This window comes from Equus asinus, chromosome 11 (assembly GCF_041296235.1).
Source record: "Equus asinus isolate D_3611 breed Donkey chromosome 11, EquAss-T2T_v2, whole genome shotgun sequence".
NCBI classification, from domain to species: domain Eukaryota; kingdom Metazoa; phylum Chordata; class Mammalia; order Perissodactyla; family Equidae; genus Equus; species Equus asinus.
The window spans coordinates 2,495,921-2,917,784 of NC_091800.1; the positions used below are offsets into that span (position 1 = coordinate 2,495,921).

At 39.4% G+C, this 421,864-nt stretch overlaps 4 protein-coding genes across 16 annotated transcripts; 3 read left to right on the forward strand and 1 right to left on the reverse strand.

The window, feature by feature from the left end:
* Positions 1–13,228: 13,228 nt before the first annotated feature.
* ATP12A (ATPase H+/K+ transporting non-gastric alpha2 subunit) lies at positions 13,229–40,131 on the forward strand. Its single transcript, XM_070520311.1, has 23 exons — positions 13,229–13,471; positions 14,084–14,242; positions 17,158–17,217; positions 19,135–19,338; positions 20,106–20,219; positions 21,187–21,321; positions 21,453–21,570; positions 21,849–22,117; positions 23,323–23,521; positions 23,688–23,797; positions 25,330–25,464; positions 29,061–29,253; positions 31,203–31,378; positions 32,071–32,207; positions 34,979–35,129; positions 35,648–35,816; positions 35,906–36,060; positions 37,814–37,937; positions 38,117–38,262; positions 38,740–38,873; positions 39,014–39,115; positions 39,626–39,717; positions 39,803–40,131. Exons 1-23 carry the CDS (start codon positions 13,463–13,465, stop codon positions 39,829–39,831), a joined length of 3,120 nt encoding a protein of 1,039 aa, XP_070376412.1. The 5' UTR covers positions 13,229–13,462; the 3' UTR covers positions 39,832–40,131.
* Positions 40,132–56,482: 16,351 nt separating this feature from the next.
* Positions 56,483–210,852, forward strand: RNF17 (ring finger protein 17). 2 transcript variants are annotated; one of them, XM_070520312.1, is made up of 35 exons: positions 56,483–56,612; positions 58,704–58,798; positions 63,671–63,762; positions 67,030–67,141; positions 68,111–68,191; positions 69,538–69,638; positions 103,664–103,835; positions 105,159–105,235; positions 105,512–105,586; positions 108,462–108,763; positions 110,994–111,152; positions 113,384–113,573; positions 114,375–114,543; positions 115,861–116,051; positions 116,961–117,102; positions 126,338–126,491; positions 128,854–128,969; positions 130,165–130,285; positions 133,003–133,123; positions 147,464–147,691; positions 148,380–148,530; positions 148,683–148,801; positions 163,613–163,715; positions 165,042–165,157; positions 166,800–167,089; positions 168,764–168,927; positions 191,760–191,879; positions 192,850–192,930; positions 195,427–195,552; positions 196,728–196,784; positions 200,019–200,135; positions 201,480–201,648; positions 204,380–204,515; positions 206,258–206,447; positions 208,339–210,852. In XM_070520312.1, the coding sequence occupies exons 1-35, from the start codon at positions 56,483–56,485 to the stop codon at positions 208,435–208,437; spliced, it is 4,866 nt and encodes a 1,621-aa protein (XP_070376413.1). In that variant the 3' UTR covers positions 208,438–210,852. The 2 variants fall into 2 exon arrangements, with proteins under 2 accessions (XP_070376413.1, XP_070376414.1); XM_070520313.1 differs by having other exon boundaries at positions 163,613–163,703.
* Positions 210,780–263,847, reverse strand: CPAP (centrosome assembly and centriole elongation protein). 3 transcript variants are annotated; one of them, XM_014839330.3, is made up of 17 exons: positions 263,457–263,846; positions 257,541–258,050; positions 256,857–256,980; positions 252,106–252,402; positions 250,276–250,387; positions 249,322–249,424; positions 247,327–248,962; positions 244,173–244,305; positions 240,688–240,853; positions 230,770–231,012; positions 227,042–227,126; positions 216,007–216,071; positions 215,634–215,753; positions 213,594–213,734; positions 213,431–213,515; positions 213,227–213,347; positions 210,780–211,149 (listed from the first exon to the last, which is right to left on the reverse strand). In XM_014839330.3, exons 2-17 carry the CDS (start codon positions 257,982–257,984, stop codon positions 210,957–210,959), a joined length of 4,068 nt encoding a protein of 1,355 aa, XP_014694816.3. In that variant the 5' UTR covers positions 257,985–258,050; positions 263,457–263,846; the 3' UTR covers positions 210,780–210,956. The 3 variants fall into 3 exon arrangements, with proteins under 3 accessions (XP_014694816.3, XP_014694817.3, XP_014694819.3); XM_014839331.3 differs by having other exon boundaries at positions 263,711–263,836; XM_014839333.3 differs by lacking the exons at positions 210,780–211,149; positions 213,227–213,347; positions 213,431–213,515 and having other exon boundaries at positions 213,598–215,537; positions 263,457–263,847.
* A 13,497-nt stretch (positions 263,848–277,344) lies between these two features.
* On the forward strand, positions 277,345–407,050 carry PARP4 (poly(ADP-ribose) polymerase family member 4). Of its 10 annotated transcripts, none has more exons than XM_014839326.3 (34): positions 277,345–277,458; positions 285,423–285,555; positions 287,296–287,497; positions 288,772–288,838; positions 289,701–289,776; positions 292,318–292,431; positions 294,819–294,968; positions 295,538–295,675; positions 296,672–296,845; positions 298,031–298,191; positions 301,785–301,922; positions 304,167–304,262; positions 313,321–313,504; positions 313,691–313,847; positions 315,379–315,503; positions 333,502–333,633; positions 334,696–334,782; positions 342,022–342,186; positions 342,904–342,950; positions 343,125–343,203; positions 347,840–347,977; positions 359,130–359,325; positions 360,694–360,761; positions 361,617–361,804; positions 364,272–364,371; positions 365,789–365,959; positions 366,241–366,321; positions 367,935–368,015; positions 369,108–369,203; positions 370,059–370,181; positions 385,720–386,775; positions 389,155–389,254; positions 402,820–402,952; positions 406,670–407,050. In XM_014839326.3, exons 2-34 carry the CDS (start codon positions 285,424–285,426, stop codon positions 406,863–406,865), a joined length of 5,151 nt encoding a protein of 1,716 aa, XP_014694812.1. In that variant the 5' UTR covers positions 277,345–277,458; position 285,423; the 3' UTR covers positions 406,866–407,050. The 10 variants fall into 10 exon arrangements, with proteins under 10 accessions (XP_014694812.1, XP_014694814.1, XP_070376418.1 ...); XM_014839328.3 differs by having other exon boundaries at positions 385,723–386,775; XM_070520317.1 differs by having other exon boundaries at positions 301,788–301,922.
* The last annotated feature ends 14,814 nt before the right edge of the window (positions 407,051–421,864 follow it).

The following is a 421,864-nucleotide window of genomic DNA, read 5'->3' on the forward strand; positions in this document are numbered from 1 at the left end:
TATCCTTCCATCCGTCCTGGTTCCTTGCCTGCTAGATAAGGAGATTACTTGAGGAAATTGAATCTTTTGTGGAAATCACACATCTGGCCTTGAAAATGTGATTTTCCAGCCTATATCAGAATCCATATTTACACAGACCTTATGAGAACACAGATGAAAATTCTATTTAAGGATCTGATGAGCTCATAAGGAAACTACAAAGTTTAAGTCTAAGTAAATATATTTGGGGAGCATTCTCTCCCTTCTTAACCCAGGAGTTTCTTCTAGATTGGGAGGAGCTCTCTCTCGGAACTAGAAAGATGAGTTCTGTACCTCATTACATACCAACTCACTTTTCCTGGAAGGAATTTTCCAAGACTTCTAATTTATGTCCCTGTTAATGAGTTTTCCAGGTTTCTGCGGAAAGAATGCTACATTTTGCCTGTGGGAAAGTGTTCTACACTCCGCCCTCCCCTTGCCTGCATTTGCCACCTTTAATCCAGTCAAGGACTTGGGCTGTGGCGCTGACATTCCTTTGTGACTGTGAGATGGGAAGCGAGTTTACTCAGCTCTAATTGCCAGTTCTCCTTGGAATCCCTTTTTGCCACCTCTTCTTGGGACACTGCCTGTCAGGTTTCCCACGACGCCTCAGTGCGGCTGCCTGCGGCTGCCTGCGCCTACCATCAACCTGCCGATCCCAGTGCTCTGAAGGTGAGCCCCAGTAGAATGGATTCATCACCTAGGAAGTTCTTAATAGCCTGTGCTATTCTTAGAGTGTGGAGAAAGGAGAGGGCTGGGCAAATAGTTTCCAGTATTTCAGAGGAAGGCTTCTTGCTTCTATCAGCTCCCATAAAATACTCTGTGGAACTTTACAGAGATGGTTCAGCAAATCCTCCCTTCCCTTTTGCCCGGAGTCAGAAAAATGAAGAAAAGGCTACATAGCAGAAATAACTCCAGGTTGCAGGCCTGGATCTGTCCTTGCGTTGTCACTCACTTGCTCTGTGATATTGTGAAAGCCACGTATCCCACTGAATTTCCATTTGCCCATCTATGAAGTGCTTGTAGCAATATATTAGTCTAAGTTCTACCAGAGAAACAAAACCGGTAGGAGATAGATAGTAAGAGACTGATTGCAAAGAACTGGCTCATACAATTGTGGGGACTGCTAAGGCGAGTCTAAAGGCCATCGGGAAGGCAGGCTGGACCTCAGGGACATGAGCCGAGGCTGCCGTCAAGAGGTGAAATTTCATCTTCAGGGAAGCCTCACTTCTGCCCTGCAGGCCTTTCATCTGCGTGGACTGGGCCCACCCAGATTATCCAGGACAAGCTCCCTCGCCTAAAGTCAACTGATGATGGGCTTCAGTCACATCTTCAAAATACCTCACAAAGACACCTAGATGACTGATTGATTGAATAACTGGAGGCTGCAGCCACACCAAGCAGACACATCAAGCTGACCCTCACATGAATGTCCATCCTTGGCAAGCCCCAGGCATGGGAAACAATGACCCTCACTCCACGTACTTGGAAGGTTTTAAACTTGCTCCCTGTTAGAAACATGAGCAGTTACGTGAAAAAGAACCCAATGGATATTAAATTCTAAACTACTAACCTCATTCAAATTCTCCCATATTTGTTAACATACATGCATGTAATTCCACATAATCGTAATCAGTGTACACATAACTTAATTTCTGCTATTTTCACCTAACTTTATTTCATTTAGGCATGTCCTTGTATTGATATTTTCTACATAGTTGTCATTTTTTTCAATTAATTCATTGCATTCATTCATGTTAGTATGCTATGATTTTAAGCCATAGCCCCTTTTTTTGCCATTTGAATAGTTCCAAATGTCTGTTATTTAAAAGACACTACAGTGAACATATTTATGCAAATAATTATTTTTAATTTTGAATGAAAAACATTTTTACCACTTCTTCATATCCTCCAAGGCACCAAGCCCGCTGCAGACACGGCACCTACACTGCCCTGCTGGGCACCTGCAGAGGTGAAATGCAGGCTCTCCCGTCAGCTCCCACGCGTACACACAGCACCAGCTCTCCCAAAGAACTCCCGGAGCAGGCTGGATCCATGAAGGAGTTTGCAGGCTTGGGAAGAAAGGAAGCATTTTCGCAATGCAGGGTCAGATTCAGCACACGGTAACAGCGTACTTACTGTTGTTAACTATATAGTTGGACTAATTAACCTCTTCTTTCTGATTTACCATGACCTTATAAAAATCAGTGATTTTTCTGGGGCAGCTTTTCTGTTCTAGTAAAGTCTCCTCTAAGGGAGGTTAGTGGGGTCCTAGCACCTTTCGAATGCTAATGCATGGCAACTCTCCAAGAGTAAAGAGAAGGCCACAGTATAAAACATGGTTGACTATGTTTGTCCTTACGAACATGTTGCAGGACTAATATTCCATGGCACACATTTGGGGAATCACTAATCACATAAATAGAATCCTCAAGAAATCACCTGTGTTTTTCCATTCTCACACATTAATACTCAGAGCTGAATAATCTAATTCTGTGAGTCTGAGACTGAAGAGACCAAGAAAACAAGAGTGTTTAGGCAATTGTTTGGATCTCTCTGGTTCCCAAATCTCCAAATCTAGGTGATCCTGTCAGCCGCAGACTTGATACCTACGCGGATCAAATCCACCAGAAAGTTGCTGAATGCCGTAATTCCTTTTATTGTATGGAAACAGTTCACATGCTGTATTTGAAAACAGAGCTTATAACCCATATGAAATTTAGCAGAAGTACCTTGGCCTCTCTGAGTTCCCATGGAAACTGAGAATTCAACTCACTTCATTGCAACCTCTCAGATAATTCAGAACAAGAGCCTCTGTTCCGTGTTCCTCTCACCTGGAGCTGATTATTCATTGTCTGTTTCCCCACTGCTGCCCAGACACCCCAAGGCTAGTAAAATAGCTTCAGAACAAACCATAAAGATCTGGTTCTAAAACAGTGTTTATGAAAATGGAGCAGTTGATGACAACATCTGGTTGTGATAACATCAATAGCTTTCTCCTAGAAACCCCCTCCTAAAAGGCAATCTGATCATTCAGGTCTCCTTTAGACTGCAGAGGAATGACAGAAAACTGCCTTTGACATTTGATTTCTTTTCTATATTCTAGAAGTCTTCTGTGTGGCTTACTAGGCCATTGAGCTTAAGCTTGTATTAGCTCAGGATTCTCCAGAGACATAGAACCAATAGGATGTTTACCAGAGAGAGATTTACTTTAAGGAATTGGTTCAAGCATTGATGAGGGCTGGCAAATCCAAAATCTGCAGAGCAGGCCAACAGGCCGGAGACCCAGGAAGACTTGATGTTGCAACTTGAGTCCAAAGGCAGTCTGGAAGCAGAATTCTCTTCCTCTGGGGACCTCAGTCTGTTTTCTCTTAAGTCCTTCAGCTGATTGGATGGGGTCCACTCACATTATGGAAGGTAATCTATTTTACTCTAAGTCCACTGATTTATCTGTTAATCATATCTAAAAAAATACCTTCATAGCAACTTCTAGACTGGTGCTTGATGAAAAACCAGGCAGCATGACTTACCCAAGCTGACACATAAAATTAACCATCACAGAGCTGTAGCCAGAATTTTCCAGGAGCTGAAAGTTTGCATCAGAAGTAAGATGGAGTGACAGGACTGAGACCAGATTTTTCGGTTCCATGTGGCGTGACTTCCACTACTTGCTAAAGTGGAGCTAGCAGAGGATCTGCTTCGCAAGCAATGTCAGGCCCAGCCCCTTGGAAAAGTGGAGGCTCCAGGGCACAGCCCAGAGGCTCGCTTCTCCAGTCTAAACCCAACCCCAGCTAGTCTTCCCCGGCCACGTAGGGAGTGAAAGAAGGAGAAAAAAAGATGCCTCTAAGCCACTACATAAGTGCCACTAAGCTTCTACAGGCATTCCGTGAGAAGAGGCAGTTAGTGTTAGAGATCCAAACAGCCTATAATTGCTGAGACTAGCAGGATTGCCAGTCACTCGCTTACCACAGGAGCAATACCATTCTCACTGCAGATGAACCAGCTCTTACACACTCTTTATGAGAGCATAAAGACCAAATACCTCAGCACAGAGAAGCGGAGAACAATCGACAACACCTGGCATTTGCTGAACTGAACTGGAAAATCTCCTGAAGAGATCCTAGGCGAGAATTGGAAACTGACAATGTGGAGGTAAGGGGTGTTCCATCTGCCCTCGTTCCTTTCTGCTAATTCAGAACCCTGGCACCTACAGAGGTCCTCCTGCAGCCCTGGAATGCCAAGAGAGGTCAAGTCTCCCGCCTCCCCTTCCTCTGCTCCAGCCCTGGTCACACTCCATCCACGAGACACTAAGGTTTTTCACCACTTCCAGCAAGTCCCTGCTGAACCTCAGTCTTCCCCGAGGCATTGCCACTGTCGGTGCACAGAGCCTGCAGGTGCCTGAACCTCAGCGTTGAGGGAGATCTGTGAAACAGACTTTGAGCTTTTACTGTCAGTCCTCTCTCTTCCACAGGCCAGAGATGCATCCATGGGCTGGGCCATGAGACAAATCAGAATGAAAACACACTGCATCGTCCTTCCAATGACTAAGGTTTTTATATTGGCCCAATCTTTGCATACCTCACTCCTACCTCCCCACAAGGAGGCACCTCACCTGACCTCCTCCCTTTTGGTCTGCCCTGCCGGGTAACCAGACATGCCCAGGTGGTCCTAATGTTGGACACAATTTAGGCTCCAGCTGGAAGCCCTATCACACTTGCAATGTGTTCCTCTGCCCTTATGTAAAAAAATCACACACACATAAGTTACTTTTAAAAATATAGAACTAATTTGAAATCTGGTTACTTTGGGGTCATCACAATTCAATATGTTGTTTGCAGAGTGATTCTACATCCCCGTTTATGAAAAGCTCTACCCGAATGTCAATAATACCTACACGTAACCAGAAGCCAGCACATGGCTGTGGTGCTCAACTTGCTGCTGGTGCCTGTGTACCTGAAGTCTCCCTTGTTGTGTAAGTGGCTTGTGCTGACTCACCCACACCTCACATCCCCTCTCTCTGTGAACAGAGCTGCCCTTTGTTAGGATGTGGCTCTGAAGCATTTGCCCTTGTGGGGGCGGAAGATAATTCTTTTACCTTCTAGGTCCTTCTGGCTGGTCTAAGAATTAAATTGACACGAGACAGAATAATAAGAGAAAATAAAGTTTATTAACATGTATACTTGGGAGAAACCAAGGAAAACCAAGTAACTCACCAGAGTGGCCAAAGCTGCCATCTTAAACACCATTTTCAACTAAAGACAAAGGAGGATGTTGGGGGTGGTGGTTTGAGGCTTCAAAGGGGAGGAAGGCAATTCATATGGAGCCGGAAAAGCAAATGTTCGGTAGACAGAACCTTGACCAGGATGGGCTTAGCAAGGACCCTCACAGTCTACTGATAGCAGGGTTCTCTATGGTGATGACCTATCCTGGGGACAGGCCTTCTACCTTAAATTCTTTTAGGCAGTTGGGGGAAGGTCAAAGTTTCTTTCAGAGCCTTTTGTCCTTAACCAAAGAGACACATTTTGGGGTGGCCAATTCTGATACCCCACACCCTTTAGTCCACAGATTTGAGCCACAAGAGCACAGCACCATTGCAACTAAATGCAATAAAACTACCACATGAGTATGAAGGCAGGGAAAATGTTCTCAGATCATAAAGTATTAGAGGTAGAAGGATCTTAAAGAGCATGTAGTCCAGGGCCCTTGACCTTGCTGTACATTAGAACCATCTGGGGGAGTGGTTCAACCTCAGCTCACACCAGCCCAATGAAGAGACTCTCTGATGGGCCAGGCATCAGTATGCACAGGTGGAGGACCAATGATCCACTCCAGCAGGTCTCAAGCCCACTGGTTCAGAAGAATCACCTGAGGAGTCTATAAACATAAACTTCCAGGACTTATCCCAGTCTTATTTGGGTGTGGGGTCCAGGGAATTTTCAAAACTCCCAGGAGATTCTGTGATCAGTCAGATATGGAAACCATTGATTACTCAGCTCTGACACTGTCTGAGGCCACAGAAATGTTAAATGTCTTACCCCAGCATATACGGTTGATGAGGATTTTAGGCTGGTTACTTTTAAAACTGCAGATGAGAAGCAGGCTCCAAGGAGCAGAGTTTGCTTGCCCTTTGTTGGGAGGCATTTACATTTGTGGGGGAAACCCCCATCTGTGGGGATGCCTCCCTCTCTGTGCCAGCAAGAAGGGAGATGACCTCGTCTCTAGAAACTCTTAATCAATGCCAAAGGCACGAACTTAAGTTGGTTACTGTCCGGCAACCTCATGTAACTGATTTAGGGTGGTGACTTCTGGCCTTTACTTAATCCGATTTGATTCTTACCTAAAAGTTGTGGGACCACCCAATGGCCAGACCCCACCTGCACTGATACCATTTTAACTTTTTTACGTGTTCTTTCCTTTGTCTTGTAAAGAGATGGCTCACATACCTATGCCTTAAATTTAGCCTTACTCTCCACTCATGTTTGCAGCAGAAGCGGCGGCAGCAGCTCTGACTGCCCATGGGTCCTGTCCCCATGCTATTCCATACTATTCTCTAAATAAAAGAGCACTACTGCCAGATCTTGAGAGTCCAAGAAATCTTTCTTTTGACTCCTCGGCTCACCGACCCTGCATCACGGTCAGCAAACAACAAAGCCAGGACTAGAATTCAGGTCTACAGATTCTTGACTCAGAATTATTTGTAAAGAAATTAAGTCTCTCTCTCAAGCTGGAAAGAAATAGCTACTTCTATGTTTTGGGTTTCACAAAAAATTTGAACCACGTTAGTTTTCTCTTATCAGGACCTGCTCACATCCAGAAATAAACTCTAGCTGCAAAATAACTTTTTCAGTAGCTTATAAGGAACTTTCCCAATTGCAAGAGTCAAGCGCTAAAATAGGGGTGATGAAGGGAGATTGTGGAACCTCCTTTTCAAATGATATTTAAAAAATATTCTTTCCTTTCTCCAAGAGAATTGAGACGTGGAGGCACATACTGCGTGCCAGTCACTGTGGCCATGTCTTTGAGAGACCTAAAGAAAGATAAGACATGGCACCAAAGAGCATATGTCCTTGTTCCTGAAACCCTGGGATCAGGAGCCTGTCAGCCGAGACTACGAATGCCTCAGCCCTTTGGGGAAGGTAGAGTGTGAGGCGGGCTGTCACTCAAAGGAAGCCTCACAGAGAAGCAGCATGCTTCCAAATCCTGTGCAGCCCTGGGAGAAGGGAAACATTCACAATTTGTTTTTTCTTATAATCTTGTAGTTCGTGGCTTCTTTGTGCTGATTATCATTGGAGTTTGTTTGTTGTTTCTTTTCTTTTACTGGTGGGGTTTTTTCCTGGTTGGTTTGTTTGGGGTTTGTCTTTTACCCAAGCTGTCCATTGCTCAGTCGGAAATGAAGCATTGGCACGCGGTCACAGTCTGTGGTGCTCTCTAAATTCTTGGTGCCTGAGTGATCACAGGTGGCCTTGGGGGACGATCTTATCTAGGTATCCCGAGCTCACTTGCCCTTGTAGAATGTACTCCCTCTGCTGGTCACCTCTAAAATTGAAAATTGGTTCTGAGAAGGCATTGAATTCCCACAGCTCTTCTCAGCTCCAGCCATGCGACCCACCCCCCACCGCAGTAAAGGCCTGACCCCCAACGCCTCTAGAGAGCAGGGCTGCCGGAGTTAGCAAATAAAAACATCCATTTAAATTTGCATTTCAGCTAAACAGTGAACAACTGTTTTACTATAAGTAAGTCCCATGCCATATTTGAGACATACTAAAACTTATTTGTTGTTTATCTGAAATGCAATTCCCACGGGAGCCCTGTGTTTTATCTGGCAACCCAAAGAGGGAGGAAAGAGAGATTCAGATGAGGAGAATGGTCAGCACAGAGTCTCAGAGGCCCCCGGGGATGAATACTGCTCAAATGTGGTGGTGGCTGGACGCTGGTGACGGTGGAGCCAGTAGCTGAGACGATAACCAGCCCCACCGAGACCCGTTTAATTTCCTGTCCCTACAGCTCCAGACAGTTAGGCCCTGTTCTCCTGCATCTGTTGATTAACTGAATGCAGTTTGTCCTGTGTTTCTGACTCTGGCTGTTTCCCAGGCTGAAATCATGCTGGACGCATGTTAATTAACACGCATTGTGCTTCAGCAGCCAGTGGCTTTATGTCCTAAGGGGACACTTTGACAGCCACGAGAACACATGTAAATGTCCCAAGGATTTCCTCCCAGCTTTCCCACTTCTCCCCCAGTGCCCAGATGCACTTTGGGAGCAGGTCTGACCCTTTGCCACCTCCCCTCTGTGATGGTGGGTAAGACTTCAGAACCTCAACTACCCACTCTCCTCTTAGGGGACCCTCCCAGGAGAATCTGCAGCCAAGTAGCTGCCATTTTCTCCCAATTGTCCCTTGGGAGCAGTTTCTCATTCCTTTGACTTGTTTTTATTTCCTCGGGTTTACATACAAAATGCCCAAAGTCTCTAACCACGCTTTGAACTCTTCGCTGGGTTGTGGCATGGTCCACTCTGTGCACCTTTCTGGATCAGCAAGAACCCAGTTGTGCTCTGGTGTGAACGAGACCAGGAATTTGGGATGTGTTCCTTCTTTTTTTCCCCGTTTGCTTCTAGGGTGAATTTTTATGATTTTGAAGTGCTGATCCCAGGATAGATATGTTCATAGGGTTAGACTAACTTACTTCATGCTAACTTAAGATGTTGGGTTATCACAGACAATTATCTAAAGTACAGCAGAGAGAAAGAGGGAGACGACCAAGAGGATGAAGTGATAGCTATCTGCGCCTGGCTAATATGGAACACTGACCCCATAAGACAAGGTCATTCTTCTGGTGCACCCAAACACCGAAGCTGGCATCTCACAAGGGACAGATCAGGCAAGAAAATTGGGGGAGATGAACACAGTTCTATTAATCACTGGAAAAAGGTCAAACTCTACTTTTTTAATTAACTTAGATCATGGTAAAGAATGACGGCACCCCATCACTATTATTAGATTGACGCTGATCTTTGCAGATGAGACCGGTCATGTCTCAGATGACGTTCTTTAATTCCATAGTTCTCCTCCCCCACACAGCTCAGTTCGCCCTGGAAACACAAGATAAAAATACATCCATTCGGGGCAGGGAGAGGGGAGAGTCCTATAAACTTCTCTAACTTCGACTGGGTGACCATCACTTGCCCTTTCCCTGGTTTCATTTCAAACACTTTTGATAGAACAGATAAATTATGTCTGAAATAACAGTTGCTTAGACACTAGACATGCTCAGGGGTTTGGGGTACTAAAGCACACAGGAAGAAAGTGGCAAACTCCTTCGTTTCCAGTCTGCTCACCGACAGGAACCTCCCTAGAAGAAAGGGAACTGGGTTCGAGTCTCACGTGGGACAGCTACCAGACCAGCAGCTTCACAGAGTCGCAAGGGCTCTTGGGTTTGCTGCAGAACCTCTTGTGTTTCCCGAAACGTCCTTTTGATTATGGTGCTCTCACCCTCAGGGCTCCCCGGGGCAGAAGGACAGAGCCCAGGCCAGGCACAGGCCCACCTCCGCAGCCGGACCGCCGGCTCCCAGGCCCCTGCTCTCCCCTAGCCGCCTCAATGTTCCTTCCCAGCCTTCTCCTCCCGCTCGGCTCCCACCGCCCTCCTCCTCCTTGCTTGTCTCAGGTTATCCAGCCTTCAAAACCCGCATGCAAGCGTCATCCCATCCCATCGCATAGAGCTCGCTCCTTCCTCAGCTCCTCTGGAACCCTGGCGTCTGCCCACTGACTCAGTGCTGGACCACGTGTGGCCTTTGACATGTCCTGTGTTGACATTCTAACCTGGGGTGATGTATCTTATCTCCTCAACCAGGTTGAAAGCTCCTTCAGAGGAAAGAGCTAGTATAGTGCTACACACAGATCACAAACCCCCAATAAATATTTCACGAATGAATAAATATCACAGTGTCTGCTTTTGGCTCCCTCACTCTGAAGAATATGAGAGCTGGTGACCAAGAGAGTGTCACCTCACTCAAAAGAGGAGAATTCCTGCAGAATCAGCCAAGCATATTTGCATGAATAATGTCCTTCATGTTGTATGTTATACGTCATATATGTCACATATGTGTATATATAACTTCCATGACAAAGGTGAAGATGATTCAAGGGGGAAAAACGTGTTTTCACCTTAAAAACAAAAATCGAAAGGCTGCAGAATGCAATTTTTTTCAACCACCTATTAAAACGAAATGGTAATTTTTTGAAAAAGGATTTTATTACCCAAAATAAGTCACAGAGCATAAACGCTGTAGTAACCGAACATTCGGGAAGCTAGGCCCACCGGGGAGGACGCAGGCGCTGTGGCGCTGCGCGGGCCGCCCGTTTGCGAAGGTGAGTTTCCTTTCTGCAGGATGCTGCGACGCCCATCCCCGGGGTCCAGATACAGTAAAGCAAGAAACGAGGACACCGAGGACACCGTGGAGAAGGGTGCCTGGCTGAAGCTTTGTTTTGTTTTTGTTTTTTCATTCTGACTTCAACTCCAGGCGGCTCTCATGGGTGGAGAAACGCTGCCTAGTCACAGCCTGGCACGAAGCGTGGACACAGGTGTGGGGACAGCCCGCGCGCGTGGGAGAGGAATCTGGGAGAGGAAGAGGACCGTGGGCAGCGGCGGGGACCCGCCCGCCCGAGAGGCAGGAAGTGAGCTTCCCCCTGTCGCCTGACCCTCTTCTCTGCGGGTCCACACCCGCACCGCGGGAGGCGGCGGTGCACAGCCATTTACCCAGGACTCTGCCAAGAGGAACTGACACACTGACCAACCCTAAGGTGGCCGCTATTTCCGCCTCTCTCCTACCTTTCATGGAGAGTGCAAAGGGACAGAAAAAAATCTGAATAACTAATTCTAATAAAGATCTTGCTATCTTTCCTTTCAACTCTTAAAGCATTTAGAGCCTGCACCATTTAGTGCTAAATTCTTTCCTGTCTTAGGTCATTTACGATTGTTTATTCATTAATCTTGCCTCTCCAACTCAAGAGTAACTTCCTCAAGGGCAGAGATGACAAAATTTTAGTACCATTTCCACCCCCCCCCACCCTCTTTGTCTAGTACAGTTTCAAATACATTAAGTATATTAATTGATTAAAATGAGCTAGGGGGCCAGCCCCATGGCCAAGTGATTAAGTTCTTGTGCTCTGCTTGGGTGGCCCAGGGTTCGCCAGTTTGGATCCTGGACGCAGACCTACACACCACTCATGAAGTCATGCTCCAGTGGCATCCCACATAGAAGAACTAGAATGACCTACAACTAGGATATACAACTATGTACTGGGGCTTCGGGGAGAAAACCAAAAAAAAAAGAGGAAGATTGGCAACAGATGTTAGCTCAGGGCCAATCTTCCTCAGCAAAAAAAAAAAAAAAAAAAGAGCTAGGAATAGTTACATATATTATGACAGCCTATCCCAAATATGTAATATTTGTCAATCAGAACAGTCCTACAAAAGACTTTTGGGATAGATAGCCCTCTTTTGAAAGACAGGAAAACTCAGCCTCAAGCGGAAGCTGCTCCTAGAATATTCAAGCTGAGGAGGTGTCCAGGTTGTACATACCCTGACCTTTATGGCCAGCCCAAGAAAGGTCATTAGATTTGGGTGGAGTTCAGGGTCATCGCCCAGAACAGCATGGGAGACCGAACAGCACGGTGGCTGAAACGAGATGAGTCTGTGTTTCGGAGGGGGATCCAGGTCACAGTTCTATTAGGTGAGGACTATCCTGGTGCCTGCCTCTCAGATACCTGGAGGCCACTCTCCTCAAGGAATAATGGGAGGTCTGGACTGTGGAGCCGGACAACCAGTGACAGCAAAGCGATAACCTGGAGTGAGGGTGAGTGTGGGGGGGACAAGATTTGTCCTCTTTGGTCGAAGTCACAGTCCAGGACACCTGATGGCATCAGAGGCTGCCACAAGGGCCACAGCAACAGTAGCTGAGACTGGCACCTAGTCTGCAGGACTAGAGGGGTGCTGGAGAACCTGACAATGTTCTCTTTGGTCCAGTTTGATAGTAGCTAACATTTTTTTCAAACTTGACACCAACAAGAATAAACAGCAACCTTCTCTAAGGGGAGTTGCTACAATTTAGTAATTTTTAAACCTATGCCATCACCTCTTCATTAGCCTACTCCTCTCTCCACCTCCTGCTCTCCTATCCCCCCCCCCACCCAGTCAAGTCACTGTGAATCGGGGTTTGCCCTTGAAGTTTGAACTAGACTTGAGTTGAGGGGCATCTCTCTAAGCATCCTGCTTCTCTAGTCCATACCTGTCCAAAACGGTGGAGAAGAGGCTAGAACAGGTCAAGGTCAGCAGCAGACACTTGTGCCTGCAAAACCCTTTCTTTTGGATTCCCAGCAAAGAGTGGGAACATCAGTTTCATACAAATTTTATCTCCTTACTCCTATCCTCAAATCTCTTCTCGAAAGAGCATTCTCCAGGAGAGAGGAAGGACACCACTCAGACCTCCCCAGAAGTCCACTCTTGCTTGAGTTTGAACTAGAATTTAATGTGCTCTCCAACACCAGACAACCTGTGATGTGTATCTGTATACCAGATGTCCACAGACTTCCTGTTTCTTACGATTTAGTTAAGGAGTGGCTCATGGGTGTTGCCCCTGCTCCACAAGAGGGGCAGGGGACTGAATTCAAATTCTTTTCTTTCGGAAAGAAAAGAGGCGGGGGAGGGGGAAAGGGAGGGAGGCGGGAAGAAGAAAGGAGGGAGTGGGGGAGGGAGGACCGGCAGATTTGCGCGGAACATTTTCCGGGCGAGGGCGATCTCCATCCCGGCTGGCGGATGGGTGGGCTGTTAGCAAGTGAGCCCACAGCTTCCCTTCTCCCACGAGGCAAGCTCGTCCCCGAGTTCCGGCCTCCCCGCCCTGCGGCTCTGCTCTGTATCCTCCATCTCTCCTGTCCACCCTCTCCCGCCAAAACTGTGTCAGAACTCCAAGTTCTTCTTTGGATCCTGCAAACTAATCACAGCTACTCCTCAGAGGCTCTCTCGGTCCTTCCGAAATTCACTGAGACCCACGTTTGCTTCTCGAAATCCATTCTCCGGCCACACGGTGGCCTTTCATTGCCAGGAACTGCACTTCCCTCCTCTGCTCACATATTTTTACAAATTCCTTTATTGGCAAGCGAATTAAACTTAAAAGAGCAAAGCGGGTGTGAGTGTTCACAAAGCTCGGACCACGGCGAGCCCGGCGCGGCAGGTACGGGGTGCGGGCCTCAGGGCCGCCCCTCCTGGCCGCCCACCCCGCCCCGCCGCGCCGCGCGGGTCTCCGCCCCCGGGCCGTCCGGCGCGGCCGGCTCGGCGCAGGCACGTGGGCGGCGGTGGCATTTAAGGCCGGGCTGCGGCCCCGGGGCAGCGGCTGCGCTCGGCCGCGGGAGGCGCGCAGGGACCGCTCCGCGGGCGGCGGCGCCCGTCGCGTCATGGCCCAGGTGCGTGCAGCCCCGCGCCCCGGCCGGTGCGAGGGACGGGAGGGCCGCCGAGCGCGCGCCGGCAGCGAGGGGCTGGCTGGACGGAGGGCCGAGTCCCTGCGCGCGGGGCAGTGGCCCCGGGGTCCTGGCGGCTCCGGTGCGGAGCGCGGAGCGCGGCGGCGGGCTGGGGCTGGCGCGGACGCGTGGTGGTCTGGAAAGCCTCCTGCCCGGTGCTGGGTGCACGAGTTGAGTGGGCATCCCCCACCCAAGAAACGGGACGCAGGCCAGAGTGTCCTGCGGGAACGAGGTGCTAGGGAGGCTCTTCGGCCCCTGGGAGGGATCTTGTCTCGAGTTGGGGGAAACCACTTCCCTACCTCCAGGGACGGGTCCACCTAGGGAGATGCCACAGGCCTGTCCCCACCCAGCCTTTCCTTGAGCCAGGAGGAGAGGACAGGAGAGAAAAGTGAAGGTGGGGAGAGCCCATCCCGCAACGCTGCGCCTTGCTCCCTCCCCAGGAGGGTGAAAGGAGGGCCGGGCTCCATTGCCTGAGCTCCTGACCCGCCAGGAGACATGCTCTGCACCGCTTCGGAAAACCTGCCTTGGGCCAATATTGCACGTCTGCTTCTCTTTCAGAAAACGCCGGAAATTTACTCTGTGGAGCTCAGTGGAACTGAAGACGTGGGGAAAACGGACACGGGGGATGGCAAGGAGAAGTACAGGGGCCTGAAGGACAAGCGCTTGGAACTCAAAAAGAATCACCAGAAAGAGGAGCTTAAGAAAGAAGTTGATCTGGTCAGTTGAGTTGGTCCTTCAGCCAAATGGGTCCCACTGAGGACTGCCCCTCCCCCTGAGAGCTTGCCCCTGTAACCTACCTCTTACTAAAGAAAGATCAATCCCAAAGACTTGAAAATCTCAGATTTGTTTCCTTGTTTAAGATTTTAAAAAACGGTGTGATAGTATCTGCCCCGGGGCCAGGCCTCCGCGGGATTCCTGCGTTCTGGTGCAGGCACTCCCAAGTGGAACTCGGGCAAGAGACTGACCCAGGCCCCACAGGCATGGCCGCCGCTCCCCTTCCTGGCTGCTTCATTGACAAAGAAGTAACCATGCGCTCAGTTTTTTGCTGATAAGGTAAAACTATTTGAGCTGGAACCGCCCAGGAGGAAACCAAAACCACTCAACCTTGCTAGATTTCTGGTATAGAGGCCAGCTGAGAAAGAATAGTTCCAGGGGTAAGAACGTTGGGCTTGGATTCAGACGACCTCAGGTTCAGCCGAGGTTCGGCTTCTCTGCTGATTGACCTGTAACTGGGAGCAAACTATTTAGCATCACTGAAGCTCCTTTTCCTTTATGTAAATTGGAAATAATTTACGTGGGCCTGTCAGGGGGAAAGTAGGATAACAGGCAGAGTATTTTGTGAGTAAAGTGCTTAATGGAAGCCCGATGTTATTACCATTGAAGAAGCACTTTGGTGTTATTAAACCTGGCCACACGGAGAACAGCACTGCCGCCCTGAGCAGTGCCGGTAGTCGCAGGAGTGCCGGAGGGGAGACCCACAGCCAGCTGAGCTGGTGCTCCATTGTCCCTGCTGGTCCCTGCAGGCTTTAGAGCTCCATGGCTGCTTGAGGTTTGTATGCCGATGCTGGCACTGGCACAAGCTCCCGTGGGCTCGAGAAGCAGTTGTCAGATACGTGGGAATTTGGCAAGCTGACTGACGTGTAGTAGCTCGAAATTTGGCTTTTCATTTATTTTTCCTGGAGAGCTCATTAAGCATTCTTGGCGTGCCACTAGGCATTTGTTCGTATGTGTTCTGAGAGACGTTTAAGAACGCAGCCCTGAAATTGGACTGACCTGTGTTCAAATCTCAGTTCGACTGAAGTTTAGTTTCCTAGTTTGAAAAACAGGAATTAAAAGCGGTGCTTACCCCTTAGAGTTGTTGAGAGCATCAAGTGAGAGAATGCAGGCAAGACTTGGCATAGCATCAGACAGTAGCTCCTCGTTCTTATTTCCTGTGCATCTCTGGCGTTTAGGATTGACGACATATCTAGTCTTCCTTGAAATTGCTATTTGCAACATGAACATGTATCCATTCTGTTATATGCCTGTTTATTATAGTGAGATCTCCCTTCTTTGAGCATTTTGTCAAGATGTGTAATACAGAAGAATAATTTCCGTAGTATTAGCCAAAGTGTTCCCCTGCTTCCGGGCTGAGAGGAGCATCTTTCTTCCCTGCTTCATGCCCAGCCTTCTCACGAGAATCCTCTAATTTGTGACAGCATACTGGGATGCTCTTGCATCTGGACCTCTCCAGCAAATTAGAACCTGATAAGGAAGCAAGTCTCTCTGGCTTCTGAATAAACAATAGGTTGCTAATGACCCTAGCCTGAGCTGCTGGATGCTGTCCTGTGCTACTCCAGGGCTGGCCAGCAAAGTGTACCCCAGACATCCCCCACCTCCTTCCTCTTCTCCATACTCTCATCCCTGAAGCCAGGGCTAAAGGGGGGAGGAAAGATTTTCTGCCTCACAGTACAAGCCGCTTAAAGTCTGAGGCGTCCATGCAAACAATGGCTCTAGTCATCCATTATTGTATCTGCCCAGAACTGAGCATAGTGTGCCCAGAACTGTGTCTTAATCTGTTGAATCCATATCCAGTTGGTAATCGGTATAATGAATGAAGGGGCAAAGCAGAAGCTGGCTGAGGAGAGGGCAAAAAATTTTTTATTGGTAAGTCTAATCTCTTAATGCAACATGAAACTTTGTTTGCATAAACTTAAGAAAAGAGGTGGTCTGGTACCAATCAGCATAAGTCTTTGTTTCGGACAGTCAGAGTTTACAGAATCCTGAGTGTGGGGTTTTCTGCTACAGGAAGAGGCTTCTAGCCCTTGAGTGCAGTAGTTCTCAAAGGGAGAGGAGAGGAGGATTTATCCCCCAGGGGACACTTAGCAATGTCCGGAGACATTTTTGGTTATCACCTCTCGAGAGAGGAAGCAAGTAGGTGGCATCTAGTGGGTGGAAGCCCCCACAATGGAGAGTTATTGACCCAAAATGTCAGTAATGCCAAGGTTGAGAAACTGCTTTAGTCTAATGAATCTGTGGCAAATTAGCAAGTATGGGTCATACTGGTATTTATTTGGCAGGTTTTAAATCTGCAGGTCTTCTCTAACCGGTGAACTGAGTCTCAAGTCCTTGAATAAGGAAAGGCGTGCTTCTCTCTGCCAGAGACTACCTACCAGGGAGGGCTGCACAGGGAGGAGTTGTCAGAACAGATGATGTGCTTTGGTTTTGTTCATCACCCTCAACTAATCCCAGAATTCAGGTCTGAGTTAAGGATCCCAACAGCCAGTGTCTGGACAACAGGTGTGCCAGGACTCGAATGTGTTGGAGATCAGATTGAGGTGAAATGCACTGTTTTGTTCATAAAAACTAAAGACAGCTACTATGTGGTAACTGACAAATTACGCCTGAACTCTTCGGGGCTGGCCAGAAAGTCCCCTGGCCAGTGTGTCAGAAGGACCAGTCTCTCCTGCAGCTCGCCTCTCCCGTCCCTGCAGCAACCACCTGGCACAAGGCTTCTTTGTTTTTCTCCCACACTTCCTGACCCCCTCCCATCCTCCAGTGCTGCTCCCAGCATTCATGGGCTAGTCAAAGCTTAGGGTTTGAGTCTTTCGGAATTATCTAATTCACTCTCTTGTTCCTTTCATGGACTTCAGGAGGACCACAAACTCAGCATTAAGGAATTGGAAAGGAAATATGGTACCAACATCGTCACGGTGAGTCATCAGGGAACTGGTGACAGGGAAGAGAAGCCCATTGAGTGTACAAAGGAGAAGGCTGTGTGCTGAGGGTGTGTGGAAAAGAGCACGGCACCTTTAGGATGAGTGACTTTGAGGACGCCAGTGACCCGCACGCCTGGCATGAGAGAGGGCTGGTTAACCTCAGGAGCTGGTGTTTCTCAACCACGGTCCTGGTCAAGCCTTCCGCTGAGCTGTATGGTTGGTCATAATTCTCTTGACTGTGTGGAGGAAAGCTGTGGTGTCCCCAGAACGGTTCAGATGCTTCCTCATTGTCTTGGTCAGAAGTTGCTTTTACTCCCTGCAACCAGGAAGCATAATGTTCTTATTGAAGAATGGGGAAAACCGGTGTTAAAAAGCAAGGATCCAGAGTAAGTCTCAGAACCTGGCTTGTCCACCTCCTCTAGGAAGGGACAACACCTCCAGGGCACACTAGTGTGCTCCTGAGCTCTCACAAATTCTCCTGCTACAGAGGTACTGCTTCCTTCTATGCATTCAAACTCAAATTTCAAGAGTTTTGGTGTCTTGACATCAGGAGATTTGGTAACATCTGTTCAAGTCAACAAAAATGCCTACTATGTGCAACACGTTGGAGTAGCAGTAAGAGGGGCAAAGAGGAGCAGGTGATCCCTGGTCTTCAGGAGGAAGGCAGTGAGCAGGAGAGGCGGGCATGGAGGAAAGGGTCAGCATTCACCCTCTTCTGCTTAGGTGGCAGATGAGAGGGTTACCATTTATATGCTGAGAGAATGATAAGTTCTGACCAGAGGAGGCTCCCCGGATGGGGCGGTGGTTGAATTGGGGCATAGGAGGATGATTCAGATTCAGTTGGCGGAGTACCCAGAGGGCCAGAAAGAACAGAGTGCATCTGGAGAGCCATCCAGGGTCCCGGGAGCCAGCGTGCATGGGAAGGGGAGAGTGAGGCAGAAAATGAGGCTGGCGGGAGGTGACGCGTGTAACTGTCAAGCGCTTTCGTATTAAACTCAGGGGTAAGGACTATGTTAGTTGTATAAGGGGTACAATTTCTAAACAGGAAAGTGGTTTTATTGATAGGATTAGTTTTCAAAAGGCAATTCAGGTAGAAGGTAGATATAGATATCTAGAAATATATCTATACATATGTATTTTTTAAGTGGGAGATGGAAGGGTCTAGAAGAATGGGACAATAGTCCAGGATTGTGAAATGAGCATCTGAGACAGGGCAGCAGCAGTAAGATGGGAAGGAAGGAGGCAGATTCAGGAGACGTTTCAGAGAAATAACTCATTGGACTTTGCGTTGCAGGGGTTTTGAACGAATCCCTAATCCCGTTTTCCAAGGTGGAGAACCAGGAGGAAGAGGAGGTTTGGTCCCATGGTGGACGGGGCCATGGCGGGGCAGGGGGTGAGAGACTAGAGAAGGCAGTAAGGAGGAGAAGATAGGAATTTTATTTTGAATTATACTGTTTGAAATGTCCTTGGAACCGCATGGCGGAAATGTTCAATAGTCATTGAGAAAGAGGAGCCTGGGGTTCTGGAAAAGGAATTGCAAATAGGGGGTGATGATATCAAGTTGGTGACTCAAAATCCAGTTATTCAACAAATATTTGAGCCTCTACTACAGAAAAAGCAGTAGACCTTGTAAAGGACACAAAAATGAACAAGGATAATGTCCTTACTTTTTAAGTTGTTTACTGTATAATTAGAGAGAAAAGGTATGTCAAAGACTTTCTCCATAAAAGACAGTTTGTGGGGAAAAATCCTTGTGAATGATAGTACAGGATTTCCAGGCAGGTGGAGGGGGCTCCATGCACATGGTAATACCTGCCTCCTTGGGCACGGTAGCAACGTGGAAGTGTGACTTCCAACCCCTGAGGGCGGAGAAATGTCTAATTCCTGTTTGTTTTTGCTTGGCTTTCTCAGGGTCTCTCCAGCACCCAAGCTGCTGAGCTCCTGGCTCGGAATGGGCCCAACGCCCTCACCCCTCCCAAGGAAACCCCGGAGATTGTCAAGTTCCTCAAGCAGATGGTGGGGGGGTTTTCCATCCTTCTGTGGATAGGAGCCATCCTGTGCTGGATCGCGTATGGGATTCAGTACTTCAACGATAAGTCCTCGTCCCTAGACAGCGTAAGGCACAGGGGGTCTCCTTCCTGGTTTTGCTAAATTAGTAGCAGAGGATAACAGAACCATAAAGTAAGGTCTTTATGAGTGAAGCCCTGGGCTGGAATCAAGAGTCCACCACTGATCAATCACTGCAAGGGTTTAGGAAGATCAATTTTCCCAGCTGTAAAATAGAAATTATATCTGACTCTCTGATGTCTCAGAGACAGTATGAGCATGAATTTTAATAAAAGAGAGAGAAATACTGTAAGTTCTAAGTGGAAAAAAAAAAGGGTCTGTATCCATGTGGAGTATTTTTGGACTCTCTCCCTCTCACACGGAGAGCATCTGTGCCTGCTGAGAACTGAGAACCAAAACCACAGAGCTGAGTCAGTCGACGTGAGGCTAAAAGAAGCCAGATGCAGAGGGCCACACACTGTGTGATCCCATCGATAGGAAATGTCCAGAGTAGGCACGTCCTGGAGACAGCTGATCAGTGGTCGCAGGGCTGGGGGCCAGAGCCGGAAATGACTGATGGTGGGGGGTGGGGCACAAAGGGTCTTGTTAGGATGATGGAAATGTTCTAAAACTGGATTGTGGTGACTGCTGCACCTTGTGTAAATTTATTGAAAATCATTTCATTATATACTTATAGTGGGTAAATTTTATGGCCTGTAAGTTACACCAGGACACAACTGCCCTCTCCCTCACCTTCCCATGGCAAGCTCTAGCTCCAGGAGCTGGCTCATTCCTGATGCTTGTTTTTCTGATTGATGTCTCTCCTCCTCACCCAGGTGTACTTGGGCTGTGTGCTTGCCCTGGTCGTTATTTTAACAGGGATCTTTGCTTACTACCAAGAGGCAAAAAGCACCAATATCATGGCCAGCTTCAGTAAGATGATCCCACAGGTGAGTGGCAGCCATCCCTCTCTGGGCTCTGCATGACTTCAAGTGAGGGAGCATCAAATGAGGAGGAGAGTGGGGCCTTAGGGACAGAGGGTTTGTGCTCAAGCCCTGGCCCCATTGTCTTACACAAGTGACCTGATCTCTGAACCCCTATTTCCTCAAGGGTTTTGAGATGGTCACTGAGGTAAGACACAGGAAAATGCTTAGTCAGGAATAAAGTAGGACAGAAGCAGTCATTGCACCACATTTTCTGGTACTGTCTGTAAGCATTGGTGGACTGTTTGGACAAAAGTAATCCAAGTGCTTCTGAGAATAACTGCAGAAGTTCAGGAGTGTTCACTGGTCACCAGGGAGATCAGCCTGGGATTTTGTATCTGTGACCATTTTTGCTCCTGTTCCGGAGCCTCTGTGCGTGTTGCCCTGACATACTCAGCGTGGGAGGCCCACTGCTCCCCGCTTCTCTCAGGAACCTGTCAGGTGTCCTCTGGGAGACTGTGCACCAGTCAGCACAGAAGGAGAACCATGCTGTCCCTGGGCCGCAGAGCTGCCAGCCGGAGGGGATTCTGCATGGAGTCTGGTGCCAAGATCCACCTCCCACTCCATTCATTTTCCTGACCTGAGCAAGGTCATTAAACCCTTTGGCTTAACCTTCAGGACTCTTGCTAGGCATCCCAGCCAGGATCACTCGTCCTTCATTGGCTCCCTCTCTGCCAGGCCCAGGGCTGTTGCTTTGTTGGATGTGCCCACAGCAGATTTCCTGCTTCCAAGAATTTCTCTATGAGCTCCTCCTCAAGAAGAAATAGTTCTTACGGTCTTCAGGTCCCAAGTAAAAGTCTTTTGTTTCCTTTTTTGGTGTTCTGACAGCTGCGGCTTCCATTGCCTCCCATTCCTGAGGTTTGGTGAGCTGTAGATGGAGGAGGGTCTGCATCATTTCAGGAACTGAGGCATCTGTCATATTTTGCTTTTACAGCAAGCTCTTGTCATTCGAGATTCAGAGAAGAAGACGGTCCCTGCAGAGCAGCTGGTAGTGGGGGACATAGTGGAGATTAAAGGAGGAGACAAGATCCCTGCAGACATCAGGTTGCTGTCTACTCAGGGCTGTAAGGTAAGTGTCACGGGGCACCCCAAGGTTTATGCTCAGAACTAGCTGGCCTCCTCTTGTCTTTCCAGGTCTCAGTGTAACTAGGGCAGGGAAAAGGATGCCTAATCTTGAACGTTTTTCAAAATTTCTTCTAGGTAGATAACTCGTCTCTCACTGGGGAATCTGAACCCCAGTCCCGCTCTTGCGAGTTTACCCATGACAATCCCCTGGAGACAAAGAACATCGGCTTCTATTCCACAACCTGTCTGGAAGGTAGGTCGGGCTGGCTCTCAGGACCACATGTCCCACCCATATCACTTCTCCGTCCTCAGGCTTTATATTTTTATCTCTTTATCGTCTCTTGCTACAAAGCCTTTCCAAGAGAAAAGATGCAACTGAAGAGCCTAGAGAACTGATGTTTGGCCTTTGTAATGTCATGTGCTTTGTAATGCCCTTTGATCGTGTAGGATACCAAAGAGAGGACCTGTAAGCAGGCTGTGGTCCTCTCCTAGCTGAGAACCCCTGGAATAAAATGTCTACTTCACCTGTAGGCACAGCAACTGGCATGGTCATCAACACGGGTGACCGCACCATCATTGGTCAGATCGCCTCACTGGCTTCCGGAGTCGGACACGAGAAGACACCCATTGCCATTGAGATCGAGCACTTTGTTCACATTGTGGCAGGAGTGGCCGTCTCCATTGGCATCCTTTTCTTCATCATCGCGGTGTCCATGAAGTATTATGTCCTGGACTCCATCATCTTCCTCATTGGCATCATTGTGGCCAATGTGCCTGAGGGTCTCCTGGCCACTGTCACTGTGAGTCCATCCTAGGTGGCCTGTCCCCTGAGCCTGTTAAGACATGCCATTCTCCTGTGTAAACTGCAAGTCTCCTTCATCTTCAGAGCAACACTCCCTCCCTGTCAGGGACAACCATGGGACATTCTAAATAGACTGTTTCTTAGAGGGATAAATGGAATTATGATATTGTTAATATTTGAATGCACTGTCCTTGAAAACTTCATGTTTTCATTTTCAGGAGATGTGTCTGCAAATCGCTTATATTACTGTGCCCCTTAAGATGTAGATAAAACAGATTTGAACCACTACTTACAGATTTTCTGGAAGTCTGCTGCCTTCCTCACATTTCCTGAAAAAAAACTTCCTTGACTGTTTCTACAACTGAGGAACTTAGGCACATTGTTTACCTTACTTTTCTTCCTGCTATCAGGCACACACAAATTCCTCCCATTTTTTTCTGCAAAGCAGTTCAGCCTTTTCCTGCCACTGACCCTAAATTCAGCTTTGGGTCTCCCTTTGTAAGGGCTCATTTAATTCATCCTTAAATAACCCCTGCTTCACTCCCCCAGCTCTGCCGTGGAGGCCCCATGAAGTGGGGAGAAGGGCATTCACATTTCCAGTTATGTGTTGCTGTGGCCTGCGTGATCACTGGCCTGGTGTTGTCCTGAGCAAAGCTGGAGAGAAGGAGTTTTTGAGCTTCAGGTCTCTTCTGACCCTAGCAGATAATAAGTTGAAGAAATCAGAGCCGAAGAACCCTGTGAGATCTGAGGGTTTAAAAGAGAGAGCTAAGAATCTTTAAAATGATACACAAGTGCTTCTTGATTTCCCAAAGCAACGAGTGAGCACTTTGGGACAAGCTCTGGCACATACCTGTCAACATCCTTCTGACACGTTCGTGCCTGGGAATGGCAGGAGCTGCACAGCCAAAGCTCCCTTTATCGTTACACATGAGTGTCAGCCGTAGCACCCTTGCCCGCCTTTGCCACCTGTGGGTCCTTCAGGATCATTTTCTTCAAGGGGAGAAGGGACAAAAGTGTCCCATATTTAATGAGAGGATTGTGGCATATAGGGCTTTATAGTGGCTTATTAGCTGCTGAGTCAGCTGTGCTGCGTCTGTCACTATGCCTGTCCTGAAACTAGTCCAGCTCCAGCTGTTTCTGTTATTGAACCTCAGTTCACAGTGATGATTTTTCTCAAAGCGTCTGTCTCTCTCTCCTGTCTAGGTGACACTCTCACTGACAGCAAAACGGATGGCCAAGAAGAACTGCCTGGTGAAGAACCTGGAGGCCGTGGAGACCCTTGGCTCCACCTCCATCATTTGCTCAGACAAGACGGGGACTCTGACCCAGAACAGGATGACCGTGGCCCATCTCTGGTTCGATAATCAGATATTCGTGGCTGACACTAGTGAAGACCATTCAAGTGAGTCTTCTGGAGCCTTCAGTCTGGCCCAAAGCCGTGGACTTGAGCAGAGGACTGAGCTGCACGTGCCCCGGTGGTCTGCAGGCCCAGAGAGTTGTTTGTATGGCATGGTTCATGGATAGCAGGCCCAGCCCCTACAACTTTCCCTGTTCTTTCTGTTTTCCAGACCAAGTCTTTGATCAAAGCTCTGGGACCTGGGCCTCCCTATCAAAGATAATAACGTTGTGTAACCGAGCTGAGTTCAGACCTGGACAGGAGAGTGTCCCCATCATGAAGGTAACACTGCATCACAGCTGCTGTGATGTTACTTTCTCTATTCTGATTCAGTGCTTGATCTGATCTCTCACCTGCGTGAAGTCTGCACTAGTAAGAGCAGGTCTGACTCACAAGACCTGCGAGAAATTTTGTTTGCTCTAACTAGCTCTGAGACGTCACAGAGATGTCTGAAAGTTCTCAGAATGTTGATTTAGGTCTTCTGAAGATTCTGTCTCATTCCAGAAAATGGATGTGCCTTTAAGTAACTTTCCTAACTTCCTTACTAGCTGAGTAGATATAGCCTAAGTTTCTTTATTACATCAATGCTGTTCACCAAAGTTAAAAATATAATTGGATGGAAATAGACGGACTGGTCTTAGAACATAGCCTTCTTGACAGTAGATGGAGCTCTAAGGGCTCTACACCCCTCCCCCTCCCCTCTTCCCCCCCTTCCCCTCCCCTCCCCCTCCCCTGCTCCCCTCATCTTTTTTCACTCAGCAAGTCACTGAATCTGTGTTCTCCTGACTTTTCTATTTGCCATCTGTTTCCTTCATTGACTCTTTGTCTTTCTTGTGTGTTTGCATTTCTTTCTCATCAAACAGCTCAGCAGATTCTCAGATAGCTCATCAGATTCTCTTTTTGGCCAATCACTTCTCTGTTGCTATCTTTCAAATCCTTATTTCCAGTTCTAATTTCTCACCCAAACTCCATGCATCTCCAGCAAGCTGTGTGTTCCCATTTCGAAGTTTTCCCATGTTAGACTCTCAACAAATTATACTTGTCACCTTCCACCTGTACCCAGCCGGGCTCCAAATCAACATTTTGTCCCGTGTTTTCTATTTTTCTATGACATAACCACGTTAGTTGTTGTCTAGGCCAAAACTTTTGGAAGTCATCTTAAATTTTCCTGATTCCTAATATCTAGTGAATCATCAAGTCATATCATTTTCTTTGAAATGTCTATGAGTTTACATTTGTATTATCACTAATACCTTCCATCTAAATAATTGACCAACCTGTTATTTGGCCTCTGTGATTCCAGCTGGCCCCTCCCCTCGTCTCGCTCGCACGCCACTGGTTTTCCTTAATACTTCATTAGATGAACTACTTCACCTAACTTTGCACAAAAGCTTTCTGTGCTTCTCGAGGCTCAGCCTGCCTTTCTGGGCCCTCCATACCTCACCGTCTCTCCACATCCACCTGCACTTCTGGCACCTACTTCATGCCTTCATTCCTGGCATTCTGGTTTCTGCTCCTCTATCTGAGGGTAACCCACCCATCTTTTGGGATCTAGTTCGTGGCTTCTTTTCCCAGGAAACCACCCCGGTCTCACAGAGCCCTCCCATTTCCCAGCTTCCCTCATGCCAGTAGGTGGCACCATTCAGTTTAACACTTTTGCCATGGTCTTGAGTCATCACTAATTGTGGTGTAATTGTTTCATTTCCCTAATTATGTGGTAAGCTTAGTCAGGTTCCGTGCTGGTTCATTGAAAATAATCACAAAAGGACCAGATTATGTGCTGCAAATATTTGTTTCTCTCTTTTGATTCTCAGAAAGTTGTGGTTGGAGATGCCTCAGAAACTGCTCTTTTGAAATTCTCAGAGGTCATTTTGGGTGATGTGATGGAAATTAGGAAAAGAAACCGCAAAGTAGCTGAAATCCCTTTTAACTCGACCAACAAATTTCAGGTGAGTCTTTCCTCACACCCGAATCTTTGTTACCACTAGGATGGTGTTTCTGCCTGTAAGTATCCTTTGGTTAGTACATCTTTGGAACGACACTTGACTTCAGAAATAGTCCTCAGGGATGCAAGGCCTGGGCCTCTGGTAAACCCAGAGCAGGTCTCCCTTGCTGGCCGCCTTCGTTTGTCTGAAGTAGGTAGAGAAAAAAAGCTGATGATCTTGTCAGGGCCTGGCTGCTCCTATGAATGACCTGTCTATCCTACATCCAAACACACATCCCACTCCCACCCCCACTGGGTAACTTTTACACAACTGAGGGGGGACAGCCAGATCCCAAAGGAGAGGTGAAAGGTGGAGAGAGTTAACTTACCACACCATTAGTCTGCGTCAGGCACTTTACATACGTTATCTCGTTTAATCCTTATAATAAACCTGTGACTAATTAATCCAGTTTACAGGTGAGGAGACAGGCTCTGAGAAGTGTTATCTTGACTAGAGTCACACAGGCATCTAAGTGGCACCTGCCTGTCAACATCCTTCCGACAGGTTCATGCCTGTGAATGGCAGGAGCTGTGCGGCCAAAGCTCCCTTGATCATTACACATGAGTGTCGGCCGTAGCACCCTTGCCTGGCTTTGCCACCTGTGGGTCCTTTGACTCCTGAGTCTCTGCTTTTTCTACCACAACACAGGCAGAACAGTTGAGTTCAGGCCATGTGAGTAAGTCTTGCCCTTTGTGAGGACCAGCACACAGCCTCTCAGATGATCAGCCACGCTGTTTCCAGCTCTGCCCACATGCGGTCGATAGGGATCTCCTTTCACCCATTGCTCAGGAGGAGGACGGCCGTCCTTGCCTCGTTGTCTCCCCTCATTCCAGGGGTGGCCAGCAATCAACTGTCTCCATTGTCCTCATGTTAGGACAAGTGACAGTTTATTGCCCAAGGTACTGCTGCCGGTGGGATTTCCCACAGACTCCAGAGCTCACAGGGGACATTGTGACCTGAAGTTTGCATAACAGTGAAGTCTATAAATAGGTTAACCATGTTTGTGTAGAAGTTTCTGGGGATTACTCACACATTTTGTTTGGATGGAATTTAGGATTAGAAAAGAACTGTTTGTGTTGCAAACATCTTTGTGAATAATGAGCCCATAAAGAATCAAAGTTAGCCAAATAGGCAGCTAACAAAAATGTGTGATATAAAATATGAAAGCCAGGAAATCAGATCTCTTGTTAAAAATATAAGTGAAAAATAGAATGAGTAATAATCCTAAAATAACAATAGTAATAATAGCTATTATGTAGTTATTTCCACATGTATTGAATTACTCAATTCCCCCAACGTGTGTGCTCTTAAGGACTAGGTTGATGATCTTTCCAATCAGCAGCAGGACTCGGAATCCTCCTGGGGCTCCATCGACTCCAGTAAAGACTTTCCGCGTCGTGCGAGAAATGAGAAAAAGCAGGTTCTGTGAGGCCTCATGTACAAAACGTTGGCGGAGAAAGTGGACTGTCCCGAGCTGGGGCTAGAAAGGAGAGAGGGTCCTGTCTGGGTTCCTGCAGAAGGGCTCACAGGGCCCCTTTGGCCACTGTTAGCGCCATTTTATGTCAACACATGAGCAACACTCAGTCCTCAAAAAGGAGCTCTAGACAGCAGGACCTTGGAAGGTCTTGGATATCAGTCAACCAAAGGAAACAAAATGGAAAGTCTATGTCTTATTGATCTTAGAATAGCAATTCCCCAAACTGAGACTGGTCCATGAAAATATTTTCACTAGTTTATGGCAAATTGGAAAATTAGGACAATATTTTATAAAGTTTTCTATAAAGATGAGTGTGTTTAATTTAAAAGATTATCCTTTATATCCTGTATGATTAAGGCAGGGACTCTGGAGGCTGCTGGCCTGAATTTAAATCCCATCTCAGCCACCTGTTAGTGTGTGACCTTGCACACAAGTAGTTTACCCTTTCTGCACCTTGGAGTCCTCCTTTGTAAAAGGCCATAGTTATAGTACCCATAGCCTGAGGGTAGTTTTGAGAATTAAATGAGTCAATATGTGAAGCACTTAGAACAGTACACACTATAGAAGTGTTTATTATTTCTACTTTTTAAATGTTAAAATGCCCTATCTTTGAGAAAATGGTAGTGATAATAGATGGGAGGTTTTCCATTTGGTTTGGTTTGTTAGTTGAGGATTTTTTTTTTGGTTTTGGGTCTTTTTTTTTTTTTTTTTTTTGGTGAGGAAGAGTGGCCCTGAGGCAACATCTGTTGCCAATCTTCCTCTTTTTGCTTGAGGAAGATCGGCCCTGAGCTGACACCTGCATCAGTCCTCCTCTATTTTGTATGTGGGATGGCGCCATAGTGTGGCTTGATGAGTGGTGTGTAGGTCCACACCCACAAACACTGGGCCACCAAAGTGGAGCATGTGAACTTAACCACTATGCCACCAGACTGGCCCCATGTTGGTTGTTTTTTTAATGTATTTTCTTGGCCATAAAAAAAAAAAAAGAACTGAGGGCCAGCCCCATGGCCTAGCAGTTACGTTTGGCATGCTCAGCTTTGGCAGCCCGGGTTCGTGGATTCTGATCATGGGTGTGGACCTACACCACCCATCGGCCATGCTGTGGCAGCATCCCACATGTAAAATAGAGGAAGACTGGCACATGTGTTAGCCAGTCTTCCTCAGCAAAAACAAACAAACAAACCTGGCAGCCCTATGTCTGCCTTCTCCTTTTTTTTTTGTACTCATTTCTGATAACCAAAAGTCTAAGAACTACTGATTTACAATCAACTGATAGACCCAAAATGGTAGAATTTTTCTTTGTCACATACTCATTCTCTCCCAAACACTCTGCTTCCTGAAATCCCTTTCATGGACTTAGAAGAGTACCTGGTATATAATAAGGGCTACATAAGACTTAGCCATTGTCTAAATCATTTCATTTTTTTCTCGATTATCTTATTAGGATGAATCTTGAAGTAGAATTACTAGGTCAAAGGGTATTGATGTTAAAATTGTGATACCTATCCATGAGCATGCCCATGTCCTCACACTCTGCCATTTTCGTTCACTTCCAGACAGTCAAACTGAATCAATATGTACATGAAGTGGCACAGGAACTCCTGCTGCCCTCGTGCCTGCCTGAGCTCAGAATAGCTTGGGTCTGAGAGGTTCCTGCTCACAGCAGGGAGTTTAGAGACGGGTGGCTCTCAGCCCTCCAAGCCCCGTAGCCGCCCCAGGAGGTCTTGTTCAAGGCAGAAGATCTCACGGGCTGACTGCCACATCTGGCCTCCCTGAAGCAGCCAGTTTCTCTGAAAGACGAGCTCTACTTAGTTTGGATTCAAACTCAGAGTGCCCCTCTGGGCTGGGACTGTCTAGGTCTCTGTGTGTTACTTGGCCACAAAATAAGAAAGATGGGACATGCCTGTAGAGAACACTGCTTTCCATTTCAAGGATGAGTAGCCCAATGGGAGAAAGGGATATTTTTAATCTTCTTGTCATATTGCTAATTGAAAGATCTGTATGGTTCAGGCCCTTAGGAGTAAAGACGGTTTCGTTATTCAATAGCATGAGGTGCTTAACGCACTCAATTCCTTTTCTCCAGCTCTCCATCCACGAGACAGATGACCCCAGTGACAAGCGCTTCCTCATGGTGATGAAAGGGGCCCCTGAGAGGGTCTTAGAGAAGTGCAGCACCATCATGGTCAATGGCCAAGAGCAGCCTCTGGACGACAGCACAGCTGAGGCCTTCCACACAGCGTACATGGAGCTGGGAGGCCTTGGGGAGCGCGTGCTGGGTGAGCGCTGGGTGGCAGAACCTTATTGGTCACCTGTTGGTGTGAGGCTCTCTGCCACGTCAGCACACAAGCTGGGACAGGCTGATGATCTATCAGAGTAGCTGTGGCATCCACATGAATCATAGAAAGAATATGGTTAACAGCGTGGTAGATAGCATCAACGGGGGTGGTTAGTTCCAGATAAGGAAGATCTGGGACAATTTTATGGAAGGAGTTACGTTTTCAGCTGGGCCTTGAATGGCAGTATTTGAAGGGAGGTGGGGGAAAACATTCACAGGAGAAGGAGGAACACAGGCAGAGCACAGAGGTGGAGGTGGATAGATTTGTGCACGCACTGTTGGAAGCCCAGTCTGTGTTGAGTGTTGCAGGGTGGATGAGATGATGTGGTCATGGGAAATGGGGCTGGGAAGAGAAATGGGGGACGGTGACATGGAGTGCCTTCTGTGGGTGAGTAGCTGGGGGTCCACTCTGCTGTCAGTGGAGAGTCACTGAAGGCTTTGCAGCGAGCGAAGTGGTCAGTTATGGTGTTTTTTAAAGGATCCTTCTTGGCAGCAGCAGGGAGAGGAGAAGGATGGGTCTCAGTAGCAGATGCTGCCCCACTAAGGTGAAAGGAGGCGGGAATTTGATCCAAGGCGATGGGAATGTGAGGAGGGGTCAGATAGGCAAGACTTCAAGGAGGCAGAATTGGCAAGACTTAGCAACTAATTAGAGGAGAAAAGTAAGTTTAAAAAATTTTTGAAGTTTCCCACTTAACGGTTAGGGAAAAAATACTGCCAGTAACAGAGACAGGGGCTGTTGGAGGTGAAAGGGACTACATAGGTCGAACCACTGTGGCAGGAGCTTAATTGTGGTGACTTCGGTGGCGTCTCAGGATGTGTTCTGTTGTGAGCATCATGGGTTGACAAAATGGCACCTCTGAACCACAGAATGATGAATTCAAGGTAGCAAGATGTTCATGGCTGATGATAAGGCTCATTAAACATCTTGAAAGTTCTTGCCAGGAGAGATGGAATCTGTGGAAAGTGTTTCTAAAGGATATTTAAGTTTGTAAAGCAAATAAAATATACAAAGGAGCTGATGATGCTTTACGCCTGCCTCAAAATGCCTGCAGCACCAGGCAATCTTTTCAGTGCAGGATTGCTGCCCATCTGACTAGAGTCGCTCTAGGAACCTCATGTTTGACTCTCTAAGTCTGTGCTTTACTGAAACATGTAAAGCAGTGGGCCATGCTGAGGATCAGTTTGATGTAAAAGCTGACGGGAAAGTCACACGATCTGGGACGTCCCCCCAGGGGCAGGAATCCCGTCTACCTCAACCTGTGAGAGGCCGATGCCTGCTCAGTAACCAGTGGTTCTACTCTGTCCCTCCGTCTACTCCTCTCTCTCGCACTTATCTTGATGAGAGACTAAGCTTTCTACCATTCCCCTGACACCCCAGATTCTTGGCTCAGTTCGTGCTTTAGTGTGTGCTGTTTCCTCTGCCTAAAATGGCCTTTCCACCCTTAATCCTCCCTTCTTGCTCTGGAGAGTGTCTAACTCCTCTCAAGAGTCAGCTCCCGCGTGGCCTCTTCTGTGACTCTCTTGTGGTTCCCCAGGTGGCAGAAGCGTCACTCTGTACTGCAACACTCCCCGTGCTTCATCAGGCTCTCTCTCTTTGTCTCTGTCCCCACACGAAACTGGGACATCTTCAGAAGTCAAGGCTGCCCACTCTTGGTCTTTATATCCCTGGAGCGTAACAGAGAACCTAATCCGCACACAGTAAATTACTTTTGGATGAAATATGTCTTTCCTAATAATGAAATGCATTGTAGAGTTGGAAGAGACAATTGTGGTATACCCTGAAGTATTAGTAAAATCATGAAGGACCGAGGGTCTATGACAATGTTCCTCCTTTCCTTTTGTCATTTCATATCCTAGTTTCATTGACTCCCAAATTCATGCCCATTCCAGGTTTCTGTCATCTCTACCTGCCAGCAGACAAGTTTCCAGAAACGTATTCATTTGATGTAGACACCGTGAACTTTCCCACTTCCAACCTCTGTTTTGTGGGGCTCTTGTCCATGATCGACCCGCCTCGGTCCACCGTGCCTGATGCGGTCACCAAGTGCCGCAGTGCAGGGATCAAGGTGGGGTCATTTTCCTGACTTAAGAAGTTCTCCATGTATGTTGTATCCCTTTCTGAGAACATTTATCATAGGAGTTAGTATTTAGGTCTCTCTAAGTGAATATCATAATTCCCTTTTCTTAAATCTCTACTTTTACTATACTAAGATTTCAGTACCTGTCCAATGAAAGCAAAATGACTTTGTCTATGTGGAATAAACCACAATGACAGCTGCAGTGAGAAGAAAGCTATCCCCTTGTGCCATGAAGTGTCTATGATAGACAAGAAAAGGTTTTGTTACTTAATCTTGAGGTCTAGCCTCCATAATCCATTTGCCTTCGTGATATTGAAACCAAAATAGTAATTCCATTACCATGTTAATATCAAGGCTGTTGAAGCACCATGAGGCTGTACCAAGTAGACATCTACTAGCCCTTTCACCAATAAAATAACATCAAAGAGAAAATTCCTCTAATGTCAGAGGAGGAAACGTAAGAAGCTTAGGAGCAAGAATGGAGCCAATGGGATCAGTGTGTCCTTCAAAGACAGTTGTGTCTTTGAAGTAAAGATTAAGAAATACCCATAAGGGCAAACCACAGTAGTCACTAGCCATGTTCTGCAGGTCATGGTGGAATGGGCAATACTGAACTGTGCCTTCTCCAGCCAGCTGAGTTCCTCGTTATCCACATATCTTTCTTGTTGTTTCTGTTCTAGGTTATTATGGTTACAGGCGATCATCCAATCACAGCCAAAGCTATTGCCAAGAGTGTAGGTATCATTTCAGCCAACAGTGAGACAGTGGAAGACATTGCAAAGCGCCTCAACATTCCTGTGGAGCAAGTGAGCAAACGGTGAGCCCAGAACTGGTGTAGCAGAGACTCAAGCTCTTCTCCACGGGGCCTTGTTGGCTCTAAAGAGCTGTACTGTTTGAAGTAAATCCCCTTTTTGCCTAACACTCTCTCAGGGTAATGGTAGGCTGGTTTCCTCTATAATTCAGATATCTGTTCATCCACTCAGAATTTTATCGAGCACCTAATATGGGCCAGGCATTGTATTGATACCACTGTATTGAAATTGGTATTGTATTCCTTGTATGAAATTGCAAAACCCAATGAGGTAGATCTGAAAACTTAAGTGCCCAATTTAGAGAGGAAAACTGAAATAAGGAGTTTATATGAAATTACTTGCCAGTGATCCAGTTGTATAATCAGGAATACTAAGAACCCTTTGGGTCTGTGCTCTCCCCTAGTGCACATTTTGAGTATCTGCTCAGTTGCTTCATAATGTGTAGCTATGTGAACTTACGCTTCTATTTTTTATTTGGTAGTAAATAGAATGGAAGCTTCCTAAGAAAAGACTTGGTTTTTCCTGTGTCTCTTAATTCTTTTAATTTTGTCCATTCTCTAATCCATTCATCTACCCATTCATTCATGTATTAATTTTTTCAACAATTAATTGCTGAGTGCCAACTACACACCAGGCACTGTGCTAGACACTGGAATCAGACAGATCTTCCTTGACTTACAATGCAATTACATCCTGATGACCCATAGTAAGTTGAAAATGTCATAAGTTGAAAATGCATTTAATACATCTCACCTACTAAACATCATCGCTTAGCCTCGTCTACCTAAACGTGCTCCTGACACTTCCGCTAGCCCACAGTTGGGCAAAATCATCTAACACAAAGCTTATTTTATCATAAATATAGAACATCTCATATCACTTATTGCATACTGTACAGAAAGTGAAAAACAGAATGGTTGTCTGGGTAGAAACAGGTGTAAGTGTATGGATTGTTTACCCTCGTGCTCACGTGCCTGACTGGGAACTGCATCTTGCTGCTGCTGCCCAGCATCACGAGAGAGGATCCTACTGCATAGCACTAGCCAGGAAAAGATCCAGATTCAAAATTCGAAGTACGTTTTCTACTGAATGCAGTTTGCTTTCATAGCATCGTAAAGTTGAGAAATCATTCAAACCATTTCTAGTAGCAAACAGACCATACAGTCTCCCCACCCTAGGGGAGCTTTCCATCTAGCCAGAGGGACAGAAAAATAAAAACGATTTGTGATAAGTACAATGAAGGAGACCCACAGGGGATGAAGGAGCTGGCAGCAGGAGGAGAGTTACTGGACTGTTGATAATTTAAATGATCAAAGACTGCAAAGCCTCAGTTTGAAAATAAATGTAATTGGCTTTATTACAAATGTGGAGAAAAAAGGGAACGACCAGTGAACCTCTTCTAGTTTACCTAGGTATTCATGCCTTTTAGGAGTCCAGAGCTGTCAGGTGATAAGTTATTACCAGGGCAACAAATCACCGCTTAAGACAACAAAATAGAGTTACAGCCTCCGGGCACAACAACAATATCTGTAGTCTGAGAGTGTTCCAACACGTCTACATAATAGTAACATTCATCTACAAAAGCAGGTTTGGAGCTTTTATTAGTTTTGTTTTTAAAGATAATGGGATTCTACATTTTCATACCAGTCACCACACTGAGCAGGAGAGTGGGGTGGATCCTTTTGTGAATGTTTTCAGTTATCCATTTTATCAGCTCTAAGTTCATGACCATGTAATAACTGTATTTTTGCAGCTGTAGGGGGAAAGGAAACACCATTTCCTCCTTATCTTACTTTTATATTTTTTTTTTATCAGAACTTTGGAAAACCTGTAGTTTGAGCCAAATGCTGGAATTCCAATATTGAGTACCAATAGGAAAAAACAGACCTGAAAAAGCTCAAAACTTAAAAAACGTATAGAAAAAGACATGCAGTGTTTTGTACTTAGAGTGTTTAAACTGAGATTTGAAGGCTGAAATGTGGAGTGTTAGCCAAGGGCAGGTGAGGTGAAGGGTGCCCATTCTGGCAAAGGCAGCAGGACCCACACAGGCCTCAGGGCAGTGGGGGATAGAGGGCAGAGACCCGGGAGTCCAATGGGCAGGAGGGAAGAGCAAAGGAGAGGTGAGGCTCAGCGACACGGGCTGCACCGGCCTCCCAGACCAGGGAGGGACTCAAGGAGGGTCTGCCCTCAGATCTGGAAAGCCTTTGAAGAGTTTTATCAGGGGACACCACCATCAGATCTGCATAATCAGGAGTTTCTAGAACCTTACTGTTATGGTCAGCAGACAATAGTTTTCCCCAAAGAAGACCTCAATAAATTTTTCTCCCTACATAGCTCATTGCATAGGAGACACCCTATACATCAGAAATAAACAACAAAGACCTGTTACCCATGTGTTTGGCATAAGCTAAATCCTAGGACCCAAAACATGTAAACAGGCAGGTTTTTTTTACCGTCCTTTTACTTGTTTAGTGAAACATTGCGCCAGGAAGTAGCACTTCACACCCATTCCTGTGAGGAAAAGGCTGCCTGGCTTATTCCTATTGTTGTTTGATACCAGGAAATGGCCTTACTTTTAGCCTCAGCTTACTGTCTTGAAATGGAGACCAAAGGGTCCCCAGTACCCATAACTCTGTCATCCCACTAGAGTATTAAGTGTTGGAGACAGTGGGTTCCAGATAAAGCCAAAGAGGCTTCAGCCCACTTCCTGCCCAGAACAGTGTTTTAACCTAAGATCCAACCTTTGGCCTCACCCGGTTCCTTCTGGCCTTTCTAGGGACGCTAAAGCCGCAGTGGTGACCGGCATGGAGCTGAAGGACATGAGCCCAGAACAGCTGGACGAGCTCTTAACTGACTACTCGGAGATTGTCTTTGCCCGGACGTCTCCCCAGCAGAAGCTGATCATTGTGGAGGGCTGTCAACGGCAGGTGGGTGGACAGCAGCACCCGGAGGAACTTCCCGGTCTGTCACCGTCCCGTGGGGAAAAGCGGGGCTGAGATCTGGATCCACATCAGGACTGTGGTGCCTTGTAAACCTCTCGAGGCAGTTCTTTGTCTGTCCTCATCACCCCACATTTCTACCCTCTCGAGGGGCTGACCCTCTGCCCTCCTTTGAGACTTTCCCGCACGCAGCACCACCCTCCCCAGAAGGCTTTCTGACAGTATAAAAGATTTTAAAACGTAAGTGACAGAACAAAAAGTGTAAAGACATAAGATATAAAATAGCCACTTTCACCTCCCACGCACACTGGTTTAACTATTCGAACACATCTTGTTTGCAGCTCATGGTTCTTCTGGGATTTCTCATCTTTGTCTTTTGACCAAAACCTAAAATCTACCCCTCATTCAGCTGCAGTTGTCCTTGCAGGCTCAGGACGAGACGGGGCCTGTGTTGTTCTTGCCAACTTGGAACCTGCTCCCTCCCATTTCCTCACTGTGTCCCATAGGATGCAGTTGTTGCTGTGACAGGGGATGGAGTTAATGACTCTCCGGCTCTAAAGAAGGCGGACATTGGGATTGCCATGGGGATAGCAGGTTCTGATGCAGCCAAAAATGCAGCCGACATGGTCTTGCTGGATGATAACTTCGCATCCATAGTCACCGGGGTGGAAGAGGGTAAGTGAGGTCTCAAGTAGTCTTACCAAGGGCTGGGGTCCCCTGGGAGACCAAAAGCAAGTTCTATAAGGAGAACCATCTTTGCCTAGGTCGCCTGATCTTTGACAACCTAAAGAAGACTATTGCTTACACCCTGACCAAGAATATTGCTGAACTGTGTCCCTTTCTGATCTACATCATTGCTGGGCTTCCCCTGCCCATTGGCACCATTACTATCTTGTTCATCGACTTGGGCACAGACATAGTAAGTAGCACGAAAGGGAATAGGATCTGTTAACCACCCCAGATGATGTGAACTTCAGAGTCCTCACCTTCTAAAGCAAGCAGATGGACTAAATCATGGCTCCTCAGACTCGGATGGGAAGGAGCCTGAAGTCCTGCATTTCTAACAAGCTCTCAAGGGATGCTGATTCTGCTGGCCCACCGGCCACACTTCAAAGCAAATGACAGAGAGATCTGTCAAATGTTTGGAATTGAAAACCGCTTCACTCCATTTAAGAGCTTTTCAAAACATGAGTTCTTCACCCTCCAAAAAAAAATATGCCATTGGTCAGTTTCAGCTAACATCCTTCCATTCTTTTTTTTTGGAGGAAGATTAGCCCTGAGCTAACATCTGCCACCAATCATCCTCCCTTTTTTGGCTGAGGAAGACTGGCCCTGAGCTAACATCCGTGCCCATCTTCCTCTGCTTTATATGTGGGACGCCTACCCCAGCATGGCTTGCCAAGCAGTGCGTAGGTCTGCACCTAGGATATCCAAACTGGCGAACCCTAGGCCGCCAAAGTGGACCATGCAAACCTAACTGCTGTGCTACCGGGCTGGCCACCTTCCCTTTTCTTTTGAGAAGATGGAGCTATCACCAAAATAGTCCCTCTGCTGTTGGGGGCCCAGTGACCAAAGTGATGGCCCACAGCTGCCCCTAGTTAAGTAAAAGCATCTGTGATCAGGAAGCCCCTTGCCTCCACACAGTAAGAAGTAGCAGTGATGAACACTTTACAAAGCTTCACAGTGACCTGCAATGGCATCACGTAAACCATTTAAGAAAGTTTCAGGACAGTTATTCATGTGGCTCTGGCTTACACAGCAAAGGGGAAAACAGCAACAGGGAGCGACCTGAGCTCACAGTGCCTGCCAATTGCCACCTTCCCTGCTCCTGTTTTCCACAGTACCCAGGCAACCTCCACATCCCAGGGGAGCCAGAGACATGTTGACCTTAGAGGGGAATGGAGATCCCCAGAGTTTACAGTCAGATCACTTTCCAGGCCCTTTTTTTTTCTCTCTCTGCTTTTTCTCCCCAAATCCCCCCAGTACGTCATTGCATATTTTAGTTGTGGGTCCTTCTAGTTGTGGCATCTGAGACGCCGCCTCATTGTGGCCTGATGAGCAGTGCCATGTCCACACCCGGGATCCGAACCAGCGAAACCCTGGGCCGCTGAAGCGGAGCATACGAACTTAACCGCTCGGCCACGGGGTCCAGGCCCTTTTTTATATGCTCTGTTTTCTCCGCTGCAGTGTTTCTTCCAGTGTGACCCAGGCATCACCTGGGAACTTGTTGGAAATGCAGTCTCTCTGGCCCAGCCCAGACCTTGTGAATCAGAAAGGTTGGAGGCGGCGCCCAGCGACCTGTGTTTTAACAAGCCCTGCAGGCGGGAGGACCTGTGAGGGAAGCACTGTGATCCAGTGGCATGCCCAAGCGGGAACGGGTGGCAGGAGAAATCTGCCCCAGAGGAGAAAGGTGTTTTATCGCCAGCATTGGTTAAAACTGCCAGCACATCGAAAAGCAGACTGATTTTTAAAGCCAGCTGCTCTTAAGTTCTTTACAGAAAATGCACCCCATTGCCTGTACCCTGGATAGACAGTTCCATAACCCCACTCACCACCCCCCATGAGGCCCACCCCTGCTCCGTGGCCCTTGGCTGTGCATCCCCCCCGCTGTCCTCATTCTATGGAGAGTGTGGTGTCTTGGTGTGTGGCTTCACGGGCTCTCTCCCCTCTAGATCCCCTCCATTGCCTTGGCTTACGAGAAGGCTGAAAGTGACATTATGAATAGGAAGCCTCGCCACAAGAAGAAGGACAGACTGGTGAACGCGCCACTTGCCATATACTCTTATCTGCACATTGGTACGAGGAGGGTACTTCTTGCAAGTCACACAAGGGACCACCCAGACAGTTCACAGTCACAGTCAGAAACTGTTTTCCCTTGTGGGATGGGTTGGGATGGGAGGAGGAACCAGAGGAGAATGAGGACAGGGCAGTTCTCAAGTCATTTTAGCATCTCTCCTTTATCTCTCTTATTTTAGGCCTCATGCAAGCCCTGGGTGCTTTTGTTGTGTATTTCACGGTGTATGCACAGGAGGGCTTTAGACCCAGCGCTCTCATTAACCTCCGGGTGGAGTGGGAGAAGGACAGTGTGAATGACTTGGAAGACAGCTATGGACAAGAATGGGTAAGGGAGGGGCTCTGCCATCAGCATCCTCCTGGTCTCCCGTTCTCCCCTCCTGTCCCTTCCTTGCCAAGACTGATTCAGAGCTCTCATTTCCCTGACAACCTTAATGCAGCAGAGAGGGTGAGAGTTTTCTCAGTTCATAGGGCCTGGGGGCCACTGGGTTACATTGGTTTGGCCTTTGGTGCGATTCAGCCTCATCCCTCACATTAGATGCCGGACCTCACTTCTATACGTTAGCTTTGCAGTTGGTATGAAAGAGTAACCAGTTCAGCAGTGCCCACAGTTGGGCCAGATCCATTAAGTCAGCATCTTTCCCTACTCACCTGGTTAAAGAAAAAAAGTTTCTTTCCAAACACAAGGAGGTGATCCTCTCTCAGTCTTGGTGAGGTAGGGGAAGAGAGTAAAGCTTTACAGAACTGCGTGGAAATCTCCCTGAAGTATAGTCTCACGGCCTCCTCTTTCTCTGCCCGTGGACAGACACAGTACCAGAGGAAGTACCTAGAGTGGACAGGCTACACCGCTTTCTTCGTTGGCATCATGATCCAGCAAATAGCAGATCTGATAATCAGGAAAACCCGGAGGAATTCTATCTTCCAGCAGGGCCTCTTCAGGTACTGCCCACGTCCGACTGCAGGGTCCAACCCTGGGCCTTTGCTGCTGGGATGATGAGGGCTGTGATGAGGACCCTGCTGGGTGTGTGGTCCTGGGGCCGTGGGAGTTCAGAATCTGTTTGCTTTTATGTGTCTTGTAGAAATAAAGTCATCTGGGTGGGGATTGCCTCACAGATTATCATCGCATTAATCCTCTCCTATGGCCTTGGAAGTGTCTCAGCCCTGAATTTCACTATGCTCCGGTGAGTTCCACTTCAACAGTGGGGAGGAAGGAGCCAGCCCCATTTTGAGTTCTCAAAGCCTAAAGAAACATTAGGATTTCAGGGAGTTCTTTGCCCTAAGTCTTTCAAAAGCGGTAAAGTGGAATCAGTTATATATTAATCAGAGGCTTTGACCTCTTCGTTTTCCCTGAAGAGCAAATGGGTTTTCCATACCTCACCATCTCATCTCATCCAGCAGGTTCCTTCAAAGGCAGATGTTGCTTCCAGGCATCACAGTGCAGGTTAAATAAGCATCTTTCCAGTTTTATGTTGTATATGAGTATATGTTGCCATATACCCTCACCGGCACATTGGTATGAGGAGGGCATTTCTTGCAAGTCACACAAGGGACCACCCAGAGAATTCATTCCAGACCCAATATTTGTTGTTCTTTCCAGGAAGGCAGGGAAAATGAGCAAGGAGCCCTCTGCCTATTGGCAGGGGTGAGGCCTCTTATGCGTTAGGACTCACCTTCCTCCTTTCTGCTTCCAGGCCTCAGTATTGGTTTGTGGCTGTGCCACACGCCATTCTGATTTGGGTGTATGATGAAGTGCGGAAACTTTTCATCAGACTCTACCCTGGAAGTAAGTAGTACTGCGGTTTCTGAGACTCTGTTTATCTACTTCAACAGACTCTCCATTTCTAATTTACTTTCTTCTACCTCTACAGGCTGGTGGGATAAGAACATGTATTATTAAGACGACTTTACTTCCCAGGCCTCCCGGCTGCACGCTGGGGATGTCTTCATCTTCTGGCCAGTAGCTGGGAGATCGCTGCAGGAGGGATGTCATCAAAACGCGTATAAGAAAAAGCAGAGAGCTATCTGGAAGATGGTCACTGATGTTTTGTACTTTTAAAGCAGAGATTCAACTTTTTATATGTGATTTTCATCTCTATATCCATCTCCTTATTTAAAAATGTGTGAATTTCAAGGTCATGGTGTAGGGAAGAAGGACATGTTTATATGTATATAAAGCTCACTCATGTTAAATAGGTAATCCAGACGTCTGCTGGGGTCTCCCTCCTCCTTAAGCTCCAGACAGGACTGCTCAGACCTCCATTTGACACCCTTTAAAAGTCCGATGACCTCTCTAAGATTTCTGTGAATTCCCAGAGAACGTGTATTTTCAGAGTCACCTTGCTCAAAAAAGGCTAATTCAGCTGAAGGTTTGCAAGAGATGGAAGTGATGCCAGGTTTACATCACAGCAACATGGACAGCCTCAGCTTTGACTATGAGACCTCCTTCTTAAAGATCTTCAGCCACCTGGCTGTGCACTCCCTCATCCCACCTCTCACCACCTCACCAGTCCTCCGTGCCCTCCCAACTCCCATCTTGACTCCTTGCTCCCTCCTGCATTGCCCTCGCCCCACCACCAGATCCTCCAGAACTGAGCTCCGAGTCCATTTTGCACCTCCTAGCTCCAAATGCTCTCCCGACCCAAAGGGGTTTTCATTTGCCAGGATTCAGCCTCAGTAGAGAACCTTTGTGGTTTCAAACAGTAATATTTGTTTCTTGTGAAACTGTTGCAAAGCACTCTGCAGTACTCATTTTATGTCAGTCATGTTTCATGCTGTGTCTTAGGTTTATTTATGTGTGACACATACCCATGTTGACAGCCCCGGAGAAGCCTCATTTTTAAGTAAAAGGTATTTTATAAAGCCAGGTCTAATTGTGGTGCTCTAATTGTTTGAGTTTTTCTAGAATCCAGAGCATAGGACACAGAAAAATGAGATGTGATTTTAAATTTTTTTTTTTTTTTTTTGCTTCTGGTCATTTTACTTTTCTATGGAAGGTCTGAGAAGATACCCTGCCCTCTCCACGCTCTCCACACTGTACCGATCTCTGACGTGGCCACATTTTTAAGGCAGGATTTCTGTGGGAGGGTACGTCTTTCATCAGCAGCACACCAGGGAAAGTAGTTTTCACAGCCTTCCCATCAACCTTACACCCAGCACAAACTGATTTTCCAGAACCTGAAAATTGCGTTTGGTTAAACTTTTCTCATTCAGTGGCCTTACCCCATCACCTCTCCTCCATTATCCCTTTTGACAAGGACACTGTGCTGCTGGTGGCTCTAGATTGGTATCTCTGCAACAGAAAAAGGGTGGGCGACTCAGAGCCACAGTTCTCTACCTTTTTCTCAGAGGTGACATGTAGAAGTATGAAAGAGGTCAGGGGGCCGTGATTGTAACTTTACACAAATAGATTATAATGCACAATGTGTATTATATGTGTTTAAGTTAAATTAGTGCTGTTGTCCTCAAGGTTTTTACTCTCTGTTTTCAGCCGCAGTTGTCACTGCACTAACCTCTGTTCCATCAGTAGTTCCACTGACTGGAAGCCCTTTCCAGGCAGCACCCTCATGGCCGTCTCATTCCAGTCTTCACAAGACAGCTAATGCTTTCTGAACTTCAGCCAAGAATAATTTTTCCCCCTCTTTTTCCTGCCAGACTGTCTCAGGGTCACTGGCTGTGACCATCCTGTCAGAGCCAGCCAGAGAAGGTTGTAAATAGAGCACCAAGATGTAGGGGGGTTAACTTGGGGTGGGTTAAGTTTGAAAGGAGTTAAATTTGAAATAGAAGTCTCTTCACAGCAGGAACCCTGTCTGGAATAACTTTCATATTGTACATACCTACTCTTGCAAGAAGTTGACACTCAAATATTTGTAAAATGAACAAATAACTAATTTAAGGAATCCCAGAAATGAGGCTGGTATATCAAATAGCTTTATTAAGTTGTAGACAGAAAAAGGCAATAAAATCCCACATCAGAGGATTTTTTCAGAGGGATTACTTGATTGACCCACTAAGGCCTAGGTATTTTTTGCAAAAACTAACAGTTAATTTAAATCTAATTGGTATGTCAGAGTAACTAAGAGATATAAAGGTGAGGCTGAATTTATAGAGTCTTCATTTTTTTAAACAATCTATGTTTTATTCTGATTATACAATTACAGCTCATTTTAGAAAATTTGGAATATCCAAGAGTAAAAGAATTAAAAGTCACCCTGAATCTCACTGCCGAGTGGTCTACCTAAACGATAGAGTCAGTATTTCTTTGAGGGTTTTCTATACATATATTTATTTTTAGGAAACACCAAAATATAAAGTTGTCACTTCTGCCTTTTTCCTTAACATTGAAGATGTGATCTTAGCGACTGCAGGACTCCATGTTGAGAGTATTTTCACCATATCCCCACTGTTGGATGGTTCATTTATTTCCTACTATTTATCTTTTTTTTTTAAAGGCTGCAACTTGTCATTAAATCTTGTATCACATCTCTTATTATTTTATAATAAATTCCTCAAAATGGGTTTAAGAGCATTTTCAAGGCTCTTGATACACATTGCCAAATTTATTTTCAGATAAGCTATATTAATTTACATTCCTGCCCAGCAGTAATGAAGTGAAGATTTATCTTGCCCGTCATTAGTGTATGAGAGATCTGTCAACTGTAAGAGATTTTTATTCCTTCAACCAAGATGTCCAGAGTGCCTGCTGTTCAGTCTGAGAAAACAGCAGGGCACAAGACAGACTCCTGGAGCTGGTAAAGGCATGATGGGGCTTGGGGAGTCAGTTAAGGATAGGGCGGTGTGGTGAGCCTACATTAAACGAAGTGGTCAGGAAAGTCGCTTTTGAGGAGGTGAGTGAAAAGGAACAGCCACTGTCAAGGACAGAGAGAAGAGAATTCCAGGAAGAGGAGACAGCCTGCACAAAGGCTCTGAGGACAGAGAGGTGCGGCAGGAGCACAGACAGCAACAGGAAGACTGGTCGTCAGGCAGTAGGAAAAATAGGCAAGAGTCGGGGCTGGCCCCGTGGCAGAGTGGTTAAGTTCGCACGCTCCGCTGCAGGCGGCCCAGTGTTTCGTTGGTTCGAATCCTGGGTGCGGACATGGCACTGCTCATCAAACCATGCTGAGGCAGTGTCCCACATGCCACAACTAGAAGAACCCACAACGAAGAATATACAACTATGTACTGGGGGGCTTTGGGGAGAAAAAGGAAAAAAATAAAATCTTAAAAAAAAAAAGTTTATAAAAAAAAAATAGGCAAGAGTCTAATCACATAGGGTCTCAAAGTCCCTCTGAAGGAGGTTGGATTCCGTTACAAATACAATGTCAAGCTATTGAAGAAGATTAATAAAAGCAGTGACTTGCTCCAGTTTACGTGGTAAGATCACTGTAGCTTCTGTGTGGAGGATGGAAGGAGGGCCAGGCAAGAATAGACACAAGGAGGTGAGTCAGGAAGCAAGGAAAGCCGCAACTTAGACTCGGTAAGCGGTGACAGTAGGAGACCAACGTGTGAAGCACTGGTTCTTGTGAGTGTGTGTGTGTGTACCTTTAACTGGGTGAACAGACTTCCATGGAGCATTGTGTAAGGGAGGTCACCTGGAGTGGTCCCACTCAGACCCCCAGAAAGGCCACCACTTTCCCTGACTGATAACATTATTATCAAGATGGGGGGAAGGGAAGATATTGAGGCAAGGATCTTCTCAGGAAACTTTCAAAATGGAACAAGATACATGTCTAAATGCACATGTGCTCGTTGCTTCTGAGTCTCTGTTGACAAAGATTTTAAGGTCTCCATGTGCATTCGTTCTGCTGTCATCATTCCATAGTGGGGCTTCATGTCTCTTAGCAGGACAGTGATAGCTGACATTTATTACACACCTGTAGGTCCCGGGCCCCGTGATAACCCCCTAAAGCAGTATCTCATTAATGCTCACAACGACCCCAGCAGTTAGTAGCATCAACTTTGCATTACAAATAAGGAAACCAAGACTTAGAGGTGAGTGACCTGCCCAGCACTGTCCATTTCTTTGGCTCCGCTAAGCAGCTCAACTTCAGAATCTGAAGTGTGGGGAGAATTTGTGCTTCTCTGGGAAACCATGTGCCCTCTGAGCAGACCCTTCAGGCGTGCTTGACCGAGTTAGGTTATGGAGAATTGATTGCAATTCAAGATAGTCCTTGTCTCTAGATCCACAAATGAATCCGGTCCTGTGACAGGGCAATCCTTCCTCTGGAAAAGCCAGTTTTGCTCCCTTTGCACAATCATCTGACATTCCTTGACTCCAGATAAATGTGTGCTTTGCTCCTTTGAACCGGTTCTAACAACTGCCTAATTCCCTCATCTAAATAAGAAGTTAAATCTTTAATACTTGTTCATTTTATATCTGTATGAGAGTCATGATTTTGCCTTCTTCTTTGAAAAATTATCCTGTCACAATGAAAAGAGGAAGAACCCCACCATTCACTCCTTCCAGGGCACTCTTAGCCTAGGCACGGTCAGACATCTGCCCCTTCCAGCTACGCATGCGTGAAACTGAAGCTCCCAACTCCAGCTCAGCTGAGCTGCCCAGCCAGCCGCCCACGCAGGCCCCAGGGCCTGGCTTCTGGTGTTCACTTCTTCATCGATGCTGTTTTTGCCGCTTCAGACCAGATCTCTAGGCAGGCTCCTTCCTCCCCTGACCCCATTCCTAGGTCCTCACCCTCCCCGCTGACATACCAGAACCCAGCTCAGAGGGTTTTATCTTCTTGGTCTAGAGGTTCTAAGATAAAGTTTAATGGAAATTTAAGACAAAAGCCTGATTCATTTTAAAGGGCTAGAAGTTCCCTTCTCCAGAGTCGTCGTGAAGATAAATTGAGATATTGTGAAGAAAAGCATTTTGTAAGCCTGAAAGTACTACAATTTATTAGGGGCTTTTTGTTTGTTTTTTTAACATTTTATATTTACAACATGGGATGTCTTCCTTTTGCTTTCATTTTTCAACAAGTTAAGCCCCTGCTAGGTTCATGGCACCAGGCTAAATGATGTGAGAAACAGTAAGATGACTAAGATTGTGGTGCCAGCCTCAGAGGAGCAAATGATGCAACAAGGTGAGACAAAACATGTTTGTAAATAAGCTGTGGATCAAGGACTGGATTCGATGCACAGAGTCCTGCGGGCATTGAGGAGACCACCCTGGGCAGGCCCAGCTCAGCCCTCAGGAGGTGGGATTTCAGTGGCAGACACGAGAAAGAGCCTCAAAGTATAGGGCAAGGAAGAGGCAGGGGCCAAAGATGTGTCCCAATGGGTCACGTGTGTGGTGGAAGCCAGCTCCCTTCCAGACAGGTTTCAAGCTACCTGGGCAAAGTAACTGCAGGGCAGAGACATGCATTTCGGCTCTCAGAACCCACTGTGTGCCTGGGCCCAATATTCCACCTGGTCAACCCTGGGGGGCTGTAGTATCTGTGATCAAACCCCTAAGAGACAGAAATAAAGAGTGCCTGAGGGAGTAAAACTCTAACCAACACATCCGGGGCCAGAGCAGAGATGGCAGAGAGTCACCTTCAATAAGGAAACTGCGGCACTAAAGATATGTCAGTCAGGAAGCAGCCCTCCACAACAGAAACAAAGAACAGGGACACAGGCCCAGTTGACGTGTCCACCCAAGCCCTGTCAAGGTGCGAGGGCCTGGTTCTACTGAACCGATGGCATCCCCACAGGTCTAGTCCTAATGCGGGGACAGGCAAGTCTGGGCCACATCAAGTCACAAAGCCACATCTGCTTCCTCTAATTCCCTACTTGCCTGTCAACTTTCTGAATTCTGACACAACCAAGGAAAGAAGGCCTGGCAGGAAAATATGAAGACCTTATGCCCTTGACAATTATTTCATAATGTAAGTTAATAAATTGGCATCTGGTTTACACACTTGAGCCTCTATTACTTCAGTCATGGTGGAATCTGCCTCTGGAGCTGTCAAATCCCCAGAGAAGACTGAAGGGCCATTGCCCCTGGCAGATCCGTGATTGTTCCCTTTAATGTCTGGAGGGGGAAAGCACGGGCTGGTCCTAGGGGTGACTGGAAGGTAAATCAGGTTGTGGGCAAACAGCAGACCTTGAGTGTCTCTCTTTCTAGGTTCAGACATGAACAGAGTAGTCATATTTCCATCCCGTTCCATCCGGGTCATAGAGTGGATGTGTCTGAGTCTTGTTTAGAGTCTGAAAATTGTTCACACTCAGTTGGGAACATTATGGCCTGGCTGTCAGCTGCCAGGGTGGGTTCCTTACTTACTCAGTTTGAATTGATTGCTCTCCACTTATTAGCCGTGAGGGCGTGTGCAAATACCGTTCTCTCTCTGTGCTTCAGTTTCCTCATCTGTAAGACGGTGATAATAATATCTCACCCAACAGGACTGTTGTGAAGACTAGAAGAGTTAATGCACGTGAAGGGCTAAGGACAGTGCATCGCACGTAGCAAGCACTCACTAATTGGTAGCTGTTATTAGCAACATCGTTCTCATTGTGACTACTTCCCATTAGCTTAGAGATGACTTTTCCAAAGGAAAATGCTTCCAAGCAGGTGTGTTCACTTGTGTGAGCGTGTACACACACATGACTTTGAGGTAGTATTTTTCCAATTCTGCTCTCTGAAGAAGCTGCTAAAAAGGCAGTATTGGTTTAGATCTGTTAAATAAGAAAGTTCTTCAGCAGCCTGAACAAGAGAGTTAATTACAGAAAAAGTGCACTCCTGAAGCATGGGAGAGAATGCCAGGAGGCCTTTCTGGACCCTGAAATCCCCCGAGAATCTTTGCAGAGTGCCAGTTTCCCAAATTAAATATGATCTGAGTCTGATAAGAACAATAAGCACTAATGCAAATCACTACAGGCCATTAGTCAACTAAAAATGTTCTAGAATCTTCTGTATTAGGAAGGTAACCGTATAATTTGTCACTCAAAACTGGGATACTGTTGAAAATTAAGTGAGATACTATTAATAATTGTGCTGAGATAAGATGCATAAACCAAGATGTCTTGATGTTCTCGGGCTAACCAGGATGCATGGTCACCCTGTGCATTAGATGGCATGATCTGGCAGAAAAAGCACAGGTCTGGGGCCCAGAACTCCCTACCCAAATGTATTCATGGACAGCTCATTTAACCACTCTGTACTGCAGTTTCCTCAAATGTAAGATGGCAGTGAAAATAACCTCCATTCATCTCAGAAGGATGACTAGAGGAGAAAAGAGATGTTAGTACTTGTTTAAGCCATATCGCATCAAGTGTAAGATGACAAGTTTCTAATGTTATTGAACATTTTCTATAGGGGTTCTGAGAATCTGGCTTCTTAATAAATTCCTAAAAAAAGGATTTATGCTCAGAATCAGCAACCTTTTCCTCCTCAGCTGCTGGAGTCTAATAAGGACAGAGTTGTAGGGTTTTCTCAGGGTAATGGTGTCTCCTCTAACCACCACCTGTTTAAACAGCTTCCATGAGCGCCAGTGCAGAAAGCTGCTCAAATCTTCAGATACTAAAACCAAACGCTCAGACAATCTCCAGAATGGTTAGATCCTCAATATGTATCTTGTTTGTTTCCAAAAAGCAGTAACATATTACCACCTAAAAGTGAAAGATTTGGGCAACAGGGCAAACTTGTATTGTCTTGCCCTTATGATTTATCTAGATTCTCCAGAAGGTAGAGCCATTCTATTTACGTATTAATTCAGCTAGCTCTTTCATAAGCAGTAACTGGCTATTTCACAGATTGCATTATTGGAGAGAGGGTATTGTCGCCGTTCTGTAAAAACACAAATGTATCCCACCCAAACTTTGGTTCAGATATCAAGACTATCGATGCCATACACATACCAAGAGGATATGGAAAGGTTTATTACTCACACAATGAGCCTTTCTGCGGAGAGCAGGGTAACACCCAAACAAGTCCAAAAATGGCTTGAAGAGCAGAAAAAGGAAATTGGCTTGGGCTTTTATCGTGGTAGGGGTGGGGATGGATTGAGGGTTCCAAAAGGGAGAACATCCAGGCTTCCTTATTACCTTCCCCAGATGTGGAGCAGAAGGAAAAGGGACAAGCAATGCTTAAAAGCTGTCAGCACTCAGACATCAAAAGGATAGAGTCTGACTCTTTATTACAGGGGGCATGTCTGAGTCAAGTCAGCTCAGTGGGGCAAGGAGGACAACCAACAGGGACACAGCAGATGAAGGACTGCTACCCAAACTATACAAAGAGCTCAAAACTCAACAATAAGAAAAGAACCCAAGTAAAAAATGGGCCAAAGACCTTAACAGACACCTCACCAGGGAAGACATACAGATGGCAAATAAGCATATGAAAAGATGTTCCATGTCATATGTCATCAGGGAAATGTAAATTAAAACAACAATGAAATACCACTACACACCTATCTGAATGGCCAAAATCCGGAACACTGCAACCCTAAATGCTGGTCCTCATCTCATCCACTGCTGGTGCAAATGCAAAATGGTACAGCCACTTTGGAAGACAGTTTGGCAGTTTCTCAAAAACTAAACATATTCTTATCCAGCAATCGTACTCCTTGGTATTCATCCAAAGCAGTTGAAAACTTATGTCTGCACAAAAACCTGCACATGGATGTTTATAGCAGCTTTATTTATAATTGCCAAAACTTGGAAGTGACCAAGATGTCTTCAGTAGGTGAATGGATGAATAAGCTGTGGTACATCCAGACAAGGGAATATTATTCGGCACTGAAGAGAAATGAGCTATCAAGCCATGAAAAGACATGGAGGAAACTTAAAGGCATGTTGCCAAGTGAAAGGAGCCAGTCTGAAAAGGCTACATACTGTATGATATTCCAAGTATATGACATTCTGTATAAGGATACAATAAAAAGATGAGTGGTGGTTAGGAGTTGGGGGGAGAGATGAGTAGGCGGAGCACAGAAGATTTTTAAGGGCAGTGAAAATACTCTGTATGATATTATAGTAATGGATATATGTCATTCTACATTTTCCAAACCCATAGAATGTACAACACCAAGAGCGAACCGTAAGGGAAACTACGGACTTTGAGTGATTATGACATGTCAATGTAGGTTCAATCTTGGTTTAAAAAAAATGTACCTTTCTGGTGAGTGATGTTGATAACGGATGAGGCTATGCATGTGTGGGAGCAGGTGGTATATGGGAAATCTCTCTACCTTTCAGTTTTATTGTAAACCTAAACTGTTCTCAAAAAAAGAAAGAAAGGAAAAAAAAAAACACTTTACAGGCAACACAGTTCTGGAAGCCCTACGTTGTGCTGAGAACTGTGTGAGGCACTGACTCTAGGGCCTTATTTAGTGCTTGTTATTTGCCAGATACTATTCTAAGCACTTGTATATATGTTAACTCATTTAATCCTCGCAATACCCTTGAGAGGTAGGTGTTCTTATTATCGTCCCATTTTACAGATGGAAAAACTGAGGCAGAGAGAAGCTGCATACATTGCCCAAGGACACATAATTAGCTTTAAGTAGCAGAGCCAAGAATCAGACCCAATCAGTGTGACCCCAAAGTCTGTGCTCTTAGCCACTGTGTGATACTGTCTCTCATAAATCAGGGATCAGTCAGCACCTGTGAAGTCCAAAGATATTTATTTCAGTCTCTTGGAGAGAGCACAGTCTCCAAGAATACTTTCCATAGTGATTTTTATGTTTCAGCATAGCAAATAAAACCTCAAAAGTATTCAAATGGTCTTACACAACTTTTAAAATTCCACTTAGTTTCATAGCATCAGTGGGAATTAAATCGGGGAAGTAGGTTTCCTCCTATACTTCCACTTTGTAAGAAGGAGAACCAAGGCTCTGAGAAGGCAGGTCTGGATGACAAAGCCCTGCAGCCAGACCACTCCAGGGCCCCTCCTGCTTTACCTAGACTAATCTCTGAAAGGTAACTTCAGGTTCAACCACAGAGCAGAGCTGCTGAAACTGACTTGATGGAGAGTTCATTTTCCATGGCTCACTCGTGCAATGTGACTGATAGTACCATCTGGCCCTGGGATTTTAGGAAACCAAGTCTAAGGAGAAGGCTGCTGAGGTTTCCGTCACACCATTCATCTTTATGGCCCATGCTGCCCTGGCCACAGCCCCAGAGTCTTTCCACTCATTAACATCTGCAGGAGCAAGGGAGGTCAAATGTCACTTAAGAACAGCATTAATACCTCACACCTGGTCACAGTGGACTGTTTACAAAGCCCTTTCACACTTAATCCTCACAATAAACCTGAGAAATGATCTGGGCATTTTACAGATGAGGAGAGTGAATCTCAAAGAGATTGATTTGCCTGAAGTCACACAGTCAATGCAGAATTGAGTTTCTCTGCCTCCTGGTATGGAGCATTTTTCATGACCCCAGCGAACTCCTAATTCAAAATTCTTTAAAGATGGAGAGACTAAAACTGGAATTCAGAGCAGGTGGGAGTCAATGAGCTTTTTGCTGAGGAAGACTGGCCCTAAGCTAACATCCATGCCCATCTTCCTCCACTGTATATGTGGGATGCCTGCCACAGCATGTTGTGCCAAGCGGTGCCATGTCTGCACCTGGGATCCGAACCAGCGAACCCTGGGCCACGGAAGTGGAATGTGCAAACTTAACCACTGCACCACTGGGCCAGCCCCTTTCTTCTTTTATGATGTTGGAGAGGAGGGTAGAAGAGCCTTCTGCCCATGAGAAATGGGCAGGTCAGAGTTTGGAAAGGTCAAGAGCAGAGGGCTGCAGGTGTGCACCTACCCACTTCTCTGGCCAGATGCCTCGTGAAGGGCTCCTGAGGAAAGGCCTGTGGGGCAGGAATGCCTCACAGCTAACAACACAGGATGCACAATCAGTGACTATTAGAGTCTGAAACAACAGGTTGTATTTTTCTACTAAATCAAGCCCAAAGGCACTTCCCTTTGTCTGCCTCACCACAGAGTGATGGCAGCCTGAGCTTGGACTGACTCTGCTCCTCAGAGATTTCCTAATCATAACTCACCTCAATGCAAACAAACAAAATCACTGAAAACATGGGTGTTGTTTCTCCCTCAGTATCTACAGTTTTGTTTCCAAAAGAAGAAAACCTGATGTAGATGGCAATGAATGTACATCTTGGAATGGAAGGAACTAGAGAAATGTGTGTGAACCACTGAGGAGCCAGAAGAAATCTCAAGTATGTAAGGCAATCTGTCTCAGTGTGGGACTCAGACCAATTATATCTAGCACCAGGATGGCTGTGAACGGGCACATGCCTGGGCTTCACTCCATCCTCCTGAATCAGAACCTCTACGGCTTGGGCCTCTGTATTCCCATAACCTCTCCAAGGGATTCTGAAGCACACCAAAGTCTGGGAACCATGAGTTAACCTCTGTTGGCTGAGTTCGGGCTAGAGGAATATTGAGCTCTGCGACCTAGTGCCCATACCCAACTTAGTCTGGAAGGCAGTCACTTGCCCTGACTGTGACCAACGCACAGGGAGAATTCCTTGGATTAACATATGGAGTACTGAAGAGAGTACTCCACTGTGCCATGGGAGGCACAGTGGCGGATGCTAACAGCTCGCGGCCCTATAGAGAGGCCCACAGGGGTACATCTCCTCAGGCCCTGTAGGTTACTTGGCCAACTTTTAGGACCCCAGAACTCTCCTGAGGGCTATTTCTCAAAAGACACTGCAGCTCCAATCCTGTCCCCCATCTCTTCATCGCAGAAAGATTGAAGTTTGCTTATCCCTCAAAGGCCCCTAAATCTGGCCTGGAGTAGCCTTGGTCATCTCTCCATTAATCCAAAACTTCATGTCTGTGCAGTCCATCTCTTTTATAATTTCCACAGTAGAGTTTTCTGGAAGTAGACATAGAAATTGGTGTAGTAAAGTGCTGGAGCATGGTCCAGAAATCAGACCACCAGGACCCTAGCTCTACCTAAGAAAGTCAGAGCCTTGGCTTACCCACCCTAATCAGGAGGTGTGATTCAGTGATTTCTAAAGGTCTTTCCTGCTCTACTGCCCCGTACTGTCTAAGAAAAAGCCAGGGTCAATTCCTGAAAGAGTTGGGTAATCTGCCTTCCCCAGAATATATATGGAAGACAGCTTATACCTTTTCACTGTACATCTCTGCTGGTAGTGACTCAGGACAGAAAGGTCAGAAGCATAGTAGGAGAGGACCTGAAAACTACCTCCAAAAAGTAAGGAAGGAACCAAACTGAAAAGCTGTTCATCATGGGCCTGGCGCCATCTGGCGCATTTTGAGACTATGTCATGCTGGTTGATGCTATGTTGGTGTGTTCTCCCTACTGCCATCTTGTGTACTGACACCATGTGAGCAATTTACCACTACAATGCTACTGAGCACACACTGTGACTCTGTGAATGTTGGATAATACATTATTTTAATGACAACCTGATACTTTTAGTGAGTCTAGAAGAAAAATGTAAACCCAAGGGTTTATTGAAACAAAAGCAGAATCAAAGTTAAAATATACTCGATCCTTTTTATAAAAAATCATAATAAAATGCTATTGTGGAATATCTGTCTTTCCCTCTATCTATCTATCTATCTTCTGAGATGGCACTACAACATTGGTGTATATGTGGAGATACATATGAAAAGGGTACATCAAGGTTCATGACCCTGTCCATACAAATTGCTAGGTTCTCATGTCTCCATTGAACCCACTTCCTCCTACTCCTATGCAAAAACCAACAACAACAAAGCCAAATTATAAAGTAGAAAGCAAGGTAATAAAGCTTATGGAAGATAATGGATAAAACGAATGTTTAGCTTGGGGAAAGATTTCTTAAACAATACACAAAAATTGCAAATCTTAATGAAAATAGCATAGTAAAATAAAACACCTTTGGGCAATAAGAGATATCATAAGCAAAGTGAAAAAATAAGTCACAGCTTGGAAAAGGATATTTGCAAATGATTCTAGAATAAATAAAGAATTATTGCAAATCAATAAGAGACAACTCAAAAGAAAAAAAAAGAATATGAAAGTCTAAATGATCAATAAACATGAAAAGATGGCAGCCTCATTAGTCTTCAGAGAAATGTAAATTAAAGCCATAAGGAGATATCATGGAACCGCCATTGAATTAGCAAAAAGTAAAACAGCTGCTAATTCAAGTACTTGCATAGAAGGTTCATACACGGCTGGTGGGAGTGAACAGATAAGCTACAAGGCAAAGAAATTTGTCTATCTTGTCTACCTTTGGGGGGTGGGGAAATATCTTCCTAGGTAATCTAGAATACACACCTGCCTTCAGGTGGGCTTGGGATTTGAAATATGCTATTGGAGTAGTCTAGGAAAACACAAGCCAAGAAATTACATTAAAGTGGTCCTAGAGTCACAATCCCTTGGGCACCTAGAAGAAGCAAAAACAAAACCTGGAGAAATGTATCCTTAATATATGCCTCACAGGATTCCTGTAAATAAATACTTCCAAACATGAATTTATAACCCAAAATTACAAAACACATGAGGAAACAACTCACTATGGATGAAAATCAGTAAAAATAATACATTCCAGAATTAGACCCCTCAAGAATGTCAGAGAAAGGAATTTCAGGATATATAACAAAATAAGTGTATTTCAAATATTAAGGTAATAAAAGATGAATCAAAAACATGAGAAAGGAACCCAACACTATCCAAAAAGATCAAATTTAGAAATTGGAAAAAAAGAGAATATTTAAAATTGGACAAAACAGTCATTGAAATTTTAAAACTCAATGGTCATGTTTAATAGCAGATTAGATCTAGCTGAAGAGAGAATTAACTGGGATATATATATCTGAAAAAACTATCAAGAATGCAGTACAAAGAGATAAAGAAATGGAAAATATGGAAGAGAGGTTAAGAGAAATAAGCATAAAATGAGAAGGTACTATTTACTGTCTAATAGGAGTTCCAGAAGAAAAAAACAAAGAAGAGGTAATATTCAAAGAGATAAATGGCTGAGAATTCTCCAGACCAGTAAGACAAGAATGAATTCCTCAGATCAAGGAATTGCAATCAATCTCAAGCAGGGGAAATAAATAAATACACCTTGAAATTATAGTGAATATATAGTATGCCAAAGAAAAACAAACTAACCTATAAAAAATGACAGATTTACAGCAAACTTCTCAATATCAACTATAGAAGTCAGAAGTCTATATAATGTTATCTCCGAAGTCTGAGAAAAAACAACTGTCAATTCAGAATTTTATGGTACTAAGCAATCATACCAAGAATGAAGATGAGATTGAAAAAATACATTTTCATCCAAATGAAAACGGAGTGTTCACCGCAAAGATACTCTCGCTAAAGACGTTTCTTCAGGGTGTCCTTGAAGAAGAAAAATTCTAGAAGGAAATATCCTAGAAGGAAAGTATGAGACACAAGGAGGAACAGTTAAAAAATTGGCCAACATGTGAATAAATGGCCAGACATAATAAAACTAGATTATCTGAATAAAATTAGATTATTTCATAAGCTAGGTGGAGTGTACACGGATGTTTGTAATTTTTTCTTTATTCTCTTTATTCCTTTTATTATTTTATAATAATTTTTTTTAATAGTTCAGGAAAGAGATTTCTAGGCAAAGGTCCTGAGCTTGGAAAGAGTTTGACCGACTTACAGAACTGAAAAAGCCCAGTGTTTCTGGAACATAGTGAGAAGTGGTACAAAATGAAGCTGAAGGGGTAAACAGAGGCCAAATCACAGAGGCCTCAAAGGCCATTTTAAGGATTTGTCAGTCAGTGCGAAGCCATTAAAGGATTCCAAACAAGAGATTTAAACAATTTAGATTAAATGTTAAGAAGATAATTCTGGCTGCTCTGTTTGAGAGGTCCTGTAAGTACTAAGACCTAACATATGAGGTCTAAAGATGTACCATGGTATTTCTCACTGACCCTAATTTATCCAAGATTTATTCAACTTCTGGGATTACCAAAGGCATAATTCTCTCCATCACACTTAGCGATATTCAGAGATGACTCCCCAGAAGAACTCCTATGCAATGAGATTGTCCTGATTCAAATTACAGTACAGATATCCTAGTGGAAAAGGAGATTGCTGCTCCATGCTATAGTATTGAGCAGGGAGAAATGTGAAGGTTCTGAAGAGGAGTAGGTGGTTCTAAGGCTGACTCGCCAAGGATAAGGAAAATATGAATTGATCGATGAAGAGGAAGGAGTGGTCATTCCAGATGAGGGCAACAGGGCATACCACTCAAAAAACTGGGGAAGAATTGGCACATTAGATGAGAATCTTGGCTCTGAGTTCCATCATGGATTAGTAGTAGAAAGTACTGCATGGGTAGCATGATAGGTTAAGGAATCAGTACTTTTCCCTGCGGGCAGCAAAGTATAAAGATTTTTGAGCAGGGGTGAGCTTGTGAAGAGAATACTTCTGTTTCTATTTCAAAAAAAATGTAGAGAGAATGAGGAATATATGCAGGCTTTTATTCTTAGCAGCTGAAGGCTCCCTGCCATCTCCAGGTGCTTCCTCCACAAGACACCTGCCACATTGCTACTGGATTACCTCATCCCTCGTTCACACGATTTCTCCAGCACTCTACTTCTTAAAGTGTAAAGTCCAAACTCGTTGGCCCAACGTTCAAGACTCTCCAAAATCTGACCCCATCATACCTCCCAAAGCTCACTGAAAGGAAATTAATACTCTGGACAAAGGATCTATCTAAATTCCAAAGAGGCCACAGCATCTCCCACCTTCTTTCCCTTGCTTACGCTGTTCTTGCTCCCTGGAATGCCTCATTTCCTCTGTTTACTCCTATAAGTCCTAGCCAGGTTTTAAGGTCTAGTGCAAACCCTATATCCTCTAGGAAGGCTTTTCATGCCCCTGTAGGCCGCACTGACATCATCTCTTCAGAACACAGTAATTTTTACTGTCTCTCTCTTCCGGCACTTAACACAAGCTACCTTAGCAGATGCTACCGTTTTAGGCAGAGGGCTACATACCTCTCAAGCAGGAACTTGTTTATAAATTTTTAGCATCTCAACCTTTCCCAACACAGTGACTTCTACAACATTAGGCTCAACAACTGTAATGATGACTACCCCTTAGTCTGAAATTGTTAATTGAATCTCCCCACTGCTAGCTACTGATTGGCTTCTCCACTGAAGCTTCTATTAGCCAAGCCCTCAAATCCCTGGCACACAGGTGTAGGGCTCCGGCCCTGAAACATACTAGGGAAGGGGGATTACTTCGGTATAAAGGATTGTTTGCTATCTGTGAAGTCAACAACAATGTAAGTAATAATACGCGAAATCTGAATTTGAATGCACTAAGAGTGCTCAAGGTGGTGACCGTTTTGGTAAAGGTTTGAAAAGTAAACGGTTCTTCACAACCACGTGGCCTCATTTCTTACAACTGAGCCGCCCCAGGGTAAAACCGAAAACAGCCACCAGCAGCCGAAAGGCGCCCCCGCGGCGGCAAACTGAGGGGGCGGGCTTTAATTTCTTTGCCCAGTGATTGGCTATCTGGAGCCGCCTGCGTCCGATGATTGGTCGCTGCCGCGAGGGATGCCGGGACTGGCACGCGGTACCTGTGCTGGGACCCCAAGGGAGGCAACGATGGCGGCAGACACTTCGACGGCTCGGTTCGCCTTGTCTTCCTATCGGCAGATGGGGCCGCGGAGTCGGCCCTGGGGTGCCAGCGAGGTTCAGTGCACTCGGTGTGGAAGAAGGGTGTCCAGAGCTTCGGGTGAGGAGCCTGGGGGTGAGGCCGCGGGCCCTGGCGCCCCTCGCCGCCTGCCCGCCGCGTTCTCCGAGGCCCCGGGCGGGCGGCCGGGCGTGGAAACCGAGAGCGAGGCAGCGGGGCCGGTGAGCTGGCGTCGGGGGCTGGCCGGCTGCACACGGCGCGTGCGGACACCGTGTCGCAAGCCGCCAGCGCCGCGGCCTCCGTCCCGGCGCGACCCCCCCCCGCCCCGCGCCCCGCGCCCCGCGCCCCGAGCCGCGGCTCGCACACGTCCCCAGGCACAGGCTCGGGACAGAGGAGGTGGAAAACTTGAGCCCTCGTCTCGTGGTCAAGAAGTAACGAAACTTTTCTTGTGTGGTTCTTGTAGGAGTAACAAATAGATCAGAGTGAAATGCTCCTGAATTAAAAACAGATGATAGGGTTAGGGGCGGACGGTCCCGTTAGTGCTTAATTTGGCTTGAAGCATTGCTTGGAAAACGATACGTTGCTTTTGTTTATCTTGTGTTTTTCTGTCTTTGTACATCAAGGGAAAAAGTACACAGCGCTCCAGTTGATCTGCTGATTTAGAATCTACTCCAGTGAAAACAGGTTCCAGTTGTTTTCATGTGATGTAAAATGCCTTGGAGTGCTGTGTGTCCGACGAGTTTGAGCAGTTGAATTTCAACTCCTGAAACTGCTGAAAAGTCTTATTACCTCGTGCAAATGTTTAATGTTTGTGCTTTCAAATGAAAGTCACTCCGTTAGTTTTCTCAGTCCCTCCAAGTTGGACTCCTTTTAGGAAACCTGAACCGTGTAGAGAAAGTCGGTTAGTTGTGTTTTCTGGTGGAGAGCTAACTTTCTCCTGCCCTGGGTTTTGATCTCTGCTGTTACATAGAAAATCTCCGTTGTTTGAATTAAATAAGAATTACAAAATAAAGTTTTAGAACACGACATTTAAAAAGCACTGCTTCTTCCATACATTTGTATCACAATGCTTAAAAATTCTCAGTTGGAAAGACGGTGGTTATGCATAATAGAATTGCGAAAGTGCTTTGTAAGCTGTAATGCAACACAAGTTATTTTGACTTATACAATATCAGAAATTTTATAAAGACAGAACAGTTTAAACAGTTTTGATCTCTTTGGTAACATTATCTCTGGAATTTAAATAGAGCTTTAAAGTTCAGCTTGGTTGTAAGCAAGTGTCAGATATTTTAGTTGGCTTAAAAACTGTAAAGCTTTTTTTTAATCAAAAGAATGCAATTATGATATAGATCAGCAAGAACACTAATTTTTTTGCTAGTAAAACATGACTGATTTTATCAAGTTTCTTATTCTCTTTTTTTATTTGCAGTCTTTTAAAATGACAATCTTTTGAAGTTACGTAGCTAAAACAATTATGATAAGCTTCAAATTCCACTTGAGTATTAAAATCTTGATATTAGGTTTTCAGTCAAGATTATGATATTTACCTTCATAAATGCTAGGTTTGAGAAAATGATCTTTATGTTGGTCAAATGTGTGTGTGACAGTAGCAGCCTGTGGCTTCTGTCCTTGCCAGTGTCTTAGATCATTTTAAAAGAGAGGTTGCACAGGTGTCTCATATCGGCCCTCCCTGTCCCATTCACAGGATGGGAAATAAAAATTAGTCGAGGGCAGTATGATTAAATAGAAAGAACACTGGACTTGGAAACAGAACTAGATTGCGGTCTGGATTGTATTCTTTTCCTGGATGGCCAAAATGGTTTTCCTCTCTAGGTTGAATGTCATATTCCCAGCCTACTTAGTCATGATATTTACAAAGATCAAATGAAGTATGACAGAGCACTCTGCATGATTATAAGATATGGCACAGAGTATTATAGGTACTAAATAACTGTCTAAATGAATGCAAACAACAGTATGTAGCTCTGCCTGCCTTTCTTTCTGATTTTTCTTCCTCCTTCTGAGTAGTATAGTTTCCCCTGAATTTTGTTTAATAAGTCATCCATTTCTGACTAAACTAGATATCTTTTCCTATATGAGAGAATCCCTTTTAATTTTCCCTTCTGATTAATATTACACATTCACTGTTAACGAACTGTGGAAAGTTGATTCACAATAGAATTTTGTCGGTAGGTCAACACCATGAACTTCAGTGTGGACATGATTTTTGTGAGCTGTGCTTGTTAATAACTGAAGAATACAACACAATTGTATGCCCTGATTGTGAGGTAAGTTTTGTCTTTCATACTGAATGCATTACAACTTAATGTTAAAAATTCTAGAGAAATACAATGTGCTTTCAGTTAGAAACTAAAAACTTGCATTTTTGCTCTGCACCTTTAAGCAAAGAAGCCTAACAAAAGATAAAAGCTTTTTCCATCCATTTTATAATTGTTTAAAGTGATCAAGAAGAAGACAAGGTTAAGGTCATATACTAATTATCCTGTGTATTTTGACTCTTTGGAGACTTCCATGGAAAATTGCCTCTTTATTTTTATTTTAACAAAGTATATTTTTTTCAAATCCCTACCCCCTTTTTCCACACCAATGCCATGCAAGCAAATTTTTAACTCCTCCTGACCCTCAGCCTTTGTGTGTCATCAAATTTACATTTGTAGAGATGTAGTATAAAAAGACAGAGGGGCACAACTGTGGCCTAAAGTTAATCGTAACTTCAGAAGCATTCAAAATAGTACAATTGCACTGAAATCTATGGACCCCTAATGAGAACAAATTGAAGATTTAGAATAAAATTTACTGAACATCCTTTGCATTTACTACGAATACAAATGTAGTTGAATTTATATTGTGTGTTCCTGGAAAGTTGTTTTAATCTCTAAATTCTTAATGTTCCGCTTGGTAGATCAGATGATGAGGATTTGTGTCTATTGTTTTCTGTGGCAGTGTGGCAGAGAGTTAATACGGAGGCAGAAGACCTGGAATGCAGTCCTGGTTCTGTCACCCTAAGCCTGAGTTTCCTCATTTGTGAGATGGAAATACCTGCTTTTCTTATCTCACAGGATTGTAAAAGTCAAATCTGAATTATGTAAAAGTTCTCTGCAAGCTTTAAGATCATTAAGATAAGTGTTATAGTTGACCCTTGGTTATTTAGGTGTGGATTAACTGGTTTGCAGGTTAAAAATGAAAGTCTTAATTATAGCAGAAACATTTACATATTAGATGTCTGTTTTAGAATTAGAAACTTTACAATTTATGGCCTTTATTGTAGGAAATTCCGATCTCCTTTCCTGTTTTTGACACTAGGGTTCTCAGATGTGGCTGGCTACTTAGTTAAGATAAAGAGGAGCCCAGCTCCTGTGGTTTTAATGGAAAATCCCTAACAAATGAGTCTTGTGGGGGGTAAAGAATAAATGAAGGGAAAGGGAGGGAGCAGGCAGCTGGAACTGTGTCTGCCCATATCCACCCTGTTCTGATACTCAAAAAACAGTAAGTTTGCTGGAACAGTAAACCTCTTGCCTTTTTTGGCACGTGATTTCGTGTTTAATGGTCTTAAATCATTATACTTGTATTATTTTTAATATTTTGGATAACATCTATACAAGTGTTTATAGTGTGTTTACAAATACTGGTTTTGATTTTAGGATTGTGGCAAATCTGGTTTGTATCATTTTGAGTAGTTCTGACTCTTACTTTGGGAGATATGTGATGCGTCCCATTCTTCCCTCCCTTCCCCCTCTTCCTCTGTGCTGTCAGCCCAGGTAATTGACAAAGGACTATTTGCAGATTCTTCAGATGCACTAAAGTCACTATTTAAAGGAGTCCTTCAAGAAACCTTCTTGAAATTGTTACCACTCTTTTATTTTTTACAGTTTAAATTTTTGCTGATATCTAATATTTATTTTGAATAAGAGAGAATGGAAGAATCTAGTCTAAATTAATGAAAAGTCTGAATTTATAGACTATTTTGGGATTGTAGTTTATTACTTTTAAATGGTGTGTGTTCTCTAAAAATTACAGTTATCCTTTGGTATCCCCAGGGAATTGGTTCCAGGACCCTCGTGAATACCAAAATCCACAGATGCTCAAGTCCCTTTTATAAAATGGCGTAGTATTTGCATATAACCTACACACATCTTCCAATGTACTTTAAATCATCCCTAGATTACTTATAATACCTAATACAATCGAAATGCTATGTAAATAGTTGTTACACTATGTTGTTTAGGGAATAATGATGAGGGAAAAAAAGTCTGTACATGTTCACTACATGCAGAACCCGTGGATGTGGAAGGCTGACTGTATGTACTCTAAAAAGTAAGATTTAAGTGTGTGTATCCACATGAGACTTATATTATAATTTATCTTTAACATTGGAGGCCTAGGTAATGCAGTTTATTTCAAACTTAAGCCTAAAATGATTCCGTTGAGGATAATGAGTTTACTTTTGTTCTTATTTCTGAGTTTGGGTGAATATGGATTTATCTGCTGGTCTTTATCTTTCATAGTAGTATGATTTCTGATAACATTGCTGCCTTGCTTTTGAATGATAGTTTGCACAGCAAGATGGCAGATTTTGTTCAAGGATAGGATCATACTTAGGTATCATTCCAGAAATAATGGCATTTTATTGATCTTTTGGACCTGAGTCCAAAAATATATTGGGATATGAGGAAAGGATAAGTTATCCAATCAATAAGTAATTAATTTATATTAAAATCCCATGTGGATTGGAAATGTTAATAACATACAAACTGAAAATGTAAACTAGGAGAAAATATAGATAATTGTATAATCTTGGGTAGGGAAGCCTTGTTAAACATATCATATCACTGAAGTCAGAAACCATAGAAGAAATGCTGGTTAAATTTGACCACATTTTTTCGTTTGTGAGTAACAAAAACAAACAAGCAAAAACACCACCAAAAATAAAACTTAAATGACAAGCTGTGGGGGGATCTTTATGATATATATCACAAGTTAAGAATCTTTACACAATTTTAACTGAAATGTTTTAAATCAGTTGTATTTAATATTTTCTTAAATTTTCTGGAAGAAGCATCACATATCAATTGTGTTAAAAATAACAATAACCTTTTACTATAAATGCTAAGCCAAAGGGGGATAAATGAAGAGGCATATAGAAATTAAGGTTTTAGCCCCCAGTGTTTTGGGGGGGAAGTTCTTAGAAACAACATTTGGTTCAATGTGGTTTGTTAAAAGTCACACTTTCCCCCAATTATCTAATAATTGGAACATGGCTATCTTTGCTACATCATAACTTAAAACCTTGGCAGAACATCATCTTCCCCGCCAAAGATATATATTTGAATGGGCAATTATAACATCTAGTAGTCTACTTTATTTCTCTTGGGAGCATTAACCTATTCTCATGAGAGTCTCCTGCATTACTTTTAATGGCTGCATAAGAAACCATCGTACATAAGTGCTGTCATTCGTATCCATTTGTGATCAACATTTAGGTGGTTTTCAAAATTTTTTGCTGGATCTTTGCACAATTCCTCAAACCCACTCCCACCAAAAAAATCCATTGTCAAGTTCTGTTAATTTCTAGCTCCAAAATAAATCCATGTTTGCATTTGTCTTTTTTTTTTTTTTTTTTTGGTGAGGCAGACTGGCTCTGAGCTAACATCTGTTGCCAACTTCCGCTTTTTTCCCCCCTCCCCAAAGCCCCAGTATATAGTTGCATATCCTAGTTGTAAAGTCATTTGAGCTTTTCTATGTGGGACGCCACCACAGCATGGCTTGATGAGTGGTCCTAGGTCCGAGCCCAGGATCCAAACCAGCGAACCCTAGACCACTGAAGTGGAGTGCACAAATTTAACCACTTGGCAACGGGGCCAGCCCCTCATTTTTGTTTTAATGTTTGGCAATTTGATGGGCAAAAAATGGGTATCTCCTTGTTTTAAACTGCAATTCCCTGATTAGTAGTGAAATTGAGCAACTTTTCACATGCTGACTTCTCAGCTCCTCTTCTGGGAGGCTCTTTAGATCCTTTCCATTTTTTTCTTTTTGAATTGTCTTTTTCCTAACTTGTAAGAATACTTCATGTGAAGTATAGTAATACTATAATAGGAATATTAACAGCTTGTGCTGTGTATTTTAACTATTTTCTCCCAATCTTTCACGTTTAATTTTGTTTATTACACTTAGCCATTCAGAAATGTTTCATTCTTCAGTCACTTTTCCCCCCTCCTTCATGGCTTGTAGGTTTTCTTTGATTAGGCATATCTTCTCATCTCAGAGTGATAATGTACATATATTTTTTCAATACTTACATCGCATTTTTAAAAAAGGTATATATTTAATCCTTTGCCAATGTATTTCATATGATGTAGGATGGGTGTATAACTTTATTCTTCAGAATGATTAGCTGACTTTCCCACCCCATTTACTGAGTAATCCTTCCTGTAGTTAATTGAAATGCTACATGGATTCTGTATTCCTGTATGTATGTGGATCTGTTTCAGGGCTTTCTTCTTTTCATTTATTCTGTCAGTACCCTAGTGTTTTAATTACAGTAGCTTTATTATCTGGTGGAATAAATCTCTACTGAATGGTATGTTAAAATTTTTGTAATTCTTGCGCAGTATGTTTTCCATATGAACTTTAAAATTGTATTAATTTTATATTAGATGTATTTTAGGATATTAGATCTTTGCCTCCAGAAACCTAACATGATTCTCCATTTATTCATTTCTTGTTTTATGATCCCCAATAAATTTTTTTGGTTTTCTTTTCTTAAAGCTTATATTTTTCTTATTAAATTTATTCCTAAATATTTTGAGAGTTTTGAACACACCTTAAGATATCATTATAAGAATTTTACAGTAAATTTTTAAAGTATTGTTGCAAGTATTTCCTTAGAATTATGGTAGAATGCAGTATTTTAGTTAATCTTCTGTTTAATTAATAGTTTCTAAATTACTTATTTCTTAAAAAATTAAAATAGGGTAAAAATATTATAAGTACAATTTTTTATTTGATTTAAAGAGGATTTAAGGATCTTTAAGGTTATTACCGACTTTAGCTATGATTGGCACAGTAGTTGTTTGAATTCTGGATAAACAGAATTTATTGAATAACTTTCTGGTTTTTTGTTTTTAATCTTTTGTCCTAAGGTTGCTACAGCCATAAATACAAGACAAGGCTACTATCCAATAGATGGATGTATTAAAGAAGATTCTTTGATTGAAAAACTACAGCCTGAAAAGTATGTTCTGTGTACACTTATTTTAATATTTAAAGTTCAGTGTATTTCTGAAAGAGTAATTTTAGAATTATTGATAAAATGGCATTCTTAGATCAGTGTCTCTAATTTATTATTTATAGAGTGCTTTTTAAGTTTATAATTTGTCTTACTGTTAATGAAATGGAGAATTCAACTCCTATAGAAGCAGCATTAGTTTCTCATTTTTTCAAGTAAAACAAACAAAAAAACAAAAAGAATGCAACACTACTATGTCAAAACAGGAAAAGCTGAGTATGATACTAGCAAAAGCTATTGATACTGGGTGAGAGGAAGGTATAGAGAAACAAAATAACATATATCTCTGTTGATTGTTAAGAGGAGCATGAGTACAATACACTGGAGGATTTGGGGACGAGGTGGTTTGAGAGGTGATTTAGAAAAGGAAAAGTCATATCCTTGGGCTTCTTCTATTCATTTTTCTTTAAGACTTTGCACATGTATGTATTAATAAATGCTCTTTTTGAATTAGTAACGCGCAATTTTTTTTAACGTATCCTAGTTAGAGACAAGCACTTATGTGATTTTTTTATTGCACTAATTTATTTATATATGTCTCCTTCTGTCTATAAGCTGCTTTAAGGATGTGGAACACATTTTATTGCTTTCTGCATTTCTGGTGCAGGACACAGTAAACATGCAATAATTGTTTGTTAGATGAAGAACCATGATATTTTGACACTTGCTATAGTTTTCTGAAATCTTTTCTCAATCCTAAGCAAGTTTATATTTAGGGTTGACTGTAGGATGAATCATGGTGAAAAATGGGAAAGTTTGACTTTCCAACCTTTTTTTTTTTTTTTTAAAGATTGGCACCTGAGCTAATGACTGTTACCAATCTTTTTTTTTTTAATTGCTTTTTCTCCCCAAATACCTCCAGTACATAGTTGTATGTTTTAGTTATGGGTCCTTCTAGTTGTGGCACGTGGGATGCCAGCTCAACATGGCCTAATGGGCGGTGCCATGGCTGCACCCAGGATCCAAACTGGCAAAACCCTGGGCTGCCAAAGCAGAGCTTGCGAACTTAACCACTTGGCCACAGGGTCAGCCCCTGACTTTTCAACTTTTTGAGAGTTAAAGAACCTTCTTATTAATTCACTAGGATCCTAATCAGATGAGAATTATATTTTTGTATAACTTTTAACTTCGTAAAGCATATTAAATATGATAGTAAATTATGTGGGAAATTAAGAGGATACCCTCAAAGATCAATCTCATTTGGAACTTTTCAATTTTGTTAATGGCACCAAGCATCTATAAATCACCCCAATTCCTCATATCTCGTTTGTTTTACCTCCTGCAGGTTCTAACTTCCACAATATCTCCCATATTCGTAGAGTATCTTCTATTTCTATTACCCTCTTTAATTCTCTTACTCTCTTTTGCCTACCTCCTTAGCACTTCCAGACTCTTTCCTGCTTTATGGTTTTTCATTACCTATCTAAATAAAATTTGAAATTCTTTAGACTAGCATTTGTTGCTTTTCACAGAACTACTGTATTTTTTCTGTCCAGACTTAAATGGATGCTTATAAACCAAAAGAATAGTTACATAGTCATGTACCACATAACGTTTCAGTCAACAATGGACTGTATAAGATTGGGATCATAGAGCCTAGGTGTGTAGTAGGCTAAACCATCCAGGTTTGTGTAAGTACACTCTGTGATGTTCACAGGATGACGAAATCGCCTAAAGACACACTTCTCAGAATGTATCTCCACTGTTAAGCAATGCATGACTGTAGTTATTTCTTTGGGTAGAAAAGTCATGTAGCTAAAGTCTAGCAACTGGGTATTAACAGAAACAGAAGCAGAACTCAGACTTATTGAATGCTAATACTTCTTCCAGCTCCTATATTTGTATTCACCAGTCACTTCTTCCCTGATCCCTGTATGGAGTGATTAGAATAAATCTTTAGGAATCTTTCTGGCTCCATGTGAGTCAATGGCCATAACAAATTTAAACACCTACAGGAGTCTAACAGGTGACTTACTGGATGAGGTAGACTGAGTTTAAACAATGAGTCGTAAGGATTGTGGCAGACGAGAGAAGGAAGGTTCGCTCTCTCCAAAGGAGGAAGCCCCTACTCAGCTCCAGCCAGTTATTGCTATGAGTTAAGTCTAGACCAGTGTTGCCAGATTGTCCTTTTTTTTTTCCCCCAAGAGAAGATAGAAATCTGGACTTCTATGTGAAATTTTGTCTTTTTAAACATAATGGAAGTCAAATCGGATTGTACTCTTGTCTAGATATGTATAATATCTAGTATGGTTGCAAAGTGAAGTTTCAGAAGGAGGTGAATCCATTTTAAGTACTCAAATTTTTTTCCAAATTAACATTTTTTAAATTAAATTATCTCTGTCGAGTATACTTATGTTAGAAGCGCCTGTTCCCTAATTTCAGTAGAGTTTGGTTTAAAATAGTTGTATATTTTTAAAAGAAGTATCCCTTGTTACATGATGTACTTCCTTCCTGATTTATTTTTAATATTTTGAAACAGGAATTGAATAATGAACTCTTCCATTATGGGCTAAAGCACTCATATATGTTTTCAAGAACATGAATATTCACTTTTCAAAGTAATTGAGTGTTTAAAAATTATTTGGACTATTACTTCTCTCTGTAAGAGTAACGTATTTAAACATCATAGTTTCCTCCATAAACTATTACAGGCTTATGATTAACTTATTCAGCAAACACTGTTCACTGTGTGCTAGCAAATATGGGGACATAAAGATAAAAATAGGCAAAAACTCTAGCATCTGTGCAAGAGAAGTGCAGCCAACTTTTTCTTTGCAAATTAACTTACCTAGTGAATTCATACCTTGTTGTAAATTATCCAGGCCTGTAAGTACCTTTATTTAATAGCTGGCTTTCATGTATATAAGTACTTATTTTAATTGAGCTTAAGACAGTTCAGTGTTTATCAACATCTCTACCAAAAAATGTCAGGTAAGGAGAAAGGATTAGGAAATTAAAGCCCAGTTTATATTGTAAGCTATTATTTTTAGGAATTTGTTAAGAAGTTGAATTCTTTACTAAAATTAAGTTTTATATGAAAGCATATTTAGTCGTGGTTTCCCTCTCTTCACTTACCATAATTGAGGACCCACTGTGCATGTTCTTATAAATGGTCATATGAATTATTTTTCATAGAGGGTAAAAATCAGAATAGAAGGTTAAAACCATTATACAAATGTTGGTATTTAAAATAATGTACTTGGCATTTTTCAGGATAAAGAATTGTTCTCAGGACTTCAAAAAGACTGCTGATCAGCTAACTATTGGTTCAGCACATTCAACCTCCACACGCAGGAGTGTTTTGAACCCATCAACTGTAATGGCGGTATGAAACATATTATTCATGAAGATGAAGCCAGACGGTTTTACTTTGTCTCTAGTAGCTTAGCTTTCCTCTCCTTTCAAGGTTCCTATAATTATAGATTCTTTGGGAAGCTTAACGGTTAACAGAGGTAAACCTTCACTCCTTACTAGAATCTTTTGTTTTATTCTAAACTATGCTTGAACAATTCTCTTTTCTTCCTAAGGCAGCCCATTCTACCTTTGACCAACTCGGTAGTGTTCTTGATGTTTACCTGTATGCAGCTTCTTCCCTTTTAACCTGGTTGTTGAATTCAGATTCTGTGAAACTTGTATAAAGTACAAGTTTCTAAGTTCTAAGTGCGATTTTCCAAGTATTTTTTAATCGCATCCGCAAGGCCTAAAGCACTTGTTGATGATGCTATTGTTGGAAGATTGAATTTCACCTGTTACCACACCTGATAACTTTAAATAATATTTTTTTTAAATTTAAAATTAGAAATAGAACAAACCCCAAAATGCTATTGAATGAAGTATTAAGTCTCTTTGTTAAGGAGATCGTTAGTGGGCTCGGGGAGGGGCTATCTTAATCTTGCTTTTACTTCAAGTTTAAATCTTAACATGGGAAAATTATAATCTTTTTTCTTAAAAACTGTTAGTTTTTCTGTGTGTACATTTATTGCCATGATAAATTTTTCAACATAGTTTTATATTGCAAAATAGTTACAGGACGTAATTGCATTTTTTCAAAAAGATATCTAAAAAAAGAAATCTAGAATGCTATCACCAAAATGGTAAAATGTTAATGGTTTTTAATCTCTGGGTAAGTAGGATTAGAAGTGTAATTTTTGTGCTTGTTTTCAGATTTCTGTAGTGGGTCTATGTTGCTTTTGTAACCAGAATGGTAGCTTGATGTTTTTGCAACTAATATAATGTATCTAAGCATCTGTTTTTGTATTTTATATTTGTATGTGGTCCCCTTTCCCCTTCTTAGGAGACTAAAACTGCAGAAGAAATTGATGAAGCATTAAAGATAGCAGGCTATAATTTTGAACAATTAAGTATTGCTGTGAAAGTAAGCATTTTGAATAATTCTATCATGAATTAAGGCATGTTCTTGTTAAATGTTTATATTTGGATGTAATATTCCTGAAGTTAGAGCTTAGCACTAAGTTATTAAGTATGGTAATCTAATGATAGAGAAACACAGAAAAATGGAAAACTCCCATGGCCTGCTAGGATTAGTTTCATAGCTCATAGCATTGCTATGCTAGCAGCCTACTGAAATTGGAGCTCTGTTAAGGAACCATGGTTTCTGCTTGCTGTGAGCTGAACTTTGTCTTAGAAGCACTGAAATCATCTATCTAACGTTACTTGTTATTTGACTATATACCGTTACACAAAGAGTTTTATGCTCTTTTTCTTCCTTACCCCATCACCCAAGAGAGTCACTCACTCATTTGGTGACAAAGAACAAGGTCCTTAGCACCCAGAAACAGCAAATTTTCAATGAAGGCATCCAAAAGGTTAGAGCTGATGTGGAAGTTAAGACTTCAACATGTGAATTTGGGATGGAGGGGACAAAATTCAACCCATAACAGTCTGCCCTCTGGCACCCCAAGGTTCGTGTCTGTCTTACATGCAAAATACATTCACCCCATCCCCAAATACTGCAAATTCTTAACCTATTCCAGCATCAACTCTGAGTTCAAAATGTCATCTAAATGTCTTTTAAATCAGGTATGGATGAGGTTCAGGGTATGATTCATCCTGAGTCAAAATTCTTCTCCACCAGTGAACTTGTGAAACTAGATAATAAATTTTTTGCTTCTAAAATACATTGATTGGACATAGGAATTGACATGCCCATTCCAAAAGGGAGAAATCGGAAGGAAAAAGGGGTCACAGATCTCAAGCAACAAAGTTGATAATAACCTTAAAGATCCTTAAATCCTTTTTAAATCAAAGAAAAAATTGTACTTATCTGATATTTTTGTTTAAAAATGCAAGTATATGGAATAAAGTTTGAACTCAAGTATGTTTTTTAATACTATATTTTAAGTTTTATTCAAGGAATTGGCTGTTCCAAAGACTGTCAGTTATGCCACATGACCCAGCTGGAGAGAAATTCAGCTTTCCAAAATGACTCATCTCCTGTAATCATAAAAAATTATAAGAAAGAAGTTTAGAAAGTATAGTGGATTTTCTAGGCCTTTTTGCCAATTTATCAGTACAAAGTGTCAACAAAGATGTGATCTTGCAAAGTTGAACTTTGTGACTTATTCCATTTTTATCTAATCTACTCTTGTGTTATTTTGAAAAGTCTAAAAAGTACCTTTTACTTTCAAAATTACGTTGAACAGTACAATTTCTACAAAATAAAAATACCAAATTAAGCCTGTGTGTTATGTTCTTTCCCAGATGCTTGAAGATATACACAATCAAGCAAAAGAAGAGAGAGTCAGTCTTATAGAGGTTCTGGAGAAACAGTTTGATCAGCTTTTTACTTCTCTTAGTTCCAGGTAATAACATAAAAATATAGACTTGGTGAAACTAAAGCTTTTAACCTTAACTTGTCATTTTATTCCTTTGTATAGATTGAAATAATGAGTAACTTTTAAAGAAGTTTGGAAGGTGATGGGTGGTCCCTACAGGCTGATGTTTACAACTTTAAAATGAAGAACAATTCTTTTATTTTTTTATTTTGGCTATTTGCCTTTGGTCCCAAAGCTGCCTGTTAAATAAACAAGCTTCTTTCTTAAAGCAGTTAGCACAGAAAAATATTTTCAAATTCTGAATCACTGTTATATAATTCAGCATACTTGGGAAAATGCAAACTTACTTTTTCTTATACATAGTCCCATCATTTTTTCATGTGTTTATTTGCATCAGAGCAAATAATACTCTGATACTTTCTAATACTCATTTCTAAACAAATATCATACAGTTATATATCCATTTTTTTAAAAAAAAGTCTGGTATATATGATTTCTTTTTTTTTTCTGGGGAAGATTAGCCCTGAGCTCACATCTGCTGCCAATCCTCCCCTTTTTGCTGAGGAAGACTGGCCCTGAGCTAACATCCGTGCCAGCATGGCTTGACAAGCGGTACATAGGTCCGCATCTGGGATCCAAACCAGCAAACCCTGGGCTGCCGAAGTGGAAAGTGCGAACTTACCCACTGCGCCATCTGGCTGGCCCTCTTTTTAACCATTTTTAAGTGTACAGTTTAGTAGCATATGGTAATTTTATGTTTAACTTTTTGAGGAACCACCAAACTGTTTTCTACTGTGGCTGCATGTTACATTCCCACCAGCAGTGCACAAGGGTTCCAATTTCTCCATATCCTACCAATGATTACTTTCCCTTTTTTTGTTTTTTTTCCCTTAAAGATTGGCACCTAGCTAGCAGCTGTTGCCAATCATCTCCCCCCCTCCCTTTCTTCTTCTCCCCAAAGCCTCCCAGTACACAGTTGTATATTCCAGTTGTAGGTCCTTCTGGTTGTGCTGTGTGGGACAGCGCTTCAGCATGGCCTGACGAGCAGTGCCATGTCTGTGCCCAGGATCTGAACCGGGAAACCCTGGGCTGCCAAAGCCGAGCGCGTGAACTTAACCTCTCGGACACAGGGCCAACCGCTCTTTTTTTTTGGGATAATCACCATCCTAATAGTTATGAAATAGTATCATGATTTTGATTTGTATTTTCTTAATGACTGGTCATGTGATTATCTATTTATGTGCTTATTTATTGGCCATTTGTATATCTTCTTTGAGTAAATGTCCATTCAAGTCCTTTGCCCATTTTTGAATTGGATTGTTTATCTTGTTGTTACTGGATTGTAGGAGTTCTTCATATTAATCCTTTGTTAGACATATTACTTTCAGATATTTTGTCCTATTCTGTGGGTTGCCTTTTCACTCTCTTGATTGCATTCTTTGATCCGCCAAAGTTGTTAATTTTATAAAGTCGTTTGTTTTTTTCTTTTGTTGCCTGTGCTTTTGGTGTCATATCCAAGAAATCATTGTCAAATCTAACATCATGAAGTTTTTCCCCTATGTTTTCTTTTAAGAGTTTTATAGTTTAGCTCTTACATTTAGGTCTTTGATTCATTTTGAGTTAATTTTTGTATGTGGTATAAAGGAAGGGTCAAACTTCATTCTTTCCCATTCGGATATGCAGTTTTCCTAGCACTATTTGTTGAAGAGACAGTCTTTTCTTCATTGAATGGTCTTGGCATGTTTGTCAAAATTTAGTTGAACATATATGTGAAAATTTATTTCTGGGCTCTCTGTTTTATTCCGTTGGTCTATCTGTCCTTATGTCAGTAGCACACTGTTTTGATTACTGTAGTTTTGAAATCAGAATGTGTGAGCCCTCCAACTTTGTTCTTCTTTTCAAGATTGTTTTGGCAATTTGGGATCCCTTGAGATTCTGTGTGGTTTTTAGGATGGGTTTTCTATTCTGAATGAAACGTCATTGGGATTTTGATAGAGATTGCTTTGAATTGTATATTGCTTTGGATAATACTGACATCTTAATAATATTACATCTTCTAATCCATGAATGTGGGATGTCTTTCCTTTTATTTTTGTCTTTTTGGATTTCTTTCAGCAGTGTCGTGTAGTATAAAACAAGTGTACAAGTCTTGCCTCCTTACCTAAGTTTGCTCCTAAGTATGGTCTTCTTTTTGATTCTGTTGTAAAAAGAATTGTTTTCTTAATTTCTTTTTGAGACTGTTCATTGTTAGTATATAGAAATGCATCTGATTTTTGGTGTTGATTTTGTATCCTACATCTTTGCTGAATTCATTTATTAGCCCTACTAGTATTTTTATGGCATCTTTATGATTTTCTACCTATAGGATCATATTCTGCAAAAAGAGATCATTTTACTACTTCTTTTCCAATTTGCCTTTGATCTTTTTCTTGACTAATTACTTTGGCTAGAACTTACAGTAATATGTTAAATAGCAGTGGCATAAGCCCACATCCTTATCTTATTCATGATCTTAGAAGAAAAGCTGCCAGTCCTTCACCATCTGGTGTGGTGTTAGCCATATATATGGGTTTTTTATATATAGCCTTTATCATGTTGATAATAGTTTCCCTCAATTCTAGTTTGAGTGTTTTTATCATAAAAGGGTGTTGAAATAGATCCTTTTTCTGTATCAGTTGAGAGGATCATGTAGGGGTTTTTGCTTTTTGCTGTTAATGTGGTGTATAACATTAATTGATTTTCATATGTTGAACCATCCTTGCATTCCAAGAATAAATTCTACTTGGTCATGATATATTATCCTTTTAATATGATGCCAAATTTGATTTAATAGTATTTTGTTGAGGATTTTGCATCAGTACACATAAGAGATACTGGTTTGTAGTTTTCTTGTAGTGTTTTCATATGGTTTTGGTATCAGGGTAATGCTGGCCTCAGAATGAGTCAAGAACTATTTCTGCCTCTTCAGTTTTTTGGAAGAGTTTGAGAAGGATTGGTGTTAATTCTTCATTAAAGTTTTGGTAGAATTCTCCAGTGAAACCACCTGGTTGAGGACTTTTCTTTTGGGGGAGGTTTTTGATTACTGAGTTAATCTCCCTACTTGTTATTGGTCTGTTCAATTTCCTCTTTCTTCATTATTCAGTCTTCGTTGGTGGAGTGTTTCTAGGAATTTGTACATTTCATCTAGGTTATCCAGTTTTTTGGTGTGCCGCTTTTTATAGTACTCTCTTCTTTTTCATTTCTGTAAAATTGGTTGTCATGTGCACACTTTCTTTCCGATTTTAGTAAGTTGACTCTTCTCCCTTTTCTTTGTCAGTGTAGCTAAAGAGTTGTCAATTTTGATCTTTTCAAAGAACCAACTTTTGGTTTCATTGATTTTTCTCTATTTTTTCCTGTTCTCTGTTTTCTTATCTCCACTCTAATCCTATTATGCCTTCCTTCTGCCAGCTTTGGGTTTAGTTTGTTCTTTTTCTAGTTACTGAGGTGTAAAGATGTTGGTTTGCCATCTCTCTTTTGATGTGTTTACAGCTATATATTTCTCTTTTAGCTCTGCTTTCACTGTATCCCATAAATTTTGATATTTTATGTTTTATTTTCATTTGTCTCAAAATATTTTCCTTGTGATTTTTTTTCTTTGACCCATTTGTGCTTTGGAGTATGTTATTTAATTTCCACATATTTGTTATTGATTCCTGGTTTCATCTCATCGTCATCAGAAAAGATAGTTTGCATACTTTCAATCTTTTAAAGTTTAGTAAGACTTGTTTTTTGACCTAACATTTAATCTAACCTGGAGAATGCTCCATGTATGTATGAGGAAAATGTGTCTTCTCTGTTGTTGGGTGGAGTATTCTGTCTGTGTCTCTTAGGTCCAGTTGGTCCATAACGTTGTTTAATCCGTTTCCTTATTGATATTCTCTATGGTTTTCCTATCGATTACTGGAAGTAGGATATTAAAGTCTCTACCTATTATAGTCATGTGTTGCTTAGCAGTGGGATACATCCTGAGAAATGTGTCATTGGGCGATTTTGTCATTCTGCGAACATGAGAGAGTGTACTTACACAAACCTAGATGGTATAGCGTACTACACACTTGGGTGATAAGGTGCTAATCTTACGGGACCATTGTTGTATATGTGATGCATCGTTGACTGAAATGTTGTTATGCGGCATATGACTGTATTGTAGAGATCTCTCTTTCTCCTTTTAATTCTGCCAGTGTTGCTTCATATATTTTAGAGGTCATATATTTGTTGCATATATGTGTTACATTTGTTGTATCTTCTTGGTGAATTGACCATTTTATCAATATATAATGAATGTCCTTCTTTGTCTCTGGTAACAGTTTTTGACTTAAAGTCTGTCTTGCCTGATGATGTAGGCACCGTAGATCTCTTTGGTTACTGTTTGCATGGACATTTCCATCCTTTCACTTTCAACTTATGTATGTCTTTAGATGTGAAATGAGTGTGTTATAGACCCAACTACTATGTATGCTGTCATATTTTAAAATCTATTTTTCTACTCTGTGACTTTTGATTTGGACGTTTAATCCATTTACATTTAAAGTAATTACTAGTAAAGAAGGACTTTTGCCGTGTTATTATTTGTTTTCAATATGTCTAATAGATTTTTGTTGTTCATTTCCTCTATTACTACCTTCCCATCTGTTTACTTGTTTTTTTGTAGTGACACATTTTGATTCCCTTCTCATTTTTTTTGCATATTCTATAGTTAGTTTCTATGTGGTTACCATGAGGATTACATATAACATCCTAAAGTTATAACAGTCTACTTTAAATTGATACCAGCTTAACTGAATTGTGTACAAAATGTCTACTCCTTCACATCTCTATCTCTTCTTCTCTTTTTGTTTTGTTGTCACAATTGCATCTTTATACATTGTGTACCCATTAACATAGATTTATAGTCATTTTAAGTATTTGTCAGTAACACTAGGTTTTATATTCGTCCGTGTATTTACCTTTACCAGAAATGTGTATCTTTGTATAGCTTTGAGTTATTTTCTAGCCTTCTTTCATTTTAACCTGAAGGGTTCCCTTTAGCGTTTCTTGTAGGATAGATATATTGGTAATGAACTCCATCAGCTTTTGTTTATCTGGGAATGTTTTAATTTCTCCCTCATTTTTAAAAGGCCAGTTTTGCTTGGTATAGAATTCCAATGGCAGTTTTTTTCATTTCAACACTTTAAATATGTCATCCCACTGCCTTCTGGCCTCCAAAGTTTCTGCTGGGAAATCAGCTGATAATCTTCCTGAGGATCCCTTATATGTGACAAATTGCATTTCTCTTGCTGCTTTCAAGATTCTCTGTTTGTCTCTCAACAGTTTGATTATATTGCGTTGCAGTATGGGAGTCTCTGAGTTTATTCTACTTAGATTACTTTGAGTTCTTGGATTTTTAACTTTGTGTATTTTATCTAATTTTTGAAGTTTTTAGCAACTGTGGGTTTTTAAAAAATTTTTTTTATTGGGGAAGATTGGCCCTGAGCTAACATCTGCCACCAATCCTCCTCTTTTTTTTTTTTTTTTTTTTTTTGCTGAGGAAGACTGCCCCTGAGCTAACATCCATGCCCATCTTCCTCTACTTTATATGTGGGATGCCTGCCACAGCATGGCTTGACAAGCAGAGCATAGGTCTGCAGCTGGGATCTGAACCGGCAAACCCCAGGCCACTGAAGTGGAACATGCCAACTTCACTGCTGCGCCACCAGACTGGCCCCTTAAGTTTTTTTATTGTGGTCTAAATAGTTAATAACATTGTAAAATTTCAATTGTATGTTAATATTTGTCAAACACGGTACACATGTGCCCCTGCCCCCATGTGACCACCCTCCCCCCACCTTCACCCTGGTAACCACCAAATTATTCTCTTTGTCTGTAAGTTGTTTATATTCCACGTGAGTGAAGTCATATGGTGTTTGTCTTTCTCTTGCTGGCTTATTTCACTTAACATGATTCCCTCAAGGTCCATCCATGTGGCTGCGAATGGGACAATTATGTCTTATTTTATGGCTGAGTAGTATTCCATTGTATATATATACCACATCTTCTTTATCCAGTCATCCAGTTGTTGGGCACTTGGATTGCTTCCACGTCTTGGCTATTGTGAATAATGCTGCCATGAACATAGGGGTGCCTAAGTCTTTTTGAATTGTTGATTTCAAGTTGTTTGAATAAATACCCAGTAGTGGGATAGCTGGGTCATATGGTAATTCTATTTTTAATTTTTTGAGAAAGCTCCATACTGTTCCATAGTGGCTGCACCAGTTTGCATTCCCACCAGCAGTGTATGAGCGTTCCCTTTTCTCCACAACCTCTCCAACATTTATTATTTTTTTGTCTTGGTGACTGTAACCATTCTAATGGGCATAAGATGATATCTAACAGTAGTTTTGATTTGCATCTCCCTGACGATTAGTGATGTTGAACATCTTGTGCCTATTGGCTATCTGTATATCTTCTTTGGAAAAATGTCTGTTCATATCCTCTGCCCACTTGTTGATTGGGTTGTTTATCTTTTTGTAGTGCAGTTGTGTGAGTTCTTTATATATTATGGAGATTAACCCCTTATCGGATATATGATTTACAAATATTTTCTCCCAGTTGGTGGGTTGTTTTTTCATTTTGATCTTGGTTTCTTTTGCCTTCTGGAAGCTCTTTAGTCTCAAGTCCCACTTGTTTATTTTTTCTTTTGTTTCCCTTGTCTAAGAAGACATGGTGTCCAAAAAGATCCTTTTAATACTGATTTCAAAGAGTGTACTACCTATATTTTCTTCTAGAAGCCTTATGGTTTCAGGTCTTACCTTTAAGTCTTTGATCCATTTTGAGTTTATTTTTGTGAATCCTGAAAAAGTATGGTCAATTTTTGTTCTTTTACATGTGGCTTTCCAGTTTTCCCAGCACCATTTGTTGAAGAGACTTTCTTTTCTCCATTGTATGCCCTCAGCTCCTTTGTCAAAGATTAGCTGTCCATGCATGTGTGGTTTTATTTCTGGGCTTTCAATTCTGTTCCATTGATCTGTGCAGCTGTTTTTGTACCAGTACCATGCTGTTTTTATTGCTGTAGCTTTGTAGTATGTTTTGAAGTCAGCGATTGTGATACCTCCAGCTTTGTTCTTCTTTCTCAGGATTGCTTTAGCAATTCGGGGTCTTTTGTTGCCCCATATGAATTTTAGGATTCTTTCTTCTGTTTCTGTAAAGAATGTCATTGGGAGTCTGATTGGGATTGTGTTGAATCTGTAGATTGCTTTAGGTAGAATGGACATTTTAACTATGTTTATTCTTCCAATCCATATGCATGGAATGTCTTTCCGTATCTTTATGTTGTCATCAGTTTCTTTCAGGAAAGTCTTGTAGTTTTCTTTGTATGGTCTTTCACTTCCTTAGTTAAATTCCAAGGTATTTTATTCTTTTTGTTGCGATTGTGAATAGTAATGTGTTCTTGAGTTCTTTTTCTGTTAGTTCGTTATTATAATGTAGAAATGCTACTGATTTATGTAAGTTGATTTTATACCCTGCAACTTTACTGTAGTTGTTGATTATTTCTAATATTTTCCAATGAATTCTCTGGGGTCTTCTCTATATAAGATCATGTCGTCTGCAAACAGTGAGAGTTTCACTTCTTAACTTCCTATTTGGATTCCTTTTATTCCTTTCTCTTGCCTAATTGCTCTGGCCAAAACCTCCAGTACTGTGTTGAATAAGAGTGGTGATAGTGGGCATCCTTTTCTCGTTCCTGTTCTCAGGGGGATGGCACTCAGTTTTTGCCCATTTAGTATGATGTTGGCTGTGGGTTTGTCCTAAATGGCCTTGATTATGTTGAGGTAATTTCCTTCTATCCTCATTTTGTTCAGAGTTTTTATCATAAATGGCTGTTGGATCTTGTCAAATGCTTTCTCTGCATCTATTGAGATGATCATGTGGTTTTTATTCCTCAATTTGTTGATGTGGTTTATCACGTTGATTGATTTGCAGATGTTGAACCATCCCTGTGTGCCTGGTATGAATCCCACTTGATCGTGATGTATGATCCTTTTGATGTATTGCTTAATTCAGGTTGCCAAAATTTTGTTGAGAATTTTTGCATCTTTGTTCATCAGTGATATTGGCCTGTAGATCTCCTTTTTCGTGCTGTCCTTGTCAGCCTTTGGTATCAGAGTGTTGTTGGCCGCATAGAATATGTTAGGAAGTTTCCATCCTCCCTAATTTTTTGGAATAGCTTGAAAAGTATAGGTATTAAATCCTCTCTGAAAGTTTGGTAGCATTCCCCAGGAAAGCCATCTGGTCTTGGGGTTTTATTCTTTGGGATGCTTTTGATTGCTGTTTCAGTCTCTTTCCTTGTGATTGGTCTGTTCAGATTGCTGCTTCTTGACTTAGTTTTGGGAGGTTGAAGCATCTAAGAATTTATCCATTTCCTCTAGGTTATCCATTTTGTTGGCATATAGTTTTTCATAGTATTCTCTTATAATCTGTTGTATTTCTGTGGAGTCTGTTGTTATTTCTCCTCTTTCATTTCTGATTTTGTTTATTTGAGCTTTCTCTCTGTTTTTCTTTGTAAGTCTGGCTAGGGGTTTGTCAATTTTATTTATCTTCTCAAAGAACCAGGTCTTTGTTTCATTGATCCTTTCTACTGACTTTTTTGTTTCAGTAGCATTTATTTCTGGTCTGATTTTTATTATTTCTCTCCTTCTGCTGACTTTGGGCTGTTTGTTCTTCTTTTTCTAATTCAGTTAGGTGTAATTGGAGATTGCTTATTTGGAAGTTTTCTTGTTTGTTAAGGTGAGCCTGTATTGTGATCAATTTCCCTCTTAGTACAGCTTTTGCTGTATCCCATATGAGTTGGTGTGGCATGTTATAATTTTCATTTGTCTCCAGATATTTTTTTATTTCTTCTCTAATTCATTCAATGATCCATTGCTTGTTCAATAGCATATTGTTTAGTCTCCACATCTTTGTCCCTTTCTCAGCTTTTTTCTTGTAATTAATTTCTAGCTTTATAGTATTATGATCGGAGAAGATGCTTGTGATTATTTCAATTTTTTTAAATTTATAGAGGCTTGCCTTGTTTCCCAACATATGGTCTATCCTTGAGAATGTTCTGTGCACACTTGAGAAGAATGTGTATTCTGTTTTTGCAATGGAGTGTTCTATGTATGTCTATTAAGTCCAACTGGTTTAGCTTTCCGTTTAATTCCACTGTTTCCTTGTTGATTTTCTGTCTGGATGATCTGTCCAATGATGTGAGTGGGGTGTTGAGGTCCCCTACTATTATTGTGTCGCATTTGATATCTTCTTTTAGGTTTGTTAATAGTTGCTTTATGAACTTTGGTGCTCCTGTGTTGGGTGCATAGATATTTATAAGCGTTATTTCTTCTTGATGGAGTGTCCCTTTGATCATTATGTATTGCCCATCTTTGTCTCTCTTTACCTGCCTTATCTTGAAATCTATTTTGTCTATTATAAGTATTGTGACACCTGCTTTCTTTTGTTTGCCGTTAGCTTGGAGTATTGTCTTCCACCCCTTCACTCTGAGCCTGTATTTGTCATTGGGGCTGAGGTATGTTTCCTGGATGCAACAAATTGTTGGATCTTGTTCTTTAATCCATCATGCCATTTTGTGTCTTTTTATTGGTGAGTTCAATCTGTTTACATTGAGGGTAATTATTGATGTATGAGGGCTTAATGCTGTCATTCTGTCACTTGCTTTCTAGTTTTTCTGCATTTCCTTACTTTCTCGTCCTGTGTGTTTTATTCTACCCCTTGATTTCTTCAGCTTCTTATGCCGTGTTTCTTAGTTTTTTCCTTATTTATTTTTTTTGTCTCTGTTCTGCTTTTTAGTTTAGTGGCTACCCTGAAGTTTGTGTTCAGCATCTCGTGCATAACATAGCCCATTTTCTAATGGCCTCTTATTTTCCTAGTCTAAACTTATTCAGTCCCTTTCCACCTCCCGTACTAAGTTATTTTCATATCTTATTCCAACTTGTGTTGTGAGTTTGTGGTTAAATTGACAAGATTGTCTTTGTTTTTGGTGTTTTCCTTCCCTTTATCCTAATGCTGTGGTTAAATATTTGCTATCCTATTCTGATTCTATTTGTCTCCTTACTCTGTGTTTTGTCACCCCTTTCTCCCTTTTATTCTTTTTTCAGGTATGAGAGACTTCTTGAGGATTTCTTTTGGGGTAGGGGGAGTCTCCTGGCTATGAAGTCCCTTAGCTTTTGTTTATCTGGGAAAGATTTAATTTCTCCCTCGTTTCTGAAGGATATGTTTGCTGGATAGAGTATTCTTGGCTGAAGATTTTTATCTTTTAAAGTTTTGAATATGTCATTCCATTCTCTCCTAGCTTGTCAGGTTTCTGCAGAGAAATCTACTGAAAGTCTGTTAGGGATTTCTTTGTAGGTTGTTTTCTTCTGCCTTGCTGCCCTGAGTGTTCTTTCTTTGTCATTCACTTTTTTTTTTTTTTTTTGAGGAAGATTAGCCCTGAGCTAACATCTGCTGCCAATCCAGGTCTTTTTGCTGAGGAAGACTGGCTCTGAGCTAACATCTGTGCCCATCTTCCTCTACTTTATACATGGGACACCTACCACAGCATGGCTTGCCAAGCAGTGCCGTGTTGGCACCCGGGATCCGAACCGGCAAACCCCAGGCCCCTGAAGTGGAACATGTACACTTAACTGCTGCGCCACTGGGCCAGCCTGCTTTGTCATTCATTTTTGCCTGTTTTACTACCATATGCCTTTCTGTAGTTCTTTTTACACTGACAAGTCTAGGAGATCTGAAAGCTTCCTCAACACACATTGCTCTCTCATTCCCTAGATTTGGGAAGTTCTCTGCTATTATTTCTTTGAGCACGCTTTCTGCTCCATTCTCCTTCTGTTCACCTTCTCAGATACCTATAATTTTTATGTTGCATTTCCTCATTGAGTCGGATATTTTTTGGAGACTTTCTTCATTTCTTTTGAGTCTCAGTTCTCTCTCCTCCTCTGTCTGGAGCCGTTCAACATGTCTATCTTCGATTATGCTGATTCCCTCCTGTGTGGTGTCCACACAAGCACTCAGGGAATCCTTATTTTGTTTTCTCTTCCATTGTGTCTTTCATCTCTACTATTTCTGATTGATTCTTCTTTATAGTTTCAATTTCTTTTGTGAAGTAACTGCTGAACTCGTTGAATTGCTTCTCTATATTCACTTTTACCTCCTTGAGTTTTTTTGACAATAGCTATTCTGAATTCATTGTTGTTTAGTTTACTTATTTCTGAGTCCTTGGGACATAATTCTTGATATTTATTATTTTCCCTCTGGTCTGGAGTTTGATGAACTGATTGATGCTGGAACTAGGGGTTTTCCCCATTGTGATATTATTCAGTTACAGTTACAGCCTATCACCACTACATGGTGGTCGAGAGCAATGTATTCTGAGCCCACTGCCTTCAGCTGAGATGGTGCAGCACACCGCGGGGCGGGGGGTAGGGGGTTGGGGAGCATTTTCTTTTGCCACAGACCCAGATTTCCCAATCACTTCTGGCTGTCTGGTCTCCTGGGGTCTTGGCTTGATGAGGTCACCCCACACGAAAGCTTTTGACTTATTAAAGGGTTTCCCTCTAGGCTGCATGGGCACTACGGAGTCCTGGGTGATCCCGTGAATGCACTACCCCTCCCCCACTCCTTCCCTCACGGAGCCTCCCAGAACAGTGATCCCAGTCCTTAGGGGAGGACCTTACCCTGTTCCAGCTCCTCCAAGGGGGGCTCCAACCACTCCACCCTCTGTTGTTTGGCTGCCGTGATTCCCCAAGGATTCCTGTGTTGTTAGGATATTTTCTGTTGGAATATGGTTTCTCCTTTTTGTTGTGTGTTGGAAGAGAGAGAGTCCAGGGCAATCTCACTCCGCCATGACGCTGACATCACTTGTTGAGGATTTTTGCATCTGTCTTCATCAGTGATATTGGCCTGTAATTTTCCTTCTTTCTGTTGCCCTTCTCTGGCTTTGGGATTAGGGTGATGTTGACTGCATAGACTGTGTTAGGAATATTTCCGTCTTCCTCAATTTTTTGGAATAGTTTGAGAAGAATATGTTATAAATTGTTCTTGAATGTTTGGTAGAATTCTCCCAAGAGGCCATCTGGTCCTGGACTTTTATTTTTGGGGACGTTTTTGATTACTATTTCAATCTCTTTACTTGTGATTGGTCTATTCAGATTTTCTATTTCTTTTTGATTCATTTTTGGGAGGTTGTAAGAGTCTAAGAATTTATCCATTTCTTCTAGATTGTCCAGTTTGTTAGCATATAGTTTTTCATAATATTCTGTTATAATATTTTGTATTTCTATGGTATCCATTGTAATTTCTCCTCTTTTATTTCTAATTTTATTTATTTGAACCCTCTCTCTTTTTTTCTTACTGCGACTGGCTAAGCGTTTGTCAGTTTTGTTTATCCTCTCAAAGAACCAGCTCCTTGTTTCCTTCATCCTTTTTACAGTCTTTTTTTGTTTCCATTTCATGTATTTCTGCTCTACTATTTGTTATTTCCCTCCTTCTGCTGAGTTTGGGCTTGCTTCATTCTTCTTTTTCTAGTTCTGTTATGCGTAGTTTAAGATCATTTATTGAGCTCTTTCTTATTTGTTAACGTAGGCCTGTGTTGCTATAAATTTCCCTCTTAGGACCACTTTTGCTGCGTCCCATAAGAGTTGGTATGGTGTGTTTTCATTCTCATTTGTCTCCAGATGTTTTTTGATTTCTCCCTTTATTTCTTTGGCAACCCATTGGTTGTTTAGTACCATGTTGTTTAGGCTCCACATTAGTGTTCCTTTTCTAGCTTTTTTCTTCTAGTTGATTTCCAGTTTCATGTCATTATGGGTGGAAAAGATAGTAGACAGGATTTCAATCTTCCTAAATTTGTTCAGGTTTGCCTTGTTTCCCAGTATGTGCTATATCCTTGAGAATGTTCCATGTGTGCTTGAGAAGAATGTATATTCTGCTGTTTTTGAGTGGAGTGCTCTCTCTATATATATCTTTTAAGTTCATCTGGCCTAGGTTTTCATTTAAGTCCACTGTCTCCTTGTTGACATTTTGTCTGGATGATCTGTCCAGTGATGTAAGTGGGGTGTTGAGGTCCCCTACTATTACTGTGTTGTCGTTGATATCTCCTTTTGGGCTTGTTAATAGTTGCCTTATGTACTTTGGTGCTCCTGTGTTGGGTGCAACATGTTTGTAAGTGTTATGTCGTCTTGGTGAGTTCCTTTTGTCATTATATATTGCCCCTCTTTGTCTCTCTTTACCTGTTTTGTCTTTAAGTCTACTTTATCTGATGTAAATATGGCAACACCTGATTTTTTTGTTTGCTATGAGCTTGGAGTATTGTCTTCCATCCCTTTGCTCTGAGCCTATGTTTGTCTCTAGAACTGAGGTGTGTTTCCTGGAGGCAGCATATTGTTGGGTCTTGTTCTTTAATCCATCCTGCCACTGTCTTTTGATTAGAGAATTCAGTCCCTTTACATTTAGAGTAATTGTTGATATATGAGGGCTTAATATTGCCATCTTATCGCACATTTCCCGGTTCTTCTGCATTTCCTTTGTTTCTCGTCCTGTGTATTTTGGACTACCGATTTGATTAGGTAATTTTCTCTGTTGATTTTCTTCATTTTCTGCCTGTTTATTGTAAATGTCTCTGTTCTAATTATTTGTTTAATGGTTACTCTTAGGTTCATATGGAAAACCTCACAGTTGAGATAGTCTGTTTTCTGACAGCCTCTTATTTCCTTAGATTATACTGATTCCATCCCTTTCCTCTTTCCCTTCTGAGTTGTTTTTCTCATGTCTTTTTCCATCTTGTGTTGTGAGTTTGTGGTTAGAGTGATGAGATCATTTTTGTTTTGGTGTTTTCCTTCTCTTTATCCTTGATGTTAAATTTAAGTGTTTACTAACCTGATCTGATAGAGAGCTACTGTTTTCTGTTCATTGCCTACCTATTCATCTCCTTGCTCAGGGCTTTGTAGCCCTTTCCTCTTTTTTTTTTTTCAGTTATGAGGGCCTTCTTGACGATGTCTCGTAGGGGGGATCTTGTGGCAGTGAACTCCCTTAGCTTTTCTTTATCTGGGAAAGTTTTTATTTCTCCCTCATATCTGAAGGAGATTTTCACTGGATAGAGTATTCTTGGCTGAAAGTTTTTGTCTTTGAGGATTTTGAATGTCATTCCCCTCTCTCTCAGCCTGTGAGGTTTCTGCTGAGAAGTCCACTGAAAGCCTGTTAGGGGTTCCTTTGTAAGTTATTTTCTTCTGCCTTGCTGCTCTTAGTATATTTTCTTTGTCCTTGACTTTTGCCAGCTTCACTACCAAATGCCTTGCAGTGGGTCTTTTTACATTGACAATGTTTGGAGGTATGGAGGCCTCTTTCACATGGATTTCCAGCTCCCTCCCCAAGTTTGGGAAGTTCTCAGCTATTATTTCTTTGAACAAGCTTTCTGCTCCATTCTCCTCCTCTTCTCCCTCTTGAATACCTATAGTCCTTATGTTGCATTTCCTGATTGAGTCAGATATTTCTCTGAGAGCTTCCTCATTTCTTTTTAGTCTTAGTTCTCTCTTCTCCTCCCTCTGAAGCATTTCTATAGTACTATCCTCTAACTGGTTGATTCTCTCCTCCATATTGACAGCTCTGTGTTTAGGGAATTCAGATTTTTCTTTATTTAATCCATTGTGGTTTTCATCTCCAACAATTCTGACTGGTTCTTCTTTATGGTTTCAGTCTCCTCTGTGAAGAAGCTCCTGAGTTCGTTAATTTGTCTTTCTGTGTTTTCTTATAACTCATTGAGTTGTTTTCTGATAGCTGTTTTGAATTCTTTTTCATTTAGGTTATGGATTTCTGTGTCTTCAGGGTTGGTTTCTGGGTACTTGTCAGTTTCCTTCTCGTCTGGAGCTTTAATATACCTAGTCATCCTGCTTAATGGAGTAAATTTTTGCTTCCCTGTGGTGCTCTTATCCGATTGCAGCTGCCACGTACCGCCACTTGGTGGGGATCAGGTGCTGTGTATTTTGGGCCCAGCATGAACAGGGGCTCCCCAACTCCAGCTACTGACTCGTTTTCTCTCTGAGTGACTGATCGATGGCAAATCTGGACCACTGGGCAGTGGGAGGGTTGGTTCTCCCCTTCAGCGCTTCCCCTAGCCCCTACTTGTCTTTCTGTAGTGAGCTCCGTGCGATTGCAGGACTGTGCAGTTTTTTTCCCCAGTGCTGCTGCCAAGCCCACCACACTGAGCTCCAGACGATTCTTGGGCTGGAGTACCAGGTGGGGGCCAGGGCACCTCTCTTGGCTGCGCATTTTCCCCTCTGCTGCTGCCACACTTTCTGTGCCATGCTCTGGATGATTCTGAGGCTGGATTACTGGGCAGGGTTGGGGAAAGCTCTCACCTGCGCACTTCCCCTTTCATGACTGCCCCACTCTCCACACTGTGCTCCAGACAATTCTGGGGCTGCAGACTTTCCCCACCACCACCAAGGTCTCTGTGCCTTGCTCTGGGTGATCCTGGGGCTGGAGTGCTGGGCAGGGACTGGATACCTCCCTCACCTGTGCGCTTTCCTCACAGCCACTGCTGTGCTCTCTGCACCATGCCCTGGACAATTCTGTGGCTGTATTGCCACACGGGGGTGGGGAACCCTTTTCACTTGTGCCCTTCCTGCCACTCTGTGACCTGTCTCTCTCTACAGAGCTCCTGCAGACCAGCTTCCACTTCCTCTGGAGGATCCAGCCCCACCACCACCTTCAGGCATATGGCTGCGTGGGTCTCTCAGATGTGTTTTGTGATATGTGTATGTCCTCTATTGGTGTGTGAATGTCGTTTTGGTTGCATCTTAGAGGGGAAGGTCCAAGGGAAGTGCTCATTCTGTCATGATCCTGATGTCTCTTCAGCAGTTCTTTGTAATTTCTCTGCACCTTTCTCTCTTCTACTTTTGTGGCTCCCATAATGCGTATGTTGGTCCTCTAGAGCGTGTCCCTCAAGTCCCTTAAGCTCTGTTCACTTCTCTGCATTCTTTCTTCTTATCCTCAGACTCAATTATTATTTCAGTTGCCCCATCATCAAGTTTGCTGATTCCTTCTAATCCTGCTCAAATCTGTGGTGGCACCCTTCCAGTAAATTTTTCATTTTGTTCATCATACTTTTGAGCTCCAGAATTTGTTTGGTTCCTTTTTATATTTTCTGTCTCTTTGTTGGTATTCTCATTTTGGTCTTTTATCATATTCCTGATTCCCTTTAGTTATTTGTCCAGGTTTTCTTTACTTTTTGAGGATATTTAAGACAATTGTTTTAAAGTCTTTGTCTAGTAAACTTGATTCATGTTTCTTCAGGGATGGTTTCTAGCACTGTATTTTCTTCCTTTGAATGTGCCATGTTTTCTATGTCTTTGTATGCCTTGTGGTTTATTATTGAAAATTGGGCATTTGAAGTTCTTTGAAAAGATAAAGTTGACAAAGCTTTATTTAGCTAGACTAGTCATGAAAAAAGGAGAAGCCTCAAATATATTAATCAGAAATGAAAGAAGAGACATTACAACAGATACCACAGAAATACAAAGAATCATAAGAGACTACTATGAACAAATACGCCAACAAGTTGGACAACCTTGAAGAAATACATAGATCCCTAGAGATATACAACCTTCCAAGACTTAATCACAAAGAAATAGAAAATCTGAAAAGACTTGATGCTAGTCAAGAGATTGAGTCAGTAATGAAAAACTTCTAAACAAAGTCTGGGAGCAGATGGCTTCCCTGGTGAATTCTACCAAACATTGAAAGAAAAATTAATACCAGTTCTTCACAAAGTTTTGCAAAACATAGAGGTGAAGGGAACACTTTCAAACTCATGTTATGAGGCCAGCATTACCCTGACATCAAAACCTAACAAGGACATCACAAGAAATGAAAATTGCAAGTCAGTATTGCTGATAAACATACATACAAAAATATTCAGCAAAATATTAGCAAACTGAATTCAACAACACATTAAAAGGATTAAACACCATGATTAAGTGAGATTTATTATAGGGATGCAAAGATGGGACAGCATCGACAGATCAGTGTGGTATGCCACATTACCAAATAAAAGATAAAAATCATCTCAACACCAAAAAAGCATTTGACAAGATTCAGCATGCATTTATGATAACTCTCAATAAATTGGATATTGAGGGAATGTACCTCATCATAATAAAAGCCATTTATGGCAGACCTACAGCTAATATCATACTCAGCGGCAAAAAGCTGAAAGCTTTTCATCTAAGATCCGGATGATGAGGATGTCCACTCTCGCCACTTGTGTTCAACATAGTATTGGAAGTCTTAGCCAGTGCAGTTAGGCAAGGAAAAGAAATAAAAGGCATCCAAACCAGAAAGGAAAAAATCAAATGGCCACTGTCTGTGGATGACGTGATATTAAATATAGAAAACTAACTTCACCAAAGAACTGTTAGAGCTAATAAAGAAATTGAGTCAAGTTGAAGGGTTTTATTGAATTTCTATACCCTAATAACAAACTATCAGAAAGAAAAGAATCTCATTTACAATTTCATCTAAAGAAATAAATACCTAGGAATGAAATTAAACAAGGAGACAGAAGACCTGTACACTAAAAACTATAAAATATTGATGGAAGAAATTGAAGACACAAATAAATGGAAAGCTGTTCCATCCTCATGAATTGAAATAATTTATATTGTTAAAATGTCTGTACTACCCAAAGCAATCTACAGGTTCAATGCAATCCCTGCCAAAATTCCAATGGCATTTTTCATGGAACTAGAACAAACAATTCTAAAATTTGTATGAGGCCGCAAAAGACCCTGAATAGCCAAGGAAATCTTGAGAAAAAACAAAGCTTAATGCGTTATGCTTCTTGATTTCAAACTATTTTACAAAGTTATGGTAATCAGAACAGTATGGTATTGGCCTAAAAACAGATAGAAATCAATAGACGAGAAAAGAGAGCACAGAAATAAACCCATACCTATACGGTCAATTAATTTATGACAAAGGAGCAAAGAACATACAATGGGGAAAGGACAGTCTCTTCAATAAATGGCATTGGGAAAATTGGACCACTGTCATCCACCATACACAAAAATTAAATAAAAACAAATTAGGGGGGGATCCAAGATGGCGCCGTGAGTAGTCCTCTTTGTCTCTTCCCCTTCGAGTCTACAATTATTTGGACACTTATTGCTTAACAAAGGATATCCAGACAGCATCTCAGGACGTCTGGGAGACCCACGTGACTATACATCGGAAGGCGGACGGACTTTCCTCCGGGAGGATGTGGAAATAGGTGAAAACTCTCCGACCCCGACCAAACAGCCTAGTACCCGCAAGCAGCTTTCTTCCAACGGACACCCCCAGAAGATCAACACACATCTAGGGCAGGAGCGAGCACATAACAGAGGAGCGACGGTGGAAACAGGTGACCAGAACCCTACCTAAACCCCCCGCAATTACTCCTAAACGCAGAGGGAAACTTTGGAGTTGCACACCTGGGCCCGCGGGGAGAGTCTCTCCCCACCATTGGCGGGGAGATCCCGCCTGGTGTTCGTGGCGCCCGGAGGGTGCCAGAGAGAGTCGCTGAGGGTACAGAGGTCTCCCGGATGCCACTGCCGGCATGGTGGGGCTAGGGATTGCCGGAGATCTCCAAGTGGACTGGGGCTGGGTGAAGCTCCAAAGACTCCACGCCCCGGAGGGGAAGCTCCGGAGTTCCGCCCGGGCAGCAGACAGAACTCTCTGTCTGCCTTTAGCGGAGGGGCTACGCCCAGCATTCAACTCCGGGAAAGTCCCGGAGAGAATCCCAGAGGGAAGGGCGACCCCCAGCTGCCATTGCCCGCCCCGTGGGGCTAGGGATTGCCGGAGATCTCGGAGAGGACTGGGGCTGGGGAAGCTCCAGAGTTATGCCCAGGCAGCAGACAAAACTCTCTGTCTGCCATTAGCGGAGGGGCCACGCCCAGCATTCAACTCCGGGAAAGTCCCGGAGAGAATCCCAGAGGGCGGGGTGACCCCCAGCTGCCGTTGCCCGCCCCGTGGGACTAGGGATTGCCAGAGATCGCGGAGAGGACTGGGGCTGGGGGAAGTTCCAAAGGCCGGCTCTGCACCCCGGAGGGGAAGCTCTAGAGTTCTGCCTGGGCAGCAGACAGAACTCTCTGTCTGCCTTTAACGGAGGGGCCACGCCCAGCATTCAACTCCGGGAAAGTCCTGGAGAGAATCCCAGAGGGCGGGGCGACCTTCAGCTGCCATTGCCCGCCTCGTGGGGCTAGGGATTGCCGGAGATCTCGGAGAGGACTGGGGCTGGGGGAAGCTCCAGAGGCCCGCTCCGCGCCCCAGAGGGGAAGATCCAGAGTTCTGCCCAGGCAGCAGACTAAACTCTCTGTCTGCTATTAGCAGAGGGGCCACGCCCAGCATCCACAATACTGGGAGGGTCCCGGAGAGGAGAATATTAGGCAGGGTAGCAGCTGACCAGCTACCACTGAAATCAGGATCTCCGGCTATCCCCCCAAGTCAGGGCAAAGGGCTCCCCGAGTTCCTGGGGAACAGGACTGGGGCTGGGGGGAGTTCCAGCGACCCAGCTCCGTAGCCTAGGGGGAAACCCTATAGGCTCACAGCGGTCTCAGGGAAAGCCTCTGTACAGCACCAGTAGAAAGCACCCAGCCGGCAGCCACAAGGCTAGAAGACCCCAGGACAAAAGCAGCATAGTTAGGTGAACTAACCACAGACTGTAGAAGATGCCAATAGCTCTCCTGCGACCCATAGTGGACAAGTGAGATTTTGTGGGTGCCGACAGCAACGGAGCGACAAATATAAGTGATCTCACCCCGGCCGCTGGAAAAGCCCATAACACCGTTGCAGACCCCAAGGAGGGAGCACGTCTAGGTGGGCTGCAACAGTAGGCACCAGCAGCATGAAGCCCCCCTGTGACGGCCCCCACGGCAGAGGAGGGAATCCAAAGGACCACTGGGACTACAAGGAGGGGCCCAGGCCCAGTTAGCAACTGCGGACAGGGTTCCTGGTTGGTGCAGTATAAACAGCTGCTCCCCCACCGCAGCAGCTGAAACAAGTGAAAGGAGCAACTAAACTCTATCTCCATGCAGAGGCACAAATCAACAACATCAAGCAATATGAAAAAATACATTAAATCTCCAGAACAGAAAGAAAATAACAAATACACAGAAAAGAATCCCAAAGAAAATGAGATATATAACCTAAATGATGATGACTTCAAAACAGCCATCATTAAAATACTCAATGAGTTAAGAGAAAATTCTGACCGACAACTCAACGAGTTCAGGAGCTATGTCACAAAAGAGTTTGATACGATAAAGAAGAACCAAACAGAAATATTGGAAATGAAGAACACAATAGAGGAGATTAAGAAAAATCTAGATGCTCTGAACAGTAGGGCTGATAATATGGAGGAAAGAATTAGCAATTTGGAAGATGGCAATAGAGAATTGCTGCAGGCAGAGGAGGAGAGAGAAGCAAGACTAAAAAGAAATGAAGAAACTCTCCGAGAATTATCAGACACAATTAGGAGATGCAACGTAAGGATTATAGGTATACCAGAGGGAGAAGAGAAGGAGAAAGGGGCAGAAAGCCTATTCAAAGAAATAATGGCTGAGAACTTCCCAAATCTGGTGAGAGAGATGGATCTTCAGGTGACAGAAGCCAATAGATCTCCAAACTTTATCAATGCAAGAAGACCAACTCCACGGCATATAGTAGTGAAGCTAGCAAAAGTCAACGACAAGGAGAAAATACTAAGGACAGCCAGGCAAAAGAAACTAACCTACAAAGGAACCCCCATCAGGCTATCAGCAGATTTCTCACAGAAACTTACAGGCTAGAAGAGAGTGGAATGATATATTCAAAAATCTGAAGGACAAAAATCTACAGCCGAGAATTCTCTACCCAGCAAAAATATCCTTCAAATACGATAGAGAAATAAAAACTTTCCCAGATAAACAAAAATTAAGGGAGTTCATTGCCACAAAACCTCCTCTTCAGGAAAACCCTCATTCCTGAAAAATCCAAAAAAGGAAAGGGACTACAAAACCAAGAGCAGAGGAGATAAGTAGAAGGACAACAACAGAGAGTAGCAGCTCTTCATCAGAACAGATTAAACCATGGGATGAGAAACAAAGGAAATTGAAGAAAACCGGAAAACAAGACACAAAATGGTAGTGGTAGGCCCCCACATATCAATAATCACTCTAAATGTAAATGGATTGAACTCCCCAATCAAAAGACACAGAGTGGCAGGATGGATCAAAGAACAAGATCCAACAATATGCTGCCTCCAGGAAACACACCTCAGCCCCAAAGACAAACACAGACTCAGAGTGAAGGGATGGAGAACAATACTCTAAGCTAATAATGAACAAAAGAAAGCAGGTGTCGCTATACTAATATCAGACAAGGTAGGTTTCAAAGCAAAACAGATAAAGAAAGACAAAGAGGGACAGTATATAATGATAAAAGGGACTCTCCACCAAGAAGACATAACACTTATAAATATATACGCACCCAACACAGGAGCACCACAATTTGTAAAGCAACTCTTAATAGAACTAAAAGAAGACATCAACAACAATACAATAATAGTAGAGGACCTCAACACACCATTAACACCAATGGACAGAACATCCAGACAGAAAATCAACAAGGAAATAATAGAATTAAATGAAAAATTAGACCAGATGGACTTAATAGATATATATAGAACACTTCATCCAAAAACAGCAGGTTACACATTCTTCTCAAGTGCACATGGAACATTCTTAAGGATTGACCATATTTTGGGAACCAAAGCAAACATCAATAAATACAAGAGAGTTGAAATAATATCAAGCATCTTTTCTGATCATAATGCTATTAAACTAGAAATCAGCTACAAGAAAAAAGCAGAGAAAGGTGCAAAAATGTGGAGACTAAACAACACGCTTCTGAACAAACAATGGATCATTGAAGAAATTAAAGAAGAAATCAAATATTATCTGGAGACAAATGAAAATGAGAACACGACATACCAAATCATTTGGGATGCAGCAAAAGCAGTCCTAAGAGGGAAATTCATCGCAATACAGGCTCACCTCACTAAACAAGAAAAAGCTCACATAAGCAACCTCAAACAACACCTAACAGAACTAGAAAAAGAAGAACAAGCAAAGCCCAGAGTCAGTAGAAGGAGGGAAATAATAAAAATAAGAGCAGAAATAAATGATATTGAAACAAAAAAGACAATAGAAAGGATCAATGAAACAAAGAGTTGGTTCTTCGAAAGAATTAACAAAATTGACAAACCCCTAGCCAGACTCACCAAGAAAAGAAGAGAGAAATCGCAAATTAATAAAATTAGGAATGACAGAGGAGAAATCACAACAGATACCAATGAAATACAAGAGATCATAAGAGAATACTATGAAAAACTATATGCCAACAAATTGAACAACCTGGAAGAAATGGACAAATTCCTAGACTCCTACAATCTCCCCAAACTGAATCAGGAAGAAACGGAGAATCTGAATAGGCCAATCACAAGTAAGGAAATAGAAACGGTAATCAAAAACCTCCCCAAAAATAAGAGTCCAGGACCAGACGGCTTCTCTGGAGAATTCTACCAAACATTCGAAGAAGACTTAATACCTATCCTCCTCAAACTGTTCCAGAAAATTGAGAAAGATGGAGTACTCCCTAACACATTCTATGAAGCCAACATCACTCTGATCCGCAAACGTGACAAGGACAACACAAAGAAGGAGAACTACAGGCCGATATCACTGATGAACATAGATGCAAAAATCCTCAACAAAATTCTGGCAAACCGAATACAGCAATACATCAAAAAGATTATACACCATGATCAAGTGGGATTTATACCAGGGACACAGGGATGGTTCAACATCCGCAAGTCAATCAACGTGATACACTACATCAACAAAATGAAAAACAAAAACCACATGATCATCTCAATAGATGCAGAGAAAGCATTCGACAAGATCCAACACCCATTTATGATAAAAACCCTCAATAAAATGGGTATAGAAGGAAAGTACCTCAACATAATAAAGGCCATATATGACAGACCCACAGCCAACATCATACTCAATGGACAAAAACTGAAAGCCATCCCTTTGAGGACAGGAACAAGACAAGGGTGCCCACTTTCACCACTCCTATTCAACATAGTACTGGAGGTGCTGGCCAGAGCAATTCAGCAGGAAAAAGAAATAAAAGGAATCCAAATAGGTAACGAAGAAGTAAAACTCTCGCTGTTTGCAGATGACATGATCTTATATATAGAAAACCCCAAAGAATCCATAGAAAAACTATTAGAAATAATCAACAACTACAGCAAAGTAGCAGGGTATAAAATTAACGTGCATAAATCAGTAGCATTTCTATACACTAACAATGAACTAACAGAAAAAGAACTCAAGAACTCAATCCCATTCACAATCACAATGAAAAGAATAAAATACCTTGGGATAAACTTAATCAAGGAAGTGAAGGATCTATACAATGAAAACTACAAGACTTTCTTGAAAGAAATTGACAATGACATAAAGAGATGGAAAGACATTCCATGCACATGGATTGGAAGAATAAACATAGTTAAAATGTCCATACTACCTAAAGCAATCTACAGATTCAATGCTATCCCAATCAGAATCCCAAGAACATTCTTCACAGAAATTGAACAAACAATCCTAAAATTCATATGGGGCAACAAAAGACCGCGAATTGCTAAAGCAATCCTGAGCAAGAAAAGCAAAGCCAGCGGAATCACAATCCCCGATTTCAAAACATACTACAAAGCTACAGTGATCAAAACAGCATGGTACTGGTACAAAAACAGGTCCACAGATCAATGGAACAGAATTGAAAGCCCAGAGATAAAACCACACATCTATGGGCAGCTAATCTTCGACAAAGGAGCAGAGGGCCTACAATGGAGAAAAGAAAGTCTCTTCAACAAATGGTGCTGGGAAAACTGGACAGCCACATGCAAAAGATTGAAAATTGACCATTCTTTTTCACCACACACCAAAATAAACTCAAAATGGATCAAAGACCTAAAGATTAGGCCTGAGACAATAAGTCTTTTGGAAGAGAATATAGGCAGTACACTCTTTGACATCAGTTTCAAAAGAATCTTTTCGGACACTATAACTCCTCAGTTGAGGGAAACAATAGAAAGAATAAACAAATGGGACTTCATCAGACTAAAGAGCTTCTTCAAGGCAAGGGAAAACAGGATTGAAACAAAAAAACAGCTCACTAATTGGGAAAAAATATTTACAAGCCACTTATCCGACAAAGGGTTAATCTCCATAATATACAAAGAACTCACACTGCTTAACAACAAAAAAACAAACAACCCAATCACAAAATGGGCAGAGGACATGAACAGACATTTCTCAAAAGAAGATATGAATATGGCCAATAGACACATGAAAAGATGTTCATCATCGCTAATCATCAGGGAAATGCAAATCAAAACTACACTAAGATATCACCTTACACCCGTTAGATTGGCAAAAACATCCAAAACCAAGAGCGACAAATGTTGGAGAGGTTGTGGAGAAAAAGGAACCCTCATACACTGTTGGTGGGAATGCAAACTGGTACAGCCACTATGGAAAACAGTATGGAGATTTCTCAAAAAGTTAAAAATAGAAATACCCTATGACCCAGCCATCCCATTACTGGGTATCTATCCTAAGAACCTGGTATCAGAAATCTCAAGAGTCCGTTGCACCCCTATGTTCATCGCAGCATTATTTACAATAGCCAAGACGTGGAACCACCCTATGTGCCCAGAAACTGATGATTGGATAAAGAAGATATGGTATATATACACAATGGAATACTACTCAGCCATAAAAAAAGACAAAATTGGCCCATTCACAACAACGTGGATGGACCTCGAGGGTATTATGTTAAGCAAAATAAGCCAGTCAGAGAAAGACGAACTCTATATGACTCCACTCATAGGTTGAAGTTAGTATATTGATAAGGAGATCAGATCGGTGGTTACCAGGGAAAAGGGGGTTGGGGGGAGGGCACAAAGGGGGAAGTGGTGTACCCACAACATGACTAACAAAAATGTACAACTGAAATCTCACAAGGTTGTAATCTATCATAACATTAATTAAAAAAAAAATTATGGGAGGAAAAACTTGAAAAAAAAAAAAAACAAATTAAAGACTTGAACCAAAGACCTGAAACCATAAAACTCCTAGAAGAAAACATAAGCGGTAAGCTCCTTGACATCAGTCTTGCCGATGAATTTTTTGGATCTCACGTCAAGAGCAAAGGCAACTAAAGCAAAATTAAGTGGGACTACATCAAACTAAAAAACTTCTGCACAGCCAAGGAGACAGTCTACAAAATCAAAAGGTCAGTGTAATGAAAGGGAGAAATCTGCAAATTATATATTTGATAGAGGGTTAAACAAAATATATAAAGAACTCATACAACTCAGTAACAAAAGAACAAATTATTCAACTGAAAAATGGGCAAAGGACCTGAATAGACATTTTTCCAGAGAAGATCTTCAGGTAGCCAACAGATAGATAAAAAGATGTTCAACATCACTAATCATCAGGGAAATGCAAATCAAAACCACAGTTTGTGACCTCACACCTCACACCCATTAGAATGGCTATTATCAAAAAGATAAGAGATAATAAGTGTTGGCGAGGATGTGGAGACACTGTTGGTGAGAATGTAAATTGGAAAACAGTATAGAGGTTCCTCAAAAACTTGAAAATAGAACTACCATATGATCCAGTGATTTCACTTCTGGGTATTTATCCAAAGAAAACGAAAACATTATCTTGAAAGGATATATGCATCCCTATGTTCATTGCAGCAATATTTGCAATAGCCAAGATATGGAAACAATGTAAGTGTACTTCAGTGGATGAATGGATTAAAATAATGTGTGTGTGTGGGGGGGGTGTTATGTGATGGAGTATTATTCAGCCATAAAAAAGAATGAAACCTTATGATTTGCAAAAACATAGATGGATCTTTAGGGTGTTATTCCAAGTGAAAGAAGTCAGAAAGGGAAAGACAAATACCATATGATCTCACTTATATGTGGAATCCTTAAAAAAAAATAATAAACCCTCATAGATACCAAGAACACATTGGTGGTTGCCAGAGGCAGGGAGTGGGAGGTGAGCGAATTTGGTGGAGGGGGTCAAAAGGTACAAACTTCCAATTATATTTATTATAAAATGAATAAGTCATGGGGATGTAACGTACAGTATGATGACTACAGTTGATGATACTCTATTGTATATTTCAAAGTTGCTAAGAGAGTAGATCTTAAAAGTCACAAAAAAAAATGTGTATGTATGTTAATGGGTGTTAACTAGACTTATTGTAATGGTCATTTTACACTATATATAAATATCAAATCGTTATGTAGTACACTTGAAACTAATGTTATGTGTCAATTATGCCTCAATTAAAAAAATAAAAATTAAAAAATAGAAAATTGGGCATTTAAAAAAACAACCACCTCTTCCAGGCTTTACGGACTGGCTCTTGGCTGTGGGCAGTCCTTCACTGAGTAGCTGAACATTCTCTGAGCCTTGGGATCAGCCTGAAGTGAAAGCTTAAGTATTCTCAGGTCTTTTCTGAGCATATATCTTGGGTGAGTCTAAGTGTAGCTTTTTTTTTCATGGAGGTCACATTGGTTTATAACATTGTGTAAATTTCAGGTGTACATCATTATATTTTGACTTCTGTATAGACTACATTATGTTCACCACCAAAAGGCTAGTTTCCATTTGTCACTGTAGAAATGACCTCTTTTAATGCTGTTTCCCTCCCTCTGCCCTCCTTCGCCTCTGGTAACCATCAATCTGTTGTTTTTATCTATGTGCTTACTTGCTTTTTGTATTTTTTTAGTTACCTTTTTTTTAAAGGTATACTTTTTGGTGAGGAAGATTGGCCCTGAGCTAACATGTGATGCCAGTCTTCCTCTTTTTTTTTTTCTCTCCAGAGCCCCAGTACATAGTTATAAGTCATTCTAGTTCTTCTATGTGAGTTGCCACTGCAGCATGGCTTGATGAGCAGTGTGTAGGTCTGCATCCAGGATCCGAACCAGCAAACCCTGGGCCACTGAAGTGGAGCATGTGAACCCAACCACTTGGCCATGGGGCTGGCCCCCTGTGTTTTATATTCCACATGTGAGTGAAATCATACAGTATTTGTCTTTCTCCTCCTTACTTATCTCACTTAGCTTAATACCCTCAAGGCCCATCCGTATTGTCACAAATGGCAAGATTTTATCTTTTTTTATGGTGGAGTAGTATTCCATTGTGTATATATATCACATCTTCTTTATCCATTCATCCATCAGTGGGCACTTAGGTTGTTTCTGAGTCTTGGCTATTTATTATAAATAATGCTGCAGTGAACATAAGGATGCATGTATCTTTTCAAATTAGTGTTTTCATTTTATTTGGATAAATGGAATAGATGGATCATGTGGTATTTCTATTTTTAATATTTTGAGGAATATCCATGCTGTTTTCCATAGTGGCTGGACCAATTTACATTCCCACCAGCAGTATTTGAGCGTTCCCTTTTCTCCACAACCTCTCCAACACTTATTTTTTGTTATTTTAATAATAGTCATTCTGACAGGTGTGAGGTGGTATTTCATTGTAGTTTTGGTTTGCATTTCCCTAATAATTAGTGATGTTGGACATCTTTTCATGTGCCTGTTGGCTGTCTATAATCTTCTTTGGAAAAATGTTCAGGTCCTCTGCCCATTTTTTAATCGGGTTGTTTGGTTTTTGTTGTTGAGTTGTGTGAATTCTTTATATACTTTGGAGGTTAACTCCTTATCAGATGATTTGCAGATATCTTCTCCTAGTCAGTAAGTTGTCTCTTCGTTTTGTTGATGGTTTCCTTTGCTGTGCTGAAGCTTTTTAGTTTGCTGTAGTCCCATTTGTTTATTTTTTCTTTTGTTTCCCTTGCCTGAGGAGACATGTCCAAAAAGATATTGTTAAGATTCCTGCCAAGGGGCTGGCCTGGTAATACGGCAGTTAAGTTTGCACGTTTTGCTGTGGTGGCCTTGGTTTCGCCGGTTTGGATCCCAGGCATGGACCTACGCACTGCTTGTCTAGCCATGCTGAGGCAGGCACCCCACATATAAAATAGAGGAAGATGGGCATGGCTGTTAGCTCAGGGCCAGTCTTTCTCAGCAAAAAGAGGAGGATTGGCAGTAGATGTTAGCTCAGGGCTAATCTTCCTCAAAAAAGAAAAAAAGATCCCTGCCAAAGAGCATATGTTTTCTTCTAGGAGTTTTATGGTTTCAGGTCTTAAGTTCAAGTCTTGAATCTATTTTGACTCAGTTTTTGTGTCTACTCTAAGATAGTAGTCAACTTTCATTCTTTTCTATGTAGCTATTGAGATTTCCCAACATCATTTATTGAAGAGACTTTCCTTTCTGCATTATATTTTTTTGGCTCCTTTGTTGAAAATTAGGTGTCCATCAATATTTGGGTTGATTTCTGGGCTCTAAGTTCTGCCCCATTGACCTGTGTGTCTGTTTTTCTCCCAGTACTCAATGCTCCATTGATTACTATATCTTTGTAGTATACTTTGAAGTCAAGGAGTGTGATACTTCCAGTTTTGTTCCTTTTTTTTTTTTTTTTTTTGGTGTGAAGACTGGCCCTGAGCTAACACCTGTTGCCAATCTTCCTCTTTTTGCTTGAGGAAGAGTGGCCCTGAACTAACATCTGTGCCCGTCTTCCTCCATGTTGTATGTAGATTGCCACCACAGTGTGACTTGATGAGTGGAGTAGGTCTGTGCCTGGGATCCCAACCCACAAACCCTGGCTGCCGAAGCAGAGCTCACCAAACTTAACCACTGCACCACCTGCCCGGCCTCCCAACTTTCTTCTTTTTTCTCAGGATTGCTTTGGTTGTTCAGTGTCTTTGGTCTAGTCAATATAAATTTTAGGATTCTTTGTTCTATTTCTGTGAACAATCTCGTTGGCTTTTTGATAGGAATTGCACTGAATCTGTAGATCACTTTAGGTAGTATGGACATTTTAACTATGTTAATTCTTCTGTTCCATGAACATGAATTTTCTTTCCATTTCTTTGGGTCGTCTTTGATTTCTTTTGACAATGTCTTATAGTTTTCAATGTACAGGTCTTGTACTTATTTGGTTAAATTTATTCCTAGATATTTTAATCTTTTGATTGTGTTTGTAAATGACATTGTATTTTTTACTTCTCTTTCCACTAGTTTATTGTTAGTGTATAGAAACAAAACTGATTTTTGTATATTGGTTTTTTACCCTGCAACTTTACTGTATTCACTTATTCTTTGTAATAGTTTTCTGATGGATTCTTTAGGGTTTTCTTTGTATAAAATCGTGTCATCCTCAACTAGTGACAGTTTTACTTCTTCCTTTCCAATTTGGATACCTTGTATTTCTTTTTCTTGCCTAGGACTTCCAATGCTATGTTGAATGAAAGTGGTAAGAGGGGGCTTTCTTTCCTTTTTTCTGTTCTTAGAGGGATGGCTTTTGGTTTTTTCACCAAAAATAAGTGTGATGTTGGCTGTGGGTTTGTCATTTATGGCCTTTATTGAGATATTTCCTTCTACACCCATTTTATTGAGAGTTTTTGTTATAAATGGATGATGAATCTTGTTGAATGCTTTATCTACATCTATTGAGATGATCATATGATTTTTATTACTCACTTTGTTAGTGTGGTGTATTGCAATGATTGATTAGAGACTGGTTTTATTTCCCGGCGTATGGTCTATCTTTGAGATTGTTCATGTGCACTTGAGAAGAATGTGTATTCTGCTGCCTTTGGATGGAATGTTCTATATATATCTATATAGTCCATCTGGTCTAATGTTTCATTTAAGGCTGATTTTTTTCCTTGTTCAATTTCTGTCTGGATGCTCTATCCTTTGATGTAAGTGAGGTGTTAAAAGTCCTCTACTGTTATTGTCTTGCTGTCAGTTTCTTCATTTAGGCCCCTTAGTAGTTGATTTATATACTTTGGTGCTCCAATTTTAGGTGCATATGTGTTAATGTTAATAAATGTTCTGTCTTCTGATGAATTTTCCCCTTTATCATTATAATTTCTATCTTTGTTTCCTGTTATCTTTTTTAGCTTGAAGTCTGTTTTGTCTGAGGTAAGTATGCCTACACCCCCTTTCTTTTGGTTGCCATTTGCTTGGAGTATCATTGAGCTTATCTTTGTCTTTAGAGCTGAGATGGGTCTCCTGGAGGCAGCATATTGTTGGGTCTCATTTTTTAATCCATTTAGCCACTCTGTCTTTGGATTGCTGAATTTAGTGTGTTTACATTTAAGGTAATTATTTATTTATGAGGACTTAATACTACCATTTTATCTCTTGTTTTCTGCTTATTCTGTATTTCCATTGTTTTTTCTTCTTTGTGTTTCTGTCTGCCCTTTCAGTTCAGTGATTTTCTGCAGTGTGTTTCTTGTTTTCCTCTTTTTTTATGTTTTGTGACTCTGCTCTGAATTTTTGTTTTGTGGTTATCATAAGGTTTATATAAAGGTTCTCATAGATGAGATAGTCCTTTTTCTGCTGATAGAAACTTATCTCTATTAGCCTATCCAGGTTCTATCCATTTCATCTTCCCCTTCTATTTTTTTGTTGACCCAAATTATCCCTCTTTGTATTGTGAGTTCATTACCAAAGTGAAGTGTATAGTTATTTTTAATGCTTCCTATTCCTTTAACCTTTATGTTATTATTAAGTGTTTACTAACCTGTTCTGATACAGAATTGCAATTTCCTGATTCTGTGTATTACCTTAAGGGATCAAAGTTTTGTATACCTTTGCATTCCATTTCAGGTAGGAGAGCTCTTTTCAAGATTTCTTGTAAGGCAGGTCTAGTGGTAATGAACTCTCTCAGCTTTTTTTATTGTCTGGGAAAATATTTTTCCTGAATATCTGAAAGATAACTTTGCTGGATAGAGTATTCTTGGCTGAGAATTCTTATCATTCATTATTTGGAATGTATCATTCCATTCTCTCCTAGCCTGTAGAGTTTCTGCTGAGAAATCTGCTCATAGCCTAATGGAGGTTACCTTCTAGGTTATTGGGTTTTTGCCCCCTGGCTGCCTTTAATTTCCTTTGTCATTGACTGTTGACAGTTTTATCATCATATATTTTGGAGAAGGTCTTTTTGCAGTGAGATAATTGGGTTTTCTATTAGCTTTATGGATTTGTATATTTAGTTTCTTCTCTAGGTTTGAGACGTTTCCTACTTATTATTTATTTAAACAAGCTCACTGTTCCCTTCTCTCTCTATTCTCTTTCTGGGCTTCTAAGTTATCCTTATGTTGCCCTTTCTAAGGGATCAGATAATACTTGTAGAATTTCTGCTTTTTTTTCTCCCCAAAGCCCCAGTTGTATATCCTAGTTGTGTGTCATTGTAGTTCTATGTGGGATGCTGCCACCGCATGGCTTGATGAGTGGTGTGTAGGTCCGTACGCAGGATCTGAACCAGTGAACCCTGGGCCACTGAAGCAGAGTGAAGGAACCCAACCACTCGGCCACAGGGCCAACTCCTCCGCATTTTCTAAAAATCTCTCTTCTCTTCTACCTCCATCATTTCTAGATTTCTATCTTCGAACTCGCTAATTCTCTCTTCCATATGCTCTGCTCTCATAGCTCATTTGTTGGGTTCTTGAGCTCCAGAATTTCTGTTTGGTTCTTTTTTAGATTTCTAATCTCTTTGGTAAAGTCGTCCTTCTAGTCATGCATTTTATTCCTAAGTTCATTGAACTGCCTTTCTGAGGTTTTGTTGTTGTTGTTGTTGTTGTAGCTCTTTGAGTTTCTTCATGACAGCTATTTTGAATCTTTATCAATTAGATCACAATCTTTCATGACGTTATGTTTGATTTCTGGAGAATTGTTCTTTTTTGTGTGTGTGATGCTGTGTTACCATGGCTTTTTGTGGTGCTTGCTGGGTTATTCCTTTGCCATAGCAAGGACTTTTCTTAATTAGGGGTAGCTTTGTTTGTTTTGATTCAAAGTTTTTAACTGGTTAGAGATTAGAGAACTTTCTTTTGTTGTTTTATTAGGTGGTACTATAGTGCTAGTTTTTGGATTCTGTTACCTGAGCTGTCTCTGGCTGTATTGGAGGGATATGTACATTCTACTTTCCACTGCATCTGTCAGGGTATCAACAGTACTCTTGCATTGCTGCCAGAACTTATAGGGGTCACTGATTCCTTGCTCTTGCCAGTATTTCCCTGGTTTCTGGCCTCACCAGTCGGGGTACAGAGATGGCTGATACCTCCACCACATCTGGTATCACCTGGTTAGGAAGCTCTGCTGCTGTGGGTGGAGCAGGGAAGGAAGGTGCTGTTACCCATTGCCTTGTGCAGGCGCCACTGCACTTGGCGCTCCTGTGTGCACCTGTGATGCTGCTGTCAGGCTCTAACTTGTGGCTGGGGGCCCACTTATTGGGCTCCGCCTCTGCTGCTGCTCCACTCCCCGTGGCCACAGGTGCCACCACAACTGGCTGGCTGGAGTTGCTTGCGTGCCTCCACTGTTTTGAGTGTGATTTTTTTGATTCCCTTGTATACATGGCTGCTTTTAAATGTATTAATTTCCCAAAAAATCTAACCCCAGCTTCTCCTCCAAGCCTCAGATGGTCTGTTGTGTGTCTACCTCTGATCTCTTGTCCAAGCATCTATAGCTGTTAATCTTCCTGCAGCCTTCCCAAGCAGTGCTTGCTGCTTCTCACTCATCTGAGCTCCAAGTTAGGTGAAGTAGACTAGTTCCTCAGGCAGCCCCCCAGCAAAGTAGAAGATTGCAAATAAGGTTTGTTATGCTCCCTTTGGTTAGAGAGAAGTAATTGGGAACTGTTCTGCCTTCTTTAGACCAAGACTGCACCGTGCCAAGGGGTCTGTGCAAGGACAAGTGAAAACATCATGAAATTTCCTGTTGTTGTGAATGTGGCTTTCTCTTAATTGGGCATTTGCTTGGTTGCTGTACACTTTTGTCTATTTTCCAGAGTTCCTATAAGGTTGTTTTAACCAATTTTGGTTATTATTTGACATCTCCACTGGGAAACAAGGGCTTAGATCCTAGTCTGCCATTTTGCTGATATCACTCCAAGAGCATGAGTTTTTAGGAACCGTACTATAACTTATCAAAATGAGCATTTTCTACCCTAAAGAAATGACTTTCAGACGTTATATATACAGTTAGTAAAGTTTTTGGAATACCTCTTCACTTTCAGAGCCTGTGTTCACATTCTTATTATTCTTTGGTGTGGAAAACTCTCCTTTTTTGAGGCCAGATTTAACTTTGAGGAAATAATGAAAAGTTATTTGTTTGGTGAATAAAATAATACGTTAGACACTGCAGTTTTGGGTACAAGATATTTTAATTGCCATAATAAGGTAATTCCACCACAGGCACAGAAAACGTTTTGGATAATGAGGTGAAAATAATGAAGGAATAGCTATATGGGCTTTCTAAGTGATTAGTTTGAAGATTCTGGTTAATTGATACACAAGTTCTGGTTTGGTGAAGTCTATTTTAAAATTCTGTTTTATATTCATGTAATATGTGTCTATTGATGGAAATTTTAAAATGTGCAGGTAGATCCTGCAGGGGAGGAAGGAGTACAAATATGTCTTTGTAATGGCTCAAGTGACTGCAGGAATGCTAGGGTCTCTTACTTTATGTGGAATCACCTAGGGTCTGTCTAACCTCTGTAAGTCAGTGGCAGCTGTGTCTGTGACATGATAGCTGTATTCTTCTACAAAATTTACTTTTTCTCTATACATGCATAGCTTTCAGCTGTAATCCATTTCAGTTCAGTTGAATGCCTCATTTAACCACATTGTGTTCACTAGTTCATAAACTAGTGAAATTACCCTTTCAATATGGTTCGTTACTATAAATTATTTGTTGTATAAATATTTATGAAATACTGCAAAATAACTTTGGTATCTTAATGAAGGAAAAAGAACCTCTGTGAAGAAGTAGTAAGAAGTACAGATGATTATTTATCAAATGTAATAATGGCTAAAAGCTACATTGAAGGAAAAAAAAATGATTTGGATGCAGCTATGAAAATAGCAAGAGAGTTAAAATCAGCACCTTCCCTAAGGATGTATTGTGACCTGAATCAGGTAATTTAAATAGTTTATAATGTGAATTATTTCTGTGGTAGCTTATTTTGCATACTCTGGAATATGATATGTTAGGCATAAGAAGAATTTGTTTTTCAGATTATCCTAACTTGTATTGGGATCAGTTTAAAATTCTTAGGTATTTGGATTCTAAGACAAACATTAATAAATTTGTTTAGCTTTTATTATTTACTACTTAGGGAAATGGTGCAGTAAGGTCTTTATGACATGTGATCTGAGAGCAAATAGGATGACACTGAGTCAAAAATTATTGTTTCTCGGACACTTGAATAAAAAGTGAGCATCAAGAAGAGCAGCAAATTAAATGGGACTCTTTTCTTTTCATAAACAATTTAGGTATTAATATCAACTCTTGGTTTAAAAACTTTTCAAACTCACACACAAAGAGAACAGTTTACTGGTTACCAGAGGGGAAGAGGGTGGGGATGGGCACAGGTGGTGAAGGGATGCATTTATGTGGTGACTGACACATAATGATGTACAACTGAAACTTCAAAACCCAGCAAACTTCTCAAGATCCATTCAGGTTTTTCTCCCCCCACTCCCCACCCCAAATGTGAGGTCAGGACACAAGGTGTTTCAACTCTGTCCTGTCATCTAATCATGTGCCTAGAAGGCAGGGTTGGGCAAAAATAGAAACATGTTTCTTGTGAGATCTTCGGCAGGACAGGGTTAACTATCAATCCTCTTTGCTAGTTTCTACCTTGCTCCGTTAGATCCTTTGAATCCTCAGGGCCTCCTTTCCCATAGATAATCAGATGTTTGGACTGAACTGAGGTATAAAAATAGAAGCCATTGGTTCACCTGCCTCCAAAGTCTCTAAATTAGAAGAGTTTGCTACCATCTTACTCCCTCCAACTGTAATTCTAAGGAAATAATCATCGTTTCCTGTGTATTACGCATGAGGCGTTAGAAGATTTAAAAAAGTAGTAAGATTTGGTCTTTACCCTAGTTAGCTTCATTAGGAAGGTGGGGCAGAAACATTTGAGGATAGCAATGCAGGTGCAAAATGAATCTGACCAGAATTTTCTCTGATTATATAGCTATATCCTATTTATTAACTAGTGTCTTTTGTTGCTGTTACCTGTTGATACACATCTCCAAAAGATTTTAAATTCTCTTAGGGGAAAAAGTCATAAACACTTGTTTGCATCCCTTCCTTTGTGTGCCTAAAAATCAAATCTTGAACACATTAATTAAATACCTAAAGAGTATAGTTTTCCTTCTAAAATCTTACTCTGTTTCAACAGTAGTTATAAGAAAAGAAAATTCACGTGGGCGCTGCTTCTCTCTTGATTCTAGATTATCCGGACTTTGAAGTTAACATTTGAGAGTGAATTGTCACAAGTTAGCACTCTAAAACTAAGGAACTCTCCCAGGTAAATGTTGTAATTCAGGAGAATATAACAATTAAGTATAAAAACATATTAGAGCCTAGACTTATTAAAATAGCAAGCAATTATAAAGTTGAAAATTTGGGTCACAAATGTTTCCCAAGTTAGCAACCAAATGAAAATTAGTGTAATTTATGATAAATTACAAAGTTATTTAAATGTTCATTCTTTTACAGTTTTTAATGTCTGCAGCTGATTTTTATCTAGAAGTAATAAACTTGTATCAGAACATTTACTTATGTGCTGGGTGTTTTATTTTAGGTTGAATATGAATTGCAGTGAGATCGTCTGCATGTTCAACAATATGGGAAAGATTGAATTTGAGAACTCAACTAAGTAAGTATTTATAAGAATGGGAACATGCCGTTAGTGTCTGACATGGCCTCAGAGACAGAAAAATTGATATTTAGTATGATTCATAAGCTGAAAAATAATGTAAAGGGCAAAATAGTTTCTGTCAGTTAAATTCTGTGTAAAATAAGAACTAAAAGATCTAGAAGGTATCGATATTCAGTGATACGTGTGTCAAAGGTATCTTTGAGATTCATTCACTCAGCCAGCATTGACCACTGATTTTTTGTGCTAGACACTAACACCCTAGATATTGAGATACAGAGAAGTTGTGATAAGTAGAGGATGACACATGTGAACAATAAAGTGCATAAATGCTATGATAGTAACAGATGCAGAATTTAGCAGAGATGTCAAGGAAGGAAATAGTCAGTTCTTCTGGGACTTGGAAAGAGAAGATATTTTCCCTCATCTGTGAAAAATGAGTAGCAATTGGAAAGGAGGACAAAAGGGAGGCATCTTAGCAGGGAGAAATATATGGTCAGTGAGGTAACATACTACATTCAGGGAACTGCAGATAAGAAACCAAACGTAGGTAGTAACACTGGAGAGGAATAGATAATGATAAATGCTGAACAGAGAAAATTGATAAAACTTAGTAGTTGTTTGAGTGTGAGGAATGAGGAAAAGGCAAGTGTCATCAGTGATTTACGGTCAGGCTTTGGTGATGAAGTTGATGGATTGTGGTATTATTCACCAAGATTGGGAATACAGAAAGGACAGAAGTTGGGAGGGGGAAGATAGTGGACATGTTGAGTTACTGTTTACCAGATATCTGGGGAGAAATGTCCAGAGGGCAGTTGGCTGTATGTGCAGAAACTTAAGAACAGGTCTTAGACTTGATGCTGGTTTTAAGAGAAGTGAGAGTAGATGGTTTAGAAACGCCCCAAAAGAAATAAGTTCATTTACTTGTAGATGGTATGTCTCCGGGGGAAATTGTCTCCCAAGAAGCATCACAGTCATTACCTTAGGGAAAGTATCAGAGTCTGGCCTACAGTTTTATAAGCTCAGCAGCAGACATGAGCAGATCCACTCTAAGCCAGGTGAACTCATAAGCCAAATTCACAAAACTGATGCAGAATACCAGTTTATGAACTTAACGGCAAATATAATTGCCTCAGGGACTAAGAATACTTATGTTGGCATTCTTTTCCAATATCCAGACAGACACAAGAAGCCAAATTATTGGAAGTTGCTTTGTTTGTGGTCTTGTTTGGAATAAAGGGAATAAGATTAATCAAATAGCTCAACAGTGGTAGGCCTAGATAGCCTGCTGCGTTCCTTGTCACCACATTCCTTGTCTCCCTGTCAGAGGACTGGAATACCAGTCCTTTGACTCAAGTCATCTTTCCCCAGATACAGAGCCCTGCCCCATATTTGCTTCTGTGACTTTACTTTTTGTGCTTCTGTGGATAATCATCCTCCTTTCTAATCAGTACATTCTTCTAGATAGTTTTGTAAATTGAATATTGTTAATATCAAATATTTTTAATACGAAAGACTATTGTGTCTCTTTAAGAGTCTGTATTGATCTTGTCTTTATTTTACATTTACCTAAGAGTAGTCTGAAATTTTTTCCTAGTTTTTAGGGTACGTTTCCCTGTAACCTGCCTCTGCTGATTACAGTTGGTAATTAAACAATGTGTTTGCCCAGTGAGAGCAGGTTTTGCTGTAGGTCAAGGACAGTACCCTGGAAAAATAGTAAATATTAAGACAGGGAAAGGGTAATCTACGAAAAAACAAAACTGAGAAGGAGCAGGCAGAGATTGAAAAACAGACAGAAGAGAGTGGTGTTCTAGAGGCCAAAGGAAAGGTTTATGAGACTAGGGTCGGTTGATGGTGTTAAATGTCTCAGTAAGGTCAGATAAGAGTTAGTATAAAAAGAAATATTTAGATTGCAACATTGTGGGCGTATATGTATCCTGAGAGGTGTTTGGACCTTTGTTAATGTGTATTAGTTTTAGTTGAGTTAAATGCATACTCTCTCTTGGAAGAGACACATATGAGGTGTCATTACTGAATTCAGTTGGCTTTGTTGGTTCTTATTTCTAAAATGGCTTCTTAACTGATGATCTGTGAAGAAGCTAAATCCATCACGAGTTAACTAAAATACAAGTTTTTTGAGGCTTAATGTCATTTCTTTGATAGAATTTCTATACTTGTAGATTTGATAGCCTAAATCCGTGTGGATATGTGAAGAAGACATAAAAATGTGGAGTAAAGTGAATACATAATCAACTGTGGGTTAGTGACTATTGAGTGCTCATACCCAGAGGATTCGAACTAAGGGTGATTTTTAGCCTAGCCAGAGGTTTCTGGTGATTTGTTCAGGATTGCAGCCTTTGCTGCTTCCTGCACTTCTTTTTTAAGCAAGTGAATTAAAGGAAGCAATGATCTTAACATAATTTAAAATTAAACACCTAAGCCAAATCAAAATGACTTCTTTTGAAAACCTATATCATCTGTCCTTTTAAGGTCAGATCATTGTGACATGGCTGTATCAAGTTCTTTCTTCAGTTTCTCATTGATTATACCTCTTCTTGACTTTTTAAAACCCTTGGGCTTGCTTTGGGCTGGGAATAAGCAAAAGTTTCTTTTTGGGTAATGGAAACGTTCTAAAATTAGATTATGGTGATGGTTGCATAACTCTGTAAATTTAGTAAAAATTTTTGAATTTTATGTTGTGTAAATTATACATCAATAAAGCTGTTTAAAAAGTAGCCCTGGGGCACCTATACAACTTTAACCCTTTGTATGTATCACAGTATTAACTGTCATCTGGAAGGAAATGGCTTGAAAGTGGATACAAAACATTTATGAAATGATATAAGTAGCCATGTGCCTCTGTATTTTTAAGCAGGTGTGATCCCCAAGAAAATGAAATTGGACAGAATGGTCAAAAGAAATATAAAAAGGAACTTTTTTGTCGTGATTCATACCCATCACTAGAAAGGAAAAAGGTTGACATGGCTGTCCTAACTAATGAAGCCTCACCAGCTCCTTTGCAACGGAAAACCAACAGTGTGCGTTTAGAAGCCAAAGACATCCAGCCACAGAAAGAGGTGGTTGCAACAATGTCCTCTAAAACCATTGCTGCTCTCCCTCAGATGGGATCTAGCCCTGATGTGATAATTGAAGAAATTATTGAAGAAAACCTGGAAAGTGAGTGAAAAACAAAAGCATGGGAACAATATATCATATCTATAGTTAGAAACAAAATCAGTGCTTTTTTGTCTCTATACGTTACAGAAGCACGTTGCTATTATCTTACACCTCATTATGAGTTAACACCTGTTGATTCCATGCTCCCACTTTTACATTTTCCAAAGTTAGGATAATTTTTATTTTTAATGCAATGATACAGCTAAACTCTGACATGTAAATTTAACATTTGGTTTAATGGGAATATTTGACTTTTTAGTGTTCTATGTATAAACCTTGTATAAAAGATGAAAATATAAATAAATGAGAGAGATTTGTAGGAGCAGTCTGATGACTTTGTCCTTAAATTTAAGAACAGCTTCTCTTAAAACTTTGTTCTGAGATATAATTTGTCATAAAATGAACTATTGTGAGTATAATAGCATCTGTTTTGTAACATTTAAACGTATTGTAACTGTTGGATTAGGCTTCCAGTGTTGATGTTCTCTCCATTAACGTGAGAGACACTACTGTGTGTGGTTATACGGGACCCTTTGCAAGATCCACTTTGGTCCCCCCCATCCCATCTGTTTCGTTGGTTGACTCTCCAGAATGACATTTCGAATACAAAAAAAGAACATGCCTTTTTCTCTCATTTCCACTGTATTATTATCACTGATATCTTACTGAGTTAAGAAACCTATCGTGACTTTACCTACTAATACAAGAGGTCTTGCCATTCCAATATTTTGCCTGTTCAAGTAGGGGTTTTTAAACAACAGTGTGCCATTGTCAACTTAATAAAATTAGTACAATTGCCTTTATTTCCTATTTTGATGAAGCTTGCGTCACAGATTATCTTGTGGAGACACCTAAATATCCAAAAAAGCCTCTTCAGAAAAAATCATCTGTTCCTTTTGGATCAAAAGCAGGTACTTTAACAACTCAAAACTTGATATAGTAGAGTTTGCTATATGTATGGCAGCTTGTGTAGTGTGAAGCAGTAAGTAAAATGAATTTTACTGATAAGTAGAACTTATTCCTTTTTAATGTTAAAAATTTTGGCTTATTGGTGAAAATATTTCTGAAATTTATAACAGTTCTCTCAACTGTCTCCCCAGTTACACATACTTATCTTTTTACCCCATCCTCAATATGAGCATTATTCTTTGTGATCTATTTTGAATAGTTAAAATGATTCATTTGTTCAATTTTTATTTATCTATACTTGGAGATCTCCAATTCCACTCCTCTTAGTCTTTGTTTTCTTTTTTGTGGGGTTTTTTTTGCTGAGGAAGATTGGCCCTGAACTAACATCTGTGCCAGTCTTCCTCTATTTTGTATGTGGGTCACTGCCACAGTATGGCCACCGACAAGTGGTGTAGGTCCACACTCAGGAACCAAACCTGGGCCGCCGAAGTGGAGCATGCTGAACTTAACCACTAGGCCATGGGGCTGGCCCGCCTCCTAGTCTTTGTGTTTTAAACATTTTTATTAGATAAAACACCTACATTGTTCAAAATTAAATATATATATTAAAATACCCTGTGAAACTTTTCCCCTAAGCTGTTCCATCCATTCTCTCCCACCCTTCCAGAGTTTCCTTATGCATATGCAAACAAATACACCTGTATTATTTTTCTAACTCTTATTTTGTTGTTTTTTTGCACAAAACATAGCAAACCATACATGCTGTTCTGTTCTTTTAATTCCTTTCTTAACATTATATTCTGGGGATCTTTTCATATCAATAGAAACCCTTGGCTTATTTACTATTATATACAAAATATTTCTCACTGTCTTATACTCTACCCCACCCCTCCCTCCACCAAAACACACACATCTTCCCCTAAATGCTGCTTGATATGTTGGCTTTGCCCAGACATATTTTCACACCTCTCTAACCTGATAAGGGGATTTGGGTGTTGTTGTAATACAGTAGAGTTGTAGCATATACTCTGACTTTAGGACCTAACTACCGCATGAATTGCAGTATTACTTATTTAACATATTTTGCAAGTAAAATAAGATATTTGCAGTTCAGGTTGCTAAAGAAATCATTGTTGAAAGTGGGATCTATTTGTTTTATCCAGTCTAGTTATTGTTTGGGGTTTGGACTCTTGTGGGGCCTAAGTATTCTAGAGTTTGCATGCCATGAGACACTTACTTACTCTTTTAGAGGATATTGCATTCAGTTTCTGTGAATTCTTTTCTAACTTATGGTTTATGTGGTTGAAATATTCTTATCCAGGCTCTCCAGAGCTGGTTTTTGTAAGCCATGTAATACATCCTTGCCACTTCTACATTCGGAAGTATTCACAAATAAAAGATGCAACAGTACTGGAAAAGGAGGTGAATCAGTTTTGCAGTAAGAGTTTACAGCTTGATCCTTCCGACATTTTGGAGCTAGGTAATGAAAGATTACTCCAAGTTAAAATATGAAGTCTATTTAAATATTGTAATATTTGGCCAAACCATACAGACTTTTTATATTACATATTTGTAAACCAAGCATAAAAGTTTTGGAATTATTCAACATAAGTTAAATTTTATTTAGTTAACTTGGCTAAACATTAAAATTGGTCACTGAGTGAGATATACACAAAAGCTGCATTGTGGAGTAAGACGAGTTATTATTTAAATTACAAGACCTGTGACAGGTTATGTAGTTTGCCCCCTAGTCTCCAGGGGAAAGTGTTCCTCTAAGTTGATTCCTCATAGTGTGATACAGTCCTTGCTGTCCACATGTGAATGTTGAGGATGTCATTGCACACTTAACTGAGATGCAGGAGGACGGTGGCATCCGTTTACTAGGGCCACATGGAGGGTAATCAGTAAACTTAATCAGTCCATCTTAATTCTAAGAGTATGTGTAATTTGCCATAATTTAGGCTTTCATTACAAATATTTTCTTTATAACACTGTTGACTAAATTTGATTATACTGTGTAATAAGATGAAGCTATGATTTGTTTGATTTATAGAGCATTTTTCTCATTCTGTTAATAGCAATCAATGCCGACATATAACTAATACCAAAAAGTATCATCTGTTTAGCCTTATGTAGTAGTTCTTTAAAAGTGTGATTAACTCTCAGCTCATCTGTATAGCTTTTCAGAATATCAGAAGACTAGGACATCGTGTACTTCTGAAAATGAATAATAATTTTAAAAGTTAAAAAATAATGTTTAAATTATGAGTATCTAGGAGGAGAGAAAGATAATATTAAGCTTAATTTTTGTGGCTGCAAATAATTCTTCAAAATTTAATACCTAGAAGAGCTCAGTTTAGATTCAGAAAATGTTCTGAGAAAACCAAAACGTCATCCTTTGTTTTAAGTTGTCAAAGATAATTATTATTTCAAGGTAAATATACCTGATTTAAATACTCATTTTTATTTTGAGAAATTAGTGATAAGGGAAGAAAAGTGATATGATACTTGAGCAGAGTATCCTCTTGTTCCCTTTTCCTACCTGTGTTCTTCATTATAAAGAACAACAAATGGCTTCAACAAGCTTTTCTCTTATCAGTGCAAAACAGAATGGTTTAAAAGCATCTAGTTTAAGAATATTGGTTATGTGGTATATCAGCGTAAGAGAAGGGTTGATGACAGTCTGAAGGCCAAACAAATGTTTGATAGAACTTAAAATTAAAAGGCTGCCCTGATGTACCTCTCAGCTATCCTGTTTTTATTAGCGTATACAGAGGTGATTATACTGTATCCCTCTGTGTATAATCAGTGATCAAGTCTTGCCAAATCTATCTCGGATGCGTGGCTGGGTTGTTAAGAGGGTTGGCTCTTAAGACTACCTGGATTCTTCTGCTACCTCTTCTAAGTAGCCATATGGCCCAGGCTAGATTTTCATCCTCTTTGCCTAGCACCTATGTGATGGAAGCACCATCACTGTAGGGTTGTTATGGGGAGTAGGTGAATTCAAACATAAAAGTCTGAGAACATTGCCAAGTTTATAGTAGGCATTCAAATTCAGGCCTCTTTCTTCCTTAATCTTTTTTCCTGGTTATTAATTTGTAATTCATCTGATCCTTCCATATCATCTTCCTCTGCAGCTGGGTCCTTGGTTCATCTTCCCCTTCTCTGAACTCCACTGTGTATTAATTTCTTAATTTTGGCATTTCACATTCTGCCTTTCATTGTTCGTTTACTCTCACTCCCATTACCAAGAGAAGGTAATTGTTTCTTTTATGCCAAAGTATTTTACAAATTTCACTGTATGTATATCTGTACGTGTGTATGTGTACGTGCACCAGGATAGAAGGTCTTTATTGTTCTAAGTACAGTGTGTTATAGTCATTTATTTGCCTGTCTCTTTTCCTTTTTTGAGATTTTTGACGGCAGGACGGTCTCATTCATCTTTATTATAGTTCATAAAACATAGATTCGCGATGAGTAACTTAAGTATTCTTTGTTTTCACCTCCCCATGTAGCTCGTAAGTTTCTGTATGACAGAAACTATCATAATATATTATCTTTATCCTTCTCGTAGCACTTGACACAGTACTATACCATCAGTAAATAAATGAATTAAGACTTCTTAGCATGGAACTAATGTATGTGTTCATAAATTAGAGCTTATTAGGAATTTTTCTCCATAAATATTAATGATTTGTCTCCCTCATTTAGGTGCAAGGATATTTGTCAACAGTGTTGAAAATGGAATGTGGTGTCGAGGAACTATCACTGAATTAATTCCAATAGAAAGTGAAAATATTAGAAAACTTTGTAGTCCAACCAAATTCTCAGTCCGTGAAGTTGCACTAATACAAATATTCATGGTAGATTTTGGAAATTCTGAAGTTCTAATTGTTGCAGGGTATGATATTTTATAGTTATTTTCTGTTCCTGGTCTGCTTAGAAACATTTGTGATTTGAGGGGAATAGTAAAGAATAAAGGAAATTGGGAAGGAGTAGAGAGGAGTAATTTGTCATTCTTCACTTCCAAGGCATACACTTTTTATTTTGCTTTATAATTTGTCTAATTGTTAAATTAGTAAAGTATTATCATTTATCAGTGTTACTAGATGGGGAGCCTGAACAAGGAGCTTTTTGATGTATCCAAACTTAAGTGCCTTCTGTGTTACTTCAAAGCAGGGAATGATAGCTCAAAGTGCAAAAATCGTTCTTTTAAGTAAAGTGTTACAGTTAGCTGCAGGGTGTTGAGTAAAAGATTTTTATAGTTTATTAAAGTGGCGTAGCATCTAACTCACTCAGGGTATTCACAATATTTCCCTCAGTCTTCTGGGAAAATAAAACTGCAAATATTTCTGTAGTAAGGACCAGTATTAACTATAGTATGGTCACTGTATTTAATGGTCATAGCTTATATAAGTAAATAAATTTTTATTTGGGGTGTCATTATGCCCTTTAATTTTAAACTGAATTGGTATATGAAAGACAATTCAGATAAAGGCAGTTGACATTTAATTTTATAGGTAGAAACAATGTACTTATAAAAGCTAGATTAAATCTATTTCATAAGATAGTATGAATTAGAATATAACTTTCTAGAAGATTTAACTTGAGAGTACTTTCAGAAATTCATACCTTTTATGGGGAAAAGCAAGTTTGGGTTTAAAGCAGCATTTTCAATAAACATTACTTGAATTCCTCCTAGAGTTGGTGATACCCATGTGAGAGCAGAACACATTGCTGAGCAGCATATAGTACTAAATGACTTATGTCTGGTTCTGAGGAAATCTGAACCGTATGTTGAAGAGCTGCTGAAAGACATCCAGCCATTAGCACAGCCATGCTCATTGAAAGACATTGTTCCACAGACTTCAGTAAGTGAGACTCTTCTTTGGGGGCTAAATATTCCAATTTTAGCTATGTGTTGCAGATCAGATTGCTGAGTATAGGTTCAAGGAACCAGTTCTCTTGGTAAGTGTATTTTGCATAATAAACTATTGGTGCCAATAAAAAAGGAAATGAACTTTACTTTCAACAATTGGAAACATTCATAATGGGAAATTAAGTTGAATAAGCATATATGCACATAACGATGGGTGAAATATCCAAGTAAACCACTAAATTTTGGAGTCAAATAGGGAGAGAAAAATAAACTTAAAATATGGTGTGGCCTGTGTTTCTATACATTTCTTCAGTATTTCCATGGTACTTTGTTCATTGTTTATTGCCCATATTGCATTCTACTTTGTATTATTTATGAATATCATTCCCCAGCAAGTTCAAGAGCTCCTAGGAGACAAGAATTGTATGTAAGAATATATGTTAAGCAGTTATATTATCATAAAGTCTGTGAAAGCAGGAGTCAGTGTCTTTGCTTATCATTGTATTCCCAGCACTTAGCACATCACCTAGCACATAGTAGGCATTCAACAAATATTTGAAAGAATGAATAAGTGAATGAAAAAGTGAAAGGAAACACATTAAAATATTGGCACTGGTATTTTCCTCAAAATGGTGAAGCTGGTTTTTTAAATTTTGTCTTTTATACTTTTTTTGCATTTTCTATTCTGAGTAGGCTTTGCTTTTATATTCATAAAATCTTTATAAAGATGTTTTATTATTTTTTGTTTTTAAGGAATGTATAATTTTGACCCTTGAAATTTACTTTGGGTATGGGTACTTAAAGGTTCAAAGATGAACTTAAAAAATTTTTTTCAATGGGTAAATATTTTTCTTTGTTGTTTAAGCATATACCTCGTATATTACTAGTAATAGAAACTAAGTTAACTGATGATAATAAATATCTTGATTGTATTACATGACTTCCATTATGCTTTCAAAATGACCTTTGAATTTTCAAGTGGAAAATTCATATATAATACTTATTTTGTTTTAAAATCTTTATTTATAATCTCATATTAATATTCAGAAGCAAAACTAAATCCTAAAGTACAGCAGCTTATGGCCCCCTTGAGACTGTGTTTATACAATCAAAGTATGATCCATACATTGTGCATATGTAAAGACTGTCCTTGGGTATGTGGTCCCCCCTGCTTCTAATATCTATGTTTGGTGCAGTGCCTTTGCTCAAATTTGCAGCCTTTGGTTGATTTTAAAGCTAAATCTAGAGCATTGTACCATTAGAGCTAAATATAGTTACTAAGTACATTGGAATTTTACTTCTTCCACAGAATGAAGGCTGGGGAGAAGAAGCTAAAGTAGAGTTTTTGAAAATGGTAAATAACAAGGCTGTTTTAATGAAAGTGTTCAGAGAAGAAGATGGCGTGCTTATTGTAGATCTGCAGAAACCACCAACAAATAAAATAAGCAGTGACATGCCTGTGTCTCTTAGAGATGCTTTAGTTTTTATGGAACTGGCAAGGTTGGTAACTACTAGAACTTAAATACTTTTTGAAATTATAGCTATAAATTGGGATAGCAGATTTTACCTTTAAAAACTACGGGCCCTAAAGTGAATGTCAGTGTATTGTAAGAGGTTAAAAATGCTGCTATCAGAGAGTTTTCTAGGTACGGTTGTCTGTGAAAACTGCATTCAGGTCATTTGATTTAAGGAAATAGAGAAATTAGCTCAAAATAGAAACTATTTGTAGATACTGAACATTTTTAGATTCTAGATAACTTCATAAGCAGTTCCACTAGGATTTCAAGAATTATAGTTTAACAGTTCCTGACTTAAATTTTCTAACCTTTGGAATAAATTCATGATCACCACTGTGTATTTCATGTATGAATCTAGAATAGCTGCTTAAAGTTTCTTTCCTCGCTCGTCTCTGGTGAGCGAAGTAAGATGACTAAGGAACCATAGAGATAGTGAAGGATACTAACATTCTGTTTTGAGGATTACATGACTCTAGAAGTGACCCAACTAGGTTCCATTCTGGATAAATAAAAGTAGGGTCTTGGAGCTGCAACGAGCCACAGAGACCCCTCAGCTGGCCTTACTGAGTGCTCTTCTAGACTGTGATTATTAATTCAACCAAAAGAGTAAGAACTCTGAATCTGAGCAGGACATACAGGTCCAGCTTGAAAATGTCCTAACACCGATTTGAAGGTTAATTATTGAGTTTTGAGACTTGATGTCTTATTTAACCTGGTTTGATAATTAGAGGCAATACCAAGAAATGTTACAAGTTTGAAGAGAGAAATTGGAAGGGAGTACTCTTGGTAGATAAATGTATGTACAAATCCTTTCTTCAGATCAAGTCACTGAGAGAAGAGAGACTTTAGGAAAATGGCTTTTGCTTATGCTTTTAATTATACTTTTAATTAGGTTTAGGTCACAATCACCAAGAAGTCACTCTGAAAAAAATATGACTTTAAACTATCATCCACCAATTTTGCCTAAAGAAAGGACAGATGTTTCAGTTATGGTTTGTCATATAAATAGTCCTACTGATTTCTATCTTCAGTTGGTAAGTACATAGTGTTCCTCTGAGACAAAATATTTTTTCAAATTTTAAGTGGAAATGTATAATAGAAATGAGTGGCCAGTATGAATCTTAGAGCAAACAAACCACTCTCAATCTTCTATAAATTTGTTTCTTAATAACTGCAACTTTTTTTCAGTTGTTTTATTGAGGTCATAATGGTTTATAACATTGTGAAATTTTGAGTGTACATTATTATTTATCAGTTTCTGTATAGACTGCATTGAACTCACAACCAATAGTCTAATTTTTATCCATCACCATATATATATGCCCCTTTACCCCTTTCGCCCATCCCCCAACCCCCTTCCCCTCTGGTAACCATTAATCTGTTCTCTTTATCGATGTGTTTATCTTCCACATATGAGTGAAATCATGTGGTGCTTATCTCTCTCTGTGTGGCTTATTTCATTTAACATAATACCCTCAAAGTTCATCCATGTTGTTGCAAATGGGACGATTTTGTGTTTTGTTATGGCTGAGTAGTGTTCTATTGTGTATATACACCACATCTTCTTTATCCATTCATCAGTTGATGGGCACTTGGCTATTGTGCATAATGCTGCAAGGAACATAGGGGTGCATAATTCTCTTTGAATTGTTGATTTCCAGTTCTTTGGATAAATACCCAGTAGTGGGATAGGTGGGTCATATGATATTTCTGTTTTTAATTTTTTGAGAAATGTCCGTACTGTTTTCCATAGTGGCTTGAATTTTAAACAAGAACTTCATGTGATTCATAGTAAATTGAAGGAACTCTTCGTCATGCAAGTTAGTAAAATATAGAGGGAAAAGACAATGAAGGATACCCAACATATAAGTGTTTCTTGGAACCTTCTGAAATCTACAGACTAGGAAAGCACATAGAGCTGACAAATCAAAATAAAATGATAAAAACCTGTTTCTGATCGTGTATATCTGAGAATGTACTGATTATTACTTGGTAATTTTCTGTATTGAACACCAAAATGGATTTAAAGACATTTTTTCATATTAAATTTTGAATGTATGACTGATGGGTTTGTTCAGGTAGCTACTAACAGTAAGAGTTCATCCTTATTGATCTCTTTGCATCAGTGCTTTTTATGAATTAACTCATTTTAAAGGCCATAATGCTTTGTGAGAATTAACTCATTAATCTTCACGACAATCTGTGAGAAAGATACTGTTATCTTCATTGAGATGTGGAGACTTGTACCAAGGGGATGAAGCAACTTGCTTGAGGCTGCGTGTACCAAAGGGATGAAGCAACTTGCTTGAGGCTACGCAGCTATAAAAGGATTGAGCCAGGATTGAACTGGGTAGTGCAGCATCATTCAGAGCCTGTCATCTGAAGCACTGCACCACACTATGCAGGCTCCCCAGATGAGTTGAAGTCTGCTGTTTGACACTAAGTTAGGCCTTGAATGTATTCTTCTGTTGAATTTTTTTTTTACTGTGTCTTTTATTTAAATTGAGGTAAAACATATATGACATAGAATTTACCATTTTAACCATTAAGTGTACAGTTCACTGCCTTTAAGTACATTCATATAGTTGTACAACCATCACCACTATCCATCTCCAGAACTTTTTCATCATCCTAAACAAAGCTCTGTACCCATTAAACAATAACACCCTCTTTTCCCTCCCACCAGCTTCTGATAACCTCTGTTCTTCTGTCTTTGTTGATGAATTTGACTGCTCTAGGTACCTCCTAAGTAGAAACATGCAACATTTTTCCTTTTGCATCTGCCTTATTTCACTCAGCGTAATATTTACATGTTGTAGCATGTGTCAAAATTTAGTTCGTTTTCATGGTTTTCATGGTATGTATCTACTGCAATTTGTTTATCCATTCATCTCTTAATGGACATTTGGATTGTTTCAGCCTTTCTGCTGTTGTGAATAATGCTGCTGTGAACATGGGTGTGCAAGATTCTGTTTGGGTCTTTGCTTTCAGTTCCTTTGGGTATATACCTAAGATCGGAATTGCTGGATTTTATTTTAATTCTGTTTAGCTTTTCAAAGAACTGTCAAACTGTTTTCCACGGGAGCTACACCATTTTACATTCACATTAACGATGCGTAAGAGTTCTAATTTCTCCAAATCCTCACCAACACTTGTTATTTTCGTTTTTTTAAATAATAGCCATTGTAAGGGTGTGAAGTAGTATCTCATTTGGGTTTGATTTGCATTTCCCCAATGGCTAGTATTGTTGAGCACATCTTTTCATGTGCTTATTGGCCATTTGTATATTTTCTCTGGAGAAATATCTATTTTAGTCCTTTGTCCATTTTTAAACTGGATTGACTATTTGTTGTTGGGTTGTAGGAGTTTTTTATACATTATGGATATTAATTCTTTATCAGATGTATCATTTTCAGATATTTTATCCCATTCTGTGGGTTGCATTTTCACTTTTTTTGATAGCATCTTTTGATCCACAGAAGTTGTTAATTTTATGAAGTCCAATTTATCTTTTTCTCTTTTGTTGCCTGTGCTTTTGGTGTCATAGCCAAGAAATCATTGTCAAATCTAACATCATGAAGGTTTTCCCCTATGTTTTCTTCTAAGAGTTTTATAATTTAGCTCGTACATTTAAATCTTTGATTCAATTTGAGTTAATTTTTGTATATGGTGTAAGAGAAGAGTCCAACTTCATTCTTCCCCATTCGGGTATCCAGTTTTCCCAGTGCCATTTGTTGAAAAGATGGTCTGTTCTCCATTGAATGGTCTTGGCATGTTTGTCAAAATTTAGTTGAACATATATGTGAAGGTTTATTTCTGGGCTCTCTGTTTTATTCCATTGGTCTATCTGTCTTTCCGTATGCCAGTAGCACACTGTTTTGATTGCTGTAATTTTGTAGCAAGTTTTGAAATCAGGGTGTGTGATCCCTCCAACTTTGCTCTTCTTTTTCAAGATTGTTTTGGTAATTTGGGGTCCCTTGAGATTCTATATCACTTTTAGGATGGGTTTTTCTATTCTGTGTGAAACATCATTGGGATTTTGATAGTGATAGCTTTGAATTATAAATTTCTTTGGGTAGTATTGACATCTTAACACTATTAAAGTCTTCCAGTCTGTGAACGTGAAACATCTTTTCATTTTTTTTTTGGTCTTTAATTTCTTTCAGTAGTGCTGTGTAGTGTACAAGTCTGTTGCCTCCTTGGTTAACTTTATTCCTAAGTTTGTTCTTCTTTTTGATTCTATTGAAGAAGGAATTGTTTTTTTGATTTCTTCTCCAGATTGCTCATTACTGCTGTGTAGAAATAAATTATTTTTATGTCTTGATTTTGTGTCCTGCAACTTTGCTGAATTTACTTATTAGTTTTAACAAGTTTGTGTATGTGTGTGTAGAATCTTTAGGATTTTCTGCATATAAAATCATGTCATCTGCAGATAGAGATCATTTTACTACTTTTTTTCCAAGTGGAATGCCTTTTGTCTCTTTTTCTTGCCTGTCAGCTCTGGCTATGAGTTCCAATATTGTGTTGAATACAACTGGAAGAAGCAGGCATCCTCATCTTGTTCTGTCTGGGGGGAAGAGCATTTGTCTTTTACCATTGAATATAGTGTTATCTGAGTTTTTCACATATGGCTTTTATCATGTTGAGGAAATTTCCCTCATTTCCTAGTTTATTGAGTGTTTTTTATCATGAAAAGGTGTTCAGTTTTGTCAAATACTTTTTCCACATCAATTGAGATGATCATAGTTTTTATTTTTCCTTCACTCTGTTAATGTGGTATATTGAATTAATTTTTTTTTGTATTTTGAACCATTATTGCATTCCAGGAATAATTGCCCCCTAGATTATGATATATAATCCTTTTAATATGCTGCTGAATTTGGTTTGTTAGTATTATGTTGAAGATTTTTGCATCAGTGTTCATAAGGGATATTGGTCTGTAGGTTTCTTTTCTTACAGTGTCTTCACATATGGCTTTCATATCAGATAATGTTGGCCTCTTAGAATGAGCTAGGATGAGTTTCTCCCTCTTCAGTTTTTTGGAAGAGATCAAGAAGGATTGGTGTTAATTCTTTAAATGTGTCATAGAATTCATCAGTGAAGCCATCTGGTCCAAGGTTTTTCTTTATTGGGAGGTTTTGATTACTGATTCAATCTCCTTACTAGGTATAAATCTGCTCAGATTTTCTATTTCTTCATGATTTAGTCTTGGTAGGTTTGTGTTTCTAGTCATGGTAGACTCTTATAATTGTTTTTATTTCTTAAAATTGAAAGTAATGTGTCTACTTTCTTTCTGATTTTAGTAGTATGAGTCTTCTCTCTCTTTTCTTGGTAAATCTGGTCAAAGTTTTATCAGTTTTGTTGATCTTTTCAAAAACCAACTTTTGGTTTTGTTGATTTTTCCTGTTGTTTCTCTATTCTCTATTTTGTTTATATCAATGCTCTAATCTTTATTTTCTTCCTTCTGTTTATTTTTTTCCTTCTTTGCTGTTTTATAGTTAGGTTGGTTGTGATCTTTTTTTTTACTGTATGCATTTACAATATAAAGTTCCCTCTTGCTGCTTTTGCTGCATCTCAAGGTTTGGTATGCCATGTTTTCTTTTTTTTTTTTTTGTCTCAAGGTATTTTCTGATTTCTCCTGTGATTTCTTTTTTGACTCTTTGGTTATTTAAGAGTATGTTGTTTAACTTCCACATATTTGTGAATTTTCCAGGGTTTTTTTCCTGTTAATTTCTGGTTTCATTCCATTGTGATCGGGAAAGATACTTTGTATGATTTCACTGTTTAAAATTGGTTAAGACTTGTTTTGTGGCCTAACATATGGTCTATCCTGAGAATGTTCCATGTGCACTTGAGAAAAAATGAGTATCCTGCTGTTGTCTGGAGTGTCTGTGTGTGTTTGTTATGTCTAACTGGTTTATAGTGTTGTTCAAGTAATCTATTTCCTTCTTGATATTCTTTGTAGTTTTATCTATTATTGAAAATGGAGCATTGGATTCTCCTACTGTTATTGTAGAACTGTCTTTCTTCAGTTCTGGCATTGTTTGTGTCATATATTTTGGGGCTCTGATGTTTAGTGCATATGTATTTATGATTGTTATATTCTTATTGGTGAATTGACCTTTTATCAATATATAATATCATTCCTTGTCTCTTGTAATATTATATGACTTAAAGTCTATTTTGTTTGACAATAGCACAGCCACCTCAGCTCTCTTATGGTTACTTCTTGCATGGAATACCTTTTCCATCCTTTCTCTTTCAACCTGTGTATGTCTTTAGATCTAAAGTGAGTATCTTGTAGACAGAAAATAGTTGGGTCCTTTTTTAGAAATCTGTTTGCTAATCTTTGCCTTTTAATTGGAGAGTTTAATCCACTTAAAGTAATTACTGATAGGAAGGGCTTCTGCCATTTTGCTATTTGTTTTCTGTATGTCTTATAGCTATTTTGTCTCTCATTTCCTCCATTTCTGCTCTATTTGGTGTTTATTTGATTTTCTGTAATGTCATTTTTTTTCAACTTTTTAAACAGTTGTCATAAAAAACGTAAAATTTGCCATCTTAACCATTTGTAAATGTACAGTTCAGTAGTGCTAACTGTATTCACATTGTGGTGCAATAGATCTCTAGAATTTTTTCGTCTTGCAAAACTGAAACTCTATACCCCTTGAACAACAGCTCTCCGTTTTCCCCTACCCCCAACCACTGACAACCATAATTATATTTTCTTTTTCTTTGAATTTGACTATTTATATAAGTTGATTTATATAGAATTTGGTTTTTTGTGGCCAGTTTATTTCACTTAGCATAATGCCCTCGAGGTTCATCCATGCTGTAGCCTGTAACAGGATTTCCTTCTTTAAGGCTGACTAATACTCCATGGTGTGTACAGACCGCATTTTATTAATCCATTCATCCACTGATGAATATCTGTTTTGCGTCCACCTCTTGGCTATTGTGAATAATGCTACAGTGAACATGGGTATGCAGATAGTACAGTTTCTTGTTTTGATTCCCTTCTTATTTCCTGTTTTTCATGTCTGTAGTTTTTTTTTATCATTACCATAGGGATTACGTATAATATCCTAAAGTTGTAACAGTCTAACATGAATTGATAACTTTAATTGCACAAAACCCTACTCCTGTGCAGCTCCATTCCCCTTTTATATTAACAATCTCACAAATTAATCTTTATATATTGTGTGCTCAATAACATAGATTTATAATATTATAATGCATTTGTCTTTTAAATCTTGTAGAAAATAAAAGTGGAGCTACAAATCAAAATTAAAATTATACTTGCTTTCGTATTTGTCCATGCATTTACCTTAACCACAAATCTTTATATCTTCATGTGTCATACTCTAGCATCTCTTCATTTCCACCCGAAGGACTCCCTTTAGCATTTCTTATAGAGCAGGTCTAGTGCTAGTGAACTCCCTCACCTTTTGTTTATGTGTGAATGCCTTGATTTTGAAGGACAGTTTTGCTGGATCTGTAATTTTTAATTTTTTAGTAAAAACACCAGTCATATTGAATTAGGTCCCACCTAAGACCTTATTTTAGCTTGATAAACTGTAAAATTCTATCTCCAAATAAGATTACATTCTGAGATACTGGGATGTTAGAATTCTAACATTTTTGGGGGGAGGACACAATTCAACCCTTAATAGTCCACCCCCTGCTCTATTAAAAATTCATTTCCTTCCACATGCAAAATACGTTCACCCCATTCCAACATTCCAAAAAGTCTTAATCATTCCAGCATCAACTCTTAAGTCCAAAATCGCGTATAAATATCACCAACTCAGAGTCCCAGATTTCATCATCTAAATTAGGTGTAGGTAAGAATCGAGTATCACTCAAGCTAGGATAAAATTCCTCTCCATCTCTGAATCTGTGAGACCGGACAAGTCCAAAACTTAGCAGGGCAAATTCTATTCGATTCTTATGACTTGAGGATAGTTCTTGTTAGCTGGATGCCCTGTCCTCCAGTCCTACTTGGGTGGTGGTCTTGCCCCCTCAGCCCTAGCAGCAGCCTCACCCTCTGGAACCCAGGAGGAAGCCCTGTCCCTGGAACAGAGGAGGAGACAGCCCTACCTGCACGCCTGTGCCCTTTGAGCCAGTGGTAGCAGTGGTGGACAAGCCAGCCTCTCAGCCACCTTCAGGGTCATTCTTTCTTTTTCTTGGAAGATAACACATGGTCATGAGCACATACCTTTATCAGCTGACTTCCTGCCTGTAGAATCCCAAAAGTCCCACGTCTTCCTTCATTTCTTCTCATCACTGTCCCCTTTACTTCAAGTTTGCGGTGTTTCTGCTGAATTGATTGATTGGAGTCACCAGTCACACACCCATAATGTCTTGAGCAAACAGTATCCAGCCACACCCTTGGTGTTCTCTCCAGAGCACGCTTTCTCATTTTTTGCAATATGGATAGGCTAGGATTTTCTAAATCTTCAAGTTCTGACCTTAATGGTTAACAGTTCCTCCTTCAATTTATGTCTGTCCTCTCACCTTTTATTATCAGCAGCAAGGAGAAACCAGGCTTAGAGATTTCTTCAGCAAAATATTCAAGTTCTACTTACCATCCAACAGAATACAATTCAGCTAAGTTCTCTACCACTTTATACCAAGGATTGCCTTTTCCTCCAGTTTCCAATAACATGTTCCTCATTTCTGAGATATCACCCAAAGTACCTTTAACATTCATATTTCTACCAACAGTCTTTTCAAGGCAATCTGTACTTTTTTATTCAAGCACCTCATAACTCTTTCTCCTCTACCCATTACCCAATTCCAAAGCTACTGCCACCTTTTAGGTATTTTTTTAAAGCAACACTGTACTTTCCAGTACCAAAATCTGTATTCATTTCCTATGGCTGTCATAACATAGTTCCACAAATGGCTTAGACAACGTAAATTTATCGTGTCACAGTTCTGGAGTCTAAAAGTATGAGATCAAGTTGTCAGTAGGGTGGGTTCCTCCTGAGGGATGTGAGCAAGAATCTATTTCATGCCTTTCTCCTAGCTTCTGGTGGTTAGCAGGAAATTTTTGGTGTTCCATGGCTTCCACCTCACCCCAGTCTCTGCCTTCATCTTCCCATGCATTCTCTCGTGTTTGTTTCTGTGCCCAAATCTACCCCTTTTAATAAGAACACCAATCATATTGGATTAAGGCCTGCCATAGCGACCCCATTTTAACTTGATTGTCTCTGTAAAGATATCTCCAAATAAGGTCACTTTAGGAACTATGCTTTAAAGTAAATTTAATAAGAGAAAGCTCTATTTTATTCAATAACACAGTCGTTAAACAACCCCTACTGAAATTATTGACTTAAAGAAGACTTATCAATTCACTTTAAAACCATTAGATAGATGGTTGATAGGAAAACTGGATATTCATATAATGCCAGAATTGCCCTACATGAGTTACCTGGTAGCCACAAGGGGAAAACATGGCTATACAATGGAGAGATCAGAATCATCACTCCAATCCATAGGTGAGTCTTAGCAGATTAATAGTGAGTCAGTAATATTATGTCTTTTGATGTGTTGCAACCTGTGTGTACTATGATGTATTCTAGCCAAAAAGGTTTGGCTTGAAACCATCAAACCTGTAGATATAACTTTCAACTTTTGGGAAATTCAGGGGATACACCCTACTCATTGAAGGAAAAAGGCAAATAACAGCATGAGGGCATAACCATATAAATCCAGAAGATGGAGCATTCTGCAGAAAAATAGCAAACTCTTTTCAACGAGATATCATCATTAAAAACAAAGGAACACTACGCTAGTTAATAAAGCCTTATTAAGATAACCAGATATAATGTGTAGTCTTGGATTGGAAACTGATTTTCGTCAGTTAAGGAAATCTAAATACAATCTAGAAGTACTTAGTGGGAACACTTAACTGAAATAGAAAAGGTGAGAATTTGATAGAAAAATGCAGGTTATCAATTTATACTTATGATATGGTCTCACTTTTTATACAAACAGAAGTTTGGAAAGTATGTGAATAGAAAAAGATCTAGGAGGATATACACTTAAGATATCTGGAAGAGTGTGATTTTAAAAAATTTTATGTCTATATATGCTAACTTTATATACTACTGTAATGAAATATTTTCAGATATACATTACATAATTTGTTTCTGTCTACTTCAAATTCTAACACTTCATAATTTTATGAGCAGTGCCTGTAATACAACATTTAAATTTTAAGTTTCTGTGAAACTACAGTGCTTTAATCCCTTTATTTCTTAGATAGAGAGCCTGGATTTTTTGATTCTATTAAAGACAATCGAGGAATTCTATAAAAGTGAAGATGGGGAAAATCTGGAAATCCTCTGTCCAGTTCAAGATCAAGCCTGTGTAGCTAAATTTGAAGATGGAGTTTGGTACCGAGCGAAAGTCATTGGTAGGAAATTGCATGCTATTTCTATAGGGAAATATAATGCCTAAAACCTGATACCATTTGAGTTCATACACATTAAATCATGGAAGTGACATTATTTGATCTTACTATTTTGCTCTGTCATCTGTCTTGAGAAAACTAGTGGTAATGTTGGGAGATGAATCTCTAGCTCCTTAGATTTTGTTTGATTTGACTAGGACTTAACCATTTTTTTTTTGCTTTGTCTACCTTATTTAAAAAGCTAAATAATGCTTAACAACTTACACACACTCCATTCTTCTCCTAAAAGGCAAATGCTTTTAATTTTTTCATCTATTTCTTTTGTTATTTACCCATGTTATTTCTTCTAAATAATATGTAATACTTTGTTAATTCTTAGATATTATCTATTTTTATTATGTTAGATAACAATTTTAGGTCTTTTATAACTCTTTTCACCCCTCCTTATCCCCCTCATAGTTGTATCTCAATTTTTAGTTAAATCCATATTCTATGTAAATATTTTCACTGCTAAGCCTAAAGTATACTTTGTTTAGTTCTGAGTTAATAATTGCATCAATTTTTCACTTTATTTTCTTTTAATTTATGGCTACATTTTTTGATAGTTTAAAACAATTTTCCACATGATTAGACTTTTCAGATAATGTTAATTGGATTTTTTTTCCTTAACGGTGAAAACATCCTTCTCTCTTCTGCTCCAATTAGACTGCTCTTCCTCTAGGCTTACTACACTTTTGTTATCCTGGGAATTTATTTCACCTGACAATACACTTCATTGTTCTCCTATATTGGATTTCTTGTTTTCGGGATCCCATATGTAGCTCTTTGGTTTACTCCCTTATTTTGGTGGAGTGTCTTTTGATTAAGATGGATCAAAAAGAATAAATGGGAGGTAAATTTTGAGATCTTCCATGTCTCCTGACTCTGCTCTCATACATGATTGATAATTTGGGTAAAAATGTTCTTTAAATTCCATCCTATATCCATTTGTTTATTTTATTTAAAACTGCATCTCCATTCAGAGACTTGAGGAATGCTAAGAATCTAATGGCACTGGTGCGGTTGAGAATGTCCTCCTAGCATGAGGCTTCCAGTAGAAGCAGGGAGAGGCCCCCTCACCTTCTTTCCTTACGCTCACAGTGGCGCATGTCTTCTCAGTTACCACAGATACCCACTACCATAGGGCCTCAGTTGTTTGAAATGTCGTCTTGAGTACCAGTGTTATTCCACCTGCTTCTGCTTTTACCAAGGAGCAGAGAATGCCTGTGCTCTTTCCCATATTGAAATTATGTATACTGTATTAGTCTTTAAATTTGAAAGTGATGGCACCAAGTTTAGTAGCACTGTACCTACGTGTGCTGAGAGAGGCTAAAGTCAACCTTATGTTTTGAGTATTTATAAAAAGGTCAGTTTGTGATAGGTCTTTATTCAAACTTTCATGGGTGTGAACCTTCCACAGGTTTCTTTGGTATCCTCTAAAATATAGAAACTAGATTAACAGGGTCTGCTCTGCTTGTTTTTCCCAATATCCCCCAAAATAAAATTTTTAAAAATATTACAGTTAGATATCATTATATGAATGAATCTTTAGTTTCATTATTAAATCTTTCCTTGTTCGATCACCTGTGTTCACTAACAGTAAACATTTATTAAGTGCTTACTTTGTGCCAGTGCTTTGCAAAGTGTTCTCAAAAAATGTCTTATGAGATTTGATTCTTTTGGTATACCAATTTTACAGATGAAATAATGAGGCTTAGAGAGAAAAAGTAACTTGCTCAGGTTAATATCTTAGAGATATTAATTAGCTTCCTTAGGATCACATGGCGTTTAAGTGACTGAGCTGGGGTCCTAACCCAGTCGGTCTAACTCAAAGTCAAATTCTTAACTTTTAGGCCATAACATTTAGCATTTGCTAGCCATTTATTTTGTTGTCCTGATTTTGATTGTCCTTTGGATACCTTAAAATTGTTAGTTTCTTGGGGCCAGCCTGGTGGTGTCATGTGCTCAGCAACCCAAGGTTCGTGGGTTCGACTCCTGGGTGTGGACCTGCACATTGCTTCTCAAGCCATGCCGTGGTGGCATCCCACATGCAAAATAAAGGAAGATTGGCAACAGGTGTTAGCTCAGGGCCAGTCTTCCTCAGCAAAAAAAATTGTTAGTTTCTTGTTCACCAAGTCTGAACAATTATGCATGATGACTGATTTTTTTGAAGTTCACATAGTAGAAATATTTTTTATAGTCTAAAAAATATTGTTTGTATGTTGAACATAAAAGTATTCCAATCTAGTTGACTATAGATCAATCTGAATTTTGCTAGATAATTCTCTCTTTTCTTTCTAAGTTTCTAATTTTATAATTTTTGAAGGATTGCCTGGACATCGTGAAGTTGAAGTTAAATATGTGGACTTTGGCAATACTGCAAAAGTAACACTTAAAGAAATGCGTAAAATAAAGGATGAATTTCTGAATCCCCCAGAGAAGGTAACCAACTTGTTGTGAATCATAGAGATAGAATATTAGCACCAATATGAAAGTATTTTTAGAATCATTTTACCCTAGAAGTGTTGTCTTAACTACTATTAATGTTTGATACATGGACTATAGAAAAGAGTTGCTATGGTTACTATTTAAGAAATAATGTGTACATATTAGCCAATAAGCATTAATTATAAATACATATGTATATATAGATTTGTGTCTTTTTAAGTACTTACTGGTCTACAGCTTTTAATATGTTACTTTGAAATACCTATATAATGTGGTAAGAGTATGATGTATTATGTGGAAAAAGCTCACTACAGAAGTACTTTTACTGTGATCCTATTTATGTTTAAGTACATATAACATGTGCAAGAGGAGGAAGTCTGGAAGAATAAGTGAAAAAACTTATCCTTCTCTTGGAATCATGCTCCCTGGAGATAAGAATTCACTTATTCTTGTGGTATTTGAATTATTATTAACCAATATTTTTCATTTTAAAAATGGGTAAAATGTTATAGGAAAAACTTTAAAATATTGATGAGCAAAATGAGGGGAAACACTCAATTTATTCAATATTTTTTATATATATAGTTCTAAAATGCAGTGTTTTTCTTCTTTTTTTTTTTTTTTTTGGTGAGGAAGATTCGCTCTGAGCTATCATCTGTTGCCAATCTTCCTCTTTTTTTTGCTTGAGGAAGATTAACCCTGAGCTAACGCCTGTGCCAATCTTCCTCTATTTGTATGTGGGTCTCTGCCTCAGCATGGCTTGATGAGTGGTGTAGGTCCATGCCCAGCATCTCAATCTCTGAACCCGGGCTGCCAAAGCAGAGCACGCTGAACTTAACTGCTACACCACAGGGCTGGCCCCTAATGCATTGTTTTTAACAATTATGGGATTAGACTATATATGGTCTACTTTTCTCATTTAACAATGTATCATAAGTATCTGTAATTCTTTCACTGGATGTTTATTATTCTGGTATCTGAATGTGCAGTAATTCATTCAACCAAATACTCTGTTGATTCCTATTATTTGCATTTATAAAGTACTGTTATAGATCGCTTTGCACATTTGTTTATTTTCTAAATATGTAAATTCAAACAACGTTTAGTTTTGTACGCACATAAAACTTTAATTCTAAAATAACTAGAAATTAAGTTTAGTTTCTTAATGGTGCAATTTTGTTTGACACAGGCTATTAAATGTAAGCTGGCCTATATTGAACCATGTAAAAGGACAATGCAGTGGTCAAAAAAAGCTAAAGAAAAGTTTGAAGAAAAGACTCAAGATAAATTTATGACATGTTCAGTTATTAGTAAGCTGTTTCCATTTTTAATTGTTGCTGTCATCATATGTAATTTTAAATAAGAATAACATGATATAACATTTGCCAGATCTTCTAATAAATGTAATGTGTTATCAGTGAGAATAGTGAGAGAGAACAGTTACTGAGAATTAGGTGCAATGGAATAATGTATTCTGGAGGCTCTAGAGTCTAAAATCAGCACATGAGGCAAAAATCACCATTAAAGATCAAGTCACCCTCAGCATGGCCTCTTGAAAGCCCTAAAATTAGGAATTCGTTTCTCTTATATCTGTTTGCATGTTTGCTAGAGCTCTGTCCCCAATCTTGGAGTGATGGTTGCTAAGGTTTATTTTGCAGGAAAGTGAGGGGAGGTGGGAAATAAGTGGTAAATAGTTTTTGATTTTTTTTTTTCATTTCACTTAAGTGAATTCAACTGTAGGCTCTCAGCATCGTTTGAAAAAAATTACTTTTGGAACAGCTTGGGTCTAAGACACAGGCTGATCACTAGCCCACAATTTTGTAACCAAAAGGTTCTGAAAATGGAAAGTTTAATGCAAAACCTGATCTGAATTAACAGGATATATATATATGTATATAGTCTTTATGTCCTTTACAGTGAATATTCATATATTCCACTTCGGGATAGTAGTGTGGGTTTGTGGGCTGCTGCCTCAGAATCCACTGAGTGTATTATAGAATATGCAGTGTATGTTCTATACAACTTTTCTGAATTTGAAGAATTCTGAAACACGTTTGGTCCCAAGAGATTTGGATAGCGGGATTGGGAATCTGTTACTTATCTGCGATTTTGATGTGTTCCAAAGCTATGACCACATTGTCCATGTTGGTCTTAATGAGTACTAGTGCAGGGTATGCAAGACCATGTTCTCTTAGGGTTGATTTCTGGGACTTTCAAGGAAAATTTTTCCTATATCCATTTTCTCACTTTTATCCTACCATTAAATGAACCCAACCATTATAAGATTATTAGCTTCCTTTACAATGGGGAAATTGAAGCTTGGAGATCAAGTGCTCAAGGTCATGCAATTTAGAAATGATGGAGTACCTGTGATAGTTTATTCACTTTGATGCAAGAAATTGCTTTAAAGAAATAGTTCCATTGAAGAGGAATATGATCATAGAAATTGAATCCTTAGTCTACAGAGTTTCTAAATCTGACTTCTCTGGTATAAACAGTAAATTAAAGGCCTCTTAGACCTTGAGTAACCTCTGCTGATTTTGACCTGGCTTTAACCTAGATAATTCTGCTTCACAATTTCCCATTTGGTATTTTATTCTGTTGGTTTTTAGCTCCTCTTTGAATGTTCCCTCCTGTGGACAACCTATCAAGACCTGATTCTCTGGGTTTCTTTATTAACTCTCCCTTTTCCTTTCTCACTTAATTGTTGTTCCAATAACATCCAAACGCTAGTTGTACCATAGTTATTACCGTAGGTAATTCGATTTTAGGAGTACCAGAAGGCCCTGCCTGACCTGAAATATCTTTCCCCATTAACCTGCCCAACGATGAGATTGAGAGTTTGGGACATTTATAATGAAGTGAACTACCACAAATGAGAGTGGGAGCCTTATTAAAGCAAGGGACATTTACATTTTAATTAGGAGCAGAGCAGGGAAGATGGTAAAGGTACAGAACGCAAGGAAAGTTGGCCCTGTTGGAATAAAGAACTGGATACATGGGAAGTGTGAGATCAAAGAACTAAAGAGGTGGAAATGAGACAGAAAGTAAGGAGATCAAGTTGAGGCTCAGTGTTGCTTAGCCTTTTGTTTCTAGATAATATATCTGGTCGATTGAAAAGTAGTCAGGAATGATTTTTAAGCTCTTGAAAAAAGCTTCCTAATATGTATTCTTATGCCTGGATAATACAAGATGTTACTGCTGGTAATAATTTATCTTTCTGTTTGGAATCATCATTCTGACTAGCAGCCACCAGCTACCATTGTATAGAAGGTATAGGCATAAACTGATCATAGTGTGTAGAAGTGTGTGTTTCCTAAAGAGAGTTCTCTGTCATTTATTCAGATACTTATGGAACAGGTTCTCTGTTCTGTGTACCGTATGTACCATTATGTACAATAGTAAGTAAATAAGCACGAGATGTAAGCTTTACCCTCAGCTAACTCCCAGTTTACTTTAAGAAATAGATACAATAAACAAGTAACCAGTTTCTTTTCTAAAAGAAATTAAAAGTTAGATGATTTGTCCTAAAAACAGAGGGATGGGGAAAAATTCCAGTTAATTAAGGGTTCTAAATTGAATTTTTGTTATTTTAAACTAAAGCTATAGACCTTTGCAAATAATCACTGGCCTGAATTAACTTTCATTCATTTCTTTTGTCCTCTGGAACTTGACTGAATCTGATAAAACAGTTTAAAAACACAACAGAGTGCTTCTTCAGTGAATATATAGCAATTTGTATTTTTCTCAGTCTAACAGCTTTAAATGTTTTCAGTTTATTATAGAACACACAGTAATCTCAAATGAAAATTTTATTAATTTGTGTATGCTGCAGATAATATTGGCAGTTCTTTTATGTCTGCAAAATGCTAATTTTACCCCTTGAGAGAGCCTTTGACATTGTTCAACAAGAAACCTCCTTTGTGTAAAATGAAAGAAATTAAGTTTCCAGGTTTTTAAAATGCTTCATTTAATGTATTTTGCGACATTTATTTCTTTCCCCAAACTAGTGTTAATGGTTTTACAGAAATTCTGGAAGATAATGTGCTGTTGGTTGAGCTTTTCGATTCTCTTGGTGCTCCTGGAATGACTCCTACTAGTATTAGTGACCAGCTAGTCAAAGAGGGCCTAGCATCTTATGAAGTAGGGTAAGTAGACCTGTAAACTTATTTTAGTTCATATGTAGTGCTTTGTTCACAAAAGGGAAACTGACATATCATTTCCTGTTGGGTATCTGCTTAGGTCATAGACTTGGAGGTTTTTCCCTGTTCATGAGTCAGGAAAAATAGAGGGAAAAATAATTGGAGTTGTTAGTCTAATGAAGAGTAGAGCGGCTTTTCCCTCCATCCTGAAGGGACCCTGAAACCTTGAAAATTGCTCCTAGAGACTGACAGCACTTCTTTTCTTTCTTTTGAGGGAGATTAGCCCTGAGCTAACATCCGCTGCCAGTCCTCCTCTTTTTGCTGAGGAAGATTGGCCCTGAGCTAACAGCCGTGCCCATCTTCCTCTGTTTTATGTGTGAAACACCAGCCACAGCATGGCTTGATAAACCGTGTGTAGGTCTGCACCTGGGAACCGGTGAACCCTGGGCCGCCAAAGCAGAACATGCGAACTTACCTGCTACACCACTGGGCTGGCCCCTGATGGTACTTCTAAGAAAAGGAGATTGGCATCTTATTTCTAGGTGGAACATCTGCTCGGGCAGCCTCTTGTACCTATTTGAGAAGAGAATTAGGAAGAGAAATGGCAGGATAGAGTAGACTGCTTTCCCACTTGGAGAAATGTGAAGTTTTTCTGGGTTCAGGTGGATACTTTGAAAGAGAACCAGGCTTGAACCATTGTGCTAATACCCAGAACAGGCCAGTGGTTGAGGCGACCCCAGAAACAGAAGGGCAGAGTGGTGGTGAGAAGGACTGGGAGGGTTTGGAGTCAAGACAAAGCAATTCTTCCAGAATAGGAACTTGTGCAGTGGGGTGGCCCCTAGGAGGTCTTCTGAAGGACTCTTATACATAGCCCTCAAGAAAGCCCATATTTGATAACACTCACATGCAATGCCTGTCAGGGTAAGCCAGAGAAGCAGTGACACCCAGCAGAGGCCAGCAATCACAGGGTCAACCTGTGATCTTGCTTCTGTTTCCCACCCTCACACTGGAGGAGCTAGTAGCAGAAGAGAGAGGGCCTGTCCTTTTTCCACTAGAGGTCTTAAGTGAGGGAGAGGAAGAGATTGAGAAAAAATGCTTAAATATGTTACACTGAATTTTATTTTTTATGAAAGTTAGGGTTATTGAGATATAACATATACAATAAAAATTCACCCTTTTTAGGTGCACAGTTATGAGTTTTGATAAACACGTGGTCATATACAACCATCATCATAGTCAAGATAGAGAATATTTCCATTACCCCAAAAGGTTCCCTTATGCACCTTTGTAGTCAGTCCCCTTCGTCCACACCCAACCCTGGGCAACACTCATCTAATTTCTGTCTCTATAATTTTGACTTTTCTACGACTTCATAGAAATGGAATCGTAGTATACTGTCTTTTGTGTCTGGCTTTTTCATTTAGCATAATGTTTTTGAGATTCATCCATGTTGTTGCATGTATCAGTAGTTTTTATTGCTCTGTTCACTAGTATTCTACTGAGACGATCATGTGATTTTTAGTCCTCATTTTAATATGGTGTATAACCTTGATTGATTTGCAAATTTTGAACCATCCCTGTGTTCCTGATATAAATCCCACTTGATCATGGTGTATGATCCTTTTGATGTACTGCTGTATTCGGGTTGCCAATATTTTGTTGAGAATTTTTGCATCTGTGTTCATCAGCGATATTGGCCTGTAGTTTTCCTTTTTTGTGTTGTCCTTGTCAGGCTTTGGTATCAGGGTGATGTTGGCCTCGTAAAATGTGTTAGGGAGTGTTCTGTCTTCCCTAATTTTTTGGAATAGTTTGAGATGGTTAGGTATGAAGTCCTCTTTGAATGTTTGGTAGAATTCCCCAGGGAAGCCATCTGGTCCTGGGCATTTGTTTTTTAGGATCTTTTTGATTACTGTTTTGATGTCTTTACTTGTGATTGATCTATTCAGACTATCTGTTTCTTCTTGATTCAGCTTTGGGAGATTGTAAGAGTCTAAGAATTTATGCATTTCTTCTAGATTGTCCAATTTGTTGGCATATAGCTTTTCATAGTATTCTCTTATAATCATTTGTGTTTCTGTGGTGTCCGCTGTAATTTCTCCTCTTTCATTTCTAATTTTATTTATCTGAGCTTTCTCTCCTTTTTCTTTGTAAGTCTGGCTAGGGGCTTGTCAGTTTTGTTTATCTTCTCAAAGAACCAGCTCTTTGTTTCATTGATTCTTTCTACTGTCTTTTTTGTTTCTATTGCATTTATTTCTGCTCTGATTTTTATTATTTCCCTCCATCTGCTGACTTTGGACTTTGTTGTTTTTTTCTAATTCAATTAGGTGTAGTTTGAGATTACTTATTTGGGATTTTTCTTATTTGTTAATGTGGGCCTTTATTGCAATGAATTTCCCTCTTAGGACCACTTTATATGAGTGGTATGGGATGTTTTCATTTTTATTTGTCTCCAGATATTTTTTGATCGCTCCTTTAATTTCTTCAATAATCCATTGGTTGTACGGTAGCATATTGTTTAGTCTCCACATTTTTGCCCCTTTCTCAGCTTTTTTCTTGTAGTTAATTTCTAGTTTCATAGCACTGTGGTCAGATGTTTGTTCTTATTTCAATCTTAAATTTGTTGAGGCTTGCCTTGTTTCCCAACATGTGGTCTATCCTTGAGACTATTCTGTGTGCACCTGAGAAGAATGTGTGTTCTGTTTTTGGATGGAGTGTTCTGCATAGATCTGTTAAGTCCATCTGGTCTAGCTTTTCATTTAGTTCCACTGTTTCCTTTTTGACTCTTTGTTTGGATAATCTATCCATTGATCTGAGTGGAGTGCTGAGGTCCCCTACAATTATTTTTTCTTTGTTAATATCTCCTTTTAGGTTTATTAATAATTGCCTTATGTACTTTGGTGCTCCTGTGTTGGGTGCATAGATATTTATAGTGTTATCTTCTTGGTGGAATGTTCCTTCAATCATTATATACTGCCCCTCTTTGTCTCTCTTTACCTGTCTTACCTTGAAGTCTGCTTTGTCTGATATAAGTATTGCAACACCTGCTTTCTTTTGTTTGCCGTTAGCTTGGAGTATCGTCTTCCATCCCTTCACTCTAAGCCTGTGTTTGTCATTGGAACTGAGATATGTTTCCTAGAGGCAGCATACTGTTGGGTCTTGTTCTTTAATCCATCTCACCACTCTGTATCTTTTTTTTGGAGAGTTCAGTCCATTTACATTTAGAGTGATTATTGATATATGAGGGCTTAATGCTGCCATTTTATCATTTGTTTTCTGGTTCTCCTGCGTTTCCTTTGTTTCTTGTCCTGTGTATTTCAGACTACCAATTTGGTTAGGTAGTTTTTTATGCTGGATTTCTTGGTTTTCTCTTTCTTTATTATTTGTGGCTCTGATCTGCTCTCTTGTTTGGTGGTTACCCTGAGGTTTGTATGCAAAATCCTATAGATGAGAGAGTCCGTTTTTTGATGACCTCTTATTTCCTTAAACTAAGCCATTTCAATCTCTTCCTTTCCTCCTCTCAGTTTTTTTCTCACATCTTATTGCATCTTGTGTGGTGAATTTGTGGTTTAAATGACAAGATTATCTTTTTTTTGATGTTTTCCTTTCCTTTATCTCTAATGTTTTCCATGAGTATTTGCTAACCTGTTCTGCTGGGTAGGTCCAATTTTCTGATTTCGTCTACCTATTTATCTCTGTATTCAGGGGTTTGTAACCCCTTTCTTCTTTTTCTTTCAGGTATGAGGGTCTTCTTGAGGATTTCTCGTAGGGAGGAGTCTTGTGGTGATGAACTCCCTTAGCTTTTGTTTATCTGGGAACGTTTTTATTTCTTCGTCATATCTAAAGGATATTTTTGCTGAGTAGAGTATTCTTGGCTGAAAGTTTTTGTCTTTCGGAGATTTGAATATATTATTCCCCTCTCTCCGAGCCCATAAAGTTTCTGCTGAGAAATCCACTGAAAGCCTGATAGAGGTTCCTTTGTAAGTTATTTTCTTCTGCCTTGCTGCCGTTAGTATTTTTTCTTTGTCATTGACTTTTTCCAGCTTCACTACTGTATGCCTTGCAGTAGATCTTTTTACATTGACAAAGTTAGGAGATCTGGTGGCCTCCTTCACATGAATTTCCATCTCCTTCTCCAGGTTTGGGAAGTTCTCAGCTATTATTTCTTTGAACAAGCTTTCTGCTCCATTCTTCTTTTGTTCTCTCTCTGCAATACCTATAATCCTTATGTTGCATTTCCTAATTGAGTCAGATTAATGCTCAGAGACTTTCTTCATTTCTTTTCAGTCTTAGTTCTTTCTCTTCCTCCATCTGAAGCATTTCTGAATTTCTGCCCTCGATCATGCTGATTCGTTCCTCAATGACATCTGCTCTACTGTTCAGGGAATCTATATTCTGCTTTATCTCATCCATTGTGTTTTTCATCTCCAATATTTCTGCTTGGTTCTTCCTTATAGTTTCAATCTCTTTTGTTAAGTAGCTCCTGAACTCGTTGAATTATCTATCTGTATTCTTTTTTAACTTGTTGAGTTTTTCAATGATAGCTCTTTTGAATTCTTTGTCATTTAGGTTATAGATTTCTGTGTCTTCAGGATTGATTTCGAGGAGTATTTGTCATTTTCCTTCTGGTCTTGATCCACTTCCTCAGGGATGGAGTGGGGCTCCAGCTCCTCCACCTTCCAACATGTGGCTACATGGGTCTCTCAGATGTCTTTTGTGTTATGTGAATGTCCTGTGTTGGGGTATGAATGTCCTTTTCATTGTATCTTTGAGGTGACAGTTTACTGAGAGAGCTCACTCTGCTATGATGCTGACATCACTCCAAGGAAGTGTATTTCTAACTTTATAAGAAACTGCCAGATGTTTTCCAAATTGGCTCTACTATTTTGCATTCCCAACAGCAGTGTATGAGAGCTCTCTTGTTCTGCATCCTTGCCAGCACTTGATTTTATCATTTTGTGTTTATATTAGCCCCTTTAATAGGAGTATAGTGGTCTTTCATAGTGGTTTTAATTTTAATTTCTTTAATGACATTAAGGATCTTTTAATGTGTTTATTTGCCATTTGTATCTCTTCTTTCATGAAATATCTTTTCAAATGTTTTGCCTTTTTTAAAAATTGTGTTGTGTATTGTTAGTGAAATGTGAGAGTACTTTATATATTCTACATACAAGTCCTTCATTAGGTATGATATTTGCAAATATTTTCTTCCAATCTGTGGCTTCTTAATAGTGTCTTTGAAAGAGCAGAAGTTTCTGGTTTTGAAGTCCAATTTGACAGTTTTCTTTTATAATTCAGGCACTTTGTCCCATAACTAAGAAATCTGTGCCTAACCCCAGGCCATAAAGATTTTCTCCTATGTGTTCTTCTAAAGTTTCATAGTTTTAGTTTTCATATTTAGGTCCATCGTCCTTTGTATTTTGTTAAATAGACTTTATTTTTTGGAGCAGTTTTAGGTTCACGACATTGAGCAGAAAGCACAGAGAGTTTCTCTATATTCCCTGCCCCTACACAGGTACACACCCTCCCCCACTATCAACCGCCAGAGTGGCACATTTGTTAATATCAATGAAACTACACTGATACATCATAGTCATCCAAAGTCAATAGTTTACATTAGTGTATGTTCTGGGGGCTTTGACAAATATGTAATGTCATGAATCTACCATTATAGTATCATACAGAGTATTTTCACTGCCCTAAAAATTCCCAGTGCTCTGCCTGTTCATCTCTCCCTCCCTGTTCATCTCTAGAAGCTGGTGGTCTTTTTACTGTCTCTGTAGTTTTGCCTTTTCCACGTTATCATATAGTTGGAATCGTACAGTATGTAGCCTTCTCAGATTGGCTTCTTTCACTTAGTAATATAGATTTAAGATTCCTTTACTTCTTTTCATGTCTTGATAGCTCATTTTTTTCCACACTGAATAATATTCCCTCATCTGGATGTACCACAGTCTATTTATCTTTTCGCCTACTGAAGGATGTCTTGGTTGCTAACAAGTTTGGCAATTATGAATGAAGCTGCTATAAACAATCCATGTGCAGGTTTTTGTTTTTTTTTGTTTTTGTTTTTGAGATTGGCACCTAGGCTAATAACTGTTGCCAATCTTCCTTCTTTTTTTTTTAAGTATTGGCACCTGGGCTAACAACTGTTGCCAATCTTTTTTTTTTCTGCTTTATTTCCCAAACACACCCCCCCCCACCCCATGCATAGTTGTATATCTTAGTTGCAGGTCCTTCTAGTTTGTGGGATGTGGGATGCCGCCTCAACGTGGCCTGACAAGCGGTGCCATGTCCGCACCCAGGATCCGACCCCTGGGCCGCCACAGCGGAGCACGCGAACTTAACCACTCGGCCATGGAGCCGGCCCCCATGTGCAGGTTTTTGTGTGGACATAAGTTTTCAACTTCTTGGTAAATACCAAAGAGTTTGACTGCTGAATCATATAATGGATCATATAATAAGAGTATGTTTCATTTTGTAAGAAACTGCTAAACTGTCTTCCAAAGTGGGTATTCAATTTTTGGATTCTAACAGCAAGGAATGAGCGTTTCTGTCCCTCCACATCCTCACCAGCATTTGGTGTCCTCAGTATTCCAGATTTTGGTCATTCAAATAGGTGTGCAGTGGTATCTCATTGTTTTAATTTGCATTTCCCTGATGACAAATGATGTGGAGCATTTTTTCATATGCCTATTTGGCAACTGTGTGTCTTTGGTAAGGTGTCAAGGTTTTTGGCCCATTTTTAAATTGGGTTATTTTCTTATTGTTGAATTTTAAGAGTTCTTTGTGTATTTTGGATAACAGTGTGTCTTTTGCAGTATTTTGCCATATTTTCTCCGAGTGTGTGGCTTGTCTTCTCATCATCTTGATGGCGTATTTCACAGAGCAGAAGTTTTAAATTTCAATGAAATCCAGCTTATCAGTTCTTTCTTTCATGGATTATGGAATAAAGCTGATTTTAAACTTTGAAATTTCTCTTTGTTTTAAACAGCATCAGGGAATAAGGTATTTGTTAGATGAATGTTCCAAAAACTCATTAAGAATACCAAGAGCAGCAGAAGAAAACAGCAAGCCCCTATCACCTCACCATGATATGTCACTGTTATGGGGGAGTGCCAAAGCTAAAACAAAACTCTTCGCCACTAAGCAGAATAGAGTCTGGGAAGAAGAGCTCTTTGTGATAGTGGGCACCTTTCTGGAAGAGTAGCATTCAGTAGAGTACGCAGGGAGTTACTCACTTTTAAAATAAAATTTCCCTGCCTTTAGCACCATCTTTATGTATATTATCCTTACATATAAATTCAAATATTAAATGAGAATTTTCTAGTTAGAAAATCATGAATTTAGTGGGCAATATGAAAGTCATGTAAGATACACACAACTCTGCCCTTACCAAAAGAAAAAAAGATAAATAGGTGAGGCACTAGATAACTACATGTGGGGAATCCTTTCTCAATGTATACATATATCAAATCACCACAGTGTACACTTTAAATATCTCACACTTTTATATGTCAGTTATACCTCAGTAAAGCTGGAATTTTAAAAAAATTGGAGGGGCTGGCTGTGTGTCCGAGTGGTTAAGTTGGCGTGATCTGCTTCGGCAGCCTGGGATTTTCCCAGTTAGGATCCTGGGTGTGGACAGGGCACTGCTTAACAAGCCGTGTTGAGGCAGCATCCCACATAGCACAACTAGAAGGACCTACAACTAGAATATACAACTATGTACTTGGGGGCCTTGGGGAAAAGAAAGAGGAAGAAGGAAAAAAAAAAAAGAAGATTGGCCACAGATGTTAGCTCAGGGCCAATCTTTAAAAAAAATTTGGCCATCTGGTGGTAAAATATGGTTAACACATAATAGAAGATGACATTTATGTGTCGAACTCTGAACATGCCTTGAGTTTTTCATCAATATTAATATCTTTACACGGATGTATAACCCATATAATCCAATTAGATCTATTGTAGCCAGAATTTAAAGGCACAGTTCTTGACCATAGAACTTGTAATTTTTTGAGTTGTGCCATCAGCCAGTTTAGGTCACTGATGATAGGAGTGATAATGTTGATTGACTTTAGGAGCCTTCCATTGCTACAATTAAGTGTTTGAATTAAAAACATTAAATATTTTCTTACCTCTCATTTAACCAAAGTTGTTTTTTTAAAAAAAAAATGAAGATCATATAGTTTTAAATAAATTTGTTTTATTCCAGTTAACATTAATTTTATAAGGCATCAAATTAGGGCATAGAACCAATGATGGATGTTTAATTTTTTTAATGAAAAAATATTGTATAGATGTATATGCACTATTTCTCTAGAAAGATTCATCAAATCCAGTAGTCGTGTTTACCTCTAGGTATCTCTTGTAATTTTTAAATTTTGGACCATGTGCATATGTTACCTTCTCAAAAATGAAGAACATTTATTTTTTGACTCTATTAATGTACCACTTTATGTCACTAGGATGGCTATAATCAAAAAAGTGGAAAATAGTATGTTGGTGAGAAGGTGGAGAAATTTGACCATGTACATTGCTGGTGAAAATACAGACGGTATAGCTATTATGGAAAACAGTTTGGCCATTCCTCAAAAGTTTAAACATGGAATTACCATATGACCCAGAAATTCCTTTCCTGGGTATATACCCAAAAGAATTGAAACAAATACTCAGACAGATACATGTACATGTATATTCATAACAGCCAAAAAATGGAACCAGCCTGAATGTCCATCAATGGTTGAATAGATAAATAAGTTGTGGTGTATATACATATAGTGGAATATTATTCAGCCTTAAATAAGGAATTACATTTTGCAATATGCGGTAATATTGATGAACCTTGAAAATTTATGCTAAATAAAATAAGCCAGACGCAGAGGATGACATATTGCATGATTCCGTTTATATGAAATATCAATAATAGGTAAATCCACAGAGACTGAACACAGATTATTGGTTAACAGGGGCTGAGGGGAGGGGATAATGGGGAGAAACTGCTTAAGGGGGTTTTCTTTTGGAGTGATAGAAATATTTGAAGCTAGATAGAGGTGATGGTTGTACTACATGATGAATATACTAAATACCACTGCTTTGTTCAGTTTAAAATAGTTTTATATTATGTGAATTTCACCTCAATAATTTTAAAAAATATTTTAAGTCCATTAGCTATGGATTCAACTCAACCCCTGTCAAAATTCTGGCACAGCTTTTTGCAGAAATAGACTAGAAGATCCTAAATTTGTATGGAAATGTAAGACACCTACAATAGCCAAAACAATTTTGCAAACAAAGAGGACTTTCACTTCCCAATTTCAGAACTAAAGCTGCAGTTACCAAGACAGTGTGGTACTAACATAAAGATAGACATATAGATCAAAAAATAGAATTGAGGGTTGAGAAATAAATCTTTATAATCAATTGACTTTTTTTAACAAAGATGCCAAAGCAGTTCACTGGAGAAAGGTAGGTCTGTTTAACAAACAGTGCTGGGGGAATTGGATAGCTGAAGGCCAAAAGATGAACATAGCACCTATCTTACACCATACGCAAAAGTTAACTCAGCATGGGTTATACTCTTAAGATTAAGAGCTAGACCTAAACTTCTAGAGGAAAACAGGAGGAAATCTTCAGGACTGTGAGTTGGGCAAAGATTTCTTAGATATGACACCAAAAGCACAGTTCATAAAAGAAAAAAATTGGTAAATTTTTGGTTAAAAATTGGTAATTGGTCCTCATCAAAATGCAGAACTTGTGTACTTCGAAAGACACTATCGAGGTAAATGAAAGACAAACAACAGACTGGGGGAAAATATTTGCAAAATTTATTCCATAAAGGACTTGTATCTGGAATTCATAGAACTCTTACAACTCAGTAAAAAGAGAAATAATACAACCAAAAGAATGGGTAAAAGATATGGACATCTACCAAAGAGGATATACGGTTGGCTAATAAGTACATGAAAAGATGCTCAACATCATTAATCATTAGAGAATGAAAATCACAGTAATATACCTTTTGTCATCCACTCGAATAGCTATTATATATATAAGATAGTCAATTACAGCTGTTGGTGAGGATGTGGAGTAACCCTCATTATTGGCGGGAATTTAAAATGATGTAGCCTGTTTGGAAAATGGTTTGCAAACTTCTTAAAAAGTTAAACATAAAACTGCCGTGCACCCCAGCAGTTTCCCTCCTAGGTGTCCACCCAGGAGAAATGAAAACATATGTCCATACACAGGCTTGCAAGCAAGTGTTCACAGCTATGGGATGCCGCCACAGCATGGCTTATGTGTAGGTCCCCGCCTGGGAGCCCAACCGGTGAACCCTGGCCTGCCAAAGCAGAGTGCACAAGCTTAACCACTATGCCACTGGGCTGGCCCCCTGGGTGAACTTTTTTTGGGGTGAGGAAGATTGGCCCTGAGCCAACATCCCTGCCAATCTTCCTCTACTTTGTATATGGAACCCCATCACAGCATGAGCAGTGTGTAGATCCACACCCGGCATCTGAACCGGTGAACCCTGGGCCACCAAAGCATAGCACGCAAACTTAACCACTGCTCCACTGGGCTGGCCCCTGGGTGAACTTTGTGATATGTAAAATATACCTCAATAAAGTTGTTTCTTTAAAAAAACAAAAAGTTCATTAGCTAGTTTTCTCTATTCAGTTATATGCCTACTTGTTATGCTGTAACAAATGCTGTACTCAGTGGTGAATAAGGATGGTTTGTGCCTTCAAGAAGCTTAGAGCAGATGTGGTAGGAAGGAGAGATGGTCAGTCTTACCTTTCAGTGTGTTAGGGACTGTGCTAAGGGTAGTGACGGTACTAGGGAATCTTGGAGGGCTTACCGCTGGAGATGTCACCTAAGCTGGATTTCCTGATATACCAGGAGTAAAGGCCTATATACAGGAAAAACATGGTGTGTTTAGGTATTGTTAGCACATTCACACAGCTGATGGAAGAAAAGGTAGTAGTGGTTGGTATGGCAAGAGACAAAGCTAGAGAGAAATGCAGAGACCAGATAATTAAAGAACATTGGTCACTGAGGAGTCAATTAAAATACTTTTCAAACAGTTAAGCGTGTTTGAACTTTCTCTCTTGAGGAAAGGGACACTATTGAAGGATTTCAAGCAGAGGACTGAGTAGCTTTCCATTTTAGAAAGCTCTCTGGCTGCAAGGGTTAAAAATAAAGAGTTAGGCTAAAAGTGGGTACTAGAGGCTATTGAAGTGACAGTTACTTGGGGATAGAAAAATGGGTAGATAATCACACATAAAGGAGGTGAGCATCACAAGACCTTGCTACTCTTTGTAGGTGAGGAAGAGGAGAGAGTCGAGATTGACTTTCACAATCACTAACCTGGACCACCAAGTGACTGGTGATCCTGTTCCCTGAGAACAGGAAACAGAGGAGTGGGGACCAGGTTTGGGGAAAGTAAAAGTGATATCAGCTTTGGACATATTAAAAGCAGAGGGAGACATCTTCAAATGGCAGACCATTGTGCAGTGGTCAGGGAGCTGTGAGGTGTGCACTAAGCTTTTGGGTTCGCAGGACTAGACTGTGGTAGTCTGTTTAGTTGCATAGTAACAGGAACACGTGATAAAGAGTGAGGAGCAGGTATTGCAATGACTAAGGAAAACAGATGAGGCAGCACAGTGATGAGAAGAGACCGGGCCTATTTACTCATTTCTAAATGCTCACACTTTGTGCTCAGCAAGGGCAAATCCAGACTTCATGAGTGAGCCTGAAATTTGTACCATTTGGGGGGCTCTCTTTAAGAAAAAGAATGCACACTTAGAGCTATTGAGTGAAATAAGCAAAAATATTTATGTAGACTGAGAAATCACAAGAAATTACAAATTTTCAAAAGTTTATGAATGCCACAAACATTACGAAATTCAGACTCATCTGTAAAATACTTTCTTATTACCTTGTTTAGCCATATACTGATCACCACATGAAAAGTCAGATTTTGTGATACTCCCTATAGAGAGAGTAAAAAAGTAGTTCAGTCTTTCCTCTAGTATGGTTGATTGAAATTTGTTTATTGGTAAATTTTAAAAGTTTTTTTTGGATCTATAGCTTAATTATTGGTAATATCATGTAAATTTCTAAAAATTTTAGGAAAATCTATCATGTTTCTTTCATGTATATATCCATTACATATATAAATAATATTTCAAGACATTTCAAGTTTTGTTGTACAGTGATGAATCTTAAATACAGTTTGAACATTTATTAATATATTGAATTAATTAATTTATTAGTAGGCTGGCCATATTTCTCATCCAAACTGGGACATGTTTAAGAGTAAAAGAGATGCACTATTATGCCAGAACAACAGATGTAAATTGGGTGGCCCGGTCACAGTACTCATTAAGCAATTTATCTTCAGCATCCTCATTGTAGTGGTATATCACGAGTGTTATATTGGGCCCCGTATTTTCATGCTGTGACGTTAAGGTGGGGGGAGTATTTCTGGAATCCATTCCTAGACCAAGATGGCTAGCAGTAGAGTAGCTTAATTTTACAGGAAACTGGTTATCAGCCACAAACCTATATCCCAGTAACTCCAAACTAAATGTATCTCCAACTCCACTTCCCTTTAGCCAACCCCCTAAAATACTGTGCCTGACACCCGAGATGGGAAGAAATGTGACAGAGGAAAAGTGGGAATAGAAAGAATCAATGATCTTAACTAATTTCAGTTAAAATATTTACTTTTGAAAACTTTACAGAAGCACATTGCTTTGCCCCTTGCCAGGGTACCCATGCAAATGAGGGGTCCTGAAGCTTAAACTCAGTTTTAGTAAATCTACTCCTCATCCTCTGGCAGCCCCAGTCAATCTCCTTGCCCTCCAAAACCCAGATTCCTGTTTTCTGACTACTGCAACTAGACCCACTGTTTTCATTGTATCTGTTGCCTAGCCTCAAATTAGAACATGAGCTTCCCTTGATCATTGCCTGCCCTGATCACCTGAGGAATGACAAGAAATGTGAAGTCCCACATTCTAGTCTCTCTATTGGACTCAACTATGTCATACACAGTGCCCCCCATCCTTTATAAAATAAAAAATAGTGTTGCCCAAATAATCTGGCCCCTGCCTACTTCAAACTTAATGTTGTCTTCTGTCCTCTTACTATGTCACAGCTACATGTTTTCTTTCAGATCCTGGAATGCTGAGCTAACTCCTACTTAGCGTTTTTAAATCTCAGTTGAAATGTCGCTTAGAGAAACCCCAACTCCCAGACAAGATTATATTTCGTTGGCCTATGCCCTTGTTCTTTTCTTAGTAACTCTTGTTCATATTATAATTTATTTTTTGTGTAATTATGTAAGTCTCTCAAAATCACTACACTGTAAGCTCCATGAGGACCGGAACTCTGCCTATTTTGTCCACTGCCATGTTTCTGTTATCTAGCATTATTCTTGGCTCACAGTATGTACCCAGTAAATATTAGTTGAATGGAGCTATACGCAGCTAAAGCTCAGCAGAGAGACCTAGTTAGGTAATTCAGATGGGAGGTAGCAGCATATAAATGATAAATGAGTTGGTAAGAATGAATGAAGTTATTACTTTCATCATTCGTCTCAATCTCCCTTGATGAAGATGCAACTCTGAGGATTATCACTTATGGGAAAAAAAGAGAAGTCCAGAAAAATGGTAGATAGGAACGTGAGACTCAAGAAAAACCAGCAACCAAAGAAAGAGAACATTTCAAGAAGGAAAGAGTAGCTGGTACTCAGAGTTCATGCCAAGTAAGAACTGAAAACTGTCCATTAGATTTAGCTGCAAAAATTGTTATTTACCTAAGTCTCAAGCTTAGTATGAAAGAAATTGTTTTTCCTAATAGAAATAACAAATGAAATCTAATTATCTGTGGTTAAAGTCTGAACTAATCTGATTTATTAAACATTCTAAACACTTCATTTAATAATTTTTCTCATTAACATTTTAATAACAGTTGTTTTTCCACTTGTATTCTCATTAGCACATGAACTGATACTTTTTAGTCAAAGAGATATATTCAGGTTATCCAAAAAGTCCGAATAATTCTTCTCTTCCTTTGTGAATACAAGACATCAATGGGAAATGGTGAAATTATGAGCAAAGTTGGTATTTTCAACTGTGTTTTTAAAATAGTTTGGCTTTTAGATTTTTGTGCTTATGCTGGTGGTAGTTAAGAACTTTTTTTTTGAAAAAAAAAAAAGACTAAAGTTGCTATTAATATCAAAACTGGGAAGCAGTGAACCATAGCTGAAACTTGTTCATTTCTAGATCTAAGCAAATAAAAATATTTTACAAACTACTCTTTTTGCTAATTTTTTTTTTAATTTTTCAGATATACCCTCAAAGATAATTCCAAAAAGCATGTTGAAGTATGGGATCCTTCTCCAGAAGAAATTATTTCAAATGAAGTAAACAGTTTAAATCCTGTGTCTGCAAAATCTCTACCTAATGAGAATCTCCAATCACTTTATAATAAGGAACTGCCTGTGCATATCTGTAATGTAGTATCTCCTGAGAAGATTTATGTTCAGTGGTTATTGACAGAAAACTTACTTAATAGGTATAACATACAAGGAAAACATATATTGCATATGTTTTTATTCTTTTTTTTCTATATTTTGTTTCAAAGATACAGATGTCATAATTGCAGAACTTTAAAAGTAGAAAAATTATTTCAGCTAAATAGTCACTGAAAAACTAGTTAAAACTATACGAACAGTATCTTTAATGGTTGCTTTCATTGTATTGGAATTTATTCATTCCACAAATATTTGTTGAGCACCTATTATTTGACAGCCAGTATTCTAAGTCTTGGGGATACACTGGTAAAAACATGGATGTCTTTGCTGTGATGGAGCTTAAATTCTAGTAGAGAGAGAGAGACAACAAATGAAATATTTAGTGTAGCAGATGGTGATAAAGACAATAGAGACAAAGCAATCGGGGAGGAAGACAATTTTAGGAAGATCAAGCAAGACTCACAGAGGCAGTGACGTTTAAAATGGTTCCTGAAGAAGAAGAGAAGGGAGTAAGGCATGAGGATATCTGGTGGAAGTTCATCTCAGGCAGAGGGAAAAGCCGGTTCAAAGACTCTGCAGTGGAAATGTCCTTGGGTATTCAAGAAAGAACAAGGTATCCAGTTTGGCTGGAATAAGCTGAGTAAGGGAGGACAGTAGGAGACATGTTGTCAGAGAATTATATGTTATGTGAAAAGGTTTAGAAAGTTAAAATTGTTTTTCTTTACATAGTTTAGAAGAAAAGATGGTAGCTGCTTATGAAAACTCAAAATGGGAACCTATTAAGTGGGAAAATGATATGCACTGTGCTGTTCAGATCCCAGATAAAAATCAGTGGCGAAGAGGCCAGATCATCAGAATGGTTACAGACACATTGGTAGAGGTAAATGCAGTGAAAAATATAATGATGAAAGTGAATGATTTTGTATTTTTATCCTGGAGTTATTTAGTCCAATTTTTATTGTGCTCTTCAGTTTGCAAAAAAATGTTTTGAAGTGTTGTCTTTCCATAGACTTAAAGTTATTGTTTTCATAGGTCTTGCTGTATGACGTGGGTGTTGAACTAGTAGTAAATATTAAATGTTTGAGAGAACTTCAAGAAAACCTAAAGACGATGGGAAGATTATCTTTGGAATGCTCTCTTGTTGATATAAGGTAGTTTTTAGCTGAGTAAATTTTCTTATTATTGAATATGATTTTAAATATTTTTCTTTTTGTATGGTTTTAATTTTAATATTGCTAACGTTCTGAAATTTTCATAAAATCTAGTAAATTTTAAGATTTTAAGAAGAGGGAAAGAAAAATTTGGAGCACTTAAATTTTAGTGGTATTAAGGAAATAGAGATAGGTAAGTATGACAAGTATCTAGATAGAATTCAAACTGTTAAATATAAAGCTTGAGGAACAAAGGAAGATAGAAATAAAATATATTTCTTAAGCTTAGAATTGTGTGGAAAGCTAAAAATGTGTAAATAACAAAAAAGAGTGACTTAGAGAGGATTCTGGGAAAATGGCGTGACATAGTTTTTGCATCTACTGGAATCCTACCATAAATACAACAGCTTGGATGGCAAAAGTGAAGATTTCACCATCACTATCTACAACAAAAGTAGGCAACAACATTTCCCCTGGTGGGCCCCCCAAGTACAAACAGGTGTGGCACACCATGAACCTGGACCCTTGTGGTATCAGCTTTTGTCTGGGAGGATGCAGAGTGAAAGCTGACTGGGATGCTCACAGCTCTGAGAATAGGAATTGACAATAGTATTTCACTGGAGAATGCAGACCAATTTGAGAACAGCAACCAAAACTGAGAAAGGAGAAATGGAGGATGCTATTCATAGTTGAATGCAAGAGATGTGTAATGTGCCCAAGTTTCATGGTTCTGGACCCTTCTTAGCCATATAATCTCTTGAAAGTAAAAAGCTCTCTTCTATGACCCCACACTGAGGAGAAACTGCTCGGAATAGAGCCTAATGTAAGTAAGACAGTGGGGCAAAGGAAAGAAAAGGTGCAGGTAAAAGTAGGGGAGAGGAGCAAGGAGTCCAAGTATGAGGCCATGTTTTCTGTCATTTTGGGAAAACAACACAAGAGATAGGTCTAGAGCCCATGAATCTAGAGCAGCAATTGTAATCCACCTCTTCCTCCTAAGAGCACAGGACATTTTATTTCATTTAAAACATGAGCAAAACGGACTGCAGTGGAGTTCCATGTAGATTATTATAAGAAAAAAGTACAAGACAAGACGCGAGATAATATCCTTAGAGGCAATGGAGATCCACCAAATAGACATGCTCACAAAACAAGAAAACTGTGACCTCCTATTTCAAAATGAACTAAAAAATTTAGAAAATGACAGACTCTATGAAGCACAGCATAAAACAGAATTAGGAAAACTAGAAATAAGATTGATTACAGAAAAAGGAAGATTTAGAACCGTATGATCTCACTCATAAGTAGAAGATAAAAACGACCAAAAAAACCCACATAGCATTGGAGATTGGACTGGTGGTTACCACTGGGGAAGGGGGGGGAGGGCAAACGGGGTGATTAGGGTCACATGTGAGGGGATGCACTATAATTAGTGTTCGAGTGGTGAACATGATGTAATGTATCCAGAATTTGAAATGTGATGTACATGCGAAAAAAAGAAAAAAGAAAAAGGAAGATTTGAAGAGAACACTCAAAGAGTTAGAAATAAAAGAAAATCATATCAGAATTGTAGATTAAACTAGAAAAAACACAAAAGCAAGTACACAATAGATAATGCCATGAGAAATACAAGATAGGAGGACAAATTTTTTAAATTGAAAAAAATTAAAATCCAAAGGATTCAAAAGAAAATAAAAGATACACAAATAGATTAAAAAAATAAAACAAGCGTACATGTAATAGGAATCTCAAAGAAGAAAACTAAAAGAAATAGAACAAAACAAATACTAAAAACCCAGTATGGGAAAGTGTTCCTAAACTAGAAGACTATTTAAAACTGTATATTGGGAGGGTACACTGCATATTTTGGAAAATCAATTCAAGAATGCCAACACTGAGCAATTATCTAGTAAAATTATTGACTTAAAGAAAATCACAGTCTTCACTAATGCTTTATGCCAGAAGGTAATGGAGTGGCATTTTAAACATACTCAAAATGGCAAGGTATGGGTTTCATATCCAGCCAAACTGACCTTCAGATATAAAGACCACAGACAAATTGACATGACCACTCAGGGAATGTTGTTTCTCGGAACCATTCCTGAGGAATCTGTAAGAGAACAAGCTTTAGATTAACCAACAAGGCATGAAAGATTTAATATAAGGCCTGAAGGCAAGCATTAAATTTATTTTACCTAAAGAACTAAGATTAAACAATGGTGATTAGGGAAACAGTATAGTATGCAAAGATACAGCACAATTTTGCAAAACGAGGGGAGAAAGTACATATAAAAAGTTGAATAAGCTTACTGTTTGTCTTATTGGTATTAACTAGGAGTAAATACTTCAGATAAGATGTTGGGTAGAAGAGGTTGCTAACACTATTGATTTAACATTGCAACTATGTTAATATTTTATATAAACAAATCAGTAAAAACATAAGGGAAAGGAAATTTATTGTATATAGTGGTGGCATAACCTGTCAGAGAGGAACTTCTTCAAATGACTTTAAAACGCAATAAGTTGACTGTGTATCCTTACCAGAATATATCCTGAGGACTAACACATAACCCCCACTCCACCACCAAATCATCAGCTGTTTTCATTAATCTCAAAGTTGGTTGTAGTGTTACTGTAACTACTGTGTGTGTATTGTGAGATAAGTAGAAATAGTAATTATGGACATATTAAAAACTGGTGTGGTTGATAGATGATAAAGATGTGAGATTAAGGTTAATTTACCTTGTATTCCTGATTTTGAATCAGAAGTATCAGTAGAAACTCATGATGTATTTTTTAAAATTTTTTTATTGTGGTCTAAATAATTTATAGCATTGTGAAATTTCAGTTGTACGTTAATATTTTCCAAACACCATATGAGTGTGCCCCTGCCCGCCTTGTGCCCACTCCCTACCCCGGTAACCACTAAATTGTTTTCTTTGTCTGTAAGTTTGTTTATATTCCACATATGAGTGAAATAATATGATATTTGTCTTTCTCTGTCTGGCTTATTTCGCTTAACATGATGCCCTCAAGGTCCATCCATGTGGCTGCAAATAGGATGATTTTGTCTTTTTTTATGGCTGAGTAGTATTCCATTATGTATATATACCACATCTTCTTTATCCAATCATCAGTCAATGGGCATTTGGGTTGCTTCCACATCTTGGCTATTGTGAATAATGCTGCAATGAACATAGGGGTGCATGAGTCTCTTTGAATTGTTGATTTCAAGTTGTTTGGATAAATACCCAGTAGTGGGATAGCTGGGTCATATGGTAATTCTATTTTTAATTTTTTGAGAAATCTCCATACTGTTTTTAAAAGCAGCTGCACTAGTTTACATTCCTACCAGCAATGTATGAGTGTTCCCTTTTCTCCACAACCTCTCCAACATTTCCAACATTTATTATTTTTTGTCTTGGTGACTGTAGCCGTTCTAATGGGCGTAAGATGATATCTAACTGTAGTTTTGATTTGCATCTCCCTGATGATTAGTGATGTTGAGCATCTTTTCTTGTACCTATTGGCCATCTGTATATCTTCTTTGGAAAAATGTTCATATCCTCTTCCCACTTTTTAATTGAGTTGTTTATTTTTCTGTAGTTCAATTGTGTGAGTTCTTTATATATTATGGAGATAAACCCCTTATCGGATGTATGATTTGCAAATATTTTCTCCCAGTTGATGGGTTGTTTTTTCATTTTGATGTTGGTCTCTTTTGCCTTCTGGAAGCTCTTTAGTCTGATGAAGTCCCACTTGTTTTTTTTTCTTTTGTTTCCCTTGTCTGAGTGGACATCATAATTTGTAAAGATCCTTTTAAGGCTGATGAGTAAGAGTATACTGCCTATATTTTCTTCCATAAGTTTTATGGTTTCAGGTCTTGCCTTCAACTCTTTGATCCATTTTGAGTCTATTTTTGTCTATGGAGAAAGATAATGGTCTGCTTTCATTCTTTTTCATGTGGCCGTCCAGTTTTCCCAGTACCATTTATTGAAGAGGCTTTCTTTTCTCCACAATGTTCTTGGCTCCTTTGTCAAAGATTAGCTGTCCGTAGAAGTGTGGTTATTTCTGGGCTTTCCGTTATGTTCCATTGATCTGTGTGCCTGTTTTTGTACCAGTACTGTGCTGTACCATTACTATAGCTTTGTAATATGTTTTGAAGTCAGGGATTGCAATGCCACCAGCTTTGTTCTTGTTTCTCAGGATTGATTTGGCTATTCAGGGTCTTTTGTTGCTGCATATGAATTTTAAGATTTTTTTCTTCTATTTTTGTGAAGACTGTCATTGGGATTCTGATTGGGATTACATTAAATCTGTAGGTTGCTTTAGGTAGTATGGACATTTGAACTGTTTATTCTTCCAATCCATGTACATGGAATGTCTTTCCATTTGTTTATGTCATTATTGATTTCTTTCAGTAATCTTTTATAGTTTATCTTGTATAGGTCTTTCCCTTCCTTGGTTAAACTTATTCCTAGATATTTTATTCTTTTTGTTGCAATTGTACATGGGGTTGTATTCTTGAGTTCTTGTTTCCTTGGTTCATTATTAAGAGTATAGAAATGTCACTGATTTTCCTTGTTGACTTTGTATCCTGCAACTTTACTGTAGTTGTTGATTATTTCTAACAGTTTTCCAGTGGATTCTTTAGGGTTTTCTATATATAAAATCAAGTTGTCTGAAAAGACAGTGAGAGTTTGGATTCCTTTTATTTCTTTTTCCTGCCTAATTTCTCTGGCCCACACCTTTAGTACTATGTTGAATAAGAGCAGTGAGAGTGGGCACCCTTGTCTTGTTCCTGTTCTCAGAGGGATGGCTTTCAGTTTCACCTGCTGACTATGATGTTGGCTGTGGTTTTCTCATATATGGCCTTTATTATGTTGAGGCATTTTCCTTCTTTACACATTTTATTGAGAGTTTTTATCATGAACCGATGTTGGATCTTGTCAAATGCTTTGTTTGCATCTATGGGGATGATCATGTGATTTTTATTCCTCGTTTTGTTAATATGGTGTATCACATTGACTTACTTGCAGATGTTGAACCATGCCTGTGCCTGTTGTATGAATCCCACTTGATCATGATGTATGATCTCTTTAGTGTATTGCTGTATTTGGTTTGCCAATATTTGTTGAGGATTTTTGCATTTATGTTCATCAGCAATATGGGCCTGTAATTTTCCTTCTTTCTGTTGTCCTTGTCTGGCTTTTTGGTGTCAGGGTGATTTTGGCCTTGTAGGATGTGTTAGGAATGTTTCCGTCTTCCTCAATTTTTTGAAATAGTTTGAGAAGAATAGGTAATAAATTGTCTTTGAATGTTTGGTAGAATTCTCCCAAGAGGCCATCTGGTCCTGGACTTTTATTTTGGGGGAGCTTTTTGATTACTATTTCAATCTCTTTACTAGTGATTGGTCTATTCAGATTCTCTGTTTCTTCTTGATTCAGTTTTTGGAGGTTGTAAGAGTCTAAGAATTTATCCATTTCTTCTAGATAGTCCAGTTTGTTGGCATATAGTTTTTCATAATATTCTCTTATAATATTTTGTATTTCTGTGGTATCTGTTGTAATTTCTCCTCTTTTATTTCTAATTTTGTTTATTTGAACCCTCTCTCTTTTTTTCTTACTGAGACTGGCTAAGGGTTTGTCAGTGTTGTTTATCCTCAAAGAACCAGCTTCTTGTTTCTTTCATCCTTTACCATCTTTTTTTGTTTCCATTTCATGTATTTCTGCTCTAATTTTTGTTATTTCCCTCCTTCTGCTGAGTTTGGGCTTGCTTTCTTCTTGTTTTTCTAGTTCTGTTATGCGTAGTTTAAGATTTCTTATTGAGCTCTCTCTTGTTTGTTAACGTGGGCCTGTATTGCTATAAATTTCCCTCTTAGGACCACTTTTGCTGCGTCCCATAAGAGTTGGTATGGTGTGTTTTCATTCTCATTTGTCTCCAGATGTTTTTTGATTTCTCCCTTTATTTCTTTGGCAACCCATTGGTTGTTTAGTACCATGTTGTGTAGTTTCCACATTATTGTTCCTTTTCCAGCTTTTTTCTTCTAGTTGATTTCCAGTTTTATGGCATTTTGGGCAGAAAAGATAGTAGATATGATTTCAATCTTCCTAAATTTATTGAGGTTTGCCTTGTTTCCCAATATGTGCTATATCCATGTGTGCTTGAGAAGAATGTATATTCTGCTGTTTTTGAGTGGAGTGCTCTCTCTATATATATCTTTTAAGTTCATCTGGCCTAGGTTTTCATTTAAGTCCACTGTCTCCTTGTTGACATTTTGTCTGGATGATCTGTCCAGTGATGTAAGTGGGGTGTTGAGGTCCCCTACTATTACTGTGTTGTCGTTGATATCTCCTTTTGGGCTTGTTAATAGTTGCCTTATGTACTTTGGTGCTCCTGTGTTGGGTGCAACATGTTTGTAAGTGTTATGTTGTCTTGGTGAGTTCCTTTTGTCATTATATATTGCCCCTCTTTGTCTCTCTTTACCTGTTTTGTCTTTAAGTCTACTTTATCTGATGTAAATATGGCAACACCTGATTTTTTTGTTTGCTATGAGCTTGGAGTATTGTCTTCCATCCCTTTGCTCTGAGCCTATGTTTGTCTCTAGAACTGAGGTGTGTTTCCTGGAGGCAGCATATTGTTGCGTCTTGTTCTTTAATCCATCCTGCCACTGTCTTTTGATTAGAGAATTCAGTCCCTTTACATTTAGAGTAATTGTTGATATATGAGGGCTTAATATTGCCATCTTATCGCACATTTCCCGGTTCTTCTGCATTTCCTTTGTTTCTCGTCCTGTGTATTTTGGACTACCGATTTGATTAGGTAATTTTCTCTGTTGATTTTCTTCATTTTCTGCCTGTTTATTGTAAATGTCTCTGTTCTAATTATTTGTTTAATGGTTACTCTTAGGTTCATATAAAAAAATCTCACAGTTGAGATAGTCACAGTTTTCTGATAGCCTCTTATTGCCTTAGACTATACTGATTCCATCCCTTTCCTCTTTCCCTTCTGAGTTGTTTTTGTCGTGTCTTTTTCCATCTTGTGTTGTGAGTTTGTGTTTAAAATGATGAGATCATTTTTGTTTGGTGTTTTCCTTCTCTTTATCCTTGATGTTAAATTTAAGTGTTTACTAACCTGATCTGATAGAGAGCTACCATTTTCTGATTACTGCCTACCTATTCATCTCCTTGCTCAGGGCTTTGTAGCCCTTTCCTCTTTTTTTTTTTTCAGTTATGAGGGCCTTCTTGAGGATTTCTCATAGGGGGTATCTTGTGGCAGTGAACTCCCTTAGCTTTTCTTTATCTGGGAAAGTTTTTATTTCTCCCTCATATCTGAAGGACATTTTCGCTGGATAGAGTATTCTTGGCTGAAAGTTTTTGTCTTTGAGGATTTTGAATGTCATTCCCCTCTCTCTTAGCCTGTGAGGTTTCTGCTGAAAAATCCACTGAAAGCTTGATAGGGGTTCCTTTGTAAGTTATTTTCCTCTGCCTAGCTGCCCTTAGTATATTTTCTTTGTCCCTTACTTTTGCCAGCTTCACTACCAAATGCCTTGGGTGGGTCTTTTTACACTGACAAAGTTAGGAGATCTGGAGGCCTCTTTCACATGGATTTCCAGCTCCCTCCGCAGGTTTGGGACGTTTTCAGCTATTATTTCTTTGAACAAGCTTTCTGCTCCATTCTCCTCTTCTTCTCCCTCTTGAATACCTATAGTCCTTATGTTGCATTTCCTGATTGAGTCAGATATTTCTCTGAGAGCTTCTTCATTTCTTTTTAGTCTTAGTTCTCTCTTCTCCTCCCTCTGAAGCATTTCTACAGTACTATCCTCTAACTGGCTGATTCTCTCCTCCATATTGACAGCTCTGTTGTTTAGGGAATCCAGGTGTGTCTTTATTTAATCCACTGTGGTTTTCATCTCCAACAATTCTGACTGGTTCTTCTTTATGGTTTCAGTCTCCTCTGTGAAGAAGCACCTGAGTTCATTAGTTTGTCTTTCTGTGTTTTCTTGTAACTCATTGAGGTTTTTTCTGATAGCTGTTTTGAATTGTTTTTAGTTTAGTTTGTGGATTTCTGTGTCTTCAGGGTTGGTTTCTGCGTACTTGTCAGTTTCCTTCTCATCTGGAGCTTTAATGTACCTAGTTATACTGCTTAATAGTGTGGATTTTTGTTTCCCTGTGGTGCTCTTACCTGGATGCAGCTGCCACGTACTGCCGCTCGGTGGGGATCAGGCGCTGTGTATTCTGGGACCGGCATGAGCAGGGGCTCCCCAGCTCCAGCCACTGACTGCTTTTCTCTCTGAGCAACTTATCAGTGGCAGATGTGGAGCTCTGGACAGGGGGAGGGTGGCTCTGCTTCCCGAGCACTTCCCCCAGCCCCTGCTTGTCTCTCTGTTCGGAGCTCTGGGCTATTGCAGGACTCTGCACTTTGCCTTTCCCCACTGCCACTACCACGCTCTCTGCTCCGTGCTCTGGACAGTTCTGGGGCTGGAGTACGGGGCAGGGATGCAGCCCCTCCCTCACCTGTACACTTTCCCTGCCAATGCTGCCATGCTCTCTGGGCCATGCTCTGGGCGATCCTGGGGCTGGACTGCTGGGCAGGGCCGGGACACCTCCATCTCCTGTGCACTTTTCACACCCCCACTGCCATGCTCTCTGCACCATGCTCCAGATGATTCTGGGGCTGGAGTACTGGGTGAGGACGGGTGCTCTTCTCACCTGTGCCCTTCCCACTGCCATAGCCATCTGTCTCCATGGAGCTCCTGCAGATCAGCTTCCACTTCCTCCAGAGGATCCAGCCCCACCAGCACCTTCTGGCATATGGCTGCGTGGGTCTCTCAGATATCTTTTGTGATGTGTGTATGTCCTCTGTTGGTGTATGAATGTCCATTTGGTTGTATCTTAGAGGGGAATCCAAGGGAAGACCTCACTCCGCCGTGATGCTGACATCACTCATGATGTATTTTAATTGTAAAATTGCATAGTTTTTAGCTTTGTACCATGAAGGACCCAATATCAATGAGCTATGCTGGTGTACAAATTGTGTTCTCCAAATACTATTTCTCATGAAAAGAAACTAGTGCTCTTTGGGAAAATGTCTGATTCCACATCTTGGACAGGAAATGTACAACATGAGCCTAGAATATCTCATCATAACAAAAAAGCAAGAGAGCTATAAAAAAATTATTGGGATTATGACGAAAGGACTCAGTGCCCAACTTCAATAAACTTGCACTGACCAAAGATGGGACATCTTAAGCATCAGTAGGATGATAATTGTAATGTAGTAAAGCATTGATATGTTTAAATCCCAAAGTTCATAAAGTGATTTAAAAAAAAACTCGGTCACTTTTAGAGGATTCTAGGGAACTGCCTCATTATTCTGAAAACTAGTGAATAAGGAAAATGAGCATTTGTCTCCCTTTTCCTGTACAGTCTCTATTTCAGGATAATCAAGTAGTTGATAAGGGAAACTTGTTCTTTATAAGTATTCCAGGTAACAAAGGAAGAATATCATTCGAATAACACCACTTTACAACCTCAGTAAACTAAGGGATCTAGAAAATGAATATCAGTGGCTGCTAAAATCATGAAAAAAGAATCAGATATTGTGTACCTCCTGATGGAAGTACACAGCTCTTCTGAAAAAAGAAAAGTGCAAACTTGCATCTGATCAAGACTCTAGAACTAACTGAATTTAAAAGGAAATACAAGGAACAGAGGAACATGTTACATGCCATGGGAATGTAACCAGCTAAATCCAAACCACGGAAACTGCCAAACAAATGACTCAGTTTCTTCAACAGAAAATTGCAAGGGAAAGTGAGGGAGGGGGCACTCGGTATGTATGAACCATTCACGATGTGTGGACTTTGTTTACCAATTCAAACTCTCTTGAAACATCAGGAGAAAATGAACACTATCTGAATGGTTGATATTAAGGAATCATAAGATTTTTAGATGTGATAAAGGTGCTGTGGCTATGTTTGTTGAAAAAGACTTATCTTTTGGAAATATAAAATCTTCAAATGAGATAATGTGGAACTTAAAATAATGGAACTTAAAATTAATCAGGGATGGGCATGAGTACGTGAGAGTATAGCTGAAATAAAATTGGTCATGTATTGATAATTTTTGAAGCTGAGTGATAGAAACATCAGATTTATTATATTCTCTCCACTTTTTAATATGTTTGAAGATTACCATAATAACTTTTTAAGGTATTAAGAAAATATTCAGATAATCTTCAGCTAGTAAGAAAAATCTGTAAATAAGATGTAACTTAAAGGAATATAGGAAAATACAGCCTGTTCTAAATACATTATTTAGGAGGAAAATGTTTGGTAAAACCCAATATGGCTCTTCCTAGATTGCAGTGTTGACTATTAGCTTACAGTTTTCCCAGGCTGGAAGGGAGTACTAGGAGCACTTATTGTGAGTATGTATTATACTCAGATTTCTGTTTGAAAAATACAGAAATTGCCAATTCCTCCTTCTAGCGGACCTTTCTTCATTGATAAATCTGTGGCAGTAAAGCCATAGTGTCTTTGTAACAAGAATTATAGAATCTTAACCTTGAAATCCAAAGAGCTTAGAGGCGTCATGACAGTAATTTCTTTTATACCAGCCCTAATAAGTGGACATTTTAGACCTGCTTGAAGACTTCCAGTGCTGTGGAGCGGACTTCTCAAGAGAGCTTGTTTCTTTACCAGGCAGCTTCAGTTGCTGGTGTTTTCTTACATTGCGTTAAAATTGGGCTCCCCATATCTTCTCAACATCCTAATTTTTCCACTAAGACTTTTGTTTTCTTCCAGGCTATCTACAGTTTTCTCAGATAATCCTAAAATAACATGATTTCTAAACTTCTTGCTTGCCTTCTCTAAATGTTTTCTGGTTTAAGTTGGAAGAATTATTTCTGGTATATTCTGAGCAGCTCTTACTAAAACTATAAACGTGTATTAGCAGTTGTCACTAAAACTATAAATGTTTAAAACTAGTCGCTATGTTTTGCTTAATGCAGCACGTTTAAATTGGTATTTTGGGGGCCCATCCTACTGGCATCATGGTTAAGTTTGTATACTCTGCTTCAGTGGCCCAGGGTTTGGAGGATCATATCCTGGGTGCAGACCTAGCGCCTCTCGTCAAGCCATGCTGTGGCAGTGTCCCATATAAAATAGAGGAAGAGTGGCACAGATGTTAGCTCAGAACAGTCTTCCTCAAAAAAAAAATAATAATAATAATTTGTATTTGAGGGATGAGTTGGGTTGAATTTCCTAAGCAGTTTTCATTGAACTCACATTGAGCTTGTGAATACTAATCAGAAGCCTAGTGGTCTGAGCTGTAACTCCATTCGAGTTTAAAAGATCCCAAGTATGTCAATCTCTCTTTGTTGACTGTCCCAGGATTATCATGCCCCATGTACCCTGAGGAAGAAGGTAATACCAGCTGAAACAGGTCAGAGTTTACAGGCAAAGACGCAGTACTGCCCTAGAGGAGCAGGACAGGCCTTGACATCTTTAAAAGGGCTTTGCACTTCCGGGCTTCATAGAACTGGCACTTGCTCTTCTCTGCTCAAGCCTATTATGAAGCTATATTTGTTTCTACACTTATATAATTGATTTTTTCACCAAAATATAGGTTTTCCGTTTATTCTTGTCAAATTTCATCTAATTCGTTTTGAAATTCAAATATTGTTCAGCGTCTAGGCTGTTCTTTCTAGTGTATTATCTATAAATTTGAAGGCATATCTCTATTGAGTTAACAGTTTGTGGCCAAATTTAACTAACATGTACCATGTATTTGACCTACAGAATGTTTTTATAATTTTTAACTATTTGTCAACATTTTCTTAAAAACTAGTAGGTGCCACATAAATGTTTAAATTTATGGCTTCTATTGACAAAAATCAGAGTATCTAGTCACTGAAGTAACAGTGTTGCCAAAAATTAATTGACTTTCCCTCCAGAGGTTCAAAAGAATCATTAACTATTGCTAAATAAATCCTAGCTACTGTTCACCAGGGTGTACTGGATATAATCCTACCTATGGGAAGCAGCTTTATCATTCATTAAAGCCTATGGGAGGATCACTTCCTGTTGCTTTGATGTGCTGCCCACCATTACCCAAATCTTACAGGGATGCCTGTAGTTTGGGATTGTCTCAGATTTGCTTCCTAATTTGAAGCAAACCTATCTAGCCAATTGCTGTTATTTGGCTAAAAGACAGACATAACACACACACACACATATACATGTTTGTGTGTGCTTTTTCAGACATGAGCACAAATAGGAATATTAAAAATCTGTTCGCAAATAGAGCTAAAAGGTCCTGAGGACCCTTTCCACATTATTATAAAAGCTTTAATGAACTGTTTAAAGTTACAGGTTTATCCCACCTATTTTTGTCTTACCCCCAGGGATCTCATGAAAGAACTCCAGATGCACTACACAGTGACACCCAACATTTACTGTCTACCAGGGCAGACTGTACAAAATGCTTTACTTGTATCAGTTCATTTAATCCTCACAACACTAACATAGGAACTGTTATTATCCCTGTTTTACAATTAAAGAAAATGACACAGAAATTAAGTACCTTACCCAAAGTTATCTAAAAATATGATATTGGTTTATCACTTTTGAAACCTGATTTTTTAAAAATTGAGATTAGAATAGGATGTCTTGTTCTTGGTGACCCCTTTTTGTTCTAATTGCTGGTAGACCATCTGTTCAATGCTCTTGAAAAGCTCATCAATGGTAGTTTCCGTAATCCGCCTGTTTGCGCAGAACATTTCTGCAATCTCACAGGCGCCTCTGACATTGTCTGTGATCGCTAACAGTGACTATGGGACCATATCGATACATTCTTGCAGTGCCCTGGAGTGGAAATCTCAGGCCCACATTCTGTATAAATCTTCTATCCTAGTTTTCACTTCCACGTTAAACGATTCAGTCAGAACAATTGAACAGAATTCTGTAAATCCCTTAGTTGTACCTTGAATTATATCTTATGGACTGTGGTAGAATGCCATCACTTCAAGAGTCTAATAGCAATAGCTAACCTTAAGCACGTCTGGACCCTGTGTTAATTGCCTTATAGGCATTATTAATCCTCACAGCAAACCTTTAAGCTATAGATAAGGTATTTACAGATAGAGAAATTGAGTCTTCAAGAGGTTAAGTATTTTATTATCCAGAGTAATACATCTACTAACTGTGTTGAGCTAGGATTATGAACAAATTCTGAATCCAGAACTGGAATCCTAACCACTATGCTCTACTACCCTTCTGAGAAATCTTTTTCCATAGATTTCTTTTTCATTGTGGCGAAATATACATAACATAAATTTATCATATTTAAGTGTAAATTTCAGTGGCATTAAGCAGTTCATATTGTTGTACAACTTTCACCACTATCCATCTCCAGAACTTTTTCATCTCTCCCGGCTGAAAGATACAGTTTTGTGGATATAGACCATAGATATTTTTTTTTTTTTTTTGAGGAAGATTAGCCCCGAGCTAACATCTGCTGCCAATCCTCCTCTTTTTGCTGAGGAAGACTGGCCCTGAGCTAACATCCGTGCCCATCTTCCTCTACTTTATATGTGGGACCTACCACAGCATGGCTTGCCAAGTGGTGCCATGTCCACACCTGGCATCCAAACTGGCTCACCCTGGGCCACAGAAGCAGAACGTGCACACTTAACTGCTGCGCCACCAGACCAGCCCCAGATTTTTTTTTAAATGTTGTAAGTACTTTCAGATGTTCAGAAGTTTACACCATCATAATAAATAAAAAACCATGCCTAATTCTAGGAGTCACTGGTAATTTAAGCTTCTTAGCTTATAAGGACACTGGGCTTAGTGTAAATACTATGGCATATTTGCTAAATCCTGTTTGGTCAAACTGCATGCACAGTTGATTTCATTAGTTCACTCATGTGAACCATTTAACGCGAAAGGATTGGCTAGATCCGTTATTTACTGTATTGATGGGTCAGCGCCAGTGAAAGTCCAATCTAGAGAGCCCTCCGAACCTGTGCTGTGCTACCTGTAATCTCTTTAGTGGCACTGCTGCTTTATTCTTTGGGGTGAATCTAGAGTCACTCAGTTTCAACTCTGCAAACTAAAATAGTTGATGAAGTTGGATACTTGGCTTTTCATTGGTTTGTCAGTAAATATTTATTGAATGTTTTTAACCATGAATATTAAAAAGTAAATCTTCTGTAAATTATTGAGGCTGATATTCATAAGTAGCAATTCATCTTGGATTTAAATTCCAGAAACAAACTTCCAAAAGTGTTTGAGCAATGGAATCATCATTGTAAAGGGACTGTTCTTTTTTATTTCCATTAAATGTTTTTGGAGTGCCTTCTGTGTGCCAGGCACTATCCTAGGCATTAGGGGTATGATGATGGACATTACACATAATACAACACATACACACACACGTACACATAATACTTACAATACATTATCCCTACCCTCTCACTTTATAGTCTAGTTAGCATATATGAAATGTATACAATAGCTAAAAAAAATTCTTAAAACATGTATACTTTCTGAGGGTTCTCAGTGTAGCTGCAGAACAGAAATACATAAATAAGTTAGCATGTAACATGGGCCATAGGTAGAATAGAGGGATGAACAGAAGACTATGAAAACAGGGAAGAAAATTGTGAAAATAACACAAAGCCATGTTTAAATTGATTTCTCACTACATATGAAGTTAATTTAAGTATATATGTATATGGTGGTTCTTTTATATTTCTATATCCTATACTACTTGTTATAAAACAAGTTGTCATTATTTTTTGTTTCAGACCAACTGGTGGGAGTGACAAGTGGACAGCGACAGCTTGTGACTGTCTTTCATTGTACCTAACTGGAGCTGTAGCGACTATAATCTTACAGGTGTGTAATGGGGTAAACAGTTACAATAGATATGTACTGATTATTTCACTGATGTTTTCTACAGCTCCATTTATTTTCTTGTTGACAAAGTAACAGCAAACTATTTGGATTTTTTTTTCTTGCAACCTTTTATGGTCTTTTTTTGTTTGTTTTGTGAGGAAGATTAACTGTGAGCTAACGTCTGTTGCAATGCTCCTCTTTTTGCTTGAGGAAGATTGTTGCTGAGCTAACATCTGTGCTGATCTTCCTCTATTTTATGTGGGATGCCGCCACAGCGTCACTTGACAAGTGCTGCTAGGTCCATGCGTGGGATCCAAACCTGCAAACCCTGGGCCGCCAAAGCAGAGTGTGTGAGCTTAACTACTAAACCACCAGGCCAGCTTGTAAGTCAAGTCACAAAGCCCACTTGATAGTAGATGTACCATAAACGATTGTATAAATAAACCAAAACATTTCTAACGTAATATTCTTGAGTTGATAATTTGCGTGTTAAAAAACAATGTATGGGGCTGGCCCCATGGCATAGTGGTTAAGTTTGCTGCTCTCCACTTCAGTGGCTCGGGTTTGCAGGTTCACGTCATTGGTGTGGACCTACAACACTCAGCCATGCTGAGGTGGCAACCCAAGCTCAGGGTGAATCTTCCTCACCGAAACAAGCAAACAAACAGAATGTATGTATGCTAGAGTAGATTTCTGAAGCCTTTTGATGTTCTTTTCACACTGGAGATCATATTAGCTGTATGTCATCAAAGGTGTATTATTTATGAATATGGAATTGAGAAGAGGATATATGTAGGATATATCTTTTCAGAACACTTAAAGTATTCTTTGCTTCCTTTTTTTCTAATTTGATACATAAGTAATTTTTCACGTTACTTTCTTCTTTCTATGTGTACTTTCTTCATTTTTATGCTTCCATGTGAAACAGAATATATGTTTTGTAATTCTTTCTTTTGCTTTTTGCAAAATAAACGGTACAGCTGGAAAAATATATTTTGATTTTATAATTTGCAAAGAGTTTAGGATAATAGAGAACTGTTGTAACTTGTGATGTGTTCCCTCCCTCCCCCATTTTCAGTCTGCTCCCCACCTTCAGGTAGCTTAACCTTCACAGCGAGGCCTTCCTGAAACATTGCCCAAACAGCCAACTGTCCCCAGTGACTCTGTGCCGTGCTGTTTTCTCTCTGATATGTTCAGATATCAAAATAACTTTACTTGGTTGGGAAATATGTTTTTCTGGCTTGGAGAAATGTGGAGGAAATGCTGTGAAAAGTATGTTGTTTGTAAGAAGATTTTATTTTTGTGTCTAATATTTACTCTGCTCTTAAATCATTGCAGGAAAACAATACAACATGGCCATTACCTGTGAAAATTTTCTGCAGAGATGAAAAAGGAGAGCGAGTTGATGTTTCTAAATATTTGATTAAAAAAGGTTTGGCTTTGAGAGAAAGGAGGTATAGACTTTTTTTTTAACATCACTTTGTGATGGAGGCTTCTTATTTGCCTGTGTAAATCTTCATATCTATGTGCTTTCAAACCTGAATTGCATCTTGTTTACTATTAAAAATGATTTATAAACCAACCCTGAGAGCCAGCTCAGAAATAAATTCAGTCAAGATTACTAACTTCCTTGTTCAGGCACATCAGCTCTTATATATTTCAATGCCTACTGACATTTTTCCTTTTGTTCTTTGCCCTGTGGTGTGGCATTTGCACTGTAAACCAAAGGAAAAGAGAATTATTTAAGTGGGTACCAGATCTGAGCCCTTTGGCCTCATTTGCTTAGACAGAGATGTTTAAGCTTTATCTTGGGAATTCTGGTAGGTATTTACCAAAATGTGTTTATGTAAAACAGAAATAGGTAGCAAAAAAACCTAATTGAACAATATTTACACTTAAAGATCATTTTAGATAGTAAGTTTGGGGTTTAAGTTCTTTTGATCCAAGGGGATAAAGATCAGCATATTTCTATAGCTGTAGCTTTCCCTTTTTATCTCTTTTTTTCTAGAGTTAGAGGTATATTGGAATTGCAAACACATGTTCCAAGTAGGCGTTTTGTAACACAGATGGCCAGATCTTTTTTTTTTTATCTTACATTGTAATATCTTACCTTATTTTCACCAAGACCCCAGTCCTGATGAAATGGAGGGAGAATGAGAGATCAAAAATAAAATGGGACATGAGGTGGTTAGCCGGGTGTGGTGGATGCTGACTTAATTGCCTGGGCGTTGGCACACACATAGGCTCTGCATCTTTAGTCCTGCGTGTGTCTCTTTAGGGTTCACTGGCTTTAGGCTAAAGCAGTTCCTTGATAAATGTGAAAGTGAAAAATTCTAGGCAAGTTAACATTGCTGACAACATCTGCCACTAATTGTGATCGTCTTTACTGCTTTTACAGCACTGAAACTACTAGCTATCGCAAGGCTAGGGATGATGAGAGAGTGGTATTAGTTGAGGAATTATGTAGCTATTTTATATTGATAAAACATAAAATTCCTTTCAAGAGAAAATACAGGGAAGGAGAAGGAACAAAAATCTGCTATAATTCTGCTAAAATAAGAAAAAAAAAATTGGGAGGGAGGCATACTTTTTTTTAACTAGAAGGAAATAAAGTAAAAAAAATTGAGTGAATACAGTATACCACTAACACTTAATATCTGATAGTACTGTATTGTTTTTTAAGAGATTAATATTACCTTTATATTTATGAATGTTGATAACTTGCCACATGTATATGTTCTATCTGTGGACTAAGTTAGAATTAGCTTGAAGGTGTCATATTTCCCAGTGACATCTAGTTAATTGTGTAATACTTGGAATATACTTATAAGATTTTAAGAGAGTAGTTTGTAAATATGAGATAGTAATTTTAAAGCATTTAAGTAAAATTATATTGCTTTTTCTCATCAAGCTCATTCATAATTTAAAATAATTTTAATTTAAATTATCCTCATTTAACAAATTAGACTAGTATATCCTAGACTAGAGCAAATAGTTAAATTTCAAGTGTATTTGAAGCGTTCTTTTTATATTGTTTTCCCCAGAACTTTTTTATTTGCTCATGTGTATATATAAATTCTTTGTTGAATGTTACAGAATTAATACGTTAGATAACAGCCATTCATTATTTGAGAAGTCTCTGGAAACCCCCCTAGAACAAGAAGATTCAATGGATACTAAGTGTATTAAAATTAACTTTGACCCTGACAAAAAAGCTGCTGACATTATCAGTGAACACAAGGTGTCTAAATTTAAGGAGAAAATTCTAGAACCAAGAACTACTGGATGCTATAAGCCACCAGCTATTCCTAACATGAAAGTATTGGAGGCAGTAGTCAGCTGCGTTGGTGATGATGGAACTATATTCGTAATACCTAAATTGTCAGGTAAGATCTTTTACGTTCTGTAGGATTAGTCAGGAAAAGTAGTGGCCAGCAGCTCAAGTTCTCAAGCAAGATAGACATGGACTGAGATACCCTGGGCAAGTGGTGAACTTCTTTGAACTCACTTTCACTGGGTTGTTGTGAAGGTTAAATGAAATAACACACACAGTGCTTTTCACAATCCCTAGCACATAAAAAACACTTATGGAGGCATTGGGAAGAGATAGACATTGGACCTAAGATAAGCATGGGCATGGTTCCAGGTATGTAAGACCAGGCACGTATACAAGTTTGGAGGCTCTCTAAGAAAAAAGATTACAACAGTTTATATCCTCTTAGAATGAGAAAAGAAATCACAAGAAGCAGCTGGAGACTCAGGGCTCTTTGAGAATATTTAGGTCCTTCTTGAGATCTCTTCAGGCTTGTGTACAAATGCTTCCTTTCTGCACCCTGAGTGTAGTCCAGAATACTCTGTAACTCATGGCAACTCTCGCACTCACAGGACTTAAGCTCCATCAGCTTCATAGTGAGTCCGCCTACGGATAAGGATATCGTGGCTGTGAATTTGTTGAAATTTTTGTCTCATTTGTTCATCTCCTGAATACTATTTTTTAATTTGGAAAACAGAATAAATCTGTGTAGTTGGTGATTCTAGAAGAAGTGAACAGTATTTGAGACCTTTAGCAATGTACTTGATCCAGAAGCTTTCCTTGGCGTATATAAGTAGTGATAGCTAAAACCAGTGGACTGTGACACGCCAGGTGATGTGCTAGACGCTCTGCATCTAATCCCCACAATGCTGGTAGTGCACGCGGGTGCTATTATACCCAGTTTACGGAAGAAGAAATGGAAACTTACAGAGGTAAAGGAGCTACCCAAGAACGCACAACTAAAGTGGTAGAACTTGTCTAGGGACTGACTCAAGACCTTGCCTTCTGCGGTATCAGTTATGGGGATGTATATTTACTGTGGAAATAATGAGCCAATTAGCAGTAGGTAGCAACAGTAGAATTTTAATTTTATGTCCCTGGAATTATGCTGTATCTAAGCATCAAGTAACATAATTTGTATTCTGTTTTACTTAGTGTGCTCTCAAAGTGACATTATCTTAAAGTGATAGTTCTTTTATATTAGGCTACCTGGTATGTGTTTAGAGCTTTTAATAATTCTTGCACTCCCAAAATAATGCTTGCGTTTATAACCTGAGATCAGAATAATTATTTACATATGATCAGTAGTAACTATTGAAACATATAGAAGCTGCTGATGGAATTAGATTGCCCCTCACCCCCCAGAAGATTGGCCCTGAGCTAACACCTGTTGCCGATCTTCCTCTTTTTGCTTGAGGAAGATTAGCCCTGAATGAACATCTGTGCCCATCTTCCTCTATTTTGTATGTGGGTCGCCACCACAGCATGCCTTGATGAGTGGTGTAGGTCCATGCCCAGGATCTGAACCTGCAAACCCAGGCTCCCAAAGTGGACTGTGTCAAACTTCACCACCACACCACCAGGCTGGCACCTGAATTAAATTTTTGTTAAAGCTCTTTATGTGGGGACTGATTTTTAATTCCCTGTGATATCTAGCTGATGAGATTATTAAAGGTTGGTGATGACTTCATTTGAAAATGGTAGGGAATTTTTCCTAAACGTTTTCTATTTTTAATAACTTCTTCAGAATTTGAACTAATAAAAATGATGAATGAAATTCAGAGTAATTTAAAATGCCTTGGTCTTTTGGAGCCTTATTTCTGGAAAAAAGGAGAAGCCTGTGCTGTGAGAGGATCAGATACTCTGTGGTATCGAGGCAAAGTGATGGAAGTCGTCGGTGGCATCATCAGGGTGAGTCAGACAATTCTAAGACCAAATGCTATAACGTCGAATTGGCCTTTTGAATCTAAATACATGAAAATCTGATTATAACATCTTTTAAGGAGTTCAGTCCTGTAGAAAGACCAGTCAGATGCGTTACATGTTTGTTTGAAATAAGAATTTTTCTTTTTATTTTCAAATGTATTTATTAACCTGAATAACCAAAAAATGTTTCCAGGTAGGGATTTGGCCACTGGTACTTTAATGGCACCACTTATTTGTGATTGGCAGCCCTGTTTATATACATAGTGTTAAGTATAACAACTTGTTTTCCAGTATACTACATACTGGAAATTTGTTTACAAATTAGCAAATTTGTTTATGGCCTGGCTAATTTACCTTTCCAGAATACTATCTCAGTAATTGGGTTTCATGCAAAATCTTCAGGAAGAGCTGCATACTTTGAAAAAATTGTGTATATAAAAATACTATAGATACTTCCATTTACAGTGTATTTACTAAGTAAGGCAATGAAATCATGAGACATTCAGCACTTGAAAATTTTAGTGTTAGGACAGGAGGAAAAATGAAGGAGAAAGTCTTTTTCGTTTCTGCTTGCACAGGGGTTTATTATCTATTTGATGACGATACCTAACAATTACATAGCACTTCAGGTTTTTAAGGTTTTTTCACATTATGTACATTCATACTTTGTAATTTGTTTCCAATTATTCCCATTTTACTTCTAAGAAAATTGAGATTTAGGTTCAGTGATGTGCCCAAGGTCACCCTGTCAGTGGGTGGTGATGCTGGAATTTATATCCAAGCATTTTATTCCTAAATTTCTGATCTCTTGTGCTTTTTCTGCTGGACTACAAGCTTTAAATGGTTTTAATAGAACTAAAAGGTTTTCAAATTTTGAGTGAATATTTACGCATATGGATACTTATAGATTCATGTGTTTATTTGCAAATGAGTCCATTTTCACATACATTTGAATTGTTCAGATAACTGTTTTTCTTTCTTAATACAAAAGTAAACTGAAATTCAATTTTCATTAAGTTGTCATAATTCATGAACTTTACATATATGGAGTTCATGGTAGTGAACTTCATTTTTTTCATGCTACTATCTCTGTTTTTTAAATTTATTTAAAAGTATTTTGATATTTTATTACTTTGATATTTATTATTCATTTTTTATTTTTTCCAGTAGTCATTTTACATTTAAATGTAATTTACAGGTTTTTAATTCCTTCACCTAATATCTTTCCAAGTTTATCTACTGATCTACATTAAGAAATAAACATTACATGATACCATACTCACCCCAGCTGTCTTTAGTGTACTCATATTCTTTATTCAATTCTATTTCATTTTTTGAAATGCTGATTGCCAGGTCAACTCAATTAAACAGTGATATGTTAATTTCATAAGTTGGGGACAAAAAAACACACGTACTGACATTTCTTATTCTTACTACAACTTAAAAGTTGAATTATCAAAATTAAATAAAACATTTCAAAAATGGGTTGTTGAGGACTTCTTGTTTCTGGTTCCACATGTAAGGAGCTTAGAAATCACCACACCATCTTAACAATAAGTAAAAAACTGAACAGACTGAAAAAGTCAGCAACTCTTCTTGGATTCATAAGAGACAGAGTACACCAAGACAAGACACTGCCCCAAAGATTAAAGAGTCAGGTGAATATAGGGAGTCATAGCTTATGGGAGCAAAGACTCATGACCAGAACTACAGTTGTGGAATTGCTGGAGGCTCAGTGTGGACAACTCTGAGAGTTAAAAACTCCAGGGGGACCTGATCATAGGAAGGCCCTTCACATTTCTGTGAGATTTACCTCCAGGAGTTCTACCTGGTTCTCACAGTAAATATCAGAGATGCTTCTGGAGGGGAAGGGGTAAAGGAACTATTTTGAAATATGCCAGAGCATTCTGTGTTTCGTAACAACTCGTTCACCACAGCCTAAGCAGTCAGGATATTATCAGAGCCTGACTGACCTGGGTGAGAGGAAATTACCCAATTCTAGTTAACTCTAGCCTTTCACATGGGAAAAAGGAAATACCCAACTCTAGCCCATTCTGTTCATCCTCTCCCACCTAACAGAGGAGAATAAAAAACTGAGAAACACTTGTGAAGTTCACAGTCCAGAGGCATAGGCTCACTAAAAGACTGAGACCTGAGAGGGGGCGGAGCAAAATGGCGGGGTGAGCTGACCCGGGATTCTCTCCCCTCCAAAATACAACAAAAGTTTGGAAGAACTGAACTTCAGAGAATAAACATAATGCCAGCTCGTTAGAGACCTACAATACCAAGAAGGCGGAGATCATAAATCCTACTGACAGCCTTGGAGGCACTGGAACGGTAGGAGAGAACATCGCTCCCTCCCCTAGAGTCTGTGATCGCTGCGGCGTGGGTCGGGAAGGAGCGGGGGAGGGGCCGCACGACCGGGGGATCATCCAGGACTCCAGCCGCTGATTCAGTGGAGACCTGCTAACGGGGGGAAAGCTTCCGTCCGCGGGGACCCTATAAATCAAGGGCCTTGGGAGACCAGAGAACAGAACTGATCTGAACCCAGACCGGGCGTGTGAGTAACAGCCCCTCCCCCCCCCAGCAAAGCCAGTGGGCACAGCCATCTTGCCCCAAGGCGGAGAGCTCATAACACGCCGCTCTTGACCCCCATCTAGTGGCGACAGGCTGTAACTGCAACTGAATTCTACCACCATGTGAAAAAACCGCTCCTCTACCATCCAGCAATTTATAAAAGCCCCAGACCAGAAGGAAAACAATAAAAACATAGAATTAAGTCCTGAGGACTTGGAATTAGGTAAACTAAGTGATAATGAGTTCAGAGCAGCTATAATCAAAAAACTCAATGAGGTAGAGAGAAAGATAGAGAAACAAGCCGAGTTCTGGAGTTACTTCACAAAAGAGATTGAAATCATAAAGAATCAAACAGAATTACTTGAGATGAAAAACACAATGGACCAGATAAAACAGAATACGGATTCCCTGAATGCAGGTGTAGACAAGATAGAGGAGAAAATTAGCATAATCAAAGATAGGCTGAATGGCACCAGACAGAGGAAGAAAGAGAACTAAGAATTAAAAAAATGAGGAAAATCTCCGAGAGATAATGAATTCAATGAGGAGTAAGAACATAAGGATCATAGGAATTCCCGAGAATATGGAAAAGGAAAATGGAGCAGAAAGTGTGCTTAACGAAATTATTGAAGAGAACTTCCCAAATCTAGGGATTGACAGAGAAATGTGTGTAGGGGAGGGTTTTAGATCTCCTAGATTTGTCGATGTAGAAAGAGCTACACCACGGCACATAGTAGTAAAGTTGGCAAAAAGGAAAGCTAAGGAAAGAATACTCGGGGAAGTAAGAAAAAAAAGAATAACCTATAAAGGAGCCCCTATCAGACTGTCAGCGGATTTCTCTACAGAAACCCTACAAGCTATGAGAGAATGGAGTAACATATTCAAAGCTTTAAAGGATAAAAATCTTCAGCCAAGAATACTCTATCCAGCAAGAATTTCCTTCAGATATGAGGGAGAAATTAAATCTTTTCCAGACAAACAAAAGTTAAGGAAATTTGTAACTAAAAGCCCTCCATTACAAGAAATTCTCAAGAAGGCTCTCATACCTGAAAAAAGAAAAAATGGAGAAAGGGGACACAATCCACAGACTAGGGAGACCGATGGATAGAACCAGAACAGGATAGCAAATATTCAACTATAGCATTAAGGTAAAGGTAAGGAAACTACCAAAACAAGGACGATCTTAGCACTCTAACTATCAATTAATAAGACGAGTTGGAATAAAAAATGAAAATAATTATTTAGGAGGGGAAGAGCAAAGGGTCTAAATCAGTATTGGTCAAGTAAGTAAGAGACCACCAGAGAATAGACTATATTATACACAAGATTCTAAATACAAACTTCAAGGTAGACACTAAAATAAAGTACAGAACAAAATCACAAATCATAAATAAGGAAAAATCTAAGAAACCCAGCATAAGAAATTGCAGTATTAAATGGGTACTCCAAAGCGAACAGGAAAATAAATGAAAGAAAACAAGATAATGAGCGACAGATTAACAGCATTAAGTCCACATGCATCAATAATCACTCTCAATGTGAACGGATTGAACTCTCCAATAAAAAGACACAGAGTGGCAAAATGGATTAAAGAACATGATCCAACAATTTGTTGCCTCCAGGAAACACACCTCAGCCCCAAGGACAAACACAGACTCAGGGTGAAGGGGTGGAGGACAATACTTCAAGCAAATAGCAAGGAAAAAAAGGCAGGTGTTGCAATTCTCATATCAGACCAAGTGGATTTCAAAATAAGACAGGTAAAGAGAGACACAGAGGGACAATATATAATGATCAAAGGGACACTTCATCCAGAAGAAATAATGCTTATAAATATCTATGCACCCAACACAGGGGCACCAAGATTCATAAAGCAACTATTAACAGACCTAAAGGAAGATGTTAAAAACAACACAATAATAGTAGGGGACCTCAACACCCCACTCACATCAATGGACAGATCATCCAGACAGAAAATCAACAAGGAAACAGTGGAGCTAAATGAAAAACTAAAACAATTGGACTTAATAGACATATATAGATCACTTCACCCTGAAAGAGCTGAATACACATTGTTCTCAAGTGCACATGGAACATTCTCTAGGATAGACCATATGTTGGGAAACAAGGCAAGCCTCTACAAATTTAAAAAATTTGAAATAATAACAAGCATCTTCTCAGATCGTAGTGCTATAAGGCTAGAAATTAATTACAAGAAAAAAGGTGAGAAAGGCACAAATATGTGGAGACTGAACAACACACTACTGAACAAGCAATGGATCATAGAAGAAATAAAAAAATACCTGGAACAAATGAAAATGATAGCATGCCATACCGACTTATATGGGATACAGCAAAAGCTGTATTAAGAGGAAAATTCATCGCAATACAGGCACATCTTAACAAACAAGAAAAATCCCAAATAAGCAACCTTAAAGCACACCTAACTGAACTAGAGGGAAAAGAACAAATGAAGCCCAAAGTCAGCAGAAGGAGAGAAATAATAAAAATCAGAGCAGAAATAAATACTATTGAAATGAAAAAGGCAGTAGAAAGGATCAAAGAGACAAAGAGCTGGTTTTTTGAGAAGAAAAATAAAATTGACAAACCCCTAGCCATACTTACAAAGAAAAAAAGGGAGAAAGCTCAAATAAACAAAATCAGAAATGAAAGAGGAGAAATAACAACAGACTCTGCAGAAATACAACAGATTATAAGAGAATACTACAAAAAACTATATGCCAACAGAATGGATAACCTAGAGGAAATGGATAAATTCTTGGATTCCTACAATCTCCCAAAGCTCACTCAAGAAGAGGCAGACAATTTGAACAGACCAATCACAAGGAAAGAGATTGAAACAGCAATCAAAAACATCCCAAAGAATAAAACCCCAGGACCAGATGGCTTTCCTGGGGAATTCTACCAAACTTTCAGAGAGGATTTAATACCTATCCTTTTCAAGCTATTCCAAAAAATTAGGGAAGATGGAACACTTCCTAACACATTCTATGAGGCCAACATCACGCCGATACCAAAACCTGACAGGGACACCACGAAAAAAGAGAACTACAGGTCAATATCACTGATGAACATAGATGCAAAAATTCTAAACAAAATTTTGGCAATCAGAATTCAGCAATTCATTCAAAAGAATCATACATCATGATCAGGTGGGATTCATACCAGGGACACAGGGATGGTTCATCATCCGCAAATCAATCAACGTGATACACCACATCAACAAACTGAGGAATAAAAACCATATGATCATTTCAATAGATGCAGAGAAGGCATTTGACAAGATCCAACAGCCATTTATGATAAAAACTCTGAACAAAATGGGCATAGAAGGAAACTACCTCAACATAATAAAGGCCATATACGACAAACCCATAGCCAACATCATACTCAATGGGCAAAAACTGAACGCCATCCCCCTGAAAACAGGAACGAGACAAGGATGCCCTCTATCACCACTCTTATTTAGCATAGTACTGGAGGTCCTGGCCAGAGCAATGAGGCAAGAAAAAGGAATAAAAGGAATCCAAGTAGGGAGGGAAGAAGTGAAACTCTCGCTGTTTGCAGACGACATGATCTTATATATAGAAAACCCCAAAGAATCCATTGGAAAACTGTTAGAAGTAATCAACAACTACAGCAAAGTTGCAGGGTATAAAATCAATTTGCATAAATCAGTAGCATTTCTATACTCCAGTAATGAACCAACAGAAAAAGAAATCAAGAATACAATACCATTCACAATCGCAACAAAAAGAATAAAATACCTTGGGGTAAATTTAACTAAGGAAGTGAAGGACCTATATAATGAAAATTACAAGGCCTTTCTGAGAGAAGTGGTTGATGACATAAGGAGATGGAAAGACATTCTACGTACATGGGTTGGAAGAATAAACATAGTTAAAATGTCCGTTCTACCTAAAGCAATCTACAGATTCAATGCCATCCCAATCAGAATCCCATGACATTCTTTACAGAATTAGAACAAAGAATCCTAAAATTCATATGGGGCAACAAAAGACCCTGAATTTCTAAAGCAATCCTGAGAAAAAAGAACAAAACGGGAGGCATCACAATCCCTGACTTCAAAACATACTACAAAGCTACAGCAATCAAAACATCATGGTACTGGTACAAAAACAGGTGCACAGATCAATGGAACAGAATTGAAAGCCCAGAAATAAAACCACACATCTATGGACAGCTTATCTTTGACAAAGGAGCTGAGGGCATACAATGGAGAAAAGAAAGTCTTTTCAACAAATGGTGCTGGGAAAACTGGAAAGCCACATGTAAAAGAATGAAAATTGACCATTCTTTTTCACCATTCACCAAAATAAACTCAAAATGGATCAAAGACCCAAAGGTGAGACCTGAAACCATAAGGCTTCTGGAAGAAAACGTAGGCAGTACACTCTTTGACATCAGTATTAAAAGGATCTTTTCGGACACCATGCCTTCTCAGAGAAGGGAAACAATAGAAAGAATAAACAAATGGGACTTGATCAGATTAAAGAGCTTCTTCAAGGCAAATGAAAACAGGATTCAAACAAAAAAACAACCCACTAACTGGGAAAAAATATTTGCAAGTCATATATCTGACAAAGGCTTAATATCCATAATATATAAAGAACTCTCACAACTCAACAACAAAACATCAAACAACCCAATCAAAAAATGGGCAGGAGACATGAACAGACATTTCTCCAAAGACGATATACTGATGGCCAATAGGCACATGAAAAGATGCTCATCATCGCTGATCATCAGGGAAATGCAAATCAAAACTACACTAAGATATCCCCTTACACCCGTTAGAATGACAAAAATATCTAAAACTAATAGCAACAAATGTTGGAGAGGTTGCAGAGAAAAAGGAACCCTCATGCACTGCTGGTGGGAATGCAAACTGGTGCAGCCACTATGGAAAACAGTATGGAGATTCCTCAAAAAATTAAAAATAGAACTACCATACGATCCAGCCATCCCACTACTGGGTATTTATCCAAAGAGCTTGAAGTCAGCAATCCCAAAAGCCCTATGCACCCCAATGTTTATTGCAGCACTGTTTACAATAGCCAAGACATGGAAGCAACCTACGTGTCCAGCAACAGATGAATGGATAAAGAAGATGTGGTACATATATACAATGGAATACTACTCAGCTGCAAAACAGAACAAAATCATTCCATTTGCAATAACATGGATGGACCTTGAGGGAATTATGTTAAGTGAAATAAGCCAGCGAGAGAAGGATAATCTGTGTGTGACTCCACTCATATGAGGAATTTAAAATTATGGACTAAGAACAGTTTAGTGGATACCAGGGGAAAGGTGGGGTGGGGGGTGAGCACAAAGGGTAAAGTGGTGCACCTACAACATGACTGACAAACGTTAATGTACAACTGAAATGTCACAAGATTGTAACCTATCATTAACTCAATAAAAAAAAAAAAAGACTGAGACCTAATCATAGGAGTGTAGAACACTTGCCCTCTCCCCACACCTCACTACCACATTACTAAAGGCCTATTTATTCCAGTTGCTTTTACACAGTACATCATCTGGCTATCAAGAAAAAATTACAATCAAAACAGTATTGTATTGGTATAAAAAGAAACACATAGATCAATGAAATAGAATAGAGAGCCCAGAAATAAACCTACACCTATGTGGTCAATTAATTTAGGAGAAAGGAACCAAGAATGAATAGACACATCTGGATAGGACAGTCTTCAATAAATGGTGTTGGGAAAACTGGACAGCCACATGCAAAAGAATGAAACTGGACCACTATCTTATACCATACACAAAAATTAACTCAAACTCGATTAAAGACTTGAACATAAGACCTGAAACCATAAACTCCTAGAAGAAAACTTAGGCAGTAAGCTCCTTGACACAGGTCTTGGCAATAAGCAGAGGCAACAAAAGCAAAAATAAACAAGTAGAGCTACATTAAACTAAAAAGCTTCTACACAGCAGAGGAAACCACCAACAAAATGAAAAGGCAGCCTACTGAATTTGAGAAGTTATTTGGAAATCATATATCTGATAAGGAATTAATATCCAAAATATGTGAAGAATTCATACAACTCAATAGCCAAAAAAAATAAAAATCCAATTAAAATATGCATGGAGGAACTGAATAGACATTTTTCCAAAGAAGACATACGTATAGCCAACAGGTACATGAAAAGGTGCTCAACATCACTAATCTTTAGGGACGTGCAAATCAAAACCACAATGAGATACCAGCTCACAACTGTTAGAATGGCTATTATCAAAAAGACAAGAAATAAATGTTAACAAGGATGTGGAGAATAGGGAACCCTTATGCACTGTTGATGGGCATGTAAATTGGTGCAGCCACTATGGAAAACAATGTGGTGGTTCTTCAGAAAATTAAGAATATAACTACCATATGATCCAAAAGTTACACTTCCTGGGTATTTAGCTAAAGAAAACAAAAACACTAAGTTGAAAAGTTATATGCACCTCCATGTTCATTACAGCATTATTTTCAGTAGCTGAGATATAGAAGCAACTTTAAGTGTCCATAAATTGATGAATGGATAAAGAAAGTGTGTGTGTGTAATGGAATATTATTCATACATAAAAATGAATGAAATCTTGCCATTTGTGACAACATGGATAGACCTTGAGGCATTATGCTAAGTGAAATAAGTTAGACAGGAAAGACAAATACCATATGATCTTACTTATATGTGGAATCTAAAACACAATAACAGCAACAAAAATTGAGCCTCATGGATACAGAGAACAGGTTGGTTGTTGCCAGAGCAGGGGGTAGGGGGTGGGTGAAATGAGTGAAGGGGTTAAAAAGTATAAACTTGCAGATATAAAATAAATAAGTCCTTGGGGTTGTAACATACAGCATAGTGACTATAATTAATACTGTATTGTATATTTGAAAGTTGCTAAGAGAGCAGTAAGTTTTTATCACAAGAAAAAAATTTTGTAGCTATGTAAGGTGATAGATGTTAACTAGACTTGTTATGATCATTTTTCAATATACACAAAAATCAAATTATTATGTTGTACACCTGAAACTAATATGGTGTTTTATTTCAGTGGTGTCTAAATTTCAAAATTAAATTTAAAAAAATTACAAGGTGTACTAAAAGGCAAAAAAACACAATTTGAAGAGAGAAAGCAAGCATCAGAACCAGACATGGCAGGGATGTTGGAATTATCAGAACAGGAATTTAAAACAACTATGATTAATATGCTAAGGTCTCTAATGGATAAAGTAGATAGCATGCAAGAACAGATGAGCAACATAAGCAGAGAGAGAGAAATACTAAGAAAGAACTGAAATGAAATATAGGGATCAAAAACACGAACAGAAATGAAGAGTGCCTTTAAGAGGCTTATTAGTAGACTGCACACAGCTGAGGAAAGAATCTCTGAGCTAGAGGATATATCAATATAAACTTCTAAAATGTAAAGAGAACAAAAGCTGAATAACACAGAACCAAATACCCAAGCTCTCTGGGACAACTACAGAAGGTGTAACATATGGATAATGGGAAAACCAGAGGAGGAGAAAGAGAGAACAGTTATGACATGAATTTCCCCAAATTAATGTCAGACACCAAACCACAGATCCAGGAGCTCCAGGAACACTAAGTAGGATAAATGCAAAAAGGAAAAAAAAACCTACATCTAGGCATATCATTTCAAATGACAAAAAAATCAAAGAAAAAATCCTGAAAGAAGCCAGAGGGGAAAAAACCCTCACTTGTAGAGGAACAAAGATGATAATTATATCCAGCTTCTCCTCAGAAACCATGCAAGCAAGAAGAGAGTGGATGGAAATATTTAAAGTCTTGAGGGGAAAAAACCCACCAGCGTAGAAATCTGTACCCCATGAAATTATCCCTCAAAACTGAAGGAGAAATAAAGACTTTCTCAGAGAAACAAAACTAGAGAATTTGTTACCAGTAGACCTGCATTAAAAGAAATTCTTTAGGAAGGAAAATAATACAGGTCAGAAACTCAGATCTATTTAAAGAAGAGAATTGAAGAAGTAATAAGTAAAGATAAAAATAAAACTTTTATTTTTCTTATTAACCTAACATAGTTTATTCAGAGTAATAATGTGTTCAATTACATATGCTTATGTATGTATCTTATGTATGCTTATGTATAAATGAAACGAATGACAATAATACAAGGGATGCAAAGGAGGAATTAGGATTATTTTGTTATTGTGGGTACTCACACTACCTGTAGAGTCATGTAATGTTATTTGAAAATGGACTTAGATTAGTTGTAAATGTATATTGCAAACTGTACAGCAACCACTAAAAAAAGTTTTAAACTATAACTGATATGCTAAAAAGGGAAAATAATATAAAATGTTTAATTTAAAACATAAGAGGCAGAAAAACAGTGGAAAGCAGAAATAAGACAAAGAACAAGAGCAATGGATGGAAGACAAACAAATATGTTAGATATTAATCCAGCTGTATCAGTAATCACTTTGAAGGTCAATGGTATAAATGTACCAATGAAAAGACAAATATTGTCAGAGTGGATCAAAAAACAACAACCAACTATATGTTGTCTACAAGAAACCCATTTTAAATACAAGACACCTATAGGTTAAAAGTAAATAGACACAGAGTGCCGTCAGCAACATGGTGGTGGGCTGGTCCCTTTATCTCTCCGCTTTTGAACTACAACTAAATGGACATTCATTGACCAACAGAGGATACCCACACAGCACAAGAGGATGCCAGAGAGACCCACGCAGCTATACAACTGAAGGTGGATGGACTGGCTCCCCAGGAAGTGCTGCAGGTAGATGAGCAGTCCCCTACCCTTTACTGGCAGCCCTGTGCACACACCTGAATGCTTTCCCGGTTGGCATAAGTACCCATAGTACCACCACAGCCCCAAAAGTGAGAACACACCTCGGCATGGCTTTGAGAAGAGGCAACTGCAGCCCTGGGCCTGTGCGCGAATGGTTTCCCAGCCAATGGGAGAGCTCACCCTGCTGCTGCAGTCCCAACAAGTGGCCCAGGCTTGGGCCCCGTGAAGAAGCCCCATCCACAAAGCACAGCAGGCAGCATGACCATAAGAAGAGGCAGTGGCAGATATACGTGTACCCATGAATGCTTCCCTGGCCGACGCCAGGGCCCATAGTCCTGCTGTGGCCCCACAAGTGGGAATGTGAGCCTTGAGCCTGCGTGCACTTTCCAAGCCAGCGGGAGCACCCACCATACCTGCACTACTTCCAGCAGATGAGATGGGATCAGAAACACAGCTCCTGTTTCCCCCCAGCAGTGGCAGGTGGAATCTGTGACCTGATATTACCACAAATGTGCCAGGAAAAGATTAGTTCATCAAACACCATGAGAACTCCAGTAAAAATACAGAGCAGAAGGAACATGACAGATCTCCAGAAACAAACCCTGAAGTCACAGAAATTTACAGTCTAGATGACAGAGAATTCAAAATAGCTGTCATAAACTCAGTGAGTTACCAGAAAACTCAGAAAGACAGTTCAGTGAGCTCAGGAATAAAATTAATGAGAAGAAGAAATACTTCACCAAAGAGATTGAAACGATTTAAAAAGCCAAGCAGACATTCTAGATATGAAGAACATAGTTAATGAGATAAAAAATAATCTAAAATCCTTAAAAAATAGAGCTGACATTATGGAGGAAAGATTGAATGATTTAGAGGATAGGAATGCATCAGGTGAAAGAGGAGAGGGAACTAAGATTTTTAAAAATGAAAGAGTTCTTTGAGAAATATTCAACTCAATTAGGAAAAGCTACATGGTGATTCTAGGTATTCCAGAGAGAGAAGGGAGCAGAGAGCTTATTCAAAGAAATAATAGCTGAGAACTTCCCAAACCTTGGAAAGAGACTGGACTTACAATACATGAAGCCAATAGAACTCCTAATTACATCAATGCTAAAAGACCTTCTCCAAGGTATATAATAGTAAAACTGTCAAAAGTCAACCACAAAGAAAAAATACTTAGGGCAGCAGGGCTTAAGAAAATAACCTACAAAGAAACCCCCATCAGGCTTTCAGCAGATTTCTTGGCAGAAACTTTACAGGCTAAGAGAGAACAGAATGATATAGTCAAAATACTGAAAGACAGAAACTATCAGCTAAGAGTACTCTATCCAGCGAAACTATGCTTCAGATATGATGGTGAAATAAAAGTTTGCTCAGATAAACAAAGCTGAGAGAGTTCATCACCACTAGACACCCCCATACAAGAAGTGATAAAGGATGCTCTCATACCTGAAACAAAAAGGCAAAGATTTACAAAGCTTTGAGCAAGGAGATAAATAGACAAAATCAGAAAACTTTAGCTCTCTTTCAGAATAGGGCAGCAAATACTTAATTACAACTTAAAAAATAAAGGAAAGGAAAGCATCAAAACTTAGTCATAAACTTACAACACAAAACAGAATAATGTGTGAAAACAATAAACTCAGAAGAGGAAGCGAAAAGGGATGGAACCTGCTTAGGCTGATAAAGATAAGAGGTTATCAGAAAATTGACTATCTCACCTATGAGATCTTTTATACAAACCTCATGGTAACCACTAAACACAAGATCAGAGCAGAGCCACAATTTATAAAAACAGAGAAAACTGAGAAAACCTATACAGAAAACTACCAAACTGCAATGGCAGTCAAGAATACAAAGGAAGAGAAACAATGGAAATATAGAGCAACCAGAAAACAAGAGATAAAATGGCAGTATTAAACCCTCATATATCAATAATCACTCTAAATGTAAGTGGATTGAATTCTCTAATCAAAAGACACAGACTAGCTGGATCGATTAGAAAACAAGACCCAACAACATGCTACCTCCAGAAAACATATCTAAGCTCTAGAGACAAACACAGGTTCAGAGTGAAGGGATGGAAGATGATACTCCAAGCAAATAACAAGGAAAAGAAAGCAAGTGTCACAATACTTATATCAGACATGGCAGACTTGAAGATAAAAAAGACAATGAGAGACAAAGAGGAGCAGTATATAACGACAACAGAGACTTTCTACCAAGAGGACATAACACTTGCGGAGCACCAGAAGTATATAAAGCAACTATTAACAGACCTAAAGCAAAAAATTAGCAGCAACACAATAATAGTAGGGGATCTCAACACCCCACTTGCATCAATGGATAGATCATCCAGACATAAAGTCAACAAGGAAATAGTGGATTTAAATGAAAAACTCAATCAGATAGACTTAATAGATATGTATAGAGCATTCCATCCAAAACGACAGAATACACACTCTTCTCAAATGCACATGGAACATTCTCAAAGATAGATCACATTTTGGGAAACAAAGCAAGCCTCAATAAACTTAAGAAAAATTGAAATCATATCAAGCATCTTTTCCGATCACAATGCTGTGAAACTAGAAATCAGCTACAAGCAAAAAGCTGGGAAAGTCACAAATATGTGGAGACTGAAGAACAGTTGGATCAATGAAGAAATCAAAGGAGAAATTAAAAAATACCTGGAGACAAATGAAAATGAAAATAAAACATACCAACTCTTGTGGGATGCAGCAAAAGCAGTTAGAGAAATTCTTAGCAATACAGACCAACCTCAACAAACAAGTAATCTTAAACCACACCTAACAGAACTGGAAAAAGAAGAACAAAGCCCAAAGTCAGCAGAACCTAAATAAATGAAACAGAGACTAAAAAAAAAAAACAAAGGATCAGTGAAACTGAGAGCTGGTTCTTTGAGAAGATAACAAAATTGACAAGCCCTTATTCAGACTCACTAAGAAAAAAAGAAGGCTCAAATAAATAAATGTAAGAGGAGAAATTACAATGGACACCACAGAAATACAAAGAATTATAAGAGAATACTAGAAAAACTATATGCCCACAAATTGGATAACCTAGAAGAAATGGATAACTTCTTAGACTGATACAACCTCCCAAAACTGAATCCAGAAGAAATAGAGAATCTGAATAGACCAATCACAAGTAAAGAAATTGAAACAGTAATCAAAAACATCCCAAAAAACAAAAGCCCAGGACCAGATGGCTTCTCTGGAGAATTACACGAAACATCCAAAGATTTAATACCTATCCTTCTCAAACTATTCCAAAAAATTGAAGATGATGGAATGCTTCCTAATTCATTCTACAAGGCCAACATTACTCTGATACCAAAACCAGACAAGGACAGCATAAGATGAAAATTACAGGCCAGTATCACTGATGATCATAGATGCAAAAATCCCGAACAAAATATTAGCAAATTGAATACTGCAATACCTTAAAAGGATTATACACTGTGATCAAGTGGGATTTATACCAGAGACACAGGGATGGTTCAGCATCCACAAATCACTCAGTATGATACACCATGTTAACAAAATGAGGAATAAAAAGCACATGATCACCTCAATAGATGCAGAGAAAACATTTGACAAGATCCAACATCCATTTATGATAAAAACTCTCAATAAAATGGGTATAGAAGGAAAGTACCTCAACATAATAAAGGCCATATACAACAAACCCACAGCCAACACCATACTTAATGGTGAAAAGCTGAAATCCGTCTCTCTGAGAACAAGAACAAGACAAGGATGCCCACTCTCACCTCTCTCATTCAACGTTGTACTGGAGGTTTTGGCCAGAGAAGTAGGCCAAAGCAAAAGAAATAAAAGGAATCCAAATGGAAAGGAAGCTCTCACTGTTTACAGATGACATGATTCTATGTATAGAAAACCCTAAAGAATCCATCAGAAATCTATTAGAAATAATCAACAACTACAGCAAAGTTGCAGGGTACAAAATGAACGTAGAAAAATCGGTTACATTTCTATATACTAACAACAAACTAGCAGAGAAGTCAAGAATACAGTCCTATTTACAGTTGCAACAAAAAGAATAAAATATCTAGGAATAAATTTAACTGAGGTGGTGAAAGACCTATACAATGAAAACTATAAGACGTTATTGAAAGAAATCAAAGGAGACATAAAGAAATGGAAAGATATTCCATGTTCATTGATTGGAAGAATAAACATAGTTAAAATATCCATATTATCTAAAGCAATCTACAGATTCAATGCAAACCCAAGCAGAATCGCAAGGACATTCTTTGTGGAAATAGAACAAAGAGTCCTAAAATTTATATGGAACAACGGAAGACCCCAACTAGCCAAAGCAATCCTGAGAAAAAAGAACTAAGTTGGAGGTATCACAATCCTTGATTTCAAAGTATACTGCAAAGCTACGGTAATCAAAACAGCATGATAGTGGCACAAAAGCAGAAAGACAGATCAATGGAACAGAATTGAGAGCCCAGAAATGAAACCTTACATCTACGGAAGGCTAATCTTCAACAGAAGAGCCAAGAACATACAATGGAGAAAGGAAAGTCTCTTCAGTAAATGGTGTTGGGAAAACTGGACAGCCACATGCAAAAGAATGAAAGTAGGTCATTATCTTGCACCACACGCAAAAATTAACTCAAAATGGATTAAAGTCTTGAATGTAAAACCTGAAACCATAAAACTAGAAGAAAATATAGGCAGTACACCCTTTGAAATTGGTCTTAGCTGCATCTTTTCAAATACCATGTTTACTCAGGCAAGTGAAACAAAAGAAAAAATTAATAAATGGGACTACATTAAACTAAAATACTTCTGCAATGCAAAGGAAACCATGGGCAGAACGGAAAAACAACCTACCAGCTGGGAGAAAATATTTGCAAGTCATATATGCGACAAGGGGTTAATTTCCAAAACATATAAAGAACTCATACAACTCAACAACAACAAAAAACCTGATCAAAAAATAGGCAGAGGGTATGAACAGGCATTTCTCCAAAGAAGGTATACAGATAGCCAGCAGACATATGAAAAGATGTTCAACATCACTAATTATTAGGGAACTGCAAATCAAAACTACAACGAGATATTACCTTATGCCTGTCAGAATGTCTATAATTACTAAGACAAAAAATAACATGCTGGATAGGATGTGGAGGAAAGGGAACCCTCATATAGTACTGGTGGGAATGCAAACTGGTACAGCCACTATGGAAAACAGTATGGAGATTTCTCAAAAACTAAAAATAGAAATACCATACGATCCAGATATCCCACTACTCGGTATTTAGCCAAAGAAGTTGAAATCAACAATCCAAAGAGATTTATGCCCCCCAAGTCCATTGCAGCATCATTCACAATAGCCACAAGGTGGAAGCAACCCACGTGCTCCTCAACTGATGATTGGCTGGAGAAGATGAGGTATATATATACAATGGAATACTGCTCAGCCATAAAAAAGACAAAATTTCCCATTTGCACCAATGTGGGTACACCCTGAGGGCATGATATTAAGTGAAATAAGCCAGACAGGCAAAGACAAATACTGCATGACTTCACTCATATGTGGAAGATAAACACATGGATAAAGAGAACAAATTAGTAGTTACCAGAGGGGAAAGGGGTTAGGGGTTGGACACAAGGGGTAAAGGGGCACATATGTATGGTGACAGATAAAAATTAGACTACTGGTGATGAGGATGATACAGTCTATACAGAAATTGATTAATAATGTACACCCGAAATTACACAATGTTATAAACCTTTATGATAGTTTCAATAAAATAATTGGAAAAAAGAGTAAAATATTCCATGCCAACACTCATCAAAAGAAAGCAGGAGTAGCTATAATAATTTTAGACAGAGCCGACCTCAAAGCAAAGAAAGTTATCAAGGAAAAAGAAGGGCATTACATAATCATAAAGAGGTCAGTTTTCCAAGAAGACATAACAGTTCTTAACATGTATGCACTTAAAAATAGAGCATCAAACTACATGAGACACAAACTAATAGAATTGCAAGAAGTAGATGCATCCACTATCATAGTTGAGGACTTCAACAACCCTGTCAGAAATGAACAGATCCAGCGGCGGAAAATCAGTAAGGACATAGCTGAACTCAACACAATCGGTCAACTAGATTTAATTGGTATCTATGGACTACTTTATCCAAGAAGAGCAGAGTACACATTTTTCTCAGGTACACATTGAACACTCACCAATATAAACTACATTTTGACCCTCAAAACACACCTTAAATTTAAAAGAATAGCAATCAAACAGTGCTGCTTTCAGACCACAATGGAATTAAACTAGAAGTCAGTAACAGAAAGATAACTAGAAAATCCCAAAATACATGGAGGTTTAGCAACAGACTTCTGAATAACACATATGTCAAGGAAGAAATCTCAAGAGGAACTTGCAAATGTTTTGAATTAAATGAAAATGTAAACACAACTTATCAAAATTTATGAGGTGTAGCTGAAGCAGTGCTTAGAGGGAAATTTATAGCATGGAATGCATATGTTAGAAAAGAAGAAAGATTTAAAATCAATTATCTAGATAACTAGAAAAAGAAAAAATTAAATCCAAAATAAGCAGAAGAAAAATTAAGAGAGCAGAATTCAATGAAATTGAAAACAGGGAATCAAGAACAAAAATCAATGAGATTAAAAGCTGATTCATATAAAAGATAAAAATTGATAAGCCTCTAGCCTGGCTAACTAAGAATAAAGAGGACACAAATTACTAATATCAGAAATGAAAGAAGGCATATCAGTATAGATGTATATTAAAAGGTAATAAAGGAATACTGTGATCAACTTTCTGCCCACAAATTTGATAACCTCGATGAAATGGACAAATTCCTTAAAGGTCACAGTCTGCCAAAACTCACACAAGAAGAAATAGACAATCTGAGGAAGTCTATATCTATTAAAGAAATTGAACCAATAATTGATAACCTTCCAGGGACTGGCCCCATGGCCGAGTGGTTAAGTTTGTATGCTCCACTTTGGTAGCCCAGGGTTTCACTGGTTTGGATCCTGCGGGCAGACGTAGCACTGCTCATCAGGCCATGCTCAGACAGTGTCCCACATAACAGAACTAGTAGGACCTACAACTAGAATATGCAACCATGTACTGGGGAGCCTTGGGGAGAAGAAGAAGAAGAAAAGATTGGCAACAGATCTTGGCTCAGGGCCAATCTCTAAAAAAAGAAATAATAATAGTAATAAAAATAATAATTGATAAACTTCCAAAACAAAAACCATGAGGATGAGATGGGTTCACTGGTGAATTCTACCAAATATTTAAGGAAGATAGTTTACCAGTTCTCTACAGTCTCTTTCAGAAGATAGAAGCAGGGGGAGTACTTCCTGAATCTGTGAGGCCAGCATTACCCTAATACCAAAAACAAAGACATTACAAGAAAAAAAACGCAGACCAATATCTCTCAGGAACAGATGCAAAAATCCTCAACAAAATATTAGCAAATCAAATGCAACCATGTATAAAAAGAATTATACACCATGACCAAATGGGATACTAGGTATACAAGGCTGATTTAACATTTGAAAATCAGTTAGTGTAATACATCACATCAACAGAATTAAAAGAGGAAAATGATGTGATGATATCAATAGATGCAGAAAAAGCATTTGAGAAGATCCAACACCCATTTGTGATTAAAAGCTCTCAGTAAAAAGGGGAACTTCCTCAACTTGATAAAGATTATCTATAAAAAAACCAAACCTACAGCTAACATCATACTTAAAGGTGAGAAATTCAAAACTTTCCAACTAAGATCTAAGAGCAAGGCAAGGATGTCCCTTCTCAGCACTCCTTTTCAGGCATAGTGGAAGTATTAGCTGATTCAATAAGACAAGAAAAGGAAATAAAAGGTATACGGATTGGGAAGGAAGAAATAAAATTATCTTTGTTTACAGATGGCACATTCATCTATGTAAAAAATAGAAAACTTCTGGAACTAATAAGCAGTTATAGCAAGATTGCAGGATACAAGGTTAATATACAAAAGTCGATCCCTTCCCCGTATACCAGCAATGAATCAATGGAATTTTATTTATTTATTTATTTATTTTTTACTTTCTTTTTTTTTTTTTGAGGAATATTAGCCCTGAGCTAACTGCTGCCAATCCACCTCTTTTTGCTGAGGAATAATGGCCCTAAGCTAACATCTGTGCCCATCCTCCTCCACTTTATATGTGGGATGCCTACCACAGCATGGCATGCCAAACAGTGCCATGTCCGCACCCAGGATCCAAACCGGCAAACCCCGGGCCGCCAAAGCGGAATGTGTGCACTTAACCACTGCACCACTGGGCCGGCCACTCAATGGAATTTTAAATTAAACACAATACCGTTTACATTAGCACCCCCCAAAATGAAATACTTAGGTATAAATATAACAAAATATGTACAAGGTCTATATGAGGAAAACCACAAAACTCTGATGAATGAAATCAAAGAACAAAATAAGTGGAGAGATATTCCCTGTTCATGGATAGGAAGACTCAATATTGTCAAGATCTCAGTTCTTCCTGACGTGACCTATAGAGCCAGTGCAGTACCAATAAAAATCCAAGCAAGTTATTTTGTGGATATCAACAAACTGATTCTAAAGTTTATACAGAAAGGCAAAATACTCAGAATAGCCAACTAATATTGAATGGGAAGAACAAAGTCAGAGGGACTGATGCTATGTGACTTCAAGACTTACTCTAAGTGTAGAGATCAAGAGAGTGTAGTAGTGCAAAACAAAAGACAAATAGACCAATGGAACAGAACAGAGAGCCCAGAAATAGACCCACATAAATATGGTCAACTGATCTTTGACAAAGGCGCAAAGGCAATACAGCTGAGCCAAGATAGTCTCTCAACAAGTGGTACTGGAACAAGTGGACATCCACAGGAAAAAAAATGAATGTAGGCAGACTTTACACCCTTCACAAAAAGTAACTCAAAATGGATCACAGACCTAAATGAAAAGCACACACTATAAAACTCCTATAAGATAGCACAGAAAACCTAGGTGACCTTGGGTATGGCAATGACTTTTTAGATACAGCACCAAAGACATGACCCATGAAAATAATAAGGGATAAGCTGGACTTCATTAAAATTCAAAACTTCTCCTCTGCAAAAGACAGTGTCAAAAGAATGACAAGCCACACAATGGGAGGAAATATTTGCAAGGGACACATCTGATAAAGGACTGTTATCCAAAATATACATAGAACTCTTAAAGCTCAACAATAAGAAAAGAACCCAATTAAAAAATGGGCCAAAAACCTTAACTGACACCTCGGAAGAGACACAGATGGCAAATAAGCATGTGCAAAGATGCTCCACATCATATGTCATCAGGGAAGTGCAAATTAAAACAACTATGAGATACCACTACACACCTATTTGAATGGCCAAAATCTAGAACACTGACAGCACCAAATGCTGGTGAGGATGTGGAGCAACAGGAACGCTCATTCCTTGCTGTTGGGAATGCAAAATGCTACAGCCAACTTTGGAAGACAGTTTGGCAGTTTCTTAACAAAACTAAACATACTCCCACCATATGATCCAGCAGTTGCACTCCTTGGTATTTACTCAGAGGAGTTGAAAACTTATGTCCACACAAAAACCTGCACACAGATGTATAAGCAGCCTTATTGATAATTGCCAAACTTGTTAGCAACCAGGATGTCCTTTGATAGGTGAACAGATAAACTGTGGTGCATCCAGACAATTAAATATTATTCAGTGCTAAATAGAAATGAGCTTTCAAGCCATGAAAAGACATGGAAGAACCTTAAATGCATATTACTAAGTGAAAGAAGCCAATCTAAAAACGCTACATACTCATGGCTCCAGCTATATGACATTGTGGAAAAGCCGAAACTGTGGAGACAGTAAAAAGATCAGTGGTTTCCAGGAACTGGGGGGAGCGAGAGATGAATAAGCAGAGCAGAGGATTTTTAGGGCAGTTGAAAACATTCTGTGTGATACCCGAATGATGGATACATGTCTTTATACATTTGTCACACCTTAGGATGTACACCACCAAGAGCGAACCCTAACGTAAATTATGGACTTTGGATGATTATGATATATCCATGTAATTTCATTGATGATGATAAATTACCACTCTGGTGCAGGATGTTGGTTGTGGGGGAGGGGAGTGGGGGGAGGTAGGAGGTATGAGGGAGATCTCTCTACCTTCCTCAGTTTTGCTGTGAACCTAAAACTGCTCTAAAAAAATAGTCTTTTTTAAAAAAAGTTATTTTACAAATAAGTTTTAGGAATACTGGATGATATAAAAACAAGTCTCTTTCTTAAGGACTTCTCAGAGCCTTTATTATGCAGTGTGATTCTCCAAGAAGGAAACATTGCATGCAGTTTCCCAAACTGAAACTATCTGAGGAGTACTGAGAATTTGAGAACTGCTCCTTTCTTAAATATAAATCAGTGCTTCTCAAATACTTAGAGAAACAAAACAAGATTAAAAAGTCATTCTCAAAAAACTGCATTATTCTCAAAGAATTTGTAAACCTAATAAGACCTAGTTTAAAAAAAAAACAAAAGGGCTTTAGGGGCTGGCCCCGTGGCAGAGTGCTTAAGTTCACATGCTCCACTTTGGAAGCCCGGGGTTTCACTGGTTCGGATCCAGGGCCCGAACATGGCACCACTCATCAGGCCATGCTGAGGGAGTGTCCCACATACCACAACTAGAAGGACCTACAGCTAGAATATACAACCATGTACTGGGGGGCTTTGGGGAGAAGAAGAAGAAGAAGGAAAAAAAAAAAAAGATTGGCAACAGATATTAGTTCAGGTGCCAATCTAAAAGAAAAATGCGTTTGGTTTATGTGTAAGAAAACCTTTTGACAGTGAGATTCGATACACTATAGGATGAGGGAATACAGTGTTGCTTTTTTCTTGAGATTTTTCAAATCCAGATTTAGATATCTTTCTAGGATATCTTCTTTTTTTTTTTTTTTTAATATCAGGGAATCCCTCTGTCCTCTAGTGTTTTTTTTTTTTTTTTGGAAGATCAGCCCTGAGCTAACTACTGTCAATCGTCCTCTTTTTGCTGGGGAAGACTGGCCCTGAGCTAACATCCGTGCCCATCTTCCTCTACTTTATATGTGGGACGCCTACCACAGCATGGCTTTTGCCAAGTGGTGCCATGTCTGCACCCGGGATCCGACCTGGCGAACCCTGGGCTGCCGAGAAGCAGAACGTGTGCACTTAACCACTGCACCACCGGGCCAGTCTGTCCTCTAGTTTTTAGTAGTAAGTTTTAATTATTAATTTATTTGTCCTGTTTCAGGTACAGTATTTAGATCACGGATTCACTGAGAAGATTCCACAGTGCCATCTTTACCCTATTTTGCTGTATCCTGATACACCCCAGTTTTGTATTCCTTGTCAGCTCTATAATACCATACCAGTGAGTAATCAGTAATTTGTAGGATGATTAATTTTAAATATTGTTTTTATATTAATAATTTTTTAGAAATTAGGATGTAAAATGAAATCCCTGTCAGTTACAACAACATTTAATAAGACAGCTTAAAGGGCCTTTATGAAGAAAACTACAAAATTATACTGAAGGATATAAAAACATCTAAATAAATGAAGAGACATGATATCGTCATAGACGGGAAAGTGTAAAATTGTAAAAATTTAATTATTCCTTCATCAAATAAAATTTCAGCAAATTTGAAGGTGGAAACCACACGAAGGAGTGGTGTGTAAGATATCTCTTGCTGCAGAACAAGTTAAGCTAAAACTTAGTGGTCTAAATCAACAATGAACTTTTAAAAATTTCATATGGTCTCTGTGGCTCAGGAGTTGGGAGCAGCTTAGCTGGGTGGTTTGGGCTCAGGGCTCCTCGTGCTACAGCAGTGAAGATGTCCACCAGAAGTGCTGTTGTCGAAGGATTGATGGGGTAAAGGGCGCCCCTGGGAACGGCTCACGCACCTGGCGTCGGCAGGAAGCTGAGGCTCCTGTAGCTTTTGGCAGGAGGACCCCCATTCTTTGTCACGTGAACCTTTTAACACGTAAAATATAACAATCTCTCCTCAATAAATATATATTTCCGGCATTATACAAGCATCGCATTGGCATATTGGTCTTTTTTTGTTTTAAGTTTTATGATGCTTTGTTTTTAATGTAGGTTTATATTTTTAAAGTGTAGAATGCTTTAAGAAAGCACTATGAAAGAAGCTCAGACAAATGGTTAGTTTCTTAAGATCATTTTGATCATATACCTATGATATTCTCTGAAAACTGCTTGTATATTTTGTACTGCTCTCTGGTGTTATGTTTATGGCTACTTTTGTGCATCTTCATTTTCTTCCTGCTGTGTCTTATTTTGTAAAAATGTGAAAGAATCTGAGTTTCTTAATCCCAAATAGGTTGGGAATGTCTGGCAGCCAGATGCAATAGAACTCCTTCAGGAGCTGCTTTCAAAGAGAGAGGTGCAAGTGCACGTTATGGTAAGTTGAGCTTAAAGCATTTATCATCGATTTAAATTATTTGCTATAAAATGTTATAGGTAACACAATTTGAGGGATATTGTTTATGATGAGCAATGTTCTTATGTGAATGTAAATTACTCATTAACAAGATACCACTTTGGTTTGTTCCTAGGCTTATTTTAACTAAACCTAATTTTGAGCAAGTTCTTGAGAACTTTCATAAACATTAAAGTCAGTAATCTGGAAGATCTTTATTAACAACTTACTCGATACAGGGAGCAGTATCAAAGAACTAGAGAGATTTCTAAATCCCTGTGGTGATTTTCAGGATGGTACAGTGTATGTAGCTCTGTTAGATGCAGGTAGCCCTGTCCTCACAGACCTCCCCACGTGAAACAGCCCGACCAAGACGTAAGCCCAAGGCTGCACCGCAGTCACAGGCTGAGAGCCGAGTGAGTGTAACAGGAATTGAGAGACGGTGAGAATTGAGGTAGCCCTTAAAGAAAGATGGTAAAGTTCTCCTGACCAGGGAAATGGAGTGCACAAGTAGGCATGGAGGGACAGAAATGAGCATGGCACATTTTCAGGAAATGGTATAACTGTTTGGCTAGAATAGCAGAGGTTTTGTGAGGAGCATGGTGGTGAACAGGATTTAAGAGAGGTAGAGGTCAGTCAGTGGGGCCGCATTGGAGGTTTCTGAGCAGTGCGGTAAAGGGGCCGCCCCGTGGCCAAGTGGTTAAGTTCGCGCACTCCACTTCGGTGGCCCAGGGTTTCAGGGGTTCAGATCCTGGGTGCAGACATGGCAACACTCGTCAGACCATGCTGAGGTGGCGTCCCACATAGCACAACCAGAGGCACCTACAGCTAGAATATACAACTATGTGCTGGGGGGCTTTGGGGAGAAGAAGAAGGGAAAAAAAAAGAAGATTGGCAACAGATGTTAGCTCAGGTGCCAATCTTTAAAAAAAAAAAAGAATCTTCAGCTATGGTTGAAGATTCGAGTAGAAAGACATAAAAACTGTAAGGAAAGTATTTCTGTATGAAAGGTGTGATAATGGAATGATAAAGACCTAAAAAGAGCCACAGACCCACCTAAGAAAGTAGAGATACTTTAATGCTGCTTTTATCAGTGCCAAGAGCCCCTCTCTGGTGACTCCTGTCCTCTATGGAAGGTCATGGAGGTAAGGTAGAGATGGAAATTCTTTATCAAGGTATCTTTCTTTGCTGCTTAGCTTAACAGAGATGAATTTTCAGTACCTAAGGCTGCTCAGTTTCCCAGAAACCATGACCGTGTGTGCCCTGCAGCCCTAACTGCCACAGCAGTGTCCCCAGCCTTGCTCCTCTGACCTTTACCACTAATAGCAAATCCTGACTCGGCGCCTTGAATACACTGGCCTCTGTGCTAGGCCTGGAGGTGCAGCAGTGAACTGACGAGTCAGAAATTCCTGCCTCCATGGAGCTTCCATTTTAGTGGTGAGAAGCAAAATAAAAAACACAAAATGTAAGGTATATTAGATAGTGATGAGGGCTAGGAAGAAAAATAAAGCAGGAAAGGCTGATCGGGAGGGGGTAGAGCAGGAGAGGAGTGTCATTTTAAATATAGCAGTCGGGGAAGACATCACTACAAAGATAGGATTTGAGTAAAGACTTTAAAATGGTGAGAGGACAAGCCATGCAGATAGTAGGAGAACAGTGCAAGAGCTCCAAGCCAAGAGCATGCCTGGAGTGTTTGGCATGGCCAAGAAGCCGCTGTGGCTGGAGCCAAAGGAGCTAGGCAGAAGAGTTGGAGATGGGGAGGTGGCTTCTGAGAGCCTCGCTGTCGTGCTGACATAGGTGGCCATTCGAGGGTTTGAGCAAAGAACTGGCATGATCTGACCTTACAGTCTAGTATTTTCACTCTGCTCTGAAAAAAACTGGATAGCAGAAAAAGATGGAAGCAGGGAGATCTCCTGAAGGCAATCACAATAACTCAGTAGAGACATGAGTTTGGACTAAGGTGGTACCAAGTGGAAGTGATGAGAAATGATCAGCTTATCAGTTATGTACATGTTCAGTACCTAATAATTGTAAGTGGACTTGAGTTTTAAAGCCATTATCATGACTCGTTCTAGACATTGTTAGTTTCTTCTGATTCTTGCCATTTTTGGGTTTTTAACTAAACTTCATTTCTCTACACCTGAACATAGCTTTTCTTTCTCCTTCTGTGTAGTATAAATTATTAGTGTCATCTAAAGATGATGTATATAGTAAATTATATGCAATGAATTATTTTCTAGTAAATAAGAAACTCCCTTCCTTATGGACATGTAAATATATTTTACATAAACCCAAGTAGTAGAATTATTACTTCATACCCTGCCAAAATCAAAGAAGATTTTATAAAATGAGTTACTAGTCAAACTGCTAATACCATGATTGTCAGAAATCTGATTTCATATTTGTTAGCTATGAAATTTTAATCTTCAAACAGATTTTATTTCTATAGTAATAATCTTGTTTATTGAACTTAAATAGGAATTACCTGAAAATCCATGGGGGAAATTATCTATTCATCTCTATTTTGATGGAATGTCACTTTCTTATTTTATGGCACACCATAAATATTGTACTTTTGAACATTATGAGGAGATACTGAAAGAAGTAAGTGAAGTATTTTTCTATAAAAATTTAAACTATAGAAAAGCAAACTCTGGTTAAAATGTCATATTTTGTTTTACACCTCAGTCTTTAATATGATCTGCATGTCCAATATGCTAAGAGAGTCTATAAAGAATTTTTAAATTCATTATTGAAAAAGCAATACACTATATCATGCTTTCTAAATGTCCTAAAAAAGACTTTAATTGCATTAAATGCATTAATTTAATTAATTGCATTTAATTGTTTGAGCAGTGTTTCTGTACCTTAGACCTGGTAATAAGCCCATGTGTTAGCCAGCGTTGTTCCAATTAGAGATGTAAAGGAGAAATCTTAATAGAATTCACCACAGAGAAGGACTCTCTTCCCAGATGAGATGTTTTTTCCTTTTATTTGATATTATAACATTTTCCCCATTTTGCCTTCTTACAAGAAACTCAGAGCCAGATTTTAAGCTTAGTTTCAATAAATAGTCCATTCTAGTTTACTGGTGCTTCTGTTTTTAATATTTTAAAAAACATAATTAGCCTGTTATAGATATGTTTTCACATTGCAAGCTGCCATAAATACTTTATAGAATTAGGGTATTCATCCTAAATAATAACATGAACATTTTATATAGCAAGATATTTTTATTTCTAGGCTTACAATTCACTTGTTAGGTTTTTGAATATTCCTTTTAGTGATAGTACACAACCAAACATCTAGTGTTCAGTTCAGTATAGAAAGCTGCTCTGTTCTCTCGGATAGAAACTGTGGTGTTACTTACTGCCACCTTTTTCTTTTGAGCAGACAGGTGTAGGGTATGTGTGCGTGTGTGCACACGTGCATGTTTGCCCCGTGTTTGTGTAAAAGATGTCCCATCTATTAAACAGGGTTTGTAAGGATTTATTAGTCTTTCTCTTCAAGTTGTTTTCTTCAGTGTGAACATTTAAAAGGAAAGGTAAGAGCTCCCACTGTCTCATAATAAACTAATTACAATTGACATATGTTTAGCATTCTTATTGTTGCAATATTAAGATTACTTAGAACATTAGGTTTTCCCGTAGTTAACCTGAAATAACTAAATGAATGTCAACAAGGACATGCACCCAGTTTTTGTGGGGATGAAATATGAAAGTGCCTTAAAACAATATTATATAGTTAAAGATGGTTTTATTAATACTATATTATTTCAGAAACCAACAGATTACAATAAAAAGTATGAGGAGGAAAGATGGGAAATAAGGTTTGAGGTAAGTTTCAATCCAAATATTTTGGAAACTTTGGCCACTCCATCAATACAAATGATCTGATACGAGGTCAGAAAGTAAGCGTTGTCTTTCATAACAGCTTTTTTGAGATATAATTTACATACCATAAAATTCAACTTTTTGAAGTGTACAATTCAGGGGTTTTAGTATATTCAGAGAGTTGTGCAATCATCACAGCTATCTAATTCCACAACATTTCATCACCCCAAAAAGAAACCCCGTGCCTACAGCAGTCACTTCCCATTTTCTTCTTCCCCAGTTTCCTGGAAACCACTGACTTTCTGTCTCTATGGATTTGCCTATTCTGGGCATTTCATGTAAATAGAATCATGCAATATTGTACATGGCCCTTTGTGACTGGTTTCTTTCACTCAGCGTAATGTTTTCAAGGTTCATTCATGTGTTCTTTTTATTGCTGAATAATATTCTGTTGTATGGATAGACCACATTTTGTTTATCCATTCGTCTATTGATGGACACTTGGGTTGTTTCTAGCTTTTTCCAATTGTGAGTAAAGCTGCTAGGAACATTTGTGAACAAGTTTCTGTGTGGATGTCCATTTTCACTTCTCTTGGGTATGGACCTAGGAGTGGAATAAAGTCATATGGTGACTGTCTTTACCATTCTTAGGAATTACAAGACTGTTTTCCAAAGGGGCTGCACCATTTTACTTCCTCACTAGGAATGTACAGGGCTTCCATTTTTTCCATATCCTCACCAACATGTGTTATCTGACTTTTTTCCTCACCATCCTAGGACAGGTATGAGGTGATATCTCTTTGTGGGTTATTTGGGTTTTTTTGAGGAAGATTAGCCCTGAGCTAACATCTGCTGCCAATCTTCCTCTTTTTGCTGAGGAAGACTGGCCCTGAGCAAACATCCGTGCCCATCTTCTTCTACTTTATATGTGGGACGCCTACCACAGCATGGCTTGCCAAGCGGTGCCGTGTCCGCACCTGGGATCCGAACTGGCAAATCCCGGGCCGCCAAAGTGGAACATACGCACTTAACCGCTGTGCCACCGGGCCAGCCTTCATTGTGGTTTTTATTTGCATTTCTGTGATGACTGATGATGGTGAGCATCTTCTCATGTGCTCTTTGCCCATTTGTATATTTTCTTTGGAGAAATCTCTGTTCAAATCCTTTACCCGGGATTTGGCACCAAAGCAAAAGCAACAAAAAACAAAATTAAACAAGTAAACTAATCAAACTAAAAATCTTTTGTATAGCAAGGGAAACCATCAACAAAATAAAAAGGCAGCCTACTGAATGGAAGAAAATATTTGCGAGGATGTGGAGAAAAGGAAACCCTTCTGCACTGTTGGTGGGAATGTAAATTCGTGTAGCCACAATGGAAAACAGTATGGAGGTTCCTCAAAAAATGAAAATAGAAATACCGTAGGATCCAGTGATTTCACTTCTGGGTATTCATTTGAGAAAAACAAAATCTTTATCTCAAAAAGATACCCGCACCCCGTGTCCTGTGCAGCACTATTCACACAGCCAAGACACAGAAACAAAATACATGCTCGTTGATGGATGAATGGAAAAGAAGGTGTGGTATGTAGCGACAGTGAAATCTTTCTCAGCTATAATAAAGGAAATCCTGCCATTTGTGACAACATAGATGGACTTTGAAGGCATTATGCTAGGTGAAATAAGTCTTAGAAAGACAATTACTGTGTGATCTCACTTATATGTGGAATCTAAAAAAACTGAACTCATGGAAACAGAGAATAGATTGGTGTTTCCCAGAGGTGAGGGTGGGGGAAATGAGTGAAATGAAAAGGCACAAACTTCCAGTTATAAGATAAATCCTAGGGATGTAGTATACAATATGGTGACTATAGTTAAAAGTTGCTAAGAGAGTAAATCTTAAATGTTCTCATCAGAAAAAGAAAAAAATTTGCACTGTGAGGTGATTGACGTTAACTAAACTTACTGTGGTAATCATTTCACAGTGTATGCATGTATCAAATCATGTTGTACCCCTTGGACTAGTACAATGTTAGGTTTCAATTATATCTCAATAAAACTGGAGAAAAATAGAAAATACAATAAAAAAGACTAGAGAAAGTTCTCTGCCCATTCTCAGTTGGGTTGTGTTCTTGTTGTTGAGTTGTAAGAGTTCTTTATATATTCTGTATACAAGTCCTTTTTCAGATATCTGATTTGCAGAATTTCCTCCCATTCTGTGGGTTGTCTGATTTTCACTTCCTTGACAGTACCCTTTGAAGCACCAAAGCTTTTAATTTTGATGAAGTCCAATTTATTTGTTTTTTTCTTTTGTCACTTATGCTTTTTGGTACAGGAAGTAAGAGTTTTAATATGTAAAAGTTTTAGCATTTATAAGTAGAATTTCATTCTGTGCTTATAAAAATAACATGCTTGTTGTAAAATGCTTTGCAACAAATCAATAGAATTCAACAGTGGGTGTTACTTTTTGCTGACCTCTACTGAGTGGTTCACATATATTTTTTGTTTTACCACCAGTTTGAAAATGTTAAATGGTAATAAATTAATCTACATATTTGAATGTGATGATTTTACTTCTTATGATAATTACCATATTCAAGAGTTTTTTAACTTTCAAATATTTTAAAAGTTTCTGAAAGAAGAACCACTCGCGTTTTTATATATATTTGCTTTGCTGACTATCATGATCCTCTTGGGAATCGCGTAACTTTTCATTCCTTATGCTTTTATAGATCTTAAGAGAGAGCACAGTTTTTTGATGATTTTAACTTGTCTTCTTTTGACATTTCATATATTATTTTAGATTTTATTATAAAATAAGTAACTTTTATTCTCAAAATAAATGAAATACTACAGAAATGTGAAAAGGAAAAAAGTGCCCCCTTCTACCCCTCACATGCCCCAGTCGCACTAAGCAGCAGCGACTATTGTTGACTGTTAGCCCTTCTACCAGAATTGCATGTGTATATGTAAATATGTGCACATAAACAAACATTCATGTGGCGTTTTTTTACACAAAATCTTTTTTTGTTAATTGGGGGGACGAAAGAACTCTGAAGATCTTTTGTGTACTCGTCACATTTTGGTCCTACTACAGTAAAATCATTTTGTGGTATTGGGTGTCTGAGAGAGCTTGCTTTCTGCTAATGGAAAGTAAACTGGCACTGTTATGAATTTTGACAATGTAGTGGATTTCTGTAATAGTCATCCTGAAGTTTGAATTTATTTGTGGTGTTTTAGGAATTGCTTTTGTCTGAAACAGAGACGCCTATATTACCGCCATATTTGTCTTCATCTCTGCCTCCCACAGAAGAGCTCTATGCGGTTCAGGTCAAGCACATTGTCTCCCCTGATGAAGTATGTAATTTAAGTGATTAGTTGTTGGTTAAAAACGTAACAAGCAATCTTGGTCTTAAACTCTAGGTATGACTCTTCACATGTCCATCTTCCTGATTTTAAATAATTGAAAATTGATCACCTGTAGTTTGCCCACCCTATAATTTCCTCTTCAGACATCTGTTGATACTTAATAAGACGAGTGTTTCTTCAGCACTTGCTGGTTTTCCCAGTCTTGTGTTGCTTTATTTTTATATATTTAGGTTTTTAAGCTGAAACTCTTTTCTACCTATGGAGTCTTAAACATCTCATTGCCCATCCTCTTCCTATGCTGAGTTCTAGATTCTCTTCACCCTGCTCTGTTTTTTCCACACCATTTATCACCTTCGAATATGCTAGGCCACGTTCTTACGCTGTCTACTTTTCCCCACTAGAATGTAACGCCCTGAAGACTGGGATTTTTGTCAGTTTTGGTCACTGATGTGTCCCCATAACCTAGAATACTGCCTGATATCTAGTAGGTACTCAATAAATATTGAATAAATAAGTACACCAAAGGAAATTCAATTAAATGTCCTTGGCTAACAAGAAAGAAATGACGAGTAGCACCAGCAGTTCCTTCAGCCATTTTACATAGTAAGCCATTCTCTGCCAGGCAAGGCAAGAGTCTGCTCTGTAATTTCATCAACGAGCAGACTGTTGTTGGTTTTTATAGTCATTTTTTTTGTATTAGTTATTTATTGCTGCTTAACAAATTACTCCAAATTTAGCAGCTTAAAACAACACACATGAGAGTCAGGAATCCAGGAGCTGCTTAATTAAGTACTGGCTCAAGATCTCTCGTAAGTTTACGATCGAGATGTTTGGGTGGAGGAGGGCGCCGCAGGACCCACTTCCAAAAGGCTCACATGGCTTCGGCTGAGGGCTCAGCTCCTCGCCCTGTGGGCATCTCACAGCCTGCGTGCTGCCCTGAGACAGCCATCATAGAGCACCGCCAAGACAGCAGTCACATTCTGTCACTTTGGTGGTGTCCTTTTGGTCACAAAGATCAACTCTAGTATTGTTACCTAGCCCACTGACTTCTCCATTATTTGGCCATTGAATAAAACTTGGCCTATTGAATGCTCAGCTTTGGCTTCCCTTTCAAAGTTGGGACACCGAATAGAGGAAGAAACCCGAGGAAGGGCAAGAGCCGGTTGCTCGGGTCAGAGTTCCCCTGGTAACAGTATGATGTGGGAGGGGAGCTCCACAAGGGGTCATTGGGACCATCGTTGGAGGGTGTCTCCTGTGATGTTTTTGTCTATATAAATGAATACTAACAATTACACAATTTGAAAGTTTTTTCCTTCCCTTCCCCCTACTTAGGTGTATATTTGCCTTGATTCTGTAGAAAATTGTAATCTGTGTAACCAGCATAGTGACACAGATGACAGTGGAGTCAGCTGGGAATCTGAGTCTCAGACCCTTGATGAAGCACTGCGGAGGTTTAATAAGAATGTGGAGACATTTCCTCCTCTGACGGACTTCAGAACAGGTATACTAGATTTTCTGAGTAAAATGGGATTCTGAAGAAAACAGATGTTTTATTTTAATGAGCTGATGAGCTCGGGTTGTGTCTGACGTTCGCTGATGTTTTTATTGCGCTCACCTTCTGTGCGTGATCTCTGAGTCCTCGCTGCACTCTGGAGAGGATCTCCCCCGTTTTCTTTAAGTGAACTAAGAGAAGGAAAGTAACCGCCTGGTGACACTTTTATTTTCCAAAACTCAGGCTGCATTGGAAAACTGACTGCATAAAAATGATTTGTCTAAGCCTGAGGTTTTGCCAGTAGTTCAGATTGTCAGTTGTCATTCAGCCCTCAAAGGCAGTAATTTTAATTAAAAGCCTTCTGAGCTGATAATTCTGGAGGTGCAGGGGAGGTCAGATTGTGTCCAGCCTGTCAGGATAGGTCACATCCTGCTGTCTTTTTTTCTTTCTAATCTATTCTTAGCCATCTTTACTAAATATGTGTGATTGTCCTATGAGCAAAATGCATCCAGTTACTGGTGTTGTCAACAGGCGAACACCAAGAGTAGTGTCTGTGTATCTGGTCCGCGTGTGCTAGGCAGAGCTGTCCTTGCTCTTGGTATCTTGTCCATATCAGAGGAGGAGAACTGCACTCTGCACCCCCTCTGCTGGGGAGGTTCTTCCCCAGGCGGCAGAGAGGGTTGGCTTCTGCTCGCCTCTCCCCGTGTCGCAGGTCTGCCTGCTGCCCTGAACTCAGCAGCAGTCCTGGCTCTGCCCCGTTCCTCGTCCCTCCCCATCTCCTGTGTAAAGAGCACTGACGGGGCTCTGCACAGCCATGTCACCAGCAGTTAGAGGGCACAAGTAGGTGCTCGTAAATATTTGTTGAATGAGTGAAAGAATAAACTCATTTTTTCTTTCTGTAAACTCACATTTATAGTCTGAAGGAAACAATTCCTTCCTTATTATGTCCTTGCTTCAAGAGAAGTCACATAAAAAATCTAGGCATGATACGATACTCCATGATAATTCATGGAGCTATACTTTGTGCATTTTTCTGTAGTATTTTATTCAACAAAAGTTTTTATAAGTATGCATATGTACAAGTTGATTCGTAAGCAAGTGCCTATTAAATATGTACATTTGATAAGAAATTTATATTGAAGGAGCTGTTTTGTGGGTTAAAATATCATGACACCTATGTGGGGTTTTTTTAAGTTCTGTTTTCAGATGAAACTTCAGCCATGTTTTTTGTTTTTTTTCACTTGAGGAAGACTCACTCTGAGCTAACGTCTGTGCCAGTCTTCCTCTGTTTTGTATGTGAGACACCGCCGCAGCCTGGCTGATGAGTGGTGTAGGTCCACACCCAGGAACCAGACCTGAGAACCTGGGCTGCCAAAGCAGAGCACACAGAACTTTAACCACTCGGCCGTGGGCCAGCCCCCCTCAGCTGTTTTAAGGCTGGAAATGGTAAAAGTTGGAAGGAACTGTTAACAGCGATTCAGTCAGTTGTTCACTGTGCAGACAGCTCCATTAGATGAGACTCTTTACTCTTCTGTTGATAACCTCTCTGTATACTCAAGAAATTGTTTACAACTCTTCAACAAAAATCATTTGAAATAAAATATCTTTGTACATTAGAGTCATGTAGTATTTAAATGCCACTTTCCCACAACACTTTTCTTTGTGGAAATTGTGTAAGAGAATATGATAATGTAAACAAGGGAGGGCTGGTGGAAGGAGAGCAAGATGGGGACCTGAAGTATAGTCCATCTATGCTGAACCCTGAAAGTGTATGAAGAGAATGGAGTACATACTATACTAATTTTTCCACAATTTTACTCAAGTCTAGCATTCATTAGAAGACTTTTTACTGAGCGATTGCTTGTACCAGGTACCATGTTGGAATACACACTACAGTTGTGCATATAAGAACTAGTGGGCTAGCCCAGAAGGAACATGTAAGCCCAGTACTGTATGAAAATGAGAGCTTATGTTAAAGGTGCATGCATAGTACCACAAGGACCACAGAGAAAACAGTGGCTAGGAGTAGGCAGGGCTCTATAAAGGTCATGTTGGAGCTGATCTTTGAAAGAAGAGTTGATGTTTATCATAAAAGAAGGGCATATGGGAACATTCTAGATAGGGGGAATAGCTGTGAGCTAAAATAATTCTATTTAGGTAACACCCTGAGGATATGTGGTAGGGGTTGGTTGGGAGTAGATTGTGAAGAACTCTGTAAATTGCAGTGCTAATAAGGACTTGATGTTGCAGATGGTTAAGATGCCATTGAAGAATTTTAAAGAAGGGAGCAATGTCATTGAAGTTTTTTTCAATTTAATTCTGGTGGTTTTATAGAGAATGGATTGGAGGAGGACAAAATTGAAAGCAGGAATAGCAGAAACCATTTATTATCCTTTGCAGAAGATGATGGCCCAAATGGAAAGACATTTAGGGAGTATAAGAGGTGGAGGTGTTGGAAGGATGATGTAAGCCATGGGCTGTAGAAGAACTAGAAACTCTTAAGAATGAGAGAAGTGTCTTCCTTAAAAGCTTAACTCTTAGGAATTGGAAAAACAAGGTTTATAAAGTATAAACAGGAAAAAAAAGCACAAGCCAGCATGTGGCTAACTGTTGAGTGTTTAATTCTGAATAATGGGTATGTAGTGATTACATTTTCTTTGTACTTTACTGTATTTCTAAAAATGTTTTTTCTAAGAAAATAAAAGGCCATGTGATTTTTTTCCTTATTCTGTCTTTACAGAAATGCCCTGCCTTGCAGAATATGATGATGGCTTATGGTATAGAGCAAAAATTGTTTCCATTAAAGAATTTAATCCTCTAGCTGTCCTGGTACAATTTGTTGATTATGGATCAACTGAAAAGCTGACAATAAACAGGTAAAAAAAAATCAACTTAGTTGAATTAGGATTCTTAGTTGGTTTTTTTTTTTTTTTAACACTTACTGGTTAGATTTTGTCTCTTCTTTTAAAAGAAAAAAGCTATTTTAAAGTTGTTTATATAGAGAAAATGTTTTTTAATCTAAAAGTTATTTTACTGTGGTAAAATATACATAAAATTTACTATTTTAGCCATCTTTAAGTATACAATTAACTGGCATTACATACATTTACAGTGTTGTGCAACCATCACCACTATCCATTTTCAGGACGTTTTCATAATCCCAAACAAACTCTATACCCATTAAACAGGGTTTATGCTTGTGTCAGGGTTCATCAATTGTAGCACGTATCAGAATTTCATTTTTATCAGTAAAGAATATTCCATTGTATTTATATACCACATTTTGTTTGTCTTCTCATCTGTTGATGGACACTTGAGTTGTCGCCAATCTTTTGGCTGCTGTGAGTGCTGCTGCTGAGAACTGATGTCTGTCTGAGTCCCTGCTTTCACAGGTGTTTTGGGTATATTCCTGGAAGTGGAATTGCTGGATCAAATGGTCATTCTCTGTTTAACTTTTTGAGGAACCGCCAAACTTTTCCACAGCAGCTGTACCATTTTACATTCCCACCAGCAATAACAAGGATGCCAATTTCTCCACGTCCTTGCCAACACTGTTATTTTCCATTTTTTGTTTGTGATATATTTTTTAATTATGGTAAAATACTTGTATCATAAAATTTACCATCTTAACCATTTTTAAATGTACAGTTAAGTAGTATTAACTGTACTCACATTGCTGTGCAACCAGTCTCCAGAACTTTTTTCATTTTACAAAACTGAAACTCTGTACCCATAAAACAATTCCCCATTCCCCCTCCCCGTTCTACTTTGTCTCTATGAATTTGACTATTGTAGGTATCTCATACAAGTATTTGTCTTTTTGTAACTGGCTTATTTCACTTAGCATAATGTCCTCAAGGTTCATCCAAGTTATAGCAGATGTCAGAATTTCTTCCTTTTTTAAGGCTAAATAATATTCCATTGTATTTATATACATTTTATTTAACCATTCATCCATTGACGGATACTTGGGTTGATTCCACCTTTTGGCTAATGTGAATAATGCTGCTATGAACATGGGTGTACAAGTATTTCAAGACCCTGCTTTCAGTTATTTTGGGTATATATATATATATACACTCAGAAGTCAAATTGCTGGATCATATGCTCATTCTACTAGATTGTTTTCCATGGCAGCTGTACCATTTTACATTTCCCATTTTACCCACCAAGTGTCCAAGGGTTCTAGTTTTTCTCTATATCTTCTCTAACGCTTGTTACTTTCTGGAGTCTTTTTGATAGTAGCCATCCTAATAGGTGTGTGGTGTATCTCACTGTGGCTTTGATTTGCGTTTCCCTAATGATTAGTGATGTTGAGCATCTTTTCATGTGCTTATTATCCATTTATGTATCTTCTTTGGAGAAATGTCTATTTTTTAATGTATATTGTCTCTTATTCTGTAGGTTGCCTTTTCGCTCTGTGGTGTCCTTTGCACAACTTTTAATTTTGATGTAGTCCAGTTTATTTTCCTTTTGTTGCCTGTGCTTTTGGTGTCATGTCCAAGAAATCACTGCCAAATCCAATGTCATAAACATTTCCTCTATGTTTTATAGTTTTAGCTATTAGAGAATTTTGTGACATTCTAGACAGTTTAAATTAATTTTGATTTTGTGACAGATTGCGTCAAATTCCTCTTCACCTTATGCAGTATCCAGCCCGAGCCATAAAAGTTCTCTTGGCAGGGTTTAAACCTCCCTTGAGAGAGTCAGGAAAGACAAGAATACCATATTGTCCCAAATGGAGCATGGAAGCACTGTGGGCTATGATAGACTGTCTTCAAGGAAAACAACTTTATGCTTCTTCTATGGTAAATATCCATCTTAATTAGCCAAAATCCTTTTAAAGCTATTTCTAGGGTCCCTATTAACTTTCTAAAATGTTTTCTATCTATGCAACTCTAAATGCAAAAATGCTTTAACTAAAGCATACAAAGCTGTAAATACTATAGGATTAATTTTAAGATTTGTTAAAGTGATGTCTTAGTTTACATTTAACAAACTTCATTAGCCATACAATGACATAAAACAGCGTTGATGTAATGACTAAGATAAAAATAATCAAGCTGAGTATCCTGTAATCAAAGCACTTGTAAGTCAATGAGGGAAACATATGTAAACCAGTAATAGGAGGTAGCATAAGTACTATACTGGGTAACTTTGGGGGGCATGCAAGAAGCAGGAATAGCTATTTCCATCCAGAGAGATCAGGATATGGTGTTGGAGCACTTTAACAGGCACTCAAGCACTTACTGAATAAGTGAATAAACAGGACAAGGAAGTGACATTTGAATTGTATCCTAAAAGATGAGTAGGAAAGCACAGAATGGGATTTCTGGTGAAAGTCATAGAAAGGCTTGAATTGTACTAATATCATAATGTACTAATTTTGAATTAATACAGTAGAACCTGTATCAAAGGTTTCAAATAAGAAATTCCAGATCGTGTTTCGTATAAATATGCTTTCTTCAGAGGCTTAGCTTGTCACAAAGGGGTAGCCCACAGACAGAATCTGGCCTGCACCCATGTTTTTTTAGTGCACATTGTTTTAAAATTGGAAAATTTTTACCAAAAAAAAAAATCTGTATTTCTGACTTCTAATGAAGGGTTATAAAATCGAGGAATCCTAGAGCTCCCTTGTGAAGTGACAGTCAGCTGGAGTGGTGTGGCGGTGACTTACTCTTTAATTCACCTCAACTCAGTCCTCACCACTGTTATTTCTGCTTCACATGCCCTGACTGGGCGAACCAGGATTTGGGGATTCCTAATGTAGTGGTTGTGACAAGAATGAACTCCTAAGGTTACAATGCTGTTACTAGAAAGTGCTTTTTGGAAACCTCTGTACATATCATGCTTCTGTGTGTGCAGAGTGGTGAAAACAGCTTATGCAGGGTCTCTCTCAAAAACCACTGAAACACAGACAGGGCCAGTAAGTATTCTTATAGATATGTATTTATTCACCTCTCTGAGCAACATTCAAACTTTGGTCAGTTTATGCATAAAGGTATAAGCTTTGTGTGCAGAATGTAAATGAATTTTAATAGGGATCGTAGTGTTAAAGCCCATTGGCTCAATCTAGGAAAACTTTGGGGAGGAGTTACATTTTAAATGAAGTAGAATGGAAAGACTGGGATTTAGCAGAAAGCATCACAAACACCTTTTGAAAGGAGACAGTATAAATTATAATAAACTTAGAGAATGGCTTTTCCCTCCTGCCAGATGTCGGAGGTTAAATGCAGCAAAGACATTATTGTGTTTTCTTGACAACTACTGGCATTCCCCGTGATCTGAAAGTAGAGCGTTCCCATGAAACCTTTCGTAAGCTGAAATGGTTAAAGTGAAGAAGCTATTACCACTCATTTATACGGGAAAATTTTTTGAGCGTTCCCAAAACCAACAAATAACCTACCAGAATAATTGGAGACAAAGCCCAGATGCTCACAGACACTGGCAGCTCGAGGCTGCGATGCCGAGTGTGGCTCCAGGGCTCGCTGCTGGGGTGCGCTGCCCCAGTGACGGCTCGCTGCGGAACACACGCTGAACGCTGTTTTCACTTTTGCCTTTTTTCATAAAAGCAAAAGTCCTCCTTGGATTTCCTTTGGTTAGCGAAAACAGGTACTAATGTAGGTCTTTCATAAAAGTGAAGTGGTGTAAAGCGACCTTTCAGATAGCAGGGGAAACCTGTATGTCTTTTAATTTTAGGCTCAGGTGCCAGAACAAATAGTGACATTATATGAAGATGAACAGTATCCAGTTCATATGTCATTAGTAGAAATGGGGCTCGCAGACCAAGATGAATGATGTAAGTAAGTATCATGACTTGTTTACCCTTGTAATCAGCAGAAGCGTGTGACTAACACAGCAGAGATTAACGATAAATTGCCCATAAAAGCACCTTTGGACTTTCCTTGATTTCTCAAAGGGATGACAACAAAGCTCAGCAAGAATCTCTCTTCTAGATTTGTCTTTCATAGGTCCTTCTCACCTACCTATTGAATACCAGTATCAAAACAGGTTCCATATCTGTAAGAATGCTTGGAATGGCTATCACGATTCAGTTCATAGTACCAGACAGTTGTGGGCACTATAAAACATTTAAACACATAACTATGTGGTGTGCATATAGCACCACTGAACAATCAGTGTCCTAATAACAAAGTTATGAAAGTACTTGGGTAACCAGCTAACTCTATCCATTCATGTAAATGTAACAAGTGATTCAGTAACTGGACTTGAACGTTAGCATTAAGCAAAAGTTTAAAATAACACTAATTTTGTTCTTCAGGTACCCAGTGCAGAACACCTACAGCAGCCCAGAAGAAAGCTTTCTGTTATATGTAGACCATTTGAGGCTTAGTTTTTTCAACTTGTTCTGCAATAGTGCTAGCCTTTTTTTCCCCCTCCCACTTTTGTTACATGTTGAACTGTTAGGAATTGCTTGAAATAACAGTTAATAAATATTTGCTTTCAAATATTTTCTATTTATTATAATTTTGAAAAGAAGTATTTTAGGCATATGATGAAAAAGACCATTTTAGTTCATTTTATAACTAATGTATATTCAGCCCAAGAAATATGACATTGTCAGTACGTTTGTAGGCCCTTGTAATACCCTTCCCCAATCATTCTCTTCCCTCTAGAAGTGAACGCTATTGTGAATTTGGTGTTTATCATTCTTCTATAAGTCTTTATAATTTTACTGTATTTGAATCCATCCATAAACAACATATTGCTCTGTATATTTTTAAAGGTGTGCAGTATCACACAATTACCTTTTTTTCTATTTCCACTGTTTATCCATATTGGTATACATAGGTCTATTTTATTCACTTTGACTGTTATAGCCATCTGTGCATATAATTTATTCTGTTGCTAGATACGTAGATTGTTACCAGTTTTTCCTCCATTACAGATACTCTTCTGAGGACCCCTTGTGTACATGTGAGGGGTGTACATATACTTAGTGGTGGAATTTACTAGGTCATGGGGTAATTGCTTTCCAGAAAGTGATTTTATCAATTTACTTCACCATCAGTAGTCTGAGTTCCTTGCCAACACATGGCGTGGCCAGACCATTATTTGCTGGTATAGGATGCTAGTATCGAAAGGTATCTCATACCTTAAAATGCATTCACTGGTTTAGTGGTTAGTCACTTGTTTATGGCTTTTTCATATCCTTTGTCCATTTTTCTATTGAGTTGTTTGTAATTATCTTATTGATTTGTAGGAAGTCCTTATATATTCTGGATATTAATCCTTTGTGAGGTATATGTATCTTTTCCTAGTCTATGGCTTAGCTTTTCTCATTTTTGTGGTATCTTGAGGCAAACAAACTTCACTCATTTATTAACCTTTTAATTAAGGTTTCTGTCTTTTGTCTCATTTAAAAGTCTTTCTCTATCCTGAGGTAATATGTATAACTCATTTTCTTTGAAAAGTTTTAAACTTTTTTCACATTCAGTTCTTAAAACACCAAGAATTAATACATCTAGCTTTTTTTTTTTAACCTGAGTCAGTGGCAACACCCTTGTCATACTGCACTGAGTGCCTGGACCATCCTGTAATTACTGTCTTTTCATGTAGGTGACCTGCTCTTCCTTCAGGGACATCTCGCTTCTGTCAGCCCGTAGTCTTACAGGCTGTAGCGTCAAGGTGCGTGTGGTCAGTCAGTAAACACTGGCTAGTCATCTTCCACACCCTCTCCATTCTTACGTGTCCCATTTTGACCGGTTTTGTTCTCACAGAATGAACTTTTCTACCTGTTTTACTGTTTGACCCATTTGTATTCATTTGTTGTTTTAACTTCCCAGTCTATTACAATTAAAAGCACCTCTGTAGTAGTTAAAATGCTTTAATTTGAGTACTAACTGAACACAGTGATGTCTTGAGTGGAGAAATTCTCTCACTCCTTGAGTAAACTTTCTGTTAGGTCTTTGTTCTACGGCTGATGTGCCCATGGAAAATCTATGTGATACAGCATTTCTTGTACTTCTTGGTTTTTATAACCATCTCCAACCAATAAAAGCACCCACTTATTTTTAAAGTCTATCCAGTTTATGACAAATAATGCTTTCCTTAGTCATGCGTTTAATAGTAGAAAGACAGGATAGGTGAATTAAAAATGAAAGCTGTCCTGGTGTATTTCAAAGATTATAAAAAGAAGCTATAGAGTTTTATTTTATAATCCAAACATAATCTGTTCCATTTATACATACAGAGAGAGTTTATATAAATTAAACACAGAGCCCACAAGAAATGTACATTTTTTAACAAGAAAATCAAGTTAGTGTTATTTCATGATTAGTCACACACAAGGATCATTACAATTTTGTATCCATTAGAACATTTCCATCCTTGTCTTTAACTCTAATTCGACCAGATGTATATTTTGTTTCTTGATGACCATTTGTATATACAGTTTTAACGGTGCCATCTGGATATTCCCGTCTCTTAAACTGAGCAGTATGTAGTTCTCTTTGGCCATTATTAAACTCGATGATTTTGTTGCCATCTCTGGAAATTTAAAATAGAATTTAATTTCTTTAAAAATATGAAATATACAACAGGAAAATGATTTTAAAAACTGCCAGATTTTTGATTCTGGCAGTTATTTCTTCTAGAACATCCCTTGGTGTTTTTCCCAGCACAAGACCTTCTTTACAAATTCTTTCCACAGTGTTTCTGCTGCAGGCTGAAAGTTCCAGTTATCAGCTTAGCACTTATAAGTGCCCATGAAAAGTTTAATAAATTTGTTTTCACCACAAAATGCGTAGGGTGCTTCTTCCAATTTCATGTGTCTTCTACCTCTAAAAAATTGGGTGTTGTATTAAAATATGGCTTCCGGTTTGGACCCTTATTTTTCTAAGTTAAAAGCCACCTCAGTGCTATGAGTGCCTAGAGAGCTATGTCCCTGGGAAGAGCCATGATCAGATTTCAGTCTTGTTTTGAAGCAATGGAACACAGAAGCAGAATATGGGAAATAGTTAATACCAAGTCAATTGCCTGTGGGACAGTCAAACGAAACCCCTAAACACAGGTATAATGTACCATTAGAAACACAAAGCTAGGGCTAAAGATTGGGAATCACCATTTCTCAGGAGAGTGGTTTTTTCTATTTTGGTTATTTCTCACATTTTTTATGAAGGTAATGGCTTTGTACCACATACAAATGTTGGACTAAAAGCCATCATCAAAGTGCAGCCCCTGGCCGAGGGGTCAGCATCACCTGAGAACGCATTACAAATGCAAATCATTGGGGTGGGGCCCAGCAATCTGCATGTGAACAATCCTTCCAGGTGATTTTAATGTAAACTAAAGTCTAAGAACCATGGCTGTTAGTGAAAAAAAGCCAAAATAATCCTGAATGAATTGCAGATTTAAAAGTTACTAAGAGAGTAAATCTTAAAAGTCCTCATCACAAAAAAAATTTTTTAACTGTGGTGATGGATGTTAACTAGACTTACTGTAGTGATCATTTCGCAGTATATACAAATATCAAATCATTATGTTGTACACCTGAAAGTAATGTCAATTATATGTCAAAAAGATAATAATCGTGAATGAACTAATATATTATCTGGGATTTGCTTGAGTGTGGATGAAAAAAGATTGGCTATGAGTTAATACTTGAAAATGGATAGATGGGTACATGGAGGTTTTCATATTATTTTCTCTACTTTTTATTATAGAAAATTTCAAACAGTTAAAAGACATTGAAAAGTTTCTGAAATCAAAGTATAGTGTACACAAGATTTTCCTCAAATTTTAGAACGAATTGTTATTTATTTAGTTGAGCACCAGATACTTTCAAGGCTAGGTTAAGGGAAAAACACTGAGGACCATAAGAAGTTCCTACATTATTTGAATTCATGTTCTTACCTTTTTTTTTGGCCAAGTTTATATCATAGAATTCAAGTTAGTTAAATGCACCTATGATGTATTAGTTGTATAGAAGTTAATGGGCACTCAACTGTCATTCTCCAGGAGAGGAGGGTGGAAACTAAAAACGGGACACTGGATTTGACAAACCTTCACCATGCTTTTAATTAAAACGGTGATGATAAGATGCTCTCTGTATTGTGGACTGAAGAAGTCACTTCAAGAAGAAGTCTCTAACTTCAAGAAATCTAACACTTACAAGGATAAACAAAGAGGTTGCTGACTTTAAAGAATTGGGTCCAGGAGGCCGGACAATAAAGTGCTGATCAGGCTGGGACAGGGAGACCCAGAACATCAACTACAGGCAAGAGAAGAGAAGGTCTAACTTAAACGCAGCTGCCAGTGCTGGGTTATTTTAAAAACTGACAGGGAAGCTCTCCTTCCTTGTGTCTCATTCACTGTTTTCAGACTTCAACAAATTATTTCTAAATAAGTACCTGCCCTCCTCCTTTCCTGAGGTGCTGTGCACACTCCCTTTAAGTCTTGAGATCTGTGTGTCCCAAACTAATTGTGAACTCACCTGCTCTTAGCGTCTATCTTTGCCCACTTCTGAACTCACTGAAATTTGATTATGATTATAAAAATTCAATTGGTAATAAAAGTTGAACTACGAAAATGGAGACTCTAGAAACAAATTTGACAGGGATCATACCGTTGGACTCTGACAATTGTGCCATCTGGGAAAACACTTTCTTCTTGTCCATCAGCAAATAAGTTTTTGACAGTCTGGTCAGGAAATGTGATTTCTTTTCTTCCATCTGGAAAATGTTTTTCTGTTTAAAAAAGGTTACTATAAGTATTTCATTTTTAAAGGAAAGGAAGAATTTAATAAGGAGAAGGCAGAGCAAGTTTTTACCTATCTGTCCACTTGAGAAATGTAAGACTTCCAGTCCTTCGGGATAAGTAGTGTGCGTGGTCTGGGCAGCCGCGTAGTAGTAGATCTGTAAAGACACGAAGTCAGTAGGCCTTTTCTTAGAGAAGTGCAAGCCGTGAAGAAAAACACCCCCATGGAGACCTACCACTCTCTCGTCTGGCATGACCTTCTTCACATCGCCATTAAAGAAAGTGACGGTGACAGTCTTCCCATCTGCACTCACTTCTTTTTGAGTTCCATTTGGAAACAAGAGAACATGGCACCCATTCTTATAAACCTTTTCTATCTACAAAACAAACAAGATTATCAATATATGTAAGATTTCCTCCTGAGACCATGTGACAAAAATATCCCTAATTCTCTTCCTAATTGCCTACTTTGAAATTTTTCATAATAAACCGTAAAAAATTGGGCCAGCCTGGTGGCGCAGCAGTTAAGTTCACATGTTCCACTTCGGCAGCCTGGGGTTCACCAGTTCGGATCCCGGGTGCAGACATGGCACTGCTTGGCAAGCCATGCTGTGGTAGGCGTCCCACATATGAAGTAGAGGAAGATGGGCAGGGATGTTACATCAGGGCCAGTCTTCCTCAGCAAAAAAAGAGGAGGATTGGCAGATGTTAGCTCAGGGCTAATCTTCCTCAAAAAAAAAAAAAATTCTCCCAAAAGGAGAGCAAGTTAATAAACTCACAACAATCAATTTTAAGTATCACCACATCACCATTCTTATGTCACCTATTACCCCTAAACTCCTTCTTTGGTGGAGGTTTTTTTAAAACAAACGGCAGACATCTGTAAACACTGCAGTAGATATCTCTAATGGAAGGATTTTTAATGTAACCAAATCAGGATCAGCCCTAACAAACTATAATTCCTTCATCATATCATAACCATCCGTATTGTTTTCCCTAAATTCACAAAAAAGGCTTTTTACAGTTTATTTCAATCAGGATCAAAACAAGATCCTCACAACACTGGGTTGATGTGTTTCTTAAATCTCAATTTTAACCGTCTCGTCCTTTCCTCCTCTTCAATGCCAATTACTTGTTGAAGGAACTGGGTCCCTGAACATTGCTCACATTCTGGATTTGACTGCTTTCCCATTATGATGTCATTTAACATGTTCTTACATCCCCTGTACCTCCTTGAAAAAGCTAGTAGTTAGACCTAGAGGCTTGATTAACCTCCAGTGGAATTATTCTGATAAGAATACTTTCTAGGTGCTGCTGTGAGCTGCTGTGGCAACAGGTTCAGAAGCACGGTATGCAGTTGTCTCCCCGACCCCAGGCCTGATGGGTCACAGACCTGCCTTGAGACCCCATCCACCTTTCATCTGCGGTGTCAGGAGTCAGTGGTGACTGCTGCCTAGATCCTTTACCTCATTAGAGGTTGCAAACTGATGGGTCTCCTTCTCATTCCTTTTCCATTTATTAGCTGGAATTCTCCTATCACAGGAAACCCTGCCACATCGACAATTTGTTACCCTAGAGTAGAGTTCGTACAGGAAGTCGAACTACTTCCTCTCACTTGTTCTTTGTCCTTCCCTCATTCCTCAAGACTAGCAGTAAACTCCGGCCTTAAAATTTCAATTAAAATGGATCCGATGAGGGTATTTGGAAAAGTAAATGTTTTATAAACCTGAGAAAACATTCCCTCATCACCTCCCCAGTAACAAACCCTGTTTATGTCCCTTCCTTTTTCATTCCTCCTCGGAGCTGGAATACCCAGCCAGGCAGTCTTCCCACTCCAAACCTTGCTGATGCCCAAGAATAAACTTGTGCAGGCTAGAGATGGAGAGAGAGACACGTGACCCAGGCTCTATTTAAGAAAGGCCGCAGGAAACAGCAGGCCTAGAACTGAGGCTTTTAAAAAGTATTTTGAAAGTATTTTTAAAAGTAAAGGATTACAAAGGCTTTTTAGCTTTGTCTGGAAGAAGAACAAAGAGTTTAAACAAAGGGACTGTATCCCTTCTCCAGCTGCATCTCTGAAGTAGAAATGGCAACTAAATGCACACTGTCTTTTCAGAGGAATCCGAAGGTTTAAGCCGAGGTCACGCCCAAAGTACCGCAGGTCTTCAAGCCCCATCAACAGTCTGAAAGATCAATTATTTTAGAATCTAAGTGTTTCAACTCTATTTTAACCCTGTTTATTTTTTATAGTATTTACTATTTTTAAAAAAATTTCTAACCTTTCCATCAGGATGACTGATTTCTCCCTGAATTTCCTCTTTCTCCTCTTTTTCATCCTCCTCTTTATAGTCGGGATCTGGGAAGTCCGCTGGTTCAGGGAGCTCCCTGGGTGAGGCAGTCTGTAAGGACAAGAGGCACTCATCTGTCCCAAAGGACATGTGATGACAGTTCAAGCAGCTAAAACTTACACTTACTTCCAAAAGCCAGATTCTACTAATTAGAGGATTCTATGACTAGTTTTCTACAGAAAACATTCACAATGTTAAGTAAAAGCCTCCTTTGTAAATGGCTTAGAAACTTAAGTCAGTTAACTAATCAATTTCAATCCTGAGTAATCTATGTTTGAATATATAAAAATATAAAGAGATTTACCTGTCCCTTATCCGAACTGCCTAAATCACAAGGAGGCACGGACTTGGATCTTCGAGATGGATTGCCTGTTAGAATATAATTGTCAGAGTTAGTTTTAATATTTAATTCCAAGTTTTAAATTTACTTAATATTATGGTCAAACATTTTCTTATTTTATGACCTTTTGTGAATTGCTGTCCTTTACCCATTAAATTAAGGAAGTCTTACTATTTTTCTTTGTTAATTTGTAGTTCTTCATTATATAAGTTCCAATATTTATTCAGGTTACTTAAGTCCTGGGTGACCAAGAGAGGCAAAGACAACACCTGTTCTCTGATAGTTTACAATCTGGAGTACAAGACAGGTGCTCCACTAACCTAACAGATGGGCCCAAAGGCATCTGGGAGACAATCACAAGAAGTTTAGAGGCTACATGTGGGGTAGAGATGACAGAAGCATCCAAGAATACACAGAGAATTTGGCTTGAAAAATAACAGGATTTAATGACAATCTAGACCTAATGGCTAGGTCTAAACTTTACAGATCATGACCAACACCCCAATGCTATGCTGCATTAGTAACACATACATTATAAATAAGCATACACCCCCTACTACCACCACCACCAACAACAACAAACGGAGGTGAATTTTTAAAAGTATATTGAAGTTCTAATATTTTCTTCCTATATGCCAGTGGCTCATATTATAAACACTCTCAAATCTGAAAGGTTTCAAGCAAGTGCCAGGATCTGCCTCATATTAAAAACTAGAATGGATGCTGGACACCACAGGGAGAACAGACTAGAGACAAAGCAAGGTGGACTGCAGTCACGAGGCCGCAGCACAAGGGAAGGCTTGTGTGGCATCCACAGAGACAGAAGTTTTGGCCTGAGCAAACAGGCGGTGGTGGACTGGGTTCCGGCAATAAAAGGAGCACTGAGTTTTGGACATGGCAAATGCACAACACCTTCCTCCACCTCACAAGTGCAAAGCAACCCATGCACTACCCTTTGAGCTCTGTGTTACATCATTTCTAACTCTCATAACCACCATCCCCACAGAAGACCAACACTCCATTTTATAGGTCAGGAAATCAGGGCTGGGAGGTTAAATAACTTGCCATGGCTGTCAACTAATAAAAGGCAGAGCCAGGATTCCAAGCTTAACTCTCTCAAGGTGTTCACAAACATTACCCTGAAGCCCCTGAGCATATTCTCACTGGGAGGAGCAAGGAGAGGTGAGCAGGAGCAGAGGGCTCGGACTCCTAGGGTGTGTGCATCATTGTGAGCACTGGAAATACATACCTTATAAAATTACATATAACATGAAAGTTGGGAAAGAGCAAACTATTTCATCAACAGAGCTGGAATGGTTAGGTATCGATAATATAGGAGGACATGTTTATGAACTCAAGATAGGGAAAGACTTAAGAGGCACTACCCATAAAGGAAAAAACCTGAAATTCAACCACTTTAAAATAGGAATTTGGGGAATTTTTAAGGTGACGTCGGCATCACGGTGGTGTAAGTCATTCCTCTTTTCTCTCATCTTTTTTAACAACTAATTAGACGTCCATAACCAAACAAAAGTGCCTCAGCACCTTAACCAAGGGATCTGGGAGGATTCTTGCCCACCCGTCCATCTAAAAACAAACAAGGCCTCAGTAAGGGCTGTGGATCCAAGGGAGTTGCTGAACCCACCCTACCCCCACTCACTGCGACTGGAGAAAAACCCGAAGAGCAAAGCTGCGCAGACACCCACAGGCAGGAGAGCATTTGTAGAAGCCCATCCTGCCTCAGGGAGATGCCAGCACTGCCTCCAACCTAAGGCAACGCTGCACATTAAGCTGTTTGGCAGTGGCAGCGATGACCTCTCCCAAGGAAGAGGTGGAAAGCAAAAGCAGTTGTGGCTGGAGAAACCTCTTTCCCTCCAAGAGCACCCAGATCTGTGAGGAGGGACCTCCATGACTAGGAGGAGGGAGGAGAAAGGGAAGGAACAGATAATATCACAGGGTCTTGAAGGAATGTGGTTCCTGCTGTCTGCTTCAGGACAGCAGCAGGAAGTCCACCCAAAAGCCATCTGGAGTCCCTGACTTGAGGATCTCCCCACCAGGCCCACAGGGACCTGCAAAGCCCCAAGTGCTTTGCCCCACAGCACCCCAACTCTGCTGCTGGCTCCTTGTGCACACTCAGGAGTGCACCCACAAGAACAAGCTCCAAGACACAGGGAGAGTGTTCAGAAAATAGGCCACATTTGGTGGGCAAGGGAGAAACCACAAACTTGAGCTTTAGCACGACCTTCTGGAATACAAAAGAAAGGTTTCTAAACGCCATCCTGGTGAATTGTACGAACCAAATAAGTCATAAAAGCTTAGTTAAGGGGGTATCTGCTACTTCAAATGTGAAAACAGAAGCACTTTGCAACAAACAGTATGAAAAACATCAAAGAAATACAATATCATGAAAAGAAAATGCTGATTTTCCAAACAACTGAACTCAAAGGCATGAAATATGTGATCTATTGAATAAAGAATTCAAAATTGCCATTAGGAAGAAATTCAACAAGCTATAAGAGAACTCAAGACAATTCCATGAAATCAGGAATAAAATTAATGAACAGAGTTCTTTACTGAAGAGACTGAAATTATAAAAAAAGAACCAAACAAATTCTGGAGCAGAAGAATTCAATGAATGAGATGAAGATTGCAATAGAAAGCATCTACAGCAGGGCAGACCAGATAGAAGAAAGAATAAGTGACTTAGAGGATAGGAATATAGAAATACACTACAGTTAGAAGAGTTCTAAGATTTAAAAGCCATAAGAGCTACTGGATTCCGCTGGAAAGGCAAATATTCGAATTATTAGTGTCCCAGAAGAAGAAAAGAGAGAAAAGGGGGCAGAGAGTTTATTTAAAGAAATAATAGTTAAGAACTTCACAAAGCTGGGGTAGGACCTGGCCATCCAAGTCTACAAAGCTAATAGAATACCCTATTACCTCAATGCAAAAAGACCCTCTCCAAGATACACTGTAATGAAACTGTCAAAAATCAATGATATAGAAAAAATCTTAAAGGCACCAGGGAAAAAATGAAGTAATCAACAAAGGAACCCCTTTAGGCTATCATCAGATATCTCAGCAGAAACCCTCTAGGCCAAGAGAGAGGGGAATGATATATTCAAAATGCTGAAAGATAAAAATTGCCAACCAAGAATACTTTATCTGGCAAAGTTATCCTTCAGATGTGAAGGAGAGAGAAATAAAGGCTTTCCCAGACAAACAAAAGCTGAGGGATTTCATTACCACTAGACTTCCCTTGCAAAAAATGCTGAAATGAGTTCTTCAAGCTGAAACAAAAAGACACTAATTAGCAACATGACAACATACAGAAGTGTACAACACACTGGTAAAAGTGGAAATTTATAATGAGAAATAGAAAACTCCAGGCTGGTATATTAACAACTTAATTACAGTATAAAAGTTAAAGTGGGTGGGGCTGGCCCCGTGGCCGAGTGGTTAAGTTCATGCGCTCCACTGCAGGTGGCCCAGTGTTTCATTGGTTTGAATCCTGGGCGTGGACATGGCACTGCTCATCAAACCACGCTGAGGCAGCGTCCCACATGCCACAACTAGAAGGACCCACAACAAAGAATATACAACTATGTACTGGGGGGCTTTGGGGAGAAAAAGGAAAAAAATAAAATCTTTAAAAAAAAAAAACCAATTTAAAAAGTTAAAGGAAAAGAGGATGAAAAATAACTAAGGCTACTATAATTTGTTAACAAATACACAGCATAAAAGAGGTAAATTGTGATATCAAAAACATAAAGGCGGGGCCAGCCTGCTGGTATAGTGGTTAAGTTCGCAGGTTCTGCTTCAGCAGCCCAGAATTCACCAGTTCGGATGCCAGGCACGGACCTAGGCACTGCTGCTTATCAAGCCCTGCTGTGGCAGGATCCCACATATAAAGTCGAGGAAGATAGGCACGGATGTTAGCTCAGGGCCACTCTTCCTCAGCAAAATGAGGAGGATTGGCAGTGGATGTTAGCTCAGGGCTAATCTTGCTCAAAAAAAAAAAACAAACATAAAAGGAGAGGAGTAAAAGGGGGGAGCCTTTATAGGGGAATGAAGATAAGTTGTTATCAGCATAAAACAGACTATTTTATCTATGAGATGTATTATTTAAACATCACGGTAACCATAAGCAAAAATCTAGAGTAGACCCACAAAACATAACAAATGGGGAAGCAGAGCATATCACCATGGAAAACCACCAACTTACAAAAATAGGCAGAAACAGAGGGAAAAAGAAACAAGGAAAATACCAAACAACCAGAAAGCAATCAATAAGATGGCAGTAGTAAGCCCTCATATATCGATTATCAACTAATGTAAATGGATTGAATTCACCATTCAAAAAGCACAGAGTGGCTGGATGGATAAAAAAACAAGATCCAACTACATGCTGCCTTAGAGACTCATTTCAGCCCTAAAGACACACATAGGCTCAAAGTGAAGGGATGGAAGAAGATATTCCACGTAAGTAGAAGCCAAAAGAAAGCAGGGGTAGTCACACTTACATCAGATAAAATAGACGTTAAGCCAAAAACAGTAACAAGGGATGAAGAAGGTCACTATATAATGATAAAAGGGATCAATACATCAAGACGTCACTATATAATGATAAAAGGGATCAATATATTAAGATACAATAATCATAAATATATATGAACCCAAATCAGAGCACCTAAATATATTAAGCAAATAGTAACAGATCTAGAGAGAGAAACAGACCACAATACAGTAATAGTAGGACACATCAATACCCTACTGTCAGCAATGGATAAATCATCCAGACAGAAAATCAACAAGGAAACACCAAGCCATGCTGTGGTGGCATCCCACATACAAAATAGAAGACTGGCATAGACATTAGCTCAGGGCCAATCTTCCTCAAGCAAAAAGAAGACTGGCAACAGATGTTATCTCAGGGTGAATCTTCCTCACCAAAAACAAACAAACAAAAAGAAATCTTGAAACAAATGAAAATGAAAACACAATATACCAAAACCTATGGGATGCTGCAAAAGCAGTTGTGAGAGGAAAGTTTATAATGATAAATGCATATACTAAGAAATTAAAAACATCTCAAATAACCCAAATTTACTCCTCAAGGAACTACAAATAGAAGAACAAATTAGGGACTGGCCCCATGGCTGAGTGGTTGGGTTCGTGCACTCTGCTTTGGCGGCCTGGGTTCTCACCGATTCAGATCCTGGGCGTGGACATGGCACTGCTCATCAGGCCATGCTGAGGCAGCGTCCCACACGCGACAACTAGAAGGACCCACAACTAAAAATACACAACTGTGTACCAGGGGGCTTTGAGGAGAAAAAAGGAAAAATAAAATCTTTAAAAAAAAAAGAACAAATTAAACCCAGGGTTAGTATAAGTAAGGAAATAATAAAGATCAGAGTGGAAATAAATGAAATAGAGACTAGAAAAACAACAGAAAGGATCAATGAAACTAAGAGCTGATTTTTCAAAAATATAAACAAAATTAACAAACCCCTATAGCTAGACTAACTAATAAAAGAAGAGAGAAGACTCAAACGTAGAGTATTAGAATCAAAAGAGGAAACATTACAGATGATGCTACAGAAATACACGGGATCATAAATGACTCTAATAAACAATTATATGCCAACAAATTTGATAACCTATAAGAAATGGATAAATTCCTAGAAATAGACAACCTGCCAAGACTGAATCAGGAAGAAACAGAAAACCTGAACAGACTAATAACAAGTAAAGAGATTGAACCAGTAATCAAAAACTTCCCGATACAGAACACCCAAAGACCAGCTTTACTGGTGAACTATACCAAATATTTAAAGAAGAATTAATGCCAATCCTTCTCAAACTTTTCTAAAGAATGAAGAGGAGGCAACATTTCCAAAGTCAAGCTATGAAACCAGCATTACCCTCATACCAAAGCCAAATAAGGACACTACAAGAAAAGAAAACTATAGACCAATATCCCTGATGAATATAGACGTAAAACTTCCCACCAAAATATTAGCATACCAAATTCAAGAACACATTAAAAGGGTTATACACCATGACCAATTCAGATTTATCCCTGGGATGCAAGGATGGTTCAACATACACCAATCAATAAATGTAATAATTCACATCAATAGAATGAAAAATAAAAATCACATGATCATCTCAATAGATTCAGAAAAAGCATTTGACAAAATCCAACACCCTTTCATGATAAAAACCCTCAACAGACTGGATATAGAAGGACATAGCTCAACATAACAAAGGCCATAGATGAGAAACACACATCTATCATTATACTCAACAGTGAAAAATTGCGAGCTTTTCCTCTAAGATCAGCAACAAGAAAAGGATGCCAATCTCACCACTTTTATTCAATATAGTACTGGAAATCCTACCTGGAGCAATTAGGCAAGACAAAGATAAAAGGCACCCAAATTGGAAAGGAAGTAAAACTGTCGTTTCTGCCAATGATACAATTTTATACATAGAAAATCCCAATGACTAACTAAAAAAATTGTTAAAACTAATCAATGAATTCAGTAAAGTTGCAGGATATAAAATCAACAACAAAAATCAGTTGCACTTCTATATTCTAATAATGGAACATCTGAAAAAGAAACAAAGAAAATTATACCATTCACAATAGCATGGAAAACAATAAAATATTTAAAAATAAATTTAAACAAGGAAGTGAAAGATCTGTACAATGAAAACTACAAAACTGTGTTGAAAGAAATCAAAGATACAAACAAACGGAAAGACATCTCAGGTTCATGGATGGGAAAAATTAACATTGTTAAAATGTTCACACTGCCCAAAGCCATCTACAGATTGAACCCAATCCCTACCAAAATCCAATGGAAACAGAAATAGAAAAAATTCCTAAAATTTGTATGCAACCACAATAGACCCCCAAAGAGCCAAAGCAATCCCAAGAAGAAAGAACAAAGCCTGAGACGTCACAATTCCTGACTTACAACTATACTACAAAGCTACAGTAATTAAAACAGTATATGGGGCTGGCCCTGTGGCCGAGTGGTTAAGTTCACGTGTTCTGCTTCAGTGGCCCAGGGTTTTGCTGGTTCGGATCCTGGGTACGGACATGGCAGCACTCATCAAGCCATGCTGAGGTGGCATCCCACACAGCACAACCGGAGGGACCTACAACTAGAATATACATAACTGGGGGGCTTTGGGGAGAAGAAGAAGAAGAAGAAAAAAAGATTGGCAATAGATGATGGCTCAGGTGCAAATCTTTAAAAAAACACAAAAAAACAGTATGGTACTGGCATAAAAACAGACATTCAGACCCATGGAACAGAATAGCCAAGAATTAACCCTCCATATATATGGTCAACTGATATATAGCAAGGGAGCCAAGAATGCCCAATAAGGAAAGGATAGTGTCTTCAACAAACGAAGTTGCAAAAACTGGATAAACACACACAGAAAAATGAAATTGGACCCCTCTCTTATACAACTCACAAAAATTAACTCGAAAAGGATCAAAGGCTTAAACATAGACCTGACACCATAAAACTTCTAGTAAAAAACATAAGGGAGAACCTACTCAACACTGGTCTTGGCAACAACTTCTTGAATATGACACCAAAAGCACAAGAAACAAAAGCAAAAATCAACAAGTCAAACAGCATCAAACTTAAAAGCTTCTGCATAGCAAAAAAAACTATCAAACAAATGAAAAGGCAACCTAAGAACTGGAGAAAATTTTTGCAAACCATATTATCAGATGAGTTAATATCCAAATTATACAATGAACTCATACAACTCAGTAACGACAACAAAACTCCAATTAAAAAATGGGCAGAGGAACCAAATAGACATTTCCCAAAGAAGACATCCAAATGGCCAACAGGTACATGAAAAGATGCTTAATGTCACTAACCATCAGGGAAATGAACATCAAAACCATAATGGGACATCACCTCACACCTGTTAAAATGGCCATCATCAAGAAGACAAGAGAGGGCTGGCCCAGTGGTGTAGAGGTTAAGTTTCCGTGCTCCACTTTGGGAGCCCAGGTTTGCGGGTTCAGATCCCAGGTGCAGAACTACACCATTCATCAAGCCATGCTGTGGCAGCGACCCACATACAAAATGGGGGAAGACTGGCACAGATGTTAGCTCAGGGCCAACCTTCCTCAAGCAAAAAGAGGAGGCTTGGCGGGGCCAGCCCAGTGGTGCAGGAGTTAAGTTCACATGCTCTACTTTGGAGGCCTGGGGTTTGCTGGTTTGGATCCTGGGTGCGGACCTACGCACCACTTGTCAAGCCATGCTGTGCAGGCATCCCACATACAAAAAGTAGAGGAAGATGGACACGAATGTTAGCTCAGGGCCAGTCTTCCTCAACAAAAAGAGGAGGATTAGTGGCAGATATTAGCTGAGAGCTAATCTTCCCCAAAAAATAAAACACCAAAAAAACACCGAGGTGGTTTGGCAATGGTTGTTAGCTCATAGCCAATCTTCCTCACCAAAAAAAAAAGGGCGGGGGCAGGGGGGAGAAAAGGAACCCTTGTACACTACTACACTACACTGTTGATGGGAATGTAAACTGGTTCAACCACTATGGAAAACAATATGGAAGTTCCAGAAAAAATTAAAAATAGATCTACCATATGATCCAGCAATTCCACTTCTGGGTATATAAGCAAAGGAAATGAAAATAGGATACTGAAGAGATATATGTACTCCCATGCTTACTGCAGCATTATTCACAATAGCCAAGATATGGAAACAATCTAAGTGCCCATCAATGAATGAATAGATAAAGAAAATATGGTATATATACATACAATGGAATATTATTCAGCCATGAGACAAAAGGACATCCTGCCATTTGTGACAAAATGGATGGACCTTGAGGATATTATGCTAAGTGCGCTAAGTCAGAGAAAGACAAATACTGTATAAAACTTATATATGGAATCTAAAAAAGCCAAACTCATAAAAACAGACAGTAAAACTGGTTATCAAGGGCTGGGGGTTGGGAGATAGGAGAGATGCTGTTTAAAGTACAAACTTGCAACAAGTAGTAAATAAGCTCCTAGAGATCTAATGCACAGCATAGTGAATACAGACAACAATATTGTATTATAACCATCAAACTTACTAAGAGACTAATCTCAATTACTCCAACCACTAAAAAGAAATGACAATTCTGCGATGAGATAGAGGTGCTAATTATCGCTACACTGGCAATCATATAATAATATATAAATGTATCAAATCAACATGCTGTACGCCTTAAATTTACACAATGTTATATGTCAAATATATTTCAGTTAAAAAAAGATAAAGAATTTTGGTTCAACAAAAGGTAATATAAAGGGTAAAAGAACAAGCCACAGACTGGGAGAAGATATTTGCAATACATGTAACTGTTAAAGGATTATGATTGGGGGGACCCTCCCATAAATCAATAAAGAAAAAGACAACTCCAAAGAATGATGAATAAAAGACCTGAACAACTTCTCAAAAGAGGGAATCTTAATAGCTAATAAACATAGGCAAAGGTGTTCAACATAGTTAATAATCAGGGTGATGCAAATTAAAACTATAATGAGATGCTGTCACACTCCTACCAGACCGGCAAAAATTTAAGTCTGACAAGATCAAGTATTAACAAGGTGTGGAGCAAAGCAAGTACAGGTCAACATGATTAAATCTCAAAGATCATGTACAATGAAAGAAGACAACAGAATACATACAGTATGACTCTATTCAGAAAGCTCAAAAACAAGTAAAACAGTTTTCAGGGCTGTACCTATGAGAGTAGAAGCCACAAGGAAAAGCAAGGTAAGACGAGCACGGAGGGGGCGGTTCTAGGGGCTGCTCATCTATTTGTTCATCTAGGTGGCAGTTAACCAAGTATTTCCTTTATAATTATCAAATTGCATATGTTATATCAACTTTCCTAAATTTAATTCACAAAAATAATTTCTAAAACTTCCAGGAACATTAAAGACCCAGTTGTAAAAACAAAAGTTCATAGGAGAAAATAGTATATTTGTGACCTCAGGATTGAGGATTTCTAAAAGTCATGACAAACAAAAAACATAAAGATTGATAAATTCAATATTAAAAGGTTTTAAAAAACATGTATATAGAACACAAACCAAAAAGTTAAACACAGATTGGGAGAAAATACTGGCAGTGCTTAACTTACAAAGGATTAGTATGCAGAAGAACCAACTTCAATAAGGAGAAACACCCACACACCCCCAAAGTTTTAACTGGTGAAAAGAAAATAACAGGCAATTCACAAAAGAGGAATCCCAAACGCCCACTAACTATACAAAAAGATGTTCAGATGACCTTACGAGTAGTCAGGGAAATGCATTTTAAAATTATACTAACCCACCATTTCACACCCAACTGACTGGCCAAACGTTTACAGTCTGACCAGCTCAAGCGTTAGCAAGCACAAAGAGCATATTCTGCTGATGGTAAAAACATGATAAAACCACTTTGCAGAGCAAAGGGAAAACCTCCTGAAGTTGCACAAACCTAATATGACCCAACATCCTACTCTTGATATATATCCCAGGGAAACTCATAAGATCAAGACATGCTCTGCAGCCTTGTTCATTCTCATGACAAACCGGGAGAAAACCTGAATACCCATCAACAGGAAAACTTAACTGTGGCAGGTATATGTGGAATCTGTATAGATAATAAAATCAATAAACAGTTTATATTTATTAATGTAGATAAGTCAAAATATTGAGAGAAAAAAGCAAATTGTAGAGGGATACATAGAGTATGAAATAATATATACTGATTTATGGACACAATGTAGTAAAAGAATGAAAAACAAGAATGAGAATACTGTCGGGGGAAAATTAACTTGGGGAGTAAGATACAGAGGGGCTTCAATTATATTTACAATGTTTCATTTCTTAAATTGGGTGTAAATTCTCTATTCTTTAAACTGAAATATTTTATAAAAAGATCACACAACTTCTTACCTTGTGTTGATAAATAGCTTTTCTTATATTTTTCTACCTGGGTTCCTGAAGAAATCTGACTCTTTTGAAATTGGACTGATGAATTCTATAATATGAGACAATTTTGAATATAAAATTAGTGTTAGTCTACATATTAGCACAATGAATGAAACTAACAGAACTCAGTTTGCAGTGAGAACATTCTAAGTTTGTCCATTCATGTTGTTCTCATCTATCACTATCAGCCAGAGTGAACAAGCTGTTATCTATGAATGAACTACACACCAACACACACCACCTTTGGAAATACATTCATTCTTCAAGTGACAGCATAACAGACAATGTAAAACAAAACAGTTTTCTGTGACTGTGACCAGATTAGCCAGAGGACAAGGCAGGAACTCATGGTCAACATCCACAAACCCTCCAATCTCAACCTGTGAACGCGTCCCTCACCATCTTGCTCTAACACTCAAACTGAGCCCTAGCTGCCGCTGAGAAGATTGCTCATCACTGTCCACTGCCAGGGATGGAAGTTTCTCGCCTTCAGAGCTCACACCCCTAGGTTTAGAGGTAGGGTAGATGTCCACCTTGCTACCCATCACCGCTTCCAACAAAACTTCTCTCTCTCCCCCCAACCATCCTGCCACAGCTGTGTGTCTCACATCCATGTACTTGCCACCATGCACCCTCCTTGCGAGGAGATGACAGAGCAATGCCTTCACTTCCGTTTCTTGACCTACTCTCCCTCCGATCTGTACTCTATCCTACCTCAACCATGCACTCCAAAGGGCACAATCTGGAACTAGTCATTATCAGTACCTACAATTATCAATAACTGCACAAATCTCGACTTCAAAGCATTCAAATCCAGAATGTGGGGCATTCTACAAAATTACTAGCCTGGTCTATTCAAAAAGCCAATACAATTTAATAAAATGCTAAAGTATTTAGGGGTGAGATGCCATGATTTCTGCAATTACCTTCAAATGGTTCAGCAAAATACATATACATATATTTGCATACGGCAAAATGTTAACAGTGCTTGCATCTAGGTGAGCAGTCAGGTGTTCATCGTACTATTCTGTCAAAGTTCTCTATTTGGGGAAGCTTCACAATAAAATGTTTGGGGAAGAGGGGAGAATTCCACTTTCTAACTACCATATCCCATCCCTCCAGCTCATTTCTCTAATACCCTGACACCAACAATGCTTACAGCCTACAGGGTCCTACAATTCATTGATCCATGAGTTTTGTATGTCCCTCCAAACCTTGCAGCCCATGCCCTTCTTATGCAGCTTCAAGCCATGGTTCACTGCAGTCACTCTTGTCGCACATACTATTTCCATGCCCCTCTCTCACTCTGTGGGCGCCTGGATGACCACACCTCTTCTAAAATATAACTCTTCACCCCCTACACCCAAAAAGCTGAAAAAGAAAAAAATAATGTCAACAACTCTCTTGAAATATATGGTCTCTAACCTACACGGGCCCCCAATGCACCCCAGGAATCAACCTACACTTCCCCAGCCCCGTTGCTTTCCACTCTCTTAGACAACTATTTCACACTTCCTCCCATCTCCTCAAGCCTCCTACAACTCCTCCATCCTCACTCTCAGCTGACGACTGTGCTGAGAAAGTTAAAGCCTTAGGAGGGAACTTCCTACCAACGGGCACCACACCTCTAGCCTGCAGTCCATAGCTTAGACTTTCTGTTACTAGGAATGAACTATTCGTGCTCCTGGCCAAGGCCAGGCCCCTACTTCGTTCCCTACATCCCATCTTCTCTCATGCAGGAACATTGCTTTAACAACTCTCTCACTTTCTCCTGCATCAATATTTGCCTCTCTACTGAAGCAATTCTACCAAATACACAAACACTTGTTAATTTTCCCATCTTAAAGAAAAATCTTCCCCTACAGCCACTACCCCATCTCCTTACATTTACCGCAGAACTTCTCCACAAAGCTCTTACACTCTGTCTGAAACCTCCCATTCTCTTATCCAGACAGGCTTTTATCTTCAACACATCTCTACTTTGCAAATCCAGTGACCAATATCCAGTTCTCATCTTACTGAGGAGCATCACTGACACTGCTGGCCACTCTCCTCTCTGAGGTACTTCTGTACTCGGCTCTCAGGGCACCACACCGGCCTCCTTTACCTCATACTCACTGGTTGTTCACCTGCCTCATCCTCCTGCTTTTCACAACCTGGATCAGTACTTAGATCTCTTCACTATCCACTTTCAGCCTTGGTGATTTCTCCCAGCCCAAAGCTTTACCACACATTCCGATAACTCCAAACTTCTAGCTCCACCCTGACCGTCTCCTACTGTATGTGTAACTGCCCAGTTAACATCTCCACCTCATGTCTAATAGGCACTTCAAACTTATCTTCTCTAAACCTGAGCTCCTAATAGCTACGCCCCTGAGAAATATGTGTTCTCTTCTTGTGGTCCCTCATTATAAATGGAAATTCTATTAGGCCAAAAAGCTACACTGAACTTGGAAGCCACTCTTGATTCCTTTCTTGCTGTCACACCCCATATCCAGTTCATCAATAAATCCCAGCCACTCCTCAACTGTCCACGGCCACTGGCCCAGTCTAAGCCACCATCATATCTGGTCTGAATTACTGCCAACAATCGCCACACTCCCCCCTCAGTCTATTCTTTAGTCTACAGCACAGAGAGTGAGCTTACTAAAATAAAGCATTAGCCCACCCCTCAGTCAAAGCCCTCAGGGGAAATTAGCCCTCCCCATGTCACTCAGAGGAAAAAGCCCAAGTGCTTGCGGGAATCTATTAAGGCCTAATGAAATCTGTACCCACCACCCTCCGTCACGTCTCAGATCCCCTACTATTCTCCTCACTTACTCTACTCCAACCACACCAGCCTCAGGCTTTGCTCACTGTCAGGCAGATGTCCTCCAGGCCTCGGGGCTCCTCTCTTGCTCTGCTCCTCACCTGGGCTCAGCCTGGTTTACGCACGCCTCTCCTTAGGCCATGATTCAAACGGCACTTTCTCAGTAAGGCCTTCCTGGGCCATCCTATCTAAAACTCAACACCCCTAACCCCAACAGTTATCTCCACTTCCTTGCCTTTTCTCCTTACTTCTTGTCATTATGGCACACACCATATATTTTATTTATCTATCTTATTTACAGTCTTTCTCCTGTCACAAGAATATAAGTTCCAAGAGGGTACGGAAGTCGGTCTGTTGTTCTCACTGCTTTATACCCAGTGCCTAAAGGCAGTGTCGGGCACACCACAGCTGTGAATACAGATGAATGAAAGACCAATTACTTGATTCAAAAGGATCATATGCATGTGACTTTCTGCAAAAACTTCACTTCGCTGTTTTAACTGAGAGTATCTGCCTATTGTGGCATAATTCCTTCATAAGAATTATAAAAGTGAACTTGAAAACTATCTGTATAGCAATGCTCAAAACATTTTTTATTGTGGTAAACTATATATAATAAAATTTACCATCTTAACCATTTTGAAGTGTACAGGTAATGGTGTTAAATACATTCACATTGTCGTGCTACCATCACCACCGTCCATTTCCAAAACTCTTTTCATCTTGCAAAACTGAAACTCTAGACTCACGAAACAACAACTCCTCATTTTCCCCTCCCCAGCCCTGGCAACCACCTGTCTACTTTCTGCCTCTATGAATTTGACTGCTCAAATATTTAACATCTTCCCCTGACTTGACACAACCAGCTGGGCTCCAAACCTACCATGGACCCATCTTTTTTCGCAGCAGTCACACACTGCCCCGTCTTGGTGCTGCTCTCGGTAGCTTCTGCTTTCTTCCAGGCATCTAGTCGGAATCTTTCCATCACTTTTATTTCTTCCCGGAGGTCTGTGTTCTCTTTGACCAAAACTTCTATCTGGCTTCTAAGACGACCATGTGTGCTTGACCATTTTGCTTCCTTTCTTTTCAAATCTTCCTGTAAATCTGCTATCTGCTGTTTCAAAGCCTCTCAAAAAAAAGCATTACCAGAATTACAACAATGCAACAGAAGACAAGAGGCACAGTAACGAAAAAGAACAGCTAGAACGAGCACAGATAGTAGAAAAGGGAAGACTTAGTCAATCACATTTCAATAACACTGGGTTCTCCAGGAAGGGAAGAGGGTTCAGGCTACCTCATACCACTAACGAAATTCATTCCAGAAGTCAGGAGAGAGAGTTCACTGCAGTAATACTGCCAGGAGGTAACGGAGGTCTCAACTCAGATAGGAAATGAAAAAGAAACAGATAAACGGGGGACACCTGGTGAAGAAAAAAATTAATAGGAATTTATGACTAATTGAAAGAAGACCTAAGGTAAAGGGAAGAATAAAAGATGCAAAGTCAAAACTACCAGCCCTGAAAACTGATTCTTTTTGGAATTCATAAGAAGAAACAGGTTTTAAGAAAGTAAGTTGTTCTAGATGGAGTAAATGACATTAAGTGAAGACACTCCTGGAAATGTCTAGAAGCAACTTCCAACTGTACAAATAGAAATCAAGACGGACAAGAGAACTAAGGAGAGATTAGTCATCTACATGGATTATGTAGGGCAAGTTATGAGGACTGGCTGAGAGTTGAGGAAAGGAGTACAGACAGAAGCAAGACAGCATTTACCACCTGAGAACCCACTCAGATAGGAGACTGAAGGCTGCGAAGAACCCTAACCACCTCATGAATACACACGTAAAATCTGACATCCGTCCTTTCCCATGTAAGCCTCACAACAGCCAACAAAGTAGACCACATGGCAGAAGAAGTAACTAGGGCTCAGAAGACTCCTGCTTGGGGGGTTATATCACACAGAGCAGAGACTCTGCATCTGGGTGAGATCAAGGCTGGAATTCTCATTATGGGCCATAAAAGCTCTTGAAACAAGGTCATTAACCTCCCTAAACATCAGCCCCCCTACCTATAAAATCGTGGAGTATAACCAATAAATGAGCAATTTCTAACTGGTGAGCATTTTTACCATGTGGGAAAATAGACTTATTAACACTAACATGGTAACAAATAATTCTAAATAGGTTAGGAATTCAAAGGCAAATAAGCGAGACAGAGAAAGACAAATACTGTATGGTATCACTTATATGTGGAATCCTAGGGGGAAAAAAGCTGATTTCATAAAAGCAAAATAGAAGGGTGGTTCCCAGGGGCTGGCGGGAGAGGGAAATGGAGTGACGGAGTCAAAGGATACAAACTTTCAGTTATAAGAATAAATTCTGAGAAGCTAATGCACAGTAGGGTGACTATAGTTGATAATACAGTACTTGATACTTCCAAGTTGCTAAGAGTAGATCTTAAGCATTCTCACCACACATACACAGAGTTAGCTATGTAAGGTGATGGTTAATTATCTAAATTTTGATAATCACACCACAACATATGTGTATACCAAATCATCACACTGTACACTTTAAATGTATACAATTATACCAATGCTACTGCCACAAAAAAAAACGTGTTAAGAATGTAAAAAAATAAAAAATAATTTTTATGTTGATTGCATGCAGAAATGATAATATTTTGGATAGACTGAGTTAAATAAAATGCATTATTAAAATGTTTTAATTTTTATTTTGTTTTTTGATAAAAATAAATATAAATAAATACATACAATTAATTTGAACAGATATTTCTCCAAAGAAGACACACGACGGCCAACAGGTACATGAAAGGATGTTCAACGTCATTAACTATCAGGGAAATGCAAATCAAAACTACAATGAGATATCACGTCCCTCCCTTCAGAATGGTTATAACTAACAAGACAGGAAACAACAAGTGTTGGAGAGGATGTGGAGAAAAGGGAACTCATACACTGCTGATGGGAGTGCAAGCTGGTGCAGCCAGGATGGAAAACAGTAGGGAGATTCCTCAAAAAATTAAGAATAGAACTACCATATGACCCAGCTATTCCACTGCTGGATATTTATCCAAAGAACATGAAAACACGAATGCAAAAATATACATGCACCTCTATGTCCACCAGAGCAGTATTCACAATAGCCAAGACTTGGAAGCAATGTAGGTGCCCATCAAGCAAAGAACGGATAAAGAAGAGGTGGTATATATACACAACGGAATGCTACTCAGCAGTAAGAAATGATGAAATCCAGCCATTGTGACAACATGGATTGACCCTGAGGGTATTGTGCTAAGCGAAATAAGTCAGAGGGAGAAAGTCAAATACCACATGATCTCACTCATAAGTTGAAGATAAAAACAACAGACAATCACATAGAGAAATAGAGATTGAACTGGTGGTTACGAGAGGGGACGTGGGGAGAAGGGAGAGCAAAAGGGGTGATTAGGCACATGTATATGGTGATGGATTGTAATTAGTCTTTGGGTGGGGAACATGATGTAATCTACACAGAAATTGAAATATAATGATGTACACCTAAAATTTATGTCATAAACCAATGTTATCACAATTAAAAAAATTATAAAAAATAAATTTTAAATATATATACAATTAAATTTTTCAATTATTCTTCAATAACATTAAGAAAATAATTCATTAGGGGCTGGCCCTGTGGCCGAGTGGTTAAGATGGTGCACTCTGCTGTGGCGGCCCAGGGTTTCGCTAGTTCGAATCCTGGGCGCCGACATGGCACCACTCATCAGGCCATGCTGAGGCAGCGTCCCACATGCCACAGCTAGAAGGACCCACAACTAAAAACACACAACTATGTACTAGCGGGTTTGGGGGAGAAAAAAGAAAAATAAAATCTTTAAAAAAAATAATAATTCATTAGCAATTAATATTTATAAAATATCTATCAACTATCAGGTACTATTATAGGTCCCTGGAATACAAAGAACAAAACAAAGATTGCAGGGAGAGTTATTTTGGAAAGTGACACAGGGCTATGGAAGAAAAAGCCAGGTAGGTAGGAGGAATTAGTGTGGCTGGGGAGGGAGGCATGTGCAGGGAAGGTGAGCTGCAGTACTAAATATAAACATGGCAGGTCTCATTGAACAAGGACCTGAAGGAGGTGGAGAACGAGCCACATGGCTGTCCAGGGGAAGAGCATCCCCAGAAGCACCAGCAAACACACCAGGAAGAAGGGTGCCTGGCACAGCTGCAGAACAGAAAGGAGGCCAGCGAGCTGGGGCAGAATGCACAAGGGAGAGCAGCAGATGATGTGAAAAAGGTAAAAGAACACCAGATCATATAGGAACTTGAGGCCGCTATGAGGACTGGGGCTATTACAAGACAAAAGGGGAGCCATGGAAGGGCCATGAGCAGAGAGGGGACATGACCTGGTTTCCTAATGGCAGAATCCCCAGCCACTGCATGGCAAAGAAACCGCAGGGACAAGCATGACAGCAGAGACCACACGGCCAGCTAGTCCACTAACTCCGAGATGGCAATTCAAATCTGGGTAAGTTCTCTGACAGAATAGCATGGAGTATAAGAAAGAGAGAAGAGAATGATTCTAGGTTTCTGGCCCGAGCACATGGAAGGTCAGGGTGGCCGTCACCTGAGATGGGAGACAGCTGAGGGAGGGAAGACCAGGAGTGTACTTTCAGACATAACAAGGTGAAACGTCAGTAGCTAGTCAGATATACCAGACCAATACAGAGAACAGTCTAGGCCAGGATTTAAGTTGGGGAATTTAGAATATAAATCATAATTTACGCCATGAAACTCAATGAGGTCATCAAGGGAGGACACACTCTCCTCCCTGATGGATGAACTCCACCAGTAAGTTAAAGAGGACAAAGAAGCAAAGGAGAATAAGATGAATCAAGCAGCCCAGGGAAGGGAAAAGCTCAAGCATCAGGCATCCTGAGAGTCAGAAGAGTGAAGCCTGTGATAAGGAGTCATGTGCTGCTTATGAACAAGTCACACGAGGACCGAGAACTGGCCACCAGTCTACCATCTGAGGGGCTGGTGATCGACAGGGGCAGTTCCAGAGCCGTGGTATGGATGGAAGCCTAACTGTAGCGTGTATAGAGAGAACAGGAGGCGAGACCTCGAGACAGTGATATAGACAACGCTTTCAAGGAGTTTTGCTGCACAGGAACAAAGAAAGAAGGTTGTGGCTGACACGGGGCATGGAGAGATTTTAAGAAGTAACAGCAAGTGTGTACATTGATGGAAAGATTCAGTAGAGAGTGGAAGATGGATGTTGTGGGAGAGACAGGGAAGAAATGCTGGAGCAGGGGTGTAGGTGTGAAAAGGTGAGACCTGGTGTGTAAGCAAGGCTTTACCTACAAGCATGGACAATACATCTAAGCACAGAGGGAGGCAGAGTACATGGGTTCAGATGCCACAGGCGGCACCAAAGGTAGGGTCAGGGGGAAGTTCTCAGCCAAGTAGAAAGCAGGGTCTTTAGGAAAGAGTGAGGCCACCACAAAGTGGGAGGCTTAAGAAGGGGGAGAGTACGAAATGGTCCTCTAGGAGAGTGGGAAAGGAGGCAGGATGGAAATATTACAGGCCCACTTGTGGTTCCTGCTCACAATTTTAGGGTAAGCCTGTTCCCTGTGAAATTTTTCTTCCAGCTAAATTAAGTGTTATGGGCACAGGGATGGAGTAGGCAGGAAACATAGGGTTGTAGTTTTGCCAAACAAAATCTGATGACTTGAGAAATGAGAGTAAAGAATATAAAGTAATGATTATAGTGACTGACTCTGGGGTGTAAGAACATAAGGGGCAGGTGAGTCGGATCAATGGTTTGAAAGCCCTAATGGAATGAAGGATTACTGGGGTGGAGTAATAGAGGGAGTGACAAATATTCTTGTGCTTGCTCACAAAAGGCTAGGAAGTAGAGTTTAAAATAAAAGCCAGAGTTTGCGAGTATTAATAACTGGGGGAATAGAGGCTGTCCAGTCTTACAGCTGTGGGAAACATAATCAAAGATAGGCTTACCAAAAGCAGGTTTGCACTAAAAGAACAATACGTCAGACAAATAAGCAGAAAGAGAAAGGTTACTGTGAGGCAGAGAAAATACAACATACAAATGTAGAGATGGGAAAGAAAGGCTGGGGAAAGGGTCTGTCCAGGGCAACAGCGCAAGACTTGCAAGGGAGGAAGGAACGCCACTATGAAGGGTCTTGTATGGCACGTGAAGGAGTTTGTATTTTTATCCCAAGAGGAAGCCAACTGAAGGATTCTGAACAGGAGAAGAACGTCAGGTTTCGTGTCAAAAGATCACTCTGACAGCAAGGGGAGGACAGAAGTGGAGAGGAAAGAGGGAGAGACAGAAATCAAGCTAAGAGATGAATGAAGAACAGAGAGACAGGTCAGACATGCAAGGAGGTGGGAGGAAGAGAAAGGGCCAGGATTGAAAAGATACACAGGAGATAAAGTCAAAAGAACTTACTGTCTGATGGGATTGGAAAGTGGAAGAGGTCCAGATTTCTATCCCAAGTGAATGGGGAAAAAGTCAGAAGGAAAGGCAGAGTTAGTAGGTATAGGATAAGTCACGTTTGAAACTCTCAGATAGAGCCAGCCACCTCACTAGACAGCGCCTCACAATCCTGGGCACTCAAATATCAGCTGAAAGAAGAAACACATACACAGGTCTGTAGTTCAGTAAAGATCTGCCTGAAAATCAATGTGTAAGTTATCAATGAAACCTCACTGTATGAGAATCAGAATAAAGTTACATGATTAAGACAGAAAAATCAATGTGAACTCATGACTTCAGAGAGACACTGCCCTTCCCCAGTTCTGCCATTAGGACAGGAACCAATAGCAAGGAGAGCATGGAGGCCTACTGCCAATCCTCAGTGAACTCCTAATGGTAGAATAAAAGAAACAGGGCTCCTTGGAGGACAGCTAATTCAGATCTGGGGTAGGTTTAAGCGGGGAAAAAAAGCAAAAACCAGGTGGTCTCAGGGCTGGCCCAGTGGCATAGTGGTGAAGTTTGCACACTCCGCTTCAGGAGCCTGGGGTTCACGGGTTTGGATCCCAGGTGCAGACCTACACACTGCTCATCAAGCCATGCTGTGGCAGCATCCCATATACAAAATAGAGGAAAATTGGCACAGATGTTAGCTCAGAGCCAATCTTCCTCACCAAAAAAACAAAAATAAAAACAAAACAAAAAACACCAGGCAGTCTGATATAACCAAATTGTCACAGAAAGCAGGGATACTTTCAAAAATTCAAGAGCAATGACAATGCTACAGAACAAGAAGCTGATGTACTTAAAGGAGCTCCCACTGGTCAAGTTGGGACCACTTGATTATCAAAAAGGAAATTTTGTAATTAATTAGACTAACTTCAGTTTGTGAAAGGCTGTAAGTCAATAACGATGAATGTTAATTCCAGGAAGACAGAAATGTCTTACTCATCAGCAATTCCCCAGTGCTAAGAACAGTATCCAGTCATAAAGAATTCTCAATAAATTTGCTGAATGAATTCTCAAGAGTTAATATTTTTAAAAACAGCTATAATATAAAGGAAGGTTAACTATACCATCTCTTTAATCTTTGAATGATTTAATAAGTAGAAGAGTATCAGTAATACAGGTTTGTTTTCTATTAAGTATTTATCTGTTTTTAAAGTATGTGTTTCCAGGGGCCAGCCTGGTGGCTTAGTGGTGAACTTCTGCATACTCCGCTTCAGTGGCCCAGGTCTGGTTCCTGGGTGTGGACCTACACCACTCATCAGCCATGTTGTGGCAGTGACCCACATACAAAATAGAGAAGACTGGCCAGACGTCAGCTCAGGGAGAATCTTCCTCAGCAAAAAATAAATAAGTAAAGTATGTGTTTCCACAGTAGAAGCACAAAGAAGGGTAAATATAGGAAACTATGAATAAGCCAAAGAGTGTAAAAAAAGAAGGAACTGTACCCAAAACAGAAAGAAATAATGACTACCCCTCGTTACCCATGATAACGAAGTATGAAAAGAGTCCAATACTTAAATCAACACTAATAGAGTAGAAGGAAGGTTTAAGAATGAATTATGAAATAGTCTAACATCCTAAAGAGAAGAGCTAACTCACCAATCCAACTCCTCACCTCCCAGAGATGAGGCCTGTAGATCAACACTGGCCAGAATCCAGGAGATAAGGCCTCTAGATGAACACTGTCCAGAACTTTCTGCAAGGATGGATATGTCCTAGACCTGTAGTGTCCAGTGTGATAGCTACCAGCCACACATGGCTATTGAGTAACCTGAAATGTGGTTAATGTGACTGAGAAACTGAATTTTTAGTTTTATTTAATTTCAATTACCCTCAATTTAAATAGCCACAGGCGGCTAATGGCTAGCAGACTGGACGGAACAGGCTTAGAGAATAAGAGGATACAATACCTGAGGGAAAAGCATCAGGTTGCAAGAAAGTAAAATCTAAGTGTTACTCACATAAAGTAAAGTAAAACCATATCAAGAAAGCTTGTCCACTCTGGTTTGAATCACATTGGAAGTTGGAATCAGGCCCTGAGCCATGAGAAAGAGGGGAAGGCAGGGGAATCAATCTTATAATCTCAGGTAGTCTGAGAAAGTTTTTTCTTGCCTTTCGGGTCTCAGAAAATTTTCATAACATAGCAAGGTATCAAAATAAGCATTGCTTTACTCCTGGGAGATTCAGAAACAAGAAAAATGAAATGACAAACCCACTGTACAGATATGTTAGAACAGGCCATGGTTTTAATATAGTGAAAGGTTTTCTGATAGCTGAATTTGATTTTTACTACTGTATTATAGGTCACTTAATCTATAATCTTAATCTGTATTATAGACTATTTAAAAGAAATTCAAGTAAGTTTAGTATCAATTTTTAATCTTTTACCTTTCAGGTAAAGAGCAAAAAAAACACTAATAATTGATAGTAGAATTAAAAACTGGCATGGCATTGGGGCTGGCCTGGTGGTGTAGCAGTTACGTTTGTGTGCTCCACTTTGGCAGCCCGGGGTTCAATGATTCGGATGCCAAGTGCAGACCTAGCACCGCTCATCAAGCCATGCTGTGGCAGGCGTCCCACATATAAAATAGAGGAAGATGGGCACGGATGTTAGCTCAGGGCCAATCTTCCTCAGCAAAAAGAGGAGGATTGGTAGCAGACGTTAGTTCAGGGCTAATATGCCTCAAAAAGAAAAGAAAATTGGCGTGACATTTATGGAGGGATAATCTTACAATGTCTACCAACATTCATACCCTTTAACCTAGAAATTTCACTTCCAGGAGTTTTTCCTACAGATATACTTGAATACGTAAGCTACATGGGGGCAAGGATGAATTTGTTTTGCTCACTACTGTATTCCCAGGACACGCCTGCTAAGTAGCAGGTATCCAATAACCAGGTGCTGAATGACCAAACAGAAGAACGACTGTGAGAGGCAATGTACATACAAAGTTATTCAGGACGGCACTTGTTATACACAGAAAAAGAACAGAAATAACATAAATGCTTAGTTAAGGAAATTATGGCACATCTCTATAACACAATTCTATTCAATGGTGAAATAAAGAATGAAGATGCTCCTTATGTTAAGATACAGAATGATTTCAGTACACTATTGTTAATTTTTTTTTAATTAGGAATATATATACGTATTTGCTTAGAATTTCCCTGGAGAAATACAAGAGATTGGTAACATTGGCTGCTTCAAAAGAGAGGTGAATTAAGGGCCAGAGCGAGGGTGAGAGAGAGAGGTTTCACTGCATATCCTTTTCTACTTTCTGAATGGGAATATATTACCTTTTGAAATAAACATTTTAACAGATTGCTAAAGTCTAACATATTAGATTTAATAAACTAAGCATTAACCAAAACCTAGTGGCACATTTCGCCGACAAAAACAAATAAATGGAATTAAAGACCCTAACCAACATGACGTGTGATAACTTAAGCTAGAGGTGTGCAGATGAGATTGTTCAAGGATAGTGTACTACATGGGAAAGGAAGAAAGCAAAGGACGGAACTCAAAAATACTAGTATTTAAAACATGATATATGGAAAAAAAACTAAATACAGAAGTGGAAGGTGAGCTTGCATTTTATGTTATAAGCAATGGACAGTCATTTAAAATTTTTCTTTTCATAAACTGAAAGTCTTACTTTTGATGAAGTCCAATATATCTATCTTTTCTATTTTGTTCTTCGTGTCTTCTCTTGCAAATCTTTGCATATGCCAATGTCATGAATATATTCACCTAAGTTTTTTCTAGGTTTATAGTTTTAGCTAGAAATGCATTAGTTCTTTTTAACTACTACATTCCTCTAGTCATGTCTATTTCTAACTTTGAAATAAATAGGACTGATAATTTGGCCTATCAGTTTCTAAGTCTTAGAATTAAACAGCTAGTTAGTATATAGGCCTTAAAGTATTACAAATGAACAGAACTAACAGTATTTGGTGTGCAGTGGGTCAAAGAGATTAACACAACACTACACTGGTGAATTTCCAACTCCTGGCTTGTTAATTCATTCACGTCACTATCGTAGTCTTTTTTTGGGAAGCCTTTAGTAAGAAAAGAAGTGATATGTTTCACTCCTTAAAAGTCAAACTACAAAAGATGTTCCTGATGCAGTATCTCAGAAAGATTACTTGTTGAGTTAACGGATGATTAATAAGTTGATACCCAATTTCTCTTTGACACATCAAATAACTCTGAGATTCTTACAAAACTGTCATCTTTACTAACTTATATGAGTATAAGGTAAAAAACTGGCATACCTGTATTTCTTCACGTTCCTTTTTATCTGGAAAAGTTCTTGCAACTGTAGCATACTTTTCAAAAACTTTGCGTTCTTTTTGTAGCTTCCTCATTTCCTCCTTTTTAAACTCTTCTATTCGAGCTAATTCTTTTGCTTTCTGTTGTTCAAAGTCTGCAATTTCTTTCCTAAAATGACCAAACCATGTTAACATCTAAGGAGACTATTTCGACATAGTAATCCATATGTGGTGCCAAAATGGAACACTGGTGACGGCCTGTCATTGCAGAGCTGCGAGTGTGGGTGAATCCATCTTCAATCCACAGTTCTGAAACTCAATAAGGCATCGCTCCCACAAGCATTCATCGAGCACCTACTATGAATCAAGCACCACACCAGGTACTGGAGAAACCACAGTGAAAATAATAAGCATCCATATTCCTGTGAAGCTTCTTACCTTCTAATGGGAGAGAGAAATGATGATAAACAAGATAAATAAGTGAAATATATGGAACATTAGTGGTGTTAAAGAGAAAAATAAACCAAGGAATGAGTTAGGAAATATCAGGGTAGAAGACTGAAATTAAGGATAGGGTCATCTTTCTGAGATAATGTTTGAAGTAAAACCTGAAGGAAGTGAGACAACAGTCATGAAGATATCCGAACAAAACAGTTCAGGCAAAGGGAACACCACATGCAAAACTCCAGAGGTAGAAATAAGCTTGATGTGTTCAAAGAACAGCCAGGAGGCCAGTGTGGCTAAAAAAAGAGTGAGCAAGAGAAAGAACAATAGCAGAAAACGTCAAAACAAAAAAACCCCAGAGGGCCAGATGGATTAGAGTCTTACACACACCACTGTGAGGACTTTGGTATTTAGCTTAGGAGAATGTCAAGCAGAACTGTCATAAGGCAGGTTCATTCTAGATGCTGAGTTAAGAGCACAGGGAGAGTGGCATCAGCAAGATGGTGGAATAGGTTGTCTGTGGCTCACATACTCCCCCACAAACAACAATCTGACAGCCATTCATGGACAAAAGTGCTTTTGTGGGAGCTCTAGGATCCAGGTAGGAGGTAGAGAAACCCAGTGAAGCCTAAGATCAAGGACAGCCACTCTGAAAAGGCAGGCCTGTACCCCAGTAGCAGCACCAAACGTTGTCCAGGCTGTAGACCAAAACCACCCTGGTCTCCCTGTGGACTCAGCTCCAGCGCCATCTGCCAAACGACCTGGCAGAAGCCATGCCCACCTGTGCCCTTGGTAACAGGCCCACGGACCTCGGTTCCAACTACAGATCCTGAAACAGACCCGTGACTCAGCTCCAGCCCTGCTCTACCATGGTACTGGAGGTAGTCCTGCCCACCCAGGGAACCAGCAGGAGGATACCCAGGGGCCCAGCAGGATGATGCTCAGAAATCAGACAGGAATCACACCCACAATCACTCTTGGTAATAGACCCATTGCCTGCAGATTTAACAGTGGACCCAAAAGCAGCCCCATGACTTAGCTCCAGCCTTGCTTGACTGTGGTCCCAGAAGCAGTCCTGTCCAACTGGGGCTCCAGCAGCAACCATGCCCCCCAGTGCCCCTGGTACCACGCCTGCCAACTGTAGACCCTATTTTGGACCCAGAAGCAGCCATGAGATTTGGCTAAAACCCCACTCGATCTGTGATGCTGGAAACAGACTCATCAGTCCAGGGATCCAGCAGGAGAAGGTCTTTACTTGCCAAAACCAATCTGTAAAGACAGGAAGAGGTGTTTGCTCTTTCAAATGCAAAGACGTCACCACAGGCTACAAGGATCATGAAGAATCAGGCCAACACAACACCACCAAAGGAAACTAATAAAGCTCCAGTAACCAATCCCAAAGAAAGGGAGATATACAAATTGCCTGATGAAGAATTCAAAATAATTGTTTTAAGGAAGCTCAGCAAGCTACAAGAGAAAACAGATAACTCAACAAAATCAGGAAAACAATACATGAAACAAAATGAGAAGCTCAACAAAAAGAAAGAAATCATAAAAAAAGAACCAAATAGAAATTCTGGAACTGAAGAATACAATAAATAAAGTGAAAAAATGCAACAGAAAACTTCAACAGCAGATTCAATCAAGCAGAAGAAAGACTCTCTGAACTCAAAGACAGGTAATTTGAAGTTATCCAGTCAGAGGAGAAAAAAGAATAAAAAAGAACAAAGAAAGCCTATGGGATTTATGGGAGACTGTAAAATGAACCAATATATGTATTATGAGAGTCTCAGGAAGAAAAATCCACACAAAATTGACAAACCCTCAAATAGACTAAGAAAAAAAGAGAAAAGACTCAAAATCATAAATGAAAGAGGAGACATTACAATAGATGTATCAGAAAGAAAAAAGATCATATTATGAACAATCATATTCCAAAAAATTGGAATAACCTAGCAGAAATGGATAAATTCCTAGAAACATACAACCTACCAAAACTGAATCTAGAAGAAACAGAAAGCCTGACAGACCAATAACATAAGGAGACTGAATCAGTAATCAAGAACCTCCTAACAAAGAAAAGTCCAGGACCAGACGGCTTCATAGGTAAATTCTATCAAACATTCAAAGAAGAATTAATACCGATCATTCTTAAACTCTTCCAAACAAGGAAGAAGGAATACTTCCGAACTCATTTTATGAGGCTAGTATCACTCCGATATCAAAGCCAGACAAAGATACCACGAGAAAAGAAAACTACAGGCCAATATCTCTGACAAACATAGATGTAAAAACCCTCAGTAAAATACTGCCAAACCAAATTCAACAGCACAGTAAAAGGATTATACACCATGACCAAGCTGGATTTATCCCTGGGATGCAAGCTTAGTTCAACATATGCAAATCAATTAATGCAATATAACCTGGTGTAGCCACTGTGGAAAATTAGGGCAGTTCCTCAAAAACTCAAGTATAGAATTACCATATGATCTGGCAATTCTACCCCTAGGTATATATCCAGAAGAATTAAAAGCAGACATTTGAACAGAGATTTGTACACCAATGTTAATGGCAGCATTATTCACAATAACCAAAAGTAGGAACAACCCAAATGTCCAGCTGCAAGTCAGGGAATACCAAGGATCGTCAGCAACCACTAGAAGACAGGAGAGAAGTATGGCTCTGCTGACACCTTGACTTCAAATTTCTAGCCTCCAGAACCCTGAAGAAATAAATTTCTGTTGTTTTAAGCCACTCAGTTTGTGTGTACTTTGTTACACTTAGAGCAACTCCAGGAAATTACTACACTGGCCACGGCAGCACTTGAATTCATGGCTCCAAACTGCTTTCCAAATTTCAATTCATGATCTCGTCAACTAAGAAAATTCTTTTAACACATCTCTGACCACAATGGGTTATTTAATTAAAAAATTCCTATGTGGTATAGATTTCAATTCCTTTTCATTTATACTACTGGACTGATAAAAATTGTTTCAAATATTTTAGATATAATCTTAAAGATAAAACAATCACTGCAAACTTACCTGAGTTTTTCCAAGGCTCTTTCTCGTTCAATGCGAAGTTTAGCTAAAGATGTGTTCTCAGCTTTAAATTTTTCTATTTCCATTTCCAATTCAATAACTTTCTCTCTCAAAACTTGAGATCGAGCACTGTCAACTACAAAATAGGCCATAAATATTGAACTTCACAAAGGGCCTTCAGCAGCAAAACCACTAGCTAGCTCTATTAACTCTAAGAGCCAAAAATATGGTAAACAACTGTACAATTAAAATGCTATGCTTCGGGGCTGGCCCCGTGGCCAAGTGGTTAAGTTCGCACACTCCGCTGCAGGCGGCCCAGTGTTTCATTTGGTTCGAATCCTGGGCACGGACATAGCACTGCTCATCAAGCCATGCTGAGGCAGCGTCCCACATGCCACAACTAGAAGGACCCACAACGAAGAATATACAACTACGTACCGGGGGGCTTTGGGGAGAAAAAGGAAAAAAATAAAATCTTAAAAAAAAAAATGCTATGCTTCTACTAACAAAATTATATTGCCTAACTTTCCACAAGAAATCAGTCTAAATTTAAGAAAGAATCAAATTATTCTACCTCAAAAGAGTATCCAATTTGATAATGAATTAACATTACATATAAAAAGAAATCATTTAGATAAATATTTTTTAAAACTGATATATAAAAATAGCTTAAGGGGGCCAGCCCCATGGTTAAGTTCGGCAGCCTGGGCTCAGCTCCTGGACTCTGACCTACTATACAAGTCGTTGGCAGCCATGCTGTGGTGGCAATAAAATAGAAGAAAACTGGCACAGATGTTAGCTCAGAGTGAATCTTCCTCAGCAAAAAAAGGAAGATTGGCAACAGATGCTAGCTCAGGGTGAATCTTCCTCAGTTAAAAAAACCCCCAAAAACAAAAAACAAAAAAGTTTAAGAACATGAATACGTAATTCACAAAAGATCTAAGGCACTAATCAATACCAAAATCAAAGTTTACCCCCAACTAATTAAAGAAATACAAATTAAGATTTTTTTCCATATCAAATTTGCTATTTGAAAGAGTAAAATACTTCTGTCCTGCAACAACCCTGTTAGAAAAGAAATCTGATTTACATCACAAGATTAAAATACCCATATCTATCCTTTGACCCAATTATCCTACTTCTAAAAATCTAGTTTAACAAACCTGTAAAATCATACAAATAGTTTTGCACAAAAATATGCATTACAGTGTTATTTCTAATAGTGAAAAATAATTTAAGTGTCTAAGGAAATTACTGAATAAAATTATGCTACATTCATATAATGCTCTGCAACCATTTATAAAGTACACAAAGAGTTTAATGATATGGCCAATGCATATTATACACCTGGTCGAAAAGGATGAGTCAAGTTATAATATATGTCTCTACCATATTAAAAATATACAGGAGGGGCTGGCCCTGTGGCCGAGTGGTTAAGTTCGCGTGCCCCGCTGCAGGCAGCCCAGTGTTTCGTTGGTTCAAATCCTGGTCACGGACATGGCACTGCTCATCAGACCACGCTGAGGCAGCGTCCCACATGCCACAACTAGAAGGACCCACAACGAAGAATATACAACTACGTACCGGGGGGCTTTGGGGACAAAAAGGAAAAAAATGAAATCTTTAAAAAAAAAAAAAAACACACAGGAAAAATGACTGGAAGGAAATACCCCAAAATTATATCATAGTTACCTTTGGGTAGCTTAGTTATAAATATTTTTGCTTCTGTACTTTTTAGGCTTCAAAACTTTCTGCAAAAAAGTACTACTTTTAAAATTAGAGGCTTTTTTTAAACAGCTTAAGTTATAATTTATATTTTAAAGCATCTATGCTTTGCTAGGCATTCACAGTTTATAATATAACATGATATAATGGAAGAGCTTTTCAGTCTAAGTTTAAAAAGTCCATCACATCAACTGAATACTATATAGTCATTAAATGGAATGAGGTAGTTGTGTACATGTGTTAGAACAATCTTCAAAATTTATTATAAGCAAGCTGCAGAATGGTTTATGAAAAGCGTGTAGGGGGCCAGCCACGTGGTTGAGTGATTAAGTTTGCACGCTCTGCTTCAGTGGCCCAAGATTTTGCTGGTTCGGATCCTGGGCGTGGACATGGCACTGCTCATCAGGCCACGCTGAGGTGACGTCCCACAGAGCACAACCAGAGGCACGCATAACTAGAATATACAACTAGGTACTGGGGGCTTTGGGAGAAGAAAAAAGAAGACTGGCAACAGATGTTAGCTCAGGTGCCAATCTTTAAAACAAAGCACAATTAAAAAACAAAGCGTCTTTTCATTTGTCTAGAAGGGAGGAGATTATATAGACATACACATGCTTTCATACACATGGAATCTTTTCTTTCCTTTTTTGTGTGAGGAAATTGGCCCTGAGCTAACATCTGTTGCCAATCTTCCTCTTTTTGCTTGAGGAAGACTGTCACTGAGCAAACCTCTGTGCCAATCCTCCTCCACTTTATGTGGGATGCTGCCACAGCATGGCTTGATGAGCGGTGCTAGGTCTAAGCCCGGGATCTGAACTTGCGAACCTGGGGCCACCAAAGCAGAGGGCGCAAACTTAGCCACTACGCCACAGGCCAGCCCCCTGCATGGAACCTTTTTTGAATACAAAGATGAAATGGGAATGCTAATGCCCCTAGGGAAGGGGACTAAGAGCCCAGGTCTGGGGAAGAAAGGAAACTTCAATTATACTGTATTTCTTCTTGGTCATAGTTAGCAAGTTAATGCATGAGGCACTAAAAGAATTAAGTAAAAACACTGTCATTAAAAAAACTATCCACACACAAAATTTCACCCCACAGTAACACAAACCATAAATTGGGTACTCCTCAGTTGTAAAAGAAAATTAAATGTTATCGCACTTTATAATAAAGTAATTAACTTTAAAGCCTTGGAAATAAGACACAAGCTTAAATTTGAAAAATCTGAGATCACAATTCATCCTAATCTCTTATACTAGTGACTATTACATTATTTAGACCCACAAACAAATCAAATTTTAACAAGTCACCTACTAATTAGACTTCTCCTGAGCAACTAGAAAGATAAGGATTTTAAGCATTCTGACAACATACTGATAAAATAAATGTTAAATTTCTAACATTCTGATAAATATTTTATAATGCTCTGACTTACCAGGTGGCTGGTCTTGACTTACGGATAACTTCGGTTCATTTCCCAAGAGTGAACCAGATTTTGGTTTAGGTTTCAAAGAAGGGAAGAATTTCATCATCAGATCCGATGCAAGAGGAGGATTTGTGCCCCTGCTGGAACTGCTCAAGTCTTCTCCATTCTTGACGGGGGCAACTTTCCTTTTTATTGTTTTGTCCAATACACCTATTTCACTCTTTTTAGGGTAGGTTATCTGGGGAGTCCCATAAACGGCTTCATTCCCAAGAATACCATCATGTTTAAATGAATTCTCTTCAAGGTCGGTCCATGTTCTTTCATCATCAAAGTCAATTTTACTCATATTTATTGATGAGGGTCTTCTTGAGGACTCGGAAACTTTATTTTTCAAGCTTTCTATTATGACAGACTCATCACTACTATAATCTTTATCAGACAAATCTAAATCAACATCTCTCCTTTTATCTTCTTCTTGAGTCCCAGTGTCCCTAAAAGGTCCCTTACCATCACAGACTTGTGGACTATCCTCTCTGCTGCGGAAGCACCTTTCTTTATCCTCCATTGATAGTTTTACGGTAACATCAAGTTGTTCCTCAGAGTTAGTGCTACTGTCACTGCTCATAACACCTTCATCATCACTTGCCTTCCACCTAGTTTGCCTTTCAGAAGTGCTCATTTGGAATGCTTTCCTAGTGACTTTACATGACTGTTCCTTCAATCCATCGGGTGAGGCCACTGAATCAAGCTGCTTGGTTGCGACTTCACAGTCACCCTTACATTCATGTTCAGGAAGGTCTGGATCCTCATTTTGGTTACGGAGACTACTGCGATCCGATGCTGTCGTCTTCTCCTGCTGTGCAGCTTTGACAGGGGTAGAAGACAGCCGGTGACCTTTACAGATCTGTTGGTCCCTCTCTAAGATCTTCAGCACAAAAGAGGAATTACTGGAAAATGATATTTCATCAGCAGCTTGTTCCAAAAACAAAAATTCATCTAATTCCAAGTTTTCCTTTTCCTTTTCTCGTTCCCAGTTCTCTAACTTTTTCTGAAGAGAAACGTCAAGAGAAGATTCTGACTCTTTCAAGGTCTCACCTTTCAGGCTCTTAGAAGCCATGCAGCTGGCCAGCCCAGTCGAAAGGGGGAGTTTGTCTTTACCTTGTGTGCTATTCCAGACTTTGCAACCACTATCAAAAGGTTTTGTAGACTCAGGTACATTTTCTTTATTATTAGATTCCACTTTTCTTCTCAATTTGATCTGGTCTCTAAATTGCCCATCACCTTTCTTCCCTGCTGGTATTTTCCATCCTGACGGAGACAGACTTTTCCTATTATTACTCTTAAGCACTTTCGGCTTTTGACTGAGTGTGACAGAACCACTTTTCGTTCCAGCTTTACTGTTTTTTCTAGCAGGAAGGTTCTCTGTACACGGTTCTTTACTTATAAAAGCAGTTTTCCGCTGGAATTGCTGTCTGTCTACTTTAAACACAGCTTGGTCCTCTGAAATGCTCTGATTAGTCACTAGTTCACCTTCTCTCCCTTTCTGCAACTTAGATTTAGCTTTAGTAAATCTAGCTAAACCTTCTCCTCGTTTTAAGAACGGTTGTTTTGGTTTTGATTTGATTAACAATGATCCTTCTGTTTCCTAAAATAAAAAAACAATATTTGAATTATTTCTAGTATATCCAAGTAATCTCAAAGTTGTTTTTTTTAAAGATTTTACTTTTCCTTTTGCTCCCCAAAGCCCCCCAGTGCATAGTTGTGTATTTTTAGCTGTGGGTCCTTCCAGTTGTGGCATGTGGGACGCCGCCTCAGCATGGCTTGATGAGTGGTGCCATGTCCGCGCCCAGGATCTCAACTGGCAAAACCCTGGGCCACCGAAGTGAAGTGCACAAACTTAATCACTCAGCCACGGGGTCAGGCCCTTCAAAGTTATTATTAAAGCAATTAGAAATAAATATCTAAAGCCTCAGACAATTTAATCAAAACAGTGGAAATGCCAACCCTTAGCTGTTTTTGTTTTAGTGCTTGTTCTTCCAACCGAATTTGTTCTTCTAAGTAGTCTTCAAATGTCTGTTTCTTTTCTCCAATAGCAGCTTTAATAGGCCTAATCATAAAAATAAAGTTGTTTAGTATGCAAATCATGATGTGCTGAACATTTTACATTTAGCGTGCCTGATACAGACACCCCTGACTACACTGAGAACTAAACTTTTGAAAGTCACTGACCTCCATAGAGAATCCAGTGAAAGCAACAACCCCGCTGCATCTCCCAAAATACAGATACATACAACACTCTACATAGGATTTGGAAAAAACCCTTTTGAAATCCATCTACTGACCTTAGATTAGCTTTCGTAGAAACATATTCATTACTTAACTTTAAAATATATTTCAGAAATAGTTCATTGAATACACATTTTTTAATTAAGAAAGATCCTTAACAATGTAAATAGAGCAACAATCAAAAAAGTCATTTGTCCATCCATAATGTATATTAAAATACTTCAAATATTTAAGAAAATCATAAATAATCTCAATACTGATATTTTATGTCATAAAAATTTTTTAATTCTGTAACCAGACTTCTGCCATTATAATTTGTAAATAATACCAAATGTGAGACTCCAATATTTAATTTGTTTTTCTCTTTTCCAAAATAGAATTTACCTAACTATTTGAGAGAAGATTAATTTTATCCAGGTATTTCTTGTAGGTGAAAAAATCTTGCTCAATTCTTCCAATACAATGTCAAAGCTACTTTACCTGATGTATCTCCCAACCTCTTTCTGTTCCTGATAGTATGTGATGAGTTCAATCTTCAACCTCATACTTAAAAGCATATTCAAGCAAAAACAAGAAAACTAGGGAGCTTTCAAATAAAGAAAGTGCTCAGTAATAACGGCTGGCTATTATAGTAAACTGTCACATTCTTATTCCTGTCAACATGGAGGATACCTTTCTTCAATATTCACCACTTCTGAGGAGTCACCAATGTTTTTTACATTTGTATCATTCCCTTCCTGAATCTGTTCCGTCATTTTCTCCCAACATGGTAAAATACCTTCTCCTAGAATAAAAATTAGGAACAATTTAGTTCAAAAAAAGCAGATTAAAGTCTTAAACTTGAGAATTTCACAAGTTACTATGCTAAAAAAATCTTTAGTTAAAAGTAATGTGTGCCAATGATTTTAGAACTCACAAGGATTTCTTTAATATGATAAAAAACTACAAAACCCTAATTGAAACATGACATTCTTCAAAAGGTTAATGCTATGAAAAAAAGGTGTAGGCTTTTCTAAATTAAAAAAGATTAGAGAGTTAACAATTGAATGTAATACATGAACTTGACTGGATCCCAGTTTTTTAAAAAAACACCTTTAAAAGTCATTTTTGAGATAATAGGGGGAACTCAAAAATGGATTTGAATATTAAGGAATTATTGTTAATCTCCCTAGGTATAATAATAGTATTGTAGTTATATATAAGAATGTCCTAATTTTTACTTGATGCATGCTAAAATACTTAAATGATGTTAACATAATGTCTGCATATTACCTGCAAGGAAATAACTTAGCAAATTATATATACATGTAGATAGAGAAATAGATATAGGTATAGATACAGATATATATACACACATACAAATGTATATAGACAAAGTAAAATGGCAAAATATTAACTGTTGAATTTAGGTAATGGGTATACTGGTAATCATTGCAGTGGTCTTTCAACTCTTCTGGATGTTTGAAATCTTCCAAAGTAAAAGATTAGGGGAGCGTATTGTTTAAAAAATAAGAAAAAGACATTTGACCTTTCCATACCAAGGAACTGCCGTAAAATAGGAATAAGATATTACGCACAGAGGTGCCCCATTCTAAGTAGTAATAAGTACAGACACCTTTGGTCATATTATTTACATTTTTTTATAACTGACTCAAAAGAATATATTCATAAAAACAACATTAAAATTGAAAATTAAATTTAAATTTAAAATACTAGCAACAACTGTCTTACCACAAAGAACATTAAATATTGATATATTATTGATAACTAACATAATGACAACCATTAAAATTATGGTTATGAAGACTACAGAACATACCATAAGCATTTTCCAGCGTGAGTGGGAAAAGAATACAATTTATTAAGCAATATTCTATGATCACAAAATGTGAAAAAAGGCAGGGGGGGCGGGAGCGACACAGAAATAGAACTTAAAAAAAAAAAAAAAAAGACCAGAAGAAAATATACCAGAAACGCCATAAGAGCTCCATGAATTCAGACATCAGACACTGAGGGTCAGTTTTCTGGCAGGAACACACAGGGTGCTGGGAATACAGAGGTATAGTGAAAACAAACCAAGTCTCGGGGTTGGAGGTATTTCTTTTATAAGTAATAACTCCCATCAGCAACCTGTTTCTCATATTTCGCATCTTCTATCAAGTGCCCAACCACCACAGCACACATATTCACTCAACCTCAAACTATTTCTAAGCTTTCAAAGAAAAATGTACAGGCAGAACTTTTGTTGCCTCCCTTTTTGAAGACCCCATACTACCATGCAAGGTTTAAAGTCAGCATGAATACCGCAACTGTTCTCAGAAAGTCACAAATTCTATGTCCAGTTCTACATCCAAACCAGGCTCAGTAGCTATGCAGCACGTAGGACCTCACAAAGCAGAAGAGGACAGGAAAACAATGCAGAAAAAACTTTTCTTGTCTTAGGACAACTTGGTAACACTGTCAGTTAAGTACAGAAGAGAGAAATATGTATAAGGAACTCACCTATAGGATGGTTTTGGTTTTCTTCCTTCAAATCATTTTTTTTCACAAGCGCTTCTTGATACTGTGCCTCATAAAACAAATTGGGAGAAGCACCACTTTTTGAAGTTAAGATAAAATCTTGATGAGTAGTCCTACAGAAGTTTTGTTCATTGGCTAAAATGTTGGAAGTGTGCATTTTTTCTTGGGTTTGATTCTGGTAGATACATGAGGATAAGAAGGGTGCGGTTTTCTCCACAGTGGTTGCATTTCCTGGAGATCTGTACTTCTGGCTCTTATCATCAGGAAGTAGAGTTAGACCTTGCAATTAAGAAAATCAACAAACTTGATGACTTTCTTTAACATTTTTCTCTCCTGCCTGTTAGTGACCCCTACCACAAAGTTTTCTCCAACGTGATAGCAATATTTTTTCTTCCTTATTAAGAAACTGTTTAACAAAATCATGAAATTTTAAAATTCCAAAGTGACCCTTGCAGAATTTTAATTAAAAGTTTATTTATACTACGATTCATTTGCAGACAGTGTGTACATAGCAGAGCTGCAGCACTGCCTAATTCTGGAAGGCACCATTCATGCTACATCTATCAAAAGCACTGCTGGAGTTGTCAACTCTGCAGATCTATGACAAACACAGTTAGATAGAGCACCAATGCAAATAGTTAACAAATGATCCGAATTGTTCCCTAATGATCAATAACTGCTCTGTGTCACAACATAGAAAAGTCTTCCCTTTAGATTAACATCTTGGTATCCTCAGGTAGTGGAATTATGGGTGACCTTTCTGTTTCATACTTTTCCATATAGTTTCTAAATTTCCTGTATTATTTTGTCTGTTTTGTTTCTCAAGTCTCTGCTTTTAAAATAAATAAACAGAGAGAAGATTCCCCTTCTATATCTCTCTCAGATATAATTCTTGGAGGGTAGATGGCAATATTAGCCATCTTGCCTGCTGCACCAGCTCCTCGAAATCCTGCTACTATACCTCTGTTCTCCCAGATTGTCTCAACTAAATTTAAAAGAGAAGACACAATGAGAAGTGTTTCATAAAAGAGCTGGGCCACATATCTCTAATACCTATCTACCTCACCCCCAGCCCATGAATAAAACTGAGATCAAGTAGGGCCTAATTGAATAGTAGGTTTGACCTTGCTTCCTTTTTTATAACAATACTCTCATCTAAATATTTTTGACTAATAGTCATCCTACTTCAGCCTAAAGACGTCTTTGATAAAAGAGCAATATCCCAAAGTAGTAGTTCTCAGCGTCGTTTGTAAACCCCTGGAGGTCTCCAAGACTCTTTCAGGGCATCCACCAGGTCAAAACTATTTTCATAAAATATTTAGGTAGTATTTGCCTTTTTCACTGTACTGAATATACACTGATGGTGCAAAAGCAAAATGGAAACTCCTGGTGTCCTTTCTCAAAAGCAAGACAGCAGGACAGCAGCACCCAACTGTGCTAGCAGTTACAGTATTTACCATCATCATGCACTTGCAGTTTAAAAAAGTTTTGGGCCTGCCTGGTGGCATAGCCATTAAGTTCAAACGTTCTGCTTTGGTGGCCCAGGGTTTGCTAGTTCAGATCCCGGGTGTGGAGCTACGCACCGCTTGGCAAGCCATGCTGTGGCAGGTGTCACACATATAAAGTAGAGGAAGATGGGCAAGGATGTTAGCTCAAGACTAATCTTCCTCAAAAAAAAAAATTTTTTTTTAACTTTTACTTAAGAATGTCCTAGATAAAGTAACAGAAAGTATTAATTTTTTTAATTAAATCTCAACCCTAGAGTACATGTCTTTTGAACATTCTATAGGACAAAATAAGGAGTATGCATAAATCATTTCTGCTGTAAACCAAGACATGGCTGTGGGGTTTTTGTGGTTTTTTTTGCTGAGGAAGATTTGGCCCTGAGCTAACATCTGTTGCCAATCTTCCTCTTTTTGCTTGAGGAAGACTGTCACTGAAGTAACATCTGTGCCAATCTTCCTTTATTTTATGTGGGACACCACCACAGTGTGGCTTGACAAGTGGTGCTAGTTCCACACCCAGGATCCAAACCTGTGAACCCCGGGCCACCAAAGCAGAGCAGATAAACTTAACCACCACGTCACCGGGCCACCCCCAGCTGTGTAATTTTTTGAATTGTAAGCTTGAGTAGCTACTTCTTCCAAGGAAAATCATTTTTATCTGAAAGAATAAACGACAAATTATGATGATTTAAACCTTGGTACTTGACAGACATTTTCTCAAAAATGAAACAAGTAAGCTAGTCACTTCAAGGAAAACAACTGATGGTATTTCTTGCGAATGACAAAATTTGAACTTTCAAGTAAAAATTTGAATTTTAGAAAACAAGTACACCACCACGAGCTTGACAGCTTTATAATAAGACTTTTATGATGAGAGTTATAGCGATACTAATAGATATAATTTTTTGATATTATATAATGAAATATGTCAATATTTTACAGACCTATGTAACTCAGTAAACCACTATTTTCCAAATAACCAATGCACGATTTTACCAAATCATGCGCAATGAAAGATCCATTCAAAATATCAAGATAGGGACTGGCCCCATGGCGGAGTGATTAAGTTCACTCCGCTTCAGCGGCCCAGGGTTTCACCAGTTTGGATCCTGGGCATGGACATGGCACCACTCGTCAGGCCATGCTGAGGCAGTATCCCATATAGCACAACCAGAGGCACTCACAACTAGAATATACAACTACGTACAAAGGGGTTTTGGGGAGAAGGAAAAAGAAAGAAAGAAGATTGGCAACAGATATTAGCACAGGTGCCAATCTTTAAAAAAAAAAAAAAAAGCCAAGATATTCCAATACATTTTAATTTAACAGAGTACAAATAGTTCATTGACATGATTTCATATTCCACACTGAGAACAGTAGCTAAGAAATGACGGCTTGTTGAGTTTGGGTGCAACATCAAAGAAATAACCACAATTATTTGAAAAGGCTATTAAAATACTCCTCTCTCCTTTTTCCAATTACATATCCATGTGAGGCTGGATTTTTTTCACATACTTCAACCAAAACAACTCAAGAGATTGAATGCAGAAGTAGATATGAGAATCAGCTGAGTTATTTTAAGCCAGAAGTTAAACAGATTTTTAGGGGCCAGCCCCCTGGCCAAGTGGTTAGGTTCTTGCACCCCGCTTCGGCAGCCCAGGGTTTCGCCGGTTCGGATCCTGGGCGTGGACATGGCACCGCTCATCAAGCCATGCTGAGGTGGCATCCCACATACACAACTAGAAGGACTCACAACTAAAAATACACAACTATGTACCCGGGGGCTTTGGGGAGAAAAAGGAAAAATAAAAACAAAAACAAAAACAGATTTTTAAAAATATAAAACAATCCTATTCTTCTAATTGTTTAGAAAAGTTTTTCATTAAAAAATGTTATTTGTGATGACACGTAATTGATTATTTTAAATGAATTAGTTTTTCAACTTCTCAGTTTTAATTGCTAATATAAGTAAATATTGAAATCTATAGCCCCCCATATGACAAAAGCTCTTTGAAGTCCTCAATAATTTAAGAGTGTTAAGGGGTCCTGAGACTAAACAGTGTGAAACCACTGCCCTCAAGAGACATAACTGAATGGGGCTAGTTCTTATATTAATAACTTTGAAATATGCTTCCCTATTGCTCTATCATAGTGCTATTTCTACCCTAAAAAGTATCACAGGCTGTTATTTAAGTAATCGTGATTATTCTTTTTATGTATTCCATAAAGGAACCCTGAACCATTCAACTATTTCAAGATGCACACCACATTGTCTACATTCCCTAAGATGAACATCCAAATTCTCTACACCATTCTTCATTTGCTACATTTCTCATCACCACCACCACCACCACTCCCCAGTCCCACCCAGCCACATTCTGCACGCTCATTTGCCAATGTCTTTTCTTCTTTGTACTCTCAATGCTCAGAGCAACCTGTGAACAACAGGCACTTTCCTGAATCAATAAAGTGTATCTCCTAAAATGTAGCACCAAAAAGCAAACATACTGGTCCAGATCACTGTTTTTCAAACTGTGGGACACAACCCGTTAGTAATTTTATCATGAGATGCAACACGCAGGTTATGACTGGCATTTTTTTTTTAACGACATAGAACAGAATAAACAAAATAGAAAATATCCTTACTACATGCCAGGCATACCAATAAGGGCTGATTTACGAAACTTTGAAATTAAGAGTCATGATTTAAAATGTTTCTGTTACTATGCAGTATGGTCTTTTTTTTTTTTAAAGAGTTTATTTTTCCAGTACATAGCCATATATTTTCTTTTTTCCTTTTTTTTAGTTGTGGCTCCTTCTGGTTGTGGCATGTGGGACGCCACCCCAGTATGGCCTGATGAGGGGTGCCATGTCCGCACCCAGGATCCGAACCGGCAAAACCCTGGGCCACCGAAGCGGAGTGCGTGAACTTAACCACTCGGCCACGGGGCCGGCCCCCTGCTAGGTCTTTTTAAAATCTTATTTTATAAATAAATGTAAATGTCTTTCAGCAGGGCACAAATGCTCCAGAATGGCACAGCTCCCACTTGTCCCAAATATACTACACCACCACTATTTCAGTTATGTGCCTAGCCCTTAAACAAATTGGAGTTTGCACCCTATGATAAAGAAATGGTAGAAATAACCTGTCAAACAACTAAAGGTAAGAAATGTAAGTGACCGTCTATCACTGTGCTAACTGAAGACCCTATGTAAGCAAAAAAATACCTGGGAGTGTATGCTGCCCAGACACCGCGGTAAGCAGCCTCTCTTGTTCTTCCATGAGTCTTTGTAGCTGCTCTAACTGTTGCCTCTTCAGTTGTTCCTGCTTCTTCTGTTGTACTTCTTTCAGCTTTTCAAACATAAAATAACTTTATTAAACCAACTTTACACTTCTTTATGGAGCTTTCCTCCTTACATTTATCTGAATGCCTCTGATCTCCCTTCTCATATCTTCCCTAATAAAGAGTTTCAAAGAGGGATCCCTAAGTAACTAAATCTGCCACCAAAACTCTAAAATCCAATTTTTTATGAAGGAGACCATATTGACAATCTCAACTAAGAAACAGAAAAAGTCATATGACGTCTGTGATTCTTAAAATAGTAATAAGTATCAGTACTTAAAATAAGTATCAGTACATTTATGATCAACTTGTCCCGCCTAATATTTGATCAACCATTTCTAATTTAGTTCTTACCAAATGAGGTAGAAATTTAAAGATATCGTTATTTTAAGTTTTATATTTATGACTTACATATTAAACATTTCATATTAGTCAAAAGGCAAAATCTGGTATTCTGAGGATTTCACAGTAAAGGGGAAGAAAAAGAGAACCTGAAACAGATTACTTTTCATCATAAACAGAAACCTGCAATAACACAAAGACATATTTAGGCCAAATCCTGTTATACCTGCTCAAGCTTTTTGAAAAGCGGGTCTTTGTAAGCCACTTTTTTGAATTCACTCGCAAGATCTGACATAGCGTCATTTTTGTGATCTCCCCAGTGTCCAGGAGCATCCTGACATGCCGCTATTGGAAGTTCCTCTTTAGTTAAAGGAAAGACTGTAAGTGCTTCAGATTTATCAGGTTGTAGTTTGTAAGGGCTGTTACACTCCAATCTCTGTTCTTCACGAAGTGAATCTTCTTCACTTATAAAACTGAAACTATTTGAAAAACGCGTGGCTTTAACCGGAAAGCTGGTAGAAATGTTCACATTTGCTCGATTCTCTTCGTCTGCTTCCAAAATAGAAAATCCACGATTTAATATGACCCCAGCCCGAGAAGGATTGGTCATCCACTGAGTCAAGAAGTTCTGCCCACTATTTAACTCTGAAGAGGTTGGCATCAGGAACATTTTAGTCCAATGATACTATTGTATTTAAATAACGTAAAAGCTAGAAGAGCTAATAATTTCCAACACCTGTAGAAGAAGACAGCCAACAAAAAGTGTTAGTTAAAGCTATTCCACCCAAACCTCGACCCAGCACAAACATCTACTGAATATTTTACATACAAAAGACTTTAACTAGCAAAGCAATTGGGTATTAAGCTAAATGTCTTTTTTACAGTCTTAAAAATATCCAAATCGAGTGGATCAAAACCCTAAATTCCTTTCTGATCTCATCAGTCAATTGCTGATGACTTTATATAAGTGCTAGATCAGCTGACCTAAAATGATGGGAGCAAAATCACCTTCTGAACTATTTGATTATCAAATGAAAAACAAGCCACCATCAATAGCAAATATTCCCCATATTAATCGCTCTCATGCTTCTGGCCCTAGTCCAACACTGCTTCTTGGCCCAACTGGGGAGCCTGTGTTCTCCCTAGTTCCAGAACAAAAGACACCACCACCCCACGGCTTTAACTGGCAGTTTCCTGCTGACCCTTCCTCCCTCATCTTCCTTCTAACTCCCTGCACATCAGGCAGTCTCTCATCTGCACTACTAGAAGTCTCTGACATCACTATTTTGGCATTCATCTCACTACTAGTGGTATTTTGCTCTTGTGTTCATAATCTACCAAGTTGTGAGTTCTTTAAAGATACCTGTATATTCACCATTGCCTAAGACCATTAATTCCTGGCAGATACGAAAAACTTGATAAATATTTTCTAAAATTAAGTTAAAATTAGGGACTGGCCCCGTGGCCAAGTGGTTGGGTTCTCACGCTCCACTTCGGCGGCCCAGGGTCTCACCGGTTCAGATCCTGGGCACAGACATGGCACTGCTCATCAGGCCATGCTGGAGCAACATCCTACATGCCACAACTAGAAGGACCCACAACTAAAAATATACAACTATATACAGGGGGGCTTTGGGGAGAAAAAGGAAAAATAAAATCTTTAAAAAAAAATTAAGTTAAAATTAAATCAGAGCTAAGTTTATATTACTAAAAATAAATTCAGTATTATTTGTGTCCATTCAATCTTCAACAATAAACATTACATTGGTTCATTACATATGACAGCTACTCTGTATGAATCATACTCTAAAATAACCAAACTCCTAGTATAACTCTGTCAAGGTGCAATCGATAAATGGGACATCACAAAGATAAGCTCTTTCTCCTTTGTATGTCTGATTTTACTCAACTAACATTTATTGCGTTCTTACTTGTGCCAAATACTATTTTAGGCACTGGGTATACAGCAGTTAATAAGTCAGAGTGTAGTGGGGAAAATTCACACACACAAGTAAATTATACAATACGTTAAATAGCAATAAGTGCTAAGGAGAAAAAAGCCACGTCGGGGATGGAGATTGCCAGTTTAGACAGGGTGGACAGAGTGGCTTCATTTAAAGGATAAAACTAAGGACCTGGTGGAGGAGAAGGAGCAAGTGGTGCAGCTACAAGGGGCAAAGCAAGACCCAGCCGACCAGACCTCACTACCTTCATCTGCAGGATGCCCCCCACCAATGCCCCATTCCTCCAGAAACCCACCAGTTCTCATGGTCCCATCACCACTATCTACTTTGAATTCTCAGGATTAATCTCTTCATCTGATTAAATCTATTTACATCGGTCACCATAAGAAGGCTCTGGCTCCCAAGCCATCCTTCATCTCTTATACTCGAATCTCCATGCACAGGCCTTATTCTGTCTCCATCTCCCAAGCATCCCCAATGTCAAAACACTGTCCATCACCAGTAAAATCTCCTATTATCCTTAACCTCTTCTCTCATCTTCCTGAGAACACTTCTTCCCATGGAGCTCATGCCCTTGAACCACTGGGCCTGAAAGCAGAATAAGTATTTTCCTTATTGTTCTTTTTTGCTTCCAGACTATTCTCCCTTCCTCCACCATAAAAAGCACACAATTTTGAAATTCATATGATCAGACTATATAACCTACTCCTCCTCCTTTACTGTCTACCAAACCTCCAAAGGTCACTAGGATCTTCCTCTCATTCCTTAAAATTTGCTGGCTGAGCAACTAGAAGAACACAGTTGCCATTAAGTGAAATGGGGAAAACGGGGGCTGAAACAGGTTTGGGGGAGTGAGAGATCAAAAGCTGAATGTAGGACATTTTAAGATGTCTGTCAGACATCCCAGTAGAGACATCACGTAGGCAGCTGTACATACAAGAATGTAATTCGTGGATGAGGCCTAGGCTGTGAAGAATAAATGTGGGTATCCTTAGCATATAGATGGTATTTAAAGCCTTGAAACTGGATGAGATCACTAAAGGACGGAGGGTAGACCAAAAAAGAGAAGATGTAAAAAGTGTAGTGCCCTTGAAGCCAAATGCAGAAAGTGTTTTAAGGAAGAAAGGGTTGTGTTAAATGCTGTTAATAGACAAAGGGTGAGGAGGACTGAGGACTGACCTTGGAATTCAGCAAAGCAAACGTCATAATTTCAATGAGAGCAGCTGGGGGCGGGGGGGTGGGGTTGCAAAAGCTTGAATGAAGGGGACACATGAAAGAATAAGAAATTGGAGACAGTGAGTATAGCTAACTCTTTCCAGGAGTGCTGTTATAAAGGGAAGGAAATAAATAGAACAGTAGCTGCACAGGGAAGCAGGGTGAAGAGGGGTTGTTTTTTTAACTCAGGAAAAATGGCGGCCAGCCCCATGGCCTAGTGGTTGAGTTTGGCACATTCCACTTCAGTTGCCCTAGTTCATGGGTTTGGATCCTGGGTGTGGACCTACACCATTCATTAGCCATGCTGTGGCAGTACCAGAAGAGGACTTAGCTCAGGGTGAATCTTCCTCAGCAAAAAAAAAAAAAGACAGGAAAAATAAAAGCAGGTTTCCAGGCCGATGAGGTCGTGGAGAGAGGAGAGAACTGTTATAGCCACATCTTTGAGAGGAGAGACAAGAGATCTAGTACCTAAGTGGAATGACAGTTCACATCATTTTTCAGACAAAATTCTAACTTTATCAATGTAATACAGCAAAATATATATAAGCAAAGTGAAATGAAAAATGGCAATTTGGAAGCCAACAAACATGTATTTAGCTGCATACCTAGTATCTAAAAAACAAACACACAAAAGATATAACCAAAAAAGAAATACAGATGCTCAAACATTAAAATATGCTCATCCTCATCCAACTGAACAGAAATTAAAACAGTAATGACGTACCATTTTTCACACATTGGGTTGGCAAAGACTAAACTTGATAACACCCAATGTGGAAGAAGAACTCTTTCATAAAGTGTTACTTGGAAATGTAAACTGGTACAACCTTTTGGGAGGCAATTTGACAACTATCCAAACTGTAAATACACAAAAATTTTGACTCAGCAATTCCCCATCTAGGCATTTTGTGCTTTATTGGCACACGTTTACATTTGCAATAAACTGAAATTAACTTAAATGTCTGGTAACAGGGGACCAGGTAATTATGGTATTCATGCAACTGTTAAAGAGAGCAAGTAAGCTCGTTAGGTGCTGATATGGAAGTAGTGAATATATTCAAGATACACTGTTCACCGACAAAGGGGAAGTGCAGAGCAGTGTACAACAGATGAGAAAGACAAAAAACAGAATTACTTAGACTTGTGCTGTCCGACATGGTAGCTACTAGTCACATACGGCTATCGAGTACTTGAAACGTGGCCAATGTGACTGAAGAACCGAAAGACAGATGGTGTCATTTTATTATGTCAAAAATCTGGATTTAATCAAATTTTAAAACAAAAGACTGCTGTTTCCCTTGTTGCTTCATTCCACCGTATGACATACACTGAACATAGTTGTGCTCCGTTTTCTGAAGCAGAACTCTGGAATAGCGTTGTGAACAGCTGTTAACATCACTCAGTGTGTACGTGCAACACTATGAGGCACCAGTTTATAGAAGTGCTCAAAGAAACAGATGGCAGTAACAATAACGTCGTTTTTGCCGCCGTGCCCGGGGTGAGCTGCCAAAGACTTCTCCAAAGGCTTAGGAAGCGCCTACTGTACTGGGCACTGTAACCCTGGGCACTGCAACCCGAGGCTTCCTGGAACAGAAGGAACGCCTGCAAACGCTTCAATAACCAGACCCAAACGCAGCGTCCCGTCCTCTCAGTGAGGTCACACGTGGAGGCCCACAGCTACCCAGGCATTTAAAACCCGCTGCCGAGGCACCCTCACGCACGAGCGACGCTGGGCCGAAGTCCACGCCAACACGCCCTGCACCATTTCCATTTAACACGAAATTCAAGAATAGGCAAAGCCAACAGTAGGAGCAGAGGCCAGGATCGCGGTCATCTGGGAAGCTGGGGTGGTACCACGGAAGGCGAAGCGGCTGCCTTCAGGGTGACGCGAGCTGTTCCTCGTCTGGGTGGCGATGACACTGCTGTGTACATTTGCACTGTACGTTTAAGGTTAGGGCACTTTACTGGAAATTACTGAATAGTTTTTTTTTGAGGAAGCCTGGCCCTGAGCTAACATCCGTGCCCATGTTCATCTACTTTATACGTGGGACACCTACCACAGCATGGCGGGCCAAGCGATGCCATGTCCGCGCCTGGGATCCGAACCAGCGAACCCCGGGCCGCCATAGCGGAACGTGCACACTTAACCGCCGGGCCACCAGCCGGCCCCTGAATAGTTTTTAACCATCCGTTCTGGGGAGGTTAAGTTCCGCGCTCTGCTTCAGCCGCCGGGATTCCCAGTTTGGCCCCCAGGCGCCGACCTACACCACTCGTCCGTCGTCGTGCTGAGGCGGCGTTCCACACTCGAAACAGAGGAAGACGGCATAGATGTTAGCTCACTGACCATCTTGCCCAGCAACAAAAAGAAAAAATATCTGTTCTAAGCAAATCAACTCTATTTTTGAGTCGGAGGTCTATCTATAAAGGTAACAACTTTTCATCAAAATCAACCAAGTAACCTTGGTTAAATTTAAATGACCTTAGCAGGAATCTTGAAATTCAAATTCAGAAAGCAGAGACAAGCTACAAGGTCACTTTGTAACATCACAAACTAGAAGAGCTCCCTCCTAGATCTTCAAGCGCAAGCAGCCGCCGTGACGCGGCCCCCAGACATCTGCACCCTCCCCACTGAGAACACACCTCTATTCCCCCGTTTCCTAGGATCCTGAAACCACGTTCACCGGCGGCGTGAAGTACAAGAACAGTTCCACCCCCATCCGCTCCTTCCGATCGCCGCTAAGGCCTCGGTAAGCGCGGCCGCACGGCACAAGGCCTACGCGCCGGAGCCCGGCCCGCACACCGAGGCCGGCAGCCCGCCAGGAGCGCCGCCGAAACGCTCTCTGAAGCACCTTGCCGGGGAACGATAAACTCTCCGCGTCCCGAGCGGAAACGTGGACGCGACAGTGAACGCAGACCACCGTCGGACCGCGGAGAGCGGCCCGCTGGTCTGGGAGGCGACTTACCAGCCCGCCCAACGCGCCTTCTTCAAATCCACGGACGCCCCGCGGCGAGGGTTACAGGACGGCACGCGCGGAGGCCGGCCCCCGCGGACCGAGGCCCCCGCGCTGCGCGCTCCTCCGCAGCAGCCGCCCACGGCCCAAACCGCCTGCCGCCCGCGGGCCGCGCCGACCCGGGCGGACGCCAGCTGGAGTCCGCCACCGCGCGAGGGTCTGTCCGCGCACCGCCCGCCCTCCTGGGTGCCGGGCAGGCAACACACCAGCTCCTCCGCTCCTTTCGCCCACGAATCACCGCTCGGCTGTCCCCCAGCCTCTCAAGCCACTCTGACCCGGACCGGAGGCGCGGCTACAATTACGAACGAGCCGCCACAATCGTCGCCTCCGCCTGGAGCCCCGCCCAGGCCCCGCCCCCGGCCGAGGGCCCCTGGGAAGTGTAGTTCCCACCGGCCCCCCTCTGCGCTTGCGCGCGGTGCCGCCGGGCGCGTGCAAACTACCGCTCCCAGCGACGACCCAGAGCCGACGTTACCCGAGGCTTCGCCGCAAGGCGCCTTCTGCCTGGGCGGCGGGACTGGAGGGAAAAACCGCGCCGAGGGTGCGCTTCCGGGGTAGACCGCGTCGTCCCCCTCCCACCGGGACACCTAAGGGTGGCGCCTGCGCGAGAAGCGAACCTCCGAGTTCCCCGGACGGGAGGCGACAGCGTCAGCTAACAGCCCGGAGACCGACGCTTTTAGAGGGCATGGGGGCAGGGGCATTTTGCTGACGCTGTCTGTCTGGGCGTTATTTGTTTTTTGTCTTTGTTTTCTGCCTTGGCTGGGTGTGACTTAGTAAAGGGAAAAAAACGGCAGTCTGCCACACTCTATCCTAAGGCAAAGGTAACCATGCGAGAACTCGGTCCAAAAATAGTCATCGCTCACCTTTTCTCGTAAGTTAATGCGTGGTTGGGCAATCTGTGTCCATTGGATATTAAAATTGTTTACTTTGAACACAGGAAGTGCAAAATTCAAAAAATGTTTTCTTAATTGCAGACATGGCGCTGCGAGTTACCGTAGTGTACATACCTGGGCTTAGTTTCTATACAAGTAACGGAAAGCCACGTAAAATTTTTAAAGAAATCAAATGAAGTGCCATTTATAACAACCAATATAATAGCTGAAGCAAACTACCACTGGTTAAAGATAATTAAAAAACACTTTCCGAGAAATCCGGTCCCTCCTCCCCCCAAATTGTTTTACTTTCTTCAAAAATTGTCCTTTACTAAATCAAGGGTTTCGTTTTGTCTCTTCTTTTAAAAATTTCGTTATGGATGAGGAAACCAGAGCCCAAGACTTCAAAGATCACACAACTTATTTCAGATGCTTTGCAAAGACCCAAATGCTCATCTTCATTTATTATAGTCCTTTGGCTTGAAAGCATGCCCAAAAGTCTAATAATTTTTCTTAAAATGTTGCATATCTTTTAAGAGAGTCACAATACCCTCTCCTTTTTGTGCCTATGTTCTATTGCTATATTTTTATTCTAATGTATTATGTAGTACCACATGTTGGTTGATTGAATAAATGGGTCTTTTACCACACTGAAGTTTTAAGTGGATGTTAAATTAAGGTTCTATGTTCACCTCTAGCCCAGGTAATTCTCAAAACAGCCCACTAAGCTTGAAGGGTCCTCAAAATCCATTACAAGGCCGAAGGAGTAGAGGGAAGGAACTTCCGACTTCTAGTCTGCCAGACAATGAAAGATTCAACCTCATCAGTTGCTCCTATCCTTGTTGCATCTTCCAAGTATTGCTGTAGAGAAAAATTAGACTAAGAGCTCCCATACAGGGGTTTTAACCACAAATTATCCATTCTGATGCAATCCTTTATGCCATCAGAGAAGGCAGGAGGGCACCGTAATGTAATAGTTAAGAGCCTATGCTTTAGAGTCAGGCAGGCCTGAGATCAAAGGCTATCTTGACAACTTACAAAGAGCTTTGTAGTCTTCGGCACTTGACCTCTCAGAAACTCAGTCTTCTCATCTGCAAAACGGGGATGATAATAATACCTACCACATTGGATTGTCAAGAAGGTTAAATTAAAAATATGTATATAAACTTAGCAATCACCTACCATGTAGTAAAAATTTAATGAGCAGGAGATGCTTTCAGTATTTTTTTAACCACTTTATTGAGGTATGATTGACATACAGAAAGCTATACATATAATGTATATAACCTGATAAGTTTGAAGATAAGTATTCACCTATGAAACTGTCACCACAATCTATGCCATAAACATATCTATCAAAGTGCTTTCATCTTTATCATGACTTTATAATTTGACTTCAATAGCTTTAAAATGTTTATCAACAGATGAACTCACTTTGTCTGCCAAAGCCCAGCTCCACAGGTCATGTCAAATGATTTTGCAAGATTATCATTTTACCATAGTTGATCTGGGTATGAAAGACATTCGGAGAACTTTCCATTGCTGGACTAGTAGTAGCAGTGACTGCTCTGTCAAGAGAGGACAGAATTGCAGGCCTAGCCGAGGGACGATGCCCATGCCCATGTCATCCAGGCTAGAAAAGGTGACTAGCAGGTCAGGAAGATACATTGAAAGATGCAAGTACCTGGCCTGGAGGCAAAGGCAAAACCCACTGCCTGCTTCATCTGTGGGGAAGAAAGGGAGTTCCTCACCAAGGCCCCAAACCTCAGATTTTTAGAATTTTACCTCAATAAAGAAGCTTCTAACAACAGTGTTGGATGCTGGAAGACATCTTTTTTAAAATCCTGTCATTTTAATATAGAACAATTGCTGGTGCATTGGACTTGCAGCAAAAGATCAAGTGTTTAGACTCACACAGTGGAGGAATTATCACATCCACTACATTCTAGAATGCCCGAGCAATAATGTTGAATAGAATAAGAAAGGAGAACTCTAGCCTGAATCTTTGCTGTTATCACAGCAGAACAACACCATGGTACTTGTCACACTTATATTTTTACTTTCTTTTTGAAAATAGTAGTAGTTGAGAATTTGATGTAATTGTCTGGTGGTTTTTGAAGAATTCTATAGGGTTTTTTTCTTTTGAAATTTATTCCTGCTTGTATCTTTTTTTTTTTTTTTAAAGATTGGCCCTTGAGCTAACATCTGTTGCCAATCATTTTTTTTCTTCTCCCAAACGCCCCCCAGTACATGGTTGTATATTCTAGTTGTAGGTCCTTCTGGCTTGTGCTATGTGCGACACCACCTCAGCATGGCCTGATGCAGTGCTAGGTCCACACAAAGGGTCTGAACTGGGAAACCCTGAGCCGCCAAAGCAGAGCACGCAAACTTAACCACTCAGCCATGGCGCTGGCCCCTCTATAGGTTTTTATTACACATTTTTAAAGCAGCACATTTACTTTCCACAAATATCAAAATTACCAGTGATTTGTCTATCCTAAAAATAATATATTAACTACAAGGGCCAGAGCTGTCCAAAACATTTTCACATGTGTTCCACTGCCCGTTCTTTAAAACATTGTTCCTATGTGTGGAACACATTCTTCTTCAATGTTTGGTAGAATTCACCAATGAAGCCATCTGATCCTGGGCTTTTCTTTCTGGGTGGTTTTGGATTACTACATCAATCAATATCTTGTTATATATCTATTCAGATTTTCTATTTCTTCCTGAGTAAGTGGTGGTAGTTTGCCTATTTCTAGGAATTTCTCTATTTCATCTAGGTTATCTAATTTGTTGACGTACAATTGTTCATAGGTTCTCTTATAGTCCTCGTTTCTGTAAAGTCAGTAATAATGTTCCCACTTTCATTTTTTTCTTAATTTGAGTATTCCCTCTTTTTTCTTTGTGAATCTAGCTAAAATTTTGTCAATTTTGTTGATCTTTTCAAAAACCAACTTTTTATTTCATTGATTCTCTTTTTCTATTCTCTATTTCAAAATGCTCTAATCATTATTTCCTTCTGCTGGCTTTTGGTTTAATTTGCCCTTCTGGTGTAAAGTTAAGCTGTTGATTTCAGATCTTCCTTCTTTTTAAATATAGGCTATAAATTTCCCTCTGAATACATTCACTGCATCCCATAAGTTTTGGTATGTTATGTTTTTGTTTTCATCTCAAAGAACTTTCTAATTACTCTTGTGATTTCTTCTTTTTAACATAGGTTAAATGTATTTTGTTTAATTTCCACATCTTTGCTATTTTTCTGGGTTTTCTCCTGTTACTGATTTCTAGCTTCATTCTGTATAAATCAGAGAAGGTACTTGGTATGATTTCAGTTATTTTAAATTTATTGAAAGTTGCTTGGTGACCTAACATATGGTCTATCCTGGAGTACGTTCCATGTACATTGAAAAGAATATGTATTCTGGAGTGACATCAGCATCACGGTGGAGTGAGGTCTGTCAGAAATCTTCTCCCTCCAAAATACAACAAAAAGAAATCCAGACTACAACACAGGACATCCAAAGTCAACAGAAAAAGTGTCAGAGAGATCCACGCAGGCATACGACCAAAGGCAGAGAGGCTGGAACTCCCCTCAGAGGTGTATTGGGGTAAGAGAAATCTTCACTCCCTTACCTATAGACTGCCGTCAGGACTGCAGGAGGCCTTCTAGAGGGGAGGGACGGGGGAGGGAACATTCATTCACGGGAACATCAAGGACCCTTGCAGCCTAGAAGGAAGCCCTCTAATGGGGCAAAAGCTTTCACAGGGGGTGATGCTATCAAGCCAAAACACCAGGAGAACAGAGGGGGAAAACCCCGAGAGCATGCAGGAGAAAGCACCCCTCCTCCCTCCCGTGCAGCATGTCTCTAGTCCCTAGGATTTCAGCTGAAGGCAGAGGGCTCAGAATATGGGGCTCTTGACCCCCACCCATTGGCAATATGGGGTACCTGCAACCTAATGACGCCAGGATACAAAAACACAGAACTCTAGCAGTATCAAACACTATATTAAATCTCCAGATTAGCAAGAAAATGAGTACCCAGAAATCAGTGCTTAGGACGCAGAAATATGTAATCTAAACAACAATGAATTCAAAACAGCTGCAATGAAAAAACTCAATGAGATAAAAGAGAATGTAGAAAAACAATTCAATGAGTTCTAGAACTACTTCACAAAAGAGATTGAAACTGTACAGAAAAATCAATCAGAAATATTGGAGATGAAAGACACAATAGAAGAAATAAAATATGGATTCCCTGAATGCTTGAGCAGACGCCATAGGGGAACATATCAGCATAATCTAAGATAGACATGTTGAAATGCTCCAGATAGAGGAGGAGAGAGAACTAAGACTAAAAAGAAATGAGGAAAGTCTCCGAGAAATATCAGACTCAATTAGGAAATGCAACATAAAAATTATAGGTATTCAAGAAGGAGAAGAGAAGGAGAATGGAGTAGAAAGTTTGCCCAGAGAAATAATAGCAGAGAACTTCCTAAACCTAGGGAAGGAAATCCATGTGGAAGAGGCTGCCAGATCTCCTAAATATGTCCATGTAAAAAGACCTACTGCAAGGCATATAGTGGTGAAACTGGCAAAACTGAATGACAATGAAAGAATACTAAAGGCAGCAAGGCAGAAGAAAATAACCTACAAAAGAACCCCCATCAGGCTTTCAGCAGGTTTCTCTGCAGAAACCTTACAGGCTAAGAGAAACTGGAATGACATATTGAAATCACTAAAGGACCAACACTTTCAGGCAAGAATACTCTATCCAGTGAAAATATCCTTCAGATATGATGGAGAAATAAAAAACTTTCCTAGACAAACATAAGCTAAGGGAGTTCGTAGCCACGAGACCCCACCTACAAGAAATCCTCAAGAAGGCCCTCATACCTGGGAAAAAAAGAGAGAAAGGTGTTACAAAGCACAGAATAAGGAGTTAAATAGATAGAGTCAAAGCAGATAGAAAAATACCCAAGTATAGTATTAAAGACAGGGGTAAAGAAAACACCAAAAACAAAGATAATTTTGTCATTTTAACCACAAACATAACAAAAAATGGAATAAGATGTGAGAAAAACAAATTAGGAGGGGAAGAGGAAAGGAACTGAAGTGGTTTAGTTTAAAGAAATTAGAGGTAATTAGAAAAGGGACTATCTTATCGACAAGATTTTTGAATACAAACCTCAGGGTAACCACTAAACAAAAAGGCAGAACAGAGATACAAATAATAAATAAGCAGACAACAAAGAAACACAACATAAAAAACTACATAACTCGACCGGTAGACCAAAATACACAGGATGAGAAACAAAGGAAATGCAGAAAAAGAGTGATAAAATGGCAGCAGTAAATCGATAATCATCCTAAACATAAATGGACTGAATTCTTCAATAAAAAGACACAGAGTGGTGAGATGGATTAAAGAAGAAGACCCAACAATATGCTGCCTCTAGGAAACACATCTCACCTCCAATGACAAACAGGCTCAGAGTGAAGGGATGGAAGATGATACTCCAAGCTAATGGCAAACAAAAGAAAGCAGGTGTTGCCATACTTATATCAGACAAAGTAGACTTCAAGAGGAGACACGTAAAGAGAGACAAATAGGGACAGTATATAAATGATCAAAGGGACAGTCCATCAAGAAGAAATAACACTTATAAATATCTATGCACCCATCACAGGAGCACCAAAGTACATGAAGCAACTATTAACAAACCTAAAAGGAGACAATAATAATAACACAATAAGAGTAGGGGACCTCAACACTACACTCACATCAATGGATAGATCATCCAGACAGAAAATCAACAAGGAAACAGTGGAATTATATGAAAAGCTAGACCAGATGGACTTAATAGACATATAGAACACTCCTCCCAAAACAGCAGAATTCTCATTCTTCTCAAGTGTGCATGGAACATTCTCAAGGATAGACCGTATATTGGGAAACAAGGCAAGGCTCAATAAATCTAAGAAGATTGAAATAATAACAAGTGTTTTTTCCAATCACAATGCTAAAAAGCTAGAAATTAAATACAAGAAAAAGGCTGAGAAAAGGACAAAGATGTGGAAACTAAACAACATGCTATTGAATGAGCAATGGCTCGTTGAAGAAATTAAAAGACAAATCAAAAAATATCTGGAGACAAAATGAAAACATCCCATTACAACTCATATGGGATGCAGCAAAAGCTGTATTAAGATGGAAATTTATCACAATACAGGCTCACCTTAACAAACAAGAAAAAACCCAAATAAGCAAGCTCAAACTATACCTAATTGAATTAGAAAAAGAAGAACAAAGATGGAAGTCAGCAGAAAGGAGAGAAATAATAAAAATCAGAGCAGAAATTAATGGTATTGAAACAAAAAAGGCAATAGAAAGGATCAATGAAACAAAGAGCTGCTTCTTTGAGAAGATAAATAAAATTGAAAAATCGCTAGCCAGACTTACAAAGAAAAAAAGAGAGAAAGCTCAGATAAGTAAAACTAGAAACGAAAGAGCAGAAATAACAACAGATACCACAGAAATACAACAGATTATAAGAGAATACTACAAAAAACTATATGCCAACAAAAAGGACAATCTAGAGGAAATGGATAAATTCTTAGACTCATACAACCTCCCAAAGCTGAATCAAGAAGAAATAGAGGATCTGAATAGACCGATCACAAGTAAAGAGATTGAAACGTAATCAAAAGCATCCCAAAGAATAAAAGCCCAGAACCAGATGGCTTCCCTAGAGAATTCTACCAAAGTTTCAGAGAGGACTTAATACCTATCCTTCTCAAGCTATTCCAAAAAATTAGGGAAGATGGAAAAGTTCCTGACACATTCTACGAGGCCAACATCACTCTGATGCCAAAGCCTGACAGAGACAACACAAAAAAGGAAAACTACAGGCCAATATTGCTGATGAATAGAGATGCAAAAATTCTCAACAAAATATTGGCAGCCTGAATACAGCAATACATCAAAAAGATCATACATCATGATCAAGTGGATTTATTCCAGGGACACAGGGATGGTTCAACATCTGCTAATCAATCAATGTGATACACCACATTAACAAAATGAGGAATAAAAACCACATGGTCATCTCAATAAAGGCGGAGAAAGCACCTGACAAGCTCCAACAGCCATTTATGACAAAACTCTTAACAAAATGGGGATAGAAGGAAATTACCTCAACATAGTAAAGGCCATATATGACAAACCCACAGCCAACATCATACTCAATGGAGAAAAACTGAATGCCATCCATCTGAGAACAAGAACAAGATAAGGATGCCCACTATGACCACTCTTATTCAACACAGTACTGGAGATTTTGGCCAGAGCAATTAGGTAATAGAAAGGGATAAAAGGAATCCAAATAGGGAGTGAAGAAGTGAAACTCTCACTGCTTGCAGATGACATGACCTTATATATAGAAAACCCTGAATAATCCATTGGAAAACTATTAGGAATAATTAACAACTACAGTAAATTTGCAGGGTACAAAATCAGCTTGCAAAATTCAGCTGCATTTCTATACTCTAATAATGAACTTACAGAAAGAGAACTCAAGAATACAATTCCACGTACAATTGCAAAAAAAAAAGAGAGAGAGAGAATAAAGTACCTAGGAATAAATTTAAGGAGGCAAGGGACTTATACAATGAAAACTATAAGACATTATTGAAAAAAATAGATAATGACATAAAGAGATGGAAAGCAATTCCATGCACATGGATTGGAAGAATAACCATAGCTAAAATGTCCATACTACCCAAAGCAATCTACAGATTCAATGCAATCCCAATCAGAATCCCAATGACATTCTTCATGGAAATAGAGCAAAGAATCCTAAAATTCATATGGAACAACAAAAGACCCCAAATTGCTAAAGCAATCCTGAGCAAAAAAGAACAAAGAAGGAGGCATCACAATCCCTGACTTCAAAATGTAGTACAAAGCCATAGTGACCCAAACAGCATGGTACTGGTACAAAACAGGCACAAAGATCAAAGGAACAGAACTGAAAGCCCAGAAATAAAACCACACATATACAGACAGCTAATCTTCGACAAAGGTGCCAAGAACATACAATGGAGAGAAGACAGTCTCTTCAATAAATGGTGCTGGGAAAACTGGACAGCCACATGCCAATGAATGAAGGTAGACCATTATCTCATGCCATACACAAAAATTAACTCAACATGGATCAAAGACTTGAAGATAAGTCCTGAAACCATAAAACTCCTGGAAGATAATATAGGTTATACACTCTTTGACATGGAACTTAAAAGGATCTTTTCGAATACCATGTCTTCTCAGACAAGGGAAACAAAAGAAAAAATAAATAAGTGGGAGTTCATCAGACTAAAGAGCTGCTGCAAGGCAAAAGAAACTAGGATCAAAACAAAGAGACAACCCACCAATTGGGAGAAAATTTTGGAAAATCATATATCCAATAAGGGGTTAATCCCGATAATATATAAGGAACTCACACAACTGAACAACAAAAACACAAACATCACGATCAAAAAATGGGCAGAGGATATGAACAGACATTTTTCCAAAGAAGATATAGAGATGGCCAACAGGCACATGAAAAGATGTTCAACATCACTAATCATCAGGGAAATGCAAATCAAAACTACACTAAGATACCACCTTACACTTGTTAAAATGGCTATAATCACTAAGACTAAAAATAACAAATGTTGGAGAGGGTGTGGAGAAAAGGGAACACTCATACACTGGTGGTGAATGCAAACTGGTGCAGCCACTATGGAAAACAGTGTGGAGATTCCTCAAAAAACTAAAACTAGAACTACCTTATGACCCAGCTATCCCACTACTGGGTATCTACCCAAACAACTTGAAATCAACAATCCAAAGTAACATATGCACCTCTATGTTCAACACAGCACTATTCACAATAGCCAAGACATGGAAACAATCCAAGTGCCCATCAACTGACGACTGGATAAAGAAGATGTGGTATATATATACAATGGAATACTACTCAGGCAGAAAAAAGACAAATTCATCCCACTTGCAATGACATGGAAGGACCTGGAGGGAATTATGCTTAGTGAAATAAGCCAGACTGAGAAAGACAACCACCAGGGGATTTCACTCACATGTGGAATATAAACAAGCACATGGACAAAGAAAACAGTTCAGTGGTTACCTGGGAAAGGGAGGTAGGGGGTGGTTACAGGGGGTGAAGGGGAGCACCTATGTGGTGACAGACAAGAAATAATGTACAACTGAAATTTCACAACGATGTAAACTATTATGAACTCAAGTTTTTAAAAAAATGCCAACAAAAAAAGTATGTATTCTGCTGTTGTTGTGTGAAGTGTTCTGTATATGTCTTCTAGGTCTCATTGGTCTATCGTTTCTATTTCCTTATTAATCTTCTCTCCAGTTGTTCTATCACGTATTGAAAGTTGGGTATTGAAGTCTCCAAGTATTATTGTAGAACTATTTCTCCCTTCAGTCATGTCAAGTTTTGCTTCATGTTTTGGGGCTCTGTTGTTAGATGAGTACATAGTTATAATTGTTCTATCTTCTTGATGTATCGACTCATTTCCTAATATATAATGTCCTTCTTTGTCTCTTGTAATCATTTGAGTTAAAATCTATTTTGTCTGGTATAGGCTTTTCTGCTGTCTTTTGGTTACTGTTTGCATGGAATGTCTTTTTTTCCATCCTTTCACTTTCAACCTCTTGTGTTTTTGGATGTAAAGTGAATTTCTTGTGGAAACATATAGTTGAGTCATTTTTTTTTTTAATCCTTTCCGCCAATGTCTACCTTTTATTTGGAGAGTTTAAGTAATTACTGCTAACGACAGACTTCTGCCATTTTGGGTTTTTTCCCTAAGTGGCTTATATCTTTTTTGTTCTCCAGTTTCTCCATAACTGTCTTCTTTTGTGTTTAATTGATTTTTTTGGTATATGCCATTGTGATTCCCTTCCTATTAACTTTTCCATATATTTTTAAAATTTTCTTTGTGGTTACCTTAGGGGTTACAATTAGCTTCTTAAACTTATGACCACCTGATTTGAATTAATAGTAACTTAGATTAAATAGTATACAAAAACTATGCTCCTGTACGTCTCCATCCCTTCCCCTTTATCTATTATTGTCACAAATTACATCATTATACATCCTGTGCCCATTAACATAGCCTTATAATTATTGTTTTACGTGTTTGTCTATTAAATCATATAGGAAAAAAGAGTACTTACAAACCAAAAATACCATACTATAGGTTTTTATATTTACCTATATAGTTACCTTTATCAGTTTCTTTATTTCTTCATTTGACTTCAATTTACTGTCTGGTGTTCTTCATTTTAGCTTAAAGGACTCCTTTTAGCATTTCCAGGAAAGCAGACCTACTAGCAGTGAACACCTACAGCTTTTATCTATCTGGAACCATCTTAATTTCTCTTTCAGGTTTTCTGGGTGACAGTTTTGCTGGGTATAGAATTCCTGGTTTCTAGGTTTTTCTTCCCTTCAGTTCTTTAAATATATTCCACGGCCTTCTGGCCTCCACAGTACTGCTGAGAAACTGCCTGTTGATCTTTTTTGATAATCCCACATATGGGAAAATTTGCTCCTCTCTTGGTGCTTTCAAGATTCTCTCTTTGTCTTTCAGCAATTTGATTATAATGGGTCTTGGTGTGGATCTCTTTGAGCTTCCCTACCTGGAGTTCATAGAGAATTTTAGATGTGTTCCTCCCTATCTTTTATCAAATTTGTGGAGTTCTGACCATTATTTCTTCAAATATTCTTTCTCTCTTTCATTTCTTTCTGGGACTCCCACTGTGCATACGTTAGTACCACTGACGATTACTCACAGGCTCCTTAGGCTCTGTACACTTTTCCTTCATTCTTTTTTCCTTCTGTTCCTCAGACTTGATCATTTCAATTGCCGTACCTTCAGGTTTGCTCATTCTTCTGCTTCCTCACATCGGCTACTGAGCACCTCTAGTGAATTTTTAATTTCAGTTATTATACTTTTGCTCTCCAAAATTTCTATTTGGTTCTTTTTTATAATTCCTGTCTCTTTATTAGTATTCTCTACTTGTTGAGACATTGTTTCCCTGGTTTCCTTTAGTTGTTTGTCCATATTTTCCTTTAGTTCTTTCAGCATATTGAAGATAGTTTATTTAATGCATTTGTTGAATAAGTCCTATGTTTGTGCTTCCTCAGGGACGGTTTCTGTTCATTTCTTTTTTCCTTTGAATGGGCCATATTTTCAAGTTCCTTTATGTGCTTCCTAACTTTCTGTTGTAAACTGGACATTTTGAGTATTGTAATGTGGCCACTCTAGAAATCAGATTCTTTCTCCTCCCCAGGATTTCCTGTTGTTGCTTGCTGTGAGTTGTAGTTTGTTTAGTGACTTTTAGAAACTATTTTTGTAAAGCTGTATTCTTTGTCATCTGTGCTCTCTCAAGTCTGTGTTCCTTAGTTTAGTGCTTCTAGTGGTTTGACGGAGCTTTTCTTAAATGCCGGGTGGTAAAAGTAAAAAAGGAAAAAAAAAGAGAGAGAGAAGGAAGAAAAGAAAAAAATACTCTCCAGGTCTTTGCAGATTGGCTCTGTATAGGAGCATTCCTCCTACGTTTAAGCAGGCCATTTATAACTTGGCCTTAATCTCCACTTCCCGCTGTGCTGAGCCTAAAAACTAGCCAGAGGTGAAATCTTATGGCATTCTCAAGTCTTTTCTGAGCGTGGGTCCTGCCGTGGGCATATGTGCAGCTTCCTAGATGCTCTAGTATACATAGGAGCCTTTCAAAGCCCTTAATCTCCAGAAATAAAATCTTAACTCCTGACCTTTCCTCTCATGCTGTTTCTCCTACATCTTCAGCCTGTCTGTTTGCCTCAGGCAGCAGCGGTTGTTCATTTGCTTTTCAATGTTTTTGAGGTACACCCTCCAAGTAGCTGTTTTTCCGCCCTGAGAGAGTCTGAGTTGGGGAAAAGAAAGTCAAGCCCCTTGCCTTCAGGGAGCCCCCAGCCAGGTAGAGACAGAGAAACGCAACTCTTTAGGACAAAGAACTGTGCTCCCTCCAGAACCAGGTTACCCACACTCGTCAGAGGGTGGCCAAGGGAAGTGCAGCTGGAGTCAGTTCAAACAGGTGAAGGTCTCCCACCTTGTTTCAGTGGCCTTTCTCCTGGGTACACACTTACTTGATTGCTGTTAACCTTTAAAAATGATCTTGGAAGAAGGATGGACCCTGGAGCTCCGTACTGCATCATTTTTGCTGATGTAAGCTAACACTTAAGTTGATTCTTATAAAACCCTGTAAGGTAGGCAGTAATGATGAAATGGGGGCCCCAGTAAAGTACCTTGTCTACAATCCCCTGGGTAACAAAGAGTAGAATCAGGTTTCAAATCCATACCGTTTCTACATCTTTTCTATTCTCATTTGCTTCAGTATCTGCGGAATTTTATTCTTTCCCATTACTTTACCCTGTACTCAATGAATCTCCAGCTCCACCTCTCTGGAATGGCAGATATAGATTTCTAACTACGGAGGAACACTACCATGAATGTCAAACTCAGGAAGTCCTAAACTAAATTCATTATCTTACCCTCCCGTTTCCCCAATCCCAAACCGTCCAGAAATTTCTTTCCAGCTCCCTGGAATTCCCTTCATTCCTCGGTTAAACTGCAGCACCATCCATCCGCTCTTCCCAAACTCCAACTTTGGAGTTACCCTCATTGGGCAAATCTCGCCTGAAAGATGAAACTGAAAAATCCTGAACCGTTGGGCTGACCCCAGAAGAGAAACCCAGCCCCAGCCCGCCGCCTAATTTCCAGCGCAGCCCCGCGACCGTCCTCGCAGGAGCCCGCGGTCGGCGGGGTGCGGGGCGCAGCCTAGGAGGCAGCCGAGGGCGGGGTTCCGGCAGCGCTCTCGCTGGCTCGGCCCCTCCCAGCCGCACCCCAGGTCAGCGCCCGGAGCGGGCAGCAGGAGGGGGGAGCGCCCGGGATCCGGAAGCGCCCGGGATCCGGAAGCGCCCGGAGCGGGGAGCAGGAGCGGGGAGCAGGAGCGGGCCAGATTCTCAGGCAGGTGCGTGGGCGCCGCTTGTGGCCGACCACGCCGGCCCAGGCCGGTCGCCGTCGCGGGTGCGGGTGGTCGGGCGGGGAAGGTGGCCGCACCGACCTCCCGCAGGAGAAACGGGCTCACTCCGTCCGCCTCGCCGACGCGGTCGCGCAGCGGTCTTCGAGGGCTGGCTGTTGGGGGCTGGCGGTGCTCGCGCGGGCGCGGCCGGGCGACGCTGCGGCGATCTGGTGCGGGCGCGGGCTCGCGACGCTGCGGCGATCTGGTGCGGGCGCGGGCTCGCGACGCTGCGGCGATCTGGTGCGGCCTTGCGACGGAACAGGTCAGAGACACCCGGGAGAGCCGGCGCTCGGTCCGGGTGTCTGGACGCGTCCCGCGCTCTGCAGAATGAGCGCATTGCAGACCTCGGTGTTTCTTATCTCTAATATGCCAGACAGCCTTTGTTCTGAAAGTTAGATTTCAAAGGAAACTTCTGCAAAAAATACAGTATTTTAGTGAACTATCAGGGAATATAATCTGACTTCGTGAGTAGTTAGGAACACCGTGATAGAAACACTTAACGTGCTTGTTGAAGTACAACACTGAAAACCTGGAAATCAGTTAAATATTCTACGGATAATTCCGAATGACTCATCTAGGGGACTGAGTGGGTAAATGTCGGCTTCTAGAAAAACAGGGCTTTGCTGAATGTTCAGCCTTTCGATTCTGGATTGCCAAATGACAATAAACATATAAAAACATTTAAAATGTGGTGTTAAGATAAAGGAGAAATTCTCTGAATATGAGCATGTTGCGGATTCTTTCATTATATGTGACGACCGTTTCTTCAGTTAGCACTTGTTGGGTCCCCTCTGTATGCTTAGCTGTAGCATGCCGTGGGAGTGGGAGCAGTGCCGACGGAGGTAGCCTTACTTCTTAGGGGTTAATAGTCCCATTAGGGAGGTGCGGTATTGACGCCATTGGAGTCCGAATATGCAAATAGTATCAAAAGGCTTTTCTGTAATCCTAGCCCTTAATTGATAGGTGAAAGAATTCTAGTAAGCAAGCATGTATTGAATGCCTACTGTGTACCAAAAGTGGTCTAGATTCTAGGGATAGAAAGGTAAACAGGGCACAGCCCGTCACGTAGGATTGGCCCTTCTGGAGAAACTGATAATGCTAAGAGTGGAAAACAGCCAGTGATTGTAGAGAGGTGTGTGCTTAAACCTGCCGGCTGTGGGGCTGTCGGGAGGGCACAGCCAGGCAGCGAATCAGAGCGAGGGGAGTTCCAGCAAGGCTTTCTGCATAGGGAGACCCTGAGGCTCTTGACAGAAGAAGATGCCAGTTGTTAAAGACATGAAACTGAGGCAGGAAGCCTCTTGCTCCCAGCTGCTCCAGCAGTTTCTGGATTGTGTAGCCCTGAATTTGTGAAGGGAATGCTGAGTTTCTCAGGAGCTGGGGCTGTGTGCCATTGTCTGGTGCCCCTAAAACAGGGCCTGAGGGGTGGAGGACACCCAACAGATCTCATACATACAGAAGCCCTGGTGGAAACAGGAACGGAAGCTGACTGTTGGTTAGAGAAAGCTTGCAAAGGAGGAAGAGACTAGTGGCGCGGGTCTGTCAGGAAGCTGCTGACTCCAAGAGGCTAGGCCTTGAGAGAGACCCCAGGTACCGTGGGCAGGAAGAGAGAAGCCAATGCCTGACTTGAGATTTCACAGAATTTGGAGTGGTAGTTTCTCTACCTCCCACGTGGCCTCAGCCGCTAAGAATGGGCCAGAGATTTATGTTTATAATATTTATTATGCTCTGGCTTCACAACAATGTGAATGTACTTAATGCCACTGAGCTGTACATTTAAAAATGGCTAAAAGCATAAATTTTATGTTAGGTACATTTTACCACACACACACACAAAAAGGCTGAAAAGTATCTATAGTGTTTGATCCACGAATTCCACTTCTAACTTTATATTCTAAGGAAACAGTGACAGAGATTTCGCCAAAAATGTGTGTACAAATATTTTCCTCAAAGTGTGTTTATGGTAATGAACAATTTTAAATAACCAAATATCTGAGGACTTAGAGAAGAGTTAAATAACACCAAGCTTATGTAGCTACTATAAATATTTTCAAAGAATATTTAGTGATATGGGAAAATTCTCATTAAAAGTTAGTTAAGAGGGGGCCGGCCTGGTGGTGCAGCGGTTAAGTTCCCACGTTCCTCTTCTCGGCGGCCCAGGGTTCGCCGGTTCGGATCCTGGGTGTGGACATGGCACCGTTTGACACGCCACGCTGTGGTAGGCGTCCCACATATCACGTAGAGGAAGATGGGCACGGATGTTAGCTCAGGGCCAGTCTTCCTCAACAAAAAGAGGAGGATTGGCAGTAGTTAGCTCAGGGCTGATCTTCCTCAAAAAGAAAAAAAGATGAGAGAAACTGGCTATAAAATTAAATAAACAATATTAATAAGTAATATGTATTTTTATAAAAATAACATAAAATATAAGTGATACAGGAAAAAATAATACCAGAAAGAGATATCAAAATATCAACAGTGGGCTTATTTCTAGATGGAGAGATCATAGATGCTTTTTTTAGAAACACCTTTATTGAGGTATAATTTACATATCATTAAATTCACTCATTTTAATTGTATGATTCAAAGATTTTAAATAAAATTACATATCATTAAATTCACTCGTTTTAATTTTATGATTCAAAGATTTATTTCAATAAATTCACCAAGTTGTGCACCATCATGACAATCTAGTTTAGAACATTTCCATCACTGTGGGTGTTTTTTATTTTTCTTCATAATGGTTAACTTTGGGGGAGAAGTTATTTTTAAAAAGACAAATACATAGGAATTTCCTAATACATTAGGAAATTTAAGCAAAATGAAAGTAATACAATTTAAGCTAAAACTGAAAAGTAATATAATTTCACAAGAATAAAAATTATTTAAACTCTTTGAGTACTGTTAAAGACTTTGTTTTCTAAGACAATCGTTGGAGTTGCAAACAAAAATTTACATATAAGGATGTACATCACAGCTTTGTTTTTAATACTAAAATTTAGAAACAATTTGATTACCCAACAATATAGGAATAGTTCATTTATGGTGCATATCTAAGGTAGCCTCTATTAAAAATGTTTCCAAGAATGTCTAATGATAAAATGCTAAAGATAAAACCCTGACATAAAATGCAAGATAGTTATCGTGAATATAGTATGATTTCAATTTTGATAATAATATAGCCCATTACAGTATATACACATAAAAAAAAGCCTGGAAAAAAAAAGCCACAAAAAAAAGTTAACATGGCCCCAGGTTTTGAGATTATTTTGCTGTTGTTACACATTTCTGTATTTTCTAAGGTGAGAATGAATTACTTTTCTATTAGAAAACATTTTTTAAACGACAGGTCAGAGGACTTAAGAACTCATGGAGGACAAGTCAGAAGTGGATCTGAGCAGCCACGCCCGCTTAGCCTGCCCTGTCCAGCATAGAGGCTGTCCTGAAAATTGTTGAAGAGTCATTAGAGAGTTTTAGTGTTTTGTTTGTTGTTTGCTCTTTAACTTTCAGAGATTAAGAGCAAGACAGATTAACCTAAATAGCGTAGTCTAGCATCTTTCACAGTATCCATCATCATCTCGCCCATCTATAAACAATGATAATTATGAATAAATTTGAATGTATAAAACAATCAACACATATGAAACTAGTAAATATTAATGCTATGGAAAGACAGAATTAAGTTGAGGGACTTCAGTTTAACCAGAACCCATAAGACAAAAAAAAAGTGTGAACCTCTAATTTGTCCGTTTGTTGGACAGATACTACCGGGTCCTGGGTGGGATATACAAGTGTGGGGTGGGTTAGCAGGGAAGGGTCCCCGGGAGAAGGAACAGCATGTGTGAAGGCCCTGAGGACCAAGCTTGGGGTTTTTGCCAACCTGAAGAAAAAGCCAGTGTGACCAGGGCAGAGAGAGAGAGAGGTGGAGGATGAGGCTGGGGAGAGAGGCCAGGCCTTGAAGTAAGAAATTTGAATTTCATTTGAAATGTAATTTTCAAAAAAAAAAAAAGGTTACTCAAGCTACAGCTTGGAGAAGAGATTAGAGGCAGAGAGGAGCAGAAGTAGGGAGACGAGTAAGGAATCTGCTGATGGGGGCTTGGGCCAAGGAGGCAGTGGAGATGGAGAAAGTGGGGAGATTCTAGCTCTGTTCTGGGGCAGTGAAGACAAGAGGTGCTGATGGCAGGAGGGGAAGAGGGGGAGAAATCAAGGATACCACCTGGTGGCTTGAGCTTCCAGCTAGACATGGCAGCCACTTGCCAAAGAGGGGTGCACGGGGAGGCCTAGGTTGGGAACTTGGCACATCTGAGGTGCCTGCTTTGGGGAGGTAGTGGGCATTTTGTCTGCATATATAGACAGCATTCAGGGCCTCAAGGAATGGGCACATTGCTCAGGCAAAGGGCCTGGAGTGGGGACGCCAACCTGGGAGAATGGGACGTTCAAAGGCAGATGGAGCAGGAGGAACGCGGAACCCTAAGTGTGTTCTCGGGAGCTGGGCCCAGTAGGCGCCCTTGGAGCCTGCAGCACGGGCCGTCCTAGAGCCTGCCAGGAACCTGCTAGCTAACTTTCTTTGAGTGCAAATCAGACCCAGGAACTGCGTTTCATGAGACACCAGCTTACTCTGGGGAACCTGCTAGAGATGACTTCAGTTTTAAAAAACTGACAAATGGCTACCGTGAATTAAACCCAATATCTCACCATTTATTCGTTTATTGTTAAATACGCATAAAATTTCTTTCAATTCAAAATATGCTTACTTTTCTTAGAAGTAGTTCTTTCCTATATGTGGGAATGTATGACATAGTTAAAGAAATTAAATCAACTTCAAACGTGTTTGTATATATATATATATATATGTCTTTCATTTAAACATAAGTTGTACATTTTTATTGCTAATTGTTCAGTTTTTCTCCAGAATGGCTTAACAGAAACCCACATAACTAATAAGTCTCTTTGAATTTATAGAAAAATTATATATAAAAATTCATGGTTTCGGGGCTGGCCTGGTGGCCAAGTGGTTAAATTCACTTGCTCTGCTTCAGCAGCCAGGGTTGCGCCGGTTCAGATCCTGGGCACGGACGTGGCACTGCTCATCAGGCCATGCTGAGGCGGCATCCCACATGCCACAACTCGAAGGACCCACAACTAGAGTATACAACTATGTACTGGGGGGATTTGGGGAGAAGCAGGAAAAAGAAAAAAGAAAAAAATCCATGCTTTCACTATCACATAATGTTAATTTAGAAATAAATGCTTCTATATTCATAAACCACACACTTGATCTGTAACTGAAATCTGTCATGTGTTCATTAAGATGTATGTTATGAGCCTATACAAAAGGATTTTTTAGTGTCATAATACCAGCCTTAAAGGATAGAAATGATTCTAAAACCAACATACATATTCCAAGCTCGGAGGATGTCAAATTTTTCTGATTACAGTCATGTACCCATAACGACGTTTTGGTCAACAGTGGATTCCGTATATGACAGTGGTCCCAGAAAGTTACAGTGGAGCTGACACATCCCCAGCTCCTCATGCTGTTGTAGCGCAACGCGTTACTCACGTGTCTGTGGCGATGCTGGTGTAAGCAAACCTACGGCACTGCCAGTTCAGTAAAAGTATAGGACATACATACTATGTACAGTACATAATACTTGATAATTATAATAAGTGACTATGTAACTGGTTTATATATTTACTATGCTATGCTTTTTATCATTATTTTAGACTGTATTCTTTCTACTGATTGAAAAGAAGTTTACTGTAAACAGAATACTGTGTTATGCCAGCAGCAGCCTCATATATCTCGTGTTTACGGTGTCTCTGGATTGCATCATCTTCTCTTGTGCTTGACTTAATCTTGTGTTGTTTTGTTTATCACGGCCCCTAATCATACAAAATTCACTGCTAATGTTTCTGGTAAGAGGCCACGTCGAATGATTTACCTGGAAACAAAATTAAAGTGATTAAGGACCACAAAGGTGGAAAATCAGTGACGGTTATTGCTCACCAGTCAGGCATGTCCCATTCCACCATAGCTACGATTTTGAAGAATGAGAACAAAGAGACAGAAGCTGTTAAAGGATCTGCTCCATTGAAGGTAACAAGACTAACAAAAGCCCAAGAAGGGCCTCTATCCGACATGGAGAAAGTTCTAATAACCTGGATTGAAGACCAGACACAGAAGTGTATCTCAGCACCATGACGATCACAACCAAAGAAAACAGTTTGTGCGCAATGTTGAAAGAAAAGGCTGGACCCAACTGTGATGTTGAATTCACTGCTAGCTCTGGGAGGCTAAAAGGATTCAAGAATCGTTACTCATTACACAACGAGAAAGTGAGTGGTGAGTCTGCGAGTGCTGATGTGAAGACAGTTGAAGAATTTTTGGAAACTCTAGATAAGCTGATTGTGGAGGAAAATTACTTACCATTCAGTATGGATGAAACCTCCCTATTCTGGAAACAGATGCTGAAGTGACTTTCAGCCATGAGGAGGCCAAGTCAGTGCCAGGTTTCAAGGCTTTTAAGGACAGGAGAACAGTCTTGCTTGGGGGCAGTGTTGCAGGCTACAAATTGAAACCCAAGTGATCTGGCACAGTGAGAACCCCACGGCCTTCGAGCATGTTGATCAGCACACACTGCCAGTGAAGTCATGGATGACCCAGCTCCTCTCCCAAGATGGCCTCCTGAATTGCTGTGCCAGCGAAATGGAGAAGTACTGTTTGGAGAGTAACATACTTTTCAAGATTTTGCTTCTTGTTGATAATGCTCCCAGATATCTTCCTTTATTGGTGATCTTCATCCTAATATCAGAGTGGTGTTTCTGTATGTTTGTGTCTTAGTTTTTAACAAAAAGCTTAAAAAGTAAAAAAAAAAAAATTTTTTTAAATAGAAAAAATATAGAATAAGGGTATGAAGAAAGACAGTATTGTTGTACAGCTGTACAATATGTGTTTTAAGCTGTGTTATTACAAAAGGGTCAAAAAGTTTAAAAGTTCATGAAGTAAAGAAATAACAGTAAGCCAGGGTTAATTTATTATTGAAGAAAGATAAGTATCTTTAAACTGATTTAGTGGAGCCTAAGTGTACAGTGTTTGTGAAGTCTACAGTCGTGCCCAGTAACACCCTATGCCCTCACATCACTCACCATTCGCTCGCTCGCTCACTCACTCACACAGAGCGACTTCCAGTACCGCAAGGCCCATTCATGGTAAGTGCCCTATACAGGTGTACCATTTTTTATCTTTATACTGTGATTTTACTGGACCTTTTGTGGGTTTTTTTGCTGGGACAGATTCGCCCTGAGCTAACATCCATTGCCAGTTGTCCTCTCTCTTTTTTTTTTCCTCCCCAAGACCCCAGTACGTAGTTGTATATTCTAGTTGTAAGTCCTTCTAGTTCATCTATGTGAGCTGCCACCACAGCATGGCTAGTAACAGGTGAGTGGTGTAGTTCTGCACCCAGGAACCAAACTCGGGCTGCTGAAGCAGAATGTGCTGAACTTTCACCACGAGGCCATCGGGGTTGGCGCTACTATACCTTTTCTATGTTTAGATACACAAATACTACCATTGTGGTACAGTTGCCTACAGTATTCAGTACAGTAACATGCTCTAAAGCTTGTAGGCTAGAATAGGCTATACCATTACTACCTAGGCGTTTAGTAGGCTATACCATCTAAGTTTGTATAAGTACACTCTATCGTGTTTGCAGGACAAAATTGCCTAACACATTTCTCAGAATGTATCCCCATCGTTAAGTGACACATGACTACATAACATAAGTGCAATATGTTTTTAAAAAATAATGTCCGCCTTTCTCACAGTTTACATGTAAAACAATTCTAAATTCACTGTCAGTTATATTTACTGAAAAGAGAATCCTTAAAAACTGACTTGAAACTTTTTTTTCCTGCAGGATGACTGTAGGAATCTTTGCAAATTGTACCTTCTGTTTGAAAGTCAAGCACTTACCTCGTCAACAGAAGAAAAAGCTACAAACTGACATTAAGGAAAATGGTGGAAAATTTTCCTTTTTATTAAATCCTCAGGTATTTGCAAATTTCATAAAAACTGTATGATAAACATTATGCGTTAAGGGAGCAGGGGTCATGGTTAGAAGAGTAAGCAGAGAAAACTGGCAGCAGGAGAAAGTTAGTGAAGGCAGGAGAAACCGGGATATGGCCGCCAGGGAAGTTGGGCTGAGGAGAGGCGGAAGAGGGAACACCGCCTAGTGCCATCTTCCCCCTGTTCCCGTGAGCTGTAGGACAAGCCCACATGCATGGAATCTGATACTATTAGAGCACAGCTGAAGACATAAACAGAAATAATTTCAGACCAGCCAAATCTATTCTCGAAGGAGAAAAGTTACAGGACAGCATTTGCTAAAAGCACTCCATATGGTCACTCACCAGGCTGTCAATACTGGAGTGATACTGTCTGTGTGACTCATAGAGGACAGAAGGAAAACATGCAGTCTGAACTGATCTTTGTGGTACAGCTTGTACTGTTTGTTTTGTTTATTTAAAAGCCGAAGGGAGCTACCCTCCCTCTCTTGAAATGAACTGTAGGTCTGGCAGTTTAGATATAGAATTTCACAGTTGGAGGAAATCCTGAAAATAATTAAAGCCAACCCCCTTTTTTTTAACCACCTCATCATGAGAAGTAAAATTGAAGTCCAGAGCCGTTGGATTCCAGGCCTGCAAATGCAGGACCTTGCCTGTATCGGTTGCTTTTCCCTCATTGGGGGTTCCCTCTTGATGGGGTTGACTCAGCCTGCCGCTTCCTGGGCCACAGCCCTGGGGCTTGCTGAAGGGGAGGCTGATTTGTTCTGTGTAGCATGTTTTACTCCAGCTGGATGCTTGGTGCTTCTCTGGAATTTAGTAGTTTGCCTATGAATATCAGAAATGGAATGTCCCTGTTTACCTCCAGTTTAGGCAGAATTGTGTATACTTTCCTTACACAGCCTGTCTCACCATTTCTGTGGATAGATGAATAATTCATGCCTGTTAGACCTTCTCAGTTTATCTTCCAGGGAGAGAATGCCAACATGGTCTCTCATTTTTTGGAAATTCTTACATATGTGAGTGCAGCCTTTTTGGGAGTTATTTTGCCAATGTATATAAACATTTGAAATGTGCATACCAGCTATTATAATGAAGGAGACAGCTTGATATGTAGTGGCGAGGAATGATCTCCAAGATAAATTAAGTGGAAAAGCAAGTACAGACCAGTGTGTTCAGCCATTTGTGGCTAAAAGAAGGGCTGTGTGCTTAGATGTGTGTTGCCTATGCATAGAAGAGCTGTAGAAGGACACCTGAGAAACAAGTCACGACAGCTGCCCCTGGGAAGAGGAGCTGGGAACACTGCTTAACTTATTATTTTACTTTTAGATTTTCAGCAATGCGTGTATACTGTTTATCCAAAAATAAATTAATAAAATTACAAATTAAGATAAATAAATAATGAATACCCTCTGAACCTCTCATTCCCCTCTTAAGGAAATAATTAAACAAGCGTATGAAGATGTTCGGCACAGCATTGTTTAGTGAAAATTTGGAAACCACCTCTAGGGTTGGTTAATCAGTTATGGTACATCCACATCCATACTCTTTAAAAACTTTTTCTTTAACTTTGCGTAACTAAAAATTATATTATTTATAAGAGTTTTAGAAATCTGAGAAAAGTTGTTACAAATTACCTTCAAATAAGACTTCTTAAGAGTGAAAATTACAGATACAAATAATTTTTCTTTTTACTTATTCATATGGAATTGATTCTTTTTTTCTTAGTGCACACATATAATCTTAGACAGTGCTGATGTTCTGAGCCAGTATCAACTGAACTCTCTCCAAAAGAACCACATCCATATTGCAAACCCAGAGTTTATATGGGACTCTGTCAAAGAAAGGACGCTCTTGGATGTAAAGAATTATGATCCTAATAAGTCAGTGGACCTCACACCACCTCCCTGTCAAAAGGCAAGCAGTCTTGGTAAGCATTTCATATCAAGCGCTTAATGTATTATAGGTGCTTTAGTCAAAGATGTTATAGACAAAGGATGGTCTAGAAATACTATGAAAATAATTAGGTTTCTCATTATCTCAGAAAATGGGAAACAAAATAGTGAAGGACAAAAGACTACTTTAGCAATAGAAATAGATTTATCAGTATCCACTCGAGTGTGGTCAGATTCAAAATGACTACAAAAACACTGATAATCTCAGAAAGCTTGGTGTGTAATTTTAACTGGGTGGGGGAAGAACCTTTTGTGTTAAAAAATTATCACTACAACCTAATGACTGGAAATTTTATGACCAGCTTTTTGCTAAAGAAGTTTTTCCCAAAAGACCATCTCTCTAAAAGAAACATGCCTCCTTTATAAACCCAGATTTTATTTTGAAATCTGGCCAAGAAGAAAGCCTTTAGACACAGAGAAATGTACTCCTCATGAGTCGCATCAAAAGTCAAGCAATTCTGGTAAATATTAATTTCTAGTAAGCACATGATATATGTTAGATATCATGTACGATAGCAATTGTATTATTTATAAGAATTTTAGAAATCTAAATGTTTTGGTGTGGTGCAGCCTCTTTAGACAAATGATTGTGCAGAAATACTGTCCTCAGACTTTCTTACTGTCTCGGAAAGTGGTAGCTGAAACAAAATAGGCAGGAGAGTAAACTCCTTGTCCGTTGAAAACATTTTTCAACATCCAGAGTGATACAGTCAGATCCAGAATTACTACAAATACACTGATGGTCGTTGAGATCTCGATAGCGTAATTAAAATTGGAAAAAAATCTTTGCATTAAAGGAGTTATTCCTATATATCATAACGCTAGTGTTACAATTCCTCTATAGGAAAAATACGAAGCAAAAATTATTCGGCCTCACGTGGGAACCCTTGAATTTCCCTCCTCTAAACTAGAACATCCCCAGTTCCTTTGTTTGTGACATTGTGGCTCTCAGGAACTCATCCTGACCTTGTAGTATATTAGAAATGCATTGCATAACTATGCTTGCCGTAGGATTACATTAGAATTCTCCTCACGTGTCTATTAAAGTAGAATTATAATGATATTTTCTCAGTATCTTCTAATCTCCCTTCCTCTTCTCCCACTTTGTTGTCTTTAGATTACCAATAACTATAGCTAATTTAAGGACACCTAAAAAAGTAGAATACTATGGTAAATATGACCTGTATTCAAGAATCTTAACAATAAATCTGAGAGTAGTAAACAAATGTTTTGTTTGTTTTAATTTTAGAAGTGAAAACAGATGATCTATCCCTGGACAGTTCCACAGAGAAGGAGAATGTTGTGGAAGTCACTAAGTAATCTACTTTGGATCATTAGGACTTGGCAGTTTGCAAAATGTTTTCTAAACCTCAAGCACAGTATTATAACACTATTAGTATATCAGTATTTTTTTGTAGTGTTTTCATTTATCTTGCTTATCTAATTCTTTATTGTTTTTATTTATTTAAGACTTTTTACTTCAACTAGTACAGTGATAATTATTTTTATCTTCTCATTATTATTTGAGATTGGACATATTGTTAGATTGATTTTAAAAAAGAAAAACCACTGGAGATGAGATTTGGGCAGTCTGCTCACTCTGTTTCCTTACTGAACAGCCTTTAGAGTAAAGACAGTTCATTACTCTCTACTTAATATTTTAAAAAGTAGAAATAATAATAGCTTTCCGCAAATGGAGCATGAGTCTAAAGTTCTGTATACCTTTTGAAAGTGTACCCAAAACTGCAGCATCAATTAGGCCTCACATTTGGTCTTATTTTATTTGCTAATAGTAGTGTTAAAAGAGAGGACAAATATCCAAATTAAAAGTACAGCTTATTCTAAGTCTGACATCTTTATTTTAAAGGGTAGCTGAGGTGTGGGCCTGTCTGGAGTGACCCCGCCTGCAGGGGTTGGAATCAAGGGGGCAGGCAGGCCGCCTGGCTCTAGCGGGCGCTGAGTGTCTAGGGGGCGCTGAGTGTCTCGGGGGCGCAGTGATAGGAAGAGGAGCCCCGTCGCTGCGCCAGGCCTCTCAACGACTGTCAGACTATCCGACGAGGCGGGAGGGCCCTGAAATAGATTGTGTGTGGAGTTAGGAGAGATACAAGAAAAATTTTATTGAAATTCTGTTTAGTCCATTTTTACTCTTTAGTAAATTTTTAATTATGTGAATTTCAGGTTTTATACAGACAATGTTGAAATTCTTGATTTTCCTCAAGATTTTGAAGTTGCAAAATATAACTCCTTGGAAAAAGTAAGAGTCATTGCTATTTGGAAAAAAACCTGTTTGAATATCTTCTGATTATTTTTCCTGTTGGATAATTTTCTCGTTGTTTTGAAAGTTGTGCATATCCTGAATAAATATTCTTTAATATATGAGGTGACTTTTAAAGGTCAAGAAAATTTTTACATTTGAAATTTAATGTTTAATTTTTGTGTTTTTATTATAAAAGTAATGCATGTTCATAATAAAAATGTAAACAATACAAAATATTAATATGACATTAAAAATAAAGGTCCCCCTCCCTGTTATTAAGTTTCTTGTATTTTAAGAGTAGATTTGGCACAAAGTGTTTATACCATGTTGAACTTCCATTACTTTTCTTTAAAAAGAAAAACAAAAAATTTTTTCTCCATCACACAAATGTAAATTAACACTAGCATTCAAAATGATGCTGTATTCGTATTTTTTAGATATTTTAATAAAATATAACTTGAAACTAACATTCCCTCTGTGATAAAGAAAATATGAAAAGTGGTAACAGTTTAACTGTATACAGATATATCTATAGTAAAAATACAGGAGAGAAATATACCGAAATAGTAATAGTGATTATATATCTGTAGTATGATTTCAGTTGATTTTTATTTTTTCTTTATACTTTCTGTATTTTCTAAATTATATCTTTAAATGAACATGTATTAGTTTTATAATCAACAATTTTTTAAATTTTATTAAGGTCACAATAGTTTACAGCATTGTGAAATTTCAGTTGTACATTATTATTTGTCGGTCACCATATAAATGTGCCCCTTCACCTCTTAAGCCCACCCCCCAACCCTTTTCCCCTCTGGTAACCACTAATCTGTTCTCTTTGTCTGTGTGTTTGTTTGTCTTCCACATATGGATGAAATCATCTAGTGTTTGTCTTTCTCCCTCAAAGTCCATCCATGTTGTTGCAAATGGGACGATTTTGTGTTGTTGGTTTTTTTTTATGGCTGAGTGGTATTCCATTACCTATATACCACATCTTCTTTATCCAGTCATCTGTTGATGGGCGCTTGGGTTGCTTCCACATCTTGGCTATTGTGAATAATGCTGCTGTGAACACAGGGGTGCATAAGTCTCTTTGAATTGCTGATTTCAAGTTCTTTGGGTAGATACCCAGTAGTGGGATGGCTGGGTCATATGGTATTTCTATTTTTAATTTTTGAGAGGTCCCCATACTGTTTTCCATAGTGGCTGCAACCGTTTGCATTCCCACCAGCAGTGGATGAGGGTTCCCTCTTCTCCACATCCTCTCCAACATTTGTTGTTTTTTATCTTAATGATTATAGCCATTTTAACAGGTGTAAGGTGGTATCTTAGTGTAGTTTTGATTTGCATTTCCCTGATGATTAGTGATGTCAAACATCTTTTCATGTGCCTGTTGGCCATCTGTATAACTTCTTTGGAAGAATATCTGTTCATATCTTCTGCCCATTTTTTGATCAGATTTTGTTTTGTTGTTGAGTTGTGTGAGTTCTTTAATTATTTTAGAGATTAACCCCTTGTCGGATATATGATTTGCAAATATTTTTCTCCCTGTTGGTGGGTTGTCTTTTCATTTTGTTCCTGGTTTCCTTTGCCTTGCAGAAGCTCTTCAGTCTGATGAAGTCCCATCTGTTTATTTTTTCTTTTGCTTCCCTTGCCTGGGTAGACATGGTATTCAAAAAGATCCTTCTAAGACCGATGTCTAAGAGTGTACTGCCTGTATTTTCTTCTGGGAGTTTTATTGTTTCATGCCTTACCTTCAAGTCTTTAATCCATTTTGAGTTAATTTTTACGTATGGTGTGAGATAATGGTCTATTTTCGTTCTTTTGCATGTGGCTATCCAGTTTTCCCAACACCAGTTATGAAGAGACTTTCCTTTCTCCATTGTATGTTCTTGGCTCCTTTGTTGAAGATTAGGTGTCCGTAGATGTGTGAGTTTGTTTCTAGGCTTTCAGTTCTGTTCCTTTGATCTGTGTGTCTGTGTCTGTGACAGTACCATGCTGATTTGATTGCTATAACCTTGTAGTATATTTTGAAGTCAAGGATTGTGATGCCTCCAGCTTTATTCTTTTTTCCCTGAATTGCTTTGGCCATTTGGGCTCTTTTGTTGTTCCATATAAATTTTAGGATTCTTTGTTCTGTTTCTGTGAAGAATGTCATTGGGGTTCTGGTTGGGATTGCACTGAATCTGTAGATTGCTTTAGGTAATACGCACATTTTAACTATGTTAATTCTTCCAACCCATGAGCATGGAATATCTTTCCAATTCTTTATGCCATCATTGATTTCTTTCAGTAATACCTTATAGTTTTCAGTGTATAGGTCTTTCACCTCCTTGGTTAAATTTATTCCTAGATATTTTATCCTTTTTGTTGTGATTGTAAATGGGATTGTATTCTTGAGTTCTCTTTCTGTTGGTTCGTTATTAGTGTGTAGAAATGCAACTGATTTTTGTAAGTTGTATAATCAACATTTTTAAATGGCATGTGTGGTTTGTTATTTAATAAATGCAGCTTATGAAAGAGTAACCTTTTTTCCAGCCTGGGACGGAGGGAGCTCAGGAATTGGCCGTGGTGGAGCTGCAGTGCTCCCAGGACCCCGGGGACCGTGCTTTTCTCATATCTGCACACTTCCTCATGGCTGATGGCACGGAGGTAATGATCTTTATATTGATTCCTGTGTTTTACCCTTGTTCATAACCAGTTTCCTTAAAATTGGTAGATGAACCAGCCAATCTGTTAACCTTTTTCTTTTTACCTGGTAAATAGTTTTGAAAAGTGGAAATGTGTTCTCTCTTGGGATGTGGCAGGAGAGGAGAGCATGGTGGGAACAGTGCCCCCTGACCACAGCAGCACAGGGCTCTCCTCAGAGGAGAGTACTCACTGAGGCGCAGGGCAGCCAGGGTTCCTGCCCCTGTTCTGAATCACTTATGGAATATTCTCCCAATGTATACACCTCTAAAAGCAGTCCATTCACACACTTTATCAAGTACCTACTTAATCCATTCACACACTTCATTAAGTATATCAAGCAGTCTACTAGACGCTGGGACCCAAAGATAAAAAATTCTTCACACCCTCCCCTCGGAAGTCACCACCTGGGAGGAAGCAAGGCATTCGTGATTTTAATCCACTGTAGCAGAGCCGGTACTGAAGTGTATGTGAAGTCTTCTGCGCTTGGTTACGGCAGGAAAGGCTTGGCAGAGGCCATGAGTCAGTGTTAAGTCAAGGGCGTGGTTCCAACCTGAAACAACTATGAAACAAAAATTAATCCAAGACTAATGCCTAAAGTTCAAATAAAATGCTGCAACACCCATCAGGGTGTCTTCTGTCTGGACCTTCAGACCTACAGGCAGGAAACACAGCAGCCTGCAGGGTGCACAGGTACTCCTCAGTGGGAGTGGTCCTCACAGCGGTTCGCTCTGGCTCTGGACACTTCTCGTTTGCCCCCACTCCATGTGTCAGCTCTGGGGTAAAGAAGGAAACTCACATCAGATGGGTGCAGGATCCACCTGAATTAGAAGCCCCACCCCACAGGAGCCCATACGTCTTGTAACATGGGCCTAGGTTCGAGATGCCTTAGAGAAAGTGCCTGTTATTCGATTCACCACTCACAGGGACCCCCCAGCCTCAGGTTTCCTACCTGCTATTTGTGGGTCACTCATTGAACCCCCAGTCCTGATGCAATTTAGTAATAAGAGGTCACCATTACCCAAGCAAACTTGCCTAATATTATAGCTGATGTTCCACCCTTACCAGGTTTCTATGCGAACAGATATAAAGAGTTAATCCAAGGTCAGATGTGTCCAAGAAGGAGAAAGGGTTCTATTACCTTTTACCCAAAAATATATACTATATTTTGTGGAAAATTTAGTCGTGGGGGTAAAAAGTAAGTAAAAATCAAGTTGAAAACTATGATAGAAAGTGTCACGATTGTTTTTCTTCGTTGAAAAAGAAAACTATAACACTGCAAGACCATCCTGTGCCTTCCTGCCTGTGTAGTGAGAGCCGGTCCAGGGAGCCTCCCCTCTCAGCCAGCCGGAGTCTGAGAACGCAGGTGGGGCCCCTGGGGTGAGTCTGCCCGCCGTGGGCGAAGTCATCTTCCCTGACCAGCAGTGTAGGAGCCGTTCTGCAGAGGAGGCTTTTCTAGCTTGCCCTTCTCCTTTATGAAACCATTTTGATGGAAATCTTTCAAAATTATGGTAAACTCTGCATTCTTAAGTGGAGTAACTTGAACATGATATACTTCTTTTTTCCAAGTTTCACAGGCATCCTGGGCCACCAGTGTTGGGGGGCGGTGTCTCAGGGTCGTGAGTAGTCCGGCTTCCCCCGGGGCTGAACACCCCAGAGCCAGGGCCTTGGCCGACCCCCACAAGGACATCACGGACCCCGGCTGGGGCAAATCTTCCTTCAGGCTCTGAGGTTAATGGTGGGATACCTGTGCACTACAGGGGCAGGCATTTCCAGGCAGAGCAGAAAATGCCTCATCCATAGGCAGGTTGGAATGAGGCAGGCTGTTTGTGCCTATCCACAGGGCTCCTCGCTGCCTGCCTTTAGCATTATTTGTATGACCTAAGAGCTTTCCTGCCTTTCTCCTTGCTTGTAGCTATCATTTTGTTTTGACTGTGTACCTGCCTCTAACAGTAATCATTTCTGCCCCTCCCCCAGTTTATTTTTTTCATTTCTAAAAAGCTAGAAAGCCAGACTTCAAAGCTAATTAGAATAGTATGGAAAGGAAGAGTGGGGTGTCTCTGAATGAACGTTTGAGTGGCTCTCCAGTGAATCAGATGTGTCTTTTCTGCCTGTTGTGCCTGCTCAGGTTTTTCCCCCTTACTTTCACGTTTTAGGCTGTTTTGTGAAGAACTGAAGATTTAAGTAATTCTTTTAAAAAACTAGTTTCCAAACTCCTTCATGGCAGGGATCTGATGACTTGTTTGTGTTCCTGTCCTCATGAGCCACAGTAGGTGTTCAGTAAAGATTGATATATTAGTAAGCTACTGTGTCCTCATATCCTGACACTTGGCTGCATATGTAATTCACAGACCAGAAGACAGTTATCTGTAAAGAAAACCTCTGCAGAGGCAAGCGAATACTATGAAAATTTCATTGAAGAGCTGAAGAAACAAGGATTTCTACTAAGAGAACATTTTACACCCGAAGCAACCCAATTAGCATCTGAAAAATTGCAAGCAGTAAGAGTGTTTATACGTGTTATTTTGTGTTGTTGATTGAATACTTTTAATAGAAATGTTTTCTTTATGACAAATAGAAAAATGGCAGGAGAGAAGACTAGGAGTTAAGAAAAGGAAAGGCAGACCCACAGAAAGGCGTGGAAACTGAGTGGGAAGTAAGTCCCAGGAGGAGCCATAAAACTTACTGGTTATTTCAGCACCAGCCCTCACAGCTTTCAAAGGATTTCATTATAACCTAGGCCAGGAGTCAGGAATCCTTTTCCCTTAATGCCACTTAACCTTTACTGCCACTGGCAGGCCTTAAAGTTACAGGGTGAAGAAAAAGGCAAAAGGAAAAATAAAATAGGAATAAACGAGAGAAGGAGGAATGAGAGAAGAGGCTAGGGAGGAGATGGAGGGAGAGACGAGCAGGAAGAGGAGGCCCACGGTGTTAATAGCTGCTTGGCTGCGGGCGACCCTCCTAGGCTATGATTCGTTGTGTCTTCTCATGCCTCTGTTCATCTCGGTTTTAAGTAAACCCAGTCATGAAAACTTTCTGTTGGTGTTTTTTTTGTGTTTTGTTGTCGCAGTTGCTGTTGGAGGAGGTAATAAATTCCAGCACTCTGAGCCAAGAGGTGAGCCATCTGGTGGAGATGATTTGGGCAGAAGCTCTCGGCCACCTGGAGCACACACTCCTCCAGCCTGTGAACAGGATTAGTCTTAATGATGTAAGTCAAGTGTGTCCTTGAAATACAACCTCTGACATGGCAAACCTGCTTTCTGGCTTATTAGCTTAAATAATACCACTTATGTTTGAGTGTGAGTCTGGTTGTTCTTGGATGTGTTCCTGACTGTCCGTTCTTCTTACCCTGGAGAAGGGGAATACCAAGAGCACGGAGGGGATCATAAGCTTCCAAGGAAACGAGACCCTCCTCTCTGTAAGATGTCAGGCACAGCTGCTGATCAAAGCTCGGCTGCTTGGTGCCGGCTCATTGGGAGGCCTGCTTCTCTAGGTCAGGAGATTTGTAGCAGGCCTGGGGGACATAAGTGCTCTTGGTCCTCAGTTAGATGCTCAGACCCTAATCCACTTCATAGTGATGGCTTCAGAGTCTTGTACCTTCTGACTGTCTGAGGGATAGGCAGGCATGCTTCCGGCCCTCCAGAAAATGCTCCTTTTAATTACATATGAGTGAAAGAACAAGTCAAAATATTCCCAATGGGACAACTTGTGCAACTGCATTGTCATCCTAATATAATATAGACAGTTTTCCTCTATGGAATCAAACTAATTTCTATCAGGGAGAAAAAGGTTTCTTGAGGTAAAATCTAAGAAGTACTTGCATAATTAGAAACAGGTTCTGGAGGGTTTTGTTCCTAGTTCGATTCTGACATCTGTCTAAATTTCTTGTGTGAAAGGCAAGTCTCCCACAGTTGCATTAGCATTCCTCTCTCTGTGGATGTAGATGCAGATACATAGATATAGACATTCAAGGCTCTGGTTCTTTCCTCTAGTTAAGCCAGGCACTTTGGGGAAGCTCCTCATGGCATCCCAGTCACTGAGACACAGCTTCAGTGAACATTGCATTTGTTTTATGGCAGGTGTCAAGTAGAAAACTAGTAGTTGTGGCCTAACAACTATTTTAGATATTTTTATGTGTTCCTTCACTTTTTCTATAATTAGCGAGATTTCATTTTAATAAGCATATATCATCTTTTATTTACAGGTGAGCAAGGCAGAGGGAATTCTCCTTCTCGTAAAGACGGCACTGGAAAATGGAGAAACAGAAGAACAATTGCAAAAGATGATGACAGAATTCTACAGATTAGTACCTCACAAAGGTGCAACAGCTGAACAAATTACCCTGAGACTGTTAGCGAAGAAAGAGGACCTCTGCCAGGTAAATCTCTGAAATATAGAATTCAATTTAAAATATGTTGGGGGAGGGCTCTCTTCAAATCTGGTGAATAAGGGGACACTGAATCACAAATTGCTACACTCTAGGATAATTTTCCAGATCAGGAGATGAGTTAGGCTTCTTTCTGCAGAAGAAACAGACAGCTGCAACTGACTTGAACAGTGAGGCTGCTGATCACCCTGGAAAGCAGGAAGTCCGGATGCACGGTGGCTGCTGGCCTAGTGCACTGAGAGGCAGCATTATCATCAAGGCAGCTGCTTCCCATCTCTGTGCTTCCTGTAAAGGGACCTCTTCCCTCTCGGCTCCCTTACAACCATCTTGCAGCTGCAATAATTCATAGCATCTCCTCCAGAATATTTCTTTTTGTGTCTCTTAGAGGAAGCCCCTGGCAAACTCTTCTTTCTTTGGTCAGAACTGAGTCATGTGTGCATTCCTAAGCCAGCTGCTGGCGAGGAGAATGGAATTACCGTGACTGCTCAGAAACAGACCGTCTCCCCCGAGCTAGGGGGGAAGGAGTAGGGCTCAGCAAAGAGGAGGTCAGAGCGACGGCCAGCGTGTCTTGGATGAGACCACTGTCACTCTCTGGCTCTGAGTTGCCTCATCTGTGCATAAAGGGATTAAGACAAGATCAGAGATCCGTGACCTAGACTTCAGAGGAGTTTATAGATGTGAAATTTTGCATGTTTGGGGGAAATTGTAGCTTTCAGCAGATTTCCAGAGGAATCTGTAATCCAAGATAAGTGAAAAATCAGTAGGTGCGATGAACCAGTACATGAGATAATAAAGGACCCTTCCACAGTTAAAACTCCTAATCATTTAAAATGATTTGCCTAACACTCAGGGTAACGAACCTCAGTCAGTCTTGCTTCTGAGAGGGTGTGTATGGTGCCCACCTCAATACTTCTGCAGATTAGAGGAATAATGTACCTGAAAACACTGCATTAACAAGATGCGCTATCCTAATGCAACTGTATTATTATCGTGTATTGTGCTATCCCTGAGGCAGCTGCCCTCACTTTAACATGCTACTTACAGCACAGGCAGTTGTTGATCAAAAGCTTTGGAGAGATAAGCTTATTTTTCCAATCTTTTTTGAGAAAGTGTAAAGTGATAAAAATATTTTGATATGTGGTGATTCTAATGTCTGTGTATCCTTTCCGTCTACAGCTAATAAGAGACATGGTTAATGTCTGTGAAACGAATCTGGCCAAACCCAACCCACCATCTCTTGCCAAATATCGAGCTTTGAGATGCAAAATTGAGCATGTTGAAGAGAACACTGAAGAATTTTTCAGAGTTAGAAAAGAGTTATTGCAGGATAATTGCGGGTAAGTATAAAGGAAGTATGTTAGGATCTGTTATTCTGTAATACTATTTCACATTCTGATGTGAATTACTTGGATAAGTTAATCCTCAGTAACAAGATAACTATGTTGTGATGACCAGTTACTTTCTTCTCTGTTTATAATAGGGCATGGGGCAGTGTTCTACGCTTGAAAACACTCCCTACTATTCCACTCTAATTTCAAGGTTACCTAATCTTGCTGAGAATTAAATTTTAAAATTTCAAATCAAAGGGTATTTGAGTTTATGGGTTTTTGGGGGGGTTTTTTAGCCCTGAGCTAACATCTGTTGCCAACCTTTTTTTTTCCTTCTTCTCCCCAAAGTCCCCCCAGAACATAGCTGTATATTCTAGTTGTAGGTCCTTCTGGTTGTGCTATGTGCTATGCTGCCTCAGCGTGGCTTGTTGAGCCGTGCCGTGTCCGTGCCCAGGATGCGAACAGGTGAAAACCTGGGCCACTGAAGTGAGTGCAGGAACTTGACCACTCGGCCATGGGATCAGACCCTGAGTTTATGTGTTGAAGAGTATTACATAGGAAAATCCACTTAAATTAAGATTTTAAAATGCAGGAATGTGGCGTGGCAGCTTCTAAAATGGCCACTCCATGGCGTGAAGCACTCAGATGAAAACGTGGCAAACACGTGAACAGCTATAGCAGCCCGAAATGTCAATTACATGTTTCCTTGTTGACTGTGCATGTTCCTGTTTCTGAGGTAGCAGCTAACAAACGGATGGATCAGCTGCTCAAATAAGCCTTTATTGGATGGTAATAACTTTGTAGAATCACCTCAGCTAAGAGTCCAGACCCAGTTTCAAGGTTCAGAAACTAGGTTTATTGATTGTTCTCAAGGGTGGGGCCGACTTTCATTGGTTTGGTCATTCATTACACTGCAGCACTTCTCTGCCTGAAGTCTTTCTCGGATCTCATTATAACAGACCAGGTTACCTTTCTTCAGCCTTGCACACTCCTTAAAGCCAATGGTAGTGAATTGCAGCTACTTGTACCAGCTTGCGGGGGCCAATTGTTAAATTTTTAGGGATTTTGTTAATTGATTGTTAAACCATTAGTAACTTGAAATCAGCTATGGTGGGAGGATTTACACGGTGGATATCAGCAAATGCTACAAATCAGGTCTGTGTGTGGGTTTTGTTGTTTTGAGAGTCAGTTTTTAGCACCCTACTAGAACCAGGCCCAGCCACGTCTCTCTTCTAGACTAATTCAGACCTGTCTAAAATTAGTTTCTGCCTGCCTTGGTCAGTGATCATCAAATTCCATTCCCAGTACCACTTCACACCCACTAAGAAGGATATATTTAAAAAAAAAAAAGGAAACTATATGTGTTGATGATGATTTGGAGAAATTGGAACCCTCAGACATTGCTTGTGGAAATGTAAAATAGTGCTGCTACTGTTTGGGGATTCCTCAACAAATTAAACACAGAATTATCATATGCCCCAGCACTTCCACTCCTAGTTACATACCCAAAAAAGAACTGAAAACAAGTACACAAACAGATGCTTGTACATGAATGTGCATAGCAGCACTATTCACAATAGCCAAAAGGTGGAAACAACCCGCATGTCCATCAGTGGATGAATGGATTAACAAAAATATGGTGTATACATATAATTGAACAAAAATATATATTTATTTATAAAATGTGATAAAAATATATTGGGGGAACCTCAAAAACATTATGCTAAGTGAAAAAAGCCAGACACAAAAGACCACATATTGTATGATTCCATTTATGTGAAATATCTAGAATAGGTAAATTAAATCCATGGAGACAGAAAGCAGATTGCCTGGTGCAGGGGGAGGGAAGAATGGAGACTAACTGCTAATGGGTATGGCTTGTTCTTTTGGAGTGGTGAAACGTTTTGGAACTAGATAAAGATGGTGGTTGTACAACATTTTGAACGTGGTGAATACCACTAAACTGTAGACTTCAAAATAGTTCATGTTATGATATGTGAACTTTACCTCAATTAAAAAAATCCATTTCTGTAGATCTTTTCCAGATTTTGCTTTTATGTATAATCAAATTCTTTTGATTTGACTTTTGACCCTCCCCTAGGTATTTGCTAGAATCTAATGTTAATTAAGAGGCTAGTAACAATGAAGGTAGAATAAGGAGGGCAGTAACTGGCTTTCTCCAGAGAGTCAAAGGGAAGGAAAGGTATGTCCTCCAGCCCTGGGGAGGCGGGTGCTGCTCAGTCATCTAATGTAACTCAGCAAGCCCTTGGAGATCCCACCCTCACCTGAGTGTTAAAGTACTCATACAGCAAAAGCAGGCTCGCCCTAGAGAGAGTCAGCTGCTGTGAAAAATCAGATTTTCTCCATTTCATTTCACTAATATAATGATTTTTTCATATTAATGTTTTTCTAGTTATAAAATTCATATTCTTTGCTAAAAGTTTAGAAAATAAAAATATAGGAAAATGTAAAGAAAAGTAAAGACCACCCAGAATCTCACCACCCAGAGATAAGTCAGAGAAAATGTAACCACGGTTAACATTTTGGTGTAGAACATATCCCAAATTGAATTGTTGATTCTTCTCTGTACCCAGTGGTATGCTGGTAAACCAGCTCTCTGAAATAAAAGTTCTGATCTGTCGTGTTTGCTGGTGGCTGTGGTGTAAATACTGCCCCCTGTGGTAGCTACTTCCAGGCTACCAACGGGACCCCACCACACGCGAGTGGGGGAGGCGCGCTTAGCAAGCTCTCGAACTCCTCTGCGCCTGCCACGCTCCCTCAGCAGGACCCCAGTCTTTCCCCGTGCTTCCCGTCTCAGCTCCCCACCCAGCGCCACTGCTGATTCTCTCCCCTTCACCCCACGTCACCGTGTTCTGTCAGTTCTGCCTCCAAAATACCTTTAATCTCCTGACTTCTTTCTTACACTGCTGCCCTCCATAGGCCAGACCACTGTTCTCGTCTACGCTGGTGCAGGAATGTCCTTCTTGACATTCTTTCCACTCCTACCTCATTGGATTTGTTTTCCCATAACAACTAGTTAGATCTTAAAATATATACTGTATCATGCTGTATGACAATAAATGTCACCTCCAAGCGGCCTTTTTTGACCACCATCTCTCTGAACCTGGTTGATTTCCTTAATAATGCTTAAAATCAGGTATTTGTTAACTTCTAGAATTTTTTCTCTCTCCTTAGAATGTAAGCTCCATGAAGCCAAGACCATGTTGTTCTGGCACAATACTTGCCACAGAGCATATTTGCTGAATGAATGCGTGAATCAGTGAATGAACTCGTGCAATCTGTATTTTCCAAATATTATATATTTCACAAAATTTGGGATCATACCATACATAAAGTTCTGTAACCTACTGTTAAAATTTATATTTCACTATGAAGTTTTACTTCATATCCTTATTTATTTTTTAAGAGTGTGATTTTTTTAGTGGCTGTATAGCATTTTCAAGACAGCTTTTGTGGTGATTCATTGAATCATTTACCTAATAATGGACATTTGGGCTGTTTTGTGTTTTCTGCTGCTAATAATGATTTTTGGTTTTGCTTTCAATCATGTAATCTCAAGGTTTTTCTTCTAATTCTTACAGTAGAAGTCCAGTGAACATCTTGCAGATATTTCGAGTTGGCAAAGTGAATGAAACCACGGAGTTTTTGAGTCGGCTTGGCACTGTGAAGCGCTTGCTGCATGGGTCGCCTGTGCGAAGCTTTGTAGGAATCCTGTCCCGGTGAGAGTGCACCATCTTTGCCTTCTAGATTTTTCAGCCTCATACATGTGAACTGTTTCACCTTATTTTTTCCTACACTGCATGGGTCTCTTCAGTGAAAATCAGCCAGCTTATTGCATTCCAGAGAAAATTGAACTCTTTAAATTATAATTAAATATATAATTTAAATTATGTATTTATTATTATATATACTTTAAAGTGTAGTACATGGATATGAATTGCTTCCTGAGGAAAGGTGACTCTATTTCTTGACTCTTCCATGTGTATCTAATCTAGAGATAGTCTAACACTTAAAGAGAAAGGTCTAGAAATTAGATTGCCTCTCTATTCAAAACGTAACTATAACTTTCTGTTTGCTTTGAATAACCACTGAATGTTAGGGCTGAAACTGAAGTTGCACAGAGCAGGAAAATATGATGAAACCTGGATCCTTAATTAAATACCGAAGAAGAAACTTAAAAAGAAACATACAAGATCAATCTGGAAAAAACTGTGAACTGCTATTGAAGGACTCAAAAGACACTTGCACTAACCAGAAGGATGCCAGTTTTCCTTGTATTAACCTATAAATTTAGTGCTATCACAATAACAGTACTAAAAAGATTTTTTTAAAGAAATAAGCTGATTCTACAGCACTTTTTTTTTCCCTGCCGAGGAAGATTGGCCTTCAGCTAACATCTGTGCCCATCTTCCTCTATTTTGTACATGGGATGCCACTGCAGCATGGCTTGACGAGTGATGCTAGGTCCCCATCCAGGATCCGAAGCTGTGAACCCCGGGCCACCAAAGCAGATCACTCGAACTTAACCACTATGCCACCAGGCCAGCCCAGCAGATATTTTTTAAAGATTTGACATTACCAGGGTAATTCTGAAAAAGAAAGAGTAAAGAGGGAGAATTAACCAGTCAGACATTGAAAACATATTATAAAGCTGTAGTAATTCGTATAGTAAGTAGTGCATAAATAGATGAATGAACAGAATAAATAGGCCACAAGGAAGCACAGAAACAGGCAATTTAGTATATGATAAAAGTAGCTTTTATCTCTGTAGAAGAAAGATAATTTCTCAATACTAAATATTGGGATAAATAGATAACTACCTAGAAAAAATATAAAGTTCCTCACACTTATATTAGCTCTACGTGGAGGAAAGATTTAAAAATTAAAAATAAACTGTAACAGTACTAAATGAAAAATGGGAGAATTTTTTTAAAATAATCTTTGAGTGGGAATTGCCTTTCTAAGTACGACTAAAAGCCATTTTATAGAAATAGTCCCATCTCATAATACAAAATTCAAACAGCAGACGTTTCTATAGTAAGAGGCAGAAGTGTCCCTTTACCTGCCTTCCCACGGGGAACCGTGGTTTTGCTTTGATTGCAGAGAGTTTGAATGCTAGAAGCCCCATAGGAACCTGCATAAATTCTTGAACAAGGAAGAAATGCAGGCAGCATTGGGCTTAAACATTCTTCCACTGAGCACTAGGGTGTCTTCGCCTGAAGGAGGCTGAGCCCAGAGACGGGAAAAATGGCCAGCAGCCCAGAGCTGGCCAAGATGATGATGAGAAACTGGCCATAGCTTGGTGCGTTTTAGTGGCACCTGGAACTCCTTTTGTGGGATTACTTTGAAATGCATTTTTCTTTTCATTTCGTACTATTTATTTATTGTCTTTTAATTGGTGCATTTATTTTTTTCCAGCTTTATTGAGGTATAATTGACAAATAAAAATTGTATATTTTAGGTTATACAGTGTGATTTTTTTAAGGTGTACAGTGTGATGATTTAATATACACATACATTGTAAATTAACACAAGCAAGTTAATTAACACATCCATCACCTCACATAGTTACCTTTTTTTTCTTGAGGTGAGAATGCAAGATCTGCTCTCTTAGCAAATTTCAAGTATGCAATACAATATTATTAGCTATAATCACCATGCTGTACATTGGATCTCCAGAACTTGTTCGTCTTATAACTGAAAGTTTGTACCCTTTGCCCAGCAGCTCCCCGGTTCCCCTAATCCCCAGACCCTGGAAACCACAATTCTACTCTCTGGTTCTCTGAGTTTGACATTTTTAGATTCCACATATAAGTGAGGTCATGCAGTATTTGTCTCTCTGTGTCTGGCTTATTTCACTTAGCATAATGTCCTTAATTAGTACCTGTCTCTGCTAGAATTATGAGGCTATAATAAAAGATTCCTTTTTTCTAGTAAATCATTATAATGCCCTTTCTTTTTAGTGGGTTGCTCTTACCCAAAGTCGTTGAAGCCCGTGGCGTGAAAAGAACAGACATTGGAAATCTCGGGAGTGGAATCTATTTCAGCAATGCACTCAGGTTAGTATGTTATGTCCTTAATCGTGTTGCTCACACCCGTCACCAAGGAGTCGGTGCTGAGTATTTGCTGTGTGTTTCCATCTGTCCTTGGTGCAAAATTTCTCAGCCAAAAAACAGATCGTTGAAAGCAACCAGTTTCCTCAGTGTACTGTAGAAGCATGTCTTTTCTGGTGGATATTTGGGAAAATTATATTTGCAATCATCTTAGTGATTTTAGTATCCTGAGAGCTTTTATATATATTTACCCACTTAGTTGTTACAACAATCCGGAGATCAGTTCTATTGTTATCCTGTATCACAGATGAGAACACTGAGGGACAGTGAGGATATTTTGCCTAAGGTCACACAGTATTTTCTCTTTCTTCAGAGCCAGCGATCTTAGCTTCTACAGCACATGACCTCTCTTCTAAACAGTTTATCTGTTTTATATGAATTCTAAATGCCTGGAATAATATTTCATCTTCAGTATCCTTGTTAATATTTAAATCTGTCCTCATAATAGCCACAATGTATTGGACGTCTGCCCTGTACTATTCACCAGGCTAAGTGCTTCATGTACCTTGTCTGTAAACCTCACAACTGGTGTTGTGACATCACTTTATGAAAAGGAAGCAGACTCATGGAAGTTAAGTAACTTATGTAAGGTCACAGAGCCAGTTATTTGATGGAGTCTGGGTTCAGGCCCAAGACAAAGGATCATTATCCAGGATATTTAAAGAGTTCCTATAAATCAATAAGAAAAAATAACCCAATAAGAAAATGGGCGAAAGACATGAATAAGAACCTAATAGAAGAGGAAATATGTATGGGCAATAAAATTGGAAAAGATTAGTAATGAAGAACATGCAAATTAAACCATTATGATACCATTTTATACTATCATATTGACAAATAAAAATTTAACATGTCCAGGTATTGCTAAGTCTCTAGAGCAACCTGAACTCTCAAACACTGTTGATAAGACTATAAATTGACAAACCCTCTTGAAAAAGTTTTCACGTTATCTGATATAGTCGAAGAGCATAGTTGATAGTATAACTTGGAAATCCTACAGATGGGCCTGTGAACCAGGAAGCAGTGGTTGTCAAGCCTGGCTGCACATTGGAGTCACTTGTGGAAACTTTTCAACCCTACTGGTTCTGATTTCACCTGTTAAAAAACAAAATTCAACTGAGTAAATTAGAAGATCTAATTGGCTTTATTAAATGATTCATGACTGCATCTCATCTGGCAAGCAGAGAGATACTCTGGGGGTTACATGACACAGAAGGCTTTTATATTCAGGAGAGTGGGACAAGGAAAGGAAGTCATTAGCAAGTTCATTGGAGGAAAGTAAAAGTTCAGATGATGACAACTTCTCATTGGCTGAGCTGTGGCATCTTCCATTGGCTGGGCTCATTGCTGGGCAAGAAGGAAGTCTTCCTTCCTCCTGCTAGAGTAGTAAAGTAGTTGCACTTCCTGTTTTGGAGTGTAAGGTATGTCTCTTCCTGTTCGGGTCAGTAAATCATGCTTCTTCCTGTTGGGGTCAGTAACTGATGTCTTCCTATTGGGGTCTGTAATTGACATCTTCCTGTTTGGGGCAATTGACGAGGAGTGGCACGGCATGAGAGCACCCTCTACAGACCTTCCCAACTCCAAATTTAGTTGAGGTTTCCTTTATTAATTTTAACAGGTACCCCTTTTTGATCAAGATCTTTCTTCAAAAGCATTGCTGATCAAGGGTCAGGTTTTCCAAATTCAGTAGCCTTTATCTCTTGGTGCCAGGAAGGACCTTTTCTGGGTGTTGTGTCCCATATTAGAGGGAAAGTGCACCGACTAGAAAGCGCTTGAGGCCACATTTGAGTAACAAGAAAGAGTCATAGGAAGAACTCTCAGGTGTTTCTTATTCAAAGTCTATATTCAGTCGAGGTCGTAAGCATTGGAAATCCTCTCGAAGCACTGAATTAGCATCACCTTATTAGGCATGTCATTTTTACAGAGGTTCAACAAGCCGTAGGTATAGAACAAATCCAGGTTGTGAGATGGTTCTAAACGAGGAGCCCAGACCGGAAGGTAACCAGCTGACCAAATCAAGACTGTAGATTATCAGGTGAAACTTACTGTAGCCACTGTGCTTGTTCCCTAATTTTATGCAATTGGGTTTCTACTTCTCCAGAGGCGTTTATTTATGTGCAACAGGAGGTATTTATTGCACAGACACCTCCTTGCTCAGAAAGTGGATAATCAAGGGCTATACGATTATCCAAAACTATTTTAGCTGACAAGTCAAGTGATCATTGCTGAGCTGAGACTGATTTGGCTGGGGAATTGGCCAACTCTCCTAACGTTAGGGAGATATTTCTGATCGTTTGTTCATTGGCGCTTAGTCCGATCCGTGGAGAGAAAGCTCTCCCTGCAGGGGCAAACCCAGAATCACACGCCTCCTAGAAGTTCTCATTTCTGGCAATTATAGAGGTGAGATGAATGAGTGGGAAGCTTCTGTTTTGTTGTGGAGAGAAAATAGAACAGCGAATACAGCAAGAGCACATTGATCCCTTTATTCTTCTGCTGTCAAGGCAGTGAGTTGCAGTTTTGTAGAAGTCTTCTCACCAATGTTGATTCATAATTTGAGTCATCTTTTTCTTTTTATTTAAAGATTTTCTTTTTACTTCTTCTCCCCAAAGCCCCCCAGTACATAGTTGTATATTTTAGCTGTAGGTCCTTCTAGTTGTGGCATGTGGGATGCCACCTCAGTGTGGCTTGATGAGTGGTGCTAGGTCCGTGCCCAGGATCTGAACCAGCGTAGCCCTAGGCCACCAAAGCAGAGCGTGCGAACTTAACCATATGGCCAAGGGGCTGGCCCCAATTTGAGTCATCGTAAATGCACACTGGTGGGGGAAGGAATGCAAAACCTGAAAAATGGGGTTTCCCAGGGAGCCAGGAAGAACCAAGTGGCTGTCTTGGGTTTCCCATAGCCCAAACTGTTCATTTAATTTGCCACCATTGTTTACCCATCCTAATTTTTCTGACTCACGAGCAGACTGTTGCTGTGATACAAGGACATTATGATGGCAAAAGTCGCAATGAGAGGTCATTTTTTTGCAGAAGCAGACTGGACTTCATCCACATGTGCTACAATCTGTATAGATTGTGTTCCCGCTGCCTTTGCCTGAAAGTCAACTAGGGCATTTTCCTGGTACTCAGCTTCAGTCCTTTTAGTGTGAGTCTTGATTTTGATGCCAAGAAACAGTTTAGTTTTGTAAGTTTCCTTTCTATGAATATTCTTGAAGGTGAAGCATCTTTGCCAAGACGTCAGAGTAACTATGAATGACAATAGACTAAAAAAAAATATGGTTCATTATAATGCAGTTGATGAGGGAATTTGATTATTTCTGTGACATACATTTTCAGATAATAACTAGAATTGTGACTGATAACATTATACCAGAACATATTAGGATTTTAGAAATTTCACACAATTTCTAGAACACTTACATGACTATACAGACACAGCACACAGAAGGATTCCAATCGTGGCCAGTACTGACCATACGTAAAATTTTTTCCCATATTATTTCTAGTAGTTTTAATTACATATGTTAGAATTTTTAACCCTTAGAAGACTTTAATTTCTGGTGAAAACTAAGATGTAAGCAATTATAAACTGTCCTTTATATTAGCATTCTGTGGATTGGCAGACTTACAGATACTTTTTATAATTTCTAGAAATGTGTGCTTTTTCATAGAAAAATTCTCAGTGGGACACAAGATATATTTACTAATAGACCTAATTTTATCTTTAGTGTCTCTGCAATAAGAAGTGAGAAGTAGATAAACCTATATTCATTAATTATTATTCAATATTTTATCTTATTAGATATTCAGTAGGCTTCTATCATTTAATTTAACTTAGCAAAACTTCAAAGTTTCAAGTTGTCAAAAAGATTTGAGAAACTTTTTTGAAAATTCACCTAAAAACCTTTTGTTCTACTTACATTTTTAAATTTATTTGTGCTTAACAATTAGGTTTATATTACTTATGAAAATTTCACCATTCCAAATTATTTTTCTTGCTGACAAATTTGTAAGCCTCGGTAGAATAGAAGTATTATATTTAGTGCTGATAACTCTAAAGACATTCCTGTTTTAATTAAAGCAACAAACTTAAACTAACTTTTATTTACTAAAGATCATCTTAGATCACATGAACTTGAAAACACATTTGGGTTAGTTCCGTTTTTTTAATAATCCTGAGAACTTTAGAATGGCCAATTTTTGCAAATGCTTGCCTTCAAACCAACTAAATAGAACTATTTTACAAATCAATTTTAGCAGTACCATCCAAAGGTAGAAAGATATCACATTTACAACGTGTGTGTGTGTATACATTTATATAGGACAAAACATACACACATAGAGGCAGAGATCTTAGCAGTTTTGTTTTCGCTAGTATTTGTGGAGAGGACATTTAAGATTTTTTTATTAGCCCAATTTCCAAATGCCTCCCCCCTTTCTGATGAGAAACGTTTGCATTTCAAAGAATAGCTCTTAGGTCCTAGAGAAGATGGGGATAGAAAATTTATACCACAAAGGCACAGATTAAATGCAGGACAATTCTGTTTCCAATGTCCTGATCTTTCTAAGCATTTTGAGAGGAATAGGTGAGGTTTGGGGGGGATTGGCAAAAGGGTGAGTAGACTTTGAACTTCTAGAGCTGCACCTTTGGCCCTACAGAGATTTGCGTGACAGATGGTTGTTTCCAGCTCCCCAAAGAGCTGGACTGCAGCCTGAATGATAAAGAGGCTTATCTGCCCTTTCAATTACCTTATGTCTAGTTTGCTGCTTCATTTTTTTTTCCCCCGAGGAAGATTCACTCCAAGCTAACATCCACTACCAGTCTTCGTCTTTCTTTCTTAATCTTCCCACCCCAGCATGGCCACTGACAGATGAGTGGTGTAGGCCTGCACCCGGGAACCGAACCTGGACCCCCAAAGCGGAGCACAGCGAGCTTAAGCATTAGGCCACAGGACGGGCCCTCTAGTTTTCTTCTTTCCTTCTGTGTACATAGTTTTATTTCAGCATAGAGGAGAAGGCCAAAAATAAAATTCCTATCAGGCTCTGAATATCAGTTTCCAATTTGGCCAAATTTCTGATCATAAATTTGTTAAGTTTTTAAAAATATCTTATGTGCTTTCAGCTGGGACCAACAGTAAATATTTTTGTCAGATCAGATAAGTCCATCAATTTTAATTGTAGTTTCCCCGTGGCTGTTTAAGGGAATAACATAGCAGTTTACCAGGGTATCCCTCAGAGTCCCTTCAACTTTGAGAGGGACCCATGTGGGGACCTCCCCTGGAGGTAGTTATGGGGCATTCAAGAAGGATTTGCACAGGATCTTTCAGGGCAATCTCTTTTCCAGTGTCCCAGTTGATCACAATTAAGACATTAATCTTTGGACCAGCATTTTTTCCAAGAGGGTACCCTAGGGAGGGTGCAATGCAGGAGGCCCTGGTGTTATTTTGGGTCTCTGATCTGGGAGCTTTTGTAGCTGTATAGCTATTAACTTGGTGGATTTTTTGTTTTTTTTTTTTTTGGTGAGGAAGATTGGCCCTGAGCTGACATCTATGCCAGTCTTCCTGTATTTTGTATGTGGGATGCCACCACAGCATGGCTTAATGAGTGGTGTGTAGGTCTGCGCCCAGGATCTCAACCTGCAAACCCTGGGCCACCAAAATGGAATGTGCGAACTTAACTTATGCCATTGGGCCGGCCCCACCTTGGTGGATTTTTGTTTACCATCTTGCTCCAAAGTCCTTTGAAAATGCTCGGCTATAGTCATGGTTTCAGTCAGGCCTGTGGCCTCCCTGGGTTTAGGAAATTGTTTGACTATAGCTCTTAATTCAATCATCGACCAAGGGGTGAAGGACACCTGAGGGGGCTCGTCTGCAGCCTCAGGTCGTTTTATTTTTACTCATAATTGTTTAATTGTCTCTTCAGAGTAGAAACACCGTTCAGACACAGAATTATAAAACGTGAGTACTCAGGTGAAAAAGGGCAAGAGGGGACAGTAGGAGTCACGTCCATAGTCACATCCATCCTATCATCTTTAGTTTTACGTACTTTTTGTCTGTTTAATTTTTCATTAGCCTTTTGTAATGAATCTTTTAATGAAACCGTTTTGGAATCTTCTGCATGCCAGTTAAAGTAAACATCTCACTCTGTCTGTTCTACTTGGATCCCTTGGTCTCAAGTGCATGTCTTGAATAAGCGGTTTTATCCAACTGAAATATTCCCCACAATAGCCATTGTAACTCTAGGTTGTTTATAGTAAAATCTTGCCATCTTTCTAGATATCTGCAACTTCCGGGACTATAGTTCTTAATCATAAAACCAGCAGGTGTGCTGGAAGGTGGCATGTTCAGTTTTTTGGATTTAAAGAATCCTGTTTCTTTAGCTAGCTTTTATCCACATAAAACAAGACAAACAAGCCTGGCACCTTAATATATCAGCAGTAACCAACATGTGTTACTGGGTCCTGGCCAGAAGGCGGCCCTTTGTGCACCGTCAGCAGTTCCCATAGAACTTTGGACTGGGGAATAAGAATTGAACCAGCAAACCCCAAGAACTGAGGACTGTGAACTGATTCCAAACGAAAGGGAGAAGTGCAGCTGCCACCAACAGTTTCCAGCATGGAATCTGGGCGCAGAATTAAGGGCTGGGGTTTTCCAATCAAAAATAAGCAGTAACAAGAGATTTTACTGCATCCTGGGAATTGCCATCTGAAAGGAGGGCCAGTTACATGGGGAGCTCAAACACAGCAGAGCTTGAACCGAGAGGAACATACCAGTGGTCCCTAGAAACATTGAGAAGATAGTGAACTCAGAAGGGTCCCTGGGCACCACGCCTGTGTTTGTTGTTGTCCCCAGATGTTGTCGGAAGGTTACTTTGGATCCCACCACTGCCATCAATGTGTTAAAAAACCACAATTAAACTGAGTACATTTGAAGATCGAATTGGAAGATCTAAGTGACTCATGAATGAGGCAGCATCTCATCTGGCAAGCGGAGAGATACCCCGAGGGGTCACACAACCTGGAGGGCTTTTATAATGAGGAGAGGGCAACAAGGAAAAGAAGTCATCAGCAAGGAAAAAATGAGAGTTCATTGGAGGAAAGCAAAAGTTCAGATGACAACAGCTTCTCATTGGCTGAGCTGTGGCATTTTCCATTGGCTGAGCAAGAAAGAAGTCTTCCTTCCTCCTGCTAGAGTAGTAAAGTAGTTGCACTTCCTGTTTGGGGGTGCAAGGTATGTCTCTTCCTGCTGGGGTCAGTAACTGATGCTTCTTCCTGTTGGAGTCTGTAATTGACAAAGAGTGTAGGGCATGAGAGCTCCCTCTACAGGCCTTCCCATCTTCAATATTGGTTGAGCTTTTCTTTATTAATTTTAACACACCCCACATTAATTAAATCAGGATCTCTAGGGGTGAGATTTGGTTATCAATAGATCTTAAGCTTGGTGAGTGATTATAATATGCAGCCTAGATCAAGAATCACTACCCTAGTAGAACTTGGTATACATTGACCAGGAGACATGTATAGCAATGGCTGAGAACACGGTTACTAAAACAGGAAATGATGCACATGTCTCCTGATGGTGGTATGGATTGATAAATTTTGGTGGAGTCCTATATGACCATTTAAACAAGTACACTATAGCTCCTCGTCAAATGGATGAGCCTTAGAAACATAACATGGAACAAACGTAGCTATATGATTCTATATATATGCAGAGTTCAAAAACAAGCAAAACCAAACATTATATTGTTGAGGGACACATACCTATGTGTCAGTACTATAAAAGAAAGAAAAAATAATATACACAAAAATCAAGATAGTGGTTAGATTACGTCTGAGAGGCAGGGAAGGTGATGCCATGAGGGCAACAAAGAAATATTGATGATGTTCTGTTTCTTAAACTATGTGGTATCTATATGGTTGTTTGTCTAATTATTATTCTTGAAACTTGACATTTACAGTACAAATGCTCTTTCCTATGTACAAAATATTTCAAAGTAAAATTTTTTAGATGTTAAAATATTTGTTAGAAATAAATCGGCATTCAGTTGAATTTATCCAACTTGAAATCCGTAGTGACTTTCGACAGAGTGATTTCAGTGAGAAGTATGAATAGAGCCAAATTGCGTGGATTGAGGAGCAATCAGCAAACAAGCAAGGAGAGACAGTCATTGAGCTCTGTGGAAAGTGTGGCAGGAAAGGAAGGAGATGGAGGGAGAAAGCTGAAGGGCCACATGTTAGTTACAGGGAAAGAGGTTATAGCAGGAATGGGAGAAATCGGTTATTAAAAACAGAAGTGTGAGTCTTGGAGGGGCCAGAACAAACGGTCACCAGGCAACACTTCTCCATTTTGGTCTTGATCTTTGATAAAATAGAAGTATGTCCAACAAGTGTGCCTCCTAAAGGTGTCCTAGCCTGTGTTCCTAGTAGCAAAAGTTGCTTTCTTAAAGCTGCTGATTCCTGAAGAAAGTTACAGCAAAACTTCTCCTTTAGATGTCATTTGAAACTTCTGTTTTCCATTTGGATTCGGAAGGCTTTGCGAGAATACAGTGCCTGTCTTCCCCTTTCACTAATTCTTGCTTACTTGGTATTTAATGTCCTTTCTGAACTTTATGGCAGGGAATTAATCTACTTTTTCTTAATTAATATGGTGGGGTTTTTTCCTTCTCTTTCACCACTCTGCTCTTTACTATACCAAAATGTATATTTTAGTAGTTAATAAAGACTAGGGGAAACAGTGGAATTCCTCTCTCCCCAGAAACAAAGTGCTTTGAGCGCTGATTAGCACAACAGAAGGGCAATATATGTGTTCGAAACATTAAGGTTTTAAATAAGTAAGTGAATAATGAAGTTCTAAATTGAATCTTCAGAGATATTTCAGTTCAGTAGAATTTGGAACATTCTACCAGCAAAGTCTTTTAAACAATATATCCTATATATATAATGAAGTGTTATTGCCACGTAACTGTAGATTATAAATACGTACTTATTTCCTTTCACGTGCAGTACAAGTACTAAGTATTCCCACCCAGGAGAGACAGATGGCACCAGACTCTTGGTCATCTGTGAAGTAGCCCTTGGAAAGTGCATGGACTTACACAAGAAGGACTTCTCCTTAGTGGAAGCACCACCGGGTTATGACAGTGTCCACGGGGTTCCAGGAACAGCCACTGTTCCCACGGACTTCGAGGTATTTATGTCAAGAAACAGGCAGAGAGGCTCCTGCTTTTATTAAATATGCTTGATTTAAATAATTGTTGTATCTACCATCTGAACTCGATATTTTCTAAACTAGCAAATGTGAAATTCTGCTTTTGTGAAAACATTTGCCAATAAAGGGCTTTTTTCACTAACTATTCATTTCTGTTTGCTCTAGGATGATGAATTTGTTGTGTATAAAACTAATCAGGTTAAAATGAAATATATTGTTAAATTTTGCATAGCTGGAGATGAAATAAAGGACTTTCATCCTTGTGATAGTACTGAATTAGAGGAACAGAGACCTGAGTTTTCAAATTTCTCAAAGGTTGAAGGTAAGACAGTTTTCTTGAATGCTGTTTTATGTGATATTTATGGAACTCAAATGTTATGTTTTCTTTTTCTTTCTTTTTTTTTTAAAGATTTTATTTTTCCTTTTCCTCTCAAAAACCCCCGGTAGAAAGTTGTGTATTTTTAGCTATGGGTCCTTCTAGTTGTGGCATGTGGGACGCCACCTCAGCATGGCCTGATGAGTGGTGCCATGTCCATGCCCAGGATTCGAACTGCCGAGACCCTGGGCCGCCGAAGCAGAGTGCACGAACTTATCCACTCAGCCACGGGGCTGGCCCCCAAATTTATATTTTCAGTGGAATTTATATGCATGTTTGGTAACTATATCTATGACCTCATACATAAATTTTTACTTCCTTTTTTATTTTGTAAAAATAAAATCCAGGATGATTAAGAGAGGTTAAATGATCTCAAAATTACATATTACTTCATTAACACACTAAAGTTGAGCTTGTCCACCTCAGGAAAGCCAACACTAAAACCCACTGAACCAACTGAAGATGTCAAAGTGCAAAACGTATAATGGGGATTGGTGGAATACACAGAAACTGCAGCTTTAGAGTCAGGAAACTTGGGTTCACGTGTCAACTTGCCACTTACTAGGCTGTGCAAAATTGGACAAACTGCATAAACTTTCTGGGCTTCAGCTTCTTTCCCGTTGGTATAAGATCACTATCTGTATTAAATGAAGGTATTCCAAAATTTGTAATGTGCAGCTTATATATTAGTAGTACTAATATTTTTTAAATAAATATTTTTATATAAAACATATATTTATATGAAAGGATGATAGCTTCTCAGAAAATCACAAGCCCAAACTATTAGAATATTAATTAATAGCATTATAAAAACACATTAACATTTCTAACTGTCGTCAAATTATTTTTTATCAAAAATTTGTGATTTCATATATGAGAAGATGACTCCTCTGTTTTCTCTGGGAGTCATTAAATGAAATGTCTGGTAAAAGAGTGTGTAATTATATATATCTAACTGTATTTTTGTACCACATAGTGCATGTAGCACATGAACATTTTTATAATGCTATACTAAGAATTTGATTCAGTCTCCCTTGGACTGAAGCTCTGAGGAGTCTCATGTTGCTCCAACATGCTTTTGTGGCACAAAAGATAAGAGTGACTGACCAATTCAAAATTACAAGTCAGGGAATGTAGATATCTAGATTCATGCTTAAGCTACGCTTATTTAGATATTCATCAGACCTCTATGTGTTTGTGTGTACGTTTAAATGTATGTCTTTCGAGTAATAGCATTACTTCGAGGAGTCTCTGGATCCAAAAGGCAGGGTATCTGTTGAGAATGGTGCCCCCATTTTTCTCATGTGGGTTCACTTACTTTTGAGAATTGGCTATTGAAAAATCATCAAATGCTATTTGTCCATTTTTCCTAAAATATAATGTGTGAAGGGAAAGGGAAGGAATAAAGATCAAGGTAACAAAAGTAGACAGTGCAGGGATGGTTTTGAAAGCTAACATTATCATTTTAAATACGTAGATTACCAGCTACCAGACAGCAAACCTTTCAGCAACATCAAGTCCGGCCTTCAGGATGCCTCTGGGAATTCAGTTCCTCTTGAAGATGTTCACATCAAGGGGAAAATTATAGACTTTGTAGCCCAGGTATGCTCTTTGTGGTTTTATGATACTTAAACTAAGTGGATGTAAGTCATAAATGAGAATTTGATTATAGTTGCATGAACAAAACAAAACAAGCATTTCTAAAATTCTACATAGCAGGACCTGTTCTAGGCTCCAGGCATAGAGCAATGAACAATACAAAAACTCTGCCCTTGTTGAAAATACATTTTATTGGGGGACTAGGCAATAAACATGATGAATAAATAAGATACAGCCATGCATTGCTTAATGACAGGGACACATTTTAAGAAATATGTCATTAGGCGATTTTGTCATTGTACGAACATCATAGGGTGTACTTACACAAACCTACATGGTATAGCCTACTACACACCTAGGCTACATGGTACTAATCTTATAGGACCACCATCGTGTATGTGGTCTGTCAGTGACTGAAACATTGTTACGTCCTTAACTCTGAGTGAAATGGAAACCTTTAAAAGATGTTTGGCAGAAGAGTGAGTTGATCAGACCCATGTCATGACAGATCACACTAGCCACCCTGTTGAAAACAGTCTACAGTTAGAAACATCTTAGGTCAAGTTCTGTGGAAAACAGACTCTAGATGAAAATTTGTTTTCAGGAAACTTGTTGAGAAGTGCTCTCAGGAGCAACACCTGTAAGAAAGTGAGAGAGACAGGACCTGGCAAAAGGAGATGTTGAACATGACACAGGACTACCAGAGTCCTCAGACGGTCTCTGAAGCTGAGGTTGCCCTTCAGAGACGAGGCTGGGGCTGGGCTTTGTCCTCCCACAGGGACCCATCATTGGACGTGGTTGCCACTGGCGAGGGGTTATAACCTTGAGTAAGGTAGTTCACCTTTGGCCAAAAACAGTGTCTGGGGAGGAACTCAGCAGATGACGCTCTCAGCAGCCTTGGGCCTGAAAGGGACATCTGGGAGCATACCACAGCATCAAATGTAGGTAACTATTGAAATAATTCAATCAAGGATATTGGTGACTTGACCAAAATGTTAGCTGTGGGGGTGGTAAGAAGTGATTGGGTCTGGCAAAAGTTTGAAAGTAGAATCAATAAGTTTTGCTGATGGATATGGAAGATGAGAGATCAGGAGTCAAGGATGACACCAGGTTTTTTGACCTGAGTGACTAGAAGGATTAAATGTGTTTGCAGTTACTGAAACGGGCAAGGCAGTGAGAGGGCAGATTGGGGGACTATCAGGAGGTCCTCTTTGGCCATATAATGTAAGATGCTGATGGCCAGATGGAAAAGCCAAGTAGGCAGTGAGACATTTGACTCTAGAGTTCAGGGAAAAGTTAACTCCAGCTGGGAGTTATAAATTGGAGAGTCACCAGTATTTAGCTACAACTTAAAGTCATGAGACCACATTAGGTCACCAAGAGAATCTGTGTAGAGAGGGAAGGGAAAGCTAACATTTAGAGGATAGGCGGATGAGGCTGAATTAACAAAGGAGACTGAGAGGGAATAGCCAGTGGGATGCACACACAAGGGAAACCAGCTTCTCTGGAAGTTGAACAAAGAGGAAAGAATGGTCAACTCTGTCGAACCCTGCTGATAGATCAAGTAAAATAAAGGCTGAGACTTGACCATTGAATATAGCAATAAAGAGATCATTGGTGACCTTGACAATCACCTTTTTGATGGAGTAGTGAGGGTAAATGGCTAATCAGAGTGAGTTCAAGAGCAAATGAGTTCCAGCGACCCAGCTCTGTGGCCCAGGGGGAAACTCTACAGTCTCACAGAAGCCTCAGTGATAGCCTCTGCACAGCACTAGTAGAGAGCACCCACCTGGAAACCACAAGGCTGGAAGACCCTGGGACAAAAGTAGCATAGCTAGGCAAGCTAACCACAGACTGAGGAAAATGCCCATAGCTTTGCTGTGACCTATAGTGGACAAGCGACATTTTGTGGGCGCCGACAGTGACAGAGCTGCAAATATAAGTGATCCTGCCCCTGGCCGCTGGGAAAGCCCATAACACCACTGCAGACCCTAAGGAGGGAACATGTCTAGGTGGTCTGCAACAGTAGGCACCATCAGTCTGAACCCCCCTGTGATGGCCTCCACAGCTGAAGAGGGAGCCCACAGGATCACTGTGACTGTGAGGAGGGGCCCAGGCCCAGTTAGCAACAGCTGATAGGGTTCCTGGTTGGAGCAGTATAAACAGCGGTCCCCCCACCACACCAGTAGAAACAAGTGGAAGCAGTAACTAAACTCTATCTCTATGCAGAGGCACAAATCTATACCATCAAGCAATATGAAAAAATATATTAAATCTCCAGAACAGAAGGATAATGACAAACACCCAGAAAACAATCCCAAAGACAATGAAATATACAACCTAAATGATGATGACTTCAAAACAGCCATCATTAAAAAACTCAATGAGTTAAAAGAGAATTCATATAGACAACTCAATGAGTTCAGGAGCTATGTCACAAAAGAGTTTGATACGATAAAGAAGAACCAAACAGAAATACTGGAAATGAAGAACACAAGAGAGGAGATTAAGAAAGATCTAGACGCACTGAACAGTAGGGCCGATAATATGGAGGAAAGAATTAGCAATTTGGAAGATAGGAATATAGAAATGCTGCAGGCAGAGGAGGAGAGAGAGCTAAGACTAAAAAGAAATGAAGAAACTCTCCGAGAATTATCTGACGCAATTAGGAGATGCAACCTAAGGATTATAGTATACCAGAAGGAGAAGTGAGGGAGAAGGGGTCAGAAAGCCTGTTCAAAGAAATAATGGCTGAGAACTTCCCAAACCTGGGGAGAGAGATGGAACTTCATGTGACAGAAGCCAATAGATATCCAAACTTTATCAATGCAAGTAGACCAACCCCAAGACATAATAGTAGTGAAGCTAGCAAAAGTCAACGACAAGGAGAGAATACTAAGGGCAGCCAGGCAGAAGAAATTAACCTACAAAGGAACCCCCATCAGGCTTTCAGCAGATTTCTCAGCAGAAACTTTACAGGCTAGAAGAGAGTGGAATGATATATTCAAAAATCTGAAGGACAAAAACCTGCAGCCGAGAATTCTCTACCCAGCAAAAATATCCTTCAAATACGATGGAGAAATAAAAACTTCCCCAGATAAACAAAAATTAAGGGAGTTCATTGCCACCAAACCACCTCTTCAAGAAATGCTCAGGAAAACCCTCATTCCTGAAAAATCAAAAAAAGGAAAGGGACTACAAAACCAAGAGCAAAGGAGATAAGTAGAAGGACAACAACAGAGAGTAGCAGCTCTCCACCAGAACAGACTAAACCATGGTACAAGAAACAAAGGAAATTGAAGAGAACCGGAAAACAAGACATAAAATGGCAGCGGTAGGCCCCCACATATCAATAATCACTCTAAATGTAAATGGATTAAACTCTCCAATCAAAAGACACAGAGTGGCAGGATGGATCAAAGAACAAGACCCAACAATATGCTGCCTCCAGGAAACACACCTCAGCCCCAAAGACAAACACAGACTCAGAGTGAAGGGATGGAAGACAATACTCCAAGCTAATAATGAACAAAAGAAAGCAGGTGTCGCTATACTAATATCAGACAAAGTAGACTTCAAAGCAAAACAGGTAAAGAAAGACAAAGAGGGACAGTATATAATGATAAAAGGGACTCTCCGCCAAGAAGACATAACACTTGTAAATATATACACACCCAACACAGGAGCACCAAAATTTGTAAAGCAACTCTTAACAGAACTAAAAGGAGACATCAACAACAATACTATAATAGTAGGGGACCTCAACACCCCATTAACACCAATGGATAGAACATCCAGACAGAAAATCAACAAGGAAATTATAGAATTAAATGAAAAATTAGACCAGATGGACTTAATAGATATATATAGAACACTTCATCCAAAAACAGCAGGCTACACATTCTTCTCAAGTGCGCATGGAACATTCTCAAGAATAGACCATATTTTGGGAAACAAAGCAAGCTTCAATAAATACAAGACAGTTCAAATAATATCAAGCATCTTTTCTGATCACAATGTTATGAAACTAGAAATCAACTACAAGAATAAAGCAGAGAAAGGTGCAAAAATGTGGAGACTAAACAACACGCTACTGAACAAACAATGGATTATTGAAGAAATTAAAGAACAAATCAAATATTATCTGGAGACAAATGAAAATGAGAACACGTCATACCAAATCATTCGGGATGCAGCAAAAGCAGTCCTAAGAGGGAAATTCATCGCAATACATGCTCACCTCACAAAACAAGAAAAAGCTCACATAAGCAACCTCAAACGACACCTAACAGAATTAGAAAAAGAAGAACAAACAAAGCCCAGAGTCAGTAGAAGGAGGGAAATAATAAAAATAAGAGCAGAAATAAACGATATTGAAACTAAAAAGACAGTAGAAAGGATCAATGAAACAAAGAGTTGGTTCTTTGCAAAAATTAACAAAATCGACAAACCCTTGGCCAGACTCACCAAGAAAAGAAGAGAGAAATCTCAAATAAATAAAGTTAGGAATGAGAGAGGAGAAATCACAACAGATACCAAAGAAATACAAGGGATCATAAGAGAATACTATGAAAAACTATATGCCAACAAATTGAACAACCTAGAAGAAATGGACAAATTCCTGGACTCTTACAACCTCCCCATACTGAACCAGGAAGAAATGGAGAATCTGAATAGGCCAATCACAAGTAAAGAAATAGAAACAGTAATCAAAAACCTCCCCAAAAATAAGAGTCCAGGACCAGACGGCTTCTCTGGAGAATTCTACCAAACATTCAAAGAAGATTTAATACCTATCCTTCTCAAACTATTGCAGAAAATTGAGGAAGATGGAGTACTCCCTAACACATTCTATGAAGCCAGCATCACTCTGATCCCCAAACCTGACAAGGACAACACAAAGAAGGAGAACTACAGGCCGAGATCACTGATGAACGTAGATGCAAAAATCCTCAACAAAATTCTGGCAAACCGAATACAGCAATACATCAAAAAGATTATACACCATGATCAAGTGGGATTTATACCAGGGACACAGGGATGGTTCAATATCCACAAGTCAATCAACGTGATACACTACACTAACAAAATGAGAAATAAAAACCACATGATCATCTCAATAGATGCAGAGAAAGCATTTGACAAGATCCAACACCCATTTATGATAAAAACCCTCAATAAAATGGGTATAGAAGGAAAGTACCTCAACATAATAAAGGCCATATATGACAAACCCATAGCCAACATCATACTCAACAGACAAAAACTGAAAGCCATCCCTCTGAGGACAGGAACAAGACAAGGGTGCCCACTTTCACCAATCCTATTCAACATAGTACTGGAGGTGTTGGCCAGAGCAATTCAACAGGAAAAGGAAATAAAAGGAATCCAAACAGGCAATGAAGAAGTAAAACTCTTGCTGTTTGCAGACAACATGATCTTATGTATACAAAACCCCAAAGAATCCATGGGAAAACTATTAGAAACAATCAACAGCTACAGCAAAGTTGCAGGGTATAAAATCAACATACATAAATCAGTAGCATTTCTATACACTAACAATGAACCAACAGAAAAAGAACTCAAGAGCTCATTCCCATTCACAATCGCAATGAAAAGAATAAAATACCTTGGGATAAATTTAACCAAGGAAGTGAAAGATTTATACAATGAAAACTACAAGACTTTCTTGAAAGAAATTGATGACGACATAAAGAGATGGAAAGACATTCCATGCACATGGATTGGAAGAATAAACATAGTTAAAATGTCCATACTACCTAACGCAATCTACAGATTCAATGCTATCCCAATCAGAATCCCAAGGACATTCTTTACAGAAATTGAACAAAGAATCCTAAAATTCATATGGGGCAACAAAAGACCACGAATTGCTAAAGCAATCCTGAGTAAGAAAAACAAAGCCGGAGGAATCACAATCCCCGATTTCAAAACATACTACAAAGCTGCAGTCATCAAAACAGCATGGTACTGGTACAAGAACAGGTGCACAGATCAGTGGAACAGAATTGAAAGCCCAGAGATAAAACCACACATCTATGGACAGCTTATCTTTGACAAAGGAGCTGAGGGCACACAATGGAGAAAAGAAAGTCTCTTCAACAAATGGTGCTGGGAAAACTGGACAGCCACATGTAAAAGAATGAAAATTGACCATTCTTTTTCACCATTCACAAAAATAAACTCAAAATGCATTAAAGACCTAAAGATTAGGCCTGAAACAATAAGTCTTCTAGAAGAGAATATAGGCAGTACACTCTTTGACATCAGTTTCAAAAGAATCTTTTCGGACACTATAACTCCTCAGATGAGGGAAACAATAGAAAGAATAAACAAATGGGACTTCATCAGACTAAAGAGTTTCTTCAAGGCAAGGGAAAACAGGATTGAAACAAAAAAACAGCCCACTAATTGGGAAAAAATATTTACAAGCTACATATCCGACAAAGGATTAATATCCATAATATACAAAGAACTCACACAGCTTAACAACAAAAAAAACAAACAACCCGATCAAAAAATGGGCAGAGGACATGAACAAACATTTCTCCAAAGAAGATATAAGTATGGCCAATAGACACATGAAAAGATGTTCATCATCAGTAATCATCAGGGAAATGGAAATCAAAACTACACTAAGATATCAGCTTACACCCGTTAGATTGGCAAAAATATCCAAAACCAAAAGTGACAAATGTTGGAGAGGTTGTGGAGAAAAAGGAACCCTCATACACAGTTGGTGGAAATGCAAACTGGTGCAGCCACTATGGAAAACAGTATGGAGATTTCTCAAAAAGTTAAAAATAGAAATACCCTATGACCCAGCTATCCCACTACTGGGTATCTATCCTAAGAACCTGAAATCAGCAATTCCAAGAATCCCATGCACCCCTATGTTCATCGCAGCATTATTTACAATAGCCAAGACGTGGAACCAACCTAAATGCCCAGAAACTGATGACTAGATAAAGAAGATATGGTATATATACACAATGGAATACTACTCAGCCATAAAAAGGACCAAATTTTTCCATTTGCATCAACATGGATGGACCTTGAGGGTATTATGTTGAGCGAAATAAGCCAGACAGAGAAAGACGAACTCTGTATTACCCCACTTATAGGTGGAAGTTAACGCATAGACATGAAGAACTGATCGGTGGTTACCAGGGAAAAGAGGGGGTGGGGGGAGGGCACAAAGGGTGAAGTGGTGTACCCACAACATTACTAACAATAATGTACAACTGAAATCTCACAAGGTTGTAATCTATCATAATCTTAATAAAAAAAAATTTTTTTTAATTAAAAAAAAATTAAAAAATAAAAAATGAAAAGAGAGAATGGAAGGAAAGAGTTTGGAGACAGAGGAGAGAAAATGGGACAGTAGCTGAAGAGAAATAGGGTCAGAGTGTTTTCTTTTTTCTTTTGAGATGTGAGAAATCATAACATATATGTGAGCCAGTGCAAGAGAGAAAAACTGATGATCCAGTAAAGAGAGTACAATATGTGTGTGTGTTCACACCACCAAGCAGTTAACTCAGTTCTGACACTATCTACCTGGAGATAGCATCAAATCCTGCAGGTTCAGGGCTCAGTCCCACAAGACTGCTCTACTCCTCACCACTTCAGATGCTAGGCACAGGTCCCAGGCTGTTACCTGTGCTTCTGACTGACTGGCTATAGATCAGAGGTTCCAACAGCCCCCTTCTTGGGTTTGACTAATTTGCTAGAGTGACTCACAGAACTCAGAGAAACATTTTACTTACTAGATCACTGGTTTATTCTAAAAGAATATAACTCAGGAACAACCGGTTGGGAGAGATGCACAGGGCAGTGGATGTGGGAAGGGATGCAGAGCTTCCATGCTATCTGGGCATGCCACTCTCCCCCATATCTTCATGTGTTCACCAGCCTGGAAGCTCTCTGAATCCTGTCCTTTTGGGTTTTTATGGAGGCTTCATTACGTTGGCATGTTTGATTAAATCATTGGTCACTGGTGATTGAGCTCAATGTCCAACCCTTCTCCCCTCCCCTGAGGTCAGAGGATGGGGCTGGAAGTTCCAACCCCTCTAGTCACTTTGTTGATTCTCCTGGCAACAAGCCCCCATCCTTAGGTGCTTTCCAAAAATCACCTCATTAACATAAACTCAGGTATCGTGGAAAGAGAATATTGAAAGACGCCTACGTTGTTCTTATCACTTAGGACATTCCAAGGGTTTTAGGAGCTCTCGTGCCAGAAATGGATTCTAAGACCAAATATATATTTCCTATTATAAATCACAATATCACAGGGGGGATTTGCTGGAGATGGATCTTTTTGTAGGTGGGAGAGGATGGGAGCCAATCCTTAGGTGCAGTGCTTGGCCCCAGCCAGAAGCTTGCAGCTAGTTCATCCATGGTCACGAGATGGAAGGTGGAGGTCATGGGCACACATTCGGGTAGGTGGCCAGATGTGGTGAAGCTTGGAAAGTTCTCAGTATTCTAAAACTGAATTTGTTTTCTAAGATTTGACCTCATCGTTGGCTTCTAACACTAAAGGTTGCTTTCAATAACCATAAAGTCATCTTAGGAAAGTAAGATTGTGATATTCCTATCCCTTCAGTGGGAAATCACCTTAAGCTGGGAAGATGGGATGGGATGGGGTGGGAAAGAGCATGCTACCTGTAGACACAAATAACCAGTAGCCATTCTATGGATAAGAGAGATAAGGTGAATTTTATTTGAGCCAACCTGAGGATTATAACCTGGGAGAGAAGCCTTCACAAAGGAAGTAAGTGCTCCAGAGAAGCATGGTTTTCAGTACAGTTTTACACCTTTTTAGAACAAAGAACATAGATCAGACATACTCAGGATACATATTCATCTAAGTTTCAAAGAGGTATTCAGTTGCAAATTAGCAGGTTAACATGACCTGATGTCCAGGAAAGGAAACTTACCTTCAGGAGTACTGATACCAGCATTCCCGGTACTGGCACCGATACTGGTGTTGTAAGAAAGAAAATATGCCTCCTTATCATCAAAGAGTGCATTCTTTGACCTTGAGATAATGTTTAATGCATTCTTTACTTTAGTGGTTAAAGCAGATGTACAATGTATGTTTGATAGGCCATAAATCAGGCTTCCTTAGTTCAAGCTGAATAAGGTTTAATCCAGAATAGCCATCCCATATACCTCAGTATATGAAAATTTCTTATAATTTTCTCCATTTGATCGATAATCTTTCAGTAGAAAGCATTGACGGTCAAAATATTGTCCCTTGGTGCCAGGGTAGTTGCTGCCTGCTCTGGGTCCGTCATGTCCCTGGGTGCTAGGTTTTTATTTCATTGATTTGCTCAGTTATCCACATTGTGGGGGCAATAGATGGATATAATGGATAAGCAGAGAGGTATATATAGACAGGGGAAGCATTTCATAGGTCATATAATTTGTCAGTTATTTTTAGATTGTCACACAAACATTGTACATGTGCTTTTACCTGACTTCTTATGATTACATTGTTTATAACAATTATAGAACAGATATAGTAACAATGGTAATAAATTTATTCTCATTCTGGTTTCGAGGTATTTGTCTTGGTCAAAGTCGGGCGTTAGAAACAGGAGTTGAAATCCACTCAGGCTGAGGAGCCTTTTTAAGTGTGGATCCATGAGTCTATGCCCTTTAATTTTGCAGTGCATGGATTGGTTAAAAGTACCTGATATGGTCCTTTCCAATGGTGCTGCAAACAGTCTTTTATTTGATGCCTCTTCCAGTAAACAAAATTTCCAGGTTGTAGTCCATGATCCTTAAGGTCTTCATCTCCTGGGAGCTCGCTGTGAAAGGAATCAGCTACCAACCGTTCATTTCTTTTAAGGTGCCTTAATAAGATCTTGACAATAATGTAATGTATCTCCCTTGGGCACAGTTGGTTCATACATTTCCTCATCTAATTCCATAGACCGTCCTGTTATTATCTGTAAAGTAGACAGCCGATGTTTACCAAACAGTGTAGATCTAAGATTGAGAAGTACTAGTGGAAGAGCTTTTGGCCATGAGAGATTAAATGCTTCTGAAAGCTTTGCCAATTGAGTTTTGATAGTGACATTCCTTCTTTTCACTAATCCTGAGGACTGGGGATGGTAAGCACAGTGAAAGTGCTGCCTTACTGGCCAGTGTCACAGAAAGATTTAATTACTGGTCCAGTGAAATGAGTTCCCCAGCCACTTTGTAACTTGGTAGGAATCCACCAAACAGGAATTATCCTTTCCAATAACAATTTACCTACTGTTAAAAGCCATTGCTCTTCTGCAAGGAAAGGCCTCAACCCAATGTGAAAACATATGAATCATTACTAAGATATATTTGAACAAAGGCCAGCTGCCAGACCCTAAAGGGTCCCTTAGGAAGGGAAAAGTGACCTTGTGACTCAGGAAGTGGTTTCCCAAGATTATATTTAGGGCATATGGCATAACAAGCATATGCTTTATGAGCTGCTGTGGGAGAAAGCTTTCTAAAATATTGTTTTCCCCCTAAAATCATCTCTTCAGGTGCCCAGTGAGTTAAAGGATGTGCATGTTGAAGTAACAGCAATTGCACTCCACCCGGCACTATAGGGTTTTTTTTCTAATCAGGTCCAAACCATGTTTGTGTGGTGAAGTCCCCCTTTTTGTGGCCGTATTTGTTTCTGTTTTGTGGTGATTCCCTGAGCCTGTTGAAGGAAATCTTTCACTGGGTTAGCAGGGTTAACAGAGAGCAGTGGGCATTCTCAAGGCTGGACAAAATGAGTAGTTAAAGCTGCCTGCTTGGCAGCAGCATCAGCAAAACAGTCAGATTTGGAATGCCCTAGTATTTTAATAATTGCTAATTATTTTGGTAGTTGTATAGCATTTAACAATTCTGCAGCCTGTTTCCCATTTTTTTGTAGGTTGTCCTGCAGAGATTAAGAACCCTCATTGTTTCCATAGCATTCCAAAGTTGTGTGCCACTCCAAAGGCATAGCAATTGTCAGTATAAACTTAGCTATCTGATCCTTAGCCAGTTGACAAGCTTGAGTTAAGGCAATTAATTTGGCCTGCTGTGCTGATTTTATTCCTGGGAAATAAGAGCTTTCAATTATGTCTACTGTGTATGTTATTGCATATCCAGCCTGGTAATGTCCCTGCTCATCTTTAAATAGGACCCATCTGTAAACTACATTAGATCAGCATTAGCAGTAGGAGTCTCTTGTAACAGGTCACTTCTAGGGATAAGAAGGTACCCTGTTAATAAAATGCAGTAGTGATCGTTTTCCTCCTGTGGTGCTGCAAGCAGGGTCCATTCAATCAAATCAGACTGGTCAGACTTAAGTGATATATACAAAGGTTGAGCAACGAGTGAAAAGTTAGGCACCCCATTCCTGCAGTATCCGGTCTCAGTCCTAGAAATCCCCTCAATTGTTCTTTTGTTAGCGGTTTTATGAAGCTGTCAGTTTCTCCATTAGAGTTCTGTAATAAGTTCATCAGAAATGTGTATGGTGAAGTAAATATCAGAGTCTTTGCCATGAATTTCTCTTAAGATGAAACATATTTGTAAAAGCATATGAGTAAAACAATAGCTATCTATAAATGACAAAAGACTTAACATTATAATGCAATTGAAAAGGAAATTTGGTTATAACATTTTAAGATAATAACTAGAGTTACACCAGGACATATCAGATTTTCAGGAATTTTATATAATTTTTAGGACACTTATATAAATAACATTTATCCACACAATATAACCTAAGAAGGTTTATCATCATTCACTTGAAAATGCTTCCCATGCTATTTAATATACCAAATAAACCTAATTAGTTTAGTATCTCCTCCTTATAGGAAGAGAAAACAAATCCTTTGAGAAGTCCCAGGGTCCTGCTGGAAATTCTCAAAGTTACTTTTAGGTCAAAAGAAAGACTTTATTTAGGATTTGAATTTTGGTGGTTTGTCAAAAATATCAGAAGGTTTTAAAACACTTGGTCACATGGCATCATAGGTCACTGTGAAACAACAGAAGATGTTAAAAGGCAATCATAGAGAGTTAAAAAGTTTTCAAAAAACCTTAGCTCTGTTAACAGAGATACTTCAGCTTTTTGAACATAGGAAATTATTTTGACAAAACATAACATCCTTGCCTTTTAGGTAAGCTTACTCAAAGGTGAAGGGAAAACCTTTCATAAGCAGACTAGAAGTCCAGGAAAATTATCCTTTAACAGAGAGAGAACCAAATTCTAATTTTTATACCAGCTTACTTTTGTTATTAAAATTCTTCACTTAATTAAATTTATTTTAATCTTAGCCAACTTGACCATGCACAAAATTCTTTCCTCAAGCTTCTTTCACAAACCTTCTATAACTTTCTTTTTTTTGTGTTCAGAATTTGTCCCATGTCTCCCCTCCTTCTAGTACTTTAGGACAAATTTACCTTTCTTAACAAAACAAACAAATAAAAACCTCCAAGCATACATCTTCTTTTTCTTGTATACAGAGTTGTCTTCCTTATTCTTTTCCATTAGCATCCTGTGTATTGGAAGGCTCACAAATACTGTCTAGAAACATATGCTTCTTAAGAGAAAATTTCTCAGCGTTGCACAAAACGTTTAATACTGAATATTTTCCTAGATCACACGATCCTGAAATTCATTTGGGTTAATTTGTTTTTTTTATTTAGAAGTAATTTATGTAAGCACTTACTTTAAGCTAGTTGGATAGAGCTCTCTTATAAACTAGTCTTAATAATACCATCTGGAGGTAGAAAAATGTCACATATTTGTAATGTACATATATAGACACATATAAATGCACAGATAGATGCAAAGATTTTATAACCTCTGTTTTTAAAATTTTCCTTAGATTTTTGGGCAGGGGTGCTTCCATAGCAGTTCGCATCTTAAAAAGCTTCTTTTCCCCTTTTTTTCTTCAGTCTTAGGAATCTGGGATGGTCTAGATGATAGCTCCGAAGAGGTTACAAGTTTTTGAGATAAACAGGGGAGGTTAGTTACTTAGCAAAGGACTGACATGCACATCCAATTACATTATCCGTAATTTGCTTCTTTCTCTCTGGGTACATAGTTTTATCTTAACTTAGGGAAGAAGGCCTAAAAAAATATTCCTATCAGGCTTTGAATATCAGCTTCCAATTTGGCCAAATTTCTGATCATAAGTTGCTAAATCCTTTCAAATATCTTGTCAGGTTTCAGCTGACACAAATAGTAACTCTTCCTGGCAGCATTAAACAACTCCATTAATTTTTTTTTTAAAGATTGGCACCTGAGCTAACATCTGTTGCCAATCTTTTCTTTTTCTTCTGCTTCTCCCCAAAGCCCCCCAGTACATAGTTGTATATTCTAGTTGTAGGTCCTTCTAGCTGTGGCATGTGGGATGCCACCTCAGCATGGCCTGATGAGTGGTGTCACATCCATGCCCAAGATCCAAACCGGCAAAACCCCGGGCCACCAAAGTGGAGTTCACGAACTCAACCTCTCCTCCACGGGGTGACCCAAACTCCATTAAGTTTTAATTTTACTTGCCCCGTGACTGTTTAAGGGAATAATGTAGCAATTTCCAAAAAAATCTCTCAGGGTCTTGTTAACTCTGGGAGGGGCTCCTATTCAACCCTCCTTCAAAGGTAGATTATGGGGGTGTCTGTAAAACTATAACTTAATTTTTTATTAGCTTTTTGCAACAAAACTTTCAATAAGGTTATTTTGGAATTTTGAAGCTTTTGCTTTTAAGTATACTTCTTAAATGATCCTCTCTAATTGGAATGTTCCTTCTAATGGCCAGTGTAACTACCCTGAGGCTGGTGGCAGTTTGATAGGACCCTAGCCACCGATGGAGTTCAACCCGCATTTCTGTCTGACTGTAAATGGGGTGTGGCTGCATTTTTGTCTGACCATATTTTGGGGTCCTGAACCTAACGATTATCAAGCCAAACTCTCAGGACATGAAACAAGCTTAGTGGGATTTTGCTGTTCTTCATAAATATTTACAGCTTCCCGAACCTTTAGTTTTGGAGCAGTTGTGCTGGAAGGTGACCCACTTGACTCTTTAGAGATTAAAGATTGCATTTAATATGTCTGTTCTGAGGCTCTTAAATCTAGTGCACAAAAAGACAAGTTTTGGAAACTCAAAGGAGCCCCAAAATGGCTATTGTAATTTTAAATTATCCTGGGTTATCTTGATTCAAAGATCCAGCCATTTAGGGTTATCCCCATTTTCTTAGCACTTGCAGGTATCAGCTCCATACATATTGTACCTGAAGCCAGCCAGAGTTCTAGGGGAGGCTGCCCATTCAGGAACTGGTCGGCTTTTACTATAAAGTCTGAACAATTTCTGAGGGCAGTGTAGTGGTCAGAAGTATGCTGCTTGTGAGTGCCACTTCTTGTAAGGCCATGAACACTCTCACGTGTCTCAGTTTCTCCCACCAAAGGTCTAAAACTACCATGGGGACTCGGAGCACTAAATGACCAATCCTCATTTGCTCAGCCCTGGGTATCGTGATGGAATTCCCTGTGAGACCGCTGCACGTCATGAGGCTCAGCCTCAGACACTCTCACTAGGTTCTCAGTCGCCTGAGAACACCTTATGGCTGGAAAGAGCTGTGTCTTTTCTCTTCAGAGCTGAACAAGTTGTCTCTCATTTTGCTATTAAACAGTTTGTTCAGACTTTGTAGACACAATTCTTTCCAATTTAAAGCCAAAGTAAAAAGGTCAGCCTGCACATTCACTCCAAAGTTCCTCCTAAGCTCCCCTGGCCTAGGAATTCCCCCTAGGTTCCTCTTACCTAGGATGTGTACTGGTGCCCTCTTAGGACGCCTAGTCTTATGACTTCAACAGCTCAAGCGAAGGTCAGGATCTGTGACCCAGGTGCCTGAAGAGTACAGTGAAGTTGGGGGGCCCACTCGGCCCGTGCTGGTCCCAAGTGTCAGTTCAAAGTAGATTCCAGGTGGTCTCAGTAAGTTCCTCTGAAATCCTACTGAGTACACCAAGAAATGTCAGTGCAAATAACCAATAACTGTTCTATAGATAAGAGAGAGAAGGTGAATTTTATTTAAGCCAAGTTGAGGATTATAATAACCTAGGAGAGAAGCCTTAACAAAGGAAGAAATTACTCCAGAGAAGCATGGTTTTCAGGAAAGTTTTATACCTTTTTAGAACAAAGAACATACGTATTCATCCTGAATATGTATTCAAGATACATATTCATCAAAGTTTCAGAGATGTTTAGTCACAGATTAGCAGGTCAACATGACCCTAATGTTGGGGAAAGGAAGCTTATCTTCAGGAGGACTGATAGTGGCATTACCCATACTGGGGTTGTAGGAAAGAAAATATGCATTCTTTGACTTTGGGATAATGGTTAATGCATTCTTTGCTTTAATGGTTAAAGCAGATGTACAGTGTATGTTTGATAGGCCATAAATCAGGTTGCTTTAGTTTAAGCTAAATCAGGTTTAATTCAGAATAGCTACACCATATACCTCAGTATGTAAAAATTTCTTATCACACTCATGGTATTTATACAAATTTGGATGTATCTGACCACTACCCCCGGGTCCAATCTGATCCGTACTCACATCCCTGAAGTACCTTAGGGGAACATCATAGACTTTGGGAAGACCCAGATGTTGACGCATGGGAGATGATGTACATATGCTAATCTTTTTGGAGCTATTTAGGAGCTGTGACCACAGTGGTTACCACTTCCTATGAATCAGGTCCTAGGTTGAGTTTTTCATGTGCTGTATTTAATTCTCCCCAAAATTCTATGAAGTAAGTGCTATGATTATGCCCATTGTTTAGATGAGGAAGCTGATGCTCAGAGACATTAAACAGTATGATAAAGCACAAATTTGGGCTCAGATCATTCTTATTGTAGAGTCCAGGTTCCTAAGTAACCACCGGCCTGTAGTGCAGTGTGGTATGGATTGTATAAAGCAAAGGATTTGGAGTTTGAAAGGCTTAGCTTTGAATCCTTGCTAATTCCTTTCTAGCTCTGTTAGCTTTGGGGAGTTATTTAACCTTTTTGTGTCTCAGTTTCCTCATCTGTAAAATAGAAATAATAGCATCTGCCCACAGTGTTCCAACTATTAGGTATATTGAATGTACAGGACCCAGGATATTTTCTCATCCAGTGGATGTGAACAGACGATGGCTGTGTTCAAGGAGAGGCGTGTGTCCTCTGTATGTCACTTTGCATTAGGCCATTTTCACCATTTGATATGTCAAACCTGATGAGGCTTTTTCAGTGGGGAAGTTTATCCACAAACTAAGTCGTGATTTAGCAGTGAATTTTGCACTAATTTGTGATTAGCCTGCTGGCCTGTGGATTGACCTGAGTGTCCAAGTGGAGGCCCCGCAGCAGGGAATTTGTATGTTCTTGGCTCACACGTTTCACACGTTTCACTGTTCTTGGAATGAGTTTAATGGTTTTAGTTTAACAGCTAAACTAAAATAATGGTTTTGTTTGAAGGAGAAAAATTAGGATGTCAAAAATTTGTACAGTGTATTCTCTTCTAAATCCGAGTAAAAGTACTTTTATCATCATCTAAAATTTCTTACTTTCCGAGTGCCCAGTCATACAATGTGGTGTGCAAAGAGAATGAAGCTGACATAGGCCTGACCTCTGGGAACTCATGTGCAAAGACAGACCTGCGAAGTACATGTAGGCAGGACATGGACAGAGTAGGATGAAGACATTAGCCTGAACCAAAATACAATTAAGTGATGATCCTACTCATCAGTTGCAAGTTGAGCCTATGTGCCTTTGAGGGGTTTGGTAAAACTGTGGATATCTAAGAGAGGAAGGGAGGGAGTTCCGTGCACGAGGAAAGTGTGTGACATCTCCCAGCCAGTAATCTGCTTGGCTCCAAACCCACTTCTCCTCTGCCAGATGCTGTCTCCGACCTTCTAGAGTTTCCAGACACCCAGGAAACTCTAGGATTTGAGCCTATGGGATCATCTTGGGCCAGGGCCAGTCCCCTGTTCCAGGGGAACTGCCTGGCGAATGGGTAGCCACCAGTCAGCAAGGCCTTCATTTACAGAATTACAAGAGATTGGGTCTCCTGGAGGGTACTGACCAGGTGATTTGGGGACACGCAAATTGTTCAAATAGACAGATGCCCCTTAAAAATTTTTATCTGGTGCCTCACAGACCCTGGGGGCAGCCAGCTTACAGTAAATTCAGTTGTGAGCAGCTTTTTGGAATTTGGTTTGCTTTTTTTAAAATTTTCACTTCAATCTCTTCTCAGAGATTATTGATTACAAATGATTAAATATTTTTGCCTTATTATGGCTGTGTAATAATTTTGGTTAAGTAATAATTATGGTAAAATTTTTCTATTTATTACACATCTGTTTGTTTTTTTAAAAAATCTTTCAAGTATTTAAAGACTCCAGCCTTTTTCTGAGCCAGGGAGTGATATGATACACATGGTCCATTTAGAAAATTTAATCTGATAACAATAGAGACAGCAGATAGCCATGGGAAAGATGTGATTCAGGAGTCAGCCAGACAGTAAGAGATGAGGATGATGAGAAAGCTGCCAGAGGGCTGTGTACAAAGAGCTAAATGAGGAAATGCCAAGACCTGAAAGCAGACCAGATAGAAGAACTTTTCTGGAATAGTCTCTGAGCCCACATGCCCATGTGACACCAAGGCCCACACATAAAAGGGGCTGTTTTCTCAACATCTTAATGAAAGCTGATGCTTCTGTTAAGCCAGTATTTGTAATACTTCTACTGACTTTTATTCCAGCCAGGTATGTAGGAACTGTCTAAACATGCATTTTATCCTGTGACGTGGACTCTACATGGCAATGACAGGCTGCTCTAACTCCTGAAGCTAGGGCTGGGAATTTGAGGGACAAGATAAAAATTCAAGGAATTTAAAGAAAATATGCGTAATAGTTTTCATTAATAGTTGTTCCTGCAAGTGTTGTCCCATATGGTTTCATCTAATAAATGGATTTTATTCTCCTTCAGGTCATTGTTTTCCAGACATACACAAATCAAAATCCTGTGCCCATTGAGGCAAAATACGTTTTTCCTTTGGATGATAAGGCAGCTGTGTGTGGTTTTGAAGCATTCATCAATGGGAAACACATAGTAGGAGAGGTAAGGGGAGAAAATGCATTGTGACTGCTCTTTCGTTTCAAAATCAGTTTCCCAATTACCCAAAGCTTCATTATCTGAGTCTCCAAGCTAGAAAGTTGAGTAGCAGCCTTATTATAAAGCAAAAATATTCTTTTTTATTGTGAAGAAGATTGTCCCTAAGCTAACATCTGTTGCCAATCTTCCTCTTTTTGCTTAAGGAAGATTGTTGCTGAGCTAACATCTGTGCCAGTCTTCCTCTGTTTTACGTGGGATGCCGCCACAGTGTGGCTTGATGAGTGGTGCTAGGTTTGCACCCAGGGTCCCAAACTGCGAACCCTGGGCCACCGAAGCAGACCGCATGAACTTAACCAGTGTGCCACCGGGCTGGCCCCGCCTGAAATATTCTTTGAAGAACCAAGCACTTATACAATTAGCCTCCACTCAAACATCCCTCCCTGATTGACTGGTTTCTCTCCCTACCTGTCCAGCTTTCATTGGTCAGTGACTTGCAAATTCTTTGCCTAGGCACATTAAAAAGGAGTGATTTCAGTGTCAAAAGTTTAACAGAGGCACACTGGAAAATCAGTGAGGCTCTTATATATTTTTGCAAAAATTGATTGACTCTCTGTACCCTGCTGTAAAAGTCAAACTGAAATGAAGGCTATTCTTGTAACTTTTTAGGAAAAATTGTACCAAAAGAAATAACAGTTGATTCATTCTTTGTTTATTCTAAGGAATTGGCTAACCCACAGTTGCAATAATAATTCACATTTTATTAAATTTGAGATAAACTTAATTTATTAATTTTTTGTTCAACATATAAGTCCCAATCAAACTTTCTTTTCTCTTTTGACTCTGAAATATTTTAGTCCCAACTTAAAAAGAAGTCTCTTTAGTTGGTCTTTTCTGGTTCAGATTCTTATTAGATAAGTACATTTTGGTGATCACTTTATATGTTTTCATTCATCTTAGACTCTTAGTTTTCTGTTTTTGCCTAGGTTTTAAGAAACATTGATGGTTTTCCTTATTAAAGTCTGAAATCACTATTCATATTATGACTGGTATAAAAATAATATTTTCCAGATTGAGGAGAAGGAAAAAGCCCACCGAGAATACCGAGCTGCAATCAGTCAAGGCCACGGCGCTTACTTGATGGATCAGGATGCACCCGTAGGTTTGCTGCTCATCCATTGGTCTGGTGCACTTACTAGAAAGGGAGAAAGAGTTGGAAAATGATGTAAAATATGAAATTCATACCAGAAACTAGGATAATTTATGCTATTTTAGGCCCTAGAGTTTCACTTGCTGTTAGCAATGGGAAGTCAAGCTGGTCAGACCCATTTGACTAATCTAAATAAAGAAGGAAATGGCCTCAATGTTGCCAAACAAATAAGAAGAGCTATTTCTGTCATTGAGAACTGAGTTTCCCAGAAGTGACAACAAAAGGAAAACATTCGGGATACATAATTTTCATCTTCTGCTCAAGGACTAATATATTTACATTTTCCTAGAGCTAAGCTTGCCTAACAATTTGTCCAATTGTCACCAAATCATAGCCCAGGGAGGGTTTTCTCTAGGGTCCTAAGATAGGTCCAGGTTCTTTCCTTTCTGATTATTTGCCTTCATAGGGATAGAAGGTGGAGAATATGGAAGAAGGAACAACTATCCTGTCCACTGGATTTCTTTTCTTAAATATAAGATGTTTTAAATGTGCCTCTGGTGCCTTTGGTGTACGCCAGATTCCATTCAGTCACTTTCTAACAGTATCTCTAGTGTTTTAGTTGTTTTTAAAGACAGGCCATGTGCTTCAGATATCTCTCTGAGGATGACACGTTGACATAGTAGTGTGAAAATTTGATGTTTGGAGGGGGAATTATTAAATACTAACATAGATTTAAGGGATAGATTATTACTTTTGACATCTAAGGTATCCATTTGCAGGATGGGAATAAGCAAGAAAGAGGTCATTGTTAAATAGTTAATAACGCCACCCCCCAGCCAAAGCGCGTGTGTAAAAGCCTGGCGTTCACTTCACAGGCTGCCACTTACCAGGGTGGGGTTATTGTCGTAAATGACTTGGCATGCGCGTTTCCTCCTTGATGCTAACATAGTTCCCTAGAAGCATGGTCCGCAGGAAAACAGACTTCACAAAAGATATTACCTATGGGTAAAGTCTGGTCAGAACCATTGCTAACCAGAGCCTTTGGGTCTCCTAGAATGTATTTTGCCATCCAGTGACTATGCTGTTCTTATACTATGATATTTGATGTTAATAATATAACATATAGTAATCATATAATAATTATTATACAGTAATATGTAAATAATGTTAATATAATATATAAAAATATAGAATTAAATATAGAATAAATACTATAATTGTATGTAATTATTGTATAATAAATATAATTATATCAGTATTATATGTTATATATGTATTATTGCATGTTTATATATTATGTAAATACGTATTATCTGTTTGTTAGTCTTCTGATAGTTGGGAACATTATACTTATATATAGCATATATATACATCATGTGTAATATATGTGATAATGTAAAAATAGTAACATATTTTATGTTATATATATTACATATGTATATAACGTCCCTGACTGTCAGAAGACTAGCCGGTTGGCTTTAGACACCCAGGGCATTGAGTGTTGTGTGGGGATACTTAAGATGACAAACATCATATCAGAAGCGTGGGTAAAGTTGGCAGAAGCACGTCTCGCAGGAAGACCCGCGAGTGGTGCTCTCCACACTGCTCCCCGTGGCGAGTCCTCTTACTGCTCCTCCACAGTCCTTTTCTTTGCCCCCGTTAGCCTCTCTGTTTCATGCTCAGCAGCAGCTATTTCAATCTTTTATTGTTCTCCTTAAGAAGCAACCTTATCTCTATTTCTGCTACTATCAATAGGTGACCCCTCTTGTTATTTCAAGTAAAAATGATTATAAATCACAAATTCTTTTAGCTTTCCTTCCCTCCAACTCAAAAATGATATCCTCAGTTTCATCTCTCCTTTCCTCCCTGATTATTGCTAATGCTAATCCCTTCTCGTATAACCTTTTCCTAGTACTTGCTCCATCGATTATTTCCTCTCACTTATATTTCCAATTTCTCCCTCGCTACTTGCATTTTCTTCTTGCCCTATCTACCCTAAAAAGTAAAGCAGACCCTCCCTTTATCTCTTCTCTCAGCGGACCATTCCTCTGTTTCCCTTCAACACAAGACTGACTTGTTTTCCTGCTCAGTGTATTGCAGTGACCGCCGTCAGGCCACTGAGCGCTCCCACGGAGGTTCCCTGCAGCTCCCACATGCCGGACAACAGTCGTCCTAAGGACCCCTTGTAGTGTGACTTTTTGACCACCACTTTCTCTAGTTCAACAACTAAACCAACATTAGTACCTGTGCCGAATGCTAGTGGCTGAAAACTAACAGATGGGCCCATGTGGAGCTCAGGGTCTCGTGTGGTAAGCAACTCAACAAGTCAGTGTGCTGTGTGGTAACACGTGCAGCACGGAGACATGTATTTAATGAGGCAGAGGGCAGTCGGGGAAGACTTCCCCAGGACAAAGGCCCTTGAGCTCAGTCTTAAAAGATAAGTGGGAATTCCCCAGACAAAGTAAGAGGTAAGGACCTTGCAAGCAGAGGGAACATGTCTGCACAGGCTGTAAGAGATCCGAAAGAGCAGAGTTCCTTGGGAAATAGAAGTATTTTGGATTGGCTGGTAAAACTCGCCTTTGAGAAAGAACACTCGGTGGTAATGAGGAGGATGGAGTGGTCTGAGGGACACCTTGGGGCACAGAACACTGTCTTGGGTTGGACAGCTGTAGCAAGAATACCATAGATGGGGTGACTTTAACAAGAATTGATTTCTCACACTTCGGAGGCTAGGAAGTTCGAAATCATGGTGCCAGCGTGGTTGGAGTCCGGTGAAGACCCTCCTCCTGGTTTCCTCATGGGGCAGCAACAGGAAGCTCTAGTCTCTTTCTCTTCTTATGTGGACTCTAACTGTATCATTCAGCCTCTACCTTCATGACCTCATCTACACCTAGTTACTTCCCAAAGGCCCCGCCTCCTAATGCCATCCCATTGGGTGTTAGGGTTTCAACATAGGAGTTTTGGGAGGACACAAACATGCAGTCCATCATAGAGATCAGTTGGTGACTGTTGTGGTAATCTAGGCAAGAGGTATAATGAGGGCCTGAACTAAAACAGTGACAGTGGAAATGGAGAGGATACAGAAGATGTGAAAGATGTTAGGGAGGGAACATGCACAGTACTGGTTAAAGATTGGAGGGTGGGAGGGTGTGGCAGAGAGAAGAGTCAAAACTGACACTTGGACAGTTCTGGTGTGGATGTTCATCAAGGTAGGGATTTGAGAGAAGCAGTTCTATGTGGGTATGGAGGTCTTGAGGGCAGGAGATGACAAGTTCAAGAGACCAAAGGGGACAGGTCCCTGAGGCAGCTGGAAATTTGGTCAGAAGCTCTGGAGAGAGGCCTGCACTGGATGTGGGCCTCTGGGAGTCATCATGGGGGTCCCTGAGATGGCATGGGGACAGACTTGGCATTATGCAGCCCTGGAGCACCTTCCTTTAAGTGTTAAATGGTAAAGGGGGAAGCAGAAAAGGACCTGAGCTGCCAGACCTAGGGAAAGGTCGCTAGCACGTTGACTTAAGGAAGCTTCAGTCTAATTTAGTTTAAAATTATATGGGTTTTTTTCTCTGTAAGATTCTTGGGTTAAGGCACAATGAAGAGAGTCTGTATAAATGTCTAGACACAAATTTATATTGGCCCACCTTTGGTATATAAATTAATCTTTCATTTAATACATTTTGAACTCAGGTCAAAAAAAACAGAGTGGAGTGTTCATTAAAATAAATCAGTAATTAAAAATAAAAATATATTTAAGGGCTGGCCCAGTGGCATAGTGGTTAAGATCGCACACTCCACTTTGGTGGCCCAGGGTTCCGGGGTTCAGATCCCAGGCATGGAACCACACGCTATTCATCAAGCCACACTGTGGTGGTGTCCCATATATAAAATAGAGGACGATGGGCGCAGATGTTAGCTCAGCGACAATCTTCCTCAAGCGAAAAGAGGAGGATTGGCAACAGATGTTAGCTCAGGGCCAATCTTCTTCACCAAAAATAAAAAAATATATATATATATATATATGTGTGTGTATGTATTTTAAAAACCACATACTTATTAGATAAGATGTCTAAAGCTGATCTCATTCCCTTCCCCTCCAGACTGCTTCCTCCTCCTCTTTTCCTTGTCTCAACAATGGCGTCACCATTTACCCAGTCAGTCAAGTGGGAGAACTGGGATCATCCTTCATGTCTTCCTTTCCCTCTCCTCCATTACCCATTTCCAATTAATTGTTTGTTGAAGTTTCCTACTAAGTATCTGTGGAATCTGCCCATGTCATCACCTTTCCTATCACCGTTACTTTAATGTAGGGCCCGTAGTTACCCCCTTGGCTCGTTGGTATGGTGTGGAAGACCCTCCAAGGCATGGCCTTACCACTTCTTCAATCTCATCACACTACTTTCTTCTTCCCACTTCATACCCCGATCAGCCTGAGGTGTTTGTAGTTCCCCAAAACATGATGCCATTGCAGAGGCCCTTGTTCTTCTGGTTGGAATGCTCTAACTCCATTTGTTTGCTTGATTTTTTTAAAAATTATTTTTAAAATCTGAGCTTAAACATCTCTTCAGCTAAGGGACAATTAAAGCTTTCCTTCCGTCCCCCAGGAGAGGTTGGGCGCCATTGCTTTCTGCTCCTGTCCATATCTGACTCATAAATCTTAATATGCTCTTTACAATGATAGAGGTCTAGCTTGTAATCCCAAATATTTAAGTGAGGAAGTAACAGAAAGGCTTAGGTAAAGAGTTAATGGGAAAATAAAGAGAAAATTTAGTGCCAAAACCAAGGCTGGAGGGAGGCTGCCTTTCCTCCCACTGTAGAAAAAAGCTTCCGAGTGAGTGCAGACTCCCCTGTATCAGGAGCGCCCCGTCAGTCTAGACCAGAAACCAGCCCACTCTTAGCCTGTAGGAATTCACACAGGTCCCTGTCCTGTCCGTCCTCAGAGGGGCTTGTCACTCTTTGGAATTCAGCTTTCTGACAGGTTCAAGACAAGTTAGGATTTTGTAGATAATCTGGCTTATTATAATGGAAATGACCTCTTGCATCTGTCTATATCCTACACAGAAACAGAGCTGCACCCCCACACTATTAAGTAGCAGTCTCTCGAATGAACCCCAGCCTTCTATGCACTTCTTTTAAGGGCGAGCACTATAAACTGTTTTGGTTTTTAAAAAATTTTTTAACATATATATTTTTTCACTGCAGTACCGTTGGTTTATAGCATTATATAAATTTCAGGTGTACATCATTATATTTCGATTTCTGTGTAAATTACATCATGCTCACCACCTAAAGACTAATTACAATCCATCACCACACACCTGTGCCTCATCACCCCTTTCACCCACCCCCCTCCCCTCTTCCCCTCTGGTAACCACCAATCCAATCTCTGTCTCTGTGTGTTTGTTTGTTGTTTTTGTCTACAATTTATGAGTGAGATCATACGGTATTTGACTTTCTCCTTCTGATTTATTTCACTCAGCATAATACCCTCAAGGTCCATCCATGTTGTCACAAATGGCTGGATTTCATCATTTCTTACAGCTGAGTAGTATTCCACTGTGTATATATACCACATCTTCTTTATCCATTTGTCCCTTGATGGGTACCTAGGTTGCTTCCAAGTCTTGGCTATTGTGAATAATGCTGCGATGAACATAGGGGTGCATGTATCTTTATGCACTTGTGTTTTCATGCCCTTTGGCTAAATATCCAGCAGTGGAATAGCTAGATCAGATGATAGTTCTATTCTTAATTTTTTGAGGAATCTCCAAACTGTTTTCCATAGTGGCGGCACCAGTTTGCACTCCCACCAGCAGTGTTTGAGGATTCCCTTTTCTCCACATCCTCTCCAACGCTTGTTCTTTCCTGTTTTATTAATTATAGCCATTCTGATGGGAGTGAGGTGATACCTAATTGTAGTTTTGATTTTCATTTCTCTGATAATTAGTGATGCTGAACATCTTTTCATGTGGTTGTTGGCCACGTGTATATGTTTTTTGGAGAAATGTTTGTTCAGATCTTTTCCCCATTTTTAAATTGGGTTGTTAGTTTTTTTGTTATTGAGATGTATGAGCTCTTTGTATATTTTGGATATTAACCCCTTATCAGATGTATGGTTTGCAAATATCTTTTCCCAGTTGTTAGGGTGTCTTTCCTTTTTGTCGATGGTTTCCTTTGCTGGGAGGAAGCTTTTTAGTTTCATGTAGTCCCATCTGTTTATTTTTCCCATTGTTTCCGTTGCCCGGTCAGACCCATGTCAAAGACCATACTGCCTATGTTTTCTTCTAGAAGTTTCATGGTTTCAGGTCTTACATTCATTTTGAGTTAATTTTTGTGTATGGTGTAAGATAATGGTCCACTTTCATTCTTTTGCGTGTGGCTGTCCAGTTTTCCCAACACCATTTATTGAAGAGACTCTCCTTTCTCCATTGTGTGTTCTCTGCTCCCTTGTTAAAAATTAGCTGTCCATAGATGTGTGGTTTATAAACCATTTAATAAGATTCCCTCATTGTTTATTTCCATCCTGCAAATGGATATTTTTTATGTCAAAAGTAATAATTTATCCCTTAAATCTGTATTAATCATTAATATTATACACTCCTAATCTAAACATACCTAATCTTCATGGCAGCACAGTCCAAGTAGAATGGAGGATGTGGCTGGGGTATTAAAAGGTTCTCTGTGGAGGTATCAAAAGAATACATCTAGTGTCTGTTTTTTCTGCCCTGACTAGTCATGAGGTTGTCTCCTCTCCTTATGCAACAATTATCAATATCCCATTAAAAGAAAATGAAGTACTTTTCTAAAAAATAAAATGATGAATTTACTATAAGGTAAAGAATTAAGTGAGGGCCAAGCTTAGGGAAAACTGCTTGAGCTGTACAGCTGCTGGTGGTGCTGGGCGCTGTGGAGTCAGAGAGGCCACCGGTCCTTCACGAAGGGGCTACGTGGAGACTGTGCAGCAGAGCTCTGCACGCAGGGCCTCTGGGGCAGAGAGGCCGCGGGGTGCCGCTCCCCAGTCAGGGCAGGGTCCTGCTATGCCCCCTCTGGATGTCACACCGTCCCCCCACTGGAGAACGGCTCCAGGTTTCTCCTTTAGCACTACCAATGCTTGTCTTGTACACTCTATTCCTGTTTTCTGAGGAGAAAGCTGTCAGACTGTAATTCAAGTGGTTTATGTAATAGAAAGGATCAACTAGCATAGAATGGATATGCTTTTGAGGTGCAGGCTAAGTAATATGTTTCTATTTCAGGACGTTTTTACTGTAAGTGTTGGCAACTTACCCCCTAAGGCTAAGATCCTTATCAAAATTACCTACATCACGGAACTCAGCATCCAAGGCACTGCCGCAGTCTTCTTCATGCCTGCCACTGTAGCTCCCTGGCAACAGGACAAAGCTTTGAATGAAAACATTCAGGTATGCATGCTCAAGATAAGAGTTAAAGAAGCTTTTTGTATGTGTGGTTTATGCATAGGGAAGAAAAAATATCTGAAATAATCTAATCTTTTTGGCATAGACTCAATTTTACTGACATTTTAGCATTTAGGCATATGTAATGCTTGTAAAATGAAAATAAAGACATAGATATGCTAAATGGGCATAATATTTTTATTCTGTTCAGTCACTTAAAAAATTTTTGTGTCCGTGCTCCATGTTCATCATGAAGACTTTAGTTAGGGATAAAGAATGCACATAAGCTAAAGAGGAAAATGTAATCCATTCTTCACTCTATTGCCACAGATAGTAGCCCAGAGCTGCTGGTTAACACTGTGGTATGTGTCCTTCCAGACTTCCTAGTTTGTATGTATTCATATAAATTGTGTGTATTTTTGTGTGTGTGTATATATATATATAGACAGGTATAAATGTCTATGTGTGTACCCAAACACACACCCCTAGACATGTGTATAGTTGAAAATCTCTGTCAAAATGGTCATAAATTATCCCTGATATCAGCTGCATTTTAGAAGTTACTATCATTCCGTGAGCAAATGCTCTCTCTCTCTACTCCAAGGTGCCACCAGCTGTCTGGTTGCTGCTGTAGGTTGGGCCTTGGTGAAATTACATTCAGCTTAGTCTCATTGTGAAACTTAGTAGATACTCAGTTATACATGTTTCTTTTTCTTGTAACAGGATACAGTAGAGAAGATTTGTATAAAGGAAATAGGAGCACAGCAAAGGTTAGTACCTCAGACATAAAACCTGTCAATATTCCACGGATGTTAGTTTTATGGTTTAAATTTTCATTAAAAATTATATGAAACAAGTACTCAATTATATGAAACAACTTACTATTGTAGTCGTTTTGTATTTAAGATGTTAGACTAACACAACTTTCTCTTCATTTTTGGTAGTTTCTCTTTGAGTATGTCTATTGAGATGCCGTACGTGATTGAATTCATTTCCAGTGATACACATGAACTGAGGCAAAAGGTTGGTAAATCTTTACTTTATTTCTTAAGAGCTCTTATTTTCACATTAATTTTATTTTATCAAAGCAATACATGCACATGGTTTAAAAAGTTAAGTAATGCTAACAACAGCTTCTCACAGGAAGCAGCAGTGTGTCTCCACTCTGCCTCTCCCCCGAACCAGCATCCAGAGACAGGGAACCACTTTATTGATTTATTTTTTGTTCATAGAATCTTTGCTCATAATAGCTCCAAATTGGAACTAGGAGAATGGACACATGACTCGTGATATAGCCATTCAATGGACCAGTTTTATTACCAGCAAGAAAAACAAACTACTGATCCACAGCACTATGGATAAATCTCAAAATCATGCTGAGCAAAAAAGTTAGGCATAATACAAACTGTATGATCACATTCACGTGACATTTCAGAAAAGGCAAAACTAGAGTGACAGAAAGATTAGTGGTTGCCCCAAAACGTTCTGTTTCTTGATTGTGCTGGTGGTTTCACAAGTGTGGACAGCCATCAAAACTGATCAAATTGTTCACTTTGCATAGACTCAGCTTATTTTACATAAATTTTACTCCAGTAAAGTTGATAAAAAGTTGTAGTAGCTGAAGCCGGCAAGGGTGCATTGAACTTGGAACTCTCAATATTCCTAGAGAACAAAAATCATTATATCCTCTCTGAAAAGTAAATGAATGATTTTCCTGCTTCTGTGAATCTGCCTTATGAAAGAGAAGTAAAAAATACAAAAATAAAAGCCTTATGCACAAAGATGTTTCCTATTTTATTAAATGAAAGAAAATAATATAACAAAAAATCATAATAATAAGGAAGGAGAAAAAAGAAAATAATATTCTGCTATTATTGACATTGACTCTAGGTAAATTATGCTATATGTCCTAAACCAAATCTTGGACAATCTTTTAAAAGGATGCCTATGGAGACAAGTAGATACATGGAAATGTGTGTGATACAATGTTTGGTGACAGAGCAGAATTTGAAAGCTGTAGACACACTAACTACAGCCACATGAATCACATGGAAACTCTAGAAACAAACATCAGGTGACAGGAGCTGAACCTAACAGAGGATAGTTTTTCTTTTTTACTTAATATTTTTAATAGTAAGATTATTCTACTTTTTCCCGTGAATGTATGACTTTTGATGAAGTCATAATGTTCGTTAAAGAAAGTGAGAGAGTGAAGGGGGAGGGAGAAGGGACCCCCCTCTCTTCAGAGGGAGGACAGGAGGGAGGGAGAGGGAGACAGACACAGAGACCCCCCAGTCCCAGTCCAAGAGCTAGGAAGGTCAAGGTTGAGTGAGAATTCTGACTCCTGGGGCACAGTGCAGTGTTAGAATTTGCAGTCAAACATACCTGAGTTCAGGTCATGACTCTACTCCTCCCTAGCCAGGTGGCCAATTCATTGAACCTGTCTGACTCTCAGTGACTCTATCTGTCAGATGGTCTGACCTGCCACCCTTGTGGAATCAATGATGAGGACTGGGCAAGAGAGGCCGCTATGAAAGTCCTTTATAAGCTGTGAAGCTCTATCCACATGTGGGTTCATGATGACCCTCTGTGCTGCTACTTTGCCTGTCTCTGTCAGCACTGTGGCTTGCTCAGATGAGGTCATTGGATCCCAAACCTTCCAGTGGCCCTGGATCACATGGTGCAGTAACTGTGAATAAACACATGAGGAGTAATTGGGCCCTTGTGTGGATTGTGAAATCAGTGCTCTCTTTTTCCCACAGGTAAACCCCTCCTCCCTGCCTTCTTCCCCAAGGCCTAACCGGCAACAAATCCCCTGGGAGCAGAGAGCTCCCTAACCTCCAGAACTCTCTCTGTCCCTGTCTTCCTGCCACCTGGCGCTGGGGCCAGTAAGCCAGACTGCCGACAGAGATACGCAATCCCAGAATCCCACGAACCCACATGTGGACAGAACTTTACACAAAGGACTCTCATTCCAGCCTCTCTAGTCCTCACCATTGATTCCACTGAGGTTTTCTGGGCCCCTGAATCCAGTGGATACAGTTATGGGAGAGACATGGTCCCCTAAAGCTGAGTTGCTCACTTGGGCAGCACCACGGACAGCTCTGTGCCCACAGGCCTGCCTCCCAGCGGGGCAGGGGTCCTAGAGTGGCCCTAGCGATTACAGTCCATTCTTGCTGGTGATAGTTATATTCTATACAGTAGCCACAAACACTGAAGGAGCAAACACCAAGCCACGGCTCCTGGGGGAGATAGAGGGTGGGGTTCCTGCCAGCCTCTGACCCCAACATTTTCGTCAACCAAGCCAAACATAACCTTGTTTTATGTGAACCACTTTAAATATTTTAGTTCTTTTCTGGTGGCCTCCAGAGTTTTAAATAATAATTTTTTACTGCATGTTCTTGATTCATCTGTTTCAAAAGTTATCTTTTGACTTCCTATTGTGGTAGATGAAAATCACCCCTCTCACCCCCTCTGCTCACCTCCCTCCCCACTTTTTCTCTCCCCTTCGTTCCAAAAGTTATATCACAATTTTTGGCTAAATCAATAGTCAATGTTTAAATTATTAGAACCATGTCAATGATGTTTACGTTGAGCCAAGACATGTATTATGATAACATAGTCTCTTTTTTAAATCTATTTACATAGTATTTCCTGGAAAAAAAAAGGTTGCCTTTTTTATTTGCTTAGTTTTCCAGGACTGTTTCTTCTCATGTGCTCTAACATAGCCATTAAAACCCCTCTCAATACTATTTTTCACTATTGAATGCATCAGATAATCCGTCAATTCATTTTTTCCCCTGAGACCTCCTTCCTCCCGAATCTCCACTCCCCACCAGCTTGTTGCCGTGGGGCAGCTGCTCCCCTTGGGTCTCCATTTAATGTTCTTGTTCTATTCCCTCCATTTGGCAAAGCACAACCTCCATTAACTTCCTAGTAAGAGTGTACGGGCAGCAGTATCTAAAAATATCCACACGAGACACAGAACGCTTGTTAGCTGCTCTGAGGCGAGTGGGGGAGTGGCCGAGAGCCCTTGACTTGAGCCCCGGCAGCTGGCTGGCTATTTGGTGGTGTGTCTGATGGTGGAGTTTCAGCCCTTCTGTGTTATTCAGAAGTCCTCTAGGGTGTTCACAGAGGACGACTGGGGAGGGTGACGAAGAGCCCCATGTCTTAGGATGTGACTTTCCTTCATTCCCTTGTTTGCTGCCCTGTACACCTGTGCTTCATTGTACCTGGATTCCCAAGTCTGGATTCTGTTTGGTTGAATTTCTCTAAATAATAAATCTTCAGTTTCCTTTAGTGAGAGAACAGGGTGCTGGCTGCTTGTCTTCTTGAAGCCAGGAGGGAGCCTGGGGATCCGACAGCTTAGGACAGAGTCTATCCAATAGTACTGCCTGCAGTTTTCTGCAGTACCTGGTGCCTCTAAGGTGTGAGCCTTCCCAGGTTGCTGTAGGGCTGTTGAGCCCACTGCTTGTGGCCGTCCCCTCCACAGGACTCAGGTCGTAGTTTCCTCCACTCTGGCTAAGTCACCTACCATGCCTCTATCAACTTTGCATCTTCTTAAAATTTGTTGACATCTTTTGTCTGCTATTATCTTTGTTTCTGTTCTCAATATCTTTATGAGTTTATACCCTTTTATTGTAGGGAGTTTTAGGCTTTTGCTAGGGAATGGAAATAAACACATGTATTGAATCCCTCCTGAGCAAGCAGCCCTCTGTTTCAGATAGCTTTTGCTATATAATAGACAATCTCAAAACTTTGTGGTTTAAAACAACAAGCTTTTGTTATTTCTCACAGTTTTGTGGATTGGCTGGGCAGCTCTTCTAGGCTGGGCTGGCTTGGCTGGGACAGGATGGTCTAGAATGGTCTCGCTCCCATACCTGGCTGTCGGCCTAGTATCAGCTAAGTTGATGGCCATATGTCTCTCATCATCCAGCAGGTTAGCTCAGGTTCATTCATATGGTAGTGGAAAGTTCTCAGTAGCAACAAGGGAGGGCAAACCCCATTGATCAAACACTCTTCAAGCCTCTCCTTACATCATGCCTGCCAATATTTCACTGGCCAAAGCAAGTCACATGGCCAACTACAGATTCAAGGGCAGAGAAAAGATACTACCTCCTGACAGGAGGAGCTGCAAAGTCACATAGCAAAGGGGCGAGCACACAGGAATGGAAAGACCATGTGGTCCTTTTATAATCTACTACATTGCCTTTATCATTTTAAAGCTTATCATCTACATTTTCAAAAGTTATATTTATGAAAATATAATTTTAAAATAAGATGTAATTGTAAGATTTCTGTTGAATTTTCTATTTTACTATTCTAAGTTATGATTATTTGGTGTACTTTCTGCAGTATGCAGATAAGTCTGACTAAATACACAAATCTAGAATCTTTGGATCCAGGGTTTGAGACTGTCTCAGACTCACCTAAATTTGACTGTGTATATGAACCTTAGAAGTTCAGGAGGGTAACTATATGATAATATTCACACTTCTAAAACCTACAGTTCATAATTTTAGAATTTATTACCACGTTGTTGATTCTTAATGGAGTTAGATAGATTATGCAAGAGTTTGCTACTTGACAGGTAAGTGAAAATGGATAATATGGTATGATTCCCTTATTTACTTTGTTCTCATGGTTGTTTATTTTCTAGAGTACAGACTGCAAAGCTGTAATTAGCACCGTGGAAGGTAGCTCCTTAGACAGCAGTGGATTTTCTCTCCACATCGGTTTGTCTGATGCATATCTCCCAAGAATGTGGGTTGAAAAACATCCAGAAAAAGAAAGTGAGGTATAGTACTTCTTACTTAAAAGTAGGAGACACTGTTGAAAAAATATTTCAGAATAGACTATTTAAATTTGGAAATTATTGATAGTCCTGAAAAACTAGCATTACAAAATGAGCTTTCACCACCCCAAGATTTTACAACTAAAAATACTTAGGATATCAAGCATGACAAACTTCTGAGGTTTCAGCCAGAACTCCCATATGGCATATTTCCTAGAAAGAGTGTAATTTTTACCTTAATCCCTACCAAAAAGAATATCTACCTTTAGACATCACATCAGTTATTCTGTATGCTATTTATAGTTTTTAAGTATCGATACCACAAAAACAGCTACAAAATTATTTATGGCCATAAGACCATTTTATGTGACTGTGATGAAGAATCTCTTCTTATTAAAGCAAAATTTGAAAGTGACATTGGCAAGATGGCTGGATAAGATGTCCTTCCCATGTCTCACAACCACCCCCCCAACAACAATTATTTGCATCCGTTCATGGACAGAAGTGCCTTGTGGGAGCTTTGGGATCCAGTTAGGACATTTGGAAACCCCAGTGCGATCCAGGACTGAGGAGAGCCTTTTGAGAAGGCAGGCTCACACCCAGGCGGCCAACTTGCTGACCATGGGCCTGGCTGCAGAATTGGAAATAGCTTTATACCTCTGAGAACTCAGCTACAGCCCTGTTTGGCTTGGTCCTGTCACTAGCCCCATACGCCAGGGAATCCAGGAGAGTTAGGCCCACCTGTGCACCAGGTAATATGTGTACAGAACTTGGTCCCAGCTGTGGGCCCTGAAGTGGCCCATGAACCAGCTACAGCCCCTCTAGGCTGTAGTCCAGGAGCCCCTGGAGGTAAGCCTACCACACCCAGTCAGACTGTAGATTCTAAAAGGCCCAGTAACTGGACTCCAACTTGTTCCAGCCACAGTTGTCAGAGTCCTGCTGGCACAGGGACCCTGCAGGAGACACCCCCATCGGCATCGCTGGAGACCCTAAAAGGGCCCCGTGCTTGCTCACAGCCCCCTCACAGACAGTCTTCCAGCAGTGCTGAGTGTGCAGGGCTTCGGAGGGAGACACTCCCATCTGCACCACCAGATACCCTGAAAGCACCCTATCCACGTCTCCAGCCCTCTCAGAGCCACAGTCTACCAGCAGTCCTGTGGTCCAGAAAACCAGCAGGGGACACTCATGTCTACAACCTTGGAGATTCTGAAATGGCCCTGTATTCAGCTCTAGCCCCCTCCTAGTGGCAGTCCACAAGAAGTCCTGTTGGCATAGGGACCTTCCAGGAAACACTCGTGTCTGCACCTCAGGAGGTCCAAAAAGGACCCTATACTCTGTTCCAGCCTCTCCAGCCATGGTCAGGGATCACTCAGCCTACCCAGAGACCTAGTAGGAAACATAGCCCTCCACACCTCCAGAGCCAGGTGTGCAGACCTCAGTCTTGGCTGTGGAACCTGAACCAGCCCTGGACTTGGTTCCAGCCTCTCTCAACCATGGTCCAAGGCCAATCCTGCCCACCCAGGGACCCATCCACTGACTAGGCAGGAGCCTTCCCAGGGACCTAGTGGGAGCCACATCCATCCACATACCTGGTAGTAGTCTCACTGACTGAGGACCTGTGGACCCTGAAGTGGATCCTTGTCACAGGGTTAACCTACTGAAGAAGGCACTGGATGGAGGCAGTCCCCCCCACCCAGGGACCAGACTGGATCCACGCCTGCCCAACCCCCTAGTAACAAGCAGGTCAACAGCAGACCACACTGCAGACCCAGCAACAGCCTCAAAACTGACCTCAGCCCAGCACAGCTGCAGTTCTGGAGGCAATCCTCTCAGCCCAGGGAACCAAGAGGAGAAGGTTTTTACTGGCTGAAATCACTCTGTAAAGACTGGAAGAGGAGTTCACTCCTTCAAATGCATAGACACCAACGCAAAGTTACACAGATCATGAAGAAGTAGGCAAACCTGACACCACTAAAGAAATTAATAAAGCTCCAGTAAATGACCCCAAAGAAATGGAGATCTATGATATGCCTGACAATGAATTCAAAAGAATCATCTTAAGGAAATTCAGTGAAATGCAAGAGAACACAGATAAACAACTAAATGAAATCAGGAAAACAATATATGAACAAAATGAAGAGTTTAATAAAGAAATAGAAACCAAATAAAAGAACCAAACAGAAATCCTGGAGCTGAAGAATACAGTGACAGAACTGAAAAATTCAATAGTTTAACCAACAGATCAATCTTGCAGAAGAAAATCAGTGAACTGAAAGACAGATCACTTGAAATTAAAGGAACAAAAAGAAAAAGAATGAAACAGAGTGAAGAAAGCCTACATGAAGTATAAAATACCATCAAGCAAATGAACATTTGCATCGTGGGCATCCCAGAAGAAGAGAGAAAGGGGCAGAAAGATTATTTAAAGAAATAATAGCAAAAATCTTCCCAAGTCTTGGGAGAGAGATGAGTATCCAAGTATAGGCAGCTCAAAGGACCCCAAGCAAGATCAACTCAAAGAAGATTACTCCAAGACACGACATAATCAAAACATTAATCAAAGACAAAGAGGGGGCTGGCCCGGTGGCATAGCAGTTAGGTTCTCACACTCCACTTTGGTGGCCCGGGGTTCGTAGTTTGGATCCCAGGTGCAGACCTATGCACCGCTCATCAAGCCATGCTGTGGCAGGCGTCCCACGTATACAATAGAGGAAGATGGGCATGGATGTTAGCTCAGGGCTAATCTTCCTCAAAAAAGTTAAAAAAAAATCAAAGACAAGGAGAGAATTTTGAAAGCAGCAAGAGAAAAATGACTCAGCACATACAAGGGAACTGCCATAAGACTATCAGCAGATTTCTCTGCAGAAACTGCAGGCCAGGGGGGAGTGGGATGATATATTCAAAGTGCTGAAAGGAAAAACGGCCAACCAAGAATACTGCTCTTTCGGGTTCCTGTAGCCAACTTCAACACATGTGTCTTGGGGGCTGGCTGGGGACTTCTTCCCAAACCACCATGCAAGTCCAGGTGTTTAGCTGTACTTCTGACCAACTGGCTATAAATTAGAGGTTTTCATGACCCGCTCCTTGGGTTTGATTAATTTGCTAAAGTGACTCACAGAACTCAGAGAAACATTTTACTTACTAGGTCACCGGTATATTGTAAAAGAATATAACTCAGGAACAACCAGATGGGAGAGATGCACAGGGCAAGGTGTGGGGAAAGGGTGCAGAGCTTCCCTGCCCTCTCCAGGCACATCACTCTGCCCACATCTTCACATATTCACCAAGCTGGAAACTCAGAAGTCTATCTTTTTGGCTTTTTATAGAGGCTTCATTACATAGGCATGATTGATTAAATCATTGGCCATTGGTGACTGAGTCAAACTCTAGCCCCTCTCTCCTCCTGATGGTCTGGGAGTGGGGCTGAAAGTTCCAACCCTCTAATCACGTGGTTGCTTCTCCTGGAAACCAGCCCACATCCTTAGGTGCTGGTCCAAAAGTCACCTCATTAACATAACAAAAAACTCTTTATTGCTATTATCACTTAGGAATTTCCAAGGGTTTTCAGGGCTGTGAGCAGGAACCATAGATGAAAACCAGATATATATGAGAAATATAGATGGTCATTCAGATGACCAAATATATGTTTCGTAGAAGTCACAGTATAGTATAAACCCAGTAAAACTGTCCTTCAGAAATGAAGGAGAGATAAAGACATTCCCAGACAAACAAAAGCTAAGGGAATTCATCACCACTAGACCTGCCTTACAAGAAATGCTAGAAGGAGTTCTTGAAATGAAAGAACACTAAGTAATAACATGAAAACTTATAAAAGTATAAAACTCACCTGTAAAGGTAAATATATAGTCAATTCAGATTGCCTTAATACTATAATGATGATGTGTAAATCACTTTTACCTCTAGTTTCAAAGTTTAAAACAATAATATTTAAAATAACCATAGCTACAATAATTTGTTAATGGATGCACAATATAAAAAGATGTAAAGTGGGGCCAGCCCAGTGGTGCAGAGGTTAAGTTCACGTGTTCCGCTTCTGCAGCCCAGGGTTCACTGGATCAGATCCCAGGTGCGGAGCTATGCACGGCTCATCAAGCCATGCTGTGGCAGGCGTTCCACATATAAAGCAAAGGAGGATGGGCATAGATGTTAGCTCAGGGCCAGTCTTCCTCAGCAAAAAGAGGAGGATTGGAGGCAGATGTTGTTAGTTCAGGGCTAATCTTCCTCAAAAAAAAAAAAATCATGTAAAGTGTGACATCATAGCAAAAATTTGGGAGGAAAAGTAAAAGTATACTTTTTGTATGTGACTGAGAGTAAGTTGTTAGCAGGTTAAAATAGACTGTTATATCCATAACCTGTTTTATTTAAGCTGCATGGTAACCACAAAGATAAGACATATAGTAGTTACACAAAAGGTAAAGAGAAAGGTATTAAAGCATATAAATACAAAAATATAAAATACAAAGGGACATAGTAGGAGAGGAAGAAAGGAACAAATGAACTAAAAAACAGTCAGAAAACAATTAACAAAATGGCAATAGTAAATCCTTACCTTTCAATAATTTCTTTAAATATAAGTAAACTAAATTCTCCAATTAATAGACACAAAGTAACTGAATGGATAAATGAAGAACAAGATCCAGAAACATGCCACCTACTAGAAACTCGCTTTAGCTTTAAGAACACGCATAGGGGCCGGCCCCGTGGCTGAGTGGGTAAGTTCACGTGCTCTGCTTCAGAGGCCCAGGGTTTCGCCAGTGCAGATCCCGGGTGTGGACCTTGCACTGTTCATCAGGCCATGCTGAGGTGGCATCCCACATGCCACAATTAGAAGGACCCACAACTAAAATACACAACTATGTACTGGGGAGCTTTGGAGAGAAGGAAAAATTTTTTTTAAATAATTTTAAAAAAAGAACACACATAGACTGAAAGTAAGGGATGGAAATAAATATTCCATGCAAATGGTAACCCAAAGAGAGCAAAAATGGCTATACTTCTATCAGATAAAATAGACTTTCAGTCAAAATGGGTCACAAAAGACTAATGAGGTCACTATATCATGATAAAGGGGCCAATTCATCACACAATTTAACAGTCGTAAATATATATGTACCCAATATTGGAACACCTAAATATTTAAAGAAAATAGTAACAGAACTGAAGGGAGAAATAGACAGCAATACAATAACAGTACAGGACTTCAATACCACACGTTAAACAATGGGTAGATCATCCAGACAGAAAATGAATAAGGAAACAGCAGACCTGAATAACACAATAAACCAAATGGAATTGTCAACTTAAAAGCAAATTTGCCAGTTATTTTACCTTCAAGTTTAGTTTTATCCTTGAGTTTATTCAGGAATAGCCAAAAAATTGCAATTGGGGATATGCATGCTATGGTGAACCATAGGTAAAGCCACAGAACAAAGGAGGGGAGCTGCTTTTAAAGAGAAAAGGGGGAGAGGGAGGGGCTGTTCTAAAGGAATGTCTGTTGGGGGAAAGTAGCAGTTCAGTGTGGAAATGGCTTCTCATTGGCTGAGCTGCAGCATTTCTCATTGGCTGAGCTGTGGTGTTTCTCATTGGCTGAGCTGCAGCGTTTCTCATTAGCTGGGCTGTTGCGTTTCTCATTGGCTGAGCTGTGCTGTTTCTCATTGGCTGAGCTGTTGCCAGGTCGGGAGGAAAATCTTCCTTCAGCAGTAAAGTCATTGTACTTCCTGTTGGAGATGCAAGCCTACAGTCGCTTCCTGGTTGGAGTACTTGATGAGGTACCATAGGGCATGAAAGCTCCCCCTACAGGCCTTCTTGACTACAGTTGAGTTGAGGTTTGTCTCATTTATTTCACAAAACTAACAGCCATACTGAGAACATTCCATCTAGCAGCACCACAACACATTCTTCTCAAGCACACATGGAACGTTCTCCAGGATGGATAATATGATAGAGCACAAAACAAGTCTTAGGAAATTTAAGATTGAAATTGTACCCAGTATCTTTTCTGACCACAGAGGTGTGAAACTGAAAATCAAGAACAGCAGGTAAGCTGGAAAATTTACAAATATATGGAAATTAAACAACACAATCCTGAAAAACCAAGCGGGTCCACATATGGGTCAAAGAAGAAGTCAAAAGGGAAATTTAAAAAGTCTTTAAACAAATGAAAATGGAAACCCAACATACCAAAACCTATGGGATATGGCAAAAGCAATTCTAAGAGGGAAGTTCATAGCAGTAAACACCTGTGTTAAGAAAAATGAAAGATCTCAAATCGACTAACTTTACAGCTGAAGGAATTAGAAAAAGAGAAAAAATCTAATCCCAAAGTTAACAGAAGGAAGGAAATAAGAATTAGAGTAGAAATAAATGAAATAGGGACTAGAAAGACATTAGAAAAGTCAGTGAAATGTAGAATAGGTTTTTTTAAAAGATAGACAAAATTGACAAACCTTTAGCTAACCTAACCAAGAAAAAAAGAGAGGACTCAAACAAAATTATAAACGAAAAAGGAGACATTACGACTGAAACCAGAGAAATACAAAGGATCATAAGAGACTTCTGTGAACAATTATACACCAACAAAATAGATAATCTAGAAGAAATGGATACATTCCTAGAAACATACAACCTACCAAGACTAAATCATGAAGAAACAAACTCTGAACAGACCAATAACTACTAACAAAATTGAATCAGTTTTCAAAAACCTCCCAATAAAGAAAAGCCTAGGACCAGATGGTTTCACTGCTGAATTCTACCAAACATTTAAAGGATAATTACTACCAATTCTTTTCAAGCCCTTCCAAAAAACTGAAGAGGAGGAAACACTCCAAAACTCATTTTATGAGACCAGCATTACCCTGATGCCAAAGCCAGAAAAGCACACTACAAGAAAAGAAAGCTACAGGCCAACATCCCTGATTTATCTAGATACAAAAATTCTTAACAAAGTATTAGCAAACTGAATTCAGCAGCTCATCAAAAGGATCATGCATCATGATCAAGTGAGATTTATCCCTAGGATGCAAGGATGGTTCAACATGCGCAAATCAATAAATGTGATACACCACGTTAATAGAATGAAGGATAAAAATCATATGATCCTCTCAGTAGATGCAGAATAAATGTTTGACAAAATTCAACACCCTTTCATGATGAAAGCCTTTGACAAATTGGGTATAAAAGGATCATACCTCAGCATAATAAAGACCATATATGACACACTCATAGCTAACATCATATTTAATGATGAAAAGCTTTCAGCTTTTTCTCTAAAATCAGAAACAAGACAAGAGTGCCCACTCTCACCATTCCTATCCAGCAAAGTACTGGAAGTCATAGGTAGAGCAATTAGGCAAGAACAAGAAATGAAAGGCATACAAATAGGAAAGAAAAAAGCAAAACTGTCTCTGTTTGCAGATGACATGATCTTATGTTTAGAAGGCCCTAAAGACTCCACCAAAAAACTGTCAGAACTAAGAAATGAATTCAAGAAAGTTGTAAGATAGAAAATCAACATACAGAAATCAGTTGCATTGCTATACACTGACAACAAACTATCTAAAAAAAATAAAACAATCCCATTTACAATAGAATCAAAAACAATAAAATGCTTAGGAATAAATTTAACCAAAGGAGGTGAAAGATCTGTACATTAAAAGCTATAAGACACTGATGAAAGAAATTGAAGAAGACAGTTGATGAAATAAATGGAAAGATAGGAATAGCAAAGCAATCTTGAGAAAGAAGAGCAAGACTGGAGCATTACACTTCCTGATTTCAAGCTATACCACAAAGCTATAGTAATCAAACAGTACAACACTGTTATAAAAATAGACATATAGACCAACAGAACAGAATTGAGAGCCCAGAAGTAAACCCAAGCATCTGTGGGCAACTAATATTTGACAAGGGAGCCAAGAATAATCAATGGGGAAAGGATAGTCTTTTCAATAAACAGTCTTGGGAAAACTGGATATGTACATGCAAAAGAATGAAATTGAGCCCCTGTCTTACACTACTCACAAAAATTAACTTGAAATGGATTAGACTTAAGTGTAAGACTTGAACCATAAAACTCCTAGAAGAAAAAATCGGTAAAAAACTCCTTGAGGGGCCGGCCTGGTAGCATATTGTTTAAGTTCACACACTCTGCTTCAGCAGCCTGGGTTTCACAGGTTTATATCCCAGGCACAGACCTATGCACAGTTCTTCAAGCCATGCTGTGGCGGCATTCCTACAAAATAGAGGAAGATTCTCACAGATGTTAGCTCAGCAACAATCTTCCTCAAGCAAAAAGAGGAAGATTGGCAACAGATGTGGGCTCAGGGCCAATCTTCCTCACCCAAAAACAAAACAAAACAAACAAACAAAAAGCTCCTTGACATTGGTATTGGCAACAATTTTTTAGAGATGACACTAAAAGCACAAGCAACAAGAGCGAAAATTAGTAAGTGAGACTACATCAAACTAAAACACTTTTGCACGGCAAAAGAAAAAATCAACAAACTGCAGAGGCATTTTCTTCCTTGAGATGGAAGAAAATATTTGCAAACCATATATCAGATAAGAGGTTAATATCCAAAATACTGGATAGGAAGGAACTCATATAACTCAATAGCAAGAATACTAACACAGAACATGCATCGCCTAATAATGGGAAGACGTTCTAAGAAATGTGTCATTAGGTGATTTTGTCATTGTGCAAACATCCTAGAGTGCACTTATACAAGCCTAGATGGTATAGCCTACTACACACCTAGGTTACATGGTGCTAATCTCTTGGGACCACTGTCATATGTGTGGTCCATCGTTGACCAAAATGTCATTATGCAGCACAACTGTAATTTGATTAAAAAATGTGCAGAAGACCTGAATAGAAATTTTCCCGAAGAAGACATACAAATGGGCAACAGATACATGAAAAGATGTTCAACATCACTAATCATCAGGGAAATGCAAATCAAAACCACAATGAGAGATTACCTCACACCTGTTAGAATGGCTGTTGTCACAAAGACAAAATATAAGTGTTGGCAAGAATATGGAAAAAAGGGAACGCTTGTGCAATGTTGGTGGGAATGTAAATTGGTACGGCTACTATAGAAAACAGTATGGAGGATTCTCGAAAACTTAAAAGTAGAACTACCATGTGATCCAGCTACCCTAGTTCTGGGTATATATCCAAAGGAAATGAAATCACTATCTCAAACAGATATCTCCCCCCAATGTTCATTGCAGCACTATTCACAATAATCAGAACATAGAAACAACCTGTCTCCACTGATGGATGAGTGGATAAAGAAAAAGAGATTGTGTATATATATATATATATATATGTATGTATATTTACACACATACATATACATAACAGAATATTACTTAGCCATAAAAAAGAAGGAAATCCTACCATTTCAACAACATGGATGGACCTGAAAGATATTATGCTAAGTAAAACAAGTCAGACAGAGAAAGACAAATACTGTATAATCTCACTTAAATGTGGCATCTAAAAAAAGCCGAGCTCATAGAAACAGAGAGTGAAATGTTGGTTGCCAGGGGCTGAGGGTGGACAGTTAGAAATGGGGAGATGTGGGTCAAAGGGTACTAACTTCCCGTTACAAGGTGAATAATTTCTGGGGATCCGGTATACAGCATGGTGACTGTAGTTAACAATACTGTATTATATACTTGAAAGTTACTGAGAGACTAAATCTTACATGTTCTCACTACAAAAATATAGTTATGTGAGGTGATGGATATGCTAACTAACCTTATCATGGGTAATCCTTTCACAATATGTACATGTTTCAAAACAGCACATTGTACACCTTAAACTTACACAGTGTTATATATCAACGATATCTCAATAAAGCGGGGCAAATGTTTTTTAAAATTGAAACTTAGATGATAGTAGTTATACTTTAAGTGTTGGTTGACTAATAAAATAAAAGATAAGTATGCACATTTTAGTAATCCCAATAGCATCTATGTTCCTTTTAGAATAGCGTGTTCAGATATAGTGTGAGAGAGAGGCTTTTCACTTACTGGCTCCGTAGAGAATGTTGATACCATGTGAATTTTCTGGTAGTAATTCTGTATGAATTCTGGACCTCTCAGGGGTTTACGGCCTACAAATTGGAAACTCCAGCTCTGACACTCTATTTTTCATTTGAACTCCCATAGCCATCTCATTGTTGAGTAAATAATATTGTTTCTATTTTTATAGTATTATTTTACCTGACTAGAAAGCTTTTGAATTTTACAAGTCAATCTTTCCCAATAAAAATTACACATTTATGCCAAATTCTGAAAATCCTAGCTATATGTATATCCTACTTTTTACCTTAGAGAGATGCCTGAAATATTAGCTGTATATAAACTAAATCGTCTCTCCAAAGCCATGAGAGAACATGGTGTTTTAAAAGAGCCTGGTCAGGGGGCCGGCCCCAGGCCTGAGGGGTTAAAGTTCCCTGCACTCTGCTTCAGCAGCCCGGGGCTCACAGGTTCCAATCCTGGGTGCAGTCCTATTTCACTCATCAGCCGTGCTGTGGAGGAATCCCACATGCAAAATAAAGGAAGATGGGCACAGATGTTAGCTCAGTGCTAATCTTCCTCAAGCAAAAAAGAGGAGGATTGGCAGCGGATGTTAGCTCAGGGTGAATCTCCTCACACAAAAAAAAGAGCGTGGTAAATTGATAGAACCCTTTAGTAACAGGAAGAAGCACATTTTAATTCATCTTTTCTGTAAACATGGATTTTTACACCTTGGGTATGCTTTAAATGAAACACACACTTGTAGATAGTTTTGTGTATCTATATGCCTCCTTTAATTGAGGATTATAGGATTTTTTTTGCCAGCCATTCCCACTGGCAAGTGGCACATCCCCATGAGAGTCTGAGGTCTCGTGAGAAGCAGCAGACTCAAGCCCAGGGGTTTCCACCAGTTTGTAGTGGGCTGCCCTTTATTCTCTGTCACTCTGTCCCAGTTATGTGTCCATCATTTAGAAAGACCATGTGGGTGAGTTTTTGGATCGAAATCTTGTGCTCTCTTGGCCTGTAAAGTAAACCAGTATAAATAAGTCAGCCCAGTTTAAGTCCTGAGAAGCACCAGTCCACACTGTTTTTCTCCTTTTAGGCCTGCATGCTTGTTTTTCAACCAGATCTTGATATTGCCCTCCCTGACCTCGCCGAGAAGAGTGAAGTGGTTATTTGTCTCGATTGCTCCAATTCGATGGAGAGTGTGCCATTTTTGCAGGCCAAGCAAATTGCCTTATATGCACTGTCCCTGGTGGGTAAGAAGCAGAAGATAAACATCGTCAAGTTTGGCACAGGTGAGTGCTCCAGTCTAATGTGTCCTTTTTCTTCAATAGTAACACACTCAGGAGTAGAGCTGATGGCTTTTGGGACCCGTGACCTCATCTGTGGAGCAGGAGGTAGCATAGCATGGAGTTCCAGGACAAGAAACTTGGAGCCAGATCCCCAGGTTCAGATTCCAACTCGACCACTTACTAGCTCTAGGTGTTGCTTTGCGCAAGTTACTTCAATTTTTCATGCCTCAGTTTCCTCATCCATAAGATGAGGGTAATAGCCCCTATCTCATAGTCTTGTTGTGAGGATTGAACTAATGTATGTAAAGGATTTAAAACAGTGCCTATTCCATGGTAAGTGCTATATAAATATTACTATTTTTATTACCAGCCCTGGTGGTTTAGTGGTTGAGATCCAGCGCTGTCACCGTCGCAAGCCCAGGTTCGTTTCCTGGTGAGGAAACCACACCACCTGTCTGTCAGTTGTCACACTGTGACGTCTGCATGCTGCTGTGATGCTGAAAACTCTGCCACCGGTATTTCAAATACCAGCAGGGTCACCCATGTTGGACAGGTTTCAGCGGAGCTTCCAGACTAGACAGACTAGGAAGAAGGACCTGGCCTCCTACTTTCAAAAAAATTGTCATTGAAAACCCAATGAATGGCAGTGGAGCACAACAAAAAAGAACAGACCAGGTTCCGCTCTGTTGTACACAGGGTCACTAGGAGCTGGAATCAACTCCGGCACTAACAACAAATGTTATTAGCAGCTGACCCAGATGCAAGCCTCTTGTTCTGATGAGTATGAGGGTCCCAAGGATATGGACAGATCATTTGAAATCAGCACAGTAGTAGAAAATCTGTAAGGAATGGTCTCTGGAGGCATCAGATTTGCCTATTAGAAGAAAGGGAATGCCATTCTCCAGGTGGGGTCCGGGGATCTCAGCCACCAGAAGAAGGCACGTCAGGGATGAGAGCAGCAGAGTGGAGTGAGGGGGCAAGCATGTCCTATTGCTTCTTGTCTTCTATGCCATTCAGCAGAAGGCTTATCCCTTTTACAAAGGAGCCAGGATCTGCTACTGCTGGGGGAAGAGGTCACATAAGCCTGGGGCGTACAAAGGACACAGAAGGAGCATGTGCCGGCTGCCTGTGCGATTGCTACACCCACATCTTATTTAGCGTAAGCAATCTGCTACAGAACAGAAGGCCAGAACTTAATTTTACTCAGAACATTTTGTACAGTAAAGTGTGTAGTTTGAATGCACTAGTATTTATTACTTAAAGGAATACTGTGGTGAATTTTTATGTTAAAATTATCAAACATTATTGCTTGTTAGTGGTCCATAAAGTGACTATGTAATGGCAACAACTCATGCCAGTCATATTCTGCAGGTTATCAGGAGTTATTTTCATATCCCAAGCACGTCACAAGCAACAGTATGCCAGCAGAGTTCATTATGGTGAGTAAAAGAAGCTTCCTTCATCTCCTGTGCCTTTTTCTATCAAGTTTTAGTGGTACCGTCCAAGACTTACTCCCTCCGAAACCACCATCAGGACTTCCCTAGTCGTTCAGTTTTATTTTGGTGGGCTCTTTTATTTCACTAATAAAAGCAATATGAAGTCATTAAAGAAAAATTGGAAATTAAAAAGGCTAGAAAGAAAAAAATTACCCACAGCTCCACCACCCAAATATAACCAGCATTAGCAGTTTCAGAATGTTTTCTTCCGTCCCCTTTTTTTCTTTTTCTTAAAATGGAGCGAGCTGAGAGTGACCAGTTGCCACCTCAGTCCGGGATGACAAACCTAGGAGTTTGATGTAATAGTTCTTTGAAAACCATAAAAAGTCAAATAAGCCCAGTGATAATATTATAGTTACTGTGTGACATGAAGTCAACTAAAAGGATATAAGCATAATTGTTTCACCAATGTATAATTAGGAAAAAATATCTTTTCAATGATGATATCTCTAAACCCTCATTAAGAGATGTGGTTTAGTGGGGCTGGCCCCGTGGCCGAGTGGTTAAGTTCGCGCGCTCTGCTGCAGGCGGCCCAGTGCTTCGTTGGTTCGAATCCTGGGCGCGGACATGGCACTGCTCATCAGACCACGCTGAGGCAGCGTCCCACATGCCACAACTAGAAGAACCCACAACGAAGAATACACAACTATGTACCGGGGGGCTTTGGGGAGAAAAAGGAAAAAATAAAATCTTAAAAAAAAAAAAAAAAAAAAAAGAGATGTGCTTTAGTAAGTGATTACAGTAAATTATTAATATACTCGAACAGGAGTAAGTAATCTTTTGCTTCGTTTCCTCCAGTCTGCTTCACCTACCATGGGAAATACAGACTTCTGGAAGACACTCCGATATTTAAATTTACTGTACCCTTCTCAAGGCTTACGGAACATTCTCTTGATATCTGATGGGCACCTCCAGAATGAGAGGCTGACATTGCAGCTTGTGAGAAGAAACGTCCAGCATACCAGGCTCTTCTCCTGTGGTGTTGGGTAAGTAGGTCGGAGGTCTAGTCACACCATGAAAACCACAGGGAAAACGCAGCCTGCGGGTAGGTGTTTTGGCGGCCTGCACAGGATTTTTGGAAGTTCTGAACTTGACTCTACTGTATAGAAACTGTCAAGCATAGAGGTGTAGCACTCTCAGCTCGGGCCAGACTGCCTGGGGCTCAGACTTGAGTCAGCCACTCAGCTGTGACCGTCACCATTTTGCTTATCCTCTTGTCTGTAAAATGAAGATGATAATGAAAATGTAGGTTTAAAGAGGCTTGCTCTGAGGATTAAATGAGCTCATATATAGAAAGCACTGAGAATAGAGCTGAATCAATGTTACATATTGTTATTTTGCATAAAAATCCAAATTTCCAGCCTATCCTGAGAGGCCTGAAGATGTGGCACTGCCAGACACGTCCCCTCCTGTGGCTGTTTCTGACTGGGGCTGAGGAGTGCCTGCTGCTGGGGGCGGCCCCCACCCAGGTGCTTTGCTCCCTCACAACACCTTTCTGGTTGCTGTGAGCATTTTCAAACCTTGTAATGTACACAGAATCTTTCTCTAGGGAGGCTAAGACCCCATGATTGTTGGAATTAACCCCTCCCCAATTATAGTTAGCTTTTTTGGATTGAACTGAGGTATATGGTGTACATATAAGGAAAACACAGAACAAAGGGGGCCAGACCCATGTTTGCACAGAGCATGCCCCACCCCCTCGCCTCCCCATCCCAGTGGTGATCACCAGGCCTTCCTGTTCCGAGGCAGCACAGAGAGCAAGACCCTCCCCTCAACATGTTTACAGGGGGTGGGGTGTTGGTGTTCCCTGGGGCTGCTGTGCTGTCCTGGGCTGGGAGCCCCCTAAAGCCTCAGTAGGAGCTCCAGGAGCTGGTACCCGTGACCCCCTGTGATGGCCCTCTGTGCTGTACCCAGGCCAGACCTTCCTGCCCAGAGAGCGCTTTTCTTCTCTCTGCCCTCCTCAGTCACAGATCCTAGTCTCATTCTCTGTAATCTGAGGCCTAACAGGACATCACAGACCAACTAGGAAATTTATCCAACCCAAAGCAGACTCCCCCAGGAGTTGTTCCTAACAAGACTTCACCTGAGAACTCCTACCTGCAGACACGGGGTGGTCGGCCCTAACCTGCCGCAGGAATGTGTCCCCTCCCTACCTGAGTCAGGGCCCTATTCCATCTTCCTGGTCACATCACTGCCTCCCTGCTCCCTCCACCGCGTCGGACGTGCCGTGCAGGATCAGGCTCAGACACCTCAGCACAGAAGGCATGTCCCCTGTTGATTCCTTCTGTGCTGAGGGCATATCATGGGACAGACACTGCTCGGCGCTAGACCGCAGCTCTGTGTGTGAGGAGACGGACAGCAAACCGTCCAGTAAGCTCAAAGGGGAGATGGGTTTTCCTAAGCGCCAGGAAGGAAAAAATGGGGGTTCTGTGATGGGGGTGACTGGGGTGGGTGGGCACAAGCCTCCTTTGGGTGGTGACTTGCTTTGACACGACCCAGCCTGAGGGAGCTAGGATTGTTACTGATGATCTGTCAAGTTTTTAAGATCTTTCTAAATGTTTCTCTTTTACACCTAAGTACTCGTTTGTGTTCACAAACTCTAGCAAGATGTTGTGAGTTCTCCAAGAGTAGTGACTGCTCATCCTGCCTCTTGTAACAAGCTGTCCTCTGAGGCGCACACAGGAGCACAAAAAGCTTTCCAAGCAGCCTCACTAGCTGACGAACTCGATACAAAGAAGTAAACTTGATTTGAGGATTTTCTAATCAGTGCTGTAATCACTGCCAATTAATTTTGACAACTAAAGACACATCCGGTCTTTATCAATAGGCTAAAGAATGTTTCAGAAATAACTTTTTTAAGCTCTTTTTCTGAAAATTAATTGATCATTTCTTTAATATTTTAGGGGGAACCTCTCTAAGAAAGGCGTTCTTGAAAGTTATAGAATTATTATTGAGAGAAATTTAATAGGACATTGTCATTCAATATCACAGATGATCTTCGCTAGAATGAGAGTCACTTCTTTATACCTTTTGCTATCGAGGGGTGCATCACATGTTAACTTAGACTGCCGTTTCTTGGCCTTTGGGGTCAGATCGGGTGCCCTGGACACTCACTGAAAGCAGGCTGATACCCGTCAGCCTTCTGACACCTTTTGGGGTTTTCAGAATCATCTCCTGCTTCCTTTGGTAAAGCAGAAGTCAAGAATTTCTGCTTTTTTCTATTGTGAAAGAGAAGTAAGTCCTCTGATATGTGGGAGCTTAAATTACCCAGCTCTTCAGATGTTTGATACTCTGTCATGAGTTTTATTTCTTTACCCTCAGCTACTTCTGTAAATTCTTCTTCATGTCATGTCTCTTTTATTGAGTTTCATGCTGTGTCACCATTGTTAACTAATGTACTTCAAAAATGTTGGCAAAAGTTTTTGAAAATTAAAATTTGTGAAATGTGATCAGTTCTACAGCGAATCATCATATCTTAAGGATTTTGTCCCAGTGTGGTGCTGGAGTATTTGAATATTTTAACTCAAAATCCAAACATAGTTGGAAAAAACAGGTATGTTTCTCAAACATCTTATTTCTAGTCTTATATTTACGTGTGGAAATATTGTCTTCTTACAAATCTAGTGATAGTAACTGCTGTGTTTTCATTCGTGGAAAGAGAAGCTAGAAAGAGGCAAAGGTAGAAAGGTGAGCCCCGCCCTTAGCTGATACTCAGTGCTGAAAGACAGCAGCTACTTGACTGGGCTGTTCTCCTAGCTAATAGTTTGGTTTCTTCTTTATAAAGTGTCACGGACTGACTTTTAAAAGTGACGTATTATACGTGTTTTGCTAGGATTCATTTCTTATTGTGGTGAAATATACATGAAATATACCACTTTAACCATTTTTAAGTATACAATTCAGTGGCATTAAGTACATTCACAGTGTTGTGCGGCCATCACCACCATCCATCTCCAGAACTTTTTCATCCTCCCAAACAGAAACTCTGTACTCATTAAACAACTACTCCCCATTCCACCCTCCCCCAGCCCCTGGTAACGACCATTCTACTTTGTGTCTATATGAATTTGACTACTTTAGATGCCTCATGTAAGTAGAACCTTACAATATTGATTCTTTTGTGCCTGGCTTATTTCATTTGGCATAATGTTTTCAAGATCTGTTCATGTTGTAGCATGCATCAGAATTTTCTTCCTTTTTAAAGGCTGAATAATATTCCATTGTACATATATCCCACATTTTGTTTATCCATTCATTTGTCCATAGACATTTAGGTTGTTTCCACCTTTTAGCTATTGTGAATTATGCTACTGTGAGTATTGGCATACAAGCACATGTTCGAGACCCTGATTTCAATTATCTTAGCTATATACCCAGAAGTGGAATTGCTCGATCATATGAATTCTATGTTTAGTTTTTTTATGAACTGCCATAGTATTGTTCATAGTGGCTGCACCATTTTACATTACCAATAGCAGTGTACTAGGATTCCAATTTTTCTACTCATTGCCAATACTTACTTTCCATTTTTTATTTTGTTTTTTGTAATGGCCATCCTAATGGGTGTGAAATTGTATCTCACTGGGGCTTTGATTTGCATTTCCCTAATGACTAGTGATATTGAGCATCTTTTCTTGTGCCTGTTGGCCATTTGGATGTCTTCTTTGGAGAAGTGTCGATTCAAGTCCTTTGTGGGATTAATGTTTATAACTGGAATCTACTCCTTGCCAAAGTTGTCATTAACTAATGGAATAATTTTAGGATATTTTGTATATTTAAATTATTTGATAATGCTATTATTAAAACTTCTATTTAAAATCTTTTTGGAAAAGTACCCTGAGCAGGAAGGAGGGGAAAAAAAAGAAAGAGCTTCAAACCCAAAGGATAGAATGTAAAATTTATTTTAAGTGTTAAGTAACTATTTTCTGGATATGACGTTGACAGTGAAATTATCCCTCTTTTATCAATAGGTAGAAGATCAAATGACTAGGTTATGTTCTCCGAGTTGCCACTCTGTCTCTGTCAAATGGCAGCAGCTGAGTCCCGACGCGCCTGAGCCCCTGCAGGCCCCGGCCCAGGTGCAGTCCTTGTTCCACAACGACCGGCTGCTCGTCTACGGGTTCATCCCTCACTGTACACAGGTAAGGGGGCACACACTGTGTTTTACTGTGGGAAGAACGATATATTTTGCTAATAATTTTCTTTTTCTTTCTTCCTTTTTTCTTTCCTTTCCTTCTCCCCCAAATCATAATGTGCTGGCAAATTTTCTCCTTCTGGAAACATAATGGGTGGCTAACCAGGGATACTGGAGAGCCTTTCATTCCATTGAAAGGAGAAAGGAAATCGCTGAAAAAGTCACTGTTAAACTAACCAAGACACTGTGGAGTAGAAAAGCTAATCAGGAATTTGTTTCCCATTTCAGGCAACTCTATATGCATTAATTCAAGAGAAAGAATTTTCTACAATGGTATCAACTACTGAACTTCAGAAGACAACTGGAACTGTAAGATTCAAAACTCAAACTATGGACGCACTGTCTGAAAGTTGTAATAATTTTATATTTTCATACATAACGCTCCGTGTCCTTCCTCTGTTGTTATTTTTCCATGTGACATTTCAGTGCATGATATGATATGGAGGAGTGTTATCTGTACAGATGAGAGCACTAACCTGCAATTTCTAATGCAGCAGTTCTTAATCTGGGGTTCCTGAGTCTAGGTGTATCCGTATGGGCATCAATGGGTGTGAATAACTGTAATTAAATTTGGTATTTTATGCCTAAAAATTTTTTAGGTAGGTTCTGAAAGATGTCCATGAGTCAATGAAAGTTAAGTGCCGCTGGTCCACCCATGTTATTTTAATATATTAAGTATAAACACTCCTGGACTAAGAATGAAACATATCAAATATTGAGAATGTGTTTGTTTTTTCCACTTTTGGATTGAAAGCAAATGAATTATCACCAGAAAGTTTGTAGTATTTGCATTAGCACGAAATCTACTGTGGTTAGGCCTGGAACGTTCCTAAGCAGTCTCTGCTCTAATATGTAGCTTGCTGCTCACAGGACTCTTTGTTTACCCAGATAAGCCAGTGCCCAGACATTTCTGAGTTTTTGCTCTTTTAAGTAAAATAACTTACTTTTTTGGCACTGAATCAAGAACCATAATTGATTCCTTGCCAGTGATTTATGTCTAGAACTTAAGGGAATCTCCACATTGTTTTAAACATTGAATCTAAGGGTGAAATAAAGCTGACCTGGGAAGAGGTCGTTTTCCATGAAGTCGCTGTCTTTGCAGCTGTGCCTCCTCTCTGAACTGTGGCCTTTCCAATAGCGGAATTAAGAGCTGGAATTAGCATCGAAAGCAGACGTTGCCATTTAAAATCAGTTCTGTTTCTTAATCATTTGAGAGAAAAAAACAGGAAATCCTTCACCTGCACTTCCTAGCGGGCCCCCTCTGCCCTGCCTTCAGAGGGAGCTCACACTCATGGCTGGACGTCACCGCACTAAGCTGCTTCTTCCTACAGTGGAAGAATACTCTAAAGTTTTTGAAATAAATTGAATTGGCAAATGACCTTTCATAGAGAAGGCAGAACTGTAGGGATAAACCACAGATGAGTGGTTGCCAGGGGCAAGAGGGGACTTTTTAAGGTGAAGGAACTACTCTGTATCTTTTATCTCAGTGGTGGTCACAGCACTGTATACATTCGTTAAAACTCATCAAACTGTACACTTAAAAACAGTGAATTTTGGGGCCGGCCCCGTGGCCGAGCGGTTAAGTTCGCTCCGCTTTGGCTGCCCGGGTTTTCACCGGTTTGGATCCTGGGCGTGGACATGGCACCGCTCGTCAGGCCACGCTGAGTTGGCGTCCCACATAGCACAACTAGAAGGACCTGCAACTAGAATATACAACTGTGTGCTGGGGGGATTTGGGGAAAGAAAGCAGAAAAAAAAAAAAGGAAGATTGGCAACTGTTGTTAACTGTTGTAATCTTTAAAAAAAAAAAAGGGTGAATTTTATTGCTATGTAAATTGTACCTCAATTTTTAAAGTGGTTTCCTATGTAAGACTTTAATGAGAAGCCATTTGAATCTTTTTTCCTTTGCTGCTTAAACACAGATGATTCACAAGCTGACAGCACGAGCTCTGATCAGAGATTATGAAGATGGCATTCTCCACGAAAATGAAAGGAATCACGAGGTTTGCTCTTTTCATGATCCTTCTTAAATTGACTTATCCATGGAAATGTAAAGTCAGGCTAGCTGGATGAAGAAGCATGTGGTATCAGGGGCATTCATCATTGTAGCTGTCTTTTCTGTGCCTGGGGTGCAAGGTGTTCAGCAGATGCTTGTTGAATGAATTAACAAAAGAACAGATGTCAGTAGTTTCCTGAGAATTCTGTGATAATTGTACTCATCAGAGAGAGGCCAGAGGAGGGCTCAGAGAACATTCACTGCGTGCCTGAAGTAAACATCACCTCAGATCTCGTGTGTTGTAGGTGTTAGTGTTCCCATTTTAGTGATGAAGAAGCCCGGGCCCAGGAGGGTGAGTGTCCTGCCTAAGGACACACAGTGGAGCTGAAGCCCAGCTTGCTCCCTCCTTGCTGAGCTGATCAGGGCCCTGTCAGGGCTTCCACTCACCAGGGGGCCATGATGGCCTGGCTGGTCCCTCTGGGGCTGTGATCTTAATTGAGGTTAGGAGCATTGGTACTCAATGCCATCCCCCAAAAAGGTACCCTTGTGACATGTGGGGGCCATTGGTGCCGTTGCAGATGGTCCCAGCCGGTCACTAAGGCCTTGTGGTCCCCCTGCCTCCCTTGCCACCCTGTCTTGGCAGCCTTGTGTTTGTTTTGCTTAAGGCCCTTTTATTTCTGAGGGCAGTGGACCGGCCCTGCCACTGAACAGCCCTGACTTGTCACTCCTCCTCTCCACTACTTGGACTCCTCACCTCTAACGGGGGCACAGACCATCTGTCAGAGAAGGCAGAAGCTCGCCACACTGGAGAGGGAGAGTTCTTTGTAAACTATAAAGAGCTATACAAATATGAGTTATTTTCTCTATGACTTAGCTAGTCAGTTGATCCCATTTTGCAAGAAATGTTAAGTCACCTACTTAAGATGTTTAGACAAGGCCATTGATTCAATATTTAGGATGAAATACTAATTATAAGGTGATTTATTTTTTTATAGAAAAACACCTTTTTAGATTATTTAATATTTGTTTAATTGGTCATACATAGCTAAATAGTGAAAATAAAACAGGATATGACTTCATTTGTTTTATTCTATCCTAGATGAAGAAGCAAGTCTTAAAATCTCTGATTATTAAACTCAGTAAAGAAAATTGTCTCCTAACACAATTTACAAGCTTTGTGGCAGTTGAGAAAAGGGTATGTATTGTTGATTCATGGCTATTTTATTTGCATTTATGTATTAAGAAAATTTCTCTTGCTCTGTCACTGACAGAATCCACATCCGTGGCTTGTGAAGAGCAGGGAGGGAGAGGCAGGAGGATGGTCAGAAGGCCTCAGTGTTAGGGTTCACAATGATCACTCTACAAGAGTTACTATGTTATTATTACTATTTTTTTTTAAAGATTGGCACCTAAGCTAACAACTATTGCCAACCTTTTTTTTTTTTCCCCGTTTTTTCTCCCTCAACCCCCCAAGTACATAGTTGTATACCTTAGCTGTGGGTCCTTCCAGTTTTGGCACGTCGGACACTGCCTCAGCATGGCCTAACAAGTGGTGCCATGTCTGCACCCAGGATCCGAACTGGCAAAACCCCAGGCCGCCAAAGCACAGCGCGTAGACAACCCCTCAGCCATGGGGCCAGCGCTATGTTGTTATTTTTAATGTTATAATTATTACTTGGTTATATGTGTGCTTTGGAGATATACTACAATTTTGTTAGATTTTTGGCATTTCTCATCTTTTATTGATCCAACACCCTCAAAAAATAGAAAAGGCCTGGGCTTCTGAAAGGCCCTTTCTCTTTCATAAGTTCAGGTGGAAAATCCACACAGGGCACTTCGCACGGTGCCCATACCCGGGAAGAGGCAAGCCACTTAGCTGAGCACGTCTCTCTTCTCTGCTTATTTCTCTCTCACCTGTGGCCTGGGACACAATCCAGTCCGACACCCAAACATATTCCAAACCAAACATTCTCAAGATTTTAGAATGTATATTAATCATTTAATTTGATAATGTATGTTTTGTTTTTAACCTAATTGTGATTCAATATAGGATGATAATGAAGCACCTTTTCCTAATATTCCAAATATCTTGGAACTTATTGCCAAAGAAGATGTAGATTTTCTGCCGTACATGAGCTGGCAGGAGAAGCAACCAGATGCCAGCATAACACAGGTGAATGTCAATTACCAAATACATTGATATTGTGTTTTCATAATTTTATGATGATGAGGGGAACCCTTTGCTAAAATAGCACACTTATTACTTGTATGTGAAGAAACTATTGTCTCCCTAATGATGGAAAATATTTGCACATTTATAAAAATGCTATTACATGACTGAGAAAGTCACCATATATAAATGAGGTCACCATATATAAAGTCTGGAAAGGGAACAACTGTGGTTATGCCTCATTCATAGACAGACAGACTGTCATACAGGAAGCTAAAGTCATTTCCTCTAAGTAATACAATAGGTTCGTTATGAAAGTAGTTATGATAGTCCTATATAATAATCTAAATTCAATGAATAAAGCACTATTTGTTATAGTGCCTTATACTGTGGCCTTTATAGCCAGAAACATCATAAAAATTGAAAAATGTGACTTAAATAAGAATTGGAAGGCACATTCAAAAGGAAAGGAAGAAAATAGTGCCAAGAAGACCCCTAGGCATCCAGGTGGGAGAAGTAAAACTGCCAAAATTTAGGAAGTTAGCATCTAACGGGAAAACATTTGTGAGAGGAATTTTGGGAAAATACAATATATGCAACATTCATTTTCTTTGATCCATTTTAAAATTATTATGTTAGTTAAGAATATAAAAACACATTAGATATCATTTGCTTTGCTCATAAAATCATGTTTAGGATTTTTTTTTTCTGAGGAAGATGGTCCCTGAGCTAACATCTGTGCCAATCTTCCTCTATTTTGTATGTGAGACGCCCCCACAGCATGGCTTGATGAGCAGTGCACAGGTCCACACCCAGGATCTGAACCTGCGAACCCAGGGCTGCTGAAGGAGAGCGTGCGAACTTAACCACTATGCCCCCAGCTGGCCCCTCACTGCAGTTTTAACTGCATTTCTCTTAGCAACAGTGAAGTTGAGCCTTTCTTCCTATGTTTAAGAGCCATATTGTTTCCTTATTTATGATCAAACCCTTTGCCTGTTTTTCGCTTGGATTACTGGTCTTTTTCTTAACTCACGGGAGTTCCTTATATATTAAGAAAATTGATCTGTCTCTGTTGCAAATATTTTTTACCAGTGCATCATTGTTTTTGGATTTTACTTATCATGTGCATAAATCTCTTTCAATTTTTGGAAACACCACTCAGAGACCTCTTTCATGTTAGCTTTTCAAATATAGCCTTGGTTTCTTTCTGCCTTGGCACATTCCAGAAAAGGGTATGAGCCAGCAGGTTGTGCTGCAGTCACTCCTCCAGCCCTGCCACCGCCCATCTGTTCTGTGGCAGTTGCAACTTCCCTTCTATCCAACAGGAGCTACGTGACTTAGGAAGTGAACCCAGAAAGGGAGTCGAAACATGATTTTCAGAAGTTATTATCCCCCTCCCCTTTCTTTAAAGACAACTATAAGATAAGACAAAACAAAAGGTAGTGTATGTGTTGACAGCATCAGCACAAGGCCACAGTTGTCATTCTGGGATTTCGAGATCCCACTTCAGGGAATGTGGCTTTGAGGTTATTATGGGAAAGTAAAGGGACTGAGCTGGGGGGCAGTGACCCTGTCCTCCCTCTTTTACTCCCACAAAGGGCCATTTGAGTGCCATGTTTTGAAAAAAACATCTGATGTACAACTAATAATCAACTGTTGTCCTTGAAACAAGACAGCCTTATTGTCAAAAGGGGTCCTTGAAAATATATATTTTAAATATGTGTCAAACACACAGAAAAGATCTTGTGAGATATATGCCAAACAAAGATTGGATATGAGATTCTGTGTGATTTTTATTTTCGTCTTTGTGTCTACCTGTATTTTCTAATTTTCTCATCATGTGTGTATACTGTTTATAAAAATTTTTAATTTATTTTCAAAATTGGTTCTAAGTTCATTTGGGTTTTACTGTAGTGTAATAATGAATTATTTCATACTAATTTTGCCAATATTTTGGACCTTCGTACTTCTAGATCCAAACCTATAGGATGAAAAATTACAACTTACAAATTAAACTGATGACTTGATAGTTTATCTTTATTTCAGCTGTAGTAATTCTTCTGAATGAACCATCTAATTTAGCAAAAATATTAAAGCCTCTGTTACTCTCCCTCAGGACTTATTTTACTTACCCAAATGTGACAAATAAAGAATTCTATTTAGAATTATTTCAGTTCAGGTCAGTAACCGGCAGCATGAGAGCCCCGTAAGGGCACTGGCGATCTGAGATCTGTCTTGACTCTGCCCACCTTGCCTAAGTTTAAAGGGGTCTCAGTTTTCTTGTTTATTAATGAGACCATCCTTGGCGTTCAGTGTCTTTTCTGTTCTAGTGCACACATGAGGGGTGATGTTCACTGCTCAGCGCCCTGTTACGGGCACTCCTAGGTTTAGGAACAATTCCTCATACACACCCTAATCCACTCCTTCCCTGCCTGCTCAGGAAAGCATACTGGGAATAAGTAAGAGGCAGATATTTTATAGAAGTAACTTCTGATCTCATTTTTAAAGTAAATTATTTAAAAATTGAATACTTTAACTGCTATTGGCAACAAATTGAGTGTCTGACTGCGATTAGAACCTTCGAGCACTCTATTTCAGCATTTCTTTCTCTTGAGAGCCTGCGTGGTTCCTTAGTAGATGATGATGGTTAAACATAATTAAAGGTTGTGAACTTGAAGGGAAGGAGGAATGAAAATGAGTAATTTTGGTAAGTAGAAGAATCATGCTAGGAAGTATAAGCTTATTTCTGTTCATTTAGTAAAATTTTTTCTTACATAGTCACATGGTTCAAAATCTAAACAGTACAAAAGGAGAGACACCTTCAGCCAGTCCTCCTCCCCAGAGGCATCCATTATTACGGATTCCTTGTGATCTCTTTCCAGAAATAGCATATGTATATATGAGCTAAATATGAATTTCCCCATCTGCTTACATGTATATACTATATACAGTGTATATACTCTACACACTATGCTATACATTGTCTTTAATGTATATCTTGGAGATATTTTAAAGAATAGCTTCTTTTTTTATAGCTAAAAAGTATTATATCATATGGATGTACTAGAATGTATTTATCCAAGTCCTTTATTGATGGACTTTTAGTTTATTTCCTGTCTATAACAAACAGTGCTACAGTGAATAACTTTACACGTTATTTCCTATGTGCTGTAGTATATTTGTAGGATATATTTCTAAAAGCAGACTTAAAAGGCCACAGGATATGTGCATTTTAAATTTGAAATAGCTAGGGAAACTCTGCTACTGATAGAGTAACATTAGGAATTGGATTTATTCTCCCACCTTAAACAACTAAAAAATATATGGCAAAAAATATTTTATTGGACAAAATATATGAAACAATGGTTTTCAGACATCAGACAATAGAGCAGAATAGCGATCCCTCAGAGAAGGAAACAAACGAGGTGAGTTCTAGGATTGCTCTAGCTTATTACCAGGGAAGAGTTTCCAGACAGCAGCCCTGGGACAGTGGGCTCAAACAGAGCATGGTAGTCTCTCTGAGTTAGGGAGACGAAGTTGGGATCAGGGAGGTGAAGATGGCTAAAATTAGAAGGACAAAGTACTGGAGAGGAGAGAACTGCCCAGAAGGAGATCTTCAGAGATCTTCAGAGGGTTCCTTTCTAGTCTTTGGCTGAGTACTGATCAGTGTGTGGGTGTGAGGAAACAACCCGAGGCCAGAGAAAGGACCACCAGAAAGAAGCAGGTGGAACAACCCCTGGAGCTGACACAGGGTCAGGAATAGTTTGCATTCCCGCAGTTTGAATGGCAAGATCTCCCAACAGAGGGGACACTGGTAGAGTAGCCACGAGGATATTGCTCCAGACTAAGTGCTACACAAAGGATCTAGACTGAAAGCTGTTCTCATCCCACCTAACAGAGCTCAAAAGCAAGACTCAGAAGGATCAAACTATTTCCAAATAACTGAACTATGTCCCAGAACAAAGCTCAAAAGTATGTAAAGGAATTTTTTTTAATTTCAGCACCCCAACAATGTAAATTGACATGTCTAGCATCCACTTAAAAATTACCAGGCAGGCAAAGAAATGGAAATATGACCCATAATGAGGAGAAAAACCAATCAATAAAAACAGACCCAGAAATTAAGATATAATAGAGGAGTAGACAAGGATATTAAAACAGCTATTATAAATGTACTCCATATGTTCAAGTAGGCAGAGGGTGGGTTGAACATGTTAACTAGAGATATGGAAGATACAAAAAAGGACCAAAATTGAACTTCTAAAGATGAAAAACACAGTGTCTGAGATAACAAATACACTGGATGTGATTCACAGCAGATTAGACACTACAGAAGAAACAGTGAGCCTATAAATATAGCAATTAGAAACTATCCTAAGTGAAATTAGAGGGGAATAATATGAACGAAAATAATCAGTGAACTATGGGACAGCATTGTGCAGCCTGTTGTACAAGAAATTAGAGGGGGCCAACCCCATTACCTAGTGGTTAAGTTCAGCATGCGCTGTTTCAGCAGCCTGGGTTCAGTTCCTGGGTGCTGACCTACATCACTCATCAGCAGCCGTGCTGGGGCAGCGACCCACATACAAGTTGAGGAAGATTGGCACAGATGTTGTGCAGTGACAATCTTCCTCAAGCAAACAGAGGAAGACTGGGGGCTGGCCCAGTGGCGTAGCAGTTAAGTTCACATGTTCTGCTTCAGCGGCCCAGGGTTTATTGGTTCAGATCCCAGGTGTGGACCTACACACCACTTATTGAGCCATGCTGTGGTAGGTGTCCCACATATAAAGTAGAGGAAGATGGGCACAGATGTTAGCTCAGGGCCAGTCTTCCTCAGCAAAAAGAGGAGGATTGGCAGTGAAAGTTAGCTCAGGGCTAATCTCCCTCAAAAAAAAAAAAAAAGTCAAATTATAGACCCAATATCCCAGAAGCTCAACAAACCCCAAGTGCAAGTATAATGAGAACTATACCCTGTCACATCATAATCAAATTTCTTGAAACCAATGATGAAAATCTGAAAAGTAGCCAGAGGAAAAAGACACTTCATTCACAGAATAACAAAGATAAGGTCAGAGCAGACTTCTTGTTGGAAACAATGCAAGTCAGAAGAAAATGGAGCAACATTTTTAAAGTACTAAAGGAAAAAAAGAAAAGAACCCTGTCAACTTAGAATTAATACTTAGTAAAAATTATCTTTTTAAAGTGAAGGTGAGGAGGTTTCTGGGAAGGTGGCAGAGTAGGAAACACCATAAATTTGCTCTCTGCACCTACACAAAAATGCACTGGCAGAATCTGCATGATGTAACTATTTTGGAACTCTGGACTCTGTTGAAGGCTTGCAACATCCAGGAGAAGACTTGGACTGGTAAATTATGGTTAATTTCGGTCAATTTCAGCTCTTAGGACAGTAGCAGCTGTCCATCCCCCACCCCTAGCCATGTGGCAGGCAGCTTTGCACTGTTCCTGGAGCAACTTGCACACAGCTTACAGGAGCCAGGGTGGGCAAAAAGGACCCTGTCCTCCAAAGGTTGGGGATCCATGCTCTGATTGCTGAGTGCTGCTTCTGATCACGGAGGTGCAGACAAAGAGGCAGGCAACCATTGTTGCACCTCCCCCTATTGTTGCAAACTCCTCCCCCTCCAGCTGAAGTGGCTTCCAGGGATTTAAAGGGCCTGCATCTTTCCTCCCCCCTGGATTTTCCATTTTCCCCCTTATGAGACCCAGATATTAAAGACCAGGACATTCAAAAACCACTGCATATATGGGCAAAATAAGAAAGCAACTGCACATACCCAAAGAAAGGCTCAGAAAAGACCTAAGAAGGCATTCAATTTACACTTCAGGCTGATCCTTAGCACAGAGACAGCCTACAACAATAAAAAAAACCAAAAACAATAACAAAAATACAGCAGCCCATAGGGAAGGTAGAGAATCAGATATCTAGACTTACCATATTCTAGGATTTAAATGTCCAGCGTTCAACAAAAAATCACAAGGCATACAAAGGAACAGGAAAGTATGGCCTAAACAAAGGAAAAAATAAATCTACAGAAACTGTCCCTGAAAAACACTTAATGGCAGATATATTAGACAAAGACTTTAGAACAATTGTCTTAAAGTTGCGTAAAGAACTAAAGGAAAATGTGGAGAAAGTCAAGAAAATGATGTGTGAACAAAATGGAAATATTAATAAAGAGATGGAAGACCTCAAAAATATTCTGGAGCTGAAAAGTACAATAACTGAAATGAAAAATTCACCAGAGGAATTCAAAGGCATACTTGAGCAGGCAGAAGAAGGAATCAGTGAACTTGAAGATAGGAAGATGGAAGACTTACTATTGTTAATGTGTCAGTATCACCCAAAGCAATATACAGCTTTAGTGTAATCTCTATCAAAATCCCAATGACTTTTTTTTTTTTTTGGAGAAATAGAAAACTCCATCCTAAAATTTATATGGAATCTCAAGGGACCCAAATAGCCAAAACAACCTTGAAAAAGAAGAACATAACTGGAAGACTCACGCTTCCTGATTTCAAAACTTACTCTAAAGGTATAGGAACCAAAACAGTGTGATATTGGCATAAAGACAGACCTATAGAGCAATGGAGTGGAATAGAAAGCTCAGAAATAAACCCTCATATATATGGTAAAATGACTTTTGACAAGAGTGCCAAGACCTTCAATGGAGAAAGGATAGTCTTTTCAATAAATGGTGCTGGAAAAACTGGAGAAGCACATACAAGTAATGAAGTTGGACCCTTACCTAATACCATATACAAAAATTAATTCAAATGGATCAAGGACCTAAATATAAGACCTAAAGCAGTAAAACTCTTAGAAGAAAACAGGACAAAAGCTTCACCACATTGGATTTGGCAGTGATTTCTTGGATATGACACCAAAGGCATAGGTAACAATGAAAAAACAGACAAATTGGACTAATGAAAGGTTTAAATTTTTGTACATCAAAAGACACCATCCACAGAATAAAAAGACAACCCACAGAATGGGAGAAAATATCTGAAAATGATTTATCTGTTAAGGGATTAGTATCCAGAATCTATAGAGAACTCCTAAAACTCAACAACAACAAAACAAACAACCCAAATAAAAAATGGGCAAAGGACTTGAATAGACATTTCATCAAAGAAGATATATGAATGGCCAATAGGCACATGAAAAGATGCTCAACGTCATTAATCATTAGGGAAATGCAAATCAAACTGCTTGAGACCATCTCACACTCATTAGGATGGCTCCATCAAAAAAACAGTAAACTGAGGGCATACGATGGAGAAAAGAAAGTCTTCTCAACGAATGGTGCTGGGAAAACTGGAAAGCCACATGTAAAAGAATGAAAATTGACCATTCTTTTTCACCATTCACCAAAATAAACTCAAAATGCATCAAAGACCTAAAGCTGAGACCTGAAACCATAAGGCTTCTAGAATAAAATGTAGGCAGTACACTCTTTGATGTCAGTATTAAAAGGATCTTTTCGGACACCATGTCTTCTCAGACAAGGGAAACAACAGAAAGAATAAACAGATGGGACTTCATCAGAGTAAAGAGCTTCTTCAAGGCAAAGGAAAACAGGACTGAAACCAAAAAACAACCCACTAACTGGGAAAAAATATTTGCAAGTCATACATCTGACAAAGGCTTAATATCCATAATATATAAAGAACTCACACTACTCAACAACAAAAATCAAACAACCCGATCAAACAATGGGCAGGAGACATGAACAGACATTTCTCCAAAGAAGATATACAGATGGCCAATAGGCACATGAAAAGATGCTCATCATTGCTGATCATCAGGGAAATGCAAATCAAAACTACACTATGATATCACCTTACACCCATTAGAATGACAAAAATAACTAAAACAAATAGTAACAAAATGTTGGAGAGGTTGTGGAGAAAAAGGAACCCTCATACACTGCTGGTGGGAATGCAAACTGGTGCAGCCACTATGGAAAACAGTATGGAGATTCCTCAAAAAATTAAAAATAGAACTACCATACAATCCAGCCATCCCACTACTGGGTATCTATCCAAAGAGATTGAAGTCAGCAATTCCAAAGTCCCATGCACCCCAATGTTCATTGCAGCATCATTTATAATAGCCAAGACATGGAAGCAACCTAAGTGCTCATCGACTGATGACTGGGTAAAGAAGATATGGTATATATATATATACAATGGAATACTACTCAGCCATAAAAAAAGAACAAAATTGTCCCATTTACAACAACATGGATGGACCTTGAGGGAATTATGTTAAGTGAAATAAGCCAGACAGAGAAGGACAATCTCTGTATGACTCCACTCATATGAGGAATTTAAAAATGCAGACAAAGAGAACAGATTAGTGACTACCAGAGGAAAGGTAGGGTGGGGGGGTGGGCACAAAGGGTGAAGGGGTGCACTTACAACACGACTGACAAACAATAATGTACAACTGAAATTTCACAAGATTGTAACCTATCATTAACTCAATAAAAATTAAATTTTAAAAAATTTTAAAAAAACAGTAAACAACAAGTATGGGGGAGGATATGGAGAAATCAGAACCCTCATGCACTCCTCTAGTAATGTAAAATGGTACAGTTGCTGTGAAAAACAATATTATAATTGCTCAAAAAATTAAAAATAGAATTACCATATGATCCAGCAATTCCACTTCTTGGTATATACCCAAATGAAGTGAAAGCAGGGTTTCAAAGAAATATGTGTATATACATGTTCACAGCAGTGATATCGAACCTGAAGTAGGTTTGCTCACCCATTGCACAGCAAGCCAATTTCTGACACCGGGTGTAGTGGAAGAAAGTAGGAATTTTATTATTGCATGGCGCTGAGCAAGGAGAGAGGGGAGCTAACACTGAAATCCCAAACTCCCTGAAAAGCTAAAAGGAAGGATTTTTATTTGGGGTTTTAGGTAGGGGAGGAGGAGCATATGGCCTTGCTGGTCAGAGCTTTCCCACCAGCCTGTCTTTGGCCTTGAGACACTTGCAGAGAGGAGGGAGCCCACTAACCTTGCTGGTTAGCAGCTTTCCCACCAGCCTGTATCTCTTTGTGGGGAGGAGATAATCCAGGTGCTTGTCCTTGGAGGTGTCTGTCTCCATGGAGGATAGTGGATTCTGGAGCCAGGAAGCCAGGGAGTAAGCAGGGAATGAGTGTTTTGCTTTTAACCCCATATATGCTGGGTTTAATGTAGGGAAACTGATATCAGGGTTGGTATCAGCAGCATTATTCATAATAGCTAAAATATGAAAGCAATGCAAGTGTCTTATTGACAGATGAATAGATAAGTAAAATGTGGTACATACATACAATTAAATATTATTCAACCTTAAAAAAGAAGGAAATTCTGCAATATGCTACAACATGGATGAACCTGGAAAACATTATGCTAAGTGAAATAAGCCAGTCACAAAAAGACAAATACTATAGGATTCCACTTCTATGAGGTACTTAGAGTAGTCAAATTAATAGAGACAGAAAGTGGAATGGTGGTGGCCAGGGGCCAAGGGGAGGGGGGAACGGGGAGTTATTGTTAATGGGAATAGAGTTTTAGTTTTACAAGATGAAATGAGTTATGCGGATGTGATGGCTGCCCAACAACGTGAATGTATTTAATAACACTGAACTATACACCTAAAAATGGTTAAGGTGCTAAATTTTATGTCATGTGCATTTTACCACAATAAAAAACAGAGGAAAAAACTAGAAGGTGAAATAAAAAACTCCTTCAGAAATACAAAAGCTGAAAGAATTTATCAGGACAAGACCTTCGCTATAGTAAATGTTAAAGGAAACCCTCAGAAAGAAAATGATGCCAGGTGGAAATATAGATCTACACAAAGAAAATAATATTTTGTAGCAGAGATAGAGAGGTCTGTTCCATAATAATAAAGGGGTTAATTGATCAGAAGGCCCTTACAGTCCTAAATGTTTGTTTACCTAGCAACAGCACTTCAAAAATACATGAAATAGAAACTCATAGAGCCAAAAGGAGAATAGACAAATCCACAAGTAATGTGAGAGATTTCAAAACTCATTTCTTAATTATTAATAGAACAAGTCCCCAGAAGTAAGGATAGAGAAGACTTGAACATCATCAACAGAATTGACCTATGGATTCAGCATTCCTCCCAACACAAGAGGATACACATTCTTTTCAACTGCACACAGAACATTTACCAAGACAGACCATCTTACTGGGCATTTTAAAAGTCTCAGTAAGTTAAGAGGATTGAATTCATACAAATCATGTTATCTGAGCACAATGGAATTAAATTAGAAATTACTAACAGAAAGATGTCTGGAACATCCCCAAATATTTGGAAACTAAACAACACACTTGTAAATAAACCATAGGTCAAAGAAGGAAACAAAAAAGAAAGTAGAAAGTATTTTGAACTGAATGAAAATGAAAACACAACAAAATTTGTGGGACACAAACACAGCAGTGCTCAAAGGGAAAATTATCGTATTAAGTGTTTATGTTAAAAAAAATTTCAAAACAGTGACCTGAGCTTCCATTTTAAATGATCAAATTAAATCCAAAGTAAGCAGAATAAAGAAAATCTATTCATTTTCTATTCCTGCCAACAAATTGCCACAGATTTAGTAGTTTAAAACATTAATTTATTATCTCACAGTTCTGTAGAGAAGTCTGATGGGCTCAGGTGGTTTCTCTGCTCTGGGCTTCTCAGGGCTGAAATCAAGGTGCCCTCTGGGCTGCATTTCTTTCTGAAGGCTCTGGAGATGAATTCAAGCTAATGTCGGAACAGTTTAGTACAATTCAGGTCCAGGCAGTTTTGGGACTAGGCTGCCCATCTCCTTGTTGGCTCCTAGAGGCTGCTTGAATTCCTTGGGTGATGGTCTCCTCCCACCTTCAAAACTAGCAGTAGCAGTTCAAGTCCTTCTTACACGTCAAATCTCTACCTTCTACCTCATCTCTCTTTTGCTTTCCTCTTCTACTTTTAAGGACTTAGGTGATTATATTGGGCCCACTGGGTAATCCAGAATAATGTCCGTGTTTTAAAGACAACTGTTTAGTAATCTTAATCTGTAAATGCCCTTCCCAGCAGTACCTTAAGTAGTGTTTGATTGAATAACCAGATAACAGGAATCTTGGAAGGACATCTTTAGAATTCTCCCTCCCATAGAAAGTAATAAAAATAATAGCAGAAATCAATTTAAAAAAAACAAAGAGAAGGTCAGTGAAATTGATAAATCTCTAGTGCAGCTGAGCAGGTAAAAGTAGACACAAATTACCAATGTCAGGAATTAGAAAGGGTACATCACTACAGATCCGAAAAATAGTATAAGGATAATAAGAAAGTATTATGAGCCTTTTTATGCCAATAAATTTAACGATTTAGATGAAATGGAAAGTTTCCTTGAAAGGCACAATCTACCAAAATTTAAAAAAAAAATAGAAAGCTCAAATTACTGTATATGAAGGAAATTTAATTTTTATTTTAAACCTTTCCTACAAAAGAAAACCCTGGGCCCAGATGGTTCACTGGTGATTTTTACCAAACATTTAAGGACTAAATAATACCAATTCAAAACAAACTCTTCCATTCCAGAAAATAGAAGAGAGAACATTTTGCAACTCATTCTGAGAGGCCAGCCTTATCCTGATACCATTATGTCATTACAAAAACCTTTAGATTAATATTTCTCACAAGCATACATTCTTTAAAAAATTATAGCAAACTAAATCCAGCATATGTATTATACTGTGTATGTTCATATGTATTATACTGTAAAAAGTATACTACATATGAACACGTGGTTTATGCCAGGAAAGCAAGGTTAGTATAACATTCAAAAATCAATGTAACTCACCATATTAACAGACGAAAAAGAAAACCATGTGAGCATCTGAGTAGATGCAAAAAAGAACCTGACAAAATTCAAGAACCACTTATGATAAAAACTCCCAGCCACCTAAGGACATTATGCTCCGTGAAATAAGCAAGTCACAAAAAGACAAATACTGTATGATCCACTTACATGAGGTATCTAAAGTAGTCAAACCCGTAGAAAAGAAAGTAGAATGGTGATTTCCAGGGCCTGGGGGGAGGGGGAAATGGAGGAATTGTGTTCAGTGGGTACGTAGTTTCAGGTCTGCAAGACTAAAAAGTTGTACAGATGTGTTGCACAACAAAGTGAATATAGTTAACACTACCAAACTATGTGCTTAAAAATGGTTAGGATGGTAAAAAAACAAACAAGTCTTAGCCAGCTAGGAAAGGGTAATTCCTCACCTAATAAAGGGCACCTATGAAAAACCTACAGTTAATGCCATATTTAATGGTGAAATACTGAATGCTTTTCCCCTAAGACTGGGAACAAGGAAAGAATGTCTGACCTCACCACTTCTGTTCAGTATTGTGTAGAAGGTTCTAGCTGGTACATAAGGCAAGAAAAAGATATAAAAAGCACACATATTGGAAAGGAAGAAGGGAAGCTGTCTTTATTCATAAACGCTATAATTCTCTATGTAGAAAATTTTAAGGATTCTATAAAAAGACTAGTGGAACTAATAATTGAGTTCAGCAAGGTTGCAGGATACAAGGTCAATATAAGAAATCAATTGGCAGCCAGCCTGGTGGCACAGCGGTTAAGTTTGCATGTTCCACTTCGGGGGCCCGGGGTTCACTGGTTTGGATCCCAGGTGCAGACATGGCACTGCTTGGCAAGCCATGCTGTTAGGCGTCCCACGTATAAAGTGGAGGAAGATGGGCACGGATGTTAGCTCAGGGCCAGTCTTCCTCAGCAAAAAGAGGAGGATTGGCAGCAGATGTGAGCTCAGGGCTAATCTTCCTCAAAAAAAAGCAATTGTGTTTCTGTATACTAGCAACAAACAATCAGAAATTGAAATTTAAAAAACAATACCACTTACAATAAAATAGAAAACATGAAATACGTAGAATCAGACGTGACAAAATATATGCGAGATCCATACACTGAAAGGTACAAAACATTGCTGAGAAAATTGCAACTGAAGAAGACCTAAATAAATGTTCTTGGATTGAACAATTCAGTAGTATTAAGATATCGATTCTCCTCAAATTGATCTGTAGATTAAATTCAATCCAAATCGAAGTCCCAGCAGGTTTCTTTTTTTGGAAATTAACATACTGATCCTAAATTTTATATCTAAGTGTAAAGGATCTTGGTTAGCCAAAACAACTTTGAAAAGGAGGAAAAGGTTGGAGGCCTTACACTATCTGTTTTCAAGCCTTCTTAATAAGATTTGTAGTGTGGTATTGGTTTAAAATGGACATATGCACCATTGGGACCTATAACCATTGAAACAGAACAGAGAATCTAGACATATATCCACACGTATAAGGTCAGTTGATTTTCTACAGAGGTGTCACGACAGTTCAGGAGGGAAAGGATGATCTTTCCAACAAATGGTTCTGGAACAATTGGATAGCCACACACCAAAAGAAAATAAAGAAAGAAAAAAATGGAACCTTTTCCCTTAGCTCACACCATCTACAAAGATTGACTGGATTACGGATTTGAATGTAACAACTGAAACTAGAATATCTGGAAGAAAACATAGAAGAAAATCTTAGTGAATTAGGATTGGACAAAGATTTCTTAAATTAATACATAGGAAAGGAGATATGTAGGGCTCTTAAGAATACAAAAACATGCACCTCTTCATAGAGAAAGAAAGAAAGGAAAATTAAAATATCACTAGTACATTTTTCACCTATTTGCAAAGATTTGCAAAGAGCAAAATTTGAATAACACACTGGGTTAAGGAAAGTACCCTCCTTTCTCACATGCTGCTGATGGGAGTGTGAATTGATAGGACCTAGAGAAGGCAATTTGGTTAGAGCTGATTAAATTTTTCAAAATAGATTTACTTAGTTATAACTGACATAAATAAACTGCGTATTTAAAGTGTATAATTTGATGAATTCTGATGTAAATTTTCCCAGTTTGCTGTTTGTGTTTTGATGTTGCTTATCATCTTTTTGTCGTGCAGATTTTTTAATGCAGCCAAATTTTTTAATCTTTGGGCTGCTTCTTTTTGTTTTATATTGCTTTGTCTTTTTTATCATGCCTAGAAATACCTTTCCTATTCAGACATTATGCTTTTGCAAAATTTCCCCTGACTTATTTCTTTAAACTAGTTTTATGGTTTCATGTTCACATTTAAATTTCCATCCAATTGGAATCTATACTGGTATAAGATAGGAAGTATGGAACCAACTTTATTCTTTTCCAGGTGGCTGCTTTTACCAGCACCATTTATTGAATGTCTTCTTTTCCTCCGATTGACTTGAAATGCCATCTTTTTCATCTACTAAATTCCCACATATTTTAGGATCTGTTGCTGGGCCATCTCTTCTGTTCTGTTGATCTGTCTGTTATAATTATCGTCATTCTATAAAGCGCTTTGCTATTGGATAGGTCTACTCCATTACTATTGCTCTTTTTCAGTTTGTTCATCTAATTCAGAGCAATTTCACCAGATAAGCATATTTTAAAATATTATTTTGAAATGTATATCTTGTCGTATGTTCTGCAATATTAATTATTTAAATGTATACTTGAAACTTCACTGAGTTTGAAAAGGACTACTCCTTTTCTTAAATGGCTCCTTTACATTGGTAGAAATAGAGGCTATTTCCAAAATATCTCAAGGACTTGTAATTTATATAAAACTGGATTTTATTTACATGCAACTTTTTTTTTTCCCAAAGATTTTATTTTTCCTTTTTCTCCCCAAAGACCCCTGGTACATAGTTGTGTATTTTTAGTTGTGGGTCCTTCTAGTTGTGGCATGTGGACACCGCCTCAGCATGGCTTGACGAGTGGTGCCACGTCCATGCCCAGGATCCAAACCAGCAAAACCCTGGGCTGCCAATACGGAGTGTGCGAACTTAACCAGTCGGCCACAGGGCTGGCCCCTACCTGCAACTTTTTAAAGAAGACTCTTTAAATTATATTCAAATAATAGTAATAACGGCATCTTTCATTCTCTTTTTTTTACATTTTGTTCATATCCTGGTGTAAAAATATATTCATTTAGTTACTTTAAAGCTTTTGAAATTTTTTTCAGTTTTCTCATTTTTTAAATATTGCTATAAAGCAGTATAAAAGACTGGAATAATTTATTTCAAACTATCAGCTTATTTTAGGGCTGATTTACACACTATGATACTGCTAATTATAAAATCTTGGGCAAGTCACTTCTATGGTCCTCTGTTTCCTCTTGTGTAACATGAGGAGTGTTTAAAATTTCATGATTTTAAGAAGAAAGATTAAGATCTTTGATGTATTTATTGCTGGTAATCTCTCCAGCTCTTGGATTCCATAGCTATAAAGTGAAGGCATCGAATTTAAATGATCTTAAATAGCTCCTTTTCTCAATGCTCTGCAGTAAGCAATTGCTTGAATATTGAGAAGTCAATGACTAGGAAGTATGTTTGCTTAACTGTTCATTTTATTCTGTATTTTCTCTTACCTTATAATTTTCCCTTCTAAGCAGCCTCTTTCAGCATTCTCTGAATGGATCGAAGAAATCCAACATAAACATTTGACTAAAAGAAAACTTAAATCATCTGAGCTGGAAGTTTTTGAAGATTGTGAAGAGGTTTGCTTAGATTCCCCACTACCGGAAAAACCTTTATCACTCTTCAAATGTGGAGGTGTGGAAAAGCCATTGGATTTAAGTCAGATGGATTCATTTAAACAAACAAGAATTAAATCAACGTCTACAAAAAGCATTTCACAAAAAATGGCTGTTTCCAGCAGTTTTGCTGCCCCTCCCCCAATCTGTTTGCCACGTGCCGCACCTGTTCATTTTACTTCCCTCTGTCCTCCCACCTTACCTCCTCAGAACTCTCTCTCTGGTTCTCTTGCTAGTCCCAAACAGCTTGGTCCATCTCCGAATGACCAAGGCCTTGAGACTCGCACTTGCACTGACGTTTCCTTTGAGTCGCGTCCTCTTCCTAGACTGTCTTCCCAGAACCTAACTTTTGGATCCCTTGCTGGTTCTGCTTTTTCAGGTGCCTTGTTTAGCTCCAAACAGTTTGATCTACCTAAAACTGATCCAAGGCACCAGATCCGCCGTCGTGCTAGCATTTCCCTTGAGTTGGACCTTCCCCTGCAGCAGAGTGCTTTTTCCTCTTCTCCTATATTAATCTTTCACGATCTTTCTGATTCCTCTCCTATTCATTTACAAAATACCCCTGCTCCTTTGAGCGCCAGTTCCAAGCTTCCAAGAGGTCTATTTGACCTTGCTCACAATGAATTGGGGGCTTCTTCTCCATCAAATGTTTCTGCCAGAGCTGCACCATCAGATTCTCTGCAACGTGAATCTTGGCCTACTTCAAGTCATGAAAGTTCTTTTGAAACAGAAAGTGATGAAACCTCGGGAGTTCTGGCGAGTAGGTTTTTAAAAAAGATGGCAAAATCTAAAATAGCCAGAAGTGACTTTCCTGCAGTGTTTCTGGCACAAGAAAACAAGGCCAAAATATTCAGCAGACGAAGCCAGAGGAGTTTTGTGCCCTGGAATGAACTCTTCAGTCTGCAAACTGAGGTATGTGTCTTATTTCTCAAGTCTATGGCTACTTAGCTTCATAATTTTGAAGACTGCTACTCAAAGTACCTGGTCATTGAGCTGGGACTTCTGCCAGAATGTAAATGAACACGCTGCTTCCTTCATTGAGAAAATCCAGCTTAAAAAAAGTCACTTGAACAAAAGTGTTCTTGATGATGACTGGTATTTATCTATCTATTTTTCACTGTTGGGCCAGAATATCATACTTGTGAATGTTAATATTCCTCAGTTAAAAATTAGCATCCCTGAATGGGTCAGAGGTCCAGGTTCGAGAACTGATGAATTGCAATTCCTGTAAATTTCCCATTGTGAAGTAAAGCACAAGTGCTGTAAGTAGACTCTAAATATTTTGACATAAGGTCTGGGAATATTACTCAACATGTAAGATTGTGTTAGAACTTCTTATTCCATTTGTGAAGTTAATAAACACCCTATAAATTTAGTTCCTGCACTAGTACTAAGACCCAGTCTCACATCTGTAATTATTTGTTTTGATGTAAAGTTGTTTAGTAAAGTGCAAAAGCAACTTGATTTAGTATAAGACTAAGTTTGAGTCCCAGCCCTACCACTTTGTGATTTGGTGTGTAGGGGAGGAGGACATTTCCTCTCCCCAAATGGGGGTTCGTCTGGCCGGAGAACGAATTAAATTCACATGAGACAGAATAGCAAGAGAAAATTAAACAAAGCTTTATGAGGAACCATGGCCTGGGGCCTTTCTTCCCGAAGGAAGAAAGGGCACCGAAGAAGTGGGGTGCACAGAGTGGTTATATAGCCCCCAAACGGGGTGTTTCACATGTGATTGAAACGTCCTCCCACAATAGTCACAAGATTGCCCTGTCGGCACAGTGCTTGATGGACACAGCAGGTAATGGTCTGCTATCTCGGTGGGCGTAGCAGGAGGCAAGTCTATGTCCGGAGCTGGGCGGTCACAGGTGAGCGCAGCAATCAGTTCCTAGGCTAAGGAAAGATGCTTAATCCTTAAGGAATGCCAAAGTTGGGAGGGGGAGGGAAGTCAGTTACAGGAGGTTACCAAAGAAGCACAATAAAATGCAGATTTTAAGTTATTGCCTTTGGTATTGATTAAGAGTCTTTAGAGAGAAGGTCATCTCCTTTCTTCTTCCTGGTAGAGAGAGGGAGGCAGCTTTTACAGATAGAGATTTACCTTACAAATGTAAATGTGTCCTAAGGAAGGGCAAGTTCCATTCCTCAGAGCCTCCTTCCCTGTCCCAGTTTATCAAAAGCAATCAGCCTCAAATAATCCTGATGCCAAAGAGACATATCTTGGGGTGGCCAATTCCAGGTCCCCACAGGTGCAAATCAGATAACCTTTCTGAGTCTCAGTTTCCTCATCCATGTAATGGGAGTGATAATAGTGTCTGCCTCATAGAGTAGTTTTGAGGTTTAAACATGATAATAATAGTTGCCCAGCTTCTCTTACCTGAAAGAATGTACATAAAAGCAGTGTCGGGAGCAGTATAGCAGATACCTTGGACTCTGGAGTCAGACTGTTGAGGCTTAAATCCTGACTGTGCTGCTTGTTAGCTGTGTGACTTTGGACAAGTTGCTTAATATTTCTGTTCCTCAGTGTCCTTATCTACAAAGTGGGTATAGTAATAATACCTCAACAAGAGGTAACTGAAAAGATAAAAAGGCAGCTCATGGTACTAGTTCAATACTGGTTGGTACATATTCTCACTGCTGTTGTTTTTTCAATTATTGCCATAGGTCCTTTAACCTCTGCACCTGCCTATGACATCACCCTCCTTTCTGCTCCCTGTATCAATTCCCCTGGGACCTAGAGTCTATTTACTTCGAGGTCAGGATCCTCATTTTTCAGGCGTACCACACTCTCATAAGCATGAGATAAAGATCAACCTTAAAAGCAGTGGTTCTTAGCTGGGGTGGGCAAGGGACAATGAGTACAAGGAAAGTAGTTTTAAAGAGCATGTTCAACATAATTTTATATTGAGTAAAAAATTGTCATTTTCATGTTTCAGATATCATAAGGGCACATTTTTAATGTTGAACAAAAGGAATCATGCTATTCAAAAGTTTGAGAAACATTGCTTCAAAGCATTGCTAGAAGAAAAAATATATATACCTTTTTTAAAAATCTCTACACATGAGCCACTTTTCAGACTTTTTATAAATGGCACCAGATACTTAGTGTCCATAGTCTTTATGGAATTCCCAACAATACTGTATCACTAGTATATGAAGAACTTTGATTTTACAGTAATAAAATTTTTTTACTGTCTTATTAAGCTGAATTGAAATAATTGGAAACATTCATCACATAACTTTTTGTGTAATGAAATTTCAATAATGTGGCTTAAATTTGTTTTCTTAACTTCAAAGGATGGCTTCTGGAAACTTACGCCAGAACTGGGATTTATATTAAACCTGAATACAAATATTTTAAACAGCTTTCTTGAACAAAAAGGCATTCGCTCTCTAGGTAAGTCACTGTTTTTCTATTCATTAAAGGGCATGCCCTTAATTGTTATAAATTTTTTTGTAAACTAGTGTACTAGTATAACAACTATATGTTACATATGAATGGAATTATATTTGCTAACCATCAAAGGAAATAGGGGACTAGTTTCTAGTCATAGCTTTACCGCTAAGTAGAGTATTACCCTTGCAAATTTATTGGCATAAGAAGCAACAACTGCTATTAAAAATTCCAAAATCTTGGTAACTTAACACAAAGATTACTTTCTTGCCCATATCACTGTCAAATATTGCTCAGCAGGGAAGTTCCACTCCATGTAGTCATTTAGAGACCCAAGTTCCTTCCATTTTTATGGCCCTACCATCATCAATAATGTGTCTTTAAAATTACTGTGGTGAAAAGAAAAGAAAAAAAAAGATTACTCTGGCATCATCTCCCTGGTATAGACAGGAGGGAGAGAGACAAATGTGGCAAGAACTAGTCACAGAACCCCACCCAGATAAAAGGGGACTGGGAACAGTTTCAACGAGCATTTAATTAGTCTCTGCCAGAGCAAGTTATTCAACATCTCTGGACCTGTTTCTTCTTATGACAATAAAGGAGATGGATGGGGAGGTCCTGGACAGCCTCAAACCAGCAGGTGGTTTGAAGGTCAAATGCTAGCCTTAGGTTAAGAGATTTTTAAAAATAAAATAAACATTATTAAACAACTAGCCAGGATTTATTGAACAGCGGTGTCTAACTCTGCCATCATCTCTAAATTGCCATGGTTTTCATATTTCAGGCTTATTCCAGGGTTAGCAGAGTCTTAGCCTGTTTAACTTGCACTAGACTAAAAAGGAATGATGAAAATTTGCATGAGGAGGGAGTTCTGGTTCCTGGAATGATAGAAGAGCTTGTATCTGACTCTCCTGCCAGTAACATTTATTAACTCTGGGAGAAAAAATATTTTAAAACCATTCTTTGAAGGCCTGGAATGCAAGCAAAAACAAGCAGAAACTGGAGGGGGCACAATTCTTGAAAGAAAGAAAGCAAACTAGGTGAACTCCAAATTTATCCAGCTTTTCACCTGAAGGCACTTCTCAGTTCATGAGGCACATAGGAGGTTAGAACTGAAACAAAAAGTTTCAATGGGATGAGGACATAAAGGTCAGAGTTAAAGGCTGCCAAAGTGGCTGGAAGTTAAGGCTGAACATCCTAGAAAGGAGGGAGCCACAGAGCAGGGAGCTCTGAAATCTGCATACAAAGTCCCTCAGAGCCTTGGCTCCCCTAACCTGCACACACACAGGGTCTGACTTCAAAGAATCCCAGGAAAAGCAGCAATGGGGAAGCTAAAATGCTGAGCACAGATTTCAGCTGCTGCCAAGTGTTGGGCAGACGGAGTTTGGTTTTCAAATTACAGCAATTAGACTTGATAAATATCTCAGGCTTTCCACTAAAACCCAAAGTGAGTCAAAAGGACAATATCTCATGATCAAGGACTATACCACAGGATAGGCCCACCCTAACAAAGCCTAAAAAAAAGCCTTTAGAGAAACCACCAGAACAAAACTCAACACTCGTTAGAGTAAAACAACCTAATCCAGAGTCTCTAAAAGGTATTGTCTTCAATGTGCAGTATAAAACGAAAGTGTAATAACATATGAAGAAGCAGATGAATATGACATATAAGCAAGCGGCAAAATGGTCTATAGTAGCTGACCTACGGATGACCCTGATGTTGGAATTAGCAGACAAGGACTTTAAAACTGCTATTATAAATATAGGGAAGGGTTTACCAGAAAAGAACAGAGTGGGTGAACAAATGGAAGAATCTCAGCAAATAAATGGAAACTATAAGAACCAAATAAAAACTGTGGAACTGGAAAATACAATATCTTCAATGAAAAGATCATTGGATGGGATTAATAGAATGGACAAAATAGAAAAAAAGATTACTTAACTCAGATTATAATAATATAAAGTGGTGAATAAAAATTATCCAAACTGAAGTGTAAAAATAAAAAATAGAATGAAAAAAGAAGATAATCCCAGACATGTGGAATGATATCAAATGTTTAACATTTGTGAAATGGGGTCCCAGAGGATGAAGGGTAGATAGAAAAATATTTGAAAAAATAATAACTGAATTTTTTCTAAAATTGATGAAAGATATTAACTTACAGATCCAAGAAACAGCAGAAATCTAGTCAGGATAAATACAAAAAGGACTGTATTTGAGTAGACCAGAGTCAAACTGCTGAAAACCACAGATAAATCTTAAAAGTAGCCAGAGGAAAAGGACACTTACAGTCAGGAGAACATATTTAAGAATTTTATATTATTTCACATCAGAAATAATGGAAGCTAAAAGATAATGGAATAATATCTTTAAAGTACTGAAAGAAAAAAGCCTGTGAACTAAGAATTCTATATCCAGCAGAAAGGATCCTTTAAAAATAAAGGAAACTAACAAAAGATAGACAAACAGAAGCTGCTACAAGATCGAAGGATACAAGGTCAAAATACAAAAATCAATTTTAATTCCATATACTAGCCACAAATAATTGAAAAATGCAATTTTGAAATACTATTTACAATGGTATTAAAAGCATCAAATACTTAACAATAAATTTAAGAAAGATGTGCAAGATTTCTAAAATGAAAAGTACAAAACATTGTTAAGAGAATTTCTAAAGATCTAAATAAATGGAGAATTTTCCAATGTAATGGGCTTGGAAAACTCAATAATGTTAAGATGACAGCTCTCCCCAAACTGATCTATAGATTCATTGCTGTGAACAACTATGCCCATAAATTTGATAACCTAGATGAATGGACTGATTCTTTGAAAGACAGTATCTGCCAAAACTCACACAAGAAGAAATACATAATCTGAATGGGCCTATATTAATTAAAGAAATTGAATAAATAATTAATAAGCTTTCAAAACAGAAAGCACCAGGCCCAGCTGCATTTATGGGTAAACTCTACCAAACATTTAAAGAAGAAATTATACCAAGTCTCCATGATGTCTTTCAGAGGATAGAAGCACAAGGAATGCTTCCTAACTCATTCTACGAGGCCAGCATTGCCCTAATACCAAAACCAGACAAAGACATTTCAAGAGAAGAAAACCACACACCAATATCTCTCAGGAACATACATACGAAAATCCTTAACAAAATGTTAGCAACTTGAATCCAAAAAGTATATAAAGTGGGATTTATCCCAGGTGTACAAGGCTGGTTCAACATTTGAAAATCATTTAATGTAATCCATTACATCAACAAACTAAAAAAGAAAAATCACATGATCATATCAATAGATGCAGGGAAAGCATTTGAGAAGATCCAATACCCATTCATGATAAAAAAAAAAAAAAACCTTTCAGTAAACTATGAATACAAGAGAACCTCCTCAACTTGATAAAGACTATCTACAAAAAACCTACAGCTAATATTACATTTAATGGTGAGAAACTCGAAACTTTCCCACTAAGATCGGGCACAAGGCGAGGATTTCCCAACTCTGACAACTCATTTTTAATATTGTACTGGAAGTCTTTGCTAATGCAATAAGGCAAGAAAAGGAAATAAAAGGTATACAGATTGGAAGGAAGAAATAAAAACTGTCCTCGTTCATAGAGGACATGATTGCCTATGTAAAAAATCCAAAAGAATTGACAAAAAAACTCCTAGAACTAATAAGCAATATACCAAGGTTGCAGGATACAAGATTAATATACAAATGTCAATTGCTTTCCTATATATCAACAAAGATACTGTGTTTTGAAATTAAAAACCCAATATTATTTACATTAATACCCCCTGAAATGAATTACTTAGGTATAAAGGTAAGAAAATATGTACAAGATCTATATGAGGAAAGCTACAAATCTCTGATGAATGAAATCAAAGAAGAACTAAATAAATGGAGAGATATTTCATGTTGATGGATGGGAAGTCTCAATATTGTCAAATGTCAGTTCTTCCCAACTTGATCTGCAAATTCAGTGTAATCCTAATCAAAATCTCAGCAAGCAATCTTATGGATATGGAAAAACTGATGCTAAAGTTTGTATGGAGAGGCAGAAGACGCAGAATAGCCGACACAATATTGAAGAAGAAGAACAAAGTTGGAGGACTGATGCTACCTGACTTCAAGACCTACTGTAAAGCTACAGTAATCAAGACAGTGTGCTCTTGGTGACTGTATAGACAAATAGATCAATGAAACAGAATAGAGAGCCCAGAAGTAGATTCACTGTAATCCCAGGGGACATTTTTATACAAATTGATAAGCTGATTCTAAAATTTATGTGAAAATGCAGTAGGACCTAGAATAGCCAAGATGACATTGTGGTAGAAGAAGAGAGTTGGAGTGCATAAATTACCTGAATTTAAGATTATAAATCTACAGGATGCCCACTCTTACCACTTTTATTCGACATAGTATTGGAAGTCCTAGCCAGAGCATTTATGCAAGAAAAAGAAGTAAAAGACATCCACATCGAAAAGGAACAAGTAAAACTGTCACTATCTGCAGATGACAGGATAATATATATAAAAACCCTAAACACTCCACCAAAAAACTGTTAGAACTAATAAACGAATTCAGGATAGTTGCAGGATACAAAATCACTACACAAAAATTGGTTGTGTTTCTATACCCTAATAATGAACCACCAGAAAAAGAAATTAAGAAAACAATCCCATTTACAGTTTCATCAAAAAGAGTAAAATACCTAGAAATAAATTTAACCAAGGAGGTGAAAGACTTACACACTGAAACTATAAGACATTGATGAAAGAAACTGAAGGAGACACAAGTAAATGGATAGATACTCCATGCTCGTGGATTGGAAGACCCAATATTGTTAAAATGTCCATACTACCCAAAGCCATCTACAGATTCAATGCAATCCCTATCACAATTCCAATGGCATTTTTCACAGAACTAGAACAAACAATCCTAAAAATGGTATGGAAACACACAAGAAAAGAAAACAAAAAAACCTCAAAGAAGTCAGGTTTTTTAAAAGATTAATAAAAATGTCAAATCTGTTTCATGAGTGAACAAAAAAAAGGGAGAAAGAAGGCGTTATAAACAATACTAAGAATAAAAGCTGGTACTTAATTACCGATGGTAGAGAGATTTAAAAGATAAGAAGATTTTATGAACAACTTTATGACAATAAATTTTAAAACTTAGATGAATTCCTATAAAAATATGATTTACCAAATTCAACTCATGAAGAAATAGAAAGCCTGACTAATTCTATAGTCATTAAAGAAATTGTAGGGGCTGGCCCCATGGCCGAGTGGTTAAGTTTGGCACACTCCACTTTGGCAGCCCGGGTTCGGTTCCAGGGTGTGGACCTAAACCACTCATTGGTGGCCATGCTGTGGCAGCGACCCACATACAAAACAGAGGAAGATTGGCACAGATATTAGCTCAGGGCCAATCTTTCTCAACAACAACAACAACAAAAAGAAATTGGATTAGTAGTTTTTATAAAATCCACAAAGAAACACCAGGGTAAGATAGTTTTACCCCATGTTCTACCAAACATTCATGGAACAGATAATTCCAATCTAACACAAAATATTGCAGAGTTTAGGAAAAATAGGAGAATACTGAACAGTATGTTTTACTAGCATAATTTGTTAACAAAGTATGACAAGGATTACAATAGCATCAAAAAGAATAAAATACTTAGAAATAAATTTAGCAAAAGATATGCAAGACTTGTACCTGAAAACTGTAAAACATTATTGAAAGAAATTTTAAAAGATCTAAGTAAATGGAAAGCCATCCCATGTTCATGAATTGGAAGCCTTAATATTGTTAAGATGACAACATTCTCGAAAATGATCTACACATTCACTGCAATCCCTATCAAAATCTCAGATTACTTTTTTGCAGAAATTGACAAGCTGATCTTAAAATTCACATGGAAATGTAGAGACACAGAATAGCCAAAACAATTATGAAAAAGAGGAAAAAAATAGGAGGACTCACATTTCTCTATTTCAAAACTTACTGTAAGGCTGCAGAATCAAAATAATGTGGTAATGGCATAGTGACAGATACGTAAATCAATGGAATACAATTGATAGTCCAGAAATAAACCCCTGTGTTTACAGTCCATTGTGTTTGACGAGGATGCCAAGACAATTCAATGGGGAAAGACCAGTCTTCTCAACAAACAGCTGGTGCTGGGACAACTGGATGTCTGTATGCAAAAGAATGAGTTTGGATCCCTTCCTTTCAACTGTAAGAGTTTAAACTATAAAACTCTTAGAAGAAAACAGGAGTAAATTTTCAAGACTTATGATTAGGCAGTGGTCTCTTATATGACATCAAAGCACAAGTAACAAAAGACAAATTCAACTTGATCAAAATGAAAAATTTTGTAATATATCTCAATTATTCCTCAATAAAAAAATTAAAAATTTTGTGCTGTAATTGAAAAATGAAAAGACGAGACACAGAACAGGAGAAAATATTTGTAAATCATATATCTGATAAGGGACTGGTATCCAGAATATATAAAGAACCTTTGACTTAATAATGAAAAGACAAATAACCCAATTCAAAAATAGGCAAAGGATTTGAATAGACAGTTTCATATACAAATGGCTAATAAGGACATGAAAAGATGCTCAGCCTCATTAGTCATCAGGGAAATGCAAATAAAGACTACAGTGAAATACTACTTCATACCCACTAGGGTGGCTATAATTTAAAAAAATACTAATCAGTGATGAAAAGATGGACTTTCCATCTGGATGGATGGTACTAGAACTACTAGGCAATAAGGAAAAAAGTACAGTTTACCTCAAACTGTACCTCACACCATACTCAAAAATCAATTACAAATAGATTGAAAACTTCAGTGGGAAAGGCAAACTACAAAACTTTTAGAAGAAAATACAGGAAAGTATCTTTATGATTTTAGGATAGGCAGGATTTTTTTAAACTTTTTATTTTGAAATAATTTTAACCTTGGAGAAAAATTGCAAATATAGTACAAAGAATTCGAATATACCCTTCACCCAAATTCTCCAGATGTTAACATTGAAACATTTGATTAGTCATTCAGGAAGGAATTTCTTAACCCCCCCCCCCCCAAAAAACACAAGCCATAAAGCAAAGGATTATAGACTGCATTAACATCAACAATGCCTTTACATTAAAAATAAGTAAATAAATAAATGAATAAAATTTAAAATGTGGAAAAGACATACCACAAACTAGGATAAAATATTTGCAACACCGGTAAACAATCTATAAACAAGGTACAAATCTTGTGGTGGAACTGGGTGATACACACAAACATCAGGATCCATGGTGGTATCTAACAGGGAGCAGAAGAGAGCAGGATTGAGACACAGCTCCCAGTCACATCCAAGGTAATGATTATGTTCTGTTTCTTAAAATGGGTAGTTGGATACCACCTTACACCCAAACAGAAAATAATAAGTGTTGGTGAGAATGTGGAGAAATTGGAACCCTTGTTTACTGTTGGTAGGAATGTAAATTCGTTCAACTGCTATGGAAAACAGTATGGCAATTCATGAAAAAATTAAAAATAGAACTACCATATGATTCAGCAATTCCATTTCTGGTAATATACCCAAAATAATTGAAAGCAGGGACTCAAAGAGATATTTGTACACACATGTTCATAGCAGCATTATTTGCAATAGCCAAAAAGTGAAAGCAACCCAGATGTTCCTCGATGGATGAATGGATAAAGAAACTGGGATATATACATACAGTGGAATATTATTCAGCCTTAAAAAGGAAGGAAATTCTGACACACACTGTAACATGCGTGAACCTCAAAAACATTATGCTAAGTGAAATAAGCAAGTCACAAAAGGACAAATACTGTATGATTCCACTTATATAAAGTACAAAGAATAGTCAAATTCATAGAGACAGAAAGTGGAATGGCAGTTGCCAGGGGCTGGGGGGAGTAGGGAATGGGGAGTTAGTGTTTAATGGGGACAGAGTTTCAGTTTTACAAGATGAAAACAGTTCTAGAGAAAGATGGTGGTGATGGTAGCACAACAATGTGAATATACTTGATAGCACTGAAATGTACACTTAAAATGGTTAAAATGGTAAATTTTATGTTATGTCTATGTACTACAATTTTAAAAAATAAAAAATGGGTAGTTCATACTTGGGTGTTTGTTATATTATTTCTACCTTACAGATATCTTATTGTTTGTTGTATCTACTCAATATTTAATTTTTAAAAAATTTACATGTATACTTGGGAAGATTTGAGATACAGTTTTGAGAAAGAAACATCAGGCTTTGGTGATGGCTTGGATGTGGGCAGTTGAAGGAGAAGGAGGGTTTTCAAGATTGAGCATGGGAAGGGAAAATATCAGCTGTAGACTGAGCCTAGAAACACACTGATAGAGTTATGTTTCGGACATTTTAAGTTTGAGATGCCCTGTAGATGTTGGAAAGAAGCACTTGGTTATGTGAGGGTAGATCTCAGGAGGAGGTAAGAATTTAGGGGGAAAAGACTTTGGGGTAACTATCAGTATCTAAAGCCATGGACCATGGGCTCGTATGAGACCACCTAAAGAAAGAGGATAGGTAGAGCAGAGAAGAGGGCTTAGGGCCATCTGTGGTCACACCAGTATTTAGTGGACAGACAGAACAGGAACCAGCAAAGAGACTGAGAAGGAATGGCTAGAGAAATAAGAGGAATACAGGGGAGCATGTGTCGCAGGTGCCAAAAGGTAAAATGTCTTTATGGGTGTGCCTTTTCTGTGGGTTTCACTGTGCTACTCTGCCTATCTCCGTATATCCATGTTACTCTCTGTATGTGTGTGCTTTTTGGCTTCTTTCTTCTGTGTGCAATCTCAAGAAGTCTGATTTTCTTCTCTCACTTGTTTTTATATCTCTCTATCCAACTTTCTTTCTCTTTTATCCTCTTTGTTTCTCTTTTATCTTTCCTTCTCCTTCTGGATTTATTTTCTAAATGACTTCGATATACTGTTGTTAAATAACAAAAATTTGACCAACTAAATTTTAAAGGTCTAATTGGCTTTACTGAGTAATTGGTGAATCAGGCAGTACCCTATTTGGCAAGCAGAGAGGAACTCCGAAGAGCTACAGAAAGGGAAAGGGTTTTAAAGGCAGGACAAGGAAGTCATAAACAGAAAAAAAGATGAGGTCACCTTTCTTTGGGACAAAAGTGTCTATTAGGGAATTACTTCATCTCTCTTTGCCGAATGGCCCAGGTGACAGATTACCTCATTGGTGTTGACCAGCAAATTCCAGACTGACCAGTTAAGATTCCTTTCCCGGAGAAGGTTGAAACTGTGGTTAGATTAGGTGTTAAGGCTTAGTTTGGTGATGTGGCCTAGCATAAGTGACTCCATTTTGTCTGTACTTTTCTTTTTAACACTGTTTAGATATTTTATAATTTTATTATTTTTGATAATCCTGAATAGAGTTATATGTTGCTTATTAATATCATTTAAGATCTTTTTTTTAAAATTTTTTGGATGATTTTTATTCTTTTTTTTTAATTTTCGGATGTACATCATAATATATTTCGAATTCTGTGTAGATTACATCATGTTCACCACCCGAAAACTAATTATAGTCCATATAGTCCCCTCACATGTGAGCCTAATCACCCCTTTTGCCCTTCTCCATCCCCCCTTCTCCTATGGTAACCACCAATCCAATCTCCAATGCTATGTGTTTGTTCGTCGTTGTTTTTATCTTCTACTTATGAGTGAGATCATATGGAATTTGACTTTCTCCCTCTGACTTATTTCACTCAGCATAATACTGTCAAGGTCCATCCATGTTGTCACAAATGGCCGGATTTCATCATTTCTTATGGCTGAGTAGTAGTCCATCGTGTATAAATACCACATCTTCTTTATCCATTCATCCCTTCATGGGCACCTAGGTTGCTTCCATGTCTTGGCTATTGTGTATACCGCAGCAATGAACATGAGGCTGCAAGTATCTTTATGCCTTTGTGTTTTCAAGTTCTTTGGATAAATACTGAGCAGTGGGATAGCTGGATCATATGGTAGATCTATCCTTAATTTTCTGAGGATACTCCACACTGCTTTCCATAGTGATTGCACCAGTTTGCACTCCCACCAGCAGTGTACGAGGGTTCCCTTCTCTCCACATCCTCTCCAACATTTGTTGTTTCCTGTCTTGTTAATTATAGCCATTCTGACCGCAGTGAAGTTCATTTAAAATCTTAGTCTAAGATTTATATGTAACACTAAAAAAAACACAGAAGAACCCACTAAATTAAACTGTCTCCATTTTTTCTTTTGTCTTTGTTGATTTTCTTTTGTGGGATAACGGATGGGTTTGTTTTTAAAAATTTATTCAATTTCCTTTTCCTGTATTAAGAAAATGATATCATTGTATAAGTAGCTTTGGCTATCTCAGCGATTTAAAATTAATGGTGGATGTGCAGTTATGTACATATTATGCACAGGTCCTTCCATCTTTACCCCCAAACCTGTATATTCTTAATTATAAGACAAGGTTTTGTTTTTTTTCAAAAGCATTGTCACCCAGAAAAGGAGAGACATTTGAGCCTTTGTAAAAATTTTATATTGTAAGGTGTTCTCTCAATTACTTTATTTTCAAATACAGAGTGTCAGTTGAGGAGAGCACTCAGCCTGAAATAGCCTTAATTAGTGCTGATTTTGGATACTTAGAGAAGTTATCTGACAGAAATCCTAAAAAGGGAAATAAAAGAAATTTAACACAGGTTTGTTAAGTGTTTCTTGGAAAATGAATTGAAAACTGCAAGCACTGAATATTGTTTAATGAGCCTGTTGATGACTTTCAAAAGCAATGTGTGATCAGAATAGCGTTTACCTTTGAAAAGCTGGACTGGTGGAGGTAGGGGAATGGGCTGGAGGACATATATAAGAGGGGCTTCAACTTTATAGTAATTTGTTTCTTTTAGAGAAAAGAGAGAAATTTGAAGCAAATGTGGGAAAGTGTTAAAAGTTGACAAGCTACGTGGTGATAGTGATGTTCATCATATTATTCACTCTACTTTCCTGTGCGCTGAAAATATTTCATAATCAAAACAACATTGTGGCTATGTTGTAGTGATGGAAACAGTGCTATGTATCAATCATAGATGGAAATAAAGATAATTATTTTCCTGGGAAACTATCAGATGACTCATTAGGGCTCTAAATATGATGAATGGCCAGTCCCGGTGGCCCAGTGGTTAACTTTGGTGTGCTCCACTTCACTGGCCTGGGTTCTGTTCCCAGGCACAGACCTACACCACTTGTCCATCAGTGGCCATGCTGTGGTGGTGGATCACATACAAAACAGAGGACGATTGGCAACAGATGTTAGCTCAGGGGAATCTTCCCCAGAAAAAAATAATAATAAAGATGATGAAGATTGTAGGGGAGGAAAAATAACTTTCCCTCTACCCTTCTAGGTTCTCAGCTTAGACCCCACCTATAATAAAAGAGATGAGCAAAAGAAAAGCAGACCATTTTACGTCTACACATATGTACGTGTACATATGGGAGCCCCACAAAGATATGAGACTCAAAAGACAGCCAGGCAACTAAGCTAAGGAAAGGGAAAGGGGTCTGGGGCTTCACAGTGGGGTTGGGTTGGGTAGGGGCTCAAGGCAATTCATAAGGTGAGAGGAGGAAATGGTTGGTAAACAAACGTTTGCCCTGCCATGCAGTTAAGTCTCTCAGACGAAACAGTGATCTCTGGTAATAGTCTCCTCCTGGTACAGGCCTCAGTCCCCCTTTCTAATTTCTTTTAGGTGGTTAGTGGGAGGTAAAAAGCTTTTCCTGAGTCTGCTAGGTCTTGATGCCTTCAGCTCAAAATAATCCACATGCCAAAGTGGCTCATTCTGAGGTGGCTTGTTCTGAACCCCCTCAAAATAGAGGTGGAAAGTTTGGTTTCATGAAATGTGAGATTGGGAAAATAACAATATTTGAAATCTAGTTTTTTATGTAAAGTAATTTCAAATATGTACTTGCATTTTAAAAAATGGATTGTTATTTTCTGGGTTTATTAGGCATAAACATTCATTTCAATTTTGGTATTTTGTAATATAGTAAAATATTTGATTTGGATAAATAACACTTAAAATAATCAAAGAGAAAAATTTAGTTGATCTAAAAAAGTTTTATTTCACACTTCATGAAGTGGGCAGTGTCCGCTCTCAAGAGGCCAGAGAACTGCAAAGTCAGGGAAGAGGCTGCAGGCTTCTATAGAAAGAGGCGAGCAGGGAATGTCAACGGAGGAAAAAGAGGCACCTGCAAACAAAAGGAGAGCATTTCTTTGGCATCTTAGAATTGCAGTTTGGGGAACACAGGTTCCACAGCAGCCAGAAAAGTGTCCCCCTGAGGAGTAAAAGTCAGGAGTTTTTATGAGCAAAAAGGAGAAACCAGAACAACCACCTCAGTTATTTGTTAGGGTCAAGTTATGTGCAGCTCTTTGGCTTACTCAAGGACATCTTGTTACCAGAAAAAGTGTATTTTTGCACAGTCTTTCAGAAAGTCCTTTCTCAGCAAATAACTCCCTTTTGGCAGGTCAACAAGGTCAGCACAGTTTCTTTTTCTTTTCTTTCTTTCTTTCTTTTTTTTTTTTTTTGAGGAAAATTGGCCCTGAGCTAACATCTGTGCCCATCTTCCTCCATTTTTTTAATATGTGGCACACCTGCCACAGCATGGCTTGATAAGGGGTGCATAGGTCCGCGCCTGGCATCTGAACCAGCAAACCCCCAGCTGTTAAAGTGGAGCACATGAACTTAACTGCTACACCACCTGGCCAGCCCCAGTTTCATATTTTTAACAAGATGGAGTCCGGGATACAAAATGGAGTCGCTGTTGTCAACTCATTTCACAGAAACAATGAAGAAGTACTTGGTTTAAGTTGATTGGCTGGGGTTACATATCTGATCTTACTTAGAAAGATCAAGGAGCAAGGAAATAAGTATAGAGCCCACAGTTGGCTTGGCGTTTGGGATGGGCTGAGTGGATATATTGCATTTCTGGTCAATCAGAGCATTTACAGGGACACAAAAATTATCAAAGTTTAGCTTTGCTGACATGGTACCCAGGGGAGGAGTGGCTCCAGCTTGGGCCTAGAAACGTATTTCAACAGTACTAATCAGTAGAACTTATTTAATATACTATAATCAGCCATATCAGTTGTTTGTCTGTTGTATATTTAGGTTTACTCTTCTGAGCTATTTGTAGCAGGAGCCTAGAAACTGAATTTCTTTTAGCATACTTCATGCATCTCTGGCATTAAAAATAGCAAGGGAGGGGAGTTCTGGATATAATTCAGTTTCTTATCCACCATCAGGATAATGTGATAGGCACATGATCCAATCATCCTCCTTTTTAATTTAAATAACAGGCTAATTAAGGACGTTGAAAAGTATAATAGAGTTTTCTGATCTGCTAATGCATTATGGTTTAATAGTATTATACTTCTTTAATAGAACTTTTATAAATGGGCACAGTTTGAGATGCCGAGTTTCCAACAGATGTAAAAAAGTTTTCCACTTTTAGGTACAAAAGGAAGAGAACGTCTTCTGGACTTGATTGCCACGTTTTTGGTACTACAGTTTCTTCGCACCAAGTTGGATCAAGAGGGAATAGTCTTCAAATCACTGATGAAATTGGATGACGCTTCCATTTCCAGGTGGCTTTCATTATAGCATTAAGCAACTCACGTACATTTTCAACCATTTCTTAATGAAACCTTATGGGAAGCTACACAGACTGCTAAGTACAAAGAGAATTTGTTCACAGGGAATATCTTGCCTGCACTTTTCTGTCATAGGCAGGGCTGACACACTATTTTTGCCTCTCAGATTGCACAGGAAACTGGGATGCAGAGCGTTTAAGTGTAGCTTACACTGGTGCCCAGATCTCTGGCTCCTGATTTATTTAGTACTCTTCACTACAGTATATTGATTCTATGTGATTCTGGAAAATCCACAATATGATTGTTGGGACCAGACTAGTTGTTCCCAACAATTGCAGGGCCTGGGACAAGAATACAAATGGAAACCCACATACTGTATGTCTAAGTATTTAAAAGTTATAAATCAAATTAGGAGGCTGTTAAATAAAATATGTTCTGTCAACCTAAAAGGCAAATTCATCTATTTACCCTTAAAATGAGTTTATTCGGGAATAGCCAAAGAATTGCAATTCTAGATGTGCATGCTATGGCAAACCACAGGCAAGTCTGGAAAACAAAGGAGGGGAGCTGCTTTTATAGAGAAAAAAGGGGAGTAGAGAGGGGCTGTTCTAAAAGAAAACCCATTGGGGGAAAGGAACAGTTCAGGGTGGCAACAGCTTCTCGTTGGCTGGGCTGTTGCCAGGTGGGGAGAGAAGTCTTCCTTCAGTAGCAGTTATGCTTCCTGTGGGAGATGCAAGTATGGCTGTCTTCCTCCTTGGTGTAATTGATGATGTATGACGGAGCTGACAGTCCCACTGCAGGCCTTCCCAACTCCAATTTAGTTAAGGTTTCTTTTACTAATTTCCACAGTTCTGAAGTCATACCTTGACAAATACAACTTCATAACCACCTAAAAGACCAGGTTCAAATTCAGAATTCTGAGACCACTTGAAGTTTTGATGCAAAAATGTGGCAGTGTGGAGAGAGCCAGTTCTGGGGCCCTGGCCCCTAGCCCTTGGCTGAACCCTGGCACCACAAGTGGTCTGAGTGTATGAATACCCCCTTTACCCATCAAAACTCCAGCCATATCCCATGCAAATGGTCACCCCTTGTATGTGTGTGTCTACACACACACACAAACACACACACACATACACATTGCAATTTGCTTATGCTTTTTTAAAAGGCAGGATAAGGAGAAAACTAATAAAATATTATCTATAGGGGAAGGGGGAGGAGACAAGGATGGAGGCCAGGTTTCTCCTAATGTACCTTGTTTTATGGTTTTTACTTTGAAACTATGTAAATAGTTTACATAATAAAGATCAGATATCAGAGAATAGAGATTAAACATGTTCAATTATACTATGGAATGCAATCAGCTATATCTGGAATGTGAGGAAATGATGGCAAAAGAAGAAAGAGGGGAGAGGTGGAGCCTAAAAATTAAAGGACATATGAACCAAAGGCAATGTGTAGACCTTGTTTGGATCCTGATTTGAATAAAACCCATGTGCTAAAAAAACAAAAAAAAAAAGGACAGTTAGAGAAACTTAAACACTACCTGGATATTTTGTGTTTTAAATAATTATTTAAAACTATTTTTAAGTGTCATGTTTAAGAAAAAGTTCTTATTCCTTAGAGTTACATATTTACAGAGGAAATTAAAATAAATAAGTAGACCTGTTTTTACCCTCTCACAAAGACTGATTAAATTCTCTATTCCCAACAGCATCAAACACAAAATAGGTACCCAGAAAAGAATTAGTTGAGCGTTTTACTAAATGTAATTTATATGTCCATTTTAAAAAAGCAACACCTCCACATTAGTTTGCCAGAGCAACTCCTTGAGAAAGATGGAAATTTATTAAATGAATATCAAGAAAAATGCTTGAGGGGCCAGGCTAGTGGCACAGCAGTTAAGTTCGCACGTTCTGCATTAGTGGCCCAGGGTTCACTGGTTTGGATCCCAGGTACGGACATGGCACCGTTTGTCAAGTCATGCTGTGGCAGGTGTTCCACATATAGAGTAGAGGAAGATGGGCATGGATGTTAGCTCAGGGCCAGTCTTCCTCAGCAAAAAGAGGAGGATTGGCAGCAGATGTTAGCTAAGAGCTAATCGTCTTCAAAAAAAAAAAGAAAGGATGAAAAAAATGCTTCAAAGAACTAGTTGATGGGACTGAAAAGTTAGGATTTGATTTAATAGGCACAACCAAAGAGGCACTTCTATCTAGTTCATTTTCCAACTGATAGCCATTTAGACCAAGTATTAATAACTTTGAACCTACTTTTGAATTGCAGTATCACAAAGTTTTAAATCAATATTTTCAAAAATAAGTATATTCCATCACATTGTTCTTACTATATTACTGTTATTGTGAGAGCAAAATGGTTTGTTGACACTTTAATAAATAAAACTATTTTAAGTAATTTTTATTTCCTGTTCCTTGCATATTTAAAACTTTTCTTTCTATTTTTTCTACTTCATGGTGTAATAACATTAATGTAGTAGTATATTACTTGCAGGTATATGAACAAAATTTTCATACTAGGGGAATGGTCAGTCAAAAGTTTGGAGGCCAACTGAATTGAAGGAAGGCGAGTTGAATTAGAATATTTAAAATCAGTTTTGTTGCCTTTAGTAGTTAGTAGACTAATAACGATTGGGAAACATGGTCTTTGAACCACTTTGGGCATGTTCATGTCATTGTGATAGTCAGCTAACTTTGTTGATTGTCTGCTCTGTACGAGGGACTGTTAAACATGTTAAATTCACCCATTTTGTTAAAGCCCACAACAAACCCATAGGATCTCGCATTATTATCATAACTGAGGACACTGAGACTTCCAGTGTTGAAGTCAAGCTGCACAATATCACACAGCCAATATTGTGTGATTGCAGTGTCTGCATTTGCACCCATCTCTTCACACCACACTGTACTGATGGCCCTTTCCCAGTTAACAGGGAGAAAAAAATCAGCAAGATGGAGAGAATTTCCCAATTTTTAGTTTCCCCCTCTTAGAATTTTCTTTGAAACTTTAGTATATGCTACTGCTTGTTTGCTAACAAGTTCTAGCAGATGACAAAACAAATGATGTAGCTAACTAATATTAATGAAAAATCTCAGAATTTTTCTTTGTCTTGAATAAATTTGAATATTTGGCAGTCTTGAATATTTGACAGCATTTTATGGACCCAGACTTGACGTTTTTACGTTATGCACATTTTACTACTAAGTTATTCCTGGTTTGTGTGATAGAATTAAATATATGCCAGTTTCACGGGTAGCTCTCAGGTTCTTTGCAAGGAACTAATCAATTCTTGGTACAGTAAAAAGGAGAGAAAAACGGAAGTCTAGTTTGTAGAATAGTATTGAGTTTGTACTTGAAGAAAGGATAGGATTTAGATGGAGAAGAATGGGAAGGGGTCACAAACCAATATATAAAGGCTAGAAAGCGTAGGGTGTCCTGGAGGCAGCAAGGAAGTCTGTGAGGCATAGTGGAAGCTGGAAAGTGGTGAGTATAATATACTTAAGAATGCACTGAATAAGTTAAAAGCGCTGTCAGGCTGGTAGAACTTTCATAAAATGTCAAAGACAATGACTTTTATTAAATATCTTAATTTTTAACAGAATTATTTTGTCTGATATAATGTACTGGATTTGGTGCCACATTACATTTCGTATGTAATATATTCTGAAATTGATGGAAACTTGTTTTTAAAAAATCTAGGAATATTCCCTGGGCTTCTGAGAAAATAAAGAAAGCAAGTGAATGGCTAAGAAGAACTGAAGGACAATATCCATCTATCTGCCAACGGCTGGAATTGGGTAAAAACTGGGACTCTGCCACGAAGCAGCTACTGGGAATCCAGCCCATGAACACCACTTCTCCTCTCCACGGAGTTCTTCATTACAGTAAAGACTGAATCAAATGAACTTGTATTTTATACTTTTTTCATGCTTCCATTTATAAAATGATCAGATATTAATAGATACCTATAATGAAATTTAATTATGATTGTATTCATTGTAGCAGTCAATGACTTTAAAATAAATGGAAGCAGAATTGTTATTTTAATGAACAAGTAATAATAAAAATTACAATATTACAGATTTTTGGTGTTTAAATGTTTTAAGGTGATGAGAAACATATCTGGATGGTTCTGGAGGCTCATTTCCTTCTCCCCTTTCAGGAGTCTAGTAGAGAACTGGCCCAGCTGGACTAAGCAAGCTGGGAAGAAACAGGTCTTTGGCTACTGCCCGTGTTCCTGGCATGCAAGCCTGTTTCCAGGGCCCTGGGTATCCAGACCTTGGCCCTCGGCATGCATGCTCCCTGATCTGGTTCCCAGTCTGCAGACCTCTTGTTACTTAGAGAAACTAGGTGTCCCAAGCAATTCTTTCATAGATCTTGCTTTTGGTCTGGCGTCCAAAATCTCATCACCAAACCCAAGGTCATCTGGATTTTCTCCTACGTTATCTTCTAGAAGTTTTATAGTTTTGCATTTTACAGGTAGGTCTATGATCCATTTTGAGTTATTTTTTGTAAAAGGTGTAAGATCACTGTCCACCTTCCTCCATAGCACCACTTCCAGACCATTACTGCTATACCTTAATGTAAAAGCCAGGTTTCTTCGAGATAATTGAGTCTTGGCAGAATGCTTATGATCCTGCTGGTACCTGAGATGATGGGAGGCTTGAGACGAGCTACCAGGAGGCCTTCTCCCACCTGCCTCCTTGTCTCCCTGGTAGGCTATCATGAGATGGTTTCTCATCACCTCCCAGTTCTGATGAGGTATGAGGCTCAGGATACGGCTGCAGGCTAAAAATCTCCCTAGGTGCATCTAGAATTGGCTCCTCAACAATGATGTGTCCTCTAAGTCAAATTGCAATTATCTAGCCCTTTTGGAGTGTGGGACAAGGAGCAAGGGGAGCTGGCATCTTTGACTACTCTTCCTTTGCTGTTTATGTAAGTAGTAAACCCTCTAAATCTAAATGAGCTTGTTATATCTTTACTTGCTGAATCAGTCAGGTCTTGGCTTTGGGCCTGCCTGCTTATTTGCTTGACATAATCACAGAAGATAAACTTTTTAAAAAAAATTATTTTATTGAGGTCGTATTGGCTTATAACATTGTGTAATTTCAGGTGTACACTATTATATATCAGTTTCTGTATAGACTGCATCATGTTCACCACCAGTAGTCTAGTTTTTATCCATCACCATCCATATGTGTCCCTTTACCCCTTTCGTCCACCCCTCACCCACTTCCCCTCTGGTAACCACCAATCTGTTCTCCTTATCCATCTCCTTATCCATAGCATCTTCCACATATGAGTGAAGTCATATGGTGTTTGTCTTTCTCTGACTGACTTGTTTCGCTTGACATAATATCCTCAAGGTCCATCCATGTTGTTGCAAATGGCACAATTTTTTTTTATGGCTGAGTAATAATCCACTGTATATATACCACATCATCTTTATCCATTCATCCATTAATGGGTATTTGAGTTGCTTCCATGTAGAAGATAAACTTTTGGGGGTTTATTAGATTAAGGGATTTAAAAGATTGATAATACCCAGTAGCACAGAGTCTGTAGGTAAACAGATACTTTCTTACATTGTTACTGGAAACATATACTAGTAAAACAAAATCACTACGCTCCTTGACCTATAAATTCCGCTAATAAGAATTCCACTTCTGGAAATTCATCTTCTAGAACTATGGATACACACACATATTCATATAGTGTGTGTGTATATATATATATATATATATATTCAGTACAATTGCAGAGCAATGTGCAATAGGGCTCACTTTAAAAATTATATAAATATGGAGACTGGCCTGGTGGTGTAGTGGTTGAGTTTGCATGCTCTGCTTCGGCGGCCCAGGGTTCGCAGGTTCAGATCCTGGGCGTGAACCTACACACTACATGTCGGGCCATGCTGTGGTGGCATCCCACGTACAAAAAATAGAGGAAGATTGGCACAGATGTTAGCTCAGTAACAATCTTCCTCAAGCAAAAAGAGGAAGATTGGCAAGAGATGTTAACTCAGGGCCAATCCTTCTCACACAAAAAAAATAATTATATAATATAAATAACAATGGAATACTATTCAGCAATAAAAAGAGACAAAATTGTCCCATTTGCAGCAACATGGATGGCCCTTGAGGAGCATGATAAGTCAGACAGAGAAAGACACACACCATATGATTTCACTCATATGTGGAAGATAAACAAACACATGGATAAGGAGAACAGATCAGTGATTACCAGAGGGTAAGTGGTTAGGGGAATGGGCAAAAGGGGTAAAGGGGCACATATGTATGGTGATGGATAAAAACTAGACTATTGGTGGTCGGCATGATGCAGTCTATACATAAACTGACATATAATAGTGTACACCTGAAATTACACAATGTTATAAACTATTATGACCTCAATAAGTTATATAAATATAAATGGCTGTTTATATATATATGAGATAAAAATCTGTCATATCATGTTCCAAACTGGTTACCTTTGAGGAATAAGAACTTTATTTCTACCATAAATTTTTGATTTGAAAAATCTTTACAACACGCATATATACTTAAATTTTTTATTTCAAAAATACATAAAAGCAGAGAAAATAGTATAATGGACCCCATCAAGATTTAAAATACTTTGCCAAGTTTTTCTAAATTTAGAACAGTCTTCTCTTCCCTCTTCTTTTCCTGTTGACTTGAAGAAACAGGGTGAGTTTTGCTATAGGATGTTCCATATTCTGGATTTGTCTGATTGTTTCCTTTCCGCTTTCCCCATATTTCTCATAAACTGGAAATTAGATCATAAGGCCTGAGTAGATTAAGGATCAACATTTTTGTCAACAAGAACCATATAGCCTGGTTGGTGGGGTTACTCAGCTTTTAATAGCACTAACATTGGTCAGTGGGTCTCCAGCAGGAAGTTGTGTTCTCTTACAACCAACAAATCATCTCTGTGGGGCTTCTTTGCCATCCAATTCCTCATCAGTCTTTCACCTAATGGTTTTGTTGCCTGAATCATTTTCACAAAATATTGTGATTCTATATCTTTTCTTCTACACTTATTAGCTGGAATTCTTCTGAAAAAATGAGCTTTCTCCTATCAACTTTTATTTGTTATAATATTTAAATTATATTTACTATATATATTTATTATTTATATATAGAATATATTTTGTAATATTTTTAAAATATATCTAATTAGAATTGTTGTGTGTCTTCCTTTATAGATGACAGTCCCTGGAGGGCAGAGACTATAATCATTGTATTTTTAATGCCTAGTATAGTCATGGTACATAGGATGCATTTAGTAAGCTAAACAAATAATAAATCAGTGAGCCAACTCACAGGTTTTGTGATCCTCTCCAAAGGGATCTGCAGGATAATAGGTTATTCTTTAGTTCACATCAGAGAGTTAATTTAAATGAGTTTATCTTGTAAATTAAGTTCACTGTTCAAAGAAACAAAAATGGAAATAAAAGGCTCCCTGCCATAAAGACACTGCTTATTTGCAATTCAAAGTGAGAAAAATATTTTATCCTTTTTTTAAATTGCAGTAACATTGTTTTATAACTTTATATAAATTTCTGACTTATTTCGCTTATCATAATACCCTCAATGTCCATCCATGTTGTCACAAATGGCAGGATTTCATCATTTTTTATGGCTGAGTACTATTCCATTGTGTATTTATAACACATGTTCTTTATCCATTCATCCCTTTTATGGGCACCTGGGTGGCTTCCAAGTCTTGGATATTGTGAATAATGCTGCAGTGAACATAGGGGTGCATATATCTTTATGCATTCGTGTTTTCGTGTTCTTTAGATAGATACCCAGCAGTGGAATAGCTGGGTCATATGGCATTTGTATTTTTAACTTTTTGAGGAATCGCCATGCTGTTTTACATAGTGGATGCACCAGTTTGCACTCCCACCAGCAATGTGTGAGGGTTTCCTTTTCTCCACATCCTCTCCAACACATCCTCTTGTTATTTCCTATCTTGTTAATTATAGCCATTTTGATGGACATGAGGTGCTATCTCATTGTAGTTTTGATTTGCATTTCCTTGAAAATTAGTGATGCTGAACATCTTTTCATGTGCCTGTTGGCCATCTGTACATCTTCTTTGGAAAAATGTCTGTTCAGCTCTTTTGCCCATTTTTTTAAACTTTTTATTAAGATTATGATAGTTTACAACCTTGTGATTTCAGTTGTACCTTATTGTTAGTCATGTTGTAGATGCACCACTTCACCCTTTGTGCCCTCCCCCCAGCCCCACTTTCCCCTAGTAACCACCAATCAGTTCTCTTTGTCTATATGTTTAACTTCCACCTATGAGTGGAGTCATACAGAGTTCGTCTTTCTCTGGCTTATTTCACTTAACTTAATACCCTCAAGGTCCATCCATGGTGTTGTGAATGGGACAATTCTGTTCTTTTTTTATGACTGAGTAGTATTCCATTGTATATATATATATCATATCTTCTTTATCCAATCACCGGTTGATGGGCACTTAGGTTGCTTCCAAGTCTTGGCTATTGTAAATAATGCTGCAATGAACATAGGGGTGCATGGGACTTTTGGAATTGCTGATTTCAAGTTCTTTGGATAGATACCCAGTAGTGGGATGGCTGGGTCATAATGTATTTCTATTCTTAATTTTTGAGAAATCTCCATACTGTTTTCCATAGTGGCTGCACCAGTTTGCATTCCCACCAACAGTGTATGAGCATTCCTTTTTCTCCACAACCTCTCCAACATTTGTCACTTTTGGTTTTGGATATTTTTGCCATTCTAACAGGTGTAAGGTGATATCTTAGTGTGGTTTTGATTTGCATTTCCCTGATGATTAGTGATGATGAGCATCTTTTCATGTGTCTATTGGCCATCCATATATCTTCTTTGGAGAAATGTCTGTTCATGTCCCCTGCCCATTTTTTGATCGGGTTGTTTGATTTTTTTGTTGTAGAGCTGTGTGAGTTCTTTATATATTATGGAGATTAACCCCTTCTTGGATAAAGAACTTGTAAACATTTTTTCCCAACTAGTGGCTTGTTTTTTTGGTTCAATCCTGTTTTCATTTGCCTTGAAGAAGCACTTTAGTCTGATGAAGTCCCATTTGTTTATTCTTTCTATTGTTTCCCTCGTCTGCGGAGTTATGGTGTCCAAAAAGATTCTTTTGAAACTGATGTCAAAGAGTGTGCTGCCTATATTCTCTTCTAGAAGACTTATTGTTTCAGGTCTAATCTTTAGGTCTTTGATCCATTTTGAGTTTATTTTGGTGAATGGTGAAAAAGAATAGTCAATTTGCATTCTTTTACATATGGCTTTCCAGTTTTCCCAGCACCATTTGTTGAAGAGACTTTCTTTTCTCTGTTGTATGCCCTCAGCTCCTTTGTTGAAGATTAGCTGTCCATAGATGTGTGGTTTTATTTCTGGGCTTTCAATTCTGTTCCATTGATCTGTGCACCTGTTTTTCTACCAGTACCATGCTGTTTTGATTACTGTAGTTTTGTGGTATGCTTTGAGGTCAGGGATTGAAATGCCTCCAGCTTTCTTCTTTCTCAGGATTGCTTTAGCAATTCGTGGTCTTTTGTTGCCCCATATGAATTTTAGGATTCTTTGTTCAATTTCTGTAAAGAATGTCCTTGGGATTCTGATTGGGATAGCATTGAATCTGTAGATTGCTTTAGGTAGTATGGACACTTTAACTATGTTTATTCTTCCAATCCATGTGCATGGTATGTCTTTCCATCTCTTTATATCGTCATCAATTTCTTTCAGGATAGTTTTGTAGTTTTCATTGTATAGGTCTTTCACTTCCTTGGTTAAATTTGCCCCGAGGTATTTTATTCTTTTTGTTGCGATTGTGAATGGGATTTAGTTCTTGACTTCTTTTTCTGTTAGTTCATTATTAGGATATAGAAATGCTACTGATTTATGTATGTTGATTGTATATGCTGCAACTTTGCTGTAGCTGTTGATTATTTCCAATAGTTTTCTTATGGATTCTTTGGGGTTTTCTATATATAAGATCATGTCATCTGCAAACAGCAAGAGTTTCACTTCTTCATTGCCTGTTTGGATTCCTTTTATTTCTTTTTCCTGCCGAATTTCTCTGGCCAAAACCTCCAGTACTATGTTGAATAAGAGTGGTGAAAGTAGGCACCCTTGTCTTGTTCCTGTTCTCAGAGGGATGGCTTTCAGTTTTTGCCTGTGGAGTATGATGTTGGCTGTGGGTTTGTCATATATGGCCTTTATTATGTTGAGGTACTTTCCTTCTATACCCATTTTATTGAGAGTTTTTATCAGAAATAGATGTTGGATCTTGTTGAATGCTTTCTCTGCATCTATTGAGATGATCATGTGGTTTTTGTTTCTCATTTTGTTAATGCAGTGTATCACGTTGATTGACTTGCAGATGTTGAACCATCCCCATGTCCCTGGTATAAATCCCACTTGATCATGATGTATAATCTTTTTAATGTATTGCTGTATTTGGTTTGCCAAAATTTTTTGAGGATTTTTGCATCTATGTTCATCAGTGATATTGGCCAGTAGTTTTCCTTTTTTGTGTTGTCCTTGTCAGGTTTGGGGATCAGGGTGATGTTGGCCTCATAGAATGTGTTAGGGATTGCTCCATCTTCCTCAATTTTCTGGAATAGTTTGAGAAGGATAGGTATTAAATCTTCTTTGGATGTTTGGTAGAAGTCTCCAACGAAGCCATCTTGCCCTAGACTTTTACTTTTGGAGAGGTTTTTGACTACTGTTTCGATTTCTTTACTTGTGATTGGTCTATTCAGATTCTCTATTTCTTCCTGATCCAGTTTGGGGAGGTTGTAAGAGTCTAAGAATTTATCCATTTCTTCTAGGTTGTCCAATTTGTTGGCATATAGTTTTTCATAGTATTCTCTTATGATCCTTTGTATTTCTGTGGTATCATTGTGATTTCTCCTTTCTCATTTCTAATTTTATTTATTTGAGTCTTCTCTCTTCTTTTCTTAGTAAGTCTGGCTAAGGGTTTGTCAATTTTGTTAATTTTTTCAAAGAACAAACTCTTTGTTTCATTGATCCTTTCTACTGTCTTTTTTGTTTCAATATCGTTTATTTCTGCTCTAATTTTTATTATTTCCCTCCTACTGACTTTGGGCTTTGTTTGTTCTTTTTCTAATTCTCTTAGGTGTCATTTGAGGTTGCTTATCTGAGATTTTTGTTGTTTGTTGAGGTGAGCCTGTATTGCAATGAATTTCCCTCTTAGAACCACTTTTGCTGCGTCCCAAATGAGTTGGTATGGTGTGTTTTCATTTTCATTTGTCTCCAGATAATATTTGATTTCTTCTTTAATTTCTTCAATTTTTTCATTGTTTGTTCAATAGTGTGTTGTTTAGTCTCCACATTTTTTGCCTCTTTCCCAGCTTTATTCTTGTAGTTGATGTCTAGTTTCATAGCATTATGATCAGAAAAGATGCTTGATATTATTTCAACCCTCTTGAATTTATTGAGGCTTGCTTTGTTTCCCAAGATATGGTCTATCCTTGAGAATGTTCCAGGCGCACTTGAGAAGAATGTGTAACCTGCTGGTTTTGGATGAAGTGTTCTATATATATCTATTAAGTCCATCTGGTCTAATTTTTCATTTAGTTCTACAATTTCCTTGTTGATTTTCTGTCTGGATGATCTATCCATTGGTGTTCATGGTGTGTTGAGGTCCCCTACTATTATTGTATTGTTGTTGATGTCTCCTTTTAGTTCTGTTAAGAGTTGCTTTACAAATTTTGGTGCTCCTGTGTTGGGTGCGTATATATTTATAAGTGTTATGTCATCTTGGTGGAGTGTCCCTTTCATCATTATAAACTGCCCCTCTTTGTCTTTCTTTATCTGTTTTGCTTTGAAGTCTACTTTGTCTGATATAAGTATGGCGACACCTGCTTTCTTATGTTCATTATTAGCTTGGAGTATTGTCTTCCATCCCTTCACTCTGAGTCTGTGTTTGTCTTTGGGGCTGAGGTGTGTTTCCTGGAGGCAGCACATTGTTGGGTCTTGTTCTTTGATCCATCCTGCCACTCTGTGTCTTTTGATTCTAGAGTTCAATCCATTTGCATTTAGAGTGATTATTAAAATGTGGGGGCCTACCGCTGCCATTTTATCACTTGTTTTCTGGTTCTCTTGCATTTCCTTTGTTTCTCGTTCCATGATTTTTGGACTACTAACTCAGGTAGGTATATTTCTATACCGGCTTTCTTCTCATTTGTAATTTGTGTCTTTATTCTTGTTATTTGTTTAGTGGTTACCAAAGGGTCTGTATAAAACATCTCATAGATGAGATAGTCCATTTTCTGATAGCCTCTTATTTCCTTATATGAAGACGTTCCATCCCTTTTCTCTTCCCCTTCTAGGTTGTTATTGTTAGGTTGTTTTTTTTTTCTCTTCCTTCTTGTGTTGTGAGTTTGTGGTTAAAATGACAAGATTATATTTATTCTTGGTGTTTCCCTTCCTTTTATCTTTAATGTTATATTTAACTTTTGCTAACCTGTTCTGATGGAGAGCTGCTACTTTGTTTTTGTCTTTCTACTTATCTCATTTGCTCTGCGTTTTGTAACCCCTTTCCTTTTTTTGATTTTTCAGGTATGAGGGTCTTCCTGAGCATTTCTTGTAGAGGAGGTCTTGTGGCAATGAACTCCCTTAACTTTTGTTTATCTTGGAAAGTTTTTATTTCTCCATCATATTTGAAGGATATTTTCGCTGCATAGAGTATTCTTGGCTGCAAATTTTTGTCCTTCAGAGTTTTGAATATATCATTCCACTCTCTTCTAGCCTGTAAGGTATCTGCTGAGAAATTTGCTGACAGCCTTATGGGGGTTCCCTTGTAGGTTATTTTCTTCTGCCTGGCTGCCCTTAGTATTTTCTCTTTGTCATTGACTTTTGCAGGCTTCACTACTATATGCCTTGGGGTTGGTCTTTTTACATTGATGAAGTTTGGAGATCTATTGGCTTCTGTCACATGGAGTTCCATCTCTCTCCACAGGTTTGGAAAGTTCTCAGCCATTATTTCTTTGAACAGGCTTTCTGCCCCCTTCTCCTTCTCTTCTCCCTCTGGGATACCTATAATCCCTTATGTTGCAACTACTAATTGAGTCGGATATTTCTCAGAGAGTTTCTGCATTTCTTTTTAATCTTAGTTCTCTCTCCTCTTTATCTGCAGTATTTCTATATTCCTATCCTTCAAATTGCTAATTCTGTCCTCCATATTATCGACCCTGCTGTTCAGAGAGTCCAGATTTTTCTTAATCTCCTCCATTGTGTTCTTCATCTCCAGTATTTCTGATTGGTTCTTCCTTACAGTATCAAGCTCTTTTGTGACCTAGATCCTGAACTTGTTGAGTTGTCTATCTGTATTCTCTTTTAACTCATTGAATTTTTTAATGATGGCTGTTTTGAACTCATTGTCATTTAGGTTATAGATTTCATTGTCTTTGGGATTGTTTTCTGTGTGTTTGTCATTTTCCTTCTGTTCTGGAGATTTGATATATTTTTTCATACTGCTTGATGGTGTGGATTTGTGCCTCTGCATAGAGATAGAGTTTAGTTACTGCTTCCACTTGCTTCTACTGGAGTGGGCGGGGGGGGGGCAACTGTTTAATCTTCACCGACCAGGAACCCAGTCAGCTGTTGCTGACCGGACCTGGGCCCCTCCTCGTAGTCACAGTGGTCCTGTGGAGTCTTTTGTCAGCTGTGGGGACAACTGCAAGGGGGCCTCAGGCTGCTGGTGCCTACTGTCACAGACCACCTAGATGTGCTCCCTCCTTAGGGTCTGCAGCGGTGTTATGGGCTTTCACAGCAGCCGGGAGCAGGTTCACCTAGATTCGCAGCTCTGTCACCATCAGGGCCTGCAAGATCTCACTTGTCCACTATGGGCCACAGCAGAGCTATGGGTATCTACTGCAGTCTGTGGTTAGCTCACTCAGCTGTGCTACTTCTGCCTCAGGGCCTTCCAGCCTTGTGATTGCCAGGCAGGGCCTCTCCATTAACGCTGCACAGAGGCTTTCGCTGTGGCTGCTGTGGGACCATGGATTTTCCCCCTGGACCACAGAGCAGGCTTGCTGGGACTCCAACCTGCTGCCGCCCACTCACACAGGCTCACTGGATGTCCCTAGCCCCCTCTGGGCCCCAGCAGGAGACCGTGAATCAGAGGCATCTGGCAGGCTGCCGCCCTGCCCGCAACCCTCCTGTCCCAGAGCCTCCCAGTGTTCTGAATGCTGGGAAGGGCCTCTCCACTAATGCCAAGTAGAGGCTTTGTCCATGGCTGCTGTGGGACCATGGATTTTCCCCCCAGGCTTAGGGCAATCATGGGGGGCTTAGGTAGGGCTGTAGTCACCTGTTTCCACCATCACTCTGCCAGTGCGCACACATGCCCGCCCTTGGTGTGTGGCGATGCTATGAGCGTGTCCGCTGGAAGAAAGTTGCTTGCAGGTACTAAGCTGTCTGGGGGTTGGGGGTCGGAAAGTTTTCACCTATCTCAACCTCCTTCCAGGGGGAAGTCCGTCCACCTTCCAATGTATAGCAGCATAGGTCTCTCAGGCGTCCTGAGGTGCTGTGTGCATATCCTTTGTTGACTGATGAATGTCCAATTGTAGATTCAAAGGGGGAGAGACAAAGAAGACTGCTCACTCTGCCATGTTGCTGATGTCCCAGAGCTCCTTTTGCCCATTTTTTAATTGGGTTGTTAGTTTTTTTGTTGTTGAGATGTATGAGTTCTCTATATATTTTGGATATTAAACCCTTATCAGATATATGATTTGAAAACATCTTCTCCCAGTTATTAGGTTGTCTTTTCATTTTGTTGATGGTTTCCTTTGCTATGCAGAAGCTTTGTAGTTTAATGTAATCCCATTTGTTTAATTTTTCTATTGTTTCCCTTGCCAGGTCAGGTCAGACATGGCACTTGAAAATATGCTGAAAATATGCTTTAAGTCTGATGTTGCAGAGTGTTCTACCTATGTCTTCTTCTAGAAGTTTGATGGTTCCTGGTCTTACATTCACGTCTTTAATCCCTTTTGAGTTAAGTTCTGTGTGTGGTATACGCCAATGGTCTAGTTTCATTTTTTGCATGTGGCTGTCTAGTTTTCCCGACACCATTTATTGAAGAGACTTTCCTTTCTCCATGTTCTTGGCCCCTTTGTTGAAAATTAGCTGTCCATAGATGTGTGGGTTTATCTCTGGGCTCTTGATTCTGTTCCATTGATCTGTGTGTCTGTTTTTGTGCCAGTACCATGCTGTTTTGATTACTATAGTCTTGTAGTATATTTTGAAGTCAGGGATTGTGATGCCTCCAGCTTTGTTCTTTTTTCTCGGGATTGCTTTGGCTATCGAGGTCTTTTGTTGTTCCATATAAATTGTAGAATTCTTTGTTCTATTTCCATGGAGAATGTCTTTGGGTTTCTGACTGGGAATGCATTGAATCTGTGGATGGTTTTAGGTAATATGGACATTTTAACTATGTTTAGTCTTCCAATCTAGGAGCACGGAATATCATCCCATTTCTTCATGTCATCTTCAATTTCTTTCAATGATGTCTTATAGTTTTCAGTGTTTAGGTCTCTCACCTCCTTGGTTAAGTTTATTCCTAGATATTTTATTCTTTTTGTTGTGATTGTAAATGGGATTGTGTTCTTGACTTGTCTTTCTGCTAGTTTGTTATTAGAGTATAGAGAGGCAACTTTTTGTAATTTTGTACTCTGCAACTTTGCTGTAGTTGTTGATTCCTTCTAATAATTTTCTGCTAGATCCTGTAGGATTTTCTATATATACAAACGTGTCATCTGCAAACAGTGAGAGTTTCATTTCTTTCTTTGCAATTTGGATTCCTTTTATTTCTTTTTCTTGCCTAATTGCTCTGGCCCAAACCGCCAGTACTATGTTGAATAGGAGTGGTGAGAGTGGGCATCCTTTTCTTGTTCCTGTTCTCAGAGGAAGACTTTTAGTTTTCCACTGTTAAGTATGATGTTGGCTGTGGGTTTGTCATAAATGGTCTTTAGTGTGTTGAGGTAGTTTCCTTCTATACCCATCTTATTGAGAGTTTTTATCATAAATGGCTGTTGCATCTTGTCAAATGCTTTCTCTGCATCTATGGAGATGGTCATGTGATTTTTATTCCTCATTCTGTTAATGTAGTGTATCACATTGATTGATTTGTGGATGTTGAACCATTCCCGAGTTCCTGGTATAAATCCCACTTGATCATAGTGTATGATCCTTTCAATGTATTGTTGTATTCAGTTTACTAGTATTTTGTTGAGGGTTTTTGCATCGATGTTCATCAGTGATATTGACCTGTAATGTTCTTTTTCTGTGTTGTCCTTGTCTGGTTTTGGTATCAGGGTAATGTTGGCTTTGTAGAATGAATTAGGAAGCTTCACCTCCTCTTCAATTTTTTGGAAGGGTTTGAGAAAGATATGTATTAATTCTTCTTTGAATGTTTCGTAGAATTCACCAGGGAAGCCATCTAGTCCTGGACTTTTTTTTTTTTTGCAAGGATTTTGATTACAGTTTCAATCTGTTTACTTGTGACTGATCTATTCAAATTCCCTTATTCTTCTTTATTCAGTTCTGAAACGTTGTATGAGTCTTAGAATTTATCCATTTCCTCTAGATTATCTAATTTTTTGGTGTATACTTTTCGTAGTATTCTCTTACAATCTTTTGTATTTCTGAGGTGTCTGTTGTAATTTATCCTCTTTCATTTCTGATTTTATTTATTTGTGCCTTCTCTCTTTTGTTCTCGGTGAGTCTAGCTAAAGACTTGTCAATTTTGTTTATCTTTTGAAAGAACCAGCTCTTAGTTTCATTGATTTTTCCTATTGTTTTCTAAGTCTCTATTTATTCTGCTCTGATTTCTATTTCCTTCCTTCTGCTGATTTTCGGCTTTGTTCTTCTTTTTCCAGTTCCTTTGGGTGCACTGTTATATTGTTTATTTGAAATTTTTCTTGTTTGTTGAGTTAGCCCTGTATTGCTATAAACTTCCCTCTTAGAACCGCTTTTGCTGTTTCCCATAAATTTTGGCATGTTGTATTTTCATTTTCATTTGTCTCCAAGTATTTTTTTTATTTCTCCTTAATTTCTTCATTGACCCAATCATTCTTCAGTAGCATTTTGTTTAATCTCCGCCTATTTGTGGCTTTTCTAATTTTCTTCCTGTAGTTGGTATCTAGTTTCATGCCATTGTGGTCAGAAAAGACGCTTGGTATTATTTCACTCTTCCTAAATTTATTAGACTTGATTTGTGGCCTAATATGTGATCTATCCTAGAGAATGTACCATGTGAATTTGAAAAGAATGTGTATTCTTTGGTTTTTGGATGGGATGTTCTGTACATATCTAGTAAGTCCATCTGGTCTAACGTGTCATTTAAGACCAGTGTTTCCTTACTGATCTTCTGTTTGGATGATGTATCCATTGGTGTAAGTGGTGTGTTAAAGTTCCCTACTATTATTGTGTTTCTATTTCTTTTTTTATGTCTGTTAATAAGTGCTTTATATATTTAGGTGCTCCTATGTTGAGTGCACAGATATTTCCAAGTGTTATATCCTCTTCTTAGCTTGGTCCCTTTATCATTATGTAGTGCCCTTCTTTGTCTCTTGTTACAGTTTTTGTTTTAAAGCCTATTTTGTCTGATATTAAGTCTTGCTACCCCAGGTTTCTTTTCATTGCCACTTGCATAGAATATCTTTTTCCATCTCTTCACTTTCAGTTTGTGAGCATCTTTATGTCTGAAGTGTGTCTCTTGTATGCAGCATATATATGGGTCTTGTTTTTTCATCCAATCAACCACCCTACACCTTTTGATTGGAGCATTTAGTCCATTGACATTTAAAGTAACTATTGGTAAGTATGTACTTATTGTCATTTTGTTACTTTTTCTCATGGTGTTTTAGTAATTCTTCTCTGTTCCTTTCTTTTTCGCTTGCTATCTTCCCTTGTGGTTTTATGGCTTTCTTTAGTATTATGTTTGGGTTCCTTTCTCTTAACTTTTTATGTTTTTATTATAGGTTTCTGATTTGTGATTACCATGAGGTTCATGTATAATCACCTACATATATAACAATCTATATTAAGTTGATGGTCTCTTTAGTTTGCTCTCTTACTAAAAGTTCTACTGTTTTACTCCCCTCACACAGTTTATGTTCTTGATATCATATCTAACCTCTTTTTTTTTTTGCGTGTGTATCTGTTACTCTCTTACCATGGAAATAGATAATTTTAGTAGTTTTGTCTTTTGGCCTTCATATTAGCTTCATAGGTGGTTGATCTGCTACCCTTACTGTATATTTGCCTTTACCAGTGATTTTATTGTCTTTTTTTAAATATAATTTTCTTATTCCTATTTGTGGTCTTCTGTTTTCCACTTAAATAAGTCCCTTTAGCATGTCTTGTAAGGCTGGTTTTTTGGTGATAAACTCCTTTAGTTTAAGCTTTTCTGGGAAATTTTCTCTCTCTCTCCATTCTGAATGGTAACCTTGCCAGATAGAGTATTCTTGGCTGTAGGCTTTTTCCTTTCAGCACTTTAAATATATTGTGCCACTCCCTTCTAGCCTGTAAGGTTTCTGCTGAGATGTTAGCTGATAGCCTTATGGTGTTTCCTTTGTATGTAACTTGTTGCCTTTTTCTTGTGGCTTTTAGGATTCTCTCTTTAATTATTGACTTTTTAAGTATAATGTGCTTTGGTATTGGCCTTTTTGGCTTTATCTTGTTTGGTGCTCTCTCTCTCTCTGTGCTTCCTGTAGCTGGACGTCTGTTTCCTTCCCTAGGTTAGGAAAGTTTTCAGCTATTACTTCTTCAAATAGATTCTCTGCCCCTTTGTCTCTCTCTGCTCCTTCTGGGACACCTACAAGACGAATGT

What these genes read in the sequence shown, in the direction of transcription:
- ATP12A (XM_070520311.1), top strand. An exon ending in AGTCCTCGTCCCTAGACAGC is followed by an intron (nt 19,339 to 20,105) that starts GTAAGGCACAGG and finishes CTCCTCACCCAG; the next exon opens with GTGTACTTGGGCTGTGTGCT. An exon ending in TGTCTACTCAGGGCTGTAAG is followed by an intron (nt 21,322 to 21,452) that starts GTAAGTGTCACG and finishes AATTTCTTCTAG; the next exon opens with GTAGATAACTCGTCTCTCAC.
- RNF17 (XM_070520312.1), top strand. Translation starts at nt 56,483, where the DNA reads ATGGCGGCAGACACTTCGACGGCTCGGTTCGCCTTGTCTTCCTATCGG. An exon ending in ACCCATCAACTGTAATGGCG is followed by an intron (nt 67,142 to 68,110) that starts GTATGAAACATA and finishes TCCCCTTCTTAG; the next exon opens with GAGACTAAAACTGCAGAAGA. An exon ending in TTCCGACATTTTGGAGCTAG is followed by an intron (nt 111,153 to 113,383) that starts GTAATGAAAGAT and finishes TCCCTCATTTAG; the next exon opens with GTGCAAGGATATTTGTCAAC.
- CPAP (XM_014839330.3), bottom strand. Translation starts at nt 257,984, where the DNA reads ATGTTCCTGATGCCAACCTCTTCAGAGTTAAATAGTGGGCAGAACTTC. An exon ending in TCAGTCATCCTGATGGAAAG is followed by an intron (nt 213,735 to 215,633) that starts GTTAGAAATTTT and finishes TTTGTTTTGTAG; the next exon opens with ATAGAAAAGGTTTATAAGAA. An exon ending in TTTCTCAAGTGGACAGATAG is followed by an intron (nt 213,348 to 213,430) that starts GTAAAAACTTGC and finishes TTTTTTAAACAG; the next exon opens with AAAAACATTTTCCAGATGGA.
- PARP4 (XM_014839326.3), top strand. Translation starts at nt 285,424, where the DNA reads ATGACTGTAGGAATCTTTGCAAATTGTACCTTCTGTTTGAAAGTCAAG. An exon ending in TCAAAAGGCAAGCAGTCTTG is followed by an intron (nt 287,498 to 288,771) that starts GTAAGCATTTCA and finishes TTTTAATTTTAG; the next exon opens with AAGTGAAAACAGATGATCTA. An exon ending in TCATCCCTCACTGTACACAG is followed by an intron (nt 365,960 to 366,240) that starts GTAAGGGGGCAC and finishes TTCCCATTTCAG; the next exon opens with GCAACTCTATATGCATTAAT.